The 553,673-nt window shown below is 36.7% G+C and overlaps 82 protein-coding genes, 5 long non-coding RNA genes, 3 other non-coding genes and 2 pseudogenes across 182 annotated transcripts; 43 read left to right on the top strand and 49 right to left on the bottom strand.

The window, feature by feature from the left end:
* Window positions 1-5,647: 5,647 nt before the first annotated feature.
* Window positions 5,648-9,774, bottom strand: LOC119988921 (transcription factor bHLH123-like). 5 transcript variants are annotated; one of them, XM_038834177.1, is made up of 11 exons: window positions 9,559-9,772; window positions 8,522-8,889; window positions 8,260-8,376; window positions 8,036-8,171; window positions 7,306-7,473; window positions 7,030-7,146; window positions 6,818-6,883; window positions 6,540-6,605; window positions 6,319-6,375; window positions 6,075-6,214; window positions 5,648-5,900 (listed from the first exon to the last, which is right to left on the bottom strand). In XM_038834177.1, exons 2-11 carry the CDS (start codon window positions 8,833-8,835, stop codon window positions 5,897-5,899), a joined length of 1,185 nt encoding a protein of 394 aa, XP_038690105.1. In that variant the 5' UTR covers window positions 8,836-8,889; window positions 9,559-9,772; the 3' UTR covers window positions 5,648-5,896. The 5 variants fall into 5 exon arrangements, with proteins under 5 accessions (XP_038690105.1, XP_038690104.1, XP_038690107.1 ...); XM_038834176.1 differs by having other exon boundaries at window positions 5,648-6,214; window positions 9,559-9,600; window positions 9,722-9,740; XM_038834179.1 differs by having other exon boundaries at window positions 5,648-6,214; window positions 6,546-6,605; window positions 9,559-9,774.
* Window positions 9,775-10,827: 1,053 nt separating this feature from the next.
* LOC119988668 lies at window positions 10,828-14,625 on the top strand. The gene is made up of 2 exons (XM_038833791.1): window positions 10,828-11,158; window positions 13,929-14,625. Exons 1-2 carry the CDS (start codon window positions 10,843-10,845, stop codon window positions 13,952-13,954), a joined length of 342 nt encoding a protein of 113 aa, XP_038689719.1. The 5' UTR covers window positions 10,828-10,842; the 3' UTR covers window positions 13,955-14,625.
* A 9,497-nt stretch (window positions 14,626-24,122) lies between these two features.
* LOC119988612 (indole-3-acetic acid-amido synthetase GH3.6) lies at window positions 24,123-26,526 on the top strand. The gene is made up of 3 exons (XM_038833712.1): window positions 24,123-24,531; window positions 24,650-25,578; window positions 25,680-26,526. The coding sequence occupies exons 1-3, from the start codon at window positions 24,209-24,211 to the stop codon at window positions 26,267-26,269; spliced, it is 1,842 nt and encodes a 613-aa protein (XP_038689640.1). The 5' UTR covers window positions 24,123-24,208; the 3' UTR covers window positions 26,270-26,526.
* A 12,579-nt stretch (window positions 26,527-39,105) lies between these two features.
* Window positions 39,106-43,966, bottom strand: LOC119990153. 2 transcript variants are annotated; one of them, XR_005465954.1, is made up of 3 exons: window positions 43,837-43,915; window positions 40,072-40,351; window positions 39,106-39,402 (listed from the first exon to the last, which is right to left on the bottom strand). It is a non-coding gene; the product is annotated as an uncharacterized LOC119990153 (long non-coding RNA). The 2 variants fall into 2 exon arrangements; XR_005465953.1 differs by lacking the exon at window positions 40,072-40,351 and having other exon boundaries at window positions 43,837-43,966.
* LOC119990151 (indole-3-acetic acid-amido synthetase GH3.6-like) lies at window positions 40,361-43,021 on the top strand. Its single transcript, XM_038835999.1, has 3 exons — window positions 40,361-41,116; window positions 41,229-42,163; window positions 42,264-43,021. The coding sequence occupies exons 1-3, from the start codon at window positions 40,794-40,796 to the stop codon at window positions 42,860-42,862; spliced, it is 1,857 nt and encodes a 618-aa protein (XP_038691927.1). The 5' UTR covers window positions 40,361-40,793; the 3' UTR covers window positions 42,863-43,021.
* A 108-nt stretch (window positions 43,967-44,074) lies between the features above and the next one.
* Window positions 44,075-47,805, top strand: LOC119990152 (multiple organellar RNA editing factor 9, chloroplastic-like). Of its 2 annotated transcripts, XM_038836001.1 has the most exons (5): window positions 44,075-44,468; window positions 44,610-44,707; window positions 44,807-44,872; window positions 44,972-45,153; window positions 47,291-47,805. In XM_038836001.1, the coding sequence occupies exons 1-4, from the start codon at window positions 44,125-44,127 to the stop codon at window positions 45,142-45,144; spliced, it is 681 nt and encodes a 226-aa protein (XP_038691929.1). In that variant the 5' UTR covers window positions 44,075-44,124; the 3' UTR covers window positions 45,145-45,153; window positions 47,291-47,805. The 2 variants fall into 2 exon arrangements, with proteins under 2 accessions (XP_038691929.1, XP_038691928.1); XM_038836000.1 differs by lacking the exon at window positions 47,291-47,805 and having other exon boundaries at window positions 44,972-45,457.
* Window positions 47,806-50,954: 3,149 nt separating this feature from the next.
* LOC119989858 lies at window positions 50,955-51,979 on the top strand. The gene is made up of 2 exons (XM_038835598.1): window positions 50,955-51,461; window positions 51,729-51,979. Exons 1-2 carry the CDS (start codon window positions 51,017-51,019, stop codon window positions 51,779-51,781), a joined length of 498 nt encoding a protein of 165 aa, XP_038691526.1. The 5' UTR covers window positions 50,955-51,016; the 3' UTR covers window positions 51,782-51,979.
* A 4,562-nt stretch (window positions 51,980-56,541) lies between these two features.
* LOC119990238 lies at window positions 56,542-59,415 on the top strand. The gene is made up of 4 exons (XM_038836134.1): window positions 56,542-57,017; window positions 57,790-57,976; window positions 58,588-58,681; window positions 58,820-59,415. Exons 1-4 carry the CDS (start codon window positions 56,665-56,667, stop codon window positions 59,182-59,184), a joined length of 999 nt encoding a protein of 332 aa, XP_038692062.1. The 5' UTR covers window positions 56,542-56,664; the 3' UTR covers window positions 59,185-59,415.
* An 820-nt stretch (window positions 59,416-60,235) lies between these two features.
* On the top strand, window positions 60,236-65,011 carry LOC119990220. 4 transcript variants are annotated; one of them, XR_005465971.1, is made up of 6 exons: window positions 60,236-60,468; window positions 60,811-60,908; window positions 62,411-62,646; window positions 62,764-63,092; window positions 63,692-63,942; window positions 64,557-65,011. It is a non-coding gene; the product is annotated as an uncharacterized LOC119990220 (long non-coding RNA). The 4 variants fall into 4 exon arrangements; XR_005465968.1 differs by lacking the exons at window positions 60,236-60,468; window positions 60,811-60,908 and adding exons at window positions 61,916-62,016; window positions 62,113-62,315; XR_005465970.1 differs by lacking the exon at window positions 60,811-60,908 and having other exon boundaries at window positions 60,240-60,468.
* LOC119990218 (putative beta-glucosidase 41) lies at window positions 60,975-64,532 on the bottom strand. Its single transcript, XM_038836095.1, has 13 exons — window positions 63,802-64,532; window positions 63,635-63,701; window positions 63,494-63,552; window positions 63,059-63,134; window positions 62,897-62,968; window positions 62,723-62,810; window positions 62,389-62,644; window positions 62,169-62,284; window positions 61,861-62,084; window positions 61,747-61,778; window positions 61,558-61,660; window positions 61,373-61,481; window positions 60,975-61,297 (listed from the first exon to the last, which is right to left on the bottom strand). The coding sequence occupies exons 1-13, from the start codon at window positions 63,916-63,918 to the stop codon at window positions 61,102-61,104; spliced, it is 1,515 nt and encodes a 504-aa protein (XP_038692023.1). The 5' UTR covers window positions 63,919-64,532; the 3' UTR covers window positions 60,975-61,101.
* Window positions 65,012-71,441: 6,430 nt separating the features above from the next.
* On the top strand, window positions 71,442-72,723 carry LOC119990219. Its single transcript, XM_038836096.1, has 2 exons — window positions 71,442-71,935; window positions 72,445-72,723. The coding sequence occupies exons 1-2, from the start codon at window positions 71,577-71,579 to the stop codon at window positions 72,497-72,499; spliced, it is 414 nt and encodes a 137-aa protein (XP_038692024.1). The 5' UTR covers window positions 71,442-71,576; the 3' UTR covers window positions 72,500-72,723.
* A 5,407-nt stretch (window positions 72,724-78,130) lies between these two features.
* LOC119988279 (calcium/calmodulin-regulated receptor-like kinase 1) lies at window positions 78,131-82,573 on the top strand. Its single transcript, XM_038833255.1, has 8 exons — window positions 78,131-78,377; window positions 78,931-79,298; window positions 79,822-79,975; window positions 80,237-80,363; window positions 81,237-81,322; window positions 81,419-81,490; window positions 81,633-81,833; window positions 81,980-82,573. The coding sequence occupies exons 2-8, from the start codon at window positions 78,985-78,987 to the stop codon at window positions 82,310-82,312; spliced, it is 1,287 nt and encodes a 428-aa protein (XP_038689183.1). The 5' UTR covers window positions 78,131-78,377; window positions 78,931-78,984; the 3' UTR covers window positions 82,313-82,573.
* A 548-nt stretch (window positions 82,574-83,121) lies between these two features.
* On the top strand, window positions 83,122-85,880 carry LOC119989977 (50S ribosomal protein L24, chloroplastic-like). Its single transcript, XM_038835766.1, has 4 exons — window positions 83,122-83,289; window positions 84,446-84,484; window positions 85,065-85,295; window positions 85,440-85,880. Exons 1-4 carry the CDS (start codon window positions 83,185-83,187, stop codon window positions 85,644-85,646), a joined length of 582 nt encoding a protein of 193 aa, XP_038691694.1. The 5' UTR covers window positions 83,122-83,184; the 3' UTR covers window positions 85,647-85,880.
* A 158-nt stretch (window positions 85,881-86,038) lies between these two features.
* LOC119989975 (putative anthocyanidin reductase) lies at window positions 86,039-88,875 on the top strand. Of its 2 annotated transcripts, none has more exons than XM_038835764.1 (6): window positions 86,039-86,318; window positions 86,896-87,063; window positions 87,179-87,396; window positions 87,484-87,643; window positions 88,113-88,323; window positions 88,411-88,875. In XM_038835764.1, exons 1-6 carry the CDS (start codon window positions 86,183-86,185, stop codon window positions 88,565-88,567), a joined length of 1,050 nt encoding a protein of 349 aa, XP_038691692.1. In that variant the 5' UTR covers window positions 86,039-86,182; the 3' UTR covers window positions 88,568-88,875. The 2 variants fall into 2 exon arrangements, with proteins under 2 accessions (XP_038691692.1, XP_038691693.1); XM_038835765.1 differs by having other exon boundaries at window positions 86,140-86,318; window positions 86,901-87,063.
* An 822-nt stretch (window positions 88,876-89,697) lies between these two features.
* Window positions 89,698-91,819, bottom strand: LOC119988732. The gene is made up of 2 exons (XM_038833887.1): window positions 91,099-91,819; window positions 89,698-90,788 (listed from the first exon to the last, which is right to left on the bottom strand). The coding sequence occupies exons 1-2, from the start codon at window positions 91,760-91,762 to the stop codon at window positions 90,157-90,159; spliced, it is 1,296 nt and encodes a 431-aa protein (XP_038689815.1). The 5' UTR covers window positions 91,763-91,819; the 3' UTR covers window positions 89,698-90,156.
* A 3,493-nt stretch (window positions 91,820-95,312) lies between these two features.
* On the top strand, window positions 95,313-96,610 carry LOC119988172 (probable histone H2A.1). Its single transcript, XM_038833123.1, has 2 exons — window positions 95,313-95,578; window positions 96,163-96,610. The coding sequence occupies exons 1-2, from the start codon at window positions 95,390-95,392 to the stop codon at window positions 96,376-96,378; spliced, it is 405 nt and encodes a 134-aa protein (XP_038689051.1). The 5' UTR covers window positions 95,313-95,389; the 3' UTR covers window positions 96,379-96,610.
* Window positions 96,611-96,760: 150 nt separating this feature from the next.
* LOC119988171 lies at window positions 96,761-98,429 on the bottom strand. The gene has a single exon (XM_038833122.1). It carries the CDS (start codon window positions 98,152-98,154, stop codon window positions 96,820-96,822), a length of 1,335 nt encoding a protein of 444 aa, XP_038689050.1. The 5' UTR covers window positions 98,155-98,429; the 3' UTR covers window positions 96,761-96,819.
* Window positions 98,430-101,377: 2,948 nt separating this feature from the next.
* Window positions 101,378-108,352, bottom strand: LOC119989158 (formin-like protein 5). The gene is made up of 7 exons (XM_038834512.1): window positions 107,565-108,352; window positions 105,749-106,508; window positions 104,945-105,659; window positions 104,632-104,834; window positions 103,867-104,102; window positions 101,920-102,793; window positions 101,378-101,777 (listed from the first exon to the last, which is right to left on the bottom strand). Exons 1-6 carry the CDS (start codon window positions 107,736-107,738, stop codon window positions 101,939-101,941), a joined length of 2,943 nt encoding a protein of 980 aa, XP_038690440.1. The 5' UTR covers window positions 107,739-108,352; the 3' UTR covers window positions 101,378-101,777; window positions 101,920-101,938.
* Window positions 108,353-113,241: 4,889 nt separating this feature from the next.
* On the top strand, window positions 113,242-120,285 carry LOC119988446 (kinesin-like protein KIN-14N). Of its 4 annotated transcripts, none has more exons than XM_038833488.1 (17): window positions 113,242-113,485; window positions 113,813-114,111; window positions 114,242-114,386; window positions 114,463-114,572; window positions 114,707-114,826; window positions 114,938-115,141; window positions 115,948-116,124; window positions 116,217-116,291; window positions 116,395-116,541; window positions 116,614-116,752; window positions 116,865-116,974; window positions 117,520-117,681; window positions 117,800-118,008; window positions 118,612-118,693; window positions 118,817-118,921; window positions 119,030-119,134; window positions 119,868-120,285. In XM_038833488.1, exons 2-17 carry the CDS (start codon window positions 113,920-113,922, stop codon window positions 120,057-120,059), a joined length of 2,274 nt encoding a protein of 757 aa, XP_038689416.1. In that variant the 5' UTR covers window positions 113,242-113,485; window positions 113,813-113,919; the 3' UTR covers window positions 120,060-120,285. The 4 variants fall into 4 exon arrangements, with proteins under 4 accessions (XP_038689416.1, XP_038689417.1, XP_038689418.1 ...); XM_038833490.1 differs by lacking the exon at window positions 113,242-113,485 and adding an exon at window positions 113,734-113,773 and having other exon boundaries at window positions 113,846-114,111; XM_038833489.1 differs by lacking the exon at window positions 113,242-113,485 and having other exon boundaries at window positions 113,709-114,111.
* Window positions 120,286-120,301: 16 nt separating this feature from the next.
* LOC119988448 (photosynthetic NDH subunit of lumenal location 3, chloroplastic) lies at window positions 120,302-121,402 on the bottom strand. The gene is made up of 3 exons (XM_038833492.1): window positions 121,005-121,402; window positions 120,632-120,918; window positions 120,302-120,545 (listed from the first exon to the last, which is right to left on the bottom strand). Exons 1-3 carry the CDS (start codon window positions 121,282-121,284, stop codon window positions 120,447-120,449), a joined length of 666 nt encoding a protein of 221 aa, XP_038689420.1. The 5' UTR covers window positions 121,285-121,402; the 3' UTR covers window positions 120,302-120,446.
* Window positions 121,403-122,174: 772 nt separating this feature from the next.
* Window positions 122,175-123,383, bottom strand: LOC119989825. The gene has a single exon (XM_038835557.1). It carries the CDS (start codon window positions 123,344-123,346, stop codon window positions 122,318-122,320), a length of 1,029 nt encoding a protein of 342 aa, XP_038691485.1. The 5' UTR covers window positions 123,347-123,383; the 3' UTR covers window positions 122,175-122,317.
* A 344-nt stretch (window positions 123,384-123,727) lies between these two features.
* LOC119988144 (transcription factor ILR3-like) lies at window positions 123,728-127,024 on the bottom strand. 2 transcript variants are annotated; one of them, XM_038833083.1, is made up of 6 exons: window positions 126,703-127,024; window positions 125,111-125,185; window positions 124,921-124,983; window positions 124,512-124,589; window positions 124,275-124,437; window positions 123,728-124,186 (listed from the first exon to the last, which is right to left on the bottom strand). In XM_038833083.1, the coding sequence occupies exons 1-6, from the start codon at window positions 126,816-126,818 to the stop codon at window positions 123,920-123,922; spliced, it is 762 nt and encodes a 253-aa protein (XP_038689011.1). In that variant the 5' UTR covers window positions 126,819-127,024; the 3' UTR covers window positions 123,728-123,919. The 2 variants fall into 2 exon arrangements, with proteins under 2 accessions (XP_038689011.1, XP_038689012.1); XM_038833084.1 differs by lacking the exon at window positions 125,111-125,185.
* Window positions 127,025-128,779: 1,755 nt separating this feature from the next.
* On the bottom strand, window positions 128,780-132,534 carry LOC119988736 (probable galacturonosyltransferase 12). Of its 2 annotated transcripts, XM_038833892.1 has the most exons (7): window positions 132,278-132,534; window positions 131,187-131,348; window positions 130,629-130,684; window positions 130,382-130,537; window positions 129,699-130,289; window positions 129,302-129,604; window positions 128,780-129,214 (listed from the first exon to the last, which is right to left on the bottom strand). In XM_038833892.1, exons 2-7 carry the CDS (start codon window positions 131,287-131,289, stop codon window positions 128,930-128,932), a joined length of 1,494 nt encoding a protein of 497 aa, XP_038689820.1. In that variant the 5' UTR covers window positions 131,290-131,348; window positions 132,278-132,534; the 3' UTR covers window positions 128,780-128,929. The 2 variants fall into 2 exon arrangements, with proteins under 2 accessions (XP_038689820.1, XP_038689819.1); XM_038833891.1 differs by lacking the exon at window positions 132,278-132,534 and having other exon boundaries at window positions 131,187-132,224.
* A 178-nt stretch (window positions 132,535-132,712) lies between these two features.
* LOC119988735 (autophagy-related protein 18f-like) lies at window positions 132,713-139,696 on the bottom strand. The gene is made up of 8 exons (XM_038833890.1): window positions 138,839-139,696; window positions 136,768-137,232; window positions 136,254-136,685; window positions 135,450-135,686; window positions 134,520-135,347; window positions 134,255-134,421; window positions 133,724-134,082; window positions 132,713-132,966 (listed from the first exon to the last, which is right to left on the bottom strand). Exons 1-7 carry the CDS (start codon window positions 139,124-139,126, stop codon window positions 133,725-133,727), a joined length of 2,775 nt encoding a protein of 924 aa, XP_038689818.1. The 5' UTR covers window positions 139,127-139,696; the 3' UTR covers window positions 132,713-132,966; window position 133,724.
* A 2,297-nt stretch (window positions 139,697-141,993) lies between these two features.
* Window positions 141,994-151,921, top strand: LOC119989202. Its single transcript, XM_038834574.1, has 20 exons — window positions 141,994-142,468; window positions 142,589-142,677; window positions 143,612-143,721; window positions 143,829-143,883; window positions 144,490-144,578; window positions 145,157-145,223; window positions 145,310-145,372; window positions 145,560-145,730; window positions 145,863-145,956; window positions 146,057-146,136; window positions 146,252-146,327; window positions 146,445-146,488; window positions 147,012-147,079; window positions 147,557-147,642; window positions 147,755-147,912; window positions 147,999-149,310; window positions 149,417-149,703; window positions 150,376-150,582; window positions 150,651-150,807; window positions 151,422-151,921. Exons 1-20 carry the CDS (start codon window positions 142,357-142,359, stop codon window positions 151,715-151,717), a joined length of 3,621 nt encoding a protein of 1,206 aa, XP_038690502.1. The 5' UTR covers window positions 141,994-142,356; the 3' UTR covers window positions 151,718-151,921.
* Window positions 151,922-152,073: 152 nt separating this feature from the next.
* Window positions 152,074-155,298, top strand: LOC119989203. Its single transcript, XM_038834575.1, has 2 exons — window positions 152,074-152,984; window positions 153,023-155,298. The coding sequence occupies exon 1, from the start codon at window positions 152,226-152,228 to the stop codon at window positions 152,946-152,948; it is 723 nt and encodes a 240-aa protein (XP_038690503.1). The 5' UTR covers window positions 152,074-152,225; the 3' UTR covers window positions 152,949-152,984; window positions 153,023-155,298.
* Window positions 155,299-155,429: 131 nt separating this feature from the next.
* LOC119989204 (homogentisate 1,2-dioxygenase-like) lies at window positions 155,430-181,780 on the bottom strand. 33 transcript variants are annotated; one of them, XM_038834585.1, is made up of 9 exons: window positions 181,495-181,780; window positions 181,252-181,297; window positions 181,061-181,183; window positions 171,100-171,263; window positions 170,835-171,002; window positions 170,609-170,708; window positions 166,752-168,689; window positions 166,482-166,604; window positions 155,455-156,762 (listed from the first exon to the last, which is right to left on the bottom strand). In XM_038834585.1, exons 1-6 carry the CDS (start codon window positions 181,514-181,516, stop codon window positions 170,662-170,664), a joined length of 570 nt encoding a protein of 189 aa, XP_038690513.1. In that variant the 5' UTR covers window positions 181,517-181,780; the 3' UTR covers window positions 155,455-156,762; window positions 166,482-166,604; window positions 166,752-168,689; window positions 170,609-170,661. The 33 variants fall into 33 exon arrangements, 22 of the variants coding, with proteins under 22 accessions (XP_038690517.1, XP_038690516.1, XP_038690523.1 ...); XM_038834589.1 differs by lacking the exons at window positions 166,482-166,604; window positions 166,752-168,689; window positions 170,609-170,708; window positions 170,835-171,002; window positions 171,100-171,263 and adding exons at window positions 159,512-159,697; window positions 159,789-159,956; window positions 160,127-160,212 and having other exon boundaries at window positions 155,430-155,999; window positions 156,651-156,762; XM_038834588.1 differs by lacking the exons at window positions 166,482-166,604; window positions 166,752-168,689; window positions 170,609-170,708; window positions 170,835-171,002; window positions 171,100-171,263 and adding exons at window positions 159,245-159,413; window positions 159,512-159,697; window positions 159,789-159,956; window positions 160,127-160,212 and having other exon boundaries at window positions 155,430-156,762.
* Window positions 181,781-191,248: 9,468 nt separating this feature from the next.
* LOC119989153 lies at window positions 191,249-201,005 on the top strand. 3 transcript variants are annotated; one of them, XM_038834502.1, is made up of 4 exons: window positions 191,249-191,620; window positions 198,148-198,998; window positions 199,164-199,228; window positions 200,335-201,005. In XM_038834502.1, exons 2-4 carry the CDS (start codon window positions 198,609-198,611, stop codon window positions 200,342-200,344), a joined length of 465 nt encoding a protein of 154 aa, XP_038690430.1. In that variant the 5' UTR covers window positions 191,249-191,620; window positions 198,148-198,608; the 3' UTR covers window positions 200,345-201,005. The 3 variants fall into 3 exon arrangements, with proteins under 3 accessions (XP_038690430.1, XP_038690432.1, XP_038690431.1); XM_038834504.1 differs by having other exon boundaries at window positions 198,148-198,786; window positions 198,895-198,998; window positions 199,164-201,005; XM_038834503.1 differs by having other exon boundaries at window positions 191,250-191,620; window positions 199,164-199,231.
* A 1,120-nt stretch (window positions 201,006-202,125) lies between these two features.
* Window positions 202,126-207,070, top strand: LOC119989951 (putative multidrug resistance protein). The gene is made up of 7 exons (XM_038835731.1): window positions 202,126-202,489; window positions 202,568-202,622; window positions 202,720-202,907; window positions 203,230-203,687; window positions 203,777-204,317; window positions 204,425-206,382; window positions 206,485-207,070. The coding sequence occupies exons 1-7, from the start codon at window positions 202,307-202,309 to the stop codon at window positions 206,858-206,860; spliced, it is 3,759 nt and encodes a 1,252-aa protein (XP_038691659.1). The 5' UTR covers window positions 202,126-202,306; the 3' UTR covers window positions 206,861-207,070.
* An 898-nt stretch (window positions 207,071-207,968) lies between these two features.
* LOC119989649 (protein NDR1-like) lies at window positions 207,969-208,795 on the bottom strand. Its single transcript, XM_038835301.1, has one exon. The coding sequence runs from the start codon at window positions 208,736-208,738 to the stop codon at window positions 208,130-208,132; it is 609 nt and encodes a 202-aa protein (XP_038691229.1). The 5' UTR covers window positions 208,739-208,795; the 3' UTR covers window positions 207,969-208,129.
* Window positions 208,796-211,468: 2,673 nt separating this feature from the next.
* On the bottom strand, window positions 211,469-213,128 carry LOC119987752 (gibberellin 2-beta-dioxygenase 8-like). Its single transcript, XM_038832671.1, has 2 exons — window positions 212,799-213,128; window positions 211,469-211,900 (listed from the first exon to the last, which is right to left on the bottom strand). The coding sequence occupies exons 1-2, from the start codon at window positions 213,126-213,128 to the stop codon at window positions 211,664-211,666; spliced, it is 567 nt and encodes a 188-aa protein (XP_038688599.1). The 3' UTR covers window positions 211,469-211,663.
* Window positions 213,129-214,318: 1,190 nt separating this feature from the next.
* On the bottom strand, window positions 214,319-214,795 carry LOC119987753 (gibberellin 2-beta-dioxygenase 7-like). The gene has a single exon (XM_038832673.1). The coding sequence runs from the start codon at window positions 214,793-214,795 to the stop codon at window positions 214,319-214,321; it is 477 nt and encodes a 158-aa protein (XP_038688601.1).
* Window positions 214,796-218,131: 3,336 nt separating this feature from the next.
* On the bottom strand, window positions 218,132-223,684 carry LOC119989020 (trafficking protein particle complex subunit 3-like). 3 transcript variants are annotated; one of them, XM_038834306.1, is made up of 7 exons: window positions 223,531-223,684; window positions 223,344-223,441; window positions 222,623-222,722; window positions 220,280-220,342; window positions 219,630-219,812; window positions 218,880-219,012; window positions 218,132-218,433 (listed from the first exon to the last, which is right to left on the bottom strand). In XM_038834306.1, exons 1-6 carry the CDS (start codon window positions 223,585-223,587, stop codon window positions 218,890-218,892), a joined length of 624 nt encoding a protein of 207 aa, XP_038690234.1. In that variant the 5' UTR covers window positions 223,588-223,684; the 3' UTR covers window positions 218,132-218,433; window positions 218,880-218,889. The 3 variants fall into 3 exon arrangements, with proteins under 3 accessions (XP_038690234.1, XP_038690232.1, XP_038690235.1); XM_038834304.1 differs by lacking the exon at window positions 218,132-218,433 and having other exon boundaries at window positions 218,706-219,012; XM_038834307.1 differs by lacking the exons at window positions 218,132-218,433; window positions 220,280-220,342 and having other exon boundaries at window positions 218,706-219,012.
* A 3,543-nt stretch (window positions 223,685-227,227) lies between these two features.
* LOC119989019 (polyubiquitin) lies at window positions 227,228-229,888 on the top strand. Its single transcript, XM_038834303.1, has 2 exons — window positions 227,228-227,382; window positions 228,511-229,888. Exon 2 carries the CDS (start codon window positions 228,511-228,513, stop codon window positions 229,654-229,656), a length of 1,146 nt encoding a protein of 381 aa, XP_038690231.1. The 5' UTR covers window positions 227,228-227,382; the 3' UTR covers window positions 229,657-229,888.
* Window positions 229,889-230,939: 1,051 nt separating this feature from the next.
* LOC119989021 (trafficking protein particle complex subunit 3-like) lies at window positions 230,940-232,808 on the bottom strand. Its single transcript, XM_038834308.1, has 2 exons — window positions 232,422-232,808; window positions 230,940-231,380 (listed from the first exon to the last, which is right to left on the bottom strand). The coding sequence occupies exons 1-2, from the start codon at window positions 232,743-232,745 to the stop codon at window positions 231,258-231,260; spliced, it is 447 nt and encodes a 148-aa protein (XP_038690236.1). The 5' UTR covers window positions 232,746-232,808; the 3' UTR covers window positions 230,940-231,257.
* Window positions 232,809-241,810: 9,002 nt separating this feature from the next.
* Window positions 241,811-245,215, top strand: LOC119987956 (protein translation factor SUI1 homolog). The gene is made up of 5 exons (XM_038832868.1): window positions 241,811-241,965; window positions 243,660-243,741; window positions 244,479-244,687; window positions 244,780-244,833; window positions 244,941-245,215. Exons 2-5 carry the CDS (start codon window positions 243,705-243,707, stop codon window positions 244,983-244,985), a joined length of 345 nt encoding a protein of 114 aa, XP_038688796.1. The 5' UTR covers window positions 241,811-241,965; window positions 243,660-243,704; the 3' UTR covers window positions 244,986-245,215.
* Window positions 245,216-248,178: 2,963 nt separating this feature from the next.
* On the top strand, window positions 248,179-250,072 carry LOC119988758 (thiamine thiazole synthase 1, chloroplastic-like). Its single transcript, XM_038833915.1, has 3 exons — window positions 248,179-248,613; window positions 249,100-249,588; window positions 249,786-250,072. Exons 1-3 carry the CDS (start codon window positions 248,194-248,196, stop codon window positions 249,954-249,956), a joined length of 1,080 nt encoding a protein of 359 aa, XP_038689843.1. The 5' UTR covers window positions 248,179-248,193; the 3' UTR covers window positions 249,957-250,072.
* A 1,299-nt stretch (window positions 250,073-251,371) lies between these two features.
* On the top strand, window positions 251,372-256,362 carry LOC119988110 (DDRGK domain-containing protein 1). 2 transcript variants are annotated; one of them, XM_038833033.1, is made up of 9 exons: window positions 251,372-251,613; window positions 251,773-251,910; window positions 252,071-252,179; window positions 253,431-253,537; window positions 253,940-254,041; window positions 254,123-254,284; window positions 254,618-254,674; window positions 254,891-254,927; window positions 255,889-256,362. In XM_038833033.1, exons 2-9 carry the CDS (start codon window positions 251,788-251,790, stop codon window positions 256,092-256,094), a joined length of 903 nt encoding a protein of 300 aa, XP_038688961.1. In that variant the 5' UTR covers window positions 251,372-251,613; window positions 251,773-251,787; the 3' UTR covers window positions 256,095-256,362. The 2 variants fall into 2 exon arrangements, with proteins under 2 accessions (XP_038688961.1, XP_038688960.1); XM_038833032.1 differs by having other exon boundaries at window positions 251,373-251,618; window positions 255,889-256,357.
* A 418-nt stretch (window positions 256,363-256,780) lies between these two features.
* LOC119989371 (protein disulfide-isomerase 5-4-like) lies at window positions 256,781-265,919 on the bottom strand. 2 transcript variants are annotated; one of them, XM_038834848.1, is made up of 15 exons: window positions 265,782-265,919; window positions 264,195-264,285; window positions 263,767-263,861; window positions 263,259-263,316; window positions 262,728-262,912; window positions 262,537-262,594; window positions 261,565-261,605; window positions 261,348-261,422; window positions 259,857-259,913; window positions 258,636-258,702; window positions 258,347-258,493; window positions 257,835-258,056; window positions 257,271-257,423; window positions 257,090-257,167; window positions 256,781-256,984 (listed from the first exon to the last, which is right to left on the bottom strand). In XM_038834848.1, exons 1-15 carry the CDS (start codon window positions 265,820-265,822, stop codon window positions 256,907-256,909), a joined length of 1,446 nt encoding a protein of 481 aa, XP_038690776.1. In that variant the 5' UTR covers window positions 265,823-265,919; the 3' UTR covers window positions 256,781-256,906. The 2 variants fall into 2 exon arrangements, with proteins under 2 accessions (XP_038690776.1, XP_038690777.1); XM_038834849.1 differs by lacking the exon at window positions 263,259-263,316 and having other exon boundaries at window positions 262,728-262,907.
* A 113-nt stretch (window positions 265,920-266,032) lies between these two features.
* Window positions 266,033-270,168, top strand: LOC119989372 (electron transfer flavoprotein subunit alpha, mitochondrial). 2 transcript variants are annotated; one of them, XR_005465806.1, is made up of 9 exons: window positions 266,033-266,167; window positions 266,416-266,598; window positions 266,817-267,028; window positions 267,637-267,800; window positions 268,219-268,377; window positions 268,567-268,619; window positions 269,267-269,407; window positions 269,585-269,792; window positions 269,897-270,168. XR_005465806.1 is itself a non-coding variant. In XM_038834850.1 (8 exons), the coding sequence occupies exons 1-8, from the start codon at window positions 266,087-266,089 to the stop codon at window positions 269,972-269,974; spliced, it is 1,071 nt and encodes a 356-aa protein (XP_038690778.1). In that variant the 5' UTR covers window positions 266,033-266,086; the 3' UTR covers window positions 269,975-270,168. The 2 variants fall into 2 exon arrangements, 1 of the variants encoding a protein (XP_038690778.1); XM_038834850.1 differs by lacking the exon at window positions 269,585-269,792.
* Window positions 270,169-272,468: 2,300 nt separating this feature from the next.
* Window positions 272,469-273,664, bottom strand: LOC119989869 (vascular-related unknown protein 4-like). Of its 2 annotated transcripts, XM_038835607.1 has the most exons (3): window positions 273,214-273,664; window positions 273,025-273,090; window positions 272,469-272,776 (listed from the first exon to the last, which is right to left on the bottom strand). In XM_038835607.1, the coding sequence occupies exons 1-3, from the start codon at window positions 273,586-273,588 to the stop codon at window positions 272,648-272,650; spliced, it is 570 nt and encodes a 189-aa protein (XP_038691535.1). In that variant the 5' UTR covers window positions 273,589-273,664; the 3' UTR covers window positions 272,469-272,647. The 2 variants fall into 2 exon arrangements, with proteins under 2 accessions (XP_038691535.1, XP_038691536.1); XM_038835608.1 differs by lacking the exon at window positions 273,025-273,090.
* Window positions 273,665-278,220: 4,556 nt separating this feature from the next.
* On the bottom strand, window positions 278,221-286,616 carry LOC119989653 (pentatricopeptide repeat-containing protein At1g76280). Of its 9 annotated transcripts, none has more exons than XM_038835306.1 (15): window positions 286,369-286,616; window positions 286,218-286,275; window positions 286,053-286,113; window positions 285,173-285,363; window positions 284,376-284,483; window positions 283,834-284,016; window positions 282,844-283,326; window positions 282,215-282,310; window positions 281,897-282,070; window positions 281,176-281,403; window positions 280,356-280,499; window positions 280,079-280,267; window positions 279,455-279,574; window positions 279,149-279,196; window positions 278,221-279,032 (listed from the first exon to the last, which is right to left on the bottom strand). In XM_038835306.1, the coding sequence occupies exons 1-15, from the start codon at window positions 286,380-286,382 to the stop codon at window positions 278,673-278,675; spliced, it is 2,457 nt and encodes an 818-aa protein (XP_038691234.1). In that variant the 5' UTR covers window positions 286,383-286,616; the 3' UTR covers window positions 278,221-278,672. The 9 variants fall into 9 exon arrangements, with proteins under 9 accessions (XP_038691234.1, XP_038691232.1, XP_038691237.1 ...); XM_038835304.1 differs by having other exon boundaries at window positions 286,212-286,275; XM_038835309.1 differs by lacking the exon at window positions 286,053-286,113 and having other exon boundaries at window positions 286,212-286,275.
* Window positions 286,617-287,306: 690 nt separating this feature from the next.
* LOC119988209 (AP-5 complex subunit zeta-1) lies at window positions 287,307-296,053 on the bottom strand. Its single transcript, XM_038833172.1, has 16 exons — window positions 295,779-296,053; window positions 295,507-295,647; window positions 295,015-295,106; window positions 294,152-294,248; window positions 293,598-293,641; window positions 293,017-293,105; window positions 292,424-292,515; window positions 292,188-292,334; window positions 291,442-291,589; window positions 291,195-291,271; window positions 289,919-289,990; window positions 288,726-288,773; window positions 288,494-288,621; window positions 288,225-288,384; window positions 287,904-288,114; window positions 287,307-287,587 (listed from the first exon to the last, which is right to left on the bottom strand). The coding sequence occupies exons 1-16, from the start codon at window positions 296,046-296,048 to the stop codon at window positions 287,538-287,540; spliced, it is 1,866 nt and encodes a 621-aa protein (XP_038689100.1). The 5' UTR covers window positions 296,049-296,053; the 3' UTR covers window positions 287,307-287,537.
* Window positions 296,054-296,496: 443 nt separating this feature from the next.
* Window positions 296,497-297,810, bottom strand: LOC119987754 (tabersonine-19-hydroxy-O-acetyltransferase-like). Its single transcript, XM_038832674.1, has one exon. It carries the CDS (start codon window positions 297,808-297,810, stop codon window positions 296,497-296,499), a length of 1,314 nt encoding a protein of 437 aa, XP_038688602.1.
* A 1,654-nt stretch (window positions 297,811-299,464) lies between these two features.
* LOC119988066 (stemmadenine O-acetyltransferase-like) lies at window positions 299,465-300,975 on the bottom strand. The gene has a single exon (XM_038832971.1). The coding sequence runs from the start codon at window positions 300,940-300,942 to the stop codon at window positions 299,641-299,643; it is 1,302 nt and encodes a 433-aa protein (XP_038688899.1). The 5' UTR covers window positions 300,943-300,975; the 3' UTR covers window positions 299,465-299,640.
* A 1,223-nt stretch (window positions 300,976-302,198) lies between these two features.
* Window positions 302,199-306,417, bottom strand: LOC119990233 (probable folate-biopterin transporter 4). The gene is made up of 7 exons (XM_038836128.1): window positions 306,244-306,417; window positions 305,037-305,164; window positions 304,484-304,705; window positions 303,622-304,080; window positions 303,233-303,430; window positions 302,996-303,133; window positions 302,199-302,852 (listed from the first exon to the last, which is right to left on the bottom strand). Exons 1-7 carry the CDS (start codon window positions 306,322-306,324, stop codon window positions 302,591-302,593), a joined length of 1,488 nt encoding a protein of 495 aa, XP_038692056.1. The 5' UTR covers window positions 306,325-306,417; the 3' UTR covers window positions 302,199-302,590.
* A 1,038-nt stretch (window positions 306,418-307,455) lies between these two features.
* Window positions 307,456-309,883, bottom strand: LOC119990232. The gene has a single exon (XM_038836126.1). The coding sequence runs from the start codon at window positions 309,778-309,780 to the stop codon at window positions 307,642-307,644; it is 2,139 nt and encodes a 712-aa protein (XP_038692054.1). The 5' UTR covers window positions 309,781-309,883; the 3' UTR covers window positions 307,456-307,641.
* Window positions 309,884-311,006: 1,123 nt separating this feature from the next.
* Window positions 311,007-313,698, top strand: LOC119987755 (probable serine/threonine-protein kinase PBL23). Its single transcript, XM_038832675.1, has 5 exons — window positions 311,007-311,130; window positions 311,926-312,107; window positions 312,417-312,606; window positions 312,796-313,187; window positions 313,414-313,698. The coding sequence occupies exons 1-5, from the start codon at window positions 311,007-311,009 to the stop codon at window positions 313,696-313,698; spliced, it is 1,173 nt and encodes a 390-aa protein (XP_038688603.1).
* A 1,574-nt stretch (window positions 313,699-315,272) lies between these two features.
* On the top strand, window positions 315,273-325,636 carry LOC119988972 (DNA polymerase I B, chloroplastic/mitochondrial). 2 transcript variants are annotated; one of them, XM_038834241.1, is made up of 12 exons: window positions 315,273-315,647; window positions 316,631-317,732; window positions 318,030-318,221; window positions 318,826-319,586; window positions 320,511-320,949; window positions 322,027-322,122; window positions 322,691-322,783; window positions 322,852-323,046; window positions 323,753-323,845; window positions 323,938-324,150; window positions 324,262-324,351; window positions 324,992-325,636. In XM_038834241.1, the coding sequence occupies exons 1-12, from the start codon at window positions 315,517-315,519 to the stop codon at window positions 325,151-325,153; spliced, it is 3,567 nt and encodes a 1,188-aa protein (XP_038690169.1). In that variant the 5' UTR covers window positions 315,273-315,516; the 3' UTR covers window positions 325,154-325,636. The 2 variants fall into 2 exon arrangements, with proteins under 2 accessions (XP_038690169.1, XP_038690170.1); XM_038834242.1 differs by having other exon boundaries at window positions 315,273-315,582.
* Window positions 325,637-326,883: 1,247 nt separating this feature from the next.
* Window positions 326,884-332,461, top strand: LOC119989443 (microtubule-associated protein TORTIFOLIA1-like). The gene is made up of 6 exons (XM_038834962.1): window positions 326,884-327,600; window positions 328,389-328,580; window positions 329,049-329,145; window positions 329,249-329,961; window positions 330,052-330,927; window positions 332,091-332,461. Exons 1-6 carry the CDS (start codon window positions 326,884-326,886, stop codon window positions 332,286-332,288), a joined length of 2,793 nt encoding a protein of 930 aa, XP_038690890.1. The 3' UTR covers window positions 332,289-332,461.
* Window positions 332,462-332,848: 387 nt separating this feature from the next.
* Window positions 332,849-336,108, bottom strand: LOC119989604 (L10-interacting MYB domain-containing protein-like). Of its 4 annotated transcripts, XM_038835230.1 has the most exons (4): window positions 335,817-336,108; window positions 335,372-335,465; window positions 333,586-333,920; window positions 332,849-333,489 (listed from the first exon to the last, which is right to left on the bottom strand). In XM_038835230.1, the coding sequence occupies exons 3-4, from the start codon at window positions 333,916-333,918 to the stop codon at window positions 332,989-332,991; spliced, it is 834 nt and encodes a 277-aa protein (XP_038691158.1). In that variant the 5' UTR covers window positions 333,919-333,920; window positions 335,372-335,465; window positions 335,817-336,108; the 3' UTR covers window positions 332,849-332,988. The 4 variants fall into 4 exon arrangements, with proteins under 4 accessions (XP_038691158.1, XP_038691157.1, XP_038691159.1 ...); XM_038835229.1 differs by lacking the exon at window positions 335,372-335,465; XM_038835231.1 differs by lacking the exon at window positions 335,372-335,465 and having other exon boundaries at window positions 335,769-336,108.
* Window positions 336,109-336,238: 130 nt separating this feature from the next.
* On the top strand, window positions 336,239-338,287 carry LOC119989605. 2 transcript variants are annotated; one of them, XM_038835234.1, is made up of 2 exons: window positions 336,239-336,382; window positions 337,561-338,287. In XM_038835234.1, exon 2 carries the CDS (start codon window positions 337,666-337,668, stop codon window positions 338,152-338,154), a length of 489 nt encoding a protein of 162 aa, XP_038691162.1. In that variant the 5' UTR covers window positions 336,239-336,382; window positions 337,561-337,665; the 3' UTR covers window positions 338,155-338,287. The 2 variants fall into 2 exon arrangements, with proteins under 2 accessions (XP_038691162.1, XP_038691163.1); XM_038835235.1 differs by having other exon boundaries at window positions 336,244-336,417.
* Window positions 338,125-338,863, bottom strand: LOC119989606. The gene has a single exon (XM_038835236.1). It carries the CDS (start codon window positions 338,580-338,582, stop codon window positions 338,151-338,153), a length of 432 nt encoding a protein of 143 aa, XP_038691164.1. The 5' UTR covers window positions 338,583-338,863; the 3' UTR covers window positions 338,125-338,150.
* A 1,231-nt stretch (window positions 338,864-340,094) lies between these two features.
* LOC119989867 (protein LHCP TRANSLOCATION DEFECT) lies at window positions 340,095-342,270 on the top strand. Its single transcript, XM_038835606.1, has 2 exons — window positions 340,095-340,382; window positions 341,832-342,270. The coding sequence occupies exons 1-2, from the start codon at window positions 340,122-340,124 to the stop codon at window positions 342,087-342,089; spliced, it is 519 nt and encodes a 172-aa protein (XP_038691534.1). The 5' UTR covers window positions 340,095-340,121; the 3' UTR covers window positions 342,090-342,270.
* On the bottom strand, window positions 342,245-346,338 carry LOC119989866. The gene is made up of 8 exons (XM_038835605.1): window positions 346,160-346,338; window positions 345,520-345,632; window positions 344,768-344,846; window positions 344,167-344,195; window positions 343,505-343,598; window positions 343,158-343,247; window positions 342,872-343,058; window positions 342,245-342,790 (listed from the first exon to the last, which is right to left on the bottom strand). The coding sequence occupies exons 1-8, from the start codon at window positions 346,304-346,306 to the stop codon at window positions 342,693-342,695; spliced, it is 837 nt and encodes a 278-aa protein (XP_038691533.1). The 5' UTR covers window positions 346,307-346,338; the 3' UTR covers window positions 342,245-342,692.
* A 5,337-nt stretch (window positions 346,339-351,675) lies between these two features.
* Window positions 351,676-354,641, top strand: LOC119989103 (septum-promoting GTP-binding protein 1-like). The gene is made up of 6 exons (XM_038834410.1): window positions 351,676-352,134; window positions 352,429-352,549; window positions 352,657-352,753; window positions 352,878-352,917; window positions 353,207-353,290; window positions 354,183-354,641. The coding sequence occupies exons 1-6, from the start codon at window positions 351,826-351,828 to the stop codon at window positions 354,345-354,347; spliced, it is 816 nt and encodes a 271-aa protein (XP_038690338.1). The 5' UTR covers window positions 351,676-351,825; the 3' UTR covers window positions 354,348-354,641.
* Window positions 354,642-355,530: 889 nt separating this feature from the next.
* On the top strand, window positions 355,531-359,077 carry LOC119989102 (tryptophan synthase beta chain 1). Its single transcript, XM_038834409.1, has 5 exons — window positions 355,531-355,907; window positions 356,503-356,859; window positions 357,367-357,809; window positions 357,912-358,006; window positions 358,667-359,077. The coding sequence occupies exons 1-5, from the start codon at window positions 355,587-355,589 to the stop codon at window positions 358,840-358,842; spliced, it is 1,392 nt and encodes a 463-aa protein (XP_038690337.1). The 5' UTR covers window positions 355,531-355,586; the 3' UTR covers window positions 358,843-359,077.
* Window positions 359,078-360,013: 936 nt separating this feature from the next.
* On the bottom strand, window positions 360,014-364,048 carry LOC119989581 (glucose-6-phosphate/phosphate translocator 1, chloroplastic-like). Its single transcript, XM_038835195.1, has 5 exons — window positions 363,081-364,048; window positions 362,466-362,691; window positions 361,736-361,958; window positions 361,054-361,267; window positions 360,014-360,403 (listed from the first exon to the last, which is right to left on the bottom strand). Exons 1-5 carry the CDS (start codon window positions 363,591-363,593, stop codon window positions 360,392-360,394), a joined length of 1,188 nt encoding a protein of 395 aa, XP_038691123.1. The 5' UTR covers window positions 363,594-364,048; the 3' UTR covers window positions 360,014-360,391.
* A 1,311-nt stretch (window positions 364,049-365,359) lies between these two features.
* Window positions 365,360-369,018, bottom strand: LOC119987678 (F-box/LRR-repeat protein At4g14103-like). 2 transcript variants are annotated; one of them, XM_038832601.1, is made up of 5 exons: window positions 368,867-369,018; window positions 366,631-367,166; window positions 366,225-366,531; window positions 365,891-366,052; window positions 365,360-365,811 (listed from the first exon to the last, which is right to left on the bottom strand). In XM_038832601.1, the coding sequence occupies exons 2-5, from the start codon at window positions 367,161-367,163 to the stop codon at window positions 365,536-365,538; spliced, it is 1,278 nt and encodes a 425-aa protein (XP_038688529.1). In that variant the 5' UTR covers window positions 367,164-367,166; window positions 368,867-369,018; the 3' UTR covers window positions 365,360-365,535. The 2 variants fall into 2 exon arrangements, with proteins under 2 accessions (XP_038688529.1, XP_038688528.1); XM_038832600.1 differs by having other exon boundaries at window positions 366,225-367,166; window positions 368,867-369,017.
* Window positions 369,019-371,447: 2,429 nt separating this feature from the next.
* On the bottom strand, window positions 371,448-373,059 carry LOC119987756 (annotated as a pseudogene).
* A 2,995-nt stretch (window positions 373,060-376,054) lies between these two features.
* LOC119988480 (F-box/LRR-repeat protein At4g14103-like) lies at window positions 376,055-379,783 on the bottom strand. 2 transcript variants are annotated; one of them, XM_038833534.1, is made up of 4 exons: window positions 379,555-379,783; window positions 376,927-377,886; window positions 376,593-376,760; window positions 376,055-376,514 (listed from the first exon to the last, which is right to left on the bottom strand). In XM_038833534.1, the coding sequence occupies exons 2-4, from the start codon at window positions 377,881-377,883 to the stop codon at window positions 376,218-376,220; spliced, it is 1,422 nt and encodes a 473-aa protein (XP_038689462.1). In that variant the 5' UTR covers window positions 377,884-377,886; window positions 379,555-379,783; the 3' UTR covers window positions 376,055-376,217. The 2 variants fall into 2 exon arrangements, with proteins under 2 accessions (XP_038689462.1, XP_038689463.1); XM_038833535.1 differs by having other exon boundaries at window positions 376,927-377,889.
* A 760-nt stretch (window positions 379,784-380,543) lies between these two features.
* On the top strand, window positions 380,544-384,243 carry LOC119988718 (beta-amyrin 11-oxidase-like). The gene is made up of 8 exons (XM_038833867.1): window positions 380,544-380,813; window positions 380,924-381,402; window positions 381,665-381,931; window positions 382,397-382,486; window positions 382,568-382,646; window positions 382,749-382,855; window positions 382,936-383,057; window positions 383,347-384,243. Exons 2-8 carry the CDS (start codon window positions 381,157-381,159, stop codon window positions 383,438-383,440), a joined length of 1,005 nt encoding a protein of 334 aa, XP_038689795.1. The 5' UTR covers window positions 380,544-380,813; window positions 380,924-381,156; the 3' UTR covers window positions 383,441-384,243.
* An 866-nt stretch (window positions 384,244-385,109) lies between these two features.
* LOC119990057 (fatty acid desaturase 4, chloroplastic) lies at window positions 385,110-386,254 on the bottom strand. Its single transcript, XM_038835875.1, has one exon. The coding sequence runs from the start codon at window positions 386,166-386,168 to the stop codon at window positions 385,269-385,271; it is 900 nt and encodes a 299-aa protein (XP_038691803.1). The 5' UTR covers window positions 386,169-386,254; the 3' UTR covers window positions 385,110-385,268.
* Window positions 386,255-387,288: 1,034 nt separating this feature from the next.
* On the bottom strand, window positions 387,289-388,560 carry LOC119988073 (probable protein phosphatase 2C 80). Its single transcript, XM_038832979.1, has one exon. It carries the CDS (start codon window positions 388,345-388,347, stop codon window positions 387,550-387,552), a length of 798 nt encoding a protein of 265 aa, XP_038688907.1. The 5' UTR covers window positions 388,348-388,560; the 3' UTR covers window positions 387,289-387,549.
* Window positions 388,561-388,704: 144 nt separating this feature from the next.
* LOC119988074 (protein FATTY ACID EXPORT 6-like) lies at window positions 388,705-391,485 on the bottom strand. Of its 2 annotated transcripts, XM_038832981.1 has the most exons (4): window positions 391,121-391,485; window positions 390,363-390,415; window positions 390,127-390,214; window positions 388,958-389,011 (listed from the first exon to the last, which is right to left on the bottom strand). In XM_038832981.1, exons 1-4 carry the CDS (start codon window positions 391,317-391,319, stop codon window positions 389,001-389,003), a joined length of 351 nt encoding a protein of 116 aa, XP_038688909.1. In that variant the 5' UTR covers window positions 391,320-391,485; the 3' UTR covers window positions 388,958-389,000. The 2 variants fall into 2 exon arrangements, with proteins under 2 accessions (XP_038688908.1, XP_038688909.1); XM_038832980.1 differs by lacking the exon at window positions 390,363-390,415 and having other exon boundaries at window positions 388,705-389,011; window positions 391,121-391,462.
* A 760-nt stretch (window positions 391,486-392,245) lies between these two features.
* LOC119989929 (probable disease resistance protein At1g61310) lies at window positions 392,246-395,520 on the bottom strand. The gene is made up of 2 exons (XM_038835701.1): window positions 395,282-395,520; window positions 392,246-393,623 (listed from the first exon to the last, which is right to left on the bottom strand). Exons 1-2 carry the CDS (start codon window positions 395,444-395,446, stop codon window positions 392,433-392,435), a joined length of 1,356 nt encoding a protein of 451 aa, XP_038691629.1. The 5' UTR covers window positions 395,447-395,520; the 3' UTR covers window positions 392,246-392,432.
* A 199-nt stretch (window positions 395,521-395,719) lies between these two features.
* On the top strand, window positions 395,720-400,626 carry LOC119989284 (polyadenylate-binding protein RBP45C-like). 2 transcript variants are annotated; one of them, XM_038834716.1, is made up of 7 exons: window positions 395,720-396,125; window positions 396,939-397,413; window positions 399,416-399,471; window positions 399,546-399,676; window positions 399,767-399,863; window positions 399,960-400,133; window positions 400,307-400,626. In XM_038834716.1, the coding sequence occupies exons 1-7, from the start codon at window positions 395,799-395,801 to the stop codon at window positions 400,307-400,309; spliced, it is 1,263 nt and encodes a 420-aa protein (XP_038690644.1). In that variant the 5' UTR covers window positions 395,720-395,798; the 3' UTR covers window positions 400,310-400,626. The 2 variants fall into 2 exon arrangements, with proteins under 2 accessions (XP_038690644.1, XP_038690643.1); XM_038834715.1 differs by having other exon boundaries at window positions 395,721-396,125; window positions 399,954-400,133.
* Window positions 400,627-401,567: 941 nt separating this feature from the next.
* Window positions 401,568-410,005, top strand: LOC119987647 (polyadenylate-binding protein-interacting protein 4). Its single transcript, XM_038832562.1, has 13 exons — window positions 401,568-401,907; window positions 402,546-402,667; window positions 402,769-402,923; window positions 403,366-403,516; window positions 403,927-403,961; window positions 404,658-404,730; window positions 404,844-404,898; window positions 405,739-406,007; window positions 406,379-406,630; window positions 407,342-407,443; window positions 407,615-407,665; window positions 408,742-408,829; window positions 409,466-410,005. The coding sequence occupies exons 1-13, from the start codon at window positions 401,751-401,753 to the stop codon at window positions 409,633-409,635; spliced, it is 1,680 nt and encodes a 559-aa protein (XP_038688490.1). The 5' UTR covers window positions 401,568-401,750; the 3' UTR covers window positions 409,636-410,005.
* Window positions 410,006-410,482: 477 nt separating this feature from the next.
* LOC119988203 lies at window positions 410,483-414,473 on the bottom strand. Of its 2 annotated transcripts, XM_038833161.1 has the most exons (5): window positions 414,339-414,473; window positions 414,011-414,047; window positions 411,045-412,136; window positions 410,870-410,944; window positions 410,483-410,767 (listed from the first exon to the last, which is right to left on the bottom strand). In XM_038833161.1, exons 3-5 carry the CDS (start codon window positions 412,083-412,085, stop codon window positions 410,669-410,671), a joined length of 1,215 nt encoding a protein of 404 aa, XP_038689089.1. In that variant the 5' UTR covers window positions 412,086-412,136; window positions 414,011-414,047; window positions 414,339-414,473; the 3' UTR covers window positions 410,483-410,668. The 2 variants fall into 2 exon arrangements, with proteins under 2 accessions (XP_038689089.1, XP_038689090.1); XM_038833162.1 differs by lacking the exon at window positions 414,011-414,047.
* Window positions 414,474-416,981: 2,508 nt separating this feature from the next.
* Window positions 416,982-423,652, top strand: LOC119989824 (heat shock 70 kDa protein 16-like). 5 transcript variants are annotated; one of them, XM_038835553.1, is made up of 10 exons: window positions 416,982-417,127; window positions 417,794-419,108; window positions 420,137-420,349; window positions 421,195-421,287; window positions 421,392-421,550; window positions 421,802-422,002; window positions 422,632-422,778; window positions 422,887-423,015; window positions 423,098-423,225; window positions 423,346-423,652. In XM_038835553.1, the coding sequence occupies exons 2-10, from the start codon at window positions 417,939-417,941 to the stop codon at window positions 423,425-423,427; spliced, it is 2,322 nt and encodes a 773-aa protein (XP_038691481.1). In that variant the 5' UTR covers window positions 416,982-417,127; window positions 417,794-417,938; the 3' UTR covers window positions 423,428-423,652. The 5 variants fall into 5 exon arrangements, with proteins under 5 accessions (XP_038691481.1, XP_038691484.1, XP_038691480.1 ...); XM_038835556.1 differs by having other exon boundaries at window positions 416,993-417,339; window positions 417,939-419,108; XM_038835552.1 differs by having other exon boundaries at window positions 416,994-417,339; window positions 417,448-419,108.
* A 386-nt stretch (window positions 423,653-424,038) lies between these two features.
* Window positions 424,039-425,862, bottom strand: LOC119989650. Of its 2 annotated transcripts, none has more exons than XR_005465870.1 (6): window positions 425,625-425,862; window positions 425,463-425,527; window positions 425,335-425,391; window positions 425,172-425,237; window positions 424,832-424,900; window positions 424,039-424,252 (listed from the first exon to the last, which is right to left on the bottom strand). It is a non-coding gene; the product is annotated as an uncharacterized LOC119989650 (long non-coding RNA). The 2 variants fall into 2 exon arrangements; XR_005465869.1 differs by having other exon boundaries at window positions 425,463-425,522; window positions 425,625-425,860.
* Window positions 425,863-427,729: 1,867 nt separating this feature from the next.
* On the bottom strand, window positions 427,730-428,357 carry LOC119989668. Its single transcript, XM_038835330.1, has one exon. The coding sequence runs from the start codon at window positions 428,261-428,263 to the stop codon at window positions 427,913-427,915; it is 351 nt and encodes a 116-aa protein (XP_038691258.1). The 5' UTR covers window positions 428,264-428,357; the 3' UTR covers window positions 427,730-427,912.
* Window positions 428,358-437,620: 9,263 nt separating this feature from the next.
* On the top strand, window positions 437,621-441,335 carry LOC119989498 (uncharacterized protein At5g41620-like). The gene is made up of 3 exons (XM_038835076.1): window positions 437,621-438,157; window positions 439,210-439,338; window positions 439,578-441,335. Exons 1-3 carry the CDS (start codon window positions 437,768-437,770, stop codon window positions 441,147-441,149), a joined length of 2,091 nt encoding a protein of 696 aa, XP_038691004.1. The 5' UTR covers window positions 437,621-437,767; the 3' UTR covers window positions 441,150-441,335.
* Window positions 441,336-443,069: 1,734 nt separating this feature from the next.
* LOC119989480 (calcium-dependent protein kinase 19-like) lies at window positions 443,070-447,783 on the top strand. The gene is made up of 9 exons (XM_038835032.1): window positions 443,070-443,484; window positions 443,589-444,278; window positions 445,280-445,423; window positions 445,783-445,935; window positions 446,345-446,460; window positions 446,633-446,800; window positions 446,889-447,016; window positions 447,219-447,318; window positions 447,401-447,783. Exons 2-9 carry the CDS (start codon window positions 443,618-443,620, stop codon window positions 447,476-447,478), a joined length of 1,548 nt encoding a protein of 515 aa, XP_038690960.1. The 5' UTR covers window positions 443,070-443,484; window positions 443,589-443,617; the 3' UTR covers window positions 447,479-447,783.
* A 247-nt stretch (window positions 447,784-448,030) lies between these two features.
* LOC119987735 (protein translation factor SUI1 homolog 2-like) lies at window positions 448,031-448,369 on the bottom strand. Its single transcript, XM_038832656.1, has one exon. It carries the CDS (start codon window positions 448,367-448,369, stop codon window positions 448,031-448,033), a length of 339 nt encoding a protein of 112 aa, XP_038688584.1.
* Window positions 448,370-453,856: 5,487 nt separating this feature from the next.
* Window positions 453,857-455,017, top strand: LOC119989514. The gene is made up of 2 exons (XM_038835096.1): window positions 453,857-454,055; window positions 454,236-455,017. The coding sequence occupies exons 1-2, from the start codon at window positions 454,048-454,050 to the stop codon at window positions 454,810-454,812; spliced, it is 585 nt and encodes a 194-aa protein (XP_038691024.1). The 5' UTR covers window positions 453,857-454,047; the 3' UTR covers window positions 454,813-455,017.
* Window positions 455,018-457,586: 2,569 nt separating this feature from the next.
* On the bottom strand, window positions 457,587-458,848 carry LOC119988516 (geranylgeranyl pyrophosphate synthase, chloroplastic-like). The gene has a single exon (XM_038833576.1). The coding sequence runs from the start codon at window positions 458,779-458,781 to the stop codon at window positions 457,831-457,833; it is 951 nt and encodes a 316-aa protein (XP_038689504.1). The 5' UTR covers window positions 458,782-458,848; the 3' UTR covers window positions 457,587-457,830.
* Window positions 458,849-465,200: 6,352 nt separating this feature from the next.
* LOC119989952 (probable beta-1,3-galactosyltransferase 2) lies at window positions 465,201-470,905 on the top strand. The gene is made up of 11 exons (XM_038835733.1): window positions 465,201-465,862; window positions 467,088-467,184; window positions 467,295-467,356; window positions 467,440-467,651; window positions 467,792-467,855; window positions 468,425-468,497; window positions 468,636-468,756; window positions 468,863-468,950; window positions 469,120-469,245; window positions 469,337-469,446; window positions 470,363-470,905. The coding sequence occupies exons 1-11, from the start codon at window positions 465,750-465,752 to the stop codon at window positions 470,509-470,511; spliced, it is 1,215 nt and encodes a 404-aa protein (XP_038691661.1). The 5' UTR covers window positions 465,201-465,749; the 3' UTR covers window positions 470,512-470,905.
* Window positions 470,906-471,675: 770 nt separating this feature from the next.
* On the top strand, window positions 471,676-472,709 carry LOC119989700 (CASP-like protein 2D1). Its single transcript, XM_038835372.1, has 3 exons — window positions 471,676-471,964; window positions 472,055-472,166; window positions 472,264-472,709. The coding sequence occupies exons 1-3, from the start codon at window positions 471,798-471,800 to the stop codon at window positions 472,513-472,515; spliced, it is 531 nt and encodes a 176-aa protein (XP_038691300.1). The 5' UTR covers window positions 471,676-471,797; the 3' UTR covers window positions 472,516-472,709.
* A 1,441-nt stretch (window positions 472,710-474,150) lies between these two features.
* LOC119988491 lies at window positions 474,151-476,405 on the top strand (annotated as a pseudogene).
* Window positions 476,406-479,039: 2,634 nt separating this feature from the next.
* LOC119988986 lies at window positions 479,040-485,025 on the bottom strand. Of its 3 annotated transcripts, none has more exons than XM_038834264.1 (10): window positions 484,406-485,025; window positions 483,835-483,880; window positions 483,653-483,731; window positions 483,503-483,548; window positions 483,321-483,419; window positions 482,135-482,203; window positions 481,717-482,047; window positions 481,259-481,404; window positions 479,889-481,169; window positions 479,040-479,780 (listed from the first exon to the last, which is right to left on the bottom strand). In XM_038834264.1, exons 1-10 carry the CDS (start codon window positions 484,850-484,852, stop codon window positions 479,619-479,621), a joined length of 2,706 nt encoding a protein of 901 aa, XP_038690192.1. In that variant the 5' UTR covers window positions 484,853-485,025; the 3' UTR covers window positions 479,040-479,618. The 3 variants fall into 3 exon arrangements, with proteins under 3 accessions (XP_038690192.1, XP_038690190.1, XP_038690191.1); XM_038834262.1 differs by having other exon boundaries at window positions 479,040-479,793; XM_038834263.1 differs by having other exon boundaries at window positions 479,040-481,169.
* A 4,723-nt stretch (window positions 485,026-489,748) lies between these two features.
* On the top strand, window positions 489,749-492,745 carry LOC119990132. Its single transcript, XR_005465950.1, has 7 exons — window positions 489,749-490,157; window positions 491,272-491,348; window positions 491,622-491,711; window positions 491,796-491,897; window positions 492,159-492,272; window positions 492,369-492,545; window positions 492,669-492,745. It is a non-coding gene; the product is annotated as an uncharacterized LOC119990132 (long non-coding RNA).
* A 1,216-nt stretch (window positions 492,746-493,961) lies between these two features.
* On the top strand, window positions 493,962-494,414 carry LOC119990059. The gene is made up of 2 exons (XR_005465938.1): window positions 493,962-494,062; window positions 494,167-494,414. It is a non-coding gene; the product is annotated as an uncharacterized LOC119990059 (long non-coding RNA).
* Window positions 494,415-496,036: 1,622 nt separating this feature from the next.
* Window positions 496,037-499,715, top strand: LOC119989479 (GDSL esterase/lipase At5g55050). Its single transcript, XM_038835031.1, has 5 exons — window positions 496,037-496,340; window positions 496,952-497,091; window positions 498,480-498,713; window positions 498,798-499,047; window positions 499,350-499,715. Exons 1-5 carry the CDS (start codon window positions 496,097-496,099, stop codon window positions 499,568-499,570), a joined length of 1,089 nt encoding a protein of 362 aa, XP_038690959.1. The 5' UTR covers window positions 496,037-496,096; the 3' UTR covers window positions 499,571-499,715.
* On the bottom strand, window positions 497,533-497,605 carry TRNAF-GAA. Its single transcript has one exon. It is a non-coding gene; the product is annotated as a tRNA-Phe (tRNA).
* On the bottom strand, window positions 497,945-498,017 carry TRNAF-GAA. The gene has a single exon. It is a non-coding gene; the product is annotated as a tRNA-Phe (tRNA).
* TRNAF-GAA lies at window positions 498,361-498,433 on the bottom strand. Its single transcript has one exon. It is a non-coding gene; the product is annotated as a tRNA-Phe (tRNA).
* A 135-nt stretch (window positions 499,716-499,850) lies between the features above and the next one.
* LOC119989477 (DNA mismatch repair protein MSH5) lies at window positions 499,851-515,107 on the bottom strand. Of its 11 annotated transcripts, XM_038835022.1 has the most exons (36): window positions 514,971-515,096; window positions 514,259-514,290; window positions 514,000-514,119; window positions 513,395-513,489; window positions 513,051-513,131; window positions 512,897-512,969; window positions 512,219-512,282; window positions 511,282-511,436; window positions 511,039-511,140; window positions 510,945-510,972; window positions 510,830-510,861; window positions 510,684-510,741; window positions 510,419-510,505; window positions 509,954-510,010; window positions 508,376-508,477; window positions 508,225-508,269; window positions 507,165-507,431; window positions 507,004-507,054; window positions 506,845-506,926; window positions 506,076-506,146; window positions 505,893-505,992; window positions 505,324-505,420; window positions 505,125-505,214; window positions 504,449-504,513; window positions 504,271-504,329; window positions 503,300-503,376; window positions 503,127-503,213; window positions 502,779-502,840; window positions 502,606-502,667; window positions 501,584-501,637; window positions 501,394-501,479; window positions 500,950-500,981; window positions 500,837-500,860; window positions 500,627-500,742; window positions 500,433-500,531; window positions 499,851-500,294 (listed from the first exon to the last, which is right to left on the bottom strand). In XM_038835022.1, the coding sequence occupies exons 1-35, from the start codon at window positions 515,004-515,006 to the stop codon at window positions 500,451-500,453; spliced, it is 2,730 nt and encodes a 909-aa protein (XP_038690950.1). In that variant the 5' UTR covers window positions 515,007-515,096; the 3' UTR covers window positions 499,851-500,294; window positions 500,433-500,450. The 11 variants fall into 11 exon arrangements, 9 of the variants coding, with proteins under 9 accessions (XP_038690950.1, XP_038690949.1, XP_038690955.1 ...); XM_038835021.1 differs by lacking the exon at window positions 499,851-500,294 and having other exon boundaries at window positions 500,314-500,531; window positions 514,971-515,094; XM_038835027.1 differs by lacking the exon at window positions 499,851-500,294 and having other exon boundaries at window positions 500,314-500,531; window positions 507,354-507,431; window positions 514,971-515,091.
* A 960-nt stretch (window positions 515,108-516,067) lies between these two features.
* LOC119990075 (rab3 GTPase-activating protein catalytic subunit) lies at window positions 516,068-525,539 on the top strand. 3 transcript variants are annotated; one of them, XM_038835893.1, is made up of 14 exons: window positions 516,068-516,277; window positions 516,445-516,512; window positions 516,854-517,054; window positions 518,803-518,900; window positions 519,034-519,227; window positions 519,341-519,522; window positions 519,658-519,981; window positions 520,067-520,131; window positions 521,751-521,799; window positions 521,919-522,075; window positions 523,680-523,764; window positions 523,859-523,928; window positions 524,508-524,648; window positions 525,084-525,539. In XM_038835893.1, exons 1-14 carry the CDS (start codon window positions 516,181-516,183, stop codon window positions 525,402-525,404), a joined length of 2,052 nt encoding a protein of 683 aa, XP_038691821.1. In that variant the 5' UTR covers window positions 516,068-516,180; the 3' UTR covers window positions 525,405-525,539. The 3 variants fall into 3 exon arrangements, with proteins under 3 accessions (XP_038691821.1, XP_038691822.1, XP_038691823.1); XM_038835894.1 differs by having other exon boundaries at window positions 516,448-516,512; XM_038835895.1 differs by lacking the exon at window positions 516,445-516,512 and having other exon boundaries at window positions 516,141-516,277.
* Window positions 525,477-526,499, bottom strand: LOC119990076. The gene is made up of 2 exons (XM_038835896.1): window positions 526,205-526,499; window positions 525,477-525,771 (listed from the first exon to the last, which is right to left on the bottom strand). The coding sequence occupies exons 1-2, from the start codon at window positions 526,453-526,455 to the stop codon at window positions 525,600-525,602; spliced, it is 423 nt and encodes a 140-aa protein (XP_038691824.1). The 5' UTR covers window positions 526,456-526,499; the 3' UTR covers window positions 525,477-525,599.
* A 3,444-nt stretch (window positions 526,500-529,943) lies between these two features.
* On the bottom strand, window positions 529,944-531,552 carry LOC119987757 (aspartic proteinase CDR1-like). Its single transcript, XM_038832676.1, has 2 exons — window positions 530,746-531,552; window positions 529,944-529,958 (listed from the first exon to the last, which is right to left on the bottom strand). Exons 1-2 carry the CDS (start codon window positions 531,550-531,552, stop codon window positions 529,944-529,946), a joined length of 822 nt encoding a protein of 273 aa, XP_038688604.1.
* Window positions 531,553-541,664: 10,112 nt separating this feature from the next.
* LOC119987758 (aspartic proteinase CDR1-like) lies at window positions 541,665-550,796 on the bottom strand. The gene is made up of 2 exons (XM_038832677.1): window positions 549,597-550,796; window positions 541,665-541,721 (listed from the first exon to the last, which is right to left on the bottom strand). The coding sequence occupies exons 1-2, from the start codon at window positions 550,794-550,796 to the stop codon at window positions 541,665-541,667; spliced, it is 1,257 nt and encodes a 418-aa protein (XP_038688605.1).
* Between the last annotated feature and the right edge of the window lie 2,877 nt (window positions 550,797-553,673).

The following is a 553,673-nucleotide window of genomic DNA, read 5'->3' on the forward strand; positions in this document are numbered from 1 at the left end:
AATGCGACACTCATGAAAACCTGCAGTCTTGTCTGACTTTATTTTGTTCTCCGTTTGACTTGGGAGAAAAAGGTTCTTTCATTTCATGATGAAAAATGTGTTTAATGCGATGTTGGATAGTCAGGTGTGAGACTTAATTTATGACAAAGTTGACGAAATTAATAAAAATCTCTTTTCTTCTTTTCTTATCGCCATTGATATCTTGATATCTACTCAAAATTTATTGTTTTTCAAAATTATGAATTTCAATATTTTGTGGTTAGAAATTGATTTATAAAACATTTTTTTGTCAACAAGTGTTTGTGAACCATTCATCAATATGAGGACACCTACAGTAGGATTTGGGGACTTCACAATAACATAACGAAGTCGAAGCCACATTAAACTCACCCTGTACTTCTTTTAAAAGGTTACATATATTTATAATAATACTAATATATATTTATATATGTATATATGATTATGCAGTTATACTGAGTTCAAAATGGGCTAAGGCCGAAAAAAAGTCTTTACAATATATATATATATAATATTTATAATTTCATATAATTATATATTTTTTTAAAAATACATATACTTCTCCTCACTAACTCCTTAACTTATTTTTTAAAATTTTTTTTCATATACATATATTACCAAAAATACTTTTATTTTTTAATAACTATATAATATGTATGATTAACAATTTAACATATAAATTATAATTATTAGTTGATGAACACTCATACTCAATAATAGATTATTTATACTCAATTAATTAATTTGGTGACTATATAGATATAATAGCCTTAAAAAAAAATTTAAAACCCCCCATCAATCTTTGTTATATCCCTCCTATAAATTTCTAGATCCGTCATTGAGCACCCAGTATATAAATAAACTGTTTTATATTTTGTTTCTTTTGTGGGGCCGAATTAAAAAGGTGAACGTGCATGTGTTTCTGTGCATGGTAAAAGACTTATGAGTCATCCCATTCTCACCGTCCAAGAACAAAGTACTACTAACTAATCTCTAACAAAAATTACCTTCAAATTATCAACCCCTATATCTTCTCATTCCTTCAGCCAAAAAGGGTTTACGGTGTCGTTTTGGAACAAAAACAAATAGACATACTTTGCAATAACACATGCGTGAACTATTGTTGGTAATTGGGTGCAATTGACCATCTTTCCCTTTTTGTTGTCTAATTAGATCACCTTAATTAAGCTTATCTCAATATTCTAATCACTTTTAATTCCAAGATTGCAAACATGACTTTATTTCAAGTACTACCAAAAAAAGAATTGACTAGTCGGGAGCCCACGTATTACCTTGAATGTGTCAACAAAAATGTAATTTTAAATTTTGACAAATATTATATATAAAATAATTTTTTAATATATAAAATAATAAAAAAAATTAATAATATATATACATATATAAAAATTCTCTTATGCGGACGTCCGCAACTTATATAGAGAAAAATTCTCAGGTGTGGGATCTCGCACTTTATTTAAAATGTGAGATTCATCTAACACCATTCATTTAGTGTAAGCATGACCCCCACATGTGATGAGGCCTACACATGAATAACGTTAAATGGATCCCACACTTTAAATAAAGTGCGAGATCCCCGTACTTGAGTCTTCCTATATATATGTATGTATATAGAATCCAAATATATTTGTTATTTTTCTAATAAATTTTCTTATTAGCAATCGCCACATGACTATAAATTTTATACGTTTTAGCGACTAGAATAAGGTATGGAACCCAAAAGAATTAGTTGTACAAATTGTGGTTACTAATTAAAATAGTGCCGCCTAGTTTGACATTAACTTATGTAAGCATGAACAACATACGGTCAAGGTAGGGTACCCCAATATCCTTATCAAAGGCTTAAACAAAGACTGTCGCCACATATGTGGTTGACTAATAATTGAAGACAACCCAATGACGGTCCAATTAAAGCCCACATACATATAGAGGCTTTACAGTTTGGGTTCCATTAGTGAAAAACAAGGTCAACAAATCTGTTCACTCAAAGACTCCTGGTTATGTCAACTACATAAAGCCTAGTTAATTTGCATAACCACATATATATATATATATTCAACCCACCTTCCTCAATTGGTTAATGCATGAATCTGCAACTTCTTATTCAAAATGTTTGAATTCTGTATTCAAATCCCATTAATTGATTGTTACAGCCTTACAGGACCAAGGACTAACATATAACCAGTCAACATTATTGCTGGGATTTTCTTTTTGTTCATAGAGAGGCTACTCTGACCACACTCTAATTGGAATAAGCTTCAGGCATGTCTCACTAAAATCATTTATATTCACAACGAGTCCAATACAATTGTATTTACAAAATCAAAAATTAGGGCTATCATGCATGTCTCACTAAAACCATGTAATCACCAATAATATCATTACAACTATAAAAACCTCAATAGCAAAATTTCCAAATGATACGAGGCAACGTGATAATGAAAGCTCTATTTGAACCTATTGATTCGAATCACGAATGCTAGGATCAAGACTTCAACACTTTGTTAATTCATTGAATACCAAGAGTTGGAAACGAATGACAGCTCGTCACTTAATATTAATTCAAATCCAAAACTGAAAAATTCCCTCAAGAGATTACAACCTTAGAAAGTTAAAATCCTAAAATCACTTGAAAGTAAACATAATATTAAAATCCCTACATATAGCGAAAATTAAATAAAAGACCAAAATAATAGCAAATTGCTGATTTGAAGGTTTAAACGATGGAATTTGGTGAAAAAACCAATACAAATCCTAAAAATCACTTAAAGTTTACAACGGCAAAGCGATTGGTTTTGAAATTCACGTCATTTCCAATCAACTGTACGATTTTCAACTTAATTCGACACCGTTAATAATTGTTTTAAATTCTCAATGACCATTACGTCTTAATTTCCACCCAGATCATAATTCTTCAAAAATACGTTAGTCATCCGATCCCATCATCAACCAATACAAACTCTTCAAGGCCTATGTTGAGAGTCATTGGTATTTGGCTTTTCAGGTGATGCCACTGTCAATTCCCCTTCAACTTTTCCTGTAAAAAAATAATAACGTCACAATAGTTTTCTTAAAATAAAAAAAAAAAAAAAACTATAATCAAGATTTAAAAAATTATGGAATATTTGCTGCCATACCTAATTGATCAACAGTAGTATTTTCTGGTTTAACAAGAGTCACTGAAATGTCATCCGGTTGAGGCCCAGCCCAAGTAGCCATTACTTCCTCTGGTATGTCTGTGATATAATCCATTATGAAGGCACCATCATGACCAAGCTCGAAAGGATCTACATGTATTTTAAAGGGAAATCTTGTCTCATTTATACTAAAATCAGAAATATTATTTCTCTTATTAGGATTTAAAGAAACATTGGCTGTCACTAATGGTGGTTCTACTTCATGAGTAGTACTGCTTGATGCTTCAATTTTTTGTCTTTTGTTTCCATCAATAATGGTTGGATCCAAGCTTTTTGAGACCTACAAAAATATGATATGGACAGTAATTAAGAATGGAATCAAGTACTTAAATTCATAAAAATAAACCCTTTATTTCCATTTTCCACACTAAAACGTAACGCACCCTCTTTTTTTGTCCAGATAAGCCTTTCGACTTTGACTTTTTGTCTTGCTTTGGGTCTAAACTCTATAGAGTTATGTTTTGGAGAGGTTCCCACGATATGAAAAAAGAATTCAAAGTTTTTGTTTAAATTCGAGCCAATAAAAAAGACTCATTCGATATGAAATAAAAACTAAAGGGTTTCTTTTGAAGGAAAACAAAAGGTCATTTGATTATTTTCATAAATTAGAGATTGTTCTTGCATAATTTTCTCTAAAATATGTCGAAAATCACATTGCTTATATATTAGACACAAAATGATTTAGTAAACCTTCTAGGTTTCAAGCTAATAAAAAATATAAACAACACTCGTGCACGGAGGAAAAAAAAAAAGAAAACAATGGAGGGATCCGAATCGGACCTACAAGAGGCAAGGTCGAGAATAGACATGTACGTAGACCTTAACTCCACATATTATGTGGAGAGGTTGTCTATCTTCCCAAAATTGAACATGTCACCTTTAGATTATATCTCTACAACTCTACCACTTGATCATATGATATGATGGTCTGATATATCAAAAACATGTAATAGAAAGACATCAAGGTTTTGAAGAAACCTGTTGTATATTCTCCGTGAGGGTTTGCGTCTGTTTTTCTCTGTGTATTACCTCTGACGATTGACTAGAAGATCCATGATTGATCCCTTCATGACCGGTCAAGCTCGGAGTCTGAGTCTTAGATTGAATATTCTCGATTTCCTTTGGGAATATTGGACTACTCTCATCTGTCATTTTAGATTCTTGCACAAACTCAAACTCACAAAGAAGCAAGGCAAAAAAATAATATAGAGCAAAATATATATACATAAAACAGTCCATAAGGGGGGGTGGGGGTGATATCATATATTCATATGTATATAGTGAGTAAGAAATGGATTTTGGTAAAATTTAACTAAATACTTGTTTTGGAGATTTATCAAATATTTCATATATAGAATATCTTTAAAAATTAATTACTTTTTATTTGCATGTCCTACCCTATAATATTTCTATGTTTATTGCTTTCCTATATATGATCAAGCATTTAAAATATTGTTGTATATGTTTGGATTCATTTATTCATACTTAAGAGAATTTGTATTATATGGAAATATGGAATCCTTTGGTCGCCACAAAATATGTCGAGAAATTAAGCAATTGGGAATACTCTTCATTTCCATTGTCGATGATTGTATAAAAAAATCCCACGATCCCATTTATATAAATGAATTGATATACATATTGGACTTGAATTTATGGTACCTAGTATATATTTTGCAAATAAAAACTTGAAATATTATCAATAACCTTCAATAACAACAAAATATTTGGAATAAATTAGTCAAATGACCTCTAAGTTCTAACTAAAGAAATTTAAAAAAAAAAGAATTTAAATATCTACGAAATCCAACATATTTCGTGCTTAAAAGACGAGTTTGGTCTTTATCAACCCTAGTCAGTTTAGTGGCCAAAAATCGATTGGGCCCACTAACCTCCAAAACGTGGGTCCAAGTCCGACACAATTAAGGTTACGGTACAAATCCATAGAGGGTTAAGTTTGCGCAGGTATATGTCAGAGAGACATCATCCTATATCCAGCTCTAGTAGAAGCTTGCGGAGCTGCCAAGGCAGTGAAGATGGCTGCTGCAATGGGTTTCAATGAAATTATTTTAGAAGGGGATTCTTTGATTATTGTTAAAGCAATTCAAAGCTTTGAGGAAAACTTTATCTCTATGGGGTGCTGTCGTTTTGGAAATTCAGAAGCGATTGTTGGTTTTCGAATCTTGGTCTGTCTCCCATGTAATCAGACCCTGCAAACAAAGCTGCGCGCATGCCTCGGCAAAGAGGGCAACTCTACACCGAACTCCAGAGGCTTGGATGGGAGAGCTTGCTGGGTGGGTAACACCTACCTCTCTTACTCACAAATGATCTTATGACAACACACTTCTGTCAAGATTTCAAACAAAATTTTGGCAAAGCCTCCTTTGTATTTTGGAAAACTCATCACCTGCAAGAAAATTCAACTAATGGCCTAAGGCCGGCCATCCACAACATATAAACATTTTATTTCTCCTTCGATCGTATTCCAACCCACAACACTCATTTAAAAATAGATACAAACCATAATCTATCTTACAAACTATTACAACACATTCTATACTTAATTCTGAAAAACTAAGACGTTTGATCAGCTCCAAGTAGACAACCTTGCAAGCAGTGCTCCTTGATTTTCAAAAGGACAAATTAAGCCCGAACTGCTAACCCTATCTGAAAATATACTTAAAACAAGGAAAAATGCTTATAAAAACCATACGATATGTTTAGTTAAAACACCCTTAAAAATCAGAATGTTACATCTGCAACTTGTGGGGCTTAAGTTTCGATATGGAAAATCTATTCGATTCGCGAAATTTATGTACCATCAATCGATTGATCATCTACCTGAAAGTTGCTCCAAATGTTGGTGTACATGCAGCAGTTTCATGAGTGACTGGAAAAGTGCTTGAAATTGGGACTAGACATAGTCCTCTACTTCTAAGGTCTTGCTTTGGTCCTTCAGAGTCCTCAGATTTGTCACAACTCTGCAATAATATATAGGATTATGAATTGACATATACACGTACTAAAACATGTATTGCTCTTTTAGTGCATATATATATATATATATATATATATATAAACACACCTGTTGTTGTTGATGGTGTATGGGAGCTCCACTTTTCATGTATGGTATGCTTAAAACCTGTGATGTAAAATAACAAACCCTCGTATTAAAATCGAACTCCAGATGACCTGATACTGCTGCTCATGACCTTGGTACCATGTGAAACATCGTGTATCTCAGAACCCTAAATTGAGAAATAACTGATGAAAACAAAGCCGAAGGATTCAAACAATGGGACTTACAGTGACCTGATCATGGAGGAATTTGATGTATTCAATGGCTTCAGAGAGCACTGAAGTTGTATCAGTCTGACAAACACACAAAAACATGATATATATTAAAATTAGAAAGAGAGAGAAGCAATTGAAAAGCAAAGGAGGATGCAAAAATTGAGGTTTCACAAATTCAGAATGAGAATGATCTCTCACTCTTACTCTTTGTGAAAGACAACACTAAAGCAAGATATTATTTCATGAGAATTCAAAATCTATCGATCTATATATCATGCTTACTTGCATACCTTTCCAAAAGGTGAAACCAATTGATGAAGTGCAGTGATTTTGTCCCCCATCTTCTCTTTCCTCACCTATAAATACACACACACACGTGTATATGCAAAACTTAAATACCAGCAAAATTATCAAACATTAATCTCTCAATATATATATATATATATATATGTATGTATATGTATGTATAATTAATTAATCAAATCAACAATGTTAATTGTACCTTAAATGGTGGCAAAGGCGTTGAATTTTTCCTTTTAGGCCTTTCGGATGCTGATTCATTACTAGTTTTCTTCACCGCCACTGATCTTGAGTCTCCAACTTCAAGAGATATGTTCTGCTAATTCAGAATTAATCAATCAAACACGTTATTCCAAGTATACATATGCATACATATTTATATTTATTTGTTTCAAAAATCTTGTACTAAACTAAATAAACATCGTTTCAAACGAGTAAGTAAGACTGCATACATCTGTTCTTTTCATAGTGCATTTACCTTTGGTTTCTCATTGAAACTCGGTGTCGGAAATTGAGGTTGCAATGTTGGGAAGAATCCGGGTCTCACATCGGTCATGGAGCTGGCAGACCTGTTCCGAGACGGCGCATTGTTGGAGAAGTGCAACTGGCTTTGCTGCTTAGGAGGTGAAGTAGTACCTCTCAAGAACTGTGGAACTTTGGACCAAGAATTAGGCACTAATTCATTACCACTCATGCCGCAGTTTAGCAGCCCTATATTGATAATTCTTCGATGGATGATGATTATCAAACGAAGTTCGTTGTTTTTGTTGTTGATTATTATTATCAGATCTTAATAGTCCTTGCAACATAGTTGAAGGACTACCATAGAGAGAAGATGAGTCCATCTGAAAATTACTTGAAAGCATGCCTTGACATGTCACAGGTAGGAGTGTTCGTAGTCGGTTTTAGGGTATTGAGTGCGAAACCGACACGGTCGGTTTTTGCACAAACTGTAATCAAAAAACAACCAATGATAAATGTGATATTAGTAAAACCGATCAATCGTTTTAGGTCGGTTTTCGGTTTTCAACAAGAATGTAATTTTTTTAGTTTATTAGTATCAATGGCCATTTCTTTGTAAATTTGCATGTTAATGGAATTGAATTGGAGCTCGGTTGCAATGATTTTGAGAGGAGTTTGGTTTAATGTTACTGGGAATCTTCCTACATTTCTAGTTTTAACAGCACGGTTATGATAGAAGACATTACCTTTGTCTGGAACTCTGTCTCCCCTTGCTTAGAATCTGTTGCAAGCATTTTAACAGCTACAATCTCACCAGTTGACATCTGAGCTTTGTAAACTGGACCAGATGCTGCTTTTCCTATTAAGGCCTTCTCCAGATCCCTGGATAAGTATTATCAGGAATAAAATTATAATCCTAAAGATAAATGAATTGAAGAATCATTTGCAGTAGTTGTGAAGGAAATACCACCTGTGTGTGTAGGTAGTTGCTTTAAGAGAATACGCAAATATATGAAGTATATAGTTGTCAAAAGCGCACAAAGCGCAAGCCTCGGCGCACAGGCATAGCGAGGCGCAGCCTCTGCAACTGAACCATGCGCAAGGAATAAACATTGCTATATATCAAACTACCACTCTCCTCAAATCAAAATGACAAAACAAAATCAGAATACAAGCATTTGACCATTGACCACCCATGTTTCATCATTGCACAAGTCAGAAGAGAAGCCTACTTGTAAGGATGCGCCGGTATCCCAGACATGGAGACGCCATTGCTTTTCTTGAATCCTTCAAGCCAGGACGACATGCCATTGCGTCCCGATTTCATTGGTGATTCGGGATCAATAGTTGAGTCTGAAAGTATAATACATGAATCAGCACCATTTTCTCTGATGGGAAGAGTCACTGCCCTCCTGGAACTGCTATTCCCTATCTGTGACCGCTTCCTATGGTACCTAACACAGAAGAACGCCAAAATAGCCAATAGCACACCGATCACCACACCTATGGAAAACCCAATAATCGATAAAGATGACTCCCCTCTCATCTCCTCGTTTGCACTTCAATATGCTCTACACAAGACTCCAATCCATTGACAAAGCTGCAATACAACCCCCCCAGATCAAAATCACACATTGATTAAAAAAAATTAGTGCTGCAAAAAAGAGATATGGATGGCTTGACTTTGTTGGCAGATGTGGGGGCCGCGTGCATGAGTGGTGAAGCTCATGATGGAGTTGCTGGCGGGAGGTGATGCAATTGTTACAGAGACAATAAACTTTTTACTATTGTAAGGTCAAGTTTAGAAGACTCATAAAGCATATTCACAGCCACCAAGGAAGTCAATCCGAAACCAAAATACAATCTTATGTTCAAAATGACCAAATCCAAGACAAGTTCATCACGGATAACTAGTTTCATAAACCACAGAGCTTCTAAAGTAAATTAGCCTGATCTGGGTTGCACTCTAAAGCAAAGCAAAATCCAGAGAGAATAGATCAACACAGCTCTGTTTGGTTACCGACAAAGAAAAAAGGGTTAAATAAAAAATTCAATGGAAACCAACAATTTTGAGCAGAATTGATAAAAACAACTTCTTGTGTAGGAAGTTTGAAGCTTTTTCCTTCTCCTTTCTTTTTCATTTCTGAGCAACCAGACAGAAAAGCATGCCCAATAAAAGAAATCTAACAAAAGCAAGAAAACCTGAGATCAAAACAACCAAAGAAAAAACATGTTCCATTTACAGAACTGAAACCGCACGCAAATTTACCTGTGAAGAAGAGAACGGTTGAAACATAAAGTTCCATGCTTTCTGGAAACGAAAACAGAGTGAAACTGTAAGCAATGTTGATAGAAAACGACCAAGAAATTCAGAGAGAAAAATAAATTAAAAAAAATGAAAGCTTTGGGTGAAGTTCAGAGAAAGGAATCACAGAAGAAGAGCCAACACAAACGACGAAGAATGATAGCAAAGCAAATACGGAGTCGGACCGTGAAAAGACAGAAAAAAATAAAAAATAAAAATAATTCCGTGCGTCTCCGTTTGTGTTATTAATATAATTATAAAGTGTGCATGTAGCGTGTCATTACTATCAACAACAAATTTACCATTCTAGCGACAACCACGAGTAATTTGAAACTCATGTATATGATAATATTATAATAGTCTCGAGTTCGAATGTTCTCATCATGTTCTTTGTAATTTAAAAAGGTTCTATCATTGCCTAGCATATATCCCATTCCTTCCTCTGTAATCAAAAAAAAATCCACCATTGCGTGGCATCTATTTCTAGCTACTATTTTACACACAAGGACGTCATTATATTTTTCAATTGTATTATACATGTTCCAACAAAACCAGCTAGGAATTCCACTGCCTATCCCAAAAGAGATGTATAATTTAATATGCTAACTTTCCCAAAAGCTCCTCGCAATGGCACAAGGAATTGTGGAGGAATTAACTATAAAAACACCATAAAAGTTCAACAAAATAGGTTGAGACAGCTCCTTCGTTTATAAATTAATAATAGTTTAGTGACATAATTATATTATCTAAATATTATTAATTCCATGGTTAATTTAACTTGTCCAAATGCTGCTTATCCTTACCAACTCCCTCTCCAAGCTCAATTGCATGCTTTCCATATAAAAATTAAAGCATTTAAACATTAAAAAAAAAATATATATATATATATATATATATAATGAGATAGGCTTTCGTTGTGTTGTGCCTTATTAGTGTTAGAAATTCAAATCCGAACATATCAATAAATATTGTCCATTCTAGGTCTCGGGTCCACACGTATATGTTCTTTTGGGATTTCTCTATAGTGCTTAAGCCCAGAAAATCCATTTGTTGAGGATAGGAGAGCCCACTTGTCAATTGTCATGATTAAATGTGGGCCGAGTTTGTCGTTAACGCCGACTTCTGAGCCCAATAGAGTTTTGATATCTTGAGCTGGGCGATACAAAAACGGCCCACTAAACCTGGGCCCCTATGCTCTTCATTCTTCACCAGCAAAAAGTCCGGTGACTTATAAGGCCTCAAACGGCAATGGATCCTCTGAGCAGCGCCTATATGGCTCAGACGAGGAACCCCAAAACCCAACCGGAACCAAAACCCGTATACAAGCCAGAACACCTTGCGATATTGCTTCATTCGAAACGACCCAAACCCAGTAACCCGTATACACCAATCAACAATTCCCACCATGCTTATTGCTCGAACTCCTCTTCGGTTCTTCAACGAGAAGCTCCGATTGCCGGAAGGTACGTGTCCAAGCGTGAACGAGCAATCTTGGGTTCGGTTTCTCAAGTGCCCGTCCAGAACCCAGATCCTAATCGGGATACTCCACTCTCCTCTTCGCCTGGTAGGCTTTCTTCGCTTGTGTTTTGTTTTTTAATTTACAAAAGTTAAAGATTACTGTTAAAAATTTTCTTGTTTGAATCTCTTGATAATTTGAATCGACTAACTGAAGAAGTTTAACTTTGAAGTAGATGAGATAATTGTGATTTTATTATGCCATTTGTTGTGTTATCTGTGTGAAAAGTTGTGATGAAGTGGCTTAGATGGTGAAATAGAGGGATGGAAATTAAGTGGTGTAGTTAGGTTAGCCCCTTAACTTAGATAGATTTTTATTTTTATCATGTTCGTTGTAACTCCATTTATGTTGCCAGGATTAGATCATGGGGACTTTCAGGAACTGGAGCTTTCTAGTCAAAGACTTCTTTTTGATAATGTTTTCAATATTGTGGGTAGTTGGGGGAAGTAATATGAATTCATAAGGTTCTCAAGTGCTAATCTTGATGAAATTAAGCAGCCCTACATTTGATCTATGTGTGAACAAAAAAAGATGACTAGATCAGCAATTATGAGTCGATTAATCTGTGTAACACCAGCGTATATTGGAAACAGGCATTGTATGGTTCTTGGCATCAAACATAGAATCATAGATAAGCCCGAGAGTTGCAATAAGAGAATTGAATAGAATAGTAGCGTTGATATAAGTGGAGTGCTTAGTTCTTCTTGCTGGTATTTGACTAGAAAGAGAGTTTTCAGAGTTGGAAGTGCAATTTTTTGGGGGATCAACTAGATTATTTTTTATATATTTCAATTAACTCTGCGTAGTGATCCAGCTGACCTTATGCCCAAATAAAGCAGGAATATGTTGGCAGCTGGCTCAAATTTCTTCGAACTTTATAAATATGAATCCAAGTGAAGATTTTGTTAGGGCATACCCTACTTGCGGCTCGCTGCATTGAACCTCTGGCATGGTGATGAATAAGCAAGATCTAGCTAGGGTCATTCCATATGAGTGATGCACTGCATCGTATGGCGAAGGAAAATTTCTGTGGTGAATTCTCACTAGTTTCTTATATGAATTCGTGCAAGTGACCCAGACATATTGTTTGAGATAAAGGGCCTGATGATGATGATGATGATGATCTTTCAACCAGTAATTATGTCAAATAGATAGGTGGGGCATCCAATTAGAGAGCTGGTTTAATCACTCAATGTCTTTTCAATTAGCAAGAGAGATTTTTTGCTAAAGGGAGAGCTTTAGGAGTTGCATTTTATTTGAAACAAATGCTGAATTAACTTCTATAATATTGGTTGCCGATGATGATAAGTTGGAGCACAAGATAGTGTAGTGTTAAGTGTTGCCATTTTGACCTAGTTTTCACAAATTCAATACATGGGAACCGTCTCTCTGTAATTTTGGGATAGGTCTAGAGTTGACACAAGAATGCTGTATCTTTCAGTTGTTGTATGAGGACCCCAGTCTACTATAATTTATGAAAGTTCAGGCCATGGCCCTCCTTGGTCCTTAATTTTTTTTCCAAACAAGACTTCATTCTTACTTGCTTTGACAAGGGGGTATTTCCCTGCACTAATAATGGCTCAAGGATGATTTCTGATGGCTCAGAATTTTGTTGAAGACAAGAGACTGCATTGTGGTAAAAATAAGATGAGAAATGGTTGATTGCTTGTTTCGGTGTTCATCCATATATCTTTAGGCAGAATTGGCCGTATAGCACAGGTGCATGATTGAATTTTAGTAACATTTTACACAAGTACATGAATATTCATATACTGTTTGTAGAAAAATGAAACAATAAAAGTTAAAAACCTATGCTACAAGCCTAACAGAAAATCATCAAAATTTGTAAGCGAGTCTGTTAGATATTCCAATGCCACCATACTAGGCTGTAAAAAGTTTTTAATTGACAATCATTGAAATTTCACCAAGTCAATGACTGTTCCATTGTTTCCAGCTTATATTAAGTACATGTTTACTAAATATATCGTATATTTTTCCTGCTGCTGCTTAACTAGTTCTGCTCTGGGGATTTTCAATCATGCTTTGTTTCTTTCTATCCCTTGATTACACTTCCTCAAAGTTTACATTTCACAGGTTTCTTTTAGAAATTTCTTTATGTTCTAGCTTTAACGTCTTTATTATTCTTCTCCCTTTTCAAGTTCTATTTGGGAACCTTTTGTCCTTTTTTTTGGATTGTAAAATTGAGACCTTATAGATTTCCAGGCAAATCTTTATTTTACTATGTCCAAGGCCCCTAAATCAGATACTATAATCTTATGCACTTTGACATGTAAATCAGCTGCATTCCCTTAATGAAAACTCTGTTTATAGGAATTTCAAGTTTTACCTTCTCAATGTGTTTGCTTCTTTCAAAAAATTGTCAATCTGATTGCATGGGCAAGAAACACAGTAAACATGTGACTTGGTGCCAGGTCTACACATTTTCATTAAATTTTCCTTAAATGAATGTTTGCTCATATGATGTAGAAATGATCATAAATCGTTATTTCCATTTTGGCTCCAATCAAGGTAAGCATGATTAGAAATATGAAATGAATCTACGATTATAGCTAAGGATAATGCATACTTTGCTGGTGACAACTGACTTGGATATGCAAGTAATAGAATGTCGTTTACCTTCTATTTACCATATAAGTATGGTTAGACCTTCTATGTTTCTAATTCATTGCTCCTTTTAGTGCTAATGTTGATGAAACATCAACTGCCTTCAGGTCATTTATATACCAAAATTTTTAGTTGACAACTTGGCTTTCTGATCTCTTCATTGATGATAATGTTTCTATTTCTTGTATAACAGGTTTATGTGAAGCCTATACATCATAGATGTCCTTGTATTCAGCGCCATCCATTCGATCCAACTTTTGTTGCCCAGTCAAATGGAAACTACATTGCTATCCTCTTATAATCCCCCTTTCAAGCTAGAAAAGTACAAAAGATATGAAAGCCAAGGGGTTTCTGGGTTCCCAATAAAAAGCAATTTCAGTCTTGATGGGGAGAAGCTTGCTTCTGGCTTCTCGGATGGTTGTATCTATCTTGACGACTACAAATCATCAGAACTCATCAGGAAAACCAAGGCATACAAGCAAGTCTGCATAGACGTTGCTTTCCATCCTGTGATTCCTAATGTAATTGCCACTGCTCGGAAAGCAAGCAGATGAAACAAAACAGTAATGGATGAGAAGTTGAAGGGAGGGAAAATGCCATTTTTTCATGAACTGGTAGTTGCACTCTATCAAAACATTGATGTTAAATGTCACAATGGAAAGTGTTTGAATTGTTGGATTGCACAAGTATCTTGTATATTTCTTATAAACCAACTATTTCAGTCTCAAAGGTTGGCTGCGGTTGAACTGTTGAAAGTTTCTTTCTTTTTTTCTTTTTTATTTTTAAAGTTTTAGTATTGAAACTGCTTGAGCAGCAGAAATTTGATCTTTTGCTATCAAGATTACGACTGCTGATCCATCTTTTGTAGCATATACAGTACAGGTTTTATATTCCTTTCTTGGTACATCTGAAGAACAGCATTCTCTGTTAAAATCCCAACATATTGTGTATAGTGTGACAATTGCTATTGTGGGGAGACGGATACTTAGAGCTCTTGTTCATGTCTAGGGACCCCTAACCCACACCTACCAATACATACAAAACACATATACATGCATGCATGTATATATATTTATTTGTGGAGATGGTTTGTGGGGTGCAATACACAAAAAGTGCTTATGTCATCTTCCACCTTCCATTCATGAGAAAAAATGCAATTCCCTTTTTGCATTCTTCATGGGTTGGTCAAATTGTAGGGGGGCAAGACACACACCATCTATCACAAACATAAAACACTAAGTCAAAATATTAGGATAAAAAAAATACTATTAAAAAATATATGATTGTCTCCTCCAATATTATATATACATAGCAGTATCTAGACAAACAGGGGGCTTCTTCACAAAAACATTAACGGTCCACAATCCCTCTTAAACCCTACTTGAGTGAGGAACACATTCATGCAACCTATTTTGCCTATACATGAATATTTTATACTTTTATTCAATTATCCATATGAATATGTTCCCCACCTTACATGGTCTTAAACCCACAAAAGAAATTAAAAAAAATAAAAATGAAAAAATCTAACATCTTTCTATTTTTCATTTTTTCACATCATGTAATTAATATAGTATTACAAAAGTAATGGAGACCAAGAAAGAAAGAAAAAGAAAGTTGTGCCCCCTACTAGTCCATATGAGTGCAATCATAGCCTAAAAGAGGAGAAGTACTATGTGGTCAAGCGGGTGTTCGCACCATGTGGACCCAATTGGCTAGCCTAAAAGGAGACATGAAACGATGGGCTCAAAGGGGTTGAAACCCTAGCTAATTTAGCAAATTGATGATATCTAATGGATTTGACATGAAGTCAATTTGGTTGTTTTAACGACAACTATGCGTGTTTTTTAGGATAACTCACAAAATTCAAACTCGAATCGGATTAGGCATATCCAAACTCGCCTGATAAGTTAGTTAAACTGAGATGTAGTGCATATCATTTGGAAATAATTGTGCTAATTTATAATCAAACTTCCTAACTTGAGTGAGATTCAATATTACGTCCTAAGTTTAGAGAGACAACTTGCTAGACTATCGTCAAGTGGTTCGACTCTATGTGACCTAAATCAACTTTGATGGGTATAGATGCTTTTTGATTATTTAATTAATTAAATAATTTGGGAACATAAAACCAACATTCTAAGACTGCCTAACGATGGAGAATTGTTGCGTCTTGAATCCCCAATTAAAAAGTTGATAATTCTAATAATGTTTTAAGTGGGGATTTAATTCTCTTCACTTTATTTTTAATCAATCTTGTCATGAAGGCTAGATGGTAGACCACATATAATCAAAATGTTTGTTCATGTAACATACCATCATCAACAGGAATCCAATCCTGACCATAAAAAAGTTAGCCGACAGACTCATTTTATGTTGTTACTAGCATGTGATTATGTGCATTTGGTTGGTTGGTTCTTCCTTTTTATCTCTCAAGAAATTCTTATAAATTATTAATTAATTTTGACACACTAAGCACCAATCATAGTATTTTTGTTCAAATGTCTTTAAATTTTTTTTTTCCCTATTTGGAACTTGGAAGTATTCCATTATAAGGTATATAGGACATGTAGAGCCATTGAACTTTTTTAAGTGCTCATGTACATGTTATGTATATTTACTTTCTTTCTTATAAATAATTATTTAATGTGTATATATATATATTGTATATTTTTTATGATCATGTCCCTAGCTAGTAAAACAATGGTTTCTTTTGATAATCATATCATAGAAAAGTTGTTTGATCTATGTAGCAATAATTAATTGAAGCCACCAATTGATTTGGTCTAGAAAGTGAGTCCAGCTAGCTAGAACAACTTTGCTTTTGATTGATATGAAAGTATAAGAATTCATTTTCATGCTTTTTGGGGAATGACTTTCCTTTTATCTTAAGAGCACCAATATCAGCTCTCCTAAAGTCATACGCCATCCTATTTTACAGGATGCGGGAGTACAAAACATCAAAATTGTTGGCTTTATCAGCTCTTGCAAAAAATAGGAGACAATGAGTCCGCTAGATGTAGCGGACCACTGTAGATCCTCTATATAATATTATAATTTTATATACTTATGCTTTGCATGGAATCTAGTCAACCAAATTGATTCCTAGCTAGGTTACTAGGTTACTGTTTAACTTTAGTTAATGGAACAAAACTAATAGGATTAGGGTTTGTTTTAGATATGGCTTTTGGGCATAGGCATTTATTTGGTTTCTATGGAGAGAACAATGACTTGTATTATATGTATATTTAGTTTGTGTTAGATATGGCTTTTGGGCATAGGCATTTATTTGGTTTCTAAGGAGAGAACAATGACTTGTATTATATATATTATCCCTAAATCTCTCAAATAATTTGTTTTAGTTCTTTTTTGTGTTGTGAGGGTTTCGGGTTTAAGGTTTAGTCTAGGGTTTATAATTTGAGATTTAGAATTTAGGGTTTAGAATTTTTTTTTTTCAAAATCATCCGTATTATAATATTATGATGACCAAAAAACTTAATAACACAAAAAAAAAATAAAAACAAACTTTATTTGGGGGATCTAGGAAGGTAATTACAACTAATTATAGCCAAAGTAATTACAGCCCCCTATCCCCAATCCTCAACCTATTCATTTTCAATCAACTCGACCATTCCTATTGATACGTGGCTAGTGAACTTAATTTGATGCAATAGATAGAATTACCAACACATTTTTTTATACCCAATAAACTCATTTTCCATGAGGAAAAGTGTAAAGGTACACAAAAATGTAGATTCTTCTACAATGTAGGGAGTCTACATTAGATAAAAGAAACATGAACAATGCCCCCTAATTTTCTTTTAGGGCCCTTATCCGACAAGAGTGCATATAAAACAGTGAGTGGATAAAGACTTTGTACTATAGCATTGTTATTTCACATCTAGTGATCAAAGTGCATGGATAAAATCACAATCACAATCCAATGAAAGTGAAAGTGAAAGCAAGAAAAACAAGAAAAGGATAAGTGGCCACGTTTACAAGGCCAAAGTTATCTATCTTTTTACACACAAGAATATATATATATATATATATATATATATATAAAGTTCATAGACAAAGACTGTCCATGCATGATACCTTCGATATTATTACCTAGCACAAACAAAAACAAAACGAGAGAGAGAGAGAGAGAGAGAGGGCGAATATATGCTCTTTTACATATGAAAAAGAAAATGCTCAAAAGAGATTCCAAACTATAATGCATGCAACAATGTTAGGGCTACAGTACGTACTGATCATGATATACAGTACCTAATGTTTAATATCTTGTGTTCATCATCACGTGAATTACCAAATAACCTGTGGTGACTATTTTACCCAGGTAAGGTATTGTGCGCTACGTATCATTAAATGATGTTTCTAATGCTCACTCTCCCATCACCAAGAGATTATAGGTTTGAATGAAGGAGACGAAATATTATTTTGAAATAAATACTGTGCGGGGAGGTCCCAGGCTGTACTTAGTTGCCTTAAGTTGGGGGAAAATACCAATGAAAAAAATTGAGATATCAAAGTATCAAACACAATCTCCAATGTCCCTTTTGTTCAAAGCTGTCACAAAAAAAAAAGTAAAGTAAAGTACTTGCATCGCATACATGTGATTACCAAGATTACTAGTTTGCAATCTGGACGCAGTGATTTTGAATCTTGAAAAACCAATTATCAACTTAATTAGAGTTGTTTAATTGATAATGGTAATTAACTTCTCATTAATTAAGATGGCAACAATATTATCAAGGCATGATCCTGCCTGCCTTGACGACCCCGTAAGTGATGCAATATTAGCCTTTTTTTGTATGGATTTGATGCACATTGTGTCTCCATCTCGCAACATGGTTTTAGGGACCACATCGTTGGTTCCTTAATTAGTTTATGTTTTAAACCACTTGTTTAATTATTAATTATCCAAATATTTAGTGATTCTATGTGCTTCGGGTTGGTGATAATTAATTTGACCTATGATCTTCAAGTTGCAGGTAAGTTAGACAGAGAGTCTCAACGTACAAAGCGAGTAAAATTTAAATTCGTTAAAGGATTCATCAACACTCTTAACTCATATCTATTATTATCTCATGTGTAATCACTTGAGTGATAGCCTAGTTGATGAATCTTTCTAGGGCTAAATCGTATGAACTTGATAGGTCCGGAGTTCCATTCCCATTGGGAGCAATGCCCTTATGACCACGCGGTAGGTTTTGACCTGACTTACCTTGTCTTCATATGAAAAACTTTTGTGAGTATGGACGTGACGGTCTAAGTTTAGGCTTATATTGGATGTCTAAAGGGGTAAAGGATAAACTTGTATGATGTCATTCTCGGTGACAAAAAAAACTCGTATCTTAGGATTAAACTCATATCTTTAAAATGTTAGTCAAACCCACCACATTGCCACCATGCCAAAAAAATTATTTGAGCATGCATAGAGCGTCCCAACATGAATACTCCCACTCCCACAATACGAAAGTTTAGATGTTTCCTTAAATTTATTGTAAATGACACCGTCTAAGCTTGTGAGCTGCTTTTAGAGACAAAACCATGAACTCAAATGAAAATCCTATATACTATAGTAAATAAAACAACTTCATATAAATAATATAAATAACCTAACACCTAATTTCGTTACAATGTAATTTTCTCATGAACAGAAAAAAAAATCTTGGTGGGTTAATGAACAATAAATTTTTTCATAATTTTTTTATAATAAGTTTGTACCAACAAATTTTAATGATGGAGGTACTATATTTCCAAGATTCATGATATCAATATTGTACAAAAATTAATGAGTTGACTTTGATCGAAATAAATGCACGTATGAACAACACAAAAAAAATAAATCGGTTGACCAATATTAATCTTCTATGTTTCATTACATCCAATCCAATTATTAAGCAATTTTGTCCTAAAATTGCAAGCAAGAGACAATGCAAAGATAAGAGTAATGGGAGACAAGGACAGAGAAAAAGAGCGTGGGATTGGATTTTGACCATTTTTAATTATTTATTTAATTTTTTCTTCCTGGATTTCATGTATTTGTTCTTACAAAAATATTTCTCGAGATTTTCAAAAACCAATAATTAAAACAATAATAATTAAAAAATTAAAAATCTCTGATGATGAAGAAAGTCAACAGTCAAAGATTTGCCTTACTGTCTCTGTCTCGCACAACATTCCCTAAAAACCCTCACAAGCACTCCACACACTTTCACACCAAGCACGAGGCGCCCCACTTGGGTGCGGGCCTAGCTGCCTTGTTCTCGGTGCACCCGCCCAAGTTGGCTCCACTGATTTCACTGTTCCTAGCATTTGATTGCATGACCGGTCGGTGATATGATTAGGTCAACGCATCTATTTATGTGACACCTGCCATTTCTTTAAGTGGTGGACAAGTAGAGACAGCTTAGGGGTGCTTACACGTGGCGGAAGTTGAGAGATACTCGGAAGGGGCTATGTAGGTGACGTGGCGATGAAATCAGCTTGAGATCCCTTTTACCCAACAAATTCTCTTGATTTCCGGGTATAGATATTGTGATACGGTGTCAGCATTGGGTGTTTTTTTTGGATACATACATACATACATATATATATACATATATAAATTTTTAGATTTTAAAAAATGATATCCTAATTTTTAGGTTCATTTTTAGGATTCAAATTTTTTTTTAATTTTTTATAAAATATTTATATTTTGATCAGTTTTGTCAAGTCAACGATATTTTTTTTTTGTTTATATATATATATATATACACATATATAAGTATAAATGATGACATGACGTTATTTTATTCCCAATAATTGCCTACCGTGGACCTCTTCAAGCTTCAACTTCATATATGTCCAATGTCACATTATAAGCATTGGATGTTTAATATTCGTTTGGTTTGACCACTTGCAAGTTTATAATAAGTTTTAACGAGTTTGTCATTCAAATGCATATAAGTTTATACGCTAGCTCATAAGTTTCGACATTTTTGTGGACTAAGTGCATATAAAACGATAGTTTATAAGTTGTCATAAGAATCGATTTATAAAGTATCCTAAAATCGAGCTTATAAATTGTTTTTAATTATTAACTATTACCAAATACTTAACAACTTATAAACTATTTCACAAATCGCTAAAAATTAGCAAATTGATTAGGATTCTACTCAACATGCTGATGAGATATTTATGCGATTAGTATCTTATATAGGAAAAATATAAAGATGTTACGCGGTTAATGTATAAGAATTGATCCACAATCTAGATAATCTAGATGTTTAGGATTTTAAATTGGATGGTTATTCAAACATGTAAGTCGACTCTCGCATTTGTTTATTGTGGCTTGATAAGCTCGAACCTTGCTAGCTAGACTCCATTTAATTAGCTTGATCATAGCTTAATTAAGTATAACAAGGACATATGGTGTAACAATAATACTCACCTTTTTATCTTGAATTAGAAAAAAGGAAACTATATACAATGTGACTATAAATATCATCAAAACTTAATTAATTGAAACATGGTATATTCCACAACATTTGTAAGAGATTAGGGGTATAAAGACATTGAATTTGTCTATGGTTTTGGGCAAATGTTGTCGTCTAGACATTGCGTGTGGTTTTATGCATTTTGACTTGAAGCATCAAAGTCTATCAAAGGATATGGTAGGTGCCAAAAATATATATGCAAAGGACAAATATTGCTTATTCGATCTACCTCCCAATTTCAACGTTGTTTTATTAGTTTTTTTGTTCTTGAAAATATGGTAACACATCATATCATCATACCAATTTCTTAGAAAAACAAAATACCATATACTTTTCTAAACAAGTCAAACAAATGTTTTTTTTCCTAATTTTTTTCCCAAAATCTTTATAATTAGAAAGTGTTGAAATTCTCAGTCCAAACACATTGAAAATATTTTCTACTTTGAGCTACATATTTGCACGAATTTGTTCTTCATGGACCATCATCACTAGTGCTTAGGCTCAAAAAATGCATTTTCGAGGGGGTCAGAGTGGCGCAACGAACGCACTAAACCCACAAGAGATACTATTTTTTGGGGTTCAATTCTTTATGGATACTCGATTTGCCCTCTAAGTTTTATTTATAAGCATTTTTAGTGGTTTAAGCTTTGTTTATAAATCACTCGGATGGGTTATGCTAGACTGATTGTGACTTTATGTGGGAGTCAAACATAGGCAGTTATGTATACCAAAATAAGTACATTGAGCTCCATGGAGTTAATGTCAAGTCGAGAGACGAAAATTAGATACAAAAATGATAAAGATCTCAATAATAACTATCCTAAAAGCATCACAGCTGTGTGTGGCATGTATTAATTGGATGTGGTTTTCAATGGGCCCCTTGCTATGATGTCACCACACCCAATGAATGTATGTCACACACTACTAGGCTGCTTCTGAGATGGTTATTACTGGGATCCCTAGCATTGTTGAGATTAGATATAATGTAATCGACCTTAATTCCCTAATCTTCGTAGAATACTTGAACTCGTTGTTACCTAATATACCCTAGTCCAAGCTCAATGAGAGCACGTAAAAACACATTTTTGTGTTGCCATTCAAATCGTAGAAGAAAACTTGGGAATTAGTCAAGCCCACATCAACCTTTACAAGTTGAGCTCAAACTGCAGACCGACCAAGAATTTCTTAGCAGATCAATAGTCAACATAAGATAACTCCACCACTATGGCACTATCCCGACCAGGTGAGCATGCATGTGTCATTACTTGCTTCCGATATGTTTACTTTCTTCCCAAATTAGAATGTATTTTCTGGAAATTTCAGTTATAAGTCTATTCTCTTGTACACCATAGTCATGGTTAGGTTAACCAATTTTATTTTGTTTTCTACATTCACCTTCCCCTGTTCACATACAACTCCATTTGATTCCTTCATAACTATGTCACTATGTGGAAAAAAAATGTATAGTAAATTAGTATGCAACTATAGAGTACATGCATACACCTACAAATTTTTAAAGACAAATACAAGAAAGGGAAAAGAAAAAAGAAAAAAGAAAAAAGGAGGATGGTGTTGAATTTCTTGAAGATATTGTTTGCCCTGAACCATAGGTTCACAAGAATTTGTTCTTTATGAGTCATTGTCATTAGTTATTGAGTTTTCAATTTGTGAGTATATAGCTGGACTCTACTTATAAAACACTCGATTGAGTTATATCGGATCGATGTGAGATTTTTTAGTCTTGACACTTCCCACATCCGTGCACGTGTATTTTAGATGTAAGATGATTCTATACGTATTGTGTACGATACAAAATAGTATTTGGCATGAAAAATAATTTGAAGAAAATTTTAACTACGTGAAGGAACTGAACTCCCATTCGAACACGTGGCAGCCTATAAAGTTAGGCATAGCTGGCAGGTCCCACTTGGATACTTCAACAAGAAATCCCCAATTATTTTGGATTATTTTCCGGACACATACGAACACACGCTCTTTCTTTCTTCTGCAATTTCACTTTAATATATCGCGAGAGATTGGGAATGCACGCCGTTTTTTGGGTTTTACGGGGATTTGTGAGAAATCCTTTAACGGTGCCGGTATTTTGTACGACATCCGTAGTGCAAGCGCGCCTGTAACCGCATGATTTACAGCCGATTAACCGGGGACGTCCGGTCAACTCTTTAGTGTAAAACCGGATATTGCCAGTTGAACTTTCTTTTCCGTACGTCCTTTCTTCATTTTTTATTTTTTTTTACTGATAATAATTGCATAACTTTAACTTTAGTGCAAATTGCATTAACTTTGAAAGAAGTGAATATATTAGTGTGCAAAAATAAAAAATTAATAGAATGCTTGAAAAATAAACGAATTGGGTGATGATAAAATCCTATGTGGCCTTACTGATGAAAAAATTGAAACCCAATGTGAAATGCGAATGTGACTATTGTGAATGCAAATTAATTTTGGTGGAGGTAGTTTTTTTCATATATTTTCGATGATTGAGAACGATATCAAATAAGTTTGTCTTTTGAATAACTTAAATAAGCCTAAGTTTGGACAATCAATTCTATGCAAACACAAATTTTCCTCTTTATGATAGGGTAGGTTAGGTCAAGGCTCTCGTGAAGTGATAAAACTACAATAGACTAAGCAACAGTAGATCATTTTAAAATGGAATTCGAATGCTTTACTTTCTCACATAACATGTCATTTTGACCACAAAGAGCATGGAATTTCAATTTCTTTTCTTTTTTGTTGCAATTGAGATTTGAGGGTGTACAAGAAAAGAAAACTGAAAATTTGATACAAGTGTAATTTGACAATTATGTCCTGGCCACCTTCACATTTGTCTCTATATATACCCACTTCGCACTTCTTTTTCCTCACACAACAAACACCAGCCCTGTCAACACAAACATCTCTGTCCCTCTCATCTCATCCCTCTCTCTCTCTCCCTCTCCCTCTCTTTGAGGTCTCTCTCACCATGCCTGAAGCACCAAAGAACGGATTGAAACCCACAGATTACTGTCTTGCAGAGAAGAACAAGAAAACCCTTCAATTCATTGAAGATGTAACTTCAAACCCTGATGAAGTTCAGAAAAGGGTTCTTGAAGAGATCCTCTCTCGCAATGCTCATGTTGAGTATTTACAGCGACATGGACTCAATGGTCACACAGACCGCGAGACTTTCAAGAAACTTGTCCCTGCAATCACCTATGAAGATATTCAATCCGATATTGATCGTATTGCTAATGGTGATACCTCCCCAATTATATGCTCAAAGCCCATTTCAGAGTTCTTGACAAGGTGTGAAAAAGATTGAAACTTTAGTGGGTAGTTGTATTTTTTTTGGTTTTTTGGTTTTCTGGTTTCTGGGTTTTGTTCTTTGATTGTTTTGGCTTAACGGGTTGTTTTGATATTGCAGTTCTGGGACATCTGGTGGGGAGAGAAAATTGATGCCAACTGTTGAAGAAGAACTAGGGAGGAGGTCACTGCTGTATAGCCTATTAATGCCTGTGATGAGCCAATTTGTGCCTGGTCTTGAGAAAGGCAAAGGAATGTACTTTTTGTTCATAAAATCAGAGGCTAAGACACCTGGCGGTCTTGTTGCTCGCCCTGTTTTGACAAGCTATTACAGAAGTTCACATTTTAAGGATAGGCCTTATGACCCTTACACAAACTATACTAGCCCAAATGAAACCATTCTCTGCCCTGATTCTTACCAGAGCATGTATTCACAAATGCTTTGTGGACTCTGCCAACACAAGGAAGTCCTTAGAGTTGGTGCTGTTTTCGCCTCCGGATTCATTCGGGCAATCCGATTTCTTGAGAAACATTGGCCCCTCCTTTGCAATGATATCAGAACTGGCACAATTAACCCCCAAATTTCGGATCCATCGGTCCGGGAAGCAGTGATGAAAATCCTCAAACCTGACCCTAAACTTGCAGATTTTGTTGAGGCTGCGTGTGGTAAGGATTCTTGGCAAGGGATTATCACAAAATTGTGGCCTAATACTAAATATATTGATGTTATAGTGACTGGTACCATGTCACAGTACATCCCAACACTTGATTACTACAGCAATGGCCTTCCACTTGTGTGCACCATGTATGCTTCCTCTGAGTGCTACTTTGGAGTCAACCTTAATCCTCTCTGTGACCCAAGTGAAGTCTCTTATACCCTCATACCCACCATGGCCTATTTTGAGTTCTTGCCAGTCAATAGAAGCAATGGAGTCACTAATTCAATTTCCATGCCCAAAACTCTTAATGAGAAGGAGCAACAAGAACTTGTTGATCTGGCTGAGGTCAAGCTTGGACAGGAGTATGAACTTGTTGTCACCACTTATGCTGGTAACTATTCTTGCTCTAATATACAGTATTTTAAAGAAATCTTGTAGGAATTTTGAACATATTTGTTCATAATCATGAATTTTGTGGTATGTTGTTTTCAGGGCTGTATCGCTACAGAGTTGGTGATGTGCTAAGAGTGGCTGGGTTCAAGAACAGGGCACCACAATTCAACTTCATATGCAGGAAGAATGTGGTTCTTAGCATTGATTCAGACAAGACTGATGAGGTTGAGTTACAAAATGCTGTCAAGAATGCTGTGAACAATTTGGTCCCATTTGATGCAACTTTAGCCGAGTACACTAGTTATGCAGATACCACCACAATCCCAGGTCACTATGTGCTATTTTGGGAACTTACCCTCAATGGGTTAACTCCAATTCCACCATCAGTCTTTGAGGATTGTTGCTTGACAGTTGAAGAGTCACTGAACAGCGTGTATCGACAAGGGCGGGTATCGGACAAGTCGATCGGGCCATTAGAGATCAAGATTGTTGAGCCAGGGACATTTGATAAGCTCATGGACTATGCAATCAGCTTAGGTGCATCAATAAACCAGTACAAGACACCAAGATGTGTGAAATTTGCACCCATTGTTGAGCTCTTGAATTCACGGTCTGTGTCAAGCTACTTTAGTCCAAAATGTCCCAAGTGGGCTCCAGGCCACAAGCAATGGAGCAACAAGAAGGATTGAGATTAATAGCCAGTCCACCTCTTTGTCTGGTCTCCTTTTAATTTCCACTTCTGTAGCTTCAATGGGAGATCACAAGAAGCATTTTCTGTGATCATATTAGGGAAGAAAAAAGGAAAAGGTTGAGTACTTTTTTTAGGTTTAACCAATGTCTTTATCATTATTTACTTGTTTTGAAATCTTTTCTAGTCTGCATAGACACTTTGAATTAACCTTGTACAAAAACAGTTCCTGTTTCAAGGAAATCTCTCTCTCTCTCTCTCTCTCTCTCTCTCTCTCTCTCTCTCTCTCTCTCTCTATGTGTGTGTGTGTGTGTGTCACTCTTTCTGTTTGATTAGCTGTCATTGCTTAGAAAATAATCATCACATTTTATGGGAATTTGATTTCTTTAAGTCCAGCCAGGAACCCTGCCCATATAACTCTCATGAGACTATTTTGCTAAAATGGCAAAACTTTTGAGATCTCTATATAAATATCTTTCTGTTCTTTGTACTTGTAAAGCACATTAACTTTACTAAAGTGATTTTGTTATTCCAAATCCTACTTAATCTCCAATTTAATAAGCTACAGTAGAGTACTGTTTAATTATTCAAAAGCAATAGAACAAGCTAATTCGGCATTATAAATGGCCACCAGATACATCCAATATTAATGAGCTATGCAAGTTCCAGGTCATGAAAAAATAGCAGAATTGAATGGTTCAAGAGAGAACAAGTGTTGACGGACGGAGCATAAAACCTTTTTTAGTTTTGGAGCACGACAGATAAGGTAGAAATCAGAGATTGCCTTCCCTTTTTTATGCAAATTGTGTCTGACAATAAAAACAAAAACACTTTTTTTCTTTCCAAATTTCTGTTGAAAACTTATTATATTTTCTTTTCAAAATAGAAAACAAGATCTTATCTTTAAACAGTGCCTGCCTGTGTACTCTGCTTTTGTTTAAAAAAGGAAACACACGTCTCTGCAAATTGTCCTCTCCTTTTCTTTTTCTTTTTTTTCCCTGGAGTTCTGTCTCTTTGGGGGTGTGTGAGTGTGAGTATTGGTTAAAGATTGTTTTCTATTTTTGCTATAGTAATGGAGGGGATAAAGTTTGTAAAGCTCCATATTTTCTCCCCTTTCTTTTGGGTACCATTTTGTTTTGTACACAAAATTCAACCACCCAATTTCAGTAGGAGGGAGTGGTTGTTTTGGGTATTTAATATAAGCATACATAATAAATATTGAAATGAAACTATGCAAGTATGCATTGATGGTCCTTCTTTGGCCTAATTTTTTTATATGACATGTTAACATCGATGCAAAGGGTGAAAGATAAACTATGAGGAATGTTAGAGATGAAATGAGCAATGTGTCAAGGGCCTGAATCTCCTATCATTTGTTTCTCGTAGTCATTCCACCATTTATAAACCCTAATAATTATTTGACGAGAAGTACTCATTCGATCGGTTAAATAGATTATACTGCATACTAGTTCCAATCGTCTAATCAGTATGATTCCAATACGGAATTTTAAAATACTGTCAAAACCAAGTTAAATCATGTGCAAAATGTGGGCCCAAAAAAAATCACTGTCTACGTGGACGTGGGAGTGTCACTTGTCTCCAAATATCATGTTTTGTTTTGGTCAAACACTCAAACACCAAAGAGAGGATAAGGAAACGTTAGGGTGGTGCTGGTACCATTATAGGACTAAGTATATCCAGCATGATCAGGTGATGACACGTGGAAATTTGATGGATGAAGATCCATTTCTCTATCTCAATGTTCTTATCCAATTAGGCTGATTAATTTACAAGCTATTGCTTCTTTTCTTATTTTTTAATGGTACCATATTAAATTAGGCTCGTCTTTTAGTGATTGGAGTTGAATAAAAATGAAAGCTTTCGGTTACCAAAACCATTTGTCTTTCTTAATAACAGAAAAATAAATTGGGTCAACATAAAATAGTTGACGCTAGGGATTAATAATTATCATCCTATTTTTTTTGTAACCGAGAATGATATTATACAAATTTATTCTTTGAACGTATCATATGAACTTAAATCGGGTCGTCTTGCTTGCATGTGCATAAATAATTATCATCACCCAAAAAGCAAATGGTGGAAAAAAAAGAGAGTTTTTGATGAGAGGGATTGAGAGGTGTGAATTGAAATTTCATGTGATAGAGATGGTAAAAAGTCTTGCTTTTGGAGACAAGTAACCCCAATAATTGATAGTAATGCCTACCAATAATAACTTCAATGGATGATAATGAACCAAGGAGAGTGATTGATAGACAATGAAATTCACAACAATAATGAGCTAGCTATATCTAGGACAACATTTTATCCAAGTTGGGAGTGAATATTACTATTAGACTTTTGAGATCATTTGGTCACATAATTTTCATCATAATCATCACTAATCTAGTAAAGAGACTAGGGTTGAGCTCACTTTCTAAATTTGGAAATAAACAAAACTTCCAAATAACCAAACAAAATGTACTAACCCATGATTAGGGTTTGTTAAGCTCCTAACGATTAAGCTTGTTCACTTACACCCCCCACTAATATCTAGGCTAATAAAAAACTACAATTATTGATCGTCATTGAATAATATCGTTTTAGTTTTTTCTCATGCCAAAATAATTGCATGCATAAATCTCTTAATACTTACATCAGTTTTATTTTTGGTAATTGACAATGTTTATCATATACAAATTTATCTTTTGGACAATCGATATAGGTCTAAACTCAATCCGTTAAGCCCGCACATACATAAAATTTTCACTGATAATATGATAAGTTGAGCCAAAACCCAACGTGTGACATATTTTTTTCCCCCAATACATTCTTTATAATACCAATAGTGCTAGGTCCATCCAGTGGTAGCCCAAATCTCTTAAACGAAATTTTAAAACGTTTTAACTCTCAAAATACATGTTAAATTTTAAAAAAATTACTTATTCAGAATCAATGCATAAAACTCTTTCTAACAAGATCCATTGTTGATGAGTTTTATCGGATAAATCTTAATTCCACTATTTTTTTCAATGGAATTTCTTAATTCCATTGTTTTTTCAAAAAAAATGAATTTAGAACTAAAACAATGAATTCTAAACGTGCTTCAAAAAATAATAGAATCTATATTAAAACAATAAATTTTAGACAATGAATTATGGGATAAAAGAGTGTAAATAAAACTATTCAATTAATTAAATCAATGAAATAAACTTGTTGGACTTCCATGGATTACAAAGCAGATGGTCTATATGTCATTTTCAATATAATATTCTTGTGATTGAAGTATTATAACCATTAACCAATCACTAATAAATTTTCTATTAAGTCAATGAAATTGAGTCTAAAGTTGTCCCAACAAAAAATAATATATATGAACCCCCAAAAGGGGGAAAATGATGATAAAATAAGAATAGATGGCGACATATTATAATATTTTAAATATTTTGTATTGTAAATCACCCACATCAAAAACAGAGGATGTTGGCCCAAAACCCACGTGAAATTGTTTTGTGTAACGGCCCAAGTTGGATGGTTGTGGACCACACGTGCTGACAGAGACTGGACATCGAACCTTAACACGTGTGGCCCCAGGGGAATTTTGACCTGAAACCCCACCCACACGTGAGGGGATATCTTGTTTGCTTTCTTGCCGGGCCGTTTTCTACAGGGCCCGTAGGCCCATTCTTGGGTCCAAAAGCTTTGTCATCTACAGTGGTTTATGGGGTTCTGCCTAATTGGTGGGTTAACAGTTTGATTGACATTCCTTAATTGTTGTGCTAATAATTATTTGTCGGACAAACCTTTGAAACCTAAATCACTCTGTCCCCTTTTTTTTAACCGAGAAGATAAATTTATCATTTGAACAAGTGAGATAGATCTAAATGACGGGATAAAATGGTAAATTCGGTAAAATGTTAGTGCGTAACCGCAAGGGTATTGCTATCTCAGGGGAAATCGAATTCATGACCTCCAAAACCTATACAATTTGGCATCAAATAGATTAACCAACTAGATTATCATCCAACCTCTTGCATTACGTCATTATATAAAATACAATTATATATATATATATATATATATATATATATATATACAGAAATTCTCCTATGTGGACCAAAAGTGTGGACCAAGTTTGTGGACTTATTTTTCAACCATAGATGTGATGGGTCCCATAATAAATGTGTGGCCCCCACTTATGTTGTGATTGATTACAACCATTGGATTTTGGTCCACAAACTTGGTCCACACTTTTGGTCTACATAGGAGAATTCCTGTATATATATATATATATATATATATATTTATTTATTTATTTATATTTAGTCAATTGGAAACACCTAGCAACCAAACAAAATTTATTTTAAGTGTTTGGCTAATCACGATTTCAATTAAGATTAAGACATGATTCATTTTTTTTTTTATATATGATCATAATAATTGAGTGAGTTATAAGTTATGACTTTGAAAAACATTGCTAAATCCATATTAATATAATCTTTTGTATCTTCTATATATACTTTATTTTTCAAATACTTTCTAGAGGATATTATTTAATTACTATAATGTTTGTAATTACCAACTACACTTGCTTAGTTTCTCTACTACATGACTTCATATGCAATGTCATATATAGAACAATAATTGTTTATTTTAATATGCCTTGATAATAGAAAAAAAAAACATTATTGCTTAATTTAACAAAACTAGGATAACTACATATCTGATAAATAATATACAATTAAGAAGATGCAGATATGCTTGATTAGACTCTCTATATAAAATATTATATATGTGTGTATATATATGTATAGTACAACACTTGGACTATTATTTTTAGACCCTATATTTTTCATAATACATTTTTAATTTGCGGATAAAGCCTTGTCATTGTATTAGAAATCACAAGAACAATTGATTATGAACATTTCATTACCAGTTCCCTACCCTAAAACATTCTTTAATATCCACAAGAAACATGACCACTATTTTTTTTAATTTATACATGTCATTAATTCTCTAATAATTAAGCACAAGGATCATGATATTATAGTTTAAATGTAGCATGATTATCAATTAATAAGTTCAAGAGCGGCGTATGATTGGATATCCCTTAGCACGTTATGGATTTCAAAATTCAAGTTCAAGTATCGATATGTAGGATTTTGGTGAATCTGGATCTAGATCTATTTGGAGGATTGTTTAAATTGTCAGATTTGTTTTGCTCAAATTGTTTTTTTGTATGTGTTTGTTTTGTTGAATCTAATTGGGTTTATCCCTGTGGAGTTTGTAGTCCGGTGTTTTCCCAATTTAGTTCGGCGTTATCCAGTGTAGTATAGTGTCATATGGTGTTTGTCCTTTTCTTTTGATGTAATTCTCATATTATGGAATGTAATTTATCTTTATGATGGCTCGAGTGTCATTGAGCCTCAAATTCTCTTACCTATTTTTTGGGTAAATGAATACAATTCGGTGTATGGCCTTTTTAAAAGAAAAATTATAATCTAATGCAACTAATTAATTACTAATGACATATGTCTTCCTACGCCCTAACATCAAACAGTGCTTAATTCGTCACTATAATTAGACCCTTCATGCATGAATTATTGAATTATGCTTTCCAATCAAAACCATACCCTTGCCAAAGCAACATTACTGGGCCTCAAGTGTTACCGTTGTCTCGTATAGACGGAGTTGGCTAAGCCCATGGGCCACGTGTAACGTCACGGGCCTAACAATCAAGGTCAATAGTTGGTGAATAAGCGCGTCACAGTTGGGCCCTCTGATAGGTTTATTCAAATTTAAAAGTTGAAAAACTTTAATCACACTCTAATGTTTATCAAATACACAATTTGTTAAACGTAACTCATAAAATCTTATATTTTTATAAATACACCGAAAATACTAAAAAACAGAGACATTTTATAAGTGTACCCCAAAGCTGAAAATAGAGAAAATACAGAGCAATAACCAACCTGCAAAATCGTCAGTTGTGTGATGACGATAGCAATTTGTAGTACCCAATTTTCGTCCGGCCAAAATAATACAAAAATAAAAATAAAAATAATAAAAGTGAGTGTGTGTGTGTGTTTTATTCTACACAAGGTGGATGTGAGGAGAGTTTCTTTTGCTTGTACAAAAAGAGAAAAATATGGGAGCATGATAGAAAGTGGCTCCATGCGTGAAAGTAGAAGACAAAAGGACAAAAAAAAAACAAAGAGAAATCGTGGGAGAACAAAAGAAAATGAGAGAGAATAAATAAGAGGAGACAAGTTTTGGTGGAGGTATGGGCGCCGCACACTAGTGGAGAAAAGAAAAGGAAAGAAAAGGACTTAAAAGGGGGCAGAATTTAGGGAAGAAAAAAGAATAAAAAGAGGATGAGAAGTTTTGAGCCAGGGGAGAGGGGAAGACAAGAAAAAAGAAAGAAAAGGAAGGAAAGGCTAAGAGAGAAGAGGAGGGCCGGGTAGCAGAAAACCAGAGAAGCCAAGAGAGAGAGAAAGGCGCTGCCTAAAAGAACCAGGAGGAGAACGATAGAAAGAAGGAGGACCAAAATCGCTGCACAAAAGAGAATCGGGGATAAAGAAGTCGCATCAACTTGGTTCTAGTCTCCAAGGGTAACGATTCCATTACACTCTAACTTGAATTTGGTTCTATTTCTTTGTTTCTGTTCCTTTGTTGCAATTTTTTGTATCTTTCGGGTTTTACTTTTGAGGGAGTATAGTCTACACGGGTCTCCCATTTCTAGTTCCATCTCCTCGGTTTACTTCTCGGAAGCACATTCGATTTCGATTCTTATGGCTTGAATCTTGGTTTGTTCACCATATGGATAACTGATTTCGCACATCTGGTTTTCATATTTGATTCTTGTGGCTTTGGATACCCCTATTTGTATATGTATATAGGCTGAGTTTTGATGTTCATATATGTATATATGCCGGTTTATGCATGTATACAGTGTGTATATATATGGGGTGTGTATACATATATTGGTCTTTATATGTATATGTGTGTTTATATGCGCATGTATATGTATATACAGTGTGTGTATATATGTATAGTGTATGTATATATAGGTGTGCAGTGTGTGTACATATATATGCAGTGGGCGTGTGTATATGTGTGCATTGTGTGTGTGTATATGTGTGTGGGTGTGTGCATATATATATAGTGCACGCATATATATATATATACAGTGTGTATGTGTGTGAATATATATATATATATATATATATTCAGTATCTGTGTTTGTATGTATACATCTCGTTTTGTATATTTGTGTAGGTGTATTTGAATATATGTGTTTGTTTATATGTTTATGATGTATACGCACTTAATTTGATAATGAATTTTAATGGCATTTGAGTACAACTTTAACCCTTTATGTTGTTTGTTTTTGAATGTGGATCGGGCTCGACTCTACTTGGGCCGAACTTGATGTCACTTGGGCCGGAATACATATTTGGAGAATGGATTGGGCTTAAGCAATGGGCCGGGCTTAGTGGCCATATTTGTATTTGTATTATTTATCATTTGTTATTTGTATATATTTTTATCTTATTTTTGTTTGGCATATATATCCTTGTAAATGTAAGTTATGTAATAGGATAGTGGAAAAATAATGAAAATAATGTAGAGTAGTGTAATTTATATTTATGCATATTTAAATTGATTAGTATGCATGTTAGGGGTTGTTAGTTTAGAATGCATGTTTAGGATGTATATTAGAATTTTATGCATAGATCGTTTTTCACAAATCCGCCAATTCAACAACCACGTATTTACCAAATTTCCACATAAACAATTAATAGATACTACATTGAAGTCAAATAGGAGGAGGACTTGATGACATTCAGCTCCTGCCTAAACTTTATTTGTGTTATCTTTATTTAAACGAAAAATAAATGATAGATTAATTTATTAGATACCTAAATTAAAGTTAATTAGGAGGAGGACTTGATGACATTCAGCTCCTGCCTAGACTTTAATTGTGTTATCTTTATTTAAACGAAAAATAAATGATAGATTAATTTATTAGATACCTAAATTAAAGTTAATTAGGAGGAGGACTTGATGACATTCAGCTCCTGCCTAGACTTTAATTATGTTATCTCTTTAAAATATGCCGGTTTATGCATGTATACAGTGTGTGTGTATATATATAATATATATATATATATAAGGTATATGCAGTACAGTGTGTATATATATGGGGTGTGTAAACATATATTGGTCTTTATATGTATATGTGTGTTTATATGCGCATGTATATGTATATACAGTGTGTGTATATATATATATAGTGCACGCATATATATATATACAGTGTGTATGTGTGTGAATATATATATATATATATATATATTCAGTATCTGTGTTTGTATGTATACATCTCGTTTTGTATATTTGTGTAGGTGTATTTGAATATATGTGTTTGTTTATATGTTTATGATGTATACGCACTTAATTTGATAATGAATTTTTATGGCACTTGAGTACAACTTTAACCCTTTATGTTGTTTGTTTTTGAATGTGGATCGGGCTCGACTCTACTTGGGCCGAACTTGATGTCACTTGGGCCGGAATACATATTTGGAGAATGGATTGGGCTTAAGCAATGGACCGGGCTTAGTGGCCATATTTGTATTTGTATTATTTATCATTTGTTATTTGTATATATTTTTATCTTATTTTTGTTTGGCATATATATCCTTGTAAATGTAAGTTATGTAATAGGATAGTGGAAAAATAATGAAAATAATGTAGAGTAGTGTAATTTATATTTATGCATATTTAAATTGATTAGTATGCATGTTAGGGGTTGTTAGTTTAGAATACATGTTTAGGATGTATATTAGAATTTTATGCATAGATCGTTTTCACAAATCCGCCAATTCAACAACCACGTATTTACCAAATTTCCACATAAACAATTAATAGATACTACATTGAAGTCAAATAGGAGGAGGACTTGATGACATTCAGCTCCTGCCTAGACTTTAATTGTCTTATCTTTATTTAAACGAAAAATAAATGATAGATTAATTTATTAGATACCTAAATTAAAGTTAATTAGGAGGAGGACTTGATGACATTCAGCTCATGCCTAGACTTTGATTGTGTTATCTTTATTTAAATGAAAAATAAATGATAAATTAATTTATTAGATACCTAAATTAAAGTTAATTAGGAGGAGGACTTGATGACATTCAGCTCCTGCCTAGACTTTAATTATGTTATCTCTTTAAATTAAAGTATCACTTATATTCATTGAAATCATGGAAATTTAGTACATAAATTAAAGTTAATTAGGAGGAGGACTTGATGACATTCAGCTCCTGCCTATGCTTTAATTATGTTCAAATTTAAGTATCATTTGTACTCGTAAAAATAATGGTAACTGAATTGAAGTTAATTAGAAGGAGGACTTGATGACATTCAGCTCCTGTCTATTGCTTTAATTGTGTTACCTTTTCAAATCAGAATACCATTCAAATTGGGACATACAAACAATTTTTCAAGAAAAGCACACAGATCAATCTAGGTAACCTTTTAGGGAGTTGTGGGGTGCCTAACACCTTCCCCACACTCAATAGACCCCCTTACCTATTTTCTGGTTCGTAGACCATTTTTGGTGTCCAATTGCACTTATATCAATTGGTGGCGACTCTAAACAATTTTCTAAAACAAAACTATTTTTCATCATTTCATCGTCGGTCCGCGTCGTGACCCCGGTTGCGACACAATTCAAATACAATTAGACCCCCAATGGAACACAAAATAAGCGCAAAAACAAATGACAAAGTCAGAGACCATAACAAATAATACAGAGTATGAAGCTGTTGTCACCACTTACGCTGGTAACTAGTCTTGTAGTAATTTTGAACATTTTTGTTTAATCATGAATTTTGTGGTATGTAATACAGGGCTGGTATCGCTACAGAGTTGATGATGTCCTAAGAGTGGCTGGATTCAAGAACAAGTCACCACAATTCAAATTCATATATATGTAGGAAGAATGTGGTTCTTAGTATTGAATCAGACAAAACTGATGAAGTTGAGCTGCAAAATGCTGTCAATAATGCATGCAGCAAAGCATTTGGTGCCATTTAATGCAACTCTAGTTAAGTACACTAGCTATGCAGATATCACTACAATCCCAGGCCACTATGTGCTGTTTTGGGTCAACCCCAATTCCAAGCTTGGTGTTTGAGGACTGCTGTTTGACCATTGAAGAGTCACTAAACTATTGTGTACGGCGAGATGCGTGTATGGGATAAGTCTATTGGGGCACTAGAGATCAAGATTGTTGAGCAGAGCAGGGGACTTTTGATGAGCTCATGTGCTATGCCATTAGCTTGGGAGCATCAATAAGCCAGTGCAAGACACCTCGCTGTGTCAAATCTGCACCCATGGTGGAGCTCTTGAACTCAATGGTCGTGTCAAGTTACTTTAGTCCTGAATGCCCCAATTGGGTCCCAAGCCACAAGAAATGTAGCAATAGGAATTAAGCAATAGGTCTCCTACTTGGTAGGTTCACAAAAGTAAGTACTACCCTTTTATGCTTCAAGATTCAAGCTTTTGAAATAAGAGCATCTCACAAATATAAAATCTAAAGCTATTCTTGGCAGTGGCCTTCCAATAATACTACGTTCCCAACCTCCTCAATGCCTATATACCATAGTTTTTAAAATTGAGAATTGTGTATCGAATCGTTTATGCTGAAAGTTCAAAAAGTTTGAGGTTCAACTTGTACGATAAATATTGAACCGCCGATTTACAAAAAAAAAAAATTAATAGATTTTTAGCTATAAATATATACTATGTAGTAATATATAGTATATATTATCAATAACTAAAAAATCCAAATAATGAAATACCTAAATGAGTAAATCTTTATAATTTCATAGTTCACACTTAAATTTAATAAAAACTAAACAAAAGAGATTATAATATTTGAAATCGAAACTAAAAATTCACAAAGAAAGTACCAAATTAACAATTAACAACATCAAAGTAGTAAATAATTTTGTCCCCATTAATCTAGAAAGTCTTGGATTATTGAAGTCCTTATGCGTTGTGGGCCTATTATGTTCACATAGTAAAACCAGGCCCCAGCCCTTGCCAGTTGCCAGAGCAACATTACTGGGCCTAGAGTGTTAACGTTGTCTCGTATAGGCGAAGTTAGGTGAGCCAATGGGCCACGCGTAACGTTTTGGGCCTGCCAATCGGTGTCAATGGTTAGACTCTAGAGAATAAGCGAGTGATAATTGGGCCCTCTCTGCGGGGTTTATTCAAATTTGAAAGTTGGGCTACCCAATCAAAAGTCAAAGCCCATGTTTTGGCAATCATATTTTTCCTTCCTCGCTCTATCAAAACTCCAGACAAAGTGCACTGTTTAACAAAGAAAGGAGAATATAGCATTAGATTTTATATTCCGACGAGCGATTTCCGATAGCCGATGATTGCGACAAGCCGACAATTGCGATTTGCAGGGAGAAGGACCGACGAGGCAACGATTGTGATTTGCAAGGAGAATGACCAAATGTTTTAGGTGAAATGGGTGTTGCATGCATATGCCATCTTTTGAATGTATTATACCGCACGACCTCATGGTTCGAGGTTCAATCGATTAATTGATTCGCTAAATTATTAGAGTACATATTGTGCAAAAATCAATACACAGACGATGCACACAATAGATTGACCAAATTTATAATAAATCCAAGCTAACTAAGTAGAGAATCAAGCAATAAAGCAGTAAAAAACTCAATACCCAAAGTTTTCCATGACCTAATTTTAACTAAAATCGCGAACAGACCAATAATTCCCACAAAAGCTTCACACTTGCTTGCTTTGTACGCTCATTTTCTAGCGAAAATAAACAAACAAGGACAGGGTACACGATGTGTCTAGTCTCTTCTGAAGCCCACAGTGGTAGCAAGTAGCCTGGTTCTCTTTAAACAATTGCAAGGTAGGTCTGATTCTCTCTATCTATTTGTATCATTTGATACCATTACCATACATATATTGGTAAAGCTTTTTCACAAGCATTTCTACTACTAAAAAGCATAAATGTTATCAGTGGCGGATCCACTGCAGTGTCATTGGGGGCACGGGCCCCCAGTCAGTTGAAATTTTTTTCATTAAATATACTCTTCATTTTTAGCAATTTAACACTAAGGCCTCCAGCAAAAAAATAAAAGGCCCCCATTATACACACTTAGCCCATTAACTAAGACCCAACCCAACTCTCATTCAACCCAAATAGACAAATTCCAAAAATCAAATTATAATGTAGTTTCTTATGTGTCTAAAATATTATTAATGTTTTTTTTTATATTTATCGTTTATATTCGTAAGTCAATTACATAAAGAACCAAAAAAAAAATTCTGAGGACGCTGCCCCCAGACCCCCGCATCATTTTTGTGCCCTCGGTAACTTCAATTCCTGGGTCCACCAGTGAATGCTATGAACTTGCCAAACAAACATTTTCTGACGAAAATTCCTAAGCACTTTTGGTAGCATAAATACCCATTTTGAAAAATGTTCCCCATTTGTACAATTTTGATAGCATTTCGATTTTTCTTCCCATTCTGTCCTCAATCTTTGTTCGTTATTCCTATTTTATCCCTTATCACTTTGTCCCTCATATCAGTACTTTATCTCAATAATGGAGGGTGTGCTATTCTGCTAGTCTGCGAAGTCAGTATAAAAGAATTTAAAAATCAAATTATTTAGTTTTGGTTAATGTGAGGGAGATGTGAAACACGTGTTATCAATATTATTTTTTGGTTTTTAAAATGTAATAATAATAGATCTCTTACAACTTACAACTAAAATACATAATACTCCTCCATGTATATTTGTCACAAAATGTTGCACAACATAAATGTTATCGGCAAAAATTAAATCAAACACAACCAACCATTCAGGCAACTAACATATCTGCTATTAAAATTATCCAATATTTTTGTTAGTATATTTGCTACTTTTAATATGCTTTACCAAACTGTGTCATTACCAACTCGGTGAATTGAAATATTTTTATAAGGTGTACTGAGCCTTCTCAGTGTATATCCCTCGGTCACACTGTTTAATTGCTTTGCTTCTCTAAATCTCAAAGACACTAGAAGCACCTGGAGGAAAAAAATTAAGAAAAAAAAAATCAAGACAAATAAACATAACAAAGCCAATAAGCCATATAAGAGGAAAGATATTATCCTCCACACCCCAACACAATTAGAAAAAAAGAGGACATGTGAGTTGTAAAGGAAAAAAAAAACAAACCAAAAGTAGCATTATGACAAGACATCAAATAATGAGATCATGCATGTCACCAGTGAAGTAAACCAGAAAAAGACACCACCATGTGTTAAATCTGCACCCATTGGGGAGCTCTTGAACTCAATGGCTGTGTGAAGTTGCTTCTAGGTTGGAAAATCTGTCCCCAAAAATCTTTCACCTCTCTTCTTTTCTCCAATTTTCTTTCTTACTTTTTTTTTCTTCTTCTTTTTTCACACCTATTCCTATCACATCTATAATATATTTCCCCCACACAAAACACATCATCACGTGTCTGAGCCCACAAGCCCAAACATCACCCTCTCTCCTTTAACAAAACACATCACATACATACGGTTGGTTCAGACACTTCACACCAACCAAATACGACTTCAGAACAAAAAACAAAGGCCTGCAGCTAGCTTAGCCTTATACCACAAAATGAGATCAAATCTGAGATGACAAACTAACCTAATAGAGTAAAAGACATTATGCAACCCCAACAAAGTAAAATACATGAATACCTCTAAGTCTCTAACTAATTATCGTGCTCCATTCTGATGTGTTTAACCGCTCTGCTCGCGGTACTATGCTTTCGAGTCAACAGGCAATATGCTCGCTGGTACTATTCACCGAGCACTATTCATGCCTAGCAATTTGATCACCGTGCATTATGCTTGCCGAACTATTCACTCCAGGTGCTCTACTCGTCACACTACTGCGGATGTCGCCAACTTGCCTGACCATGCCTCGCCACTACAATTGTAGGGATCCATAGCTTCGCCAAGACGGGTTCTCATCAGTCTACTACGTGGTGAAACAAAAAAAAAGGACATGGATATCGTGAAGCACACAATACACGAGGGGGAAAACCTCGAAGATAAAAAAACTGGAAAAACAAACAATACAAGGGTAGCACTACGATAGGAAGACACACGGGGCAACCCAACTCAGACGGAAAACCCATAACCCACCGACCCAATTTGATAAAACCGGAGCCTCCATGGATAAAGGCAGCAAAAACAATCATTAGCAGAGAGGTGACATGCGCAAGTAAAGAAAACTCGAACTCGCCATAGAAATGCACAAAAACCACACGTTTTATTATACATATACGCCCGCTTGTCTACTATTTTTCCCTATGAAGCTGAAACCGTAACCAATACAGGGTTTTCTCTGTGTGTATCTGTCTCTCCAACAAACAATTTTCTTGAGATCTCTCACCATCTTTTAGATAGGAAAAACAATGTCTGAAACACTAAAGAACACATTGAAACCCACAGATTACAGTCTTGCAGAGAAGAATCATAAAGCACTTCAGTTCATAGAAGATGTCACTTCAAACGCTGATGAAATGCAGAGGAAGGTTCTTGAAGAGATACTCGCTCGCAATGCTCATGTTGAGTACCTGCAGAGACGTGGCCTTAATGGTTTCACAGACCGTGAGACTTTCAAGAAGGTCATTCCTATGATCACCTATGAAGATATACAACATGACATCGACCGTATCGCAAATGGAGATACCTCACCAATTCTCTGCTCAAAGCCAATTTCAGAGTTATTGACAAGGTGCACACAAATTCTATATTTAGGAGTGGTTCTTAACTCTTAAGATTTTGATTTCTGAGTTTATCTTCTTCTTTTTTGGCGGAATGGGTTGTTTCAATATATATATATATAGCTCTGGGACTTCAGGTGGTGTGAGAAAGTTGCTACCACTGATTGAAGAACAGCTGGAGTGGAATGACCAGATACACAGCTTAAGAATGCCTGTGATAAGCCAGTTTGTGCCTGGTCTTGAGAAAGGCAAAGGAATGTACTTTTTCTTCATAAGATCAGAGGTAGAGACACCTGGTGGGCTTGTGGCTCAGCCGCTTGTCACTAGGTACTACAAAAGTTCACAGTTTAAGGATAGGCCTTATGACCCTTACACAAACTACACTAGCCCGAATGAAACCATTCTCTGCCCTGACTCTTACCAGAGCATGTACTCACAAATGCTTTGTGGACTCTGCCAACATAAGGAAGTCCTTAGAGTTGGTGCTGCTTTCGCCTCCGGATTGACTATGGCAATCCGATTTCTTGAAAAACATTGGCCCCTCCTTTGCAATGATATCAGAACTGGCACAATTAACACCCAAATTACCGATCCATCAGTCCGGGAGGCAGTGATGAAAATCCTCAAACCTGACCCTAAACTTGCCGATTTTGTTGAGGCTGAGTGTGGTAAAGATTCTTGGAAAGGGATTATCACAAAATTGTGGCCTAATACTAAATATATTGATGGCATAGTGACTGGCACTATGTCACAGTACATCCCAACACTTGATTACTACAGCAATGGCCTTCCACTAGTGTGCACCATGTATGCTTCATCTGAGTGCTATTTTGGAGTCAACCTTAATCCTCTCTGTGACCCAAGTGAAGTCTCTTACACCATCATACCCACCACGGCCTATTTTGAGTTCTTGCCAGTCGATAGAAGCAATGGTGTCAGTGTCACTAATTCAATTTCCATGCCCAAAACTCTCAATGAGAAGGAGCAACGAGAGCTTGTTGATCTGGTTGATGTCAAGCTTGGACAGGAGTATGAAGTTGTTGTCACCACTTATGCTGGTAACTAGTCTTGTTCTAATAGACAGTATTTTAAAGAAATCTTGTAGTAATTTTGAACATTTTTGTTTATAATGATGAATTTTGTGGTGTGTTGTTTCAGGGCTGTATCGCTACAAAGTTGGTGATGTCCTAAGAGTGGTTGGATTCAAGAACACGGCACCACAATTCAACTTCATATGTAGGAAGAATGTGGTTCTTAGTATTGATTCAGACAAGACTGATGAAGTTGAGCTGCAAAATGCGGTCAATAATGCAGTAAAGCATTTGGTGCCATTTAATGCGACTCTAGTTGAGTACACTAGCTATGCAGATATCACTACAATCCCAGGCCACTATGTACTATTTTGGGAACTTAGTCTTAGTGGATCAACCCCAATTCCGACCTTGGTGTTTGAGGACTGCTGTTTGACCATTGAGGAGTCACTCAACGATATTTATCGTGAACTCCGTGTATGGGATAAGTCGATTGGGCCACTAGAGATCAAGATTGTTAAGCAGGGGACTTTTGATGAGCTCATGGAATATGCCATTAGCTTAGGGGCATCAATAAACCAGTACAAGACACCACGATGTGTCAAATCTGCACCCATGGTGGAGCTCTTGAACTCAATGGCTGTGTCAAGTTACTTTAGTCACTTTAGTCCTAAATGTCCCAATTGGGTTCCAGACCTAAAGCAATGTAGCAACAGGAAGCAATAGGTCTCCTACTTCGTAGGTTCACAAAAGGTGCCAAATTTTTTTTGCTGTTTGAAAGAGGAGGCAGAGGAGATCATCACTTCTCCTCCTTCACCTCATAAGTTTTTTATTGTCTACTTTCTAAGTATTTTACTGAATAAAAGTTTTTATGGCTTATTTGAATGTATCTTGACAGATTGACATCTGTGTTTCGTGTAGGGGCTGTAAACGAGCCGAGCTGAGCATACTTAATATTTTTTTGTTAAGTTCAGACTTGGTGACCAATTCCATTTCCAACTTCTGGCTTGTCACTGTCAAGTCTCCAATTAACTATATATGTGGGGGGGAGCGAGTTCTACGGGATTAAGGGATTCCTATCTTTTGCTAATATTGTATCCTATGGAGATGGATTGATATGGTATGGGGGTTTAAACTCACTTCTTACCAATTGACTTCTGCTTATACCTTTCTAGGCTTCCCCTTTACATCATTAGATGTCCCCAAAGGAACACTATATGTTCCTACATATATATAAAAAAAATAAATAAATGAATGAATGATCTCTCATTCACAAATGGGATGGGAATAACCCTATTCCTATATTAGGATGACCGAAAACCATCAATTTACAAGTCCCTCAAAACTGTTTAGCCTATTCAATGTTTTTCATAGAAGTAATGCATACTTGAACATCCACACGTACCACAGCCTAATTAAGAACACAATGAATATACTACAGTACTCACAAGCCCTAATTTTGCATTTCACATAATTAGTTCTAAATATTGCATCTCATCACCAACAAAACAACCAAATTCCGAATGAAAATCACCACAGAGAGAGAACACATGGAATGATATAACAATCTATATCCCAATACCAAGTAAGAGAGTAAAATTTATGATTTTCATGCAGCATGAGAACTGAGAAATATACACCGAAGCCATCCAAGAAGCGTTTAGAAAAGTTAAAGCAATCAAAGCTCTCGAAAAAATTACCGTCGTCAATTCATAGCCGTCGCCGCCGAAGACCGGCGTCATCATCGGAAAGATAAAGGATCCATTTGAAAACGCAAAAGCTGATGAGCACACGTTCATCGTGTATGGCAATAGGCCCATTTGATGCTTAGTGGGCCCAAAATGTCACGTCAGGCCTCTAAATAGAAGGTTGGGCCCATTCTATTCTTACCCAGTCCAAGCCTCTCGAAGTCAAGCACATAAATAGAAACAGCATCGTTCGATATCCCCATCTACCCCGTTCGAATCTCTCCTCCGGCTCTTCCTGAAATGGCGACTGTCTTAAACTCTCAAACTTTCATCTCGCCTCCTAAACCTGCCTTGTCTTCGAGGTTTCAATTTGTACCTAGTCTACGACTAAGCACATCGAGTCACGTTTCCCGTACCCGATTTCACTGCGCGGTTCGCAAGGCTGTTGTCATTCGAGCCGCGGCTACGGATAGAGAGTTTTCATCGAGGAGGAGCAGTAGCAATGAGCCTCGAGAGACAATAATGTTACCGGGTTGTGACTACAATCACTGGCTCATTGTGATGGAGTTCCCTAAAGACCCTGCGCCCACAAGAGAGCAAATGATTGAGACTTATCTCAACACTCTCGCTACTGTACTTGGCAGGTACTGCTCAATCTCTATTGTCAAGATGATTTTTTTCATGTTGTTATTTGGAGTAAAATGTTTCGGGGTATTATTAATTGGGGAAAGTTTCGGAATTGTGTGTAGTTTTGTGGCATCTCAAACTATGTTTCTTTCTTACAGCATGGAAGAAGCTAAGAAGAATATGTATGCTTTCTCCACTACAACTTATACTGGGTTTCAATGCACTGTGGATGAGGAAACCTCTGAGAAATTCAAAGGTATGCGGGCTCTTAGATACTTGCTTTGCTGTGTATATTGTGGATTTGTGGTGTTTGTGCAATGGGATTTCAATGCACTTTGACCTTTTGCTGTTATAGGATTGCCTGGTGTTCTCTGGGTGTTGCCAGATTCGTACATAGATGTGAAGAACAAGGATTATGGAGGTAGGTTTATGGCTTAGTAATCATACTATAATGTGCTCCTTACAGGTCATCCAATTTTGTTTTACTTTCCTTTTTAAATGGGTTTCGTATATCTTTTAGGCGATAAGTACATAAATGGGGAGATAATTCCCTGCCAATATCCTACATATCAACCAAAGCAACGAAGGGATTCGAAATATGTGAGCAAAAAATATGAGAGGCGAAGAGACGGCCCTCCTCCACGAGGAAGAATGAGACAAGAAGCAACCCAAACAGAACCTGCATCTGAATGACAGAATGAGGTACCCCCAATGCCTTCAGTGCATATTTGGAACTATAATTTGATATATAATTGGGGTGATGGTACTAGGTGAGGCACTGTGGATGCCAGCCCTTTGATGATGCCTCTTGTTTATGGGTACTTGCATCTTTTGAATTTCTTTTGTAAAATTTGCTTATCTGGATACGAATTGTGAGGTAATTTTATTTGGCTAATCGTAGTGCTGTATGACTTGTTTTCCAGATTTATTAGCTAAGAGATGCAGGATCAACCAATGGTTTCCTTTAACAATACTCGTAGATTAGATTTTATATAAATTTAAGCTATTTGCTTTATCCAATAGTATCTAGATGGAGTTCATCATCTTGTGCTCTGTCATGCTTGTGTTGTCCTTGTCTCTTCATTGTTAACAATCACTTTTCACTTTCAATTCATTTGCTTATTAAATTGCATCATATTTACATTCACAGGACATAGAATGATAAGATGCCTTGTTATGTGATTTTACTATGACTATGAATATAATACTCATATTTTTTTGGGTGTTTAGAATGTGTTCATTTTGAAATTTTAGTGGATGCCAATTATGATGCTGCTAATCTCTCGTTGTTGTGTTTAGCTCTGGGAGATCATCATTTTCCTCGAATGTTAGGGTCAGCTCATTAATCCTATGACAAATTAGTGAGTGTTGAATTTCGATGGCATGGTTCACTTTTTCAAGGCTCTAATTTGATTTGGAGAATCACTCTGTTTAGAGTTCAGGGTTTAGGCCTTGCCTCTTCTTGACCTCTCCTACCCCCCAGCACCGCCGCCGCCGCCGCCGCTACCGCCCTTCAAACCACAATCAAGCTATGTGTCAGTGTTTATACATGTGAATATACATTTTTTAAAAAATTTATCTGATAGGATGCTCGATTTACATACTATTCGAAGATTTCAGATCGTTTCCAACATTGCATTATTTTGCCAGCAATTGCTTTGACTCGTTTCCTCCAACCCCCACTCTCCCCGGTTGTCTATGCGGCTCATACAACAGTGGCCATCTCCCGCCTATCTTCTAGGTCCATAACCATCTGAACCATCTCCTATTCCGCCTCAAACCGTCTGAAAGACTTGCTTAATAGTGCACAAGCTCTTCAGACTTCAGTACAAAGTGAGAGGACAGGTTATTCAGTTTCTTGCAGTTCTCTCTCTCTTTTCTCATGTCCTTCAAAGTTACTTGATAACTCCACTTTGCTCGTTCTAGCCGCAACAAGGCTGCCCAGTTATTCGTGCTACGTTCACCCTCTTCATATATGCATATCTAATGTATCTTAGCTTGTTCAGATTCTGAGCTCTTCCAGCCCATATCCATCTTTGTTAGATCCACTCACTAGCTTAATTCCTCTCACAGACCACTCTTGAATATTTGGGAACCTCCATATTCATTTATGGATATGACAATTCCTTATTTCTGGGATTTTGTTTTTCTGAGGGTGATGGCAATTTGTAGATTGATGTGAAAGCTAAGCATTCGGAGGTTTGGATCTTTATGATCAAATTATGGCAGTATTTTTAGCCCAGAAACTTTCCTGAGGTTTAGATGTGCTTGCGTAAAGAACATGTAATTACTACATTAAGCATCAGTGACACAGGATTTCATTTGCTCATCTGCTCTTGCAAGCTGATTTAGCTCTGCAGGTTCTACTGTAGCCTCTGTTGACAATCTATTTATAACTTTGTGGAGTAAACTATCATTTTGGTCACCCAAAGATATACCATTTTCCAATTTGGTCACTCTAATATTTTATTTCCCAAACTAGTCACTCAAAGAACAAAACTTTATTACAGAGGTCACTCAATCACCGGAATAGCTGATGTGGACGCTGGAGTAAACATACTTCCATTTTGGTCATCAAAAGATACATCCTTTTCCATTTTGGTCACTCAAAGAAATACCTTTTCTTTTTCCATTTTGAGTTTTCTGTTCTTTCTTATTGAGCCTGTGATTCGATTTTTTGGACTGTAATTCTCACTTGATGTTTGCAAAAACTGCTTATTGCCCGAAATGTGGGTTCGTCGAGTGTTGAGAAGCCTGAGCGACTCCCACGTTGACTCCACTTATCATTCTGCGTTTCTTTGGGGGGCATTGTTAATTGCTCTTTTTCTTTTCCTTACAGTTTCTTTATTATTTGAGCTGAGCAAGTGCAAATGGAGAGTGGAGTAGATGGTGATGCTCCTTTAGATTATGCCACCATAACTGCAAGGGTATAGAAGGAGAGATATCTCAATTGGAAGCAGCCAGAAAATTCCAATTATCTCTGTCTGTGCAGGTCGTATCTCGTGTCGTTTATTAATTCATATTCAAATATATAGAGTTGCACACCAATGAACTGTTGCGAGCTATAGACTTGAGACTCACAGTACTAAGAACTAAGGGGGGAGTTAGCTGCAACTTTAGAGTACGCTGCTGGTTCCTGCTATTCTTCTACAGAAATTAGTGAACTATGGGTGACCAAAATGGAAAAAGATGTATCTTTTGGTGACCAAAATGAAATATGTTTACTCCGGCATCCACATCAGCTATTCCGGTGGTTGAGTGACCTCTGTAATAAATCTTTATTCTTTGAGTGACTAGTTTGGGAAAAAAAATTCTTAGAGTGACCAAATTGGAAAATGATATATCTTTGGGTGACCAAAATAATAGTTTACTCTAACTTTGTGATTTGTGAATGTCAGTATCTAAAGCTTGATTGTCTTTTCTTCAAAATAATGCAACTCCTCTAATAAACTATTGAATGTATCTCACTCTGTTTGAATCTTTGATGGCATAATTTTATGGTCTTTGAAATATGTTTTGCTGATGTAGTAGGGGTAAGACATGGTTTTACATGCAGAGATGCTTGATTAGTAGGCTCTCCATAAATTATGTGCATAACACATAAAATATTCACGCCTTCTGTCAAGACTAGTATCTCACATCGAATTGACACAACTCAATCGAGTAGTATATAAGTAAAAGGTTTTGCACCTCCCACAAAAAGACACATTTTCTAGGTTTGGGAACCAGTGTCGATGGCTCATGAAAAACAAATTCGTGCAGGCCCGTGACCAAAGCAGATAATATCCTTGATGTGTTTGGATTTTCAATATGATATCGGAGTATAAAGTCTCGATCCATTTGGGCGTGACCTTTATCTGTCCACTTGTTAGATCTGATATAACTCAACCCAGAAATGCAGGAAAGTGTCAAGACTAATATCTCAATTTGAATTGGTATAATTCAACCGAGTGATATATAAATACAAGCCTTTCACCTCTCACACAAGGACACGTTTTATGGGCCTAAAATCAATATCGACGTCCTATGAAGAAGAATCCTTTTGAGTCCGAATGGATAATATCCTTGATATATTTATGCTTGGATTTCGAACACCTCTTTCTTTTCCTCTTCTATTTTTTTTTTTTTCCCGTCTGAGAAACTTACAAGTTGAATGTTCGCATTGGGATCTTGGCATGCTTTTTAATTTTTTATGGAGACAACAGTAGCACACACTAATCCGACATCATTTTGAGGGCCCTAATTGTTCATCTCTTGTGTCGAGGACCTGTGTTTTAAAATGTCTCCTTTTCAGTTCCTTCTTTTGAGGTTTGATTGTTGATTTAATTATTCAGTATGATATATATATATATATATCATTTTGACTGAAAACGTGAAATAGTTTATTACAAGATGTGTTTTCTAATGCCAGCATTATAAATATTCTATTAATTCAATGCCAAAGTTTCCTACCCCTTGATGCAAGTGGAGGAACTTGAATCAAGTCACAAAGTGCTAATATAGCAAGAACTGGATTTAAATCCCTCCGTATTAATATAACTAGCGGTTGTTTGGCAGTTGGTTTAGGAAGTAATTGCCAATTGCTATGCACCCTTGTTTGGCATTGGATTACAATTGTACTCTCCTATTCCAAACGAATTGCGGAATCTTTGAATCTTACAAACATATGAGACCAGTGTTATCAAAACGAGTTTGCCGATTGAACTGGTTCAACTGGCATTTTTCAATGAAGTTGGGCCGATTCTGATGTTGACCAACACAAATAGTCGATCCGAGTGAGACTGCAGGAACCGCACCAAGAGAAGGCTCGAAACAAAGTCTTAAGACACTCATATAAATTTAGAAAATGAAATTACATTATCCTCGGTGGACCCAAAATGGAGAAAAACAAAGCAAAATTGAAGAGCATCTACATTTCTACACACAAACTAAAAGATAGAGATGCTTCATTGCATGAACATTGTCTTCGGCCTCTTGGCACAAACCCATCATATAAAAAAAAATCATGCACAGGTCACGGGTGGGGACTGCCTCACCCACACGTGGCCCAGCTATGACCGGCGACCTGCTCCACACACATTCAGATCTTCCACGTGTCCAACACTAATATGACATAGAAAATAAGAAAACTGGACTGCACGGTAACCCGTACCCTTTTTTGGTTCATCTTTTGTCCCATCCTCCATAGTCCATAATAGCCTGGTAACCCACGACCCACCTTAGGCTCAGGTCCCTCTTGAATGACCAAATCATTACATCTTGAAACCTTTTGTCCACGTACTGTCTCTGACACTGGACACATGGACCCCACTCTTTCAGTCTACAGTGGCAGAAACCGTAAATAGATGTTCCTCTCATGTTCTTTTCAGTCTACTTTGTTAGATTTGTTTTAGTAACATGATTCACTTTTCTCATTCAGTGCTGCACAATATCTATAGGTTTATACATGCAAATTGTCAGATACACTACCAACTTACCTTTTTGCCCTTCAACGGATACAGCCGTTACAGTCTTCCCTTGCTCTATTGACTAAATTGCCCTTTCTGTTTAGGATTTGATTAAGGATTTTGCTTCCATGCATGCATTGGTGAGAGACCCACTTGGCCACTACACTAAATTATCAAGAGTTTGCTTGTGTTGAAAGAAAAGCAAATATTGGGATAGAATTGTTTTTTTTCTTCTCATCATTAGTGTATATATTGCTTCATTTGTTTGTCTGAACATGATCTTGTGTGCCCCCATACAGGAAAGGGATGTGAGGGCTGACATAGACTATGATATTTGCATTTGAGATAAGACCATGTCTTGGGGATATCAAGCTTAGAAGACTTAATGCGCACCTTCAAAACTAGGGTCCAAATAGAGGTTACTGTGATGAGAAACCCACTAGACCAAGTGAGAAATATTATTGGAATTGACTTTATGAGGGAGATGTCTTAGGCCGATTGATAAAAGCTCATTATTATCTTGAGTTGAGTGTTTCTTTTAACCCACGGTTCAATATCAACATGCCGATAATTTTAGACTTGAGTGAAATTAATATAGAGAATGCAAGCAGATGTCTCTCAAAAATCAATTAACATGGAATCAATAAATTTTTACGCAACTTCAATAGATATTATTATATTATCTATATGATCTTTAGGTTTTATCGAAGCTCCGAGAATAAAATTTGAACAATTATTTATGTAAGTATAAATGGGAATTGGACGACACTTGACAAACTCTATCCTCTCCCAAACAATAATAATAATATAAAAGTCGTTCATCAATCCATATACTATTGACCAAGTAATAATGCACCAAAAATATCTATTTAGAGACTATACACTATACCTATATATATATATATATAACTAATTAAGACTCGTTAGGTGAGACAATACAAGAACAATTAATAAACGAATCCTCTTCCTCTCTTAGGTCCCATTCACCAACAAAGAAGGGTCATTCGGGTAATTCGACCACCTAACAAACCTTTTTAAACAGTCTTTTTACTTTCCACCCCAAAAAATAAATCTCTCCCCCACTTAAGCCTTCTCTCTCTCTCTCTCTCAACAAAGCCATGGCAGTCTTTAACACAATCAAAACAGTTCTCTTTTCAACACTCTGTCTCACACTCTATCTCTCTTTACAACTCTGTTTCGCTTCTTCTTCTTCAATCCATGACCTCCTTCGCTCAAAAGGGTTACCAGCTGGTCTTCTACCCAAAGAAATCAAGTCATACAATCTCAACCAAGAAGGTCTCCTTGAAGTGTTCCTTGAAGGACCCTGTTTGACCAAGTATGAAAACAGAGTCTTCTTTGATAGTGTTGTTAGAGCCAATTTAAGCTATGGGAGCTTGATTGGTGTTGTGGGTTTGTCCCAAGAAGAACTCTTTTTGTGGTTACCAGTGAAGGGAATCATTGTTGATGATCCAAGATCAGGTCTTATTTTGTTTGACATTGGAGTGGCTCACAAACAGCTCTCTCTCTCACTCTTTGAAGATCCACCAGATTGTAAACCAACAGGTACTAATTAATTGGGTTCTTTTTTTCTTCAGTTTTATAATTAATTTGTCTTGATTTGGACTTGAAAGAAAGATGAAACAGCTTTGTTGTTTTAGAAACTGAATAGGCTCTGTTTTTTCATTTCTGGTCTGTTTTTTCTTCTTTGTTTGTGTGCAAGTAAAATTACCAAAATACCCACCAAAACATTAGAAGAAATTTCCTACAAAACGACATGTTTTGGGTTGTGTTTGTTTGTTTGTTTGTTTTATGGATTTTGTGGATTTGCAGGTGTGTTGAGGAATGATGTGAAGAAGGAGAAGGGATTTGATGTCTTGAAATAGAAGAGAGAGAGATCCCAATGTAGCTGTTTCAAGTAAATTTGTGTGTTTTGTCTATGTTATGTATGATCATCCAAGTTTTTGTTTTTGTGTTTTTTTTTTCTTTCTAATTATAGTTCTATATGTGGAGTTAGATTTTAGGGATTCTTAGGAGTTGTAAAGGTTGTTAAATTCCAAGAATCTAATGTCCTAATCAAGTTAGATGTTCTAATCTTCTAACCCTTCTAACCCTTTTTGGCATCGATTCTCTTTGTCTTAATAAGCTATTTAAAGTGCAAAATATTAGATTTAATTGCCAAAGCAAAGGATCCATTTGTCTAACTTGATTCAATTACACCACTTTCTCTTGTCATAATCTATACCCCAAATAATTTAGACTATTATGGCTAAATATATTCAAAGTTCATAGTTTGATGTAAAGTTGCTTCATTACAACCTAGACGTTGATGGTCAAGCGAATTGTATTCACACAAACATGGAATCCATGAGATGAGAAAATTATATATGTGAAAGGTTCAATTCTCCCGGACGAGGATCTCTGCACTAGAAGGTCATCACAGACGTCCAGTAAATTTACCAAATTTCAAAAATTGTGTGGATCTCAAATTGATAAACAAACTGAACATATATGATTAAAACTGTAATGACTTTTATTGTAGACCGTTCTCGAAAAATGACAAAATAAAGTGAAACAATGTAGAGAAAGACTGTTGCATGATTTTGACCAATTCTTTTGTTTGATTGTTACGGTTTTGAAAAACATTTTGCTATTACAAATACAAAGAAGACAAAACACGTGCCCATGATCATGCAAAAATGGGAAAATAATAATAATCAAAGCCTCCCTTCACGGGCCAATTTTGGAGATGATGTTTGCTATATCATTAATGACTGAGACTCTCAAAATATGATCCTCATTTTATCCTCAATTAATGTGAAAAATTGAATGTTAAGTGGGTGTTACAGTGTAAATGATTATTTCACATGTCACATAGATTTGAGGGTAAAATGAGGGGTCATATTTTGGGAGTAATTTACTCCTGTTATATAAGCACCACTTTTTTGTTCCTCTTCCGTTGTGAATATAGAAAAATATGTAGAAATAAAAGAGAAAGAATGCACAAGATTTAACGAGGTTCGACAATCCTTGAGCGAAAAACAATGAAGAATTCAACTAATATGAAGAAGATTACACAATAATAGATGAATTCTTGAACTCAAGAACTAACCTAAAATTCATTTATTTAGATTCTCACACTTCAAACCCTTCTCTCTATGGTTATCAAACACTCTGTCTCACTCTCTAAAAAATTGTGCAAACCTTAACTTTTATAGGTTACATGAAACATAAAAGAAATAAATTTTAATTCTAACCCAAAACATAATAGAATTATGATTTTACAAGAAAAATAACGTTAGGCCCGTGACTCCTCAGAGTGGGCTTATGCCTTCTTCGAGAAAGGACAATTTGCTCTGAAGTGAAAATTCAACTTTAAGAAAAAAGATAAAGAAAACTTCAGATCCTCCCTTATTAGGTTCTTCAAATTGTTTAATTCCTTGTGTTTTGTGAGGAATTGTTTAATTCATTTAAAACATTAATCTTCACATTCACAAATCAGTAAATCACAATACTCTTTCTATGAGGCCCTACGCTACTTTATAAAAGGCCGAATTGTGGGCCATCATAGCTAGGTATGTGGGGTCACAAGTCCTTCATTTGTAAAGAATTACTAGATGGACCCACAGGTCAACTCTCTTTCTGTCTTGGGCTTTGTTGTTCTCTTGGCACTCTCTTAAAAACCAAGGTTCTTGAAACCGGACCGGTCATCAAACCGGAAAAGTCTTCGGTTCACGGTTCAAAGGTTCAACCGGGGTTCAAACCGGGTTCGAACCGGTTTTAATGTAATGAATTATTTATATATATATGTATATTATATGCATATAATATGTAAGAAAACTTCATAAAAATACAATATATTCAAATAAAGTACCATTTTAAATAAAGAAAATCTCATAGCCTAGTGGTTAAAACCTTTTTTAATGAACAAAAGGTCATGAGTTCAAACCCTACAAATAACAAAATTTCAAAAATATTTTATTAACATTAATAAATGACCGAACCGGTCAAAACCGGTCCGGTTCTGACCGGTTCAACCGAAGAACCGGCCGGTTCAACCGGAAATATCCCGGTTTACCAATCACCGGTTCTGGCACCTCAACCGGACCGGACAAGTGGCCGGTCACCGGTTGGACCGGTCCGACCGGCCGGTCCGGTTTTCAAAACACTGTTAAAAACTTATTACCTAATTTAGATAAATAAACTTGGAACCAAATATGGAATATGGGATGGTTGTTTTCCCAATTTTTTTGGGTCGTGTTGCGTAGGTTTTGGTCCAATTTATCATGTCGTCATATATAAAAAATTTATGTGGATGCGGGATTGAAGATCCGAGTTTAAACTTATATTAAATATCTACAAGACAAACACGTATAATCTCGTTCTCAATTTAGAAAAACAAAAAATAATTCTTTTTAATTAAAAAGTGGTGATTATGATTAAATTTTGTTTCTTTACTTGGAAACTGAAGACATACCTATAAATGGAAAAAAAAAAATATATATATATATATATATATATATATAGGATTCCACGTGTAAACCAATCATTTTTCTCTTAGCTTCTTGTGTATTTTAGGTCCTATTTAATGTTAAACAATGCAACAATAATGGAATTATTCCCTAAACAAGCTGTCATTTAACATCGATATAGAAATAATTCTTGTTTTTTCCCAAAAACTTTTGAAGATATGACGTTTGAGTACTTGTCCTGCATGTCATGTGTATTAAGTTTTGCAATAAAAATATAAAATATAAAATTTAATCATAATATATATAAAATAATTTTCAATATATATATATATATATATTTAGAATTCAAACACAATTAGTATAAAAATCAATATAGTTTTTCTTTCAGTAAAAATTTTCTTATTGGCTACCGTCACATGAGAGAAAGTTGTTTTAAATATTTCGATTTTAATTTTTACGTATTGTATATAAATGCTTCCATTAATTAATGTATTATTTTTGGGTTGTACTCGTACATTCTCTTATAATTACAATTTACTTAAAACAGACTGACCGTTCATCTACTCCTGGATTTATTAATTAGCCCATGTCAGTTTCTGTTACAATCAGTGCATGGATGCTGAAGTCTCACCCAACCTTCTCATCTTCTAATTTGTCAATTTTGCATCTCCAATCATGATAACATATTATTGCATATATGAATCTATAAAATGCTAAACAACACTCGTTTACAAAAATCTTGTAGGGGACGGGATCGAAGACATGTAAAATATACGTAAATTTTATCACATAATATGTTGAGAGAAGGAATTGAATACGTGACTTCTAGGTAACACCCTCATAAATCTATTACCACGTCACATATTCACACACACACTTATATATATCTATATATATATCAGTAGAGTTGAATAATAGAAGTTTATATTCAGAGGGTCGGTCACCAGTTACTCGCAGTTGTTGTTTGAACCCTAATTGATATCTAAACTCTGTTTGACGCCCCATTGCATTTATATGTGATAAAAACGAAAGTACATGGATTAAATAAATTAAGCATTAATCCCATATGAGTAACCAATCTATGCTTACCATGATCCCTCTGTTTGAAACCCTCTCCTCCACATTTTGATTTATCTATATGAAAATACTACGCAACATTAATAAGCAGAAATTAAATATAACAAAACATTCTCTCAACATTATTTGAACATTAAGAGGTTGTTAGTTAGAAACAAGTTACAATGGAAGAAGCTGTCTCTGCCTCCCTCATTGCTGCTATATGCAGGTCAAGTTCTAAGATGATTTGGCCTAATTTTATTTTCCAATGTCGTTTATCTAATTTTATCCCAAACGATTAACTGCAGCTATATGTAATACTATTCATGCGATCTTAAAAAACCGTAGGTAATTTAAGAGAACTACCCGCGATTTAATAAACCGCAAGAATAGTATTTTTGGGCCTGCGTTCAATAAACATATACCCGGACATAGATCTTCTAGAGTCCTTATTTGCTTAAAAATCTGAATCAGTATAACCCACTGAAACATTTACAATTTGTGTATAGAAGTCATGAATGTCTTGGCTTTGATACTATTGAAAAAGCCAGAGCCAAAAGAAGATGGTATCGTGGTTGATTTCTCACTGATTTCTGGATTTCTTAAATGGAAAGAAGGAGAAACGTCTTTTTGGGGTATTATGATCCGTTCAATATTGATTTGAGGATATATTTGGAATGAATGTGAAAATTGTCATAAAATGATTGCACACGGGACAATTTTCATTTTGTCACAATATTGCACCAAAATTGTATTGATTTTCGTACCATAAAATGATTGTTGGTGTCACACTAACATATATGATGCTAAAAATGACTCATCAATCGAAACCATAGACATATAATCTTTCATTCTTCAAACATACTTGAATATTTGTGTAACCGTTGTTCAATGATGTATTCTAAAGCCTAGATGACTGAATTTATCTGACTTAAATTAAATCGAGTTTGAATATCAGCTACATATCCAAAATTTAGCTCAAAACACAATTTTTGACGATTTTAAAATTGGGTTTCAAACTATCCACACGCTTGGATTGACAGTGTAGTATTTTAGTTCTGGTACACGTGTGAACCACTGAAAAACTTCTCAAGTAAGTAGAACAACGTTACTTATCCATTACGCATCGTACCACGTAAAAGAACTCCAACTTCTTCCCAGACTCTTCCTTCCTCATCGGGAAACCCATCATCGAAGTCTCAGCAGAGACCGAATTGCAAAATTCACGCCAATCATAAAAAATGGGAGGGGGAGCAGCGATGAGGTCGGTGGCAAAGGCCGCCGGGGTAGGATTGATGAGCAACGGTCTTCGCGGTGGCCCTGCGGTTGTACCCCCGGCGGAGCAGAACGTGCTCAACGTGGCTCGTCCTGTCTCCGTGATTTTGTCGTCTCAGGGGAACAAAGGTTCTGTCGATGTTTGCTCCGTTCAGAGGCCTTCGTGGGAGCTTGACGACTGGGAATTCTCCGGCGGTGAGGATCTTGTGACGGGGACTGTTGTTGACCCTGAGTCAATGGCCAGGGTTGTGTTCGGAGGTGCTCCAAGCATAAATGAAGCTAAGGAGGCAACAAATGAATTGAAGGACGCCCTGCAGAAGTGAGATTCTCTCTTAAAGCTTCGATCTTTGTTTCCATATTTATGTGTTTTTGTTACTTTGTGTGTGATATTTTTTTTGGGTTACAGTTTATTTCATTTTGGTTATTGTGACGGATTAAGTTGATGATGATGAATTCTTCAAAATTTGTGGCAAATTATTGTTGTTCTTACGCGGTTTTGTAATTGAGTGTAATTGTTTGTCATAAAAAATGCTGTGTTGATTTAGCTTTCAAGTTCTCCTTGATTAAGAATAAAGGTTTTAGATTTTCTTAGCCTTGTTTTTAATATTTCAATTTATGTGATTGTCTTGTAGAGTTCAGTATTCAGAGGCTGTTGGAGAACTACTTGAATGCTTATTTGTTCTTCCTTTATTATTTAAACCAGTTTCAGTGGAACAAATTGGAAGAATTTGATTTTACATATGAAATTTCACATTGTGCTAATTTTGGCATGTGAACTTTCACTTTGGCTTTACAGTATTTAATTTTTTTTTTTGGGGGGGGGGGGGGGGGGGAGGGGGAATTCTATGCTATTACGCATCATACTTCTTACTCATTTTTGTCGAGGTTTTCTTGTTGCATGCAGAGCATTTGCTTGAGACTTTGAGTGCATGCATTTATCTCTCATGTTGTCTCAAATGATCAAATATCTTGTGAAATGTGCTTGCGGTCTTTCAGTTTTATACTGTCATTGATTGATTTCCACATTGGTGCTTGATTTCTAAACTTTTGATTGATTATATTTTATCCTTGGCTGATTATGGCCTTTTTAGGGTGTATCTGTCATCTCCCAATGCTACTGGGTGCAAGGATTCAGTTGAAGTTGGTCGGGTGTTTGTGCCTTTGTTTATGAACTCTGGATATGTGGAGAATGAAAGCTGTATAGTCAGTGGCACTGAATCTGTGCCAAAACATGCTGTCCGGGCATTTAAAATGCTCACTGAAAGCCCTGCAGTACAGGTTTTGACTTACCTTCCTTTTTGTAGTTATTTCCATATCAGGTGTTTAGATCCTAAAATGTTTCAGGAAAAAGATATATTGGTTGTTTGTGATGCATGATGGTTTTTCTAGACACTGAAGTTCATAGGACATGCAGATCTATCATTTTATCAGATATTCTCAAGTGGTTGGGTGCTTTGCGTTCTTTGATTGTGGCTTTTGCAAAACTTTTGTATCTTCTGTAATGAACAATTGAAAATGTAGGTTTACCATTGTGCTTGTTAGATTTTCAGAATATCGTGCTATGACATACCTTTCAAGAATCTTCGAGGTGCTGGGAAGAGAGTTTAGTTAGGTTCTGAAATTGTCATATAAACCTCTAGCAGCCTTGTTAAGTTACAACAAATTTTTTGACAGTTAAAAGAGAACTTCATTGAAAGCACAGAGAAGGTGTCAATTAATCCGATCTTTTTCAAATTCTCGTGTGGTTATTGCTAATGATAATTACATTGGCTACAGGCACCTCTCTTGAGCAGTCTTCTGTGACTTTAATCCGACCAGTTTTTAAGATGTAGTATCTATTTTATCTTATCATTAAAGAGAAGTAATCTCCAATATTACTTTGTATCCAGTCTGTTGTTGCTTCACTTGCATGCGACCAAAATGTCTGGAATGCTGTCTTGCAAAATGAAGCTCTTGTTGATTTTCTCCAAGCTCAGAAATCCGGTAAGAAATTTATTACTGTTACAATTTTTATTCCCATCCTCTAGTCTGCAGTCTGTAGCTTCTACATCTCTTTATCCAGTTAGCTGTGGTTGGCTTCTTCCCTATATGGATTTTTAATCCAGAAGAAACATGGCGCAGGTTCTGGGAGTCAAGATCAGGTATCTCCGATGCAGTTCGAAGAATTATCTGATAATGCACTTCATGACTCTGATAATGGAAGCCAAGCTGGATACACTGCAGTATCTGACAATGCAATTCATGACTTTGAAAATGCAAGCCAAGCTGGAAACTCTGGATCTGGGTTTGAGAATTTTGTCCAGAATATCAAGCACAAGGTGGTTGACATGGTGAATAACGTGTCTGATTTCTTTCACAATATCTTTGGTTCTCCTTCGGCTGAGAATCTTTCTGCAAATGCTGATAGCAAGTCGTCCTCCATTGACAAGACCTTGATAGGGCTGGCTATGATGGTTATAATGGTGGTTTTGTTCAAGCGTGCTTGAGAGTTCATTTCTTCTGCAAGCCTCCCGTAACTTCAGACTTTTATAATATGTTTGATATTCTGTTTCACTATTATCAGTGAATAATGAGTTCCATACTAAAACATATGTCTAGCTACTGCCCATATGTAAATCTGATGCAGATATGCTCATATGTTGAACTGATAACTCATTTCTAGCTGCAGTGTGCCTATAAATTTGCTACGCATACAAATCGTAACTGACATTTTTTTCCCCCAAGATTAAGCCTGTAGATATGATGTTCTGTATGGGTTGCAAGTACTCTCTTTTTGACTCGCACTGTGCGAGACTGTCAGTTGGAGTTTGGTGATTCTGTGAGGCTTTGGATTGTGGGTTCCTCTACTGCCTTCGAGAGACTGTGATTATATGTTGAAGATGATGGAGTAGTTCTGTTGTAATAATCTGATTCTGCAAATGGGTAGATAATGATGAAACGTGTAAATGCTGCTCGTGTATAGAGATACATATGTAGACTTGACATACCTTGAAGAAGGCTTGATTACCTCTATTGCGGTGGTTGGAAGGAACTCTGAATGTGACATAGTGATGGGGTGTGCTGAGGCCTACTAATATCACTGACCCAACTTCTTGGGGCAGCTTAGCTGACTATTAATTAAGGTTGCGAAGGACGATGGATTGCAAAGGATTATGTTAGAGGGAGATTCAATCACAATTGATTTTTGTGTAAAATATGAGTATTGAGCAAACATGGAGGCATGTCATTCCCCATGTTGATCCAAACAAATTTGGGCCAAGTGCACCATTGTGGTGCATTTTTAATTATTTGGGTCATTATAAGTATTCCGTGCCCCAATAAATTGTCTCTATTGCAAGTGCTCTAACAAGCGTATGCTTGCTTTAACAAACGTTTCGATATGTTAGCATATAGGCTAAAAAATATAAGTTTATTTCGAAAATTTATGATTTAGGGTTTAAGAAAAATGGGAACGAAAAAATTGATTGGGAGATACATTGAAATATCTATATAGCTACTTTTATGTAGTAATAACAAAATTACTCATGTTATTCGTTATTCAACTAGAAAGTATTAATTTACATGATTTTGTGTGGAAATTTTATTTTTGGAATTCCAAAAATAAAATCATAAAATAAAATATTGTTCGACCGAACTTTGTCTTTTAACTTTACTTTATCGGATTTGTTAACAGAGTCGCTTCAGAGTGACAAGCGCCCTTGTCTTGTTTGCTTTGCAGCTCTCAGAAATCTCTCTTTCTCCAGCTGTTTATCGAATGGCGTTGTGCATCGGTAAGGCTTTTGAGTTTCAGATTCTCAATGTTGCTTTCATCTTCTTCAATGTTGTTCTGTACCAGTTGATGATGTACTGTTGAGCATTTTACCTGCATTGGTGTGCTGTGAGCAGAAACTGGCTTTGTAAGGGTTAAATTTGTTTCTTTTCTACCTTTCTCGTGGATATAAAGCATTAATACTCACCAACAATTACCCTAGATTTTCAGCTCCTCCCTTTTTTGTATCAGAATTTCTTACTTTGATTAACTTGGTGATGGTTGCTGAAATTTATCTGCTTCATCATCTGTTTGTTCTATTAATTGTTCCAAGCAATGACATGTTGCCATGTTGGTTTATTAGTTATATGTAGTTTCATCCCGGCCCATCTCTCTTTTCCATAAACGCATGCGAGGAAAGGGTTTTTCTATTACATCAGAAATTCTTCCATTGATGAGTTGGTGAGTCTGCTACATCTTATGTTAATTACTTTGAACAATGATATGTTAATCAAGAGCGAGTAAAGGGTTTTAATGAACCGTATGAATGTGATCCTTTCCTTTTAAAAAAATTCAATTGTTTTCTTTTTATACATGTATTTGTGATACTATAGTTGATGTGGTATGTGCTTTCTATGGAGTGTGAGAGAAAATTCTACATCCAGTCATGGAGATCACTTGCATGTCTAAGTAGACTCTTAAACCATCCTCCAGAAGCTTTTGGAATCCTTGTAAGGTTATTTTTATAGTCCACATAGTATAGTCCAAACCGAACTGTATAACCCGAGTTCCATTCCCAGTTGTCTAGCAAGGACCAGACGAAGTAACCCCGTACGTCACAATTGTCTTGCCTGTATTAGAAGCTCATTTTAACTCAGATGCAGAGCAATCCAAGGCCCAAAGAAATCCAGGATGATGCCAATTACCTTATAGCTGCAGATAGGTTGGACAGGTAGTCCCTGTGGTATTCTATCCTCTTGTCGTCCTGTAAAGCCTTGTTCAATGATATGAAAGGACTGTTTAGATCATCCATACCTGCAATGAAGACTTAAGATCATGTTGCTTCTCTTACATTTCAATTTCTCAAACTTTTGAGGCTCAAACTACTTACCATTTTCTGTAATAATGATTGGTGGATTCCCATACTTATCTTTCAAATACTTTACCAGTTTTCGGATTCCCCATGGGACGATGTGGAGCCATTTAGAAGCTGCCTGGAAGAAGAGCTACAGCTTATGAGCTGATCTAAGTTTGAAATCTAGAATAAAATTCGAGAATCAAGTAATTGATCTTAACATACTCTTTCTCCAATGGCAACGGTACCTCGAAAACCTACAGTAGAGGGCAGAGACATGTATCAATATACTGTTATTTTAATGAAGGAATGTAAAGAGACTACACTTTGGAATCTTACTGGTTGTGATAACAGCTGCATCAGTTAAAGCGTCTTGCATTATTAGTTTTCGAATCCGAGACCTGTCATTCCGGACATATAAGGTGGTGTAGTGGTTTATTCCGACAAAATCCAAGGAACCTTTTAAGAATTTGGACATCTCTGGAGTAATCACAGGTAGCCTCTCATCCACAAGCTTTTTCATTGAGAGTGGATAGTCCCCAAATATTAGTGGATCAAGGAACCTAGTTCATTTTTTTTGGTGTCAAACAGGTATAGATGAGAATTTTATTACTTTCCTTGAATTCCTTTTGACTCAGAATATTTACCATCCAATATGAAAATCCAATGCTCTATTAGCTGCATCTTTATCCTCGTCGCAATCAGATCTTGGTTCGTACCACTTGACATCTAGTGCTATACCAATTTGACCTCCTTGTGTTTCCTGAAAAACCCCACAATACGGGAAATTAAAAGTAAGTTCTCATTCAACTTGATAGGAGAATTAAAAAACATGTGGTAAAGCATTTCTTATGTGAAAATAATTACCTTGAAATTTGTTTTGTAACAGTTATAAGCAGCAGCATGAGACAAGAGGATGTTGTGGGCTACAATATATGGTTCCGTGGAGGAGTTTCCTGTCCTACAGAAAATATGACCAAGAATAGAGCACCTCCCAGGAGCCTGAATGCCTAAGTCATAGCCTTGGATTGACATACCATGTGGTTCATTGAAGGTGATCCAGTGTTTCACTCTATCTCCGAAAGCGTGGAAACAAGTGAACGCGTAATGCACGAAGTCTTTTCTGTAAGAAAAGTTGATGCTGTTATGAAATAAAATCGTATTTACATACGATATCATATTCAGTTCTTGACATACTTACACTATCTGTCTGCTCAACCATCCTTCATATTTATCTTCAAGCATCTGCGGAAGATCCCAATGATACAGCGTCACGTAAGGCTGGATTCCTGATTGAAAAGAAGAGCTAAGGATTCAGTTAAGAGCTTTTACTAATCTCAAGACAATGATTGAAGTGGCAGTTTGCATGAGCAACCTTTTTCCAGTAACGAATCGATGAGGCTGTTGTAGTATTTTATCCCTTCTGGATTGGGTTCCCCTGTTCCATCTGTTTTTGACAAGTAAACCCCAAAGCAAGTTAGATACTCTTGCAACTAAAATTTGAATGCAGTGGAGTTCAAACAAAAGCTTATCTTACTTGGGAAGATTCTGGACCAAGAAATTGAGAATCTGTAAGCATCCATTCCCATATCTTTCATCAAGTCTATATCACTCTGTAGATATTTTTTTCTCATCCTTCAATATAGTTAGTAAGAGACTAAGAGTAACTGCAGATTTGGATTGGCTGATATTGTTCCATCTACTTTATTCCTCCAGTAACCTCTTGTTGAATACTGTTTTGCTTTTTATTGCGTTAAAGATGGTGACACATCAATATTCTTATCATAAAATAGTAACATATTTTAACCATAATCATAATTATGTATGATTCTTATCCAATTGAGTTCTATCTCTTTATTCTTTGGCTGTCTTCTCTATTCTAAAGATAAAACTTACAGAGCCAGAAAACAAAACTCCATGTGCTATATTAGTATTGCAAATGTAAAGTAACAAATGTATTATTGTACTTCACCTTAAATCTGTGGTATTGATCAACAGCTATGTCAGCATTGCTGAAATCCAATATCCTTCCTGCAGCATGTTCTTCATGTCATGATAATCAATTCATCTGTCGATTTTCTATCCAATTTTTGTTCAATAGTTGAATTCTTACCTGATTGCTTTGTGAAAGTATCCCATATACTAACTCCCTTGTTTCCTTCATTGACAGCTCCTTCAAACTGTAACAAATGGAATCAACAATGACAATCATCAAGCTACACTTTGTATCTTGGCTGTTGTAACTAGAACTAGCCAAGGCAAAGAAAAACATATCGGCACCTGGTACGCAGAAGAGGCTGTTCCAAAGGTGAATCCCGGAGGAAAATCAGCTCTGCTAATAGATTCTGAGTAGACAAAGAAATGGGTGAACATGAGAAAGATGAGTCTGATTTTCATGGTGAAGGTTCCTCTTTTCTCAAGGTGAACATGAAGTTACTTTCTATATAGGTTTGTCTAAAGATGCTATTATACAAGAGAAGTGTAGGTTTCTTGGGTTTAAGGTTAAGCTTTCTCTTGTACCAAAAGTAGGTTTTTTTTCATAGGTTGGGAGGGTGGCTTGTGGAGGTTGCCTGAGACAGCTGAATCTGCACTTTGTGTGCACGTTATTTATTACATAGAAGACAGTATTTGAAGGACCCACAAAGAAAAACAATGGAGAATGAAAAAACAAAATGATAGAAAGTAAGAGAAATTGATAAGGAAGGGAGTGAATGAGTATATCTAGAGATGACACATAAGATAAGCGACAGATGACTTCTTTTATATTTTTTTTATTTGTAAAGTCATTGGTAGAGATTAAACATAATTCCTATATCTTAAGAAAACTTAGGAAATGAGCTATCTTTGTCAACTTTGGTTGTAGTTGGTAAGAAGAGGACTGTTGTTCACCCTTCAAAATTGGATATCTAAACTTCATAGGACTATGGTTATTTTCATTAGTTTATTTTAGACCGTTGCTTCATAGTTTTTTTGATGGCATGTCAATGCATTGACCGTTGGATAAAGAATCTTATAATAACTCTGCCTGAACCCAGGATTAGATCAATGAGGCAAGGCAAGGCAAGGCAGTAGAGCAGAAAAAGAAGAGTATGAACATAATTAGCCACTGACCTGGATAGAGACAATTAGAGCAACCCAGATGGTATTTTTTTTTAACGTCGTAATTATATGAAAGTGGGTTGTTTGGGGACCTCTCTCTTGCTATTAATTAACAATCAAGTACAGTATGGGAGCAAGGTAGAGAAGGAGAATGGGGGGTTGGACATGATGACAAGCATATAATGCTAATCTTGTACAGGTTTTAAGGGGGTGAGAGTGACGGGTAGCATAAATATGTTTGTTTTTCTATCTACATTTGTAAGAGGAATGCCTTGTACGGGTTGCTTACTTTGATGCCAGGTTTGTGGACATCTGGAAAGTAATGCTATTGAGTCTCTGTATGAAATAACTTGAAGAGAGAGAGAGAGAGAGGCAGTCTTTGTTCTTATAAATACAGCGAAGCTATGTCTTATTGTTTATTCTGCTTCTGTTTAATTATTTGTAGAAGTTTGTGGGGATAACTTAACTGGTTACCTCCAAATCTCATCCGACATTGAAAGTTCAATTCCTGAAAATAATTTCTTCACATATTAAGTGGATAAGGACAGACTACATCCTGCCTCTCACCGTCTCAAATTGTAACGCCTGATACAAAACAAAATTTAATAAGATTCTCACAATGTGTCCAAATTTGATTGGGAAACTTGAGACCAATAGGACTTGGACTAATTTTCCAATCCAATATTGGAATTTGGACACCTACTGACCTACATAGTAGATAGCCCAAAATTAACCTTTACAATGATTGGGAGAAGTAAATTGCAGACACTAAACAACCTGTCTAATCCCCATAATTGTAAATTTCCAAATATGTCTTGTAGATTCACACATTCTTGCAATGCAATGGAAATTATAAAAATCCCAGTAATTGATATCCCAGTTATCCCACCTATTGAATTAGACGTACATGACTCAAATGTATTGTGACCCCTACATGATGCACATGATGAAATCATGCACCTATAATTCAACAGATGAGATAATTGAGATATCAATTGTTGGGATCCTTATCATTACTCTTATCGTAATTGATCCACGTATATAAGGTTACTAACTAATTCTGTTTTCAACATATGATATGATGAGACTGTGGCTGGCCAGATGGAGATGAATATATGTGATGCGTCTTTATTTTCCCATTAATTGCACTATCATGGTGTGCTTGCCTAAAAACCAATCAAATCATATTGAGCCACTGTCTGTCGTCTCTACTGCTTATGCCCTTTTGTTGAAGCAAAATTGGCAATTTCTCAGCTTTCAGGGACTACTCATTGGATATTAAAAACTCTCTAATCCAATTGAAAAGATTCATTTTTCAGTCGATTCAATTATCATAATTTTTCTCTTAGGACAAGTAACCATGGGTTTTTGACTTGTGTAAACTCGAGATACTTAGATCATCCCACTCTACTTTAATAATTATAGAGCGTTGATATAAAGAGTTGAACTTGAATTTTCCAACTAGATATATTCATTTGAGCCAACCCGGCCTTCCGTAAATAGTTGTCATAATTATTTAATTATATTAAAGGGAAAAAAAGAAGAAAACAAATGGTCCCATGTGAAGCGGTGGCATTATCCAGCTTGTCAAACGGTCAAACCCATATCAACTCGGCGGGCCCACCTCTTGTTCCACCTGTCTGAATATCTGGATTTATTACTCTTTAATAAATCTCCCTAAAACCATCCCCGACCTGATCCCTAATTGTTAAAACCCCAAACTACCCCTCCCTCATTCCACCTATAAACACATCGCCCAGTTCATCCATGAGGATTTCTCTACGTACGCCAACCACCACCGCATACCTTCGCCACGACGACGTCGTATAAGTTGACAATGAGAATCTCTTGAGTGTTGTCGCCCCCATTGATGCAGAGCGTTGTTAACAAAGGGAATTCGAACATTTTGTAATCACGCGCACACATGTTTTTGCTGAAATTCATTTCTTGTTGCGGCGGAGCAGAGACCACAACCGTCGATGCCGAAGGAAGCGTAATCGTCGAATTAGGTCCGTATGCGACCTCTCCGAGATCGGAGGAGACTCGGTCGCGAGTGAATTCCTATCAGTGGAGGAAGCGCGGAAAGGTGGGGGCATCGGGATGCAATGAGTGGAGGCCGTCGTTGAGCTCGATTGACGAGGATCACGTATTGTTGATTGACAGGAGAAGAAGAAGAAGTGAGGTTGAACGGACGGTCAAGAGGAAAGGAAACGTCCGCGGCGGTTCCGACGATAGAAGCTTTAGGGAGGTTAAGGGGTTAGCTCTTTTAATACGACACCGTTTAAACACTTTACTGAATTACTGTGATGCATTGAAATTTTTGTCTAAAACTGTATAAAGCTGTGTTTTGCCTTTTTTAGCTTATCTAGTTTTGGGGGAATCATATGATTAGCTGCTAATTAAATATGAAGTAGCTACAATTGTATGAGCCAAAAATCGTCTACATAGGAATTTGCATTACAAGGTTCATGAGAGTTTCAATCGATAATGCTAGACCCACGAGAGTCTTAGTTGAGCCTGATAGACTCACGATCCAAACAATTGACAACTAGACTCATGAGAGTCTTAACCAAGCTCGCAAAGGCCCACGAGAGTCTTGAGTCTAGCCCAAAAGGCCCACGAGAGCCTGGGCTGCCTACAAGAAGTCCATATGAATTTCGGTCTACGTGAAGGCTCATAAAAGCCCGATTATCACCCAAAAGGCTTTTAAAGCCCATGCTGTCAAGGAAGCTACTACTTAAATCCTTGGGCCCAATCAAAGCCCAAGGCCAGTTCGTACGGGTGGACACGTGCAGATCACTTGACCATAGCACTATAAATATAGGAGGACCCCTCCTCATTAAAGCTATCAACTACTGGGTACATCTCTCTCTCTAAAAACCTTTCATTTCTCTCACTAAAACGTTTCTCCCACCAATGATTGAGACCGTAGGAGCTTCCCTGACTGGCACCACATCGGTGTCGAAACTTGACGGTCAACCTCTAGTGTGATCTTGCAGGTTGTCGAAGGCCTCGTCCGACTTTACAAATTGATTGCAGACTTTTGGGTCTACAACAACCATAATAATAATAATACATCTCTAGCTACTGTTCGCTTGGGATGACCCAACACCCGAGTCACTAGTTAGAGTGACAAGGATAATGTGTATCGCCCTGGTGATCAGGGTTTGAATCCCTCATTCTCGTTTCATAAAAAAAGCTTGGGATGGCCCAGTAACCTTCACGGGCTGGGCTGGAGTTTCCAAAGCTTTGGTTAACTAACTTAACTGTATAATTGATTTAAGTTTTTTAAATATATTTTTTTTGCAGGAGAAATCCATTTCCAGTTCTGCCGGAACCTTTTACGTTTTGATGGAATTTGAGTTTGATTTTTCCTGCTCATCAAATCCTGTTGATGGACTTTTTTATGTGTAGAATGTTGATAGAGGGAAAAAAATAAAATAAAATAAAATTCTGTAAACTCTGGTATTCTTGTAGAGGTAACAAAGTGGATCAAAGGCAAGATTATTGTTGCATTTTACTCTTTTATTAATACTAAGAACATCCCATTATATCATGTAAAAATGATTTGTATCCTATTTTAGAGCATAGAAGATATAAAAAAAGAAGATCTTTTATAAACAATTCAAGCATTGCTACAGTAATCAACTACACCTAACGGATCACTATAAATATGCTTAATATTATTTTAATAATAAAATATTGACTTCATGAAAGTTTTTGGGAAGCTCGGATCCTCCGCCACCACGATCCGTCCAACACCTCCAATCCTTGGGTCTCCACTCTTGAAACCACTAACACCTCCAATCCCTGAGTTTTGCTTCTCCAGCATTTTGAGATGGGTCTTGATTGTTTCAACATCAAAGGTATTTTTGTAACCCACATATCTTAACTCTCATTAACCCCATTCGCAAATAAGATATATAACTATCCTCTCATTAACTCTCTCTTCACTTAACTCTACTTCACTCACCCTCACTTAACCCTCCTTTTTTTTTTTTTTTTTAATCCAAAGAGGGCCTAAGATTAACTTTGATTGTTTCATCAAAAGCTGGCATTGTTCTTTCAAAGCATAATGCAATATGGAAGCGCAATGGAACTCCCATGATCTTTAAAGGCTTTTAAACACACTCAAATCTCAAAGTATCCATGGGATGACTAAGAACTAGGGCTTTACTCGAGCCAAAATCTTTTTGTATTCAAGTTCGGCTCGAGATATATTAAAGCTTGAGCTTGATTGGAGCTTGATAAATGAAAACTCAAAGTGACTAATTAGACTAACGGGACAGTTGGTTCATAATTGTGTAAGCTGAGTATGAGACGAAGAGGAAATGAGTGTGAAATGAGCATGGGGTGAGATAGTCATGTTTGGTATAAAATAAAGAGTGAACATGAGTGCGAAAATATTAATAGTACAATTTTCATATTACCTTTTTTTTTCTTTATAGAAAATAAATCAACATTTTAATAATAAAACAACATTTTAATTATAACAAATGTGAAAGAGTTTTTTACACATTAGAACTCATTCTCCTTGGAGAATAGTCATTCCCACCATTTTGGGAGTTTGACTGTTAAAAAGGTGTTAAAAGGGATAAAAATCCCACATCGATTGTTGAGGGACTTGGTGTCTAGTTTATAAGCTTGCCCAAGTCTTCAACCTATTGTCCAGCCTTTTCCAAGAAGGTGGGCTGGGAACTGCCACGGCCCAATGGGCCGAGATGGTGGGGAGGCTGGCTCTGGGTTGTGCCATAGTGGGATTTTCTACATGGTATCGGAGCAGGTGTGCTCGTCCCCGATGAAAAAATCCACTCGTTGGGCCTTGGGCTTTGATACCCAGTCCACGAGTGCGGGGGAGTGTTAAAAAGGTGTTAAAAGGGATAAAAATCCCACATCGATTGTTGAGGGGCTTGGTGTCTAGTTTATAAGCTTGCCCAAGTCTTCAACCTATTGTCCAGCCTTTTCCAAGAAGGTGGGCTGGGAACTGCCACGGCCCAATGGGCCGAGATGGTGGGGAGGCTGGCTCTGGGTTGTGCCATAGTGGGATTTTCTACCATATCATGCCGTGTTGAATGTTGACTAATACCATATCATGCTGTGTTGACTAATACCATATCATCTAATATTGACTATTCTCTACAAGGGAGAGTTGTTAGTGGAATGAGTTTGAGATTTCACCCTTCAAAACTTAACTAAACAAGATAATATATTAATCACACCCTCATTCCCTCTTTAAAACACCAACCAAATGTCCCGTAAATGTTATTTTGGTACTCATTTTCAAACCTCTACGAGATCATGGGTCCAAATGAAGGAGTCATGATCATTTCCTGATATAAAATACATGATAACTTACATTGGGCACATACGTATGGTCAAGGGTATTCACACATTCTTGCAATTAATTGATCCACCTATAAGGTTACAAATTAATGATATGACTGTGTGGCCAGATGGAGATGAAGGGGTCTTTATTTTGCCATTAATTGCACTATCCTGGTGTGCTGGCCTAGAAACCCAATCAAATCACATTAAGCCACTGTCTGTCTCTACTGCTTATGCCCTTTTGTTGAAGCAAAATTGGCAATTTCATTGGATATTTTCATCATGATCGTTCATGTATATTTAATGCGTCTTCTTTTCTTGACATTTAATTCCAATGCTTGTTTCCATGGCTGGCTATGTGAGGTCAATTGTCCACTATCCTTGTTATGATATCTTGAAGTCCAAATAATGAGTGGGTAAATTGTCCATCAACAATACTCATATGGATAACCTATCAGAAATCTCAACTCACTCATATTAATAATACTATCTATTTTAAATTTATCAGTTCAATGCAGATACATCTGAACCATACGTTGTCGCCTACGGTAATTAAGTTCAAAAAATGCCTTGATGTATGAAAGATGTTTTAACTTTTCTTATACACCACATCGTTCATCGCTTTTTTACTTTTCAAGCTATGTGAGATATAAGTCTGGACACAAAATGACATCTAAATCCTCCAATCCTTTTATTTTAGTATATCATTCTGAAAAGTTGGATTTGGATCTCGTAATCGAAAGGAATACGAGAATCTTGTAATGGTTCTATCGTTACATGTACCCATTTTATGTAATAGTATTTAGTGTCTAAAACTGTCAAATTGATACATCACCTATTAGGAGTGAGTGTTCTCTCTCTATACCTATTGAGACCGTACATAAAATTCTATGTGGTTGTCTGGCATACGTAATCGATGGGCTAATATACAAGCTCATTGATTTATTCAATACACATTCGAATGATAAAAACATCTTGTTTCCAAGTAAAAAACCGTAATCCAATTGAAAAGATTCTTCTAGTCAATTCAATCATCATAATTATTTTTCTTAGAATAAGTAACCTTTCGATTGCTGTAAACCTCATATACTTGAATTGTCTCACTTTTTTTAAGTACCTAATAGTCGTTAAAGTGCTAATGTGAAGAGTTAAACTTGAGTTCCCAACAAGAAGTATTCATCCCAGCCAACCCGATCACCCTTATGTGATTATCATAATAATAAAATCCAACAAGAAATATTCATCCTAGCCAACCCGATCACCCGTATGTGATTATCATAATTATTTTATTAAATTAAAGAAAAAAAAGGCAAATGCTCCATAAAATGTGGAGTGGAAATGTGGAATGCCATTATCCAGGTTATCAAACCCCCATCAACCAGGCGGGCCCACCGCTTGATCTCCCCATCCGAAGATCTGGCCCCCTAAAACCACGCCCGACCTTATCCCCATTATTAAAACCCCAAACTACCCTTCCCTCTCCCTCCTCCTATAAACACACTCCACCCAGTGCTTCCATGAGGATTTCTCTACGCCAACCACCACCGCAAACCGTCACGACGATGTCGTATAAGTTGACAATGGGAGCCTCTTGAGTGTTTTCGCCCCCAACATTTTGTAATCACGGACACATGAAGTTTTTGCTGGAATTCGTTTCTTGCTGCGGCTGCGCAGCGACCACAACCTCTACCGTCGCTACCGAAGACAGCGGCAACGGAAGCGTCTTCGTCGAATTAGGTCCGTCTGCGATCTCTCCGAGATCTGAGGAGACTCTTTCGCTGGTGAATTCCTCCCGCCGGTACCGGCGGAGGAAGTGCGGGAGGGTGGGGACGTCTGGATGCGGTGAGTGGAGGCCGTCGTTGAGCTCGATTAACGAGGATCACGTCGTGATGATTGAAAGGAGAAGAAGAAGCGAGGTTGAACGGACGGTCAAGAGAAAAGGAAGCGTCTCTGGCGGTTCCGGCGATCGAAGCTTCAGGGACGACAACGGGTTAGCTCTTTTAAGACGACGCCGTTTAAACTCTTTATAGGCTATAGCCATGCATTGAAATTTTTTCTAAAATTGTATAAAACGACGTTGTTTTGCCATTTTTAGCTTATCTAGTTTGGCTAAACTTTACATGGAAATGTGGGATTCATATGATTAGCTGCTAATTAAATATTAGGTAATTGCTATAATCATCATATAATAATAAATCAATGCGTAATTGGTTGGGATGGTGAACTTGACTGCGATAATTTTTAGTAAAACAAGAAATTGTGAGTTCCAAGTTTTATGGGTACTTCCATTATCACAATTCGCATGATGCTCAAGTTCAACGTGTTTGTATGTCATGGAATTTACTGGTCATTTGTATAGTGAACAGCTATATGAGTTCTATATTACAAAAAAAAATATCATATAATAATAATAATAATACAACAGCTTTGTTTTGGTGTAATGGTTATTAATAACTAACTAAACAGTATAATTGATTGTTTCTTAAATAATTTTTGCAGGAGAAATCCATTTTCAGTTGTGCCGGCATTCGTTCCAACACCCTTTATGTTTTGATGGAATTTGGGTTTTGATTTTTCCTGCTCATCAAATCGATCCTATGATGGGCTTTTCTATGTACATACAGGCCAGGGAAAAATAAAATAAAATTCTGTAAACTCTGGTATTCCTGTTGGAATCAGATGTATGTTCCTTGTATAGATAAACAAAGTGGATCAAACTCAAGAGTATTGTTGCATTTTACTCTTTTATTAATACTGACTTCCACTTTGATTGTTTCATCAATTCTGTTTTGTGTCGTGTTTGGACTAAAAGATCGATCGAGACAGAGGCGGAGCCAGGAAGTGAAGTAATGTTGAAGTTGGTTAATTCTAAAAAAATGTTGGATATGTGCTATATATTTTAATTTGTCATTTCCATCTATAATTCACAAAACCCATTGGTCAAGCTCTATTTTAATTACCAACTTTGCAGGTCACGCCATTAAGCAAACGCTTTGGTCTGATCACTTAATTGAATTGATATTGACATATCTTTTAAAGTATATGGTCTAGAAAAATTTTCTGACCCATCTTACTGGATCAAGTGTTATTGTTGAATAAGATTTAATGGTTAATTCAAGAACAAAAGTCTATATGTCATACCCATGATGCACTAGGGTCCTAATGGGTGGAAATAGACATTAGTTTATATTTAAGAATTTAGTTGTAATATACAAGCACTAAGAGACGGACTTGAGTCCAAATTTCAATCTATACAGTGTTGGGCCTGATAACAATCGAGTAACATAAGCTTCTAGCATAAATAAAGTTAAGTGTAAAAATTAGGTTAGATATATATATTTTAAAAAAATAAATTTGCATTGGGCTATAGTCCAATGTAGTCCCCTTCCTTCCGCCCTTGGTCGAGACCTTGACTTGATTTGGGCCTAGTGGAACTGGAAATGAGGATGGGCCAGAATATTGTATAGAGCCCACACCGCCGACCCTGTTTGTCCAAGGCCTGACGTCAACAAGCCCTCATCCAAAGCATTATGTGGTATAGAAGTGTAATGGAACTCCCATGATGTTTAAAGGCTTTAACCACACTCAAATCTCAAAGTAGTCCATGGCATGACTAAGAACTAGGGCTTTACTCGAGTCTAACTCTAGGGTATTCAAGCTCGGATATGTTAAGAGGGCTCGATCTCAGGCTTGAGCATGATCGGAGCTTGTTTAATGAGTACCCAAGTAACCAGCTAGGCTAGATGGTACTTGGGTACTCATTCTCCCACCTCCATGAAGTCGTGGGTATAAATGGAGAAGGCAAGATCCTTTCTTGAAATAAAATACACAATACTAATTTACGTTGGACACGTCGATCATCATATGTATTCCGCTCCAATTCACTTGGGTACTTACTTTCTCACCATCACGAGGTTATAGGTTCAAGTGGAGGAGACATGATCATTTCCTGAAAATAAAAATACACAATACTACGTACGTTGGACACATACGTCGATCATCGTTCGTATTCCATCCCACTCACTTGGGTACTCACTTTCCCACCTCCACGAGATCATAGGTTCAGGTGGGGGAGGTGAGATCATCATTTCATGAAATAAAACACACAATACTTTACGTTGGGCACATACGTCGATCATCGTCTGTTATTCCATCCCAATTCACTTGGTTACTCACTTTTTCACCTTCACGAGGTCAATGCATAATCATTTTCTGAAATAAAATACTTAATATCTCATGTAGGGCACACACGTCAATCATCATCCATATTCTGCCCTAACAGATACTACTACAAGATAGGTACTCCTTTTGGGTCCAACTCATCATATATCCTTCAAAGATGGAATGTAAAATAATGTTTGAGAGACCTAAGAAGAATCATATATATGCACATTTACATACATGTGACTTTCACATGCAAACCATGGACCCCTCCCTCCCAAGTGGACATAAATGTTTTGCCTCAAACCTATGCGACCATGATAATAAATAAATATTCAATGGTTGCATATTGAATATATAGTAGTAGTAGTGTGGCTTTGCATTTAAGTAAACGTGAACACAATTGCACCCATAAAAGCAAACTTGTATATTTTGCTTGATCCCCATGTATATTGTAATGCCTACTTTAATGGTTCTCCACTTCTTCTTCTGTTTCTTGGGGTCTCCTCGCGGTGCTCACAGAGAACAACTTATCATGATTACTACATAGTGAGTGATCATTCACTTCAAACCTACCTCAAAACACACAATAACATTGAACCAAAATATTGGACTTTCCCCTGAAAAAGGAATAAGTTTAGAGTTTACTTCTGACATACATCTGTTACAAATAACCCTTTGTCTAACCAACTCAAAGATTTGTATCTTTAGACTAACACCCACAATCTTAGGAGGTCGAAACCTCCGCTATAAAGGAGGGGTCTCCTGCACCCAGTAAAAGAGGATTCCGAAAGAAAAAAACACACATCATCGATTTGAAACTAGACTCCCACTAACTTGATCGTTGGAACATCCTTAGTCGGAATCTCTCCGATAAGGATTTATATTCTCTAACATTATTTTTGAATTTTGTAGGATTGCTAGTGATCGTGGAAACGAGCTCCCACAATATACAAAGTCTAGAAATTGGATTTCCACTTTTCATTACTTTGTTTCATCTTGAACCCTAAAAGCAGGAGAAGGTGAATATGTGTTGGCCAATTAATGGATTAATTAGTTTAATCCAAGAGAAAAAAAAAACAACAACAACAACAAAAGAGCACATAACCCAATAAGGTAAAAAGTAAAATTTAGACAAACTAATCAAGCAAATTAGTGATTTGTAAAGTAAAATAAAAGAAGTGGCAAACACTAGCAAAATTTTCTTCATACCTAAACCCTAAAGTTTTCCTTTATATTTGGGATCATTTGACCGTTTTGCTAATAATTAATACAAAAAGCAGTTTATCTATATCAACTTTATTTTGTTTTCTTACAATTACACTCAGTCCCCTTGAGTTTGTGAAATGACAAACTTGACCTTGTATATAAGTGTAATTGTGTTCCAACATCGTGATCTCCACCACATGATTTATTAGAGCATGAAATAATATATTACTTATATATATATATATACACACACACAAGAATATTGTACCTAGATATTTATCAAATGTCAAAGATTGTGTATATATACACTGTACCAACAGAAACCCAGTTGTGATTATCATGGATAAAATAATAATTACACTCAATAATCAAAGTCATATATGATATGCAGTAGAATGTAAAATATTCAACAATGGAACTCATGATGTGGTCAATTTATTAGTTGGTGGTATCAAGATTTCAGATTTTGATGTGGCTCATTGAAGATGTGTTTGGTTGGGTTTTTGAAAATAATTTTTTTAAAAATTGTTTTAAAGAGTAGTACTTAAAGAGCAATCAGTCTACATAAGGAGTATGTCTACAGATATATACAACAATCAATTTAAGAGTAATGCAAAAGAATAGACATAAACATTATGCATATATGTATATATATGTCGAAAATAAATAAGTGAAAAATGTCTATAGAAAAAAAGATGTCCAATCTTGAATGATATAGAATAAGAGCACCATCCATTCAAAAGGTCAGATGTGCTGATTCATTACTTGTTTGACATATCAACCTTCAAGAATTTTCTTTCTGTTTCCTCATAATATTTATATGTGATCCTTTTATTTTGGTGGGTTTGGTTGATAATTGCTCTTCACCAGCTCCATCTTTTCTATACCTGTCAACTGCCAGAGTCAACAATCCTTTGCAACTGCCATACATCTCTTGCTATCTATATATATATATATATATATATATACATATACATGTGTGTGTGTGTATATAGTGTGGTTTAATTTGTATGAATACTTTAATTATGTCATTCTCGGGTTTTATCTAGAACCATTAATGCTAAATTGCTAAATTAAATTTGTATATTAGTAAGTGCATATCCAAGTAGAAGAAAACATATTTCATAGAGAAATGTTTAATTAGCTACGAATCATCTGCATGAACTATACTTAGCAAAATGCATATAATTTGTATCATTGGGTTCCATTTAATTCACCGAATGTTCAAACGTTACAACTTAGTAATTAGAAGTTGAAATTGTTTAACTCAACATATTTTAGGATTTTCAGTCAGTCAACCTACTTATGTGTCGCGTTGACCGTCAACTTACAACTGTATTTTTCTTGTGTGGCTTGACAATTGCAAAAGTGGAAAATAATTATTTTTAAAAAATTACAACTGGCAAAATCAAATCGATACACCTGTAGTAGCCGTTATCTCCATCGATTGGACTGATCGAAAATCCCAAGATTTGCATGAATTAATATATTGAAACAAATTTCAAATTATGGTTACTGAATTTCAACGTTTGAACATTCGGTGACAGAAATAGAATCTTTTAGTGACGAAAAATTATATTAACCCGAGTATCCTTACCTCTAACGCAAATTTAAAAATATTTGGATCCCCTCTCTTTCCAGACACCTTGATAAGTTGCAAAGTATTATTATAATATATCATATTCGGAATTTTGATAAAATCTCCCATAATAGTTTAGGACAAAGTAGAAGATTGTAACATTATTGAAATTAGTTGATGTTTAATTTTCAGAAACATTCAAAAGCCAAAATAGAAAATGTAGTGATTGTAAGGTCAAATCTAAGCAGATGTACACACCAACTACTTGTGGGTAGATGGGGTAGGACGATGCCATAGCCTTAAAGGTATATCATCTTTAATACTCTAATGTTTATTTAGGTAGGATTTAATAAAATAATTCAGGTGCCCTACAACATATATATACATATATATATAATCATTATGATCATAAATGGATTGGTTGATTTAGTATAAAGAGTCGCAACCAATATAGTACTGTTAGCATTTGCTTGGTATTTAGAATGTAGAGTGAGGGGGTGAATCACCGATTTCATTGTTTGGTTGGGTTTTAGGAGGGTGAAATCTCAAATTGAATTTTATTGTCTATTTTCTCTTGTGGAGAATAATCAAATTCATCAAAATGACGAGAATGACTATTCTCCCTTGTAGAGAATGTGTATTAATATGTAAACTACTATTATATCTTTATTACAAATTAAATTTGTCACACTTATAACACTCTTTATTTTCTATCAACTATGGTCATGCTCACCTTATACTCATTGTCACCTTGAACTCACACTCACACTCACACTCACACTCACCCAAATGTGAAATGCCATGTTCTATAGAAAATGCTAAGTTTCATTTGGTTCATAATTGAATGAGTGTGAGTATAAGATGAGTGTGAACATGACCATGTTTGATATACAATAAAGAGTGAGTAGGAGTAGGAATTTTAATAGTATAATTTTCATATTATGACTCCTAACGTGCTCCTACAAGCCTAAACACCTCTGAGTATGGTGAAATCTCGAACTCATTCCATGTGTCTTTTGGAAAAAACAAATCTGAACTGTTGATGCAACGAATCTAGACCCCACTACATGAATTCGATAATCAGATTCGGAGGACATGGTTGTCATATCACAGAACCCAAGGCCATTTTGGGAAACGCAAAAAGATTTAAGGTAACTTCCCTCTCTAGCTTGTCTTGTTTTATTTATTGTTAATTAATAACACAAACGGCGACTCACGGAATTTAAAAATAGAGTTTTTATTTTTTTTTCCTATCTTTCCAGGGTCCGACTCTGCATTTGCTACCATTCTTTGTTGTTTCTGTTGTGTTCTCCTGAAGCATAACGGGATCCCTCTTTATGGCTTCTTCTTCCGTGATTCTTTTTTCTGAACTTCACTCAAAGCTTTCATTTTTTTAATTTTTTCAACATTGCTTACAGTTTTCACTCTGTTTAGCTTCAAGAAAGCATGGAACTTTATGTTTCAACCCTTCTCTTCTTCACAGGTAAATGTGTTTGCGGTTTCTGTTCTGTAAATGGATCATGTTTTTCCGGTTGTTTTGATCTGGGTTTGTCTTCCTTTTGGTTGATTTCTTTTGTTGCACATGTTTTTCTGTCTGGGTTGCCCTGAAATGAAAACAAAGGAGAAGGAAAAAAGCAAAACTTCCTACATAAGAAGTTTTTTATCAGTTCTGGTCAAAATTGTTGGTTTCCTTTCCATTTTGATTTGACCCTTTTTTCTTCCTCGGCAACCAAACAGAGCTGTGTTGATCTATTCTCTTTGGATTTTGCTTTGCTTTAAGTTTTCTAATTAGTGCAAGCCAGTTCAGCTCTGTGGTTTATGAAACTAGTTATGTAATGAACTTGTCTTGGATTTGGTCTTTGAACATGAGTTTGTATTTTGGTTTCGGATTGACTTCTTTGGTGGCTGTGAATATGCTTTCTCATTATGAGTGTTCTAAAGTTGACCTTTCAATTGTAAAAGTTTATTGCGTTAAAATAATGCAAGTATGCAATGCAATTCAAAAGGCTTGGTTTTGACCTGGGGTTGTATTGCAGCTTTGTCAATGGATTGGAGTCTTGAGTAGAGAATATTGAAGTGCAAACGAGGAGATGAGAGGGGAGTCATCTGGATTGATTATTGGGATCTCCATAGGTGTGGTGATCGGTGTGCTATTGGCTATTTTGGCGTTCTTATGTGTTAGGTACCATAGGAAGCGGTCACAGATAGGGAATAGCAGTTCGAGGAGGACAGTGACTATTCCAATCAGAGAAAATGGTGCCAATTCATGTACTATCCTTTCAGACTCAACTATTGGTCCCGAATCACCAATGAAATCTGGACGCAATGGAAAGTTGTTCTGGCTTGAAGGATTCAAGAAAAACAATGGCGTTTCCATGTCTGGGATACCAGTTTATCCATACAAGTATGCTTCTCTTCTGACTTTTGCGTGTATTCTGATTTTGTTTGTAATTTTGATTTGAGGAGAGTGGTAGTTTGATATATAGCAAAGTTCTCTTAATGAAAATTCGGTATGGAGGGCTGATATATAGCTAAAGTTGTGCACCTCTGAGAAGGGACAAGTGTTTAATTTGGGAATACTTCATATATTTGATAACAATTCAGTGGATATGATTTTAAAAATTTCGAACTAATTTATAAGCTAGGAGGTGAAACTATGGAAAATGTAAGAGCTTATATCTCAAGGCAATGGAAACCGTGGCTTTAAGGCACTCTCCTTAAAATAGAATTATCACTTTGGGATGGTTGTGGATGAAAACACCGGTTAGCTTGTTAAAGCAAATATGTATATATACTTCATATATATGTGTATTCTCTTAAAGCAACTACCGACACACACAGGTGGTATTTCCTTCATAACTACATCATGATTCTTCAATTCAATTATCTTTAGGATTACAATTTTGTTCCTGATAATACTTATCCAGGGATCTGCAGAAGGCAACCTACAATTTTACAACCTTAATAGGACAAGGAGCATTTGGTCCAGTTTACAAAGCTCAGATGTCAACTGGTGAGATTGTGGCTGTTAAAGTGCTAGCAACAGATTCTAAGCAAGGGGAGAGAGAGTTCCAGACAGAGGTAATGTCTTCTATCATAACCATGCTGTTAAAACATGAAGTGTAGGAAGATAAACAACTACACATTTTCTACATCGTGACTCCCAAATTGGTATCCAGGAGTGTGCTTGTCAAATTTGACTATGGCAGCCCCAAGGAAGATGTTCTTTTTTTTCCTCCTCTTCATAGACCTGAATTCTATGTTTTTCACTGGGTGTACTGTAGTCTTTTTCTGTCACCATATGCTTCATGTATTTTAGCCTTTCACAATCTTTCATTACAGGTCATGCTATTGGGAAGGTTGCATCATAGAAACCTTGTGAATTTGGTTGGATACTGTGCAGAAAAGGGTCAACATATTCTTATATATGTTTACATGAGTAAAGGCAGTTTGGCTTCTCATTTGTACAGTAAGTTGACAATAAACTCATTGTAGAAAAATTGACTTGAAATATGTTTGTATTTGAACGATGTAGTTGTGTGGGCGCACTTGCTCTAAATGCCTATTGTGATGTTATTCTGTACTCTATAGAGAGTTTCTTGCCACTAAACAATTTCATGTGTTTTTTTTTTATAATGTGTATGCATCTTATCCTGTATGTGAGGGGCTGTAATTGATATAATGGATAATTCCATTTATCCGGAAATTTCTTCTGCTTGAGTGGCTGGTGAAATTTAAGAAGAGACTGTAAACCAGGTTGATTCATTTTTTTAATTCATATTCTTACCAACTGAATTCTTATTTCAATATTCTGTTCTGCGGTAGCTATACTCGTTTAGCATTTGCTATTTGTGGCTGTATAGGGTGAAGTCTTGGATAATAGATAATGCAATGTTTAGTGCATGAATTTGTGGATGACGCCGCGATCTCGTCGGCATTTGCAGATGCTTTTCTAATTATGATGTGAATACAAGGATATCAAATGTCTCCTCTCTTTATTTCATATATAATTGAATTGTTTTATAATGAAAAGCTTTTTATTCTTTAACTGCTACCATTTTCTATGAAAATTTTACTTGGTCTCTGAATTAAAATGGTACAAAGCTGCTTGCCCTTCAATCAATATTTCTACCAGAAATTTTAGTAATATCTGCTGATATCTTTTCCTGAGTTTGATTCTCTGCCCCCAAAGCTTCGGCTGTGAGATTATGAAACTGGTGAAGTTTATCTTTTATATATTATGCTAACAAGGATAAATGAAATGTCTTGTTCATACTGATTTCTTGTGTAATACATGCCCCTTATATGAAATGTAATGTGCTTTTCTTCCTCAATAATGCAGATGAAAGCAATGAACCCTTAAACTGGGATGTGAGGGTCCATATTGCTTTAGATATTGCAAGAGGCCTGGAGTATCTTCATGACGGGGTAAGCTCTCATCTCAAGGACTTATTAGGACAACCGTTATGTTTTTGGTGGTATTCATGATGTTGTGATTAATAATGTTCTTGTTTCAACTTTCAGGCAGTTCCTCCTGTAATACACAGGGACATAAAATCTTCCAATATCTTGTTGGATAATTCTATGAGAGCCAGGGTATGTGTTTACTGCAGATTATCATTTTTACTTCAACTTCATTGAGAGTCGTGTCAAATAGCCATATATTTGCATTTGCCATCAATTAGTATTCTGGCTTTCATACTGTTTCGATGATATTGGTTATACTGGTCTCAAGCAGGTATCTGACTTTGGGCTTTCAAGAGAAGAGATGGTAGACAAACATGCTGCTATACGAGGAACGTTCGGATATCTTGATCCTGAATATGTTTCTACCAGAACCTTCACTAAGAAAAGCGACGTTTACAGTTTTGGTGTTTTGCTTTTTGAACTTATCGCTGGCAGAAATCCTCAGCAGGGTCTCATGGAGTACGTCGAGCTTGTAAGCCATCTCCCTTGAATCTGAGAAAATGTTTGTTACTTTTACATGTACTCGAGTCTTGTGTTACATTGTGAGTACATTCTATCAATCATATCTAGTCTGGTTGTTAACAAACTATTTTAACATATTTGTACATTGGTGAATAGGCAGCCATGAATACCGATGGGAAAGTGGGATGGGAAGAACTCGTGGATGCTCGTCTTGATGGAAATTTTGACGTGCAAGAGCTCAATGAAGTTGCTGCTCTTGCATACAAATGCATCAACCGTTCCCCAAGAAAACGACCATCCATGAGGGACGTCGTGCAAGTTCTGTCTCGGGTTGTTAAATCAAGGCACGACATAAAGCATCACAAGAAGTCCCTGTCTGCCGCAACAGATGAAGTTTCCATTGATATGGACCAACCAGAAAATATGACTCCAGTCTCTGGACATCGGAGGGAGGAGTCTATCGACAGTACCGACACATATGAAGTTTAGATGATGAAGTTTTCCCTTTATTCCTTTGTCACATAACTTTAAACTTGGTTCAGGTTTGCTTTGTGGACATGCCTGAGCTTCGAAAGATAGCTTGTTTGGTAGCAGAATTAGCTTTCTGTAATATTGTGTAACATAGTTAGGTGAACAGGTTCCTTTCTTTTCAACCCTTCTGTTTCGCTAAAGTGGCAATGCCCTAAGTTTTGTATATTAATACTATAAATTACAATTTTTCTTCTTATCACTATAGAGTTTAGGGTCAAATCGTGTGAACCATTTGAGTGCCAGTCTAATTGATAATTTTTTTTTGGGTCAAATCGTATGGACTCGGGACATCTTGAGTTTGATTTTCATTGAATGGTCATACGGGTGCGCGTTGGTCTAATGGTCCGAGTTTAGACTCAAATCGAATGTTCAAAAAGTAAACTTATATAGTGTCGTTTTTGGTTATAAAAAAAATTCTAAAATTTGGGTTTAAAGGGTTAGAGAATTTAGAGATGAAATTAAATTAGTGATGGAGACACAATAATCCACTTTACTTATAAGAGATATTTTATTTACACACCATTTAAATACTAAGTTTACATCATTTTTAAAATTTTTTTATTTTTTATAAATATCTCTGTTTATAATGACATATTAATCCTTAACTAAAAAGAAAAAATAAATTTATTTTTACATATTAAATTTTAGTCCATGGGCCCAAGATAACTTTTAGCCCAAGCCCATTTAGATGTTATTTCGTTTTGGCTACTATTTAATACGCCGTCGTTTAAAGCGCAATCTACTCAGTTTAGTATGTCTTCGCACTCTGCTTCTGTTATCCGTAATAAATCATCGGATAAGAGCTCCAAGAAGAAGAAGAAGCAGCGAAAATGGCAGCCGTGACTGCACTTCAAAGCTCAATGGCCGGTCTTTCTCTCTCCTCAAACTCATTCTTGGGCCAGCGCCTCTCACTTCCCGTCTTCTCACCTTTGCCTGTACGTTGTCTCATCAAACTCGTTCCACTTTGCAGTTTTTTTCCAATTATTTTCTTTCTGTCTCAGGTCCCAATTTCTTTGTATTTATGAAATTATTTTGAAAATTGAAATGGGTTTTGAGCAAATTTCATCCAAGAACACTTTAGCTGGTTAAAGTCTTATTTTTTTGGCGTTGTTGGAATTGGAGTTCGGGTTTGTTGTTTGGTTTATCTGGAGAATGAATTTCCATTTTTTTTTTTTTGCCTCTCTGTTTCAACTGCAAGGGTTCGTGGGATGATTCATGGGTTCTGTGTTGATAGCTCTAGTTCTGATTTTGAACAATTTTTTTCATCTCGAGCGTTGAATGTGGCAAATGTTCGTTTGAAAATGCACTTGGAGATTTAAGTTTTAAGCTAGTGAATCAGTAAAACTCAAGTTTTTGACAGGTCTATATAAGGTTCCTCCTTTCTTGTGGGTGTCGCGATTGACTTTAGTTTGAGTTCTGCCTCAGTCTGCAGTATAAATAAAAATTTACAATAATACAAATATGTTTACCCAATCAGGAGTTACCATTGCTGTGTATTAGCACAAAATTGAATATTTAATCATAATGAACCGGCATGGCTTGGGCAGCTTATAATCATTCCCCTTTTCAGTGGAGAAATGTGTCTGTATTTTGTTAACTTAAACAAGTTCTTGGTGGATTAAATTTCTGACTTTGGTTTGTTTCATGAAAAAGTAGCATTTTGCAACTTCAAGGTAAGGAGAAAAACATTTTTACTGCCCTGGTCTTCTGTTTGTGTGCCTGACATAAACTTTTTAATCTTGCCTGAAGCTTTGAGTTTAAGATCAAGTTTAGTATTTGTTAGTCAATGACACCGGTCTAACCATTCTAGGACAAAATGTATAACATTTGCATTTCTTGTTTGACTGCACCAAAGTTCTTGTCATACGAACAAGTTTTGTTAATCAACTATTATTTGTCTGAGTAGAAAACTATTTATTATAGCTTTCTTTTCATTTTCTATGTAGTAACTCTGCTTGGCTTATAATATTCAGAGTGCATTTTCATTAAGTTTTTAAAGAACTATCCTTTCAAGCCAACCTTGTATGCAGTAGAAAACAAATGGGAGTTTCCATGGTATTTCATAATGATCCATCGATTGTTTTCCTGCAGGCTAAACCAACGTTGAAGCCTTGTCAAGTTGTAGCGAAGGTCTGTATTGCAGGGATTTTCTTCCACCTGAATTTCTTTTATGTCAGTTTTTCTTTCCTTATGAACCAATGAGATTTTTGGTTTATATTTAATACAACGAATAAAAAATTCCAGAAGGCAGGTCTGGCAAGAGGATGCAGTGGCTTTTTGGTTTCAAAACAAGCTGCTTTGGAAGTTCTATTTGGTTTTACAAGCTGCTGTTTTTTTTTTTTTTTCAATTGCCCTCAGTGCAAGTGTAGAAATAAGTGCAACTGGTTATGGAGCTGTCATAGGGACGGTATTTGATCTCACCCAGTTGATCAACCAAGAGGGAACTCCCCTATGTGAACTTCTTTTAATGCGGAAGGACAAAATCCTTTTTGTTTGAGTTATCATAAATTTGAATTTCGAGCACTGCCAATAAATGATGATTAGAGTAGTAGCTTCACTGGTAGCATGAAGGTCCCTGAGGTACTGCCTTTTTTGTGGATGGGCTGATTTTAGACGTTAGATATTCGAATTAGAAGTGCTTCGTTCTTTAATGCTGATTTGCTAGTCTTTTAATGGATGTGTATTCTTAGTTCTTACTCAACTCATGCAGCTTAAGCGATGGGAGAGGAAGAAATGCAAGTCGAACAGTCTCCCAATTTTACAGAAAATGCATGTCAAGGTAGGAGATACGGTTAAAGTAATAGCTGGACGGGACAAGGGTAAAACTGGAGAGATAGCGGAAGTTTTCAGGCACAGCAGCATGGTGCTTTTGAAAGATATAAACATTAAGATAAAGCATGTGAAAAGCAAGGAAGAGGGTGAACCTGGGCAGATCATCAGGGTTTGTTTCCTTTGCTTTACTTTTCATTCATGAGCAATATATGATTTCCATTTGTACTGAGTCATTCACATTAACTTCCTGTAGTGATATTAAGCAAGAAGCATAAATGTATGTCTCACGCAAGTGAATGTTTTTATACTCCAGATTGAAGCACCCATTCACAGCTCGAATGTAATGCTTTATTCAAAAGATCAGAATGTAGCAAGCCGAGTGGGTCATAAAATTCTTGAAGATGGGACACGAGTACGTTACCTCGTAAAAACTGGAGAAGTAATTGACAATGCTGAAAACTGGAAGAAATTAAAGGAATCGAAAGGAAAGGTTGAGGAAGCAGCTGTTGCTGCCTCCTAGTATTGCATCCTTGATTTAAGCATTTATGTTTTTCTTGTAATTCTAGCTGTATTTCCGACCTCATCTTTTATTCATCTCTGGCCACAGTTTCAATGAATTGTTTGTTTTGACTTCATGTTAATTGCACTAGGGCTCTTCATATATGGAAGCAGATATATGTAATTTACAGAGGATATGTTTTTCTCAGTATTTGAACAGTTTGGTTCAGAGCTGAGACTAGTGGGGGAGACTAAATCTTCTGTGATGCTTTAAACAGGAATGGCTACTTCCACCAATCAGTACATACTTTGACATTTGGCAATCGTTCATCAGCAGGACCCCACCACTTCCCAACACAAGACACATGCATTGACTTCATTGCCATTAATTTCCCATTACACCTTAACAATTACAAAAAATTAAGCAAATATGCACATCACTGTTTTGTTTCTGTCATCATTTAAATATAATTTGTGATTAGTAAGCACTGGCATCACACAGAGAGAACAAAAGAAAAGGCCAAACAAAGCCGCTAGCTTGGTTTATCAGCAACAGAGATGCAGGAAATGGAGGTCAAAGGAGAGGTTGCTCCCACTTATTGTGTTACTGGAGCCACTGGGTTTGTTGGGTCTTGGTTGGTGAAGGTTCTGCTTGAAAGAGGCTACATGGTTCATGCCACTATCAGAGATCCAGGTATTTATGCTTGTCTTAACACTCTTTATCTTTCTTGAATTTTAGCATATTTTCTGTTCTTTTGTTGACAACTAACTTTTTTTCCTTTCCTTATTGATTTCTATGGAAATACTGTTTACTCATGATCGTTAAAAAAAATAGATTTACCTACTCATCTTCTAACTTCTCAAGATTTAACTGATTGTGAATTTTGATCTCAGCTGAGTGATTGTAATTAATTTCCATATCTGATTGAGATGTCTGGATATTTGCTTGGCTAGACCCTTGAAACTGACATGTTTTTAGTATGCTTCATCTTACTTTTATATCCTTTAATTAGATTGATACTTCTCGACCCTTGAAGGAAGAATTCTTACTGGTGCTGTTTGATCTGCGATATGGATTTCTTTTTTCTTACTTACACATCATGTCTATTTCATTGTAATTCTAAGAAAATCTGCAGAAGTTATTCCATCTAGGTTGAGATTTTTTTCAACATTTTCAATCATCTTAGTCAGCTTAATTCACTGTAGAAATACCTGATTCAGTCTGAGTTCATGGAGTTTTAATCCTGTTTGATTTTATGTCATAAATTAAGCAAAGTCTTTGCATCTACTATCATTGTGGACGGGCACTGACCGGTTGAGACTATTCCAAGCTGATTTGGAACAAGAAGGAAGTTTTGATGAGGCTGTAAAAGGCTGTCATGGTGTGTTTCATGTTGCAGCTTCAATGGAATTCGACATTATCCACACAGAGAAAGTTGGTAATACCTTTTCGTCACTAAAAAACTATATATCCTAGAACTCTAGAAGATTTTTTGGATATAAATAATGCTTCATGAATCATTTACTGCCTGTTTTTTTTTCTCTAAATTGAAGAGGACTATGTTCAATCAAACATTATTGACCCTGGTATCAAAGGGACCTTAAATCTTCTCAAATCTTGCTTGAAATCAAAATCGATAAAAAGGGTTGTTTTCACATCTTCCATTAGTACCATGACTGCTAAAGACAGCAATGGAGATTGGAGACCTGTAGTTGATGAATCCTGCAAGACCCGCGTCGATCATGTCTGGAATATGAAAGCAAGTGGATGGGTACTAAAGCTTGCGTTAATTCATTATGAATATTGATCTCAAGAAACCGTTCATATCTCTTGATTAAAGCATTCTTGCCTCTTGCAGGTTTATGTACTGTCCAAGCTTCTATCAGAAGAAGCGGCATTCAGATTTGCAAATGAGAATGGCATTGATCTTGTTTCAGTAATAACAACAACAGTTGCTGGTCCATTCCTAACTCCAAGTGTTCCTTCAAGCATCCAAGTTTTGTTTTCTCCAATAACAGGTCATTACACTACTCTTCCTAATTAATTTCCTAAACACATATATCATTGTCATTGTGATGTAGGACTAATGGCAAGTAATTATAAAGAAAACCGACTAGTAGGATTAGAATGTCACATTGTCATAATTGTGAGAAATTTGACTAGGAGACTCGTTCGACGTGGTTCACAAGACTAGTCACTATGCCACTAGCTCCACCCTATTTTTGGCAAATTCCACTATTTAGGGTCTCAAATAGACATTTTAAAATTTTTTGGACTTTTTCGTTTGTGTTTTTTGTGTTTTTCACTACATTAAGGTTGTAGCCGACCATAGGGCTTGTCATATTTTATCTTTTAACGAAATATATCAAAACTTGAGAGTTTTCTCTTTACCCGGTGGATTCCAGTGTTGTGTTTTCACGATTAAACATTGATTCAATCTTGTTCGTAGTTTCATGTGCTAACATATAAGTATGTCTACATTTACAGGAGACTGCAAGTTCTTCTCAATACTGTCTGCTGTAAATACCAGAATGGGATCACTTGCTTTAGTTCACATCGAAGATATATGCAATGCTCACATATTTCTAATGGAGAATGCCAGAGCAGAGGGCGAATATATATGCTGTACTGGAAGTTGTGTAATGTCTGAATTGCTTGATCTTCTTGCACAAGAGTATCCTTCCTCAAATTTGCAGAGGTAAGTAATGTGTGATGTGTCCCTAATGCCAATTCTCATAGGCACTTTTGTCATTTCACTGAACATCAAAGTATATTTCATCTCCAGCATTGAAGGGAAATTTCAGGCCTCAAAACCACCAGAAATTTCTTCAAAGAAGCTAAGAGATTTGGGTTTTAGTTACAAGTATGGAATCAAAGAGATCATTCGTCACACCGTTGCAGCCTGTTCGGATTTGGGGTTTTTACCTCCCACCAGAAAGTAACTTCTACATCCTTAAAAACATAAATGAAGGATTTGATTATTCTATACACGTTCATATCAGTTTCAGTCAATCAACATTAAGTAGTTGTGCAATAATCAAAGCAGACATTCAAGAACTGAATAGAAAAAACTACACAACTATATGTAGTGAACTTATGGGGCTTAAATGTGGCGACGGGTTTAACTCACTAAACTCTAGTTTTCCCAACTAACTCTCTAAACTCTAGTTTTCATGGTGAAGTAACTGTTGTTATGAGGACCATACTAGACTTTTTTCATTATAGAGTCCTGTGAATGTTCTTTGTGAAAGGTACACTTTACATTTCACAAACAGTTTTCACTTCGTTTTCTTTGTTGGATGGAGCTATCAAGCCCTAGAATTGAATGGTATCTGCACAAGACAGTAAAGAAGCCAAAGGGGTATGACAGAGACTGGGTATTGGCTTAAAAAGACTGCCATTGCACACCAGTTGAAGAGTCTAAATCATGGGGTCAAGCCAACTGCACTAAATTTCTTCTTTTTGTGTCAATCTGCTCTGCCCAGAAAACTACTCTCCCACTCCAAACATTTAAGACTAGTAGCAAGTGCAGTCTCATTCAATTTTCTGGGCTCATACCCCCAAGTGTCGTAAACAGTTGGTATACCTTTTATGAGGTGTATGTGCCAGCATTAATAATTAGTACCAGAAGTTGCAGTAAGAACACTTTTAAAAAAAGTTCTTTAACACATAACCAGAAGATAAGAGGTTTTTTTTTTTTTTGAAAAATGCTTGCAATTCATAACCCCTATTTTATAAATGGGTCATATATATAATCAATTAATATCACACATGCCATGTAGAATTGGGGGTAAAATACCGATCATAAATTTGAGGTCCGTAGCATTGTCGGGTTTTTTAGTATTTTTGTAAAAGTCACTAACAAGGTTACAATTTTTTTTAAAATTCAAAATGGGAGAGGATTGGGTCCCCAGAAGGCCTCACCTTATCTTCAATGTTAGCTGATCCTTCACAAAAGAGGATCTAGAGGCCCCAAAGCAAAAGCAGGATAAGACACCATTTACAGTCAGAAAATGGACATTCATAGGTGGAAAACAATGAAAGAAGAGACAAAAAAACATCTGCCTAGACGGTGAGCACAGAACATGTATCCCCCTTTGATTTTTGTCTTTGGCTTTGCATCCTTTGTTTGGAGCATAATCTCCAATATGGATCACATGTAAAAACACTTGAAAATTCATATTTGAATTTTCTGTTACTTAGTCATCAAGGGTGGGTGAACTCAATGAGCATGAGCATGAGCATGAGCAATGCTAATGTAAGAAGAGGAGGCAGAATACATAATCAACCAGGAAAGCACAAGGCCTCGGCCCAAGTCTCGATTGATCCATGAAGGTTGCAAGGTCTTTCATGTAATTGTTCGGTAGACAGCTGGGTAGATTCTACGTTACAAGAAAAAACCATCAGGAAAGCAATACTAACAAGTGGAACAAGAAGCTACAAAGAAGAAACAAAAAGTTCAAAACAGGATTCACACAACTTTCTGTATCAAAATTGGATGCGAATTTGCAATCTTTCTTTCTTTCTATCTTCAGGGTTTGCATATAACCACAAAGCAAGGAAGGAGGGCTTTAGGGTTTAGAAGATAAAGCTCTTCAATATTTGAGTAGAGACCCACTTTACCAGCCAATGAATCAAACCCAGTTTGGCCTGCTATTTCTTGTATATTCTCCAATGGCCTATGAACCCTCCCTGCAATCACTCTACAAACAACCAAAGCTCTTCTTATACTTGGGTCATCTTCAACTGCTTCAATGGATTCAAATGCCCTTCCACTAGTACAAGTTGTGAAAACACCAATTTCTTCTTTGAGTTCTTTCTTCGCAGAGAACCCATTTCGAATTATTCGACACACACAACATTTTTCAGATCCACAAAGACTAGATGAACCATTTAGGCCAAGATTGCAAGCCACAGTTGTGCCATAGAACCTTAACAGTTCATTCCCATCAGCAAGGCATCTAGGGTGTTTCTTTTGGAGCTTACTGGCTTTAATCTTCACCATTTCTCTGTAATCTTCAAATCTAGCTAGAGTTTTCTGCATATTGTGGACTTTCAATACTCTCTCAATCCTGCCACAATGGTTCTCACTCTTTGACCAGCTTGTCCTGCATATTATCTCTACAATTTTTCTAGATGAATCACCTTCAACAAGTTCTGTGACTGCAAACATAGAGAAAAGTGTACAATGAGATTTTAGTTTTCTCTGATTTTTATTTCTGATTAAGTTATGGGTATGGCAAGAAAATCTAAATTTTTTAATCAGAAATGAGTGCAGAAGAATCAAACTGGTTTTCATCGTCAAAAGGCTGAAAAGTACCTTAGCCTAAAGAACATTCACAGCCCAAGCAAAAAAGAAAAGATGCAAACAAATCAAAACCCCCAAAGATGCTTTACCAAGAATAAGTACAAATTTTGGAAAAACAGAAAAGAAGCTAAAATTAGCATAAAATGACAAGAAGGGGTTTCTTACCAGCATGCTTAGAGAGATGGTGTGCTTCAGCAGCATCCCATTTACTGAACTGTTCTCCACATTTATGGCAAGAAATTGCAGATGACCCATTAGAGTCAGTCTCAAGAGAGACCCTTCTGCTTGAAGGAACAGAAACACTCCCTTGTCTATCAGACAATGAAAATGGAGACTTTCTTTGAGGCGTTGCTGATGCTTTAAATGAAGGATTAGAATAGTGCATTGTTGGGTTTCCTCCAGGTCCAGGACCAGGAGTTCCAGGCCTTAAAGTACCCACAAATGTTGAACCACCTCCACCACTACTTACACTTCCACCATTGTTAGACCCATTACTATCAGCACTTGGAACACCTTCTTGGAACCCACCAAAACCAGTGATTTTGAGCTCACATCTTGAGTTGCTCAGTATCACTTCATGGGTCATTGGGTTTAGGAACTCACTGCTACCAATAGATCTTGGGCTGCAACTTGGGGGTTTATCCAAGTGGTGTCTCTTGCTTCCATGAATAACATCTTTGAGATTTGCAATAGACCTTGAACAGCCAGACCTTCCCGCTTTCCTTGTCAAGATTGTGCTCAAATGTTTCCCTGATTTTGGGTCATGAACATCTGATGGTTCTGATTTGCAGTGTAGAGATCTCTTCAAGGAAAACCACACTGTTGGCATATTTCTCTTTTTCTGCTTTTGGGGCTTCAAAATTGGATTCAAAGTTCCCAACCCTTCACTTCACTCACTGTAGCTGTTATTTCCAATCAAAAGCAAATCCATTTTCTTCACTTTTGAACCATGAAATCTGAAAAAAGAACAATCTTTTTAGCCTCTCAAACAGAAACGGTCTTGTTTTGATTCAAATCTTCCTTTCCCTGCTATTTCCTTCCCATTTTGAGAAACCAAGCAGTGAAATTAGCCATCTTCTACTCATTGGAGTAGAAATTCTAAAAAGAAACGTTTAGAAGTGAAGGCCAAAGTTTGAAGGGAGAGTTTATTATAAAAGAAAATGACAGAGGAACCAAGGGGCCAAGAGATGATGAATCTTTTGGCTCTTATAGGGAACATGACAAGTTGACAACCAACATGAATATACGGACGAGGAGGCCCTTGGCCTTTCTTGATGTTTGAAACTAGTAGGTTATCATTCGGAAGCCCGGGGCCTGCTGTAATAAAATTACAGCAGGCCCCACTGTAATAAGCTTTTTTAACATTAAAAATTTTTATTTTTATTTTTAAAAATCATAAATATGTAGTGTTCATCGTAACGAACACAACGATATATTTTTTGTTAGAAACAAAAATCAAATTCAACATGAAAAAGGCACGACAATTCTACACCATCGGATATAAACTCAAAATATTCAATGTTTTGATCCCGATGAATTTGATTTTTGTTTCAAATAAAAAATATATCGTTGGATTCGTTATGAAAAATACTACATATTTATGATTTTTAAAAATAAAAATAAAATTTTTTATTACCTTAAAAATACATTACAGCGGGACCTGCTGTAATTTTATTACAGCAGGCCCCGGGCTTCCTTATCATTCTTGGTCCGTGAGTATTAAAGCTAAGTACTAGCATATTAGTGTTCATAATTACCTTGAATTTGTGGTTTAGATAGGAAACAATAACCATGAAACCCAAATCCCAAAGTGGTAATTGACACCTACATTTGTATAGCAGTATGTAAGAAAAGAAGAGCTCATTATTAGCTTTGAACCACTAGTCTCCAAGTCACTTTACAACTCTACTTTGGAATCCTAAAAGTTGGTGGAAAAAAGGCACATCATAAATTAGAACAATGGAATGTTGGATTCATTGGGTGGGTAAAGTCTAGGTTGGTTTGATTTTTTTTGTTTTTTTGTTTTCACTGTTATTCATGTTTTCTACTAAATTTCGTTTTTTTTTTCTAGTGATTTTAAACTATTTTTTTATTTACTGTATTTTCTAAAATTGATTACCAAACTGTTTTTGGGATTATTTTTTTTTTATTTTTCAAGAACTGAAAATAGAAAATACATAGAAAACAAATATAGCAAACAGATCTTTATGGTCTCATGTTTAATTCTCTATGAGAATTAATAAGTTATTTGAATTAGATGATGCTGAGCTAGGTACTCTTAAAAATTTCATCATGTTAGGTGGATCTTAGGGTAAAACCCCTTTTTTGGGGGGAAGAGTCTAGTAAAACAATAGGAGATAGTTTGGAAGCCCAATAAAAGGCCCAAACTATCATCTTTGACATTTGAAAAGGGTCAGGCCCATTAATGTCATCTTTTGAAGCCCAAAGTTGTGTGGACTGTATAATCCTTTATATATCTAAACCCAAGCCCAACAAAATGATGTGTTCTTGTTTGTGCATTGATTGTGGTTTATGGATGTTGTTGGCATACTTTTTTTCTTAAATGGGGAAGGCAGGATTTGAACCCTAATCACTAGTGTGATACACATCATCTTCATCCTTATCATTTGAACTAGTGGCTCGGGTGTGTTGTTGGCATACTTGGTATTGAAGCACAAATAGATTTAAAAAAAACAAGGTAGTAATTATCATAATCTTAATTAATTTGTTCCTTCAAATTGTGTCAACCGAGAGTTAAAAAGTATCAATATTGAACAGGTGATCGCGCACAGAGATGTAGGTGGGCCGGCACGGCATGTCCACACAGCCCGTGAGGTTTGTGGACCGGGCCGGTCTGTGAATCTAATTCTATGGCCCAACCCTTAGTCCACCTAGTACCTAAAGGCCGGACCTTCTATAACAATATGAAAGACATATGTAAGTGGGCCCAAAACCGGGCAGGCCAAAATGGGCTCAAGCATGAAATATGTCCATAATATGTGTAAATCATACATTTATCAAATTTAATCAAATTTCAATCGTTGGATTAGGTCTAATCCCACCGTTGGATCTTCATTGAATGGTAAATCAATAATTGACAGGGTTATTTTCGTCAATCTGGTCTGTCACTGAACGCTGAATATTCCGGACCCCTTGCCTTGTAGTTTTTTTTCCAAATTAACACTCTCACAAAAATTAAACTCCTGTGTGTACTCCATGAGGCGGGAATAGTGGATGGACCAATCTTATAATGCGTCAACTGGGATGGATGTATAGTAAAGTCAGTTGCATACGGAATGTGACCACGTCGGTGTGATGGACCTATAAGATATCACTACCATGCTAGGGCGTAACTTCAACATCAGGGCTTATAACATCTTCAAATTGATGTATATATTTATATATATGTAGAATAATGCTTGAGACCCCCAAAAGACCCCATTTAATGTGGAGTGTGGGATGTGAAGTGGGTCCTACAACATCAGGGCTTATAACATCTTCAAATTGATGTATATATTTATATATATGTATATATATGTATAGAGGGATTCTCAGGTGAGGGATCCCGCACTTTATTTAAAGTGCGGGATCCATCTAACACCATTCACTCGAGGGTCCCATCACATGTGGGGGCCACACTTACACATAATGAATGGTTTTAGATGGATCCCTCATTTTAAATAAAGTGAGGGATCCCTCACTTGAGAATTTTCATATATGTATATATTTATATTTATGTATATATATGTAGAATAATGCTTGAGACCCCCAAAAGACTCCCATTTAATGTGGAGTGTGGGATGTGAAGTGGGTCCTCCATGTGTGTTTTTAATCCATGGCTATTTTAATGCCACATAGATTTGGGGGACTTTTGGGATGATATTTTGAGGGTTTCTAACATTGTCCATATATGTATATGTATATATATATATATATATATTTAAAGGTCACGTCAACCTAGTTGACTATTTAAAACCAATAATCACGTCAATCTAGTTGGCGTGACTGATATTATGATACTATTCACACCACCGACGGTCACGCCATCTATGATGCCGTGATCTTATAAAAATTGTAAAAAACACATCATTTTGAATGGCGTATAGTATTATATGGAGAAATAATTTCATCCCAATGTTATATTGGGATATATTATCTCTTAGAGGGTTAGATTGGAAAATAACACCCTTGCCTTGCCAGTTGCCACGCCACGCGATCCGATGCAGACAAGTAGAAGCGGGGACACACCTAGTATTCCAATCTTCACCGTTCATTCAAAACTAAATCAACGGCTATCATACTCGATCCTCGCACTTGGCTCTTATTGGTCCATCTCCTTCGCCTCTCCCCTATATCTTCTTCATCGCATCGACTTGACAACAAATGATAACGAACCCGATCGTATTCTCTATTCTTCTTTTTCTTCTGTAGCCTTTTCTTTTTCTGTCGCGTTTAAATGGCCGGCAGAGGGAAGACTCTGGGATCCGGAGCCTCGAAGAAGGCCACCTCTAGGAGTAGCAAGGCCGGTTTGCAATTCCCGGTCGGTCGTATTGCGAGGTTTCTGAAGGCCGGGAAGTACGCCGAGCGTGTCGGTGCCGGAGCGCCTGTTTACCTCGCCGCCGTCCTTGAGTACCTTGCTGCAGAGGTATAATTACCTTTATTTTTGGATGGATGATTTTATGTGCTTTGTGAATTTTGAAATCTAGGGTTTCGAATTCTGGATAATTTGGCTGGAAATCATCACAATTAAGTGGGAAATCGTGGTTTTTGTCTTCATTCTCATTGTATTTGTGGATTTTGGATCTGAATTACACTGAAAATTTGATCTTTTAACTTGTTTTTCCTTTTTTTGTGAATTAGGGATCAAAAGTGATGGAATCAGTTTAATTTGGTGGTTTACTCGTTTTAGCGATCTAAATTGAACTTGGATTACTGCTTGACTGTTAATTATAGATTTTGAAATTGTTCTGATAGATCCTCTGTGAATTAGGGTTCCTAAGCCATTAAATCAATTTAATTTGGGGCTTTTCGGTTTCTGCTTGTTTGGATTTGAATTGGGTACCTTGTATGCAATTTATTGGTTCTCCCCAAGTTAATAAACAGCTTACAGCTGCATGTTTCTGTTTTCCCTTTGTGAGATTAGGGTTGTGGTTGGTTGCATTTTTCTGATTGAGTTTGTGAAGTACTTGAATATGTTCTGATTTCTTGTGATTTTGGGGGTATTCACAGGTCCTTGAATTGGCTGGAAATGCGGCCAGAGACAATAAGAAAACCCGTATAGTGCCTCGCCACATCCAATTGGCTGTGAGGAACGATGAGGAATTAAGCAAGCTTCTTGGGGATGTGACCATTGCCAATGGAGGTGTGATGCCCAACATTCACAACCTTCTTCTCCCCAGGAAGACTGGTGCAGGCAAGTCATCTGGTGGTGATGATGAGAGTTAGAAGACTAAAGGGTCATTGGGATTCATCTTAATGTAGCAGTGTGTGTTTTCTATATTTCTGTGTAGTTGGAGTATGTAGTTGTAGATTTCGATTTGTACTTTTCACAGCATGGTAGTGCAATTGTAGTTGTAGAATTCAGAGATATTTGTAGAAGGTGATGTGAATAGGAAAACATCCAACTTGTTTCTCAATCGAAAAGATTTCAACATTTATGTAACATTTTATTACTTAGCCTTCTGCTTATCCTTCATGTGGGTTTGATCCGCAGATGAGTTATTGGATTTGTTCTGATTTTGTGGTATTAACAGGTCCTTGAGTTTGCTGGAAATGCTGCCAGAGAACAGAGGATTTCATTGTTGGGAAGACAAAAAGATCAGTCATAGACTTACATCAAATCACCTGCAAATTGCAATGCTTCATTGAAGTATTTAAGGATGGCTCCTAAGATGAATCATGCTCCGATCCATCTTTTGGACTCTCCTTAATATCTTCGTCTTCCTTTGTCTGAGTTCCGATCTCATCGGGCCATATTTTCTTAACCAGCTCGATTGCCTTCCGCTGTTGCGGTCCTAAATCAGTGATCTTTCCCATCTCGCCAACTTCCTTCCCATACTTCCTCTTCAACCCATCAATTATCTCCCTCATTTTGTCTTTGGGAACATCAACTTTAAGCCAGTCCTTGATGAAATCGTCCAAGGCAATGAAGTGCTCAAATGGGTATATCAGATTGTTCGAATGGTATTCAATAAGCTCGTTCAAGAATGAAACATCAGCATTTACATCATCACCTCCTGCTAACCTCTCGAGAAACTTCATCACAGGATCTTTGTCCCCGCTGGTTGCACCCATCTCCTTCATTCTTTTCACCTTCACCGTACCGCCCTCATCGAAATCAAAATTGCCCTCAGACTGATTTTTAATCAGGGATGTCAGATTGATGATTGGAGAATCACCTCCTGCTGCTCTTTCATCAGAAGTACCCCATATTTTCTTGCACAATTCAATCGCCTCTTCCTCTCGGGGTCTGAAAGCAGTAATCTTTCCAGCTTCCTCCATGTACTTCCTCTTCAGCCAAGTAATTTTCTCCATCAATTTATCTTTTGGAACATCAACTTTAAGCCATTCCTTGATGTAATCATCCAAAGCAAGGAAATCCTCAAATGGGTATACCATATTTCTTGAGTGATACTCAATGAGGTTGTTCAAGAATGCAATCTCACCATTTACATCAATCATTAACCCCTCAAGAAAAGGGTCTTTTTCATCACTAGCAGAGCACTCTTCCTTCATCTTTTTCGCACTTTCTGGTGGATTACTCGATTCTTCAATGTCCTTGTAAGGACGTTTAATCATCTCAAACGCGGTTGGATTGAATGTAAATGAGTCAGTTGAATAAAGTTGCTTGCCTTTCTCATCAGAAGAATTGCCTCCTTCTACTCCCCCTCCTCCTTTTCCCTCTTCTTGTTGTGGTTGGTCTTCGTCTTCCTCCTCCTCTTCTTCTTCTTCATCTTCATCAGGATAATAGTAATCATCATCAGAATAAGGGATGAAATCCTCTTCTTCTACCTTATCTTCCTTTTCTGGTTCTTTTGTTTCATCAATGGCTTGTTCTTGGGGAGTCTTGTTCAGTTCAACAGCAGATTTGGGCTGTTCTTGAAGTGGAGGAGGAGGCTGAGAAACAACATTTGAAGGATCTCTTACAGGCATGGAAGCTTCAAGATCTTCAGGGTTCACTTCTTGTGCTCTGTTTCCATGTCCTGGAGGTCCTTCAGCCATTTTTCAACACAGATTGACAGAGAGAGAGAAAGAGATAATGGGTTTATAGAGAGTTTCCGCTTGTTTTGCAAGAAGAGAGATGTCAATGTGGAGGGAATTTCTGTTATGGAGACTTTGGTAGTTGAAATCCAGTATTTGGCACTCTATATATATTTTCTAATTAGTGTACTTGGCACTCTATTTTTCTCTATTAGTGTGCTTGGCACTCTATTTTTCTTTTATTAGTGTACTTGGCACTCTTTGGGGATACTCTCTAGCTTCCCTCACAAAATATATAAAGCATTTTCTGGGCTTCTCTTTGGGGGATACTCTCTAGCTTCCCTCACAAAATGTAAAGCATTTTCTGGGCTTCTCTTTGGGGGATACTCTCTAGCTTCCCTCACAAAATATAAAGCATTTTCTGGGCTTCAGTAAGACCTCTGGGTCTGGGCCTGCCATTTATGTGGACCAGTTTACAATTTCTGACTTTGTTGGTGGGCCTTATTTGAAATATATGGGCCTTGGTTGAATCATGAAAATTATCTTCACTCTTCTTAAAAAGCCTTCAATTTTGGGATCATAGGCAGCAAAGAAAGTTGAAACAACTCCTCCACCATATTTCATTCACATACTTCTATATGCTGTTTCAAACACTATTTCAAGCATCATACATATATACATGGGATAAGTATTGAAAAGTCCATTTCCTTTCAAAAATAATTGAAACAAGCTCTTGTACAATTTTTCGGGCTAAACAAGTCCTTCTACTTTGCATTTCGGGCTAAACAAGTACGCATCAAATATAATATATACTGTTGTACCTGGTGGGTCCAAGCAAGATAGATCTGTTTGTGTCAATTCAGAGATGGAAGAATGCTCTTTTTAATCTTCATTGCAATTGGAAATATGGTAAGTGTCTACGGTTAAAGTAACTTTTGTACACCAAAATGTTAACTAGGTTCAACTCGATTATCGAATTTTAAACATTCTAACTTGAGAATTAAAAATTGAAAATTGTTTCAATAAACACACACAGACTGGGATGAATCACTTGGGCTGGGTGAGCCATGTTCAACTCTTCTCGTTGACACTCAGGTATATATAGGGAGAAGAGGTAGGGCGATCCAAGTATTCGGGGTTTATATGAGGGAAATGCCCATGATTTCATAGTTCATGATTCCACTATGAAGAATTATTAATCTTTCATATTCATAGTTAATTTTCATGGATATACATCAAACTTAAAGGTGACAGTTTCTCAGTTCTTCGAGCAATGTTGAATCACAGAAATTATGAAGAAGCATGAAATAATCACAACAAAACACTACTACCAATGAACAAGTACTGCAAATTTATGCTAATTCAATCACTATTTCATGCCTTTAGACTTCAGAACATCCATAAAGCAAGTGTATGTATTTACATACTTACAAACCACTATCTTCAATTCCCCTGTAAGTACTTGAATCCAAGATGAATACTACTTGATTTCTAAACTACCACCAATGCACATACTTCATATACTCCCCCATATTTGATGTGCCAGTTCATAAAACTCTTGTTCTTCTGCAGAGTTAAAAGAATTCACAGCCCTTTGTTTGATTTCCTTGTATTGGAACATCCATTTACATGCCCAGTGGATCAGTGTTTCAACAGGAACCTTCAATGGAACCCAATTGGTGCTCAAATTAATCATATCAGCATGATCAGCAAACGGGTATCTTCCTACGACTCGCTGGTAATCAAGAATCCTATTCAAGATTGAAATCTGTGTATTGAATGTAAAAGTACTCTCAGGATTCTTCTTCATCTTTTTCATTGCACCTTGATCATCATCACCATAATGATCGTCTTTCAGACGTTTCGTCGAACGCTCATCCTCCTCATAAACAGAACTTATGGTTGGCTTTTTAGGGTTGCCCCAAATCTTATGAGCCCAATCAAATGCCCTATCTTTATCAGAGTCCAAGCAATCTAGCTTCCCTTTAATCTCCACCAATCTTTTTTCGTACTGAAACTTGAGTTGCTTAACTACCTTCATCAAATCTGTATCAGACACACCAACTTGAAGCCAATCAGCGATGAACTCTTTCATGGATTTGGAATCCAAAAATGGGTATTTTTTATTCTTCTCCTTGTAAAAGATGGCACCTTTGAAGAAACCAATCTGGGTTTCTACATCAGAAAGAAGCCTCCTTGTGTATGAATCCTCTGGTTCTTGTCTTGGAGGGTTTTGGTTCTTCAATGTGGTGCCAGAGTTTGTGATTGATAGTGGAGCACTAGTTGTTGACAATTGTGAGCTTGTTTTCTCGAGAGGAGTCTCGAAATCTTCCACAGGATTTCTGGGTTTCTGATTTTCTTCCTTGTTTCCCACATTTTCCTGAGAATCATCGTCTGCATCACGTCTTCTCGAGAAACTATTCAATTTTGGTACATCAGAAAGTAAGGTCACTGCAACTGGGTCTGCTTGATCATTTCTTGCTTTCTGATCTTCTTTCTTCTTCTTCTCATTTTCCTGATAATCATCTTCAGTTTCAGCGGCTTCTTGGCCAGACATTCTTTCACAAAAAGAGAGCGAGAGAGCGAGAGAGAGAGAGGAGTCGAAAGAAATGAAAGGCGGATTTTGAATATTGAGACTCAGTAATCTCTAACCTTTATATATATGTAACCAAAACATTAAGGGCGTGTTTGGTTACAGTTATTAAAACAGTTTTCTGTTTTTGAAAATTAAAATGGGTTTAAAAATTCTTTTGGGTGGGTGTTTTTATAAATTCTTTTGTAAAACTGAAAATCATTTTTGGTTTTCAAAAATAAAAAAATTAAAACTAGTATTTTATATTTTGTAAAATTCTTTCCTATTTTCTCTTTTTCCATGCTAAATCCTCTTGTCAAATGATTTTTGTTTTCAATTTTATTTCTTAAATTTGTTTTTAAAATCTAAATTTAAAATCCATCTTCGGAAACAAAAAAGCAAAACCATTAACAAACACATCCTAAGCATTGTATATAATGACTATCATATCTTATAACTAACCTTATTTTTCCATCTAAGAATATTCAGATTATACATTAATGGATCATTTGAGATATTATATTCATTTTTCTGTGGGCCAAATCATATGGATTTAGGAGACTAAGAGTACTGAACATTGTTACCTGCAACCTAAGGTACCATCATAGAACATAGGGTCACTCCAAGAGATGCCAGAGGAGCATTCACCAGGACGCAAAAATGAAAGACATCTTCAAGGAAACAAGTAACTTATCATTTAAGTAAATCACATACATTGACAGTAATTTCCTGATTTCAAAACTGTTCTGCTACAGATCTTTCTTTAATCCGTCCAAGTTATCAAAGAATGATAAATTAAAAGAACAAATAATCACATCTAACTAATACTAATTCACAAGTTGGTTTGTGTCAAGGTACTGTCCGATCGAACTGTGGTACCTCTACCAATGCCCTCCGGTGATGATAATGCAGACCATATACTGGTGATTGTGAGCTATACAGTCAGGCAGCAGGAGAAACTATGACCACCGGATCTGCCCCTTTTTCGATTTGATTTCGGCAACAAAAGCCGTATGCAAAGGATTCCCGGGACCAACTCATCTGGCTCAATTCCAATCATAACAGCTGCCACCTGTATATTTTGTACCACAGAAAGAACTTAGATTCCGACAAAATATGCAGCCATCTAAAGTTCACACCTATATTTTGAGATGCATTGTTAAAACAAAGGAACACAAGAATTTCCAGCAACAATGTAAAGAGTGCAGCAGTACCTTCTCCAAATGTAATCTATCAACTCTCATCATCTGAACTAGAACTAAAATCCATCCGTCGATCTGCAATTGCTGGGAAAAGACGCTGGCGTGGATCAGGAGATGGTTGTTGACGTGGATCGGACGAAGTTGGTGCAGTCTGCGCATTCTTTTTCTGGAATTTTTCTTTATTTTGGGACTCCCTTACCTCTCTGCATACCTTATCTAAGATTATCAAAAAATCTCGTACAATGACAAACAATCGTAAACCCTCATCCTTGGCAGCATTCCCATGGAAGTAATCACCAGTGCTCTTCACCAGAGCCATGATTCTCTTTTCTTCCTCCAGCAACCACATAACATCAACCTCAGCATTCTGCACAAAACTCTTCAATGTTTGGTGGAACCCATTTTCTTCATCAATACTCTTCAAGTCTTTGTTCAGGAAATCACGGATTTTTAACAGTGCTTGGCCAAGTTTTGCAATAGTTCCAGTTAAGCTGTCAGCATCTAGAACCGATGCTTTCTTTACATTTTCAAGTTCACTGCTCAAACCTGAAACCACCTGAAGACCAAGGTTGCGATGGTACTCTTCTGTTTCATCAGTAGTTTCTTCAAGAAGATCATCTGTTTTGATGCTTGATAAGCTTCGGTTCTCCCTTGCTAATCGGGCAGCCTTCAAACCTTCAGAGCGAGTTATTTCCTTGACAACGAAGTGCAAGAGTGTTGTTTTCCCATCTACTCCTTTAACATCAGCCAATTTCAGAAGTGTGTCAAGTTTGAATGCTTGTGCCCCACCACGGAAAGTTCCATCATTCATGCGGTTGCCGGTTTTGAGAACAGCTTCAAGAAGCTTTAGGAATAGTCGGCTATTTCTGAGTTCCTTGCAGGCAACCTATTACAGAAGATGGAAGTTGCATTGCTATTAGACATTCTGCAACACAGATATTTCTAAAGACCAAACCAGAAACTGCACCCATCTGGATGATGTTTATATGCACATTAAATACAGGAGTAACTATATTTGTAATTATGTATAACCACAGATATTTCATTGGGGCTATCCAACTATAGGAGCATTAGGAAACCTAGCACAAGTGTGCTTTCAAGTCCCACCAGCAGTCACTTCAGCAAAAAATAAAATAAAAACCAACTCCTCCAGGTCTTGGCGCTTTGACAAGACCATGACCAGATATTAGCCTTTTTCAGGAACATAGATCTGGGCAGACAAACATGCACTTATGCACAAGCGTGCCATTGCTTAACAAATGCGACCATCTACATTCATAAATTTCAAGGGACAAACATGTAAATGTGACCATCTACATTCATAAGTTTCTGAGGCAAACACATAAATAAGCACACACACGTGTCCATGCTCACAAGACAGCAAAAACTGGAACATTAATATGGACTAAGCATTACGAGCCGTAACCTATCAAATTAAAATAATATTGTCAAGACTTAAGAGGGAAGACCTCAGATTTGTCGTCATAAGACAACATAAGAAAGAAAGAGGTCAAAATGTCTATTCTCACACGCTGACATACTTGCTCAAGTAGCATATCCAATAGCAAGCTGATGCAGCCAAGGGAAGACGGATTCAGCCATGATCTAAAAGATAATTTTTGCTTTGACCATCTGACAAGTTCGGGCTTGCGGTCACTCAAGAAATCCAACAAAGATAAGGCTTTAAGGTATAAAAATTGGCAGTAATCATTTATAATTAAATAGCTTTTTCTCAATGGATGGTTTGAAACTGCATGTTTCTATAATTTACCAAGGTAAACTTTTAAAAGTGTCAATTCTCCATATGAATGCATGCATTCTGGTTCTTCAAAAAGCACTTTCAGGTACATTTCATGCATCATCCTATACACCTAAAACATGCCATATACCCATGTTGTAGATAAAAAGCTGCAAATAGTAAGAAATAAGCAACTCGTGAAATGAAATCTCGTATCCTACCTCTAATGTTTCAAAGGACTCTTTTGTATTATTAACATCCTCCTGAAGGGTACCCATGAAAAGCAGAGCCTCCATCCTTCTAAAAGCAAATGGAATTTCCATCATGGCTTTTAAGAACCTCTCGGCAGGTCCTAGTTGAGAAAGTTCACCACTGAACAGCCTAAGACGCAGTTCTTCATCTGCAGTTGGGGCCATCTTCAACAGAGTTTGAAGAAGTTCCGCAGGTAGCTCATTTCCTGATATAACTAAAGGTTAGAAACCGGAGATGCCAGGAAGCACAATAGGAGCAGAGGTAGAAATGACAAACAACAAGAACTGCATAAGACTCAGAAGGCCTGCGCGGCTGCACCCCATAAGCAGGCCATTTAAACATACCAATTTCTATACCCTCTTTCAATCATTTTACTGTTCAGGGACTGAAATTGTTTGTTTGTGCTGCTATACTATGGCAGAATATCTGCCATTTTGTATGGGATGGAGTCATATAGACAACTGATATCGCAGCCTCAGGAGTAAAAAACTGATAAGTAACATGTTCCTTTTCAAGTTTTAAGACGAAAGGCAAAAGGTATATCACTTCTTTTATATACATATGACAAAAGATCAACTATGTATGCACGAATTGCATGTATGAAACTAATTAAATATGATGTTTGCAGACTGTCTCTAGGGTAGCACAGGAAAAAAGAAGGAACAAAGAAAATAAAAGCACTTATACTAGCAATTCTCTATCTTTTACAAAGTAAAGAAAAAATAGCAAATTACCTTCTTGAAGTGCGTCATGAACTTCTTCTATTGTCACATTCAACGCACGCAAAAGAATTGATAAGTTTTGTGCTTTTTTTGGGTCAAGGATCTGAATGTACTGAGGTGAAGGATCTTGAGAGGAAGACTCTTTCTTGTGACCCCCTTTGTTTTTATCAGCAGGTGTATACCCAAACAGAGTTTCTATCATCTCCTCATTGAATCTGTAAATTATTAATTAAGATGATTCAGTAGCTCATATAATCTAATACTTCATAGAAACCACCATATCGAGAAACAATCAATTAAAAACAAGAATAAAAATATGACTTACTGGAACGATCCAGACTTAATCTGATGCCAAACCATTGACTGATCAGGGTTTGCTAGAACTTTATCCCAGAAAAAGGGCTTCAGCTTGGCTTTAGAACCATCATCACCCCCTGAGCCAGCTCCTTCACTATCTCCTGTATTTGAAGGATGTTTCAGGCCAACAGGCGGCCGAGGAACCTTAGAACCTAAGGCCATTCGTTGAGGAGGTTGTGGGGGGGCAATACCGTCTTTTGGGGGAGGAGGAGGTGGGCGAGAACTAGGTTTGGCACCTGGGGCAATGGGTGGTGGAGGAGGTGGTCCAGGAGGTGCTGGGCCAGCACTGCCAAGAGGTTTCAGTGTGGGAGGTGATACTGAAGGGGGAGGGGGAGGGGGAGGGGGAGGGGGAGGGGGAGGAGGAGGAGGAGGAGGAGGGCCATCCATGCTGCGAGGAGGCTTAAGAGAAGCACATGGCTCCGGAGGGAGAGGCTCTGCCTTGCCAGAAGGGGGCTTCAAGGTAGGCAGTCCTGAAGAGGCTCTACCCACCCTTCCAGGAGGAGGCGGTAACTGTGTACCAATACCAAATGTTCCAAAGGCTTCAGCAGAATGTTTTGCAGCACCAATGTCACCTAAGGAGGAGTTTTCATCAACTGTATAGATTGAGTTATTACCAAAAGATTGATGACCAAGCTTCTGCTCTTTAATTGTATTTCCTAATGCAAATGACTTGTGTGAAGAACCTGAAACACCAAATTTTATATAAATATCAGAATTTCACCAAGTAAATAATTGTCAGTTATGTGGAAAACGATATGCAAGAAATAATTACCAACAGAGTAGTCGCTTAAACTTAGGCTAAGAAGGGGCCTCTCATCATTTCGTTTAACTCCAGAGCCAGTTCTACAGACCTTTGAACAGCACAGAAAAAGGGATGCTGCCACAATAAGTGTCACTGCTGCAGTTACCACAACAGCAATAACAACAGTTTTTCTACTGCTTTTGTTCTTATCTGCATTACCATTAGAACCACTATTGGGACCCGAAGAAGATCTGGCATCAGATGGAGGAGGTAAACTTGGTTCAGGGGGGTCTTCAGATGGAAAGAAAGAGCTTTGTGGACGCAAATCAGGACTAGGAGCATTAGAGACTTCAGATGGGGAAGGACCCACATCAGGAGAGGGGGCAATATCCGGGGATGGTGATGGACTGAAACTAGGTAACCCGTCAGCAGGGGAAGGAGACGGGGCAGGTGACACACCGATGCTCTGAAGCAAGATTCTTTTAGGAGCACGAAACCTGGGAAACATGGTCTCAAGATTCTTCCCATACCGAGTCCAAAGACCAGGACTGTCTCCAGATACAGGTACTTGAAGATTTTTTTTCCTCACACAATCTAAAAGAGTTTGTCTTAACTGAGGTTGCAGGAAATCAAACAACTTCTGCATGTTTTCTTTTGCTAGAGGCCTACTTTTTGAACCAATCTCATCTGTCCAATCACATGTTCCTTCTGGAAAACAAAACCCGGGTCCTTCATTAGCTTCCTTCAAATGGATCAAATCTAGCCTGCAACTGATCCATAATTGCTCTGCCTGTGAACAGTGAAGATTGAGTCAATTTTAGTATCCATTATGCACTTTCAAGCACCAAGAAATACATAAAACTAGGATATCAGAAAATTTAACCCTGGGACACATGATATAATAAAAAGGGTAGAAAACGAAGCAGTAGGCATGTTATCAAAGAATGCATAACATAACAAGATGCAATAAAAAAAAAAGTTCACAAGACAGAGCACAATTCCATGGATACATCTATTTAGGCAACTGTACCAGTGGCCGAGGATTCAGGAATGCGCCAGAACTTGGGAAAAATTTAGTTGAATAACCAAAACATAATAGTTCCACAAAGAAACAAAATGACAGAGTGATTACAATGTTTTCTTTGAAATACACCAATACATACTGAAAACGATACGATTCTTGGAGTTGAAACATCATTATCGTGACATAGTAACTCAGAAGATTCTAAAATATCAGAGGCTCTGCATGCATGTAATTCGAACACAAATTCTTTGAAGCAATGTAAATAAACAATAAAAAGAAATTACACTATAATTTCAAACATGCCAGATGCCACCATCATATGTTTTAACAATCACATATTCACTTATCATATAGAAGATACATGATATACAATTACATCATAACCAACACGTCCAATATGTTAAGTAGATCAGCCCCTCTTAAATGTGGGAGAATGCATCACATGACACCTAAACAAGATAAATGAGCTGCCATTTTATGCACTGAAAGTTAAAGGCTCCCACTCAATTCCACTAGTTGATAAGATGTTCAGAAGATACAGGTTAAAAAAAAAACAGGTCTGAAAACGTTAATTCATACTTCCATAGCTTTTGTACCAACTCTTTCCCTCATCACATTTTAGAATTCACTAATATCAGTCAACAAATGCAACCTGTACTGTTCTTTACTTCAAGCATGTTACCTCAAACTAGAATTTGGAACTTCATCAGACAATGTAATTATTTGACACGACCAACTATCCGTAGAGGCATAACAATCCGTCTGGCGTCTAGAAAAAGCAAATTTATTACACAGAAAGTATAAATTTGTGAAGTGCCCTACCATTTCCTCATCAACTTCGCCAGTGGCCGGATCAACTAGTTGGCTGAAAAATGCATCCTCTGCTGCCTTCCTGTATTCGAAGCTCGTAGTCTTCGCAGTGCAAACAAAAAACACCAAGACAATGAAATAACTCATTCTTATGATACTCATTTGACCTTGACCTTGAATCACCATGCCAACCAGAGACTATCCTTTTCATTTCATCAGATCCTAAACCCTCCACAAGCAAAACCCTAGAACTCCTTGAAAAAAACCACAAAAGGCTCGATTCTACTGCATTAGATAGATACCAATCCGATTCTGCTCTTGAAAACCTTCAAACTACCCAATTCACCAACCTGTATATAAAACTTCTCAAATACCCAGATGCAAATTGTTCTCAAGTATTCAAACTTTGAACCGAACACAACAACCCAGAACTTATCTTCCAAAAACACGCCAAAATTTCAATCAAAACCCCAATCAATGATAGCTCGGAGGAACCTTTTTATCACGAATTGGAATCAAAATACGCCTTCCCTTTGGACCTATACAGATGACAAACACCCTTAAAAAAGATCCGCAATGTAAAAGCCAAAAAAAGCGTGAAAGATTCAAAAGGGTGTTTCTATTACGAGTTAATGACCAGATCCAATGAAGAAAAAAGGTGCATAAAAAAATTGAGCTGTTAATGATGCGTGTGTAGAAAAGTTTGACCTGGAAGAGATTTCTTCCCCAATAAGGTTTTACAGGAAAAGCTGACAAAATAGGAAAACCATAAACTTGTGAGTCGTCCGTAGATTTTGTAACGTATTTAGGGATTTTGAATTTGTTTAGGGCTGTGTTTGATAGAGTGTAAAAATTAATTTTCAATGTCAACTGAAATATTATAGAAAAAAAGTTGAGTTTAAAACTGTGGAATATGCTGTGAGGTATTTGATGAACTAAAAATTGATGTTAGGGGAAATGTTGTTGAATTAAAGTATTATAATATTAGATTTTATAATTTTTATACTAAATTTAATCTAATAAATATAATTTTTACTAAAATTTATTTTAAGCATAATTATTTTTATTAAAAAAATGAAAAAAAATAGGGAGGCTGCCTCCGTTGAGAAAGAAACTCTCTATGAAAGCTTTTTTCTGACCAACGGATCCGTTGACAAAATTTGCCTATTTGATATGGGGGAGTCGCCCTGCCAAACAGATAGTAGATTTCTTAGTTCAATTGGACTTTTCAATGAGACAGACCAAAATACGCGCAAAAAGAATCTGTTGTGGGGTCTAGGTGGAAGTGGAAGATTATTTTTCTGTCCATAATTAATTATGATAAATGATTAAATGCTGTATTTAATCTCAAATTTAAGATTCTGGTAAAATTAATTTCGAACAAAAATAATATAAACATGTCAAAATAAAATCACTCAAAAAAAATGTTATATAATAGGACAATGCTAGAGACCCCCAAAATTTGATCTTCAAAAGTCCCCTAAATCTATATGGCATTAAAATAACCATTGATTAAAAACACACATGTAGGGTTCACTTCACATCCAACACTCCACATTAAATGGGGGCCTTTTGGGGGGTCATTTTTTGGGGGTCTCGAGTATTATCCTATATGATAACATTCATTGATTTTTTTATGTCAATAGATTTTTTCTTTTAATGAAAACTAACCAACTAAGCATCATTATCTTTTTGAATGTGGACCGAATAAACTTATCAAACGTGTTGGGCAAACTTACAAAAAATGACAAATATTAAGATTAGGAACAACAAGATATATCAGGGAAAAACTAAAATATAGTAGACATTCCAAATAAGTATTAAAACTACTTGTAATTTCCATTCATGTTCTCTACATACCCTCGCAAAGTTGAAGGAAAACCCAATGTTTTATAAGACAAGAATCAACATTTCTCAATTATACAAGGCAAGGACAAAAATTGTGCAGGTTTTGAGGCCCTAAGTGGACAATACCTCTACAAGTTGTTTGGTTTGGATTTTCATCACATGGTGTCGGAGCATGTCCTTATTGATAGACCACCGATAAGGTGAGGGGTACTACAAGGACCCTAGCTCGTATAGTTCATTTTTTGAGCATCGCATAACCGATTCCATAAGTTTGATGGAGAGTTAAGATCAAATGCGTAACATGGGGAAGTTGAGGGAAAATAAAGTGCTTTATAAATAATAGTATATGGTTCATGGGAAAATGCCATTATAAAATTTTCATATAACAAGTTTTCAAATATAATCATATTTTAAAAAATTGGAGTATGATTTTATATCAATCGCCGTCAAATTCGAATTTTTGTCCCATAATACTTGTCATTTTGGTACAAGTCGGACAAGTTCAAAGCCATCATCCTCCCCATTTGTTTAAATCATACCCTAATATTTGTAAATGAATTCAAACAATGAAAGCTATTATGTCATGAACAAATGAAAGTGAGTGTAAAGAATAATAGCATATGGTTATTGTCAATTCATTATTAGTTCAATACCATTACTATAAAATTTAAAATCGAGAATAATATCATATAAGTTGTCATTTGGACATTTGATATAAGCATAAACTCGGGTCATCAGGCTCGTGTGCAAAAAAAATTTCCACTGATAACAGAGTAAATTGAGCCACATGACCACGAAGGTATAAAATATTCATTGCAAACATCCCTAACTCAGTGCTAAGCCCGATTTCAATATATTAATATTCGCAATTTCATACCATTTTTCTTTTCAGAGAGAACATTTAAAAAAAAATATTTTTTTATATCAAATATGATTTTTGTTTCTTTTTTTTTTTTTGGCTAGTATAATATTTAAAACATAGACAAACACATCATATAATAAGATATGAAATAATTAATTATACCATTTGATGAAGTTATATGATAAGAGGTGGATGAAGTGGAGAATGTGCTTCTTGTTTGAATCAAATAATGTTTTTTCACTGATCATTTCAGAATGTGCCATACCTTTACAATTTCAAACATTTATCAAAGCATTTACTAATCCTGCTTCTGCGAAAAAAATAAACAAAAACCTATTAATAAAGAAACACCACGGATATCAAAAGTATCGAAAATGATAAGCATTTCAATGTTATTTGTCTTAATTATTTCAAATATTGAGATAGATGTATACGATTCACGTGAAATCGTGGATCCCCACTTGATCCATATGAATCGTATGCGTTCATTTCAATAATTAAGATAATTGTAACAAAAATTACTGTGATCCGTAAGACTGCTACAAAAATTTATAAAAGTGCAAGTCGTGTGGCAAAAATTTATCTGAACTGGGTCGTGACTGAACCAAGCAGAAGATAGGGAAATCCCAATGAAACTTCCATGCTTTGAAATTGTGTTGTTAACAGCAAATTGTGGTTCAGAAACTTTTTGAGTTTTATGGTTTTTCTTGCATCAGACAAGAATACAAGATAATTGTCATTTGTTGCCAGCAAAAAAAAAAACACTCCTACCTTCCAACAAGGTGTACGTGGTCTGTTCCCAACTCTACTCAGTGCGGGAGTCTTGCGCATGAATGTTGTTTGCCTCTTTACCTTATTTTCCAGCAGATATTCAGTTTTTTTTTTTACTTTTTACACTACCATAACAAAACCTTTGCATAGGTTCAGGCTGAATGGGCCAAAATGAGTTTGGTATGGGCCTCATTGCAACCAATCACTTGATGAGTATTGGAGTCTAGATATGAGCAAATTAGTGCTCAATTTAGGGTTGGATATGACTTATGTGTCACATTGATCCACTGGATAACTGGGCTGGGCCATCAATTAGGCGGCACCTACCCAATTGGTCCACTACAAGAGTGACAACTTGTTTTAGACAACATACTCTCCACAATATTTTTGATAGCCGACAACATTTCAGCAGACGTGTCTTTCAAACAGTTCACTAAACCCAAACTTGAACTTTTCGGACAGCCCACTAAACCCAAACTTGAGCTGAGTTAGGTATGTGGAAACACGTTCAATAAGTTAGTTGGGCCGAGACCCAACACAAATCACTTGAAATAATCGAACTCTCGATCTCGAGCGACATTCTTTACGCCCTAAATCTATAAAAATAACTAGTTAGACTATTCGCAAGCGTTGCTCTCGACAATTCAATGCCTTTTCCTTTGAAAATGTCCCATAAAACCTTACTATTCAAACCTTATTTCTTTATTTTAAAGAAAAAACAATATTTAATTTTCTTGCAGGCCATCCACAAAAGAGAACACATACAACACCACTTGGGAGAATTTGTTAAAAAATAAGGTTGTTCTTTGTTCAAAAAGGGTCAGCATGAGCATTCCAATCCGGCCTTAATAAGACTGAGATTTCAATGCCATTTGTTTATCAGCTTAGATATTGAGAGAGACAAGTTCCAAAAACAAATGACAAAAATTGGGATTAATTGATTGATTTAATTAAGATTTCGGATTAATCAAAGGTCCTTTAAGCAAAAACCCACAAAGAACAATGTTAAAAGTGATATCATACTTTACACCTAAACCCTATTTTTAGTCTTTTTCATTATATATATATAGATATATAATATTTGCACCAAATTTGTCTTCAAGTTGAATCAAAGTTAGAAAGCAATTGGTACCATGACATAGCTTCACACCTAATTACAAAATATACACCAAATCTCTTATGACTTCTATATTATCCACATAACTTTCAATTGATGTCTAATCTTCCATTAATTTGTGCATAAATCATCATCGATCGGTCGCTAATTTTTGGATAATCTAAAAAAAAAGGGCAAACAACCCATGAACATCAGCAACAACTTTATTCTAAAATAGTAGTACTAGTAGCTCATGTAACAAGTTTAGCATAAAATCTAAGTTGATGAAAATGGATGTAGAAGAAGCCTCCCAAAAGTGTTTGTACATGGATGGAGATCTAAACACCAAAAAGACAAATAGATGTTCCATCATGTGAGATGGGTGACTTCTTTTTTTCTATTAATCAAGCTGAGTAAAAGAGGATTTGCAAAGGAAAAAAAAATTTGGTCATCAAAGTCCATGTCTAACATCCGTTTCAAGCAAGAGTTGTTAGTTGTTTTAATACCTACAATTTCCTTTGGTATGTTCTATTTTAATCGAAAATAGCACCATAAGATTTATCGTTTGAACATTCGATATGAGATTAAACTCAGATCGTCAGGTCCGTCGCACAAAAGTTTCTTATCTGGTGACAAAATAAGTTTGACCAAAGTTCGGCGCATGACCACAATATATTATTCCCAATAGGAATCGAACTCAAGATCTTACTAGTTCATGCGATTTGGCTTCAAAGATTCACAACTATAGAATCACCCAGCTAATTACTTGGGTCTATCCCTGGATTGATGTGTTTGGATTAAAAAAAAAAAACCCCTCCTAATAATTAATAAAAAAAAAACCTCCTAAGCAATTCTATTGGTTTGCACTTTGCATGGAAGAAGACAATATTAGTGAAAAACGAGAGGATATATTAACAAATTCAAGGGCCTTCTAGGCATAACACATAATCTAAACAGATCTCTCTCCCTAATGGACAATTGACGAATACATACAATTTGAAAAAAATTCAAAACCTAACGGTAATAATAAGGTAGACATTTCCTTTTATGTCCCTGACTAAACAAGCTTGGAAATCTTCCATGTCAGAGAGGGAGGGAGGGAGGGAGGGGGATAAAGAATTCATTTCTCTGTCACTCTCAGACTCAGTTGCTTAGCTCCTCTCTCCTCTTCCTGCTAGTAAAAGCAACGGCTGTGATTGGAATAGATGGCTTCGGATGCAATCCATGGCCCCACATTCTCTCTGCTAAACGAGACGACATTCTCTCTTCTTATTGTTTTGTCTTTCTTCATAATGGCCTCCAAGAACCAGAAAAAGGCCTCCAAGAACCCAGAACAACATCACAAGTTCCCTAAATGTGAGTTGTATTGCGATTTCAAGATTTGGTTTTTAGTCTTCGTCTTCTGTCTATTTACTGGTCTCTTTAAATTTTAAATTTTTGTTATTTCTGCTCAGTCAAATTTCTTCGGGTGTTGGAGTCGCAAAGTGGGTTGCTTCAATTTTCCCTTTTGTGCCTTTTCCTTGACAGTGTTGCTAATTTTTATTCTTTCTGGTGACTTTTCGTGAGTTTCTTTTGTCAAGATTGTGTTGCTAAATGATCTTCTTTTCGATGAACTTCTGTCGGATTTCTAGAAGAAGTGTATAGGTGAGAGCCCAATAACATTATATTTCGCTTTCTCGCTAGGAAAAAAGCTTATTACATCTGTGCCAAGCCTAGGAAAGCCGGTAATTCCTTCAATAGCAGCGGATTCTGTGGAGGTGAGTAGTAGTAGGTGACAAAAAGTTGAAGAAATGGTTGGGCCCACCCACAACGGCATTATTCGGCGAGCATTTTCCGTTGTAAATGGCGGCCAAGATCTTCTTCCAAATAGTAATCCACCGAGTAATGCTGGATCAGAATATGGTGGTATTGAGTTCACAAGAGAGGATGTTGATGCACTGTTGAGTGAGAAAATGAAGTACAAAAACAAGTACAATTACAAGGTTAGCTTTTGTGTGTGTGTGTGTGTTTATTCGGACTTAGCATTCAATGTTAAATGAACGTTGTAGGTTTGATCTAGTCGTTGGAGTATTCAGTAACGCTTATAAGATTATTTGACTTTTTTTGTTGCAGGAGAGGTGCGATAATATGATAGACTATGTAAGGAGGCTTAGACTATGTATCAGATGGTTTCAGGAGCTTGAGGGAGATTATTTGTTTGAGTTGGAGAAGTTGAGGAATGAGCTAGAATTGACTGAAAGGCAATTAGCTGAAATGGGTATGGTTGATTGCTATAGTATCATTGAAATATTTATCGAATTGTTCTGTTTACAGATTTTTGTATTTGATTGTAGAGGTGCAGTTTAAAAACAAAGATGAAGAACTGAATTTGGTTATTGCGGAATTAAGAAAGAGTCTTGCATCCTTACAAGAGAAACTTAGCAAAGAAGAATCAGATAAATTGGTGAGATGCAAGTTGAACACAAATAGGCAATCGTCGAAGTTCCTTTCACTTTTGGTTATTGTTGTTTCTTATGTATTTTCCCCCCCCCCCTTTTTTTCCCCTGTTTTTGTTTTGATACGTGGTACAAAAATCAGGTTGCAATGGATGCTCTTGCAAATGAGAAAGAGGCTAGAATGAGTATGGAGAAGTCACAAGCAAATCTCTCAGAGAAGCTTGGCGAAGCTCAAGGAGAGCTCCAAAGTGCTAATCAGAGGGTAACATATTGCAAGTTGATATGAATGTACTGAAATTATTTTTCCCAGTTCTTTTTTCCCATGTCAGTTTCAATATAACGTGATCTAGTTTGTGCTTATGTGTTTCTGCAGATAGCATCCATTAATGATATGTACAAGTTACTCCAGGAATACAATTCAAGCTTACAGGTGTACAATGGTAAGCTTCAGACAGATCTTGATGCAGCCCATGAAACTATTAGGCGTGGAGAGAAAGAGAAAGCTGCCATAGTAGAGAACCTTAGCAACTTAAGGGGTCAATACCAATCTTTGCAGGACCAGTTTACGTCATCAAAAGTAAGCCCTTTTTTTCCTGTTCCTTGCTATCTATTCTTTGCATCTGGCAATCAATTATCAACAGTGTTGTAGGAACTTGAGTCCTCTGAAATAATAGAAATTTATTCCCAGGATATTAATCTTCAACGTTCTTGTCAAAACACAGGCTTTATTACATTACTGGCTGATTATTGTTCAAATGTTGTGATACTTGTAATTTGTGTTTGTCATAAATGAAATTTGATTTCTACATGCAATTTCCATAAAGGCAAACATGTGGTGCAGTGATATAACCTAGAGGTCATAGGTTCAATTACCGGAAATAACCTCTCCACATATTATGATTACTGAAGTTTTGATTACTGAAGAACCTGAATAAAAGACTGACCATTGTTAACGAGAAGAAGTTCTGATTACTGAAGAACTGAAGTGACTTTCATACAAGAAATTAGATTGTTTGCATTGCCTATAAAGAGATTTCATCTGGCATTCATGACATATGTGCCTTTTCACTATACAGTATACATATGTCTAAGTCTAGGATCATTAAGAAAGTCATTATTCTTAGAAAAATTCACTTCTACATTTAAGTTTTTTTCTAAGTTTATGAAATTATGCAACTTAGTTGATTTATGAATCGATTATATCCTTCTGATTGCATATTTCTTAGATTTTAGAAATGATTCTTAGCAATGACTTAAAAACTAAAAATTTGCCACTCCAAGTTGACAATTGGATATTTATCTTCCATTACTTTCTTGTGTTGTTTCTAAATAAATCTGTTGTTTGATATCTGATTTAACTCTATCGGCTTTGTAATTTATTAGGATTCTTTACATGAAACTACGAGACATAAGGATGCTTTATTAAATGAAGTTGTTAGCCTTAGGGCAGAGTTACAACAAGTTAGAGATGATCGTGATTGCCAGCAATCGAAAGCGCAAGCTTTAACAACAGAGTTGGCGAATTACAAAGAGCTGGCAATAAAATCAAATGAATTAGAGGTATGTTTTTATGATTATTATTTAATTCTATCTGAAAGTATTAAATGAATTTCATCTCATAATCTATCTGAGATCCACCATTTCTTCTGCAGACAAGATGTTTATCACAAAGTAACCAGCTAAGGATGGTACAGGTCCAACTAGAAGCTGCAGAGAAGAAATTGCAGGTATTACATGCTCTTAGGACATTATGTATGCAGTTAATTTATGGTGCCATTAACTTTTAGAATTGGCTGAATATCTTATAATAGTTATTTAATGCATTCTTAGATGTCTGATATGTCTGTGGTGGAGACGAGAGTTGAATTTGAAGGGCAAAAGCAGCTCTTGAGTGAGTTGCAAAGCCGCTTAGAAGATGCAGAATTCAAACTAATTGAAGGAGAGAGGCTGCGTAAGAAGTTGCATAACACCATTTTGGTAATGATCTTGCACCTTACTCGAATAAATATTTGAGGTCTGTTTATCGTACTGAATTCTGTTATGCTACAGGAACTAAAAGGGAATATCCGAGTATTTTGTAGAGTGCGACCCCTGCTGCCTGATGATGTTTCTGGTGCTGAAGGGAATATTATATCTTATCCCTCTTCAACAGAAGCTCAGGGACGGGGGATTGAGTTGCTGCAAAATGGTAAATTATAGTAGTTATATACTAAGATGTAAAGGTTATTTGTGGAATTTCATGCTATTCTTCATTCTGTTCAAGCTAAGGAACTAATATATAAGGCTTATATTGTCATCAGGACAAAAGCATTCATTCACTTTCGACAAAGTCTTCATGCCAGAGGCAACACAAGAGGATGTTTTTGTTGAAATTTCACAGCTTGTTCAAAGTGCTCTAGATGGGTATAAGGTAATATACTGAAATTCCATCTGGCATATCTTGATTATTTGATAAAGCTTTCAAAGTTGGTTGGCTAGCCATATGTGGAAAGTCTTGAAGATTTTTTTGTTATAGGCTCTTATCCATGCTGTTGCATATATTAATGATCACCATCCACTGCTCATAAAGTGGACAAACAAAAAATTTATCAAGCTCATGTTTCAACTCGCTGTTATATTTTACTTGGATTGTTCAGCTGATATGTCAGTAAGTAATGTGATGTTTAGATCTTTTACTTAACTGATCTAGAAAGTGAAAGTATTCTATTTGCCAAAATATGAGTTCCATTTGTTGTGTTAGTTGTGCACGACTTTATTATGTCATTTTGAGATTTCAAGTGATTGCTTTTGTTCCGGTCATACTCTTTGTCTCTGCTCTCTCTTGTATATTTCCAATTGACTACAGCTTCTCCCTTCTTTTCTTCCATAACCATTATTGTCAAGATAAGTAAGAAGTATAATAAGGATATTGATAGCATTATATGTACAAAAAAATAATGGTATTTCCTTTCCCAGGTTTGCATCTTTGCCTATGGCCAAACAGGTTCAGGCAAAACCTATACCATGATGGGTAAGCCAGGACATCCTCACCACAAAGGGTTGATACCCCGCTCATTAGAACAAATATTCCAAACCATACAAGCTCTTCAAGCTCAAGGCTGGAAATATGACATGCAGGTAATAATACCTCATTGTAGGTGTCAATCAGGCTGGAAATATGACATGAATCTTTGTACAAATGCATGATTTCTATGCATAATACTCGATTGTATATATCATTTTGGAATTTTTGTAGGTGTCAATGCTGGAAATATACAATGAAACAATTCGTGATTTGTTGTCAACAAATCGAGATGCGTCAAGAATAGAAAATGGCACACCTGGCAAGCAATATGCAATTAAACACGACGCAGATGGGAATACTCATGTATCTGATCTCACGGTTGTGGACGTTTGCACTAGAAGAGAGGTTTCATTTCTTTTGGATCGTGCTGCTCATAGTAGGTAAGTGATGCAGGATAAACACTCCTCTAGTTATATCTTTAATCAAATGCTGAAAGCATGAAAGAGTATGAACAAACTAAAACTCGTATGCTTCACGTGGTAGACAGCATGTCTATATCCAGGGGAAATGATCTTTATTTAGTGTTAGTATGTTGAAATTTGGATCTTCAGATAGGCTTGCAATATACATATCCTCAGACTCCAGTAAAATGGAGATTTCTTTTATGAAAATTCTCATGATACTTTTGTTTCATACTGTCACAAACCCATGGTTATTTCAACACCGAAACATTCATAATTTAGTTGGTCTCTCTTTTTTTTTCTCCGTATGAAAACATGGAACCAATGTAAATATATCCAAAGAAAATGTTAACAACTTGCTACTAATAGACTTTATGAACTCTACATTCAATGGAGAATTTATTTTTTTATATTTCTGAGCCTGTTAGAGAATACTGTTGAAACTTGAAACACATTAGAAGGCTTGGGGTAATATATAATATTCTAAGTAATATAAAAGAAATTACATCTTACTTTTCTTTGACTTGTTGATTTTGATTTGAGAGGATTTGGAATCATTAATTGTGTATTTCTTACTCTCAGGTCTGTTGGCAAGACCCAGATGAATGAGCAATCATCAAGAAGCCATTTTGTTTTCACATTGCGGATATGTGGTGTCAATGAGGTGATAGAACATGTGTTCAATGATACTAGATTAATGTGTTGCACATGGTGCTGTTACATTTTGCTTTTTTTTATTTTATTTTTGTTGCTATGACTTATGTTGTTTCAAAATTACTCTCTTTAGAGCACTGAACAACAAGTACAAGGTGTCTTGAATCTCATTGATCTTGCCGGAAGCGAACGTCTTTCTAAGAGTGGCTCAACAGGGGACCGATTGAAGGAAACCCAAGTATTTGACAAAATAAATTTCTTCAAATTCTTAAAAAAAGTTCTTCAATTTGCAATTTGATTCACATTTTTCTTTTTGTGGCAATGATTTTCTTCCCTATATTTTCAGGCGATCAACAAAAGTTTATCATCTTTGAGTGACGTTATTTTTGCTCTGGCAAAGAAGGAGGACTTTGTACCCTTCAGAAACTCAAAGCTCACTTATCTACTTCAGGTAAGTAATCAACAGACTTTTTGTCATGATTTATTTTAGCTATTCACTTATTATGATATCCTTTGATTTTGTGTCTCTATTCATGTTCGGGAGATCATAGAGTCTCATCTCATGTTATCTCTGCTAGATATCCAAAATCAAATCTCTTCACTATTGAATCTTCAATAAATCACCCCTACACAGAAAGCATAATGATTCAGTTGAATATCAAAAAAATCCTTCTTCTCAAACATATTATTTGATGATGGTAGGATAAGCATATTTTGGTTTGAAGAGATCTAATAATGCAATTCAGTATATGGTTGGAACAAATGAATGTAACATGGAAACAGTAAAGTACAACATGGTGGACTTTCAGACAAACTTTGCCTGCCCCTTTGACGGTTTTTTAAAAGCAGCTTCATTTGGCTTAAGCATAAGTAGTTTTGGGAGGTCATGTCCATATCTCTGAGCTGCTGTTGTTTAATTTTCTGGTGCCAGAAAGAATTCGATAAAAGCATCAGTGAAGTTGGTGTTGCTTTGGGTGAAGTACTAGGGACCGGTCATGGTAGACCAAAAGATTTTCATCCATCCTTTAATGAGCTACTTTTTTTGTGTATTATTGTATAGGCAAGAGATATGACCTCTTGGTATGAAATAGAAGGATATGGCTTTTTATGCTTTATTTTCCATGATGAGACTGGTTTGATTTCTTAATCGCCTTCCAATTTTCTTTGTACTCGTCCTAAACCAGCCATGTCTCGGGGGAGACTCAAAGACCCTAATGTTCGTTAACATTTCTCCGGAGCCCTCCTCAATGTGTGAGTCACTCTGCTCACTGAGGTTTGCAGCAAGGGTGAATGCTTGTGAGATTGGAGTTCCCAGACGACAAACCAATGTGCGCACTTCAGATTCTCGGTTGAGCTTTGGGATATATGGCAGCTAAAGCAGTGATTCTCCGTCTCCCTTAGATCAGTATAGCTTATCTGGTCCAAGTACTCGTAAATTGAAGAGAGTGGTTCTAACATCTGTTGGTCATAACTTGTATAGAAAAGAAATCATTGCACCTGTATAATGACATTTGACCATTTAACAAATATCATATTTTATGAGTTCTTCTGAACTGGTTTCTCTGCACTAACACTTCCTACAAAATTCAGTGCATTGTTGAATTACACTATCAAGACTTGACATCTTTAGTTAATTTGTCTGCAGAATTCTGTATTATGAGGCAAGCAACTGGAAGAATGAACTGCCCTGTAACATTTGAAAGTACAGCAGGTTGTGTATTGAAGAACTGTAAATGTGTACAAGGCTCATTTTTTGTTCCCAACTATGCCATTCTTTGCATGACCTCTTCAAGAATGCCTTTTGTGTCTCGATAGCACGATTCTGTCCGAGGCAGGCTCTTTATCTTCGCAGCATCTTCGAGCTGTAAATGTATCAGAAACAGATCAAATAATTCTGAGAGAGGTGCTTAAAGGTTAAAGCTATAGAGGTAACAGCATGTAGAGTTACCTTTTCGAAGCTATCGAACAATCGGTTGGCCAGATTAAGGAGAGGCTGCTTCTCATCAGCAGGTGCTGCAGAGATAACTTTGTCGAAATCATAGTACATGAATGTGGACTTAAATCTCAAGTACTTCTTGACATAGTTGAGAGTATCTTTTCCAATCAAATCCTCCATTGCCAAGAGATCAAAGGCACACCTCCTTAGCCTATATGCACTGCCTTTCACTCCTATGTTTGCCATATAAAGGCGTTTCCTAAGAAAAGATCGCGTGCCGGTCTTTTCGTTAGCAATCTCTGTGAGAGACAAAACACAAGAAAATGATGAAGCAAGATGAAAAATTACCCCTATTAGATCTTCAATAGCTAGTAAAGATGCTTACTGTTTTCGACAGAAGGCTCGGGTAACGGGCCGGTGATAAAGAACCTGTTATCCTCAGCAAGAGAGACTCCATTGCTGGAATGTCCTAAAAGAGTTATGGAGGCAATGCCTAATGCCACTCTTCTTGTAGTTAGCAGCTGCTGGTGTTCAGGAAAATTCTCTGCTTTCTTGCTTAGAAATCCAACTATCCTTGGACTTTTTCGGGTTGTTTGGATATTGGGAATCCTTGGAATGGATGGTAGAGTATCAGTGACACCATTCAAGTGAGCTAAACCAGCCATTGCTGAACTAGTGAACAAAGAGTGTGAGGTGTATTGGAGTTTCTGTTATATCTGTTTGGAAAATGTTTGAATACTACTGACCACCAGAAGTATTATCCTGATCTAGGGCATTTTGGACATTTTCTGCAAATGGCTTGTATGGATATTGTTCTTTGAACTTTGTCATATCATCATTTTTCTTCATCCATTGAACTTAATCCAATTGAGCTATAGTGTTCAACACTCTTGAAGATGGAAAAATGGCCATGATTTTTATGTGACTGCTAAATTCATTGAACAAGACTTTGTCCACCTCTATGGGTCTTTAGAGTGTTAACATATCGGTAAAAGCACTCCCATCAGTGTCTGTATAATTGGTCTAGTGGGTAAAATAGAGTATCAAAAATAGAGATTTTGACAAAATTAGCCGTGCATTAGTATCTCTCGCACGATCAGAAGAATTTAAATGTGCTAAAAAAGTAGCACATTTACGCCACTTTTAGAGCACATACAATGATACAATAAAAACACGTCTTTCCTCTGTTCTCTCTCCAAAACTCTCCTCTCTCGTCTTTTTTAATGCAAAAACTTAATATTTAATGTAGTAGAGATTTAAAATAGAGATGTGGTAAATTGGAAAAAAAAGAAGGTATTTGAATAGGTAAAATAGAGAATCGATTAAGAGAATGATGCGAATGACCCAATTGCATCACATGACAGAGAATTGAGATGATTGATACTACTATGTCCATGATTAATTAATAGACACCCAAATCAAGCTTAAATCATAAATTTGATCTCAATTGCAATTGGGATTGTTGAAGATGTTCTTCCAATGCTCTTTGAATCAAAATGGAAAATTGGTTAATTGAATGTCCATGAGATTTCACTTTTAACTTCTGATATCAATCTAGAAAACAACAAGAATTCATTCAGGAATTTCAACAAAAACAACCACAAAGTTGATCAGTTCAAATCCAAGAAGATACAAAACATTAGTGAAACTCAAAAAGGATGGTTCCTCAAAGACCAAAACCCTCAAGAACTTGGCAAATCACTTTTTACCAGTTACATTTGAGACTAAATCCCTCAAGAACTTAGCAGACTTAGTGATGGGTGAATTAACTGCCATCACATTATACAAAACATTCTCAACCTCACCGATCGACGGCCGTGCCGCGAACCGGGAAACAACTCTCATATCACCACCTTCTTCTTCAACAAGAACAGCCCATTTTTCACCACTTACAACCCCATCTTCCACACACTTGAATATCACTCCTTTTCTTTTGCTGAAAACACCCTTTACCTCCAGCCCCATAAATGAATATATCACCTCAAATGACCTCACAAATCCACTCAAACCACCAAGCTCATTCTCCTCCTCAAAATCCCATCTTGGGTTGAAGATCACTACTGGCTTTGGGTACAAACTGTCAGTAACTGTCTTTGTAACTGCCAATTGTGATGCCTCTGGAGCCAAGAACACTGCCACATCTGCTGAATTCATAGTCCTGTTATCAACTGCAGATATACTCACATTCTCAATGTTGTTGTTTGTTGAATGAGGTCCAAATGCTTCAGTTGCAGCTTCTTTCAATGGAAGGCTAGACCACACTAGCAGAATCTTGACAGGGGAACCTTTCCTCTTGATGGGTAGGTCTTGAAAAACCTCCACGGCTAGCTGACTTAGAGAACTTGGAGAGTCATCCATGACTGGAATTTCTACCAGGTATCTGGGTTGCTTTAGTTTTTTAAATTTTCCAGCAATTTTGGGATTGTTAAGAGGCTTTTCTAAGGTTTTTGAGAGGCTAGTTTTGGCTTGGAGAATTGCTTCATCTTTGGAGCTTGGTGGGGTAGGAGAAGATAGAGAGCAGAGAACAGGGAGAGAGCAGATTCTGTGCTTTTGGGAGAGGGGTGAAGAAAAGAAAGAAACATGATCCCCATATTTGAGATTTAGATTATGGAGTTGGTGTTTGGGAGGAGGGAAAGATAGTAAGAAAGATTTAGTCTGTGATGATGCTGAAGAAAATGTAGTTGATCTGATGTTCTGTGCTTGAATCTTGAGAAGATAAGAAGCCATTGGAGTCTTTTTAACAGGAGAGGACTGGTGACTTGGAAATAGAAATGGCACACTTCAGATTGTAAACAGATAAGATGTCATGGCAAGCTATCAGCCTCACACTCAGGTACCAGCCTTCCTGGCAGGCCCTAGGAGTAAAAATGATCGGTTACAATGAAAAAAAAAATTCCAATTTTTTAATATGAATTTAACCGATTATTTGATTTAATCAAAATTGATAATTTCAATTATGAAAAATCAGTTATATCGACAATTTTTGTACAACCCTAGGAGGCCCATTTTGATTTGCTCTCTCATTAACACTTCAACATACACATTTTCCACTTGACTTTAACAGCAACTTCATGAAGGCCTATCAAACGTTAAAGATCAAAGGCTTGGTTGCCAGATATGAACTCCTTATCACATACATCTTAAAACCAGCAACACTTTATCGAAGATCCAGAAACGCAACAGTCAGTCACCCACAGAATCCAATTACAAGACTTTAGAAGAAAAAAAGTTACTTCAGTTGAGAAACAAATACACTTGTTGGTGGCAAAATGCAAACTAAAACCAATGCAGGCTGCCAGCTTATGCGACTGGCGGGCGCAATACATGATCTTGCGAGGTATCCACAGCAGCAGGTGGCATGAATTGCCACATGGCAACTCCTGGATAGCCAATAAAAGGCACCAATTTGTTGCCAGGAGCTTGGCCTTGAGCAGCAAATGCAGCAGGGATTGCTGGAGGGGGTGGCATGAAACTAGGTTGTGTATTCATAGTCTTCAGCTGCTGCTCTAGCTTCTCTTTCTCTGCCTTTAGTCTCTGTTTCTCATCACGAAGCTCATTCTTCTCAGCCTACAAAAGAAAGATGTTTAGTGGAGCGGGCATAGTATTAATTTATAAAGCCAACCATTTCCCCGCAAATCCAGATACAGTGACTAACCTTCAATTCTTTAATCTTCTCCTGGAGATTCGAATTTGAGTCCTTCAACTTCTGGGCTTCACCCCGTAGTTGAGTTACCATTCGGACAGCATCAATCAAAACAGCAGCCTTGTCAGTTTTGGGAGGCCTTCCAGGCTCCAGAATAGAGCCCAATTCCATAAACCTATCAAGTACACAGAATATAAATATGCATGTCCTTATATGTGTGTGCATGAGTGAGAGATAGCGAGTAAGTACTTGTCATTTAGCCTATCCCTCCGAAGCTTCTCCCTACATGCTTTGGAGCTAGATGCACCACATGATTCAGATCTACCCCTGCATCAAGAAACATATGAGAGGAAGTAGCAGGACAACATTCAACATGAAATGCTTGATAAATTGAAGCCTGTGCATATGTAAATTAAAATCTAAACTAGCAGAAGCTCAATTATATGTTAATAGTCTCCCACCACCCAACATTATACCATCACAAGATAAAAAAGTACAGGAACAAAATTGCCGGAACTAAGTCAAGTCAACACAAAGACGACCAATATTATAAAATCTCACCAAGAACAGTGACAGTGGTTTGTTTAATGTGCATTTTTTGCTCTTCCTTTTTTCCTTAAAACTAAATAGAGAAAGTGGTATGATAGAAGTTGAGTACCTCTTCTTTGAGTTGGGTTCCTTATGTGCATCTACATCCCCAAAAGTGGCATCGATTTCCACGCTAAGAATCAATCACATTAGATGGATTAAAAGGAGAATATGAGAATACATCCCAGCACATAGAGAAAAAAAACCTTCCTTTTTCCTTAAAACTAAATACAGAAAATGGTATGACAGAAGTTGAGTACCTCTTCTTTGCGTTAGATTCCTTATGTGCATCCGCATCCACATCCACATCCCCAAAAGTGCCATCAATTTCCACGCTGAGAATCAATCACATTAGATGGATTAAAAAGAAAATATGAAAACACATAACAGAGAACATAGAGAAATAACAAGATATAACTATGGTAATCACAAAATACATCAGGGAAAGAGACTTTCAAGAAACTAGAACATTAGAACCCAAATCACAAGCATGGAAACACAGGAGGAAGAAGAATTTTTTTTTTTTTTAAAGATGGAATCAAATCATCAATTTTAAGGACAACAAATATTTCATACTCGAACATTAAATTTATATCTAAAATCCAACCACCAAATGAAGATCAAGATTACTTGCAAAATCTTCTTTCCAGCACTCAAGACTAACCCAATCAAATCTTATCTGACCAAACACACAAATACGGCCCTAGAGATGAAGTGTCTTTTCTCTATTTACCATGGAAAGAAAATTCACAACCATGTAAGTAATTGCAAAGGATCTTGACAGCACGTTTGGGCACCAACCTGACTCAAAATGTCAAGTCAATGGATCAGGGGGTCAATCTATGCAATGAACTCTTAACATCCTAAACTCTAAACTTCTAACATCCTTCATTTTTAACCAGTGTGGATTCTAGCTCACATATAACTCCAGAACTAATATCATGTGTTACCACCAAAGAATTCTCCTTTTCCCTAAACCTTTCTAAGAGTCTGCATTTTACTCCAGTACATTCAAAATTGAAATTCTTACTTTTTCTACATGGGAAGAAACTAATTCGTCGCTGAATATTGACATTACACCACCAAAAATCCTGGTCTTGATACCACCAGTCAGGGAGATGAGCATTGGGTAGTTTGCATTTGAAGTGGGGGTAATGGTCAAAAAAAATTTTTATACACTAGCTCCAATACAAACACAGACCTTCTGAGCCTTTGGTCATTTACATATATGAGCACTTGAGAACTTCCACTTTAACCAATTCAGGATTGCAACTCACAAGCGTGCACAACAACTTCCATAGTATGTATAAATACACTTTTTCATGTGCGTTCCTCATAAAACTTTCAGTTTAAACACCAACATACAGATGAAGCAAAAGAAACCATTTTCTATGTTTTTCAGCTCATCCATATTTTTCGCCAAGGATAATTACCATTTGCCCCAACACTAGTGCACATAAGTACATTTTTATTCTATAGACAACGTAAACTGAAACCCACCACGCAGAAAGAGTCTATCAAGCAGAGATTGTCCTCGAGCATGTAAGCACTAACTCCAAGTGTTGTCTATATCAGATCAATATAAAATTGAAATCTTTCACTAACCAAAAAAATGCTCATGCAGATACAAAATTACTACAACATGAAAACCCAACCATATGAAATTCATATGAACAACATGCACCAAAAAGATTCTATTTTGTTACATGACACGAACCCTTAGCCACAGAATCTAAGAAAGAACACCACAGATCAAATAATCAGGCAATTGAGAAACCCTAATGTAAATTACCAATACCATCAATAAACCTAAAGTCAGAAACCCTAATTGCAAAAGAGAGATCTTAGTTACCCGCCATTGTTAGAGGAACCATTGAGGGCCTGTACGGGCCAATTGAAGCCGGGGACAGGGATATCGTCGATAAATCCGAAATCCGATAGCCAATTGGTGTTCTCAGGTGAGACCATTTTTTCGATTGATAGGTGATTGAATAATTGCCGGAAAACAGAACGATTTTCCGGCAGTGGATTCTACCAGGAAAAAAACTGCGTGGCAGAATTCAGCGTCAATGGTGTTTGGGCACAAAGAAAATAAGATTTATTTTTCTCGGGAAAGAGAATCTGACTATTCCGAACGATATTTGGGGAACGCCTATGGAGGTTCGGTAATTCCACGAGGTGGTGTCCTCGAGCACTCAACGCCAGTCAACGGGTAAACAGTTTTCATGGGCCTGGGCTTTTTAGGCCCACCCATATTCGGTAAAGTTGGGTTTATCTTTAGAGCCTCTCTAAAGCCCATATCTCTCAAGATTAAAAAACAGACAAAATATTTTAAGTTTTTTTTTTCCCCTTTTTAATATATTAATTAAATTGAAATTGAAATTAGTGTGTAGCATATTAGCCTATTAGGGTCCATTTGGGGAAAGGATAATATTCCGTATAAATATAAAATTATCTTTGACTATGATATCATGTGTTTGGATAGTTTTTTAAAAAATAGTATAATATCTTTATGCAAAATAAAAAAATAGGGCTCTTGTACAATGTAGATCGTATAATATAAAAACATCTCCATTTTTTTTATTTATATGGGGTGTTTATGATAATAGATGACGTATAAAATGATAAAAAAAAAACCATCACCTTCACTTTATATATCCAGAGATAAAAGGTATTGTTTACTAGGTTATTTGCTCATTTTTATTTGGCTTTTCTTGGATAATTGGATATCTCGGAAAATATATATACACATATACATACACACACACACACATATATATATATATATTATTGCAAAAAATATGAATGGTTCCTAAGATTTTATAGTTGATAATATGTCGCATCTACATAGAGTGCATGGATAATGGCAAAGTACAACTTGGGCTGACATGTTGTGATGTAATTGGTGTGTAATGATTTTTGAGAATCTGAAAAAAATATGACGGTGATGATGATAGGATTCTTGTGGGACTTCGAGGACTACATTTGTTTTTATGGTCGATCTGTATTTCACGTGTCACATGGATTAAAGATTAAACGAGGGAGAATATTTGAGGGTTTTAGCATTACTCTATAAACTCTTCTATGATTATATTAGAGACTCCACCGAACAAGTCAGGGTGGGAAAATCGTCCACTTTTGACTCTTAATGAATCCGACTTTGCCCACGTACCATATGGATTGGGGGTCTTAAAATGGGAAACAGTATTTGAGGATTGTAGTATTAGTGTATAAACTCCCGAATGATTAGATTAGAGACTCCACTAAACAATATAACACAAGGAATTAAAATTATACCCAAAAAAAAGAGTAAAAAAACACGACACGCGAGCAATATTTTCTGAAATTGGGCTGGGCCTGGCCCATCTTCATGTCAAGATTTGAGTCTAAACTTGATCATACAAGGTTGGCCCAACAAAAAAAAGAAAGAAAAAACACCCAAAAAAAATCTCACTATTCATTTTGCTTTTATTGGAAGGCTTTTTTTTTTAAATATCATTGAGAAACTTGTTTCTTATTGGAATCGAACCTTGAGCATACATGTATGCCTAATCCAATCGATAGTACTAACTGTTTCTCATTGGAATCGAACTTTTGGACATAAATTTGTTTATCATTCATTTTGCTTTTATTGGAAGGCTTTGATAGTACCAACTGCTAGCATATTTTGAATATGCATAAATAAATAATTATAAAATCAAAATTTCATGTTGGGTTGGACAAATCAAGTGGTTGAACACATATTGTTATTTTATTCAAGACTATTGGAAGAAAATGACATTCCACCTCTTTATTAATTCACAATATTTCTTCTTATTCTTTTCCTTTTTGGGTTGGTCTTGAATCTTTTATTCTCTTGGATACAAAAATGGTTTGAAAATATAAAAAAAAAAAATATTTATTTCTCAATATAAAAAACAATGAAGAAATAACAAAACCCTTTTAGGCTTTATGATCTTTTACATTCTGTATTGAGGGGCCTCATCTTTGTTTTGGTAACGGGAAATTCAACCGGTTGCTCACCAGACAACTTCACTTCTCTCATTTACAAACATTGTACATCTCTTCTTTCAAGTTAATTAAGATGCCCTTATATGACAACCTTTGATGAACTTATCTGAAAAATCTACATATTTAGCCCACAAAGGCCTTAGTTTTGGGAATGCAATATCAAGCCAAGGCTTTGCTCTTCCATTGAAATGAACAACACCAGCATTTTGAGCATCTTCATAACTTGTATTGTCCTGGTATCCTAGCCCCAACATGTGCCAGAACGGATCGATAACGCGGACATGTCCATGGAATGCTATTAGACCTGGTGGTAATGTCCCCAGTTGCCACAAACTCAGGTCTGATTTTAAGTTCTGCAACGTTAACAACGCGACGATTATCAGAAATTTTTATGCAGTAATATTGTTGAAATTTGGATTGATTCAAGGTAGTGCCTTTACCTGTTCTAGCCAGTAATGGTATGTGAGGCTAATGTTGGTCTTCCTCCAAGCGTCCAAGTCGAAAATGTTCATGCCATAAGCCCAAGCACAAACACTTGGATCAAAATTCTGTGCTATCAGAGGATGTGAGAAGTTCAAGTAGCTCTTGAATCGTTTCGACATTACAAACTTGTCATCTCCTCTACATGTCTCCACTGCCCCGTTAACTTTCCCGTCCATATCGATGTCCCAAAGTGGCGATAAATCAGTCTGAACCACAATGTCATCATCCAGGAATACTACCTTGTCAAGACTTGGGAACAACTGCAAAACAAAAGTACATTGTGACTTACTTAGATCATTACATAATTAATGTAAGATGTGAGTGAATAAGAAATGGAATGATGTTGTTTTTAACCTCCGGTAGATATATCCGGATATGATTCATCACAGAATTATACTTGGGGCTTAATGCTTGAAGCTTTGCTGCAATAACATAAGGTTTCTCACTATTATTTGCCACAATTGCAGATGATCCCCCTCTAAACTGTGACCGAACCTGTTGATCTTTCTCCATTACTTCCAGAACCGGCACTTTCCCCTTCGAAAACCAATCGAAATGTTGCAATGCCTTGACCTCAATTATTGCAGGTGATAAAGTGTGCAATGAGAACCATGCCTGCATAGGGTAGTAAGTCTTCCTATCTGTTATTATGTGTAGTACAAATCTGTTGGGGCGCAACGCGTTTTTAACGACTGATTTGGCAACAACAGATGCTGCAAGCACATTGTCTGAGGCCAGAACAAAGTGGAAGTAGGAGTTGTCTACGAGTGCAGGAACTAGTTCTGCTGACGGGAGCTGGAGGCGAGCGGATGCATTGGTGGAGTGCTCATTTGCTAGCCTTAGGGCTAGGCAGTGAAGCTGTTTTGGTATACTGCTTGACGCGACGTGACGATACAGATATTCTTGTATTTTGGCTGTTCTAGTCCTTTGTTCCATTAGACTCACCTGAAAAAATACCATAAAATCATTCACATTCTGAGTAGGTTGGATAGAAATGTATTGGAAGTCAGAATTCACTGTGAAGAGGGGTGAAGTACCATTTCTCTAAGCTTCAGTGCAAAGGTTCTTGCATCTAATCTGCTCTTCTTGACTTCAATCAAAAACTCTTCCAATGACTGAGGAATGTCAGATCTTCCTTTTAATTCATCTTTGTTAATGGGTTTTTCCAATACTTGGTACATCACTTCAGGGATCTTCCACAAGAATAATTACAATCAGTAAACAAGATCATTGGTACCAGTACAAAAAATCCTTAAAACCATTTAGGGTTAGGAAATTAATTACAGCTGAGTCAAGCCTTCTTCCGAAAATCCCCGGTCCGAGCCTCTTCCCCAAGCAACCTACCATTATAAATTTATAATCAAAATATAAGATTAGTTTAGCGACTCTAACGTACTAACAACCACTCTTTGTTACAGTTATAATCAAGATTTTCTGTCATTTTCATCTGCTAACAGTAGGGTTGATTACCAATTAAGTATTGGATTAGGTGCAGATGTGTCTGTCAGACTTGTAAGATTGTCAAATATACATTCAAAATTTCAAATGCCATTAGTCCACATAAAGGATATGACATGAACAGGATTTACCTTCAGAATACACAAAAATGAGGTCTGTCTTTATTGACATAAAACAAGAAAGGATTACATTATTCAAATTTCTTTCTTAGGAATCTCAGTTAAATTTTAAGTACTTGGTCTATGATTAGATAATGCATAGTCTGCAACGAATTTTCCTAGGCAGGAAAGGCGTGTAAAACTAAGATAAGAGATTGATTGATTGATAAAAAAAATTGAATTCTGTTTTTCATGAATGTAAAAGTCAAGGATTAAGGAAATGTACCTATTGTAGAACACTTGGTTCCTCCATCAATGCTATCGACTGTAGACAGAACGAACACGAATCGAACAAGAAATGTGAAGAACAGAAGGGAGTAGAAGAGCATTCGATACGAAAGCCGTCTACCTCCAACCTTCACTTTGATGAACTCTCTAACACCTTTTCCTGGAAGCACTGTCACATGCCTCAAACTTGGTGATATATGAAGCTGCATTTTTTTCTTTTTGTGCTTTGTGTGTGAAAATTTATACAACCCAACAAGAATTATAGAAATGGAAGTTGTTCTTCTTCTGGGTTATTTCACCTGGCAATCAACCAAGAATTGCAAGAACCCATGTTGGGGAATTTCTGTAAAAAGGAGGGACTTTTGATGTGAGTTCAAGGTTGCTATCAGTTACCTAAACTTGCTTAACATGTGTGCTACACCCCTATATCTATCTGTGTTTATATATACACACACACACACACACAGATATATATATATATATATATATATTGTTGAATATAAGGCAGAAGAGGGGGGTTGTTAGGAAGAAAGAGACATGGGACTTACAAGAGAGCTTGTGCTTGTCTTCTGAGTCTGGTATTCTGGCTTGGTATTGAAGGTGGGAAGTTGTATATATTATATATATATGTATATATGTATGTATATATGTATTTGAATATGTGTAAGAAAATGAGAGGGGGGAATTGGTTGGTGTTACTTAGCTTTGCATCAAGATGAAGCCTTTTTGTGTTTCTTTCAAAGAACATGGAAGGGGGTTTTGACAGTACAGGGCTTCTAAATGGGAAAATGACCCTTCCTCCTCTTCGGACTTTGTTGGGTATTTGGAGTGAAATTACAGGAACTATTTTGCACTTAATTCTATCTTCTCTAACAAAAACAAATCAAGCTTTGAACTAATCTTGCAATTCTACTTGCTTTTATTAGATGTAATCTATACCCATTATTATATTTTAGGACTTAAATTGTAATCTTTATCTGTATGTTTAAGAGATGAAATTAGTATCTCAAAAATAAGATAAATAAGGGAGTTGTTTTATTTCAGATAAAGGACTTATCTCAATATTTCAATTTTGGGTTGTAACTTCACCTGAGTTGGGCCAACGTCAGAGTTTTTGTAATTCATAGTGGAGAGCTTTGACGTTTCCATTGAACTTTACACAGGTTGTGATCTTTGAAGTGAAGAAGATGAAGAAGAAGATTGTAGATCTACAGACTTCAACCATAATCGATGCTGCGGTTTCCATGGCAGAGAAAGTGGAAGAAATATGGAAAACTTCCACTGCTAATACTCGTTGTCTCCTTTACCATGTCTCAGCTTAGTTGTTCATGTCTACTTAGTTTCTGTCATCAACGACATGCATATGTTTCTACCGGGTACTTCAAAGAAAACAAGGATCATAGCATCCATATAGTTGGTGAATCTCTTTAGAGTCGAATCTTATAATCAATCATGAGTTCCATTCCTACAAGGAGCAATATCCCGAGTTTAAGCATAGTATAGTGACGGATAAAATAACAAGACTTAGTAGAATAAGAACAGTAGTTAAGTTATAAGGGGTAATGCTAATATTTACATATTACAAATGATTATCTGTTATTTACAATGTTCATATGACTGAAGATAGAAACCCCAAGCACCATGATATCAACAATTTCCACTTCACACAGTCGAGCCGAAAGAGCGAAACCCCTAAACCTCACTCGTCTACATTTCACCCATCATAGCATTAACACTGTTAATCAAGTCTTCTGGAGAATAAAAGAATAACTGCACACCTGAACATGAGCAAGAAGAAGGAAAGAGTTCAGTCTAACTCGAAAACTACAGTCCGGGCCATGGCACACATAATATTTGGGAAAAAAATGACATGGAACATCAATGAACAAATCAAAGCGACGAGGAGCCTCAAGATCGCAAGGAGAGTCATCGATAACTTGAGACATTTCAGACTAAAAAAGTATCACGTCAATCAGCCGCATAATACAAGAAGCATACACAAATTATGGCAGGTCTCTCTAGAAGTTAAGAGGCAGTGCACAGTATAAGTAATCTTTACTTTCAACCTTTTACCTCAGCCAAACGCACAAGGGTCTCTTCAGTCTTCTCTCCTTCCTACCCTTGTTATTATCAATTCTCTACCCTTACTCCTCAAATGTGGCATAGATAATTGATTATAAATAAGTAATCAACAAAAAGCTAGACTTTAGGCTTTTGGGAGCGCAGCGGAGGGAGGGGATACTTCCAATAGAACAGAAAAATATAGCAAGTATTAATATATTTACAAAACATCTCATATATCAGGCTATGGTACGACTACCAAGTTATAATGGAATGTCAACATTAATAAAAGCAGTCATTTGGAAAAAAATTGTACCCTCGTGAATGTCCATGTTTTGCAGTTATACTACGGTGTATTAAAATAATACCATTACTCAGCCAAAAAATTTACCCGCTTTCCACAAAATATTGAAAGGGCACTCCTCAAAATAATCCAGCTAAACATTTAAATCAGTAGAAGATCAAAGAAATTACCTTAATCAAGCTCATCGCCATCTTCAAAACGATTCTCCGTTAGGCCATTGATGTCATTATTTACAAACTTGAGTTGAGACTCCATCTTCAAGCTCTCTCTATTATTTACAATCTCGAGCTGAGTATTTGTTTTTAGGCTATCATTGTTATTTACAAAGTCCTTAGTTTCTGTAGGTATCCCAGGACCATCCCACCCAGTCTCTTCAACACCACACTGGAGTTCACTAACCGCAGCACCAATCTCAGTCATGGATTCAAGAGAACCAGAACTGTTTTGATGTGAAATCCTGCTACTTTCGGATGGCCCAGACTTTGGCTGCATCAGGTTCCCATTGATATCACTATCTACAGCAGGAACCCTATAAGAATGCAACATCAATACTAAGCGCAATATAAATGGATAAAAAACAAGGAAACGGTACAAAGTAAACCCTAGTCAAGATAGACATGGAATCTATAAAAAAGATCCCAATCTTATAACCTTGAAACTGAAACTTTCTTTATCTAAATAATACAACAACATCATCATACCTCATTTGATAATATTTGGGAGTTTGGAGATAGTCCAATACAGGAATTAATTCTTTTGACCTTGCTTCAATCACACAAGTTGGAATTCGTTCAATCTCTATTTCCCCTACCAAAGCTTTTCCTTCATCCACTTTCATGCCATCCATCATCATGGACTGAAAGTATATCTGGTAAACAATCATAATGCATCATGCATGTCAAATCAAAGAACATTAATAACCAAAAGGATGGCACACAATTTATTCCAGCAGACTGCATGATATACCTCAGGTTTTGCCCACAAAGGGACCCGAGCTTGATGCATTTGCAATTCAGCTTCAGAAATATACAGCTGATGCTTTTCCTCAGGGTTGATCTTCGCTGTTGCTATTGATGCTTCAGGGTAAATGCTATTCCCCTTCTTCATGCCCTCTGGATATATCTTGTGATTGTCTGAATTTCCATTCTCACCATAGATATCGATATTATCTTCACGCTCACGTCGACTTTGTTTCTGGCATATATTCCACTTCTGGATTGCCTCAACTACTAATCTTCCATCAGATTCTGCAGCTGGCTCGTATGGATTGTTTGATACAGAGGCAAGGGTTCCAGAATCTAAACCAGCTGGAGTCCGCAATCTATATTGAATCATAAGACCAGAAGGAGAAAAAACTAGAAGAAGGTACTTGGTCTTCGAAGAGCTGTTATCAACATTTAAACCAATGTTCCCTTTGCAATTACGAAAAGACGAAGCAATAGCCCCCGAAAGGGAACCCTGCCTGCCTGCTGCAGCAGCTGCAGCACCACTTACGGTGCCTCTCCAACCGCTATTGCCATTTCTTATTCTGCTAACAACAGAAAGTGTAACTGGGGGACCAGATGCACAAAGCTTTTGTTGATGAGACATCTGTACACCCGAATTTGGAGGCCAACGAACTGCCGATTTAGTCATGACACCCGATTCACTATTTTTAATGGTGATACCAGCATCAGCAGACAAAAAACTTACTGCGCCACCAAATGGATTGATGGCAAATAGATGGCTTGTACCTCTTGAGGAACTTATCATGATCCAGCTGCTGTCATCACTGAAACTTATGTCCGGTATAACCTGAAAAATCATCCTCAAGGAATTAAAATAAAGGATCAGAAAGTTTGTCGCTACCAATGACAAATTCAAGAAAAAATACCAAAACAACTATACTGCTCTTACAGCATTCGTCAAACCACGTTGCAGCCTGTAAAGATGTACATAAGAAGTGTCAACGTCACCGCCAGATGAGATTCCTGGAAGTCCTTGCATTATTCTGAATACATTTATGTTATGACCCTGAACTGAGGCTGTGACTAAAAGAGTCCCACTAGGGTCAAAACATAATGCTGAAATAGGACTCTTATGCGCCCTAAACTGCGCAATAACCTGTTTACTGACAATGTCCCTAACAATTACCTGAGGAACCAAAATAAAGATCGGAGAATCAAGAATGAGAAATAAGGATCAACATGCAACAGATCAACAAACAGAACAAGAAAACAAAAGTGAAAGTGTGACCTTGTGAAAACACCTCAATCAAAACAATTGAGGAAGAAGAAAATTATAGCGACAGAGTAGGTCAACTGATTAATATAATGCGCTACGGCCTACGGACAATATATATATCTATATATTTCCACTCTATTTCGTCAGACAAAGCATGCTCAAGCCAAGTAAAAGACTATATACCACATTTTAATTAAACTTCCAAGTAAAGGAAAAACAGCTGTTACGAACGAAAACAGAGAACAAACCAATCTTTACTGATTAGTAATTTAATCCATCAATATTTCGAATAGAATATATAAATATGATTATATTTTTTCCATCAGAAAGTTCAGATTAAGTATAACTTATATTCAGCGAGCTAAAACCAAGTCAAGACTACATATGTCACTTTAATCAAACTTACAGCAGGGAAAGTGATGTAAAAAAGTATGAAGATGAAAACTGGTAAACAAACAAAATAATATGAGCATGTACCATGCCAACACTATCTGAATCCGGATAATGACCATTAACAGTTCCACTGCCCTTCAAGCCAGGACCTCCAGATTGCAGAGAACTACGTGAATCTGGCAGAAGCTCGGAGCAATACCTCGACAGTTTTTTATATCCAATGTCTCCTAGAGTCACAATCCCGGTAGCAAGTTGCTTGCTAGACTCTTTTGCATAGTGCGCAACCAGACTCCCATTTGAACCATAACCAGAAAAGCTAGCAGAAGGCCCCAGATGCTGTGGACTAACACGGCCAGAATTGGATACTACAACTGGACTACCACTGTATGCTAGCCACCTGGGACCAACTGCAAGAGGTCCATAGCCTATACCGCCAGGACCAGGACAACTGGTAATGATAGGATTTGTAAGAATGGTATATGCCCTTTCTAATGTCGAGGAATCAAAACAGTGTATCTGCAGCACAAAATTTTACTTCTTACATTCTGATTAGGAAGTAACAAGGGTGCAAAGAAACACAACTTAAAAATTAAAATACCTGAGCTGCTTGAGAAATAGCAACAACTCGGGAACTGCATCTTACACAATAGACAATAGATCGGAACTTCAGAACATGTACATAAGAGTGAGAACTCAATGAATAAAACCGAATCATAGTAGGCATGGAACTGCCATTTCCCAAGGCATGGTAGTTTGGGATGCTCCCATTGCAAAGATCGGCTAACCCATCCTGAACGTTACAACCTCCAGAATGGGGGCCATCTGCACAAACTGCCAGAAGTGGTCGGCTATCTGCAAACTTGTCAACTGAAGTTCTTGATACTATTGGTTTTGGTAGCATTTGCATAAAAGAAACAGGACTATCATGTTTTGAAACCAAGTCACGAACATTGTTTGCCTCTTCAACATCCCAGACCTGGAAACCAGAGCGATATCCCAGCAAGAGAACTTGCCGGGTTACATCCCCCTCATTCTCTAACTTGTCGAACCCAGCCCATAGCACCTTCAAATTGCAACAAAAAATTAAAATAAGAGAAGCCCAGCATCACCTCTTTATTAGAAGAAATCCCAAAAAAAATTAAATAAAATCAACACCTAAACCGAGCATAACTTTCAACAGTGCAAGGGAACGAGCAGAAGTACCTGATCTAGTGAACAAGTACACATCATAACTATTAAAAATTCCCAATCACATACCAAAATTCTAGATACCATGGGCCTACTAAATTTCTCACCTATTATAACTATTTTATAATATGCCAAATACCGGTTTGTGAACAATCTTGAAATATAATGCTTTGGAAGTCAGATACATACTCAGATAAAGATAATAATAATAATATAAAAAAGATACATACTCAGATTAACATAATCAAAGTCTCGTGCGCTGAACACAATCGGTAGAGAGAAAGGCTAGACGAATCAAATTGGAGAAAAGGATAACTGGATTACCCTGTCTAAGGAGTATGATTCAAGACAATAGTCAAGAGAATAAAAGAGAAAAACTAAGAATCTCGACCAAATAACAAACTCACAACCTCTCACTTGATTAATCTATCTTACAAGAGAACTCATTCATAACAAGAAAGGATTTCAGTAAAAAAAATGCACAAGATAAAAAAAGATGCTAATAATAAGAAAGGGTATTTCAATATATATAACTTAATATCCCAAGCAATCGCTCCAAGGCAACCATTGAAAAATCAGGGGACAGAAAAAATAATTCTACCATTGGCTTCAGGCAAAAAGAAAGTGTATTCCTATCCACTGACACGCAAAAAAAGAAAAGACGTTGATCACTTTTTCTCCTCCATTGCACCGTAGCCAAGTTACTGAGCATTGTTTCTCTCTCTTTAGGATAACATTGATTCCTTAATGTTCAAAATGGCAAGCTCAGAATAAAAATTTTCATTACTACCAAGGCTCAAGCACCACCAAATACCACATTTTGTAAGATCAAGTTAATACCAAAGCAGAATTACATAGTCCCACCATAAGGTTTGACCTGCTTAAACAAAATAAGATGGACATACCAAAGTTCTATCAAAAGATCCCATCTGAACTCTATGCTAAAAAGCTGAAACGTGTCATATGTCCAAGCCATTCGACATGAATTACACATTTAAAATAATTTGAAATATCACTAATTAACTGCACTACAATCAACATTAAATTAATCGCATGCAAGAATGAATGCATCATTCTAAATTGCAACCAAAAATCATTCAAAATTAAGTTAATGGAACACAAAAATTATACATTATTCCTGAATTGCATTCACAAATCAAACACCTGGACAGATCGCACGTCGAAATAAATTAACCTTGGATTCTGTAGTTACACACGCAAGTGAAATGAGCCATTTGAATTCATCTACTATTTTTTGTAATAAAAGAAAGCAATTGGCATGGTTCTGTCGTTACACATTATGAGCACCCAAAATACTTAATAACACATTTTAGGCCATAATTTTAACATGGTTATTGGTGAAATTGTAGTCCCCCAACCCCAACACCAACAAATTGTGCTAGGATACATATTCACTCTTTTCAAATCTAACCAGCTTAACTTGCAGAAAAGCTACTTGATAAAAATTTCCATTAGTTTACCTGGTCATGGTTGGCATCATCTATCTTATCGACAATCGAAGCCGCAGCTGATGCCGCAGACTTTGCAACGGTAGACGCCCCAGACGAGACGATCCTTAAGTAGCTTGAAATAGCTCGAAATTTCGGTATGATCCCATTACCTGCTCTCCCCGGCCTTGGAACTACAGCTCCACCCAACTGTTTCTGGGCATCACTGCTATTCCTCATAACCCCAAGTGCCCAAGCAATCAAAGTACACAATACCCAAACGAAAATAATCGCCGATTCTCCAATTTCTCTTCTAAGCATAACACCAAGCTGAATCTTCTGAAACAAACCCAATTCTTTTGCAGCTAAACAAACACCAATTTTGGCAATTCTAGGTCACAAGTGTCACCATCTCCATCTCGGTTACTTCAAAGGCAACAACAAACACCGCTTAGACTATGATCCGCGTCGTGTTGCGGATTTTGGCTCCCCAAAAAACTAAAAAACAGCTTCCCAGGAAAAAAAAAAAAACAGAACAACAAAGATTTGTCTCTGCTTAATCCTTGCAGAGAAAAGACTGGAGCTTTGTGTTAAAAAATTTATAAATTACAGTAAACAAAAATAAATAATCAAACCAAATTTGTACAAAAAAAAATGGATTTTGGGTTTTCGAATTTAACCAAAAAAATCGAAGACACGGATAGAATTAGAATCGAATTAAACGTTAAAAGGATGTTGGGAGAAGAATTAGAAAGGTTTAAGCTTTTTAGGGTCTTGAAGGGAAAATCGCCGAAAATTTTGGATGAATCATAGTAGAGAGAGAAAGGGTATTCAGAGATGTATTCGGATAATGAAGAGGAGGAAATGTTTTTGGGCAAAGGAAAAGTGTGTACGTCTCTTCGGATTCATTGATCTGGCTTCGGTCTTCAAGCTATTTGGTTTGGACCCAAAAACGGGTCAAACCAATTTCACCTATTTTTGCTTTTATATTTATTTTCACTTCTTTTTTTTTTCCCTACAATTGAGGAAATACACTATTTCTTTTTTTATTTCTATGACAATTTAAAATAGTCGAATATGTAAAATGGTTTTTTTAATACTAAGGTAAGGCTTGAATATCACAATATTTTCAGTAATTCCTTATTCAAATTTATTTAAAGCATAAATATTTGGTAATTTGAATTGAGTTTTTTTTTTAAAATTATTATGACCATGTAATAAATGTTACTTATTGCCCTATTAACGTTAAGATTTAAGGCTAAAGTGAATGAACAAACTAGATTCATGCAATTATGGTAATTAATACACTTAAATTCCTTGTGAAGAAAGTGATGTCTAATCCATGAATTTGGGTACTTATTTTTAATGATCTACTTCATAACTTGTGTTCATCGTTTAATTTTGTTATTTTCAAAAAAGTTACATTTTTTCATTAAAGCCCTCAAACAAGTGTAAAAAAAATAAAGGACAAAGCTTCTTTTGGAATTAAAAACACCTGTTTTATAGTGGACAACTTCAAATTATACAAATTTGTCATTTAAACAATTGATATGTGATTAAACTCAGACAATAAAACTCGCGTACACAAAAATTTTTCACCTAATGACAAAGTAAATTAGACTAAAGTCCAATACGTGGTTACAGATATTATTTCAATAGAAATCAAATTCATGGACCTCCCATGTTAAAAACATGATAAATCATCAAAAGAAAATAAAAACAACACGTGAAACGCACGTGATAACAAACCTTCAAACTTTATCCAGCCTGCCTTGTTTTGATAACAATCTCACTTTATCCACATTGTGCGTGAATCTCACTCGCAGTCCCTCTGGCTACAAATTTTTCATCTATTGGCAATCAAGCGAGTATGTGTTAGTCGCGGCAAGCGAGTGTCTGAGCTTCATACGTGACTGAGAGTACAAGCTTGCGCGTTGAATCAGCTGATGTGGTTACCTTTGTATGATATGATCAAACGGCGGGGAGTAAGGGAGTACTGAACCTCCGATGTTGCGGGAACATGTGATAGTAGGTAAGGGACGACCATAGATTTTGAAACGGAACAAGGGGCTTTTCTTTTATGGCAAGTATTCTTGGTTGTCAAGTTAAGTATTATTCAAACAATTATATTTATCATTAATAGCGTCACATGAGGGTAGACGTTTAGGCTAATTCATGATTTTAGGTAATAATTACAATTACATGTAGATCAAAGCACGGGCATGCCTGCAACTAATTAGTGATAAAAATAAAAATTAAGCTTTGCTTAAGAGGAAAACTATAACCATTTTGTCATTCTTTTTCATTCAAATATGAAAGGGTTTCTTGTGTATGTTCAACGTGTAACAAATAACAAAAATAAAAGAAACGGTAAAAGTGAGAACTAACTCACACACACATATATGTATATTTACATGGTTTGATAAATTGTTTATGGGAAATTTCTATGCGTGCGGGTTCGACGATATGAGGTTATACCTATATCAGATGTTCAAAAAACAAACTTTTTATGGTGTGAGTCTTGAATTGTTAGCTAGCCAATATAGCACACAGTGAGCCAAATTGAGAGTGACCATAAAAATTGGCAATGTTGATTGGGCTTGCATTTGGAACTTCATCAATGAATTTGGGCACAATAAAAATTGGGCCTGGTCTCTTATGACATCTGTTTGGGCCCAACCAAGCGGCCCATGATGATAAATTCCTTGAATTGCGCATGTCGTAGGAAAGTTACCCATAAAACGAATAACTTTCTGATACGTCAATATGCAACAAAGCCTGCAAATGGTGTCCTCCTATAATTGACTAATAGTAAGAAAATAAGAACTTTCATTTTCAAAGCTCTAAACCCCAAATGATTAAAGGTAAAGCAAAGCTTCGATAACAACTGCCAATTGAATAAAGCTAATGTGCCTGTTGAGTTAAAAGGTTGATTTTATTTTATAACAAATTCACATAACTCAACCGAGTGACATTGATATATAAACAAAGATTTAATCCCTCTCACACAATGAACGTCTTTTATGGAGCTAATATTTTGACAAAACAGGCTTCGATGCATGAGCTCGGCTCTTTTACAAGACGAGCCGGGCCTCTAACGGGCCCGTCTGTGAGCCGCCCGCCTGTAGCTTGGCCGACTTTCATGATCCCTGACTCATGCACGCGGGATGCAATTGAGTATTTTTTGGTTCATATTTACTCTCCGTTCACTTTTCCCAAACTGGAAGACACACCGACAAATCGTCTCCCGACCCCGTTAACGCCCGATCCAACGCATCTTTGTCTCCAGCAACCCCTTCGCACATGCTATGCGTGTTAACACATGCGAAAAGCTTCCTGTTTCAGATTCCCACCTGAAACAAAAAACGAGAGAGTTTTACACAACTATAAACCAAAACCAAATGACCTCATTCGCATCAACACCTCCCCTTTCAATTCTTCGAGGGTTTCACATATCGTCTATTCCACTTGATCTTCTTGTCATATATTGGATCGATAAGTAATAGCAATTCGAAACTCGTGGTTGTGGAGGTCTGTAGTAGAAGGCGGTGATGGAATCGATACTGGCAAGGGCGTTGGAGTACACCCTCAAGTACTGGCTCAAGTCCTTCTCCAGAGATCAGTTCAAGCTTCAGGGACGTGCCGCACAGCTTTCCAATCTAGGTGAAATGGCTATGTGATTAACTTTCTTAGTTTTCCTAATTTGGAAGTCTTCTTTTTGTGGACTAGGTTTTTGATTAGAGGGGAAAATGTTGATGGTTATTGTGTATTTTGTTCTGATAGACCTCAATGGAGATGCTCTTCATGCTAGCATGGGATTGCCGCCGGCACTTGATGTGACCACAGCTAAAGTTGGCAAATTGGAGATAATTGTTAGTATAAACTGCTTAAATTTCGTTTCTCGCAACTTGTGTTTGGTTATTATTTGAATTGGTTCTGAACTAAAGTACTGTCATTGTTTGATGTGAGTTCCTGAGATTGTGATGCTGCTGAAGATTAGCTGGTGAAGCAGTTGTAATTGAGTCAAATTGAACTGAATATGCTTGGTTTACTGGGGAGGGTGTAGTGTTGAGAATAAGACGGTTGATACTCAGTTGATTTTAAACGCAACTGATTTTAACATTTGTTTTCGTCCCTTTGCTTACAATCAATAAAAAAAAGTTTCCCTCTTTCTCCTTTCTCATTGTTTTGGTTTGGGAAGAACATTGATGAATTCATAACGGAGAGGACATGAATTTTTTGTATTTTATTTTAGATTCCTACTGAGATAAAACCCCAGAAACAGCCTCCTTGCATATTATGCAGGGAAGGCTGCATACATGTTGCCTCTCCCTGACTTCGCCCACTACGAGAGCTTTGTGCACGAGATTTGTTTGCCTTTTTTCTATTCCTACTGGGAAAATTAAAGCTTGATTCTTTAAATAAATCGCATTTTGTTAGATTATAGTGATGAGGAGTGTTTGCTATTTTCGGTTACATGTGCTACTCTACAGTTTTATCTGGTTTATTATTCTTGCCCCTGTTGGTTTATCTAGATGCTGATTAAAGATTCATATTTGGTTTTACTTGATTTTTGTTAATCAGTGACCTTAGGTTTCCCGAACTATTATTGGCTTCCAAGTTGAGTGAATTAGTTTCCGTCATTTTAAGAAGTGAAAGAAACTTGATGTGGATAGAAATTGTCCTTGTAATTTAGTAGCCTTAAGTTTCTTAGGAATTAAATTGGGTTCCACTTGATTTTGATTTTCCCCCATGATGCTTTTTTCCCCCTAATATAGTCATTTGTCTAATTTTTTTTTTTTATAGCTTCCATATGTGAGTAATGTTCAAATAGAGCCGATTGTGGTGCAAATTGATAGACTCGACTTGGTTCTGGAAGAGAATCAAGATGTGGATGCATGTAGAAATGCTAGCAGGTAATATAGCTTCATCAATGGACAGGTTACTCTCCAAAGTAGAGTTTGTGTGCTGTAATGCTTAACATGTGCTTTAAGTGACACAGCCTCTGGTTTCTTGTTTGCAGTACCCAGCCATCCTCAAGTTCTGGGAAGGGTAGTGGCTATGGATTCGCTGATAAGGTTTGATGTTATCTTTGGGGCTGTTATGTTTTTGTGGTTAGATCTCCAAACTTGCTAGTTGAGTTTTCTTTGGTTACATATTTAAATGCATGTACAAGGTGACACTTTCACCAGAGGAAGACTGAAGAGATTACAAATGGCATTTAGCTCGCAAAGATATCCCTTAAATTTATAATCTGTTCCAGTGGGCCTTCTTTATCTCGAAAGCTAACCAATTCATGAACATAGTAAAGAGGCTACAAAAGAAGACAGGATTCATTAAAGGCTAGATTCTCTGTCTTCCATTTTTTATCACGTAAAGGCTAGATTCTCTGTTCCCATTTGTCCCTGCTCTTCCTCGTATTATACTTCCAAGAAGTGTGGACTTATTTTTTCAACTGATATTATTATTAATTTTTGTGTGGAAATTTCAACTGACATAGTGACATTATTAGCAAAAAGGATATTTTTGGAAGTTTTTTTTTTAAGGTTCTAAGTTCTTGAGAACCTGGCGGTTGCACGGCTTTCCAATATGCCAGCTTGTATTTAATTTTATAAAGAGAAATGTTGGGATTGAGGGTGAAAATTACTTGGTGACCTATTGTTACTAATTACTATAACTATCAGATTGCAGATGGAATGACTGTTCAAGTTAGCACTCTTAATCTTCTACTTGAAACTCGTGGGGGTTCTTCTCGTGAAGGAGGGGCAGCTTGGTGAGGTTTTGTTCCCTTTAAAGTCTATGTGTTAATGTCCCTTTTCTTTATAATGTATGTTCTCTTTAACCATTATTATTAGCACGAGAGAGGGCTTGAACCTTGCCCTAGTTCAAGTCCGAAGTGCGTTAATACGGGGCTATCATCTCTTCACAAATGGTTAAGACGTGGATCATGGATTTTGCGGTTGCAAATGTTTAAAATATAGGATCAACTTAATCGGTCTTGGCCCATTTTGCAGAAGCATGCCCTAACAATCTCTTGGTTCGGTGACTGCTTTTGCTTTTGGTGGCAAAATCCCAATCACACTTTGGTGTTGAAGAAAAGAAAACAAAATTTAGTATCCATGTGCTTCTAGAATTAAATTGTTTCTGGATTCATCTATTAACTGTAGTCCTCTATTTGTTTGCTTATCCTGGAAGTGACATTAGATGGAATGGTTAATACATTATGGTTATAATGTTGTTTGCAATAAAGCTGAAACTGCTGCCTTATTAATCATTGATTCATTTCTATTGGGTGCCGCCGAAATTCATGGTTGTACAGTTTGATTGAAACTCGTTTTGTCTTTTCTCCAGGGCATCACCTCTAGCATCCATCACTATGCGCAATCTTTCACTGTATACAACAAACGAAAACTGGCAAGTGAGTTTCTTTATATGCTTGTGATATCATTTCTTGACTGCTTATGTAAGCATATATGCTTGCTTAAATACTTCTCCTGCCTACAGGTTGTGAATCTCAAGGAAGCTCGTGATTTCTCCACTAACACAAAATATATATATGTTTTCAAGGTAATTCAGTGGCTATGAGATAGGGATGCATGTATTAATTAGCAATTTAGCATATACAATTCACCCATTCTTAATGCACAAAAATTTTCAGTATTAGTGAGTTGATTTCCTCCCACTACTTTCATTACAAAGATACCAATGATACAGCTGTGATAGTATCTGATAATGCTTCATTCTTTGCTGACAGAAACTTGAATGGGAATCTTTATCTGTTGATCTTCTGCCTCATCCTGATATGTTTGCCGATGCTAATTTAGCATGCTCTCAAAAAGGGGCAAATCAAAGAGATGATGATGGTGCAAAGCGAGTTTTCTTTGGTGGTGAACGTTTTCTGGAAGGAATATCTGGACAGGCTCATGTAATGCAAATCTTGCTTTGTGCAACCTATTAGAGTGTTTTGACAAAAATATAGTTTGGAAAAGATATCTGGTTAGTTTTAAGATGTGTAGTAGTTATCATCAGGGATTTCTAACTATGAAATATGGATCAGATCACAGTGCAGAGGACTGAGCTTAACAGTCCAATTGGTCTTGAGGTTCAACTACATATTACAGAAGCTGTTTGTCCTGCATTGAGTGAACCAGGTAATAATAAAATGTTAATTTACTCTCTTGTTCCTCAGTTGGAATTGATATTATATGTTGTCATCATAGCAAGTGCGTAAAGACACTGTTACATGAGCAGGATTGCGTGCTCTTCTCCGCTTCTTGACTGGATTATATGTATGTCTTAATAGAGGAGATGCCGATCTACAGGCTCAGCAGGTTGTAATATGTCTTTCATTTACTTTTTGAAGTCACCTTGCATGTAGTTTAGGGTTCTGAATGTGATTAAATCTAAACCAAGTTGCTCTCTCTTTCTCTTATGGATTCCTGACAGCGATCAACTGAAGCAGCAGGACGTTCTCTGGTGTCTATTGTTGTGGACCACATATTTCTCTGCATAAAAGATGCTGGTTTGATTTGTTCTCTCTCCATCTCTCTCTCTCAAGTGTTCCATTTCTTGTTAGTAATGTCTTGTTCTTTTGTTTTTTTCCATTGAAAACTATCTAACTAGATTCTATTTACTGCAGAGTTCCAGCTTGAATTATTGATGCAATCGCTCTTGTTTTCTCGGGTATCTCCAAAGACGCTAAGTATTTACATTATAAGCAATTTCATGCTTCCATATAGGTCAAGTTTTTGCGCATAACAATGTATGTGTTAAGCAAACTAGGAATGACAATGAGCAACCTGCATTTATTTTGTTATATTCAGTATGTTTCCCTTGGCAAGTTATATTGATACTGATTGACAAGCAATACGTGAGAAATAGATGTAACATAAAATTTCATTGTAAAAGGTGTGAATTGGTGTGGTTTGAGTTTTACGTTCTACGTACTTTAGACGTAATTAGTCTCTGTATTTGTAATGTTTTGTTAACAACTCATTTGGCTTGAGTGCACGAAGATCTCTTGAATCGATTGAAGCATTCTTTTTGGCAGGATGTGTAAACTCTATTTTGTAGTTCGAGAGCTCTGGGTGACAATTTTAAATAATGTTATTTTCTGCTTCTTCACATATCAGTAGTTTTTATTTCTGGAATCCCCTGAGAATTCTTGTGATCCAAAATATAGTGCTTGACCGTATCATTCTTCCAGGCGAGTCTCTCTGACGGAGAAAATTCCGACAACTTGACCAAGGTTATGATTGGTGGACTATTTCTAAGGTAAATTTATAGTAATTATATAGTGATTTGGAAACTGTCATCGTCTGTTTGCCTGACTGTACGTAATAGTTTTTCTCTCTCATGCTTTGTGCATTCCCAAATGTGCATGTGGTTCATATCCCTTAACTTTGTCTATTTAATTTTCTATTAGTAGCTCTCTCCATTGAATAGATTTTTTGCCAAATACAAGTCTAAAGATGAAGGCTCTGACCCATGTAGTGGGTTAAAGTAAGTTGAGTAAATGCTAACTTGTTCGATGATAATCTTGAAAAGGATATATCTGTTGTCTGTTGTCTGTTGAGCCATTTATTTTTGTTCTGCTGTTCGAAACAATGAATTTTGAGTGTACTAACCATGAAGAAAAGATATTTAGATATATGTAGTAAATTTTAGAATTTGTGCACTCTTCTTCTCCTAATTTTTGCTTTATTCTCATATAACTGGAACATAATTCCCTTTCGAATTGGCAAAATGCAGGGATACTTTTTCACGCCCTCCATGCACTCTGATTCAACCATCAATCGAGGCTACCATAGTACAACTTTTGCACATTCCTGACTTTGGTATTCTCTGAATTTAGTCTATAATTTTGAGAAGATAAACATCAAAATGATGTGATTTGTACTTCATAATGTTGCACATAGTTGATCTTTCTTAGTTTGGTTGCTTGAACAGCTAATGATTTTTTGCCACCTATATATCCACTGGGAGACCAGCAGTGGCAGTCAAATGAGGTTACCCCCTTGGTATGCCTCCATTCTCTTCAGGTTAAGCCGTCCCCAGTGCCGCCATCTTTTGCTTCACAGACAGTTATCACATGTCAACCTCTTTTGGTATGCACCAAAGTTCCAATATATGATTGTTTTCCACCCTTTTGTACCAATATTCTTATGCTATCACTTTCTCGTTCCTTGCTCAGATAAATCTTCAGGAGGAATCCTGTTTGAGGATATCTTCATTTATAGCTGATGGCATTGTTGTTAATCCTGGTGCCATTTTGCCGGATTTTTCAGTGAATTCCATTATGGTCACTCTGAAAGGGTTGGATGTTACGGTTTCTCTGGACACGGCCAAGTCAGACACTCCTTTGAGTATCGGGAATTCTACTGTCTATAACGCCTTCGCTGGTGCGAGACTGCATATCAAGAATTTGTTCTTCTCAGAGTCACCTTCACTAAAACTCAGGCTACTGAACCTGGAAAAGGATCCTGCTTGCTTTTGTCTTTGGGAAAATCAACCTATTGATGCTAGCCAGAAAAAATGGACAGCTGGAGCAGCAGAACTTAGTTTGTCTTTGGAATTATGGGCCAGCTTAACTGAACGCCAGAGTTCTAATGTGGGGGCATCAGGATTATGGAGGTGTGTTGAGATTAAAGATGCTTCTATTGAGGTAGCTATGGTATCTGCTGATGGGAGCCCATTAATACAGATTCCTCCTCCAGGGGGTGTTGTCAGAGTTGGGGTTGCTTGTCAACAGTTTCTTTCCAACACCTCAGTTGAGCAGCTATTTTTTGTCCTGGATTTTTATGTGTACTTTGGTAGAGTAAGTGAAAAGATTGCCTTAGCTGGAAAGAGCAATAGACCAACAAAGCGTAGACAAGATGAATTTGTGGGTGGTAGGCTGTTGGAGAAGGTTCCTTGTGATACTGCAGCAAGCTTAGCGGTGAAGGACCTTCAGCTTAGGTTTCTAGAATCTTCCTGTGTAAATCTCCAGGGTTTGCCTTTAGCTCAATTTATTGGAGAAGACCTGTTCATTAAAGTTACTCACAGAACTCTTGGTGGGGCGATTGCTATTTCCTCAACTTTACGCTGGGAGAGTGTTGAATTGGACTGTGTAGACGCCGAGGGAAACTTGTTGGAGGGGAATGCTACTCCGTTTACTTTTCTTGAAAATCCTTTGGTAATTGCAAATGGACACCCTCAGCTAAGATCAGTCTTTTGGGTGGACAACAGAAGGAAGCTTCCATTTCTGGATATAAGTGTGGTACAGGTGATTCCATTTGATGAACAGGACAGGGAGTGCCACAGTTTAAATGTGTCTGCTTGTGTCTCTGGTGTTCGCCTCGGTGGAGGAATGAACTACGCTGAAGCGCTGCTTCATCGATTTGGAATCCTTGGGCCTGATGGTGGTCCTGGGGAGGGGCTCTCTAAAGGGTTAAAGAATTTATCGGCCGGGCCACTATCAAAACTTTTCAAAGCATCGCCTCTCATGGTTGATGATTTACGCCAGGGTATTGAACAAAATATTCCTTGAACTTTGATTTAGTTTTGGTTATTATTTTCTGTTGCTTCTATTTTAAATCCACTTATCTGGAAATATTCAATTTTTTTTTTCAGATGGAAGTTCAGGAAATGCGGAAGATGATGGATTTTTGCACTTGGGAATGCCTGAGGATGTTGAGATATCTGTTGAATTAAAGGACTGGTTATTTGCACTTGAAGGTGCACAGGAGGCAGCAGAAAGATGGTGGTTTTACAACCATGAAGATGTGGGCAGAGAAGTGAGGTGCTGGCAGACTACTTTTGAGAGTCTGCTAGTGAAAGCCAAAAGTAGTTCAAAGCATTTACAGAACGGCAGAGACAAATCACATGGAAGACAGAAATATCCTGTGGAATTGGTCACGGTGAGGATTTCCTCCCTCTCCCACCCCCTTGGCACCATGGCTTAGGACACCTGATGTATATATAATTTTATATATATGTGGGTGTGTATAAGAGGCTTAACAATGTTACGGGTTTTAGAGGAGGTTAATAGCATTTTTAATAGAAAAAAGGACACTAATTTTGAACTTTCACTGAAATTTAGGTGACATTAGTGGAGAAGTGGGCATCAATTCTTTACACTACCTTGCAAGGAATTTTTGTCACCCCTTTTGTGTGTATTAATGGCAGAAACTCATTGTGTCTCCATCAAAGGAAAAGAAATATTTTGTTGGCTGATGTGAATAATTTAGGGTATTGCTAATGCTAGGTGCCAGCATTTTAACAGCATGCCCGTTTCGAGGCAAACTGTGAGGGTTGTGAACTTTGTGTAGTGGGTTGACCATACTTGGCAAACTCTTGACTGGAATTGTAAGGTCAGGTCAGGTTTGTTTAGCTCAGAGGTTGTTTTGGCGATACTGTTTCTGTTTTCGATCTTAGAAACCAAATAGAGCAAATCATTCTTTAGTTTTTCCCACTTTTAGTTCTTTCTCCAATAAGTTTAAATGATCTCCTTGGTCCTTGCTTCACTGGCTTGCTGCTGCTTCTTTTTTTAAAAATTTTTTTATAGATCCATCATGCATGAACTTTTGTAGGTTGGTGTAGAAGGCTTGCAGACATTGAAGCCCCAAAGGAAAAACAGCGATCTTCATGCTGGCATACCTGCAAATGGGATCAAAGAAATTGTTGACGGATCTGTAGGGATAAACCTTGAAGTTCGCATTGTGATATCAGAGGAAAGTGCTGATGATGAAATGGCCAACTGGATTGTTGAAAACATGAAATTCTCTGTCAAGCAACCGGTAATAACATTCAAACTTTGCTCTTCATCTTAGTGGGAATGTGCTTCATGATACATTTTATGCTGTAGATTGAGGCTGCTGTGACCAAAGATGAGTTCCAGCACCTTGCTTTTATGTGCAAGTCAGAAGTTGATTCAATGGGTCGGATTGCTGCTGGAGTCCTGCGTCTGCTCAAGCTGGAAAAATCTGTTGGCCAGTCAGCCATTGATCAACTCAGCAACCTCGGTATGTTTAACGGGCTCTGAGAAAAGTTTTATGAGTTCTTTTGTTGTTCGTGAAATTTATCATTTTCAGATGGGAATCCCGATCATAAGGCTTAAACGTCTCTTTGAAAGTTTGAAGGAAATGGAATTGGGAGGGTTATTGGTGGAAGAAAGGTTGGATGCGGAGGAAAGTGAAAGGGACTTATTATCTTTCCTTTGTTTGGATTTGATGATAGAATGAATGGAGGGGAAAGGAAATTTCACTCACCTCTTTTTGCTTGGTTAAGTAATAGACAGAAAGGGGGGTTTGTTATAATTGTAAAACTATTTTTTTTTGAATATATTAGATTATAAATTGGACTAATGGAGATCTTGGACAATAACAGCCTCGATATCTTTCTGAAAAGACGCTACATATGTTAATCATATCTTCAAGTATTTTAGTATGGGAGTATTTTGTTTGCGGATTTGCATATTTTTTTGGCATTTAACTGTTTGAACCAGAATGTTAGCAAACATCATTTTACACTTGGTACTCGTTATAAAAAATCCTCCTGTTTGAAACTAGACTGGTTGGCTTTGGCTCGCCAGGCTTCATCTTGCTTGAGCTTTATGATTTCTAATTCCTGATTGCAGGGGGTGGGGGCTTTGACAAAATTTTCTCACCTATGCTCAATGGGGATAGCAGTTCCGGCAGCATCGGGAACTCGCCATCATCATGTCTGATTACTGGAAGCCCAGATGCAGCACTGCAATCAACAGTGACTTCACTTGAGGAAGCAATCAAGGATTCACAGGCCAAGTGTGATGCTATAGTGGCCAAAATGGCTACTTCAGGATCTTGTGCTGAGCATCTTGCAAGTATCCGAGAACTCGGACAAAAACTCGAAAGCATGAAGAGTTTATTGACTCAGTTTCATACCCAATTATGATTTTGTTACTCTCTTGAGTCTTAACTATCAGTCACTGTACAATATTGGGATAAAGGATCCCAGTTTTATAGTTGGCCATTCTTTTCTGTATATAACACAGATTGAAATTGAGTGTGAGAGCTAGTGAGGAATAGGAGAGAGCTTCTCACATGTGTAATCCAAATTTTGTGTCTACAAGAGGTTTTAAACAGAATGTTATAGCTTGATAGACCTCAACTGCATTCTTTGTGGCAATTCTTACACTGTAATGATAGGGTTCTGGACTACTACAGGCAGTTGTCCAAAGAAAAGCCTGGTCCTTTCTCTTTTCCCTGATACTACAACAAACAAAGGCCGAGCTGTGCGTTATGGTGTATCATTGCGGTTCGAAGTTGAAACTGCAGTGAGTTGCTTCCATTCCCGACGTAACTTGCTGGATTACATTTTCAATGTAAAAACTTGAGATTTTTTTCCAATTTTGCCCCCAATGTCATTTATATTTGTTTGGCTTTATGAAAATAGCTAACAAATGCTAACAGTAGGGACAAACAGCCTTATCTTCAATCACTTTTTCTTCCACACGACACACCCACTGTCAATGGCTTCCATAATCCTTCACTTGAACCATCTCCACCATAGCCAAATCTCTACAATCTTAACCAACCCATCGCACAAAACCCACTATTTCTCCATCAAATGCACTTCAATCTCAAATTCACCTCTAGAGCCTGACTTACCATATGTACCCTCCACCACTACTGAAACTGATTTGCCATTTATATCCCCTTCTGAGCTAACCACAGACACTTCTTTCCCCATCGAGAAGCGAAGAAGAGCGGATATAGTACGCGACAAGAAGTCAAGAACCGGGCTTGTGAAGCCTGAGCCACCAAATTATGAGATAGGGTGGAAGAGGACTAAAGAGATTAACTTGGAGAAGCCTATAGGGTATGAGATAATGGACTTCCTGGACAAGTTGTTAGCGTTGATGGATAGAGAGTATGGATCGACGGAATTGTTGGAGAAAGTGGGAGAGATAGTGGCAGAGAGAGCAAGAGAAGAGGCAGAGGAGTTGAGAGATGAAGGGAAAGTGGAGGAGAGAATGGTGACTGAGTTGTTTAGAGTGTTGAAGTTGATAGAGATGGATTTGGCTATGGTGAAAGCTGCTGTAAAAGAAGAGACCCTGAGTGAGAGACTTGAGCAGGCCAAGTCAAGGTGCAGGCAAGCTATATTAGTTGCTAAATCTTTTTGAAGTTTCTTGATCATGGAACATCATATATATATATATATATATATATATATATATATATATATATATATATATATACACGGTTGTGTATATCTTCTGGTACGGTGGTACCTGTCAAGGAAGACAACATTCAAGTATTGGGTACAGATTCTCCTGTTCCACATTATTTCTTTTGATTGCTTTACAGAAATATTTCGAATGGTAAATGAATATGCAGCAGTCGGTCACTTGAAAAAAAAAGAATTCTATGAATACGAGTATGAATTCATGGATACATGGTGTGTTCATACTTAATAGAGTATAAGACATTGCCACTCAACTGTCCAATGGGTATGTTGGAGACTAGGTGGTTCTTCGGTTTTTAAAAAAGTATTAAGACATCATACCTCGTTTTCCTTTTTCTCTTTTAGTTTTAGCTTCTGCATTGGTGGACTTGTAAGCCAATTTACAGGCTTAGATTACGGAATAAACTTCACGATTGTCTTTCGGGATAGATCCCAAAGGCCAAAACTAGTGATGCTATGATAAGGAAGGTTTAAGAACCATTTCCTTCTTGTTCTAGTTAGAGAGGCTGGGAAATCCTTGTAGAGAGTTGCCTCGGCTGCTCTTCGAAACTCCATCATCGAATTGAAACCCATGACGTAATCGAAGAGATTGCTCTTCCATTTATATATTTCCTAAGGTTGGAATCTTGAAGTGGGTAGGCATCTTGGCATTTAGCAGCTCATGTGAGAATGGTGTCAGCAAGCTATCCCAGACTTCATCCAGAAATGTTTGCCCTTGCAGAGTTTTGTTCTTCCTGTCCATCATCTCTTCCAGTTGCTTTCCTACATCCTTCTCATAGATCCTCCAAGGTAGGTCTCCTTTGATACTTCCAACAAATTCCCTACCAAATACCAATCATCAAGGCTTGTGGGCAGGAAGCCTTGATGACTTGTCGAGGGTCAAGAGGCGTCATAGACCAATTGAACCTCAGATTGGCTGTCATTCATTGTTCCTGCTCTCAAAATGAGCCCCTCACTATTACCATCAAGCCTACTAAAGCACCAGGCCATGAAAGTTACTACGACAGTTCTGCAGTTCTTAACCATATTTCATCAGCCCATTAACCATATCCTGTTGGCCTTGATCCCAGAAATTAAAGTGCCAATGAGCTTGTGTACCGTTATATACAAAATTATCTCAAAGTCCCCGTGTAATCGGATGAAGAATTTCATGTCTAAGATGATCTCAGAGCAGCAAAGCGCTTTTATCCTTGGCATGCTCATCACAGATAACTTAATTGTAGCATCAGAAGCCTTCCATTACCTAAACACCCTTTCGGCAAGGTCAGCAGGGATTCATGGCACTAAAACTAGACCTCAGTAAAGCCTACCATAGAGTTGAGTAGAGCTTTTTGGTCGCAATGATGAAGACGTTTGGCTTCAGCGACAACTGGATATCCAAAATTATGTCAGCGGGGATTCCTCTGTTTCTTAATCCATTATCATTAATGGGGAGGTTCGAGGGTACATCAAACCATCTAGAGGCCTTCGGCAATCGGCAGGGAGATCCTATTTCCCCTCATCTGTTTCCTTATTTGTGCTGATGGTTTTGTCTTTTTTAATGCAAAAGGCAATCTCTGCAGGGTCTTTACATGGAATGCGAATTAGGCTATTAGCCGTGGTGCTCCTATGATTTCTCACGTTCTTTTTGCTGATGACTGCTTACTTTTTTGCAAAGCCACTGTAAGAAGAGGCAACTACGATGCTGGATTAACTCTTAATCAAGAAAAATCATCGGTTATGTAATGGCCAGAGATTCTTTCTTCTGGTTTTTTTTTTTTCACTCTTCAGGTTCCTTCTCTGTTCGCTCTGCCCACCAAACTGCCAGTTTCATGAGATATTCCTATCAAATTCAGTCTTTAAACAAATCCGAGGTAGCAGCTGTCTGGAGGCAGAAAGTGAAGCAGCCTCACTAATGCAGGTAGAGTTATCATCATTGACGTAGATGCTCTGGTAGTTGTTAATGCAATCAGGGCCAATCAAGAAATCCTAGCTTCTCGTGTTTTAATCATTGATGAAATTCGAAGATTAGGGGCGATGTGATGTCAGGCTATTTATATATTGTCATGTTAAAAGATCTGCAAATGCTGTGGCAGACATACTAGTATGGCTTAGTTAGGGAGACCGTCTCCAACCCCTTTGATCATGGCAAACTCAGTGCCCCCTCCTGTTCTATCTGCTACTTTCATCCCACCCGGTTCATAACCATGGATTTTAACACAGATCATGAGGTGTTAATACAAGAGAGGGAGTAAAGATCCCATCCCATTTTTTTTGGCTGGGATTTTGAAACTTCCTGAATACCAAATAATAAACTTTCTATATCACCACCACTACCACCTCTTAAAGAAGGCTCCACCACCATGAATCTCCCACTAGAAGAAGCTGTTTATGCTCTAATGGCACAGACCAATCTACTAAAAAGCCACCCACACCACACATGGGCAAATTGAAGGAATTTCATGGACCAACCAAACACAGCTCTAGACTATTCGTATGCTTCTGTCGCTTCCTCTGTTTCAGTCAAATACAATGAGACTCGTAACAAGTTATGGGACAAATATGCAATATTTTCTCCTTTTCTGAGAAAAGAAAGTGAGCAGACGTGCAGTAAATTTAATGGCCAGGACTAGCGCCTACCCAGTACAACATCAGGAGCTCTGTAATACCTTGTGGAAACAATGGAGCTATGACTCTGTAATACCTTGTGGAAACAATGGAGCCAAGGCATTGATTCTAAAATGCAGTACTACCAAAATTAATCAGCTTAATGGCACTCGACTACGGCAAGCACCAGAAATTTGCATCATCTTGAGAACTCTTGGGTATCATTCCAAGGATATTTTTTCCCAGAATTTCAACCCTCTATATAATAAAGACCAACATCGGGTAATTTATCTTTTCAATCGTACCGTGCCGAACACCTTGCAGCCAGGCATTTTTATGTATTCAAGAGATGAGCATAATATTTTCGGCCTTCAGTAAAAATCAAGCATATGTGCTGCTGATCCTGCCAATATAAAGAATTTATGATTGCTAAGGTAAAAAAAGAGAGCAGGAGCCAAGAGCAATCCACACACATGCTACAGATTCCAAAATGAATCCAATCATACATGGCACAAACCAATCTACTAAAAGCCACCCACACCACACATCCATACTGAATACGAAGCCAAAAATAAAACAAAGAAACCTGCCACATTTTAATGCCAAGAAGATTGCGCCATTCATATTATGGGCAAATTGAAGGAATTTGTATGCTTCTTTTGCTTCCTCTGTTTCAGTCAAATACAATGAGACTCGTAACAAGTTATGGGACAAATATGCAATATTTTCTCCTTTTCTGGGAAAAGAAAGTGAGCAGAAGTGCAGTGGAGGAACCAAACTTGGCTCAGTCCTGGCCAGTAAATTTAATGGCCAAGACTAGCGCCTACCAAGTACAACATCAGGAGCTCTGTAATACCTTGTGGAAACAATGGAGCCAAGGCATTGATTCTAAAATGCAGTACTACCAAACTCAATCAGCTTAATGGCACTCGACTTCGGCAAGCACCAGAAATTTGCATCATCTTGAGAACTCCTGGGCATCATTCCAAGGATATTTTTTTTCCCAGAATTTCAACCCTCTATATAATAAAGAGACTAACATCGGGTAATTTACCTTTTCAATTGTACCGTGCCGAACACCTTGCAGCCAGGCATTTTTATGTATTCAAGAGATGAGCATAATATTTTCGGGCTTCAGTAAAAATCAAGCATATCCGCTGCTGATCCTGCCAATATAAAGAATTTATGATTGCTAAGGTAAAAAAATAGATAAAGCAGGAGCCGAGAGCAATCCACACACATGCTACAGATTCCAAAAGCTGACGTCCAAATTCCTAAACAATATCCACAGGAAAAGGGGATTATTAATCTCTTTAGAATCAAAAACTTGGCCCAAGCTTCTCAAACTCCTGGTAACACGAATCAAATGCATTCATAGAGGGTTTCTCGTGTCGTGTCCTATGTCTGTGTCGTGTCCCGTGCCCGTGTCCGAAATCATAATCAGAATACAGACTACAAGTTCTATTACCATAGAGGAATCAACCAGCACAAATAATAAACTTTCTATACCACCACCGTTACCACCTCTTAAAGAAGGCTCTACCACCGTGAATTTCTCACTACAAGAAGCTGTTTATGCTCTAATGGTACAGACCAATATACTAAAATACCACCCACATCACACATCCATACTGAATATGAAGCCAAAAATAAATCAAAGAAACCTACGATGGGTCTGTTGGGCCGCAATTTTAATGCCAAGAAGATTGCACCATTCATATTATCTGCAAATTGAAGGAATTTTCATGGACCAACCAAACGTGGCTCAAGACTATTTGTATGCTTCTATTACCACGGAGGAATCAATCAATACAACCAATAGAAGGCAAACCCAACTTAGTAAAAGCATCAGGCCATGCTTATCCATGTACTATGGTCATGCTTAAACTTATACATGCAACGGGGCAACAACTCATTGCTAGTTTCATAAGATATTCCTTTCATATTTATACCGATGGTTGATAAGATCAAATTGAAATGGTCATGCTTAAACTTATGCATGCAAAGGGGCAACAACTCATTGCCAGTTTCATAAGATATTCTATTCAAATTTATACCGATGGTTGATAAGACCAAATTGAAAATCATTACTCAATAGAGGCTAGCGTTTGTATAAAGCTATGCTCCCAACTCAAATCATAGACACCAGATTTTCCAGCTAAAGCATAACATTAAGATGTTCACAAGAACTCACAAAAAATGCATACAAATACACACCAAGAATTGTACCGAGTACACCGTCCAAGACTTCCACATGTAAACAACGCAAAAAATAGCAAATTTGCACAAAGCAAAGAGAACACGTATAAAAGTTATACCCAACATCACATGTTTTGACAAACAAAAGCCTCTTTTACAGCATAATGTTCAACACTTCCAGAAATTATACTCAACAACCCATTGCCAGTTTCATGAGATATTCCTTTCAAATTCATTGATATGGTTGATACAACCAAATTGAAAATCATTATGTAATGCAGAGGCTAGTGTTTGCATGAACATATGACATTGAGCAAATCCAAAATCATCCCCAACATTAACCAAAATTTTCAAAACTATTTCCCAACTCAAATCACGGACACCATATTTTCCAGCCAAAGCACAACATTAATTTGTTCACAGGAACCCACAAAAATGCATAAAAAACACTTGCATGACCAAGAATTGTACCGAGGACACCGTCCAAGACTTCCACATGTAAGCGATGCAAAAAAAGAAATGCCAACTTTGCACAGGCAGAGATAACACATACAGAAATTCCACTCAACGACACATGTCTAGACAAGAAAAGACCAAATTGAAAATCAACATATAGTTGAACCAAACATATGCAACATTATAGTTGATGAAGAGACCAAATTGAAGATGAAGATCATTATGCAATAAAGAGGCTACAATTTATCCAAACATATGCGCCATTGAGCAAATCCAACACATGAACCATATTTTTCTGAACTAGTTCTTAATTCAAATTACGGACTCCATTTTTCCACCTCAAGCACAGCATCAAGCTGTTCATCAGAACCCACCAAAAAAGCACAAAAATTCTTACAACCAAGAGTTGTCCATTTTTCCACCTCAAGCACAGCATCAAGCTGTTCATCGGAACCCACAAAAAAAGCACAAAAATTCTCACGACCAAGAGTTGTATCATTTACATCGTCCAAGACTTCCACATGTATGAAAAAATGTCAAATTTACGAATAACAGAGATACCACGTACAGAAGGTCCGCCCAAACGACACATATCTAGACAAACAAAAGCCTCTTTTATTATGTAACTTTCAAAACTTCCATAGATTTATCGTGGCCTTGCTTAGACTTATTCACGCAAAGGGCAACAACCCATTGTCAGTTTCATAGTATATTCCTTTCAAATTCATGGTTATGGTTGATGATAAGACCAAATTGAAGATCACTGTGCAATAAAGAGGCTAGAGTTTGTCCAAACATATGACATTGAGCAAATCCAACATCATTCTCACATGAACCATATTTTTCTGAAACTAGTTCTTAATTCAAATTATGGACACCAAATTTTCCACCTCAAGCGCAACATCGAGCTGTCCATGGGAACCCACAAAAAAAGAGGCATAAAAATTTGCACGACCAAGAATTGTAACTTCCATAGATATACTTAGGGTGGACCATGCAAATTAAACTTATCCATGCGAAGGGCAACAACGCATTGTCTTTTTCATAAGATATTCCCTTCTATTGGCCATGCTTAAACTTATCCATGTGAAGGACAGTGTTATAAGGGCAGAACTTGTTGAGATCATACTGCAAGCAAAACAGAATTCCCCAAGACAGCTTACTTGGAGAATGAGAAAAAAAAGGTTTCTGTAGCAAAGCTACCCCACTTTATGCACGATGTTAAGAGATTATGTCTCAGGACTATAGCGTAGAACTCACCTTGAAAGGTGAAAAATCTTGTCTTGCAGTAAAAAGTTCTCCACCAAATTTTTTTACAATAGTATAACCTGGCTTGTAATCTTCTTCAAACCAGGCTAATGAAACAAGAAAATCCCATGGAGCAGAGCAAGACCATTAGCACAATAGCACCTACATCAATCAGAATTGTGCCCACAGTGTGGTAGACTTCAAAAGAAAACATAAAGGGATTGATATACAACAAAAAACAAATTCATTTCATTCAGTTGTCAAATCACAGCTGACTGAGATTTGATACCTATCGGGCCAAGATCAGGAAGTTGAAAGTGGGTGCCAAATATCTCAGCTACATAACCACGTGATGGGCCATCTGGCAAATCTACAGCAAAACGAAAACCTTGAGGCAAGATGGCACTTTCACCAGGAGACACTTGCAATTTTCCACACTCAGTAGTGATCCAAAGCCCTACAGAACCAGTATGGAAGTTTAAAATGTAACTTCTAATTTATATATTATTTTCACATGGTAAGAGAGAAGAAAGTGCAGTCATAAAAGGCAAAACTGAATGTGTCTGCGTCTGTGCTTAAAGCGAGAGATGGAGCATTTGCACAGGGATAAGGTTGTTCCATGGCCACCTTGGTGCAATGGAAATAGCTTTCTGCAATACAGGTCAAATGCCATCACCAACAATTGGATCCTCGGTCTGAATCTCATGGGCTGGCTGCAAAATATAGATTAAAGCTTCACTACTATACACGAATCAAACAAGACAACCAATAGAAGGGAAACCCAACTCAGTAAAAGCATCAGGCTATGCGTATCTAGGAAAAGGCAAAATCATTAAATCAATTAGGCACTACAACATAGAATAGAGAAACAGATATTAGAACTCAACCCATTAACAATGAAGATAATGGAAAATTAGCTGGAAGTCATCCAGCCGCTCGCAACTATAGCACTACAAAAGGCAAAGTTGAATTCTCAATCCAAAAAAACTTATAAGTCAGAGATAATGGTTGGATAGGCATGTTAAAAAAAATAGGGTGAATAATATTATAATACTCACAATGCAAATGTGCCTGCGGTAATCAAACAAACTTCGTATTTCCACACAGCTGTACAAAGAATCAACATAACTTGAGAACTTGACCAAAAGACAAAAACTGGTAAAACGTCTACCATCCAAATCACATATTGATGCCGTGAGATGCTATTGTCAATGTGCGTAAATCATGCATACCTACAGAAGGCAAGTTGAATTCTCCATAAAAAGAGAGAATGACTGGATAGGCATATTAAAAATGACTGGGTGAATAACATTAGAATACTTACAATGCAAACCAGCTTCACATTTGCACACAGCTGCACAAAGAATCAAAAGCACTAGAGAACTTGACCAAAAGGGAAAAATCAGTATAACTTCTACCATCCAAATCACATATTCCTTTCTTTGCAAAGGCCTAACGATTGAACAACTTCCCTACTTCCCATTATAATAATTACACAAATTTCTCTGTACCAGGAGAAAACCAATCAATCTCAGTAGCAAAATGAAAGTAGTACTGATATTGGGATATTGGGATTCAGGAGTCAAGGACAGAATCTAGTTACATTCTGCAACTTGTCCTGGCAACTTATTTTGCAAATCTAAACATGATATGCAGATCTGGAATAGCCTGATAACCTGAAATGAAATGATATCTGAAGAGGTTCCAAATATTAGTCTAAAAATGTTCTGTGTACTTGGCTTAACAAGGCAGGTTTATGATAATCACTGATCACTAAATCATTCTGAATGCATAGCCCATGTCAGATCATACATTCCCCCGCTACAAACAGCTTATCCAAATTAAAGTACACAGGCAATGACTCGAGTATCATAAAGTGCGAGGGCATTAATTATATTCACCGTCTTAGAGTGAACCTAGTATTAGCTTTTCATTGCTTAGCAACCCATTTTAATGAGAGATATATTTTGTCTCTCGGCATTATGTAGCCTTCTTCAATACATGCTCATTGCAATTTAAAAAGTGTTCACCTTCGAAGGGAAATATCCTCCCCAGACAATTAGATATAGGACTTAAACTCGCATATTACTTTCCGTGCAAGGAATTAATATGTGCATTCAAGCCAGTGACATAGAAATCATATCATCTGCCAACATAATAACCAGTTCCACAGGAAAAAGGGGAGTATTTATTTCTCTTTAGAAAATAAAAAACTTGGCCCAAGCTTCTCAAACACCTGGTAACACCATTTAAATGCATTCAAGGGACACCAGATTTTCCAACTAAAGTACAACATTATGGGAACCCACATATAAAAGATATACTAAATTACATTTGCACGACCAAGAATTGTACTGAATGCACTTTCCAAGACTTCCACATGTAAACAACCGCAAAAAAGAGCAAATTTGCCAAAAGGAAAGAGAGCATGTATAAAAGTTATGCCCAACACCACATGTTTTGACAAACAAAAGCCTCTTTTACAGCATAATGTTCAACACTTCCAGAAATTGTACTCAACAACCCATTGCCAGTTTTATAAGATATTCCTTTCAAATTCATTGATATGGTTGATACAACCAAATTGAAAATCATTATGCAATAGAGAGGCTAGTGTTTTCATGAACATATGGCATTGAGCAAATCCAAAATCATCCCCGACATTAACCATATTTTTCAGAACTATTTCCCAACTCAAATCACGGACACCATATTTTCCAGCTAAAAGCACAACATTAAGTTGTTCACAGGAACCTACAAAAAATACTTGCATGACCAAGAATTGTACTGAGTATACTGTCCAAGACTTCCACTTGTAAACGACGCAAAAAAAAAGAAATGTGATCTTTGTGCAAGCAAAGAGAACACGTACAAAAATTTCACCCAACGACGCACGTCTAGACAAGAAAAGCCTCTTTTATTGCATAACGTTCAAATTTTCCGTAAAGTTACAGAGGCCATGATTGAACTTATGCCCGCGAAGTGCAACGATCCATTGCCAGTATCATAAGATACTCCTTTCATATTCAACATTATAGTTGATAAGACCAAATTGAAGATCATTATGCAATAAAGAGGCTACAATTTGTCCAAACATATGCGCCATTGAGCAACTCCAAAATCATACCCCACATAAACCATATTTTTCTGTACTAGTTCGTAATTCAAATTACGGACACCATTTTTCCACCCCAAGCACAGCATCAAGCTATTCATGGGAACCCACCAAAAAAGCACAAAAATTCTCACGACCAAGAATTGTATCATTTACATCGTCCAAGACTTCCACATGTATGAAAAGATGTTCATGTTTGAAAGAATGTCTGGCAGAGAAGAAGAAGAAGAAGAAACTAAGAGTGGCGATTCTACAACACCACCACCACTACCACCTCTTAAAGAAGGCTCCACCTCCATGGATCTCCCACTACAAGAAGCTGTTTTATGCTCTAATGGCACAAGACCAATCTATTAAATACTGCCCACACCACACATCCAGACTGAATACGAAGCCAAAAATAAATCAAAGAAACCAGCGATGGGTCTGTTGGGCTGCTAATTTTAATGCCGAGAAGATTGCCCCATTCATATTATCCGCAAATTGAAGTAACCTTCATGGACCAACCAAACGCGTCTCTAGCCTTTTTGTATGCTTCATTCGCTTACTCTGCTTCAGTCAAATACAATGAGACTGGAAACAAGTGATGGGACAAATATACAAATTTTCTCTGCTTTTCCGGGTAAAGAAAGAAAGTGAGAAGAAGTGCAATGTCGGAGCCAAACTTGGCTCAGTCCTGGTCAGTAAATTTAATGGCCGGTACTAGCACCTACCAAGTACGACATCAGGACTCTGTAATGTCTTGTGGAAACAATGGAGCTATGGCATTGATTCTGAAATGCACTACTGCAAAACTCAATCACCTTTATGGCACTCGACTTCGGCAAGCACCAGAAAACAAAAACTTGTTTTTTCAATTGTAACGTTCCGAATATCTTGCAGCCAGGCATTTTTTATGTATTCAGCAGACGAGCATAATATTTGCTGGTGTGATGCATCATGGAGAAAAAGTTAACACAAAAACTTTACGTAAATAAGAAACTTAATGCAACACTGGACATATAAATCCTGCCAATATAAAGAATTTGTGATTGCTAAGAAAACAAAAAGTGATAAAGCAGAGACCAAGAGCCATCCACACACATGCTACAGATTTCAAAAGCTGATGTTCAAATTCCCAAACAACATCCACAGGAAAAGGGGATTATTAATCTCTCTTTAGAAAATCAAAAACTTGGCCCAAACTTCTCAAACACCTGGTAGCACCTTTAAAATGCATTCAAGGAGGGTTTCTCGTGTCGTGTCCGTGCTTCCTAGATTATAAGCGATAATGCATGGACAAATCATAATCAGAATATAGACTACAAGCTCTATTACTATAGAGGAATCAACAAGGCACAACCAATAGAAGGGAAACCCAACTTAGTAAAAGCATCAGGCCATGCTTATCTGTGTAATATGGTCATGCTTAAACTTATGCATGCAAAGGGCAACAAAAAATTGCCAATTTCATAAGATATTCCTTTCAACTTAGTAAAAGCATCAGACCATGCTAGTATTTGTATAAAAATATGACATTGAGCAAATCCAAAATCATCCCCGATATGAACCATATTTTTTAGAATTTGCTCCCAACTCAAATCAATATGGACACCAGATTTTCCAGCTAAAGCATAACATTAAGATGTTCGCTAGTACCCACAAAAAATGCATAAAAATACACTTGCATAACCAAGAATAGTACCGAGTACACCGTCCAAGACTTTCACACAAAAACGACGCAAAAAAGAACAAATTTGTGCAAAGCAAAGATAACACGTATAAAAGTTATGCCCAACACCACATGTTTTGACAAACAAAACCCTCTTTTACAGCATAGTGTTCAACACTTCCAGAAATTGTACGCAACAACCCATTGCCAGTTTCACAAGATATTCCTTTCAAATTCATTGATATGGTTGATACAACCAAATTGAAAATCATTATGAAATAGAGAGGCTAGTGTTTGCATGAACATATGAAATTGAGCGAATCCAAAACCATCCCCGACATTAATCGTATTTTTCAGAATCAGAACTATTTCCCAATTCAAATCACAGACAGCATACATTTTCCAGCTAAAAGCACAACATTTAGTAGTTCACTACACAGGAACCCACAAAAAAAACTTGCATGACCAAGAATTGTACGGAGTATACCCGTCCAAGATTTCCACATGTAAACGACGCAAAAAAAGAAATGTCGACTTTGCGCAGGCAAAGAGAACACGTCCAGAAATGTCACCCAACGACACATGTCTAGACAAGAAAAGCCTCTTTTATTGCATAACGTTCAAATTTTCCATAAATTTACTGAGGCCATTATTGAACTTATGCCCGCGAAGTGCAACGACCCATTGCCAGTATCATAAGATATTCCTTTCATATTCAACATTATAGTTGATAAGACCAAATTGAAGATCATTATGCAATAAAGAGGCTACAATTTGTCCAAACATATGCACCATTGAGCAACTCCAAAATCATACCCCACATGAACCATATTTTTCTGAACTGGTTCTTAATTCAAATTAAGGACACCATTTTTCCACCCCAAGCACAGCATCAAGCTATTCTTGGGAACCCACCAAAAAAGCACAAAAATTCTCACGACCAAGAATGGTATCATTTACATCGTCCAAGGACACATGTTTAGACAAACAAAAGCCTCTTAGCCTTCGAAACTTCCGTAAATTTACCATGGCCATGCTTAAACTTATGCCCGCAAAGGGCAACAACCCATTGGGAGTTTCATAAGATATTCCTTGCAAATTCATAGTTATGGTAGATGATAAGACCAAATGGAATATCATTATGCAATAAAGAGGCTAGAGTTTTTCCAAGCATATGCCATTGAGCAAATCCAACATCATCCCACATGAACCATATTGTTCTGAACTAGTTTTAATTCAAGTTTCGGACATCAAAATTTTCACCTCAAGCATAGCATCAAGCTGTCCATGGGGACCCACAAAAACAGAGGCACAAAAAATTTGCACAACCAATACATCAACAGAGATGGCTCCAATCATGTTCACATGACAAAAAAACTGTGGATATAAACACGAAATACTAACTGCTGCAACAAAAGGAAAAAACCTTCGAAGACAGCTGTAGTTTATTGGGCCAAAAAAAACCCTACATGTATAAAATGTTCTATAGAACCGAGTTCTTATGAATCGAGGCCAAAAAAATAACCCACATGAATACAATCTTCCACAGAACCAAGTTCTTATGAATCGATGATGGTGTAGAACCAAGTTCTTATGAATCGAGGCCAAAAAAATAACCCACATGAATACAATCTTCCACAGAACCAAGTTCTTATGAATCGATGATGGTGTAGAACCAAGTTCTTATGAATCGAGGCCAAAAAAAATAACCCACATGAATACAATGTGCTACAGAACCAAGTTCTTACGAATCGATGATGGTGTAGAACCAAGTTCTTACGAATCAAGGCCAAAATAAAAAATAACCCACATGAATACAATGTTCTACAGAACCAAGTTCTTATGAATCGATGATGGCGTAGAACCAAGTTCTTATGAATCGAGGCCAAAATAAAAAATAACCCACATGAATACAATGTTCTACAGAACCAAGTTCTTATGAATCGATGATGGTGTAGAACCAAGTTCTTATGAATCGAGACCAAAAAAAAAAAACCCACATGAATACAATGTTCAACAGAACCAAATTCTTACGAATCGATGATGGAATAGAACCAAGTTCTTATGAATCGAGGCCAAAAAAAATAACCCACATGAATACAATGTTTTACAGAACCAAGTTCTTATGAATCGATGATGGAGAACACATATATATAAAGACAACAACAAAGTTCCACAAGATAGAAAGACCAAGGAAGGAAGGGACAGATACTCACATCGAGATATGAGATTTTTGCCAAGAGCAAAGACGTGATCGCGATCGCAATCATCATACTTTCTCGGCGGCATACATGCCTCTCCTGTGCAATGTCGTTCCCAAGCACCAGAGCCTGTTGCTCCTACAAACCATGACCACCTAGGTCAGATTAACAAAACCCGTAGTTTCACAATTCAAAGTTTCGTATACCCATAAATCGATACGATGCTTTCTTTTTCTCTTGCGATTCCCTTCGCTGACAAAAAACCCCAACTGTAATCGAACCAACCTCTGATTCTGTAGGTGCCACGTCCCCCACAAAGCCGAGGTCTTTTCCTGACTCCCTCCTCTCCATCCCTTCAATTTCACCAGAACTATGTGATTCTGTATACCTATTTAAATATCTGTAACAAACAAACAACTCTAACAATTTTGTGAGTAAAGTTAGGGTTTCAGTGGTGACTGATAGAATCTGATGTGAGGAGAAGGAAGAGATGCCGTTCTAATTGAGAATACATACAGATTGGCAACATTAGTATCATCGGCTGCCTGAAAAAATCAGGTCAATGTTCCTTCTCTGGCGACCCCTGGCCGGCACTACCTAGTTGCGCCTCTTCAAGGTGGCTTGCACCAGTCATCGTAAACCCTAGGCAAGCGTAACAGAAGCAACGTGAGGAATCGAAGCTCAAAAGCCCCACTGGAAAAACGGTCTGGGATTTACTTTGTAATCAGATAGGCGTATGATTAATAAGGAAAATATATACTAATTAGGATTCTCCACCGCCTCAACATGAAAGAAAGGACATCAGGATTCAGGATCGGAAGACTTTTTTCTTTTCCCCGTGAGAATAGGGATTCTCGACCGCCTCAACAACGTCTCTTTTTTTGATTTTTAAGATTTAAATTCGATATTTTTTAACATGTTGCCGACTTGCCGCTGCAATAGGTGAGAGTCCATGGCACGCTACTATTTGTTTTTTTTTTTTAACTTGAAATTATATAAATTAATCAACACACCCACAAATTCAAGCAATTTATGCTAATTGATTAAATCTAAACCTTTTATTTATGATGTGGACACGTGTTACCATCTCCACATCATTTCCTACTTTATATTATCTTTTCGAAAAGTTAAATTGTAAGTGTTTATTCTACCACCACAAGATGCATCCAATGGTTTAGATTTAAGAATTCCGGAGAGTTTAGCTTAGAAAATTCCATCTCCCCATCCCCATACGTATACTTTTTGATCCAACGTGTCACACACACTTGTTTTAAACTGCCAACCGAAATCAGAAATTTCAGGATCCAAACACTACATCAATATTTCATCATCCACCTCAGAGAAATCCTTCCCATTTTCTAACTATTGCTTGCACTGTCTGTGTTTGAAAGAATGTCTGACAGAGAAGAAGAAGAAGAAACTAAGAGCGGTGATTCTACACCACCATTGCCACCTCTTAAAGAAGGCTTCACCATCATGAATCTCCCACTACAAGAAGCTGTTTATGCTCTAATGGTACAGGCCAATCTACTAAAATATCGCCCACATCACCCCACATCCATTCTGAATATAAAGCCAAAATAAAACGAAGAAACCTGCCACATTTTAATGCCAAGAAGATTGCACCATTCATATTATCTGCAAATTGAAGGAATTTTCATGGACCAACCCAAACGCAGCTCTAGACTATTTGTATGCTTCCCTTCGCTTCCTCTGTTTCAGTCAAATACAACGAGACTGGAAACAAGTTATGGGACAAATATGCAATATTCTCTCTTCTTTTCCGGGTAAAGAAAGAAAGTGAGAAGAAGTGCAGTCGCAGAGCCAAACTTGGCTCAGCTAGTAAATTTAATGGCCAGGACTAGCGCCTACCCAAGTACACATCAGGGACTCAGTAATGCCTTGCAGAAACAATGGAGCTATGGCATTGATTATGACATGCAGTAATGCCGAACTCAATCAGCTTAATGGCACTTGACTTCAGCAAGCGCCGAAAATTTGCATCATCTTGAGAACTCCTGAGTATCATTCCAAGAATTTTTTTTTTGAAAACTTCAACCCTCCATAATAAAGACCAACATCGGGTAATTTATTTCTTCAATTCTAACCTGCCGAATACCTTGCAGTCAGGTATTTTTATGTATTTGGAAGACGAGCATAATATTTTCTCGCTTCAGGCTGGTGTGGATTAAAAATCAAGCATATCTGCTGGACAAATAAATCCTGCCAATATAACGAATTTATGATCACTAAGGGAAAAAGTGTGATAAAGCAGAAGCCAAGAGCAATCCACACAGATGCTACAGATTCCAAAAGCTACTCAATAAAGAGGCAAGCGGTTGTATAAAGACATGCTCCCAACTCAAATCATGGACACCAGATTTTCCAGCTAAAGCATAACATTAAGATGTTCACAAGAACTCACAAAAAGTGCATAAAAATACACTTGCATGACCAAGAATTGTACCGAGTACATTATCCAAGACTTCCACATGTAAACAACTTAAAAAAGAGCAGATTTGCGCAGAGAACACTTATAAAAGTTATGCCCAACACCACATGTTTTGACAAACAAAAGCCTCTTTTACAGCATAATGTTCATAATGTTCAACACTTCCAGAAATTGTACTCAACCACCCATTGCCAGTTTCATAAGATATTCCTTTCAAATTCATTGATATGGTTGATACAACCCAATTGGAAATCATTATGCAATAGAGAAGCTAGTGTTTGCATGAACATATGACATTGAGCAACCCCAAAATCATCCCCGACATTAACCATATTTTTCAGAACTACTTCCCAACTCAAGTCATGGACACCATATTTTCCAGCCAAAGCACAACATTAATTTGTTCACAGGAACCCACAAAAGTCCATAAAAAAAACACTTGCATGACCAAGAATTGTACCGAGTACACCGTCCAAGACTTCCACATGTAAGCGATGCAAAAAAAGAAATGTCAACTTTGTGTAGGCAAAGAGAACACGTACAAAAATTCCGCTCAACGACGCGTCTAGACAAGAAAAGCCTCTTTTATTGCATAACGTTCAAATTTTTCATAAATTTACTGTGCCCATGATTGAACTTATGCCCGCGAAGTGCAACGAAGCATTGCCAGTATCATAAGATATTCCTTTCATATTCAACATTATAGTTGATAAGACGAAATTGAAGATCATTATGCAATAAAGAGGCTGCAATTTGTCCATACATATATGCCATTGAGCAAATCCAACACATGAACCATATTTTTCTGAACTAGTTCTTAATTCAAATTAGGGACACCATTTTTCCACCTCAAGCACAGCATCAAGCTGGCTGTTCATGGGAACCCACCAAAAAAGCACAAAAATTCTCACGACCAAGAGTTATATCATTTACATCGTCCAAGACTTCCACATGTATGAAAAAATGTCAAATTTACGAATAGCAGAGATAACATGTATAGAAGGTCTGCCCAAACGACACATATCTAGACAAACAAAAACCTCTTTTATTGTGTAATCTTCAAAACTTCCATAGATTTACCGTGGCCATGCTTAAACTTATGCACACAAAGGGGGCACAACCCATTGTCAGTTTCATAGTAAATTCCTTTCAAATTCGTGGTTATGGTAGATGATAAGACCAAATTGAAGATCACTATGCAATAAAGAGGCTAGAGTTTGTCCAAACATATGACATCAAGCAAATCCAACATCATTCCCACATGAACCATATTTTACTGAAACTAGTTCTTAATTCAAATTATGGACACCAAATTTTCCACCTCAAACACAACATCGAGCTGTTCATGGGAAGCCACAAAAAACAGAGGCATAAAAATTTGCACGACCAAGAATTGTAAATTCCATAGACATGCTAAGGGTGCAAATTAAACTTATCCATGCGAAGGGCAACAATGCATTGTCTTTTTCATAAGATATTCCCTTCTATTGGCCATGCTTAAACTTATCCATGCGAAGGACAGTGTTATAAGGGCAGAACTTGTTGAGATCATACTCTCAAGCAAAACAGAATTCCCCAAGACAGCTTGCTTGGAGAATAAGGGGGAAAAAAGAGTTTATGTAGCAAAGCTACCCCACTTTATGCATGATGTTAAGAGATTATGTCTCAGGACTATTGCAGTAGAACTCACCTTGAAAGGTGAAAAACCTTGTCTTGCAGTAAAAAGTTCCCCACCAAACCAGGCTAATGAAAGAAGAAAATCCCTTGGAGCAGAGCAAGACCATTAGCACCTACATTAATCAGAATTGTGCCCACAGTGTGCTAGACTTCAAAAGAAAACATTAAGGGGTTGATATACAACAAAAAACAAATTCATTTCATTCAGTTGTAAATCACAACTGACTGAGACTTGATACCTATTGGGCCAAGATCAGGAAGTTGAAAGTGGGTGCCAAATATCTCAGCTACATAACCACGTGATGGGCCATCTGGCAAATCTACAGCAAAACGAAATCCTTGAGGCAAGATGGCAATTTCACAAGGAGACTCTTGCAATTTTCCACATTCAGTAGTGATCCAAAGCCCTACAGAACCAGTATGGAAGTTTAAAATGTAACTTTTAATTTTATATGATTTTCACATGGTAAGAAAAGGAGAAAGTGAAGTCATAAAAGGCAAAACTGAATGTGTCTGTGCGTCTGTGCTTATTAAAGCGTGAGATGGAGCATTTGCACAGGGATAAGGTTGTTCCATGGCCACCTTGGTGCCATGGAAAAAGCTTTCTGCAATACAGGCCAAATGCCATCACCAACAATTGGATCCTCGGTCTGAATCTCACTGGCTGCCTGCAAAATATAGACTAAATCTTTACTATTATACAGGAATCAACCAACACAACCAATCGAAGGGAAACCCAACTCAGTAAAAGCATCAGGCTACGCATATCTAGGAAAAAGCAAAATCAACAACCAATTAGGCACTACAACATAGAAATAGAGAATTGGATAGTAGAACTCAACCCATTAACGATAAAGAGAATGGAAAAATTAGCTGGAAGTCATCCAGCCGCTCGCAACTAGCACTACAAAAGGCAAAGTTGAATTCTCAATCCATAAAAACTTATAAGTCAGAGATAATGATTCGATAGGCATGTTAAAAAAAATTGGGTGAATAATATTAGAATACTTACAATGCAAAGGTGACTGCGGTAATCAAACCAACTTCTTATTTGCACACAGCTGCACAAAGAATCAACATAACTTGAGAACTCGACTAAAAGACAAAAACTGGTAAACCTTCTACCATCCAAATCACATATTGATGCCGAGAGATGCCACTGTCAATGTGGATTAAGAGTAAATCATGCATACCTGCGAGTATTATACATCATAGTGACAAAGTTAAACCAGAAAATTTAAGTAAACAAGAAACTTAATGATAACATGGGACAAATAAAATCTGCCAATATAAAGAATTTATGATTGCTAAGGGGAAAAAAGTGATAAAGCATAAGCCTAGAGCAACCCACAAAGATTCCACATATTCCAAAAGCAAATTCCCTGAACAAGATTCACAGGAAAATGACTGGATAGGCATATTAAAAAAAAACTGGGTGAATGACATTAGAATACTTACAATGCAAACCAGCGTCGTATTTGCACACAGCTGCACAAAGAATCAAAAGGGAAAAATTAGTATAACTTCTACCATCCAAATCACATATTCCCTTCATAGTTATGGACCAAATTGTGCAGGTTTGGAACAGATAGTGATCTTTTTGAGGAACAAACTGCTAGTGCTCTGTTTTTTTAATATGACTGGATAGGCATATTAAAAAAAATTGGGTGAATAACATTAGATATTAGAATACTTACAATGCGAACCAGCTTCGTATTTGCGCACAGCTTGACAAAGAATCAAAAAGACTAGAGAACTTGACCCAAAGGCAAAAATTAGTATAACTTCTACCATCCAAATCACATATTCCCTTCATAGTTATGGACCAAATTGTGCAGGTTTGGAACTGATAGTGATCTTTTTGAGGAACAAACTGCTAGTGCTCTGTTTCTTTAATATGACTGGATAGGCATATTAAAAAAAAACTGGGTAAATAACATTAGAATACTGACAATGCAAACCAGCTTCGTATTTGCACACAGCAGCACAAAGAATCAAAAAGACTTGAGAACTTGACGAAAAGGCAAAAATTAGTATATAACTTCTGCCATCCAAATCACATATTCCCTTCATAGTTATGGACCAAATTGTGCAGGTTTGGAATTGATAGTGATCTTTTTAAGGAACAAACTGCCAGTGCTCTGTTTTAAAAAACAAAGGAAAGAATGAAATTGATTGTGATAGCAGTTTTGTAGAGGCAACATGTTTGGCATTATTCCAGTCCTCCAGCAGATTGCACTATAAGACATCACAAGACATTAAAAATAAGGGGGAAAGACATCCCTCCAAGATCAAAACATAAATAAACGGGAGTCAGACTAACCTCGAATCTTTCTTTGTAAAGGCCTAATGATTGAACAACTTCCCTACTTCCCATTACAATAATTACACAAATCTCTGCACCAGGAGAAAAGTAATCAATCTCAGTAGCAAAATGAAAGTACACTGATATTGGGATTCAGGAGTCAGAACAGAATCTAGTTACATTCTGCAACTTGTCCTTTTGATTTGGAATAGCCTCATAACCTGAAATGAAATGATATCTGAAGAGGTTCCAAATATTAGTCTAGAAATGTTATGTGTAAGGCCTAACAAGGCAAATACTAAGAGTCTTAAGACTCAAGTAGCAAACACGCCTACACAAGTAGAGGTTATTGACGTTTACATTATTGCACAAACCAAAACCGCCCAGATCGATCGCAGGGTAAACAAAAATAATGCCACATGAACAAACCAAAATACGAGTCAACACAAGTACAACATGAAAATAAGGATACTATACGGGACATCCTTGACCGAAAGTATATGACAATCAATGATTACTAAATCATTGTGAATGCATATAGCCCATCTCAGATCATACATTCCCCCGCTACAAACAGCTTATCCAAATTAAAGTACACAGGCAATGCCTCGAGTATCTCAAAGTGTGAGGGCATTGATTAGATTCACTGTCTTAGAGTGAACTAGTATCAGCTTTTCATTGCTTAGCAAACCATTTTAATGAGATATATATTTTGTCTCTTGGCATTGTGTAGCCTTCTTCAATACATACTCAATGCAATTTAAAAAGTGTTCACCTTCAAAGGGAAATCTCCTCTCCAGACAATTAGATATAGGACTTAAACTCGCATATTGCTTTGTGTGCCAGGAATTAATATGTGCATTCAAGCCAGTAACATAGAAACATATCATCTGCCAACATAATAACCAGTTCCACAGGAAAAGGGGAGTATTTATTTCCCTTTAGAAAATAAAAAACTTGGCCCAAGCTTCTCGAACACCTGGTAACACCATTTAAAGGCATTCAAGGGACACCAGATTTTTCAACTAAAGTACAACATTATGGGAACCCACATATAAAAAATATACTAAAAGACATTTGCATGACCAAGAATTGTACCGAATGCACTTTCCGAGACTTCCACATGTAAGCAACCGCAAAAAAGAGCAAATTTGCACAAAGCAAATAGAGCACTTATAAAAGTTATGCCCAACACCACATGTTCTGACAAACAAAAGCCTCTTTTACAGCATAATGTACAACACTTCCAGAAATTGTACTCAACAAGCCATTGCCAGTTTTATATGATATTCCTTTCAAATTCATTGATATGGTTGATACAACCAAATTGAAAATCATTATGCAATAGATAGGCTAGTGTTTGCATGAACATATGACATTGAGCAAATCCAAAATCATCCCCGACATTAACCATATTTTTCAGAACTATTTCCCAACTCAAATCACGGACACCATATTTTTCACAACATTTAAGTTGTTCACAGGAACCCACAAAAAACGCATAAAAACAATTGCATGACCAAGAATTGTACTGGGAGTACACCGTCCAAGACTTCCACATGTAAACAACGCAAAAAAAGAAATGTGAACTTTGAGCAGGCAAAGAGAACACGTACAGAAATTCCACCCAATGACACATGTCTAGACAAGAAAAGCCTCCTTTATTGCATAACGTTCAAATTTTCCATAAATTTATTGCGGCCATGATTGAACTTTTTCCCGCGAAGTTCAACGACCCATTGCCAATATCATAAGATATTCCTTTCATATTCAACTTAAAATAGTTGATGATAAGACCAAATTGAATATCATTACGCAATAAAGAGGCCACAATTTGTCCAAACATACGTGCCATTGAGAAAATCCAAAATTATCCCCCACATGAACCATATTTTTCTGACCTAGTTCTTAATTCAAATTATGGACACCATTTTTCCACCTCAAGCACACTGTACATGGGAACCCACCAAAAAAGCACAAAAATTCTCATGACCAAGAATTCTATCATTTACATCGTCCAAGACTTCCACATTTATGAAAAAATGTCAAATTTACAAATAGCATAGATAACACGCACAGAAGGCCCACCCAACAACACATGTCTAGACAAACAAAAGCCTCTTTTATTGTGTAGCCTTCAAAACTTCCATAAATTTACCATGGCCATGCTTAGCAAAGGGCAACAACCCATTGGGAGTTTCATAAGATATTCCTTTCAAATTCATAGTTATGGTGGATGATAAGACCAAATGGAATATCATTATGCAATAAAGAGGCTAGAGTCTTTCCAAACAAATGTCATTGAGCAAATCCAACATCATCCCACATGAACCATATTGTTCTGAACTAGTTTTTAATTCAAGTTTCGGACATCAAAATTTTCACCTCAAGCACAGCACCAAGCTGTTGTTCATGGGGACCCACAAAAAAAGAGGCACAAAAAATTTGCACAACCAATACATCAACAGAGATGGCTCCAATCATGTTCACATGACAAAAAACTGTGGATATAAACACGAAATACTAACTGCTGCAACAAAAGGAAAAACCTTCGAAGACAGCTGGAGTTTATTGGGCCAAAAAAAATAACCTACATGAATACAATGTTCTAAAGAACCGAGTTCTAATGAATGGAGGCCAAAAAAAAAACCACATGAATACAATGTTCTACAGAACCAACTTCTTATGAATCGATGATGGTGTAGAACCAAGTTCTTATGAATCGAGGCCAAAAAAAATAACCCACATGAATACAATGTTCTACAGAACCAAGTTCTGTAGAACAACACAAAAAGAGAACCAGTGCAGTGTCGGAACCAAACTTGGCTCAGTCCTGGCCAGTAAATTTAATGGCCATGACTAGCACCTACCAAGTACAACATCAGGGAATCAGTAATGCCCTGTGGAATCAATGGAGCTATGGCATTGATTCCGAAATGCACTACTGTCAAACTCAATCAGCTTAATGGCACTCGACTTCGGCAAGCACCGGAAATTTGCGTCATCTTGAGAACTCTTGGGAATCCTTCCAAGGATTTTTTTTTCACAATTTCAACCCTCTCAATAATAAAGATTAAAGACCAACATCAGCTAATTTGTTTTTCAATTGTAACGTTCCGTATATCTTGTAGCCAGGCATTTTTTATGTATTCAGCAGACAAGCATAATATTTGCTGGTGTGACGCATCATAGAGAAAAAGTTAAACTAAAAATTTACGTAAATAAGAAGCTTAATGCAACACTGGACATATAAATCCTGCCAATATAAAGAATTTATGATTGCTAAGGAAACAAAAAGTGATAAAGCAGAGACCAAGAGCAATCCACATTTCAAAAGCTGACGTTCAAATTCCCAAACAACATCCACAGGAAAAGGGGATTATTAATCTCTCTTTAGAAAATCAAAAACTTGGCCCAAACTTCTCAAACACCTGGAAACACCATTAAAATGCATTCTAGGAGGGTTTCTCAAGTCGTGTCCGTGCTTCCTAGTTTATAAGCGATAATGCATGGACAAATCATAATCAGAATACAGACTACAAGCTCTATTACTATAGACGAATCAACCAGGCACAACGAATTGAAGGGAAACCCAACTTAGTAAAAGCATCAGGCCATGCTTATCTGTGTAATATGGTCATGCTTAAACTTATGCATGCAAAGGGCAACAAAAAATTGCCAATTTCATAAGATATTCCTTTCAACTTAGTAAAAGCATCAGACCATGCTAGTATTTGTATAAAAATATCACACTGAGCAAATCCAAAATCATCCCCGATATGAACCATATTTTTTAGAACTTGCTCCCAACTCAAATCAATATGGACACCAGATTTTCCAGCTAAAGCATAACATTTAGATGTTCGCTAGTACCCACAAAAAATGCATAAAAATACACTTGCATAACCAAGAATAGTACCGAGTACACCGTCCAAGACTTTCACACGTAAACAATGCAAAAAAGAGCAAATTTGCGCAAAGCAAAGAGAACACGTATAAAAGTTATGCCCAACATCACATGTTTTGACAAACAAAAGCCTCTTTTACAGCATAATGTTCAACACTTCCAGAAATTGTACTCAACAACCCACTTCCAGTTTCATAAGATATTCCTTTCAAATTCATTGATATGGTTGATACAACCAAATTGAAAATCATTACGCAATAGAGAGGCTAGTGTTTGCATGAACATATGAAATTGAGCGAATCCAAAACCATCCCCAACATTAATCATAGTTTTCATAACTATTTCCCAATTCAAATCTCAGACACCATATTTTCCAGCTAAAAGCACAACATTAAGTCGTTCACTTCACAGGACCCCACAAAAAATACCTGCATGACCAAGAATTGTACTGAGTATACCGCCCAAGACTTCCACGACGCAAAAAAAGAAATGTCAACTTTGTGCAGGCAAAGAGAACACCTACAGAAATGTCACTCAACAACACATGTCTAGACAAGAAAAGCCTCTTTTATTGCATAAAGTTCAAATTTTTCATAAATTTACAGAGGCCATGATTGAACTTATGCCCGCGAAGTGCATCGACCCATTGCCATTATCATAAGATATTCCTTTCATATTCAACATTATAGTTGATAAGACCAAATTGAAGATCATTATGCAATAAAGAGGCTACAATTTGTCCAAACATATGCGCCATTGAGCAACTCCAAAATCATACGCCACATGAACCATATTTTTCTGAACTAGTTCTTAATTCAAATTACTGAAACCATTTTTCCATCCCAAGCACGCATCAAGCTATTCATGGGAACCCACCAAAAAAGCACAAAAATTCTCACGACCAAGAATGGTATCATTTACATCGCCCAAGACTTCCACATGTATGAAAAGATGTCAAATTTACGAATAGCAGAGATAACACGTACAGAAGGTCCGCCCAAGGACACATGTCTAGATAAACAAAAGCCTCTTTTATTGTGTAGCCTTCAAAACTTCCATAAATTTACCGTGGCCATGCTTAAACTTATGCCCGCAAAGGGCAACAACCCATTGGGAATCCTTTCAAATTCATAGTTATGGTAGATGATAAGACCAAATGGAATATCATTATGCAATAAAGAGGCTAGAGTTTTTCCAAACATATGCCATTGAGCAAATCCAACATCATCCCACATGAACCATATTGTTCTAAACTAGTTTTTAATTCAAGTTTCGAACATCAAAATTTTCACCTCAAGCAAAGCATCAAGCTGTTCATGGGGACCCCACAAAAAAAGAGGCACAAAAATTTGCACAACCAATACATCAACAGAGATGGCTCCAATCATGTTCACATGACAAAAAAACTGTGGATATGAACACGAAATACTAACTGCTGCAACAAAAGGACAAAACCTTCGAAGACAGCCGGAGTTTATTGGGCCAAAAAAAATAATGTACATGAATACAATGTTCTACAGAACCGAGTTCTTATGAATCGAGGCCAACAAAAAAAACCCACATGAATACAATGTTCTACAGAACCAAGTTCTTATGAATCGATGATGGTGTAGAACCAAGTTCTTTTGAATCGAGGCCAAAAAAAATAACCCACATGATTACAATGTTCTACAAAACCAAGTTCTTACGAATCGATGATGGTGTAGAACCAAGTTCTGATGAATCGAGGCCAAAAAAAATAACCCACATGAATACAATGTTCCACACACATGCCACAAATTCCAAAAGCTGACGTCCAAATTCCCAAACAACATCCACAGGAAAAGGGGATTATTAATCTCTCTTTAGAAAACAAAAACTTGGCCCAAAGTAAACTTCTCAAACACCTGGAAACACCATTAAAATGCATTCAAGGAGGGTTTCTCGTGTCGTGTCCGTGCTTCTAGTTTATAACCGATAATGCATGGACAAATCATAATCAGAATACAGACTACAAGCTCTATTACTATAGAGGAATCAACCAGGCACAACCAATAGAAGGGAAACCCAACTTAGTAAAAGCATCGGGCCATGCTTATCTGTGTAATATGGTCATGCTTAAACTTATGCATGCAAAGGGCAACAAAAAATTGCCAATTTCAAAAGATATTCCTTTCAACTTAGTAAAAGCATCAGACCATGCTAGTATTTGTATAAAAATATGACATTGAGCAAATCAAAAATCATCCCCAACAAAAACCATATTTTTTAGAACTTGCTCCCAACTCAAATCAATATGGACACCAGATTTTCCAGCTAAAGCATAACATTAAGATATTTGCTAGTACCCACAAAAGATGCATAAAAAAACACTTGCATAACCAAGAATAGTACCGAGTACACCGTCCAAGACTTTCACACGTAAACAATGCAAAAAAGAGCAAATTTGCGCAAAGCAAAGAGAACACGTATAAAAGTTATGCCCAACAACACATGTTTTGACAAACAAAAGCCTCTTTTACAGCATAATTTTCAACACTTCCAGAAATTGTACTCAACAACCCATTGCCAGTTTCATAAGATATTCCTTTCAAATTCATTGATATGGTTGGTACAACCAAATTGAAAATCATTATGCAATAGAGAGGCTAGTGTTTGCATGAACATATGAAATTGAGCGAATCCAAAACCATCCCTGACATTAATCATATTTTTCAGAACTATTTTCCAATTCATATCACAAACACCATATTTTCCAGCTAAAAGCACAACATTAAGTTGTTCACTTCACAAGAACCCACGAAAAATACTTGCATGACAAAGAATTGTACTGAGTATACCGTCCAAGACTTCCACATGTAAACGACACAAAAAAAAGAAATGTCAACTTTGTGCAGGCAAAGAGAACAAGTACAGAAATGTCACCCAACGACACATGTCTAGACAAGAACAGCCTCTTTTATTGCATAATGTTCAAATTTTCCATAAATTTACTGAGGCCACGATTGAACTTATGCCCGCGAAGTGCAACGACCCATTGCCAATATCATAAGATATTCCTTTCATATTCAACATTATAGTTGATAAGACCCAATTGAAGATCATTATGCAATAAAGAGGCTACAATTTGTCCAAACATATGCGCCATTGAGCAACTCCAAAATCATACCCCACATAACCATATTTTTCTGAACTAGTTCTTAATTCAAATTAGGGACACCATTTTTCCACCCCAAGCACAGCATTAAGCTATTCATGGGAACCCACCAAAAAAGCACAAAAATTCTCACGACCAAGAATGGTATCATTTACATCGTCCAAGACTTCCACATGTATGAAAAGATGTCAAATTTACAAATAGCAGAGATAACACGTACAGAAGGTCCGCCCAAGGACACATGTTTAGACAAACAAAAGCCTCTTTTATTGTGTAGCCTTCAAAACTTCCATAAATTTACCGTGGCCATGCTTAAACTTATGCCCGCAAAGGGCAACAACCCATTGGGAGTTTCATAAGATATTCCTTTCAAATTCATAGTTATGGTAGATGATAAGACCAAATGGAATATCATTATGCAAGAAAGAGGCTAGAGTTTGTCCAAACATATGTCATTGAGCAAATCCAACATCATCCCACATGAACCATATTGTTCTGAACTAGTTTTTAATTCAAGTTTCAGACATCAAATTTTTCACTTCAAGCACAGCATCAAGCTGTTGATGGGGACCCACAAAAAAGAAGGCACAAAAAATTTGCACAACCAATACATCAACAGAGATGGCTCCAATCATGTTCACATGACAAAAAAATTGTGGATATAAACATGAAATACTAACTGCTGCAACAAAAGGAAAAACCATCGAAGACAGCTGGAGTTTATTGGGCCAAAAAAAAACACTACACGAATACAATGTTCTACAGAACCGAGTTCTTATGAATCGAGGCCAAAAAAAATAACCCACATGAATACAATGTTCTACAGAACGAAGTTCTTACAAATCGATGATGGTGTAGAACCAAGTTCTTATGAATCGAGGCCCAAAAAAATAACCCACATGAATACAATGTTCTACAGAACCAAGTTCTTACGAATGATGATGGTGTAGAACCAAGTTCTTATGAATCGAGGCCAAAATAAAAAATAACCCACATGAATACAATGCTCTATAGAACCAAGTTCTTATGAATCGATGATGGAGAACACATATATATAAAGACAACAACACAGTTCCATAAGATAGAAAGACCGAGGAAGGAAGGGACAGATACTCACATCGAGATGTGAGATTTTCGCCCATGAGCAAAGACGTGAAAGATATCGCCATCATCATACTTTCTCGGCGGCATACATGCTCTCCTATGCAATGCCGTTCCGAAGCACCAGAGCCTGTTGCGCCTACAAACCATGACCATTTAGGTCAGATTATGAAAACCCATAGTTTCACAATTCAAAGTTTCATATACCCATAAATCGATCCGATGCTCTCTTTTTCTCTTGCGATTCCCTTCGCTGTCAAAAAACCCAACATGTAATCGAAACCCGTAGTTTTACAATTCAACGTTTCATATACCAATAAATCGAACCGATGTTCTCTTTTTCTCGTGATTCCCAAACAACTTTTCGAGGAAAGTTAGGGTTTCATTGGTGACTGATAGAATATGATGTGAGGAAAAGGAAGAGAAGCCGTGCTAATTGAGAATACATACAGATTGACAACATTCGTATCATCGGCTGCCTGAAAAAATCAGGTCAATGTTCGTTCTCTCGCGGCCGTGGCGGAAACTACCCAGCTGCCCCCTCTTCAAGATGGCTCGCACCAATTATCGTAAACCCTGGACAGGCGTAAGAGAAGCAATGTGAGGAGTCCGAGCTCAAAAGCCCCACTGGAAGAACGGTCTGGGATTTAAAGAAAATATATTAGGATTCTCCACCGCCTCAACAACAAAGAAAGGAAATTAGGATTCAGGATCGGAAGGACATGCTTTTCACCTTTTCCCCGTGAGATTAGGAATACGGCAACGTTTCTTTTTTTGAATTTTGAAAAGTTAAAAAACTTTCCTTTTCTTATATTACTTCTAAGATTTAATCCGATATTTTTTTGACGGTGTTGCCCTTGCGATAGGTGTGAGTCCATAAATTAATTCAAATTCTCAAAGTGAGCTTAAAATTGTTGGCACTTAGACAGCCCACAAGAATGAGAGGCCCACTTAGCCATATAAAAATGGCCCAATTTAAGGCCCAAACCCAAAAAGACTAATTGCAAGTTTAGAAAATTCCAGCTCCCCATGGACCCCATTCCCCCCCTACGTGTACTTTTTGATCCAACGTGTCACACACACTTGTTTTAAACTGCCAACCGAAATCAGAATTTTCAGGATCCAAACACTCCATCAATATTTCATCATCCACCTGAGAGAAAATCCTTCTCTCCTCTCTCATTTTCTAACTATCGCACTGTTCATGTTTGAAAGAATGTCTGACAAAGAAGAAGAAGAAACTAAGAGTGGTGATTCTACACCACCACCACTACCACCTCTTAAAGAAGGCTCCACCACCATGAATCTCCCACTACAAGAAGCTGTTTATGCTCTAATGGCGCAGGCCAATCTACTAAAATATCACAGTTTTGAACACCGCGAAAAGTCAAGAAGTACTCTGCCACCAGTCAAAGACTCTGCTAGGCCACTCCCATTGAAGAAACGACGGTTTGATGGCACTGGTGGGGTTGATGATTCTGAAGAAATTGAGAAAAGGAAGAAGAAAGATCATAAACCCAGAAGTGTCCTAGTTTATCAAGATTCGCGGGAAGATAAGAAAAAGGAGAAAGAAGATGATCAGGAACCCAGAACCACTGAGGAAAAGAAGAAAGAAAATCAGAGACCAAGAAGTGAGTTAGGACAAGATTCTTGGGGAATTGAGATAAATGAAGAAGTTAATGAACCAGCAGAAGTATATGCATTTGCTTTGATGTTGCTCTCTGGCGTTGCAAGAGAGATTGGCTTCTGGAAGAAGCTGTACTCTCCTTCCTCCTCAGTGAAGAGACCCCCATTTGACCCTAATGATGTGGGTAATGATTCTCAGGATAATGTGGAAAACAACGAAGAAGATCAGAAACTAATATTCAAGCTAGCAAAACGCTACTCTGAGAAGCTGTCTGATGAATTAAATGAACAGATGAACTCCTTGACAGAGGCCACGAAAGCAATTGAGTCATACAAGATGCAGAACCGGGACAAAGGGAAGAGGGTTGAGGGAACCTTCGGCAATCAAGACGATTCTCATGTTGCGGAGGAGAAGACAGAGAAGAAGATTCCAATGAAGGACTTGAAAGAGCCTTGGAACCATTTGGACACTGAGATTGCAGTCTTTGAGAACATTCTTGATTACAAGGCCAAGAAAGGCAGCAACCCACTTTCTGATAACAATGCCTTGGCTGATTTTATTACAAATTGGCTTCACATCAACATTCCAGTGGGACAATTCAATCACTTGATGCAGTTTTTGAGGCAGAAATATGTGAAGAAAGCTGGTAAAAGGCCGACAAATGTGAAGATTTCTATGACCAAGTTGGAGAAAGTGCTTGAATTAGCACATGAGATATGGGGATAAGGATCAAGCTCTTCATATTGACTGGTTAGACTAAATAATCAAAATTACAGTAATGTTCAGTCTTGATTCTTTCCTTACTCATTTCTGTGATTTGAAGATGAATTTTCAATAGGCTTCTCTTTGGTAAATTGGAGATTCTTGTACTTACAGGAGGCTTAACATACATTGCTTTGTAGTTTGTAGAACTGTAATAAATATTGGTGATATGATATTTTGATGTCAGTAACTTTCAGTCTAGTTTAGAATTCAACAAGAATGTTCTCTTTTGATTGTTTTCTATGATTCGACATTGCTTCTCAGACCATGAACACGATGAATTAATGAAGCTCTTATTAACCGTGGAATATAGCGTACACTGAAGCTTTTTGTTCTGAAAGTCTTTTTAAACTTTTACTTTCATACTGATTCGTCTGCAAAAACACCCATCTGCATATGGCTGTGTGATTAAATGTTAATAGTAAAAGGATGTTGAGTTAGTAATGTAGGGATTTGTCCCTGCCATCGTCAAAATGAGCCTTTTTTGGTTTACGGGTTTTGGGGCTAAAGAATCACTTTCATAAAAGGTTTTAAGTTATGAGATGGAGATTATAGTTGAACATGAGCACCAATGAAACTATTGAATGCCATGGCCCCAGAAACCAACACATGGTGAACTCAGGTGGAATGTTGATGGGTCTTCTATGGGGAAGCCCGGACTTGCAGGTATTGGAGGCATACTTAGAGATGATACTGGTATGTTAACATATATTTTCTCATGCACTTCTGGAATTTGTGATTCAAATGAGGCAGAACTGAAACCTATAAATAGAGGCAATGGAGCTCTCAGCAAGCAAAATGGCATGTAGAAATGCTACCATTGTCCTAGAATCAAACTCCAGGAATGCTGTGTCATGGGTTAACTCCAGGTGTGCAATGGCATCCAAAATGCTTTTTCAAAGCATTACTCTATGAGGGTTAACCACATTCTGCTGGAAAGAAACTATCTAGCGGATATGCTAGCCAAGAAGGGGGTTGCCAAGAATCAGAACTATCTGCACTGGTTTATTTGATGGATTATGGATATATGGTAGCTTAGTGTTCATGATACTTTGTGCATAGCTTGTCACTGAAGGATCAAACATTACAAGTTGATCACTGAAAGATATCTTTAATGGTAAAAAAACACATAGGATCCATATCAACATGTTTAACGTTTTACGTTCAGTCAACGAGACACATCAACACGTTGATTGACCGCGACTCCACAAAAGCTGACCGTGAGACGTTTCGGATTTTTCAGTGACCAATTTGTAACCTTTGATTTTTCATTAACGGTAACAAAACACATAGGATCTATATCAACATGTTTAATATTTTTCGTTCGGTCAACAACACCATCAACGCGTTGATTGACCAAAACTCCACAGAAACTAACCGTGAAACATTTCGGTTATTTCAGTGATCAATTTGTAACGTTTGATCTTTCAATTACTGAGTTGTAACAGAACTATCTTCTAGTGGCCAAAAATAACATTTACTCAACTTTTCTTTAATTTTTTAGACCCACTTTATGTGGTCTTTTGAATTAATTTATGAACAAGCTCTGCAATTCCATAAACATCTCACAATTCATCAACAGTAGGGCCCATCTGTCCTGTCCAGCTAGGATTTGAGTAACTAACCTGGTGAGACCCACAGATTTTGGACGGTCAAGATTCGGGCTAGATTATTAACGGTAAAGTTTCCTTTTATATATAACGACTTATAACTACCAACTGAATCTGAATATCAGAATCCCATCACTGCCTGCTATAGTCTCTAAGTGGTTCTCTGAAAGAATGTCTCACAAAGAAGAAGACGAAATCATGGATGATGTTTCTCAGCCTGAAATTCCCACCATGAACATCCCTCTACAAGAAGCTGTATATGCTCTTATTGCTAATATGCAGAGAAACCACAATCTTTATCAGGTTTCCCATGGAGAATCCTCAAGAACAACTCTGCCACCAGTCGAAGACCCTGCCTTGTCAGAGAAGAAACGCTGGTTCGGTACTGATGAGGTTGTTCATTCCCAGGAGAATGAGAAAAAGAAGAAAGAAGATCACAAACCAATTAATGAACAAGACCCACTTGGCTTGATGTCACTTTCTGATGCAGATGATGATTCTGATCAGGAAAATGTGAGAAAGAAGCAAGAAGATCAGAAACTACGAATGGAACACAAGGAGAGGTATTCAGAGAAGGTGTCTTTTGACATGGAGGAACAGATTGGTTCCTTGACATGTTCAATGAATGCAATAGACCTCTCAGTGTTCGATTATCCTGACACTGACAGTGATGAACAAAAGGAATTTGATTACCAGGATAAAGATGAAAAATGGGTTTCTGATTATGCAAAGAATATATCAAAAATCGGGGCTGAAGACAATGATGATCCTGGTACTCCATTGAAGGAATTGACAGAGGAATGGAATCATTTGGATACTGAAATAGCAATCTTTGAGTGCATTCTTGTTTACAAGGCCAAGAAAATCAAGAACCCACTTTCTGATAACAGTGATTTGGCTGATCTTGTTAAAAATTGGCTTCATATCGACGTTCCTGTCGAAGAATTCCATGAATTGATGCAGTTTTTGAAGATGAAATATGCCAAGAGAGCAGGAAAAAGGGCTGTGAGAGTGCTGATTTGTAAGAATAACGTGGACAAAGTGCTTGAATTAGCACATGAAATCTGGGGATAAAAATCAAGCTCTCCAGATTGACTGGTTAGACTGAAGAATTAAAATTAGAGGATCCAAGGATATCAGTAACATTCAGCATCAGCTTGTATAAAATAGTGGCCGACTGCTCCAACCATCCGACAGAAGCCGATTGCTTCGTCCATAACAGGTGCCGATTGCACCATTGAACCAGAATCTCATCCAGAAATTATAAACAACTCATGGCTGAATCCGGTGCTCTTATAGTTCCACCTGTGGTGACGCCAACTCAAGAACCAACCTCTATTCCTTATGGGATCAAACTGAATGGCTCAAATTTCACTCTTTGGTCTCAGGTGGTTACTATGTTCGTTGCTGGACGAGGAAAGATGGAATATCTCAAAGGTACGACCTCGAAACCTACTGTTAGTGACTCTACATATAACAAATGGATGATGGAGGATGCTACTGTAAAAGGCTGGCTTATTGGCTCTATGGAGGCCGATATAATGAATCTCTTTATTCGTTTACCCACTGCGAATGATGTTTGGGATGCTGTGTCTCAAACATATTTTGAGGGTGCTGATAAATCTATTTTGTATGATCTGTCTCGAAAAGCTATGGCAACTAAGCAGGCAGGGCGACCTGTGGCTGCATACTATTCCGATCTTAAGGTTATTTGGCAGGGTGCTGATAAATTTATTCGTTTACCCACTGCGAATGATGTTTGGGATGTTGTGTCTCAAACATATTTTGAGGGTGCTGATAAATCTATTTTGTATGATCTGTCTCGAAAAGCTATGGCAACTAAGCAGGCAGGGCGACCTGTGGCTGCATACTATTCCGATCTTAAGGTTATTTGGCAGGAGCTTGATCATCGTCGTCCAATTACCTTTACTCAGCCAGATGTGATTAAGACTCGAATGGCTGAAATTGATGAAGATCGAGTCTATTCTTTTTTGGCTGGGCTTGATGATATATATGATTCTGTTCGGGGAGATATTCTTCGTACTAATCCTCTACCTGGACCTGATAATGCTTTCTCAACTGTGAGACGTGAAGAACTTCGCCGGAATACAATGATGTCTTCAGAAGTTCCTCAGATGGCTATGGCAGTTCGAAAATATGGAACTCCAACAAGTTCTTTGTCACTTTCAGTACCTACTGGTGGTAAATGTACTCATTGCGGCAGCACCAAACATATTGTAGATACTTGCTTCAAAAAGCATGGATATCCCGAGTGGTGGCAGGCTCACAAAGAGCGATTACAAGCTCGAAAAGGTGGTAAAGTTGCGTTATGCACCTCACCTACAGTCCCAATGGCACCGACTCCTTCTTCAATGGATACCATGGCTTCCACTACTCCAGTTGATATCACTCACTCTATAGTAGATCCTACTCTTCTCCAACAGTCAGGTAGTGTTGGTCTAGCCCTTCTTGCAACAAATTCTGAAAAAGATCCCGGTTGGATTCTTGACTCTGGTGCGACTAATCATATGACCTTTGATGCATCCTTATTACATGATGCTTGTTTACCAAATTGCTCTACTGTCACCAATGCCAATGGTGTTTCATATCCGGTTATGGGCGCTGGAAGGGTTAACTTAACTCCTTCATTATCCTTGGAGCACACTTTATTGATTCCTGCTCTTTCCAATAATCTTTTATCTGTGCCACAAGTTACTACACAACTAAATTGTTTAGTATTAATATATCCTACTTTTTGTTTCCTTCAGGATCTCTGCAGCGGGGAGATAATTGGGCGTGGTACTAAGAGAGAGGGATTATATTATGTGGAAGATGTTAGTATGGGACGATCTCTATCAGCAAAAGGGTCATCTAGGGCATCAGAAGATCAGATTCGGTTATGGCATCATCGTTTGGGTCATGTCTCCTTTGGTTACTTGAAATATTTATTTCCTACTTTATTTTCTACATGTGAACCTTCCAATTTTCAGTGTGATACATGTGTTTTGGCCAAGAGTCATCGTGCTACTTATTCTGATAGTTCTAATAAAAGAGTTGTGCCTTTTGCGTTGGTTCATTCGGATGTTTGGGGACCTGCCCCTGTTACTACTTCTACTGGCTTTAGATGGTTTGTATTATTTATTGATGATTGCACTCGTATGACTTGGCTTTACCTTATGCGTCATAAGAGTGATGTGGCTGCTTGCTTCCGCACGTTTCATACCATGATCAAAACACAATTCTCTGGTAATTTACAAGTTCTTCGATCTGATAATGGTGGTGAATTTGTAAATCAGGAGTTACAAGCTTATTTTCAGACTCATGGAATTTTGCATGAAACCACTTGTCCTTATACACCACAACAGAATGGTGTTGCTGAGCGCCGAAACAGACAAATTTTGGAGATTACAAGTGCTGCCCTTATTGGAGCCCACATGGCACCACGTTTTTGGGAAGAAGCTGTTACCACAGCTGTATATCTTTTGAATAGGGTACCCACTCGTGTTCTACAATTTCAGACACCACTTGATAAATTGGCATCCTATGTAACACTGCCATCGCACCTCACACTTCCTCCCCGGGTGTTTGGTTGTGTTGTGTTTGTACATTTACAGAAACATCTCCGCACGAAACTTGATCCTTGTGCCCTCAAGTGTGTATTTGTCGGTTATCATCCTTCACAAAAGGGTTACCGTTGTTTTCATCCTCCTACAAGTAAGTTCTATGTTACTATGGATGTCACCTTTTCTGAACATGAAATGTTTTTTTCTTCACCCAATTCCACGCTTCCGGGCCCGAGTGGTGATACTGTTGTTGAAGCTCCAAATTGGATGGAGTTGTTTCCTGATCCACTGTGTGTTGCCGATACTGTTGCTGAAGCTCCCTCTCTCTCATCTTCGCTAGTACCCACTCCCGATACTCCTCGTACAGATCCTCCTGAGGTAAGCATTGAGTCTGATGTTAATACTAACAATATTTGTGATAATACTTGTGTCTCGATTGAAACTGACAGATACGTACTCCCACCAAGAAGTACTCGTGGTGTTCCACCAGATAGATTTTCACCAGAGGTTGTGCGAAAAGTGAAATATCCTATTGCTCAGTATGCATCCACTCACCGACTGTCAAAGGAATGCCGAAGCTTTGTCAGTAATATGACTGTCATAGATATTCCTACTAAAGTGCAAGAGGCGTTGTTGGATCCAAAATGGGCAACTGCAATGACTGAGGAGATGACAGCACTTGAGAAAAATCAAACTTGGGAATTGGTGGAGTTGCCGAAAGGAAAAAAAGCTGTTGGTTGTAGGTGGGTGTACACCGTCAAGTGCAAGCCTGATGGTTCGGTTGATAGGTATAAAGCTAGGCTTGTGGCTAAAGGATTCACCCAGACGTATGGGGTTGATTATCAGGAAACGTTTGCTCCTGTTGCAAAAATTAATACGGTTCGAGTCCTAATATCCCTAGCTGTAAATTTTGATTGGCCTCTACAACAATATGATGTAAAAAATGCTTTTTTACATGGTGAGCTACAAGAAGAAGTTTATATGTCTCTGCCCCCAGGATACGAAGCTCCAGTTGATCAAAGTGTCGTGTGTAAACTGAAGAAAGCCTTATACGGGTTGAAACAATCTCCTCGAGCTTGGTTTGGTCGATTCCGACTTGCTATGAGAAGATTCGGCTATAAGCAAAGTAATGCAGATCACACTTTATTTTTGAAAAGAGTTGGTGATAAATTAACGGCTCTCATTATTTATGTTGACGACATGGTAGTAACAGGCAATGATTCTGAAGAAATGCGTAAACTGAGAGACTATTTGTCAACTGAATTTGATATGAAGGATTTGGGAGGATTAAAATATTTTTTGGGCATTGAAGTTGTTCGTTCTGAGCAAGGCATATTTTTGTCCCAACGAAAGTATGTGCTTGACTTATTAACAGAAACTGGTATGCTTGGATGTCAGCCAATTGGATCTCCTATGGAACAAAATCATGGATTGGAAGAGTCTTCGAATCAAACTTCAATAGACAAATTACGATATCAAAGGTTAGTTGGGCGTTTAATCTATTTGTCTCATACGAGGCCAGATATTGCATATGCGGTCAGTGTTGTGAGTAGATTTATGCACAATCCTGGTAAACAACATATGGATGCAGTTATTAGAATTCTGAGATATTTAAAATCTGCACCGGGAAAAGGCTTACTCTTTTCTAAGAATGGGCATGCAGACGTATGGGGCTATACCGACTCAGATTGGGCAGGTAAAGGAGACCGAAGAAGATCAACCACTGGGTATTTAACTTTTGTTGGAGGAAATCTGGTTACTTGGAGAAGTAAAAAGCAAAAAGTTGTCTCATTGTCTAGTGCAGAAGCCGAATACAGAGCAATGGTGAAAGGTATTTGTGAGTTGTTATGGCTCAAACGACTTATGGGGGAGCTGAGTTTGTCCATTAAAAGACCAATGAAATTGTATTGTGATAATCAGTCAGCAATTAAAATTGCTGAGAACCCAGTGCAACATGATCGGACTAAACATGTGGAAATTGATAGGAATTTCGTGTATGAAAAGCTAGAAGAAAAAATAATTGAAGTTCCGTATATGAAGACCGAAGATCAGTTGGCTGATATGTTAACCAAGGGAGTGTCAAATTCAGTGTTTGCTAATTCACTTGTCAAGCTGGGCATGTACGATGTCTATGCACCACCTTGAGGGGGAGTGTTGAATAGAGTCAAAGATTTACCCAAGATTTACTTTATTGATTGAAGACTTTATTGACAAACTCAATATTGATTGAAGACTTTCCTTAATTGAAGATTCGGCAATCAATATTGATTTGTCTAAGTTCATAATTGATGCCTCAATTGTTGACTTTGATAGTAACTTTGATAGAGATTGTAATTACGTAGATCATTGATTGTAAACCAATGTAATAGCTATATAGGTGTTTCCCACTTCAATAAAAGATTGATTGATTGCAAAATTAAGTAATATTAGATGCTTTTGCTGTTACGCCAATCTTAAATACAAAGTGATTTTCTGTCAAACCGTACTGTATACATTTGAATGTAGGACGAGCTTGGGTTTAGTTTAGGCTTAAAATCTCGGGTTAGGCCGGACCCGGACTGAGCATCTAGTTCGAGTGGGCGGGGCATAAATCTTTTGTAGTGTAAAGTTTGATGGTGTCCACCGAATTACTGAAAGAAAAGTGTGGACTGTCCTAGACGGAAAGTGTTACGAGTGAGGACGGACTTGTAGAAATACCAACACATAATTTCTTACCCTAAAACCCTTAAATCCTTTGCCTTCCCATTACAATAAAAAATTCCAGAAACGGAAATTAGCACTCGAGAGTTGAGACTCTGAATAAAGCGTGAAACAGAAAATCACCTATTCAATTCCCTATTCCAAAAATTCTTCAATTCCCATTCCGATTTCGTTACGGAAATTGACTTCTCACACTTCTATCTCATAAATCACCCACAAATGTTCTATCTTTCCATTCTCAGCGAGACACCCAGATTGGCGGCTGTGGAGGTCTCATGGGTACGGGTGGTCTCTGTTCCAATACTGAATTCCGGGTACAGTTTTGCTTCATGTGATTCAGCTTCATGGGTTTCATTCTCTGTGATTACTAGTCTTATTCTGTGTGTGGTATTATTTGTAATTCTGTTTCTTCATTATCGATTGCAAAACGCAGAGTCAATAGTGACCCACTCAAGAAATTGAAGGAATTCTGTGCTAAAATTGAAGTGTACCAAAAAGTCGATTTCGAACCAATGTGACCATCATGGCTTCATAGCTGTTTGATGTTTTTGGACTTGTTTCTGAAAATTCTAGGCAAGTTTTGCTTACAAACCAATTATTGCGGCTCCTTTTTTTTCTTTTTTTCTTTTGTAGTTGAAATGATAGGTAGTTTTGAATAACGGGTTCATAATTTTTGATTTTTCAATTATGATTTTAGCGGGCGCTGCTTCATTATGGGCGGGCCATGATTTTGTTACAGGACCTGAATTTGTATTGAAAGATTCTTGAAGAGAGGAATGTACATTGTGATGCAGTTAAGGACTTTTTGTTTGTGTGGGGGTTCCAAAGTCTTGGAAATTGAGCAAATTTCTGATATTCGTTTGAAGAATTTTCTAGTAGTCACAAAACTGTTGATAGGAGAAATTTTATTGAGGCGTTGTGTGCATCAATTCCTGCCTCAATGCGTGATACTTTGCATCTTCTGCATGTTTTGACTTAGCAGGAATAGATGACTTGCTGTTCAAATTAATTTCTTGAGTGGTGGAATTTGTACGATGTGGATAATTATTGTATAAATCTCTTTTCATTTAGTTATCAATAGTCAAGATTTTATGTCAAGTGGCTCACCAATTGAAGAAACAGGAAACTTTTGGTTTCCTAATAAACTTGAGGGAAATCTAAGGCAAATTGCCATTCTCACCCGCCATCAGCCTAATTTTTCACATTGATCTTCACATCCAACCGCTCCCAACTAACTTTCACAGTTGCGGTTTTCATACATTATTCTTATGTCGAGTGTCATTCCTAATGGTGCTTTGATAGACCACAACAGATTAATACAAATTATCACAGCAAAACAACAGAATATAACTTGTAAACCAGAGGAATGTGGCTATATTGATTGAAAGGGAAAAACAAGAGAAAGCTGTTACACAGGAAATGCAAAGATAAACCTAACTTTCGAGGAGTTAGGACCTCCAAAAGACAACACGTCCTACTCAATTCCAGACTATATACTCAGAGTCTGTTACCAACAGGATATGCCAATAAAAAGATTACATGTGTCTTCATCAAGGCCCTACGTTTGCTGCTCTCTGATGCCCTTGCCTTTTCGTTTATACCTGTGAACAATAAGTCTATCAATACCCTTCCCTAGGAGTTTAACCTTGTCCTCAAGGTTGAAGGTTGGAAATTGCTTCTGTATGTCTTCAGCCAACTCCCATGAGCTGTCACAGTCATCCAAGCTCTTCCACTTGACCAAAACTTCCCACTGACCAGTTAGGAGCCTTCTCACCTGCTTGATGTCTTCTGGGACAACTAATAATTCCAAATCCTCACTCAAGGTTGAGGGCAAAAGCTGAGTAGGGGTACCAGTAGCCAAGGATGGCTTGAGCTGGGAGACATGAAATGTAGAGTGGATTTTTGTCCCGGGTGGTAACTCCAAGCGATAAGCCACATCACCAATCCTTTCCAACACCGCAAAAGGACCATAATAACGAGGGCTGAGCTTGTGATATGGTCGCTTTGCTAGAGACTTAACTTTATACGGCTGGAGTCGTACATAAACAAGGTCTCCTGGGTTAAAACTCACCTCCCTGCGCCTTTTATCAGCATATTGCTTCATCCGATTCTGGGCCACAACCAAATTCTCCTTGAGCTGCTCCAGTATAGCATTACGATCTTGCAAAAGTAGGTTGACTTCGTCTATTCCTTATATATCACCAGAAAATTTCAGTAGTGCTGGAGGAACTTGCCCATATAGTGCTTGAAAGGGAGTCATACCGGCAGAAATATGGTAAGAAGTGTTATACCAAAATTCTGCCCACGCCACCCATTTTGGCCACTGCCGAGGGTGTTGACTTGTGAAACGTCTGAGATATTCCAACAAACAACGATTCACAACCTCCGATTGACCATCCGTTTGGGGATGGTATGCCGTAGACATTTTTAGAGTAGTACCGGACAGTTTAAATAATTCAGACCAGAAATGGCTCATAAAAACACTGTCACGATCAGATACAATTGACTGTGGAAACCCATGCAATCGGACCACCTCTTTAATGAAAAGGAGAGCCACCTCCATAGCTGAATAAGGATGTCCCAGAAGAAGAAAATGGGCATATTTTGTTAGCCTGTCCACCACCACCAAAATAGTATCCACCCCCTTAACTCGCGGTAGACCACCCAAGAAATCCATAGTAATGTCATTCCAAGCCGCAGTAGGCACTGGTAAAGGCTGCAAGAGTCCTTGGGGACTTAGAGTGGAATACTTGTGTGTTTGGCACACCGCACACTTAGCCACAAAATTCTTGATATCAGTCTGCATGCCTACCCAAAAGACCACACTGGAAAGTCTCTTAAACGTGCGAAAAAACCCGGAATGACCTCCTTGAGGAGTGGAGTGAAACTCTTGCATGAGAGCAGGAATACGAGTTGAGCTCCTAGGAATCACCAGACAACCATGATGGAAAAGAGAGCCTCCAATCAACGAATAGGGTGGTTTGCTATCTGGACTTAATATCAGAGATTGAACAATTCCTTTCAACTGAGCATCTTGCAAGACCTCATCCTGTAAATCCAGCAGAGTGGGGCATGAAACAATTGATAGCCCAGCCAATAACAAGGGCTTCTCGGTAGTACGCACCCCCGAGGAATTCTTGTCGGCTTCAATCTCAGAACTCTCCTCCCTTCTAGATAAAGCATCAGCGGCTTTGTTCTCTAGGCCAGGTCTATATTGTATCTCAAAGTCAAAACCAAGAAGTTTAGTAATCCACTTCTGCTGTCCTTCATGGATCACTCGCTGGTCCAGCAAAAAACGCAGGCTGCTCTGGTCGGTGCGCACAACAAATTTCCTCCCCAAGAGATAGTGCCTCCATTTGTGAGTGGCAAACACGATAGCCATGAGTTCACGCTCATAAACAGATTTGAGACGAGCGCGGGGAGACAAAACTTGGCTAAAGTAAGCAAGGGGATGGCCATCTTGCATCAAGACTGCCCCCAAACCACTCCCAGAAGCATCCGTTTCGACAATGAAGTCCTTAGAAAAATTAGGCAATGCTAAAACAGGGACCTCACACATTGCTTTCTTTAATTGGTCAAAAGCTGCCTGGGCCTCGTCGCCCCACAAGAAGGCATTTTTCTTTAGCAAAGCTGTCAAAGGAAGAGCAAGTGTACTATAGCCTTTCACAAACTTCCGATAGTAACCTGTGAGGCCAAGAAAACCTCTCAAAGATTTGATGGTGCTAGGAACTGGCCAGCTTATCATACTTTGAATCTTGGCAGGATCAGCCGAGACTCCCTTGGAAGATACTTGAGATTGGGCAAAAACACATTTCTTGACATTCACTACTAATTCATGTTGGCAGAGTATAGCAAATGCAATCTCCAAGTGCTGTAAGTGCAGAGAGAAATCCAAACTGAAGATTAGAATATCATCAAAAAATACTAAAATGAACTTACGAAGGTGCGGCTTAAAGATGGCATTCATCAATGATTGAAAGGTAGACGGAGCATTTGTTAAGCCAAACGGCATAACCAGAAATTCATAGTGACCCTCGTGTGTTCGAAACGCTGTTTTCTCAGTATCCTGATCTCGCACACGGATTTGGTGGTAATCAGATTTTAGGTCCAACTTCGTAAAAATCGTAGCTCCCTGCAACTCATCTAAAAGTTCATCAATAACTGGGATAGGAAATTTATCTGGTATAGTCAGCTTGTTTAAAGCCCTGTAATCAACACACATTCTCCATCCTCCGTCTTTCTTCTTTACCAACAAGACGGGACTAGAATAAGGACTATTACTGGGTTTAATTATCCCTGCTGCCAGCATTTCACGGACTAACTTCTCAATCTCAGTCTTTTGGTAATATGGATATCTGTAGGGTCTAATATTTGGCGGAGAAGCCCCTTCACGGAGAGCAATAGCGTGATCATGATGCCTTTTCACTGGTAAACCCTCCCTGGCAGTAAACACCGAAGGAAACCTCAATAATATGGTCCGTAACTCAGGTGGTAGCTCCAACGGAACTACACTTGCGTCATGAATAACCTAGGATTGAGGCTCTGGACACCCCACAGACTCTAGAATTTGACAGGCTCCAAACTCCACCAAAAACCCCAAATCTCCATTACGTACTGTCTTCAACATAGATTTGAGTGAAATCACGGTTTTGGACAACGCGGGATCACCCTGCCACACCACAGTCCGCCCTTCCTTGTTGAATTGCATGGTCAATTTCTTGTAATTCGTTGAAATGTCACCCAAAGATCGCAACCAGGCTATACCCAAAATTAGATCGGCACTCCCAAGATCAAAAACATGAAAGTGATCACTAAACTCCTGCCCTTGCACAACAAATTGAACTCCACGACAGTACCCGGCACCGGCAACGCAAACCCCATTGCCAACTTGGACCGTGAATTTCCGCTTGCTACACACCGGAATTGCTAACACCGAAACCACTTCGGGAGAAATAAAATTATGGGAAGCACCACTATCCACCAATATGATCACTTCTCGACCCTTAAGTAATCCACGCACCTTAAGTGTACTCTTGTTGGTCGACAAACCGAAAATGGAGTTCATCGAGAGCTGTAAGTTGTTATTCTCAGTAACGTCCGTTGGAATGGTTTCTTCAATCTGATTATCAGCGGGGTCCCCCCTTCCTCTTCATCGTCAGAGACAAGTAAAACCTGTAGTGCTCGATTCTTACAGCGATGGCCTGGATGGTATTTTTCGTCACAACGAAAACAAAGGCCGCGCTCACGCCGCCGCTGGGCTTCCGCATCAGAAAGGTGACGAACAGAATCCTTCTTCACTGCCAACAAAGGAGGGGTGATGGATTTGTTATCACGGTTGTCGGTCTTAGGTAATGGCGAAGATCGGGGTGACTCGGACGCTTTCACCAGAGGTGTGGTTGAACTGCTGCCACGACTTCCTCCGGATGACAAGAAACGTTAGGACTGGAAGGCTGTGGCTTGGGCCAAAGCTATGTTTCTATCCTCCACCCGCTGGGCCAACTCCATCAAGCCCATTAATGACAACGTTGGGCTCATTTTCACTTCAGCCCGAATAACATCTTTGAGCCCATTAACGAATATCCCAGCTAGCATTTCTTCACTAACATCTTTCAACGGCGCCGACAACTGTTCAAATCGTTCACGGTACTCTGCAACTGTGCCCTCCTGCCGCAACGCCACCAAGCACTCATACCCAGTACCCTCCTGAGAACTACGAAAGCGCTTCAACAAGGCCGAACGAAAACCCTGCCATGTAACAATAGGTGTTCGTGATTCCACCCATTGAAACCAACTCAGGGCCCGTCCCTCAAGGCAAACCACTGCAGCAGCGATGCGGTCATTTTCTGCCACCTGATTCACCGTGAAGTACCGCTTCGCTCGAAACAGCCACCCCGAAGGGTCATCGCCGGAAAATATGGGTAAATCCAGTTTCCTGTGGTTAAACTCCCACTCCCCTGCGAGGCGTGGTTCTGAAGAACTATCTGGTGGATGAGAGGACTCTCCACCCGCCTTGTCCTTACCTCTCGAAGAAGTATCGGAAACTTTCAAGAAATCACGCATCTCAGCCAAGTACAGCTTCATCGTTTCCATGTCCTCCTTCAAACCGCCAACGACAGTTTTCATCTCCCCCATGTCCTTCTCCAAAGCATCTGTTCTTCCTTCCATTTTCGCCTTGGCCATACCAGTACCGTCACTGCTCCGATACCAATGATAGACCACAACAGATTAATACAAATTATCACAGCAAAACAACAGAATATAACTTGTAAACCAGAGGAATGTGGCTATATTGATTGAAAGGGAAAAACAAGAGAAAGCTGTTACACAGGAAATGCAAAGATAAACCTAACTTTCGAGGAGTTAGGACCTCCAAAAGACAACACGTCCTACTCAATTCCAGAATACCACTACCACTACTGCTACCAGACTATATACTCAGAGTCTGTTACCAACAGGACATGCCAATAAAAAGATTACATGTGTCTTCATCAAGGCCCTACACTTGCTGCTCTCTGATGCCCTTGCCTTTTCGTTTATACCTGTGAACAATAAGTCTATCATGCTTCCATAATCCCTTGTTAACTAGATTATTATCATATGTTTATGGCTTTATGCAAGGATGCATCAATAGGTTTCTTTTTTTCTTTTTGTATGGTGAGTAATTTCTCCTTTTCATGACTACCCAATACTCATCATGTCAAATATCATCTTAATTATTTTTCCTTGCAGCATTAGCCACTGTGATTTTGAATGTCTTCAATTGTTCTCCTTTTTTTTTTTTTTTTGCATGATGTGGTCTATATATAATAAGTAATTATTTTTCTTCATGCTTACATTGTAGAATAAGGAAAAACATACCTGGAGCTCATGCTCCCCCAGTGGAGGCATGATCCAAAAAACACAGATATAAGCAGTCTATGATCACGGTGCAAAGTGGCTGTTTCCTTTTGTTTGAAATGGTGACACCAATGCACTATGTTCACATTGTGGGATAAGGGAAAGATGTTCTCAATATATGCCTGGTCATTAAGCATAAATCTGAAATCTCTGTGAAGGTGTGTTGGCCATGCTCTATGACATATTGTTTCTTTGATATAAATCTCAAAAACTAATTAAAAAAGCAGTGAAATTTCATTTTGAGACAAGAAAGAAGCAAAATTATGTAGCTCTATTGATAGCCAATCAGTTAGAAATTTGGACCTCCGCCTGTTGCATTATCAGTTGCCTCTCCAACATATCGTCTGATCCTCGCCACTCGCTTTTCCTTTTGCACCCCAAATTTTTCTGGTTCTAATTGTGTATATGTCAATGGAGAAGATTTTTGGTTCGCTGCTTTGGAAAGGCTGGAGAATTTTAGAACAATTAGCCCCTGCAGAGGTCACTGAGCACTCATATTTAATTGAGCTTGAAGGCTGTTTATCCCTTGTTGCTATGGACGACGAAGATGTAACTGTTGATATATGGATTTTAAGAAACTTCGGTGAGTCTAATTGGGAAAAGAGGAGCAGTGGCATTGTTCCATTTTCAAATTATGAATGTCTTTCCTCTGTGGCTTCTTGGAATAGTGAAAAAATATTCATCACTTCAGAGCACTACTTTATCTTACATAAGACTTGGGGGGAGCTTGATCTTGCTGAGAATTTTGGCTGGAATACTTCGGTTGTGTTTACGTATACAGAAAGCTTCTCCAATGTAAGTCGAGTATTCTTTTTTTATGATTATATTTTACATTTTAATTCATGGACATTGTGTCTATCTAGTTATATGTATGTTTGTTTCATCTCCAGACAGTTTACTTATATGATTGTGTTTCTGGTTATGCATTTTTTACTTCTGATGATCAATATAACTTAACAGGCCGTGGTCACTTGGATCCAAAGCATAGGACAAGTTTGGTCAATGAAGGAGAAGATGATCTTTTCGTGGTTGCAATCAATTACCTCTCATGTTTTCCTTCTGTTTGCTAATTTTTCTTTCCAAATTTCTTATACCATTTTTTATTGTGAACAACAAGGGTGGTAGAGATGAAAATTTGACAGTGATTCAGGGTTTACATGTGTGGTAGAGATGAAAGTTAGACAGTGATATGCACTATTTGTCTTTGCTTACCTAACCATGAGGAGTTGCTCATTATTGTGAACTTTTGATGAATGGTGGTGTCTGCGTTGATTTGTCTTTGTGCTGTTTTGAATTGTGATTCTGCAGTTTATTGATGCAAGATAAAAAAAAAATGGTTCTTCTCATAAGAGATTATTACAAAGGTGAATGTGATGTAAAACTATTTGCATAATAGGAGACTACTGCCTGAAACAGGCTCATCTTTTTTACCCCCTATGTTCTATGCATGCTGGCTGTTACGAAGAAATGACAGATATGATAATTGATGTCTTATTATCTATGCTTGAAGCCTTGAATGGTTTCCTGTGGAAAATATACTAGCTGTTGAATCATTATGCTCTGAGATCATGCAGCTGTCTGCATTTACTTTGCATTAGACATTAAACTCACTCAATTATTTTAGTCGTGGGACCAAAGAAGAAATAGGATTTCATGTATGACTTTTGGAGTGCTAAATTTAGAAAGAAGAAGAAGAAGAAAGTCTTGAAGTTTGCTGAATAATGTCCGTCGCTTGTGTGGGGCAAGAAAGGTTTAGCATACTGTGCTATAACTCTTTATTTGTAGGACCGAAGATAGAAATCGGGAGTTCTTTGATGGCTTTCAGAGTATTAAATTCAAAAAGAAGAAGAATAAAGAAGGTCTGATATTGGTTGAATGTTTTTGGTTGCTTCTGTGTGTGGGAAGCAAGAAAAGTCGATATTGGCTGAATATGCTGTGTTTTTGCGTGCATGACGTAAAACCATTTTTTTTAAGGCATTGTTGTCATCTTGCTTTGCGATATTTAAGCTTGTCTGATTCATAGTTTTCATTCGTGTTGACAGAGATATATTCTTTGTTTTCTTTCAATGATTGATTAACACAGCTGTTTCAACATTTTTTTTTTCCTGATATTGAGTAATTTTCCTTGTAGAAGCAAGTGAATTTGGCAGCCCGTTGGGATTGGCTTTTCTGTTGTTCTGCATGCGCTTCTAGTGACAGACTGCGAGTCCAATCATTCATCCTATGACCTATCAATAAAGCAGGAGGTTTTTTTTTCTCCCTTCTGTAGGAACTGCATCTCATGGAAAAAAATTGCTGTATTTCTGTTACACTCATTTGTTGTGGTCATTAGAAGGATAATAAAGTTTAAATGTTTTCTATCTTCGTAGTAGGGATCCGTGGGTGACCAGTGGACCATTTTGGTGCAATAATTTTTTTAGAAAAATCATAAATGCGTAGTATTTTGCATAACAAATCTAACGATATTTTGTTTGTTCGAACAAAAATCAAATTTATCGCGAACGAAATATTGAATATTTTGAGTTTATATCTGACAGTTAGAATTGCCATGATTGACCACGATGAATTGGATTTTTGTTTCGAACAACAAATATATCGTTGGATTCGTTATGCTAAATACACACATTTATGATTTTTCCAAAACATTTTGGTGCACCGGTCATAGTTATGCACAGGTCCACCCCCCCAATCTTTGTGGTGACCGTAATATGGGGTGTGTTGATCTTTTATCTTTTGCTTGTACTAAAATTGATAAAGAAATGTGATAATTTCACCCAGGGAATTGGGTCATTGGGTTGAAAACTAGTTTGGTGACACTTGGTATTGAAGTGTGGCCTGAATGATTCATGAATTTTAACATATGTGATAACTTTACTGGGTAGGTTTTTTGGGGGGGTAATATGAAAGCGACTCCATAAGTGTGGTCTGCTCTTGCAGAGACGCCCATTTCGTGTCGTAAATCATCTTTTGTGTTTAAGCTTAAAGAGTTGTATATGCAAGCAGACCAAAATTCTATTTGTTGTGTGTGTTTGACAGTTTGTGTGAGAAACTTACACTAAAGAAGTTAAAGCTGGAGTTTGCAGAGCAGGTTGGTCTTATTTCTTATCTTTATACTAAGAAAAGATGTATTGGGTGCATATAATTGTTGGGATCATAAGAAACATCTCTAGACCTTCTGTTGATGCATAATTAGTTTTGTTAGTATTGAAAAGTCTGCACCAAGGCAAGATGCTGCTCTGTAGGTTCTCTTGTTTACAAATGCTAATCGTCTTTGAATAATTCTCCAAGTAAAGATGCCTCCTGTTGGACTGATCTGTAAAAAGTGAAAATGATCAGGAGACGTATATGTGTCGCAAGCCGGTTGGAGCACGGCCTCATTATCTGGACAGGGACTGCAACAGATGGGCAGAAATGTGATTGAAAGATTCAAAGAATCATTAATGCCAGTACGCAACAGACATGGTACTAAGCAAATACCTAAGGATCATCAAATTTGAGCCAAAGATGTCCAAGACTGAAATCTCACATCCTTCTTGTATAACCCTACCACAGTGGTTTATAAGTAAAATTCAACTCCTCTCACATTAAAGACGCGTTTTTTGAGCTTAAGAACTAATGGTGGAGGCCTATGAAGAACAAATTTGTGCATATCCATTGCCTAGTGTGGACAATGTTTTCAAACAACATGAGTTTGGGCTGAGAATTTCAACAAAAGATGATTCCGAGACAGTATTCGGCTTTAATGTATACAAATAAAACAGAAACAACAAGATTACATGCTTGAAAAGTTTTAGAGAAAACAATAATGCATAAGTATCATCAGATGAGGCTCACTGTCAATAACAATCAATTAATAAAGTAATGAATTACAAGGCATGTACCATCAAGAGATTTTCAATACTGGTTGGGATTACAGAAACCAACAAACGTTACGTTACCATATATATAATTCTGGCCGGCTTGATTAAAAAACAAAATTTTAATGAATTCCAAGCAATGACATAGAAGATGTAACAGTCTGCAACATTCTGTGATATAAAAAGCACACAACTTTTTCAAAATGAAGAAGTAATCTCTCCTGAAAGGGAGCATAGAAGAGTACCATGGGGGGTAAAGATAGCATGTTTCGATACGCAGACGGCAAGGACAAGTTGTTGATGGTGTTAGGGACCTTAGGCAGCGTTGGAGATGGAATGCAGTACCCTATTACCATGTTTGTTCTTAGCCATCTGATCAATGACTTTGGAAAACCTGGTAGCGGTTTGTCTAATGATATTGTTGACAAGGTAAACGATTTCTCGAGCTCGCTTTTATAGCAGAAGTATCATGGAGTTTTGAGTTACTGATTACTTAATGTACTGCAGTATGCACTGAGGCTGCTCTATGTTGCATTTGGAGTTGGTTTTTCAGCATTTGTTGGTAAGTTCCTCTGTAAAAGAACATAGATATCTTCTTCTTTTTTCCGCATTAACTAGAACTTAGTGTTATGTACTTTTGGTTGCTTTGTGATTTGCAGGAGGATTTTGTTGGACAAGAACAGCAGAAAGACAGACATCTCGGATGAGAATGGAATACCTGAAATCGGTCCTCAGGCAAGAAGTCGGTTTCTTTGACACCCAAGAAACTGGATCTTCCACTACCTTTCAAGTTGTATCAACAATCTCCAACGATTCCAACTCGATCCAAGTTGCTATATGTGATAAGGTCTGGTTATAACTTGATTCAGTAAACCGTATTAGTTTAATCGCGTAGTTTATATTCTCAAGCCCCCAAGATTATGAAAGCCTATATCAGAACCACATACACCTAGCTAAGAATCATTAAGGAAAAAGAATTTGTAGAATTCTTACAACTAGGGAGCTTCTATCTCAATAAATCCATTAAAATGTCCCGGATTACCTTATTTAGGATTTCTATGACGATGACCTGAAAGGCTGAAACAAAACAGCATGTAAGTATTGCTTTGAAAGGATTCTGTTTATTCGACACCTTTTGATATCCAAATTTTATTGTTTCATTTATGCAGATACCAAACTGCATTACATTCTTGTCAACCTTTTTCTTCTGCCTCGTAGTTGCCTTCGTGCTGTCATGGAAACTAGCATTGGCAGCTATTCCATTGTCGATAATGTTCATCATTCCATGCCTTGTATTCGGGAAGTTCATGATGGATGTGGTGATGAAGACTATTGAATCTTATGCTGTCGCCGGTGGGATTGCAGAACAAGCCATTTCTTCGATAAGAACTGTATATTCATATGTTGGGGAGCGCCAAACACTCAAAAAGTTCAGCAATGCACTCGAGAAGACTTTGGAGTTGGGAATAAAACAAGGATTCGCGAAAGGCTTGATGATGGGGAGTATGGGAATAATGTATGTTGGTTGGGCCTTTCAGGCTTTTGTTGGGACTTACTTGGTCACTGAAAAGGGAGAAAAGGGTGGCAACATCTTTGTTGCCGGAATCAATGTCATCATGGGAGGACTGTGAGTATTCTGACTCTTTTTCTATGGTTAGACTCGAGAACTCGACCTTAATACTCTTAGAGCTCATGGTTTCAGGTTCTGTGTTGCAGGAGTGTATTGGGTGCACTTCCGAATCTAACTGCTATAACAGAAGCAATGGTTGCTGCAACCAAGATTTTCGAAATGATTGATCGAGTACCGGCAATAGATTCTGATGATAAAAAGGGAAAGGCTTTATCCTATGTAAGAGGAGAAATTGAATTCAAAGACATCTACTTCATCTATCCGTCGAGACCTGATACGCCAATCTTACAAGGGTTGAATCTTAGAATTCCGGCAGGTAAGACTGTCGGTCTCGTTGGGGGGAGTGGCTCCGGAAAATCCACAACCATTGCATTACTCCAACGATTCTACGACCCTGTTGAAGGAGAAATTTTATTGGATGGACATAAGATAAGGAAACTTCAGCTAAAATGGCTGAGATCACATATGGGTCTAGTCAGTCAAGAACCAGTCCTCTTTGCGACGACTATAAAAGAAAACATAATGTTTGGGAAGGAAGGAGCTACAATGGATGAAGTGGAAGCTGCTGCAAAGGCTGCAAATGCACATGAATTCATCACTAAGTTACCCGAGGGATACGACACTAATGTAAGCTTAGTCTTATAATGAAGTTCAAAAAATCAAAAGTATAGTTTGTTCTGTTTCTTCTGTTCAAAAAATCAAAAGCATAATATTGAATTCTGTGGATTCCCCAGGTTGGCCAATTTGGTTTTCAAATGTCAGGAGGGCAAAAGCAGCGGATCGCCATTGCAAGGTCTCTGATAAGGGACCCAAAAATATTGTTACTTGATGAAGCCACTAGTGCATTGGATGCACAGTCTGAAAGAATGGTTCAGGAAGCAATTGATAAGGCATCTAGAGGGAGGACAACAATCACCATTGCACACCGCCTTTCCACTATCCGAGCAGCGCATCTGATTGTAGTTTTCAAAGCTGGAAGAGTAATTGAATCAGGTTCTCATAATGAACTAATGGAGATAAATGACGAAGAGGGCGGAGAGTACTTCCGGATGGTGCAATTGCAGCAGACGGCATTGCAAAATGAAGCATCCAGTGATTCCAATCCTACAATGGACACAAGAAGTTTCTATAAGATGTTTGTGGCACCGAGCCCGTTGAGTGTGAGGTCCAGCGCTCCAAGCACACCAACATTTAACCCGTTTAGCCCCGCGCTCTCTATGGGAACCCCGTATTCATATTCAATCCAAACTGATCCCAGAGATCTAAGTGAAGAAGATTACTTAGAGAAGCTAAATCAACCTTCTCCTTCACAGTGGCGTTTGCTTAAGATGAATGCACCTGAATGGCGAAGAGGCTTGATTGGATGCTTGGCTGCAATAGGCTCTGGTGCAGTCCAACCAATAAATGCTTACTGTGTAGGATCACTTATATCGATTTACTTTCGTACTGACAAGTCCGAGATCAAGCACAAATCCAGAATCTTGTCTCTAGTGTTCTTAGGGATTGCTGTGCTCAACTTCACCACCAGTCTTCTCCAGCATTACAATTTTGCAGTTATGGGAGAAAGGATGACCAAAAGGATTAGGGAGAAACTGCTTCAAAACCTTCTGACTTTTGAGATAGGATGGTTCGATGATGAGGAGAACACAAGTGCATCCATTTGTGCAAGGTTAGCAACAGAAGCTAACATTGTCCGGTCCCTCGTTGGGGATCGTATGTCATTGCTGGCTCAAGCAATCTTTGGTTCTATTTTCGCCTATGCACTCGGACTCGTACTTTCATGGAGGCTAGCACTTGTGATGATTGCAGTGCAACCATTAGTTGTTGGGAGCTATTTCTCAAGAAGTGTACTGATGAAAAGTATGGCAGTAAAAGCACAAAAAGCACAAAAGGAAGGAAGCCAACTAGCTAGTGAAGCTGTCATCAACCATAGAACTATAACCGCCTTCTCTTCCCAGAAACGAATCCTGGGGCTCTTCCGAGCCACGTTGAGAGGTCCTAAAGAGGAGAGTGTAAGGCACTCTTGGTTGTCAGGTTTTGGTCTCTTTAGCTCCCAATTTTTAGCCACAGCATTTACAGCACTTGCTTTCTGGTATGGGGGGAGGCTCTTAATAAAAAGGTTGATTACTCCGGAGCATCTATTCCAGGCATTTTTGATATTATTGTTCACTGCTTATGTCATTGCAGAAGCTGGAAGCATGACCAATGATATATCTAAAGGAAGCAACGCCATTCGATCAGTTTTTGCAATTCTAGACAGAAAGAGTGAGATTGATCCATACCAGTCATATGGACAAGACAAGAAAGAAACAATAAAGGGTCGCGTGGATCTCAGAAATGTCTTCTTTGCATATCCAGCTAGACCTGATCAAATGATCTTTAGGGGCCTAAACCTTAAAATTGATGCAGGGAAGACAGTAGCCTTGGTAGGGCAGAGTGGTTCAGGCAAATCTACCATTATTGGACTTATAGAGCGGTTTTATGATCCGTTAAATGGGGTTGTATTCATTGATGAAAAGGATGTAAAGAGCTATAATTTGAGAATGCTGAGGTCTCAGATTGCATTGGTCAGTCAAGAGCCAACCCTTTTTGCAGGAACCATCCGCGAAAACATCGCATATGGTAAAGAGAATGCTAAAGAATCAGAGATAAAGAAGGCTGCAGTAATCGCAAATGCTCATGAGTTCATAAGGTATGAACATGAACACTTAAATTGCTGAAACATTCAACTTTTCAGTTATGTTTCCTACTAGCAAACTCTTGTTAATGATTTTGTATTTTTGTTCAATTGCAGTGGAATGAAAGACGGGTACGACACAAACTGTGGAGAGAGAGGAGTTCAGCTATCTGGAGGTCAGAAGCAAAGAGTCGCACTTGCTCGTGCGATACTGAAGAACCCATCAATCCTCCTACTGGATGAGGCCACCAGTGCACTTGACAGTGTATCTGAAAGCTTAGTTCAAGAGGCACTTGAGAAGATGATGATTGGCAGGACATGTATCATTGTTGCTCACCGGTTATCAACGATTCAGAAATCCAACTCTATTGCTGTTATCAAGAATGGAAAAGTTGCGGAACAAGGTTCACATAATGAGCTGATTTCCTTGGGCAATAATGGAGCTTATTACTCTCTGATAAAGCTGCAGAGTGGCAACTCCTCTTATCGGTAAACTATAGATGTTGGGGATTGAAATTTGTGTTGCATTGTAAGATTGATCATCTAGTTTTCTGTAGATAGGCAAGGGAATGATATGAAGATGTTATCTTTCTTTCTTTTTTAAGAATACTCAACGATCTCTTCATAAGAGTTATAGCTGTACTTTTTGTCATAAGCTAATTAATTGATTATCTTAATCATTGAATGCATTCAAGCTTATTGAGATTTCTATGTTTATATTTTTTTATCTTCAGTAAATTCAGCTATGTAACTGGGCCATTTTAAGTAAGTTAGCAAGATTAATTCACAGTATACTTCAGGAAAATGCAGTTTGACATCTCAAAAGTTTCCTGCACTATTGCAGAAATTGCATTCTATGTTTATGCAGAAAGAGATGTGTCGATGTTTTTCGAGACTTCACGGAAAGAGTTTGACAACTGCAGTGAAATTGCAAAGAAAAAGCAGCTATCTTTAGTGTTCAACATCAGTCCATTCAGTGAAGTAAGAAATTTCAGATTAAATTCCCTCTTGTAAAGTTACATGGCCATATTAGTCTTCCTTTCACATTGTGATATCCTGATACTCTTTTGTGTTTTTTTCTTTTCTTCATGTGTTGTGTTTATCAAACTCTTTTTTTTTTTTTTAACAGAGGAACGACCTAATCCAGCATGTGCTTCAGACAGTTTGGTTGGGCGTAAATCTTGAGCCGTCAGAACAGCTCGCGCCATGCAGAAAACAGGTAAAGACTGGGTTGAAGCCCATGCAGAAAAAATGGGCTCCTAACCCCTCCCCGGAAGTGGGCAAAGCCACGATACTAAGAAAACCCAAGAAAAATACTCCCATCTTGTTCGCACTCTCGACTTTAGTGTCATCCGCCTTTAAAAAACATGGACTTGCAAACTCATAACCAACTTTGGCATGAAAGAAATGCATTCACCAAAACAATCCAAAACTTCACAACCAATTCATGGGTGCCTTCAATTTGGGGAAAGAACCTAAAATCCACTATGGTTTCATAACAAGACTGCTACTTTATCATCGAATAACGCAAATATCATCTATGGTGTCTTTTATAACAAGTAAACTAATTAATAATCACCCAAGATAGCCAAAAAAAAAAATGAAAAATGGAAAGCAACTATGATTAATCATGATTTGCATTTCTAGAACTTCATCATCTCATTTTCTTGCATACAAATTCCCCTCCAATTTGTCAGGAAAACTAGAAAGAATCATTGCACAACCTAAACACATACTCAAAACAACAACATCAAACAAAACTTCACAAGTTTAGCAAAATCAAAGCAAATAAATTTACCAAAATCCTCAATTTCCCTTCAATAACTGGTGCCATGGACTTGAGCTTGACATCTTTGGGATTAACTTTACTCCCTTGGTCATTGACTTGAACATCAGCCCCAACCCAGATCGTCTTCCTCTTGGTTTTAAACCAAATCATGAGCTTAAACCTAACTTTAGTCACCATATCCACCCGGAAAACCGCCGACCCATTACTCGAAACAGCCCGGAAAACCGCCTCCCCAAAGTCAATATTGCCGCTCTTCAAGGCCTTCTTCTGGTGACCCTGATAAAACCCATAAACAATAGTTCTCCCCAAGGCGTGACTCCTGTTAGTACTATCAAAGAATGTCAAATTCAGGGGATCATAGTAGATGCCTTTTTCTTTGTTGGGATTAGATAGTTTGAGCTCAAAGTAGAGGGTGGTGTTTTTTGTGGAGTTTAAGGTTTTGTTAAGGGCAGGAATGTAGAATTCCCGGATTGAACACTGGGGATTTGAATGACTCAGGCTTAGCCACAAAAACAGAGCTGTTAGGCCTGAAGTGAGTATGAACTTGCAACAGCACGGGCCACCACCAGAAGCGCCCCGCATGGTTTTCCGGTGACTATTGCAGTTTCCGGCGAACTCTCCAATGTGATGGAGTAATCAATCAATCAATCTAGTCTTTGCTCTCCTTTTTTAAAAGGAGAAATATTATTCCAAGTGACTCCAACCCCTAAATGGTAATTCCACCCCTCATTTTTTTATTTTTATTTTTTTAATATTAATTTATATATGATTTGATATTTAATTTTTTCGAATTATGTGTAACTTGACATTTAATTCTCAATCTAAAAACGAGTTTTCTCACCCCTCAATTAATTAAAACAAACTTATTACATCATATCAATTAATGGATACATTTAATGTGTGTTGCAAGTTATTTTTTGTACAGAGTGACCCATTCGTTCTCAAAATCATACATGTGTCTAAACCACTAAATCATAATAGAAGGCATCGGGTTACTATCTATCAATGTCAATTGAACGAAGTAATTACCATTCACAAATTCTATCTATTTCAAAAAAATGTCAGTGAGTTGTGGATAGACGATGCACGCTCATAACCACCAAATAGGTTAACATACTCACCCCAAAATGTTTTCAGCTCGCCAATCAAGTCTTGTCAAACGTTGGCCCATGCATTATTATCGTACACTAATGATCCAGTAATAGCCCTAAATCTACAACTTGTAGCATACATAATATATATATATATATATATATATATATATACACATACGTAAATATTCAAAAGTTAGGCTCGGCCCAAAGGCTCGAATCGAAGCCCGATTCTCAAAATCAGGCTCAGGCTCGGGCCAGTCTGATGTCGACCCCTACTAGCTAATATGTATTGATGTGATGTAATAAGTTTACTTTAATTAATTGATGGGGTGGAAAAACTAATTTTTAGAATGAAAATCAAATGTCAAATCACACACAAAACAAAAGAATCGAATATCAAATTATATATAAAATAATATTAAAAAAATAAAATTTAATGATTTAGTGGGTGGGATAACCAATTTGAGTGGGTGGGAATACTACTTCTCTTTTAAAAGATTGTGAATTTACAGAGATTATTATGCCTTTTGAGCTCTTGATAAACTCGGCTCGGCTTAGCATATAAACCATTTTTCGAAAATGTCAGAGTATGCAAGTTTTTTTTGTCTTAACCATTCCAAATGTGGAGATTGATGCAAATGACCCCACATGCTCACTTGATTCATATGAAATTATGTATTTTCATCTCAATATTAGAAATAGTTGTGACAAAATACTGAGATCCATAAGAATGTTGTACTATATTTTAGCATATATGTCACTTTAATAACTAAATAATTATTCAAAATAGCATTCAAAGAACTATAAGGCAGCATTTAAGCATTATTTCTCATAGTAATATTTGAGATTTTTGACTCTCAAATACCCATAATAAATCTTATTTTTCAATCATATTCCAAAATTGCATATCACTTTATATAATTTGTCACAACATTTTAAACAACATAAATGCTATTGAACCAAATTGTCATAATATTTTGAACAACATATATACAAACCTTTTTAAGAAATAATAAATCTCAAATTGTTTCTAAAATGGAGCCGCCATATGTTGGTGGGGTTAGGAACACGTGGACCAATGAGAACAAAGCTCAAAAGTCCACAGGAATTGTTTTGACCCAAGCCAACCAATGGTGAGATAGGAAGGTGCTTTGTCGGATTGGCGGGATTGTCAAGTTCAGACTTCAGACAGGTAAATGGCATATTGGCATGCAAGTTGTGAACATTTTCTTTGCTTGCATATAAAAATGGTATCAAAATCTCATTGTTGTATTCATTCATCCATGCCCCCTAAAATACTACCATAGCAATTGTTGTATCAAAATCTCATTGTTGTATCAAAATCTCATTGTTGTATTCATTTGCTTTGCTTGTGCATATAACTTTGTTCGGGATTCAAAAAAAATTTTATTTTTAAGAAAATCATAAATATGTAGGATTTTGTTCGAAACAAAAATCAAATTCACATGAAAAAAAAAACATAACAATTGTAGACCATCGGATATAAGATCAAAACATTCAATATTTTGATCGCTATGAATTTTTTATTTTTTATTTCGAACAAAAAATGTATCATTCGTTATACTACACATATATGATTTATAAAAAAAAAAACAACAAGGTCCTGTCGTTTTTTTGGAAGAAAAACAACACGACCCTATCGATTTCTAGAGAGAAAATCGGACCTAGTTTGCTGATTTTCATTTCAACAATTTTTAACACAAAATCAGCATATGGAGTACAATTATACACACCCCACTAATTCTATGTTACAATTACTTTACCGATCTTGTTTTATTTGAGAGATTTTCAGAAGTAATATACATATTAGAAAGATTTACAAATCAAGGGATTTTCCTCTACTCAATCTCTGATTGTTTGACCTTGATATTGGAAGTCTTCTTGGTCGAAGTTGCAAGTCGACGCTTCTTGGTCTGAAACGAACTTCGAATCGGGTGTGGAGAATCGGTGGCAACAATCGTCTAGGCAGTGGTTAAATCAGTAAGAGAGTGTGAAGATGAATTTAGGGTTAAAGAGACAATGTGTGTAAACTTAACAATAGAATTTCTAATATTTTACACATCAAGGGTAGCGAATTTCTCCTTCGGAGGGTAAATTGGTCTTTTCACTATAATTTTATTTGTAGACTTATAATTTTTTTGTGTAAACGTATCATATTCAAAGAGTTGTGTAAACATAATGTTTTTATGGTGTGTTATTAAAATTTCCCAAGAATTTAATCTCAAAACGCCGCTTCAACGGGACATTACAGGAGGTCCAGCCATTCAGCCCTAAATCAATCTTTTCACTAGTGCATCACATCTAAAACAAGGAGCATGAAACATTGGACATACTTTTGCTGGGCCTTAAGCCAAACAGGCCCAATTTATTTATAATATATCAAGTAATGGACCTAAAGAACATTGAGAAACCTTGAGAGTCCAACTTTATCACCAGTGGCTCGAACATCCTTTCCAATTTGGAGCATATACTCTCCGAAGCTGAACTTCTTATACTTTGGTGGCTCACTGCAACTCTGTATCACTGCATCAAAGGAAGGGCAGTAGAAGTAAGCCAGAGATAGCCTTTCAACACCTCCAGGAGCTAACACTCTGTGTCTAATGCTCCTGTAAACACCATTGCTCAATGCCTAGTACAAATTCAACACATTAGTCATTATATATGCATATGTAACTATATATACAATCACATAATTGTTATCACAATGCTATACTAGGGACATGCATGTTGGTATGGCCCAGGACTTAATTAGCTCATGTGGTTTACGGGCATTGCATGTGGTACGTGGGCTTATCATTGTGATGGAGTCTGGTGAGCTGTGCTTTCGATGGGTTCGTACCCTCGTCACCAAAAAATATAATTACACTGATTATCTATTAAGAAGGGAGAAAACTCGGCTAATTAAACACGCGTGGCGTGCGTAAACCCATTGGCTGATCGGGGTTCAGATTGACACTTGTCATTTAATAATTGATCGACATGACTCGGAGAGAATCCAGATCTGCCAAAACATATTCCTATCAGATGGAGGAACTTTGCAATTTGACATAAACTTAAATTCACATCTAACAGTGGATAAATAATATGATAATGTGATTGTGATGTAAAAAAACTTTGATTGAGTGATGTAATACATCTCTCAAGTCGTTGGATGCAAATTTCAGACTCTAAAGAATTACAGAGCCTCCCAAATCCGTCTCTATCGCCCATCGGTAACTATTACTTATATAAAACTCTTAGCTAGTTACTGACATGATCATCAGAGCGACCTTGACTGATTATTACTGACATCAGAGTGTCCTTGTCCTTGACTGATTATTTGGTCACAAGACAGTTCACCAAACCCTACCTCTCAGGACCCTTGACAGTGCGAACCAATCTAATCTCCATCGGAGAAGTCTGAGCCGGGCAGGCTAGTGATTGTGCAATATTCAGTACACCCATGTATATATAATTATATACTGTAAACCAATATATATATATATATATATAATGCAAGCAAACGTGTGTGGAATTAGAATTATTACCTCCAAAAGGTCACCAACGTTGACAATGAGAGCAGTTGGATTAGGTTTAACGCTAAACCATCTTCCATCTTTCATCAACTGCAATCCACCAACACCATCTTGATACACAATGGTCAGTATGCCACTATCAGTGTGAGGAATGAATCCATAAACCTTGGAGGAGACCGGACATGGCGGATATCGATTCAGTCGAAGATAACTGCATCCTGTCGGACAATTCTCTTGAAAGAAACTTGATTCGACTCCAAAACTTGCAGATAATATTACAGATATTCTTTCAGCTAGCTTGGCCACTGTGTCTGTGAACTCCTCCAGACTGAATCTAAACATATGTGTGTGTGTATATATATATTTCAACCATCATACATAGTGTTATAGTGTATAAAAACAACTAAAATAATGCTACTGTGTAATACTATCAGACTCAACTTCAGGGAGGTCTGCTGCCCTAAAATATCTTCTTTTGGTGATTGTACATCAGATAAGTGGGACATGATGAAGATGCATGTTTGTAGTGAGATTACCATACAATAGCTACCATGTATAAAATTAGGACATTCTTGCACATACGTTAAGTTTTTATTCTTGTGTGGGCCCAGTGCATATGTTGCGCCACTCTGATCCCTCAATGATGCGTTTTCTCGACCTAAAAACTAATGGAATAAATCTGTGCGGGATGTGTATTTGGTGTGAAAGGTCTGAGTCCTATATCTTAGCTATAGATATATATATATATATATATATATATATATATATATATATATTTATGACTATTTTATAGAGAATATAATAGAATCTTTATATGATATTATTGATATGAAATTATGAACAGAATATACTTAAAATTAGTGTGTATATATATAGCAATAACAATAGTGGGAAAAATACTAATCTCTACTTACCCCAAAAAAAAAGACAAATAAAGAAAAAAAATTATTTATATATGGTACATAAAACTATTAAATGCAAAATAAATAAATAAATAATATATGCAAAAAAGAACGAGAATATATTTTCCTTAACATGGAATAATTTTCTCTTGATATTCCTAACAATTATTAGAATTAATGTATTAAGTTTTTACAAGTACAATTGCAACACTCGTGTCATTCTCATCTAGTCATGCAAGTACTATCAAAATATTTCAACTAATTGAGCAAAAAAAATTGGGATATGTTTGGCTCATCTAAATCCGGCGTGTAGCTAGGGTTTGTGTTTTCATCTTGGCTTTGCTGGGTTGCTGTGCTTCTCTCTTTCAGCCTAGCTATGACTTTTGTCTCCTTTGGCTTGTTTAAAGCCTTATATCAATAATAATAATCCTCGATTTATCAACAAAAAAGGGAAATCACTTGAAAACATAAAACAAACGAAACGGATTTGAATAATTGGATCGATCGAAAAGAGTTTCCTTATTCATAAAGATTAATTCTCAAATTCAGAGAAAAGAGTTGCATTGCATATCTTATATAAAGAAGTATCTATATAATCAAATCAAATTTCAGAAAATTTATGGAGGAACTTTAACGTATATAAAATTTTGATGAGTACCTGAGGCCATCGTTTCCCTTTATCTTAGAAATCTCTGAGACAGATACATGGAGAGATTCATGCCATAAGAACCTGCTCACCAAGGTAGTGGCCGGGTTTCCCCATCGATAGCTATTAGCCGATAAATTCAAGAACTTCTCATCAGCCTTCTTGGCAAAGTCTTGATGGAAAACCTTCTTCTCTTCATCCTTCACAGTCTCTAACATCTCTTGAGGGATTCCATGGTTGACAATTTGAAAGAAACCCCATTTGGTTGCAGCATCAACCATGTCTTCCACACATTTTTCTTTTTCTTGGGGCCCAAGATTCAAATGGCTAAGATCAATTACAGGAAGCTCAAATTCATCAACCTTATCAATCAAGAGATTTTGATCATGATCTAGGGTTTTGATGGGAGAGGTTCGGACGAGTTTATCGAAGGTCTCGCAGAGCGGGGGATCGATTTCCATGGAGAAACAAAATTTGCAGACCTTCTCTTGACAACAACAATGGTTTTATCAGTAGTGTTTGAAGTAATCACAATTAATTGTAATAATAAGTCTACCAACCCTAAATATGGTATGAGTAATGAGAGGTGGCTCGGTTGGCAATCGAATGAGTTAGGTATATGTGTGCCCAAGATTCAATTCCAATGTAAAACATATTTCTCAACGATATTTCCAAAAAAAAGGAAAAAAAAAACTGGCATTGGGAAATTATATGAGTTAATTGCCATATCAATTTTGAAAAATCTGGATCCACTATTATTATATTTGTTAATTACCAAAAGAAAGAAATAAAAATTAAAAAAGCATATGAGATATTATATGTACGAAAATGGAAAAATTAATTTCATTTTAAATTGGATGATATCATTTTTATTTTCCATATATCCTACACCATAAATGTCATTATAAGTGGATTTATATGACCCTCCATACTATATACTTTTTGCATAAGTAATTAAAGAAACTAAGTATTTCAGAAAAATAAAATTAAAGAGACTAAGAAAGTGTAGTTTCAATTTTCTAAGAATAGTGTGGCCAAATAATAAATAAATTATGACTAAGGTAAAATAATAAGTTTTTGAGGACCACCTCACATATAATTCATTCAAATTTGTTGCTCTATCATAATAAATTATGTTAATCGGCTTATAACATTGTGATTTGTAAATTAACATTGTTAGAAATAAAAAGAACTCTATAATTCCATATCCGATAGCAGCAAGGGTACGTGTGTTATATTAGCCCGCAAACAACGCATGCCAGACAAGTATAATAGTGCAAATGAAATATGATACATAACCGAGAAACATAGAACACTTAAAGATACATAAAACATTATTATGTAAAAAAAAATCAATTAAGACATGCTAGTCGTCGCACTTTTTTTTTTTTTGAAAGGCGCACAGGCCACACACACGCTAAGTCATGCCCGAGGGACATGAAGACCACCACAGCGGATGGAAAACTACCCAAATCCCAAACCCCCTGTTGAGAATGGAACCTTGAACCTCAAGGTCTTGGATAGGCAACCTGACCAATCAGGTTACCTCCCATTCTCTAGTCGTCGCACTTAAAAGCCGAGTACTCTACCGTTGAGTTAGCAACCCCCCCTCCTCAAAAAACATAAAAATAATCAGGATGTGTAGATACAATCGGAATCCCAATAAAAATACAAAAATAAATTGAATTGCATGGCACAATCCAAATGTTAAACTATTAAGAAAAATGAAATATAAGAGTATAAAATTACCTTCAAACAATTCTGAAGTTGGAAACTATGCCTCACTTGTCTTCAGTGGATATGTATATATATGTGCAAGAAGTTATTCAGATTGAATATTGAAGCTATAGACTTTATGGAGATATATATATATACACAAACACACACATATATAGATATATATGGATGTCCTTCGTGCATGCCTATAATGGAAATACATAGTAACCAAACAATCATGTAGACCAAGTTTAGTGAAAATTTTGTCCAAACTATGTGCATGTGTGATAGAGAGAGCTCAAGTCACGTGGGCATTGCTAGTTTCCAAAGCAATATATATGAGCATACTATCTCTCAATTTTCTGAACTCAATTTATCGTACCGCTTTAATCCACGGCCAGCTCAACCCTAAGAACATACTACAACTCTAAACAACGAAGAGCTGACATCGAGGTGACAAACCTTCCCATTGGAATTTGCTGGATATGAATCCTTCAAGTTGGGGACTCAAATTTAACTTTATGCGACTTGTCAGGGGTTTTACATAAACTCTAAGACCCATTATTTCTCGCGAGTTGTGTTGATGGTTCAAAAAGAATTTTGCATAAGATCAGAAAACAACAAATTAAGATGGGGCAGAACAAAATAGCAACCTTTTAATCCTCAAAAAGATATTTGTGTAGAGATAATGTTTGACATAACATTTTTTTGTCTTGAGCTTTCCTTTGGTTCTCAATTCTCCAAGTCTTCCTTGTTTCACCACTCCAAATGCACAATTCCAAAACCTTAAAAAAAATCTCACCCCTTAGTCTTGTAGGGTATGAAAATTATAAATTATCTTAAACCTTAACTAATTTGATGCATATATATTTGTATATTGGAGATATTATCAGTTATTGCATAATATAAGAATTTTGTGCACAAAACGAATTTGAAATTTTTATATGTGTAAGATCATGCTTTGATTAACATGATAAAGACGTTGATACTACTGTTTTATAAGAATATGTAACAGACACACCCACAAATGTACGTACTTTCTATTTCAAGCTCTCTCTTATTGGGACAAATGTTGGATAGCTCCCCCTGTGGGAAGCTTAAAGTTGAATGTAAATGGTGCATTATTTGAGGATGAGAATATGGATGGTGTAGGTGCAATCTTGCGTGATCACTTGGGGTCTCCAAATTTATGCTTATCTTAGAGAACTAATGGAAAAGTGGATCCCACAATTGCTGAAGTTATAGTTGTGTATTGCTCTCTTAATTGCCTAAGGGAGAGGGGGTATAGAGCTTTTGTCCTTGAGGTAGATTCTACAAATGTTGTTAATGCGCTTAAGGAGGATGATTATCTTCACTCTAGTATGAGTCATTTTGTAAGGAAGGCAAAGTCCATTATGGTGAATGCAGGGGTCATTAGATGTCAGCATGTTCTTAGGGTTGATAATGATGTAGCTCATTCCCTAGCGAGAAGGGCTACGCATGGTAATGGTAAAGATATTTGGGTGGCTAGCTGCCCTCCAAAAATTGGTTCTCTAGTTATGGGAGACTAAATTGCTATCTCTGTAAGGCTCTGATGGTTTTAGTGAATTTTTTTCGCCAAAACCGAACCGAAGACTCGGTTGTGACCCGTTTCAACTCATATGGGTACCGCAGACCTGGCTGTGACCTATTTTCATTATCTTTAATCTCAACCATTAGTTGAATCCAACAACTGAAATGAGAGAAGACATGTAAACTTTAAAATTTACGAACGCTTGGATAAGGAATGGCTATATATACACATACATGTCTCCGTTGTGTTTTAACAACAGTTTTTGATTGCTAACCCTGCTTCGGGAATGGGCAGGTCCACAGAACCAGGGAAATACCCCCAACTAGTTCGAACTCTAAATGTTGGCGTCATCTTCCTTGAGCCAAGAGATATAACTAACCGACCTATTGCTCCATGGTTTCTATTGCTAATCCAGTACAGAGAAAAACAAGATATTCGGAGGGAACAATTGGTACTTAAATTACTCATCCAGGCACCAAGTATGAATCCAAGGGATACTAAAATGCGCATTCCACAATAATATGAGGGATACTAAAATGCGCATTCCACAATAATATGCAAATTCAGCAACAAAATATTATATGTAGAGAGGAAAAGGTGGGTTCTGGACAAGCTAAGAAAAAGACAAGAAAAATGTGTCCTGAACGTGTAAGAAAAGCTCCCTTTGTCCCCACTCCCTCAAACAATGCTTAAAAACATAAACAGTAGCTCAATAATGTTCTGACTTAAAGACAAGAGGTCAGGAAATGAAGGTGTTCAACATTTTCTATCTATAATTCTAATCTTCAAGTGCTTGTCCTGCATGATTTAGACATGCACATATGACGATCACTGCAACAGCCATAAAATGTCACCAACTTAATGAACCGTGCCAAATGGCCGGGAAAGAAATTATCAGAAGAGAACAAGAAAAATCAGCTCAAATGGAGTTCTCATGTTGGAAGAAAAAAATCTCTTAACAAAAAGTATGCAGCTGTCAAAACCAGTGAGTGACAAGTACTTTGTCTTGGGCAACCTCTATTCACATGTTCTACTCAGTCATAGTCAAATACCACAAAATAACAAAGAGATATGGTCCTACTGTCCGAGTACTCAACTCAAGCTTATCAAACCCACTCCCTGCCGACTCTTGAATGATAAAGAAAAATAAAAGTGATGTCCATGAAAGGTTTCTCAATATTCAGCATTAAAGGAAGAAAGGTGAATTCATTTTTTTTTTCTGAGGAAAACATACATAAAAATTAACAAATAGTATTTACAGATCAAAAGGCACGGACCATTAAATGTTTACTCATCATCCTTGTATGGATATTCTTCCGGAATTTGTTTTACAAGTTTCACCTGTAACTCAAATGCATCATCCCCTCGAAGCATATCACGGGTCCATGTTACTTCTGTTTTCATTGATACCTGCATACAGAGGATAGAGCAGGGAGTTATGAGACAGAAGAAGAGAAAGAAGTGAGAAAAACATTGGTACTCAAGGGACCCTCAAAACTCCCAAAAATGAGAAAAACATTGTTATTTCCATCTGTAAAAATACTATGACAATTGAGAAGACAGAAAAAATCACACTCGCTCATGTCCATTCATCGAGGAATGATGACAACCAACGTCAATGGAAGATAGTCAACTTTCCTACACTACTTTTGCACTAGGAGATTTATCTTTCAGTAGGTGATCTCGGACGCATATGACATGATTAAGACTTTTTTTTTTTAAACGGGGGAGGGGGGATTCGAACCTTGGTCACCAGGGTGATACACACCATCTTTATCATTCCAACTAGTGGCTCGGTTGTAGACTAAATTAAGAGTTAAGACTGATTATTATATAAACCAACATTAGTTACTAGTTACTACTATAAGGCTAAGTAGCACAATTTGAAGTAGCAGAGGATGCAAGTTTTCAGAAGAGGCTTTAAAAACAAAGGTTTTACCATAAGGGTGGAAGGAAACGACAGATTAGCAATTTTTCAAAAAAGTAAATGGAATCAAAGCTGCACATTAGAAGTGGAAAATGCTTACCATCTCTAGGGCTCCCCTAATGATACCACTTAAGATGTTGCAATAGTTTAAACCTTGACACGTGTCCGGAAGCTCAACAAACTCTACCAGGGGGTTATCTTCAAAGACGATACTGCAGCATGTCCCATCAGCATCCCAATTGGTAACAAATGCAGTGACCCCTACGAACATTTTGAAACCCACCTGCACACAAGGCATGTTAGAGCCTGTAAGGATAGGCTCATCCATATTTCCATAAGATAATTGCACAAGAGTTATTTATTTTGAAACGAATTGCACAAGATTTATTAAATTGCAACACTACAAATATGCCACAACTAATATTTTCAAATACCAGTATACCACAAAACCAAAAAAAGGACATTTTCAAATACTACTAATGTGAGATATATAACCAGTTTTCAAATTTAGTGCTGTCCTTATCTAGTGCAAGCCCTGCAAGCAATATTCAAAGCTCTGATAAGGAAATAAATGAGTTTGTGTGCGTTGTTGTGATTGGTTCCAGTAGGAACACCAAACAAGTAGCTGTGAAGTATTAAATGGGCTTTAAGATATGAAGGCTAAAGGTTTTAGCAGAGTTAGTAAAAGCATCCGATTCTGTAGTTATGACAGAAATAAACAAGTGAAAAATAACTTCTGGAGATATCGACCAAAATAATCTCAGATTTCCCTGAGATGTCCTGCACGCCAAGTTGGATGCTTTTGCAGATGTTCTGAGTCACCAAATTGCCCAATATAAAATGTTAGTTTTATGAAGTATCTTGTTAAATGGACAGGAAACCAAAAGAAAGTATACAGACTGGTGCTTCTAAGTTTTAATGCAATAATCCAAAAACATTTGAAATATGTCAAGCTTAACTTAATGAAGACAAGTTCTTTTGAACTGGGAGAACACTGATAAAAATAAAAAAGTAAAAGAATGTTTGCTGTAGATATCGACAATACTTACGCCAGCAGAATTTTCAGAAAGCTATCATCATCTCCAGCAGAAATTTTCAGAGATATCAATTCTTCAAGAAGAACTTAAGTAATTATCAACTAGTTTGCCCTCATTCTGTGTTGATTAAATTTAGTTTAGCAGCTAATATAAAAGCAATTAATGAGAATTTAAAACACAGTTCAAAATGCTTCAAGAATCAGAATGTTCTGGGGCTCAGAACAGCCTATAAATAGAGACTCCTATTAAGCAATTGAGTAACATAATAAAGCCCCTATGGTCAGACAATATCTGGTTGTATTTCTAGAAACTTTTTAGTCATTCTCAATTAATAGACTCTGATTTGTGAGGTCTGTCTAATGAGGTGAACTCCTTCCCCAGCGTAATCCATCGCCCTTACCCTCTCTAGTCCATTGCCCTTACCATCTCATTGCCTTCTGTTTAAACCAGAATTCCTGGGGCGCATCAAATGTCAAATGTGTCAAGTGATCAGCTAATCCTAGACATAATATCAAAGGTACTCTGATTGATGTTTACATGGGACTGACAAAAGGGAATTGACTGGAGATAAACTCCATCATAAGGTAGTAACAAGATCATGCATGCAAATTTCACAGCAATCTTGGGCCATTGCTTGATGAAGTGTTGCATTACTATGAAGAGCCACCCATGGAAATATCCATCTTCATTAGCCAATGTTATCAGTGTCACTTTAGTTTAATCTCTTACCATAAAGAAGTGCTAAAGTAAGCCATTGCATTCAAGCTGATTGGATCAACACTGCAAGTGAAGATCCACTCTCCCAATTGGCAATTAACTACTAACCTTCCCATTGCATATCGGATATTGACTGAAGCAACAACCGAAGCAGGTTTGATCTGTTTAAACCCAAGCCAAGCTCCATTGAAACAGCTAAAAGGGATTTTGGCTGTGTCATCTTACATAAAGGGCAATGAGATTTTTCAAACGAAAAAAATTACAGAAAAGACATATATCTTTCAAATCAGAATACAAAAGGGCATTTTGAATGCCTACTCTTCAGAGATTTTGGGATTTCAACAAAACTTGTCAAAGATAACATCTATTGGAGTTAATTGGGGTCAAACTACAACCATTTCGGCAATATTACTAATAATTTATTTCTTTTGATCTAAAGCCAGGACTATACAATGTGCTGTAACTCCCCATCAAAAACCCAGCCACTTAAAAGCGACCCCACACTGTCAGAAGTCTAAACTTGAACCAAGGAAATCCATACTATAGACAAGGTTGGTGCCATCAGAGCCATAGGTTATCAGCTTCTACATTGTTTATTAACAAACACGCTATAAAGCAAAAACTAGGAAGTTTAGTTGGGGATGCTTTCACTTTTGAACTGTCAAGAAATGAAGACTTGAGGATTCAAAACACTTTCCATTAATTGCAGAAAAGAGAGAGAAAATAAGGTCTAACCAACATAATGTAAAGTAAGAAAAATTATTCTTTGACTACTTTAATTGCTTGCCAATGCCATTTAAGATAATATTTGCATGCAACTTTCCAGGTAACATGCATCTGCCATAACCTGCCGTAAGAAATTGGATTTCATAGAGAGTTCTAAAAGAAAGAGACGAGGCATATTAGGCATCTTAATATATAAGCACAGTGACTACGGCATTAATCATGAAATGGAAAATATGTGCACAAATTTGAAACCAACTGTGTGTTTAAGGATTTCATATCAGAACTCAACCATCAGATGATGATGGTTTTAACGTGTTGTATGCTCAGTTTACCCAACTTGCAATGCCTCCTTCAATACAAGGCCCTAGTCCATTCAAGTAGGAATTCATCTCCGACACTCAAATATATAATTACTCTAGTAAAACTTTACAGTGCCTTGATCATGTAACAAACAAAGGATACACAATTTGAAGACAAAGACCAATTAAGAGGCGGCAAAATCACTTCAGGTGATGGACTTATCAGTCACCTGAAGTATAGTAAAAGCAATTCAGATGCAAGTCTAACCTGACATATTCTTAAATCATTGTTGAAAAGTATAGTAAAAGCAAACCTTCGCTATCACTTCTGCTGTCCCTTTAAAATCAACACACCGTGAAACACCAGACTTTGCTAGAAACTCATCTATCATCCGAATTCCAATATTGTAGCCCCTGGAAAGTAATTATCTGATCAAATTCTCCTAGTCCAAAGTTGATAATGTATGAAAGTAAAATGCAAGGAATTTCCACATATCTCCTGTGAACACTCGCTGAAGCTACATGAGACTAATGAGTAAAAAGGAACAGAAACATTGGGCATCATAAAAGTTTTCCAAGTTAAACTAACTTCTGGGCATACCCAAAACCGCATTCCACCACAACCCACTCATGAAAAGCATCAAAGAACTAACAACAAATACACATTCTTTGTAAAGCATGATGCAGTAAAAATATAAACTTTGATCATGAAAGTAAACTCTTGGCTCAGTTACAAGGCGCCCCAGCAAACTGATTCCTTTCATTGCGATTTATTTTTTACTTATTCAGAATACACCTTTGGATATAAAGTAATTTGCTTGAAGATTAAACCTTCTGCCCAAAAGTGATGCATCCTTGCTACTTTTTGAATTTAGTATCACATTTACGCTATATAACTAATGCATATTCAGTGAGTGTTCTCTACACAATTAAATTCCATTCCTTCCACAGTACCATGAGCAGTAATTGAAGAAAAAAAACAGCTAGAAACAACATAAATCCCAAATTCCCAATTCCAAAAGCAGTAAATAGTACATTTGATCAAGCTGCTTGTTGACCTCTTCAACTTCCTCCAGATCCGTAAGCAACTGACGGACAATTGCCCCATAAGTCAGCGTAAACAGCTCCGCATTCTAAAACATGCAATAAACAAGAATCAATTTTTTTCTGTTTGGAGATCGAGAAAATGATGGAAAGTTATAAAAAAAAAAAAAACGCATACCACGCGTTCAACGCTGGCGAAGATTGCATCACCGGATCGAGGAGCAACAGGAGGCATCACAGAGATCTTCGTACTAAGCTTTGAGGGGATCTGATACCTGATTGTGCTCTGTTGATGATCACTTCTGGGTACAACTACAAATCGAAGTTACAGGAGACTTGAATAAGCGAAGACAACTACGATAGTCTTGGGCCACGTCAACCGTAAAGCCCAGTCTCAATCTTTTCATGGGCTTGGGCTAACAACAAACTAGGCCAGTTTCAACCTCATTTGATGGGCCCTCACTCCTCAATCGGTGACCATAGATAGAGAAAATTAAGGCCCATTGACCTTATTAAAACTATTTAGGCCCTGGTTGGAAGCCGGTATTCAATTTATTAAATAATTTCACCATCGAATTAATAAATAATTAATAGAATTAATTATTCAACTACAAATTAATTGTAATGTACATATGATTCCATCCATTAATCGTTTCTCTGAACACCTTCTGACAATGAATTACCTATACTTTATACCCTACACGATTTTCCTCAAACGATAAAATAGCAAAACATATATTAGTACACTTATTTAAATATATTTTTAATATTGCGATTATTATGAAGCATAAGAAATTTTAATTATCAACTATATTTAATAAATTATTATGTTGAACCGGTTCAAACCTAATTGAACAACTAAACGGCCACAAATCAATAAAATTTTCGGTTCGACGACTGCTCTGGTTCTTACAACATTGACTAATAATGATTGGTCGTCCATACGATAAGATTGAATAATCTAATCTTGGTGTGTTAGGTGACGGGCAATGCACAAAGTTCATTTTGGCAATATAAGAAAAAATAATAATAAGCATAAAGTTCATTTTCCTTATGACTTGTTTTAGAATATTTCCATAAATGTAACTTAATTTGGGAATAAAATAAATAATTTTCTACATAAATCCTTCTTAATTTGAAAAAGTTTCCTTTTTCATTCATAATAGCGCATGATTAGTTGTACTAATTAGTCCAACAACTTCATTTCTTCATCTATACATATAAGTGTGTGTGTATTATGTATATGTATATATATATACATATATATTATACAAAAGAGTATAGTCCATATTATAGCTAGAGATTTTACAATAATCATGGCCTTGATGACAAGCAAAGCAGCAAGTATTCCATTCATGTTCTTCACAGTAGTTATGATGATGATGGTGATGATGATGAGTGTGAACTATGGCGAGGCTAGAGATGTTCCATCATCCTCTTCCACCACCACCAGCAGCAGTAGCAGCGGTGGTGTAGGTGGTCATGTTGAAGTAGACCAGGGGGTATGTTGCAATGAATATGTCCAGTATTGTTGCTATGGCTACCCGCCTGCAGCGACCACCCCAACAGATATTGTTGAAAAAAACCCATAATAAGGATTAGTTAATTGCTGTACGTGTTTTGGGACTTTGATCCATGTTGTGTTGTTTTTGGCCATTTGATATTGTAGTCTACAAACTTTGATAATAAAACTCTCACCTTCCATTCGACTCTACGTATATATATCTCCTTATTTTATGCTTGTTCACTTCACACCATACACAAAAAGATTTTAGTTCCACAGATTCTAATAGTTGATATCTCAGTTATCTCAGCTGCTGAGTTGAACGTATAAATAAATTCAGTTTTTTCATTAATAGTCCTGCTTTCCTATCCTAACTGATAGGTCTTTGATTTTAAAAAAGAAATAAAAATCGATTTTCAATTATTATTTATCGTCATTCCATACGCTATTGATTTTTAGTGTTGTTAAATTTTCATACTTTTGAAATGTTAATTAATAAATAAAGACAATAAAGTGAGCAGAAAAATTCCTTTGTGTGTTGTTGCCTGAACATCAACCAAACACAGGGGGGGGGGGGGGAGGGAAGGATGCATGTATAGGTTTGACAAGAAAAAAAAATTTGTATATGTTTTGAATGCTAATAAATGTGTATATTTGGTAGGACAATATTAATGTACATGTTTTGAATACAAATAAATAATTTTTCAAATATTTATTTTCTATTATTAATACAAGGCCATGTCACAAACCTCATTTTGGCTATAAATAAATACTTTTCAATATTTTCATCATCGTTCATGGACAATAGATAAATCATGAATCTGCATAATAGTCCGCAAACCATGTCTGTCAGGCATGCACATGATAATTCCATATGGCACAATTACGTTAATGAGTAACGTACTTTTTATGTTAATGATATGATATGTTATATTCGTTGTTTCTCGCCCCAAATAAATTTAGATGCTTTACTTTGTAGAGTAACAATATGTTCGATAAATATGAACAATATATGGTTAGGTATGAAATACTCTAATTTTGGTTTGATCAGAAAATCCAAATTTGACTTGTAACCTCACACCATGCCACTTGCTTGGCATTCCAAGATCTTTAACATTTGATCAAGGGCGGAACCAGGAATTGGAGTTAGGGGCTACTAGAGGTTGACGGGGGTTCGAAGGAAGCGTCTTGGGAATTTTTTTTAGAATTATTTACGACATTACACCTATTTAACACATAAAGTAACCTTAAAACAATGACATAAATACATTATATATTAAAGTTGATGAAACAAAATACCCTACACAAGATGAGATAATATCTATTGAAGCTGTGCCCGACGAGACTTCAAGGAATAAAAATTATGTATTACAGAATCTAAATTGACTTTGTCAGCAAGTTCTCGTTCAATGTAAAGAACCATGCAATCTAAAAGAAATTCATCATCCATTTTGTTACGGAAGGTTGTCTTAACATGCTTCATAGCTGAAAAATTAAAACAAATGGCTTGTCACCCACATGCCTGGGATTAAAGAAAAAGGAAAACTCTATTCCAAATTAAAACAAATGACATGTCACCCACATACTTGGGATTAGCAAGAATTCTAACCTTTTTATAAGGGGATGATATCTTTGCCGACCACTTCATTGTGAGCAAATATGAGCAATAAAGGACGCTACAACCATTACAATAAAAAAAACTTCCACGATTGAGCATAAAAAAGCTACTTTTAGAGTTACAAATAGTATAATATTATTGTTTACAAAACTCCATTAGGACCATTACAAAAACTGTTCAATTATTGAGTATTTGAGCATAAACTGTCAGTACATTTACAATTACAAATAGTATAATATTGTTTACAAAAATCCAAATGCCTTAACCAATAAAAAAAATGCAATTAGGGGCTAGTGGGCTGCAGGTGGAATACCGCCATTCAAACCTTATATAAGTAGAAGCAGACTAGCAGAGAATGAGCAGAGCAAGGGCGGAATGGAAAGAGTCAAAGACCCAGCAGATGAGCATTTAGGATAGCTTTAGTCACATTCCGATTTTTTTCTAAAGACACCCCAATCTAAATTGACAATCCCTTATAAAAATCAATTGACGAGATATCTTTAGAAAAAATCAATTGAGAATCCCTTCACATAAGACGCCAAGATTAGGTAGAGCTCTTTGGTCCACCTCGACGGAATAAAGCCCGCACCGCATTTTTTGAAATTTCTCTATAAAGATCAGGATGCTTCGTTGATATTTTATCGGGTGTGACCTAAAACTATTGACGAATTTTGACTAATAATGTTTGGCCTTCTAGACGATAAGATCGAAGAACCTAATCTTGGCGTCTTATGTGAAGGGCAGGACGGGTAGTTACACGTGGCGTTTATATATTGGTCCTTTACGGGGGTACGTTAGTCATTCACTTGTCCATTCTCTCCTATAAAATGAAGAGCTAGAGCCCTAATTTGTTCACGCAAGACGATCTGCAGAATTCAATTGAAGCTCTTCGAAATCTCTCGCTCAAGGTAATTTCCCGATTCTCTCCTTGGGTTATGTCCTGTGATATGCTTTTCTGTAATTCTTGATTCCTTGATTGATCCCTTAATTGATTCGTTCGTTTAGATTGTTTAAGCATCATTCGTAACGGGTTCGATCTTTCAATTCTTAGCTTTGAGTGTTGAAATTAATTTTGATTCCGATAATCAGTCTTTCAATTATATATTGGTGGATTTGTCCGAAGTCTTGTTCGAATCTATTAATAAAGCGAGTCTTTCGATTAAGCCTTACTTTTGATTGGTTTGGGGAAGAAGATTTTTTTTGATCTGATTGATTGTGTGGTCATCGATTGATCTTGGTTTTAGTTTATTGTCTGAAATCGTTAACTATTAATTCCTTTAGGAGAGTTTTGATTCGGATTAATGTATTAAAGTTCAGTTTTTTTTTTTATTTTTAGACCCAGTTGTTTTGGTATCCTCGTCCTGTAAGTTGAAAGTAGTTGATTAATTTTTATTAGGTAACGAAAGATATTTTCTTGTTGATCTCTTTCAGTCGAATTAGTTGTTTAATCATGACTTGTTTTATTGGCAGATTAGCTCAACCTTCTTTGTGGATTCTATTTGTTCTGATGCCTCTTCTTGAATCTCTAACCCTACTAGAAAACTTTGCTGACATATTATTGAAATTGGAGAAATTTAGGCTGGTCGATAAGAAAATTTACTCATTTTTTGTATTGGTGTATCTTCAAGCGATGATCTTTTGTTTTACATGCTGATATTCATAGATATTGTTTATTCTTATGGATTTCTTCCCAGATTTTTTATGTAATCTCTGTGGACGATATCATGTAAGGTTTTATGGATATGTTTATTCGTATTGAATAATTATTATTGGTGATTAAGATATGCCAAAAGTTTTGAAGGTGCAAAGTCCTTTGGTGATTGAGCTATTATTGCTATTGTTTATGACACCTGAGATGATTAATTTCTTTCTATTTAATCAAAGATTTATGTGTTTCTGTACTATTTGAATATGGTTTGGTTTGTGGAGTGGTAGGTCTTAATGTTGTTCTTAATTGGTTAAACTTTTATGGGGTTAAGTGATGAATCACATTCCTTTTCCATTTTGTATGAAACAATTTCTCGTCTGCCCAACAGATGCAGATCTTTGTGAAAACTCTCACTGGAAAGACCATCACCCTGGAGGTGGAAAGTTCTGACACCATCGACAATGTTAAGGCAAAAATCCAAGACAAGGAGGGGATCCCACCTGATCAGCAGAGGCTTATCTTTGCCGGTAAGCAACTTGAGGATGGCCGCACTCTCGCAGACTACAACATACAGAAGGAATCGACCCTCCACTTGGTTCTTAGATTGAGGGGTGGAATGCAAATCTTTGTTAAGACCCTTACTGGAAAGACAATCACCTTGGAGGTGGAGAGTTCCGACACCATTGACAATGTCAAGGCCAAAATCCAGGACAAGGAGGGCATTCCCCCAGACCAGCAGAGGCTGATCTTTGCTGGCAAGCAGCTTGAAGACGGTAGGACCTTGGCTGACTACAACATACAGAAAGAGTCTACCCTCCACTTGGTGCTTCGTCTTCGTGGTGGGATGCAGATATTTGTGAAGACGCTCACAGGGAAGACCATCACATTGGAGGTCGAAAGTTCTGATACCATCGATAATGTGAAGGCCAAGATCCAAGATAAGGAAGGCATTCCACCGGATCAACAGAGGCTTATCTTTGCTGGAAAGCAGCTAGAGGATGGCCGCACGCTTGCTGATTACAACATCCAGAAGGAGTCCACCCTTCACTTGGTGCTCCGCCTACGTGGTGGCATGCAAATTTTCGTGAAAACACTCACAGGGAAGACCATTACCTTGGAGGTTGAGAGCTCAGACACTATTGACAATGTGAAGGCCAAGATCCAAGATAAGGAGGGGATCCCACCCGACCAGCAGAGGTTGATTTTTGCTGGGAAGCAGTTGGAGGATGGTCGTACTCTTGCCGACTATAACATTCAGAAAGAGTCAACTCTTCACTTGGTGCTGCGTCTTCGTGGTGGAATGCAAATTTTTGTGAAGACACTTACTGGGAAAACCATCACTCTTGAGGTTGAGAGCTCTGATACAATTGACAATGTGAAGGCCAAGATCCAGGACAAGGAAGGGATTCCCCCAGACCAGCAGAGGCTGATATTTGCTGGGAAGCAGCTGGAGGATGGGCGCACTCTTGCAGATTACAACATCCAGAAGGAATCTACCCTGCATCTTGTCCTTCGTCTCCGTGGTGGTTTTTAAGATGATGGGATTAGGTATTTGGCCTGGTGCTTTACGGTGTGTCTTGCGTCGCCATTGCTTGTTTAATGGCTTTTAATAAGTTGTTGCCTTGAACTTTTTCAATGGGTCTTTGGTTTAAGATTCCGACGCTTTTATTTGGTCTGGTTGTTGGTACTTTTTACGTTGAAATGGCTGTTTTAAGGTCATTCTACTACTTAGTGGTCATAATAAAGTCTGTTTTCCCTATATATATTGGCATTAGGCTCTCTCTTGATGCTCGGTAGTGTTTGATTTTCAGTTTTGGTTTGTGGTTGCTTGCAGGATTGGTATGAGATTCTTACAACGCCACAAGATTTTCATTTTGATTCCATGAACGGGGGAAGCAAGCTCTTTTTGTAGTGTTTTGTTGCCTTTAGATACTTGACTTACAACTTGAGCATTATGGATGGATACCTTTAAATGTTGTTTTGTCCATAGTATGTTGTTTTGTCCATGGGTTTTATGTGGATGACCATGCATTGTGAGATATTCTATGTGGGCTGATAACAGGAGACATCATCTACGCCTCGTAGGGTAGTTCAGGCGTGCTATAATAGTTCTTTTATATGCAGTAATGTGCTTAGAAACTAGACATTTGATCCTTATTGACTTTTGAAATCCTTCTTGCCCTTGGGCCTCTTGCTGCTGCGCTTGGAGTGCCTCCTTTAACCTACGCAAAAGTTAACAATTTCTCGCTATTAACTTCCCCACCCCCCACGGGTTGTTATGATACTTTGTTTAATGGATTGAAATGGCTCGTTTTAAGGTCATTTTATCATCCACTAATTCTCTGCTTCATGTAGAGGCACTGTAGTCTTGATGCTTGATTTTGGGTTCTGGGTTTGCCTGTGTTTGCCGCCTATGCGAGAATTTCCCCGAGTCATTGAAGGGTGTCGCCAGCAGCGGCAGCTTTTTCTCCTGGAGGAGTCGTGGCTTCTTTGCTAGCATTTGCAGCTCTCTCTCTTGTAAGAGTCTTGCTTGCTTCTTTGCCAGCAGTTGACATTTTTTTGTCTTGAGCTTTCCTTTGGTTCTCAATTCTCCAAGTCTTCCTTGTTTCACCACTCCAATGCACAATTCCAAATCCTTAAAAATAATCTCACCTTAGTCTTGTAGGGCATGAAAATTATAAATTATCTAAAACCTTAATTAATTCGATGAATATATATATATATATATTGGAGATATTATCATTTATTGCATAAAATGAGAATTTTGTGCACAAAACGAATTTGAATTTTTTTTTTATGTGCAAGATCATGCTTTGATTAACATGATAAAAACGTTGATACTACTGTTTATAAGAATATGTAACAGAGACACCCACAAATGTACTTCCTATCTCAAGTTCTCAATTATTGGGACAAATGTTGGATAGCTCCTCTGCTATTGGAAGCTTATCAAACCCACTCACTGCCGACTCCGGAATGATAAAAGAAAAATAAAAGTGAAGTCCATGAAAGGTTGGTTTCTCAATATTCAGCATTAAAGGAAGAAAGGTGAATTCATTTTGTTTTTCTGAGGAAAACATACATAAAAATAAACAAATAGTATTTACAGATCAAAAGACAAGGACCATTAAATGTTTACTCATCATCCTTGTATGGATATTCTTCCGGAATTTGTTTTACAAGTTTCACCTCTAATTCAAATGTATCATCCCCTCGAAGCATATCACGGGTCCATGTTACTTCTGTTTTCATTGATACCTGCATACAGAGGAAAGAGCAGGAAGCTAAGAGACAGAAGAAGAGAAAGAAGTGAGAAAAACATTAATCACACTCAAGGGACCCTCAAAACTCCCAAAAATGAGAAAAAAAACATTGTTATTTCCGTCTGTAAAAATTTTATTGAGAATTGAGAAGACATGTCTTAAAGATCTCAAATATAGTGGATTAAAAAATCACACTCGCCCATGTCCATTCATCCAGGAATGATGACAACAAGTGTCAACGGAAGATAGTCAACTTTCCTACACTACTTTTGCACTAGGAAATCTATCTTTCAGTAGGTGATCTCAGACACGTGTGACATGATTACGACTAAATTAAGACTGATTATTATATAAACCAACATCAGTTACTAGATACTACTATAAGGCTAAGTAGCACCATTTGAAGTAGCAGAGGGTGCAAGTTTTCGGAAGAGGCTTTAAAAACAAAGGTTTTACCATAAGGGTTGAAGAAAATGACAGATTAGCAATAATAAATTTTCAAAAAAAGTCAAATGGAATCAAAGCTGCACATGCTCTGTTTGGCAGAGCGGAAATCTTGATTTTCAATACTAACGGAAATGCTGTGAAAAATATGCTAAGCTTTAAGCTATGAAATATGCTGTGAGGTGTTTGGTGAACTAAAAACTGACGCTAGCGGAAAAACTGTTGAAATAAAGTATTATAATATTATTTTTTATTTTTTATTAAAATTAATCTAATAAATATTATTCTTATTAAAATTTAATTTTAAGTATTAATTTAATTAATCAAATAATTTTTGTTACATTTATTGTATTTTTAATTAATTTATACTTTTTATTAAAATATACTTATATTTAAATCATTAAATAATAATACTTTATATAAATTAAAAAAAATAAAAGCTGCAGCACAACGGAAATGCATCAGCAGATCAGTTAGCCAGGAACCAGTGGATCCGCTGACTCCGTTGTGCTGTTTGGCACAACCAAAGGCGAAAGCGGATCCGCTACACTTATGCTGTGCCAAACAGGCACTAGAAGTGCAAAACGCTTACCATCTCTAGGGCTCCCCTAATGACTCCACTTAAGATGTTGCAATGGTTTAAACCTTGACATGTGTCCGGAAGCTCAAAAAACTCTACCAAGGGGTTGTCTTCAAAGACGATACTGCAGCGTGTCCCATCAGTATCCCAATTGGTAACAAATGCAGTGACCCCTAAGAACATCTTGAAACCCACCTGCACACGAGACATGTTATTAGAGCCTGTTGGGATCTTATCCATATTTCTATAAGATAATTGCACAAGATTTTTTTTTTTGAAATGAATTGCACAAGATTTATTAAATTGCAATAGTACAAATATGCCACACAAATACATACGTATGTTTCAAATATTGTATGTATTAAACGTTATTACAAATTTATAATAACAAAAATGTTAGTTTATCATCATCATCATCCAAGCCTTCATCCCAAAAAATTTAGGGTCGACTACACGAGTCTATCAAAACATTATTGAAAATCCACCATGTGTATTTGTTTTCGCCATTCATTTCTATCATGTATCATACATTCATCCACTCCTATTAAATTCATATCATTTTTTTATAATTTCAAGCAATGTCTTTTTAGGTCTACTTCGCTGCCTCCTATTCTCTCCTATAAAAATTCTCTCATTCCTCCTAACTCCGCCTGCATTTGTAGCCGGTCCCAAGCCTGGTGGGACAATATTAATGTACATATTTTGAATACAAATAAATAGTTTTTCCAATACTTCTTTTCTATTATTAACACGAGGCCATTTCACAAAAATCATTTTGGCAATAAATTAGTAGTTTTCAATTTTATGCATTACCGTCCATGTGCACAAGATAAATCATGAATCCCCATAATAACCAGCAAATCACGCGTGCCACATATTTGGTATTCCAAGATTTGTAACATTTTTTTATTATTTTTCTTGACTACCATAATTAATCAAGGAAAATTAAATACTTATTATAATATTGAAATAAAAAAAATAAGAAAATGTTTTTTTTTATGAAAATAAAAATTATTTTTATTTTTCATTGTAAAAATCTCTTCAAGATAGAATTCTTTGGTCCACCCGATGGAATAAACTCCCACACAGCATCTTTTGAAATTTCTCTATATACAAAGTAAGGGCGCTCCTCTGATATTTCATGGAGCGTGACTCGAGAGTATTCGCGAATTTTGGTTAATAATGGTTGGTCGTCCAGACGATAGGATCGAAGAACCTAAGAGCAACTCCACCAATTCCTTTTAACAGATTCTCTAAAATATAGTAAAATGAGTTATTTTACAGTTTTACAGAATTACAATTCAACAACACTCCACGTCAATTCCTCTAAACTAACATTTATAACTTAAAATATTCATTTTCTCCAATCACTTCCAATTTCATTTTTGTTTAATTTTTACCGTTTATATTATGATGAACAAAGCATATTTCTGACAACAAATTTTTTTTAATAAAATAATAATTTCAATGCAAATATCAGAAAATATATAAAATATATATTTTAATTCAAAAGGAGTATACATGGATACATTTAGATCATTGTTTCAAAAGAGCATACATGTAAAAACTAAATATTACATACACTTTCAATTTAAATACTACTCATTAATCATTCTAGCAAGAATTTTAGCTTGTAGGGCTTCAAAGTATTTTTTTTTGCACTTCACCCACAGTGCTTAAATCCATCATCATTATTTCCATGTATTCTTTCCTTTGATCCCTCTCTTCTTTTTTGTGTTGTAGTTCAACCATCTCCTTTTGTGCCACAATCTTTTCTTGTTCAATCTTCAATTCTTCTTCCAACACTCTCTCCGCCGTCTTCATTTTGTCCTCATGTATTTTTTTCTCCTCTTTAGCTAGATTCCTATCATCCTTCCAATCACAAAACACATCACTAAAACCCGTAACATCGTTGTGTTTACCCTTCTCCTTCCTTTGTCTTGCCTTTTCGGCCTTTTTGTCCAAAGGTCTCTCCAATACAATAGGTGATGTAGTCATATTGTCATCACCTAGATTGATGATATCCAGAGTGGAAGGAGAACATGAATCCCTATTCTTTCTTTTCAAAGAGCTTTGACCCACTTGAGCAATCCACTTTGATTGATCTCAATTTGTTCCAACAATGCTCAAACTGAAAATGAGTTTTTTGAAATTTCATAAACATCGACTTTGCCTCTTCAATCTGTAAAGTACATCAAAAACATAAATAATTAGGACATTAATAGTGTCTTGGCATAATTTAAAGTCTCAAAATGTATACCTTATCTAACTCATTTAGACCGGAAGGTCGCCACATCTCTATTTGAGTCAAAACCCAGTAAACTTATTTACTGCAAATTGAATTACTGCCCATTGACTATTTAGAGAGCGCTCGGATCGTTCGATAAATTTGATTATCCCATGTTCATTGTAGATTGCTGTAAAAAAGGCATCAGTAACCCACGTCGTAGATTAGGTTGTATATATACTTAACTCATCCTTTCTTACATCACAGATTGAATCCTTTAGTTTGAAGCCATAGCAGCAGATCGAAATAGTGCAATGGGCTATGGTATTGATTGTTTAGATTCATGATTTATAAATTATACTTCAGGTTTCAAGATGGTAAGCAATAAACAAACAAAACTAACAGAACCCAGCTCCAAGAAACCCCAAACTTGAAGAAGGGGACAATCAAACCGAATACAAACAACCTGATTGAAACCATCACATATCACAGAGATTTTAGGGCAAAAGAAAAAATATCTCATTGAAGCCAAAATCGAAATCAATTTGGGCACAAACCAGTCGTTGGCACTGGAAGAGAATCACTCAGAGAGATCAAATGAGAATTTTCGGGAGGAAGAGGAAAGGAGAGAAGGAAATGATATAAGAAAACGATAGAAGAATACGAGAGGGTGGAAGGACATAGGAAAAGAGAGAAAAAATAAATAATAAATGATTAAAGAAATAAGAAAATTAATATTTTATTATTAAAAAATATACCAGAGCTACAGTAATATGCTAGCAATCATAAAATCTTCCCTTAAAATACAGGAACTGCTGTGGGGTTGTTTTCTAAAATAGAGGAGAGGAAAAGTTTACAAGAGCTGATGGGTTGCTCTAATGTGAAGGGCAGGATGGGTAATCACACGTGGCGTTCACATATTGATTTTTACGGGGTATGTTAGTCATTCACTGTCCATTCTCTCCTATAAACGGACGAGCTAGAGCCCTAATTTGTTCACGCAAGGCAATCTAGGAGCTAGCTTTCATTGAAGTAGCGGCGGAATCGAATCGAAGAAATTCTGACTTCATGCCAGGACGATCTATATGGAAGGGCAGTTTTGTTGATGCATTCCTGTTCAGAATGAAGGAGAAGAGAGATCTTCTTTTGAACAGGAAAATATGGTCACGTAGATCTTCTATTTTGCCGGAATTCGTAAATGGCTCCGTACAAATTTACAATGGAAAAACTCATGTTCGTTGTAAGATCACTGAAGGAAAGGTTGGTCATAAATTCGGAGAGTTTGCTTTTACACGGAAACGAAGACTTTCGAGAACAAATATTGGGAAAGTCAAATCAAGGTCTTCGAAATAAGGTAATTTTCGAATTCTCTCCTTGGGTCATGTCCTGTGATATGCTTTTCTGTAAATCTGGATTTCTTGATTGAATCCTTAATTTTCGTTCGTTTAGATTGTTTAAGCATCATTCATAACGGGTTCGATCTTTCAATTCTTAGCTTTGAGTGTTGAAATCAATTTTGATTCCGAAGATAATCAGACTTGCGATTATATTGCGATTATATATTGGTGGATTTGCGCGAAGTCTTGTTCGAATCTATTAATAAAGCGAGTCTTTCAATTAAGCCTTACTTTTGATTGGTTTGGGGAAGAAGTTTTTTTTGATCTGATTGATTGTGTGGTCATCGATTGATCCTGGTTTTAGTTTATTGTCTGAAATCTGTAACTATTAATTCCTTCAGGAGAGTTTGATTCGGATTAATGTATTAAAGTTCAATTTTTTTTTTATTTTTAGACCCAGTTGTTTTGGTATTCTTGTCCTGTAAGTTGAAAGTAGTTGATTACTTTTTATATATTTTCTTGTTGATCTCTTTCAATTAGTTGTTTAATCATGACTTGTTTTATTGGCAGATTAGTTCAACCTTCTTTGTGGATTCTATTTGTTCTGATGCCTCTTGTTGAATCTCTAACCCTACTAGAAAACTTTGCTGACATATTATGGAAATTAGAGAAATTTAGGCTGGTCGATGAAGAAAATTTCATTCATTTTTCGTATTGGTGTATCTTCAAGCGATGATCTATTGTTTTATATGCTGATATTCATAGATATTGTTTATTCTTATGGATTTCTTCCCAGATTTTTTATGTAATCTCTGTGGACGATATCATGTAAGGTTTTATGGATATGTTTATTCGTATTGAATAATTATTATTGGTGACTAAGCAGCTGGAGGATGGGCGCACTCTTGTAGATTACAACATCCAGAAGGAATCTACCCTGCATCTTGTCCTTCGTCTCCGTGGTGGTTGTTAAGATGATGGGATTAGGTATTTGGCCTGGTGCGTTACGGTGTGTCTTGCGTCGCCATTGCTTGTTTAATAGCTTTTAATAATTTGTTGCTTTGAACTTTTTCAATGGGTCTTTGGTTTAAGATTCCGATGCTTTTATTTGGTCTGGTTGTTGGTACTTTTTAAGTGGAAATGGCCGTTTTAAGGTCATTCTACTACTTAGTAGTCATAATAAAGTATTTTTTCCTTATATATATTGGCATTAGGCTTTCTCTTGATGCTCGGTAGTGTTTAGTTTTAGTTTGTGGTTGCTTGCAGGATTGGTATGAGATTCTTATAACGCCACAAGATTTTCATTTTGATTCCATGAATGGGGGAAACAAGCTTTTTTTGTAATGTTTTGTTGCCTTGAGATACTTGACTTACAACTTGAGCATTATGGATGGATACCTTTAAATGTTGTTTTGTCCATAGTTTTATGCGGATGACTATGCATTGTGAGATATTCTATGTGGGCTGATAACAGGAAACATATCATCTACGCCTCGTAGGGTAGTTTAGGCGTGCTATAATAGTTCTTTTATATGCAGTAATGTGATTAGAAACTAGACATTTGCTCCTTATTGACTTTTGATATCCTTCTTGCCCTTGGGCTTCTTGCTGATGTGCTCGGAGTGCCTCCTTTAACCAACGCAAAAGTTAATAATTTGTCGCTATTAACATTTTACCCCGCTGGTTGTTATAGTACTTTGTTTAATGGATAGAAATGGCTGTTTTAAGGTCATTTTATCATCCACTAGTTCTCTGTTTCATGTAGAGGCACTGTAGTCTTGATGCTTGATTTTGGGTTCTGGGTTTGCCTGTGTCGGCCGCCTATGCGAGAATTTCCCCAAGTCATTGAAAGGGTGTCGCCAGCAGCGGCAGCTTTTTCTCCTGGAGGAGTCGTGGCTTCTTTGCTAGCATTTGGAGCTCTTTCTCTTGTAAGAGTCTTGCTTGCTTCTTTGCTAACAGTTGACGTGGTGGATTAAAAAATACAAGGTAGATTATTATTTAAGTTAATGCTAATTGTGGACTTGATTTCCTTTTATTTTCCTCGGTTGAACGCTTGTGGACTCGAGAGAGAATGAGATACTTCCACCACCCCTTCCACTACCCTCACTTATTGAGACGGTTACATATATTACTGGAGAGGTAGTGAGATATTACATCATTACCTATTGTAGGGGTAGAAACTACAATCAAATATTTATATTGTTGAGTCATCAACAATCTTTGATCTGGACAGAAGAATCAGGGTAATAGTGATGCACCGGTGTGATACCTGTTAAAAATAAATACTCTGACGCTTAAGTTAGAATAGTAATCCAATGTCTTTTGTAGCAAGTAATCGAATGTAAAAGTAATAAATGCAAATAGATCCAGGATGTGGTTTAATGATAAGATCAATGGTTGTGTCGAATGGAGATTGTTGAAGAGGGTTTTTCAGAGATGGCCAGGGAGAAAAGATCCCCCACCTTTGGCAAGGTTCTGCTATTTAAATTGCAATATTGGGGACACGTGTCCAAACGAGGGTCGTCTGATCCCTGCTCAGATTATCGTTAGAGCTACTTCGTGTGTTAGGGGTTAGCTGGGTCATATCAACGGAAGAACGAGAATATCCTTCTGTGTCAGGAACATATCAATTCAAGTGTTTCCTGTTATTGACATATTCGAATATGTTGGAGATAAAACAACAATAATTTTGGATTGAATAACAGGGAGGCCTCTTATTTGAGTTTGACATCAGATCTCGGATCGTCGATGGTCGAAGACACGTGTCTTCGACTAGGTTGTTTGGCCCGACTTCGACTTGGGCCTTGGAAGGGTTTTCGTTATTGGACCTGTGCTACTTTTTACCATTGCACCTACTATCATTGTTCAAGCACAACTTCAGTTGCTTCTATGGAAGTCTGCGTGGAATGCTCTCCTTACAAAAGAGAGATTAGCTAATGCTCTCCACATCTCTGATGAGCAACAAATGTGTCCAGTTTGTAATATTGGAAGAGAGACTTTAATCCAAATGATGATTAATATTTGTTCAATTCCACTTTTGGTTTGGGGTAGATCTCGTTGGAAATTAAATGTTGCTAGCTTATCAAGTATGGGAGCTGCTAGCTGGGTATGCTAGCTGGGTCAAGATAATTTTGAATCTTCCATTGATTGGCATAGGTAAGGAGGACTGGAATGAGTTCCAGTTATTGGCTATGGTGGCTTTGGATCATACGAGGAAATATCGTAATGACATTCTTCATGGGTCCCATTTGAGTCAGTGTCAGGCATGGAGGTTGTCTCGATTTGATTTCAGTTTTCATTCTTTGAGCTGGCTTCCCCCTCCTAGAAATTGGCTCAAAGTTAATGTTGATACAGTCATGGGGCAAAATATTACTGCCTCTACTGCCATAGCTCGCTCTTCATCCGGAGAAATTGTGTTTGCTTCGGTGTGTAGCACACTAAGAGTGGATCCAATGGTGGGGGAGGCGATGAGTTTACGCTTGGGAGTTCAGCGTTGTTTGCAACTCCGGTTCCAAGATGTCCAGTTCGAGGGAGATGCTCTAATTATTGTTAATGCATTGGCTAAACCTAAATTGGTCTCTCATTCAGCTATCGAGAATTTGATTGAGGACACGTCTAGTGATTTGAATAGATTAAGGAGTTGGAGTATTTCGAAGATTAGCAGGCAACAAAATGTCTAGGCAGATGCTTTCGCCAAATGGGTCGTTACTTTGAGACTTTCAAACAACATTCTCAGTTATTTGCTTTTGGAATTTCAATGTTGGTTAGATAGTAGTCATGATCCACGAGCGCATTTCTTTGTTCTGTCTTGTTCAATGTTGATTAGATAGTAGTCATGATCCACGAGCGCATTTCTTTGTTCTGTCTTGTTGCTACTAGTAGTCTTGGTTTGTTTGTGCTAGACAAAAAAAAAATTAAAGGCTAACAAATAAACACAATTCAAAAAGCATATTGCTTTTGTCACATCAATTCCTTTTCAATTTTCACTCAACAATAATTATAAATAAAGGCTAATAAATAAACATAATTTTAAAAAAAAACATTGAATTTCATAGCAAAACAATCAATCAATGATGGATAAACCTCTTCATGAATGTGTGGCCGGTGGTTTTCCCATTCAGTCTTTTCTTACATTCCATTCGCCATCCTATAGCCAACCAGCTTGGTGCATGGCTCAATTGGCCTGCCATGTTGCCCCTAACCAACCTCATTGTCTTCAACGATTTCTATCATATGTTTTGTTTTAGAACTTATGTACGTGGTTGTATCGATTCATGCAAGCCTACACGTGACCTTAGTTTGGACTCACGTGACGTTGATCATCTCATGAGTCATTACCATGCCAAAAATACAAAATCAGTACACGTACTCGCCATGCAAACCCCCTAGCTTCCCTATAAATACCACCCATGTCCCTCACTCTCACCCCACACAACTCAAACCTTCACACAAGCACAAAAAAAGCATTCCTACTAGCTACAACAATGGCCAAGCTCATAGTCTTCCTAGCCACCTTGGCCGTCCTCCTCCTCCTCACGGAGGCCTCCATCTACCGCACCACCATCGAGATCGACGAGGAAAACCCACGCCGCCAGACGGGCCAATGCCAGGAGCAGATCCATAGGCAACATAGCTTGAGTCATTGCCAAGATTTCATGAGGCAGCAGATGAGAGGCCGCCGCGATGATGACTCTCAAGGAAGACGAGAACATCTAGAGCAATGTTGTGACCAGTTGGAGCAGCTGGATACCCAGTGCCGGTGCCAGGGGCTCCAGCGGGCAGTCAAGGAACAACAACAAGGCCAGAGAAGGGGCCAACAGTCTCAGGAGGGGAGGAGGATGTTGGATGTTGCAAGGGACATACCTTCCATGTGTAACTTGCAACCCAGGGAGTGCCAGTTTAGCAGTCCTAGGGTTTGGTTCTAGACGAAGGATGAGTTAATTATGTAATAATAATTAATAAAATGTGGTTGCATGCATGTTCTAGCTAGAGACCGTGTGTCACATATATGTTTTTAATTATTGTGTTTTGTAATGATAAAAGCTCATCATCGTGTGTGTAAGAATCTTTATGTACGTCTTAACACACACACACACATATATATATTACAATATATCTAAAACAGTGTCTTAAGCAATTCAAGCAAAAGTACAAAATCACTACAAGTGTAATAATATAGCTAAGCATGAAAATATACGTGTGAGCTTGAGTCGCATCCCAACTTACACGTACTCAAACCTTTCATAGGAGTTCAATGTATCATTACTCTTTTGTATATGTCAAGCTTAGTTGGTGATTATCTCGAGTAAAATAGTATAGATTCGAGAAGTTTTCAGTTCGATTTTTACTAATCTGAATTTTTTCCAACTTACCCTATCATTAAATGTTAACTATAAAAAAAAGAATAAATCATATGGATTCGAAAGATTCTGAATGATCACGTATTGAGATTTGACTCATTTTATCTTTTCATGTCTCCGAATGTTAAATCTTTAAAAAAAATAAAAGTCGAATTGTTCAAACTCAATGATCAAGCCCAACCCGAAAATTGTCAAACGTGAATGTAGGAAGATGGATTTGGGCCCGGAGGCCCATGACACCACTAGATGAGTAGTGTAGATAAGAATGCTTATGCCAAACAGTATTTTCCGATTGACAATTCTACCCCTCCACCAAACAGCATCTTCTAAGCACACTATCCTCGAATGCTCATCTACTCTCCCTATTCAAAAGCCACGTGTTGAGCTCACCCTCAATAGTTGTCCGTCGACGGTGACTGTCGCGAGTACATCATATGAGCACTCCCGAGAGTAGAAAGACTAAACGTATCCTTTGAAGCAAACCGACAGAAAACATAAGTCGACACATATATTTCGTTCTCTCATTTTCTCGCTCGCCGAACAGCGTTTCTTGAGAGAGAGCCGGACTTAATCCGATCATTTGGGGTTTGCTCTTCAGTTCCTACATATCGAAACCCTAATCCTCGGATCAGGTAATCTTATTCTGCTTCCGATCTCTATATTTGTCTGATCTATCGTTGGCTGATGGAGATCGGTTGCATTGGAATTCTTTGTTATGACTTTGTTCTGAAGATCCCTTTTTTTTTGGTTGTATTTGTTTATTGGCTCACATGTTAGTTGTCAGTTTGGGATTTACTATTGGGTTTTGTGTTTTAAGTGGTCCGATTTGAATCATTTGATTTCTATGATTCTGTTTTGTTTGTTTGCTCTGTATTTTGATGCTTAAAATAGAGGGTTTGGGCATGAAAGATCATGAGCTGTTACGTATCAGCTACATCAGCACAACTCTTCATTAGGACAGTAGAGTTGATTTTAAAAATTTCTATGTTTGAGTTCATTGAAATTGGCTTTGAGATTTCAATTCAGGTGATTTTCAAAACCTTGCTTTGTTGTGCTAGAGGGTTTGTTAAATGATGAAATACTATAGGGTTATGAGAAGAATTTGTTGGGGTGAAGTGAAATTGTTGAGATTTGCTTGATATGCATTGGAAATGATTGTGGTACTGGATTCATCATGGGGCCTACTTTTTTGTCCATGATTTGCAAGTTTCCAGAGATTACTTTTTTCCTTTACGGGTTTTTGAGGAATTGCTTCTTTTTAGCTTTTAATGAATAGTCTTGGGACTGTTAATGATATGCTAATACAATACTTTCTGTATGAATAACTGCGTGTCTGTTGCGTTCATATTTTATTTTTTATTTGTGCACGTTAGGCTATTAAAATTGATATTTTGTATCTCTTGAATCATCATTGTTGGAATTCTTCTGACCAGTGTTGTCAAAAGCGCGCGCACTGCACGCTTAAAGCGAGAAGCGAGGCGGAGCGCAGGGCTTCCGCCTCGCTCTGACTCGCTTCGCCTAAATTACATAAGCGAGGAAAAGCGTGTGCTTCTGTCAAAGCGCAAGGCGCAAAGAAGCGTGCGCCTCTCTCGCTTTTGGTTTAAAAGGGCTTTTTGGGAATGGTATAGGCTAGATTGTTAGGAAATCTTGAACCCACCTTGGCAGCCCTAGCCCCAAGTCATTCACGCTGTGGTTTCTTGAACTACCTCTCACGACTTTGTATGACACGCTTCATCTTCGATCCCTTCTCTCTCTTCCGACTCCACTGGAGAGTGTGCAACTCTGCGGATCGATTGCAAGTCAACTCTGTGCGACTCAAGCTTCTGTCGATTGCGACTGTAAGAAGACTCTGTGCCTCGTGGCCTGTGCTCGTGTCGTGCCTCCTGTTTGTATGTTCGTGAACCTTTTTTTTTCTTTTTTCTTTTTGGTTATATATTTTTACATATCACAGATTCAGTCAGAGTGTCTATATATTCAATTTCTTATCAAATATAAATATATTTGTTACATTTTTTTATATCACAGATTCACAGTGCTGTAGTGACTATGAATGATTATTTTATATCAAACTAGTGCTGTCTAACAGTGATAAACATTATTTTATATTCACGGTAGTGCTGTTCATTATTATATATGAACTTGATATTTGTTTTTGTGATGAAATACATATAACTTCTTGTTATTACTAAATTTATTAAATATTTTATGAATATTGCGCTTCAAGTACTTAAAGCGTGCGCTTTGAAGCAATGTGATGCCTTTGCGCTTGAAGTGCGCTTTGCGCATTGACAACACTGCTTCTGACACAATTCGTGTTTTACTGTAGGTCTGCGTGTTCTCATTGTTTGGCACCTTCCATCAGTTAAGTTTCATGTCTGATCCCGACATCCAGATTCCTGCTGCTTTTGGTAAGGTTGCCTATGATTGTTCCATCTTAGTGATTTTTCTTTGCCTGAATTTTGTATGTCTTTTCTCTGTTATGACTTTAGTCCTGTGAAAATGCATATTGAAGTAAAGATCTATAAACCTGGTATTTCAGGCTTCACCTTTATGAAGATGCCAAATTATAAGTTGAAATAAGTGGTAGTAGTTTATAAGTGATTAGATCTTGGAAGAGTGGGTTTTGTATGACGTTGTGTCTTCCTTACACTTCTCTAATCTCAATCTCATAACATTGATAAAAGTGGCAGTTATTCTTCTCTATTTCGTGAGTCTGTTCTGTTTTCTCAATGATATTTCATATCTTAGTTGTAGTCAGTCTTGTATTCTGTATGTTCTGTTTTAGCTTCATACGTGATACGACTATGCCTCGATCCTTGACATTGGGTAATCAGTAATGCTTAATGTGAGGGTGAACTGAAATTATCCTTCTTGAGAACTCTAATTTTTCTAAGTGATTTTTATTTCAAGTTGCTGGGAAATTGCTTTCAGAATTTTTAAGCAGTGATTGTTCCTGTGAGGCCATTTTATTATGTCTCTAGCTTAGGTTTTAATTGGCTTGACTTCTGGGATTATGAGTTTTATTCAGTGGCCAAAATTTAATGCTATAAAAATCCATTATGAGAGGTATTTTTGTATGGTCTGGTACTTGGCCACTCTGGCTTGGAAATTCTAATAAGAAGCTATTTGTTGCCTTTTGTATTAGATCCCTTTGCCGATGCAAAATCTGAGGATTCAGGTGCTGCTGGGTCAAAGGAGTACGTTCACATTCGTATACAGCAGCGAAATGGCAGGAAAAGCTTGACAACTGTTCAGGGGTTGAAGAAAGAATACAGCTATAACAAGATACTGAAGGACCTTAAGAAAGAATTTTGCTGCAACGGCACTGTTGTCCAGGATCCAGAATTAGGACAGGTTTGTTTCAAATCCCTCAAAAACAAAATACTTTTGAGTTTACTCTTGTTTTTCGAGGGTTTCTAAGTCACCTTTTCTCTGTGTACTTGTAGGTTATTCAACTTCAAGGTGACCAGCGTAAGAATGTGTCAACCTTCCTTGTTCAGGTAATTTTCGTGGCGTGTCTAAATGAGAGTTCGTTAATTGCTCGGTAATCATATGATTTGCATCTAGTCGAGCATTGTATAATGCATAACTTGTGAAATTTGTTTAGGCTGGCATCGTGAAGAAGGAGCACATCAAAATGCATGGTTTCTAAGCATCGGCACCTCTAAATCCCTGTACTGTTCATCCGTCTCATATGTGCACCCAGAACGTATTCCTGCATCTATACCATCTATGTTTGTTTAGATATCCTGTTTGTCGAACTTTATGACGACTTGCTGTGTTGGTCTTTACTATCGAACAGTGAATAAATCTGTAGTTACTCTCCTTGTTCTCTGTACTAGCTTTGTTGCTTGTAAGAATTAGTAGGGCGTTGATGTTCCATGTGTATTTAGATCTCAGATTGAAATACTACCAGATAACCATCCAAGAGTGAAGAGTGGCTCATTTTGCCGAACGATCGGCCGGCATTCTGGTGGTCTGTTAATTTTAGCGGCTGATCAACTAACCAACCCATCCAAAGGTCGACGAGCTTCGCTATACCAGTCTTGAACAAGAGTCGCCTTCAGAAGCCAAATGAGCCACATTAATAGAACAACCGACTTTAATGCCAGAATAGCTCATCTCTTAACTATGAGTTGGGTTTCATTTTTGTCCATAATTTTTTTTTTCTCAATTGAGTGCCCAACTATGAAAATTTATCCCAATTGTCCCTAAAAAAAATTTGGCGACCAAAAAATCCAATGTGGCATTCACTTGATTGTTGTAATCCATGGTGCAGCTACGTGTATAGTCCACATAGGACAAACAATTTGTGTGGCATATGAGCTAAAACAAATAACCCTAATCCTCAATTTCTGCATTTTCGTCCCTTCTCTAGCTTATCTTCATCTTCCCATAGAGTAATTTGTAGCAGTCGTATTCCCCAATCTCATCACAGACACGAGGAGTTGTTCATTGCAAACGCGAAGCTTCACTCCTCGCAACCATACTCATGTTTCTTCATCTAAAGCTATGATTCTAGATTTCAATTAGGGTTAGATTTTGGGGGAGAGAGAGACAAAGAGAGACTTTGCAAATCTTGCATTGAAGGAGGGGAGGAGAGTCCAATGGCTATCTTTGTGTCGACTACTGATTCTTCTCTTCTACCCCTCTCTTACAGGCTCACCGATTTGTGAGGTTTAGTGGCTGATTCATATAAAAGACCCAATTATTCTTTGGTTCTTGGCAAATTTATGACGAAGTTTGTGATGCCTAAGAAAGAATGGAGAAAATTGTCCCATTGAGAATTTCAGACTCTTAGTTTTGTAGCATTCGCGAATATGCTGGCTACACATGTGGCTCATGGGGTTCTTATTCTTGAAACTTCAAACTGAAAAGTGGCAATCTGGGTGGATAATATAGTGGAGCTTGAATTTTGGTGAAGATTAGTGTTATTGAGTTCAATTTGGGGCTTTGAAAAGTCTCAAACTTAAATATTTTGGGGACATATCGTTTAAATTATGAATTATTTGTGACATTGGATTTCTCTCATGTGTCACACATGTATTTTCCAACCACAATCTCATTTGCAGGACGAAATGGGCGCTTTCTCATAGTTAGGACACTAAATTGTGGAAAAAAAAAGTTTAGGGAAGAAAAAAAACACCCTATAATTGAGGGATTAAAATTACCTCTTTGCCCAAATAATTTAGATTGCGCACAAGACTAGAGGTGTAATGTAGATCGCCCAGGCCACCTCGGCACGGCTCACATATTGGCTCGCCTAATATGATAATATTATATTATTATATTTATAACAAAGTTGACAATTATCATCTCTGATTATATATTTGGATAACTACTGGTTGAAAACATTCCAACTAAGTTGACATCCGTCTTATTTCGCGGTCGGACTGACATCTTTCAAGCCTGCTTAATGGGTCGGAAATCCCAACCCAACTCGTGAAGGGGTATTGGGCCGGGCCTGCACTGCTCATTGACTCGTGAAGAGGGTACTGGGCCAGGCCTAACGCGGCTCGTCAACAGGCCGTTCCGGACCAACATACCTCCGGCTCATTTGACACCTCTATGAAGACAAAGTTGTTTGGTGAAAAAAATCACAATTAATTTGGAAAGAAGTGAACGGATCTACCAACCCAAAGATGTACGTGTATCCCAAGACACAGTTCTTTATTTAGTGAGAAATCTAATATAATTGTCAATTTCTTTGTAAGGAAATATAATTGTCAATTAGGAACATTTTTTTTACCAAATCATGTACAATCTTACCAAAGAAAACCTGTACTTTTTTCCAAAAAAAGTCCAAAGATTTACTTGTACCCCAAGACGCATATGCTCTGTTTGGTAGAGTGGTTGAATTGATTTTCAATGCTAGCGGAAAAGCTGTGGAAAAAAAGCTGAGCTTAAAGTTATGAGGTATTTGACGAACTGAAAACTGACGCTAATGGAAAGGTTTTAAATTAAAATATATTATTTTTATATTAAATTTTGATCATTATTATAATATTAAATGTAATCTCATACATATAGTTTTTTATTAAAATTAATTTTAAGTATAAATTATAAAATATTTTCATAAATCAATAAATGTTTATTATTAAATTTATTAGTTTTATATGATAATGTTTATTAGTGTATTGTTAAATATATATTGATATATTGTTAAATATTATAATATTATTAATGTATGAATATGTATTGTTAAATATAAGGTTATTACACAAATGGGGCCCCAAGTTTGTTAAAGTGACTGTCAATGACAGACTCCAGAAGCTTCGGGATGTCAGCGGATCCGCTGACATTTGCATCTCATTTAGTGAAGCGGCTCCGCCAGCGGAATCGCTTTCAATTCCGTTGCACCAAACAGGCGGATAATTATTTAGTACTATAATTGTCAATTTCTTTGTAAGGTAATATAATTGTCAATTAGGGAAATTTTTTTTACTAAATCATTTACATTCTTACCAAATAAAACATTATGCATTTTTTTTTTATATTGTCATTACCCACAAAATGACCAAAATTTGAGATTTTGATGGACCAAAAATGATAAAATATCCCATAAAAGGCATCTAAAAGGCAAATGGCACTATTGCCACTGCATCACCACACACACAAAAAAAAATCACTAGTGATTTGTTAATGCATGCCACTTGCCTAAAATACATGAAGAAAGCCATTCTAGAATCTAGACCCTTCAAATCCTATCCTCTTCACACGTGTCTGGCGATATTTTGCCACCCTCATCTCTTCCTATAAATACCCAGCCTCACTCTTTGGTTTCTCCACCATTGGAGTAGAGAAAAAAAAAGAACAGAATTTCTCAAAGGCATTTTCACAAAAACCTTCTCTTCTGCAACATGTCTACAGCAACTCTAACCTCCTCTTTCTGCGCCAAGATCCAGATCCAGGAGACCGTGGGCTTCGGTTCATCCTTCAATGGAACCCAAGTTCCATCCATGACGCTGCGTCATTCAGCCAAGGCTGTTTCCGGCAATTTTTCAGTCACTATGTCTGGACAGGCCCCTCAGTATGACCTGAACGCTTTCAGGTTCAAACCTATCAAGGAGTCGACAGTTTCTCGTGAGATGACTCGCAGGTATATGACGGACATGATCACTTACGCTGATACTGATGTGGTTGTCGTCGGTGCTGGCTCTGCTGGTCTCTCATGCGCTTACGAGCTCAGCAAGAACCCTGATGTGCAGGTGGCCATCATTGAGCAGTCTGTTAGCCCTGGTGGTGGTGCCTGGCTCGGTGGCCAGCTTTTCTCTGCCATGGTAATGTTCATTCTCCCTCTGTTTGGACTTGATTGTCTTTTACGGTTTTTTTTTTCTTCTTTTTACTATTCATTTTCATGGAAAATATCAAAATACTGCTCTTTATTCTATTTTTAATGTCATGAGAACACAAAGTTGACCACTTTACCAATATATGTCTTTCATGTTGCATTGATGATTTGACATCAGAGTCAACCTTGATACTGCTTTATTTTTAGTGTATTTGGAAGTTGTTGGCTTTGTAAACAAAAGTTAAAAACTTTTTATTCTAAAAATTCGTCTTTTTTGTTGATTGATGTTTGGTACTCTAGGTGTGTTTGACTAACTTTTCTAAATTCAATTGTGAGAATAGCTTCCTCATGGTGTCAATCTCTTTATTTGACATCTTTGAGGTCAATTGTTGGGATTAATCTTAATATCTTTGAGGTAATTTGTGAATTCTAATGTTTGTAAGCTAATCATAAGTTTTATTGGCATGGCTGGCAGGTGGTGCGTAAACCAGCCCATCTCTTCTTGGACGAGCTTGGTGTGGATTATGATGAGCAAGACAACTATGTGGTGATCAAGCATGCTGCCCTCTTCACCTCCACAATCATGAGCAAGCTCTTGGCTCGCCCCAATGTCAAACTCTTCAATGCCGTGGCAGCCGAGGACTTGATCGTGAAAAACAACAGAGTTGCTGGAGTCGTGACCAACTGGGCCCTGGTGTCTATGAACCATGACACACAGTCCTGCATGGACCCTAATGTGATGGAGGCTAAGGTCGTGGTGAGCTCTTGCGGACATGATGGGCCTTTTGGGGCCACTGGTGTTAAGAGGCTGAAGAGTGTTGGGATGATTGACAGTGTCCCCGGTATGAAGGCTTTGGACATGAACACTGCTGAGGATAGTATTGTCAGACTGACCAGGGAGATTGTTCCCGGCATGATCGTCACCGGCATGGAAGTCGCTGAGATTGATGGATCCCCAAGAATGGTAAATTTTTTTTTTTTTAATCTCCTTTACATTGTTATATTATTGGGGAACAAATTACAATGGGTTTAAACACACACAATTCAATGCTCAAGTTTGTGGTGCTTGTCACAGGATTATGAGAATGAACACTCAGACTCAGTATGTTTTTGTCTTTTGGAATGCTGATTCGAATGTATGTGGATATTTTTGTGATGCAGGGACCAACATTTGGAGCCATGATGATATCAGGGCAGAAGGCTGCTCATCTGGCTTTGAAGGCACTTGGTTTACCCAACGCGATCGAGAAGACCAACGAAGGCGCTCTTCAGCCGGAGTTCATATTAGCCTCGGCTGATTCTTCGGATAGTGAATTGATTGAGTTGGTTTGATGGATTATGTGATGTTGGTTTTTGTTAATAATTGGACGATGTGATGTTCCAAAAAAAGAAAACTTTGTAAGAACTTGGTTTCTGAAATGAAGTTAGTTTCTTGTTATTCCTGTCAAGGTTGTGCTTCTTCTCTTATGCTGATAAATGTAATTTGTTGCGAGTGTTTGTTATGGATGACCACACCATTTTGAAAATTATCATTTTGACTCCCCAATAATCCCATGGTTTTGAAGTGGATTTGCTAGATTGGTTCATACATGAACCATATCAAGCGTTTCTCATCTGATACAAACACCGAGAAGGATGTAATATAAGTTTTTAACCATTTGATATGAGCTTAGACTTGGGTTGTCAGGTGCACGCAAACATCAATTTCTCACTTGACGATGAGATAAGTTAGACAAAAGTTTATTAGCCTTTGGTTACAAATGTAATGTTCTCAATAGGAATCGAACTCAAAATCGATATGGAGATATTCACCAACTAGCATATCACGTGATTTATATGATATATAGGTATAAACTCTGTGATTGATGAACCACTTTAATATTAAATTATATGTAATTCCATAATGTTTTCTCGTTTTTGGTGGTTTCAATTCATATCGACACCATGAGTTTACTCAATGTACACCCATAGCATAGTAAGTTAGTAACCATGGTTCCTATGTCAGAAAAAAAAAAATCGATTTAGGATAATATTGACATTGTTTTATTTTAATAATAATAATAATGATAATAATACATAAAGTAAACTAATTAAATAAAGATAAAAAGTTAATGTTTATGTTATGAGAAATTTATTTCCACATCGCAAAAGCATTAAGTTTACACAATTTTTAGAATTTATTTTATTTACATCTATATCCATATGAAATGTCTAATATAGCCTTAAATGAAAATAAACTAACACAATTATCTCGATGTTGTTATCAATAATCAACACGATCGTTCGATTTTATTATCAATATCTTGATTTTTGTAATAAAAAACCATAGGACTGTATCGTTTTTTAAAATAAAAAACAGACATGATTCCCTGATTACGTCAAATACCCAATTTAATAAATAAAAAATAAATACAAATCAAGCTTAACAAAATATATTGCAGGTGATAAGATTCAATTGGGTCAATTCATTCATGTTGAAAGGCTTAAATCTACTTCATCAGTCCCAATTCTTGAGAGGATCACTTGGGGAAGAACACTCTGTGTCTTTGAGTAGAAGTATCAGCTACGATGTTGTTGAAACACGGTTTGAATTTGGATGTGAATAAGGAGTCCCTTACAAAATTGGAGACAACAACTTAATGAATGAATTCTTATTTCATATTTTAAACTTTTTTTAGTGTAAATTTATGAAAGGTTAGTGTAGTCGTGTAGATAGTGTAAACTGTTTGATGGTGTTGTGAAAATAAAATTTCTCTTATTTTATTTATTTATTTTCTCACTGCTCCTTTTCGTCTTCCCTTCCAAACTCTTCACATCTATTCAACCTGATCCTAAGACAAGCCATCGTCGATTGCCGCACCCGTCCCTCCGCTTCTGTCTTACACCTTTACTTTCAATATCTCTAAATTTCTCACCTTTTTTTCCCTCCGACCATCTGAATCTCTGTGTTCTAATCCTCTGATCGATTACTCTGAGAGCGCCGACGAGGGTTTGGTATATCTCTTTCCTTTCGTTTCCTTTCATGCGTTTTCTCGTTTTCCGCCATTAAAACCCAATTAGTAACTCTTTTTGTGGTTGATAACGGTGCATTCGTGTAATTCTTGTGTGTATTGCCACTTAGACTCCTTATGAAGTTATTGGTTTGCAGGCAGAGATATAGCAGATGGAGGAAATATTTGCTCTGATTCTGTCTATGCTCCTTGTTGCTGCTTTAATTCCGCTCTTTCTATGGAAACGTCGTCAGGATTCTCGATCATCATCGGATGATCACGAAGAAGGGCCTCAGGTCCTCCTCCTCCTTTTTATGTATATTATATACATCAAATAATGAAGCATTGAGCTTTAATTGGTTCTCATGCGATGGTTCATATGTTGTTAACTACTTTCAATTTAGATTAGGCATGTAGTATTTCTTGTTATTGATTATTAGATGATGTGAATTTCAGGCTCCCCTGAGGGAAACTGTGGTTCGGGCCTCTGGTGGTGGTCGTCGTATGCGTAGGAGGCCAGCTGCTGGAGCTAGCACGTCCTCTGCTGCAGCTGCTACTGAAGAAGGTCGGTGTTGTTCCATTTTGGGTTGTTTTCGGTTTTCTTCTCTTTAAATCGGGAATACAGTGAAATCTTTTGTGTTGGTTCTTGTACTGTTTCTTTGGAGTGTTTTATTGCATTCAAATCTGAGTTTTGATCTTTTTTGATGTAATTGAGATTCGAGAGTTTATGAGGAATTCCAGTATATCCAATAATTTGGGGTTTTGTTGATCTTTGTACCTTTTCTGTATCTGCTGCATTATTGTACTCTGCTGGTGGTTGTAAAGTACCTCTACCAGGATATGTTTAAACAGTTTATAATTGCTTTGTATACTGATATATACAAAGTCTCATCATTGCGGACATTTGTTCAATTTGGTTAAATAGGTTCTAATGAACATGTGCCGGAAAAATATGTTAGATATTCAGGTCATACACTCATACCCAAGGTCCCAAACCCAATGGTGTCTTGCATATAATCTTCAATAATGTTCTGCTTTTATAGTGGTGAAACTGCAGCAACTAAAAACTTAGGTACTCTGGTTGCCAAAATCTTACTTGGTTTTATGCTGAGCAAGAGTATAATTTACTGTATTCATTTTGATAGATATTGCTTTTCAAGATAAATTAAGTCATTGAATGAATATATTTGACTTATAAGTGGATAGTAGAAATGTCGCACATGCATAAGACTAAAGTTGGTTTGGTAAAGTAGAAAGTGTTTTTGGATAGGAATTTAGTTTGCTTTGTGCCTACTGAAGCAGCAATAAGAACATATGGATGTAACCTCCTTGCCCTTTCAAATTGTTGGAAGCATTAGGTTCTTGGTTGATGAAGATTGGCATTTTCCAAATGTGAAATGCTAGCTTTTGTCATAAGGATGCTATTAGTGATGATGGATAACGCTATTTTCCATATTGTTAAAGTTCCCCCACCCCACACCCCTTGTTCATGCCTGTTAGAGGTCTTAAGTTTCACTATTTGTTATTTGTATGCATAAAAAAGGTAAACGACTCTCTTGTGCAAGGCTCCGCAGTGGGTGGGGTTAGGGACAAGCAGGATGTACGCAGACCTTACCCCCACATAATATTTGGAGGGACTGATTGTCTGATTCCATGAATTGAACCTAGGACCTCTAGGTTGCCTACTACAACTCTACCACAAGACCACATGTATGCGTATAAGCATAAAAGTGTCCTTTGACTTCTTTACTCTAGAGCTGGGATTCGAGAAATTAAATGTGTGTGTGAATTAATTTCTGTATATTTTTGTGCACAGAAACTGTTGATGGAAGTGATGACGAAGCTGTTGCGGGCGAGAATTATGAGGCCATGGCATCAAAGAAGAAAGGCAAGAGAAGGCAAGAGCGGGAAGCACAACGCCAGGTGCTTTGTCACGTCTTCCATTGAATGATGTGTTGTTAGTCTACTATTTGATCTTTTTTTGCTCATTTTGACTTTCTGCAATGTTACCAATTGGAAGAGCAGCTCTTCATTGATGTCATCAAACATAAAAGTTAAATAACTTCCCAAATCTTTCTGTAAGGCTTTCTAGAGAAAGAAGATTTTTTAAACTTTTTAATGAATTTTCATGACTGCCTGATCTTTTGCAGTGGTTCTTTGTTTTTAAAACTGGATATTTGAAATAAGCATTGGAATCTGAAAAGTATGGGCTTCCATAAGTAGGCTATTTATTACGTTTTAATGTGCTAGTGCCACACATGTATTATTTCATTCTGATTATGTGTTAGTTGTGTTTTGTATGTGTTTGATGTAATTGGTTTGAAGGCTGAAGAAGCTGTACGCGAGTCAAGGCAGTTAAAGCAAGATCGCTACTCAGAAATGCGCAGGAAGAGGGATGAGGAGCATGAGGCAAAAGAGCGTGCATTGGTGGGTTGGTCATCTTTGTAGGTATTTTAAATAGTTTACTATAGCATTATTGGTTGAAGAGAATGCTTATCTGTAATATAGGAGGAAGAAGCAAAAGCTCGTAAGGCAAGAGAGGAGGAAGCTGCTGCATTAGAGTTTGAGAAGTGGAAAGGAGAAATTTCAGTGGATGATGAAGGTACTGTTGAAAGTGAAGTGCAAGATGGAGACCGAGACTTGCTTTCTGATTTTGTGGACTACATTAAGGTATGCTTTAGCTCGACTTACATAAGATTCGCTGTCACCAATATTTGTTTTCACTTTCTGCATACAAGCTTTTCAATAAAATTAGTTCAGAACCTGGTTACATTAATCTCTGTCAGTTGTCTTCAGATTCTTCCAATCTGATAGTAATGCAAAGTATTTTGAAGGTGCTGAATTTGTATTTTTGAATGGACAAATTTTGTCCCGAAAAAATTATTGAAGTCTGTATGATACCTTATGCTACACAACAGTTTGTCTGCAAGTATGGAAAATATGGAGTAGACACATTAAACTTGTAATTCTTGTTTCTCAATTCCTTTAAATTTGATCTTGCAGAAACACAAATGTGTCCCATTGGAAGATCTTGCAGCAGAGTTTAGGTTACGAACTCAGGTACACTACTTTGGAACACTAATAATGCATGGTTTGTGTTCTCATGTTAAGAATATACTGACTTGTATTCCCTGTAACCTATTTATAACCCATAGTGTGTGCACTTATCTTTCTGTCCAAGTTGATTGAATTGCAGATGAAATTGGTTGTCATGTTACTTCTAATTCGTACGAAATATGACCTCCTAATTGCATGTAAAATTCTTGATTGATGCAGGAGTGTATTAATCGGATAAGCTCCTTGGAAAATATGGGTATGTATTGTTCAATTTCCTTTTATGCCATGCTAGACCATTCCATGTTCACTCAACTCAGTGTTGGGATCATCTTTTTATTAGAAATGTAGTTTTTGAATGTTTTTACATTTTTCTTCTTCTTTGGTTCTCTTTCTCATCCAGACCTTTCAACTCTTACTAACTAGCATTCCCTAATAAATATCGTTTTTTTTTTTGATTATGTTTCATAGTAGAGTTGTTGAGCCCGGTGGTAGAGTGGCAGAGTTACAAGGGTGCTACTTAGAGGTCATAGGTCCAATTTCTTTAAGCAGCCTCTCCACATATTCTGTGGAAGTAAGTCTGCATACATCTTGCATCTCCCTGACCCTGACTCCTCCCATTGCGGAAGCCATGTCCCTACCCTGACTCCTCCCACTGCGGAAGCCTTGTCCACAGTGTTGTTTACCTTTTACCTGTCCCATATATACAATATAGTTATAATTAGATAATAGTCTCTTCCCCTTATAGAGAAACAAAGTCTCTTGTTATGCTTTGCCTGTTTAGAAGATTATGCTCCACCAAAAGTTGAATAGGTCTTAGTGCTTAATGACAGCTTCCCATTGTCTTACTTCAATTGCCACTGTTTCGTATATTCATTTCCAGCTGTTGTTTTGCCCTAGAAAATCACTTTTCACTCCTCCTATTGATTTTGCTGAATGGTATGAATTATGAAAAATGGGTTCAACTAGTCGAGTTTTTTTCTTTCATGTGTGAAAGAGAGAACAGATCACCTGACTGTGGTAGGCAGAGTGGTATACTGGTATCATAATTTTAGTTTTCCTTCATTTCCATTCATCTCTTTTAGTATTTGTTTATATATGCATCTTCTTTTTTTTGTATCAATGTTTAACATTATTGAAAGGTTTTTCTGACTAATACATTTTAGTTCTAGTATTGTATCTTATTGAGAATCTTAAATTGGAATGGTCGATTTTGTTAGGGCGACTTTCTGGTGTCATGGATGACAGAGGAAAGTACATATTTATCTCCCAAGAGGAGATGAAAGCTGTTGCGGATTACATTAAGCGTCAAGGGAGAGTTAGCATTTCTCATCTGGCTAGCAAGTCCAACCAGTTCATTGATTTAGAGCCAAAAGCACAATTTGTTGAGGAACTCAGTAGTGTTGAGGAGATTACCGTCGCTTGAGAATCGTGTATGGAGATTACTGATCTCAGTGGGCATCCGTAGCTTTACTTCGTGAAGGTCTTTCAGGATATATATGGTTTTGATCAGCCAGGAGAACACTTTTTTTTTTTTGGGGTAAAACCCTTTCCCTTTAGGTGTAAAAGTACTAGTAATACCAGGTCCTGTAATTTTCTGCATTGGTAGGAACTAAAAAACTGATTCAGGAAGCCATGTATATCGGAGAAAAGTCCTGCAATATCAGAATCCCCTAAAGTTTGGTCTGATTGCACGAACACAACATTTTAAGAGAGAAAAAGCGATGCAAATGCAATTGAATCAAAATCACTTGGCAATAACCTAACTAATTAGGCTATCTATTTCTTTGGATTTAAGGTGTAGAGAATCTCATCCGAAATCGGAAGTTTGATTGAGAGTTGACGTCATTATTTCTAAGTGGTTTGATGAGTCTTGACTCAACTAACATGTCGGATGAGTTTGTCATGTCTTAGCTCCGCCCGAGTTTGGACTTAATGAGCTATCAAAAAAACTTGAGTAGTAAAAGTAAAAAAAAAAACTGACCCAACCTTTGAAGGGCCAGATTGCATACTACCCAGATAAGAATTCAAAACACAAGACGCAGAAAGAGACGGCTAATCAAACGAATTACCAAACAAAAAAAAATAATTCTAGTTCAAATCATATCATGTACTACCAACGAGAATCATTTCCGCTGCTTCATTGCATATTCTATATGATTGTTCAAAGTATAAAATTCTCAACAATTAATGGAATATCTCGCATCAAACTTCTTCTACATTAGAGCAATTCTCCTATCAAAAATTTTTGCCTAGTTCGATTTTTCTCATCAATCTAATTGTGTTGTGCAATATAGAATCCACTATCCCCGCAACCTGAAAAAGCACATGAACATAATCGTCAAAATGCACTCAAAGTCATTAAATAGAGAGCGAGCGAGCAAGCGTGTGTGTGAAAAACAAAAGATACAAAATACTAACCGTGAAAACGCCCCCAATGATGGCACATACGTTGGTAATAAAATGTGAAAAGGACTTCCGATTTTCTGTGATCAAAACCTGATTATGAAAGATAAGTATTGATTATCAGAAAACACATCTACGGTACAGAATAGATATTCTAAATGTTGCTGCATGAACACTCTAGGGTTTGTCATTAAACCTGCATGGGAGATAGCTCGTAATGAAATTTTGCAACAGGCACATGTGCGCTCTCAACCAAACTGCTGTGCGCTGTGTACTCATACTCCTCTATTAGTCTATGATCGCCTTTCCCCAACACCTCTGTCTTAACTATTTGAAGGTAATGCTCTATCTGTAAAAGGAATCATCCGAAAATTGCACAATTGCATAAATAGGAAGTACATAAACATGAAGGCATTGATTACATCCGAAGAGTCTATCATTATGTGTAATCCTCGAACAAAATTGTCCAAGACAATTTTTAAGCTAAAGTAGAGCAGAGAAAGAGATTGAAAAGAGAGAGGAAAAAGTAAAGAAGCAGCCATAAACATTTTCGTACATGAGATGAAAAACCTAAGGATGAAAAACTACATCTATGCACCACGATTAATGCAACTTTTGTACGGGATATTTAGAAATTTCAATTTGTTATCCTTCTCTTCATATCTAAATAGCTTGTCCAAATCAACTGGCTTCTGGCCAAGAATTCGGTAAAAGTGGGGGAAAAAGAGTAACAAGCATCTTGCAAAAGGTAAAAACTTACAGTGACATTTGAATCAACATCATGGTGATTAATAAATGACCGGCCATTCAACCTGTCATGGTTTCGACCAAGATAAGGTGCCAAACGCTTCACGTCATTCATCATTTTATGTGAGATCTTCATACCAAAGGAAAGATGGGATATGAGATGAGACATGTTCATTTGCGAAGGATCGAAAGAATGTGCTCCTGAGTGAGCTGAGATGACGAGGTTGCCTGGAACCTGCAGCACACAAAACCGCTCCGGTCTAAAACAGATGAAGTTCATAAAATTCAAAAGCTGAAAAATGTATTTCCCCCTTAGATGAACTTGCAGGTTGAGAAGATGGCATGTAAATCATAAGACTTTGAGGATGATGGCAATGAACAAGTGAATATTTCCATAATATTTTCCATTACGATCTGGAGATGACCCATTGTCCAGCATTCAAATGAGAGACACAAGGTGGTAACGATATATAATCTAGGTCTAGGAAATGCTCCCATTAATTTCCATTAATGTTGAGAATTAACCTTTTTGACGCGCACGTAGCCTTCAATTCTACATCCTCCTGTCCTTGGTGCTGGTCTTTTCACATTTTCTGCTGTTTTGTCAGATTTATCCTCCAAAGCTAGCTTCTGAGACTCCATTGGTATAGGTGCTACCAAACTTTCCATCGTCTGCAAAGAAATATCACTCCATATCAGAACATGAAGTAGTCCTTATAATATGCAACAAAACACGAACATATTAGCCATGAACCAACTGGAACCATAAAAGTTAAAGCTTGACAGCATAAGCAACTTTCTAACATAATTATACCTTAACCAGGCTGTCTGTATCCCGATCTCCATAATACGATTCATGGTCATGGTGTCCATGGTCAGTCCTATGGTGATAAAAATATTTCAGAATAAAAGGTTAACTGAGAATATTAATGATTGTGTCACTGTTCACAAAATCACCTTGTCCATGAAAATCAGCGAACATAAGAACAGAGTAGCATTTTAGTTAAATAAAGTTGGGAAGTCGAAATTAGGAACAGTAGATAATGCTGTGAAAAAGAGGTGTGAAAAGTAAAGACAGGTTAGCCATATGGCATGCAGAAAAGTAAGAAGATGTTGGTAATAATGATGATGAAAGAAGAACGAGAAGAAAAAGAATAACAACTGAGAGGTGGCTCAGCTGGTCTTCGGCCTGGTTAGGCGCTCTAGTTGAGTGCGCACCCAGGGTTCGAATCCAGCTGTTAGGAATTTCATGGTGGCCACCTGCATGAGGGCCGTGGGGGCTTGTTAGTGGGCTTCGGTCTGCTTGCTAGTCTTAGCACCCTAGGCCTAGGCCTAGGACTTACCCTGTTGGTAGGTGGGAAACTTCCGCACACATATCAATGAAGGATATGTTGGATTGGGTGGTTCCTCGGTTAAAAAAAGGGTAAAAGAATGACACCTAAGAAAGAGAAATTAAACTAGTCACTGGACCTGCAAAATACTTTTAAAAATCCTCAAAATTCCATTTCCCAAAGTCTTTGGAAGCAAGCGCATATAGCTTTCAATAGAGTCCTAGAGATTTTGACTATTCCAATAACACCAGGCCAATTTTTCCTTGTAAAATAAACAGTCATAAATAATCAGAAAAAGACAAATACTACTCCTTCACACTCCTAAAGTACTCCAGACACGATTAAGTTTTTCAAAATTCAAATACCTGTATATTAGGGAACTTCAAGATTTTCCCCTAAATACGACGATTCACAAAAACCTTAATTAACTAAAATGATACTTTAATGAAAATAACAAGCAAACTTCTCCCTCTATACCTTAATTTGACTGAGAAAAAAGAACAAAGAAACTTAGTCACCGTTCCGCAAGTCAGAATGGTACATTAAGTCACTATTTTAAATGGGGAGGATAGATAAATATTGAATCGGAATAGACATTCGCAACACATGGATATAAAGAGAAGCGAAAAATAAGTATTATGCAAACACACTTATACAAATACAAATTAATGTGCGTTAGTCTGACAGAAATACAAGTTATTTACCTAACATCACTTCCTTTGCGGAATATGCGAATTGACGGATAACCTTGTATGTGATTGCTGCATAGTTGATGAACTAGAAATTAATAACAAAATAGTAGTTGAAACTATAAGATCCAATTAAAAATTAGATGAGGTACAAAAAACAAGCGTTGGTACTGAGATAAGGAAAGGCATAAAGAACTCTAAATCCTCCGGACGACAAAATGATTTTTGGACATCCCAAACAGAAGTAAAACTAGAAAAGAGGTTAACTAGTAGAATGAACTCTGGCTGGAGATATGGACTCACAAGCCTTTATCGTAGGACCCGGCTCGAGTGGGCAGACTACAAGCCTCTGCAGTGTCAAGCTTGGTGATGCTGAGCAAGCTACTGAGTGGCGAAGGGCCTTAGTACTCTAAATCCCACATTGTCTAGGGCAAGAAATAAAATGAAGAATATAATAGGCCGAACTTTAAACTAGTAACATCGCTTTTCCGAGGCTCAAACTAGTATGGGTTGGTGCTAGGTCTAAGAAGACAAAACCGTGCGGGGCAGTATGGGTTGGCCCAAAGAGGACAAAGTGTCACTATTGCGAAAGGGCAAGCTGTTACAGTTGGTATCAAAGCCGAGGCCCCATGGTTCACGGTGTGGGGCTCACGTCTTAAGGGGGAGACTATAGTGCCCGGCTCGAGTAGACGGGCCACAAGCTTTTGTATTGTCAAGATTGGTGGTGCTGGGAGTGCTACTGAGTGACGAAGGGGCTCAGTGCTCTAAATCCCACATCGCCTAGGTGAAGAAGTAAAGTGCATAATACAATAGGCCAAACTTTCAAACTACTATGGGCTGACCCAAAGCGGACAAAGTGTTACTAGTGAGGAGGGGCGGATTATTACATTTATTGTATGTTCCATTTCTACGTAGAGATTACCAAAATGATAAATGATATGACTTGATGACAAGGAATTTCTTTTCTTCCATCGAAATAAATAAATAAATCAGAAAATTGGGTGACTTTCATTTAGACTATTTTTCCTCCATGTCTCCATGATAAAGTTACCGGCTGACACAGGAGCATAAAAGCAAGAATCATGCCACTGTAGTATGATTTATGAATAGTACAAGTTTGCTGTTCTAACTTTTTACAACTAGTTTATGTTATTCAACTTGCTTAATTATAGTTCAGGGTTAGTAGTTACATTTTAAGTCAAGTGAATAGTTTGTGATGCTAGGATTAGCGTAAACACAAGCTTCGGTGCTCCTACATCACCGGCACACAAAAATTTCCTCCATAAAAGCACGAAGGATAATGTAATAAATGAAAAGCTTCGGTATATATGAATAACATATTAACATACATACACAATATGAATATTCTGACTACACTAATCATAAAACAAATGCAGTAATAATGAAAATGAACTAAAAATACAATAAGGAACCATGGAGTAATGTAATTATAGTTCAGTGCTAATGTATAGTTCAAACAACTGGAAAAACAAATATAGAAAATACCTCCTGCACAAATCACCTTCTTGAGTGCAATCAACCTTCGCCAAAAGAATACGCCCATCTATTTCTGGATCATATCTATGAAAACAGGTGCACATGTAAGAATCCAAATAACTTGCCACCAAATTAAGGTTAATAAATGGATTTTAACATGAAAGAACAGATCACACGGGCAAAACATCCATTTTGGAGGAAATAATTTATTTGGTAAGCAAAGTACCTTTCTCTAATTATTTTGGCTGCTTTTTCCCAAGAAGGTTTCTGAAATAAAAAATGGAAGAAAGTAAGGCAAGAGAATAGCTGATCCTACCTATGATGGAATTTACGTAAAATAAGAAATGAGAATGAAAACTTCAAAATCATGTCAAGGAAACAAGAAATTGGATTTACAGCATTATGCTACGTCTACTCTACCAAAATCAACCTTCACGGGCCATGAAGTAAAACTGGGCTATGGGTTATGCACATAATCAAATATGCTTAAAGAATAAAGACACAAAACTCATCAGTTTCAAATTTTCAATAGATGAAGATGATGAATAGACATGGCTGGAAGTATCAAAGAAGAATAAGGATGCTATAGTATTCGTGGATAGGGTCGCTTCAGACCAGACTGAATGACAAAAGAGACTCCTTTACAAATGATTTTCACCATATATTCATGTAATCAACCCCGAAATTTGGATTAAGGATTCAATGATAAATAGAAAAAAAATCATTAAATTTAGTGATTCTCCTGTGTGACTACTGCAAAAACATTGGAATCACGGCAAACTTTAACATTGAGACACAGAAGCCATATAGCTCCGAGAAAGCCCAGTAGTAAAAGTTCATGATGCACTAGGAATATTAACTGCTATGAAACACGTACAAATTACAAAGATCAAGGAACTAATCAGAAATGACAAAGTGAAATATTGATTTGATCATTAGGACACCATCAATGATTCCCCATACTATCATTTACAACAGTCTAATAACGGCATATCAACTTAAATCAGATCGAAGTATTTCAGTGCAATCCACAGTGAAATAGTAGCCGGGTACAAGAGAAAAATAGACTCTGGAACTACATGAACGTGAGGATATTATAATCTAGAGCATAGCTGCTGTAGCTGATCGACCAGACATCACCAATTTCTAGAATAAATTCTGTAAGGAATCAGAGTAGTATTATAAACAACAGAATTACCAGTCGATTACTCCAATAGCACCAAGGAGCATAAAAATTGACAACCAGAATTGGATACCTACAAAAGAATTAGTTGATAAAAATTTGATACAGGTAATTCCCACATAACAATGAAAATCTTGAATTGCCATCGTCTTATTGCACTAGAACAGACTAACCAAAGGCCTGCAACTTAAAGCTTGGCCACTTACTGATGTGTAGATTTATCAAAACTATGAGCATTTAGTTTCACAGAGCCTTCATCAGATTCCTCATGAACTTCGTCACCATGCTTAATGGCATGTGTAACTGGTCCTGAATGAAACTCAGCACCAGTGGGATTTAAATTTGAATCTATGGAGAACTTGCGGACTGTTTTTGTTATATTCAACCTGTTCTGATACAAGAGGGCACACAATCAATCTAAGACACAACATTAAAAGCATGTGGAAGGCTGAAAAAGGAACATCACCAACAAAGAGTAAAACATGCAAGAAGCTGGATAGAAACGCTAGAAAAATAATAAATCTCCTATCAAATCCATCTTACAGCTAGAGAAGAATTGCACCATCTAAGACTTCAAGATATTTGCTAATTTCACTTTTATTTCACAAGTTAAAGAGATCCTGAGTCACTCAAAGATAGGTATCACGATAGGTCATGTAACATTGTTAACGGTATAGTAGCTAGTAACAAACTAAGGAAATTGTTTTGAAGGAACACAACATTTGATAGCAACTTACAGTTCCCAACACGTCACTCACGTCAACTGTTGCAAATTCACATGAAAGGGCAGGAAAGCTACAAGAGAAGCAAGGAATTGTTAGTTAACCAAAATGATGTGTGTGTGCACGTGCTTGTGTGTGTATAATACCTATTGCATACATACTCAAACAATCACGCACGCATTCTCATTGTCGAGATTAGTCATCATGCTTCATCTTTCAAATTTTACTTTCTAGAAAATCCAATACATTGCTCATAATAGATAAATGCCCCTACGAGAGAGAGAGAGAGAGTTCTGCATGAGAATTTACTTGAACCTAGGCATAGAGCTGTTACACGCTTCGCCAATGGCAGCAAGGGACCGATCTTAATATATATAACTGCTACGCCAAGATTTATAAGACTAATAATTCTTGTAGTCTGGCTAGTCGCATGAAGACTAACATCAACATCATCAATTTAACAGTTATAATTCCAACATAATGAGATGGTATAAATCAACTATAACAGATGCAATACAATTACCTGATATTAAATTCACAACGTAAGAAGTCCCCATCAGTACTCCTGTCAACAATTACAGATGTTGAGGTGCTTAATAATAAATAACTATGGAGTTCCTGAAAAATGAAAAACAGAAATTTTTATCAGGATACTCAACAGCAGCTGTTATGATATTACAACCAGTATGACCTGATAATTAAAAAAGTATGTAGAGGTTAAAATTAATTCTGACATTAGATATAGATGCACACATATAGTTCAGAGTTCAGAAAAAAGAAATCAAAGTAAAACAAAACATGTAAAACAATTGAAATAACAGGACTCTATAGACAAAACTTTACATGAGTGAATGTGATGATGCCGAATAGGATCCAATATCAATATATAGTATGACAAGGCCCAAGAAAATAACCCCATATTATCCAACTAAAGAGGCATAAGCTACCTACCATTCCCAATAAAAACATCATGGAGAGGGCCGCTACTATGGATAATCCTGCACCTGATAGTGATGCCTCTGTCAAATCTCTTGGAATTTTCCTGTAGACATAAGAATATACACTTTCATGATCTATGTTCTCATGGGTGAATAATAAATTCATTAAAAAGTTCTCTCTCTCTCTCTCGTCTTAAAGGTGCCTAGAGAAAATGGGCGAGCAGCCCAAGAGCAAAGGAGCTAGAAATACAAAACCCAAACAAAAAAAAAATCATTTTGAACTACCATAAAAGCATTCCACAAGCAAAGTTGTTTGCCTAGAGTAACCAGAAGGCAACAGAAAAGGAAAAGAGTGCAATAGGTCTTTAAGTTCTCATCTCACACTTCTTTCCTCATGCAATAATGTGTAAATAAAAAAGAAACAATTCTTTTCCCCATAAATTTTCAATGATATGCTTACTTGTTGTACACAATAATTCTATACTCAACAGAGCTTAAGCACACTACATCATACAGTATTGCTCGTCTTACTTCCCTATAGCATTTGAACAAATATCATTGAGTTCAAAAAGTAACAACTACAAATGCAATTCTTTCTTTCAAGTAAATCAAAAGATCTTACCTTAATTCAGAGTTTTCCCAGGACTAACTTCTATATGCTGATCTTATATATTTTCCATTCTCATTTGGCATTTATGGCATTCCCTCCCTGTTACTAAGCATATGTTTCTCTGATAGTTGATATGGTAAAATAACATAATCTATCTCATGATATGTTCTAAGAAGGCATAGCTATAGTATAGGTCATCACCTTTGTAAGTTGATACCTCCTACCCCTCGCACATGAAACTTACACGCTTCTCTTATAAGTTTGGGAGGTCACAGTGGTGCATTAGCTTGAAACAGGTATAGGTATTTTAGGCACTAAGCAATGGGACAAATTGGCTTAGATGGTTTGGCTACACATAAAGTGGAGATGTTGGGGCTCCAACGAGAAAAACTTGATAGTTCCACCAATAGTATGTGTTTTTCCATTTTTACCTATTGTTAATACAAATCCTTTTTGTGCAGTGGCTTAACCAATTCGAACTACACAGAGCTGAGTCAGTTGTAGCATAAAAATATTAATGATGCTCATGCTTTGACAGCATTGCCAACCTCTTACTAACTGATGACGCTTTAGGTTGAATTTTGGACGGCTCATTTTAGATGTAGGACCATCTCTCTTCGGCTTTCGAGCAAGAATAGGGATTTATATATATGCAAACTGCTGAACCAGAATAAACTCTAATACTATCCAACAATTCCTAAGATTAAACTTTCACCCAGGTTCAATATGGTGTGCTATTTTTCACTGCTAGTTCCAAATCATTGAACCCTCCACAGATGACTACGCAGCAGCTCCAATTTCTATAAATAAAATAATCAATACATTCGATTCAAAAGCCAATCAACGAAACGTATGAGAACTACTCCAGCATAACATTTTCCGTTGCACCAAAGATTGATTAATCGGCAATAACGTGCTTGATTAATCGGCAATAACGTGCTCTTTAGAGACTCGTCATCTACAAAAACAAATGGTGATACGATTTGTTACCTGTAAAAATCAACAGATTTTATCTTGCCTGTCGAAACCATGGCTGCTGCAGCGAGATACGATATCGCAAGACGCAGAGATCGAGAACGAGAAGTGGGATCTGATGAGAATTGCGAAATGAACGATCTTTACGCATTTATTCACTTCTGTTGTACTCTCCCTCGCTTCCGGATTTTGAGGGGCTATTTTTATTTCTCTTTTTAAAAAAAAAAATATTTTAACTATTTTTTATTGAAAGACAGGGCATTTGACGTAGTAAAAAAGAATTGCAGAGTTGGATCGATATCCCACATCATCATTCGGAAATGGCTACACGCGGAATGCTCAGAGCTCTCGCGAAGAGAACTCTCTCTCAGTTCTCCGTTTCAAACTCGATTTCAAGATCTGTAAGTTTCTCTCTTTAGCTGCAAATACGTTCATAACTGATAGCGTATATAGGAATTGCTTCAGTTGCTCTTCAATATACTGTTTGTTTGCTTTGGGGAAGTAATTTTAAAAAAAATTTGCTATGAATTTGCAAATTTGGGTGAATAACTATGAATTGGGATTGAAGACTCAATGGGATGTTAGTATTTGTACATCTGATTCTTTTGTTTTGTTTGTTTCTTTTGTTCTTTGTATTGGGTTTGTGTAGATTAGCACACTGGTTCTAGCTGAACATGAGGGTGGTTCTGTAAAGGCCCCATCTGTGAGTGCAGTGGAGGCTGCAAAGTTATTGGGTGAGGAAAATTCAATTACTATGCTGTTGGCAGGGTCTGGTTCTTCCCTGCAGGAAGCTGCGGAACATGCTGCCTCATGCCATCCTTCGGTTTCTCAGGTTTCTGAAAATTTTCTTTCCTTTATTCTTATAATTTGTTAGAGTGATTATGTAATGTTGTTGCATATTGGAATGTGTTTTGCTTTTACTTTACTCCTCCTGTATATATTAAGTTCCTTAGATTTTTGTTCTTTATCATCATATATTACCTGAACTCGTAGGTTCTTTTTGAGTGACACACTGTGTTATTAAATTCATATTTTTCAATGTTTGTATAGGTGCTTGTAGCTGATTCAGATGCATTTGCGTATCCTCTGGCAGAGCCTTGGGCTAAATTAGTCCACTTGGTTCAGCAAAGAGATGACTACTCACATGTTGTGGCTGCTTCGAGCTCATTTGGGAAAAATATACTGCCTCGTGCAGCTGCCCTTTTAGATGTTTCTCCAATTACTGATGTTACTGATATTTCTGGGTCTCATCAGTTTGTCAGGTGCTTACATGTTCTCTGTTTATGTTACCCTATTGTTTTTACACTCTTTTTTGATCTGGAAGTCTTAGCCACTTCAGCCTTATGGGTTGAGCATTTGATCTACTTGAAAATCATCTTGACTTGTACATAAAAAATAGTAAACAGAGAATCATCTCCGTGATGCCTATAACTGTAGTCGCCGACAAGGCACTAGGTTTTTTTTTATCACCCTCCCACTATCATCAGCGTTTGTAGGCATGATAGGTGGATTGAAAGCTAGTTAGATTACCAAGTGAAGGTTGTTATACACTTAAAATCAGTTTCAGTTTCTTTTCTTCAATGTTTGTGAAATATTTCAAATGGGAATACTGAACATTGGCAACAAGAAAGCCAGTTTTTGGAATCTAAACATTGACAATAGTACTTGTATAAACTAAAGAAAATCATGAAGTAAAGAAAACAGTAGTTACAATATCCAAGCAATTTAAAAGAAACAGCAAAAAAGAAACTTAAGTATTATCTGGGCTTAACGTCTATCATAAGCATATGGAACCATCTTTTATGTATGACAATGTCTTGAAGAGAAATTTTATTTGCTTTTTTATCAAGTTCTTTCTTTCGTGTGGCAGGCCAATATATGCTGGAAATGCCCTTTGTACTGTTCGATACAGTGGCACAACTCCTTGCATGTTGACCATTAGAGCCACATCGTTTCCCGTAACCCCTGACTCTGCTGATTCCAAATCTAATGTGGCTTCTATTTCCCAGGTGGACCTCTCAACCTTTGACAAAGGTCTGTTTATCTTCTTCTATGACAAAAGTTTTTGTTGGCTCGTTGTGCCTTGCATCTGAATTGTAAAAGTGGTAAGCGATAACAACATCGAAACAAATTTAGACACTTTCATAGATTGCTGGTTTGACTGCCTTAAATCATGGTGTTTTTCTTACTCAGGGAACATTTTTGATCTTATGAAGTTATCCTCCCTGTAATTTTCTGGGTTGCACCTTCGTGGTGCTTTAATAAATTTTTTCATTCAAAAAAAGAAAGAAAGTGGTAAGCGATAAATAGGAGGAGCTGACCCTTGTGTACTTTTTTTTGCCTTATATGTATTGTTGAATTGCAATTGTTGACAATTTTGACCATTAATTAGTTTTGGTTAATGAATCTAGCTAAGTACTTCCTATTTCTCATCTTGATATCTTTTCTGCAGATTCTATTGGTAAATCTAGATATGTAAAGCTCACGTCTGAGGATACGGAACGCCCTGATCTTGGCAATGCACGAATTGTAGTCACAGGTGGACGAGGTCTTAAAAGTGCTGACAACTTTAAAATGTTAGAGAAGCTTGCAGAGAAACTTGGTGCAGCAGGTATCCCTGGGACATCATATTAATCATGTCTTGGAACATATTATGTTGTCATAACAGTTTCAACGTATAGATTGTATAAATTTCAGATTTTCTAATTTAAACTGATGGAAGTATCCCATTGTGGTCCATGACTATATCTTTGTTAATTGAGTTATAATCCTTTGACTAATTTTCTGCGCTTTTGCTTAGTTGGTGCAACTCGTGCTGCTGTTGATGCGAGTTTTGTTCCAAATGAGCTCCAGGTAACCTCTGTGCTGGTTCTTTCAAACTTTCAAGTTTAATATGTTAATTTTTATGGCATTGTAATATTAGACGAAGGCCTCTTTATTTATGGTGTTTCTTATGTTCTTAAAAGTGACTATTTTGAAATAAGAAAGCTCTTGCTTATAAAAAGCTATAGTAGATTGCATTGCCTTTTTTTTTCCAATTATGTCTTCCAACTACAATGCTTTAATGAGGTCGAATACTACTGTAACCCTCTCAAACCCTTCTGGACTAAGCTCACAAAAGAATAATAATGAGAACTAATGGACAGATCAAGTGCAAAACTTAAAGGCAGTAAATTCTCACTTTTGTTATGTTTCAACAATTAAATAGCTTCCTAGTTTGTAACCTGAACAATGCAAGCTCACTGAATGAATGCTTCTATGAGAATCTTTTCTGATAATTGGATGAGTGAGATACTATACCTTGATCATTTACGAACTGACCCTAGGAAGAATTATAACTATTTCTATGGTATCACCTTGACCCAAAAAGGGCATAATGAACCAGAAAAGATCTTGGTTCTTTATTTTTATTGCAAGTCTTATAGAAAGCATACTATGTTGGTTCAGGTTCTTATATGGTTAATGTCTTGGTCTTTGATTATGACTGATTTATTTATCAGGTTGGTCAGACTGGAAAAATTGTTGCCCCAGAACTATATTTGGCCTTCGGTGTTTCAGGAGCAATTCAGCACATAGCCGGCATGAGGGATTCCAAAATCATAGTTGCTGTAAATAAAGACGCAGATGCACCTATATTCCAGGTGAAAATATAAATCCTTTTTCACCTTTGATAGTTCGGCTTCAGTGTTTCTGTTACATACCTTTCATGGCCTTGTTTGTGGACTGTGTAGTGCTGATACCATATTCCAGCTAATATACTCATGATGGCTAAGATTAGGCTTATATTTTTTTTTTCCTTTCTTTGGTAAATCGAATAGACGAACACATGAATTGAACTTGATGAGTCTTACATTGGAGATGAAAGGAGTCCTGAAATACGCTGCAGAAGGGTGGCTGTTCTTTTGTAAATCAATCATTTGAAAATATAAGTTAATTTACAGGGAATGAACAGTGAATGGATTTCAATTGTAAGAAACTTCCATGTAAAGGAAAAACCAGGTGATTGATTGGCCTCTTTTACTGCTTGTACGCTACGTAGAACTTCTTCTTTCACTCTTCTCGGCTCTGTCCTTTGTTACTGCATGCAACTGTGTACGTTCTCTTATGACTTAAAATTTTGTTGAATGCAGGTAGCCGATTATGGTCTCGTTGGCGATCTTTTCGAGGTGATACCCGAGTTGTTAGAGAAGCTTCCTGAGAAGAAATAAGCCCGTCTCTTGCTACCAGGAGCATGCCGTTGTTTGATCTCTTTGGTTCACTATGAATAATCCCCAATGAATCACTAGGAAAAATGTCAATACCCATATTGAATGGAAATACAGGAATGATGAAATGGGTCTTTTAACAGTCTTGATTTTCTGGGAATGCTAAGCTTGTCATTCTTTGACATGCCTTTCTGAAACTCTTTGTGGGGATGTGTTAGATTCCCTCCTCCTTTTTCTGCATTGTAGGTTCATTTGATGCAAAGATAACACCAACTAAGAAGAGGAGTGCCAAAATGCTCAAACAAAGAGGGTCATTATTTGCAAATAGTAGAATCAGCGGTCTTAAGGATCCTGGTATAACGGCGGGGTAAGTTGGATCAAAACACAGCGGGTGACCACAATAGTTCCACCTCACATTACCGATGATATTTAAGTTGTAGTACTCAACACCGAACCAAAGCAATAACTCTTCGGTTATTGGAGCAATATCAATGTACTTGTAATGTTGAATCAAGATCGATTGGGACATAAATAAAGCTTTGGGTCCAACTCTTTTCAAGTGGTAAGATAATAGCCATGAATAGCGATCGATCCCCGAAAAAGAGTAGAAGAATGGGACCTATTGTTGGATAAACAATGCATTAGTCTTACAGAAATATAATCATTAGGCTTCTGTAGGGTGCCTACCATACAAGTCTCTAACCCCTAAAAATTGTTACTACCAATTAAAGTAAGGGCCGTTCTCACAGAAGGAATTGATACAAAGAATGTTAAAGCGTGAGGCAAGAATATTCCTCTCTTATACAACAAATACATTAATTTCAAATGTCACCCACCAACACTCCTTTCTTTATTATAAGAAATTATAAAATTACACGCCAAACATATTTAGGAGTCAAAAATAATACCCAATACTATATGTATAGTGTCTCCTCAGCTTCCCAAAATGCCACTTTTTGGCCCCCCAAAAAGAAAATTCAATATATGTTGCTTCATTGGATTGCTCTTCTCTTTTGAATCAAATGAATTCGGAAGGAAATGAAATGTTGAAGTGTATGTTGTTTGAGAAGGTTTTGGTCATCAACGATGTGTCAACTCAGGGCCGGCCCTAGTCATTTTGGTGTCCAAAGCTATATGCCCTATTGTAAAAAAAATTCACAAAATGAGATTGTACTCGTCTTCTTTCGCAAATAGATGGCGAGCGAAGTAGGAAGGAGAGATTCAGAAAAGTTTCGACATCGTCTTCCGTCTTCGGCTCTTCGCCATGTGATATCTTTCATTAACAAAAAAAATTCACACAAAAATAAGTGAGGGGAAAATCAAGAAGAACTACATCTCTACTCGTGTAAGATTGCATCTAATCTGTGAGCGGAAAATGTATACTCCATTATGTGATTAGTATCTTAGACTAGCATAAATTTGATCTTTACATATTGTGAAATTTGAATTATTTTCTTATTTGATGCATGATATATATCTAACACTATATATATGTAATTACAGTTGCCATCAAGAAGAAGAGCAGTCCAAAGAAGGAACTATAAGAGTTGAATTAGTTAAATCATTCAATCATGTACTCGTGCGTAGGGCAATAACAATGATAGTGATATATCAGGATACACTTTGAAAGAGACACAACATTATATACTCTGTATGTATGTATGTATGTATATATAGATAATATAAAGACTAATGTACGAGTTTCTTCAACCTAACATACTATAGAGTCAAGCAGCGCACGAGGTCATGGGTTCGATCTCTCACTAAATTGAGTAACATGATTTACATGGCGTAAGTGATATAGCGCTAGCTTTTGCGTTGTAGACTCCTGAATATAGGTACATGGCGCGGGTGATATAGAACTAGATTCCGCGTCAAAAATTTACCATGTAGAGGTGGGTCTCAAGGTAGACTTCCTCCTCGATGGATTACTCGTTACAGAAAATACAAAAATTTACAATTTCTTCTTTAATTTGCATTTACATAATTCATTTTCAGTCTAAATGGAATTGGGGCTATTTTTTTTCCCCCTTTCTCCACACCTTTAATTAATAACAACTATTCATCTTCTCTTTCATCCATGTATAATGTGAGACTTTTTTATTTCTCAAATAAAAACTTTAGTGTATTATAACTTGAAAATAATGCAATGACCCTCATATGGGAGGGTCATTATATACAAATGAACCTAACATATATGTAATCAAAATATTATCTCCCTTATATCAATCTATAGCGGGTCCCATAGTAAATGTGTGGGCCCCATTTTTATTGTTCTTTATTACACCTATTGAATTTCAAGTGCGTAAAGTTGATGGGTATAGTTGGTGTGCATGTGAAGTATATCACAAAATGCCGTCTTTCCATTTCAGGTTAAAGCCTGAAATAATTTTCTTTTTTTTATTAGTGACTTTTTTTTTCATTATTGATATGAGAGGAGACCTTACCATGTAAGAAATCCATAGTGTTGTAATAATGTAAGAGCAAAGAGCAATTCTTTTTTTGTCAATGAAATATATATGATCCATTTAATGAAGGGTCTTAATCTCATTATATGTATACATACATGAATATATATGCAGTAACAACATCATTTGTTCATGGAATTAAGGCTACAAGTCATGATTCATAGAGAGCTACCTAGGGAGATAACAGAAAAAGAAACATAAAATTTGCTCAACCAAGATGATTGAGTACCATAGACAAAGGAACTAAACAAAGACCCCTTTTCTTCAATTCTGTGCATGAGACCTCACTATCTCTCCCATGGACATTTATATTCCTTGAAGTAGTGCTTCCTTTCTCCTACAAAAAAACAGCCCAATTATGCCTTATTAGGTAAGGAAAATTAACCACCACCCAAAAACCAACAAAGGAGACAGAATCAAACCATGACCAAACCCTAAATATGCAGCTACTTTATTTTTTTAAAACCGAAAATGACACCACCAGACTTGTTCTTTGGACAATCAAGTTGGGTCTAAACTCGGGTCGAACAATTACCCACCCACTGAGGATTGACACAAGACCTACTTCATTGATTAGGCTTTTACCTGAATACAATTCTTCAAACTGTGTTTCTCTTTTGGGTTTTCCAACTTGTTCATCATGCTATAAACCTGTGTATAATACAATTCAAAAACGGAAACATTAAACAAAAAGAAACCCATTTAACAGTTGACTTTAAATATAAAAACCCAGAAAGATTATTGAAAAAAAAAAAAAAAAAAAATTAATCTGACCTTGAGACTACTGACAGGAGAACTAGCAGTATCTTCCAAGGCATCATCAACCAAACCACCTTTAGTTTTTCTCTTCTTGAAGCTCAATGATCTATTGTATGATCGTTGCTCCATTATTGGTATCCCAACAACATCTTGCTGATCATTAGAAGTAAATCTTTTCGTGATCGAAGAAGCTGCGTCGGATACTAGAGAGGAGCTTTCATGAGTGCAATAATCAAGATCTTCAATCTCTTGATCATTGTTGCTGTTATTATTGTTGAAGAAATCTTCAAAGTACATAGTCCACCCACTCTCCAGATCTTGAGACTCATGATCACTTGTTCTTTCACCATAAGAGATTCCTTCTCTTGCGGAATTCATTGAGTTTTCCATATGAGCTAAAGAGGAAGAACAAGATGGATGGATTGGAAGAAAATGATGTGTTGGGTGTTAAAGAAGAAGCTCTATGAGGAAATATGTGTGCGTGTGTGTGTATATATAGGAAATTAATAGAGAACAGTAAAGAATTGGAGAAAATGATGAGTTATGTGGCTTGGAATCTTTGTTTGTGGGGCCCAAATATAGTAGGTTTTTTTCGTAGGAATTGCGTAGTAGTTTAGGACATTTTGCAACATAGATTATTATTTAATCAGTTTGCCACATTATTTTTTTCAGCCGCATATGAGTTTGTCCTTTGTGAATATGATATGAGCCTAAACTTGAGTTATCATGCTCGTACATACACAAAAATTTCTCACCTGAAAACTAAATAAGTTAGGTCAAAGTCGAACAGGTGGCCACAAGAGTATTACTCTTAGTTTGCCAACATGCTTAGACTCACCTTTAATTCCACTCCATGCTTTTGAATTAGTAACATCTGTTGTGGACCTAAACTCGGGTAGTCAGGTCCGCGTGCACATAAGTTTTTCACCAGACAACTGACATGATTGGTCAAAACTCAACAGATATCCGCAAGGATATTGCTCTCGATCGGAATCGAATTCAGAACATCCATAGTCCTTACAGTTTGACCCCAAAGATATTCCACCAACTAAGTTATCACCCAAATGGTTACCCAATTCAATCCCATTGATGCATAGAACTTGGGCTCAATTAGATGCTCTCATATTGATCTATTACACTTCTTTGGTCTGCAATGACATTATAAATTAATAATATAAGTGATTAATACCCTTCAAAGTTAATTTTTTTTGGATATAATATTCCCTAGAAATTGCCACGTTAAATTGAACATCTAATTTTCTAGCTAGGCCATCCATTGATAAAAAGTAAGTAGTATAATTAATCACTGGAATTGAATGACCTAAGGTGTGATGATTATTGACCTCAGCCACAATATATTAATAATCAGTATAAAAAATGTGTTGAAAATCATACAAAAAGTTTTAGAAAACAAAAACATGTTATATGACTTCATGCTTTTGTAGCCAAATTATATTTTAATCATAGTGATTTTGATTGTCATTTGGCTGACCTTGAATAATTAATTAGGCTGCTGATTATTTTCAAAGGGGTTAGGCATTTGCCAACATTAATTCAACAAATATACAAAGACTACAACTAATTGGAGGTATGCCTAATTAACTACTCTCACTTAATAATTAAGAACATAAAAGATAATTTTGAAAGATAATTATATATATATATATTGATGAGAGACAAGTTGTTTTTTTTAGCTCATCTACTTGGAATGTACGAGGTGCCAAATTAAGGAATATTGTCCAGTAATGCTTGGAATAAAAATTAATATTAATTTTAGATGTAATTACCTTAGATAATAGAGAGGAAAAAAGACCCTAAAAAAATTAATCCATTGAAGTAGCTATAATCACATCTACCAAAATAGAGATTGAATGATCTATGTTTTGTGATCATTATTTAACCTTAATTTGTTGAAGTAAACTTTCCATATATATATTCAACATTTAATTTCATGTGAAGGCCCAATAATTTTTTGCAAAGAAAAGGACAATTTGGTGAGAGGGCATGTTCACAAGAATCATACAAATCTTTTGTATGAAAACAAAAGTGAAGTGTCTTTTTTTTGTAACCTTCTACCCTATCCCTTCCATGTCTCTTAGCATTTTAATGACAAATTCTTAAAACCCTAAACACCTATTTCTAGGACCCTATTTTTTTATATTACCTAACCTTATAAGTAGTTCCACATTATCTATGAAATTGACTTTGCATCTTATCTTTGACATTCTTTGATTGAAGATTTTCTTCTGATTTTGTTCTAATTTAAAACACTTCCTCCATGTACTAAAATACGGGGGGCTTAAACCTAATCTCATCTCTAAATATTTTATATTTGTTTGTTTTCAATCAAAGTCCTCATCCATGAAAACATTGGTTGTATTAGTAAATTGGATATTTGGATTCAAACCGATTGCATGAGTTCTTAGCAAATTATAAAAGGTCATCGTGTGTTTTTACTTCAAGTAGATTTTTGAATACTTAAATCGCTCCAATCTCCTTAAATAACTTCATAACCCACAATATTTTTTTCGTAACCAAGAACGACAATATATACAAGCTTGTCCTTTGGACATTCAATATGTGCCTAAACAGTAATCGTTAGGCCCGTGCATATATACATGTGGCTACAAGGATATTACTTTCAGTGAGAATCGAACTTAGAATCTCTCGAGTCCATTTGACATGTTAATGTGACGAGTCGAATTTAAGGTTTCAATTGAAAGATTCAATCTAGCTAACTCTTTGGGGATGGTTATTAAGTTTTCCTAATTTGTTTCTAAAATAAGAAGGCTACATACATACCTAATATTTGTGGTATCAAAACATGTGATGACCTCCTAGGATCTCTAATTAGCAAGACATTTACACTAGATGTTTGTATACTCTAGAAAAAAAAAATTAGCGATTCCAAGAACATGGAGACAAATTGAAACCACTAACTTTATAATGGGGTCCATTATAACATGATTCCTCAAGAAAATTTTGTTAATTACTAAATTTAGGTCAAAGTATTCTTGTATTTTTCTTGTTGAAATGTGAAATCTCATGAGGATTTTTTTGTCATGGTTAGAGAAATGCCTCTTTCAATACTCAAAACCATCCTTCCTCATCAAGACCTTTTCAAGTTGAAGAACATGTCCATTGATTCATGCCCTCACGAGCGGCCTATGACTTGCTTTTGCACATGTGTCTACACATTCAATTGAAAATGCAGACAAATTAATTTGTCATTATATATAGATAGTCTAGACAATACCTAATTGAAAACTAATCGGCCGAAGGGCGGGCCCCACATTTGTGTGTTACGTGTTGGAAAATCCACCTCAAACACTACAAATTGATTTTGTCAATTTTGGGTCAAAGGCCCTCACGACTTTGTTTTTCTTGAACCGTTGTCATTGGTTATAATCTTAGGTCTAGAAAATACGTTAATTATGTAAGAGGGACTGAATATCTTTGCTTATATTTCACTCGGTTCCGATGTGGAATAAAGTCTTTAACATTAGGAGTTTTGAAAATATGGATTCGGTATTTTTTTTTTCCTCAGTTTTGAGTTGAGTGTTGTGACTTATGTGATATATGTGATTATTGTGTACAAATGATTACTAAGTAGTACAGATTCAGAACATACCTATCAATGGGAAAAAAATTGTAATTTTCATATCAAGAGAACTCCATTGATATCATGAAATGAATGAATTGTATATATATATATATACACACACATATATGGAGAGCCCAAGACACCAAAAATTTGACTAAGTTAGACCAAGTACTGTGTATATACACAAATTGTAGATATTTTTAATTTTCAGTGTTTGGTACCACAGTACTTGTGCATGCATATATAGATACATATATATAAGCTGCAATTGTTGAAAGAGATTTGTGAGTGCGACCACTTCCCAAAATTTGCAGCATCAAGTGGGATCAGTACGTATAACAGAGAATTGATAAGTCTGTAGGGTTTGAAAATGAGCTCATCCCATTCTCTTCCGGTGAATTATGAATTATAGTGAGTGAATAACCCAATTCCATGCATGCCAATAATCAATCACTATCGATCACATCATCATATCAGTGTCTTCATTGCTTCATGAGACTTGTTTTTTTTTTTTCTTTTTTTTTTTGTCGTCGTCTTTCATCCATATTTCAGGTTCGTTTGTGTAGAGTGGTTCATATTTATTTAATATGGGCGATTGTTACAAGGGACGTACGTGAGGGTGTTGTGTCCAATTTAGGGTTTGGATAGTGATTTGAAGAAATTGAGAGGGATGAGAAAGGAACAATTAGGAAGATGAGAGAGAAGTGAGGTTTCACCCAATGCACTTATAGATGTATTATCCACTTTGGGCCTTAAGGCCCGCACGATTTTGTTAAAGAGTGTTCTACAATTGTGAGGAGTTGGTCTCTGTTAATAAAGGGAAAAAATGTTAGTAAGCATGACAGATGGCATAAAGAGAGAAGACATCGCAAAGAAAATCTTCCTCGAGTCAACCCAAGAAATCAAGTCAAGAGGAAAAGAAGAGGGCAGGAATCTGCACGAATCCCGTCTCACGAATTCTCACATCTCAATAAATCTCAAGAATCCCAACAACTGAGAAATCTTGCAGGTATGATAAGCTCAACAAACATATCACTGCTCTTAATGAAGAAAAATATTATTTGGTCGATGTCGGATATCCAAATCAAAAGGGATATCTTACGCTCTACAAAGGACATATATCGATCACCTTAACATATTCGTAATGGTACACAAATTTTTGGACCACCGAAAAGTATTCAACCATGCTCATTCTTCTCCACAAAGTGCAATTGAGCATACTTTTGGTGTGTTGAAGAAGAAACGGTTGATCCTATCAAGGATGTCGTGTCACTTTCACACTCAAGTGAAGATTGAGTTTGGAAATTGTAGTTGCATGCATGATACCACACAATTTCATACGAATGAATTAATTGAGGTTCAGATTGTATGGCATATAATGATGAATCTGTCTTTATTGCAATTAACGAAGGTTCAGATTTTATGGCATATAATGATGAATCTGTCTTTATTGCGATTAACGATGACAATGCAAATGGAGTCATGTACCACATGTTTTTACCTTACCTCGGTTGGTCAAAATACAAACCACTCCCAAATGGAGTCATAATGATGCAAGAACTAGCAACACCAACTAGATTAAGCAGGCTTCTCCTACATCCAAGTGCACTTGGTAAGCTTTCTTTCTTCCAGTTATTCACAAAAGCTTGAACATAATTTAGCTGTGATTTAAATTCTAAGCTAAACATGTCCAATATCAGCAAGACAACTCTCTATCACCATATGCTGAATCTATGTCTAGTATGTTCAACTAACATTTCATTTCAGCCTAAACAAGCTCCGCTAGTATTCTAACAAAATCGCCTAGCCATTAAGATACAACAAAACATATGCAGCTTACCGAGTCCACTGAAGGAGAAGTCTGCTTAATCTAGTTGGCGTAGCTGGTTCTCGCATCATAACTAGTTGCGAGTTTTCTGACCCATAAACTTTGATTAGGTGACCAATGAATTGGGAAACCTAAAATAGCACACCATCTAAGATTTAACAGGGCAACAGCCAGATACTCATCTGAATCTTTGAATAACTGGATTATCCGCGACTCAGCTTCCAAGCCTTCGTCAAGAATGAATTCCTCCTCAAATTTTGTCCGCATATCTTGATGATCGTCTTCAGATATCATCCGCATGCTCAGAACCTGCAAAGCTTCCATTGCTGTGCCATGAAATCCGGCGTCCACATATGCAGAGAACACATAATGGCATGTTGATGGATCAGGCTGGATCTTCTCCTGATGCATTTTCGCGACAATAAATTCCATTACATCAATCCTACCCTGTCATTTATTTTATGAAAAAAACCCAACTGATTTTAGTTAGGCATCACACAACTATCATAAGTGCATACCTGAGCTAATATAGAAATAATAATCATACCAAAGCCATGCATAGTTGCCTGGCAATGCATATAGTGGGTGAAAGGTCAGAGTTTCTTCTTTTGTTTTCTTTATCAGAAATTTTAAAATGTCCAATAATTTATTATCCAGGAATACAAGTTATAAAAACCAACCTCCTCGGTCAAAGGTCAGAGTTTCAACTGTATACATGGACATGCATAGTTTGTTTTTCTCTTTTGAGCCTTGAACTTAGACTCCAACAAGGCTTCTATTTTTCAGGAAGAGAACTATTGGATAGAAAGTGTGAGATAAGATACCTCTTCATGAGCTTTATAAAGAATGGTATTGTATAAAAGTATGTCGAGTTGAATATCTTCTAAATTGGCTTGATCTAAGAGATTCAAAGCTCCATCAAAATCTCCATCTTTCAACAGTATCTGACAGAACAAGTCAGAAGTAAGTTTGACATTTCAGAAATCCAATATATCATTAAAAAGACTAAAAGTAGATATTTTATGTTTCAAGATTCTTGGAAATATGTCAAATGCATTCTTTGAGATTGTGCATGCATGCAGCCTTTAGATTTCGAAAAACCTAATAGCATATGCATTTGTATTATGATAGTTGAACATGTCCATCGGTGGATAATTTGGTATGATTCACAACACTTTTCTTGGGTACAATTAACTAAAGAAAAGAAAGTGAGCTCAAAATTGGGTTCCAAAATCTAGCGAACAATAGCATAAGAGTTCTGAACTTAATAATGAAGGTACCCATAGAAATTTTATAACAACAATGTATTAAATTATGAAAACCTTGCTTATCAGGAGTTCCTTACATAGACTACTCTATTTCTTACTACATATATAGTGTAAAGGCAGTGTAAAGGCACTCTTAAGGAATGCAAATGAATTGGAATCTATCATAGAGTAAAAAAATACCTTTATGAGAGAAGTGTACACCAAAGTCTCTGGATAATATCCATCACGCAACATCAAGGAAACTAGTGCACAAGCAGATTTAAAACACCTTATAACACTACAGCATTCGATCATTATACTATAAGTTGCAGCATTAGGCTGGAATCCACACAATTTCATGTTTTTGAATATTTCTATTGCCCTGTGACTCTGCATGTCAAACAGTACAATAGTTCATAACTGCTCATCTTCTACAGTAGTCGATATAAAAAAATTACAGCTAACAGAAAGCGCTTACTTCCTCAGCTTTAACAAGTGAATGCAACACTACGTTATAAATAGGTGTCCCCAAACAAGTGCCATTATGACGAAAGAGGTTCTCTGCTACACGTAGATACTGGATCAGCTCTCTTATCATCCCTTCTGTTCCAAGTGCTTTCAGCTGTAGAGAACACCAAAAGAAATTGAGGTATGTCGATGGGCTATTGAGCGATGGAAAAGCACAGTTCTGCTCGCTATTTCAGATTATAGGATCAGTGAAAACTTGGCCAGACTGGAGGCAGCATCCGGTAAATAAAAGATTCAGATGGAAAAAAAATAAAGAAGCTTAAGACTCCACCCTTCCAGCAATCACTATGAGAATCAACCTAAGACCTATCCATAGCCACAACCCTAAAACCATCGACCAGGCTCCTATGGAACAAATGAGTGTCAAAAAGCTGCCCAACCATATTTTACCAACCACCCAAAAGAAAATTTCTTATGCACAAAGAACTGCCATGTTCTTACAGTTTCTCTTCCTCTTGAGGTCATTTCTCACATCCCTACACCCTTTAAAGCCTTTTCCTCATTCTACAAGCATAGGCAAAGTTATGGTCAATCTAGAGAATTACTCTGGTGCAAATGCAGTGCAGTTCTATGTTAAAGTGGCATCAAGAAATTTTATGTTATGTGACGGTAGGATGCATCAGGAATCAACGCCATTATATCCACAGCATATTAATAATCAATGAGTTCTAAACCTAAATTTATCATATAAGAAACTGTATGCTTTGATATCTGATAATATAAGAAAACCAAAAGATATATAATCCACAAGCATGTTGCAGGTTGCTTACCAAGTTCTTCATTGACAATTGACTGTGTTGAATACCATTTTTGGCCATATGCATTTCTATAGCATTTATCCTTTTAGAAGAATCCACCTGAGACAGTATATTGCCCTCTTCATATGGAGCATTCACATTACCAAACAATGAAAAAAGAAGTTCATAAGTCCTGATATCTGGCCGGACTTTTAGGCGTTTCATTTTCGCTAGTATAGGAACTGCACGTTCAGGTTGATCCTGCAAATCCAATGAATGCCAATAAAAGGATTGTAAGAGTGAGCTTTAGTTGATCAAGACAATAATATCAAACTTTCAAAAAAAAAAAAAAAAAAAACTAGATTGTAGAAGCAAACATTAATAAATCAATATTAGAAAGCGAAGTGGTAGCAGATAAAAAGACCAAGAGGCTCGCCAAACACAAGAAGAAGCAGGATCCCTATACAAGCGAAGTTTGCTTATTTATTAAAATTCACCAGAAGTAGCTACAAAAAATGCAGTAACCTCATTAAAGTGTGTGTTGGCCTCCAGAATTGATCAGTTGGCTCTTCTTCAATTTTTAAAATTTTCTCCAAGAACCGATATATGAATGCTATGTTCTCTATATCGGTAAAGTGAAAAGAAATTCTATTGATATACTCTGGCAGAAGCTCAAATTTATACAAAAGCACAACAAAGCAAGGGATACGAATACGATCTAGTCCAAAGTTAAAGCTCATGAACATTAACTCACTGTCATGTCACAGGCTGCAAGAAAAGCATTGTAAGGATGTAGATGTCGATTTCTAGATATTTGATCCAGTAAAGCCTCAGCTAAATCCAGTTCTAAATCTCTGCTGAATCCAATTGCAAGTGTTGCAAAAGTTGAATCATATGGCTTCAAGTTCCTTTGTTGCATAAGTTTCAACTACAAATAAATATAAAAGCACATTAACACATCTGATGTTACTTGATCAACATAATACACATTTGGGTGTGGAAACATCTTGTGTTAGTGTATTTGCACATTTGTGTACCGATGAGCGTTTGCATAAGGAACAAAAGTACTAACCAGTTTCATGCCATCACGGGTTCCTTTCTCACTAACAACAGTTTTAACAAATCCATCATATGTATTGATTGATGGTTGCAACCCAAGACTTTGCATCTACACAGGAATACACCCCCTAGTCAGAATGTATAAAATGCTAACTCAAAATTAGTGTAAACAAGATACATAAACAGTTGCAAAATGAGACCACAGCACAAATGTGGCATTAATTTTTCCACTATCATATGATAAGTCCTTCAATGACGATAGAATCACTTCATGATAGAACACACACCCTATCCAAAGAGAGATGTAACATTTCTGAATTCTGTGAAAAGGAAAGGTTAGGGAAGTATTAGTATCTTTAGCTAGAGGGAAAGCTTTAGCGCAGTGGCAAGGTTGCTCCAACGCAACTTAGGTGCCAGGGGCTCTTAAAAAAATAGCCTTCTCCAAATCCAGTATTGAAAAGAAGGTTGTACATTGGTTGAACTATCGGCATATTAAGTAACTTCCAGAGCTAAAAGAACTGGCTCACTATGAGATAAACTTCCACACAGAATGAAATTTCAATATGATATTTTAGGTAAGGCTACTAGCCTACAACGAAAGAGACAAAAAAAAAAAAAAAGCTCAATAAGAACTGGTCCTACCTGCAGCATTAACTGCTCTGCCAGTCCACATTCTTTTGTTTTTGCACATGCATGTATCACATCATTGAAAGACCGTCTCACAAGGCTTTTGGCGGGCCAGCTCATATGATTGCTCAGCACACCCATGCCAACAGTCTCAACTGCACTTTTTAAGGAGGAGCAGTGATTTACCTCGCTAGCATAATCCTCCAACTCAGTGTTCTCCAAGTTGAATTTCTCTGAGCTTAATTCACCACTTGAAGGTATTGGAATATCCAATCTTGAAGAATAAAACCTTCCTTCAACAGTCCTTTCCACAAAATGGTTCCCCCTAATGGCCAATACAACCATATGTTGCAATGTTTCATATGCAGATTTTAAATCTCTCAACCTTGAGAAGGACCAAATAAACTTTTGAAGACACAAAATTCCCGGACTGTAATGCTTGATATAGTCCCTCCAAATTTCATGGACAGTAGACAAGTCTTGCTGCCAAACTGCAAGCTGAAAAGTGAAAACCCATAGTATTACATGAAATACTTGTGTGCAAAGTTTAAATGAGCATCCAAAACTCTATAAACATGGATAAAAATTTACAAAACAAAAACTGGAGGACAAATTCAACAATTTTTTTGGAACTATCTACATGGGAAGGAAAAACAATGAATCGAAATAATAATGGACCTCATAATATAAATTTTATGAGGTAAGCTATTATGAGCCGAGAAATCACTGTTGTCCCTCCATGCATCCACTGCAAAATCCTTGTGCATATTGTTGTTTTTTATTGGATTGCAACTTTGCAAGGACTACATCTTATAATGCACCAAAATTCAAGGAGTAACAATGTCATTAGCCCCACTACTTACAGTAAACAATTGCTGTTATCTCTTGTTGAAATTTCAAGTCTTAAACTCCTAATAAGTAATACCCAACTTATTCTTTATCTCCAATATATCAGCAATTTCCCTCTAAACCAGTTATAAAATAAGCCAACCATTCTTCACACACCTCGACAAGCTCTGGATAAGTACTTTCATTCTTCCCCACCATTCGCTGCTCCATCACATGTAGACATTGGTTGGCATGAATAATACTTCGCATTTTCGCACAAGCTCGTAAGAAACTATTATACACAGGCAGAATACCACAGATGCTGTGACTTTCTCCGAGAATGTTGATCAAATTAAATGCCTGGACATAGTACAGAAGCAAAACACTAATAATTAGTTCATAATGGCAGTTGAAAGAATAACAATGCACAAGATGATATGCATCTTGAAATCTACCCCACCAAATGTTATATCATTCACCATAAAGACAGTGTCAACAATCAATTCAGTCTTAAGAACATAATTTGTTCAATATTTCCCACTAAGACTCCCGTTATCAACATGGAGAGTCAAATATCACAAAGATTACGTACTTAATATTGGCATCAAATAAACAAATTAACATTATTGTCAAAATATCGGCCATTGATGGAGAAGAAGGGGGAGAATTTGGTTTGGGGGGGGGGGGGGTAACAAAAGTATGTAGCAAAATAAGCATACCTCATCCAAGTAACCCCCTTTACATAAAGCCTCCATCATATGCATGTAGCATAAGCTATTCAGGCTGATATTTTTCTCCTTCATTATTTGCCAAGTCTCCATGACAAACTGCAGTTAGAAGAAATAATCGTATAACCTTCTCCATGGTAAACTGCAGTTAGAAGAAACAATCGTATAACCTTTTTTTAGAGTAACTATTGTGCTACTACTAAAAACCAAACAAATCCATGAAAAAAATCAGAAACAGATGCAGGAAAGAAAAGGTGCAGGATACCATCCTCTACTTTCCAAATTTGAGGATAATATATGCATTTCCAACACCACCCCTCCTTCGGTTAGTTAAGTGCAATGCCAGTATTGTTTTGCCAGTAACACAAGTCTTTTCGGCAAATTACAACATCAATAAAATCTCATATTTGTAATACATGTGGTTAAGTAGTGTAGCATTCTCCGCCTATTTCATTACATCCGGAAAGGCACAAATGCCAAACAAAAGATATAGTAAAGAAAACCCAACAATTCTCACTAATATAAATCCTTTCTTTATTTAAATCATCAAATGTGCTTGAAAAGCTTACCCAAAAAAAATATCCTCAAAAACTTCTCCCCATATCAATGGAACAAGGTGAATCACATAAAAAATGCACAAGCACACTAATCATGATGCGTACCACATTATGTCAACAAAATTTTCCACGCGCCAGTAAAATTTTAACAGTATGAAAATCTTGACAACACAAAGACGCACACAACCAGACAACATATATCTTGATCCTTCTCTAACATGTTAAGCTTACCAAAGGATCAGGTGAGCTCGCACAGTAGCTAAGTATATCAACAAAATCATCAGCTCTTAGTGCATGGTTACCATGGCCAAGATCTAAAAGCAAGCTGGATGCTCTACTTCTCTCACCTAAGCGAAGTGCACTAACAATCTGCATCTGCGCAGTCTTTGTCAGATCTCCTCGATACCCTCTAAAATAACAAACTGCAGCACAAACTAAACTGTCTCAAGATTCTCTAAAAAAGGGAGAGAAAAAATATGCATCTTGCTTGATCTTTTCATTAAGCTTACGAGTCAATCAAATATGCAGATGCCAAGTAAGCATTAGAATGCATATGTCTTAATCAAAGATTATAAATAAAAAGAAATAAAAAATAATTATAAAATTCATCAAACACCATATAGAAGTGTAAGATAGATGACATACACATTGGTATAAAAAGAAACGAAGAAATCACACAGTCCGGTCCAATATGAACGTAAAGCAGCAAAAAATGTCAGTGATCCAGGACACCCTACTTAGCCTACACTCTATGACATAAAGTACCATACTTAAGGATATTTAATGGTGCAACTAACTCATACAGCCAACCTAAAGCGAAAATCAGCTTTCAGTTGAGAATAAGACACAGCATTTTTCTCATTCGAATACATGTTTGGAACACAGCCCCTTTTTAGACATTCTATCTAAAAGATCATGTCCTTACGCTGAAAATGGAACGAACACCACTCAAATTCCAAATTGCAGGAAGATGAATGTTGTAACAGATAATTTAGGTTTCCAAACTATAGAGTCTGAAACCAACACTTCATTCTGAACACGTAGTATTTTTATTAAAATATTTTTGCTACCAGTCAAATCATCACAAGTCAGAAGCTTTGATGAAGATTACCACCAGTTGAGGTTGAAACAAATCGAGACACGCCCACTTTATCTGCGACATTTCCTAGTCCCTATAACAAGATAACATAAATTAATGTGACAATGAACAATTTTTCCTTGTGGCGCCACAAACCCAACAACTAGAAAGAAGTTTGAGGGCATAACTGACCCATACATGCTGTGACTTCGATTTTGATTTAGCAAATGAATCCGTAATTGACCGTAACTTCCACCTGTAGAAACAATATTAACACTAGGAAAATATTATTTCTTGAATCAAATAGAAAAGGAAGACATCTCATCTGTAAAATGTGAACTATACTTACACAGGTCTATGCATATCCTTGGAACTGGTTCTGTTGGAGCTTCGGCTCTGATAAAGTGAAAACAAAATTTCAAATTCCTCAAAGTGAGAGGAGATTCAATTCGCGTATTGATGCAGTATCAAAGTAGGGCGCAGCATCACTCTTCTCGTCCTCCTGGTTTCGGTTTCCTTTTCGTATGGAGGAGCAGAGACAGCATATCGAGCTGGGAGAGAAGAACTGAACGTCCAGGCCCAGGGTCCGTTGCTTATCGAGGCCTGTCAATCATAAAAGGAATAAAAATGATGTTATTAAAGCCCACTGATAAAGCCCAATAAATTGGCCCATGAATAAGCTAGCCAGTCACACAGGCCCATATTTTAAAAAAGTGAAAATTGATTTTAGATTTTCCTCTAGATTTCGCACAATTTTTTCACATCGGCTCTACGATTCCCATCCGAGTTTACTAGTTAAAGTCTCATTTAGAAAATCGTTCAAAATCGTAATTTGCTCTAGATTTTGTACGATTTTGCTTGAATAAAGCTCTCGAGTAGAACTCCAGTCCTGAGTTCGATTCCTATTGGGAGTAATATCCTTTGACAAAGAAACTTTTGTATACGTGAGTTTGATGACCTTAATTTAAACTCATATCAGATATCCAAAAGCAAATTTGTATGATATTTTTTTTGGTTACCAAAAAAAGAAGTGTACAAAACATGAACAAGACAATTGGTCAAAATTGTTGGTCATATTAACTTTTCTGCACAACTACAATGGTTTTATCCATTTGCTTGTAAAGCACAGATCACTCTCATTCTTGATCTTTATGGCTGTGTCACCAAAAACCTTCCTGCTCAACTCTTTCAGCATCAGTTGATGATGGTTTGTTTGTATTCTAAGAAAATGAATTGAGGGTTTCCACCAGTTTACATGAAAATAATAACTATGGAGCAATCGGACGATCGGAATTTACATTCATTCAGAAAACTCATGAAATCAAGAACAGGAGAGACAATACAACATGAAAGAGTCGATACTGAAATTCAGTCGTTGAAATAAAAAATGGTAAAAATTAAGTAGCAATGTTCCACAATGTTCTGTTCCATGACAAAGAAGCATATGCTGATATAAGTATGAAGGATATGCATTGATAGTATACTAGACATTAATTCGATCCAAAAAACGATCTGCCATCATCGTCGTGGAAGAATATCGGAAAATGAGAAATCATGGAAGGGTGGACCTGCATGGAGGAAAAGCTGAGTTGAAAGACAAATCTATGAGAAATTATAGATGCAAAGTCATGCATGATTTTTCCATGAAATGTTCGGTAGCTGTTAAAGACGGAATCTACAAAGGCAAGGAAGATATGGCAGAAAAGGCACAATGATGACACAAACTTCACAAAACTGAATCAAATGGGAAAATGTATCACAGTGTTCGTTCAACTCTACTCCCCTTTTAGCCTAAATTCATACACCCAATCCCAACTTCTCAAGACATAAGTTTTGGATAATATGTAAATTTAATAAAACAATAAACTTCATAGAAGATCTAACCTTCTTGTTCACCAAGAATATAAAATGGGACATGCGCAGTCATTTTTGTGCCACCCTTATCCCAGTTGACAATGCCTGGATCCTGCACGTCTCCATCAGAAGGTCGTGAAGGCCCCAAAACAGACAAACAAATTGCAGTTTCACTCATTAAACCCAAATAATCACGGGCACGCTTCCAGACCCTTGCATCAGATATTCGTGATCGAGCTACCTGGGAATTCAAAGCTAGTGAGGAAAGCAAAACACCTATCATGGTAAAAGATGCATGAAATCCTAACTTGAGACTTCGGCTAAGGAAATTTGGAAAGCTGTTTGGCAGACCTTTCCCAAGGCCACACGTGCCCTTGGCATTAGTTCCCGATGATATGTAGCAAGTTTTGCAATAGCGGTTACAACAAAACATAGAAGCCTTGATTGTGATGACTTCCTGAAGTTTTCACCATCAGAGCCAACAGTGGATTCCTGCCTTAAGCTTAGACGACTTCCCAAGAGAAGAAAAGACGACGAAGTCAGGAAACAAATAGCCAACATCGTGATTCACGAAGGAAGCTTCTTATAACACAAACAGCAAGGCAATAAAAAAAGCATACCTAGATGATAAGTTTTCATATAAAAGTAGTTCCAAACTCTCAAAAAGCTCACGTGCTGCATCTTTGTGAGATCCACCACCTCCACCATACTCCCCAATTGCCCAACATAATTGTAATGCCAACTCCATCTAAATTTTAAAAAAAAAATAAATAAATAAAAAGGCAGCCAACTCTTTATAAGATGGTCACAGCATCTAATCAGCCAGACGTAAAAGCAAGGCAGTCAACTTACCTTTGCAGAGCTATCATAAGCTTCTCCAAGCCTGTCAGTTATAGGTTTCTGCAAAGGTAAAGGCTTTAGTATCTTATATGTTCTTTTGGAACAAAAGAAAGCATAATTTTTTTTAACTAAGAAAAGGTTTGTTAATCGACATTTATCAGACATATATTGAATTTATATTCACGCATCATGATCACCGCGCCCGAATATATGAAACAGATGTATGTCTTCAAATGAAAGCAACGATGCTCCTCCCAAAAACTCATCTGAAAGAGAATAATAAAAATTGCAGGTTTCCTTTCTCTATTTAACAGGCGAACATGCAATTCAGCCCTAGACTTACAGGGGTGCAACCTAGAGATCACAGATTCAATTCCTGGAAACAACCTCCCCAACAACAAAGAAAACCAACCAACCTCTCGGTTGCACCATGCAACTCTACCACTCAGCCACATGTTTGCCTAAAAAATATATATTTAAAGTATTTTAGTAAAATGTTCTTGACAGATTCAAAATCAAACTGACAGTGAGTTTTGACTATCAAATTTCCATGTCATTTTCTAGCAGAAGTAAATGTTAGCGCATGTTTATAACGATCTAAAAATAGCATTATACAGTTATCCATCTTAGATGAACAGCGTAAGTACTCAAGTCTTAATGGAAAAACCTTCTGTGTGGGATTATGCTAGAGGAAACGAAAGGGCATTTTTGTGGATGTGTTTCATCAATACAACAAATGAGATGCGACTTGGACATGCTATATACATATGTGAAGGCCATAGAAAAGCGTAGAAAGCAGAAGCTATGCTCACAGAGGTCGTTACTACTTTATATATCAACTGAATACCAGTAAAGATACAAGATTAGCCTAAGATTTTATGGTTTCTACAGCATGGCAAAGTGATTCTAAAACATTTCTTCGAGAGATTAGCCCAAGATACAAGATTAGCCCAAGATTTTATGGTTTCTACAGCATTGCAAAGTGATTCTAAAACATTTCTTCAAGAGATGAAAAATAAAAAAATAAAAAATAGAAAGACCATGGAGAACGCCTTCCCACATTGCCCATCAGTAAAGTTCACACTCCAGCTTTCCCAGTTTTGATTGAAAAATCTTTGTAGGAATGGCTATTGCTATGCCTATAATCATTGAGAAAAAAACTGAAGCATACTTTACATAATGCAATTTATATGAGCAACAATTACCTTCAATAGTGCAATAAAATCTGGAGAACGCTGAAACGTTGCAAGCATGAATTCTAGGAGCCTTTTACGAACCTGCAAACACAAATTAGTGAAATTACTCCTATTAGTCTCCAATGATTTTTGAGTCATTATAAGAACCACCCTGCAACAGTGACTATTCAATGTTAAAAATAATGGACTAATAAGACATGCATTCCTATTTCTGAAACTTTAGCATACGATTTCAAACCAATCTAGCATCAGTCAAAACAATTCTTTCCCTCATGATGCTGCCATCTTCCCTCATTCTATCCCCTGCAACTCTACCACTAGGCCACATATTATGTGGGGGTAAGGTCTGCATACATCTTGTCTGTCTCCGACCCTGCCCACTGTGGGAGCCTTGTGCACGGTTGTTGTTTATGATGCTGACATCAGATCTCTTAGACTTAAAACAAAAAAAAAAATTAAGAGGAAGATAAGGAGAGATGAAAAATAAAGATATTGATAAGTCGAGAAATGAATCTAATGATGAAAGGAAGAGAAACTGAAAGGCTTAAACACAAAAGAAGACTTTACATCGACAGGGAGGAAACTATCTGAGATACATAAATGAAATCTCTGCTAGACTGAAAAGACAATTTTAATTGCACAAGAAAGTAAATTATTACATTTACTCAAAAATTCATCAAGTAGAGACATCCAGACCATGTACATACACCTCATAATGTGCTATAAACATCTCACCACTTAAACTTATGAGCTAGCTACATTAGAGGCAGTTATATATGTCAGCCAGTTAGACATTGACCTGGTTATGCTTAGTTGAAAATATTGAACTCGAGTTCCAGGAGGGTGAATGAAGGGTTGGAATTGAATGTGTTTATGTAAAATGCTCGAGCGAAGTAATTTATATCACTTATTTTCTTTAAATGCATATGTGATAGAGTAGAGTATATAACATAATCTGGAGGTGGTAACTACTATAGCTTTTCGTTAACTACAACAGAAAAGGATTGTCAAATTTTTTTTATTGATTTACACTCTTCACATTTTTTTAATTGATTTACTTACAGAAAAACACAGCATGAAAGCCAATCTAATCTGCTGCGCTAATTACAAAAGCAACGACAAAAGCCCTGCAGAAGCTCGTCTGCCCCTTTACCCTTGAGTAGAAACCCAACAGTTAATATTTATATCATAAGACTAAAAGTAAGCAATGAAAACAAAAAAGCAAAGCCAGACAGATCCTGATTGAAGAAAAAATTGAATTACTCAAAAAGATGTATGCATCAACCTCATAAGAAAATTTTTTGTCTGGAAACATTGTCGCATTTCTTGACATAAGCAGGGGAATCAAAGCACATATTAAAGCTGCAAAAAAGGCAGGCAACAATGATTCAACATAATCGGCAACTTAACCTTGAAGAAAATAAGATATACAACTTCAATTAAAACCAGAGTTGCATTCAGCATTACTACTAGTTCCCTAGAAAACAAAGATGAAGCCATTGTAAAAAAGTAATTAGAAAATACGGACATACAGTTATTGACATCGCGCAACCCTATTGCAAAATAATAATCAAGCAGCCTAGGTGTCATGTCTAGAATTTGCTTTAGCCTGTCAGATTGAGGAGTGTTGATTACAGCCTGTATAGCTGCAGCCATTCCAGGAGAAGTCCAGTGGCGTTCCTGAAAAACAAAAAATTATTCAAAACTTATTTGCCCATTCAATTGAAAAAATAGAGATCCTAGTCATAAGATAGTATTGATAGATTACGATGTCATAAAACATGTTTGGATATCATTGCTGCATCCCAAAATGAAACATAGTCATTAGCAAGAAAGTAATAACAAAGAGTGTTATACCAAGAACATGCATACACTTCATTACAATATCAAAATGATACAAAAGTCTGAGCAAGTAACCTAGGCTAGAAAGAATATGACCATTGAATCAAAAGATAACGGCGTGAGCCGAGATTTCAACACTCAGCATAGAAATTATTTTGCTCGTATTGATGCACAAATTGCAGTTGATACTTGATACCACATGAGACACATGTTACATCATGATAAAGCATATAACACTGCAAGACTTTTTTGATAAAAGAGAAATATAGAATAATAAAAAAAAAAATCAGTAGTCCAATGAACCAATGCCCCTCAAATGAAGACAGAACCAACCTCCCCTCACTCCTAAAGTCCTAATCTAACAATAGTTTAATACATATTTAACATCAGCATTTAACTGCAACAAAATGAAGATTCAAAAGTAGAAAGGGAATACCGCAAGCCCATCATTCTCATCCTTTAGAAGTTCAAGGAACAGAGGATCAGCTGCATCTATGGTACTGCTATCCTCTGATTCGGAGTCTCCTCCTCCATCTCCTATGGTTGAACCAGTATAAGCTTCATCCATGAGTGCAAGTAGCATCTGCATGGACAAAATAAATATCCTTACTTGCAGTAAAAGTTAAATTGATCACTACCTGTACTCAAATTTTATGAAGGCTCAAAAATAACCTCAGGAGCCGTACTCTTCTGGATTGAAGCTATGCCACTTCCAATAAGAGATCCTGAACTCCGTTCCACCTTTTCCAAAGCCACCACCAAAACTGGTTGAAGCAAAAGTAAATGTAAATCCTAAACACTGGTTTCAGAATTCAGACGCCATAAAAACAACAATTCAACATCAACCACATTCAAATAGTAAGTCCAGATGTATAGTCAGTTCCCCTTATAGTGCTTTACTGGAGAAAGAGAGGAGAATGGGAGAAAATACTACATGGTAAGATTTTAAAACACATGCAAGGGTACAAGATATAAAACTAGATCATGCAAAAGGATAAGATAGATGACATATCATATTTAGTGTGATGATGATTTGATCTCACATTGGTCAACGAATTTATAGCAATTTTTGATGAGGTATGGAAGTTCATCAATTGGGGAAGTGGGTTGGAGTGGAAAGGGAATTATAGGGTCTCATCAAACTATAAGTAAAGCTTCATAAAGATGGGAAGGAAGAAAAGAAAAACAAAGAGAAAGCAAAAAAAAATTCATCATGCTGCAAATAACAAAGAAGTTTACTTGAGTATCCAAAGATGTCAACTTACTGGGCAGGTCCACCAATGATGGAAATAGTGGAAGAAATGACCCAGGTGACACCAATCCTGGAAAGACCTTCAGAAATGATTTTTCTAATCTGCAAGCCGAGCAGGTGAATGAACATTAACCAATCTTCGCAATTACATTCAGTAGGATATATCACTAAATAGAAATCCCCTCAATCAGCTAATATTGAAAAAAAATTTACTTAAAATTTAATAATATTCTGAAAATATTTTGCTAAAAAGTAATAAATAACTAACTGCGAGAGAACTATGCACAACATTTTTTATTATTGTCTCTATTTTGATTGCATACAAGACAGTAAATAAATCATATTTCCACTTAAAATTTTTAGAACTTTTCTTCTATTTGACCAAAACAGGCATGCCAATGTATCCCTTTGTTTACATTTTCTATAAATCCTAACTCTAGCACACAGTAGATCCCAAACACTCTAGGGTATGCAGTAGATATAATAATTTATAGCAACCAAAAAAATTTCGTGGCCAAAATTTTAGGGCCTGAGTTGGGACATGGAAATGGTCTTTCATTAATAAAAAAGTGAAGCTTAGATGCAAGAACTTACTTTTTCCCATGCCATGCAATCAGCTTTAGCAACAAGGGGAAAAACTGCAGACATATTAGAATTATTAGAAAGACGGAAATTATAAAGAATTCTTTGTGCTTATCCTTGCCAAGTACATATGCAATGGATTTGTTGTAACACAACTCAAGCTAAGCAATCCAAAGAGTCCTAAAATCAGGATCAGAAGCTGAACATGATGGGTGGCTTTCCAATTCTTTATCTATTCTTCAGCAGAGCTTTTTTGTTTTTATTATAGACGAAAAGAATACAGGAACCTAAAATTTATTAAAAAATGAAACACTATGGTGGCCCTATTTTGGCTTTAAATACATGCAAGACACTTAATGCCTCATTGTTGTTTGTTTTCCTACTATGATTGGGGTAAGTATTGCAACATTTATTTTAAAGGATAATCGAGGGTGAGGCATGAAAATTCAGAAGGCTAACCCAGAAAATTAATATGCACGATTATCGAACATGCTTCAAAAGTTTTCCTCAATCTTAACTTGTCATAAACTGGGCATCTCAGAGATGATTTCAATTGTGAATGATACCTGAGGCAGTAAGGTGAGAAAAGAAGTCAAAAGCTTTTTCTTGTTCAGGTTTAGGAAATTGAGGGTTGCCTCAGCAACAGTAGGATCTGCAAATTCACTGCAATTAAAATTAGAATAAGATATGTTTATAATGCCTGTCAAAATTAACAGTAGGCCTATTTTCTATGAGGAAGAAAAGCTAATGCCTGAAGAAAGGGAATGTCGAGATAAGACAACACTGATACCAAGAAAACAAAAGTACTAACACAGCTATCTATTAGATTCTTGATTCTTCCCCTTAACGGCTTAATCCAAAATAATCAATGTCAAAATAACAAATAGTGCTATCTATTTTTTGATCAAGATCATGTCTAATAAATCCACAACTTTCAATGTGATTAGTGACCACTCGCAACTCTAAAATTAAAACCTCCTCTTCTAGAACCCCAAAAATCTAAAGGATAGCAAGGAAACATCACTTCATTCTCAGGATAAATAAGACGTAGGGTACCCTTGGGAAAATTGTCTTCTATGGGTCTAGTTACTGCAAGGATTTTGACATTTGTTTTGGTTTTCACCTAAGACCTCAGAATGAAACTATATCACTGTTAGTGCCAAGAAATATTTTCAGACAATAATTCCGCTTTTAGAAATCCTGTTAGCATTGGAAATCAATTTTTAGATCACCAATTTGATGTTTTCCAAGGCTGATCCTCCAAAAACAGGTGAAAATGTTAGAGCAATAACTATTGTATAGTCACATAATTGGCCTCTCGTATATCAAAGCAACAACCATAAATCGTTTATGCAATGGCATTTTCTTTAATGTTATTATTGTTTTTTCTAAAAAGAAACTATATAAATGGATAAAAACAAACTCTTACCGGCTCAAACATGACCGAAAGAATGTCCTTAGAGAGGGATCAGCATCATGTAGAACCACTTCTCCAAAATCAAGGTAAAATTGAAGAATGGCCTACAAGACGTACAATAAAAAGTATAAGACACATAGCTAAACTACCACATGCCCCTATCCCTAAGTGAAGATAATTACACTCAGAGACTGCCCACATAGACCCAACCTACAAATGGTAAAAGGGTCAGCAACAATTTAGACTGAGATACCACCCAGTAAATCAAGGCATCTTAAGAACTTGAAGTTATCCATCTCACATAAGAAATTGGGAGTTCTGTAAGAAATGCCAGTTTGCCAAACACGAAGAACACTAAAAAGTTGAGCAAATAAAAACGTAAAGCCCAAAACTTATCCATTGTCAAAGCTTCAAAATCACTCAAAATCAGAATCATTAGGCTATGGGAACACTAAATAACCATTAAAACAATAACTATATAAGAACAGAATTACGGAACAATACCAGCAAGAGAAGCCCATTCGGTGCTCGAGACTGAGAGAGGGAAGCCACAGAACGTTGGAAGAGCTTGTTTATCTGAGGATAAACCCTAGCTACCAAATCTTCATTTTTCTCTGCTTTACACAATTCGTGTAGCTTCTTCACCTGTCCAATAAAACAAAAACAAAACGCATACACAATCAAAAACCCTAATATCAACACATTACACAAGTAAACGCGTATGAAGGTGTATGTACAAAGAGAATTTAGAGAGAGGTTTGGAGGTAGAGACTGACGGAATGAAGAAGAGACGGGTCTGAAGCCGGGTCGGATTCCCTGGTACTGGTCGATAAGGTTCTTAAATAGAAATCCCACTCTCTGTCGCGGTCTCGATCGGCCATTTCTGGAAATTGAAAAAATAGAGAGAGTCGTTTCAACTGCCAGTCACCGTCGCTGAGCTCCGACAGTTGATACAGAGGAAGATTAACGAAGACAGATACCAAACGTCGTCGTTTACGAATTGAATGAAAAGTAAAAAACGTTTCCATATGCCGTCGTTTTATCATTTTATGTACGCCGTCCCCTTTTTTCCCCTGTTTAAACCGAAAACCGAATCATTCGGTCTAGCTTTAAAATATTTTTGAATTGAGGAATTTGGGATAGAGAAAAGAAAATATTCTTATTATCTTTTTGAAAAAATTAAAAAAAATGAAAAGTCCACTCATTTCGTTCTTTGTTTCCTATAACAAATATAGTTATATTCATTTCATACTCATTGTCACATTCTTCCATTATGAATCTAATATCTCATTAGTTCTTGAGAATGGTAAAATCAATGTGAATAGGCTGTTGAAGACAAAAACTTACATATTAAGTAACGTAAAATGCCAACTAATAATAATAAAAGACAAACTTACACAGTAGTCAAGAAAATTACAGAAAGATAGAAACACAGATTCAGAAATCAAGACCACGTGAAGAAGAAGAAAAAAAAGAAAAGGATAAAGAAGTTGATCATGTCATTTCAAAGACATTTGGATTCACAGAAGCAAATGAAAGCAACTCTTCATTATTTTCAAATATGGCCATCTTTTCTTCACACAAGGTCACCCAAGCCTCAATTCCACCACCCTCCCTTGCATCCATCAAAACAATTGAATTTGAGATCTTCGTATTGAATAGAGACACCCATGTTGGCTTCCCCCACCCGAAATCAGTTTTGTATATCGGCATTCGACACCAACTACTAAAAATATACGCATCGACAATATGAGTACTACTCTCTCCTCTTGAGCTTCTTGCTTCCATCATTTCGTTGAAGTCGCAAAATATTTTCTCTGGACTCACTTTCAATTCTTTCAATTCCTTTCTTAGCTTGAGAATTAAACTCTGCAATTCTATTTCTGTTTCTGAAAATTTGGCTGTGATTACTGATAGAATATTCCCAACCGAGTATTCTAACAAGGGCGTCGATAATCTCTTCCTCAAGTTTACACCATGAACACACAAAGAAGGTATTGAGAATGTCCCTCCCATTGATCTTGATGCTGTAATTGCAGACTTCCAAATTAGCGCGGTTACAGCTTCTACACGCGTAGGTTGTTGGACGCTTGAACTAGCAATTTTAGCCTTGAGTGCATCAATATTTGAGGCGGTGAAAAAGAATCTTTTACATACGCATGATTCATCTTGGATAAGTGCATTAGCATTTGAAGGCAGCTCATAGTCGACAGGAGGAAAGAGAGTCGCTCCAGCGAATAGTTCTGGATGAGCTACCTCGTCGGATTCAAGTGCTATGGAAGCCCACGTCTTGATGAATATGGAAAAAGTTGTTGCATCGGCGATCTTGTGCACAAGACAAGCTCCAATTGCCATGCCACTGCATTCAAAGAAGTTAACTTGAATCAAAAGCAAATTACCTGTTTTTGCCGCTGCTAGTGATTCAATAGGTAGGAGTTTTCCAACTTCATCGAGATTAGGGTTTCGTAGAACATCGGACAAAAGGCAATTAATTCTCGTTTCGGTAAATGTAACACCCTCGTCGTTACATTCAATGGAAATATGGTCTTTGACTCTTCCGGCGAAAGGGTAATACATGGTTAGGGTTTTGGATAAAGATTCTTTAAGAATACGACATATTTTAGTAGTATCATGATGTTGATTAGCGTCACTTTTTGCAGGGTAGAAGAAAACCAGAGGGATGTAAATTAAAGGACTGACTTGATCAAGAAGAGAAAACTTGAAAGTTTTAAGGTTGGCAGGCGTAGGAGAGGATGGTTTGATGATTTCACTTGCAACAATCTCAACGTTGAATGTAGCACTAGCCATCTTAATTTGCTTCAAAAGCTGAAAGAAGGCTTCATATTTATAACCTAAGCTTGCATGTTATATATAAATAGCTAAGATGGACAAGGGCCACAATTTTGTGTGCATTATCTTTATTGTATTTACAAATGAAGACAACAAAGGCATGGGGGGACTACTAATCAATGTGCATAATTTATCATGAAGGGCGGCTACATGTGGAGTAGTAAACCAAATGTGGAATTCCAACCACTAAAAGATCAAGCTAGCAAGCGTATCCTGACTTTGGAATATCAACAATGGTAGGTTCCAATAATGCAAACGAAAGCGCAACGACGACTTGTCAATTGTATATCTAACACAATAAAGAAAATTTCGTAAGGGGACACCACCACAATTCATTCATGATACTAGAAGGCAAGCCATGTGAGCTATTGAGCGACACTGGCGTTATGTCTCATGTATAGGTCCCATGTTGTGTTTAATAGATCCAAAATGTCTGGCCCTCTTGTGTTTTCTAATTACGGTATCATAGTTAGCAGCTTTATGAAGCTCCGTTGTCTTTTAACTACTAACATTTTAAAGAAAACTTGACCTTGTTTCTTTGTTTTTATATATCTTGTTAGTGATGTTGGTGGAAGTAGTTAAAAATAATTTGTCAGCATGTGATTAGTTAATTACTCTAGATGATAAAGTTCTTACAATAATTAACACATACAAATATCAAAATGAGCCTAGTTTTGTTTTTTGTTTGGTAGCGTGAAACTCGCTCAGCTATCCATCGATCATTGGACAACTGACTGGTAAATCCTGGGCTACATAAAATACCCGGCAATCTCTATGAACTAGTTAAGACCTGGATTGAGACCCTGCAATCTCTATGAATCAGTTAAGACCTGGAATGCGTGATCCACCCTATGGAACATTTATGAGACTACAATGTCTTATGAATTATACTCAGTAACTTGACATTATTTTAAGCAAAAGTCGCTTAAAACAAGTAGACTTTGATGCATTTCTCAACGCATCTTATGAATATTCGTAATCAAGAAACAAGATTAGGTGCATGGGTTTGATGATGCTTTTGCATATAATATTAAGCCCAAGCACGTTGATAGCCTGCATTTCTTTATATCCAAAATGTATGGCCCTCTTGTACACTAATTAAGCTTAATGTGTGAATCTCAGTGTCGAATAATCAATCCTCATGAGGCTTTTCACTTTTGTTATGGTTGGCACCCAAGATGCAAGAATAAAACAAGATCCTTAATTTTGAAAGAGTGATGGATACTTAGACGGCAGTACCCTAGCTAAAAGCTAGCTTTTCAGACTACAAAATCGAAGGGATGTGCAAGGAAATTAACATGAAATCCCTAAGAAAATGATTTTCTATACTAAGGGTCAGAATGAAACTAATCAGCTCCTCTTCAATTATCCGAACTATGTGTCCATGAGGTCTTAGTGTAGTATCAATAGGCTTCCTATACAAAAAGAGTATTACATTAGGTGATACGGAGAACTACCATTGGACCGATGAAGAGAGTTGTATAATGATGCAGGCTAGCTAACGCAGTGAAAAGAACTCCTACTTGGACATGTTATTTCGACACACGAATACCAGATTTAAGATTTTAATACTTTATTGATTCGAATGAATATCAAAGAATTAGAAAAAGACTATCATCTCTTAATTTTTATAAAATCAAAAGTGAAATACCCTCAAGGTTTACAACCTTAAACTATACCAAAGCCAAAATCTTAAAACAACTTGAAAAGAAACACACCAGCCATCCAATCTGTGCGTCACATAAGATGGAAACCTAGATTGAGAAATCAAGACTACAAGAAGAAGGATCATGTCATTTCAATGACATTAGGATTCACAGCAGCAAATGAAAGCAACTCTTCATTACATTCAAACAAGGCCATCTCTTCTCCACACAATGTCACCCAAGCCTCAATTCCATCACCCTCTTTTGTATCCATCAACACAACAACATTTGGGAATTTCATGTTGAATAGAGAGATCCATGTTGGCTTCCCCCACCCGAAATCGACATCGTACACCGGCATCCGACACCAACTACTAAAGCCATAGACATCTGCATCACCACTATGTTTTTCTATGCTTGCTGCTTCCATCATTTTGTGTACGTTGTCTAATATTTTTTCTCTGTTCACTTTCAATTCTTTCAATTCCTTTCTTAGCTTGAGAACCAAGCTTTGCAATTCTATTTTTGTTTCCGAAAATTCAGCTGTGATTCCTGTTAGAATGTTTCCTACCGAGTATTCTGACAAGGGCGTCGATAATCTCTTTCTCATGTTTACGCCGTGAAGACACAGAGATGATCTAGATAACGTCCCTCGGATTGATCTTGATGCGGTTATTGCACATTTCCATATTAATGCCGTTATGGCTTCTACGCGCGTAGGTTGTTGAATGCTTGCGCTACAAATTTTAGCCTTGAGTGCATCAATATTTGAAGCAGTGAAAAGCAATCTTTTGCATATGCATGATTCATCCTGGATAAGTATATCTTCATTTGAAGGTAACTCAAAGTCGACAGGAGGAAAGGTGGTCGCCCCGACAAATAGTTCTGGATGAACTACCTCATCGGATTCAAGAGCTACGGAAGCCCACGTCTTGATGAATGTGGTAAAAGTGGTTGCATCCGCAATCTTGTGCACAAGACGAGCTCCGATTGCCATACCACCGCACTGAAAGACGTTAACTTGAACAAAAAGTAAATTACTTGTTTCTACCTTTGCTGGTGATTCAACTTCAAGAGGTTGAAATTTTTGTAATTGATCGGGATTAGGGTTTCGTAGAACACTAGATAAAAGACAATTGACTCGTGTTTCGATAAACATAACCCCCTCGTCATTACATTCGATAGAGAGATGATCTTTGATTCTTCCTGCGAAAGGGTAGTACATTGTTAGGGTTTTGGATAAAGAAGTTTTAAGGATATGACATCTCAGATGTGGATTAGTGTCGGTTTTCGCTGGGTAGAAGAGAATCAAAGGCATGTAAAACGAAGGGTAGATTTGATCAAGAAGAGAAAATTTGAAAGTTTTAAGATTAGAAGGGGTAGGAGAGGATGGTTTGACTGTTTCTCTTGAAACAATCTCAACCTTCATTGTAGCACCAGCCATCTTCAATTGTTTAGGCCACAAAAGATTGAAAGAAAAGCTTGATATATATAATAAAATATAAGCTTGCATACATTGGAAAATATCAACAATAGGGTCCGATAATAATGCAAATAAAAGCAACAACAATTATTTTGAAAACATATTGGATTGATGACAGCATCTATGTCCACTAACTTGTGTCCACTGGCCAAAAACAAAATCTACTATCTACATCATCACATATTGTCTTGTAGCCTGCCAAGTTTTCTAAATCTGTGTGCCTCCAATTTTTGTCACATTTTGTTGATGAGCATACATAACTGGACTTTGGCGGTCAAGATCACTCCAAAATTTTATTTAAAGTAATTATTTGGATAATACTATTATGATCACAAACGAATTGAGTTTTGACTCAATTTTTTTTATCGTCAGGTGAGAAACTTCTATACTCATGAATCTGATGACTCGAGTTTAGATCTCTCTTGAATGTTCAAAGTAAATGTTTTCTGAGTCATTCTCCCTTTTTTTTTTAAATGATTTATTTGAGGCAGATTTTTTTATTTAGAACACATAATGTGACTAAAGTGAGTTGGTCATGACCAGAACGCCCATGCTTTTAATAATGTGCAATGGATAATATTATTTTGAGGACACATAATGAAAGTACGAGACTAAAGTAACTTTGTCGGTATGGGTCTCACATGATTTGTCTTTTTCTTTTTCTTTTTTTAAAGAAAATATTTTTGTATTTCAAATGGCCCTCACAAGGCCTCAACTCCAATCACGGCTTTGTCTTTACCATTTTTTTAAAAATAAATAAATAAAAAAAGAAACTAATTATGCAATTAACAATCGAATAAAATCACTCTGGTTGAAGCTTACCCAGCACCACGAAGCTTGCACTACAGAGGTTTGTGGGGGCTTACACCTTAAATTCTAGGGCCTTAGTTATGATACCATTTGTAATAGCCCGCCCGTTTGTGTCAAGCTTGGTGATACTAGGCAAGGGGACTTAGTGCTGTAAATCTCACATCATTCAAGAGAAAAAGTAAAATACAAAACATAATAAGTCCAATTTCCTAACTAGTAACAAGCTTTTCCACTCAAATTAGTATGGACTGGTGATGAGTATGTGAAAGATAAAGTCGTGCGTGCTAGTATAGACTGACCACAGTGGATAAAGTGTTACTAGTGTGAAGATACGTACTATCACAAATACAATAATATCAAGTATAAACACAACTTTCATAAGCTTCTCTTTAGCTATGACAATCTCATACACCTCCCAGAATCATATTATGACAATCAATACAATGAATCTCAAGTCATTACACAACAAAAGCACCTGTAATAGGAGGATAGAGTAACTACGTCAGAGTAGTTTGTCACTGTTTAAGCAAAAATATATCAGCAACATAAAGGATTGCCACTGAAGTCTTTATAATTCATCAAAAGTATGCTACCAACCCATAAAACATGGGAATATCACCAGAGTCAATCTCTTCTGAAGGGATTTCTTTTTTTTAATTTCTGTGCAGCTAGCTAGTACTTTGTGTTTGTATTGTCTACATCTCCAAATCTTAACAGCTGAAGAAGAAAAAACCAGCTGTTCATAGTTGTAGTAATTTCTGAGCTATCTTGCTTTGTATTGTAAGAAATCAGTTGCTAACTATGCTGATATCCCCGTCGCATCTTTCGGTATCAGAAACAGAAAAGCAATTGGAAAGAAAGTGCAGAGGATTTGAATGGCGATGCCGAAAAGGAGATTGTCAAAAGATCCTGAAGAAAGATTCAGAATTGATGCCAACCCAGCACCAACGAATGACCCCAATGTAGATCCAAAGTTGTTTATCGACATAAAAAGTGCGAAGAGAGTTCCTTCGATTCCCGGTGGACATAACTGTCCGGATAAGATCAGGAATGGCATGAACCTGCATTAAAAATGGCACATAATTGAGTGCAAGAGAGAAAATTAGGTGACTTCTTCAGTTTTTTGAAAGTCTCAAACTGGTCAGTTATCTGGTGATGCTGCTCATAAATAAATTTTAGAACACTAAGCAGAAAATAGACCTACTTGAATTGATTGATAGCATCAATGAGCGCAGAACCACATAGCACCATCGTGCTATCCGATATCCCAAAGGCAACGTTCATTCGAGAAACTAGAACTATGTCGAGGAAAGTCAAGCAAGACAAACCAATATGAGCCCACCTGCATTATTTCATTCAGTGTAACCAAAACCAGTATCAGCTGACTAAATTGATGCCCAAAAATAAGGCCAAAGAAAAAGCCTGTGATTGTTGTACTTACATTAGTATTGTTCGTAACTTCATGGTTTTTAAGAACCGATTGTATGTAAAGGTTCCAAGCATGAGGCCGACCCATCCAACAACACGTGCTGTTCCCAGAAAAGATGCATCCAAGTTCAAGTACTCTGTCTGGTAATAGAACATGACACTCGAGAGGTTTGGAACAGTGACATGTGCTATGAAAAACCAAGCCATTGGTCTGGCCTTTCCAGGAGAAAAATAACATCAAAAGTAAACTTGATTAGAAGGATAAGTAATTTATCAAGAAGAAATTTGTAAAACAAGTATATAGTAGTCATCCATTAACTAGATCAGCACTGAGTGAATGCCCATGACATCACAATATCTGCTACTCTGAGCAGTGGTACCCTAAGTGCCATGATCCATTACCTCAAAATGATTGGCTGCCTGAATGCACGTATCAGGCTGTAGGTGGCTGCTTTTATAGAGTGAAACCAATGTACTGACAAGAGCTCAGTCTTTACTGGAACCTGGGATTTACTACTGACGGCTAGCCTCTTCTTGCTGTTCTTTTGGCCCTTCTTTCTCCTTGAAGTACTGATACCCGACTTCTTCGCTAAGACATTATCTTCATCCAAATGACTACTCCCATTCACCATATGGATGCTGCTTGAATTAGAAATCTCTGGCAAAACCTTACTTTCGACAGAATTCTCCGCAACCAAACAACATGAAAATAACTGTATTGTTGGAAGCACTGTGAACAGAAGAAAAATTGCATCTATCTGCATGTGGGTCAATGCATATCCTCCTAACAGATTCCCACATATTCCGCCAAAAGCCATAGCCAACCAAGATATAGATTGGAGGTCTCCAGCAAATGAGGCCCTGAATAGTGGTAACCATAAGCAATTGTACTGTCAGAACATGAACAAAACCACAAACTTAATCAAGCAAAAAATGAGCCATTCCAATTTCCGACAGCAATCGAAGAGGCTACTAAGACAAGCCAAGGGAGAAAAGAAAAGGTAACAAAAACCATAACCTTTCTTATTCATGGAAAGGTGGAAACCATGTGTCCAAAGCAGGTTTCTGGTAGAGATGCATCCTCTTAGCTAAGCTAACCATGCCATCATGGTTCTCAATATAAGGCAATTAACAAGTTCAAATAATTAATGGAGGGTTCGTGCCAATTGCTTATAGTCATGTTGGCAACATAACTTTCTGTAACAGTAAACATGTAATATTTTGCGTAGATATTAATTAAAAAGGAATAGACTTGTGCACCTACCGCTCGAATCTTACTGCCTCTGCAATCATTGCATCAACAACAACATCTGCCATGGCAGAACCCAAGTTTTGGGCTGTCAAGAAAATCATCAGGGGCCAGGTGGAACTCATTAAGGATGCATTTAAACCAAGAATAAGCCATGGTACAAGCGAGAGAACAGTTGCAATTACTAAGTATGGGATCCTTTTTCTTCCTTTTATTGGGATACAGTCGGACAAAATCCTGCATGTCATAATATTTTTAATTAAAATGTTGTGGAAAAAAGATATTCAAATAGTAGATAGAAGCTCTCTCGGTATGGCTTGCATAAGTAAACATAATCTCAATTAAATTCCATGCTCAACTGCAGTTTCTTTTGTTGGCTATTGTAGGGAAAAATTATTTGTCTTTCTTTTATATTATAGCAATTTGAAATGAATCTATGTAACATCTGATGAAGCCTATTCATATAGACAAACGTTTATCATGTGTTTTTATCCCAGTTAGACAGCAGTTTCTCGTGTGTGTTTCTCTGTTTCTGCCAAACAAAAATGGCGTAAGAAAAGGCTCTTACCCATACAATGGCTTGATGCTCCAAGGAAAAAACGCTATTGAAACTATAAACTGGGAAGCTGATGGGGACAACTTAAGCTTGTCTTTGAGCAGGTAGGAAACTGCATTCCATACGAAGGATCTAAAACCCTATATATATATAAGAAAAATGAGTGGCATATTTTAACATAAGTTGAAAAGACAAAAAGGAAAAAATGCCTCCTCCATAGCAGCAAATAATTAGATGTCTTTGCTGCGCTTTTAGAAGTTGCTAACGTCAAAAACAATTTATCAATAAACAATCAAGAGAAATAGGATATAATTCCAAAGGGCATCTACTGCTAGTTTCATTTTTTGTTTCATAGAAACCAAAAAACTCTTCTGTTCAATACAAACCAAAAATGCAAAAATCATAAGCACAATCTAGTGGTACTGGCCTCAAGGGCTGAACATAAATGTCAGAAAAATAGTTCTCACAGCAAGCACATTATTCACCATTTTCTCCTCCATTTCAGATTTCAGCATATTGAGGAAAAATATGTCCAAAGTTTTCAAAACTAATTCACAACAAGATCACGATTTTCTACGGAGAAACTGTCACTCTTGAGACCTCTATTTCAGCAGCCATGGAAATCGTACCCTTGTCCCAACTCCCAACTAAAATCAATAACAAACAGAAGTAAGCCTTGTCAATATACCGATTACAGATCATCCCATATCAGCTTATGGAGATCACATTTCTTTAAGTCGTAACAATGATCACCCACAATCATCAAAAGTATCGGCCTTATCATCAAGATTTATCAAACATCCATGACAAATAATCCTAATGATGAAAAAAATTCCCTTCAATCCGCAATCTACTCTACAACATTTTGAACTTCCATTGTACACCCAACTTCAAGAATAAAAAAAAAAATCACAGAATGGAAGTAAATTAAACCTATCCCATACAATACAATAAATGTATAACTTTAGCATTCATCTACAAGAGTCGCACCATTAAATGTGCAAAAAAGGAGATCGCTACGGGCCAACACAAACATCTAACAAATCACACAAAAACCATACAAAACAAACAAAATCCTCAAAAACCCAGAAGCCCAAATCAACGAATTCACAAATTTATCCATAACCCAGAATTCAAAACAAGGGAAACGAAAACCCGTTAGGCAATAAATACACAGAAATAGATAAACGAATCAACAGAGAGAATGATTGAAACAAACCTGTGTGAAATAAATCAAACAGATAAGCCACAAAAACGAAGCACCGAATGAAATTTTTAGCTGCTTCAACCACGCTATCATTTTCGATCAACGAAGCCTCCCTAGTCCTCCTCCTTGGCTTTGTAATTTGTATCATGAAAACTTCATTTTTGGTTCTCTTTCTTTCAACGGCTTATTTGCAGTTTCATTCCTTTGACATTTATACCCTGCAATGTTTGCGGGTTGCGGCTGGAAAACATGGCTACAAGGTGAGGGGTTCATTTGTCATTTAGTAGTAGGAGTTATGACATGGTTCTCGTCGTTTTGGCCTATCAGATCTTGCCATGTCAGCTTCTGACCTCGCAGGTTTGACTGTGATAAATTTATTGGTCACAGCCTGTCTTCTTGCATTCTTTGAAATTAGATTTTTTTAACAAGTATGTTTTTAATTTTTTATGGAATAGATGAAGAGGTGATTTACCCTTTTTTTTATTTTTTATAAATAAAATGGTAATGTCCTCCTATAGATGTGATCAAAATAAATGTCAATGGATCATGACGCATTTGTGAGTCCTGAGCTGGGTTGGTTCTATTATTCGCGATCATTTGGTAATATACGTGTCTCGAGTTATATGCAAGATCTTTTCTTGAGGGGATTAATGACTATCGAAGCTTTAGCTTTCTGGTTTGAAATTCAACTTGCAGCTAATCATAATTTTACCCACCATTAGTAAGAGGGATATGCCATTAAGATTGTGTATACACTTCAAACAAGTAGACTCATGTTTAGCTGTCTATAACTTTATTTTGGATGATATTTGAGCCAAGTTATATGGAGTTAACTTCAAACCCCATATAACATTTGTTCTCAATATGTCTCTAACATTTGTTCTCACTAATATATTTCATCTTTTCTTTCAAAATAAATAAATAAAGAGGTAAATTTTTAATAATTTAATTGCCTCAAAAAATATTAAAACATTTCTTTTATTTACATTTTTTATTCAATGGTTGGTATAAGTAGACATATCCAGAAAATTGACCAATATCCTTCTTCTTTTTAAACACTACAATCCTCGGTTATTATCTTTCTGGCATGTGTGGTTTGTTGGGAAATGAGGGTGAGATGGATCTCATAGCTATATAGCATATGAGTTGGAGTCAGAAGATACGACATGAAACAACAGAGATAAACACGACCTGAAACAACAGAGATGCCATTTCATAGAAGATACGACATGAAATCCACTATACAGTTTGCTATATCCATAGTTACTCAAAGTTCTACTAGGAGAAAAAATTGAAGAAATAAACCTGCGTGTGTAACGTTGAAATCCAATCGAACAAAAACAGAATCAAGGATCCATCAGATAATTGTTGTTTAATGGATCCCTTTTTTCTGTATAAGCAAAAGTCATGTCAAGGGTGAGAGCAGCTATGTCTTGCCAACATTGCTGGTTTTAGGCGAGACATGATTCTCTGCAGCCTCTCAACACGAAGTTCAAGCTCTAAACACTTCGGATCGGATTGGAAGGTCCAGTCACCTCCATCATTTTTAGATGAAAGGCTTCGAGACTCACCTCCTGTCCGTGCACCGTCTCTGTCCTGACCAATGTCAAGGCCAACTCGGTCGCCACTGGACTTGAACTCTTCTGGAAAAGTCAATTCCTCTTCTCTGATAGGAATACTCTCTTCCATTGCAATAGGTTTTGGAGGAAACCCAGGAGGAAAAGGAGAATTGTTGAGATCCTTCAGTTTCCTCATTTTCTCTTGATTACTAGCTTCCATTGCATTATGTTTTGGAGGAAAACCAGGAGGAAAAGGAGAGTTATTTAATTCCTTCTGCATTGCCAAACTGTCGGACAATTCCTGACCATTTTCAAGATCGTCTTGCTTGGAACTGAGCTTGAAAGTTTCACTAAGAGTTCGCACATCTTCCAAACTATTCACTGATTCATCAGAGTTTTCTTGCTCGGAACTGAGCTTGAAAATTTCATCAAGGGTCCACAGATCTTCCAAACTATTCACTGATTCATCAGAGTTTTCTTGAGGGAAAGCAATAGCAACCTTCATTCTTTTCAAACTCCCCTCAGATACATTACATTCCTTTGTTCTTTTCAAACCCTTTGAGGATCTCTTCACCTGAACGTCATTGGAATTACTGGTATGACGACCTTTCGAACGATTCATTGATCGCTCCCACCACTTCAAGTAACGAACAGTGACACTTCCCTGAAAAGAACCAGGTGGAATGTACATTTTCAGCTCGTTAAACGGTCTGCCACCAGCATTCTGAGTAACTGGAGGATATCCTGGAATATCTTGGTCGAATCCAAACTGCATTGCAACGCGATTAGGGTAGTACCATTCCACACAGTTAAGTCCAATAAGCTCAGACACCATCAAGCATTTAGCAAATGATTCCAACTCTTCATCCAAACATAAACCAACTGATAACCACAGTCCGTTTTCTCCATACAACTTGGCGAAACAGGAATCCCAATTCTCCACAAACTTGGAATACGGACGCCAATCGAAAGCTTCTCTAGCTGAGTCTAAAACCAGCCTCACATTCTCAACTTTGAACTTCAAGTTCTGCCACCGAGCCAGCCTCGACTCTCCATCTTTTATCGCATTCGGATTTCGAGGCTGCAATTGCAAAAATCTCTCCCAAGCCCATATCTGAACTAATTGAAAAGATGCACGCAGGGTTACTGCATCTGCATAATCCACATTCTCACTATTCCCCATGGCAGAAGCATTGATTCCGTGTTTCAATATACCCAAATCTCTATAAAGAGCAGCTAGAACAGCCGGTGCAAGCGCGATTTTAGTTCCTCTAGCTAGACGAATAGCGATAGGGAATACAATACTACTGATTACATCAAAAGTTGTAGGGAAAACAAACCTTGACAGCCAAAAAGCCAGAAATGCTTCATGTTCAAATTCAATCCCACCATCTTCCATGAACTTGTTCATCCATGAACTTTGACAGGCTTTCTTAGATTTTGTCCTGAGAATGCCTTTTCTTGCATTTTCTAGCTTCTCTTCAATTTCCTCCAATTCTCTGCTTTCAAGAGAAGAATTCACAGGGGAGCCCAACATAGAGTAGCCCCATGAAACCGTAACATCCTCTAACGTGATCGTCGCTTCCCCCCATGGAAATATGAAGGTTTTGGTCTCATTAGACCACTTCTCCACCAACCCAAAAATCAAAAGATCGTTCCTTTTTATTTCTAGTGTGGAATTCATGATTGGTTCATGAATACCAGCTTTTTTCCAAGTTGAAAGATGCAAAGAAGCCATTTTTTGAACCCAATTTTTCCATCCAACTTGTGGATTTCTCCACCCAACAAACTTAACCCGGAAAGGCCAGGTCTTTGGATCGGTTGGGGTGTGCAAAGACGAAAGAGAGTCCAATGGGAGCTCAAAGACAGGTTCTTTAATGGAGTTGAAGGTGGGTTTTAGAAAATGGGCTTTTCTCCAAATCGGACTTCCCTCACCTGTGCTCATGATCCGTTCTCTTTCTTTAACAATCGACTCCACCGGTTCCTCCATTGACAAAGATCAAGCTTTGGCGCTCAAAACGAAATCTAATTTGGATAGAGAATGAAATAGAGAACTGTTTTAGATGGAAGGAAATCAGGAATTGGTGAGTGAGAAGAAGACTGAGGCAGTGACAGATTGTTGAAAGTCTCCACAAAAGGTCATTTATTGAATTGGTATTTGAAACGGCGCACGCTGTCAATTTTCCCCTATAAATTGACGGCGCATGCATGCATGTGAATATCGATAGAGGAAACTTCTCGCGGACTCCATCGCAAGTAATGGCTGGAGAGGCGCAAAGCTCGCGGGTTTAAATTTTAAAATGAAAAGACAAATAGCCATGTTTATAATTAATAAACATCTTTACTAAAATCTCAAATTAATTCAATGAACCTCAATTAAGATAAATCAAAAGCTTAATTCATTGGTAACGTGGAATCCATCCCGCTTTCCACCATACAACTGACTGGTAAACCTCGGGTTACGTGGAAGACCATGTAATCCCTTGGATTAGTTGAAACTTGGGTCAAAGCTCAATGCGGGAAGATAACTTCATTGTCAAATGGACCTTTACTTCCTTTGCAAGATTTCAAATGTCATTCACAATGTGGCACTATAGTAAACTTCATTGACTAATTAGTACGATGTCGATGAGTTGTTCTTGGATTTTTATACGTGTTTATAGATTGCTGAAAGTCGAATCGAGTCACCCTATCAAATTTCACGTAATTCCGAGCTCGTGAATTTTTGATCCTACTAGACGGTATTCTTGTAATAAACATGGGAGTAGTCCTACATCATGATGTCTAGAGAACCCTCCTTGGCATAGTAAGTGGGAAATTGTGCTTATTCTTGAAACTTTGAAGAAAAATCACATTCTGAAAATCTCAGTTTGCTTGCTAAAAATGGGAGAGGTCGTTAAACAAAGATGACCACCTGCTTGTTCCTATAATTAGCAAACTTGACTAAGTCTATTGCCTATCCAGAATTAGTGTCTTTGGAGAAAGATGAAGAAAAAACACAATGAGGAAAAATTATGGCATCTCCTGAGCGAAAAAGAAACATCTTGGTTTCTTTCAAAAGGCTAAGATTTTTCAGTAGCTCGACGAGATCCATCTCTTCTGACATCGAATTTGAATCAGTTATCTTGTTTTCGGGATCAAAACACTTGGTGGCGCGGTTAAGTGAAGTCTGATTGATGGTTGTTAAGCCTGGGATGTGCAGAGGGAGAGAGCATGATGAGCTGCTTCCCATGTTGCATATCACAGGAAAGACAGAGTAGGAAATCATTGAAGAAAAGCATCAAGGAATACCATGACACCAAGACTTTAGCCTCATTTGCCAACATCTCCTTTAAAACAGGTAAGTTTTTTTCTGTTCATGCTCTCTTTCAAATTTTCAATGATTAACCATTTTCTTTTTCATTTCTATTAACATTAGTATGCAATATCAATGGTTTCTCTTACATTCATTTACTTCATTTTACCGAATGGGTGGTTGTATATTTTGTATTTGGAGATCTTCTACTACCATGATATCCATTTTCTTGAAAGTGAAGAAATTTGTGACGCAGTCAAAATTGAATACCAAAGCTAAGCTTATGTTCAAGCCTAAAAAACACGAAAATGGAATCATCAGAGAAAGAAGCAATCTCAAATATTTTTATAAAATCGTAGAATTAATGATTTCTTAGGAGATTACAACCCTAAATAAATTGAAAATTGAATATTTTGCAGACAAGGAGACTAAAAAAAAGAAAATTACAAAAATTACCAAAAGGTCAAAAAATAGTAAAATGCAAATTCAAAGGCCTAAAGAGTGTAATTTGATCAAAATAGTGTGGGGCTAGTGACAAATCACTAGTCTTCACGACCACGTTGAACGAGTCACCCTACTAAATTTCATGTAATTCCGAGCTCGTTACTTTTCGATCTTACTAGAATGTATTCTTGTAATGAACAGAGAGTAGTAGTACTACATCAATCTGACCATATATTCCACCACTCAAACCAATATTCTTCATGAGCATGTTTATCTTATCTGATAATTATCACCAAGATTTTTCATGATCGTTCGGTTATTTTTGTTGAGCACTTTTCTCATTGATGAAGATCTTCGCATTACTCTCGAATTCAACATGCATGTTTTAATCTGTAGATAGCAGCAGACGAAAGTACATAGCCAATGAAATAAAAAAGCTTGGAAAAGGCAATATATCTGCTCATATTTTCACATTCCGAGAGCTATGCGTTTCAACTAATAACTTCAACCATGACAATCTGCTTGGTGAAGGTGGTTTTGGGAGGGTCTACAAAGGGCAGCTTGAAGTCACAAATCAAGTACTACTATTATATTTTCTCTCTCTATCTCTATATTTTTTTGTTTGGTAACCGAGAATTGCCAACCCACATGGTCACCGAAAAGTTGAGTTAGCTCTAAACTTAGACCGCCAACCCAATCCGTTCCACGCTGGCGAAAGGTAAAACGGGACGAAACCCGTGAGGAGAGAACGATGCCGAAGCCCACAGGGCATTTGGACCATGCAAGAAAATAACACTCTCTATATTTTGCTAAGAAGTAGAATGCATAACACTTATCAGAAATGGTTGTGGAAAATTAACTTTCATTCATCATCCCTCCTTACTCAGGTTATTGCAGTTAAACAGCTAGACAGAAATGGATTTCAAGGAAACAGAGAATTTCTTGTGGAAGTTATGATGTTAAGTCTTCTTCACCACCCTAACCTTGTCAACTTGGTTGGATATTGCGCGGATGGTGATCAGAGGATATTAGCATACGAGTACATGGCCAACGGCTCACTCGAGGATCATCTTCTCGGTAAATTATTTCATTTTTTTTACTTGCTGCGATTCCAAAATGATAAAGATCCCAGCAACTGAGCTGGATGCACGTGATCATGGTGAATTCGTGGGCTCCATATGTTTCACATGATGCATACAACTCAACAGCTGGGATACCACTTTTGGGATCTCTTTTAATTTGATGAGTTCCATTTTCTTCATTCAGATTTAGCTCCAGGGAGAAAGCCTTTGGATTGGAATACAAGGATGAAAATTGCTTCAGGTGCAGCAAAAGGGCTGGAATACTTGCATGAAACAGCCAACCCGCCAGTTATATACCGCGACTTCAAAGCATCAAACATACTATTAGATGAGGAATTCAATCCAAAACTCTCCGATTTCGGTCTTGCAAAGCTTGGTCCTACTGGTGATAAGACTTATGTCTCCACCAGGGTGATGGGAACTTATGGCTATTGCTCTCCTGAATACGCATTGACAGGTCAATTGACAACAAAATCCGATGTCTACAGCTTTGGAGTCGTGTTCTTAGAGTTAATCACAGGACGAAGAGTCGTCGACAATTCAAGACCAACAGAAGAGCATAATCTAGTTCTTTGGGTACGTAGTTTAAGCATCCCAGTTCCTATCAACACAATCAACAGGTTTAGCTTCGCATTATTTTTCCCTTCCAATATTTTTCTATTGGAACTTCCCTTATTCCTTTTATCGAGCATAATGACGCGAATCGAGCTTCAATGAGTTCTAATATGCAACGTCAAGCAGTTCCACTTTCTCAGTTACTAACACTAGACCTTAAAACTGATTTTTCTGTGTTTATATACAGGCACAACCTCTGTTTAAAGACAGGAGAAAGTTTGCGTTAATGGCGGATCCGTTGCTAGAAGGGAAGTACCCCATGAAGAGTCTGTACCAAGCACTTGCAGTAGCAGCAATGTGCCTGCAAGAGGAAGCTAGTACAAGGCCATTGATGAGTGATGTAGTAACAGCTCTAGAGTTCTTAGCAGGAAACAAGAGTCTTGATGAAGTTGATGATGGGTTGGAAGATACAATGGAAACAACTGAGACAAATAGTGTGGGAGATATTGAAAGCCATAGTGCAGATGATTGATGATTTTTGGCTCAATTTCACATTTTGAAAAGTATATATATTGTGTTTGTAGATGCAAAAACAATTAACTTTTCATGTGACATGAAGAGAAAGGCTAAAGAGTGACAAATACGACAAGCGTGCAAAGTATATATTATTTAATCATGGAAATTTTAGGTAGGGTGTGGATTCGGGGACTCTACAATTTTACAATAATTAGTGTGTAAAATTTGTATACGATGTCAAATCATTTTTTAATGAAGTAAAAAAAAATAGATGTGAGGAGAGAGAATAACGTGACATTATCGGGTAAAAGTAAAAAATAAGTGATGTGATCTTTTATTTTACCGTTAGATTGAGAATTTTAGACTTTACAATTATTGAGGAATTGTAGAGTCCCAAGTCCGTAAATGTACCTAATCAGAATCAAAAAATCATCACCATAAAAAAGTTAACTAGAAAAGCATGAGACATTATTAAAACATTATAAAGTTGATGATTCCCTAGAGCAACTTGCTAATGGAAGCTAGGTTGGGAAATCAACAACACCCACCGTTATGTTCGCTGCTGTTAGGATGCTCAAACATGGGGAGCTGAGTGGGTTTAGTTGTCAAGTTCCCTTTTCCCTTTACACTCGAGAACCAATCTCCATGTCAGGTGCACCTTTCACTCAACACCGTCTGATCACTAAGGCCAACTTTCGTTCCTGCTCGACGGGTGGATTTAACAGTCAAAATCTCTTCTCCCTTTATACTCGAGGGCCAATCTTCGGCCTGAGGAAACCGTTACACACCTCCTTATCCTTTTGGGAGGCCTATGCCCATACAAATTGTGTACCTGAGATTGTCTCCCGAGTTATTCATAGATTCAACACATAAGTCTTATGTATTGATTTTGTGCTTAGTGCTCTTCGTATTGAGGAGTTACAATTCATCCATTACAAAAACAAAACAAATTGCATCAATAGGCTTACACACATACAATCATGAACTATAAACATAAACATCAATAGCCGTGTTTTTATTATTAAATATTTTGGAAGTATGAAAATACATATTTTCTCACATACGAACGCTTGTAAAGTATAAACTCTACAATACGAACTTATCATCTCAGCCGTTAATTCTAACCAATGATTGAGATTAAAGATGATTATGAGAAATTATACGTAAGAAAGTCTATATAAAGTTCTCCACTTCTCTGTCTTTATTTTCTTTTTGCTCCCTACATCTCATATTGGAAGAAATGAGAATAAACAAGTTCATAATTTGAAAGCCCTAAACACATGACAAAGGTAAAGCTCAAATTTGAAGGAATTAATGAAATTGAATACTATCAATTTGAGTTTGTAAAAAGTGTAATGGAAATCTTTTTTCACAAAAGGGAAAAATATAATTTTATTCTTAACTTTTAAACTATATATACATGGACATGGTTGACTTGTGCCTAAAATTGTTTTTATTTTTGGAACAATATAAAATTGCAGTAGGAAAAATAGGAAATACACATCAATTTTTCTTAATAAAAAAATTAAAATTAAAAAAGAAAAAAGAAAACATGAGTCATGAGCCATGAAATTCGCTGTTGACATCAGCAAGGTTTTCCCGTCTCTTACTCTCTTTCATGTTTCAAGGGTTTTAGCCTCTTCTCTCCCTCTCATGGCCATGCCCTGCTCTGTATCTCTTGCAGACCCAACAACAGTCCCAGTCTCAGTAAGACCGCAATAGTATTAGAATCCCCTCCAAGGCCGGGATATTTACTGGGTTGCCACCAGAAACCCACAAAACGGCTCCTTTTGTAAGCAACAGTAGGAACAAGCTGGGCAGGATTGTTGAACTGATGGCTACGGGGGTCTCCTCCACACATACTAGCCCCTTTAGACCGTTTTGCTCTCCTTATTCTCGGGTATACCGTTCTTGTTGTCCCTGCTCTGTCCCTTTGACTTCCCGTTCCACTAGAATCCTTCACAGGTTTTCTTTCATTCTGGCTTATGCTGTTTCTGCGTTCCTAATGTGTTTAAAATGGTTTTTTTGCTTTCTGGGTTTTTTTAGATTCTTTTGAGTGTGTTGTTAATATGTATTATCGTTTTAGTTTGAAATATTGAGTGTTTAGATGTTTCCATTGTTGTGCTTTTGTTATTTATAAAGCTTTTGTCATTTGGGTTATATAGATTATGTGAGACTTGTTTAGTTTTTGATGTTTCTGTTAGCATCTTTGTGAAACTATGTTCAGTGTTGTGTGGATGAAAGAATTCTTTTGTGTCTGGGAGACCTTCTGTTTAGATTTTTTTCCCGGCTCTTGATGGCCTTGTGGTTATATTCCATCATCTCATGATTATTGCTTAGTTTACCATTTTTAATAAATTTTGTTGTAGGTTTTTGGCTTCTGCAATGTGGAAGTTTTATGGTAGGTGAAGTCATACTTGATTTCTTTTTAAGAAATAATGGTGATTAGTTTAAATGTTGCTCACAATCCAGAAGTGAATGATAGCGGGAAACTGATTCCTTTATCTCAAATTTGCTTGCTAATGACTTGAAGAAAGAAGATTGAGAATATTCCCCATACATAATGGTTTATAATTGTGGACGAGTTTAGTTGGAATCGTAAGTCTGCGTAGAAATTGATCTACCTCTGTGTCATTAGTACATCATTATAAAGTTGTCAAGTTTAAAGGTTAAATCATCTATGTATCTATATGAGAAAAGGCCTATCAGAAAAAATCTGTATGAGAAAAGGCGACATGGTTCAGTTTAAGGGCTAAGTGGATTCAGTTAGGGAATAATGGATCTAGATAATTGTGATAACTCAAAGTCATTCGAAATATTTAGTTGATGTGCTAGATGTTTGTGACCACATTGCCCTTCTTTTCATATTTGTGTAGTTGTGTGTGATACTGAATTCTGAATAATCTATTCTACTGTGTTTAATATGTTTGCATTTGTGTAAATTGCAGGCATGAAGACCAAAAAACCTCCTATAATACCTTCTCCAATATTAATATGTATAATAGTTCCATTGGATTTCAACATTATTCTGGGAAGACATCTATTGATAAGAAAACATGCAACTGGAAACTTGAGATTGGTCCTTGTGCATCAAAAGCTAGTATGCTCCAACTCTACCTAGATCAGAATTGCTCTGGTCGAAAACATTTTACAAGGACGATTATTAATCAAGAGAGAATGGGTGTAAAAAGTGGAAAACTTCCCAGAAACTCTAGGAGAGCACCAGCAGTGGAGTTCATAAAAAATTATCCTTGTGGACGCAAGGTATTCAGCACTGCTACTCATGGTAGTGAATATTTGCATGGCAGTGCAGTTTCATGGACAAAAGAAAGAGAAAACTTGGCGAAACAGAAAAAGGAACAGACTTTCGTAGGTGAGATGAAATTTCAACACGATGGCAATCAGCATGCTTACCCCTCGAAAGTCAAATGCACCCTCAAAACTGAACCATTTTACCAAAGTCAGCTTACTGAGAAACAAGCATGTTCTGAAATTGTTGGGAGGCAGCACAGTGCTATTAAGAATTATGCTGCACCTGTACAAATACAGCCTAGCCAAGGGGCAGAATATTTGGAAAATATTGGATGGCATGTCAATACTAAGAATTATGATGCATCTGCTTTATCTGGTACTGAATCAAAGGGGACGGCTACAGGCCGTAGACCTTTATATAATGTGAATGATCAGTGTGCTGATGGTCCATGTAAAACAGATATGCCATTTATCAATGGGCAGGGAGAAGGTGCCCGCGCTCGTGGTTCATTTAGGGCGGAGTCCATTGTAAAAGGGGAAAAATTTGAACAGATCGGAGATGAAGTTGCTGATTTAAAGAAATGTCAATTGGATGGTGAACAAACCACTAATGTTACTGATAATCACATAAAGTCCTCTGATAAAGATGAAGCGTCTGTGATCCAGGCAGATCTTCAGAAGAGGCTTACTAGCATTTATCGTGACATACTTGTTGTTGATAATATCTCTAAAGCAAAGGAAGTTGTTGGTATGCTTACAAGTCGGTATAGACATCTTGTCCATGCATGTGATACGGAGGTATACACTTTAGTAACTCTCTCTCTCATGGAATTGCAGTTGCATTTTTAAGATAAAAAATTTAATGAGGGTATGAGACTGTCCTCTATCCAATGAAAATCAACATTGCATCAGCATAATCATATCCATTCTCCAGTTCCAATTTTGTGCGACAACATATTGATACCTGGGGCTGGGAGGCTCTCTTGGGCCCTGAATTGGGGTTCCTAAGTTAAAACATTAAGATTGCATTAGATGTGGTTATGTGTAGTACCTACTCCATATTTTCTCATTGGTAGCGCCTACAAATTGTTTTAGGTGGCGAAGATTGATGTCAAACAAGAAACACCAGTTGATCATGGAGAGGTGACATGCTTCAGCATTTATTCTGGGCCAGAAGCAGATTTTGGAAACGGGAAATCTTGTGTCTGGGTTGATGTTCTCGATGGTGGTGGAAGGGCCCTTTTCCTTGAGTTTGCTCCATTTTTTGAAGATCCATCCATCAAGAAGGTGAATTTTTCTTCTACTTTTCCTCATCCTACCTCAAGCACATATCTTCTTTTCTAGAGAAAATTATAAGGTGATGTAGGCAATACATATACCATGTTCCTTGCAAACAGAACCCTCCAGATGTATCAGATTCACACTTTCATCCACTTCTGCTTGATTGTTCCACTTTCCCTGGTCAGTGCCAGATTAGCAACTATTTTTTTTTTCCAGGGGTCCTCATTGTTAGATGAAGCTTTCTATTAGCACAGAAATTATGACTTCTACTAACAGTCTTGGGGAATTTCATATGGCATTGACCTTGCTAGTTATATGATTTTATTGCATTATCTGGTTAACGTCTCATAGGATACATTTCTCTATCTATATATTATACTGATAAGTATCTTTTAAAATTCAACCTTAGCTTGTAATAGTAAGATCATTATTTTACGATTATGTTGAACGCGTGGGGTAACTTTCTTTTTTACTCTATGTATAGTGCTACTGCAGGTTTAACATTCTCTTGTTTAATTGGTCCTTTAGTCTACTTGCTATCTCCCTCATATGTGCTATACATAGCTTTTTCAAAATTTGAAGGAGACAAGATTGCCCATCTTTTCTGCAGGTTTGGCACAATTATAGCTTTGATAACCATGTTATTGAGAACTATGGCCTGAAGCTTTCTGGTTTTCATGCCGACACAATGCACATGGCACGTTTATGGGATTCGTCTAGACGAACAGAAGGTGGGTATTCTCTAGAGGCACTCACTGGTGACAAAAGGGTCATGTCTTCAGCTGGTGACAAAAAGACTAGTAGGTTTGCGGCTGGGAACCAAAGGACTGTCTCTGAGGCTAATAGTCAAAATATTATGCCTGAGGCTGGATCATTTCATGAAGATTTGCTAGGCAAAATATCAATGAAAACCATTTTTGGCCGGAGAAAGATCAAAAAGGATGGTTCAGAAGGTAAAATGATAACCATTGCTTCTGTTGAAGAGCTGCAAAGAGAAGAACGGGAACTTTGGATATGTTATTCTGCCTTGGATGCAAAAAGCACGCTAAAGCTATATGAGAGCTTGAAAGCAAAACTATTAAATATGTGCTGGAAACTTGATGGGGAACCAGTTCGTGGAAAAAATATGTTTGACTTTTATCTTGAATATTGGCAACCATTTGGTGGGCTCTTAGTTGAAATGGAAACTGCGGGAATGCTGGTTGATCGCGCATATCTTGCTCATATTGAGAAAGTGGCCAAAACAGAGCAAGAGGTTGCTGTTAGTAGATTTCGCGAATGGGCTTCAAGGTATTGCCCTGATGCTAAGTATATGAATGTGGGAAGTGATGCACAATTGCGCCAGTTACTTTTTGGTGGCAGAAAAAACAGGTACTTTTCTCTTTCAAGTGCATTCATTCTTGATGAACATTATTTTGTGCGAAGCATCCAAATGTGTCAAGTTGAAAATATGCAGACTTTATTCATCAAGGATTACGCATATTTAGGAGTCTTGTGGTTTCTAGGCCTTTTGAGAAAAGCAAAAAAAGTAAAGGTAATCTAGATATCTGTGTTCAAGCTATCACCTTTCTGAAAATTGATCTATCAAATTCCTCAGTTTTGTTGACTTGACCATCCGAAATTAGCAAATAATTCTCGACCAATTGGATTGGTGGGTTATTGTTGTAAACTAGCTATGGGCACTCGAATCAATGTTGTCTCTGGAATTTTGTGATGCAATCGTTTATGTACCCTTTTACGGCCAATATAAAGTTTGCTTTGTCTTAGAAAGCTATACCATTTTAGTTATTAGTATGAGTGAAAATCTACATTTTCCTCACTTATTACAGATATGCTTGCTCATTTACAGTCAAAATTCTAATTTTATTACAGTTTTCATGGCGGACAAAATTGTTAAGGCACCTTTTGTCTGACATTAGCATTTGTGAGGTAGACAATTTTATTTTCAGTTGTCATTAGATATTCTTCTTAACAGTGTAAATTGTTCTAAACTTCTAATGTAGTTCTTTTAAGTTCTGGATGAGGAAGAAATGTTCCCATGTTTCATTAGGTAATTTCACTATAATATACTGCCATACTGGCAGTCTATATACCATAGAACCAAGAAAAAAAAAGTGGAAGAAGGGGTGGGGTGAGTGGGAAGATGAAGAGAGAAATGTATGTCACTCATAATGGTAGGGAATCTTCCCCAAATCTGCTTCTTGGCATGGCATCCTGGTGAATAATTTTAGTATAGAACTATTAACAGAAATCTAGTGGACTATGCATATATTTATGCTGACCCTTTTGTATCAGTATTACCGACGATGTACTTCCAGTGGTGAAAGAATTCAAGGTTCCCAATGTTGATAAAGTAGTTGAAGAAGGCAAGAAAGCTCCTAAAAAGTACCAAACTATTAAGCTGCGAAGAATTGTGAGCGAGCTACCAACTGATATTTACACACCCAGTGGCTGGCCCTCAGTCAGTGGAGTTGCTTTAAAGACATTAGCTGGGAAGCTTACAGCTGAAGGTGATTTTATGGATGACAATTTGCTGTTAGAAGATGAAATAATTGAAACCTTGGAAGGTGAGGAGTCATGTGGCTCTACTGATGTAAATGAAAACGATGATGGAACAGTTTTCAAAGCATTCGAATGTGAAAATGAGACGAGGGAGGCTTGCCTTGCAATTGCTTCCTTATGTGAAATTTGTTCCATTGACTCGTTGATATCCAACTTCATCCTTCCTTTGCAGGTAAATTTTACTGTCATATTTTATTGTTTATGTATTATAGTAGTTACCAATCATATCCGCATGTGAATCTTCTTGGTGTGTTTGTGTCTGATCGATTATGTGCTTGTGCTGTTGTGGCTTTTTTTCCCGGTAAGGACTGCTGTGGTTATCTTGCTGCATTCAGGGATAGTTGGGACTTTGAGTCCATATATTCTGCTTCATGATTGCATCAAACGATCTATATACTACTATTAGTGCTCAAGCATTTAGAGCTCATTCGTAGTGCCATGTGGCACAAAAATACAGAAATAGTAAAAAAAGAAAAAGTAAGTCAGAATAAAAAATTAATATTAATTGGATTAAGACTTTATTACTCATTATACAACTCTGTACAAGTTAATTGACGGATTCCTATTTTAATAAAGCATGTTTTGTAGAATAACAATATCACACATTTCATTGAATAAAAATCAATTTTATTTGTTAATAAATATCTATTAAAATAAAATACAAACTTTACAGGAGTATGGGTTGACCATTATGTTCATATTTTTGTGTATGATAAGTGTTCTATAGTTTATGTATGCTTTGATGGTTAGCTATTTTATAAATTTTTTTACTGTTAATTTTAAGTTTTTAAACTTGAAAGTTGGACAAACTGTGTTTTTGCCAATGGCTGGTTCCATGGTGTGATAGATTCTGTTCCATCACAATCTGTCATGCTAGGGCACATGGATTGAATGTCTAGAAGTACCTATCTTTGCTGCAAATGGATGCTATCCGTGTGATTTCCTGAGACATTGAAACTGATTAGAATCTCAAAAGTGAAATTCAAGTCTTTGACGCTGACCTCTCTTTTATTTGCCTTTAAATACTGCCGCTATAAGCCTATGATCGGGTGAGAAAAATCTGAGATGTAATGTCAAGATCTTCTTTTTGATTTATTGATGATATATGTGAGTTCCCTAAAAATGAGGTTCAGAATAATTTACTGGAAGTGCTTTATCATGAGTCATGACAATCTCTCTTTACTTTAGCTAGTTTTCACCTGTTAATTGGTTGGTAGGTTCTTATGATAATCTTGTTCCTCTTATACAGGGAAGTAATGTTTCAGGCGAGAGTGGGCGTGTTCATTGTTCTCTAAATATCAACACAGAAACAGGGCGCTTATCGGCTCGGAGGCCTAATTTGCAGGTTTATAATTGTTTTGCAACATTCTTATCATGATTTTTATTTTCAAATACTGTTGTCTCAATGTTTTATGAAATAATAGTTCTTTCAACTGTACCATTCCCCTCATCCCCCCCACCCCCACAAAAAATGGGGTGAAAACACTTAAAAACAATAGTAAAAGAGGGAGCAATTCTTCTCGAGTTCAATCTCTCTCTGTTATTTCCATGTAATGAAATGGTACTTTGAAGGTCATGTACAAATGTTGGCTTCTTAGACAAAGTGAAACTTCCTAAAACCCATTATTGTCTAGGGACCTCATTGTGATAGCCAGAAATTTTCTTGTGCCAGCTTCACTTACTCCATGTTTACTGAGAACAATTATTTTTCTTTTTAGACTTTCCTATTTCCTTGCTGTTGCCTGTTGGTGTAAATTAAATTTTGTTAGATTGTAATTGACTTATTTCTCAACAGTTATTTGTTTGATATGTGATGACATTTTTTAAGACAACAAGACATAGAGTGGGGCTGATTGTTTTCTCTTCCTTTCTGAAAGTGTCAAGTTTTAATCTTCTTGCTGTCCTTAAACCAGAATCAACCTGCTCTGGAGAAGGATCGGTATAAAATTCGTCAAGCATTCATAGCTGCACCTGGAAATTCACTCATTGTTGCTGATTATGGACAAGTAGGTAACTTTATACTTACTCCATCAGATTTTTTTATGTTGTCCATTGAGATTTTTTTATATCACAGCTGGAACTTAGGATTCTCGCCCATCTGGCTAACTGTAAGAGCATGCTGCTCGCATTTGAAGCTGGAGGGGATTTCCACTCAAGGACGGCAATGAATATGTATTCAAATATCCGTGAAGCTGTGGAGAAAAGGGAAGTTCTTCTTGAGTGGTATCCACAACCTGGTGAAGACAGACCCCCAGTTCCATTGTTAAAGGTAAAATTGCAAAACTTGCGAGATTAGTAGAATCTGTTTTAGTCTAGCTTAAAGTAGTAATCTGTGATTGTAATTTACTTATCTCTTAGCATTTAGTTTATTCGTATTCCTCATCTTTTCCTGGTAGACATTTATGGGTCACCTATTTAATCCTTTGAATACACTTTCCAAGCATCGCTCCCTAGGATCAGGCACTTCAATTATGCCACTGTGACAAATTTACTTTCATGCTCTTGCAATTGCAAATACTCGTTTTCTATTGTCTTACCTCAAAATCAGATAACTGTCACTCTGAAAGGCTTCCTTCCAACTGAATGAAATGCTCACTGCTATTGCTAAAGCTACTAAGTTCGGACTAACATTTCTCTAAAAAATAGTTCAGACTTAAATCTCATTTGTGCAGTTTAGAGTATGCAAAAGTAAACTTTGACTCTGACTTGACCTACTCGCCTGGACTCAACCACCTAATTAACTTGCCTATTTTGTTACAAGTATGTTTCTTTTGTTCTGTTTTTTTATGTTGAACTTGTTTATTTTGATATGCCCCAGACTTCTAACATTCGAATCAAGTCCAGGTAGATGGGATGAAGATGTGATAGTTTTGATTGTGGGAGCTACCTTGCTATACAAAAATAAATACTATTGCAACTGTTCAACATGTTATATTGACTTTATTCCCACCGGGTTTGCATTCTCTCTTTTCCAGGATGCCTTTGCTTCTGAAAGAAGAAAAGCTAAAATGCTCAACTTTTCTATTGCATATGGAAAAACTCCAGTTGGCCTGTCCCGGGATTGGAAGGTACCCCTACAGTTTTGAGCCCCAAGTAAAATTGATTCTCGTTAATTTAGGTTGAATATATTAGTAGATAGTGCTTGCTATCTATTTTTCAGGTGTCTGTGAATGAAGCAAAAAAAACTGTTGCTCTCTGGTATGGAGAAAGACAAGAAGTGCTTGAATGGCAAGAGGCTCGTAAAAAAGAAGCCCTTGAAGATAGACGTGTTCACACTTTGTTAGGCAGGGCTCGCAACTTCCCATCGGTTAGTCGCGGAAATCGTTCTCTAAGGGGTCATATTGAACGTGCTGCAATTAATGCCCCAGTGCAGGTTGGTTGATTTTTTGTTTCTTAAACCTTTCTCTCTCTCTCTCTCTCTCTCTGTTTGTATATATATATATACACACCCCTATATAGATTCGGACTCAAGTTATTGCTTCAGGGTAGTGCTGCTGATGTTGCCATGTGTGCAATGTTAGAAATATCGAAGAATATACGTCTAAAGGAGCTCGGGTGGAGGCTGCTTTTACAGGTTAATTTAAAGTTCTTTTTAATCTATCTTCCCCCAAGTCATTTTTGTTCCTCTTATTTTCTGTCTCAGCTTCCTGTGACCATTACTAAATATCGCGTTACAAGTTTTATTCACTCGTGTCTACACACCGGAGTTGTTCTTAGTGGAGCTGTTAGTGTCATTGCTATTTTTATGTATTTGCGAGCACAAATAATCTATCATCACTCATGCTGTTTGGCTTTGTAAACCTTTGGCTGAATTACTTCGGCTTCTGTCCTTGTATGGTGCTTTTGAAGTTTCATTGCTCATCTTTGTTTGTCATATTCACAGAGCTTATGTTTTGCTCTATTATCTATTGCACATTGTGCAGCCAAACAAATGGAATGGACTTGAATTATGTTACTGTTCAATGTAACTTCATAACTACTAGTTGTCCCCAAAAACAGTCTTGTTTCATCAAGATCCAGCTGTACTGCTCGTGCCTTTTTATGGTTCATTATTCTTTTTGCCACTGTTTGTATGCGAGCTATTTGAGTAAAACAAGAATGACCCTGTCCTTGTCCTCTATCCCTCTGGAAGAAAGTAATGGACTTCAACTAGTGCGAGTGCCAAAGCGACTTTCTAAAATATTGTCGAAACTAACACATTCTTTTGAAAGCAGGTTCATGATGAAGTGATTTTGGAAGGGCCAACCGAGACAGCTGAAGTTGCCAAGGAAATAGTTGTCGAGTGCATGTCCAAGCCCTTTAATGGCAAGAATATCCTCAGAGTGGGCCTGTCAGTGGATGCTAAATGTGCTCAAAACTGGTATGCCGCAAAATAGACGGTGAGCCTGACTGGGCAACGGTTTTCAGTGCCAAGTCTTTTGTCATGGACGGTTGATTACCAGCACCATCTGCATTTAGTCATTTACAGCGTTGAGTGATCGCTTCCAGTAACAAAAAGATTTTTCTACAACGGTCACATATGGCTGGGTGTTGTGCGGTTTTCTTGGACCTCATAAGTAGTGAGTTACTGCTTCTTCGAAGCAAATGGACGTAGAGGGGGGTAACATGTTGCTTCCACAGCATTTTGTTTCTAGTATCTTGAAGAAGGGAATGCGAGATCTGTGCCCTGTATATTCGGAATAACCCGAGTCTAATATCTAATATCTATGCTCATTTGTGTACCATGTCCAGTGTTATTTAGTTCTTCTGCTGTATCTTTTAAACAGGAAATGATTATTCATCTGCTGTTGTGGCTTTTGTTCAGTGATTATTCATCTGCTGTTGTGGGTTTTTAAAAAAATTCTTGGTGCAGTTTTCCACTTGAGATTCCTCAGTTTTGATGTCCTGTTGGTTGGTCGGAGTTTTCTCACTGCACATGGAGAGAAACCAATTTCTCTGGTTCAATTATTTTTGTAATTTAATATTTTCTGAATTTTGATATCATTAGAAAATTTTGCCATTATTTGATTGATGATGAACCTGCACATCTTAAGGGACCAAAACGTGGAATCCACACAATCTTTCAACAACTGCAATGTATATAATTGTTAGATTCAATCATTGTGTGTATTTTAACAACCCTAACAAAGTTGATCAAATTTGTATGCACACCACAATGGGGAGTTTTTCAATTTTTTTAAAAAATTTTCATCAATGTTTGAAGTAGTGTACATTCCAATTCCATTGGTTATACTGCATACCAATCACTTGTACATTCGGGTTCGATTGATCATACTACATATCGATCGTTGACAAAGTATGTTTTTGGGGTATCGGTATTTTCCAGTTCAATCGGTTTATACTGCATACCTTCGATCGGTTATATCACATACTAATCGCTTGACCAGTATAATTTTGATATCGATATTTAAAACAGTGCATTTCATATGATTTTCAATGTTGACCGGTTATTCTACATTCTTTCAATTGATTATATTGCATACCAATCGGCTAACCAATATGAGATATTTAACACACTACGTTCATATGATTATCCATGTGAGCCTCAATTTTCATATGCATAGAAGGGTCCCACTTTTCTAACTGGACTTCCACAACCCTAGCCCCTGCCAGACAATGGTTGTTATCAAATCGGTTACTGTACATTCTAAAATCACAAGCCCCACCATGACCCCCCATCTACTCAAAAATCTGGAAATGGCTCCCATGGAATATAGTGTATAGATTATAGTATGTCCAAAAATATGAAAGCTATTAAATTTTCAGAATTAAACACATTTCTTGTTTCTCTCATCTTCCTCACTCACCCCAAAAGTCTATAGATCTCCTTTCCCTATCCATGTAGTTCTGGTTTTCCTTTCACATGGCTAAACCCCACATCCAATTACAAGCTTAGCTTCCACTCCTCTCTCTCTCTCTCTGCAAAACCAAAATCTCTCTTTCTTTTCTGCTGCATTGGGAGTCTCCATTTCTCTGAACTCTGATCTCACTTGTGCAAAATCAAATCTTTCTTAAAACCCAGTTGGCTTTATTGAAATTACTTTCTGGGTTTCTCATTCTCTGCAAGACACATCTCTCTGGTTAGAGTTTGTGACGAGTCGTCAAGATGAATATTCCGGCAGCGAAACCCTCGAAACCTGCAAAAGCCCCAAACCAAAACCAACACTCGTCTTCAACGCCTTCAAGATCATCGTCCTCTTCACTGACCTCTCACTTGGCAATGGTGGAGCTCAAGCAGCGAATCCTTACTTCCCTCTCAAAGCTCTCGGACCGTGACACCCAACAGATCGCCATTGCCGACCTTGAATCCATTATTCAGTCCCTCACCCCGGACGCTCTCCCAATGCTCCTAAACTGTCTCTTCGAGACCTCCCTCTCTGACCCAAAACCCTCTGTGAAGAAGGAATCTCTCCGACTGCTCTCACTCACTTGTCAATTACACGCTGATTCCGCCTTTACCCACTTGACTAAGATCATTGCCCATGTCGTCAAGAAGCTCAAGGATCCTGACACCAGCGTCAAGGATGCGTGCCGGGATGCTATTGGGTTGCTTGCGAAGCTTTACTTGAAGGGAGAGGGAGGGGATAATGGAGGTGGGTCTGTGGTGGGGTTGTTTGTGAGGCCATTGTTTGAGACAATGGGAGACCAAAACAAGGGAGTGCAATCGGGTGCAGCCATGTGCATTGCGAAGATGGTGGAGTGTGCAGTAGATCCGCCGAGGCAGGCATTTCAGAAGCTGTGCCCCAGGATCTGCAAATTATTGAACAATCAGAATTTCTTGGCAAAGGCTGCCTTATTGCCTGTTGTAGCGAGCTTGTCACAGGTTTGGTGATTGATGCTGTTGTGTTATATATGGATTTATGATCAATGCTGATTCGGTTGTCTGGTGTGTAATATACTCATCATTTGGCAGTTACAGTTTATTATGTGCTTGTTATAAAAACTTGTGATCAATACTTTGTTTTTGACCGATGAGAAATGCTGGGAAGAGAAAAAACTGTTTCCGAAGAATAATTTGATGTCCTGGAGGATTGATTTTGATTGATTTCTTTTGGGAAAGAGATGAAATCTTGAATTGTTGACGTTGATTGGGGAGAGCTACTTGATAGGTTAACTTGAAGTTCTGATTGATTTCTAGATAATGTGAGGAAACGATAGGCGGATCTGGAGCATTTAATGTGGATTGTCTCAAATTTAACGATGGCTGGAAGGTGCTACTTCTTCTGATGCTACTAAGTGATAGAACTTGAAAAGATAACTTAAATTGTTTTGATTTAAATTGTACTGGAGGATTCTCTTAAAACTTATGACTTTCTTCATTCCTCTTTGTGCCAAGATGATGGTCGTGGTAGATTCTTTCTTTTGAATCTATCCAATCCTACTTCTGATGTTATTCCTTTATCATTCTAATTTACGTTAAATGGTTTGTCATAATGTTGTGCATATGTAGTTGGTGACTACTTAGAAGTTAGAATTAATAAAGTTTGCATTCTTAATAGTTATTCTCTTAGATGCCCTGTGATATGATGATAATATTAAGTAATTTAGCTGTACCAAACTATTATCAGAAAAGAAGTAATTCATGGATTTAAAGTTGTTAACTTCTTCCAGGCGGGAGCAATTGCACCTCAAAGTATGGAAACATTGCTGCAAAGCATTCATGAATGTCTTGGAAGTGCCGATTGGGCCACACGTAAGGCAGCAGCCGATGCTTTAATTGCCTTAGCATTACATTCAAGCAAATTGGTTACAGATGGAGGAGCTTCCATACTGTCAGTGCTTGAGACTTGCCGTTTCGATAAGGTAGCCTCTCCAAGGCCTTCTTTTCCTCTGTAGTCTGCGTGATGAAGCCTGATTTTTCTGCTTAGCTTTGTTTAAATTTTAAAACTGTTTGCAAAATTTTATGATGATGAACAAGATTTGCACCCTAGCTTAGAAATATTATCATATTCCCCCTTTTGACTTGCTTAGTTTCAACTTATCTACCTGTCAATCCTAATCTAGTAGCTTCTGCTTGTCTCTTGGAAAAGGTAGTTTCCTTGATTCTCTACCAAACAATAATCATATCAGTTTGAAAAGATTTCTGGATCTGTGGACATTTTCTGTTGGAAGGTGTTGGTTTTGTTGCATATTCCTATGTTTCATGCTTTCTTTGCCAGCAACTTTTGTTAAGAAAAAATTATGCGGTTATAAGTGTATCTTCTAACATTCTAGATTCCATTTTTCTTGGACTATCTTCATCTTTTTTTGCCAATATACTTTGTTTAACAGATAAAACCTGTCAGAGAGAGCATGCAAGAAGCACTGCAAATGTGGAAGAACATTTCAGGAAACGGTGCTCCAGATGATAAGAAAGCTTCATCTCATGGTTCATGCAACTTTTATATTTTCCTTTCCGAATAGACCCATCAGATCTCCTATCCTTTATCTTAAATGTTTTAGATTTTTTTTTTTTCCCTTGAATGTTTTAGATGGTGACCTTGCTGAACAATCTGAGTCATTAGAAGATAAGGACTTGAAAATTTTGGCTGCCGATGACCGGAAAACAGAGACATCAGTGAAGGATTCATCTATTGCTACTTCTACTTCAGAATCTGCTTCTAAAGGTAAGGGTGGAAGCAGTCTCGACAAAGCAGTTGTAATATTGAAGAAGAAACCACCTGTCCTAAGTGACAAAGAACTGAACCCGGAATTTTTTCAGAAGCTTGAAAGAAGGGGTACCAGTGATTTGCCAGTAGAAGTAGTGGTTCCTCGTCGCTATCTTAATTCTTCCAAGGCAAACAACGGAGATAAATTAGAAGCAAATGACTCAAATTCAAAAGAAAGATCAAACCGTTTTGGAAACAGTTGTCCAGAAGATATTCATGGATCTTTAAACGCCAAATATCGTAACACAGATAGAGGAAATGCGAGTGTCAATTCTAAACAACGAGATTTTGATTATGTCCTACGAGATAAATGGCCAGAGGATAGGATAAATGCAAAAGATTCAAAAGCAAGGATATCTGATGATGATCGAACTGATATAAACCAACGGGAGTCATCTGGCAATCATGCAGGATTCTCCAAAACTGATGGCCAATCCGAAAGTTCTTTCGTCAACAATAAAGGAAATTGGTTGGCCATCCAGAGGCAGTTGTTGCTGCTGGAGAGACAACAAGCTCATCTCATGAACATGCTGCAGGTATGCTTAAAGTTCTAAGTAAAAAAAAAAGAGGCTTCTATGGAATATGGATAATGCAACCCTGATAAGATGCTTTTTCTGATGTTGCAGGATTTCATGGGTGGGTCTCATGACGGCATGGTAACTTTAGAAAACAGAGTCAGGGGTCTTGAGAGAATTGTTGAGGACATGGCTCGGGATTTGTCAATATCATCAGGTAGAAGGGGAAGTAATTTTGCTATGGGGTATGAAGGATCTTCTAATAGACCTCTAGGCAAGTATAATGGCTACAATGACTACTCCAATGGCAAGTATAATGGTCGTGTGCCATTTGGGGAAAGATTTACGCAATCGGATGGAATTACTTCTAGCATGAGAGGAAGAGGCCCAACTTGGAGATCTGATGTGTCCGATGCTTGGGATTTCTCAGCATGTGGTACTTCTAGAAATGGGCAGGTTGGTTCTAGGAGAACTCTGGGTGGTGGTCCTCTGGAAGGCAGATCACCTAAGTCAGAAAATGAAGGTGACCATGGTGGCAGTAGGAGAGCTTGGGATAAAGGGGCCGGACCTTTTAGGCTAGGTGAGGGGCCTTCTGCCAGAAGCGTCTGGCAAGCCTCAAAAGATGAGGCAACCTTGGAAGCAATTCGGGTTGCTGGAGAGGATGGTGGAACTTCTCGGGCAGCAAGAGTGGGTATCCCTGAGATGACTGCGGAAGCCATGGCGGATGATAATATTGGGCAAGAGAGAGACCCTATCTGGACTTCCTGGAGTAATGCTATGGATGCGCTTCAAATGGGTGATATTGATACTGCTTATGCCGAAGTTATGTCTACTGGGGATGATCTGTTGCTTGTGAAGCTTATGGATAGATCAGGCCCTGTAGTTGACCAATTGTCAAATGAGATAGCAAATGATGTCTTGCATGCTATTGGCCAGTTTCTGGTGGAGCAGAACTTGTTTGACATCTGTTTGTCTTGGATCCAACAGGTATGCGACTCGGAGTTTTGGTTTATTCTTCCAGTAGAATTGAAGTTGTTTGACACTGTCTCACATTTTGGTGTGCATATTTCCTGACTAAATAAAAAAAATAAAACGTCCCAATGATTTGTCTAGGTTTTGTGTAAACTGGAATATTGAGAAAAAATACTGGAGATTTATCAGTAAGTTCTTGTGTTGGGGATTGATAGTAGAGATTTGCCTTGATGTATCTCTTTTATAGAGTTGATTCTGGATATAAAGATGTGATACTAGTTCTTTGATCTGGTCAATAAACTAGCATCTCTGCCTGAAAAACGGAGCTGTCTACCTCATACTGTCAAATACCTTTTAAGAGCAGATAATCTGCTTGGTTTTGAAAGAATTTTTAATACCACCTGAGACATTCCAGCCTGAATGGCTTAGAGACCATAATTTCACTCCCCCTTTTGATTTAGGTTAAATTAAACTGTTTGTTAAATGTGTTCATGGTGTTCTGAGTCGAGCATTGAGCAAGCTGAACAATTGTACGTACCATTCTACAAATTTATGGTTGTAAAGTTCATCAAAATTTTCCTCCTTTGTTTCCAACAATCCTGTGCTTTTTCTGGTCTTGGAGGGGAGACGTTTTATTCCTCACAATACATAATGCCCGGGATGCCATGTCATCATCTCCTATATACTTGATGCGTATAGTGCATGATATATTATTGAGTAACTGGGGAAATTCTGGTTATTCTTCTTTTTCGTCAAAAGATGCGCTAGGTGTTGTTTTTGTGATTTTTAAGTAAGATCTGCACTTTAGTAGTGGCTCTGTTAGTGGTGGGATATTGTTCAATTAGTGTAGCTCTGGGGGCTGTAATCTATTAGTGTTTACTATATGAAGACGACCTTTTCTTAATGCATAATGTTGGATCCTTTGTGATTCTGATCACGCGAACAATATAAAACAAATTTTTAATGAGACGGGTTTTCAGTGTCAGCTTATCTTCATTCTTCGTTGGTGTTCCCTTAAAGTTGGAGAATTGTTGTGGTTTATTTTTCCTGTCCGGTTTGGATTTCATTTGTTTTGCTGTATTCTGCGTTATTTTTGTTCGCTTGTGTGGCTAGTCCGATGGAAATTATAAATTGATCAGAGTTCTCAGATTGGTTTATTTTTGCATTGTTCTCTTCAGTTGGTGGAAGTAGTGATGGAAAATGGACCAGATGTCTTGGACATTCCCATGGAACTGAAGAAGGAGATTTTGGTGAACCTGCATGAAGCTTACTCAGAAATGGAACCACCCGAGGACTGGGAAGGTGCGACACCGGACCAACTTTTGTTGCAGCTGGCAACGGCCTGGGAAATTGAATTGCAACGGTTTGAGAAGTAGTCAGCTAGCTATGGTCTTATTGGTGTTAAGTCTCTATTGTTCTGTTTTCCAAAATGTTTTGATTTGAGTGATTTTGTCAATACATCTTGTATTCAACAGAAATTAATGCAAGTTGAGGAATGCATAATATAATAGTAGCAATTGAATGAAGTTGGAATTGGTTTGGCCTTAAATGTGGACTTCAACTTCCCTGTTTTCCTGCACCATGAAGTGTTGTTTCCTAAGTTGTGATCCATTTGGATATTGAAGAGCTTCTTAGGGTTCACTTCTTCCTCATCAATTTGGATATTTGAATGTGGTAACTCTTTGCAATGTCGGAGATCGTAGGTTCAACTAGCGTTATCTTTTTACATGCGCTTCAGTCCAGTCTAAATTGTTGTCATGGATGGAGCATGCTTTTTGTTAGGGTGGAGCATGTTGGGTTGGTGGTCCGAATTTATAGCTCACCTAATTGTCTGGTAGGCATGTTAAGCTTGAGAATTCTCGGTTATCAAAAAAAAAAGCGTAGAATATGCTTCTACTAATGAATACCAATAGGAATATAAACATACGCCACATGATTATTCTACAAACATTATCAATAACCAATGTCATATATAAGTAAATAAGTCAATCAACAAGTATGTTCTTACACTACAAGTTGTCAAGGAAAGAAAAAAGAGAAGAAGAAGAAGATAGAGGAGTCACATCTATAGTTCCCTTAATTCTTCATTCGACTCTCAAAGCCCTCTAGCCAAGACTTCCTTAAGTTCATAGTTTTTACCATGAATGCCTTTGCTTGCTTCTCATTCTCCACCAAGAAGTCAAATGCACTACCAAGCACATCGTCGCTAAACCCCTCGCACTTCATCACTTCCTCAAAAAGTTTCTTAACATCAACAAATTGATTTTCACTAATTACCTTGAGAGCCTTTGCCATCTTCCCTATTTGCTTTGACAACTCTTTGATTTGATCGTCCTCGGAGATGGAAGAGTGATTCCTCTTGCGAGGAGTTGCTTGGATTGATGGAGCCGCTTGGATTGATGGTGCACTTGAAGATTCTTCCTCTACATGCACAGAGTCGACTTTATTATCATCCATGTCAATGTCACCAACAGATTTAGCAAAACATCCTGGTGTGAAGTCCTTGCCAACAACTAACGCCATCTCATCATACATTTCGATTTTCTTGTTAAGGAACTTTTCATAGCTTGGATGTGCCTGTTTCCAAAAGAGAAATATAAGACTAATTAAATATGATATGGAATTCAAGGATAAAATCATAGAATGAATCAATGAAGATGAAGAGAATCAGACCGAGACTTCCTCATCAAATTCATCTTTTCCCGCAATAATAATCCTTGAGTTAGCATCCCAACTGAACCCAGCCTTTTCTTTCAAGGTTGCTATGGTTGTCCATGTTTTCTTCACTGTCTTGAGACGATTCTCAACATGGTCAGGCACACAGTCCACACGAAATTTCTCAGAAATTGCTTTTGCCGCTTTCTCCAGCGATCCATGTTTGAACCTACTTGAAGGTTTGTTTCCTTTGCTTGCTTCCTCTGCAAGAACTTTGAGCATCAACCGTTCCATTGGACTACTCCATCGGAATTGTTTCCCCTTGCATTCTTTTTGCTTCGTTTTCTCCATTTCTGCAATTTATAGACAATAAAAGGTGCGATCAACATAATTTTTGTACCCATTAAATCCATCATCCATAACAGTCGGACAAATAAGCCAAAACAGTATGACCCTGGTAAACAGACGCATTGCATGTCAATAACAATTGACAAATCATCAATCCCACACAATATACAAAACATGCCTACAGAGCTCCAGGACTGCTTTTAATACAATTTCAAAGCATCGGTGGATGGTGTCAACAGATCTGTAACCTGACATCATCTCCGATGACAGATAAAAATATAAGCAGTTGTTCACTAATGGGCATGTCTTGCATCGCATATACTAGTTTTTGCCTTCTAAGAAAATCATACAATGAGAAAAAAGCATCAGGTGTCATACGTATATGATTGACACAATGAGTCTCGCTCCCAATAAAAAATATTCATTTATCTTTCCCTCTCATAATCTCTATCAACATGTGGCTCTCTAGGTGTGGAATTCCTATCCTAATTTTCTAAGAACTACAAGTCCCACGGCCATCATGAAACAGCTGAACCCGCGATTGAAGTGCAAACCTAATTATCATCCATCTACAGAAGAGGTAATATATAGTTAAAACTACTAAAAAAAGAGTACACACATAGAAATATATATATATATATATATATATATATATATATAGAGAGAGAGAGAGAGAGAGAGAGAGAGAGAAGTATCAAACTTGAAATTCAGTAGGATGTGTAGTATAAGGCAGACTGATTTATTTCCTGGTCTATTATAATAGTCAATGCCCCCCAAGTAACTCCCCACACTCTCCCCCCGTATGTCTCATGGCTTAAAAACAATTGCGATTTGGACTCCCAAACGCAGAAAACAGTTTGAGGACATGTAGTCTACAACAGCCACTCTCAATAACCCATGGAATGATCAGAAATTGGGAAATCGGAGATAATTTCCACACAGCAACAATCGCAGATAGTCTGTACTATCTTCTGGAGGTACCACCTCGGTGGATTTAATTCAAAAAAAAAATCACTCTCTTTTGCATTAAAACAAAGAGTTGAAACCCGCAATCTTTGAAAATTGAAAAAACCAACATATTAATATCTGCAATAATTTCAAATGCACCGCGTTGATACCCTAAACATGACGAAGTCCAAATAAATAGCCGACAGTAACTTCAAGCATAGTAGTATTACTGCAAGCTGCCACTTTGTTAAGTTGTTATACATACTCGAGCACTAAGATACCAACACCATAACAGCAACCATCAATAAAAGGAAAAGATCACTGTTCCAAGCAGAAGGAAGTTCCAAGCAGAAGGAAGACAGAGAAGGCCACAAGTGAGTCAAGAAATCAAGTCTAAGAGCACAACAAAAGAAGGATTTTCAGAGTTGATCAACCAACTAGAGAAGGGTACATAAAGGCACAGAACATGGCCAATGCTTAGTAACTAAAAAAAATTCAAAGTTAATACCTTAAATGGGTTATTGATTATTGAGATTCACTGTTAAATGGCTGCAGCAAGAATCAGAAATGAAACCCAGAGAGTAGCTTTTGATGATAACAGCCTATCAGAAAATGTTTTATCAGCTAAGTCAGTATACAGAAACTAGTTTCAGTTTCACTACATAGGAAGCTTTATCTCACAAAATAGATCCTACAACACATATTAGTGGATTCTGTGCATCAACAAACAGTTCTCTGCTAAGAGATGGAATTTTGGAGAAACCCCACAGAAACTGGAAAGCATTCACTATTAAGCAAACTGAATTGAAACACTATCATAGAAAACACCAAATCAAGTCCACAAACCAAAGTCAAACACACCCAAATCAAAATTTGCACAAATTCATTCCAAAAATTAAAATTACCAGCCCAAGAAGCAAATCTGTGGACCGGTAAAAGAAAAAAGTAGCGACCTTTTGCACGCTTGGTGGAGATGGTGGTCTTTGGTCAGACCTGTAGCAGAGATGAAGCTGTTGGTGACGGGGTTCTTGGCTCAGACCATCGCGAGAGGAAAATGGTTTCCGCTAAAGTCATTTTTCTATTGAAACCTAATTTCCCGTTGACTCATTTTCCTTCCATTATTTTTTTTTCTTCAGCAAATAAAAGAAAATGAAAGAAATTCAATTTCCCATGTATACCAATACCAGTATACGTTTCGAAGGAAAAAATGAACAGCAGCTTGTGTATAAAACGGTGCGTTTGGATTGCGGCATATGTGAAGAGGAACGAAAGAGAGGTTCACAGCACCATTATTGGCCAACGTTGACTGGTCTGCCACGACCCACGCAAAAAGGAAGACAACACCACACTTTCGTAAAAAGTAAGATTTCATTGCATGCTAACCCAAATATTAGATATGCTCTTGAAGGTGACATTAGCGAGCATGTGACCATTTATTACCTTCTCAGGATCTTTGAAAAATTTGTGGGTTTCGTTCTATTTTCTATTTTCGGATGAGTGGCGAGTCTGCTGCTTGTGGGTATATTTCGAATCTCACTGTCACTCTGTGTATCAGTTATGATCTCCTTCCCCTTTTCGAGGTTTTGATGATTTGTTGGGTAGTTGGGTCTCTTTCTGTGTGATTTAAGGCAATCCAGGAGATTTGGTTTGAATATTATGGAAATGGCCCCAATTGATGTCTATCTGATCCTTTTAAGTGCATTGAACTTGTGACCTTGACGTTCTTGGTCATATTGATTTAGAATTTTATTGATAATTTCTTATGGGAGTTTATGGCTTTAATATGCTGAAATTGGGTTTCTTTCTGTTTAATTTAATGCAATCCAGGAGATTTGGTTTGGTGTCCATCTGATTCTTTTAAGTGCGTTGGACTTGTGAGCTTGATGTTCTTTTGGTCCTATTGATTTAGGACTTTCTACTATTTTATTGATGATTTGTGATGGGAGTTTATGGCTTTAATATACTGAAATCTAATATCTTCCCCTTTCTTGAGACCATCCGGTTCCATTAATATTGCTGCTAAGTAATTGCAATGCTTCATGATCCATTTTGCTAGCATTTTTGGATATGGATGGAGACTGGATGGTACCAATTACGTTATTTGCATTTATTTGGTGATGCATTCCGAGCAACATTTGTGTCTGCCAACGTCCCTCTTTGTGTGGTGCTGTTCTTCAACTTTTTATTTTACCAATTATAAACATTGCTCTGAACTCTTCTGCATCCATGTTTCCCTCTTTCCGGTACTTCTGGCATTGTTCAATTTCATGGATTTACCACTCTTGTTAAGAAGGTTCTTTAAGCTTCGTACTTCAATATGCTGTGTTTGTTCCTTTTATTCTTGTGAGGCAATCTCTTGTTAACACTAAACTCTAAAGAATTTCAATTTTTTCCTTTCATTTCCTAATTCCTGAGTTAATGCCAAAAATATCACAAGCTTGAAAGTTCTAAAAAAAGTATTGACCTGCACTGTGGTCTAGTGTTAAGAGTTGTTTTGATGAATCTGCTAGTTGTAGGTTTGATTGCACCATCCAAGAAAAGAATTTCAGGCATTCTCTGATGAAAATGCTTTTGTTTCTGTTGAAAGTTTTTTGCAAAGAGAGTGCTGACTCCTGTATGAAGAACATGAGCTACATTTAAACACACTGCAGTATTCATTTCACATATCAATACACTGATTAGTGCTGTTGGTTACAGGTTTTCAAACTTATTGATTGAGAAACTTCCTTGATAAGCTTTTAAGGGAAAAGAAATTCATCAGAAAATAGCTGCTTAGAATTCTGTTTGGGACTACAGAGAAACATGGTTCAAAAACTAGATGCTATTAAGGGCGGTGGAGGATCCATCAGGGTTGGAACAACAGGGACTATCAGTGCTTTGATGACAAGGGAAATGGAATCTATTAAATCGACATCACGAACGTCTGCAGCATGTTGTGCCGATAAAGCTCAAAAAATTCCTGTTTCTGTTGCCTGTGTTGCTTCTAATCCTAAACGTCTACAAATGAGAAAGTCCTTAGATGAAGCAAGCAGCAGCATTAGACGTCGAAGTGCAGATTTTACTGGGAAAACGGAAAGCCTCCCTAAAAGTACGCATCATGTCCCGATGCTTGGCTCGGATAATCTCTCTCTAGATAGAACTCCTAGAAGGGAGAAAACTGACAAGAAATTATCTAACATTGTTGAAATTGTGGACATAAAATGTGGGCACGCGGATAGAGCATGGGCTACCCCTATAACACATCGACTCAAGAAGCTAGGCTTTTCAAAGCTATCTGAAAGCATTGTTTAGACTTTTAACTTCTTCATATCGGAGTTCAGATTCTTGTAATTGAACCCTGAAATCCCAGTTTTCCTATTATTGTCTGAAACTTCAACCATTGAACACATTGTTGGTATAAACCAGCTACTTTCTCGCTTTTTCTTTTTTTGTGCTGTCATTACAGATCCAAATGTGGTTCTGGATTGCTTACTTGAGGAATCCATATCTCCCACATCAGACTGAGACCTCTGCACGCTATTTCGGCTGTGTGATTCTAGCCGGCTAAAATACTCAATCTCTTGCATCATGAGAGATCCAATGGTGCCTATCTCCACAGGATTTTCTGCTGTCATATCGTGTGAGACTCTTGTGGCGAGGGTGTTGGATTTATACACATCTTGCTTGGTTGAAGTGAAAGGAGGTTGTGGATGAAGATAGATGGTTTTAGGTTTTGTCATAGTGTGGAAGTTGCACTGCGCTTGTGACCATTGGTGGTGCCCCCTTATACTACCTATGTTCTTTACTTACTCCATATCATTTATCTAGAGTTAATGAAATTAGTTTGCCATTGTTGGAGGATTGGGTGGTGAGACAGTCATTGTATTCATGTGGTTGGAGTTAAAACCATTCAAGTTTCTAACCATTGCATTTTCTTGCCTCCTATGTCCCATTGCTTGGGCTTTACTCACATATGTTGATGATTTATGAATAGTACATGCTGTTTTTTTGGTAACGCGAAATCCACCCAACTATCCATCGGACAATTGGCTTGTAAACTCCAAGTCACAATCTTCCACTTGCGTTAAGAGTTATCGCAGTCAAGTTCACCATCTCAGTCAACGACTTGTTGTTGGATAGTACATGCTGTTAAAGCTAACATCATATCTATCTTATTAGAAGCAGATGGTGATGTGAGGCTCAAAAGGGAATGATGACTCTGTATTACAGCCATGGTCTTTCTTAGCAACTGATGGTGATGTGAGGCTCAGAAGGGAATGATGACTCTTTATCATAGCTATGGCCATTCTTAGCAACTAGTTATTATCTTTCCATGTCTTCAATGGCAAGGGACCAAAAAAGAGGGTGGTAGAGAACTGAATGCTTTTCAGGTACAGTTGTGTGATTTGCTTTGCACTTGCTCTATCTAGTTCTGATGTTTAATTTTTGTCATGAGAAAGCTGTGGAGTTGAAATTCTTGTGAAAATTGTGAACCCATTAAAGTTTATGGTGGTTCTTGGTCCATTTGCCAAGCAAATGAAAGTAGATGGAACAAAGGAACTTTATCTGATTGAGTGTGCAAGCAAGAAGTACATTCATCAAAAAATGTACTCAAAACTAGTGTTCTTTCTACTCCCTTTTGCCTTGCAAAGAAACAATGACTTTGATCATTATTGCCAATGAGTATTGATGTGGATTGATGGACAAACTCCATGTATTCAATTCTTGCTGTTGAGCAACAATTTTCTTTTTAAAAAGAACAAAATCATGAATCGTTATGAATATGTTTTGATCGGGTTTATGAGTCGAATCATATATTTTTTATTCTAAAAATTGTTACAGCGGGATCTGTTGTAAGATGTAGGCAGAATTTATCCCATTAAATTTGTGATCTTTAATTGTACCCTTGTGACTGGGTCACGTTAATTTAGATTAACTTTTATATAAGAATTTGATTAGGGTAATCGAAAAATGATATTGGATTGCAGCTAATCAAGCTGAAACATGAACTGGGTCTCTACTATGGCTGTGAGCCCATAATCCACAACTGGGCCTTCATTGTGAACTGAGTAGTGAGTACACTAACCTCAACTGGGCCTTGGTGGGGCCGAGACCCATAAGCATCTGATCTAACAAGATGTCAATACATGAACGGGGAGGATCCACTCTTTTTCCAAATACAGTGAAAACGAATGCACACTATTACAATCTCTCTTGCTTTACACAATCACAATTGTGATAGATACTGAAGTGATAAAGAATCAGAACCATTAACGGTAATGGCTTCAATACCGTGTACCACTTACCTAGTATTCCATTCAAACCCTCACAATTTTTCTCCATCTTTGCCTAAATTCAGTTCTAAGTTTCTGGGTATCCGGAATAATCTCAAATGCGTCGGACCCTCCAGGCTTGGACCCTCTAATGGTTCCAGAGTAACTTGCTGGTTCAAGTTTGGCAAGAATGGTGTTGATGCTGAAGGTGCTGGCATCTATGGGAGCCAATCCCGTGATGATTTTAATAGAGATGATGTTGAACAGGTCTCTCTCTCTCTCTCATGCAGATTTTGTTTGTTTGTATTGTGAATGTGTTTAATAATGTTCATGCTTATCTGTATTTGTAATAAAGGTATGGGGTTGTCTTTAAATTGCTGGTTTGATCAATAATGTTATGATATCCTCAGACCGAGTTGGGCTGCCGTGGAAATTTAGTTGTGAATATTTTAAAGTAATCTATGGAAGTTGGGTTTGTAGAAAAATTGGGTCTTTTAGTTCAGTTTAATAATTTGGGTTCACTTTTGTTCCTTCTTTTTGGGGTGGGAGGGTGTTTGGATGGAGAGAATGTTTATGTATATGATTCATGGAAAGTTTTTAGCCGTGCATTTGGTGGCTTATGTTACTAGAAGTTTTCTCCCTAGATAGGAATCCAATTGAACCAAAATACGTTCTCACGGTATCATTTGCTTAAAGTCTTTGAGACTTTGACATTGTAAATTAATACATGATTTTGATTCATTAAGAAATGGTTACGGTGCTCTGTTATTGCGCTGCGTTTATAGCTCTCCATTCAATGTGAACCTGTGCTAAACCCAGAGCTAGAGTGGATAATGCTTAAGAAGTAGCAATGCCCCTGGTTGTCACTCTGCTGCTCGTTAAAGCAAGAAATTGTTGGCTTAAAAAAGAAATGAAAGTTGAAGCAAAACATCGTGTCTTTCCCATAAAATCATGTGCATCAGCTGATCCTCACTTTAGATGTTCCGGTGAAGTTGTTGTAAACCCTTAGTGACTTTGCATAGCCTGCACGTTGCAAGGATATACTGTCAGATTTAAGTTGTTGTAAACCCTTAGTGACTTTGCATAGCCTGCACGTTGCAAGGATATACTGTCAGATTTTAACGGCATTTGGTGACATGTTTTTTCTTAACAACCTATCTTGATAAATTCCATATGACATCATCATTGCTGCATCACAATGGCTGCTTCAGTTCATCTTGTCCCAACTATCCGGTGACTGCAATTGCTGAGGGCCATTAGAATTTAGAACCTTTAGCTGAGTGAGGTGCATGTTTGAAGGAGGAGGATTGAGAAGTTCACTTCTGAAAATAAAGATCCCATGTTTATGTATTGTATTCGTTGCGCATCAATGTCAACTAGTTGAAAACCTCGACTATCATATTGCATATGACTTGATTGTCTTTTTATATTCTACCTGTTTGGAGTCTTTGGACGCTTTTCTTTTGGTGAGTAAGATTCTCTTTCCTCAGAATCATGTCATAGTTGTGGCATATGTTCTTTCTCTAAATTCATTCATTGTAATGACTAACAAGTAAATAGTTCCCAAAAATGTCGGAAATTCTTGTAAATAAGAATGAATGGTTTGAATCTCTTTTTTCAGACAAATGAAAAAAAAAATCTATCATCTATTTAGTTATGTGAGAAGAAGTGGTTGTCTTGAGTCTTGACTGAGAAAAACCTACTTTGCTTTTGCAGTACTTTAACTACATGGGGATGCTTGCAGTGGAAGGTACGTATGACAAGATGGAGGCTCTGCTAAGAGAGAACATCCACCCCGTCGACATATTACTGATGTTGGCTTCTCAGGAAGGTGACAAGCCCAAAATTGAAGAGCTATTAAGAGCCGGAGCAAGCTACACTATCAAGGATGCAGATGGACGGACCGCACTAGACAGAGCTGCCAATGAAGATATCAAGGACCTCATACTTGGGTTTTCAGTTCAGAAGGCATGATCAAGACAAACATCTCACAAAGAATCACTTTGCGTTTATTGTCGAATTTTATGGATATTCTTCCCCTGCATATTATGTGATGTATTGACATTAGTGTCGCGAGAAAAGAACTTCAGTTGTTATTTGTCCAGTGATGTTACAGAGCTTGTTGAAGGTAGTGGAAGCCTCCCTTTTTCACATACGTACAACTCACTGAAATGGTTCTTACAAAAAATTTTGATTATAGAGAATGAATCAAGAACAAAACTTTGGGAATTCCCAGAATTTAGGTTCCCCGCATGCAAAAAAAAAAATCAGAAGAGACTATTTTTGAGGCATCCACCAGAGAGCAAATCAAAAAATGAATCCTCTTTGCCACCAATCTTCTTCAGCTCCCTTGAGGTTAATATTTGTTACATTTGATGTTGAGGGTGCAGGTGTTTTGACAGAGATGAATGCCACTTTGTTCACGGCAGACTTCTGATTCAAAGAGAATGAACTTTGAGAATAGCTAAAGGGTGCAAGCAAGGGACCTTCATTAGGAACTTTGTTGTGTTGAGTTCTGGCAGCATCTGCATTGTCTCGCATTTCCTCACCATCTTAAACTTGTGGAATTTTAACGTTCTAATTGGAAGGGCTTGCCAAAAGATTGATTTCATCTTCCTTAACAAGATCGGGACCTTTACCAGCATCGTCCACCACCACCAAACCAAGATCGTCGCCTGAAACAAAGTTGTCCATTGGAATAAGCATAGTTCAGTATGTGTATACTATTAGCAAGAGAATTCTGCAAAGTAGTTTACCTCCAAGAAACGACTCAATACTCCGATATTTTACAGCTGATGTTCTGCTCAAATCGTTTCCATGATCTGCTACTTGCATTTCGTGGTCGCTCTTGAGCATTCTCTCGACCAACACAAACTTATCTGTCTTCCATACACACTCTAGTGTGGGAAATTCCACATTAGTAGGGTAGTATTCTCTAAATACCTGCATCAATTAAAGGACCCAGTTATCACCATAAGGGTATGGACAAAATATTTGCTTGAACAAAGAGAAAATTTGAAATTATAGATGGATGAGAACAACCTCGACTCCTTCCTCAGCAATTTTTACAGATTGTTTCTTCTGGGAGAGAGAAGAGACCGTGTTGAATACCAAAACAACATCGTGTAACATCTGTAGCAGAAAACAGCAAATGTGAGTTAAAAAAAAAAAAGAGAGGCAAATAGCAAATGCATGTGAAACATAAATAGATTATTGATTTTAAGGTGTTAATTTTTTAATTAAATTATCCATATCCATGTCAACCATTATACATCTATTTTCTCATCCCTTCCACAAAACATAAATGCTATGATCTTATATGAGAAACTAAATGGTAACTCTTTAAGCTTTTTAACTCGAGTGGTTCTATAGGAAGAGATGGTACTTACTTGCTGAACCAAAACTCGAAGGCGTGCAAGCAGTGCCAAAACCATCAGAGAAAATCCCATAAAGAAAGAACGGGCAAGCAAAATAGATATCTCACCGTGGAATAGTCAAGAGTGAACAAACACATAACAAAACATCCACATTTAATACCCATGTATCCCATCTAAAAGGGTGTAGCCATGCATGCAGCCTTGTCAATTGCTTTATAACAGTGCCACGTGAGATAATAAAAAGTATGTATCTGAACAGCCAGGAAAGCTAAAGGTAATACTAAAATGATCAAGGTCTTCAACTTCAAGTGCGATAGTGAGCTTAGCGTATTTCTTATTTATAGAAATAGTTTCAGTTGGTTCCACAACCAAGGGTGAGGACTGATACTGCATTTAACACAGACACAGGAAAACTTGAGACATTAGGATAGAAGAATCAATTATTTACTTCTTACTTGATCCAATGCCTTAGTTTCTGACCAAATAAGAAGATTTCCATGAATTTACCAGCAACTCCCTTGGGAGAAAAAGGATGGGAAAGGAGCTGTATGTACTTGTTGATCTCTTTGAATAAAATTCTTGGCATACCGGCGAAAGGAAAATAATTCACTGTTCACATGAAGACGATAAAAATAGTCATGTGTAGCTACCAAAACTAGAGAAAAAAAGGATATGTTGCTGCCCTCAACATTGGCTCAACCATCTGCAACAGAAATAGAGAGAAATTACCATACCGGATCTCAAAAAGAGGGAAAAACAAATTATGTCAGAGTAGAATGCCCTAGTAATTTCAAGGTTAAGGCCAAAAAATTAACTACAAAATAAAACCATTTCACAGACATATTACAAACGTGCACACATATACAAAATATATTTAGTGAGCTATATTACACTAGTATAAAAGTAACCAATGAAAACCCTGAGTAGATGTGACTAAACAGTCCTGATGGGAGGGCCACATATGATATGAATAGTGACATGCTCTTTCCCATAGCATCAACACCTCAATACCTCGAAGATAAAGCATGCAATGAGAGTTCAAACTAGTCCATTTAATACGACTAAGATGAAGAGGATTTTACAAAGCCAATTAAAAAACTCAAAAAAAAAGAGGAGAACTTCTATGGTTTTTAATCTGTGACGTCTGTGTTGCAAGGAGAACCTTTTCAAAGCCCTGCCCTTTTTCACGAAGTTAATAAAAATAAGAAAAGAAAAAGAACTTGGGAAGCCAACATGCATACTAAGGAAAAACAGTTATCTGATGCATATCTATACCTCTGACAGAAGGCGTGCAGCTCCTAGAAGTCGTTCCATAAAATTGTGTTTTCCACCGTCACATTTTCTCCTCTTCAAACTGCAGAATACATTAGTGACCACGTTTCAAAATGTGCATATCTATGAAAAAAGAGAGACCTAAATGCATAAACCAGCAACAAATTAATACTACAGTGAATTTAGCTTCTTCCAAAAAAGAAAAGTATTTTCTGTAAATTGAAGAGATAAACATGCAAGCAGAAGATGCAATGGCCTCAAAAGATTGAAAGGGAGAAAATTTGTGTTTGCCTGTCTATAAAGATTATGGGGTCATACAAATGAATGCATATATTTATGCCCATGTGCACACACATGGCAATCACATCTTTGACAGGAGATTGAAGAAACAGAAAGAAATTTGCTAAAAAGATCACCCAGATTATGTAGTCTGATTCTGATAAACAGAAGCTCTTCGCAGTTTGCAGAGAGCTCTAAGATAGGCTTGGAACATTTGGCCAAGGCGAAATTGCATCCTAAGTCCAAAAACCAAATTTTAAGGATAAGTGTAATATGGGTCATTAGTTGTTTATGTCACTTATAAAAATATTTATCACTTTTCCCTTCTTTGAAATAAACAACTCCCATGCACAACTACTCAATGAGGAGAATTTTCACTAATCCATCAATACCATGTGCTTCAAATTCAGCCGTCTTGGAATTTCAAGGTATCAATTAATCTATCATAAATCACATATATATGGAAAAAGGAATACCTTTCCAAAAGACGCACCTTTTGTTTAGGTTTCTTTCCAGTGATAACCTGAAAGTAGGAACACAAAATCTCCTCCAATTTAACCGATTGCAGCAGTCTCAAATCCCTCCTCACCTAGCACAACAAACAAGGATCCCGAGAAGAGAATGAACACAATTATACAATTATAACATATAACAATGATCTAGCTTTAGCTGACAAGCTGCACTAATATATAGGCAGAATCTATTGACAAATACTGAACTAGTTATTATTAATTGTACATATAAACCATCACCAAATTCAACAACTAAAGTGGAAACAAAAGGTACATAAAACCAGATGCTCAGCTGAAGAAAGGACAAATACTAGTGCATAAAGCAAGGAATTGCACAGAAAATTTTTATTTTCTTTCTTTTTTTCTCAAACTTCTCAGCTACTAATTCTCTTCAAATATCAAAGACTCAAAATTTACTGGAAAATATCAATACCCAGATGGACAATTGATGTGGGCACCTCTGTGTCCGAACAGAAGCAACAACATCCAGATTGACTTCCAAATTGTCCTCTCCTTATCCTCCTCAATCTACTAGACACCAAACAGAGTTTTAAAAATCTAACAAAGAACAAAACCCATAAAAAAAAAAAAAAAAAAAAAAAACCTTTAGGAGGTACTGGAAGTAGGAGCTTCTTCTGTGCTGGTTCTTGTTTTTGTAAACAATTCTTTCAAAAATGGCACACTCTGTTCGAAGCTGGACCGATAAGGACCGAAATTTCTCCTCCAGATTTTCAGCTTTGAATATATCCATTGATTAGCGTCTCTTTTTAATAATCTATTGGTTCAAATCCTCGAACAAAAGCGAATTGCGCTAGTTGCGATTGGGCGGGTTTTGTTAGGGTTCAAGGAAGGAAAGAGAAAATGGGCCTTGATAATGGACCAACCAACTACAGCCCCAAAGGCCCAACGAGGTTTTTGGATTCATTCTAATCCAGGCCACTAAATCCGAGCGCACAGATTTTTTTCAGCTGATGACATGATAAGTTAGGTTAAACCTTAGTCCATGATCACAAGGGTATTGCTTCGAATTGGAATCAAGGGCGGAACTGGGGGGGGACTGCACTGGGCTACAGCCCAGTGCAGATTTTTTTTAAAAAAAAAATATACTTATACATATATATATATATACATAAATAGAGGCTAGGCCCATTAATCATTCTCTTTCTTATTATACAAGTTATGAGTTAATAAACTAAGGTATTTTGTGTAAGGTATTTTGTTTCATCAACTTTAATTGTGTATTTATGCTAATGTTTTACGGTTATTTTATGCGTTAAATAGGTATAATGTCATAAATAACTCTAAAAAAAATTCCGGGGCGCTGCCCCCGGACCCCATCAACTACTAGTAGCCCCCCTCAACTCCAATTCCTGGTTCCGCCCTTGATTGGAATCAAACTCAGGACCTTCCAATTTCAAACGGTTTGATTTCAGAGAGATTCATCAATAAACTACTATCCAAGTGGTTGAATTTATGGCAACTCGAGTCTTGATAAGTAGTTTACATAGTGTAGGTGAGAATTTGAAACTTCATGTGCCCCAAATATCCTCTTGGGATATGTACTAGGTTTTGGGAGACCCATTAATTATAGACTAATACAATTGGGATAGAGGAACTAATGAACTATACCCTTCGAAAAAGAATTAAACTAGGTATGAGAAAGTGAAACTAGTTCAATCTAAATTACGGAACGTGGAATTCTAATCATGGGATTCAACTTTAATTTTTCATATTGACGCGCTGTAATTTATTAGAATACTTAAAAGAGAGTGGAGCAATCGTAATACCCAAAATTTATATTTACCAAAAATTCATAGTATACCTCGAGAAGTAGAAAGTATTACGATTCCCATTCCGTCTAAAATTCTATAAATTTGTTGATAGTTAGAATAGATTCGTAGATCCGAAGACCTTATTCGTTTTAAATTTAAGCTAGTTTTATGAAACCCTTGACAAAAATAAGTAAGGCATGTGGCGAATGTTGGTTTCTTTCTTTTCGTTGAAAATTCAAGCATTCTCTACCGGACGGTAGGCCTTAAATTCCCAAGCAAAATCATGCCATATCTGTATTCTGTAATTATCAAACAAGAATATATATATATATATATATTTTTTATTTATTTATTTTTTATTTTTTTTGTTACCTATAAATCTATAATATTGCGACACCAAATCATATATCATCATTAGTCTCTTTCAACTGATTTTCCTCCTATTTTTCTTTTACATTAATAATAATAATAATAATTGAGCTTCTGCATGCATGCACTTGTTGGAGAGTCTTAGGTCTATATATGACCTATATATTTGATTGGCATTATTGCCTTAGCCAAATAGAAATAGTAGTCATAGTGATCGTCAATCAATAGTCATTATCAAACTTTTCTTCTATTAACCTAACTCTTTTGTCATTATCTTAATTAGGATATATATATATAACAAATCTCCATATTATGTGTAGTATCCAAGTCGAGTGGGTGAGACCACAAACTTCCGAAGTTCCAAGTTTGGTTGTGGTAGGCGAGCTATCGAGTGGTAATGGAAACAAAAATCGTGCGGGTAGTAAATACATCACAAAACTTTATCTCTCTATAAGAAATCTTAATCAAAAAATCAGAAATGAATATGACAACTAACAAAGGTAAATAAATAATTGAAGTATAGAGAGTTACATACAAAGGATAAAGTTGGATTTCTTTTTATGCAACTCTCCGAAGGAAAATGAAACCTCAACAAACCCATTTGGACATGCATCGCAAACTCTTTCCTTGTGACTTTGGTGGATGACACATCAATCAATTTCATTTCTTGTGCACCAACATTGACATTATATATATAGACACACACACACACACACGTAGGCTTTTCACTGTCTTTTGATGTTGCAACACGTGTGTGTTAATACATCAATGTTTGGCACAAAATTTTTATTGAAAACCATTAGAATCCCTACCTAATTGTGTCAACATATTTCTAATGTAAATAATTGTCATAATATATTATTTAATTCCTAGGATTAAGCTATATACTCTAATCATTCTAGTTTGGTACTTTTCTTTTCATGTTCCACCCAACTTGAATGAATCACCCACATATATATATAATCAATTAACGAGAAAGGAATATTGGAGTTAGTTAGGGAGTTTTAGTCCATATATTTATATGGCCTACCCTTGGAACTATATATCTATATATAAGCATACCTCAACCAAACTAAAATAAATAGCAATTAATATATCAATTAAGGGTGCAAGAAACCTCCCTCCAAACAATGACTTATTAACCGCCCATCGATAGTTAATTATTTTTTAATCAATAACGGTACTATACAAGTTTATTCTTTGGACATTCGATATGCACACAGAAGTTTCTCACTTGAAACAATGTAAAGTTGGGTCAAAACTCAATGCGTGACCACAATGATATTATTCCCAATGATAATCAAACTCAGGAACTTTCGAGGCCATACAATTTGACCTTAAAGAGAATCACCACTAGGCAATAGCTGATAGTTAATTATCCAATTACATTATGTAAACACATTAATAATATGTTATTTGTTGAGATATTTTGAAAGTTTGAGACAATCGAAATACGTTATGAAAAATAAAAGAAGGAAGAAATCCTCACGTCCTATAATAAATAATAAAAATGTTTATATAAAAAATAACTAAATAAATTATTCAATCTTATTATATAACAATGCACCGATATGAGATATAAGAAAAAAATTAAAGAGAGAGAAAGGAACAACATTTTTTTCTTGGTTTTGAAATAGAAGCCAACTCTTCATATTTTATTGAGAAGTTTCAAAGACCTAAGTAGACAAATTTAACTTCTCAATAACCACCATTTGTTCTTATCAAAACCAACCTTGAGAAACTTCAAATAATATTACATTATCAATATTCAATTAAAAAAAAGGCACTAGGGGTATTATTGGAAAATCAAGTTCTCAAGAGTTGTTAATACTTGTCCTACCATAATAAAGTATGCTTTCTTTAAACCTCAATTTCCATCAAGTGCATGAAATGATTATAGCATCAAAAGGAAGAGAATAATAATACTCTTTGTAGAGTTGATTCAAGATGAAGTTTCATTATTCTTCCTTTTTTTTCCCTTAATTAATTAATTACTCTTTATATTGGGTGAGTGAGAGTCTAGGAGAGGAGTTGATGTGTCCTTGTGACTTTTATCCATAAGAAACTTTTTTCTTTATTCCTAAAGTCCTTTGATCTAGATCCACTACTAATCACTTGCCACCATTTGGACTTGATCACAACCATTTGATTTCAAATATCTTATATTTTTGTTCTTTTCTTCTTGTTCTTATCCTTTTGGCTTGTCATGGAATATTATGCCATGAATCAACCTTTTCAACTTGGTAAAAATTGCATCATCACAATATTGTTTTGGTATTAGGAACCAATAATGACAAAAGTTTTGCTTATAAGAAACCACCTTGGACAGATTCAGACATTAGGATTTTGAAGTGTTCCATATATCGGCGGGCGGCCTTGCTACTATTAAGGCTCTTGTTTTCTATTTTGGGATTCAACTGACAATAAAAAAAATTTATTTTTCTCATATTCTATTGGAGGGTGATGCCCTTGAGATTGTGACTACTCTGAACCAGGCGAATTGGTCTCTCAGACCCCATGATTTTATTCTTGAGGACATTCGATCTCTCCTTTGCTCAACATCAGATTCTTCATACATCTTGAGTGTCTACTGTATAATAGAGTGGTGGACACCCTGACCTCTTTGGAGCACTCGATCGAATTAGTCTCAATCATGTTGGAGCCGATTCTCCCCTCTATTCATGCTCTACTTACCTCTGATTGTAATCTTGTTTGAATAAAGAAATTATTCTTTAAAATAAATATGGTCGGTCAAAAGTACTTTTGTCATCAAAAACATTTTGTTATGTTTTTCATGTATTAGTAGTTATTATATAAATAAAATATTTCAAATGAAGAGTTACATTGAGAAAGTGTGAAATATTAGGTAATTAATTACCATATTGAAATATGGGCATTTTGTCCATATCAAAAACATATGAAAAAATTTAAATATTTTATGTAAATTAATTTTTTTTTTTTACACTAACATACAAACACCTAGTCCAACACTGGGGAATTATTTAGCTGAATTTAAATTTCATTATCAATCAAAATCATTAATTAACACCGACAACTAAACCATGAAAATAATATAAAAGTACATGTATTATCATTAACCTAAACACTGAAACTGTATGTGACCTAATACATACTGGTTGCGTTTGATGGATATGGTGCTTCAGAATTCGTTTAAAACTGCAAAATTTATAATTTGAATCTAATAGTTAGAGACGTGTGTCATGCCACATTTTTTTTTCATTTTTATAATTTGTCTAATTTTTTCTATACCATTATATGTGAATTGCAAGCTCTAGAAAATTACGAAGACCCCAAATTCGCGTTTGACACTAAAATGCACCGCGTTCGATCCAAAACCCTTTTGGGTATGTGGTGCATTGAAGTGTCAACTCACCTCACTATAGTTTGTTTAGTATGCACATATATATCCACTTCACCTCACTCTCCCTAAAAGAACCTATGAGATACAGGAGGAGGATCACTTATATGCATATATAATTCATCCAAACTAAACGATATTAGACATTTATCTCTTTAACACTCCTCCTCATTTGTAGACTAGATAATCCGAAAGTCCAACAAATACAACAAACAGGTAAATCATGGCCCCAAAAAACCGATGGAGGTACGACTGTCCAAGAACACATCGCTAGTGTCCGCTCCGATACTATATTAAAATTGACTTATAAATGAGCCATACACTCCCTAAAATGACCTAAACACCTCACAAGATGCTTGTGCATTGTGCATCATTGTAATCCCACATCCCAAAGGCAAGAACGCCCTTTTTCCTTAAATGACCAAAATGCCCTTGACGCCCAACTATTTTTGATTAACTAGTCCTCTTGGACTGCTAAACCAAGAAAATGACCCAAGTACCCTCACCACGTAGAACCCAAGAAGCCGGCAACTTTGACTAGTTTGGACTTTTGCATACCCAACACAACTCAAAATACCGGTCAACCGTCCCTTCCACGACACGCCCTCACACACCAAACAGAGCATTTTTAACAGAGTCGTATATGAATAAAAAACAGAGGAACCCACCTTTGGATTAAACTTGTTCTTCTTCTTTCTTCGTCCATGGCTGAATCTTTCTTCTGCAGCCATTGAAGAATCAAGAAGATTTATGATGACACAAATTTGTAAAAAGCTTGAGCAAGTCAAAATCAGGTGGAGTTTAGTAGAGGAGAAGGTATCGATTTTTCGACAGTTTTTTCAGTTCATTTGGGACAGGATTCTTTCTTGCTCAATAGGTAAACAGAGGAAGTACCGCCGGCTGGCTCACCGACAGTCACCAGAGCCTATTGAGGCTGCTCTGGAGGACCAGGAGGCCGCGACGACGACGTCGGGTAGTGGGTACGACTCGGATTCTGACTTGGTGCCCTTGAAGATTAGTATTCTTGGTGATTGCCAGACTGGGAAGACAACTTTTGTGGTCAGTAGAAACACTAATTTTTCGCTAAAAAAATCTTTGAAGTTTGATTTTGTTGCAAAAATATATCAAGCCTGCATGACTTTGTTTTTCGTCGCAAATGTTATTTGGTGAGTTTTTCTTACAAACAACATCGTTTGGTGCTCTTCAAACGATATGGGATTACAAGTCTTACACAAACACCCCTAAAACGCGTTAAATTTTTCGTTTGAGAGGGGGTGTTATGCAACTAGATCAAGCAAGGACCTACCTTGAATAAATTTTTATTGATTGAATTTTTTTTGGGGGTGGTTGAAGATCAAGTATGTTGGAGATGAGCAGGAGAAGAAATGCTTACAAATGGGAGGATTAAATTTAATGGACAAGACATTGTTTGTTCAAGGAGCAAGAATTTCATTTAGTATATGGGATGTTGGAGGTATATGTATATATATTTTTGCTAATTTTGTCTGAAATTCTATTTTCATTGATGAGTTTTTCTAAGAATTTTTTATTTTTATTTTTGTGAATATTTTGTGTTTGCAGGTGATAGTATGGCACTAGATCATGTACCAATTGCATGTAAAGATGCAGTTGCAATTTTGTTTATGTTTGATCTTACCAGTCGGTGTACGCTTAATAGGTTTGTTAATTACGTTGTTGATCAACTATTTTTTTTAGAAAATTTCTGTGTACACGGCTATGATGGACCGAGTTTAAACCATATCTATCATGTTTTTGATTCATTTTACTCTCTTTTTTCCCAGTGTAATTGGATGGTATAGCCAAGCAAGAAAGTGGAATCAGGTACTAATTTGGCCTTGTGTTTCTGTTCTGTTTAGTACTAATTGCACAGTGAGTCCATTAATTAAGGTTGGTGAAGCATAAAATAGTGCATTATATGCCAATAATTGTACCATGAATTAGCTTTCAATACCAGGTCCCATTGATACAATAAATGAATCAGCTTATTCAATTGATTGTCTGCATGCAATAGTAGATAATGCTAAAATACCCTTTTCGAAGAGTGGAGCAGGAGCACTAGGGTTCATGATGTATACACTTATTCTTAATGTTTGTGCCATTGCTTCTGCAGACAGCAATTCCTATTCTAATAGGAACCAAATTCGATGATTTTGTCAAGCTTCCTCCAGATTTGCAATGGACGATTGTGACCCAGGTAATCATTTTTTTAGATAACAAGTATTGTATAGTTAAAGTAACTTCACTCAACAGGTTAGTCTTCTGGGTTAACACAATCCTGAATCCTGACCTCTGGTCAGTGCACCAGAGATTAGACAATGAAGTCAATAATTTACCCTAACAAAAATTGGGTAACTTCACCAATTCAATTTGAGAATTTTAACCTTATCATGCTAGTTGTATACGCGTCTATATATGATCGTCACGTCCTCTTTTGATGGGATGTGAATTTGGAGGAGAGTTTGGGAGGACTTGTGGAGTCTTCCTCTTGTCAATTTTTTCTTAAAATTTGACATTTGTGGCATCTCCGCGTACTAGATAAGAAGAAGAGGGGCCACAAGGTTTGGAACAAAGCACATTTTTTTCTGGATTCTGCATAACATAATCTTGGTTTGCTACTTTAGACAAACAAGCTTTTGCTTTTCTTTCTTTAAAGAGCATATATATATATACACATACATACATATAGGCATTCTCTCACTCGGATTTAAAATAAGGATCTAAAATGCATATCTATGTTTCACCGTAAGATTGGAACATGTGAGACTCAAGGAAGTGAGACTCGTTTGTTATTTCACTTATTCACACCTTAAAAATATGGTCAATATTTTAAATCTTGACTTTTAAAGAATTCATATGTATGAGGTTTGCTCTAATACGGGTGTCCGTATTTTATAACTTACACCACTTTTTTGTTCCTAGCAGTGGGGCCCGAAACAGTGAGCCCCGCAGTCAGTAGTTGTTATGCACACAAAAAAAGCAGACAACTGTATGTTATAACTTACGGAGGTCCGCACTCGAGAAAAACTGTATAATATACATATGATGATGATGCTGATATGGTGTGGTGTTTTGTGTGATGAGGACAGGCAAGAGCATATGCAAGAGCAATGAAAGCTACACTTTTCTTCTCAAGTGCTACACATAACATAAATGTCAACAAGATCTTCAAGTTCATAATGGCTAAGCTCTTCAACTTGCCATGGACTGTTGAGAGAAACTTGACCATCGGAGAACCCACCATCGACTTCTGAAGCTGCCATTCTCCGATCGAAACCTTCATGTACATACATTGCCGATAAAGAGGAATAAACACTCTGCAAATTTAACTACCAACATCTTATGCTCTAGGTGATTTTTTTTGGTTCTTTTTTTTAGAATCCCGTTCGTTTTCTTTTTTTTTCATTTTGTTCCTTGTAATGATACAAGACGGGTGCGTGTTGGGGGTACAACAGGTATGTACTCAATGTAACGGTAGATCTAGAGACTCCACAATTCGTTTATAATTACAGAGTTTACAATTTGAATCCAATGGTTTGAGAGCAAAAGTCTGTAAAATTCACTATAACTGATCCAATTTGCACACTCGGTCAGATTTGGCCAGTTTAAGACAATCAACCTGCCATTTAGCTAGAACTTTTTGATAACCTTACTTAATGGGCCCTTGCCTTGGTTTGGGCTTGGAGCTTTGGATGAAGGAGACTTGGGTAATAGTTCTATCAACCCAGTAGTTAAATCGGGTTGGGCTTAAGTACTGGGCTGACACACTTTTACCCAATGAAATCAGCTAGGCTAGGGTTTGAGACATTAAACTTGAGCCTGACATGGCTTCTTAACTGGGCCAAATCTCTAGTTATATGAATGTTTTAAATATTGGAACAGTACGAATCAGCCTAAAATGATTAGTTGTGTCGTGTCCATAAAAAATCGGTTGAACCGGTGTTTCACAGGTTTTTTTAGATATTTTTTAAAAAAATTATAATTTTTTTAAAATAAAAATTTAGCTAACAACTTAAGGCTTTTATTTAGTAGAGTTATGGTTATAAAATTCTTTCAATATTTAGATGAGGAATGTTTATGGTATGAGTTTAAAAAATATGTTAAAAATCACCATAGTGAGAATTCAACTTTGACACATAAAGAATGAAATCTTAAGCCTTAATCACTGAAAAAGAATATAATTTTTGTTACTCTTATCTTATCTTATATAATATATATATATATATATATTTTATTTTTATGTGGTTCGACCTATTGAACCGGTTTATATCAATGGCCTGACAGGTATGATTTCGATAGAGATATTTAAAACAAGGATGATATGATTCCCCAGTCACCAACTCCTGCCCAATTGACACATCACATGGTCAATAACATTTAATAATTTCTATTTTCTCCCACACCAACCCCATTTAAGACCCCCTATAAAATACCACATGAAATCAAAATCTGGGGCACAAAATAAAGTTTTACAGAGACCATATAAACCCCAAATGGCTGCGACCTCCGCCACAACCACGACCACAGCCACCGCCAGTCGCACCTCTCTCTTCAAGCCATTCAAATTCGTGCCTTCTCAATTGCCCATCAAGTTCAACAGAATTTCCAAATCTGCGATTTCTTGCACGCTCACCCGGGATTTGGCTGTGGCTATGGAGCAGAAGACGCAGATTGATGCCGCCTCGTGGCAGCGACCCGATGCGTTTGGGCGTTTTGGGAAGTTTGGTGGCAAGTATGTCCCTGAAACCCTAATGTATGCTCTCTCTGAGCTCGAAGACGCCTTCCATAAGCTCGCCGACGACTCCGAGTTTCAGGTAATTGCAAGTCATTCTCTTACATTTCTGCATGTTTGTTTGTATGCACGCGTGTGTGTGGTTATATGCTCATGCGTTTGTGGTGCTAAAATAATCATTCTTTTGGGGGTTAAAGAGACTGTTTGATTGAAGATGCTATGAAAAAGCTGTGCATTTCTTATATAAAATTGAGTTTTTTGATTGGGTGATTAAGATATGATTTCTGTCCAAGAAGAAAAAAAGGGATTATGTGTAAATGGGTAATTGGGTATATGTGTAAATGGGTGATTTAAGATATGATTTCCAGTGCTGCATATTTGGGTAAATTTTGTTTCTGAAGGTGACAATCACAAATTTATGTTAATTGTCAAGTGTTACGTTTAAGATTCTGTTATGCTAGAAGCAAATGGGATATTAAAGTAAGCATCTTTACCGATGAATATACTTGGAGAAATAAACTGATCACTATGAATGTTTGTCATAAATCCTTTTTAAGTTTCTCTTCAATTTACTCTCAAATAGTTGTGAATATGTGATTGTGCTGCTCGATTTTTCCGTCAAAATTTCTACCTTTTCAAATAGGACTTTTGATTGGAATGAAGAATTTTGATTGTAGAATGAATTAGCTGGGATTCTGAAGGACTATGTTGGAAGGGAAAGCCCTCTCTATTTTGCTGAGCGTCTTACTGAACGTTATAGACGCCCTAATGGTGAAGGACCACATATATATCTCAAGAGGGAAGATCTCAACCACACTGGGGCTCACAAAATCAACAATGCTGTTGCACAAGCTTTGCTTGCGAAAAAACTTGGTAAGACTCGCATAATTGCTGAAACTGGAGCTGGTCAACATGGAGTTGCAACGGCCACTGTTTGTGCAAGGTTTGGTTTGCCATGTATTATATACATGGGTGCTCAAGATATGGAAAGGCAGGCACTTAATGTTTTCAGGATGAGACTTCTTGGAGCAGAGGTATGTTCATCATGTTTACTCTTTGCAATTCTTAATATGATAGTTGATAAGATATATTTCGATCAATGCCTTTTAATTTTATGGGAGTATGTTGACCATTTGAATGATTGTTGTTTCACACTTTTTTAAATTATTAGTTTTAATTGTTTTTTTGGCTTGCTAGGATTATACATTATAGTATGTTTGGCAAGGTGGGGAATAAATTTTTTCGTATTCTTGGGACCTCCTAGCCAAATGCAGTTTCTTAGGAGTTTTTCTTTGATTGCTCTGGTATTATTCTCATTTGTGAATGAGACTAACGTTTTGATGTATACATTTTATGGACGTAGGATGGCTCCTCAGTTTTCAGTACACTTTCTTATCCCTAGTCCCCAGGCTTTCTCTAATTTAAGAAATAACAATGTGTTTTACTTTTATATATATATTATGGACTGTTATACGTATTGATGGATTCATTTTCATTACCTGGTACCAACTGATGTTTATAGTTTTATTTTTACAATACAGGTTAGAGGAGTCCATTCTGGGACAGCCACACTGAAGGACGCAACATCAGAAGCTATCCGGGACTGGGTAACTAATGTTGAAACGACCCATTACATTTTAGGATCTGTTGCTGGGCCTCATCCATACCCCATGATGGTTAGGGAGTTCCATGCAGTGATTGGTCAAGAAACAAGAAAGCAAGCATTGGAAAAGTGGGGTGGGAAACCGGATGTGCTGGTTGCCTGCGTTGGTGGGGGTTCAAATGCCATGGGACTCTTCCATGAGTTTGTTAATGACGAGGATGTCAGACTGATTGGTGTTGAAGCAGCAGGTTTTGGCTTAGATAGTGGCAAGCATGCTGCTACTTTGACCAAAGGCGAAGTAGGGGTGTTGCATGGAGCCATGAGCTACTTGCTACAGGATGATGATGGGCAAATAGTTGAGCCTCATTCAATTAGTGCAGGGTGAGACTTCTAAGTTTCTTTCTTGTACGTTGTAATTGGTTATTATATTGCTTAATTTTTGGCAGTTTCCCTATTTTTATGTATTGTCATTTCTTTCTATAGATTGGATTATCCTGGAGTTGGACCCGAACACAGTTTCTTGAAAGATGTCGGACGTGCTGAATACTTTAGTGTAACAGATGCTGAAGCATTGGAAGGTATTGGGATTTCGTACTAGATCTGCTTGTTTATGGTGGTCAAATGATTTTAAGTTGTTGATTTTTGTTTGAACAATTGCAAATACATAAGCTGTCTATGTCATATAATCAACATAGTTTTGTTCTCATGGCATTTACATACAAGATTGCCACTTCTTGCTGAGTTTGATCATATCAACTTTTGAAGTGACACTTGCAAGCCTCATCTTTTCTTTTTTTTTTGGTTTCCGGGAAGGCCCTAGCCTTTGTGGCCCTTGGGCCATTTTTAAACCCAGGATGGCCACCCCTTGCGCACAGGGGGCCACCAATTTAGTCATGAACCGAAGCTTAGTGTGCAAATAAGACTTGACCGAGGTCTAGAATAAAGCTCTTAATCCCTCCCATGAAGCAGGCCCGTGACATCTGCCCTTGGCCCATGGAACACAGAAACCCCAAGAAATTACACCCCACCGGCTCAAACGTCCAACCTAAGGGATCTTTCACCTTTAAGTCCGATGATATAACTTCTAGGCTAATGTCAAGTTGTTGCCTCATCTATTTTGTTTCCTTCTACCTTTAACTATTCATTTTTTCCATCATTGTACTGCTATTCCCTTATGGATTGAATTCCTTTTTCCTTTTCTTTTCCTTGTGCTTACTATGATTTATTTCTTAATTCAGCTTTCAAGCGATTATCTCGCCTTGAAGGCATAATCCCGGCTCTGGAGACATCTCATGCACTGGCGTATTTGGAGAAGTTGTGTCCAACTCTCCAAGATGGAACTAAGGTTGTGCTCAACTGCAGTGGCAGAGGAGATAAGGATGTCCATACAGCCATCAAGCATTTGCAGGTCTAATCTAATGGTGGTCCTTCTGGTTCCATTTGTTTTTGTATTAGATATCAATAAATAGTTAAATACATAAAAACTGTCAGTCATACTCATAGTGTTTTCCTGAGGATGCGAAATCTTTTATCCTTCTGTGATGATGTTCAATCACAACAATTAAAGCTGAGGCAGGATTGGATGAATATGCTCCCTTTTCTTGTGTGTTCTTGAGAGTTATTATGGAAAACATTTTCTCCTTTTGAAATCCTCGATGTTCTGTAGCATGCCATGAGTTGGGTATTAAATGTTTATCTACAAATTACATTATAACTTATATATTAATATTAATGAAATGATGAGATGCATGAGCAGAAAAAGGAGAAGTTGTAGATGATAGCTAAACTGGTTCTCTCTCTGGTTTAGGGCGTAAAAAAATTTCGCCTGAAGTCGGGAATTCGATGTTGAATCAGCACAATTATTTTTAAGTGGTTGCACTGAATCTTGACTCAATTAATATGTCGAGTAGTGGTTTAGGGGCGTAAAAAATTTCGCCCGAGGTCGGGAATTCGATGTTGAATTAACATAATTATTTTTAAGTAGTTTACATTGAATCTCGACTCAACTAATATGTCGAGCAGATTTACCCATGCATGGAGCAAATTTACGCATGCATGGCCTGAGTTTGAGGTTAATGGGGTGTTTGATAAAAAGCTTGATAACTTGCAGAGTTGCTGCAGGGGAATTCATGCATTTTTGGCCACATGTTTAGTAGCAAAAGACAAATCACAACTACCCTTCTTTTTCATAATCAAATTACAACCACCCACCAATCATGGCTGCAAAATAGTCTCAAGACCACTATACTTATTTTAATTCTGACTTCATCTGTTGGCAGACACTAAATTAGATTTATCAATCTCATCTTTTAGAGATAGAGATGATGACTCTACTCACTTTTTTTAAAAATAAAAACATAAATGTATTTTGATCCGGTTTACGAGTTCAATAATACTATATATTTTCATCACAAACAAAAAACAATTTCATATCAAATCAATATAGACATAATTCACTTGAGAAATTGGGACCAAAAAAGGAAATATCCGCCATGTCCTTCAAGACCAGAAGAGATATTGTACGCCACAAATCACCTACTCACATCGCCATACAGTTTCAATGCTGGTCATGGACATAAAAAAACTCAGCAAAACGTTGTCCACTTGCATATAATAGAATTCTGAATTCTGAATTCTGATAACATTTATCCAAGAAATACACACATTAAACTTATCAAAGATCCTCGAAACCGACGAGAGCCGGAACATAATCTTGTTTATTGGAGATTTCACTCCTTCAAAGCCTCTCATTAAAGTATACAAACCTGCCTAAAGCCTAAAAGTAACGTTGTTTATTATCATTATTATGATTATCTACAACAAAGAAAAACATTACTGGCACCTCTGACCAAATCTAGCGCTCAACCATCTGGAAACAAAGCAGGCATAATCATAATCCCCTTCTTCACAGCATTTTTCTCTGATTTACGACGAAATCTCTATATTCTCCGTATCCAGCTTTATCACTGCTTTGACTGCACAGATAGATAAATAAATTGAATTAAGTAATATAATCCCCTTTTAATGGGATAAACTAAGTATATTCCTTATTTGGCTGCTACTTGTTTACTTTAAAGCAAGAATAATAAACAATGGAACATTTTATAAGATTTCAAAGTTAGGTAGGCAGCAGTCAAAAATGGTTTCAACTTGTAAGATCACCTAACAAAATAGAGGAAAACCAATCCTTCATACCACCTAACATCATACAAAGATATCATCCTCAGGGTTGGTGGCTAAATAGCCAAACTAAATCTCATCGGTATCGATTCTTTCTCCTGTTAATCCAAGTCTGAATTAGGCTTTACCTAAGCTCCTTAGGTTACTACTACCTAATTCAAGATGAAGATAATAATACAAGTGAAATGTATACAGCGAACTCGGTTAGGTTCCGATGCTACTACTACAAGACAAGTAGGTGATTTGTCTAGAAAATATTGGGAATAACCATCCCAAAGATGTAACATAAGCCTAATGGTGTTGGCATCTACGAGACAAAACAAATGCAATTAATAATAAGAATGCAAACAAAAAGGTTTTGTTGGTATCTCTAGTTAGTCAGTTGGCACTATTTCTTACAGGACTTGTTTAAGACGTATATAACAAGGAGGAAAAGTGAGCTTACCTGAGAATACAAGAAGGTTCCAAGGATTGCGATGGCAGCTCCAAGGGCGTTGACGGGTTGGACTGGCGTATGAAAAATGATAATGGATGAGACTATGACTGAAATACGCTTCATTGTATTACCAATGCTAAATGTCAAGGGAGAGATCTCGTCCAGCGACATGTATGACACCTGGTTGTAGAGATGATAGAACACACTTTGGGCTGCCACCCACCTACAGTGTACAAATCAGAGCCACAAAAAAAAAATCTTTCGGTCAAAGGCAAGACAAAAGAAGAAATAGCAAAACCATCACAAACAAGAATAATGAAAGTAAACCGAAAACAAAAAGAAAGACTCGACTACTCAAAAAGCAATTCTGTGTCAACTACTAGCATTTGTCTCATGGTCATAATGTTTTTTGCAATATAAAGTAACAACCTAACATGACTTCATATGAAAGGAAAAAAATATTTCAACGAGTTCGTCTAAAAAAAACAATGAACAGGAGCACCACTGAATCGTGATCCTATAAGGCGCCACAAGGCAAGCCATGACGCCAAATCCTATGAACAGAATGATCATTCAAATTTCAACAAACATGCAATTCACCTAAATACCCGACATTTATCCCATAATGGAAAAAAAAAAATTCACACAGAATAAAGTATAATTGAGGAATTTGTAGTTATCAGGTCATTACCATATAAAATGTGGTCCAATCTGACTGATGGCATTTTGCCAACCAGCTGCCCACATCTGCGGCCCCTCCACAGCAATTGCAAAAGGTGTAAGAATTAAAAGAGACAACAGAGAAAGACAAGCATAGTAGTTCATTCCGCTAACAGATTTGCCCTTCATGCCCTTCTTCGAGAATATGTTCCGGAATACAAACGCCAAGTTGGATATCATGGCACCCATAAAACCTGAAACAGACATAAAACCACCAAGTTCATGACTCTGGAAAAATAAACCCCTAAAAGTAATATGACTGAAATACATCCCAATCCCTATATCCTCCTCAATTGACAGATATGCCCAATAATACCAAAACCCCATCTCACGTAATTGGCTTAAATTCGTCACTGCCTTGAGAAGATAAAAAACATGAATAAACCAGCTAAGGCACCTTAACTTAGACACATAAAATGCATGAAATTCATAGCTATAAACTATCCTGGTAGCTGACAAGAATGGAGCTTTGTGAGAGTCCAAAACAATGAGAAACTGACAAAACTAAAGTCTCAAATTTCAATCAATAATAAAGGAAAGAAAGATAAATTGTCATTGAAATTTATGATATTCCTAACCTTTCAGGGAATCGAAATGACAAGGAAAATTAAAGACAAAATACAAAATCAATGAGAAAATAGTATGATCAATTAAGATATTCACAATTCCAATCCTCAAGAAAGGAAGATCAGTTTGCTCACCAATCATGTTGAAGTTAAGCTCAGTCACAGCAGCAAGTGCGCAACCACCGATGATGGGAATAAGGGATAAGTAGACCGGGACTGGGAAGGTCTCACCCAACAAAAACCTTGAAACCAAGACACTAAAAGCTGGCTCCCCACTCTTGATGATGTGGGTGAACGAAACTGCAACCTTTGACATACTCACAGTAGCTGCCACATGCCCAATCGTATGTGCCACAGCAACCTTTGCAAATCAGAGAATATAATGATCAAAAAGAATGAAAATTAAACCTTAAACTAATTCTCTGTCTATTGCCAAGAAAGGCATTAAGAAATATATCTGGCTCCCAGAATGAATTACCTTGACCTGGCAATTACTGGGCTAACTTGTGTCAAATTATCAATATTTCATTTTAAAAGTAACATAAACTTCTCTTTCTTTCAATCTCCACACTTTTCTCAGCAACCAAACAAAAGTGTAGTTTTCTTAAATTTAACATAATCGTAAGTGCCCAAAAGTAAAGGCCTGAAGCAAACCACCATGACCAAAAAAAAAAAAAATGTCAAAGCTTCACTTCCCAGCAATTCATTTAATTTTCTCACCGACCAAACAGAACCCAAAAATCCACTCACCGGAAGCAAAGTCTTCCAGAACTCGAAGTCAGTCTTGGGCGCCTCAGCGATTCTGGTGGCCCAGGAAATCAGCATAATGAGTGATCCAGCAGCCAGAGAGAGCGTAGAGGTTAACCATGGATACGGAAAAGCATTCAACACCTTTTTGTTGTATATATTGAACACAACATTCAAAGCCCACCAAGTCGCAAAGTAGATACCTATCTTCACTCTCTTCGCCGCCACAATTTTGGTGTTTTCGATCGGCTCCGATTGGTCTGCCTCGTAAGCATCGCATCTGATCAAGGACTTGTCCACCTTTTTCTGGGTCTGCCTCAACATCCCAAAACACTCGATCGAAGCTACATGTAAAGGTCTTGAAACCTGGAGACGGGTAGTCTTTGGGTTCTCCTTTGAAGCGGGTAGAGACGGTGAAAACGAAGATCGCGGCACTTGTAACGGAGATCTTCTACGAAAAACAGACTCCGATGACCCATTGATCGCAGTCACAGATTGCTTGATAGTGCAAATCATGTTTACAAACAAAATCCCAAAAACCTCAATAAAACCATAAACAACCTTGTTCGATCACAAGAACCAAACTTTGCGTTACAGTGAAGCTATGTATAATAAATATCCAACAACCCAGAAAACCCAGGAAGGTTTTACTGGATTTTGGACAGAAAAACACAAAAAAAAAAAAATCAAAACGAGAAGATCCCAATCAAAAGTAACTTTCAAAGTAGGAAAGGTAGAATTGTATAAATATAGGCACAAAGCGTATATAAATATAATTAGGAAACAAATGTTTTGATATTTGTATTGAAATACTATATTTTTCTGAGTTTGGTGGATGCTTTGGAATATGCTACCACAGTGAGGAGAGGTTTAAATGGACCTTCCCTTCTCTCTGAAATCTCAGTCCTAACTCCTAACAAACAGGTGAGAGACTGCACCCTTTGTTTGCTTTTGCATTAAAGTATTTTTCACCGTCCTTTCAAACAAAGGAACAAAAATCTTACTGAAAAAAGGAGGCTTTTTTGATCTGTTGGAGGTTGGAACCTGAGAGAGAGAAGAGACAAGTTGGGCCAGTTGGCTTCTTGAAGGGGTAGGGTTATGCTGTGGTCCAAGCTATAATGATCCCATGTTGACCAAGAGATGATGGTCCACTATTGACCCTTCGATGGAGGCTAGGTTGTACTGTACTTCCAAAACAAGAAAAAATATTTGGTATGACAGAGGAATATTATTGATTATATTTATAGTGATTAAAAAAGTTAAAATCTTTGTTAGAGTATAATTTTCTTTTCTCTATTCATTTTTTTTTTGTTTTTCATTTTCAAAAAATATTTTCTCTTTTGCTTCATACTTTCAAGTACTTATTATTTTTTTTTCTAAAATAACGACCAAATATATTCTTACCTTTGTTTCAGTAATCCAAAAAATGAAAATAGAGAATGCGTGAAAAACAAACATATCAAAAAGACCTTAACTTTTTTCTTTCAAAAAGACCTTAACTTTTTTCTTTTCTTATCCACAAGAATCCGATTCAAGGCAACATGTTTTGTCATGGTTAGGGTGAGAGCATGACAATAAAAGCTTGTCTTTTTCTATCTTCTCCAATCCAATGAGGTTATGTACACCATGCGTACCAACTTTAAGGGCGAGATTCAAACGGGGAAAGGTTTACGGTGGATATCTAGACACCCAGAGACGAGGAAGGGCGTAATAAGCGATGAAAAGCACAAAATCATACAAACCAAGATGCCCCAAGCTTCTGCCTTTTTCCTCTTTCTGTACCATTTTACAGCAGAAAGGTTGAGTAGAGAAGCCACACCCAATCACCACAAATTAATTACATATTCAAAGCTCAGGTAAGTAAGTGCCTAATGCCTTAAATTTTGGTTGGAAATTAATGCTATCTAGTCTTGTAGGCATTCTCTTGAAGAAGTTCAGAGGTATGGGAGGAATATGAATGGTAACCATCGAGGGGCCTTGTTGTGAACCATCCCAAACCGATGATCATCACTAGAATAAGAAAACACATTCAAATCAAGTCTTATACTCTTAGTGTCTTATCGAAATGAAGGCGTGAAGAAAGATTTGTAAAGGCGCCAAGCCTTAGATCACCCGAGCCAAGAGTTTCAATTCAGACCGCATGAAATGAAGAAAAGTGCAAAATTACAGAGCCTTCATGCGCATCTGCGTGAGGCAGCCTGGTATTGATTTGTTTGGGGCCTGGCCTTTGGACCCCAAGTAACTCAAGAGTGAAGACTGTATTTGGGTTATTGTATAACAGCTTAACAGCTTCAAAATGAACAACTTTGTTGCTATACCAAAGACCATCCAAGTAGACGGATCTACCAGCAGCTCAAAAACATGAAAAAATTTAAACAACTTAAAAGGGAACGTAGTTTCCCTTGAGGACATCAAGTTCAAGTTCTGTAAATGTGGCCGAAAAACCCGTTAAAGTTCATTAGTAACTTTTCTTTATAAAGTCAATCACACAATTCCTTGAGCCTCTGGGTACTGTTTTCAGTAGCTTCATAATGTGGTCTAGCTTCTTCGGTTGACTGCATAAATACTTTGAGCAATAGAGAGTCATTCTCTCCAACACCTTGGCAGTCTTCAGCAAAAATTTCACAAAAAGAGTATCTGCCGGACGTCCATCAAAATCCAACAGGCAACATGTTTTCAGGGTAAACTCGAGACACGGTGGGTAAGGCTTTCTATTCCATGTTCCACCATATACCTGTGACAACAAGGGACAAATCCATGTCACTAACATCTGAAAACAATAAAGGCTACACCTTGGTTGAATAGGTATTTACCTCCTTAATAATGATGGATTCAAGAATTGGTGCATTGCGGATAATGCCCATCAAAGGTCCACTTGCGTGGCTCATCACTTTTGAATTCACCTCCAAAGTTGACAAATTGACAAATGTTGGGAAAAGATTGAGGTTCTCCACAGAATTGCGATAGTAGAGACACTTAAACAGGAAAGCAGGATGCATTGTCAAAACTCCAGAAGTTGCGCAATTGATAGGGCATTGGGCAAATATAATGAAATCCCAACAAATGAAAAACAAAATAAGGGGAAAAAAAGATGCACAGCATGTTAAGTTTTCTACAGAGAGCAGCATAAAGAGGAAGAGATAATACCTCAAGGGTTCCTTTAGAAATTACTAATGATTTGACAAAAGAAAGCCCGCCAAAAAGATTCACAGCATGGTGTGCAGATTTCGAATTCCCTCCCATAAGTTCAAGGCCAATAGTTGAATTGGCTAATAAAGGCATGTTATCTAGGTGCAAATCAGCTGTTAGATCACTTGCACAGTCAAGAAATATGAGATTTTCTGCATTAATCTTGATCTTGCAATCATCCTCTGATTTAAAGATTGAAAAAACACTTAGAGCTAAGCTCCTTAGATTCGGAAGAGATATGGTAACATGGTTTATCTTACTCCATCTGCATGAACATAATCTCAAATCTTCAAGAACAGGAAGACCAGAAAATAGTCTATGGACGGAAAGATCATCTAAAAAAGTAACATGAAGAAGATGTAACCTCTTGAGGTTTGATAAGCAAATAATTGAAGGTAATTTTAATTCACATGATGCACTTATTTTCAATTCTGTCAACATTTTGGAGGTACATAGATTGCGGGGCAACCAAAGTACTGACTGGGTATGGATGGATAGACGAAACTCTTGAACCCGACGTCTAACAGCTGCAGAGATCCAAGAATTAACACGGGAAGCGTCAAGACTATCACCATAGTCAAGACAGAACCTAATAATATTAGAAGAGTGAAAAAGAAGAACTCTTTCCACAAAATTAGTAAAGCTATTGTTCGACTTATCTTCCTTTTTGTAGTAACCATAGCACTTGAAATCTAGGTTGGTAACTGACATCCAAAGGTCTTGCCATCTTGTAGATAATACGCATGTCATCACAGCATCTTTAGTTGGAAGGAAAGAAAGGATGTGATGGAGAAGACTATCTGGCAACTGGCTGATTCTATCTTTATCATCACTCACTTTTGGACCTTCAATAGTCTTTTGTTGTTTCATGCTAGGCAATGCAGAAATGACGTCCATTCCCTTTGAACAAAGAATGCAAGATTAGTTTGCAGAATAAAAGTTAAATTAAAGCATAAGTTTCAACAGAAACACTGAAGTAAAAAAATCTGAAGTTCTAGACATAGGTTTTATTTTTTTATAGTTCCTTCCTCCTACATGCCAGACATACTAGATAATTTAACAATCCTAAGATACATAAATGCATAATAATTCTCAAGATAGCTAAAGCAAAAGCAGGACAAGTTTAGACCAAACGACTAACGCCATAAGTTAAGTATGATGGAAGGGGAGAATGCAATGAAGAATGTTGTCAGGTAATTCCAAATTAAACTCTGCGTTGGCTGCTCATTTGTCCCTTAAAGGTTTTATCCACAAGGTTCAAGGTTAACTAGTGGAAGGCATATATAAAAGCTGTCATGAGACATGAAGATAAGTTAATGGTCTAATAATAAAAATTTATGATATTGACCTATGCAGAAAATGTCAACTCCAAAATACAATTATAAATATATTTCTTCGAACTAATTTGAAAGGCTTCCCCCTCAATTTTGTTTGAAAGCAAAATGTTTTATTAAAGAGCACCGTGCAACAAAAAATTACAAGGTAGATATGCTTCCCCCCTCAATTATATGTAGCCTTAGGCAACCACCCAGTATATCTACAGCATAGCAAGTTAGAATGAATGCCTTCCATTGTTAGACTATCATAAGAGCTTATTAATCAGAAAATGCTTGGCAAAATCGAGGTATTACAGTATACATCATCTATTCTATACAATCAGATTCCCCATAGAATAATTACTCAAATTACAGAAGAACTCCATAATGTAAACAAGAGAATGTACAATTACACAGAAAGAACAGTAAATACAATGCCTTGAAATCAAGAGTCACTCATAGTCAGGAGTAAACATTACACCCCATGCGGAGTCACGGATAGTAGAAAATTGTACAATATCTTGAATGGTTTTCTTATAACTCGTTTTAAAAGTGAGAATTCAATTGCAAATATATAGTTTTGGAGAAATTCCACATATATCTTCATTCTACATTTGATCGATACATATATGCACATCACCTTGTGCAATATGAGAAAATATTAGCCCTTATGCTAGAATACTATAAGCAACTCAAACAAAGAATTCCCAAATTATGGTGCAAAATAGAAAAACTTCGTTTAAAGGAAAATTTTTATATGGCAGAAAACCCAAAAAAGGGTCATTAAGGAAGCCAACTGGGTAAGTGCAACAACTTCCATCATTATGACCCCATTTTTTTTCGATGAATGGCCAAAACCACGAATGCCGACCTACTTTTCTTATGCTTATATATAGTTCAACATATTGTACAACATTTCTCACTGATCAGTAATTAATTAAACAATGCAAACAAGACGCCAAGATCACCATCACCCATGATCAAAGTGTGACACAATATATTCATTTCAGTAAAAAAATAAAAAAGGGAATTCGATTTACTTGCCTTTTCGTGCATCAATACACTGCAACGCAGTGATTATTCAAAAATGGGACTTAAATGTCATTAGTGATTGATGGATTAGCTCAATTTCTCTCTATTTCAAACAATCGAAGGAGAAGACCAGTTCAACCAAACAAATCCAAATTCAATAAAAAAAAGAAAACCTACTATCCGCTGACAGAAACACCAAATCGCCAAAAGCAAAGCAATTTATACGCATTAGAAATAAGAAAACCAGGATACCTGAAGAATCGTCAGATGGCTGAGAAACAGAGAAAAGTTTGTAACTTTATAGCTTCAAAGGGAACATGGGTTTTTGATAGCACAACTGAAAATTGGGGTAGGATCGAACGCTTTGAATTCATAGTTAGGGTTAGAAATTTTTGATAGGAGGAGCAAAACGCGCCGTTTTACTTCTTTTGGCGCCTTCAAGTGCTTGAGACCCTAAGGCATTGTTTGGATGTTAGTATGGAAAGTGTGAAAACAGTTTTAAATGACCAACTACAATCCCATTTCTTTATTACGTCCCTCACAACATCAGAGTAATCACAACATGCCATATGTTGCTGTGGTACATGAGAACAAATAAGACGGTGCTAATTCATATGCGGTTGGTGCATTGTTAAAATTTCAATTGCAAACCATTCATCTCTATTCTCAACTACTCATACATTGTCATCGACCGCTCATGAATAGAATCCATACTATTAGTTCTATTGCATTACATCATATATCCCACATCGGTTGGGTAAATCTTAATTGAGTGGTATATATGGGTAAACCCCAACCTTTATATTTAACAAGACATTTTTTTAAGCCTAGTGAGTTTGACTTTGACCTGTGATAACTGGACTTGCTCAATGAGTTGGGTTTCTGCCTTTTTCCTCTCTATACCATTTTACAGCAGAAAGCTCGAGTAGAGAAGCCACGCCAATCACCACAAATTAATTACACATTCAAAGCTCAGGTAAGTAAGTGCCTAATGCCTTAAATTTTGGTTGGAAATTAATGCTATCTAGTCTTGTAGGCATTCTCTTGAAGAAGTTCAGAGGTATGGGAGGAATATGAATGGTAACCATCGGAGGCCTTGTTGTGAACCATCCCAAACCGATGATCATCACTAGAATAAGAAAACACATTCAAATCAAGTCTTATACTCTTAGTGTCTTATCAAATAAAGTCTTATACTCTTTAGTGTCTTATCGAAATGAAGGCGCGAAGAAAGAGTTGTAAAGGCACCAAGCCTTAGATCACCCGACGAGCCAAGAGTTTCAATTCAGACTGCGTGAAATGAAGAAAAGTGCAAAATTACAGAGCCTTCATACGTGTCTGCGTGAGGCAGCCTGGTATTGATTTGTTTGGGGCCTGGCCTTTGGACCCCAAGTAACTGAAGAGTGAAGACTGTATTTGGTCATTGTATAACAGCTTAACAGCTTGAAAATGAACAACGTTTTTGTTATACCAAAGACCATCCAAGTAGATGGATCTACCAGCAGCTCAAAAACATGAAAAAAAATTTGAACAACTTAAAAGGGAATGTAGTTTCCCTTGCGGACATCAAAGTTCTGTAAATGTGGGCGAAAACCCAGGAAAGTTCATTTGTAACTTTTCTTAATATTGTAACTTTTCTTTATAAAGTCAATCACACAATTCTCAGAGCCTCTGGGTACTGTTAACAGTAGATTCATAACGTCATCTAGCTTCTTCGGTTGACTGCATCAATACTTTGAGCAAGAGACTGTCATTCTATTTCTCTCCAACACCTTGGCATTCTTCAGCAAAAATTTTACAAGAAGAGTGTCCGCCGGACGTCCATCAAAATTCAGCAGGCAATATGTTTTCGGGGTAAACTCGAAACACGGTGGGTGAGGCATGCTTTCTATTCCATGTTCCACCATATACCTGTGACAACAAGATACAAATCTATGTTACTATGATCATCTGCAAAACAAAAAGGCTACACCTTGGTGGACTGGGGATTTACCTCCTTAATAACGATAAGTGCAAGGCCAATAGATGCATTTGCTAATAAAGGCATGTTATCTCGATGCAAATCAGCTGATAGATCACTTGCACATTCAAGAAATATATGAGATTTTCTGCATTAATCTTAATCTTGCAATCGTCCTCTGATTCAAGGAGTCCTTAGATTTAGAAGACAAATGGTAACATGGGACAGAAAGATCATCGAAAAAAGTAACATGAATAAGATGTATCCTCTTGAGGTTTGATAAGCAGATAATTGGAGGTAATGTTAATTCACAGTCTGCAGCTATTTTCATTTCTGTCAACATTTTGGAGGTACATAGATTGCGGGGTAACCAAAGTACTGACAGGGGATGGGATATGGATAGACGACGCTCTTGAACCCTGTGTCAAAAAGCTGCAGAGATCCAAGAATTAACACGGGACCCGTCGAGACTATTATTATAGCCAAGACAGAACCTATTAATAATTGAAGAGTGAAAAAGAAGAACTTTTTCCACAAAATTAGTAAAGCTATTGTTCGAATTATAACTATCTGACAACTGACTGATTCTATATTTATCATCACCCATTTTTGGACCTCCAATAGTCTTTTTTTTGTTTCATGCTAGGCAATGCAGAAATGACATCCATTCTCTTTGAACAAAGAATGCTTGATTAGTTTGCAAAAATGACATCCATTCTCTTTGAACAAATGCCAATATGATGGAAGGGAAGAATGCAATGAAGAATGTTGCCAGGTAATTCCATAAGTTTAGAAAGGGCTAAATATTCATGTAGGTAGGGTTTACCATCACAATAAAACAACAAACAACTTGAAGAGAGAGAAATTCAAATTCTAAATCTTGGCGTGACGCGATGACATTCGTTCATGATCTTCAACAAATTCTATCACACATCTCTCCGAGCCTTTGTGAACCATTCCAAGTTGATTCACAATGTCCCCTAGCTTCTCTGGATGACTGCATAAATCCTTGGAACAACACAACTTTATCCTCTCCAACACATCGCCATTCTTCAACAAAAGTTTCACAAAAAGTACCTCCGCTGGACGTCCTTCGAAGATCAGCAGGTTACATGTTTTCAGGCAAGACTTGAAGCAATCAGGAACGGGCTTTGCATTCCACTTGCCGCCACAAACCTATAAGAAAAGAAGATACAAGTCTCCGTGACTAGCCTCTGAAAACAAAAATCTAGCCCTTATTGGTCAAGAAACGTACCTCTCTTACAACAATAGATTCAAGAATAGGAGCATTATCAAAAATGTCTTGCAATACTTCACTTCCAGTGCCAGTCACCTTTGTATATATCATCAAAGTGGTCAAACCACCAAATGTGGGGAAAATATTGACATTTTCTGAGAAATTGCGACGATGGAGACACTTGGAACATAGAAGAAAAATGTAATGTTAATAACAAAAAGTAATACTCCAGGAGTTGTGCACTATTGCATATTAAAAAAAATTATATTTTAAATTCAAGAGAGGAGGTAGAGATGATACCTCAAGGGTTTTTCCGATAACTTTTAAGGATTTGACAAAACAAATACCTCTGAAAAGATTAGCAGCATGTTGTGCAGCTCTTGAATGCGACTCCTTCGGTTTGACGATTTCTATACATGCCTCGGCTAATAGATGCACGTTGTCTAGAAAAAAATCAACTCCCAGATCACTAGCACAATTGAAGTCTCTCAGATTTTTCGCACTGACCTTGACGTTACAATCATCTCTCATTCTAGTCATTGGAATAATATTTAAACCCAAGCTCTCTAGAGTTGGGAGAGAGATAGTGACATTACCTAATCTTTGCCAGTCACTATTGATGCCTAATCTCAATGTTTCAAGGACTGGAAGACCAGCAAATAACCTATTGATGGAAAGTTCGTCTGAAAATTTAACATTCCACAGAATTAAAATCTTGAGACTCGGTAAGCAAATGGCAGAAGGTAATATTATATCACCCTGCATCATTACTCTTAGTACTGCTAGCGTTTTAGAGGTAAAGAGACAGCTGGGCAATAAAAGTAATGATTGGTCACGGAATTCAAGGTCAAGTTCTTGAACTTGACGTCTAACAGCAGCAGAGATCCACGAATAGACACGGGTAATATCAAGAGTATGTTTACTTACAAGCCTAAAGCTACTGATATTTGAAGAATGTAAAAGAAGTACTCTTTCAATGAAATTACTAAACCTATTGTTCATCACCTTATCTTCCCTTTCGGAAGAACCAATGCACTGAAAGTTTAAGCTAGAAACCGACATCCAAAGGTTCTCCCATCTTTTTGATAATACGCTTGTTCTAACAGCTTCATCAGTTGGCAGAAAAGAAAGGATATGATGCAGAAGACAATCGGGAAATTGGCTGATTCTATCTACATCCTCACTTTCTTTTTGTCCTACAATAGTCTTCTGCCGTTTAATAAAAGGCAACACGCTTCTGGCATCCATTCTATACTGAAAAAGGAAGCACAATAAGTTTGTGCATTAAATGATATAAAACCAAGTGCATGATCAATTCGCAAAGAGACGCGGAAGCAAAAAAAATTATGAAGTTGCAGCAACAACGATGATCCTTCATTCTACATGCCATTGATAACAGATTATTCCAATAACGTAAACAAACAGATGCATAACAAATACGACACAAATAGACCAAATGATTAATCTTTGGTTTGAAGGACATAAAGAAGAATGTGCCGAAGCAAAATGTTGGCAAGTAATTCTAAATAAACTTTAGAAAGGACTAATGACTGTCCGATAAAATAATTTTATCACTAAGCAAAATAGTGAAAGCTACAATGCTTTTTATTCCCTACTAAACCTGAAAAAAAAATTCTATATAGGTTTTCATGCATGAAGATGAGTAATGAAAAATATTTATGACCTTGATTTGTATCCAAATCCATTCCACAATAAAACCTAGATACATAAATATATTTATTTCGAATGAATATCACAATGTTCCTCCCTTAGATTAAGTGGAGGACTGGAGTCAATGGAAACTTCCCAATCTATCCACACTAAAACACAACGAATATGTTCCATTTTGAGATTGTCTTGAAGGCTTAGTAAGCTATTTCAATATCAGAAGCAACAGGGTTCATAAGCCACAACCACGTAAGAAAATTTCTAGCAACAGTATCATAAGTGGTGTTTTAAAGAAAAACATTTAAAAAGCAGAAAGCCATGATTGTAAATATACGGTGTTTGAAGTAACGTAGATATTTATGTAAATAAGTAAAAGCATACGACAATACAATGATCTTTAGGAAAAAAATTAAATCAAACTAATGTCAAGCCTACTCTTTTTATGCATGAATGCAAATGCTTAACCATAAAATATCACTTCAAACATATCGTTGGAAATTTAAAACAATCAAAAAACAAAAAATGAATCTTTTACTGGAAGATAGGAAGTTCTTTTTATAAGCTATTGATAAATTCACAAATCCAAGCATAAGTACAAGACGGTCAAAAGGAGAGAAATGAGAATACAATACAAGTACCAGACCTACCATTTCCTATCAAGTAGATTGAAAAAAGATATCCGCATTTGTTTAGACAACAACTTCAATCAAGTGATTGCATTTTTTTCACAATACGATCAAACCCTAAAATGTCCAGCCTACTTTTTGATGCATGAATGCAAATATTCACAATCACAGTACATAACTTCACACTCATGAACAGCAAGGAACTTGTAATCAATCAAGCCTTCACATATGATTATAGAACCAAACTCACATACACATTTCAATTGATAATCAAACAAAACTAGATTCACATGCCATGATTTGTATGTAGAACACAATCTAGTTCCAAATCAAAATTGTAACTTTAATTTCATTAACGATTGATTCATGGGTATCTTCAAATCATCTCCATCTTCAATTATCCGATAAAAGAAATCAACTCAGCCAAAACAAATCAACACACACTAGATGACCAAATACACATATAAGAAAAATGAAGAGAAATCGTACCTAAATATGGGTAGTTGGGAGCCAAACTGAAGAAAAGATTGGAACTTTATGGCTTCAATTGATAAAACAAAAGGAGGGTTTTTTTGTGACGGCTTGAAAGGCTGGATAAGATTATCAAATGCTTAGGGTTTTCTCTGTAGGGTTGGTAGATTATAAAGAAGATTGTTACCATATATGAACAACAAGTGAAGAGGTGCCTCCATTTCATAAACACGTCCTTTCAAGTTTCCAAAATGATATATATCCATAATTGTCTATAATCAAGGTGGCATGCCAATTTAGCATGCCACCTAAATTAAAAAGATTTAATACAAAATGATCCCACACATTTTCCCACGTCACCTAGTTATGGGCATATTATGGATGCATAAATTATAGACATGTAGTACTTCCGTTCAAGATTTAACTCTCTTGGTGCCTCCGAGCTGTACATATATTGTTGTTGTGACTCACTGAACTAATGCGTTTATGGGCCGATTGGCCCAATGAGAATATACAATTCTTGAGCCTCCAAGCCTAGACCAATCTCTGATGATAAACAAGTGAACAATCTCTTAAAATATGTCAGTTTGATCAAACATTATTATTTGTATATGTAACTCTTTTTTTAAACCGATAACGATATAATACAAGTTCGCCCTTTGACATTCAATATGGACCTAAATTCGGTCTGTCAGATCCACTCACACATAAGTTTACCACCTAATGATATGGTAAATTGAGTCAAAGTCTCACGCGTGGCCACAAGGGTATTGCTCTAATGAAAATTGAACCCTAAAACCTCTCAAATCAATACGATTTAACCCCAAAGAAATATTCACCAACTAGGCTATCATGTTTGTTTATGTAACTATCTCATATGCTTGGGATCATAGATTTTTTATGTTCTTGAACTACCTAGGGTTGCAAACGAATCGAGCACCTGTCACACAATTCAAGCTTGAATTCATGAACGAGTATAAATAGAGCCTAGAAATCATTTTCGGTCTCAAAACAATGTCAATAATATCAACATTTGCCAATCTTCTCACTGAGTGAAGAATGTCAGTAACCAAGTAATCAATCTTTGGCGATAACATGGTTGCCTTGACCTGCAAGTTTTTCCGACGAAAAGCCGGTTTTCTGAAATAGGCTGTGAAATGTTAGCATCTGTGTCCTATGCAATCCTTGTTTCCCATAAACTTGCCTTCACAATCAAAACTAGTTATAAAAATATCTATCTACAATGAAAAACTGGGAAAAAAAAAATCCCCAGAGTTACCTGGCAAGTGTTACCCGTAAACCAACCTAACTGTATCCAAACAAACAGAGCAACCCAACAAGAAAATTATATTCTCTCATTTGAGAACAGAAATAATTTCCACAAACAATCAAGATGAGGATAATGAAATTCAATAATACCGCGCCAACCCAAGCATCACACAACACAGTTCAAAGAAAACATCATTGCATGATTCAGATTATGAAGAAATCGAAGCATGCATTAAGGCACAAGCCAACATCAACGTCAGCATCCAAATCTGAAAAACAAATGTAACTTTCCTTTTTGATTGGAAAGAGTCTAGATAAAGAAGTTCGGGTTCTTTAAGGCGAAAATTAAACAAAAAGTTCATAGATATGTCATCAATATTTCCTCTTTATCTCGCGATCGGTATACTTCAACAGTTGAATTCCACATCTACTGGAGCGTTTGGGTACCCTTCCTAATTCTTTGGTAACCTCCTCTTGCTTCTTCTCGTCTTTTGTTAAACCCTCAGAGCAATATATCTTTATAGTCTCCAACACTGTAGCAACCTTCAGCAAAAACTTGACGAAACGCATTTCTGCCGGACGTCCACGAAACTCCAGAAGGCAACAAGTTTTGAGGCAAAACTTCAAACCATGAGGTTGAGGATTGGTCATCCACGTTCCTTTATATACCTGTATGACAACAATAAATACATGTCCGCAACTAGCTTACAATACAACAGGCTAAATCTTAGTGGCCTAGAAAGTTACCTCATCGATAACAATCGATTCAAGTACAGGCGAACCTCGAAAAATCCCCATCAATACTCTGCTTATGCGGTTGGTCACCATCGTATTCACCTCCAAGGATGTCAAATAGCTAAATGTTGGAAAAACATTAACAGTCTCTTCCAAATTCCCATAGATACGATAGAGACCCTTGAAAATAAGTAAAAAAATCATTAATACTCCATTAGTCATTCAATCGCATGAAGACAAGCAGGAGAAATTCAAACAAGGAAATAACAAAGGAAGAAAATTCACTGCATGTCAAATTTCTTTATTAAAGCAACATAAAAAAAAAAAAAAAGGGAATAGATGATACCTCAAGAGTTCCTTCCGATATTTTTAAGGTTTTAGCGCAGCGGAGCCCATTGATAATATTTGCTGCAAATTGTGTCGCTTTGGGATGATTCCACAAGGTTTTCATGTCAATATATGCATCGACTAATGAAGACAAGTTATTTAGGAGCAGATTAATCGACAGATCACTTGAGCAATTTAGGTATACAAGATTTGCTGCATAAACCTTGATCTCACATTCGAATGAGCTTTTGTTACAGGCAACATAAAAAGTCAAGCTCCTTAGACTTGGGATAGAGATGGTAACATTCCGTATGTTGCCCCATTTGCATCTATGTAATTTCAACTCTTCAAGAATTGGAAGACCAGAAAATAGTCTATTTAGGGAAATATCATCCACAAACTCAACATGAGTAAGATATAAAGTCTTGAGGCTTGAGAAGAAAATGATTGAAGGAAATTGAATAAGACAGTGCATGCGCTCAACTTTTAGCACGGTTAATATTTCGCTGGTACAAAGACAGCGGGGTAAAATCAGTACTGACTCCATATGGGTTGCTAGATGAAGCTCTTGAACCCGACGTCTAACGGCAGCAGAGATCCAAGAAATGACACGGGAACTGGTAAGATGATTCGAAGACTGGAGACGAAACTTTCTGATATTAGCAGAATGGAGAAGAAGGACCCTCTCCACGAAGTGGAGGGATCTATGGTTTTGCTCATTTGCCGTTACGTAGACGAGCCTGCCATTGACTTTAGTAATGTAGTGGTCAGGGCATAAGAAGTCTAAGTTGGTAACTGATGTCCAAAGGTCCGTCCACCTTTTCGACAATACGGAGGTTGCTACGGCCTCTTTAGTTGGAAGTAAAGACAGAATGCAATGAAGAAGGCTATCTGGCAATTGGCTGATTCTGTCTTCTTCCAATTCTCCAATAATCTTCTGTTTTTTCATGCTAGGCTGCTTACAAATGAGATTCATATTCTGCTAAAATGGCAGTATTAAACTACATCATAAAATTTTTTAAGAAATTCAGAAGTTATATAAACTACATCTTAAAAATTTCTTTGGAAAAGGAATCATCCCTTTAACATCCATATCTTCTGTTTCAAGCAAAGAGACAATGTAAAACAAGAACTTTCCAGGGAATTCTGACTTATCCTTGGCACTAACCGGTAATATGTCAAATAGAAGCCAAACGGGGAAAGCAGTCCTATTTAAATGTTGTCTATTTAAGGAAAAACCATAAGTTCCTACGCGGTCATCATGAAGCTACCACTAAATGAAAATGAATAGCAAAGTAATCTTCAATGATCTCGAGCGATAACACATTTAAATGCAAAGTGAGAAAACATGAATGCAAATACATTGTTGTTTGAAAAAGTTTCAGTAATATAGATAATTGCATATAACTTTAAAAAATGCAAGCATCAGCTCAGGTGAGTGTATGAAAATATAGCGTCGTAACTCGATTAGGTTAAGTAACTAAAACGACAAATCACATAAATGAATCATTTAAGGAAGCAGGCGATTCGGTAGCTCAACCAACTTCAAACAAATCATGAAAACACTTCACAAACAATTTCCCTAAATAAAAATTTCAAGCATAGTTTTTTCATGCATATATGAAACTTTAAAAATCATCAACATAAATGGTTCCTTGACCACTTGTCCACTACAAATAGCTTCATAAATGATTACAATTGATTGTTTTCTCAAACTTCTTTCTCTATTCAATCGTCATATGAGAAAATAAATTCAACCAACGAAATTCAAAATTTATTATTTGGACAAGATGATTTCTCAGGGGAAAACTTTATTTACAATGTGCTACCACTAAAACAAAATGAAGAGCACATGAACCATGAAAGATTCTTCAACTACGATACACAAATTCAAAGTAAGAAGGCATGAATGCAATTAAATGGTTTCCGGAAAAGTTTCAGCAATATAGATAATTACGTATCATCACATAATAACATGCATTAACTCGGGTGAGTATATCGAAATAGAGTGTTTTAACTATAACTAAGTTAATTTCCTCTATCAACGAATCACCAAGATAGAGTGCAAATTCCCACAGAACAATAACAGAATTATAAAATGGATCATTGAAGGAAGCATGCAATATAGTTGGTGCAGAAACTTCAATCAAATTTTGATAAGATTTTCCAAAAAAACTGCCGAACAAGAAAATTCAAGCCTAGTTTTTTCATGCATATATTCAACTTTTCGAAAATATTAATGCACATTTAAAAACGATCACAATCTCATATCCATATATCCAAATTCACTAAAAACCTAAGAAAATTCCATTCACATGCAGTCCTTTAACCGATCATACACGATACAATCTACTGTCTACTCAAAATTGAATCTTTGGTGCCATTTTCAATTGATGGGTTTCTCGAATCTATTTCTATGTTCAATCATCAAAGATCGTACCCTAGATCGATTTATTCAAATAGATTCAACGAGTAAGATTAATCCCAGATCATCAAAAACGAAGAAATCACTGTAAATCAGAAATAAAGAGAGAGAATACCCGAAGACGAATGAGATAGCTGAAAATCACAGGGAAAGCAACAACTTTATGGATTCAAAAGCGATAAGAAATTATTTTAAAGCAGAAATGAAAAGAAAAAAGAATACCTGAAGAAGTATTTGATAGCAAAAGAAGCAGCAAGTTTATGGGTTCAAAAGAGACGAGACATGATGGGTTTTTCTCCTGGGATGGCTAGAAATGGTGAGGCGATCAGGCGCTCTGCATCTCTCATTAGGGTTAATTAAATAAACTTCCAAAAATTTTACCTATTTAGGAGACAGTGCAGCCATTGCTGGCACTGCAAAAACGAAACGAAACGTTTTTTGCGCACTTTTGTTTTTGGCGCTTTCAAGCCAGAAAGAACAAAGGTGGACCTGCATCTTAAGACAATACACTTGCTAATGCGCGGGCCTAGAGGTGTAAAACGGGCCAAAGGCCCGTTGACAAAGGTCAACCGTCCAAGCTAGGCCCAGCCCACTTTATTCCAACGGGCTGGGTTGGGTTTTCAGCTCGGCCCGTTACACATGCAACATCAATACTCCTTTTTCAACTGTTAGATTTATGAGATTTTTTTTTAATGATATGGAACTCACCCAACTGACAACTGACTAATAAACTATTGATCATATGGAAGACTCTGCAACTCTCATGAACCAGTTGAGAGTTGAGACTTGGGTAAGCGGGGGGTGATGGCGTTCGCACACGTTAGGCTGAGCAAGGGACTCATATCGTAAATTGTAATAATAGAAACATTCATGAGACTTGAACTCGTGACCTCCCGCTTGCCCTAAGAGTTATCACAATCAAATTCACCGTTACAACTAACGACCCGTTGTTCCAGTTACATAAGATATTTTATTGTCAAGTGTATATATGCGCATAAAACCCATGATATATACTAATGTCAACATTGATGTGCTAAATGCCTAAATTGTACACTTAACAAAACATTCACGTTCTACTACTTTGTCAAACTTATCAACCTCAGCCCAAGTAGTAGGCCCTTACGTGCACTTGTCTAGTATGGAGTATGGACAAAACATCATATCATCATACATATCATATATAATTGTACTACTATAATGCAGTCTTGCCAGTGATACACATTGTTTACAAGGAAGAGAGAGAGAAAGAGATTGAAAATGGAATTGACCAACGTCATAGGATTGGTTCTTGCAAGTGCAGTGAGTGGTTATGTGTTTGTGTTTTTGTTCCTAAAGAGAGCAAATGAGTTGTATTATTGTTTGGGGAAGAAGAATTTGCCTCCAGGAGATATGGGTTGGCCTGTCATTGGCAACATGAGATCTTTCTCAAGTGCTTTTCAATCTCCTAACCCAGAATCCTTCCTCGACAACTTGGTTAAAACGTCTCTCTCTTTCTCTCAACAATCTTAATTGAACACATTAACTTGTTGGGTTGCGACGTTTCATATCGTTTGTACATACTCTAACATGTTTTTTTATTTGGTACGTATAGGTATGGAAGAACGGGTATGTACAAGACGCACTTGTTTGGGAAACCATTGATCATCGTTTCTCTGCCAGAATTATCCAAGGCAGTCTTTAACGGATGACAGAAACTTCAAGCTTGGCTATCTGAGTTCGGAGAAAATCGTAGGGAAGAGATCGTTAGCCGTACTGAAAGGAGTCGAACACAAGCGTCTGCGCAAGCTAACAACCGATCCGATCAACGGGCACGAGGCACTGTCGATGTATGTTGAACTGATTGAGGATGTGGTGATGGCTTCATTGGATGAATTGGCAAGCATGAACAAACCTATTGAGTTAGTCAATGAATTAAAGGTCACAGCATTCAAGATCATAGCATACATTTTCTTTGGACCCCAAGGTTATTCATCTCTTGACCCATTGAGAAAGTTGTTTGGTGAACAACTTAAAGGAGTCTTTTGCTTGCCTATCAATCTCCCTGGCTTTCCATACTATAAGTCTTTGAAGGTAAGTGTTTTATATATAACCCAATCTATACGTATTTACATAGAGTAGTGCTCAGGTGCGGACGTATAAGTTATACACTCTATTAATTTTTGAACAAGTGGGGTTCAAACTAGTGGACCCACTTGTTATTTCACTTTTCATAATGATCAAAAAATAATTTGTAAGGTTCTAAATTACGAACGTCCGCACCCGAGCATTTGTGTCTATATGTATATGTATATTATAGTTGTTTTGATATGTTAACAACTATATCAAACTATAGGCACGTGAAAAGATGGTGAGCCTTGTTAATGGTAGCATTGAAGAAAGGAAAATGAGGAACAAAAGTAATGACTACTCCAAGAGCAAGAAAAGCATGTTAGATTTGTTTTTGGAGGTTGAAAATGAAGATGGTGAGAAATTGGACAATGAGACCATCATTGATTTATTAGGTTCAATGTTGGCTGGTGGTCATGAAGCGACGGCAATTGCTACAATATGGTTATTGACATACCTTAGTGATAATCCCCAAATCTTACAAAAAGTTAAGGTAATTAACTTGTCCTTTTAGTTTGTTTTCTGTTTTTATTTTCTATTTTTATAATTTTTTTTTCAAGTGATTTTCGATTTGGGTTAATACCACTTTTACACATCGAAAAATAGTCAGTGTTTCAATTTGCACACCGTTGTTTAAAATGTTTCAATTTGATCACCCAATAATAAAATTGTTTCAAAGGTAGATTTTCTCACTTTGAGGCAGTCAAACTGTACATGTGGCCATCAAAATCTGGGCAGTCAACGTGCCACATGTGCAGTTTGACTGCCCCAAAGTGAGAAAATATGTTCGAGAGACCAAGTTAAAATAATTTTATCATTAGATGACCAAATTGAAATATTTAAAACAACGATGTGCAAATTAAAAACACCGACTATCTTTCGGTGTGCAAAAATGGTATTAACCCTAAACTTTATATATAGCTACATGATTTAATCATATTATATCTTTACGTTTTAGGAGGAACAAGACAATATCATATCGAGCAGGTCATCTACACAAGAGGGATTGACTATGACGGAGATTAAACAAATGGGTTACACAGCTAAGGTAAATATCTTTAGTCTAAATTAATATAATGTTCCCTAAATCTTAAAATTATAATAAATTGCATCTATCATTTTTGTTAAGGTAATTCAAGAAGCACTTCGCATGACTAATGTTGGAATCGGAGCATTTCGTGATGCAAAGGCCGATGTGAAGATTAATGGTTAGTCATTCCTCTCTCTCTATATATCCCATTAATAAATAATTTACTAGTTTAATTAATAAATATATTTAACTTAAATAATTTTATTTATTTCTTGTTTAGGATACAATATCCCCAAAGGATGGAGAGTTTTGATAAATTTTCGAGGCGTCCATTTGGATCCCGAAATCTTTACAAACCCTAAAACATTTGATCCTTCAAGATGGGATGTAAGTAGAATAATATTTTTTTGTAAAGTATATATTCATACCTTGAAATGACATTTATTTTTTGCTTGTTTTGCCAATAGAATATGAATATCAAAGCTGGAGCTTATACACCATTTGGACTTGGGAGTAGGATTTGCCCCGGAAATGACTTAGCCAAGCTTGAACTCCTCATTATCCTTCATTGTGTCCTCCTTCACTACAAGTAAATTCATCACTTCTATTGACATATTTAATATACATATACATATACATATATATATATATATATATATATACAGGAATTCTCCTATGTGGACCAAGTTTGTGGACCAAAATCCAATGGTTGTAATAAACCACAACATAAGTGGGGGCCACACATTTATTATGAGAGCCACCACATCTATGGTTGAAAAACAAGTCCACAAACTTGGTCCACACTTTTGGTCCACATAGGAGAATTTCTGTATATATATATATATATGTATGTATTTCTAAATGTGATGTTAATGCAGGTTGGAGCGAATTAATCCAGAGTGCAAAGTGAGGTTCTTTCCAATGCCACTGCATACAGACAATTATCTGGTCAAAATCACAAAATTGAAGTAGTACTGGTAAATAATATTGTACCAAGTGGAAAATGTGTGTGCTTTTTCTAAGTTAAAAAATTAAGTGGTATGGTAAAATACTTATGTCATTGCATGTAATAGTCATTAATCCTGGCTGTATTAATTATTTTCCTATGAATGAGACATATATGTACGTGTTTGCGCAAATACTCTACCCAGGAGCACCACTTGTGAAGACTGTGAAACCAGGAAGGACAAAAACCTATGGGTTTGACTGATACTTTGTAAATCCAGCCATAGAACGCGCGAGCTTCAACAGACAAACAAACTGAGCTTGAGCACCCGGATTGGCCAGATGAGCCAAAAGACGTACAGAACAAACTCGACTTTGATTAAGGATTCCAGACACTAGAGTAGGCCTCCCAGTCAAGCCTTCTCGAGCTTCTTCGTCTTGATTCAAAGATTCCCCTCGCCGTCAAGGAGGGTGAGGTCGGAGAACAGCTTCTGGGGAAGGAAAGATCTAGAATTGAGGAAGAAGATAAAAGTGAGGGAGCGGAAGAGAGAGATTGAGAGAGAAGATAAAGAAAGAAAGATTTTTAATTGTAAAATATGAGCTGAGAATTTTTTTTTTTAAAAAAAGGGTTTTTTTGCAGCCATCAGATCAATTTGATGGTCAGCAATGTTCACCGGTTGGGTCCAGTGTTTTTGAACATTGGATCTCCCCCGGATCCTTTTTGGGTCCGGATGCCTATTTTCTTAGGTTTGTGTTTGTAATTTTTTAAATTATTAACATAGTGTTAGGTGTAACTTTTGTTTTCGTGGAATGGATTATTAGGGCTTCTACTCTATTTTTTAAAAAAATTATTTAATTGTTCCACATTTCAATTGCAAAGAATTTAGGGATATGTTCAACACTAAAAAAATATTACATATTTAAAATGTTAAATAAATTTTTTTACATATTTAAAAAATTAAAAATTAAATGGTTACATATTTAAAAAGTTTTGTGAAGAGTGAATAGTGTTTACGATATATTTTGAATATGACTGAAAAAGAAAAATGACATGTAGTCCATCAGTTTAGTAGTCCATGAGAGTCCAATATGTTTATTTCATTGATTTAATCAATGGAGTAGCTTTATTTCACTCTTTTATCCCATAATTCATTGTCCAAAATTTATTGTTTTAATATGATTCCATTGTTTTTAAAGCACATTCTATAATTCATTGTTTTAATTATAAATCCATTGTTTTTGAAATTCCAATGAAAAAAACAATGGAATTAAGATCCACCCAATAAAACTCATCGACAATGGATCTTGTTAAAAAGAGTTTTATGCTCTGATTTCGAATATGTAATTTATTTTTTAAAATTTAACATGTATTTTGAGAGTTAAAACGTTTTAAAATTTGGTTTAAGAGACTTGAACTCTCATGAGCTACCTAGCACTACTGGACTGAAAAATATAGGGTAATATGTATGAATGTCAAAAATATATGTCTATAGTGGCCACTCATATGATCCGCCCCAATTAATCAGACGGGTATGCCCTGTTAATTAAAAGGTTGGGGATGGGTATTTTTATGGGAAAAATAATGCGTACAGTCGTATGGGGAAAAGTAATTCGAAATCTAACCCTCCCCTTACCTTACCTGAATATGAAGAAAATTACCAAACCAAAGTATGCGAGATATGAAGAAAATTACCAAACCAAAGTATGCGTATTTGTAGGTTAAAATCATGAAATACTACCTTGAAGTAGAACATTTTGGTGTGCCAAGAATTCTATACACAAACCTGCAGGCACATTGAAACATTGTAGCTAGAAAACAGATGAAATATTACCAAACCAAAGTAACATCACTCTCCTATCCAAATTGAGATTGGGCCTCTGTTTCTTCTGTCCACTCTGATCCAGGCTCACTCCATGACCTGGGTCTCACACCAAGCTTGAAAAACAGCACCATCTCCAACACCTCAAACACCTTCTTCTCATCCAAAAACTCATTCCAAACCCCACTCACTATGCAGTAATTGTTGTTATAAGGCTGCCGGTGATGCATCGCGTGCTCCGATCGCGACACCAGCACGCCAAGATCCTGCAACGCCACCACTAATGGAGGGAGCTTGCTCTTCGTACCATGAGCCCATGAATGAAATTGTTGGCTGAACATTATACAACCTGAGCAAACCCCAACGAACCCATGAATCACAGGGTCATTACAAGCAATGTCTAGAGGTAATACAGAGAACGTCACGGCTCGAGCCAAGGCATGTAAGTTGTTGGCAAACTGACGCCTAGTGATTGTCCATGGCCACTTATGATGGCCTTGGAATGCTTCAATTTGAGGACCAAAAATGGGAGTTGATTCATCGCCATAATTGTCAATGCCCCAGTGATATACCCCTGAACCAAGATCAGCCAAAATGTACCCAACCAGGCCTGCCAATATGGGCTCGAACCAGATTTGCGAATCGGCTGCAACCCATATGGACTTGGCTAGGGAAATTAACACTGTGGTGCACCCACTTGCCACCCAAGCTCGGTGAGACCATGTTGATTGCAAGCTAGGGTCATCGAGCAAAGGAGGCCTGGTGGGTGTGACTAATGGAGGTGGTGTTACTGACCGTGGTTCGACCATTAGTCGCTCGGGATTGGGCCGGGGCTTGGTGGTCGTAGCCAAACATACCACGCGAGTGTGGAACTGGCAGGAGCGGACATGGTTGAGGGGGTTTGATGGGTACTTGTGATGAGGTAAAATAGACATTATAGAAGAATGCCTTAAGAAGAAGAGAATCAAAAGCAGTTTAGTGTTGAAGAGGAAACATATAAGAAATTGGAAGATGTGAAGTAATAGTGGTTGTGGAGAGGCCAAAAGAGTCTAGTGGTGTTCAAAGTTGAGCCACACATTGAATGTGTTGAACAGCTTGGCTTTTTAAGACTCTTTTTCTTTTTAATCGAGAACCACACCATATAAATTTATCGTTTGACCCTAAACTGTCGTCCGGCCTGCTTACACAGAAGTTCCATATTTAACGACAAGGTAAGTTGGGTGAAAACCTAGCACATGGTAACAAGAGTATTGATTCTAGTGAAAATCGAACTTGGAACCTTCCCGAGTCCATATGGTTTGACCCAGTAAAACTTACCAACTAAATTATCACCAAAATGGTTTTCGCTTTCCAAAGGACTTTTGTGAGAATAGGAAGTTTCAAGCACACTTGGTTGTGGCTAGACTTCTTGGCTTCAGGTGGACCATAGAATGGATCGCCTTTGGTTGGTGTTAGACGGCTATCATATAAGCCGTTGAATTGGGTTTTTGATTACTACATAGATGTGGCTGAAATAGGTGGTGACTTTTGAATAGGATAAGGAGACTTTTCTTTTTTTAATTTTGTGAACTGAAATTCAATATATAATGTAATACCCGATAAGGATCTAGACCCGGTTAGATGATCAGGCCCAACCCGATTGAATAACAACATTAACATTTTTGGTTATTAGAACGACAACATACAAGTTTGTCTTTTCCTTCAAACATCGATATTGATCTAAACTCAAGCCATCATATTTCAAATCCGCGCACACGAAGTTTCAATCCCGTAGGCATGGATAGTGACATTTGAAGAATATTCCAATCCCTTGAGCATCAACAAAAGCATTATCCATGGATGAATGGTGGATTCTCAACATTGAATTACATCCTGAAGGTTTTTTGTCTTTGTTCTTTCCTATTACTAAATATGCTTCCATCATGGAATTAGTCAATTAACATTATTCAGAACTGCCATAGTTGATCTCATGCTTCTTCCCATACTCGATTGAAACTTAATATTAACTGATCATTGGAAACTTTTTTATGGCAACTTTCCAATAGCAACAGTTGGTGAATAGACTCTCCAATTCTAAACGAATTATGGAACCCCCATATCGTAATCGGATATGGGTACAAAACAAACGCAAGCAAGTTAACATGTAAGAAGTGAGGCATGGCATCTTTGCTAACTAGTCTACTTTACATATCCATTGGAAACTAAGCAATAAACATTAACAACTAGTCTTGCTAATTTATGACCGAGTAAACTGACATATATTGACTTAACATATAACTAAAGAACTGTCACTACTAATCCATCCAAAAGTCCTCCTCAATCTGCCTTTTGGATGAGTCCAACAATAACAGTGATATCATCGACCTTCCCTCCCACGTAGTTATAGCCAGCTTCTTGACAAGCCTCAGCGAACGGTGTCAGAATAGACTTGTCCATCGAATTGTGTAAGGCAAGCTCCGCAATTTTCCTCGCTAAGTGCTCAGGACTGTTGTCTTTTGTTGGTTCTTTCTCCAGAATATCTTCGATTTCCTTTGAAGCAACATTATCAAACAGGCCGTCGGTTCCTACCACCACAACATCCCCATCCTTCACAGTAACCCTCATCTGTTGAGCGCAATTTGGTTTATCACACATTGATGAGTTCCCTAAGCGGAATGTATCATCGACGCCTCGCCTTTGTATTGCAGACCTGCACTGAAACTTACTATCTCTGAAAATTTCAAATCCGCTGTTTCCGACATTGATGCCATGTATGTGACTCCCCTGGAGAGTTACCATGCAAACAGTGGATGATCCTTTGGACTTAGTGTTTGAGAAGGCCTTGTTCAAGGCTTTTCGAAGATTAACAACTCCTCCTTTGGTTTGGAACTCATCTTGAACTGCGTAAACAGATCTAGTCATGAGTTCTCTAGCATAATCTCCGGCATGATCTGCACCATCTGCCACGCCGATTGCTCCCTCCTCATCGCAAACAAAGTAGGCATCTTGTTCACTAGATTTTGGCAGATTACAGTTTCTTGGCAGATAACAGACCCCAGAAACCATCTTCAACCTACCATCGGTAGAATCAAACACTCCAGTATTGATTCTCGTAAAGTTTGGAATATAAGCCATCTCTATCAATTTTCGTGACCAAAAAACAATGATAAGTAAGATGGATGAAGAAACAACAAAGGAAAGCTGCTACGGTTGCACAGAGAGAATGCTGGTATATATACTGACTTTGATCCGTCTACGATTCATAAGGTAAATCGGAATTCCCATTCCTGAAATAATTATAATTACTTTTCCTAGAAAAAATTGGGGTTACCATTCACGGGCTGCTCTGATTTTTTCCCCTTTTTTTAAAAAAAAAACATTTGAATTGGTTATTAAAACTTAAAAGTAGTCGAGAAGAGAAAATAATCATAAATAGTGTAATAATTAATATTGTCCGTGGAATTTAAGATTTCTATAGAATTACTATGTGGGTTGGAATTTAGAAAATAAAACTAAATCAGAACAACTCAGAATAATACAAGATTTTCGTCCAAACAAACCAGGTCTCATTCACTTACTTAGACAATTAGACCACTCACTCAACAAGTACAGTACATATCAATACAGCCCCATCCAAGCAACTAAATTCTTTGTATACACTCCTCTGAGCTTCTTTGATCCAAACATGTCTGTTGAAATTAGAATCATGAAAAATCCTCACCGCCTTCATTCAGTCTTGGTCGGAAAATGGTTACCACCAGTTGCAATCTTGTACAGATAAAACCCCGTCATGAGAACACTGCAAGAAAAAAAAAGAAGTTAAAAGCCTAGACTTGACCACCTGTGCCCACAGATATTTCCCACCTAACAAGGATAAGTTGAGTCAAAGCTCAGCGCGTGGCCACGAGGGTATTGCTCCCAGTAGGAATCGAACTCATGACCTCTTGAGTCTATACGGTTTGACCATAGACAGATTCACCAACTAGGCTATCAGCCTATCACCCACACTGAGCAGAAGCATTCTCTAACCTATGAAAGACTACTCTGTTGACTTATTACTGCACTTTCTTAAAGCAACTTTCATTGGAGACCTTAGTTGTGATGATGCAACTAACAACTCACAGATATAGCATTCTTACTCTAGTTCTATTTAACAGAGAAGAGACGATCCAAAGAAATAACATATTACAGAAAAATGACCACATTTCTTGCATGGTTCAAAGGGGCACTAAAGGGTAAAGACAACCACCATTATCCCTTAAAAATCAGGTTTGAAACTATGTAAGTACTGACATAAACCTTGCACAAACAGTTTCAATTGAAACTACATATATGCATCAAAACTCTTTCCAAGCATATTGATGCATTTTACGATCATCTCCATCTCTCCATTATTCCGAAAGATCAAAATCATGCAGTTTGACACATCCTTCCCAGTTCCCACATGATCAAAATCACCCAAAAATGATGAGCCTGACCAGTGCAATGGCAAGAGAGGATATTTAGTAAAGCCACTCTATCCTAATCTACTTGCATAACAGAAACAATCAACCCATAAAACCTCTAAATGATTTTTTTTTTTCTGATGCATGAAATGAGATTCCACAGTCAGAAAACTGTCCAACTAAAAGCTGCTTTTAAAGAAATAACCATATATAAAAACAAAAAGCTAGATATCATGCAACTGCTATTGCCATCAAAAGATAGAGGAATGAAGCGTAGCAACTAACAAGGCAAAATTAACTAAAAGCATATGCATGCAGTGCATAGGCAACAGGTTTTGGTCTCGCTATTCGGAGGTTTTTTTACATTTTCCTAACAATATTTGACAGCTTTGCTCAAAGATAACAAGTATGGGATAGCATACAAGTCTAACAACTGAAATACAAAAATATATAATTTTCCTCATCTAACCTGATCCCAGCAACCATACCAGCAGGCATGATCTTAGAGGTTTGATAATAACGCTGCCCCATGACATATGTGAGTGTGACTGCACAAACTGTTCATAAGGAAAATCCATCAATAATATCAAAAGGAGAAATGCTAAATCTGAGGGAATAAATACATTGAGCACAACATGAATAATGAACCAAAAAAGCATTACTGCTTCCATTAAAGCAATCCTGCTTATGTCAAGAATCACTGACCATGTTCTTTGACAAACTAACACCCTTTTTTCCCAATTTTTTATTCCTCAGATCTGCCGACATGACAAATTACAAGTTCTCAGCAACTAAAATTGGATCATCCAAAGGGATGCAACAAATAGCAATCACCAGCATCAGGATCAACCATTATACCAACTTTCCCTTTCTGATAGAGAACATATCATTTATTTGTACCAAAAATGAGTAATTTAGAAACTTATTTGCAGCTTCTGCAATTATGTTGTGCGCCCATCATTGCTCATACAAGAAAGGACAATTACAAATATCAAAAGATTTCATAAACTAAAAGAAACCCTTTTTTCTAAATTAAAATAAACCAATTATAAACCCTTTTTTTCTATATTTCTACAAATAGATTCAGAAATCTAATCATTTATATATTTCATGATATCATCTTATTCTTGCTGATTTTGGGAACCATAAATTGTAAAGCATCTACACATCACCACATTATCTCCAATTCTTATTCCTGTATACACAGGAAAAACACACATATAGACATATTGAAGCCAAATTCACCAACAATTTCTGCCAAGGGTCATACCCTGGCTACATACCAAAGCAAATCAGAACCGACAGACGGCCCAAATTACTTTCAAAATCCAACGCCAGCCAAAGAAGTAGGGAAAACCCAAGTATTATATGAAATAAAAAGAAGAAATGAAAGCAATTCCACTTCTAGAGATGAGACAAATCGTCTATCAAAGATCCAAAACAACCCTAAAGCCTAAACTCACCTGTCTCAACAATCAAAGCGAAATGAGAGTTCTTTCTCTTCTCAAAGGCTTTGAGGCTCAAGTATCCAGCCAAGACAAGCACTAAACCAGTACCTACACCCCCAGCCAGTGAAGCCGTGCTCCCTTTCTTGAAATAGCCAAATACACCTCCACCAATGAGAATCAGGCCATAAGGGATCGTGAAGCAGAAATCGTGCATTCTGGGTTTTGTAAGGAAAAAGAAACTGAAACTTTCTCGAGGAATCGACAGCTGGGTCTTGCAGATCAAAGAGGAAGAAGTGGAACTGGTAAATAGGGGCTTTGGCTTTGTCAACGATGGAGTGGTCAGCTAGTGGGTTTTGGAATTCTGTTGGTCAAAATTAAAAAGGTGTGCCTCCTCAACTGCTACAATCTTGTTATTGCTACGAAATGACTTTGTAGCCCTCGAATTTGGTGGTGTGAATGTGTGAAATGACAAATTGATCCTGAATAACAAAGTCTGAAATGCTGCTCCAACCCTAAACCCTTCAACCGGATATGCCAAATGATTTGAATGTCTAAGAGATGGAATTTGGGCAAAAACCAATGGATGCGGTAGGAAGTGACTGATTTACGTATCGTTTTGAGTCAACCTTGTTGATGACATGAGCGGATCCACCTATTGATTGTTCAATAGTTTGTTGCTCGGTTCTGTGCATGTCTCACTTGACCATTCTTGGTATCAAGAAGTTTTTTTTTTTTTCTGAGGGGGACACTATGACGTTCAAGTTAGTTTGATAAATAATAGGGCGAGTGAGATAGCTCGGTGTTGAGAAGTCTCTCTTTACATAGTAGTCAAAAGTAAAAAAAAGAGAGATTAAACTTAGTAAAGTCCCCTTTTATATGAATTTGAAAATACAAATCTTATCTGATTGTGGGATGATTTGTGGGTAAATCTCCTAAAGATCTTATGTGATTTTCCTTGAGATCTTCTCGAGATCTTTTACCCTTTCGGTGACCCAAGGTGTTTTAATCACCTAGGCTCCCAAGGTAATGATTATCGATAGTGTCGAGAAGTAAGAACCGATGTAACATCTGGTTTTACCGAGATGCTCGTCAGCCCAATCTATTGGATGTGTTTGATTCGATGGTTGGAGATTGGAGGGGCTGTAAAGAGGAGAGATTGAGGAAAGTGTCAGTCCCTCAAGACTGACTACCACCACCCTGAGAAGGCAGAGAAGACTTGGAAACTGTTACTGTTAGACGAGAAAAGATTTACAGAGTTCCAAATTGAATCTGAATGGATAACTATTGTCTCTTTTAGAAACATACAAGAATAAGTGAATACACAATTCTATTCAAGCTCTTTTAGGAATCTATGTAGACTCCCTTCATCTTTGTTTTCAGCTCTAAACCTCCTTAGTTGTAGCAACAAATCTCTCCATTCCTCCACTTCCTTGTCTCTTAATCTCTTCCCAATTGTCTCAAGCATCAAAGGCAAGCCTCTGCACTCTCCAACAATATCATTTGCTACACCTTTAATGGCAGGAGAGTCAACCATGTCACCAGCAACACTTCTAAACAATGACCAAGATTCTTCCTCTGGCAAGTCTCCAACTGAGATTTTCTTGGAATTTCTTCCAAATGTATTAGATATGCGTTCATTTGGTGTTGTCACCAAGATCTTGCAGACTTTGCCATCGCCAAGATTGTCTCCGTATGGAATTCCAACAGACTCTAAATCGAGGCTTTTCGAAACATCGTCCAAGATAATGAGGATCTTGTTCTCACTCTTTATTCTCGAGGAAAGCCTCCGTGCTCGTCCATAGTTGCTCCCTTCGGTGAATTTCAGACCCAACATGTCTGCAATCTGATCTTGAATCTCCCTCAGGTTGACATTCTTGGAAACCAGCGCCATTATAACATGATCGAAAAGTTGCATTTCCTTTGCTTTCTTAGCAGCTTCTTTAGCTAATGTAGTCTTGCCAATTCCTTCTACACCACTTAACACGACAACGTCGATGCTTTCGTCCTTTAATACATCCACAATCTGATCCAAAACCGGCTTTCTTGATTCGAAAAGCTTAGCTTCTCCATGACACAGGTTCTCGAACTCTCCAGGGGGCGGTAAATGAGATACTCTCTTGAAGTTGCCGTCTTTTTCAAGGCTAGCAATGACAGACATTTTCTTTGCAGATTTTACACTAAAATTATAGCGATGAATGCAATTTGGACACCACCCAAAAAGGCATTTCTCCTTCAATTTAGTCTCGTCTCCCATCTTCTGTGCAGCTTCAATGATCTTGTCGACACGCGATAACCATTGAACAACTGTTGGTGTTATGACTTCCCCACTTCTTTCAGCTGCCCCAACTGAGAGCTCCACATTTTCTTTCATAACCCTCAGATTTTCAGTTTCCTTTCTTAATTTCTGCACGTTCTTGTTGTAGCTTGTGATGTAATTGAGATGTGCTATAATCGGATCAAGCAGACAATCTGCTACCTTGGATGCAATCAAGATCACAATGTCTACCATTTCCAACTTCTGCAAATGACAAGACAAGAATCGGAGATAGAAGAGTTGAATGACAAAAGATATTAAACTTGCTCATTAATTTGACATATATAAAAACAGCAAGCATGGAAGAACTCAAAATCAAAACATTTTTATGCTTCTCTCCTCAAGTTGGCCTACTTTACTTGTTCTGTTCAATGAATTATTCTTTTCTGCTTTTTTGGTGGGTATCTACTTGACTTTATTCATTGCAGAAAGCCAATTTGGCTGGTCTAAACTTACTTCCTCTGCACTTTCTGAATACACAACCCATTCTCTACCACAAAGTGACAGTTCTTTTGCACTCATCCATCATACACAGACCCTGAAGTAGTAAATTTAAGTGTAAATGTCTGGTTGAATTCCCCTCTAAGTCATCTCTTTCCTAGTTTAAAATTTAAATGCTTCCTCCACTTTCCCATCATTGCAACAGCCCAAAATGAGTGTGTTGGATGTGATTCTATCGAGCCTCAAAGAAAACGTAAATTAGAGCATTTGAAGCTGCTGCACTAGCTGCCTACAAACTCTTTCTCCAACAACTTAAACCAAAGCCCAGTCGCCCCTGAATGCTTTCCATGCTTACAAAGTCCACCAACAATTGTTGTTTGCGGCCTTTCATTGGGCCTTAAATTTCTGGCTAACATCTCCTTCACGAAATGCAATGGAGAATCAGACCTAGACTTAACACAAAACAGATAAATAACCCAAGAATAAGCACCCTTCTCAATAGCATTTCCACCAAAAAGTTTCTCAGCATGTTTCATTTGATCATTCTTGCAAAATCCCTGCAGAAGCGAGTTGAAAGTAACTGAATTAGGACTTATTCCATTCGATACCGTATCATCCCTTACCTTAAGTGCATCACCAATATTACCCTGTTTACAATATCCATCAATCAAAGTGTTCTATCGAATCCCATTGAGCGAAAAACCCCCTATCAGACATTTCCTTCAACATGACATTCACTTCACCAAATTTCTCTGACTTTATCAAACCATTAAGAAGGACACTATATGTTACGAGAGACGGTTCAACACCATTGTTCACCATCTCGGTTTTACACTCAAAGGTCTCATCCAATCTCCCATTCTTACACAATCCATCAATAGTACTATTTTAAGTAACTATGTTTGGAACAATACCTAACTCTTCCATTTTCGAAAACAACCCAAAGGCTTGCATCTTCAATTCTTCCTACCTTCCATAATGCCTTAATGGCTGTGCTGGAGAAATAAACATCGGGAGAAACACCACAGCAAATAATCTCCAATACTTCGACACTCTTCTCTAACTCATTAGCCTTCACTAAAGAAGCCAACAAAAAAGAGCAAGTATCCAAAGATGGAAACTTTCCCTTGCTGGCCGGCAAGAAGCCTTAACACATCAACAGCGTAGCCAAACCCCAAATTCCTGAATTACGTACTATAAACATGTATGAGCATATCAACAAACCCCACAAACTGGCTCATTCAAATCCGCCATTGCAGCCGCCATATCAAGGTGTCAATCCATTGGCTTTTCGACATTCAAAACCGGTATCTTCCTATCAATCAAAATAATCAAAAGAAACCTCACTGGCGACAAGAGTTTCGAAACCACAAGCACACGAATCAAAATACAACAAGACAGAACGGTGAACCGAAACTTACATGAATCAGATGCATAGTGGAAGAAATTACGGGCAGCACCAAGAAACACCCGCTCAAACTCGTGAGAACACAAATGGGGAATGAGTGCTTCCCACTTGAAGAATCTAGTGCTGGTTTTAAGACAACGGTGGAAACCCAATTCCCACACAAGTAAAATAGCTCCATTTACAGATTATTAGCCTTCTCAAACCCATTTGAAGAATCAGGGCTTTGTGCATGTAAAGGGTTTATATGGGAGAAGAAAAGAAGCCGCCATTGATTGCTTTCAAAAACGACCAGAGCGAGATGGCTTAACCCAGTAACCAGTAAGGCCTCTTTAGGCCCGGCCCAATATTTTACCGACTGCCTTATCAATACCACAACCCAATACTTTTTGGCCACGTGTACCATGACAATATATCTATCTATATAACGCTGTCGTCGTCCTCTAAAGAACTCCTCTTTCCACCATAACCCTATCTAATTAGGGTTTTCAGATCTTCCACCTTGTCTTTACTGTCCCGATTAGGTCGCGAAGATGATGCAACAACCAACTGGGGTTGCCCCTCCACCGATGGCACCGCCGCCTCAGATGGGGGTGGATCAGCAAGCGCAGCAGTACGCACAGCAGCAGCAATACGCACAGCAGCAGCAGTGGATGATGATGCCACCGGCGCCTCAGCAACCGGTGCCACCACCCGCAGGATGGACCCCGCAGTCCATGCCGCCGCCTATTTCGCAAGCGCAGCAGTATGGCGCTCCACAGAGTGCTGAAGGTGGTGGCGAGATCAAGACGTTGTGGATCGGTGACTTGCAGCAGTGGATGGACGAGAGCTACCTCGTGAATTGCTTCACCCCCGGTGAGGTAATATATACTCGAATTTGATTTTATGGATGTTACATGAGCGATACTTAAAAATTTGCGTTCTTCTTGCAGTATCTTTGTATGGGTTTGGAGCAATCTTAATTGGATTTATAGGGAAACGTGAAAATTTGTATGCTTGTGGTGAACCTTTCATTCTAATTCGGTGCTCCCCGAGCCGTGCGGGAAGGTTTCCCATCACTGGACTATAACATTTGTTTGAGATTCTTTGAAACGGTATTACATACTAAATGAAAAGAATTAATTGATTTTCTTGAAAAGAAGCCAAATTTTGTTTTTCCTTATTGGCAAACATGTGCCCTTGCGGTAGAGTTGCAGGGTGCAACCTAGAGGTTACTGTGGGAGCCTTGTGCACGGGAGTTGTTTACTACCTTACCATTTGTTTTTCTTGTAAATATTTTGGATGATTACTGCCTATGCACAGGTTTATTGGCAGGAGAAGTTTGAGTAGTTTACTTTATATTAATTATTTGGGTACCTTATAGAAGTAGTTTTACTGATACCTGCAGCTATAGAGATCTTATCTATATTTATTGTTCTTTAGTGCCTTTTGGTTTAAACAGTTTGTTAGTGGAATTTTTTTTGAATTCTGAAAGGTTTAGTCTGGCTCACAGCCTCACAGGAAAGATCATCATTGTTGTGTAAATAATATCTGTACACTGGTTGGATATGCAATCTAATCGGTTGTGTTCTATTACTGTGTTCATTTTCCTCCCGGCATTGCATCTATGTTTTTGTTATTTTAACAAAGCCTACATTGGTTGTTGCCTCTCACCCATGGGTGACTTTTCACAGGTGTTATCGGCAAAGGTTATTCGTAATAAGCTAACAAGCTTGCCGGAGGGTTATGGTTTTATCGAATTTGCATCTCGTGCTGCAGCAGAGAGAATTTTGCAGTCATACAATGGCACTCCAATGCCAAGCGCTCAGCAGAATTTCCGGCTTAACTGGGCCACTCTTGGTGCTGGTGAGAGGCGTCAGGATGATGGTAATGACTATACAATTTTTGTTGGGGATTTGGCTGCAGATGTTACTGATTACTTGCTGCAAGAGACATTTAGAGCTGTGTACACATCACTGAAGGGTGCAAAAGTTGTCACAGATAGGGCTACTGGTCGGTCCAAGGGCTATGGGTTTGTCAGATTTGGTGATGAAAGTGAACAACAGCGTGCTATGACTGAGATGAATGGGGTATTTTGCTCTAGCAGGGCAATGAGGATTGGGCCAGCTGCTACTAAGAAGCCAGTGGGTACCCAGCAGCTTCAGAAAGGTATGCTTTGAAATTGGTGGGTGTTATGCCTAATGCTTAGCATTTTCCATAGATGCATGTGCTTGGTGGTTATGTTGTGTTTTTTTGTACGTTTAGTGTGGAAGCAGCAATGTCGTTTTCACATAAATGGTTTTGGAGTTTAAGTTATCAAAAGAGGTTCTAAGCTTGACGTACTCTCAGTTATACATTTAAAGAGCCCGGAATTTACAATCCTTCCAGTTGTTACCTTCATTTCCTTCCAGTAATTGCGTTTCTAAACTTGGGCACATTTGATTCTATTGGAACATGCAAAAACTTATATAGAACTCATGTTGTCTTAAAGCAGGACACCAAGAGGCTCTCATTATGGGGGGCCTGGAACCGATTTCGGCTGAAATGATTCCACTTTAATGCGTGGCCTCATTTTAGGTCAGTTATTATGTTTGTCATAAGCATTTTTTTGAGTTTATGTGGCTTTCTTTTGCCACTCGAGCTTAATTTCCCAGTTCAGTCTTAAGTCCATCTAAATTTGTTCCTTTTACTACGTTAATATATTTCCTTTCTTGATCATTTACTTCAGTCGTCAAGATCACTTTTCTATTTCTTCATACTTCAGCACCCGTGTACTAAATTCGCGTTGTCACTAGTTCTCCATTTTTTTTTCTGTGTCAAAGTGTCCTTTCAATTTTCCAGAAAAAATTATGTACAATATTGGAGGCAATGATTGCGGGTGAGTGCTTGAAGGAGTAAAATTGTTGATTGCAGTCATGCTATCATTTGCTGTTCTTTTGGCCCTTCTTTGATTAGACTTCCTTTCATTCCAGTGTAAAGGTGTTCTTTCATTTCCTTCGTCTTAATTTTTCTTCCATAATTTGTTGCCTGTGAAGATTCTCCTTGTTAGATATAAGATCTATGGATTCTATTTGTTTCAATCCACTAGATTTAAGAGTACATCGGTGAGCGTTCGTTTGTAGCCTTGCATACCATAACCATATTTGGATGAGAATTGACCAAAACATTGAATGTTGAGTCATATTGTTTAATAGAAATTTTGCATGTGATGAGCTTTTATCACTTGTGGTAATGGATTTCCCTTCAAAGAAATTAAAATTAAAGAATTTACCACACCCTATCGTAAAGGAAACCTAGTCTTTCTTTATGTGTTTTTCCTCAAATGTAGTAGAGGAAAGCCTTGTACACCGTCGCAATAGGTGGTCTCGAATACTTCTCTAGGATTTTGGTACTACACATGAAGCTGTGCATGGGCCACAAGCGAACATGCGCGCCAGTGGTAGAGTTGTAAAGGTATAACCTAGATGTCATATGTTCAATTCCTGAAAGTCTCACCACATATTATGTGATGGTAAAGTATGTGTACATATTGCTTGTCCCTGGCCCCGCCCACTATGATAGCATTGTGCATTGGTGTTGTTTACCTATCTTTTACCTTTACATGAAGCTGGGCATGACGTGTGATAATTATGCCTTTAAAGTGCCTTGATGTAATATTGTTCTTTTGTTCTCCAATGCTAATATTTATTCTTGCTGGTTATGTTTTGTCTACTTGATACTGATATATATTGAACTTTATTATCAAATCAATTTAGTTCTATTGCTGTTTCCCATAACGGTATCTTTAGAGGAAATGGTCTATGGTATTTGTAGAAGTTGTTTGTGGATGGTACCTTAATATTTGTGCCGTTCTCTTTGGGAACTTTTATGTGTTAAGTCTTTGAAGCTCTTGTATCATCTAACAATCAGTGAGGGTTTATGATGGTAGAAAGATCGCATTAACTTGTGGTTTTTGTTTTGTTGAATTTGATTTTATGCTTACTTCACTGGCCATAGATGCATTTTATAGTGTTGTTTTAAATTATCTTGTTATATATTGGGGCAGGTTACAAACTGTATGGTAGGCTACAAGATGGCAACTTGGAAATATTTTAGTTACTCTTATCTTCTGCCTAGTTGTTTTTGACATTAGCTTGTTATGTATTGGTTCACATTTGTTTTTCCTTTGCAGCCACATACCAGAGTACTCAAGGAAGTCAGGGCGAAGATGATCCGAATAATACAACTGTGAGTACTTTGTTCTACTGTCCATTTGATCTGTTTCTTTCTGCACCCAATTAATCCTGTGGTGTTTGTTGCAGATATTTGTTGGGGGTTTGGATTCCAGTGTTACAGATGACCATTTGAAAGCTGTATTTTCCCAATATGGTGAGCTAGTTCATGTGAAAATACCCCCAGGAAAGCGTTGTGGTTTTGTTCAATTTGCCAACAGGTAAACCTGCCTCCAGCGCAATTTTGGTTTTCTTCTTTTTCTATCCAAGTACTTCCATCATACTTTTTTGCTGTATATGATTTATGTCAGAGCTAGTGCGGAGCAAGCATTATCGATGCTGAATGGAGCCACATTGGGGGGGCAAAACATTCGGCTTTCATGGGGGCGCAGTCCTTCGAACAAACAGGTTTGTAGTCATCTCTATTCACCAACTTCTTTTCTATTACATACTTTTGTCTGCCAATCCAAGTTTTTGATTTGTCTATTGGATTTTAAGGCTCAGCCGGATCAGTCGCAATATGGTGGTGGTGGTGGTGGTGGATACTACGGATATGCGCCACAAGGATATGATGCCTATGGATATGCACCACCTCCTCAAGACCCTAACATGTATTACAGTGGCTATCCTGGATATGGTAATTACCAGCAATCTGGGGCTTACCAACAGCCACAACAGGTAATTATTGATCCAAACCCCAATATAATCAAGTTTAAGGGACAAATATAATCAAGTTTAAGGGACCGATATTATACTCATATAATTTCACTCAAAAGCATCTGGTAAGAATATTTTTGTTTATAAGCGAATTGCTTGAATTTTGGTGTTGATTGTGTTTATGCTATGTGCAGTGATCTGTCTCCATTGCTCGATTGAACGAAGTGCCAGGGCTTTGGCTAGCTTGTTCAGTTCAATTTAGGCCCCCTTCTGTTTCTGTATCTGATGAGGCTCGTTTAGAGTTCATGTTTGATCTTTTTTCTTCATCTGTTATGTTGTCTTTTCTCTTATTTTGAGGGCTTTGGATGTGATATATCAAACCCTGTATTTTCCTCTTCGTGAGAAAGATTGGTTGTTGAACGATAGTTGTATGCTATCAACAGTTGTATCTTGTATGGATATTAAAGACGTTGCTTTTCTATGAATCCTTCTTGTATCTAATTAATTGCCTTATTGTTCCAGTCATTGCTAATTATCTTGTTCTCTCTTTTAGCAATGGCTGCTGTGTTCCATACCATATGTGTAGGTTATCGAATTAGTATGGCTTCAGGATCGTAATCGATCCAGAGAGTGTTGTTGAAATGAAATATTTTATGGTGTTTTTAAGTTGAGCTAATGAGAATGGGAAGGGGTGTCCAAGTTTCTTACCATTCCTTCTTATTGGAGAGTGGAAGCCGATGGGAAGGTAGGTTTGTTACCTTTACCTTACCTTCTCGCAGCGTAGGCAGCGCGAGGGGATTTTGGGATTCGCTCCATTGTTCAGGAACTCGATTTCTTCGACCTCCATAGAATAGCAATTGCTTACATAAGTTCCTGGATTTCTGTTTCCTCTCGTGAATTTGCGAACTGCTGCATTTCTGATTGTAGAGAGTAACAGAGGGAGGGTGTAAGGGTTTTATTGGGCTTTAATGTTATATATTTTATTTATTTTCTTAGAAAGACATAATGGGCATGTGAGCTTCTCATCCTGAGATTTGGTCTCTCCCTGCCAAAGTGTGAATATGCTGGTGGTCCATGGACATTGAGTCATTGATTGCAGCCCAACAAAGAACAATAATAACATGACCAACAGTGAACAATTGTATTCTATACACACCAAATAATTCAACTCCCGGACCCCTAATCTCGGACGAGATTGAGATACCTTAAATCTGAAGAGGTAACAAATTAGACTATCGTCAAATGATTATGAAATGAATAGGCACCAATATCTTTGTTGGAAACCGTTGATTTGGCATTGTCAAATGTGAAACCATATTGGAGCTACAAAATAAAAATTGTAATCAATTTCAAAAATAGAAAGATGATTAAATTGCAGTAATATATTATATATTAAAAACATTTTTTTTAAAAAAAAAGATAAAAAGCATGCGAAAACCCTGTTTCATGTACTAATTCTAATAACAAAGAAAGCTGACGGCCGCGAAAAAGCATCTTCCTTTGCTTCCCAATTCCCTTAAATCGTTCCGATTATATAAGTCATTTCAGATCCCTCTTTACACGTTCAACACAGTATAACTTTTACAGAGAGTTCATTAAATAGAGACGTACATCAATTTGATTTTCTGGGGAACAGAGATGGGGAGGTTGAACAGAGCAGAGGAGGAGGCTTCATTGAACGAGGCTTTGCTGTATGTTACTCTTTGCATCATTGGACTTCCAGTGGATGTGCACGTGAAGGATGGCTCTGTATTCTCTGGAATCTTCCACACAACTTCTGTTGACAAGGAATATGGTGCGTTTTCTCTGATATTTTGTGCGGCTTTTTATTGATTTTGGAATCTGGGTTCTTATTTCTGAGTGGAGTTGTATCTGGGTTTTGATTTTTGGGACAAATTGATTTTATTGTATTGGAATTGATAGGATCAGATTGGATTTCTTGACATGGGCTTGCGTGTCGTACTTTCTTCTTTTCCTCAGCTGGCTTGTTTGTTTTCAACGACAATTGAGCAACATAAACGAAGTGGATCCTGAAAATGGACAATATCATTTTTCTTTTGTGGGAATTCATGCAAGATCTGATACCACGAAAGGGAAAGAATCCCTATTGATCATCCTCTGTGATATAAACTAATTTTGTTATGCTATCGCTTGAGCTGTGCATTTTGCAAAATATAAATTGCTACCAATTGATCTCATAAGATAGAAGTAAAGCATAACAGAATCTAACTGAGGTGACTCACTTTGTTGAGTTGTTTTTTCAACTTTATTATCAATAGTAAAAAATATAAATCATACATTACATTAGATAGCCCTTTTATGTCTCAGACCATAGTAGGGAGCCTGACTGAAGAATTGTCTTCAATGGTTAATTATTTTTAACATTTTGTAGCATTCTGAATAGGAAATAATCATAGACTGTGGTTTTCTTAGGTATTGTTTTGAAAAAAGCTAGAATGACAAGAAAGGGTAAAAGTAGTGGAGCTTTTGTGGAAGGGACTGAGGTTGAAACACTTGTAATCTCCTCGGATGACCTTGTTCAAATTGTTGTTAAGGTATGTTGAGTTCCTTTCCAGTTTTCTTTTTCAAATTATAAGATAATTCTTGGATGTTTGTGCCGGACAATCTCTGTGATATATCTTTGGTTTGTTTACAGGGATTTGTCTTCCCTTGCGATGTTGTTGCGGGAGATGTGACCGGTGACAGTGCAGAAGCTGCTGTTGGTAGTGTTCCTTCTCCCAATATCCCGTCAAGTGAGACAAAGAATTTTGCGAAGTCCACTACAGATGAGAAGACAGTTAATCACATCAGGTACTGTCTCATGCTGGATTGGTATCAATAAATATATCGCATGAACATTGTGTATTTGATTTTATGATCTCCTCACTTGCCTGGGATAAATTTGTTCTCTGGTTCGCACCTGCTTGGTGCCTCAATACAAATTTTCTATGTGGAAAAAAAAAAGAAAAAAGAAAAAGCCTTCATAGAATTTACTGCTTGACTTTGGTTTTCTTTTGCAAAAGTAAAGAGGCTTTGTGTGGACCTTTAATTACATTGAGAAAAATTATTTGCTTAGTATCAATTATTTTCAGGTGTTAACTTTGATACTAGATCTATGCATGGAAATATAGATTTGCGCAGGGTTATTATGTCTTCAAAAGTTTGCATCAGAACTTTGCCAGTCCTTTGAGATATTCGACTTCTCTTTGGCTGAATAGATATGTTAACAATTCACAAGCACCTATTAAAGCAGGACTCCAATCCAAAATGAGAGTGGATCTGCTTACGCTTTCGTACCAATAAAAGATGGGAAGGAGAATGAAACGAGAAAACTGCAACTAACTCATAGAGGGGATGACATGGACGTTAAGCATGGGAAAAGGGATGAAATAAATATAGAGAAGGTAATTTTTTTTTCAAATGCAAAAAACTTTTTATTGTGAAGTGTGAAGCAAGTAGTCGATGGATGGCAACACCCCGTTTTTATTTATTATAGAATTTAGACTATGCGAACTTTGTGGAACTTGTGAGTTGAGGCTTTTTCTTTGTTTTCATTTGATGAGATGTGTAATTTTTTTTGTTAGATACTCTGTTGCTCATTTCATTTTCTCCTAAGTAGAATTAATCAGATAACTTAGATTATTTTCACTGATATGCCTGCCTGATAAATAACCCAATTACTTTTGGGATAGTTACAAAAGAAAGTGTCAGGTTTTTTCATCGGTAGCAGGTGTATGTGGTTGACAGTATGTACCTTTATATAATCCGCATAGCTTCATTTTCATTTGCTGTTTTTGTTTCCTGTTTTATGCAGGGTCAAGAAGTTTGTGATGCCTTGGTCACTACAAGGTATGACTTATCCAATCGTATTTCTTGGGTTCTACTATCCAGCACTGCTTCTTTTTGGTGGGTCGCAAATAAAATTTGGTCTTCATTGGAAGTGTAAATGAGATGAGCTGGATTGAGCGGAGCCAGTTCTAAAATAACACTATTTTGCTCTTTCGTCAGTTTACCAAGCATGAAGCTCATGCTCAAAAGCTAAGCTGAGTCATGCCAAGAAAATTAATATTAGTTTTTCCTTGGGCCACCTTAGCTTGAGCTCAGCTCACATTCAAGTCAAGGTCTGCCCTAAAAGCTCAGGGTCAGCTTAAAAGTTTTCTTTCCCATGCTCAAGCTTGGCTCAGTTAACCTAGCAAGCTTGTAAAATTATCATAGGTATGGCTTGCCAAGTAATTCAATAGGGTTCATGAGCTTCTCTACGGAGCCAAGGTGGCGACCTTAAGCTTAGATATTTCACATGCAATTTAAGTTGGGTCGAGCTTAGCGAGCCTGGGCCATGACCAGATAAGCTGATAAGCTTATATGTGGTTCTATCTTAGCACTCCTTATAAATGATTTTTGCTTGTGTTGGATAAAGGCAAAAGCAAAATGCAGGCATTGTGTCAGATATCTTGTAGCTGTATTGACCACCATTGCACTGCAGAATAATTACCTTTGTAGTTCCCCTTTCTCATCCTTAGATTCTGTTTGTTGTTTTCCTGACAGACAGGTTGGAGATGACTGGTCACGAAGGAAGCTGGATGATTACAAAATATCTGAGACTCATAAGGAAAAAAGTGTATGTCAGCAAAGCATTATCAATATTTTCCCTAGGATCCAAGAGCAGTAGCAAGTTGAAGTTATATGTCTGCAGAGTGAAGTAGATATTTACTGCTGAATTGTTTTATGTAGGCTGACAAAGTACAAGGCCTAAGATCAAGCAAAGAAATTAATGGAGAAGGCAAAGGTACTCTTGGCTAGATTTAAAGCTTCATCTTTAATTAGAAATGCCTGCTTCAATTCAGTAGGGGTTTTTGCTGACCATTGTATTGTGTAAAGTAGAATACGACTGCCAAGGTGCATATGGGAGTTTGGGGCCTATGTTGTGGCTTTAACTGGGTAGTTGGTATAGGCAATCATAAAATTATTTGATTATGAGATACATCTAAATCACTGGTTCTTAAGAGTTAAGACATAATTTCATGTATGTGTATATATGAACCAAGAGAATCTCGTCTTTTGCCTGCATTAAATCTGCTGTGGTTGCTCCATTTTTTCCCCTTGTTGGCACATTTTCTGGGCTTCTGCTTTTCCTCTCACCCATAGACAAATGAATTTGTTGCGACATATTGACGAGGGTTTGTTTTTTGGGGGGTGATAGTGGAAAAGTTGACAGATAAGTCACCCTTACTGCCACTCTACAGAACCGTACATGAGATTTTCACGTCCTGCGGTTCCTCATCAATTCTTTCAAAGTCATTGGATCCTTTTACTTGTTCAAGAATCTCCTCCCTTCCACTCCGGAAAAATAGAACTTCTTGCTGTAGTCTTTCCTAGTTATTTATCCTTTGGTTGTTGAAGGATCCTATTCCTTGCTCACATTATGTTAGTAATCAAGGAAAATTCATTTCTGTTTTCGTATATGGCATTTCCAAACACAAGATGTATTTATATCATGCTTTGTCCTGATGGTGGCAGAATTATACCATCTCTTTTGTGGGATATTACCATTGCCAATTTTATCATGTGTTACTTATAGTTTTTGATTTTCCTGGCCTGATTACCCTTGCATTTGCATGCGTTACAGTTGATACTTGCCATCCTGTTGGCAGAGAATGTGCAAAGATGACATCCAAGCTGTCGCCAAATGGAGTATATCATGATCCTACCGGTGTTCCTAATGAGCCAGAAAATAAAATCTATGAACGGCTTGCTTCTACTGACACTTCTCCAGATACTGCTTGTTCAACTCTTTCAATCTCTTCCAGCACAAATACTGTCATAGGTTTTAGTTCAATTACAGCTTCAGCTGATGTGAATCCTTCTCAGAAGTCAGAATCCAATAGAAGCTCTAAGGTAAACAATAAGAATGGAATAAAATAATAGCTACTCCAGATTGTATTTGTTAGTCGGTTGGTCATATGTTCAACTAGTTTGGCTCTTAAAATGGATAATAGGTACCAGAGTGATGGTTACCCTACCACTATATTGTCGCGATCTTGTAATTGTGGTGGCATTTTCCAAGCTGTAACATCTTACCTCTGGTAGCTTAATACTTAATTGGCAATACACTGTTGTGTTTTTGTTAACTTGGTAGAAGTCAGTTGGTTTTTTAACCACTCATCTCTGCAGAGACTGTTGTGTAAACACAGTGCTGCATTAGCAGGATTAACTTTTTGCTATCATGACATTGATTCTCTTCTCCTTTCATTTTGGCATACTCCTAGGAATTTAAGCTCAATCCTGGAGCAAAAATCTTCTCTCCCTCTTTTGCAAATCCTCTATCAGCTGCTCCTTCTGTAACAATGTCAGCGGCAAACGTCGGTTACATGCCTCCTATTGTACCTGCTGCTGCTGCTGCTCGGCCAGAAGTTGGAATCACTGCTTTTGCACCTCGGTCATCTGTGCCTCCAAAAATTTCCGCATACAATAATTTGACTGCTGCAAATAGTGGCACTGTTTCTCAGTTTTCCCAACCTGTAAGTACTATTATCTTTGTTTTTACTGCTTATTTTTTGCATGTTAGTAGTTATGGGCTCCTATATTAATGTGAATTCTCCTTCTAAAGTCTTCAGCACTGCGGAAGCGAACACATTTTCTTTTTATATTATGTGTACAAGATATGTCACCTTTTCTTCATTTATCCTCCAGAAGAAAATTTTGCCTGACTTATCTAGAATCCGATTAATTTGCTTGTTTACAACTGGATGCTTGTTCCCCAGTGTCTCTGTCTCATCGCCTTACACATGTCCTTTCTGTATCATATACGCTTGCTAAGCTTTCTCATCCTATCCCTATGCTGCTGTGATATACGCTGGTCGCTGGCTGTATATGTGGCTCCCAGGCTCTGCATATCTTCTGCCATTAGTTGTTGAAAAGAATTCATACTTTGTTTACATCACTGGAATGATTTATCCAATGTAGGGCATTCTACATTTCTTCTGATTGCTTATTCGAGATGAACATGCAACAACGCACTCTGATGGCATTGAAATTTTTATTCTTTGTTGTATTTTTCAAACAGGCATTGATATTTTCTGTCAAATGGTATTGAACATTCAACATCGTAATAGTCATAATATGTCGTGTCATATCCCTTGGCACTGCTGAGTCTAATATCTATTTCTTAAGATTTTAATAAAGGTTGCCATATTTCCCATTGGAATTCCTGATTATTTTTTTTATGTTAGGTTGCCGGACATGCGGGAGGGAGGACACAACCTCCTAGATACGCTACTCAGTATCATCCGGTCCAGGCTGGGCCGGGATATGTGCCTCCAAATTCTCAAGCTGTAAGTAATAAAGAAATTTATTCATTGTTTTAGTTATATCTTTCGTTTGCAGATTTTAGAATTCAGTCACGAGATATTAACAGCATTTGCTGATGAACTGGTCATTTATGAATTGAATCTTTCATCATCATCAACCATTCTGATTTGCAGCTCTCTTTCTCTCTCTCTCAGGTTATGATTGGACGATTCGGGCAGCATGTTTATGTGCAGCAAGTTCCTCAGGTAAAATACGGTCTATACGTGGAACCATTAGTTTAATAGGATTATATGACCCCATTATGTTAAAGAGTGTCCTTGAAGTAGTTATGATTTTAAATCTTGGAGCACTGTTACTCAAATTAACCATTTTGTGGAGTGCATGAAGCAATATTTATATATATATATATGGCAGAAGATATAAAGTAAATAAATTTAAACGATTCACCACCTGAACATTATATTGGTTCCTATAATCTCTTTCCTGTGTGTGGTAGTGCTTAATGCATTATTTAGTTTCTGTTACTTTTTTTTGGTTACCAAAGGACTTGCGATGCTTTTAAAGTCCCAAAGGAGGTTGCTTTCATATGCACTAGTGTCATCTTGCAAAACAACATGCATCTGATTCCACTGGTGTGGGACAACCATTATTTCCTGATAAAAGGACTATAACCTATTTTCTAGTTTTCTTGAGCCCTGTGATTGGTGATGTGACTGTTCATTGCATTTTGTTTATACTAGAACATTTTGGCTCTACTAGATGGATGGCTCTTATGTCCAGTTGTGTTATAAAACTCTGAATCGCAACAACTTGTGGATAAAATTGGTTGTTAAATACATATTCCGTGAACTTCTGGTATCAGCACTGCATTTTAGATTGACTTATGATTCCTTTTTATTTGGGGATTTCTTCATTGGATTCTCCTGGAGATACTATTTTTATTAAATTGCAAAGTGATGGTTCCAATCATATCCATCGTTGATATGACTGCTGAGAGAAACCATTATGCTGTAAAGTATAACATGATTGAGATATCTACTAGATCAGTCGTATCAGCTGATCAATGAAAAATAAAATAGATCCAGATTCTGCATCTAAGCAACTGTGTAACTATGGCTAATACTTAATGTGACTTCTCTGGTCCAATGTATATATTTCTCGTTTTTTCTTTTAATATTGTGTAGGAATTGATGTGTCCTTTTCTTCTGTTCTTGCATTGGACACTTCTTAGTTCTTGTTCTTTCCTGTTCCTTCAATATGTATCTATGACTGTATATATCCATATCTCGTGGTTGCTCAATCAATATCTTTTGCCTTGAAGGATTTCGTTCACGGTGCAGCTGCTATTTCAACAATGTCTGGACGTCCTCTATTGGCTCCGCATCAGGTCCAAATGCCAAAGCATCAAGGTACAAGTGAACTACTACGACTACTACTAATGCTGCCACTATTGAGTGTTGTTATTATTGTTACGTTAATGTTATTGTAACAAGTAACAAAGTCCGCGTAGCTTTGTGTGTATGCATTGTGGCTTTTCATTATTTAGCATTTACAAGGTTACGCACCAATGTGTTTGCAAAATCAGATAAGGTGCAATCACCATATGTACTAAGTGATTAGTACCATTATCGGAGTCAATCCCTTGAAGTCTTTTTATGTGTATTGGCTAAGCAAACTGGCATGTCAACAAATATATTGCGAATCTGAGAATTAACTCCATGGAAATAACTAGATCCTAGAAGAAGAAAAAATTGTTCCTGATTCCTAAATCTAATTTGGGGTTCGCACGATTAAAAATTGTTCTGTACATGATTGAAATTAAATTTTGATTAGAGCAGAATAGCGATACTACTACATTGGCAAAGAAGGCAAGCCCTGACATAGTCGTGATCCTTTGCAGCATCATTGTTGTGATTCCGCCCCACTTAAACAGCCTTTTTCTTGAGTGGTTCAAGATTAGATGTTTTGTTGTGTTTATACCTGAATTTTGCTCAAATGACTGTTGAGAATCATTCATATGAAACTAACACATTCTCTTGATGCAGGAATTGGAGGACAAGCATTGCAGCTATGTGTGGCGCCTCCTTTTGTGGCAAATGGACAGCAACCATTTGCAGTTCCAAGCCACATTCCACTTTTGCAGCATCCCATTCCAGCTAATACTCCCATGCCACTCCCAGGATCAAATGCTCTCTTCAACAACAAATTTACCTGAACAAACGATTTTGGTATCTCATGTCACAATTTTCCCTGCTCCTAGCTGAAGATAATAATTTTTTGCCTTCATTTGCTGTCGGTATCTGGGTTAGTGGCACTTGTCCTAATCAACTGAGAGGGAAAAAAATTTCTGAGGGTCAATGATTATAGGTCCATATAGAGAAACTTTCTTCAATTCTCTTTATTTGTTTTCTTTGGTGGGGGGGTGTTATTTTTTATATTGTAGCTTGAGAAGAGCATGGTGTAAATCATTGGACGTTGGGTTGCAATTTTTTATTACATGAAATCATTTGGAAAATTTCTCTCCTGCTGATTGGCTTTGTATTCTATGAATATATTGCCAGACAAGAGGTCTTATTTGGAGGGAAGTTCTTAGTCAATTGTCTCCTATGCTTCTCATGTTATGCAAAGACATGGTCATGGGCTTTATGGGCCTAACTGTTTCTAGTTGTGCTTAGAGAAGTTCTATTTCTAGGTCTGTAATAAATTATGTTGGGCCTGGGCTTGAACATGATTAACAAGGATCATATGTTTGTCTACTTTTCATTGCCAATCTGTCAAGAGTGAAATAGTGGTTTCAACCCGTCAGCCAAGATGATTAAGGCATATACTCAAAAGTCTCGAATTGGGGTACCCAAGTTTGAGCCCTGCTGACAGCATAAAACATTCTCCATCACACATAACCTAATATGAACTTCAACCTGTATGAGATTAAGAGCTTTCACCTTGACTCTTGAGTCTAATGCAGAAGTCAGCTTCAGACTAAAAGCCTAATCAAGTAAAAACTAAACTCTCATTTTGCATTGCTTAAACTCGTAAGAGAATAAAACCACCACAAAAACAAAAAAGCAAAAGACAAGTTCAGCAACCTCGAAATTCGAGAATAAAATGTAAGGGAATGTAATTTAGGTGACAAGAAGAACATAAAAGCTGTGGTCTGATTCAACAGGAAGCTAGTCTTCCAACTGTAACTGTATTAAGATGATGAGAAGAGTTTCATCTCTAAAACAAAATATCTAAATAAAGAGTTCCTACGGTTTCCCCATTTTAAGAAACAAAATTAATAGAACTGTGTAATTGCACCGGATTGCGCAGGACTTCAACCAAGCGGTAGCATGGGAATAGATTACCTGTCCAGGTAGGGAACCTATCAGAGACTTTGGTGTTCAAAATTCATTGATATCAAAACCATGGAAAAAACTTTCTTTTGCCGTATTTTCTGGACTTCTCACCACATTTAGTTTTGGCCTAGATGTGGAAGCCTTCTCAGTTCTCAGTTCGTGTTCCCTCGTTTGCTCTTGTATAACCTATTTAAAGCATAGGGAGTCAGTTTATCGGCACTAAATAAGTAAATATCAAGGGGCGTTATATAAATAATGGTTAAAGATATTCTAGTTCAGTCTTCACCTTCAACAGCTCATTGAATTTTCCAGATCTCCCTTCTTGTGAAGGTTCAGTTGAAACTGCAGAGTGATTCTGACTGGGCGGAACAGCTTGCAGAGGCTCAATTTGGAGGGGTTCAATCTTGTGATCGCCTTGATCTTCCACGTAATGGCCAGAACCTTCAACAAACAAGTTACTAGCTGAGTTGCTACTCTTTTCTTCAGAATGTGAAGGGGCTTCAACTCTCTTGAGTACTTCAGTGAGTAGTTCTTCGAAAGGCATCCCAGCCGGTTTCATTGACTCAGCTTCAGACCCATGAAGCCCTTCTGCAATAGGTGGCTGGTTACACAGTGTTGCTTCATTAGATGGATAATCAGCTTCTAGCACCTGCTTTGCTTTGGCAGATAGATGAGCTGGTTGAGTTTCCATGGGAGATGTTTTGTTGGTAAGTGGCACTCCATTGGCTATCTTAGCAGGTTGGAGCACGACCGGCACTGTTTTTGGAATCAATCGAGGACCAATTTGGGGCACCGAATGCACTTGGCTCCCTTCTGCAGCCACAAGATTAGCAGAGTTTTGATTCGCAGCTCCACTTCTCTTACGGGAGAAAGGATTACAAACACTGTGTAGTGCTGGGGAAGAAACATGGTTTCTTCTAATCATGGGAAGATTTGGTGCCACATCATTTTCTCGTGAAACAGGCACATAACATCCAGGTATAAAAACAGCACCTCTAAAAATGGTTGCAGAATTCTCAACCCTAATTCCGATCAAAAATCCACCATCAAATACTCCCTCAACAGCACCATGAACTTCCTGACCCACCATGGGAAAATTTGCATTGCTGACTGTATTTGTTTGATGGGGATGGCCTCCATGCACACCATCAAATCCACGAGGGGCACGAGAATTCTCCCCCTGATTCGAACTCTGACCCCTTTGACCGCTGGCATTATCTTCATTGTCTGGATCTTGCCTTGGATATTTACGTGGACGACCACGTTTTCGCTTAGCAGGGACTTCCACCAAAGCATTCACATTGTTCCCTTCATTGGGTTGGCTCATCTTCTCCACTTAAGTAGTCACTCGACTTCCTTCGATCTTAGTAGCCCCTCCCTGCAGTAATAAAAGCAGATCAATTTTTTTTTCTATATAGAGCACCAAATAAAAGCATATCATTTTTTTTCTATATACAGCACCAAATAAAAGCAGATCATTTGAATGGAAGGAATTTAGGAAGTATTGTTAGCCGTGGGATTCACATAGAATTCAAAGTCGCACATGTAGCTAACCAAATACATGTGAACATGTGGCTCAGTGGTTAAGTTGCAGATGCAATTTAGAGGTCACAAGTTCAAACCCCAAAATAGCCTCTCCACATATTATGTGGGGGGAGGCTGCATACATCTTGCATGTTCCCGAACTAGCCCACTGCGGAGCCTTGCGCACAAGAATTATTTTACCTTTTTTACATATGAATATGCGACCCAGTGGTAGAGTTGTAAGGGTGCAACTAAGAGGTCACGGGTTCAATTCCTAAAAACAAGTCTCTCCACATATTATGTGGCGTAAAGTCTGCGTTACAACGTACATCCTTCCCGTCCCCGACCCTACCCATTATGGAAGCTTTGTGCATGCGAGTTGTTTACCAACATTTAGCAGACCTCATGAAATCTTTAAAAATTGACAAATTAGGAATGCAATTACAGTCATTTCCTCACAAATCAATCACAATATGCCTATCAATAATCATAAACTAACACAGTTCGTGATTTTCTCTTAACATTCTATGGTATATCAAGTAATTCTCAATGCTTCTTTAGTACTTGTCCCACACTACACCAGGCAATGGCATAAACTTCTAGCCTTCACCATCTGAAAATTTTTAGAAACACCCTAAAATCTATATCTTCTCTGAAATGACAAAAGACGTTTTCTAACAGTGTCTATTTAACTTTGGGTAATTTCCTCTCCCTGTGTGTCAATTAGTTTCAGAAGCAAATAGTTCTGTTTCAAAATATAATTTCAATTTACAATATAAGGGCAAAATTAAAAGGCCTTTCCAAACAGAACTGTTGTGAATCTACCAAGAGAAATATAAACGAATAAACCTTGTCAATCCATGAGGAAAATGTATATCCCTGACCAACTAACCAGCCAGCAATTTAACATACAAACTTGAAAAACATGACTACATCAAAACCCTTTTGAAGTAGGAATATAAATATGAGCCTAAAGACAGATTCATAAAACAGCGAGTTTTCATACACAAACCCCACCAACTTACTTGCTCACCGCAAAATAGTATCTTTTAAGTTTATTCAAGCCAGATGAAATAAATTAGCCTACCGTTTTATTTTGCCAGTTGCTTTAATGACCGTGACTTTTTTAAAAATTTCCAATTTCATATGATCCGTCTCATTTAGGGATGCTAGAAACAATGTGAGAAAGAGTAAACATAACATGAAATCGTAAAACAATTTAAAGAAATTAACGAATCTAAACAAAATCAATGGGGAATCACATGAAACATTGACGCGTTAAAATTTAAAAATTCCGAGCTTCCAAAATCTTCTTCGAGACGAAAGCCACAAATAGTAGATATCCCATTTTCAGAAAACAACTTACGATCTACAATACAAATCTCCTTCCTTAAAACGGTTAAAAGAGCACATGTCAATAATAGAAGCTCGAATTTCCAAATCCCAAATAAGTACTTTTAACATCTAATTTACATAGCTACACGATTACTGATCCAAAATAGTAACACATCCACAAAACAGAAGAGAGCATTCATGTAAGTTTGAAAGGAAAAGGTAAGGTAAAAAAATAGGTGCACATGATGAAACTGAATAGAACACAGACATAAATCATTGAATATTGAAACAAGCCATTATAACGTAAATTCAAAAATGAACAAATACATAAAAGATGTCAGATGTGTATGCATATGTCTAAACTACATTGATAGAGAAAGATGACCACTATACCTCCTTTAGATATGCAGAGAGAGAGAGAGAACAAAACCTCAAACAGCAAATACAATAAAACAGTTAAAAACCCAAAATTCAGTACTCTTCACTTTAGCAGAACCCTAAAACCATGTTTGGAAAATGGGAAAAAAAAAAACAATTCAAAAAAAGATTGAAACTTTACTCCAAAATAAATTCAGGGGACAATCCTGGAACTCAAAAATGGCGACCCAATTCATTACAGACCTTAAATAAATCTGGGTTTTGATTGTAAGAGCGAAAACGACAGCATGCTATAGGAAATCAAGATTGACGAAAAATTAGGGATTGGAAAAAAAAGGCGTACCTTTTGTGTGATTAAACATTTTTATTGACACAAATTTATATTACTGAGGTTGTGCTTTATTTGGTAACTCCGCTATTGACCACCTGGATTTGCTTCCGTTGTATGCCAAAAAACGTTGATATGATAAAATCCACTGATTTTATTATTTTTCTATTATATATATATAGTCGCTTAGTCAGGTTAAGAGAAGCAATGCGGGCCCAATTGTTATATTCACTGGTCTGTGACGGAAGAGTAAGAGACCGGTGAATTACAATATGACAGAGTGTGCATAAACGTTTTGAATGGACACGCGGTGGTGAGTGGTAGGCTTGGTGATGTCCGATGGAGGCATCACCATTGGTAATAATAATAGACATGTTATTAGAGGATTGTAGTATTAGAAATTCAATAAATTATTGAGGGAAAACTAATTTGAGAGACTATTAATCAAGACTAATTAGCGAATATACTTATCATATTATTATTATTATTATGATATATTATCAATTAATTTATAATCGAACTGTTTAAGGTTAAAAAAATTAACAGTATCGCATATAATTGTTTCTTAAGAAAAAAATTTGTATTCACAATGTTAAAATACATCTATTTAGAATTTTTTTAGAATTTTAAAAATATTTTGATACACCGGTTGGGTGCACCGGGCCTATCCCAATCGTATAAGTTGCCCGCGAATGAACCACATATCCATATGGCTACTTTTCAAAACATAAATCCATTAGAGATAATATTGGAGGGATTAATTGCCTTTACACCAAAAAGGAAATAAATCTGTAATTAATATTTTTTTTCTTAATCTATAAAATATTAGGATATTTGATATCATCCATTTATATTTTAAAAAATCATTTATAAGAGACGACTAATGCTAAAAGTCCAATGTTTGGGCATATAGTGGTAATTTGTAAAAAATAAATGGAAAATATATTGAGAGAAAAGAAAAGAAAGACAAAGTGATTTATTATATGTTAAATAATTTTCAAATTAGTTGAAATTAATGTGACATGAGAAGGGTGAGAAAGGAAATCAATTATAGAAACATCTATGTGGGTATCCACTAAAAATTAATTATATTTATGTCCCTGACTGAGGTCATGGGTTCTAGTCTCACCTCCTCCGAATATTTACAAGGAGGTGTGTGGGCTTCATCTACCCCTACGTGGGCTTGATAGTCTGCCCCTGCGTGGGCTTGATTTGTGCCTCTTGCGTGGGGCCTGTTGACACCTGTACTTTCATAGGCTTGATCTGGTGGTGTGTTGTATATTGTGTTTGTACTTATACTCAAAAAAAAAAAAATTATATAAATCCAATGATAATTAATATCGGCAAAATACTCCATTAAAAAAATAATGACAAAAGACAAAAAGATCTAAATAACCCCACACTCTGTTTGATTCCTCCATATAGTGACAAAGTTGAATGAGTTACAAACTGCTAGTTTGTCTTTTGTTTTGTTTAGGGGTTTAGGTGGAGACCATTTGTACTCTACGTTTTCTCATTCACACTCTAAAAAACATTAAAAAAAAAAATCTAGTCTGTAAAACACCCCTTTTATTCTCTCTCCCTATGTGTTCGTCCCCCTCTTCTCAACCCTAGTCAGGGATGACAACGGGGCAGGGCGGGGGTGGATCATGGTTGCCCCCCGTACGTGCCCCGTACGTCAGGGCAATAATTAACTTTCATCCCCGCCCCGTTATAACCCACGGATTTGCTTATGAATTTTTTTAAAATGTTTTTATTACTTGAGACTAATTCTCATACCAACTAAGCTAGTTGATGTTTTTTGATTGTGGAAACACAATAATTCAATATATTAAATTAAAATAACCATTACCACTAAAATTAGATCTAAAAATAAAAACTATCTTTCGCTTGAGGGGTGTATATATATACATATATAATCATTTTTATATATATCTTTCGCTTGTCATCCCTAACCCTAGTATGAAAAATCTCCCTCTCTTTCATCCCCTATTATATGCAAACTCACTCTCTATTTCGGCTCCAACAATAATGGACGACGTCGATACGAACCACAAATCGACTTTGGAAACTTCAACGAGAACATCAACGATGAAGAGATGGAGTACAAAGAAAAAAAAAAAAAAAAAAACCTTCGCTTAGTATTCCAGCCCATATTTACATTTCAGCTACAAAATTGAACATGTTGAAGATGGAAAAAGGATATGATCTTCCGCTGCCATCCTTGACGGATCCGATCTTGAGCAACTGATTCCGCCGAGAACAAACAAAAAAACGTATATGGAGACGTACATATAATTCATTCCGCCAAAAACAAACAAGAAACGTATATGGGATGTGAATGGTTTTTTTGTAAAAAAATAAAAAAAAAATGGTGTACTCAAAATCATTTAAATTTTCAAGTAACAGTGTGTAAATGAGAAAATATAGAGTGTAAATAGTCCCCAATCCCCATCGAGGTTCAATAGTAACTTCCTTCGTTCTAGTAAATGAAATACAACATTTTCAGTCCATTTTTTTCCCAATACAGAGAAAGGAAATAAATAAGTTTAAACACGAGAACTTTATAAGATAACACACCATCTAAACTACTCGTGGTTTTTGCTTTTTCAGCCCTAGAAAGAAACAAACGTTCAAGTCATAAAAATTAACAACAAAAGTAATATATAGAATTATTTTGACAAAAAAAGTTGTGTGCAGAAATATGACGAGGGTTCTACAGATTTGGGGCTCAAATCCCAGAATATTCGAAGAGCTTCGCAAGTGGTGTCAGAAACGTAATGTTAAAAACTTAAGGGCTGCAGGTGAACAAAAAAATATTTTCGAATAAGCCCTCATAGACTACTTGATTTATAATTGTGTCAAGTGGATGTTTGATTTGATTTCTGCTTCAACGAGCAATTCGGAGATTTTCTCTCTCAGCCATATTTTCCATATTTGCCTGCCTCGTCAATTCTAGGGTTTTCTCATTCTCAATTTCCTGTCTTTCTTCGTTGAAGCATTATTTGCTTATCAGGTATTGCAATACTTATATGCTTTGAATGACGTACAATTTGTGCTCTGATCGATGTTCGTCCTTTATTGTTCTATGTTTATTGATTATTTTTATCATAAATGAATTTAGGGACCGCCGTCCTGTTTGGTTACTGGGAATGTGGAGGGATGGGAGGAAGAAAATGAAATTTGGGCCTTTGGGGTGTTATAGTTATGGGTCCCTCTATTTTCTGGAGAAGAAAAAGAGTAAAGCTTTGGAGAGTCAAATGGTCGGTCCTATCTATCTTAGATTAGTAGAGGGTGTTTTTAGTTTTTCGATTAGGTGATAAAACTGTTCTTATCTTTTTTTTTCATGCATTTTGTTTGCAATTGAGTGGAAATTTCATTCAAGTTGCAGGGAGCTTGGACACACACATAGTATTGCGTCAGTCTGAACATTGTTTTATGCATAATAATGTTTAATGATTTCATTGTAGTGTCTGGTGGCAAAGGAATTTGATGAATTACAGTGATTCTGTGGGAATGTCATGTTTCGATCTTTAATTGGAAAACAAGAAGAATTTATTGGTGGGTTGTTCATTGACTGTCACTTTTATCTGATTTTCTGTCTGCTGGGTTAAGATGAGTGTGGTGGGGTTGGATATTGGAAATGAGAACTGTGTCATTGCGGTAGTGAAGCAAGGTGGTATTGATGTGTTGTTGAATGAAGAATCGAAACGTGAAACACCATCCGTGGTATTTTTTGGAGAGAAGCAGCGGTTTCTGGGTTCTGCTGGTGCTGCTTCTGCTACTGTGAATCCAAAATCTACGTTATCTTCTCTGAAGAGATTGATTGGTAGGAATTTCAAGGATCCTGATGTTCAAAATGAGCTAAAGATGTTACCCTTTGAAACTTCTGAAGGCCCAGATGGTGGCATTCTTGTTCACTTGAAATACTTGGGCAAGGCACGGGAATTTGCCCCGGTGCAGATTTTGGCAATGCTTTTTGCTCATTTGAAAGAAATAGCGGAGAAAAATCTAGAAACGCTAGTTGTGGACTGTGTGATTGGGATTCCATCGTACTTTACGGACTTGCAGAGACGTGCATACTTGCATGCTGCTGCCGTTGCTGGATTGAAACCTTTGAGGCTGATGCATGACTGCACTGCAACAGCTCTAAGTTACGGGATTTATAAAACAGATTTTTCTAATGCAGGCCCAACCAATGTTGCATTTGTTGACATTGGTCAATGTGATACGCAGGTCTGCATTGCGTCATTTATTGAGGGCCACATGAAGATACTCTCACATGCTTTTGATGCAAGCTTGGGAGGGAGAGACTTTGATGAAGTCTTGTTCCATTATTTTGCAGCACAATTCAAGGAACAGTACAATATAGATGTGTACTCTAATGTCAGGGCATGCGTGAGGTTAAGGGCAGCATGTGAGAAGTTAAAGAAGGTTTTGAGTGCAAATGCAGAGGCCCCTTTGAATATTGAGTGTCTGATGGATGAGAAAGATGTTAAAGCTTTTATCAAGAGAGAGGAATTTGAGAAGCTGGCTTCAGGGTTATTGGAAAGGATTAGCATTCCCTGCAATAAAGCCCTAGCTGAGGCACGATTAACTGTGGAAAAGATCCATTCTGTTGAGCTTGTTGGTTCAGGGTCTAGGATACCAGCTATAACCAAATTGTTAGCTTCTTTATTCAAAAGAGAACCTGGCCGGACTTTGAATGCAAGTGAGTGTGTGGCACGTGGATGTGCTCTTCAGTGTGCGATGCTTAGTCCAGTTTTTCGAGTCAGAGAATATGAGGTTGGTAGTTTGAATGTTCATTGTTATTTCTTGCATGTTTCCACTTTGATCATTAATTCTCAGACCTTCCTGCATATATCTAAGTTTATGTTTGGACTGTCAGTATATCTCGTGCATGACTAAACTACTTTCTCATATGAACTTTGTTTTTTGCTCATCCTTTGTCTTGTTGCAGTTTTCTATTATTTTTTCTTGATTTTGTGTAAGTTGCACTGGTCCCAGATACAAAATAATGTAAAGTAAATTAGACAGCATATGCCATCAATTCTGTGGACAACTGTGGTTATCAAACAGTACTCAGATCAGTTTCCATTTACTCAGATTAGTTTTTATTTGAATTTCATACCCATTCTTATATTATCTGGCTGATTAAAACTTGTTCCCTTATTATGGAACTTAAAGTTTTTAGCAACTTGCGGAGCGCAAATAAATCTAGATTAAAATTGAAGCATGGAAAAGGTTAGTCATCCACACACAAAATCTTGCAAGGCATTCATGTTAGTATGGAACCATTAACATGAATGCCTTGCAGGATTCTTTTTGTGGATGATTAACCTTTTCCATGCTTCACTTTTATCTAGATTTATTTATGCTCTGCCAATTGCTAAAAACTTTAAGTTCCATAATAAGACCCAGCATGAAAAATTTTAATCAGCCAAATGACATAAGAATTAAACAAGGGAAGACAGAGTGCGGAGAGAGTGTTAAAGGAACCAGTGACAAACTTCTAGAAAATTCTACATTTCGTAAAATAATTTGTAATGATGAATTTGCAGAAGCAGTTTCCAGAAGAATATGTTGGTTATTTTTCTTACCATAGAAAGGTTTTCATCCATTTTAGTTAACATTCTTCGCATTCTCTTGGATGTGTCATTTTCATGTACTTTTTCCTACCACATTTGATTCTTCACGTAATCAGTAAAAGATCTGGCTCTACCTGGTGCGTGTTCTTTCAATTGTAGGCACATATTGGCTTATTTACTGCTTGTTAGATTTGGCAAAAGTAAGCAATTCATTTTTTTATTCAGGTTCAGGATTCTATTCCTTTCTCCATAGGAATCTCATCAGATGATGTCCCAATTTTCAAGGGGCCTAATGGGGTACTGTTTCCAAGATGTCAACCAATTCCAAGTGTCAAAATTCTGACATTTCAGCGTAGTGGTTTGTTCCATTTGGAAGTATTCTATGCTAATCCAAATGAACTACCTAGTGGCGGATCACAAAAGATTAGTCGTTTCAAGGTAAGTCTACTCCAGCGTCTGGCACTTATATTTTTGGTATGTGCTTTTTATAGATTTTGTTTGGGCTTTGTTCTAGAAACTGTAGATGAAAAATTTTGATGTGTTTTTTTCCCCCTTTTCCTTTTTCTAATTTGAGCTTGTTGATTTCAGTTGTCCAGGGCTACAAATATCTGTTGTTGTGTCATGGAGAGTGTAGAATACTTTTTTAGGGGAATCTCATCGGTTAATTTTACAAATTAGTTGTTTAATGGAGAAGTCAACAAGAGAAAAAGCTGCATGAAACATATTAATGATATTATTGTGTGGAAAGTGAAAATGGGTTTGGTCCCATTTGCCTTGATAGTAGGAGAATAGCTCAAAACCTGGAGCTGACATTGAAATCTTCTGAAAATTAGAGGATGATGGAAAACAGAAGCATAACTAAATTTAAAGTCAATTGCCTATGCAGTAAATAATCAATAGGAAGCAACGAAGGCTGCAGAATCATAAGATGGAAATGCTGGCGTGAGGGATCCTATTAGAAGTACAGATTCATTTAGGTAGGATATTGTTTCTTAGTGTCTTTCTGCAGAAGCGTCAACTACATGTTAACGTTATGAGAGGGAGAGAGGGAGAGAGAATTTGTGCTATTTGTATCCCATCATTGGTTGCAGGCAACTAATCTCTTTGTAGTCCCACTGATCTTTTATTTGTTCATCGCCTACTTAAAGAAAGTAGTCCCCAAATTTTTGGGATAAATGTTCGGATGATAATTATGATGATTAACATCCATTTCATATACTTGGACATATCTTTTATGCCCGGTCCACACTTGCTCCTGATTTGGTGACTTCATGTTTATGCAGATTGGTCCCTTCCAATCCCACAGCGAAAAGACAAGGATTAAAGTTAAGGTGCAGTTAAATCTTCATGGAATTGTCAATGTTGAGTCAGCTACTGTAAGTAAGAATATATTATTCCTTGGTTTTTTGGGTGTCATTCAAGTACCCTGTTGGATTTATGAGGAATTTTCTATGTGGTTTCAATCTTAATTGGGCTGCAGTTGATAGAAGGTCAGACGGATGACTCCATTGGAAGAGAGAATGCTAATCCAAGAATGCATAAAATGGAGGCCGAGTCTGCTTCTGATGATTCATCTGTGACAGTTGAAAATGCTAACAAGGATAATGCGTCTGTGCAGTCAAAATCATTGCATCCTTCTGTAAGTTTCTTGAAGACTTAACTCTTGAATGATTTATTTGCTGCCATTGTCATTGTTAAGGGAACCAGAAATTTTCATTATTTTGATTGTTTTATTTTGAAACTTCAGCGAATTAGACACTTCCCATGGAAGTGTATTTTTGCTATGTTTTTGTATCATTTTGGTATTTAGTATCACTGCTCTTTTAAGTATTATTATACTGTTTCTTTATGGAAAATGTGTGGACATAGCTCAGTAATATTTGCGTGCAGTCTGCTAATATAATAAAAGACCAATCTCCTAAGAGGCTTGAGCTACCAATTAGTGAGAACATATATGGTGGAATGACCAAGGCAGAGCTCGCGGAAGCTAGAGAGAAAGAACTTCTGATGGCCCAACAGGACCAAGCTATGGAACAGACCAAAGATAAAAGAAATGTCTTGGAATCTTATGTCTATGAGACACGGAACAAGGTACATGCATCGTAATCATACCATATTCCTAAGACATTAATAATATGCTTCTTTATGTGATTTAACTGCTCAAATGCTTCAGTTATTGTTAATACCAGCTGGATTTCTGTTGAGTGCCTCGTTCACGATCCAACAACCCAATCGAAATTCCCAATGAATTTAGAAAAGAAAAGTTAAAGTTTGGTTAGTCCTACGTCATAACATTGAATAGGAATAACCTATAGAATAAAATAACAGAATTGATTTATTTTAGCCCATGCAATTCAAAACAAGAAAGTAATTTATTTTTTTACTTTCATGGATATTCAGGTTAAGATCTTTGTATAATGAAATCACAAGAAAATAACTTATAGAGGTTTTGGTATTAAGAATCTTTCTTTATAACTCATGATACAATGTTTGTCCTTAAAAAGGCTCTAATTATTGTCTGCCGCCAATAGATAAAGCAATTTAGTTTTTATTGCATGGATGTCTATTTTCCATCCAGGTTCTTGAGTAATATGTATTGATTGATCATGTTATGTGGGCATGTATGTGACTTCTTCCCAATATGCTGCATTGCAATAATGGCCTTTATTAAAGTCAAAAAAAAAAAATAATGGCCTTTATTTATGTAAAATTGTAAATAGCTTTTGAACACATACCGGAGCTTTGCAAGTGACAGGGAGAGAGAGGGCATCTCTAGGAGTCTACAAGAGACCGAGGACTGGCTTTATGACGATGGGGATGATGAAACTGAAAATGCTTACACTTCAAAACTGGAAGATCTTAAGAAGGTGACTGGTCCTTTAGTTTTCTTCTATACAGACATGCAAGTCTTTTAATTTTATTTCAGAACTCTACATTTCCATCTTCATGCTGCATGTGTTATTGGTTCCTTACAGTTAGTGGATCCCATCGAGAATCGATATAAAGATGAAGAAGGGAGAGCACAGGCTACAAGAGATCTGTTGAACTGCATTGTGGATTATCGGATGGCTGTAGATTCCTTCCCCGCTAAGGATAGAGAATCGGTATGATAGTAATTAAATAAAGACGCCAGTAACGTGTGATTTTGGCAACATTTTCCACTGACCGACACTTTTCCCATTTCAGATTGTTGATGAGTGTAATAAGGCAGAGCAATGGCTTAGAGAGAAAAGTCAGCTACAAGATTCATTGCCTAAGACCACTGACCCAGTACTATGGTCAAGTGAGATTAAGAACAGGGCAGAGCAGTTAAAGTGGTACGGTTCTACTGCCAAAATAGCTCGATTTTGTAATCACGTAAAAGTCGTAACTGACTGTTCTGATGATCATTAGTTTCGCCATTACGAGCTCGCTAATCCTTTGTTAATGGATTTCAGGACATGCAAACACATACTGCAAGACGATACTTCTCATCCAAATACAGAGGACAAGAAAGGATCGGACTACCAAGTATAGGTTTTTGAGCAGTAATTTAAAATCATTAGAAGAGGAATCTTTTCCACAACTTGTAATTCACCACATCCCGTGATATGTTTTCGGATTTTCTTTACCCTTATACAGAGAAAATGCTTGGTTTAGATTCCAGTTTCTTTTTGGTTTTCCAGTGAGATCATCTTATGGGGTTGGCATCCTGTATGTACTGAAGAAAATGGGCTGCCTTGACCCAATTACGGTTCTTGCATACTTTTGAATTGTGCAGGGCGTCTTTTTTTTTTTATTACAGTTCTTTTAACAGATTTTAAGTAAAGATTCACATATAGTTTATGCAAACTTGGTCTTTTTTATTTCTTTTTTTTATTAACTGTTCAAAATTTTAGTTCAATAATAATTAATTGGTGGACTATGAGGGAAGGGTGGGAGGCTCCAATTTCAATTGGCTGGAATTGGATGTAGTTTCTCTCAAAACTATAACTATGGGTGCATTTGATAGCACGTGTCACGACCCAAAATGAGGACTCGTGACCGGCGCATGACCTCAGTGAACCTAAGCACATTGAGGCCAAGCAAGCCTCTGAACAGGTGGTCTGGCACTAATATAATCAAAGAAACAAAATATACGTGATATGGAAATAACTACAACACAGTCTGGCCCATAGACTTACATATCATATATATTATCTGTAGTTAACGGAGCATCTAGAGTCGATAAAATAACTGTACTACACGAGTCCAAAATAATACATAATCACACCTGCACTATATGTGCTGGGCTCACCAGAATAAGGAGGTTGAAAGTCTATCTGGCTGTAGGCAGACCTGGCTCTACTGGATCAACTATATCTGGAAAAAAATGTCAACGACACAAACGTGAGTCACAAGACTCAGTGAATGAATAGTAACTCAACCAATACAGAGGGGGACAAGCGTGCTAGAATAGATACGGAATATCGATATCAATAAACATGCGTAACATGATCAATAAGCCAATAGATATCCAGGAATAGTGATCAGGCGGAAGGACTTCCATACAGAATAAATAGGCAGCACATACAATGCGGTAACAGGCAGCACATTCAGTGCCGAATCATACTTGGTGCACCAAGGCTAACGAATACTGTCGTTAGCACACTGTATCCTGATCAAAGTCACTCCCAGAACAAACATATGACCAAAAGTCGAATAGACTAGTATAACGTCAGACTGGAATTAAGGAACATAATCAAGAGTCCTAAAACATGCTTGTCCCATAACGTACGAGAGAACGATACCATCATATATCAAGCACGGTAACATACCCAAAAAAAATATAAAAATGCTAGATTCATCAATAAAGTCATATTGGATCCGAATCTAGAAGAAAGTGCAGGGCCATAAGAGAAAAAGAATCTAATGTATCGAACAAGTTGCCTATTCACTCACCTGGTATTAGCAATTAAAACACCATCTAGTTCCTCCAGTAGTCGCGTAATTCACCGGTCAACTAGTCACCTAAACAAAACATAATTTACCTACTTAGAATCTCCCAATGTGTCCCCATTATTACTGACATGTTAAAACAAAAAAAATTCGACAGCATAACAGCGTACCAATGCAAACCCCAAAAATTATATAACTCAACCAGTTCAAGAAAAATCCAATACTCCAATAATTCTCAATCATGTCAAACTCATATCCACATTTCCAACATCCAAATCCAAAACAATTAGTTTTCAAAACTCAAAGGCTTATAAGATATGCTTGATCCATAAATCACACTTACCCTTGAAAGCTTTATTACTTTCCTTGCCTCCTTGATGATGATTTTTATTTTAATTCACCTGATTCACTACAAAAGATTCACATCTGACCTCATTAGGCATCAATAAGTTCCATTTATCATTTTAAATAATAAAATCTCACATTTAGCACCACTTGGTGCTTACCCGTGTGTATTTCCACCAAATTTCCACCTTCAACAAAAATTCCAGCAGCTCATATACCTGGGATAATCTCATATTAGCTCCCACATAAAATCTCAAATTCAGCTGTACAGTGCTATTAAAGCCCATACCTTCGTAAGCACAAATCTTCAATGTCCCTTCAAGAACATTCTTGAGCATGGCCCTAGTCTCTATTCTTGGTAATCACAACATCACAAGCAAGAGATATCTCCATTAAAACCACTTACTTCACCCAGAAATTTAAATCAAAAGATCAAAGATCAAAGTCTTACCTTAAAGAGTTTCTCACACCCTTGTACTTCAAATCGTCCTTCCAACACTTCACAAGGGAAAACCCAGCTGTAGACACAACAATTATAAGCTTCAAACTCTTTTGACCAAGCCGGATTCACTACCCAAGCCACCCATCATCCACTACTCACCTTCTCACTTGTTCTAGAAAACTCTCAAAGAAATGGTTCTTTGATGTGGCTTACACGGGAAGCCAAATCTGATTGTTAGTGGAATAAATTTTTTTTTTTTCCCAAAAGACCTTTCCAACCCCAGCACTTATCAAAATTTACCACTCCCTATTTACGATTTTGCCATTGTTCTAATTGACTATTTACGATTCATTTTCATTCATTCATTTTTTTTTGTTTAAAGTGGGTATTACAGCACGGTTGGATTGATTTTCAATGCTAGCAGAAAAGCGGAGGAAAAAAAAAAAGAACTTAAAGTTGTCTAAAATGCTGTGAGTTTAAAGTTGTGTAATATGTTGTGAAGTGTTCGGTTAGATTAAGTTTAAGTATAAAAACCTTTTAAAAGTTAATAATAATATATTTTATAATTTTTTATTTTACTTATTTTATTATAAATACGCTTATTATATCATTGTGAGTTTTATTATATAATGTTTATATTAATAAAAAAATATTAATTTATAAAAGTGGGACCCACGTATAAAATGGCATATTAATAAAATATTAAAATTAATTTTTTTAAAAAAAGATTAATGACTTATTAATTTATATAAAATGATTATATTTTATGATTATTTTAATATAAAAATTTTTGTTATATTAATACAACATAGGCCCCACGTTGTTTTTATAAATCAAAGTGTGATCCAATGTCAGTTAAATCAAAGTGGGAGCTTCTTTTTTTTAAAGGAGATCCGCTGACATATACCCAACGGTGGTTTGCACCAGTTTGGTGCAACATCAGTGGCCGACCTACCTTATTAGCATTGGGGGCACGGGCCTAGTCAATTTTTTTTTATACTAAGTATACTAGATACACTTGACAAATTGAGTTTATGACCCTCAATTAAAAAAAATTAGGCTCTCAGTCCATTAATTCTAATCCAACTTATTAAATAACATTCATAAATTGTCAAGCCCACCTGCTAAGGCCAAGGCTCTCATATCCTCTCAATCTTTCAACCCATCCCTCTCCCTCTTCCAATGGTTAATATAGCTCTAACCCCCCTACGGCCCAAAACATAGAAAATGAGTTGTTTGGAACTATATTACTAATCATGTTGTAATATCGCGTTTTCAAAATATAAAGACTCGTAAAGAATAATTGTGATAATTACAATATAATTTCTTATTGCTTTAAACTATATTATTATGTTTTTCTGTTTGCGATATATATTTGTAAATCGATTACATTGGAGTAATATGTTGAATTAATTCCTTACGTAAAACGGTAAAAAATAAATATCATCGAAGTATTATGAACAGTACAAATACTCAATAACACATTTTAGATGAACTTTAAACAAAGCACAGGATCATACCACAACAATGTCTTGGAAAACACTGACGAACTTGCAATCGAAAATCCAGCCAGCCAACTCACACATGAAAAGGACATTATTTGTGTTTTTGTATGAAAGACCTGGGAACCCCAACCTTTTTAATGCATATCCATAATAGGCCATGAGATGGTCTGACTTGGGCTATTTGATAGAGCTTATTTAGCGCGCACGCCAACCATTATTCTATCATCACACAAAATAGTCTTCCCAACACTAAATTTTCAATTAATACAAAATTTTGAGCATAATTACTTGAATCATCATATTCATGTATGTAAATTCTGCATCATTAAAGTGTTTTGCACGCAATCCAACTTGAGTATCCATTTATTTTTAGTCACTCCAAAAGTTTTCCTAATAACACTTCGGAGTGATGGGTGGGTATGATTAAATGGCTCAAGATGTTCTATTACTCGGCGTTCTTTCTCAAAAGCAAATAAATGATATTTCTCACTTTTTCATTTTCAAGAGGTAATGTGTTCGAGTGGGAGAGGTGAGATCATTTTCAGAAATAAATACACGATACCTAATTTGTCCTACATATGTCGACAATCCGTATTTCACCCCAACAAATTAACCCAAATTGGAATCAAACTATATATGATTAATTATTCTTCTGTGTGTATATGTACACAACACAATATTGGGCAAAACTTGTGGGACCACCCTGGAAATCCCATTTTTCTACCAAAACAAAAACAAAGCCCCAGAAATAAATATACAAGAGATCGGCCATCATCAACTGGATCGTAGCCCTCAGTTAATCTCCGGAATGCTCTGTAGGGCCGGCCTCCATGACCGTTGATGAGCATCATACCCATCGCTGACGCTCATCAATTGTGCCAAAACTTGTTGCACTGATAACTCCTTAATATCAACCTTACCCAATAACTCCTCTAATTGCTTCTTTGTAATCTTTATCTTCACTTCTCTATTACTTCTTGTTCTTGTTGATGATGATGACGACGACGTGGAGCTGTCTAAAAGCACCTTCTCTTCTACTTTCATGTCTTCCTCTAACCCGAATTCCTCCGGGGATCCCCAATCCTCTCCGGCCCAAGTCGTCGACGATGACGACGACGATTCTCGACGTAAACAATTACCCATTTTTGATCTCTTAAGAAAAAAATCTGAGCTAATGATTTTGTGTCTGTTGAGAGAGAGAGAGAGATGAGGGAGAGGAAGGTTTGGTGATGAAAGAATGAAGGGTTTTTAATATAAAGAGATGTTGCATGAAGAAGAAGAAGTCAAAGTTGAATAAGTGCCACGTTGGATGACATGTCGTCTAACATGGCGGGTGATAAGTGTTTGACCTAATCCTCCAACTTATTTTGGATTCATGTGCTCAAGCAGGCTCGGCTAGCTTAGTTTAATTAACTTGGCTACTAATAAAACTTCCTAAAATTATATTTATGGAGATGAATATCCTAATCCATCCGTGCATGCAAATTTTTTTTAACTTTATACTTGGTCTTCGTACGGTAGATTTTGACTTGATCATATATGCTTTTGACGGTGGAATTAATGTGTAAGAGCTCGTTGCTCCGCATTAGTAACACTTTTGTTTGTTTTTGACAAATCCATATTGGTCTGCACGACTTTGTTTCTAGACCCAACACATACTAATTTGATCACAAGAAACTAGTTTGAAAGTCTAGTTAGCCTATTATATTCCATATTTCACATAAATTCTTGGAAGATGTGGGACAATAGACTTAACTCCATCGTATTGGTAGCTCACTCAACGCCATGAAAGTTGATAATACAAAGGTTTGTGCCCGCACCCACTCGAGTCGGATAAAGCACACACACACACACATATATATATATAATGCACATTATAGATATGCAAGATTTTGATAGTTAATTAAACGCAAGACATGACCCCAAATGATTGTCTGATCAGCAGTAAAGAACGAATATTAAGACATATGGTTAGGCATATATATTGCTCGATCAGGTTCGAATTTCACTTGAAGATCAAACTTGCGATACGTAGAGCATGTATTAGGTTTAACCGCTACTCCTTGATTTACCGAGAGGGTATATTGGGATGAGCCGTCTCTTAGCTGAGTTCTCATTTCTTGGAAAGAGAATAAAGAATATATATATATATATATATATATATAATTCAAATCATTCTTCTATCCAATATATATTTGAATTCTTCATTTCGATATTGTACGCTAGCTATATGCAAAACATGTGTTTGAGAGAATTGTGACACTAAAAATGATCATATTTGAATATTGAATATGTGTTGAGAATGAATTGAAAATCTATGCACCGTATTATGAATATTTTTTCAAAGATGTGAAATGGATAAACATTAATTGTTCATCAAAAAAATTGGATAGTTAATTGCCATATTTTCTGATACGTCTAGCTATTTTAGTCTTAAAATGTTCAATACGTCTAGCTATTTGATGTTTTGAGATTCTAAATCAAAACACTCAAAATGTATTTTGAAAGAACAACACAAATTAAACCCATAACGTTTTGACTATTTTCCACCTTTTTCAACACTCAATAGAAAATACCTTCGAAACACACAAATCAATCAACCGTCAAGATTTTGTTGTAGTGTTCAAGACACATATTTGATTATTTTTAAAATTGTACATTTTTGTATCGAATAAAGAATGATAGCAATCAATTTCATTAATATTTAATCATTTGATCTATCGCAAGACGTATTCTTTGAGATTAATTTTAAATTTTTTTTTGACCATTTAAAAAGTTTTCAAGGACTTTTTCTTGTCTAACAACTTGCTTGTAGGTTCTATTAATTATTTTACAATTGAAGGTTTAGTCCATTTGTGACTAAACCAATACATATCAACAAGTCGGCTAGTCCATTTGATCAAGCCAAGAAAGTAATAAACAAAAAAAATAAAATGAAAAAGCCAAAGATTAATGAAGCCAAGCGAAAAGTGGGGGAAGCCATTTGAGCCAGCTAGCTCTACTCCCAAATAAAGCTATAGGTGTGAACGGGCTATAAAGATGGAATCTTGCCCCATTAAATAAAGTAAGTGTGAACGCAAAATATGCGAAAGGAATCTTTAGGTTTCGGTGCCATTGAATTTGTTGCTTTTTTAAAAATTCCACGTGAGCAGAAGAGCCTCCTTAAGCATGATGATTATGATATTAACTTGCCTTTATTTGTCCCATCATGACACTAATCATGAGTTTAATCTTATCCACTAATCATGATATGCTCCTCCGAGTGTTCCTTTGCTTTTCTATTCAACACTATTTAGTAGTATTTTGTTCTACAATACTTGAGATCCAAATGTCACACAATCTATTTTCTAGATCTGCCATTGTTTGAGAAGGAAAATTAACATATATACATACACAAATATACTCTACCTTTTTCACCTGAAGATTATGGATTTTTTGATTGATATAAATTATAGGTAATTAAATCGCTCGCACTATCTCCAAATACTTAAACAAGTAGTGATTTGTTGACGTAGATAGTTGAACTTGAATTGGACTCCTTCGCACTATTGTAGACATACAATAGGGAAGTGTCCATGTGTGGTTGTGTTGAGGAGAGAGTGTACATTTTATTTTTCCTCTTAACAACGAACACACACTTTTTGTATTATGGGATTGCAATATTGTATGGTATTCTAGTCCAATGAACTTGAATATCTTATGTGGATCTTATAGATGTCGTATTTATGGAGAGTTTTGATAGTCGTGACAATTAATGGGCAAAATAATAATTATGGTCATTATCAACGTATTGAGCTGAAAATCACACTGTTAATTCTAAATGACGTGTACTTCAAAACTAGTGGCTTCGTTATAGTAATTGTTAGTTTTTTGACGAAATTTCATCGTTTAGGCATTCAAAATCGCAATTTACTGTTAATTTGGCTTCTGGAGACTTTTTCGGGATTATTATTGATTTCCTTTTGAGTTGTTTTTCAGTTGGAAAATCCATTTTATAAATTTGTATGTCCCTCCAAAAAAAGTTTAATTTCTTGAAGTGTGGGGGGGGGGGGTTGGTTGGTGGGTGGGTCCAATTTTGCTTCCAACCAACCTTTCACGTTCACCAACCACTTAATATAATTATATTCACAAACCACCCCCACCCCTGCTCACCAATCACCGTGCATTTTGTAGAGGACTAATGCTTAGCTCACTAGACGTCATTTTCCATCTGCCTCACTATTGCCTTACACGTGGCGTCCACCTTGTCTGGTTGAAATGTTTTTTTCTACAAAAGTATAATGTGATCACTGTACTGTTTACGTCCACCCCACATGGTATTCGTAGGACAATGTAGTGATGGAATGTGGGCCATAGATTTCAACGGCCTTAGGCCCAGTGAATACAATCTAAAATGCACATCACAAGTAAAAAAAGTATAGAAAGCTCATAACTTTTTTTAATAACCGAGAATGACATCATATAAATTTGTGCATTGGACATCCAATATGACCTAAACTGGAGCTGTTCAGGCCCGCGCACACAAAATTCTTCCACTTAATGACATGGTAATTTGGGTCAAAGTCCGATGCGTGATCTCACGAGTATTGTTCTCAATGGGAATTGAACTCAAGATCTTTCGAGTCAATACAGTTTGACCCCCAGAAAGATTCACCACTAGGCTGTCACCCAAGTGATTCCCATAATTTGACTTGCTAATGAAAGAGACATACTTAATCGACGCACCACAATTAGTCAATTCAAATTTGAAAGTCACTTAATTAGCAATTAAAGTAGGGTTTGCAAATAATTTACAGCATGAATATGGTAGTAGTGTAGGTGAGTAATTTTTGATTTTGATATCTTCTGGCTAACCAGCTAGATTATTAATTTATCATCAATATTCAATAATATTGATGCCTAACGGTAATGACGATGACGGTATATAATGATGATGGGCTGATTTTGGTGGCGGCCCAATATTAGATTGTCAACTTCACTGAAGACTGAAGAGTGAGCGTGGCATGTTTACTTGGCCATACTAACTTAGTAAGTGGGCCCAAGCCCTCTCCGGCCCATTATGGAAATTTCTTGGGTCTTATCTTAGATTTAGGAAACAACACTAAATAGTGTGCTTTCTTTTTCATTTCATGGAAAATAATTTAAAACCTTATTTGTTGTGGTTTATATATTTCCCCTTTAAAATTTGTAAAGAAAATGCCGCTCGAAGGAAAATAAAAGAGATCACAGATTTGGAGATGATCGAACATCACGTGATTTATCTTCTTTTCCTTCACAAAATTTGGAAAGAACGTGACCTAATTAATTATTTTGTGATATTTTTAATTTCTGTTACAAAAATGTTAGGAATTCCAGTAAATGAGATCTCAATCATCCCAGTACTTTATCTTGTATCTTGATTGATGTAAGTGTCGGAGCCCACAAAATCTTATGATTGAACCAGCGAGTGACTTATCAATTACTGGGATAACTGAGATCTCTTATCACTTTTGTTTTTGATAAATGATCCTTTAAGTATATTTTAGTTAAACTCATGGACTCACACAATTGTTCGCAAATTAAACCCTCCGTTTAGACATTGCAAGGCCCAGTTTAGAGACGAAGCCTCTTGTTAAGTGAGGGCCACCTGACCCCACAATAGTTTTTTTCAATAACCCTAAGTATATAGTAAATAACAGAAAAGATCCCCTAAATATATAGTAAATTAAAAAAAAAAAGGTTCATTGACCAAAAATATTCTTCTTCTACAACAATCTTCCTCGCCCCCCTCTTCTACCTCATCTAGGATGACTTGAGGTCTCCGTTTGTGATTCGTGAAGCAACAGAGGCAGAGCACTAAATCATCTATCTCGGCTCAGTCTCACATTCACATACAAATTAATCTCTCGAGTTTAGAATCATATACAATCTATTGTTGGCGTTTAGTTTTCCTTTCTTCGAACCCAATTTCTTTAAGAGTCTAAGATGATCCTCTGCTAGATTTGAGCCAAACTCAAGAGAATTGCCAGTCTTGGGAAAAATGGTTAAAACAAGAAGACATGTGACAATTATTACTTATCTACTTTTATAGACTTTTGATTTTTAGTATTATTTTTCATACTTTCGAATATATAACCCAAAAAAATTATGAGAACGCTACTCCTAGATCCCCTCTTAGCCACCCTGACATAAAATCATGTGACCATCCTTGGCGACTCTCCTCATATTATGTCTTGGATTCGCCCCTACCCCAGTTGGACGCGCGGGCTATTAACTCAGTGATATAGTGCACTCCTGCTAATTACGTCGTTGTGCATAGCCTATGAGGAGTCTTACCACATGGACAGCTAACACCCTTATAATCTCTAATAGAACCTAGAAAGGTAAGACTCACTCCAAGCTACTAGCTATTAGGCTAGGAACTAATTATTTTTGTGACTCATATGTACTATACATTTCTTAGCCCAAGTAATGAAACATGTGCTAGCTAAGTTGATGCTCACAAGAGATAAATGCCAAATTATCCAAATCTTGTCAACCCTTGGATTGAATATGATAACAAAGACATAACCATATATCTATTGTATTGTTGCGATCATATTTTCCGTAACCAAGAAGACCACTATTAATTAATTAATTAATTACTTAGTTAATATTTGATATTTTGACATAAATGGCAAAGATTAAGGGAAAAAGTATTCTCACCCCCTAAATTGGTTATCCCACCCGCCAAATGATTGTTTTTTGATATTATTTGATATTTTATTCTTTTGAATTATGTGTAATTTGACATTTGATTCTCATTCCAAAAATTAGTTTTCCCACCCCCTAATTAGTTTTCCTTCCCCCATCAATTAATTAAACCAAACTTATTACATCTCATCAATGCAGATTAACGGATAAATTTACTGCTTGACATTTTTTCCTCTACGTTCTATACCTCTTCCTCAACATGAATGTATTACTATCATAATAGGATTTGTGAATGGTAATCACTTTGTTCAATTGGTATTGACAGATGGTTACCCGATGCCTCCTATTATGATTCAGTGGTTTAGATTCAGGTATGATCATGCAAATGAATGGGTCACTCCGTACAGATAATAACTTACAGTATACATTAAATGTACCCACTAATCTGTATTAATGGTACCAATTTGGGTGGTGGGATAACCAATTTGGGGGTGAAAATACTATTTCTCAAAGATTAATGGTACCCAACGAGTCGGTCTTGTTCTATCATGACTAGACAAAAGCATGGTTCGATTATACTTTGGTTTGTGATGATTAAGCATAAACAATATGTCAAAAATATATCAATCAACTGTGACAATTACTGAATTACATGCATGATTAAACATTTTTTTAAAAACGACACCATGCAAACATATTCTTTTGAACATCTCATATAGGACAAAACTGAGGCCATTAGCCTCGCACGAATAGAAGTTTCCGGCCTACTAACTGACCGGACCTCTATTTTGAGGTCCTAATACCATCTAATTAGGGAGTTCTAGTATCTTAAGTAATGTAATTGTGTTTAAATAAGTTAGTTTTACTCTTATGATTGTCTTTCATTGGTTTTGCAGAAAATATGATTAAACCGACAAAATTAGAAGCTCTCGGGATTGAAGAAAAGTTCATAGAGATGAAGAATTATCCGGACACTTTCATTGGATGTTCGGATAATTGAATCAAAGGGCAAAAAGGTGAAAGAATCACGAAGCTATAGCTAAAAATGAAAATCAGGACAAACTGTCCAAACAGATTTCAACCGTCTGGACAGTTGGAACCAGAGGGTTTAATTGTCCACACAGATTTCAACCGTCCGGACAGTCGCCCAATTTCTGCATTCTAAGAATGATTAATTGAGCTGGGTTTTTGGGTATCTCTCAAATGTAACCAATGGGAGAAAGCTTTGTAAGGGTAAATAGGTCATTATACTTGTAAAAAGAGGAGAAAACCCTAAGATTTGTTTTGGCTCTCTCATTCATTGACTTCTCCAACATGAAGCCACCATAGGAGTAGTGTAGATCTAGTTTCTCTCTCTAAGTTTTCTTTGTTGTTTTTGGTGCTTTCTCTTGATTTTGTATAAACTCTGATTTAGATGACAATAGATTGGATGTTTATTGCAACAATCATGAGTGGGTAGTTCTCTTCTCTAGTTTCTAATCTCGAAGGGTGGATGCAAGGTTTCAATTACTCAAGGTATGCTCAAAGAATCGTAGCTTCGATTTCTCTCTTTTAATTTCGTGATAGTTGTGTGATTGGATCTATGGGAATGACATATTTGATTGTATTCTTGGATTGTCTAGTCTAGGGATTGCATCTAATGTGTTCGATTGAGAATTGTTAAACCCATTGCATGATTTCCTTAATTAATTGAGTTTTTCATTGCATAGCTATTAATTATGTGTATTGATGATGGGGTTTTGGGTTAATTTAGGAATGTGCATGGGAGAGTTATGGTTAATTGATCTTTGAGTGTGAAACTAGGGTGTTAGCCAAGCCGAGCCCCAAGGGGGAACATTAATCCATAATATTAGGTGCTTATCCCTTTGCGTTCATCGTAGATTAAGAGACCCGATGGCCTACATGTATGAATTGAAGTCTTATATCCCAATTCTCTTTGCATATGCATGATTGATAGTATCACACAATGCATTGTGTATGGTTGTGTGTGTTTGCAATGATACCTTGAGTATGAGAACCGAGTAGCCACCGGGACGGATTAGAGACTAGGTTTTTAATTAATTGTTTTAAATCCAATTTGTGCTTACTTTGATTACAAAATCGCTCATGCTACCGAGTCATTCGGCCCATTTCTTTTACTTGCTTTTATTTGATATTCATTGTGTTTATTAGTGTTAGCTAGTCATTTGCATATCATTCACTTCAAATTTGCATTGCTTCCTCGTGGATCGATACCGGACTCACCGGTTTATTACTTGACGATACCCTACACTTGGGGTAAGTACACACACACACTTTGGTGTCGGTCACTAACGACGTGGAAAGTTGAGTAAAATCTCAACGCGTGACCACAAATTAATGTATAGCTTCCGGTTAGAATCAAATTCAGGACCTTCCGAATTCATACAATTTAGTTCTATAGATTCACCAATAGACTATCACCCAATGGTTTGCATGATTAATTAAACATTATAATAAGTAGACAGAATATCTAAATATATGTGGGGTATTAATATTATTATGATCATCGACCAAGATAGTCTAGTTAGACATTACCATGCATAAAATGCCATAACCCATGTGAGTAGTGAGTACATTTCGTCGTCTTGTTGCAAACAATGAATATATGGAGTCCATCACTTGGTCGGTTTTTTTTAATGGGTGCATTCCACGTGTTATTTTCCTCGGATACCTTTGCCAAAATGGACTAATTACTAGATCTGCAAAAAAATAAAATAAAAAATCTTGCCATGACAGCCTTGTATTAGGAAATGTACACAATATTGATATATAAATTACGAAAATAACATGTATATTATTATTGTAGGTATCCTTTCAAATCTTGTGTGCTTTTATCCTAAAAACAAATCAATTATCTATATACACATTGTACATAGAATATCATTAAGAAAATTCCACAATTATCAACTTATGAACTCGAGAGGTTATAAGTTGATTCCCATTTGAAGGAATACATTTGTGGTCATGAGATGGACTTTGACTCAACTTACTATGTCGTCAAGTGTGAAGCTTTTGTGTGTGCAAGCCTGACAAACGTTATTTAGGCTTATATCATATGTCTAAAATGTAAATTTATATGGTGTCATTTTCGGTTAAAAAAGTGAAAAGATAAAAATTGAGTTTCACTGATATCTTTTACATACATTTAATGCCATTGAATACTTGTGTTTTTATTGAAAATAAATGTAATATCGTATGAAAATTAATGAATTAGTATTTTGTTCGAATTGGTTGAAATTTATGGATGAGTAATGGCAATGCATTAATTCTTAACTTTATAAATACAGAAAATCCCAAATATTAAAAAATAAAAACTATCAAATAAATAAATACACAAATATAAGATGATTACCCAAGTCACGGTGAATCTCTAAGTTCGATTTCACTAGAAACAACATCCTTGTAGTCGCGTATTGAGTTTTAACATAACTTACCTTATTGTCAAGTGAGAAACTTCTATTTTCATGAGTTTGATGGCCCGAGTTTATGCTCATATCAGTTGTCCAATTGACAAGCTTGTCTGGTGTGTTATTACTTAAAAAAGTACATGGTTAGTCAAACGACATCGTTTCATCTCCACGGTCTTTAAAATACATATTTTGCAACGTCTCTTTGCAGTTTGCACATGCCCGTGATGAAACAAACGAGCCACTCGTGCATTGGCGCGATCTACTCCCTTTTTAAAGCGACGCCGTATTATCAATTCAGTGCAGGCCCCCATTTTCACGAAATTACATTCGTTGACCCTCCAATACATAATTACATATATACGTATATAGTTGTATACATATACACACAGTATATGTCTCTCAGTGTCGTTTTCTTTGACAACATCATCGAAACCGAGTCTCACTCTAAGCTCTGTGTGTACTTTCACTTCTTCACACACCCATGACGAGAACTCTCTGGAGGTAACGCCATCTCCTCCCAAATGTCCCACCCTCGCCGGGGAGTATGAAGAAGATCACCGGCAAAGAGGAGCCTCCGACGACATTTTCGGCGACCAAAGCTTTGAATCTGAAACCGGGATCGGATCTCGACTTCTCGCGCAAATCCACACTCCGCAAGACCCGGAACCCGAGCCTGACCCGGTTGAAGCGTACCGGAGCTCCAGTTGGGAGACGGAGCCGGCCCGAGACGCCGTTGCTGAAATGGAAGACAGAAGATAAGAAGAAAACTCCCGCTGTTGAGGATGAGGAGCTGGAGGGTGACCGGAGAGGTCGCAGGAGAAGCGCGAAGGTGGTATCGGCGAGGAAACTTGCCGCTGGCCTTTGGAGGATGCAGCTGCCGGAGACCGTCGCCAGTGGTGGTGGGGATAGGAGCAGGGATCGGTTAGAGATTCAGGTCAGATTTTATTCGACGATTTGTATCTATGCTAAGTTTTTCTAGGGTTTGCATAGAGAAGTGAATAAAATGCGTGTTGTTTATTCATAGGGTTCTCTTAATTTTGTGATCTTGACCGCATTGTGATTAAAGATAGTTTCTTTTTGCGCATCATGTACCTTATTTCTGAAGTCTTATTTTGGATTAGTGAAATCATTCTTAGTCCATATTAACTGTATGATTTTATGATAGAATGACAGTTAAAAAGGAAAACATAAAGAAAAGTGACTGAACATTGCTGTTGAAGTTTTCTGCTGCCTACTTTGTGGTTGAATGGTATACTTGCGCTGAAAAAGCTCCTTCTGCTTCCTTGTTCACTGTAGGATAGAGGATTTTAAAGTTAATTAGCAGAGTTTATCGCGATTTTGTGTACCCTAGTCTTTCTGTTGCACTTATACATAGTCTATTTAGATTCAGGTTTCATTCTTTTGTGAACTTTGTCCTTAGCGACGCTGGGTTTTGCTTATTTATTTGAAGTTCGATGCATTTGGTGCTTTTTTAGGACATCTCTATTGTTGTGTAAGCACTTGCTGATATTTTCAGGGGATCTTTGTGCACTCAGTCTGAAATTTTGAATAAATTTATTTGTAGTTTGATTCGCATACTTCTTTCTTAGGACTTCTGTGGTCTATAATGTTGTTTAAATGATTACTGGGATTTGCCGAGGATTGTGTGCGTTGTTCTCATTGTTCTTGATTTGTCAGCATCATTAAACACATGTACAATGTGATTTCTTCATCACGCTTTGTCGCTTCTGACTTGCTTTGAAGTGCTGAATCTATTTATTTGTATCTTATGTGCATAGTTCCATTATAGGACATCTATATAATAATTTGAATGACTTTCGTTTTTCACGGACTTTTTTTATTTGTATTGTTCTGCGGTTGGTAGTTGGTAAGTCTCATTAAAATCATGGGAATTCAATTTGTTAATCTTAAAGGTCCTGGGGAAATTTTATTTTATTGTTGTTCCAACAGAGATCCTTAATCATTTTCATTGTTTTTTCTCTGTAGCCTTCTTCCAGTCATGTTGGCGTCTCATTTATATCTCGTCAAAGCGGCAAAGCATATGAGGAAGATCCAAAGGATCCATTACTAAGCCCCTGTTCTATTTCTAGTGGAAAGAATGGATTCTTATATAAGGTATGTTGATTCCTTAAATTCTCGATGAAACAAGAAACATTAACAACCTATTCGATTTTACTTCTATGCACTTTATTTTTGTACATCCCATGGAGTGGCCTTTGACATTGCTTATTATATAGTATTAGATGTAAATGTCCATAGGTATACACATGCAATTGAAATGGGATGGGATATTGGTAAATTTCTTGCTTTTACCCTGAATTCTCTGATCTAGGACTTGTTTTCCTCTGTTGTAGCTTGAACCAGCATTTCAGTTTTCCAACCCTCTAATGGAGGGTGCGACAAAGTGGGATCCTGTTTCTTTGGAAACGACAGATGAGGTCTGTCAGATATATGGACAGATGAAGCGCCTGGACCAGCAAGTAAGTGCTGTATCAGTGGTTTCTGCACTTGAAGCTGAACTGGAGCAGTCTCGAGCTCGCATTCAGGAGCTGGAGACCGAACGTCGGTCCTCCAAAAAGAAACTTGAGCAATTCCTGAGGAAAGTCAGCGAGGAGAGGTCTGCATGGCGTAGTAGAGAGCATGAGAAAATCCGAGCATTTATAGATGATATGAAATCTGATTTAAGCCGAGAAAAGAGAAGTCGTCATAGGTTTGAAATTGTTAACTCCAAATTGGTTAATGAGCTTGCTGATGCTAAGATATCAGCAAAGCGATATATGCAGGATTTTGAAAAGGAAAGAAAAGCCAGAGAATTGATTGAGGAAGTTTGTGATGAGCTTGCTAAGGAGATTGGAGAGGACAAGGCTGAATTTGAAGCATTGAAAAGGGAATCTATGAAATTTCGGGAGGAAGTAGATGAGGAAAGGAAAATGTTGCAGATAGCTGAGGTCTGGCGCGAAGAACGTGTGCAGATGAAGTTGGTTGATGCTAAGGTGGCACTTGAACAGAGGTATTCTCAAATGAACAAGCTTGTAGCAGATTTAGAAACTTTTCTGAGGTCAAGAAATGCAATTCTAGATGTGAAGGAAATGCAAGAAGCAGAGTTGCTTCGACAGGCTGCTGCATCAATTAATGTTCAAGACATCCAGGAGTTTACATATGAGCCACCTAATCCAGATGATATTTTCTCTGTTTTCGAAGATTTCAATTTTTGTGAACAAAATGAGAGGGAAATTGAAGCCTCTGCAGCATGTAGTCCTGCTAGTCATGCTTCGAAAATTCATACAGTGAGTCCTGAGGTCAATGTGGTTAATAAGGACGGCATTCAGAAATACTCGAATGCATACAATGATCCTGATGAGGAAATAGAAGAAGATGAAAGTGGGTGGGAAACTGTCAGCCATCTTGAGGATCAGGGATCAAGCTATTCACCAGAGGGGATTGCCATGTCTGTCAACAAGAATCACCGAAACAGTAACGTATCAGGAAGTGGAACTGAACGGGAAGAAAATGGATGCGGAGAAACGCCAATTACAGAAATCAGTGAAGTCTGTTCAATGCCGACCAAGCAACTAAAGAAGGTGTCGTCCATAGCCAGCCTCTGGAGATCATGCCCGATCAATGGTGAGAACTACAAAATAATAACTGTTGAGGGAATAAATGGTAGGATATCGAATGGGAGGAAATCCAGTGTGGGTATTGTTTCTCCTGACCAGGGGTCCAGTAACGGTGGCGTCAGCCCCCCTGATCTGGTGGGCCACTGGAGTTCTCCTGACTCTGGAAATCCTCACATAGCTCGAGGGATGAAAGGATGCATCGAATGGCCTCGTGGTGCGCAGAAGAACAGTTTGAAGGCAAAGCTTTTGGAGGCAAGAATGGGGAGCCAGAAAGTCCAACTGCGTCATGTTCTTAAGCAGAAGATCTAGATAACTTAAACGCTTGGTACAAATAAGGTAATTGAACAAATGGGAAACTGTTATGGAATCATGTTCATTCTAGAATTTGAAATGATAATATTAAACATGTTCCCGGTAGAAACTGGAATGATGAGCATTTTCATCTTCTTCTGTATTTCTCTCTTTCTGGAAGTAAATTTTACATTTTTGAGCTCCCATGTCAGAAATTGAGAGAACCCTTGCTTGGTTGGGAGAGTATTGGGTTAGGAGGAGTTTAAGATTTGCAATTACTGTTATACCCTTACTGTAAGCAATGACCCAAGTGTCTTATTACTATTAGAGATAATATTGTAATTTTGCAAGTGTTTAATGAACAAATCCCTCCTAACCCATTGATTTGAGTAGGGTTGTAAGAAAACAACCCGAATAACAACAGAATCGATCGTCGGTTATTTTCAAAAAAAGTTACATATTTACTTTTTTTGTTTTTTTTGTCTGAATTACATATTTATTTAATAGAACCGTTTGATAATCGAAATAACAGTCGATAACCGACTATCGGTTTGGTTAAATTCAAGTAAAAAATCGACCGTTTGTAATCCTAGTTTTGAGGGATTCAGAGAATAGGATCCATTTCATTGACTTGGATCTTCTTAATCACAATCTTCACCACCACCACCACCACCGAAGACCAGTCCTCGGGCCACCGATGATCGTCGGGGCTAAGAGAGGGCTGTTGGTATGGCTCATTTCCTATTACTAGCTTTGATATACTCTATCAAGAATTATTATTTTTACCATTCAAAATAAGATTTGTAGAGATACCAAGTACAATTTTACTACTATTTGAATAACTGAACAATTTATTATATCTTCCTTTCCCTATCTTCCATTCTTCTCTGGTTCCAAATAGGTGATTTCTCAATGCAACCTTGGAGGGATGGTTGATTCAGTAAGCCATTCCAAAACAGATCATTCCTGTTGGCCCATCTGCCGCTAAATAGTCTTGAGAAGCAAAAAACACAAAGCAGTTCCACTCAAAATTTTGGAATTTTATAAGGAAGTTGCTTATATCAGACTTCCAAGAAAGACACCTACCCAAACAAAGAAAGTGTCCTTAACAAAACCAAATGTACATTCAATTTAGCATTATAAAAACATCCTCACTTCTTATAATTAGTAATGAAAATACATGCTTCATCTCCACGTTTCATCAAGTACCCAAATACCCATCTCTCAAAAATCCAACACATGATTTGGGATTGGGATCCACTGAGATAATATTGGGATCCTCTGAGATAATACCAAAAATCAAAGGTATCATCTTCAGTCTTTGTATAGATATTTAAATTTTATGGGTCATCCTATTTTGAAAGGAAGTTAATGTTTATAAGAAATGACCAGAGAAAATTTTCTTACTGCCATAAAAGTAGTTATTTTTATTGTAAAACAGTTCATATTGAACCACAAAATGTAAACAAAAAATTGTTTGATACAGTAAATGCAGCTTATCTTCAAGTATTCAGCAGCATCCTATTTGGTGAATTTCTGTGGACTAAATTGTATGAATTCGGAAAATTCTGAATTCGATTTTCATTGATAGCAATATCGTTACGATTAAGCGGTAAGTTTTGACGCCACTTACTTTCAAAGTGAGAAACTTATCTACGCATGACTTGATAACCTCAGTTTATATGCATATTTTGAATATTCAAAAGACAAACAGTTAGGTTGTTTTCCTCTCTCACCAAAATAAAAGAATATTGTATAAATACAATTTTTTGTTTTTTATTGAATAATCTATTATCTTCTTCTGTATCCAATCCACAGTTCACACTCGACACTTGCATACATTGGACTATTGGAGAGGAGAATACGTATATACAAGTATATATATATTTTTTTGTCTCTTGGCATTGATTGACAGACAGCTCTGACCATTTTCTGCTGTCTCTAGCACGAGGATTCTCTTTCTTTAATGTTGTTCTTCACAATCATTGCTACATAAAAAATTCAGTATTTCTACTTTATTCTACAGTTGACTAAGATTCTATCAAACCCTTGATTGCCTTCCTTTCCAAGCCTTTTTTCCTGGAAAGAGATTAAGAGAGCCATAAAAACTCTGATCAGGCCAACCCGAGGAACAATTCCAAGTGGGGATTTCATTGTTTGAATTTTCTCTTTTTTTCTTTTGTTTGTTCTTATTTTCTGACCTTATCTCCATTTGGGTTTTTTTAATACTTGATCATCATAAACTTTGTCTCTCTAGAGAATATATCCCTCATTCGGCTCTGTAATTCTCTGATCCCAATCATAAATTCTGCTGGTTTCTTTATCTGGATTTAACAGCAGTTCGTATCTTCTGGTGTCCTTTCTTTCTTTTAGCTCAGATTCAATTTTTGTACTAAATCTTGATTATCTTTTGAGTTTTGTATTGATTATTACTTTTCTTGATCTGGGTTTCTCCAGGAGCGGAGGAAACGAGGGTTTATCTAGAGATGGGCGGTTGTTGCAGCAAAAGCACTGAATCACCACCACCACCGCGACTAAGACAACAGTATAACAACAATGGTTATGGTGGTGGTCAAAAATCCCAAGAAACCCCAAAATTACCTGAAAAGTCACCAAGGCCGGCTCAACCGGTCCCAGCCGATGCAATTCTGGGGAAACCATTTGTGGATGTCACGAAGGACTACGCCCTCAGCAAAGAACTGGGTAGGGGTCAATTTGGGGTAACTAAACTTTGTTTTGAGAATGTAAGTGGTAAGAGATATGCTTGCAAATCAATATCTAAGAAAAAGTTGGTGACCAAAGGTGATAAGGAGGATATGAGGAGAGAGATTCAGATTATGCAGCATTTGAGTGGCCAGCCAAATATTGTTGAGTTCAAAGGGGCTTATGAGGATAAGCAATCAGTGCATCTGATTATGGAGTTATGTGAAGGTGGTGAACTGTTTGATCGGATTATTGCCAAGGGGCAATACAGTGAGAAGGCGGCTGCTTCAATTTGCAGGGCTATTGTGAGTGTTGTTCATATTTGTCATTTAATGGGTGTGATGCATAGGGACCTCAAGCCTGAGAACTTCTTGTTGACTAGCATTTCGGACAACGCAATGCTGAAGGCAACTGATTTTGGGTTGTCAGTCTTCATTGAAGAAGGTAAATCTTCATGGCTTCCTTCCTTATCTTTTGGTTTGATCTGTTGGTCATAGTTAGTCGCGTGCAATAGCTAATTACTTGAGCAGATGATTTTTATATATCTTGAACTTTGGCTAGTAGATCTCTAATAACTGCTACCAGCTTTTTAATCCCATGTTACTAGTTTAATCAAGAGTCAATGATTTTGTTGTCCTGAGCTTATTCAACCATAATCTATCCATACCACTGATTTTATGTGAGAAGGGTATATATTGTATTGTATTCTTTGTTTAATTTTGTTGTCTGAATCGTAATTATTTGTTTCCCTTTGAGATAGATGGGCTTATTGACCTGTTAGATAAATTGCGAAACCTCTATATCTGAAAGTTGCTGGTAAAGTGATCATTGGTCAACGGTGCAAATAAGAACTTTCATAATGGAATGTAGTTATATTATACTTTTGTGCAGTTCCTATATCATCGCTGGACCATTGGGCACTGACATCTGCATATTGGAAAATTTTCATCTGTGTTTTCTGCATCAATTTATACTAGTCTTGGACAAAAGACATGAACAGGAGGGGCAGCAATCGATAAAATTCTACCTACACTGCAGTTAACAATTTCTTACATTTTTCTTGAATACTATTGCATGGCTGTATTGTTTCTTTGGTTAGTCTATCGAGCTTCGTCTAAGGAGAGCATAAACTTAAAAATAAAAGTTATAGATGAGCCCAGGGCATCATATATTCACTAGATTTCCCTTTACATATGATCAGGAGAGCATATTGTAACACTTTTAAGAGTGCGGCTGCTGGAAAATTGAGCACTCATATTTAGCTAAAGAACTAAAATCCTCCTTTTGTCTTGTTTCTGGTGGATGGGTTTATGATTGTTATGAGTTGGGCAGAATATATATTTGCTATTTCAAGTTTGAACAGCAGTGTTTTCTTCCAACTGTTGATTATATATCATATGCATTCATGTCTCATTTAACTGTTGAATATTGACTACTCTTGGCAGGAAAGGTGTATAAGGATATAGTTGGGAGTGCTTACTACGTTGCACCTGAAGTGTTGCGGCGCAGATATGGAAAGGAAATGGACATCTGGAGTGCAGGAGTTATCCTGTATATTTTACTCAGTGGTGTACCTCCATTTTGGGCAGGTAAACAGTTCATCTGGTTTTATCATCAACAGGTGCAGTTCATCTTGAAGTCATGAGTATGATTTATCCTGGGTTAAAGCCAAACCTGAAAGATAACCCTGTTATTCTTGGATTCTTGGACAATTTGGTTCTAGTTGAAACTTGAAACTAGCTTTTCAAGTGGGAAAAAGTTACCAAGCTAGATGTTTTAAGGTGGCCGTGCGTTTTTTTGCATCATAGTTTTTCTGGTTTTCCAAACACATTCATAGGATCTGGTCTTTTGTTTGTTACTTCTATAAGGAAATTTGGATGGCTGGTTTATTGTCTTTCTGTGATCAATAGAAACACAGTTTTCAATTTTTAGCTCGTGGTTATTGCAGAAACAGAGAAGGGAATATTTGATGCTATCATGAAGGGAGATATTGACTTTAAAAGTCAGCCATGGCCAACTATATCAAACAGTGCCAAGGACTTGGTCAGTAAAATGCTGACACAAGACCCAAAGAAGCGGATTACTTCTGCTCAAGTGCTTGGTATGTCTTTCTCAACATAAACCGCAGCAATTTACCTCATTTAACTTGTGGTGATGCTAAGGATATTATTTATTTCACTCTGCATTAACTGCCTAGCGGGGGAAAAAGAATATATGAAGTTCAGATATATTAGAAGTCTAGCAAATGTAGATGATTTATTTACAAGTAGAAATGGTCAAATTCATAGTGAATTTTGTTTTTATCATGTCAATCTGCACTGATGGAAGACAAAATTAGTCGGGATTTTGTTACATGCGAATTTGTCTCTTTACCCTATGACATGATTCTTTGGTCATGTCATCCTCAATTTCATCAGTGCAGTGCACTTAGAACCTTAATGAAAACTCTGCTTCAATATACTAAACCTTTATTCTAACTCTGACTTCGAAAATTGTTTTGGCTGATAAAGAGCACCCGTGGATTAAAGAAGATGGAAAAGCATCAGACAAGCCAATAGATAGTGCAGTTCTTTCTAGGATGAAGCAGTTCAGGGCAATGAACAAAATGAAGAAATTGGCACTAAAGGTAAACTCAATGATTTGCATATGTTACATATAGACTTAAAAGATAAATTTGAAGCTATATATTCTGCAATAGATCCTGCATTCGATATTTCTGTAGCTTAAAGTGCTAATTCAATCCCTTGGTCCGGGAATCTTCTTCCCCTTTGATTGTTTGTGATCTTGAATTATGTTAGGTTATTGCCGAAAATCTTTCTGCGGAAGAAATCCAAGGGCTGAAGCAAATGTTTGCAAACATAGACACTGACAACAGTGGCACAATTACATATGATGAACTGAAGGCAGGATTAGCACGACTTGGATCAAAGCTTTCCGAGGCTGAAGTCAAACAACTCATGGCTGCTGTATGACAGTTGCTGGCTCCAAATTTCCTTACTCTTTTTTTTCCTTTAACTCATCTTAAATTCTTCATTGTCTTTTGCTTTATTTCAGGCTGATATTGATGGAAATGGGTCAATTGATTACATTGAGTTTATCACTGCCACAATGCATAGACACAGGCTAGAAAGAGAAGAACATCTTTACAAAGCCTTTCAACACTTTGATAAGGATGGTAGCGAGTAAGTAACAATTGCTTCTAACATCTAAAACTTTCCACATCTTTGGACCCCGTTCAGTCCGAATAGTCGGAGGTCCTAAGAATACAAGGCTTCCTAATTATCCTAGGACAACATAACTGAACTTGCGGTTTCTAACAATATCGCTGTAGTTTTTCTTCGTTCTTTGCAAAAAGAACTTGTTTCTTGATGAATGTTTTCACAGGTTTATCACAAGAGATGAATTAGAATCAGCCATGAAAGAATATGGGATGGGAGATGATGACACGATCAGGGAAATAATAGCGGAAGTTGACACGGATAACGTTTGTTATAAATCTTTACCCTCATAAATTGTCTTCTTGTCTTCTGCAATATGTGATGCTAATAATACTCTTTGGTTTGCAGGATGGTAGAATCAACTATGAAGAGTTCTGCACAATGATGAAAAGTGGAGGAACCCACCAGCCGGCAAAGCTCTTCTAGATCAAGATACCACCACTTTGTTTTTCCTGAACAAATATATTCAAATGAAGACAATATCTGCAAATTGAGAGAGAGAGAGAGATGAGCTTCATTCTGTTTCAGAGTTACGCTTGATTAGTTGTCGTCTTTTTTTTTTTTTTTTTTTCGTTTTTTGTTAGGATGGTATTGATCTTGTTGATATTTGAAATATAGTTTTAGATGTGAAGAGAAGAGTGTTGCTACCAATAATATCAAGTTCAGAGATTGAACATATATACTTGAACGTGATATTGAACATACTTTATATGATCACGTGTTCTTTTATCTTTGCTTGTAACTGTCATTTTCTGTGGTTTTACTCCGCTGGCTTTAATCTGTTCATTGTGTTCCATGTTCTCCAGATTTTTTTTTTTTTTATATCCGGGGTTTACTCTGCAGTTGTCAGTCCAATGTGTCCTTAATTGCCTTGGTTATGCCAACATGTTTTGAATTTCTCAGTAAATCAAAGTCGAATTTCAAATCTGATACCAGGGCTTTTGAAACCATGTATATTGGTATGTAGCAGTCAATTGCTTAGAAACCATATATCTTGATTTGGTCCTTCTTCACAAGCCCAGCTTGGACAAGAAAGGCGGCCACGCTCTTGCGCTGATCGCCTTGGAGCTGAATCACTTTGCCTAGCTCCTTGTCCTGCACCACATTCCCATTACAACAAAAGTCCTTCTTGAGGTCCTTCAGGATGTTGCCGTAGTTGTATTCTTTCTTCAGCCCTTGAATGGTTGTTAGACTCTTTTTTCCATTCCTTTGCTGTATGCGGATATGAACATACTCTTTGGCTCCAGGGGCACCTGAGTCCTTGGCCTCAGCAAATGGGTCAAAAGCAGTTGGGATCTGGATGTCTAGTCCAACCATGAACTTCGTTAAATGATGGCCGGAAAGCTTCTAGTCTTAGGGAAAGTTAGACTGAAAGAAGATAAAAAGATGACATAAGTTAATTCCATTTAAAAGCCAGACAAGTTGGTTTCTTCTTATACACATGATACTAAGACACAAGATAGTACATATGTATTCAATTCAAAACAAGGCAACAATAAACCTAAACCTCCTGCAAGAAAGCTTTTCGCGCCAACAACCCCTCAACCAAGGTCGTTAAGGCATATTACTCGATTTGACAGTTCCCAATAAGCTTTTCACTAGAAGCATTTGGCTTGAATTCTTGTTAACAATGATAACTCACTATGCTGGGGATACTACCATGAGAAAAATATGAATCCAAAAGGTACCAACTGAGCTAAGACATTAATAGGGCTTGTAGAATCAGTGCTCCAAGTATCCTCATTCTTTGAACACATACATACGTGATACATCAAAAACAAAGGCAGTCTATAAAACCCACATCCCAAAAGCATCTAAGAACCATAATAAAATACCAGCTAGATAATATTAAACACATACATAAGCATAAAGCAGCAAAACAGACCCAAGAAAACAACCACGCTTATTAAAGTTGAAATGAGAGGAAAAAAAAAATTATGGATGATTTACGAAATAATAAATAACTTTTCCTCTCACCTCACAAAATCCTCAAATTGGGGGATTACGAAATATTGAGTTCGAGAGTTATGTGGGGGTGGGGGGAACTTCCCATCTCCTTCACCCCACTTAACTCTTTCTCCCACAATCCAAACGATGTGAAGTTACTTCTTGCTCCTTAACCCTCCTCATTTCTCTCTCTAAAACAGTAAAACATCAATCCAATGAGGCCCTTAGGGTCTTTTTCACAACTATATTTTTTTATTAAAAAAGAGCATGTGAAAGATTGCATTTTGTTTGGTAAAAAGAGGAGTTGATTTTCCAGAGAATTAAGTTGAATTTGCATGTACAAAATGCCATTGATATCTCTCATGGAAAAAGAGACATAACAAGTGATGGATGAACCCAAACAGTGAAAGTGATTTTTCTAAAATCATTGATCTCAATCATGACTTATAAGCTTTATATATATATATATATACATATATATATATATATATAGGATTTCTCTCCTAAGACTCATAATGCGTACACAAAATACGGACACACATACTAGCTGTTCGATCAAGTGCGCAGCCCCATCCCTCTATAGCTCTATCTTTCTTTCGCGAAATTCCCATCCCCCTCTCTCTCTTTCGCGAATGAAAACTCAGTCCCTCAGTTGCTTCTTTCAAGCGAAGACCCATCCAACACGATCAAACCTCTGTTTCTCACCTGACAAAACAACCTCTCCGTTCGACCCAGCCTCACCTGAATTTACTTGATTTCTAATCCCTAATTAGAAGGGTTTGAAATCCCTAATTCCAGAAACATGCTTCAAACACAAAAATCAACGATTCAAACAACCTACAAGCTTCAATGAATGATTTCGAGCCCAGATAGGCGATGGGTTCATTCATGTAAGAGTGGGGAATGGGTGGACTTCGTGTAACAGAGAGGGCAAGAGAGGGAATGACCCGATTAGCACAACATCACAAGAAGAAATTGATATCAATAAACATATCCTTGGGGTGTGACTGGCTGCGAGGGTGGGGGAAATGAGTTGCAATTCTCGAATTGAGATTCGGATCGTGAGAGAGAGATGGAGGAGTGCAGATCGTGAAAGCGAGAGGGAGATAAGGGTTACGCGAAGGAGAGAGAGAGGAAGATGAGGGTTACGCGCGTGGGTGGGTTTTTTTTGAGTGAAATGATCTGGGCCCTTGATCGGATCGGACGGCTTACAGTGATGTCCGCAAGTTATGTACGCATTATGAGTCCTTAGGAGAGAAATACTGATACATATATATATACACGTCTTGTCTTTTGGAATTAATATTAGATGTAAACGCGACAAAACCTAATTTTGTTCTGCCAACTTGACTTTTATTATTCTCTAATAAAGTTGTCCATTAAGTGGATATATAATAGACTAGTAGTTGTTTACATATATACAGCTGAAGTACTTGAATCAATTTTGACTCTAAACTCAATTTAGGTTTAGGTCAAAAGATTCATGACATATTGACATGCCCAAAATACCAAATCACCTCACTCATTTTAGCATATGTATATCCAATTATGAATTACTTTTTTTTATAAGTAATGCTTTTTGTTTTTTCGTTAAATAAACAGGGTGAGATACTCGAATTTAGATATTATCAAATCGAGTATATATCTTAACCACTTTGACTGAGAGATTGTTGGCTTTATTGCTATTATTAGCAGAGAGTTGAAATCAAGTTATAAGATTGTAAACTACCACTAAGCAAAGAGTATCTTATATGTATATTTTGTTCTCTAATACCAAATTAGATAGTATAATATCTTTTTTTCGTTTTACGTGAAGAGAAGTAATAGAGAGTGCAAAATTATACACACTAAACAAGCATGCACTTATAATTTCAAAAGGGTTTGCCAACAAACTATTCAGGTCATCGAGTTAGATGAAGATCAATTATATATTCTAATTGGGAATCTATTCAACTCAACCATTTGGATGATAGATTAGCGGTGAATCTTTCTCTAGGCAAAAGAGTATGGATTCAGAATGTCCTAAGATTAATTCTCACTGGGACCAATACTCTTGTGGCCACGCTTTGGATTGTGACCTAACATATTCTATCGTTAGATGGAAAACTTATATGCGAGCAGGCTTCAAGACCCAAATTTAAATCCATATCGAATATCCAAGACCAAACTTTCTTAAAAAAAAAAAAGAGTCTATTGAACTCTAAACATTTGAAACCTTGTGAAGGAACCCAAACCAAGTTTGGGAACTTCTACCTTTAATAAAATGTTAACCCATTGATAAATAGGCCCATACTTTTAAAATACTAAGTTTTCATTATAATCTAAAAGAAAAAAATAATAAAAGAGGAGAGGAGGCAAGAGGAGGGGCGGCAAAGAGAGGAGAAGGAGAGACAAGTGCTCTTCTAAGAGGAAATCGATCTTAGGCTTAATCTCATCTTGAGTTAGGCAAAAGAGTAAGTAGACAAATCCCTTTGTTTTAAAAAGATAAGGTTTTAACTGATCAACATATTTGCACTAGATAAATTTGAATAAATGTCTAAACATTGACAGATTGCAGATGTTTAAATTTATTTAATAAAGTTCAATTTAATTTTGATATGATATAGTATTGCGTTAATTTGTACAATGAGATTTTGAGTTCAAATTAAGGTACACTTTTCAACTTTACGTACTTATGAGATTACCCATGAATGCGTGATGTTGCCACATTTTTTACCTTAAGGTTGATGGCGTGACACCCTTGTGAATTCTAACGTTACTTCAAAAGATTGAGACAATCTAGGCACCTTGGATTTACATGGAATTTTGACTGATGATTTCTATGCATTTTTACTATACAAGTGGGACCCAGAACTCATGTTTTTTTATTCATTTATTTGTAATTAATTAGTTAAATAAATTACAACCACACCCTACTTGAGCCGGGCACCATGGTTTTCTTATGTTATCACAAAAGGAATCTAAAGCCGCCATAACATGAATCTAGCCATCTTTTCTAATAATTTGGAAGATTTTTTTTAAAAAAAAATTCATTTCCTTTTTTGATTATTTTGCAGACAAACTTTTTTCTAAGATTCCATTTCGTATATTCTAAGTTATCTTTCATAGTGGATCTAGAGGTTGAGAAGGTCAAATCAAAAATAATCTCAAATTTTGATCCTTACTATTTACTATTATTGTTTTATTTACATATGGTGGATTAATTAATTTATTTTTTTTGATAATCGAGAATATCATTTAGACATTAGATATAGGTGTAAACTCGGACTATCAGACTCATGTGCATAGAAAATTTTCATCTTACAACAGAATAAGTTGGGTATGCTCCGTACATAATAGATATGTTGGATTAATGTCAAGTTGTATGTACTCTTTTTTTTTTTCTTCTGTCTCCATCAACAACTTGAGTTAGCCAAATAGGATGAAATGAATGACGGCTCTTCATGCTTGAGAACAAATTGCTGAACGTGGGTCATGCTTATGTTCTTGTCTCATGCATTAATTAATTCATTCATTCTAGAATTTGGCTTTCTTTCTCATACATAAATATTTCAATTCTTTCTTCCATATATATTGCACTCCTGATGGGATTTTTTTTAGTTGATGCCCCACAGCACATATTCCCAGACCCCTAGCCCTCATGGGATATTAATGAAGATGGGGAGTAAATTGTTTATTGTATTTTTTACTCTAAATATATATATATATAAGTCCAAATACATTAAGGATATTGTCCGCTCTGAGTTACGGCTCGCATTAATTCTTAGGTCTAGAAAATACGTATTTGTATGAGAGGTGCTGAGACTTTACTTATATATCAATCAATTATTATACCAATACGATGTGAGATATTAGTCTTGATAATAATGTACATAAAAAGGAAAAAAAATACATATCTCCAATAATAAAAAATTTCTCAATTTGTAAAAGAGACAAAAGAAAAGAAAAAAAAGAAAGAGGAGGATTTTCCATTCATTGAAAAAGCAGGGAATGAATGGAAAAATATTTATATCCTTGTAAAAAATGAAGATAAAGATTAGGGTTTGTATTTGAACTTTCAAACCCAAAACACTAATGTTCTTAATTATTAATTATATTTGTTTAGTTTAATCGGTGCTTTAATTAGGTTTCTGTTGACAATTTCTCAGTTAAAAATTTTAAAGGAACCAATTCATGTTATGTGAGTATGAAGGTGACGTGCACTTATTATTAAAATTTTAAATCTCTCTTTAAATTATATTAATTCAGCCCCATATAAATATATCTTTATCAAGTACGTGTCTAATTTCTAAATCTCTCTTTAAATTATTTTATTGCAACCCCAAATATATATATCTTTATCAAGTACATGTCTACAACAAGGGGATGACCGCATCTTCCTCTCCCGTTTCAAATAAAAAAAAGAAAAAACCACATCTCCATTTGATCATATATACTAGATTCATACTCAAAAAAAAAAAACCAAAGCAATTGCTTCATTAGAGACCAACTAAGTAACTTCGTATCATCCCTCACCAATTAGCTTCAAAAAAATATCAATTATCAAATCTCTTCCTCCCCACATTAATTAATTTACCACCTTTGGGGTCTTAATTTGTTTCATTTTTCTCCATATAAATAATGAGCATATATGGTTTTTTTTTTATTTTTTATGGCATGAGCATATATGGTTACTTCCTACCAAAATCCAACTCTGACAAATTTATAAGGTAAATCGGTTACTACCCACAAAAGAACAAGCAACTTTTAGTAATACTGTTTTACCCACTCATCATGTCTTCTTTGTCAAGTAAAAATTTACACTGAGACATACACCCCCCTTGATGTATAAAGATGACCTCCAAATGGGACAAGATTGAATTAATGTCTTTTAATACACACTTTGTGGGTGTTTTGGGTTCTTCCTTCAAAAACCCACATCACAGTTTTCTCTCTCAAAATCCAAAGAAATTCTTAAGAACTTGAATTGAATTGGGTAGAATATCTCATCATTTGTTGCAGGCAATCTAAGGAGAGATCCAGTGATATCTATTGGGAGTTGGCAATCGATGGAGAGGTACATAAAGATTCCTTGATTTGGGTTTTCTTTGTTTGTGTTTGTTTCTATGGAAATCTCTGAATTTTGGAGAGAACCCATTTGGGGATTTTGATTTCTCTCTGGTTTTGGATTTGAACCCACGTGAGAATTTGAGATTTAAAGACCAAATTTCAATTGAAAGATATGTTCTTTTTGCAGGCAGGGCAGTGGGTTGTGGAGATCATTAATGACAGATGAGAACTTTGAGGAGGAAGATGTTTGGGATGTTCTGAGAGAAAAAAAAGATTCAATTTCTAGGTCTAGTAAATCCATGGATTCCTTTGCTCCTGTACCCAAACAACTCCTCAGTGCAGCAAGAATGATCCCAAAAGCAACAATCAATACCAGCACTAGTAGCAGCAGTAGTACTAGTGCTGCTAGTAGCAATCAAACCATTGAAGCCAAACCTTTTCAACAATCTGCACCAGTCACAATCCCAAATTGGCCCAAAAATTACCTTCAAAGGTCAAAGGACCTAACTCCCAAGAATGACAATGGTCATGGTCATGATGATGATGATGTTGAAGATTTTGACGGTGGTGATGATGATGATGATGATGTCGATGTGGAGGAGGAGGAGATTCCCAAGATGCCACCTCATGAGTTGATTGCAAGAAGGCTTGCAAGGACACACATTTCTTCATTTTCTGTATTGGAAGGTGTTGGGAGGAAACTCAAAGGGAGGGATCTTAGTGAAGTGAGGAATGCTATTCTTGCAAAAACTGGTTTTCTTTAATCATTGTGATCATAATTATTCAAAGTGTAATCAGACATTTTCATTGTAGTGAATTAGATATGAAAGGATTGTGGGTTTGGTTGTCTTAAGACTTTGAAATTAGTTTAAGGTCTCATTCTAATTGTGGGTTTTGGTAATGATTAGGGTTCATAAAGTACACTTTTATATATTTGAAGAAATTTAGTGAATTAATGTCCATTTCTAAGGGAAATTTCAATGTTAAATTATATGTTATACAAATGATAATGTGTTCGATCACGGGTGGCTCATCTCGAAAAGGGTAAATGTCAATTTTTCTACAAAGATAGCTCATATTACAACTTAGTCACTTACTGTTATGTTACATTTTGATCACTGATTTTACATAATCGTTTGTTGGTTAGTTGGTCAATTGGTCTCAGAAAGGTTAAATGTCATTTTTCTATCATAACTCATGTTACAACTTAGTCACTTATTATTTAAATGTTACGTTTTGTTCACTGATTTTACATAATCATTTATTGGTCAAATGGTGGCTCATTTCGGTCAGTCAATGAGCTAACATGACATCAATTGAAGTGAATAATACATGCCCCTTGTTTATAATCATAAACGTGAGAAAAACACCCGAGGATCCACTATGCACACAAATGTTAAATAAAGTGACTTATATTAGAAGAATTACTTTACATTTAAAAGCTCTAGTAAATAAGAAATTGTGCGAGAGGGGAAGCAAAGCGTATTACTAATGAGCTTGATTATTTTTAGTATGGATAGTATAATTGTATTTTTTAGGTACCCATGTAACTGGCTATATAAAGGGAGAAATCTAGCTCTATTTGTACACAAGTGATTTCTTATAGTAACACAGCCATAGACGTAGGCACTCTTACCGAATCAAGTAAATTTCGTGTCTTTCTTCTTTTCTCTTTGTATTCGATTGCTCTATTATCTTTTGTTGTCTGCGGAGGTGCAATTTACAGCAACAAATCAATGAACAAAGAAAGTCAACATACAAAAACTAAGCTCATAGCCGCCGGAGGCAACACCACAAGTAATATGCCTATTTCCCCACTTAGCAACAAGATACCTTCCATAAAACCATGATCACAGGCAAGGCAACAAGTTGTATCGAAATCAAATACATCCACATCTCTCTCAATCAGATCTGTGGCTGCTGAAGCATCCATATGGACCATATATCAATCAATCATCAGTTTTTATACTTCAAAGTTCAAACTGTCTGCCCTAGGGAATAATAATCATGGACCACTATGATCATTCATTGGTGGCATCCTATTTTGTCTTACTTGTTGACTGCGTCTCCTAAAGTTTTCTCCATAAAATCATTTTTTAGGTCCAAATGACATTGTATTTTTTGAAAATTTAGTGATTTAGTGTGCGCTAAGATTTGGTCTTACTCTGTCGTCAGGTAAAAAATTTTAAAAAATTTCAGTGTGGGGACCTAATAATCCGAGTTTAAACTCATATCAAGTATCCAAAATACAAACTTGCTCTTTAATAAAAAAATAGGGGATCCAAACATATATTGAAGATTCGGGTAGAGTCGAGCACTTATAGTTATTTGTGTTTACAAAATGGTGCGCTAGTGACTAGTGAGATTGATAAAAAGCCCGGCCCATTCTCGTTCCCCACAATCAACGATGTATTGTTTTGAACTTTCAAGGATTGGATTTGGGCTAGATACTAGTCCAGTGATGATCAACTAAACGGGCCACGTGGGCCCAAAACTAAAGTAGCTCTAAATTCCATCACTGGCCCAATAGAAAGTCTATTTAGGAATCTAGAAAAGGTGTGGGACCATGAATGAAACAATAAAAAATAAATTTGAGACGTACCAACCACTTGATTGCATATAATTATTCTCTCAATTTTTTTTTACATGGAAATCTATTATTAGTATTATATTTCATGTGTGCACTGGATAAACTCATTTGCGCGTGCAATAGCTTGCAAACCTCGTTTGCCAAGCAAGTACATGTAAATTTTATATATGAAGGTAGAAATCGAATCCCAAACCTTCAAAAAATAATGTTTTATGCATAGTCTCTTTCAATCTAGAGCATTCATCAATTTTATATATGATGAAGGTAGAAATCGAACCTCAAACCTTCCAAAAATAATATTTTATGCATAGTCTCTTTCAATCCAGAGTATTCATCATAAAATAATAAAATTAAGGTACAAGTTACACAAGAAAAAACAAAATTATATTTTATTATTGTCCACTAAATTTGGTCATGTTTAAGTATTAATAAGTACACTGATTTCGACTTTTGGACATTGTGAAAAGTATTATTCATAATAAAAAAGGATTATGTCAATTAACAACTTGGAGTTGGAAGCAAACCTTTTGTATCCATGTGTGATAGCAATAATTTTGTCTTTATATCACATTTTTTATCCATAAATTTCTTTTTAATTTTAATCTGGTTTACCCTATAATCATGAAAAACATGCACTATAAACCAACTTGTGTGTATAGTTTAACATTTTATAGTGTCATCTTGAATAGACCATAAAACAATGTATATGCCAGCATTGATTACAACTGAAAAAAATTGACATGCGTCTTAAAACTTTATCTTACATTGAATTAGCATAATCTAATAAGTGGTATATAAGTAATAGTTCAGTCACTCTCACACAACCAACGCATTTGTTGGGCCTAAAAATCAATAACGATGACCCAAGAAAAACAAAGTTGTGTGAGTCTTTGGCCCAAAAAGGATAATATTGATTTGTAGTGTTTGAGTTGTATTAGAAACTATATATAAATATCAAGTAGGTTCCCAAATACTTTCATTAATTAATATAATACATAACAAATACATCTCTTAGAACATGTTTGGCCATGAAGAAAGTGATGGCGGTGGAAGCAAAACACTTTAACTTTCTAGGAAAAATACAGAAGTTTGGACATCTCATATATTGGGTTGTTCACCTTTTTTTTTGCGTTAATGATACCATTTCACATGTCATGGTCTACTTCTCATATTAAAGCATCCATTGGCCCCACTATGCATTGCATAATTCAGCCTCAACAAGGCTAGATATTGCTTCCAGTTCAACTCCATTATTGAAGTCTCTCAATTCATTTAGGGCCAATGTTCTTAACTTATCAACTTCTTCTTTCACTAAACACTTCTCATAATTTCTCCCAATCCCATATAGCATTCCTTTTATCATACCCACATAGAGACCATATTTTCTTAGCTTCTCTATCTCCTCCTCACTTCCTCCTCCTACAATCGCTCCGCATGCGGCCGCACACGCGTGTAACTCACCTTCCTTCTTTTCGGACACTCGTTTAATCATCTCGACTTGGGATGAATCCTTCCAATTGGATTGCGTGTATAGGAAATTACAGTATTGCCCATCGATCACCCCTTGTGGGCCCGCTGCGCGTGCGATCTCAGTGATCACACGTAAAATCTTATCCGAGTTATCTTGGGCCGTGAGGTCATTGGACCGGGCCAACAACTCAAACCCAAATGGCACTAAGCCGTCCCCAGTGAGAAGCTCTATGTTCGGCCCAAAGGCATGGTTGATCTTGGGCTTGGGCCTGGCCCGGTCCGTTAATGGAAGATGCTCATGAGCATAATAAGCTGCGTGTATGAGATGTAGGGCCGATGCTGCAGCCATAGCTTCCTCCCGGCGGCCACCCACGAGCTCGCACGCGGCGATGCACAAGGCCGGAGCGGTTGTTTCAGGGGCGGCGAAGGTTAAATGGTGCATGGGCTCAAAGACAACAAGTGGAGGCCTTATAGGGATGGAATGCTTGAGATGGGTGACTAGATCTTCATTGATAGAGGCCCAATGAGACTTGCTTTGGGACATGGCCGTGACCTTGAACCTCATAGGTTTGTGAGTTAATGAAATTGATGGAAGGCTAGGGTTTGATTTAGAGAGAAGATGGAGGAGTCCTGGATTGCTGCCATTGATGTTGGAGAGAGGAGCTATGGCCATGGATGGGTTGGGAGTGGAGCTTTGTGTGGTTGAAATACAATGATGGGGGTTTGTCACTCTGTTCAATCAACCTTATCAAGACCTATATATATACATGGTTGGTGTGTGTTTTATATAGTAACGTTGGCAACACGTGTTACTCATGTGCACAAAATTATTGTAAGAACAGTAAAAATCTAGGCGTGTTAGGGCCCACATCACCACATGTGTAACGTGTCCAAATTAAAGAATCATTATTAATTTTTCCTAGTAAGTTAGAGAATTATTGGAAAACAAGTACTGGTGGAGGATTACGAGTGGGCATTTGAACAGACAACAAACATTATATTGTCTGGACTCTGGATCTCCATTGTCCAACGTCAAAAAAGGAGTGCCAAAACGGGTGCCCAAGATTTACTATAATTGCTTTTACAGCTTATCTCGCTGTAATTAACATGATATAGTTAAACCAATGAAAGATGATTCGATTGACAATCGATTTAGTTTGGTATACGTGTATTCAATGTTCGATTTCAATGAAAAATATATTTTTTAACGGTATTTCAAAAAGAAAAGAGAGTTAAAAAAATTTGTAACAAAATAAAATTATGAATATATTTTAATTTGATTTATTAATACAATATATTTTCTATCTCAAATAAAATCAAATTTATTGTACGAAAAAATAGAATATTTTGAATTTATATTCAACCGTCCAAACAAAAATATATCGCTGACTCGAAAACCGATGAAAACTCGTTCATAAATTTTTTTTTTCTAAAAAACTTTTCGTAGTGGGGACTCTGTAAAAACAGTGTGTTCCACTTATGGAAAAGTACTTCCAAACTGGGCTTGGAAAAAGACAATGGGCTTTTGATTGCTAAGATCAATAATGGGCTTTTGGAATAGAATTGCATTACTTGTCGTAAGCCGTAAGGGCCCAAAGTACTAGTTGGGTTTTTGGGATTGTTAGTTATCTTTGTATATGTTCAATGAACATTATAATCTCTCTATGGGCCCCAAAAGCCCGAGGAAATATTATAGGTCTTTTCTAGTTTTTTTAATAGAAGGGAATTTTAAATATTTGATTGGTGCGCTATGAATCTTCCAGTTAAGAGTAGTTATTTTGTCATTTAATTCGATAAATTAACTTGTTGATTTGGGGCGTTTTATACCTTTTACCCCCTCACGTGTGGGTCGAACATCTCTGAAGGCTCAACACGTGCACAACGAACGAGACTCAACTCTAGAATAATAACAAACACACAAAGGCCCACACTTGGGGCAATACTAAATAGGGGTTTAAATTTTAGAAGTTAAGGTTTAAACTCAATACCTCTCACTCCGATCATGTTAAGATTAGTTATTTTATCATTAAACTTAATAAGTTAACTTGTTTGTTTGGTGCATTTTACACCTTTTATATATGTGTGTTCTAACTCTCCCTATTTAGAAGTTCCAAGTTAAGACTCTTTTTTTGAGTAACCGATAACAATCTCACACAAATTTATCTTTTGGACATCCGATATGAGCATAAACTCGGATCGTCAAGCCCAGACGCATAGAAGTTTCTCACTTGACGAAATAGTAATTGGGCAAAAACCTAGAGCATGACAACAAGGATATTACTCTTAGTGATAATCGAACTCATAATCTTCCGAATTCATACGGTTTGATCCCAGAGAGATTCACTATTATACCATTACTCAAGTGGTTTCCAAGTTAGACTCACCACACAAATATTTATGACTTCTCAAGTTTTATTCACTAGTACTTATGCATAAAATAGTCGTTTCACTATGGAGAGAGAGTGCTATTCGTTGGTAAAAATAATAAAATTTTCTTATGCCAAATATATTTGCATATGGACAATAAGAGGTTGACAAATATTTTAGGTTATTGCTACTTCTAAAAAAACACATCTTGGGATAAATTATGATTATGGTTCTTTAATTTAAAATTAACCAACCAAAAAATAAAAGATCTTTCTCTCCAATAAGTAGTGAAAATAAAAATGCAATCATGTTCGCACAATGGGTCTTTTTTATTAATGCACTTTTGGCTCAAAACTAATATTATCATTACAAGATATATATATATATATATATACACACACACACACGTATCTTTCCATGTAACAACACAACCACCCAAGTGCAACCTCTTGTGCACTTGCAATATTTGGTTGCTCAAAGTAGTGACAAAAAGACGGGAGAACTTGTGCGAAAATGTTCTATAAATAGCTTATAAAAAAAAATTGTTCTATAAATAATAAATTAATACGTCATTATTTTTTAGAAAATAAAATCAAATGGGTTGTCGCATGTCTTACTATCCTATGTTCCTTTTGTAATCATAATTAAAAAAAAAGGAAAAAATTGGTGTACCTTAGACAAATTCTTAAGATGATTTCATAAGTAATTACATGGAGGAAAGATTAATTTTATGTGTTAAGCTAATCAAAATATGATAATTTAAAGGTCTCTAATTAACAATCAATTTTGATTGAAACTCAACAAAATATGACCGTGAAACAAGTCAGTAAAGTATCGTTTTATAACTTTTGGATTTTTTAAATGAATGAGTTATAACATGTTCTATGTAGGGCTGGGACTGGGTCGGGTCGGTTGATTATCGGCCAATTATCGGCCCGACCCGACCAACCGACTTTGCATAAATATGAAAACCATTATCGGCCCGACCTTTGTGGGTCGGGTAATGGTTGACAACCGACAAAGTCGGTTGCTCAATGGGTCGGTTGATGGTAACAACCGACTTTCAACTCATCATATATAAATAATTAAATATGTAATTATCTATTAAGTATTAATTGTATCAAATATAAATTAATAAAATGAGGAAAAAACTAAAAGCATAATTTTATTAATTTAACTAATAATATGGTAATATATATTAATTTAACTAATAATATAGTTAATATTTATACTTTTATATTAATTTTTTAAAATAGTCGGTTGGCCGATAATTATCGACCAACCGACTTTAAGGTATTTTAAAACCATCAACCGACCCATCTATACATGAGTCGGGTGATATTATCGGCCCGACTTTGTGGGTCGGTTGATGGTTGATTATCGTTTGGCCGATAATGGGTCGGTTGACCGGTAATGGCCGATAAAACCGACCCAGTCCCAGCCCTAGTTCTATGTGTAAGTGAATAAAAGTAACATGTACTCCAATATTGAATCATAGTTTTTTCCATCAAAATTCAAAATGAAGAGATCAAAACCTCAAACTCGCCAAAATCAATTTAAATAATCTTTTTATCAATTAGTAGCTAATTAGTTAGTAAATTAGCATTAGTAATCATGGGTCCGACCACATGTGATAACACAAAAACTGTATTGCATGGGAAGTCCATGTGCTTCTCACGTGCTCAATGACCGGACCTCTATTTTGAGGTCCTAATACTATCTAATTAGGAGGTTCTAGTGCTTATAGTAATTCATTTGTGTTTAAATAAAGTAATTTTACCCTTATACATGTTTCCCGTTGGTTCTGCAGGAAATCGGGCTTAAATGACTGAATTGGGCAAGTTGGAGCACTTTTTGGGCACTTTTTGCTGTGAGGTGTCGGGACTTAGATTATGAAGATATTCTTGAAGACTACAAGCTCCAACGGTACACTAATCTATGGCCGAGATTGAATTGTTTTATGAATGGATTAGATTACAACAAGACTTGAAGGGTTAAGATGATCATTTAAAGGTGAATCCAATGGTTGTGCATAAGACAACATTCTTGCTTGCAATTTTTGACTTAAAAGAAGATCTTACTTGATTTTTGGAGTCAAAGATGGCTGCAAGTTGCTACACATTTAAAAGGAAATTGTTGGAGATACCAATGCCAAGATTTGGTGCAAGTTTGATCAAATGGTCAAAGATGACAAAATTGTTGGAGATACCAAGGTCAAGATTTGGTGCAAGTTTAATCAAATGGTCAAAGATGGCTGCAAGTGCACATGACAACTCAAATCTTGCAAAGCTAGACTTGGAAAATAATGCAAGTGCAACGGCTACATATTGCAAGGTTGAGATTTAATGAATAATTCATTGACTTCTCCAAGAGGAAGCCACCATAGGAGTAGTGTAGATCTAGTTTCTCTCTCTAAGTTTTCTTTGTTGTTTTTGGTGATTTCTCTTGATTTTGTATAAACTCTGATTTAGATGACAATAGATTGGATGTTTATTGCAACAATCATGAGTGGGTAGTTCTCTTCTCTAGTTTCTAATCCCGAAAGGTGGATGCAAGGTTTCGATTACTCAAGGTATGTTCAAAGAATCGTAGCTTCGATTCTTCTCTTTTAATTTCGTGATAGTTGTGTGAGTGGATATATGAGAATGACATATTTGATTGTATTCTTGGATTGTCTAGTCTAGGGATTGCATCTAATGTGTTTGATTGAGAATTGTTAAACCCATTGCATGATTTCCTTAATTAATTGAGTTTTCCATTGCATCGCTATTAATTATGTGTATTGATGATGGGGTTTTGGGTTACTTTAGGAATGTGCATGGGAGAGTTATGGTTAATTGATCTTTGAGTGTGAAACTAGGGTGTTAGCCAAGCCGAGCCCCAAGGGGGAACATTAATCCATAATATTAGGTGCTTATCCCTTTGCGTTCATCGTAGATTAAGAGACCCGATGGCCTACATGTATGAATTGAAGTCTTATATCCCAATTCTCTTTGCATATGCATGATTGATAGTATCACACAATGCATTGTGTATGGTTGTGTGTGTTTGCAATGATACCTTGAGTATGAGAACCGAGTAACCACCGGGACGGATTAGAGACTAGATTTTTAATTAATTGTTTTAAATCCAATTTGTGCTTACTTTGATTACAAAATCGCTCATGCTACCGAGTCATTCGGCCCATTTCTTTTACTTGCTTTTATTTGATATTCATTGTGTTTATTAGTGTTAGCTAGTCATTTGCATATCATTCACTTCAAATTTGCATTGCTTCCTCGTGGATCGATACCGGACTCACCGGTTTATTACTTGACGATACCCTACACTTGGGGTAAGTACACACACACACTTTGGTGTCGGTCACTCAATGTGTACATACATTCCTTTCTTTGTTTATGAATGTTTGATTTGAAGGGCATTTGGAATGATGTGAGAGTCCTCTTTCGAAAGACAAAATATGGAAATCTCAACAGAGAGAGCCTACACATATAGAGTGGCTGGGCCATGCGTTAGGCTGAATCTTATATGTTGAAATTTACAGTTATAACATGCTAACAATATTATTGTCCTATTTAAATTGATCGGACTTCTGTGGAACATGAGGTTCGCAAGACTTTATTATTCATAAGCCGTCTCACAACGGTAATTAAGCTCAAAAAAAATGTTTTGTTAATGTGTGAGAGTCTGGGTTTTACTTATAAGCCGTTTGATTGGGTAATGATAGAGCGATGTGTAATTATAGTCTCAACACTCCCTCGTATTTATGGGTTAGATTATGTCAGGCCCAATAAGTGGACTATATGTCACGTCAAACTGGACCGAGACTTTGTTCAGATTCATGTTGAAATTCACAACTTAAACACACCAACATTGTTTTCCTCTTTGGATTGATCGAATCACTGTGGATACATCGGGCTGCAAAACTTCGTTCTTTATGATGACTTTGTAACAAATACAAATTCAATGACCAAATTATAACGACGGATATCTTTCGGTGCTGTAATGTATAATTAACCTTTTTAAAAAAAGGAAATCTTTATCAGTTTATCTTTATCTATTTGACATATGATGACAACCAATACCATCTTCCCATAATTGGTGCCTTTGCCACTCAAGTGAGATACATTTTGGGCTTATGCAAAGTACATCTATATATGTGATATTTTTTTAGTCCATTCCACAAGGGTTTGACAGAATGTAGGTAGAACTGAAATTATTATTATTAATGGATTAATGCCATTTTTTTAAAGGCAAAAATGTTGACAAAATTATTCCCTATTTGGTGGTGAATATGACCAATTACCTACTTGATGTGATTTTATATTTAGGATCTTAGAATATATAATGAGATTATCGATAATTATTTAGAAAATTTAATTATCTATAATTGTTAACAAAATGTAGCATAAATATTTATATTAATGACCAAAAATAACAAATCATCCTGAATTTACTTCATGAAAATCATAATATATTTGTCCTAGCTATTTCATGGTTCAGTTGATTTTCAGTTATTTCTGTTCTTTTACAAGTTTTCAGTTATTCTGTTTAGAGCTATAAATTAGTTAAAAAAAAAACTCATAATTGGTCTCTTCCTATGCTTTCACTCAAGACCCAATACATATAATTGAATTAACAGACATTTATTTTGTTGATTTAATAATAGAAGAGGGTAGTTATTGCGTCTGTTCTTCAAACCAGTAGAGGCATTTCTTTTCTTTCTTTTATCTTTTCCATGAAAAAAAAATGAGGAAGGCCTGCCTTTGGCGAGGTCTCTGAAGTGGTGAAGTTTTTGTTCAAGTTATTACATATAATATATATATGTCACACACACACACGTTAATATCAGAGCTCTGAGTTGTCTCTTCTTCTTGGGTCCCTCGCTGGAATAGAGGTTGAGACTCTTCTCCTTCTATTTTCCTAAACCATTAACCATCGAATTCTCTGCAACTACCCACTCACCGACAGATACAAACCTTCAAAAAACCAACAGAGTCCTAGAGAGAGAGGGGAGATATATATATATATATATATATATATATATATATATATATATATAGTGTTTGTGTTTGCAAGTGAGTCTCTATAGTGTATATGCTTAAATTGTTTCTCTGTTGATCTATGCATCAGAGTATGATCGATAGATCTATGTAGGAGTCCATTTGGTGATAGATATGGATCTGGGTCAATTCAGGAATTTGACTTGGAATTGAAATGGGTTTTTGTTCAATTTGTCATCTTTGATTTGGGTTTGGGATTAAGTGAAGCAAAATGAGTTGGAAGAAGAGAGGAGTAGAATCAGCTTCAAAGAATGTGGTGTCAAAGAAATGGACTCTTCTGCTTTGTATTGGGTGCTTCTGTGCTGGAGTGCTCTTCTTTGACAGGTTCTCTGTTTGTCTCTCAGCTTTTTGACTTTCTTTGAATTTTAATTCTACACTTCTTCTCATCATATGTGAAATCTATTGATCTGTGTAGCTGCAGCCTGCAGCCAGTTACTTTTTCTTTTTTCTCATCTCCTTTCTGCTAATCGAGATTTAATTTTTATGGGTTTCAGATGCACTTTGTGATAGCATTTATACTATTTTGACATAATGATGAGGTTATAAAGTGTTCAAATTGGTTAACAGTTCATGGCATCTTAACACAGTGAATTATAGGGTGAGATGTTCAAATTAACACAGTGACTTTTGTTACCTTGAAACGTAAATTGCAATGGTTTATTGCCACAGCGGTGCTTCATCACCTTGAATACTAAAGATTTGAAAGAGAGTCATTTTATGTGTAATGTATGCTCCATCACTTGAATGTAGCCAGTGACGGATTCAGAAACGAGCACATTTACTCTTCTTGTATACCTTCTACAGGCTGTAGGTATGGGCTGAAGCGATTGGGGTGTTAATTTGCTGCATCATCTCTCACTTTTTCTTCGATCTCTTTTTGCGTCTGTCAATTCTTGGATATAAATGTTGAAGCTCAAATACCTAAAGGAAGGGTATGCTCTGTAATGGATGCCTATGTGGCACTCTTTATTTCCGCTACCCATCTACCTAGTTCTGCGGTGAACCTTCCCTTTGTTCTGCAGTTCATGTAGTCCGTTCAACCTGATTCCAGGTTGTCCACTATCATTTGGAACTAAGGATATGGATGCGCTTGAAGTTTATTTGATAAGAACTTAGAAAGAAAATGCCTTCCAAAGAAGCACATTATTTTTGCTATTCTAGCACGTCGACTGAACTTACTTTTGGTGATCTTTAAGTGGAAGCTTCAATTTTTGCCATTGTCACAGTATCACTTGGAACTTTCTCAGCCAACTAAATCTATTTGCTTCGACAATTATAGATTCCGTTTCTTGATTTGAATCCTTTCACATCGCATTGTTGAGTTTGGGGACATGAATTACGTTGTGGTTGTTTGAACTTTAGCGTAATTTAACATTAAGTTTTTTGTCCTTCATCTCCTTAGAACTACCACTTTTACTTGTATCAAACTTGTTAATCAAGTCTTTTTGGATGTTAAAGTTATCAAAATTCTAATTACGCCTTTTTTATTTTTTATTTTTATTTCTTGATCTTCATGTGTATGCTATACTGATTAGGGTTTTGGTAATAGAATTGGAGATGAACCTGAAGTTAAAAATATATCAAGGACAGCTAGAATTGAATATGAGAAGCTAAAGTTAACTGCAGAAGGCTGTAATCCACAAATTGTAAGTGGAAGTCACTAGATACTGGTTTCCTAACCATAAGTCACCATATTGATCCCAAGAATGATAATTGATGGTTCATTAACATGTTGGTGCCTTTGTTTATGCTGAAGGACAAGAAGCGTGAATCCAAGGACATTATGGGGGAAGTTTCAAAGACTCATGATGCTATACAGTAAGCTATTATTACGGCTTTGTGTATCTTAGTTATCGTTTTGTAATGGATGTTAAAATTTTTTAACTGGATGTAAAATACAGTACTCTAGATAAAGCAATTTCAAATCTAGAGATGGAGTTAGCTGCTGCAAGGGCGGCACAAGATTATTTACTCAATGGTTCACCTGTATCAGACTCTGTGAAAATAGCTGAATCAGGTCGCAGAAGAAAATATTTAATGGTTGTAGGCATCAATACTGCTTTTAGCAGTCGAAAGCGAAGAGATTCAGTTCGTGCTACTTGGATGCCGCAAGGTTTGTGGAGGGATGACCTATATTTCATACACTTTTATAACTATTCCTTTTCATATGTATTGTATTATTTACTTATATCTAGTTGATTGATTATTACTCATTTCTCTTTCTCTCTTTTTTGTTTTTGCCGTGAAAACTAGGAGATAAAAGAAAGAAGCTTGAGGCCGAGAAGGGCATCATTATTCGCTTTGTAATAGGTCACAGGTGAATACTTTATCTAAATTTAAGACTGTGATCTGCTAAGAGTTTTCATGTCACTTGTTTCTTTTTTGAAGTTTAAATATTTTATTCCTTTTTGATGGAAGAAGAGAATCAGCCTTAATGGTGTAGCATAATCTGTTAGTGTCTGTCCTTTGCAGGATCAACCGACATTGTGTAGGCATGAATAGAACATGGGAAATGAATCTTTTAAAACTAACAGATGGGTAAATTTAACGGAATCGAGAGAGAGAAAGCATGTTAATAATGGCATGAAACAGCAGTTGAATTAGTCATAACATTTATGTAAAGTAAAACTTGGCGAATAAATGAACATGATCTGTGCAGTGACAGTAATTAGTTATGCTGGAATTATAGCTAGATTTGATTTTGACATAGCAAGGGGATGAGCATGCTCAGCATACAGACAATTTATAAGTTAGGGCAAAAAAATGACAATTTTATGAAGCTACTACAAATACGGATCAGTTTAAAAGTTCAATATCATTTTGAATCAGTAATTGGCTTGGCGTATGAAATCTGATATTTCTTCATTTTTTGCTTTTTGGCTCCAGTGCTACATCAGGTGGTATCCTTGATAGAGCTATTGAAGCAGAGGAGAAGAAACACGGGGATCTTTTGAGGCTGGTATTGCGATGTCTCTTTCTTTTAACTGATTCCAATTCATCTTCAGTTTGATAACGAAACACGTGCAAAGATTATAGGAAAAGCTTCATTTTTTGCCATTGAATATTCAGCTATATTTTCTTTTTGTGATGGGAGCAGGAGCATGTTGAGGGTTACCTAGAATTGTCAGAAAAAACAAAGACATACTTTGCAACTGTGGTTGCTTTGTGGGATGCAGATTTCTATGTCAAAGTCGATGATGATGTGCATGTCAATATCGGTAAAGATAGAGCTGTATACCTTCTTTTACGCATACATTAACCAAACTTTCCTTGTTGTACTCTTTTTTTTCTCCAACTGAATACTACTATCACATCTTTTCACAGCAACCCTTGGAGCAACTCTGGCCCGGCATTGGTCAAAACGTATGGTCTATATTGGATGCATGAAATCCGGTCCAGTCCTTGCTCAGAAGTATGCATAACATGCGTAACTTGACAATGTAGATTTGTGTGCGTCAATACACACACACACACACACACACAAGATCATTCAAAGCATGTGATGTCTGTGTCTATTTTTGTGTATGCATGTGCGCATGCAACATTATACTTATTACATTTTCATACGTATTCTTACATAGGGGAGTGAGATATCATGAACCTGAGTATTGGAAATTTGGGGTGGTGGGAAACAAATATTTCCGGCATGCTACAGGGCAGTTATATGCGATTTCAAATGATTTGGCTACTTATATCTCAATTAACCAGTAAGTCACTTGTCACTTGAAGGTCAACTGGATAATCCTTGAATCCAAATTACATATACCCTGACCTCTTGTTCTAATAATAATCATCTAGGCATGTGCTGCACAAGTATGCTAACGAGGATGTTTCCTTGGGATCGTGGTTTATTGGATTGGATGTGGAGCATATTGATGACCGGAGACTCTGCTGCGGAACCCCACCAGGTGATTCATACACTTACATAATTGCTCATGTAACATTATTTTCGAAGTCACCGAGTATCCACAATATTTCGCTCTGCTACATTTATGAAATAAATGAACAAACTGATATAATAAGTCTACTTCATGATCAAATGGATTTTACTGGTGTCCATTGGATAGTAGTAAATTTGCTAATACTCTCCATAAGTGTTTTGGGATAGGATCACAAGCTTTCTGAGACCACTTATTAATAAATTTTTTGTAACGTATGACAACTCCCTCACAACTTACTCGGTATTTGGGGATAGGAGGCCTCCCCATGTCCGGGAGAAGTTACATTGAGCCAAAAAGTTCACTGTTACCTCTTTAATAAATTATAAGAAAATTTTTAGAGCATTGATATGCAAGTAGATAAATATATTTAGATCATACACCGCTTGAGCCATTTATGGAGGTTTGTCCATAAGTTATGAATTCAACAAGTATTACATCATTTATGAAGGGATTGTTGCAGATAAAAACATTATGTTTAGCAGAAAAGTACCAAATTTATGCATATATAAGATGCTAGTGAAAGGCCAACTAATAATGACCAACAACTTTGACTATATACGAGCTATAAACGTTGTTGATACCAAACTTCTATGTTCCAGACACTTTTCTTAGTATGGAAACATATCCCAATCAAAAGGGTTTTACTGGTATGCAATTGGAACAAGTAAATGTTTCGAACACATACACCATGCTTTATGGATTTTTAGCATCCTGTTTCTTCTTGCTGTCATTGCTTAATGTGCTATCACAATCTCTGTGTTCTATGTGCTACAATGCAACGAAACAAAGGCTGTGATAAACGGTAGTCCAATGTGTTGGGAATTTACAATTGAGACAGAATGACTCAATTTTCATTTCTAATGATTTCAACTTTTTACCACAGATTGTGAGTGGAAGGCTCAGGCAGGCAACGTCTGTGTTGCTTCCTTTGATTGGAGCTGCAGTGGGATCTGCCGATCTGTTGCGAGGATAAAGGAGGTTCACCGGCGATGTGGGGAGGGTGAACAAGCCTTATGGAACACAACTTTCTGAAGAATAGTTCTTCCAAACTCAGGAGGACTTGGAAATGTGGCAAGAGCATCTACTAGGAGTATCCTAAAATTCATCAAGTCTTAAAAAGTAAAGAACCAGGTAGCGATGCGCGGGATTTGTCACATTTTAGACAGAGGAGGGGGCCATAAGGCAATCACACCAGAGAAGAGAAAGAATATAAGCTGTAATTATCCATTCTTTATAGAGTTTGGAGGAGAGCCATTGTGTAAGTTTGTCATGGCCATGGAGCTCCTGAATAAGTGCCTGAAAATGGGGGTAGAATTTGCTGCCTTTCACCCCATATAATATTGTATTTTATGTTTGAATTTTTTTATGTATTTATTTATGAGAAAATAAAATGAGAAAAGCCTAATCAGTGCAATAAACAGGCAAATCATGACCTAAGAAACGAGTAGAGGTAAGGCGGTCTAAAAACATATCATTAGGGTCCCCGCTTCAATACTATGTTAAATTTGGCTTATAGTTGACAATACACTCCTCTTAAAAAGATTTAGAGGAGAGCGAGTACCACATGTATGTACATATAATTCACTCAAATTAGACTAGAAACATTTATATCTTCTTAACACTTCTGTTTTATGATTTGCAAGTGGAAATGTGAGGAAAATCTGTGTATTATCTTCCCCTTGCCTTGAAATTGTCACAGTTTCACAATGGAAGTAGTGGTGCTGACAAATTTATGTGCTTTTTAGCCATAGAGTAAAGTGAATAGTGAAAGAGTACATCATAACCCCCACAAGCTTCTTAAATTTGACATCATTTACAAGCTAGTGGAGTTGGTGATTATCATTAATGTTGAACTCCAAAACTCCACTCTATTCAATAGATTAAGAACTTTTAATGCAACTTAGGCTTTTGTCATCATGATGTAAGAAAGAAAGAGCAGGAATTTCTCAACACCATGTGGATAATAAATTAAAAGCTAATAGAGGCTCTTGATGCCATGTGTTAAAAAATCAATCATGCCAATTCTGCTAAGATAACACCAAAACAAAATAACACCATGACTCCTCTGAAAAACCAACCCCACCCCCCTCCACTGGTTCTCACTCTTCCCACTAAAACTGTACCAATTCACACTCTTTCAAGTTTCAAGCATCTCCTTTTCATACTAGAAAGAAAAAAAAAAAAAAAAAGGATTGTATTTATCCCCACACACCCACATCAGTACAACAACAGTTGGGGCTTTCTCTCCTTCATATTTCTCGTTGAACAACTGTTTTACAGAGAAATTGAAACTGGGTTTTGCTTTTTTACTTTCAAAGATGAGCACAAGTTCTGTCAACAGCATTCCAAAACTCAAGCTTCTGGACTTCTCTCTCAGGCTTTCTGTGATCCCACTCAGTGTTGGAACCATTTGGTTAACAGTGACCAATCAACAGGAAAATAGCAGCTATGGGGATTTAAAGTTCATCAATTTCAATGGACTCAAGTAAGATTGACAATTTCACTTCTTATAGCATCAATCCATGTCTTGTGTTGTCCTTTTCTTGTCCAGGATTTCACAGAGACATTTTTACAGATACATGGTGTGCATCAGTGCCATATGTGGTGGATATGCTCTTCTTGCTGCTATAGCCTCATGGATCAGATGCTTAGTTTCCAAGGCTTGGTTTTTCTTCGTCTCTGACCAGGTTTTTACTTCAAACCCACTTCAAAATAAACAGTTGATGACTCAATTTAATCAATTTATACAAATGGGTTGTTTTTTTTCTTCCCTTTTATGATCAGATTGTTGCCTACTTAATCCTCACATCTGGGGCAGCAGTGTCAGAGATACTGTATTTAGCCTACAATGGAGATAAGACAGTCACATGGAGTGAAGCCTGCAATTCATATGGGAAGTTCTGCTCTAGGATGAAAGTGGCTTTGATTCTCCATGGCTTGGCTCTTTGTTGCTTTATTGTTCTGTCTCTCATATCAGCTTTTAGAGCTTTCAGTGTGTTTCAGCCTCCTGTTTCTTCCAAAGAAGTGGAAGGATAAAGGTCTGAGATTGGGGGTTTGCATTGTCAAACTATGCTTTCAGCTCTATATATGAATGTGTGTTTTGAATAGATTTTATGTAGTGATATTAAATGCCGTTTTGATCCATCTTGAAGGGATAATGAAGTTGTTGTCTGTTTGTTGTTAATGATAAAACAGTTTGAGTCACTATAAATTGCATTTTTTTGTGTGTACGGTGGGACTCGAAAACACTACCTTTCGGGTGTGCACGGGGTAAATTTATCGGGATGTGTACTAACTCACAAATTATGCATGGCAAGGAAGTCCATGAAAAATCTATGTGAGCTCATGTCTCCGAGATTTAATGAAATCGTACGATTACCATATACCTTACCATTGGCCAACACCATTATTGGCCTTTAAAGTTTAAAGCGCAATTGAATGTGATATATTGCCTAAAACTAACATAAAAATCAAGAGAAGAAGATCCAAACACTTTTGCCAAAGCTATAATTAAGGCAATCATTCGTTGTGTCGTTTGTGTTAATGGATGAATGAATAAGAAAGGAAAAAAATAGCATGCACAAAATTTTGCACTTACGATATAGTAAATTGGCCAAAATCTCATGATCGTAAGGTTATTACTCTTAGTAAGAATATAACTTGAAATTTTTCGAATCCGTATTATTGGGACCGAAAGAAATTCGTCACTAAATTATCACTCAAATGATTAAAATTTAATTGCGCATTATATGATAGTCAATTTTTACATATCCTAAAATGGCTGTTATTTTTTTGTGTGGTCATAGAGGGATTTTCACCAACCAAACTCTAATCACATTGTCAAGAAAGTGGAGGCCACATTGCTTCAAAAGAGCCCAAAAAATCATTCTATATGAATATGACCCATTTCACCAACCATGATATTTACAACACACCTCTCAAAGGTTGGTGATTTGGGTTTTCATAATTATACATAAGAGCCCACGTATGATCATTAGATATAAGTACGATCACAAAACACATAGAACAATATACATCAAAATAAACACATCATTACATCGACAATCATACAGATCCCAGGTAGGTATCCCAAATATTGACATGGATGCATACGATTTCATATTGATCATGTGACACATGTGAAAACCACGATTTCACATGAATCTTGTGCGTCCATCTAAACATTTAGGATAGTTAGGACAAAAATCACAGGAATCGCATTTTTGTAAACACATTATGCTGATTCAAATAATTTGCTTTGACACCCAATCTAAGCTGAATTATTTTTCAGTCTTACTTTAAGGCACATGAGAAAACACCTGGCCGAGAATAGGAGATAGCCTGGTTGGTCAGGTTGTCTGTCCAAGATCTTGAGGTCCAATGTTCTATTCTCACCAGGGAGGGTTGGGATATGGGTAGTTTCCATCCGCTATAGTGGCTTTCATACCCCTCGGGTATGGCTTAGCATGTATGTGGCCTATGGGCCTTTCAAAAAAAAAAGAAAAAGAAAAGAAAACACCAGGCCCAAAAGAAAAGTTGTCCAGCCCATGGAGGTTAATGGCTTGATCTCTTGAATTTGGGCCTTTGTTTCCCTTCATCAACTCAGTGGTGGGCTTTCTTAGCCCATTATAGTACAAGTTAATTGACACGGCGCCGTCCCAAATGTCGAGTCGAATTTTACTTCCGATTCTGCAGATATATTTCTTTTCCTCAAAAACGGGAATTGAACAAGTTCTGCTGTTACTAAATTTGAGAAGTGATAGTGTTGGCAAATCAGTAGAAGAACCACAGAGGCCATGGCCGCCAAGAGCTCCTTCAAGCTGAAACACCCTCTCGGTTCTCTCTTTGTCTTTTGTTGATAGATGGATAGATATATAGATATGTTTCTTGTATGTGTGTCTTTTAGTGTAGTTAATTCTATTTTTGGGGTTTTCAGGTATATTGATCTCGGATTTTCCTTTGATTTTTGATGTGGGTATTGTTGGTTAATTGATTATTGCGTGCTAGATGAGTGATTATTTGTGAATTACCCAATTTTTCAATGGTTTTCTCAACTATCGAAACCTCCTTTTAAGGCATTGTTTTTAAATGCTTCTTAGTTAATTGTATGATATGGGTTTTGGGTGATTTGAGGTTCTATGGGAGGATAAGTATGCATCTTTCATTTTATGAATATTTCGATCTGTGGAACTTGAAGAGGGAAGTCACTTATCTATGAGCTTAAGAAATCTTTTTGCTGAAAATTGATTTTATATGGATTTTATGCATGAAGATAACCATCTCATGCATGGATAGCTGTTTTTTGTAGGGTCTCCGTTAATAATTACTACTAAATTTAGCCTGAACAGAGAACTAGAGACGTCTTAGGGTAACTTACTTATTGCTTTGTTGAGTCTTTCTTATTGTTGGATGATTGCATTCAGTGGCATTAGATAAGTAGTGATTTTTTTTTTAAACTTTTATGTTTGGTTTCAAATTATTCCCTTTTTAGAACAAATTATTTTTGCTTGATGTTATTATTATTCTGCTGATCTAGGTCGTATAAAATTGTTTTCCATTGCCTTCTTCTCCGGATTGGAATAATCAGACAGTCTAACTTTGATTGTTTAATGGTATGAGAAAAAAATGATGAACTGGGTAGGATATGTTTCTTCCAATATGCCGTTTGCAGAGACTTAGTGGCTTTTTGGAGGATTATAAGGATAGTAATCGAGTATTGTCTGTCTAATTGCTTCATAAATAGATTGGAAAAAGTAGATTGATTTATTTTTACAGTCTCCACTTTGCAGTTCTATCAAACATCACTTTATTTTTCTGAAAGATGCTGCAAACCATTAGTTCTGCTGATGGCTTTGCATTTACTAACATTTGTACTAACATATGTGGCTTTTATGATTTTTATCCTCAATGTCAGAAAGGAGGCAAACTGAAGCTGCACGTATCAGGGAGAAGTATCCGGATAGAATACCTGTATAGAAACATTACCTTACCTATTTCAAGTTTTGAACATAGTCAATTTGACCCTTTTTTGATGTTTCGCATCTAATGTTCGTATTTGATTTTTTTTTCTGGTCTTTTTTGTACAAGCTAGGTCATTGTAGAGAAGGCTGACAGAAGTGACATACCTGAAATTGACTAGAAGAAGTTAGTCATATCTGCACTTTCTATGTCAAGATTCTCATATGTGTGTGTTTAATATACTACTCTCAGTTTTTTGTATCCCTTTTCAGGAAAATAAACTTAACCTTGTAATGTTTTGCTAATTTTCTCGAAGGGAAGTCAACAATTGTAGACAAGGAAATGCTACAATGATTTGATGTACTTTCTGCTTATCATTTAGAATACATTAGCCCTCGTGAAAATATTCTTCTAAGTTGGTGCTTGTTAACCAATGCAGATATCTGGTTCCCGCTGATCTGACTGTCGGACAGTTTGTTTATGTGGTCCGTAAGAGAATAAAGCTCGGCACAGAGAAGGCTATTTTCATCTTTGTGAAGAATGTTTTGCCTCCCGCTGGTGACGACCTGCTGTGATGCTCTATTATCTTTCATAACAACTGACGCTGGTTTATTCATATATTTTGCATATATTAATACAGTTACGGATTCTGGTTTCACGTACAGCTGCCATGATGTCTGCAATTTATGAGGAAAACAAAGATGAGGATGGTTTCCTGTACATGACCTACAGCGGCGAGAACACATTTGGGGCAAAACCTGAAGAGTAGTACGACTGATCAGTAATTTTAGGCTTTGTGAAAACAACGTACAAAGCTGTACATATCCCTGGTTATTTGCACCCATCTAGGAATTCTCTTCTTGAACCTGGCTTTCCTTAGATGCTGTCTCTAATTATGTTTAAATCTACGATGGGATGCTAGTTTGATGCAGTAAATATATGATTCTATGCGTTCTCTCCTTAATTTTCTTGATGAACTTGGGGAAATTTGGATTTTCATTCAAATCTGTTATCGCCCTATTTATCTGTATCCCTTTTAACTAGATTTTGTGCACTAGTTTTATTCATTAGTTGCTGAAGAAAGTGTCTAATTTGGGGAATTAGTTGTTGCCAAAAAGAGTGAACAAAGGGTAGGAGAATTAGAGGATATTTTCAGATTATGTACTTTGTTATTCAATCTAATAAGTTAACTTGTCTGGGCTAGCAATCCGACAGCCCAACACGTGCATAACAAACGAGGTTCAACGTTAGGGATATTTTCACAAAGGCCTTCACTTGAGATAACAATAAACACACAAAATGGGGGTTTAAATTGAAGAAACTAAGGTTTGAACTTAAGACCTATCGTTCTGATACTATCTTAAAATTAATTACTTTGTCATTCAATCTAATAACTTAATTTGTTTGTGACATTTCACATATATAAAATTCTCCTATGTGAACCAACTTTGTGAACACGAAATCTAATGATTGTAATAAAACACAACAAAAGTTGGGGCCACACATTTTCTATGAGATCTGTTGCGTCTATAGTTGAAAAACAAGTTCACATCGTTTATCAACATTTTTGATCTACATAGGAGAATTTCTGTGTGTATACACACATATAACAAAGAAGAAAAGTTATGATAAATTTAGTTTTCCTACATATGTTACATGAGGTCAACTTTGAAGAATTGGCCGACTAATGTGGACACATAACCTAGTCAAATCTCTTGTCAATATTTGTTTGCAATAAAATCTTTCTTCAACATTGTTGATGACGTGAGGTGATGTGGTCCCGGCCATCATCAGCATAGAGGTTGGACCTCCGCGTCTCGAACCCGTGACCTCGATGGTGTTGGGTTGAGACACTACCACCTTACAGGATACAGGGTGAACAAAAACCCTCCTCCCCAAAAGGCACCTTTTTGTTGATGACGTGAGGTGATGTGGCCCCGGTTGTTATCAGCATAGAGGTTGGACCTCAGCGTCTCGAACCCGTGATCTCGATGATACTGAGTTGAGACACTACCTCTACACCAATTGACGGCCGGGGCCACATCACCTCACGTCATCAACAAACATTTGGTAATATATGTGACAATTCGTACTATTGCTTCAAGAAAGGGGGGAAAAATAGATCTCACAGTTGTAGTGTTTTTTTTATCTCAGTTATCTCAAATGTTAGAATGGATGCACGCGATTTCAAATGAATCATGTGGGGTCCATGATTTTACATGGATCATGTACGTTCATCTTAGCATTTGGAATAGCTGAGAAAAAAATACTGTATCCTTAATATTTTTGAAAAAAAAATAATTTGTGGAAGAATCAAAATACAAAGAATTAGTCAGAGCCATCCTTCATTGACTAAAACAAATTAATGGTGCACAAAAATAGGGCATAAAAAGCGCATTGCTAGGAAGAGAACCAAACTCTTAACACAAACTGAGAGGTCTTGAATTAAGTCTTTCTACATGGCTGTGTTCTCCAACATGTTTGGCTGCTGTGTGGTGGAATCCTCCATTTCTGATGCCAGAGAAGTAATCTGTGATGGCGATGTTTGTGTTCTTAGAGATCATGATCAGAAGAGATCCAGCAAGAGAAGATCCAAAGACCGGCCAAAGAACTATGGGCGGAATCCATTTTGCGGTCTGAGGATGGGAAGAGCTTCTCCATCTTCATCCCAAGGAACCGCAACAACTTCTTAGTGTCAACACAATATATGTAGATCTTTCTCAGATTTTGTGTATTTTTGTCTCAAAAAATAGGTTTCACAGGACGTTTCAATGGTGAATCTTCTTATTTATTTCAATGGTGAATCTTCTTATTTTTTTGGGTGGTGCCGTGGTGTTGTTTTTGTCTCTCATCGTATCGATTTCATCATCTCTTTTGTTTAATTTATTGGGTTAAATGACAAAGTAATCAATCTTAACAAGTATTATATCAAAGAGTGGGACCTCTTGGGTTCAAACCAACCTTTACCCTTTGCAATTTAACCCCCCATTTGTTAGGGAGAGCACTTTTAAAAATTATATTTATATTTTGATCCGTTTTATAAATCCAATTTTTTTTTTTCGAAACAAAAATTGAATTCAACATAAAAAATTCATGAAATGCCTTTGATTTTATATCCAATAATCTAGAATTGTCATGCACTTTTTATGATGAATTTGATTTTTGTTTCGAACAAAATATATTTCATTTCGTAAAACCGATCAAAATATAAATATAATTTGAACAAAATTTTAAGTAATTATGTGCCCTTTAAATATATTAAAGTGGCGGTGGTTGTAAAAAATTTACAACAGCCTCTTGTTATCCTTGATTCATTATTGTTCCAAGTGTGGACTTTTGTGGGAGTATCTCTAGTATTGGGCCTTGTTTATTGGGGCCGTCGGATTGTTCAACTCACACGCAGGGAGTCTGAAAATATGTGTATAAATGATATAAAATATTTCAACCCAACAAGTTAACTTATTAGGTTGAACGACAAACCCAATGCGAGAAGAGTTAGAAACAACTTACATCAATAAAACAACTGGAAAAGAAGAAAGAAATTCATCTCATAATTCAATTGAAGAGGAAAAAAAAATGGCAGATAAAATGTAATTAAGGGATCAAGAGAGGAAATGGCAGAAAATTTTCATTTGTGAGAATGTCTTTCACACATACATAAGAGCAGCAGCAGCATAATCCTCATAGAAATAACATGTAATGCCATAAAAGCAACTAAATCTATGCAACTAATCCTCCTCCACCTGTAACTAATGTACAAGGCATCAATGGGCTCTGTTGTGTTCTAATCAATCTGACTATGAGCTTCTAATCAATTGATAATGGCCAAAATTTATCATTCATGCTGAACTCCAAAGATTTTAGCTTCCTAAGATGAGCTATCTGTTGCTCAATAAATAATCCTTATTAGGAAAAGAAGAATCTCATGGCTTTGTTAAAAAATATATATATCTTTCACTGATCCTCTGATTTCATGATTGCATCCCATCTCGTCTGATGGCAAAGAAATAGAAAATCTGTAGCATTTTATTGATCAGGAACTGGGATTAGGTAAATAAAGGCCAGTTCTCACCTCTTATGCACCAATGATATGTGAGACATAGGCCCGCACCTGATAAAGGAGACAGAGACCACCTCTACACTTTCTTTTCTGCATGACTTCTCACTAAATCTGCCTGTACTCAGAGCTGCAAAGCCAGATCTGGAAGCTGTGAATCCATAATACCATTGGACGACTGTTTCACCGGAGAACCTGGTGGCTGGAAACCAATATTTAAGTCTGGAGGAAGGGTGTCTTGTTTTGGCCTTGTTTGGGAATGTGGACTGAGACCTCGCCAAGGAGACTGTGCATGGAACCTAGAAAAGTCAGTTGTTACCAACTGAGGGAATACCATCGGTCTGTCTTGCAACTGGGAATCATTTCCTAGCCGAAAAGGTTGGGGTGGAAATACCTGAAATTGAAAAGTGTTCTTATCAGATAATTGCATGCTGGTGGGAGGCGGAGACTGTCCCTGAACACGTGGACTTTGAGGATGAAGCTGACGAGTTGGGTTATATAACAACTCAGCAGAAATCTGAGTTTTATGAGTGCTAGAATTTTCTGTTGGTTGTTTAAAAGCACCAGCTCGTATTGACATCCACGCACGAGCAGCAGTTGATGAAGCATTGCCTGAATCATTTCTTACAGATGGAACTGAAGCCGCTACAGAAGGACTATCAGCTGGGGGATGGTTCGATGATCTCTGATGCTTTTGACCATTTTCAGCTAATCTCCACATGAACTCAGCTGGGTCACCAAGACTTTTTTCTTGTCCAAGTGAAAAATAAGTTGCTGCCTTGGTAACTTGATTAGGAACAGTATCAGTTGATGAGCTAACCATTCCACCATTCAAGGGATTACCAGTTACTTTTCCATTGGGTAATCCTCTAGAGCCAACTCCATTATAATCAGGCCGCTTAAAAGGTAATGGCTGTGGAAGATTCAAGTTCCTTGATACCATTTCTCTTGACCTGGAAACTGGCATTTCTGAATTATTTGAAAGCTGCTTATCTGAAACAAGGTCAGCATCATGTTGGTTAACTGGAGGTGGCAAGTTCAATTCAACTTGCTTTAAAACCTTATTCTCAGGCACAGCTGTATTCCTAAAAGGCAGATTCTGCTGCAAATAAGTCGCAGCCACAGGGTTGCTAGCTGCCATTCCAGCAGAAGCAAATAAAGACTGTTTTGCTCCCAACACAGGCCCAGTCCTAGGATGAAATAATGGTGGCTTCCCTTCTGAATTAGACCCACTGACAGGATGGTCCTTGGCAGGAACAAAATGCTCCCTCACAGACCCACTGCGATGTTCCTTACCAGGAGCAAAAGGCTCTCTTGGAGGCCTACAGAGAAAATGTTCATCATCTTTAACTAGAACAAAGTGCTCCTTACCAGGGCCACTTAAAAGATGCTCCTTGGGAGAGAGGGGGGTTTTAGAAGTCATGTTAACCTTTCGTGCATCAGCAGTACTCTTTAACTTTGAGAAAAAATGAGACTCTTTTTGGGTTTGGGGTTCAAGCATTAATACTGAGGTAGGAAGTGGCTCGTATTCTCCTACCCATCCACGACCAAACTTAAACCCTGCAGGTAATGCTTGTTCAATTCTCTGAGATGCAATTTTCCAAGCAACAGGTCCAAGAGTTGCAGCAAAATGAGCCAGGCTCCTGGCATAGGCATATTCTGCATGCAGCCCAACCTGATTCAGGAAAAAAAAAACAAAAACAAAAAAGGATGAGCACAGAGGCCAAATATTCGGAGGAAGAGATCAGGTTCCCAAAAACATACAGAAACTAGCTGCTTGACTTCATTCTCAAAGATTGTAAATATTGAGTTTGATTTGGATGCCGTTTGATTGAATTCATTGTATGTTGCTCGACGGTTTTCATCAACAATATATGGCTTCCTCCCAAGTTTGGATGGTACACCCTTTCCTAAAACAGTCCATCAAAATGGTTATGAGCATCAAGTTAAACAGGACAAATATTAAGTGCTCTACAATATATGGAAAGAAATGCAAAAGAATTTATATCAGATCATTGATTCAAAGTTAAAATTAGTATGAACCCATTCTCTGGATCAATCATAGAAACAAATGTAGCAATCATCTTAAAATGATTCAAACCATTCCCCACCTCATAGTATAGAAAATTCCAGAAAATCCAGAAAATCCAAGAAGTAATCTTCAAATTTCTTATCTATGAATATTTAACAATCACGTAAATAAATTCCTTCAGATGAAATACCTGGCATATCATCCATCTTATCTAGATTAGTATCGACCAAGGAGTAGTTCCCCTCAAGAGGCCCATCAGTAACAAAAGGCCTTTCACAGCCACTTGCGTGGTTTGCAGCAGAACCATTCTGAAAATCCCCAGGAGTAGCAAGAGTAGCACCAGAGGAAAAATCAGAGCCGACAGGTTCCTGCACAGCACGGCCCAGAGGTTTCTTCATTTGCTTCTTCCCCAATGAATTCGATTTTGTTTTCTGTTCTGACTTCATCTCTTTCTCACCGCGCTCAATGTTGGCCTTCAACCTCTGGAATTTCCTCGTTGCCAGCTCTTCAATGGAACATGCCTTCAAGAAAATATGTGAGCATGACAATTAAACACCAAACAAGACACAAAAGTTTACAGAACTGTATAAAGAACACTAGGTCTATACCTGTTTATGGTATATGGTCTCTGGTGCATTATACTGCATTGCATTAGAGCATATTAGAAATACATCACTCTGCGTTCAAAGAAAACCAGTGTTACAAGCCACTATATAAAACATGTACATCAGTTTCCTCGTAACTCGTAAGTGAACAATAGGCCAAAGGTTATCGTGTTTAGAAAATGAAAACAGAGATAAAAAGGAACAAGAACAGAAAGCCAATCACCTTTAAGGAAGAGGCAAAAATTACAATAGCTGCAGTCAATAAAGATCATTATAGTCTATATGAGTTTAACCTAGAGTCCTAGACTTCTAAGATGCTCTTACCATTTGTTTGGCCATGCACCACCGAAGTTCCACAATTAGGTTTCCATATAAATTGGAGCCAACCCAATGATACATTCTGTCGCTAGTATGCATGTTAGCACAAACGGCACATAATAAGCAGGCAGGCCACAATGCATAACAGAAATGTTAATTTTCTCATAAAAGTACATGTTACGAGAATTCATTTTACCGCCAAAGATTCAAAGAAAGAAAACACAATCTGGGAAGCGCAGTAACTCTAAAATCAAATTTTAATTTAAAGCTGCACTAAATATTAGCTTTCTATGAGGATGAAAGGATGAAACAGATCAAAGCGAGTAGTATTTATTCATTATTGCCCCAAATACTACTTGAACAGTGATTTCCCAATCCAACAATTCACATAAACCATTTTATCCATTTTCCAATTGCATCATCTAAACTCAAAAAATAAAACATGAAGTTTCTTCTAAACAATCGTAAAAATTTTGTGCAGATATAAATACAACAGATTTGGGTAACCAATATGTCATTTGGAGATAAAATGAAAATGGAATCTGAAGGGTTGTATGAGCAGAATGGGAGATTTTAAGACAGAATTGACATGACTGCAGCGGTATAGGCAGCCATTAAAGTCCAAGATTATGGGACCGCTACAAGCCTATAAACTATCATTTCAGAATTGTTATGCAATTATGAAATGTTAAGAGAGACAATAATCAAGCAGGCATCATAAAATTCCAGAAAAAAGAACTTCAAAACAACTGATTTAAGTTCTCAAACCAACCAACTAGCCTGAATCGACTTCAACAACATTTCATTCAGAAATGAGAAGCCCCATAACCAATAGTAAATAAGTTCTGCAAAGCTGAACATCAATAATTACCTCAAATTGCTTCAAGGTACAATATGATCCATTAGCCAACTTCTTCCTCACCGTAGCGAAGTCCATTGGATGGTCAATATAATCGAGATAGTCTGGAAGCTACAATAAGCCAAAAAAGCAGAAAATCTCATTAATAAAAACGTCTCCTTAACTGAAACTAACAGTTTAAGACCTTCATTCACCTCTTCAAGATCAACTGGCTCTGCATACACCCCATATATGTCTTTCCTGCCAAAAGCAAGTATTAGAATTAGCAAATTGTCTACATTTTCAATACTAGAACAAACATTCTAGGAGTTGTAAAAAAAAGCGTGAGAGAACGTGTAACCCACTTTTGAAGCTTATCAAGAATCAACTCCAATACTTTATTATCCGGCAAAGGCAATCCAGAAGCAGCTTCTGTGGGCGTCCCTAACAAAATAAAAAACACAATTTCGAAACAAACCCACGTCAGTTTCCCAATGTCATACGATAATATCAATTAAAACACATAATCCCGTAGCATGGAACATACCTGGAGCAGAGTCCTGTCCTGTATTGTCTCCCTTTCGTACCCTTACCTGTAAAAAATCCAAAATCCCACAGCTCTTACTTTAAAACCCCAAACCAAGAAACATGAATGAGTAAATGTATACCCACAAAGCAAGTGTACTTGAAAGAATAAGTGGATGTAGAGACATAGACATCGACAGAGACAGATAAAGCAGACACTAGGCAGGAGAGACAAGATAGTAAAAGATATAGAAAGAGAAAGACAGAGATTGGTTAGAGAGAGACAGGGAGAGAGTGATCAGATTCTTTTGGGGAGTTAGTTTAAGACAGTTGACCGACAGTTACTATCTCACTCAATCCAACCCCGAAGAAGTCGAGACTCTAGAGAGAGAGCAATATGTAACTGGACGAATTACACATCTCTCCACTGATTGATTTCAGCTGAGCTGGATATACAATCCCAATCCCATTTCTCACACTTTCTGTCTCTTCTCTTTCCCCACTAAAACCCTGATCCAAAACCCTGCTTTTCCCTCTCACAGTCCGACTAAGTTTCACAGAGATCCGTACAGTACACATGATTCAATACAAACCTCATCATCATCGTCTACGTGATCATCACGATAATCATTGTTATCGTCGATATTATCACTATCATAACCCGTATCATCTACACCGTTGATTTTCCTCTTCTTCAAAGGCTTCTTCCCGCGCTCCTCTTCTTCGTCTTCATCCTCGTCCTCGTCAAAAGCGCCATTTCCCTGCGCGTTCCGTCCACGCGCAGCTGAAGAGCGTGCGTTTTCGTTGCTGTGGAGCTTGACAACGAGTTTAACCTTCTTCTCTCGCCTTCCCACTTCTTCCTCCTCTTCTTCCTCATCGTCATCTTCAATAAAATCATCGTCGTAGTCGACTGCGTTTTTCCTCACATTTCGGCGTCGGAGGCTCCGCCGTACTTCCCGCTCCGACACCGATAAACCTCGAGCTGCCAGATCCGCCTTCGATGGTCTCCCTTTCTTCTTCCCCTTCACGATCTGCCCCATCCCCTCTCACTAGCTCACTTTCTCTCTCTAACACTCGCAGCTATTTTCTTTTTTCTTTTCTTTTTTTATCTCTCTACCACTCAGCGTCTCTCCTTTTCTTCTCTCGTCTTCGTTCCATTATTCTCAGTGGTGGCTTGGCATTTTCGAGAGAGAGCATCCGAGCCTGAGGTTCGGACTTGGAGTTATAAATTATTGATATTTTTGTTTGTGTATATAAGAACGGCGTTAGTGGCAATGTGACGGCGTCTAGTTCTGCCCGTTGCACGGGCTGGGTTTTGCGTGTCCTTTGCCCTTCTGCCCGTTTGTCTTTTCTCCATGCTTTACGGACCAAGACATTTTACGGTGACTTCGGCGCGTGTGTGCGACGTAAACCGTAACAGATAAATAGTCCCTTTTATATTATTAGTGATTTAATGTGTAATTTTTTGCAAAAATTGCTCAAATAACTGTTAAATTAATTGAGTCAAAGTGATGAATAAGCTAAGAATGCAGCTGTGTTACAATTCTTTAGCTATAATTGAGTATAATTTTCTTTAATTTATATTAAATCATGATTTTTTTCACAAATAACATATTAGGGTTTAGAAGTTAATATTTAGGATTTAAGATTTTTCCATAATCTATTATTTTTTAACATTATAAATATAAAAAATACCCAATACATATTTTAAACCATAAATTAATATGATTTTTGGAGAATTATAGTCAGTTTTAGTTAAAAAAAAGTAGCCCCCATCTCCTAAGAATGAATCGTTTAAGGAGATAAATATTCACAATGTAAAAAATTCCAGATTTTATTATAAAATAAAAGTAAATTAAAGGTGTTTATTTATACTCTATATGGCAATTATGTAAGTCTTGTATTCGAATTTGAAATTGATAATGTTGTGATCTACAAATAAAATCTTGTTTGGATTATTTTATTTAATTAAATTGCTTATCTTAGATAGCGAGTGTATTGTGTGGTGCAAGAACGGGGATTGGGGGAAGGGGAACTCCTTGAAATTCAGCTCCCTTGGGTGGGGGCCCACGAAGATGTTGGGTTCTCACAGGCTGTGTGGGCTCAATGGGCCCACATTGTTATGGGAAAATCACGTTTGCCTACTCATTGTACAGGCTGTCGGCCAATGTAGTGAATAAAAGCCGTTGGTTTGTTTTGATGAGATAGGAGGTGCCCAAGAGTTTACCAATCAAATTTAGGATTCTTTTCCAATATGGTGGGACCGGACCAGAGCAAAAGAATTTTGAATTTTGGCATGCCGCCATAGGGCATTGGTTCACACAACCTATAATTATTTGGCTTGTGATGTGAAATCATATTAGTCCATTTTTTTACGAGGAGAGAATTATGAATTCTGCAAATACGTAAATTTCGGACACTTGTAAATATCTCCAGCCGCCGAGGTAGCGCATATCACCTTGACGACAATTAAGATTGGGTCAGATTCCATGCGCGAGCATCATAAGATTATGAGATAATACTCTCGAGAATTTTGAATGCAGGACGCCTGCACATATGAAACACCAAATAACCAATATGATTATCCCCCGTGGTTCAGTAGAAAGCTCGTATCAAAAAAAATATGAATGACTTTTTTTTTAAAATCTTATTACTTTAGCCCTTAAAAACAGTAGGAAGTATAAACCAAAAGTTTCACGAGATTCACAAAAATAGAGACGGTCTGAAAAAATCAAAAGGGCTACTCGCGGATCCTCTCAAAGACCCATATTAAACCGCCCTTGCAAGCTAAGGTCCTGAACCTCCTGTTTTCCTTTTGGAGATGAACATTTTCCAACCCGGACCCGTCCCTAAGGATGTATAGGTCCCACATTAATTTGTGTCCAAAGAATGCTCATTGTCATCCGATATCTAACAAAAACTTTATATTTATCTTCTCATATACACATATAATTAAGTGGCCAAAAAATTTTGAGACAAAAGCTCGTAGGATGATGACGACTATGAGGGATCAATTAGTTTTCTAACGATGTTGCTTTGATCAATCATCTTTAACAAATCCACATGAGCACATAACACCCACATTAATATGGACGTTAACGTGCCAACAGCATGGGCCAACTGCCCCAACCGTGACCCAAACCTATTAATTGGAGGCCCAGTAGCTACCATATATGATTGAGGTTTAAGGTTGAGTCGGTTCAGTGGAGGATTTTTGAAGCCGTGGAGGACTTGAAGTTGTTGTCATGTGTGTAATGTATGTATTATTGGACTTTTGAGTTGATGCACTAAAAACTCCACAAAAATGGGCTCAATTAATTTGTTTCACATTTGGAAGTAAACGGTAAACCCTAGCTAGCTAGCTACAACCCAATTCAAAGTATGATAAAAATAGGCTGCTTGATACCCAAACAAAACACTTTCACACACTATGGATTGGTAGACTTTTTAGTCATGGATTGATTTGGAACCCACTCATCTAGTTTGAACCCAAATATTCCAATTATCATGGAAATAGACTAATACTCTATATATAATAGTCATGCCTGCCACAAAAAATAGCCAATTTTTCATTTATTTTTTTGCTTTCCCTTTTGTGGACTTTTTTTTTTTTTTGAGAAGACCCTTTTGTGGACTTAAGTCAACTAAAAAACGCTGCTAAAGATTTTTTTTTTTGTCTTTTTTTTAATTGAGAATCAGACCATATAAGTTTACCATTTGAACATTCGATATATAGGTCTGACTCACACCATTAGGCCTGGATGCAATAAATTTTCCACTGACGACATGATAAATTGGGCTAAAGCTAGTCGAATGACCACAAATGTATTGTTTTTAATGAGAGTCAAACTCATAATCTTCTGAGTCCATAAGGTGTCTTTGAGAGAATATCAATAGAAACACACGAATACTTTCTTATCTTTTTTTTCAATTGTCGGTACACAAAATGTTTTCCATCCAATGATTTGGCTACTACTATGAATTCTTCAAGCTAACTACCACTCCACAAATGGCAAAACATGTGTTCTTTGTATTTATATAGATTTACATTTTTTAGCATTCCTAATTAATTTTTTAAAAAAAGGTACAATTTCCATTATTTATCAAAAACAATTGACAACTAAAATAACCTATTATTTTCAAAATCTAGATTAGTCCTATAATTGTTCCTTGTGAACCTTGTTTACATGAAAGAAATCAAAGTCAATGATTTTCAAGAAATCTGCCTATGATAATGCTCTATGCATGCATGTGTGTTGCATGATTGGTTAATCCAAGCTAAAAGTCAGAGATTAGTATATAATTATGCAAGAAAAGATGATTATGATTAAGCTAATCAGGCATGTTTCCCATTTTTATTGGATCTTGCTTATGATAATATTAATCAAATAATTGAATATAATCCTCTATGATATGATTACTCTCTATGACACCAAGTTAGCAGCCATAATTGACAATTATTATTTTTTTCCGATTAGGAAATGAGAGCAGTATATATTGATATTTTGTAAATTATCGAGATAGTAGAGATTCTAGAGAAACTATATACAATAACATGATTAATTTATTAATAGAGATCAAAAGAATAAGTACCTAAATATAATTATAGGGTCCATTTGGTAAAACATTTGAAATAGTATATTTGCTAAGTAACAACGAAGGTAGGTTTTTTGAGCGTTCCGGCATTTCATGATTTAAACCCCAAATACTCAAAATACTTCACATTTTTCAATCATATTCTAAATATACCATTAATCCTATTCATACTCTTCATAAAAATACAATTTCACTATTCACACCATCCGTTTGCCTCCACGGTCATAAATCCGCAGATTGTGTGAGCCCTCTAGGATGTTTCGAGATGATTGCTACATTGTTTATAATATTTTTTGGATGGCGTTTTCAGTGGAATGGGAGAAATGACAAGGTAAATTGAGATGCACTGATTTTGATACTTTGTGTATTAAATTGATATTTGTACTATTTTCTGGGGTAAGAAGAAGATAACTTGTTTCATTTTTTAAATATGTAACAATTTTTATTTTTTTTTAGTGTTGAACATGTTCGTAAATCTTCGTAAATCCTTTAAAATGTGAAACAATTTAATAATTGATTGGTTATACTTTATAATAAATTGTATAATGATCATGTATGTATGTGATTTGTCACAACATAAATAATTAGACAACATATATGCTAACAATTAATAGAACATTTCAAAATAAGCATATATGGTAGCTAGCATATATATAGTTATATGTATAATTATAAAAATGGTAGCATATATATGCTACTTTTTAAATATTTCACTAAACGAGTCATAATTGGAAGTTTGTGGGTTGAGTATGGGGTGGTGCCATGGTCAAGAACATGATTGGAGGTGATAGTGGAGCCCATTAACTTCCCCAATTGGACTCCAAACTTATTTTTTGGACAAAAGTAGAGAATAACATTCAAAGGTTCCAAACCTTGATTTTGTGCACAAAACATGATTTGGAATCTATACCTATATATAAAGTAGAGGCTCTAACAACCGCTCATATTTTTTTGACATCTGGCATTCTAAAACTCCATGTTTCTTCCTACGTGGACACTCTACAATTCCTTTATTTGTTTTTCAGACGCTCTCAGCTCTCTCCCTATTTCTCTAATACACTTTCTCTCCGAACGTCTCTTACGGCAATAAAAGACGCAGAAAAAAAACGGACAATCTGAAAGCCGTTTTTCGTTTTACGTCTTCTGCTCCCCTTCTCTATTTCCATCTCCCAATTAAACATGTCCGTTTCCATATCCCACAAACCAAATCGGCAGGATCTGTGGAATCTGAACGGATCAGATCCGATTGGATCTGATCGTAGAGCTGTTGTTCGTTTGTTGTTTATGTGCTTCATCTCCATTCCCGTCGACTCCACATCTCAATTCCGATTTCGTTTCTCCTCATATCTTGTATGGTTTGGCGATTGGCTCTTCTCCTCTGATTGTTGTTAAATTTAATTTAACTTAATGTTTATTTTATTTAACAAACCTGGATAGTCATTATGTATTGATTGAAAAACAGAAGAAGCGACGCTTTCGATTATTGTTCTGATGCATGTATTGGCCGAAGTATATAATAGTCGGAGCCGAATCGAAGGCAACATTCATTCCTTCTCTTATCTAACTTGAATCCGCGTTTCTGATCATCTGTCAGCAGAGTATCTAAGTTGATGTGGCGTCTTTGTTTTGGACAAAGTAATCTGCTTCAAACGGTGTCAAAATTCAAGTGGATGAGAATCTCTTATTGAGCCTGAGGTTATAGGTTGCTGGCCAGTGAAGTCTTGAATAAATAACTTTTGGGAGTTCAAGGTTAGTTTTTTTCTTATTTTGTTTTGGGAATGGATTTGCGGTTCTTTTTCAAATCTATAGTTTTTGATGCGAATTTCGAATCGCTTATTGGATTTGAACCTCAGGCCAAATAAGTTGCATATACATAACTGAATTTTCTGAATGTCATTTGTTCAAGTCTCTGATGCACCCAATCATGTTAAATGAATAAGTTTATTATTAAACTTCCATGTATTTAAATTGAGTTGATTTTAGTGTTAAAAGATTCATTGTTTGTATTAGGATGTATAAATTTATTTGGAAACACTTTAGTTGAAATTTTTGTGCGAAATTCTTTGTGTTTTGGTAGTGAGGACTGAAAAAAAAGAATTTTTAACAGAATGAGAAGTTAAATCGAATAAAGTTTGTGGTGATGCTAAATGATTCAAGTAGTCTAAACTTAGAAGTTTTTCAGTTGCTTGGGGGACATACTTCTTTAATATTAACCTTTCTTTAATCCAACATTTTTTTATAAACTACTATGGTACAGCTGTAGCAATACTGCACTATAATTCATCTGACTCAGTATGGAAAAGTTTAAAGCCACAAAAAAATTGGTTCAAGTAGTCTAAAATTAGAAGTTTTTAAGTTGCTTGGGGGACATACTTCTTCAATATTAACCTTTCTTTAATCCAACATTTTTTTATAAACTACTATGGTACAGCTGTAGCAATACTGCACTATAATTCATTTGACTCAGTATGTAAAAGTTTAAAGCCACAAAAAAATTGGTTCAAGTAGTCTAAACTTAAAAGTTTTTAAGTTGCTTGGGGGACATACTTCTTCAATATTAACCTTTCTTTAATCCAACATTTTTTTATAAACTACTATGGTACAGCTGTAGCAATACTGCACTATAATTCATTTGACTCAGTTTGTAAAAGTTTAAAGCCACAACAAAATTTTATTAACGTAAATAATTAGAGTCCCAGACAACCATTAACCAAAAACATCTTAGCACTATGCCATATTCTAATTGGGCATAATTGTGCATAGTTGTTGTATTGTCAGTTGCCAATTGGTTATTGAAACTTATTCATTGCAGGTTTTGATAAAACATATTGACATGGTTTCAAACACTTTGATATGTCTGCAGGTTTTGAACTTTAATAATATCTTTCTTTACATTATATAGTGTTTTCAAATGGAGTGCACCCAAGAACGAGATACAAGGTAACACTCTAATATTAGAAAACTCTTGACGATGTCTATGTGCTTATTTTGTTATTTTATATATTTGACGTTTCCTAATGTTAGTTGCTAGATCTGTGGTTTTTAAAAGTACACGAATGTTATCTTTATACCTTATAAAAATTTAAATGCTTTCAATAAAAAGATTGTATTATTTGTGGTGAGTGATATTTGCATTGTTGTTTTTGAATTGATACTTTTTTTTAATTCGATATATGTTGTTGATGAGTTAAGTCCTATATTTGTGTATTTCAGATTTTCTGTTGCCGTGTGTTCTGGAGTTCGGCAACATAGGCATGCAAGATTGTTTAGGAGATTTAAGTTACAACAACATAGATTAAGAAGGTTTGGATGGATGTCCCTCCACTTTTGTTTTTTGTTGTAGTACTACAAAATTTAGTTATGGTTTTTTTATTATGTTTTTTGCAGGACCATTTTGGGGATCGCCGTTGAGCAGAGGTTTAAATTTGCTAGGTATAAGAGAAGTATTTCTGAGGCAAATAAGGTTTGGTCGTGCCCTTCATTTTGGAGGTATTTTTTTATGTTTTGCGTTGTGAAATGGTCTTTCATGTTCTGTCTTATTTTATGTGTATTTGTTTGTTATTTTCAAATAATAAATTCTAGGAATTGGTTTTTCAAGTTTAAGTTTATAATTTTGCAATTGTTTTTCAAATTAAATTTTATATATATAGTTTATTGTGAGATATTTGATTTTTTATTTTTTTCCCTGTATTTTTTGTATTTTTTAAATCTCCAAAATTAAATTAATTTCTAAAATTTATATTGTGAAAGAGAGGGAAAGGGACATTCTTGAGATGATATTGGAAATGGCTTTTTATGGATTGAGTGGATGGTCGTGTCTTGGATGTTTGCTGCCTGAATCACCTGCCTATGTATTTCATGGAGGTATTTTTCTTGGTGAAATTCAATGTTCTTTGTTGTACAAACTTTACCCCTATTAAATACTAATGCATTTACCATGCTTTTGTGTACTTTTCGAAGAACATCTTTCTCCTAGCTATATTGGACTTCAAAATCATATTCCCAATAATTTACATCTACAACATTTGAGGCAAAAATACCGGGATGCGAGACATAAAAGAATTTTGATATTGCATCAGAAAAGGTTGCGATTATTGGCTTCAGTATCTCATACTACTCTATCTAATAGTTCTGTAGGTAAGTTTTTTTTTTGTTTGTAGAAATTGTATTTATATATGTTTTTTTTGTAATGCCTGATAATTATTTATGAGTTAGTGTATTACGAATGATATTGATTAATATATATATTTTTTCCAAAAGAAGGTCAACATGTACAACATGTAAGGTTACAATACAAAAATTCGCGATTTCAAAGACTTTCAATGTTGTGCCAGAAGAGGTCGCAATTATTGGCTTCAAATTCTGTCCTTGAGTATCCTGCATCGGGTGCTGGTGTGCCAGTGTCAATTACTCTGATTTTTGGGCTTCATGGTTCTACTTACAGTTTTGTACCAAGTTCTTCGATTCTTATCAGACCTAACACCATATTTGTGCAGTCAATAAAGGTAATTTGCTTTGCCACTTTGTGAAGTTTAATTATACACAGTTTGTTAAACGTGCTTTGGTAACCTCATATCTGTTTTTATTAAGTTGAAGAGTTAAGTGAAATAAGGCCTGGGTTAACATTGTATGGATTGTATATATCTCCACCTCTTGATGCTGTATCTACTTGGTCCAAAACTATAAATGCCTCTGTTCCCGCAGTTTCTCACAAGGCAAGTTTGATTTATGAGAATAATATCATTGTCTTCTGAGCTTTTCCTTGAGCTTAGATTTGATTTAGTCGATGAATTTGAGTTCATGATTTTCTCTATTCAGGAGTTAATATATTTTCTTAATTAGGAATCTCTAGCAAATATCAAATACTGTGTCAAATCTGATAACTCTATTTACCTCATTATTGCCCAAGGTATGGTGACAAGCTTCTATATCAATATTCACTAGCGAAATATGTCTTTGTCACCTTTAAGAGGTCTTATATATCTGGGTATGCATGAAAGTTCTACGCACTCATGGAATTTCTTTATCTCCAAGTATCATTGGAGTTGTCAAAATCAAAGCAATTGTAAGAAAGATCACTGTGTCATGGGCCCTAAAGAGGGTGCAGTATAAATCATTTAGTTGTGTACCTGTCAACTATAATGGCCTCTGTACCTAATATAGTTGTGTGAAAAAAAAGATTGATTTGCAGCACTGCCTGTACAGTTTAATCCAATGATTAGAATGCGACTGTTAGGCAAACACAAATGGTATTTGTGAACCAAAACTCATACTCATAGATTAATGTAGGCATTATAGGACACACACACACACACACACATGAGAACTTGAGCAGTAAATTGTCCATTGATGATGCCTCCCTCCCTTTCCCCTTATCCTCTCTTGTGATATTGCAAATGCGAGATATTTTTTATATCAGTAGTTAAATGTGCAATTGAATTGTTTTCCTACTCAATATTGCTTAATATCCTATTACGGAGAACAATGACTTTAGTTTTGATCTGTATCTAATATTACGATGAATTTTTTTTTTTAGATGAACACAGTTATTATGGTATGCTAGATTTGATATTAGAATTATAATATTTTGAGCTTTCAGTAATGTTTCAAGAAAGCTGGGATAAAACTTTGCTACTGGACCATCAGTGGTTAAGGTGAATTTTTTAAAAAGTCAATGGTTAAACTTAAATGTACAATTGAACTGCTCAATATTGCTTTTCTTCTTCTTATAACTTCTGAATTACATAATTCTTTTTAGGGATCAACTAAAATAAGGAGCAAATTGATGTTGAAGGACACATGGCCTATGATGATGCATAATTTATTCAGTGATTTATTGATATAAGATATTGTATTTGGCATAAAGGCATGGAATTTATATATGTGGATACTTGTGTGCTTTTAGCTGTGGAGGATGTTAGTCGGACGAATGAAAGTGATTGTAATTTATGTTTGGATTAGCATGCATCATTCAAGAATTCAACGATAATGTTTTGCCAGGTTTCATTCTACTCTCAGTTATTTGAATTGTTCCCCATGTTGTGCATTTTCAAAAGCTGAGTTTATCAATAGCCGTTAGTATTGGAATTTGGTCTTGGACGTTAACAATAATATCTTTTATATATGAGATCTCCTATATTAGTTTTTTGAGTTGTTCCCGATGTTGTGCATAGTTCATACTAATTTTTTTTTCTTAAGGCTGAGTTTATCAATAGCCATTAGTTTTGGAATTCGGTATGAGACATAAGCAAAAGGATCTTTTACATATGAGATCTCTGATATATGCATGGTTTTTCTTTTGTAACAACTGATTTCTTAGGTCTATAATTATAAAGGATGCTGAAATGAAGGGCACCACTCGGTTTCATTCGGCAGCTATGACGGTTACCTTGATCGTAATATTTGTTACTGATAAATTGGGTAGGACGCCATTGCTTTATATCAACACTGTTGGAATGAATATCTGCTTATTTGGTCTGATCCTTACTCTTTCTTCCCTGGGGAATGGTAAACTCGGAACTCGGGGCTGGCCTGGCAATTTTAATAGTTTGTGGCAATGATTCTTTCTTCTCCAATTTTAGCAGTTTCAGCAGTCATTTTTTTTAATCGGCACACCAATACACGACCCACGAACCCATTTATACCTGGGTTCCTCATTCAGGTTTAATAGGTTATTCGATGAATCATTGTTTCAAGTATTGGTTGTATATGCATATTGACAAATCCGTAGACCCCTTATTGATATCCGTAGACCCTAATGTACCCATAAAAAGTAACAGGGATGGTGTTTTGTTAGCATTAATGTTTGGGACAACTTGGAATTTCGGTTGAGAATTCAAGAGTTTACTGCCTACAACGAAGTAATCGAGACAGTTTGAGGTTTGACTTCATATGAAATCTACAGCGTCTTGACTTTGTTAGTTAGTTTCATATGTTTTTATTTTCTTTTGTTTGTTATAGAGCTTCTCTGTTGTGAAAAATTAGTTAGTTTCATATGTTCTTATTTTCTTACGTTTGTTATAGAGTTTCTCTGTTGTGAAAAATGTGATTTGTGTTATTTTCTTATTTTCTCAAGTTCTAATGTTCGTTATGGTTACAAAATATTAACAAATTATCGGTAATCTTTATTTCCTAAATAAAGTTAATGCCGCGCTTTGCGCGGGTGTACAACTAGTATTATTATATAGACAAACAGGTATGGTTCAATACTTCCTCCCCATTTCAATTATTAGATTTAGTTTTTTTTTGTAATATCAAACAAAAAAACCCATAACATTAAAAACAGAAAATTCGGTTCAATAAATAATATCAAACAAAAATTAGTTTACAAGTGATGGGTGAGTAGGTCATATGCATCCACCACATTAAAACAATTTTTTTTTTAAAGAACAAAATTATATTCAAAGCAACATACATATCTAGAATTTGCAAAAGATTTTAATTTAGTGTTCAATTCACAGTGCTAGCCACGTCAATCAATAAGATAATTAAATGGGTGGTGGGGTTGCTTTTGAATTCCAATATTAAAGTCTATGCAACTAGTCATCTTTCAATTGTCCCTCTTTTCACACTCAATAGATCTATACATACACTAGTTCAAACCATATATATATACACACCCATATATCAAATCTTCATTGCCTTGCCATATTAACAAATAGCCAGAAAACCCAGTGAGAAAAAGAGAGATGGGTCACAAGGGTTTTAGGTTTTTGTTCATTTTGTGTTTGGAGCTTTTAAGGTTGAATGTGTTGGAGGCTCAAATGGTGCCAGCAATGTTTGTTTTTGGGGATTCACTTGTTGATGTTGGGAACAACAATTACCTTCCAGTCTCTATTGCAAAAGCAGATTTTCGTTTCAATGGTATTGATTTCCCTACCAAGAAACCAACTGGAAGGTTTAGTAATGGCAAGAATGCTGCAGATATCATTGGTAAGCCAAATACATCAATAGATATACATACATACATATATCTAGACATATATACACATGATTTTAAGCATATACATACATACATACATACATACATATATCTAGACATATATACACATGATTTTAAGCTCATTCTAGCTCTTAAGCTAGCCAAACAACTTTGAGGTTTAATTGATTTTTTGAAATATGAGATATGGCAACTGGCAAACAAGGTAATTATCATTGGCCATACATCTGTGTGATCATTCAATGAAGCCTTAATGGCAACGAAAATTTTATCTAGAAACTCTTTGGTGTTGGTGGTTAGGAGAGAAGCCTTTATACTTTGTAAGGTAGTTAACATCTAGAAAGGTGAAACTTTTTAAAGCTACAGCTAGATAATGCTTTTGTGGGTTGATTTTCTATTAATTAATAATTTGATTAATTAATTAGAATCTCAATTAAGCTAAATTTTATGATACAAGTAGCTTAAAAGTACTAGGAATCTATAGCTGCGATTTATAGACATAATTGAATGGCAAAAGAAAAGAAAGAATAGATCTTAATGCTTCTTGTTATAATTTTAGTTAAATTTGCGTTTGATAATTTGTAATGAATGGATTGTTTGGCAGCTGAGAAAGTGGGGTTACCTTCTCCACCACCATACCTGTCTCTTGTGTCCAAAAAGAATGGCTTAGCATCATCTTCTCTGACTGGCGTAAGCTTTGCCTCTGGAGGTGCTGGAATTTTCAACGGCACAGATCAAACTCTTGTAAGTGGACCCTAATTATATTTTCTCAATTATTATATATATATATGGCTTCTCAGGTGCGGTGCGAGATCCCATACTTGAAGAAGTGTGTGGATTTATCCATTTTTGGGTAGGTCAACATAAAAAGCAAGTGTGAGGCCCAATATATGCAATCTTATTAGTCGCCAGCATGACTTGGATTGTTCTGACGGCTTGAGGTCTAAACTCGCTCACTGTCCAAAGGGCATATTGAGTTGGGTAGTTCATCGGGTTAAAAAAAGAGAGTATGCCAAGTCCAACACTCTTCCGGGCCAGTATTTAATTTAAATTCCTATCTATTTAATCCTCAAAGCCCATTGGGCCAATTGCAAAATAAAAGAAGCCCCTGATGCCTATTTACATATTTAAAAAGGCCCACAGCTACTATTGAGCTTAATATGGGCCTTAAAATAGAAAAATATTTGCGGTGAACGTGGATCGAACACGTGACCTTCAGATCTTCAGTCTGACGCTCTCCCAACTGAGCTATCCCCGCTTGTTGGGTAGGTCAACATAAAAAGCAAGTGTGAGGCCCAATATATGCAATCTTATTAGTCGCCAGCATGACTTGGATTGTTCTGACGGCTTGAGGTCTAAACTCGCTCACTGTCCAAAGGGCATATTGAGTTGGGTAGTTCATCGGGTTAAAAAAAGAGAGTATGCCAAGTCCAACACTCTTCCGGGCCAGTATTTAATTTAAATTCCTATCTATTTAATCCTCAAAGCCCATTGGGCCAATTGCAAAATAAAAGAAGCCCCTGATGCCTATTTACATATTTAAAAAGGCCCACAGCTACTATTGAGCTTAATATGGGCCTTAAAATAGAAAAATATTTGCGGTGAACGTGGATCGAACACGTGACCTTCAGATCTTCAGTCTGACGCTCTCCCAACTGAGCTATCCCCGCTTGTTGAATGCAAGTTGATTCATCAACATACTTATTGGGCTTCTTTCTTCAACTGAGCTATCCCCACTTAGTGAATCGGTCTCACCAACGGACTTATTGGGCTTGTTTCTTATTGTCAAACCAAATGGGCCTAAAAAATTGGATTATGGGCCGCTGTTGGGTCTTTTTAATGTGTTGAGCCCAATGAGCCTTAAAATTGGAGAATGCAGACCGATTCACCAACGTACTTATTGGGCTTGTTTCTTATTGTCAAACCAAATGGGCCTAAAAAATTGGATTTTGGGCCACTGTTGGGTCTTTTTAATGTGTTGAGCCCAATGGGCCTTAAAATTGGAGTAAAAGATGCGGTGAACGTGGATCGAACACGTGACCTTCAGATCTTCAGTCTGACGCTCTCCCAACTGAGCTATCCCCGCACGTTGGTCAACCCTTTCAAGGTTAATAATATAATTCTTTTAACAGGGTCAATCAATTCCCTTAACAAAACAAGTAGAAGACTACACAGCAGTGCATCAAGATTTGGTGCAAAAGATGGGATCATCTGCCGTACAAGCTCTTCTATCCAAATCAATTTTTGTCGTCGTGACTGGTAGCAATGACCTCTTCGACTACAATGGAAAATCTGATCTACGCAACAAGTACACCCCGGAGCAGTACGTAAATCAGATGGCCTCCACGCTAAAAGATAGATTGAAGGTAACTTACAGAAATGGAATTGAGATTCTTATTAAATATGCCAATTGAACTTAATTTAGGCCTGAAATTTGTCTAATTTGGCAGCGATTACAAGGAAATGGTGCACGTAAATTCCTTTTTGCTGGTGTGGCACCAATTGGATGCACTCCATCACAGAGAGTTAACAACGAAACACAAGTTTGCAATGAAGAACTGAATTCCTGGGTTGTCAAGTACAATCAAGTATTGAAGTCAATGCTGGAACAATTAAAGCAAGAGCTCCCGGACATAAACTACTCCTACTTTGATACTTACACTGTCTTGAACAACATCGTCCAAAATCCGATCAAATATGGTATACCATCTTTTCTTCACATTTTGTGTTCATAAATCGTGTGCATTTTTTTTCGGGTAACCGAGAAAGACACCATCGGATTTGCCTATTTTGAATAGTCAAGTTGAGCCTAAATTCGGACCAAATAGGCCGTGCACGAAACAAAATGGGGATAGATCCCACTGGGATCAAATCATGGAAGTCCCATAGGCATACACCCTTGGCCGAAACCAATTACTAGCTAGGCTATGCCAGTTTGGCTGTAAATTGTGTGCACTTGAAACTACGAATGTTTTAACTTTTTTTTTTGTTGAATATTTCAGGGTTTAGTGAAGTCAAAGCTGCCTGTTGTGGGCTTGGAAACCTGAATGCTGTGATACCTTGTGTCCCCATTGCAAAGTATTGCCCTAACAGAAGAGATCATGTCTTTTGGGATCTATACCATCCAACAGAAGCAGCAGCTAAGATCTTAGTGGACACTCTTTTCGATGGTCCATTAGAGTACACATTCCCCTTGAATTTAAGACAACTTGTTAATGTTTAATTACACAACAGTATATCTACACCAAGCCAACCACACAAACAGTCACCTTGTTAAAAGAAAGTTCAAGTAGTGTAAGCTATACATACCCATGTGAAATCCTTTATCATATTGAATGAAGAAATCAATCAATTATGGCTTCCATGAAGTTACAGTTTGAATTTCTTTTGGTCCATCAATGTACACCATCCACATGAATTCAAGGTAACTGGGTACATGTCAAACAATTAGAGCATCTCCAATGGTCTCTCTATATCCTTATTCCTACCATAGGTGATTTTGTTTTTAAGCTTGTTCACCCAATGGATTCTCTTATTAATTCTCTATATAATTGAAATGTTATATTTAAAATTGTAAAAATAGGGGAGAGGGAGAGAATGTGTCAAATAATACAAAAGTTAGAGAAAGAATGTTAAAAAATATAAAAAGTAAGAGAGTGCTAAATATGACAGAAAATAAATGTGTTAAAGATGACTTATTTAATATATAGGGAATGACTTGAGGAATAGCAATGAATGAGGAATGAGATAGGGAAGGGGAACAAGGATAGAGAATGTGTTGGGTGACTATATACCCAATATTTAGGGATAGAGACACCATTGAAGATACCCATACAGTTGTTCAATTCTAAAATATAGTCAAACCAACCAGAAGTAAAGCTTTAGACGAACTGATGAGGTTGAAATGCCTGAGATTGCAGGTCTAAAATCTTTGATCTCCTCATGTTCTATGATGAATGAAGTATATCATGTAAAGTCTTCATTGTAAACCGATTAAGAAAATTGTGAAGGAAAATCACTTCAAAGTTAAATTTGTCGGTAGCTCTAGCATTACAGGAGACAATAGTTTTGGAGGGAGAGGATACCTTTGATTTTTTGAAGAACTAAGAAGGAAATATGTCTTGGAAGAAGACGTCAAGGTCACCATTGTGAACATCGAATGCCAGCATCTTGTCCACTGCGTTCTGCATTTAAACAGATAATGAAACTGCAAATATGCAAGAGCAAAAACATGGGATAGCAATAGTTTTCATTATGAGACATCTTTGGAAGGCAAGACCTTGTGTTGCTGGTCATGAGCTAATATATTCTCATTGCACAATCTCTCAACATGTCTATTATCTCCAATGGCATCCAGTACAAATGCCGCTCTTTTTATTACTTCACCTGGGACACCTAAGCAAACAATTTTTAGTCAGCTGAGTCTACCAGAGCTCGGATTAAGTAAGCAAACATGGTGTTCCTATTTTTTTTCAGATCCAGAACATACCAGCAAGTTGTGCGCAATGCAGTCCTGCAGTAATTAATACACATGTAATTTGCAATATAAATTGTAAATTCCAAGCATGAGTTTTGAACTTAAGATAACAAATACATACTCACCATAGCTTAAAAGAGCCTGCCCTGGCACTAACCTGCAAGTGCATATTCATTAGCAGAACCTCTTTGACAGCCAACAAGAAAATAACAGAAGAATAAGGTGGGTTATGTCAGAACGGTTCTTTTCTAAGAATGCATAGAGTAAAAAGTCATACTGCACAACATTATAAGAATGCAACTGCCTACGTGCCACAGAGTTGAGCTATGACATGTTGCTCTCTACCAATGTCCATCAGCATGGAGCAAAAGAGAATAAAAATGATCAATAAGACAATAACAAAAATAATGCTGAGACTTCAGAGGCCATCATTGATTATATTAACAGGATCATCAGCCATATACTTGACATCAGTTTGTAAAGGATAATGAAACAATTTGTTCTCATTCATTTGAGAGTAGCATTATTGTCCTCACAGTACTGTGAAGTTAAAGGAATTGCAGAAATACCGATATAGAAATATGATGTCCTCAAGCTCTTCAGAGCTGTCATCAGGCCTCAGCACACTCATGGTGTAGAACTTGACCTTTTCAGACTGAAATACGTCAAACAAAAACACAATAAAATTCTCTTCTGCATTATCCAAGCTGTGAAAGTAAAGAGCTCTAAGTTGGCTCTGGGAATGGATGCTGAACATACCTTTGGTATGAAACTCTGATTAAATAATTCAGTTAAGTGAGTGCACACCAGAACCTGAAAATCCACAGGCATATATCATAATCCATCATCAGTCAATAGGCATCCATATTTCTTTGTATTAGGTGCTTAGTCTAACTGAGATTATGTGCTCTCTCTCTCGCTCTCTCAATATTCCCCTGTTAAGATCTTATGCTAACACCATGAGAAAGAATTTTATTCTCTTGTATTCAGATGGGGTCGAGTGGGGTGAATAGAGGGACAGGAAATACATCCAGCAGCAGAGGGCAGAGAATAAAACTGCTCCCAACTTCAGTGCAGGGCAGAGGAAAAGAATCTGGACAACAGGTGTGATTGGGAGGGGCAATATGCCGTTGCCATCCCTCATCCTTCCCAATAAGGTGAAGTGGTTTGCCCACAAACAAATATGAAGAATTCATGGTTTCAGATAGTTCAATGGGAGACTTCTGCCAGACACTACTCATATTAAGCCCCCGAAAAGGCGAAAACAGTAAGTTTGAAACATTGTGTAATAAAATAATAAATATGCTTCAATAATAATGTCTGGAATAATGAGAAGTAGTTCTTAATCATGATTATTATACAGCGGTATACACATTAGCGTTGAAATACTCTCAACAAATTTACTTGCACCTTAAGGACTCCCCTTTTAAAAGTATCAGAGTATGCCAGCTCTCTTGTAAATGATACAAAGCTGAAGACAACACAGAGACAACTGAAGATGGCATGAACAGACGGGCATTTAATTAAACATCAGAAAATACTCAAGGGTCTGATAGACATAAATCCCATCAAAACCTTTGATGAGGCCTGAGTGGTTATGATGCTAAGAGGGCATTGACCAATAGATGGAAGTAACTTTTCACAAAAAAGATCAGCCAAGTCGTAATCAATGTAACAATAAAGTGAACATGCATAACAATCTGATGACCCTTATGCAAGAACTGAGGAAACCAACTCATCTAACTAGTGACTCCTATTGCATGACAAGAAGAGCGTCAAACCTTTGGAGGATCATTACAAGCGAAAAAATGATTGATGGTTCCTCCAAGCAGACCGATTCCATCTGTGTGTAGGGATTGATAGCATACATCCAATGAATAATAATACATCAATATTTGCAGTTACATGGCACATGAATATCCAAGATAATTAAAGTTCTGTACAAAAGACTAACCTTCTGTAAGAGTACCTTTACCAAATTCATCTAACAGACATAAAGATTGTGAAGTTGCCTGCCTGCAAAAGTTTGTCAAAATGAACATAATATGCACATAAATGGAAGTATTAATGAAACTGTTACTTTAAAGATTTATCAATCCACCATTTCATACTTGATAATGACAAACGGGCTTAGCAGCCAAAATAAATTCATATTACAGGTAAAAAAGGGATTCAAAATGAGGATCATCAAATGCATCAACAAGACCCAAACACGGAAGATAATGAGATACGGATACTGTACACCATGACGATAATTAGATTGTAATTTCAAATTACCCTAATTAATGTCATTTGAGTATACCTTAGCATCATCCCTACTTGATGCAGATCTATCATAAATGTTGATTGTTCTGCAGTCATAAGCTTGCTTCCAATTGCACAGAAAATTCTGCCAGAATAGGACCAAGGTTCATTTGATTAACAGTATGTAATTACACAAGTTGTATTTACAAGAAGGCAATTGAAGGCCAATACCTATCTGTCAATCCAATAGTTGCAGCATCTGCTGGCACAAAACTTCCAATGTGAGAAAGGAAAACTATCAGAGCAACCTGGAAAAACGCTTCTTTCTTGAGCATTACACAGTAGAGAAATAACAAGGATCAAACTGGAGGAAAGAAACAAAGGCAATAAGATCTCAATCATACCCTATGAGGAATAAGCCAGCACAAGATTCATCAATATGATTACACCAAAGGAATATTCATCCCAAACAACTAGTCCAGAAAATAGTGTTTGAAAGATATCCATGCAGAAATGTTGAGATCAGGAAAATAATTAAATAAATAAGAGCTCCTAGTGAAGGAATACGAATGATATATTGAAGGCTACAAGCTTGAGACTCAACCAGCAATTATAAACTAGTGCATAAAGATCTTGTTGTGTTAGGGCTATAAGGTAATTTTGTGTTATATATTCTTTTATATGGATACGTTTCAGTTAGGAATTTCTCACTGGCATTTTCTGCTATTCTAGTAATCAGGATTTTTGCTATAAATCTTCCTTCTCCTGATTTTACAAATTGGAATTATCATTCTCAAGATATTCTCATTATCATTCTTTAAGTTAATCAGGAGATAACTTCATTTCATTTTCTTCCCAGTCAGGATCTTCTCATTACCATTCTTTTTATTCAAATAAGGGTACACCCCTCATCGTTCTTCTTATGGATCCTTGCCTAGGATTTTTACTTCGTCCTATAGAAGAATAAGGTGTTTTAACAGCCACAACTTAACCATTTTATCGGAGACAAGTCTGGAAGTCCGTTTTACCACATTATTTGCTAATGTGTGTAGAATATATCAAAATGATTGACATGAGATGTGCAAAGTGATTACATAAATTTACATATGGCTAATGTACGCACAAGAACAGAACATGCATGCATGAATCACACATCTAGCAGTCCACAAAAGCGAGACGCATCTAGAGATAAAATCACCAACCTGTTTTATGTAGATACTTTTTCCTGAATAATTAGGACCAGTAATGATGTTAATCCTTCCTGAAACAACACAAATCTTCAAAATTTAAAAGAACAATGCTAAGAAGGACAGAGTTTTTCTTTGGGAAGTCAGAAGCCAAGATTCAAATGTAACATGAATAATTGAGACGTCGAATTACCATCGTTATGAATTTTAGAATCATTGGGAATAAACGTGTCTACAGTCATTTCCTGCAAAATATGTCTGCATAATGGAATGAACATCAAATGATTACCCATTGAGTATATCCAAACCTTTTTGTTGTGTATTTAACGACAGAACTCGAATATAGAAAATCTGCAGAAACAAAAGAGAGAAACAAGACACAAGATTTAATGAGGTTCAGCACAACTTGTCTACGTCCTCGAGCGAAGAATTCCACTAATATGAAGAAGATTTACAAAAGAGATAAGCTTTTGAACTCAAGAACTAATCACCAAATCCATTTCTTTGGACTCTCACACCTCAAACCCCTCTCTCTAGGACTCTAGGACTCCTTAGAAAGTTGTACAAACCTTAACTCTTACAGGCTATCCGAAAACACAAACCTTAACTCTTATAGGCTACCCGAAAACACAAGAGAAGGAAACCCAAATGTGTTTTGGATTCTAACTCAAAACCTTATAGAATTCTATTTTTCAACTCTTAAAAAAAGTCAGATCCCATTGTCGATCGATCGACTTTACCACTGACTTGAGCAGTGCGCTTGCTCTCCAGAGTCCAGACAGCTCCTACAGGTGTCCGGAGACTCCGGACAGCGCACTAATTTTGAGCCAAAAGACTCCACACTCTTGTATGTAAAAAATGATTCTTACCTTCCATTTTGTATATCAAGCACTGATTCTGCAGTTAAATTAGGCCTCACGTAATTGTTCTGGCGAGCAATCAAAGCCAATGACAAAATGCTGAATGACATGAAGATATTATTGCCAGCAATAATTTCTTACATAAAGAGACCTTACTGAGGGGAGGGAGAGGGAGAGAGAGAGACTGTGTTATTGAAATGAGTTTTACCAATCCAGTTCAGCAGCAAAATTGACTGCCTTAAGCAGATGTGGTGAAAATAAGACTACATGTGACACCAGGTCCCTGGTGATTGCCCTCTCCATATCTTCAACAATAAGTTCAAGATAAATTTTTTAAAAAATAAACTGCAAGGAGGTTAAACAAAAGATAATTAAATTATGCTTACATCTAAATGACTGGCCTAGATGGGATTTTTTTTTGGAGCAAGGTTATGATGGATTATGAAGCTACATGGTGTTGCTGCAACCGAAAAAGGGTTATGCTTGCAATACGGTATGGAGGGGACTGTGTTGATTACCAATAGTTTTTGTCCAGAATGATCCTTTACAAATGTTAACTCATCTATGTTGTTCTGGAATACTCTACCTATATTAGTATATTTTCATGAAACTACTGGTAGTGGACTCCTTCAACTATTTTTCTCATGGCTTCGTGAGGCTGTCCCCAATTTATTTATTTGGGATAAAGGCTTTGATGATGTTGGACTGGTTCAAAATTTATCGTGTCTTAACAATTAGAAGAAAAACAGCTACTAGAGAATGATTTTACATGCATACCTAAAATTTTATGATAAATGTCTCCAAGAAGGTCATCCAACTCTCGTGTTTTTGGGGTGCGGTAAAAGAATTTTTTCACCTCTCCATCTGCATCAGAGAACTACAAAACAGAGTTTCTTAAAATAAAGAATATATATTTATCACACAAGACATCCTTTGAGGATAACGCAAGCACCCACTTACAGAAAATTCAAAGTCTTGTAGACCTAGTGTGGTTTCATCAAGCTTTTCTTCAAAGAAACACATTAAGTATCCTACAAATGAATAATCACATCATAATAAATATGTTTTCTTGTTCAGAAGTGGAGGATGACAAAATGATAAATGACCAAAAAAGAATTGATTGAAGAATCAAAAGCTCACAGACTTGCCTCTTGAAAAACAAGGACAAAGCTTGTGGATTATTTCAATAACTAAAAAAAGAAAGTCCAAGCTTAGATAGGAACACTCTGGATTCCCTTCTTTCATCATATAAAACCTCCCCCTCTAGAGCAAATGATTTGTTCACACCGTATGACCCGTATCTACTTTTAACTATCTATTCGAACTTTCCGGTTACTATTTAACAGGGAAAACTCGCGATCGTTATCACATTACGTGTCCCTACTTTATCATGGACAAAAAAAACATATATATCACAGAGAGCAAGACAGTCATCAAGATCTTGTCTCGAATATGGAGTCTCATACTATTGAACTTTATGTGCAATGGGCAGCTGAGATCAAGATGACAAACTTCTTCTAATTCAATAATTCATTAACTTCGATTTCTTAGACAAAATCTTTTATATTGACAGTGACTTGGCAAGCCTTGTGACAGTGAAGAAATCCACTAAAAAGTAATATTTGTTATATTGAGTTGAGTAAAATCTCTTAAATAGGAGAAAAATGCCCCAAAATTTTTGAATGACAAGGTGCTTCCATGCAAGTAGTTAAAAGAAACACAGACAAACCTATCTGTTGTATATAAACAATACAAGGAGCAGGCTTCTCTTTCGGAAAATGAGGAAGTTGTGCGAGTTCCATTGACGACACCTACAAAGAAATGATACAATCAAAATAGACCAAGGTGTTGATTATTCAGGTTTGATGTACAAAAGATATATACGAACCTGTTCCAGAAATTCAGGCAGTTCCTCGTATATTTGCCTCAGCTCATCCAACTATAAGCCAATATATGAGAAAGGCATGTAAGAATACACAACACGCTTTCAAGCATTACCCAGCAACAACAATAAATGAAATCAATATACAAAATTTTCATATAGAGAACCTGAAACCTGATGAATTCAACTTCATTTTCCATCAAATTGACCTCATGAATTAAAGAAAAAATGAAAGAAAGGAATAAACAGACAACGATAAAGAGAGGTAGAGACAGAGAGAGACACATGTGATACTCTTTGAGTGAATAAAGAACATTCATCAAAAGACATCTTATGAAATCACAGTTAATGTCTACCTCATCACAGAAACCTTCTTTCACTATCGTCCCATAACCCTTTTCTTTACCTCTATTTAGATCAAGAACACCAATAACCTGCAGAAAACATTGTAATTATACTATAACTTACAAAAATAACAGGTAGCAGCTATTAAGAAGACAAATAATGCAACCAACATATATGAACAAATCGATAAACAGTACTTCACAAGAAAAACTTGTGCCTCCTATTGACAGGTAACTTAAAATTGAAAAAATTGTGCCTCCTATGTGAAAAAAGTCATTGCAATGAACCACGGGAACAAAAAGGTAGAGCGGACATAACAAGAAGCTATAAAGAAAAAGGAGTCCTGGAAACAACCAATTATATAACTCTTTTTTCGAAGAATGTTAAAGAACCTTGCCCCGATATTCCCCGATATTCCTTTTGGTTCTCCTTTTTTGCAGATTCTAGGTTACTACTTATCCTGGTGAGCAATCAAGGCCGTCAATGTTCCAGGGAATTTCTCGATTTTTTGGTTTTTTATAAGCCTTTTCTCCATTTTTGTTTAGGTAAAGCATTTACGATTATGTAATTTGTAGGTTATTGTTGAATCTAAAGGATTTCCATTGTATCATATGAGCAGTTTCAACAAATAACATGTAAGAATAAATTCTTAAGACCATCATACATATTATTAAAGTCAAGAAAGACATTCAAATTTGAAGCAGCAGAACTTAGCTAAACACATGCCACATTGAGGAGCGTATATATATTTGGATATTCCCACTGTGCAACTTTCCGAAAAAGTTCTAAAAAAACCTAGGGAAAAGCATATGTATCAATAAACAGTAAATGAGCGATATGCATAATTACTCGAAACAGAATATAAAGGAGTTAACAGGTTACCAATTCATAGACATAAGCAAGCTCTGTTGTAATGCAAGAAGAAGCCTGCAAAATAAAATAAAAAAAATTATACATCTAACGACATGAAAAAACCTCTGTATATAATATCATAAGCATAAGATTGAGAACCCTTGAAGAAAAAGTTTAATACCCTCTGAAGAATGTTCACATTCAGATGCTTTGCATGCTCTCGAAGACTTTCATGAATGCCCACTTCAAATATTTTGTTCAAATGCAAGAGTGAACATGTGCTCTGTAAAAGAACACAATTATTAAATAGTATACCAATCATCTCTTTGTTTCTCTTTCAACTCTTTCATGTTCATTACGATATGATGTTAACAAAAATCACAATTAAGGCCAAAAAAGTCATTCTCACATAACGGAAACTACACCCTGTGCTTCAGGTTTTCGCCGCAGTGGCAGGATGGAAGAAAGGCGGATAAGACTATAAAGACAAAAGTCATTCTCATATAACTCCATAAAAACTGTCATTACAAGAAGTCCATAAAGTTTCAGAAAGGATCTCATCAGATAAGTATCATGTCTCTAGAAGGACCTCAATTTAATATATTATCTTCTCTCTCTCAGTTAGTGGACCAAGCTAACTTTAAAAATAATGGGAATAGCACACCCACCAAATCAATGGCAAATAAACATTAAGAGGAAGAAGGCAAAAAAATCCATAAAGAACATTTAGGAAAAGTGAAAGTGCTTCATCCCCTCACTTAGGCCAAAAGAAGGATGAATTAAGCCATCTTAACCTTTAGCTCTGCAAGGGTGAAACTGAAGCTTCTTTGGAAAATATTCAAAAAGCGGAAGCTGAATTAGCACAGAGCCTTGTTCATTTGAAATCAAAACTTGAGACAGAGAACTGAAGGTAAGAGGATGGAAAGGTTCTGTTTGCCATAGATAATACTGTCAAATTAGACTCCTTGAAAAATCGAGCTAGTAGTAACCATCTCCTTATAACACTTGCATTCACAAAAAGAAAAAAGTAGACTCCTTGCAGAAAATGAGGTGTTTGGGTGGTAAAGCTACTGAGTTACTGAAGTCTGAGGAAGAAAAGACCAAGCTGCAGAGTAAAATAAAGGTAGCTCGAGAGAAACTTAGGTTCATAAGAAGGGAACTTCATAATTTGAATGACAGGTCCACAAAGATGGAGAATGAAATCCAAGCTGTTCAATTCATGATACAGAAAGGCACCAGGTCTTTGGAGGAGATGGAGCTGGCACTTCATGTTGCCCTCTGAGAAGGAAACTTGAGTAGAAATGAGAGAGAATGGAAAGACTGAGATTGAAAGTGTAGTTCTTCAATTCCGTCAGTATATTTTTGATATAGAGTTGAAAGATGCAGAGACTTTGGACTTTGGAGGAAGAAATATGGGGGTAGTTGAGAGGAATTTAAGAGTAACAAGCATCAGGGGTTCCAGCTGCGGAGAATAACATTGAACTGCTGAATGAAAGTTGCAGCTCACGCTTTTATAAGATTAGAATGAAGAAGGAACTTAAAACAATTGAGGCCTGTGTTCTGGAAGCCAAGATGCTGTTAGGAAAGGCCAATTCGAATTGCACTTAAGTCATATGCTTAACTTCCATTTCAATTGAATTTTCAATGCTTTCAGAAGAGCATTTAGGAAAGCAGTATCTGACAAGAACCAAAAATCTTTAATGACCAGAGAAAACAGCATTGAGAATAACAAAATTATTATGTAGAAAGCTATGCCTACCTTCAGAAAAGCTGTCCAGTCGCTGTTAGTACATAAGGAGCTTGGAGAATTGAATTTCTTCGAGAAAAAAAAATACATGAGAAGAAACATGATACAAGAGAATCATGTCATATATAGAATGTGCAGCAACAAGAGAGGTTAGAGCATCAATCATTTTCAACCAGACAATTAGTCAAGCCTTGCCACAATGAATGAAGATACTTACAAACTTTATAATTAAGAATTAGACAGTAAATAATTCTGCAATGAGGTTACCTATTTTAGTGGAATATAATGTCTTTATGATTCTAGAAAGAAAGTAACTAACTCCCTAGTAAGTGTAGGCAAAGCATGCATAGGAAAAACAAAGTGTGGTAAAGCATAAATATGAAGATTTCACATTGTAGATGTGGAAGTAATGAAGTATAAGAAACAATGTTGTCACTTGACAGCATGAATAAAAGGAAGAACAAAATACCATCATACCTTGAGTATGTGGGGAATGTCTTTAACAGACTTCAAAGTTTCACATAAAGATGATGCCAGTTCTTCTGAACAAAGAAAGAATGATATCTTATTTCTGTCAAGGTACACAATTTTCTAATGATTTTTGAGAATTCAGAAAATCAATAAAAAAAATCATCTAGATGTACTTCATCTGATGGCTAATTATACAAACAATTGTTCTATTGCCATATTAATTGAATTCTAGCAGAAGCAGTCTCCATAAGTATAAACAATAACAGGATACAGCATTGAGACGATTATTTAAGTTTTCGAGGTCCAGGATAGGCCTCAGGAACCAGCTCCTAGAGTATAAAAAATTTTATTTTCAATCCCTTCAATAGAGGTAATGCCAGAAACAGTAGTGTCAAAAGCATATCAATGGCATTTTACCTCAAAAGGCGCCTACCCATTGGTGTCACGCACTGAATTAAGGACAACTCAATGAGCCCAATATTCCAATTTCCAAAGATAATATAGAATGTGGGAAATTTATATCTTCACACACCTTATTTATCATTCCGAACACAGAGAATCTGCATGTGGAGATATCAGTATAGATATCTGGGAGGCAAAGTAGTAAAGAAGAGTGCAATATTTACCCTTCCTTTGCTCTACCAATACCCATATGGCTTGGATGTTTGTCTAATTGGAATATTTGCAATGCCTCATGAGCTGCTGCGTCAAGTTTAAGAAACTTGTTTCTGTCAGAGGCAGTGAAGGAATGTAACATATTTCAAGATTTCTTTACGAATATATTTAATTAATCATGACAAAGAAGTAAGAAAAAACCAGAATACAAAAAATGAAAGCTCGACATTTATAAAATTATGTAGAAAAGATACAGTGCAATTTCTGTGACAGAATCGATTGTAATTGATGCATTGCCACATTCCTTTTGTTCAAGGGTATCAACAATCCTTTCGTTCTCTAATATGGCAAGAAGGCCTCCACTAGCCCGAACTTGAACATCGCTTCCCATGTCCATCATAGAACTCAGCTGCAGATGATGCAAGCAAAAATAAGTTTGATCCAGACAGAGGGACTATCTCTATATATTTATCTATTCTAATCAAACAAGACCACCATAGTTAAACAAGCATAACCAACCGCCTCGAAACCACTCTTCCTTGGGAAAGGGGAAGTCTAGATTCGAACTTGTGTAATTATCTACATGGGGTTCAGGATTCATGTGCCATAGGGAAATGTAAGGTAGTGAGAGTGCAAGCATGAGAAGATAAGTCAAATAAGACGAGTATCTTCACCACAGAGGGTTAATCCTAAAATAAACTTGAAAAGCCATTTAAAGGAGGTTAGAACTGTCTTTGAGAAAATGATTAGGTTTGATGGCTAAGATAGGTAAAAGATCAACAACTCTCGTGTATGAGGCTGCTGCACTAGAGGTAAGGTTAGGGAACGGCAAGATGTATGATGTTATACCCCAGCAAAGAAGTTGCCTTCAAGAATTGAACGTATGATCTCTAGAGTTGCAGTGAACCTATAATTTGACTGCTGAACAAAAGAGAAAAAATTCATCCAGTTTTCCCCATGTTGAGATGAAAAAGAAGAAAAAAAATGTAAGTAAGATATTTGCAAACTAAGTATCCAAATATTTAGGACAGAAAATACTGTGTTCAGAGTAGGTGCATAACCATGCAAAGACCAGCCTTCTGCACAAACTTAAGAAAGTCAAGCTCCAATAGAAACACACTCTATGTCAAAAGTAAGACAGCACATGTAGAGCATACAACCACAGTCAGTATATGTTGTTGTTGAGCTTACATAACAAATTCTCTCTTTGATGTTTAAACCATCATCCATTCCTGTTACTCGAAGATATATCAATCTGTATGACTCGAGCCAAAAAGGAAATCATGAGCTGAGATAACGAGTTAAGGACAAGTGAGAGAAACACTCATCAATTATGAAAAAGATCAAGGATAACAAATTTTACATAGCATACAAAAGCAAGACCGTACAAATAAGTTTTATAAGTTTTAAAGTTAATTAAAACCTGATAACTGAATTTCTTCCTGGAATTAAGAATTCAGATATTAAGATTTCTTGTTACAGTGTATCATCACTGTTATCATCAAAGCTTTAATCCCAAACATTTTGGGAATCCTTAAGTAAAAGTTGATGAATATTCAACAGATTGTTGTAAGTTTGGAAAGATAGCCATTCTAGCTGAGACAACACCATCAACCACAATTAGTAGAGCTCCAAATTTTGAAAACACAAGTTTCAAAGTCAAATTCCAATTAAATGAGATACCTATCCATGCAACCATGTATATCAATCTTACAAACCATATGAATCGCATTACCATGCCTAATCATTAATGTGGCCACTGTGCTTCAAGTGATTTTTTTATTAAACCAAGTAGATATATCAAAGGATATCAACTCTAGAACATTTTGAGAATAAACCTTCGCACTCATATCACTGTTTCTTTAATACCTGTGCCATGCTTGCTCATAGCTGAATATTGAACTCTTTACAAGCTTTACTGTAGGGGCCTCAGTTGTCCCATCTGTATTCTTTGTAGAGTAAACACAGACCACAAGCTGGTAATAAAATAATGAATCATGAGAAAAATAAAAAGGAAACATACCATTTCGTTGCAAAGCAGACAAAAAGGATTCTTCACTCTTAGTGCTAGTGTATATGATCAGAGGCTGAGCTTGATATTTTACTAAGACAGTGTTTTCAAGGAAAGAGAAACAAATAAAATAATGAAACAAGAACAATGAAAGAATTAAATGAATTCAAAGAAAATAACAGCAAAGTTCGAAAAAACAAGCATTAACAAGATGAATGTGATCATGATTTGATATGGATAAAACTGTCCTGAGATCTTCATTTTAGTAACCAAAATAACTATCAAAACAGCATGTAAAAGCACTGGTGATAAACAGACCTCAACTCCCTTAGAACCAAAGATTAATGCACACATACCTAGATCAAGCAAGGGAAAGTCTGAGTTACAATCTTCCCAAACTTCTAGCACATGAAGTTGGCGAATACTGGAATCATAGTAAGAAACTCCAATTCTGTATTTGCAAAGTCATTACTCCAGAAAATTAGATTTGATTCTGGATTCAAAGGGACACTTATACAACATTTGCAATAGAAATGATCACAGTGACCTCTTATTACTGTTGACCAAACCAAACATTGCTTTTATAATGATAGCTTCTTTTTTGTGTGTGTCTTACTGTATGTCCGTGAGTGCATGTTACTTGTATGCAGACTAAGGCTTCTGCCACTGGGTGAAAAAATTTCATGCCTCCAGAGCTTAGTTTTACATAGTATTTATTATTTTTAGCTCCCAACTCGAATGACAAGTTAATAATCCATCCCACCTTTGGACAGTAAATATTCTCAATATAATGTAGATATGGATCAGAAATATAATGATTAAGCAGAATTAGAGGATATACATTAGCAAACACCCCCAAGTTACACATTGTAAAGACTGAGCACCGATACATTTCTAACAGATGTTTTTAACTTCTCAAATTCAAAACCATGCGTGAAGAGTACTCAAACTATCAGTGTACCTAAAACTAGAATTGGAAGGGATAACATGGTTCCCCAAGGTCCACAATGCCAGAATGCTTATTATGGCTCTCCATAGTCCTCGATGTAGGCAAACTATGTAACAAACAGCATTTCCTATCCTGTAATCTTTATATCTCACCAATCAACATTCAGAACACGATGCCCAAAATGGCTTTCAAGTGAAGTGTCAAAGTCCATATATCTTTTTTAAAGTTGTAGAAATAGGATTATAAGCTGTAAAAGCCATAGAAAGCTTACCGATGACCTTGTAGAACACATGCCATATACACCTACATTCAAGGTTAGGTTAATTAATGACCTCAAAGCAGTTGTAGTACATATGCAATGTAATTAATGGTGCAATTATTATTTTACGAGCACAAATCTGTGCACGCATAAGAAGAGCTGCTAAACAATCTTACATTGCAGCAGAGATGACAGATGGGCCTGAATTACGAAAAATGCAAAGACCAGTAGTCACTTGGATTGATGAGTAGTCTAATTCCCAATAATTTCATAAACAAAACAAAGAAAAAATTCATCCTCACAACTTAGGTAGCCAATAATTAGTACTAACTGCTCGCTGGTTTATGCATTATTTGGTTGATGATAGTAGAATGGCAAAGAAACCGAGAGTCAGATCCTAAAAATAGCTCCAACTCTTCCAAGGTTGGTGAACTCAATTTAGCATGTTATGGACGCAAAATGACATCAAATACAAAATTCGTCCATTCTTCTACCACAACCAAGCAGAGTAATTCGAAAATTGAATCATGAACAACTTTGCAACCAGGATTAAACATAACGAAAATATACTCTTGAATTAAACGTAAAAGAACCTAGTCAACGTAGTCTGAGCCATGGACTCCCAATCTTCGAAGAAAATACAAACGTAGGAGAGATTTCTCTAGGAATTCAGTTTTCATCTCCTTAAGTCAGTTTTCTCGGTAACCAAACGCAAGGAACGCACCTGCGGAACGGCTTCCGTTTCGTCCATCTCCTCCATTTTGATGCTCAAGCTTGACTGTCACAGAGTGAGTGCGCGCGCGCCTCTGTCCGTGTGATAAAAGCGAGCGAGTGGGCGAAAATTGAATTTCATAATTCCTTTTCCAAATCCAAAGCAGAATTAAGAGGACTTTTCACGGGCTAAAGCCCATAATGATGAAACGGTAAGGACTAAGGATTTTCAGATTAGCCCACTGGGCTTGGGATCATTCTTCGTAGTTGCGAGTTGTTTATGGGCTTAAGGGCTTGATGAATTGGAGAACTAAAGCCTAGTTTGTTTGAGAAAATTATTTACCGTTTAAGGAACTCTATATCTTAATTTTTAATTTTCTTTTACCGAAAATGAGACCATACAAATTTTCCCTTTAGATATTCGATATGAGTCTAAACACATAAGTTTCACATCTGACTACATTGATAAATTGAGCTAAAACTCAACGCATAACCACAATAATAATATTTTTTTAGTGAAAATCGAACTCAAAAATCAAGACTTTCTCAATACACATTAAAACTCAAATTATGATGTCACTTTCCTTAACACACGTTTTCTCACTATGGTCGTCCCGCATTCTCTCGCCCGTCCATCATGATTGATTCATGTATTCCAAAATTCACATCTACAACACAAGAGACAAGTTGACCTAACCTAATTATACATTTAAACTAATTGGATGTGCAAAATAAATAATTGACATCATATTATTATGTCAACCAACAATCATACCATATAAATTTATTATTTGAATATCCAATATGGATTTAAATTTAAAACTTCCTTAACGATATGATAAATTTAATGAAAACTTAAAATATGATTAAAATATTATTATTGTCAGTGAAAATTGAAGTGAGGACTTGTCAAGTCCATGCGATTTGATTGCAATAGGATTTATCATTAGGTTATAACTCAAGAGGTTATATGTTGAGATTTCCACATCACAACTATTGATTAATCTTAAACTCATTTGTCTTAGTAAAATGTCTAAAATTATAATCAGACAAAGTCTAATTAAAAAATAAAAGCATTAAAAAATCAAATTTTTTTTTTTAATTTTGCTGTCTTGAGCCTGAACCATCTCTATTTGCAAGATCAACTCTCTCTCCCCCCCTATGAACATGCCTTCGATTTCGTCACGCATTTTTCTTTAACGTACGCATCCCCCGCGCAGGATATGGAGGAGCACTCTTTTGTATCCAAAGCGAAGACTGCCTTCCATTCTGCAGCTGCTAAAGCGGAGCGCGTCTTCACGGACCTCAAATTGGATTTGGGTAACTCTCCATTTTTGATAATTTTGATCTCTGATTTTCTATTCTTAGTCGTTCACTTCAGCGGTTCACTTTACTTCAACGGATTCTGTTTTTGATATTTGAATTTTGTGATAATTTGACTGATTGTTGGTATTGATTCTCCAATCTTCGTTTATCTTCCATTGGAGAAGAATCGCCTAAGGAATCAAAGAAACAATTTGAAGAGGAATCCCCTAAAAGCGATAATGACCCGAAGGTACCTGTATTTGTTGTTTGGTTTTGGTGTTTGATTTGAAGCGGTATTGTTTTTGGTGAACTTGATTTTGTGGTTTTGTTTGAGGGTAAGAATGTTGGATCAATATCTGAATTGCGAAAGAATTTAATGAGTCTTAGTGTTTGGTTGTGTCAAAAATTGAATACTAGTTTGTGTGAATTGTTCTTCAATGTTTCGTTTAATAAATAAGTTAATAAAGATTGATCTACAATTCTACATACATGTTTTGTTGAGGTGTTCATGATTTTTTCCCGCGATGAATCAAGTTATTACATTAATATTCTGTCCTTTTAGTGTTTTGAAGTTGTAATGACATGATGCAGGACAAACATAAAGGAAAGCATTTAGATTGGAGACCTGCACATATAGGGACAAAGAAGGATTGGCAGGATAAGTTGAAGAATTTTAAAATAGGGAAAAGAGGAGTTGAAGATACCGAGAAGGTTGAAAATCCAAACATGGCTGTTCTAGTTTATGATGAAAATCTATACTTGCTGAACATGAAAAACGATCTTGAAGCAAAGGTGAGAGACTTTATTTATATTTTGTTCTTGCATGTCTGTCTGGTATAGTGGTATGATAATCCTCTTATGAATTTACGATGTGAGCATTGTGAGAACTGAGAACGTTGTGCCAGGGAGTTGTTTATGAGATTATGAGGCATGGGGTGATTCTATTGTAAATTTGTAATTTGTTATTTTGTTTTCTATTTTTACTAGGACCCTAGTAATTAATGGAGTGAATAAATGTTCAACTGATGTTTTAATTTGAAATTATCGTAGATTGGTGGACATGTTCTAATGTTTGTGATTACGAAACTGAGACTTACTTTTTTCTTGAGCAGCCTGATATCGAAACTTGATATGGAGTGTTGTGTTTTTATATAGTACAACCCAATTTAACTGCACTTAAAATTGCTAATATCTTGAAATGACGTTGGTTGAAAGACTATAGTAGTTCATCATAAACATCATGATCGTGATAATTCATGGATATGTTCCTATTTTTAACATATTCTTTTGATGATTATGACAACTGGAATGTCCCAGGAGCCTTTTAACTAGTAGTTTGTGACCTAGTGGTAGCCAACTCCGTACACTTGCACAACGTGCAAGATTTGATTCCCCTCTCCCTCAAAAAACTAAGAATATAGCCCCATTTCTTATCCAAAAAAAAAAGAGACAAATTCCTGGCTTCCCATAACCTCGTAACTTTTCCCAAAAAAAAATTGTAAGTCTCAGGTTCCCAGTTAGAGTACATTATAGCCAAGCCTGCATCAAATATATATTATTTCCCAGTTTTTGTTTGCTGACCGTATGTAATGTAGTTTGAAAATCCTGCATCAGTATGCTTTTTGTTTGGGTCTCTCATGGCCTGCATTGGCGGAAGCCCCTAAACAAATGTTAGCTCCAATGAAACCAACAATGATATGGCCATCGTAATTTCTTCTATAACTTATAAATACTGTGCAAATTGATGTGCTAAAAAATGGTTAGAGTTTGAATCATTGCTATTTGGTTATGTGGTATAAACTTGTTAGGGAGCTGCTGATGTTGGCAGTTGGTTATATTGAAAAATATTAGATTTTGCAATTCAATTATGTAATCCTTTCCTCTATTATAAAAATGGACATCCTCTGCTAACTTTTGCTCATTCCTTCAATTAAAGAGTTTTAGGTTTCAAATTCCGAGCTTTGTGGGCTACTTTACCTTCATAGGCAAGGAACATTGTTTGAATATGTATAAATGGTGTGAAATGCCCCAACCCAACAAGTTAACTTACTGGGTTGAATGACAAAATAACTAATCCTAACATGGTATTGGAGCATGAAGTCTTGGGTTCAAACCTTAGCTTCTGCAATTTAAACCCTCAATTTGTTGTTGTGCACATGTTGGGCCATCGGATTGCCCAACCCACACGTGAAAGGAGTGTTAGAATATGTATAAATGATGTGAAATGCCCCAACCCAACAAGTTAACTTATTGGGTTGAATGACAACGTAACTAATCTTAACAAACATCTTAGAGCTTTTGCTTAAAACTTGTATGGATTTCTTCAGATTTAGAAAAAAAATGTTTTCAGTGACTATCTTGATGGGCTCCTTTGCGTGGTGTTTTGGTACAAGAGCAAGGATGGCTTTTATTTTTCACAATCATGCATAATTTCTTGAAAGGTTATTATTGACTAATTAACTTAGTTGTTTGTTGTTATAATTGGGACATTTATTGCCTGGAATATATGTTGTTGAGAATGGGTTCTTTTTTTATTATAGGGTTCACAAGTAGTTGCTGTACTAGAACAATTAAATGGTACCAGGATGGATACCATTCCTCCAATGCCTGTCATAAAGCAATTGGCTATAGCCATTGAGTAAGTTTTCTGTTTTCAGCATTATTATTTTTATTTCATTTGGTTTCATATGAAACTGTGAAATGTATGATTGTCATATTGTAGCTTGCATGTCATATTCTAAGTGTCTGCTACATTGGCCTCTTTTTTTCAGTGCTGGAAAAAAGTTTAAGTCAATGAAAGATCTTTTGGCATCAACTGCGAATTCATCACCTGTTAGAGAGAGAGCAGGCTTGAGCCTTGCTGCAGTGAAGTCTCTTCTGACTCGTGACAAGGAGGATAAGCTTACACAAGAGTTTGATCGTGATGAAAAAGTCCTATCTCTGATTCATTTGTTGTTTGATGCAGGTAGACTCGTAACTAGGTGAACTGACGAGAGTCTCATTTATCATTCTTTAATCTTTTGCACTATTTTGTGATAATCTTTCACTTTCGTTGTAATATCTGCAAGATATGCGCAGAGGGAAACTTTCTCAAACGGAAGCTTGACTCTGGTTCTGGTGATTTTACAACTACCTCATCTTTCCCAAGGGATATTCACGGTGCACCTCCTGAGAGTTTTGTTGTTAAGCTAGCCGAAGTTACAGGGAGCTTCAAAACCCTGCATAAAATGGCACTATTTTGGTGTAAAATTGTTGCTGAAGTAAGTTCGAAAACTTTGAACTTGATTCTGAAATACTGTGGTGAAAAGGAAAAAAAAAAACGTGGCTTAACTCGCTTTATGCCATTATCCTCAGTTCAGTTGACAAAATATGTTTTGAATTCTTTAACATTGCAGCTAAGGAGGCTTTGGTCTGAAGGGCAGCATATACCTGGCATCCCTTTAGATGGAATTCCAGATCTAAATTCCTGTCTTCTATATCAGCAATTGCAAGTTTTCAATTGCTGTGTTTCCAGGGATAGGCGACGTGCTCTTGCCACTGAAACCTTAGACTGTGTAGTGAATGAAGCCAATTCAAGTTCTGAAGAATCTGCTGCAATCCCGCTCTTGTATGCTAGGATTAGCACTGGAGAACTTGTTCTCCGACTAGGAGCTGATCGTCCTGCCGATGATTTAGCAATGCTGGAGACTGGCGAACCTGTATACTGCCCCATTACACAGGTTTGGCTGAAGAGATTTGCAAGATAATACCACTGTCTCCAAAGTTACTTAAATTGCTCATACCTATGTGAATTTATATGTGTAGGAGGGGCCTTTACTTACTGAAGACCTTATTAGAGAAAACGAGGAATTTGTGCTTCGAACTGGGAGGTTAGTCATGAGCGAATATTACATGCTTGGACATTGATTTGTGTTTACATATCTTTAACAGCTGGGCAGAAATTAGGCTTTAAATTTGAAGGCAGTGCTTGACTGTTTTATGTGATTGATGTTTTCCAATTTTTTTAGGAAGCGTTTGTCTGCGATGAATCATCTTATAACTGTTGTGTTCATGCATATATAAAGATGCTACTGTTCGATCGATACATGAATTTGTCTCTATGTTATTGGTTGTATTTGTTATGAAGAGCATTGATTAAGATTTGCATAGAAATGTGACATTGTTGAGCCATTATGTGCAAATATAAATATTTATACATTCCTTGGTCTTATTCATGAACTTACCCAGTTGATATTTTTTCATATTTAATTTTTTGTAACATCATGGGTTGATATAAAATGTAGACAATTTTCAATCTCATTAATATTTATGTGAGAACTTGCATCTTGAATGAGCTTATGAAGTACCTGTAAATCTGTTCCTTACTATACAACAAGAAGGTTAACTTGTAAACAACTAGTAAAAAATATGTAATAAGGTTCAAAATATGTTTCTTGAGCTTCAACTCTAGATCAATTTACTGATAAATAGATAAGCTTGTTTTTAGTCTTATTGAATTCATGCATTACTATTCCTACAACAGTGTTTTTAATAGTTCCTCCTGTTTTTCTCTGAAAACAATCACTTTAGTTCTTTTTATTGAAAACAATAAAATGGAAACACCATATAGATGTTTTCATGAGCTTTTTCTCTGGAAAATTCTCCAAAAAAAAAAAAAGAGGAAGAAAATTCAGAGATTTTTCTTTTAGCAGATTCTCAATGCTTTATTATAGAATAGGGTTAGAACTCAACTACTTTTGGAAAAATGCGAGTGGAAACTCTTCGAAACATGCCTTATAGTCTTTAAAATTGTGTTTTGTTATTTAGAAAGAAATTGTGTGGGTTTCTAAATTGGTAGTCAACTGAGGAGAAGGGAAATCAATCAGATATGAGTTATTGCTCCATCATCTATTTTGTAATAAACTCTTCAGAGGTTTAAAGTGCAAAAGCATCAGAAGATAATGAAGTGCAAATGTCTTTCGAGGCTTATTTGAAAAGCATTCTGGTATCTTGATCATGCTGACCTCATTCTGAAGGCAATGAATGATAAAGCCCACACCATAATAAATTAATGTGCTTATTGGAATGTGTCCTGACGTAGTGTTGATTAAAGTTTGCTCTTTTGAAACTTTCTGATTTCTCCTTCAATTATATTTTAGTATCTTCTACGTATACACACTCTTTACTTATTTCTTGCAAGCTCAATCTATTGCAGGTCATTTCATTTTCCTTTTTCTTTTTGTTTAATAAGTTTTGAGCCATATCCCTTTTGCTGGGGACACTTAAAGAAGTTGATAGAAAAGTATAACTAGTCATCAATGCTGCCTTGGAGAAAAAGATCATTTTCTTGCATTTGAAATCTTTTCTGTTGTTCTTTATGGCATAATAGGTGCACTGTGGGTTTTTCAAATGCATCATTCTTGTAATTTCTTATGTAAAAAATGCTAAGCTGTATCCATTATTAAAGCACTTTATTGACTTTTTTTTTTTTTTCTTTCCCAATGGTCAGTGTTGGAGCTGGGTGCTCTCAACTTCTCTCTGATATGCAGGCCTTCAAGGTGAAGCTCCAGAGTGAAGACTGTTTTTCCTATGTTATAGATCTCCAAGCTGCTTTTGTTATGTCAGAACAGTTTCAGACTTTGTTTAATTAAATTTCGAATGTGAATTTTTGTGTTAGGCTGCAAATCCTGGCTGTATTTTAGAAGATTTTGTCAGATGGCATTCTCCCCCTGACTGGACGGAAAGTGAGGCAAGTAACGGGGGCGATGACTTCTTTGATGGAGGTGATGCATCATCTACAAGAGGTCAACTAAGTAGACGAATGCAGAAAGAAGGTTCTCACTTTGTCCAATTGCCCTCTGCTTTATCAATTTTGCTCATTACAATCTTCTTCGTAGATAACCTCAATATTCGGAAAAAAAATATCACATGCATATGTCACTATTTGAGAGCCTGTGAGCAAGAGGAATGGTAAGCAAAATGGAAAGAAAACTTATCATTTCACTAAGGCATCTCAGTATTCTTCTTTAGAAGGATTTTAGTGGTTTTTTACTATTAATTGCATTTGCATGTAGGAGTTGTAACTCTCAGTAATCCAGTCACTGGTATTGTTTTATTAAACCTCTTAGCAAGAACTTAATTTGGAACTTCTCCTGATTCAAGCTGTAGTAATGCAAACAAAACTATGGAATGTAGAAGAAGACTAAATTTCTATTAATTCAATGACCATTGTCCGGTGTTGAATTTCTAAGATTGTTTTCTTTTTTCTCTACATGAAGTATTTTAAGATTGGCTGAACTAAACCAAACCCAGGTAAAACTGGTCCGTTTTATGTGGCATGGATGTTGGGATCAAGAGAGGTAGCTTGATGGTGTAGTATTGAGTAGTATGTAGTGCTGCAAAGATAGGTTTCTTTAGAGTTCTTACAGTAGATAGAATACTTACTGATAAACAGGCATGCCTGTGGTATATACCCTTTAGCAGGCTTCATGGAGTTGCATGAGCGTGAATATGGAAATTCAAGACAATGGAATTTTTATAAAAGTCAAAAGTTCATTGCAATAAGAGATTGATATATTCACAGACACACGTACACATACACACATGAAAAGGACATATATGTATTCATGTTTTTGGGTGGGAACCATTTTATCAATACAACTCTTTATTTGCTTTTTAAGTTTTAACCAAAAAAAGAAGACGAAGAAGGAAATGTTCTTGTTTTTGTATTTGTATCTATACACTAAATTTAGTGAATTATAGTTTGCATTGTTTTTGACATATTTCTGACGGTTAACTGCTTGCAAATACTTAAAATTTAATATTCTGTTGGATTAAATTTGAGCGCTTGGTCTCTCATAACTTGAATATTAGAAAATTCATTGGAAAAATCTTAGCTAGAAAGCAGAAGAATACTGCAAAGTTTGAGACGAGAATGTTCTGATATGCGGCATGGTTAATGGAACTCAAAGTCTGGGAATGCTGTGCTTGCCATAAAAAAAATTCGGGGAATGCCAAATGCATTGTTTGGGAACAAAATATCTGCAATTGTCAATGAGATTTCGAAAATTCAGTTGCTAGGGTTTTACATAATTACATTTTATTGTTTCTGATGTGGCCTTTATCTGTAGCAAGAGGCACCTCTTCACTGTAGTTCCTCCTCATTTTCATCTTTGGCTTCTTCTTCTTCATCAATTTGGGCCGTCATTGGTTATAAAATTGCTGGGTGATGTCAACCAATTGGATGGTTCTGGAAATGTGTGATTTTCCATTTTGTATGAGTTGCATGTTTCTTTCAAGATTGTGTTACATCTATCATAAATTGCACTCCATTGCCAATCCCTTCTCTAACAAGTCAGTTCCTATGTTATATTAAAGTTACATGTGCTGTTAGTTACTGTAGAGTTTATGTGATAAATGAGTTGTCTTTTGGTGCTAGGTAACTTGTGGATTGAACTATGGGAAACTGCAAAACCAGTTCCAGCTTTTAAACAGGCTCCCCTCTTTGACGAGGATTTAGCAGTGTAAGTTGGAAGAACTATCATTGATGGTGTTATTTTGGAGTTTTAATTGATTTCTGTTGGTATCTCACAAGAGTTTGGTGCACCGGTGATGTAGGGAAGGTATTTTGAATCACTTAGAGGACATTACCCCTGCTGAGCTTTTTGAACAACTGTTTGTTTCTTTGGTAAGTCTTTGTCATCATTTTTCTAATTTGTTTTATGTTGCTTGTCAACAATATGGTAAGTTTTTCATGACCATATATTTACTTCTAAATGTGGATATCATAACCACTCGTAAACGATGGACGATTGCATCTTCTTTAACCATTCTACTAGGTACAGAATATTATTTTTTAATCAATTATTATAATGACTAGTACTTAATGTATTACCTACAGCACAAACATCTAAAACTCCTCTTTTAGATTCCTAGTTGCGAGGCTGATCCTACAATGGTCACTCCACAAAATTACTTTGCCTCTTATAGAACCCTTCTACTTTGACAGACCTAGCTCTTGAAAGGGGCCAATTGTTACCCTATTTAACTCTTTTTAATGGTTTCCTCCTTTTAATTCCACAAATCTTCTTCAGAAAGTTCTATGATCATGCTGTTCGGAATGTCTATGTGATCAAGTATTAATAATGGGAAAAGGAGGGGGGGATGACTTCTGGTAGCTGGTTGTTTTGTACTCTTATTGTAAATTCTCTACTAATTAATATTTTCAAGCTAAGCGTGTTTCTCTTTCACATGTTCACGTTTTCAGCTCGGTTTGGGATTCGTAATGGCTGAGGCTAATCTTCCCAGAAACAATGATTTGTCAAAGCTGTTTTATGAATGCAAAGACTTTGTCATCGCCATTTGCCAGGGCCGTAGCTGGAGTGAGAGAGTGGATGATCTTTCCCGGGTAGGTCTGTTAGATAACAGCTGATCAAGGAATAACTTGCCTAAAGCTTTATTGCAACCGTGAAATGAATTTTAATTTTAAGGCCTAAACTTATGATAATCCAGAAATATCGTTTTAAATGCCATAACCCAAGTGCTATATCGTACATAACAGAGTTATTTTGTTTCCTTGGAGACATTGGAATTTTCCATAGGAAAATGGCATATACTTTTTGCTTGCACATGTACACGTGCACATTCTCAAGAATTATCATGCACGCACTTTGATTATACAAGTTTTGTCCATTTTCTTCTTGCTTCGTTACAATCCTTCGCTTTGTTTATTTCTTGCAGTCATATATGAGCATTCCATATGTCTGTTCTCATTTTGCGCAGTCATATAGGCTTTCTATAATTTTATACTTCACTGAAACTTCATATTGAATTCCTGGAGTAGGTGTATGAGACGGTGGAGAAAATGTTGCTTAATCCAGAGGAGCTCCTAAAGACCATGAAGCAGGCAGAGGAAACCACATTAAACATCGGTGAACCAAAACGTATGTTTAAGAAACTCAACCTGAATTTCATATCCAAGGATAGAAACGCGAGAAAACAAAAGGATGAGAAGCATTCAGTAGAGAGCCCTACTCGCCAACCGTTCTCTAATTTCTTTGATGGCAAGTCATCTTTGTTTTCGAAGAAACCTCCTAAGCCAGAAAGTTCATCCCCAGATGACAAAACTCCTTGTCCGGACGATAGCGAATGGACAATCGTTTGATTGTATACTTACACCCTTCTTTTTGAATGTCTTTTGTTAAGCAGCATAATTTATTATGCAGTAAATTGTAAATTACTGGAAACATTTTTATTCAATAGAAATGAGGAAATGAAAATTTTTTCCTCATATTTGGAATTTGCAAGTACAACTTAAAAAACTAATTTTTTTTTTTGTTCTTCTTGGGTCTGAATCTTGTCACACTTTGGTTTTGTCCAAGTCTTGTTTCTGGGTTTCTGAGGTCTCTGTATTACTTGTGGCCTTGCCTGTTTCATCCTCGAGCTTCTCATCTTCATCGAGTCCTAGACTTTTGGAGACGAAATAAGGCACCACGAAGTTGGCTATTCCATAGAAGAATATGAGAACTGCACTGTAGATAAGAAAGAATACATGCATATTAGCAATATTTTTGAATGAAAAATCATCCAGTTCAGCATGTCCTTCGGACAATTGAGTGAGCAAAAACCTAGAGCCGTCAGAACAATCCAAACTACGTTGACGATAGGTAAGACCGAGTTGAAGCCCATGCCGAAAAAATAGGGCTCCTAACCCCTACTCGGAAGTGGGTAGACCCACGGAACCAAGAAAATCTTAGGGAAATACTCCAAGTTGGTTCAAACTCTGACCTTAGCGTCATCCACCTTAAGCCCAGAGATCTAACCAACTGAGTTGAGTTATTACTTCGTGGTTACATATTAGCAGTTATATGTATATATATATATATGTATATATATGTATATATGTATATATGCGTCCCATTAAATACATATTTTGATAAATTTGAAGTGATAAGAGAAGCTAACCCTGTCTGAATAAGGACTGAAATGTCAGGTTTGGGAGGAGAAGTGGTGAGACCAAGAACAAGAGAATCAGAAATGGATTTTGTCCTCCATTGTTGATGTGATGAAGAAATGTTTTGGCTATGAAGAGCTACCTTATTAGTGGATTCATGAGTAGAAAGCCAAAGCAGCTTCTTGTTGATCTCAACTTTCTGTCTGTGTATGAGCTTTGAATGCAAGGGAAGGAAGTGGCAGTGGAGTTGGATACACTGCATGGTGATAGATAGATGTACTTTCAGATAAGAAAAAGGTTGCAAGGTGTAGGATATTGTTGTTGGATGAGTGGGGATTTGTGGGCTGAAAACCTTGGGCCTAAATTCCAAAATAGACTGATACCCATGTGGCCCATCTTTGATTCCATCTCTAAACAAGAAAGTTGGACCAGAATGTTTGAGCCCATTTTGTAAAAGCTTGCATGATTCTATTGCAGCCCAAGTACAAGTACATGTCCTATTGTCTTTTGATTATTATTTTTTTTTGGGTAATAAGTATCAAAAAAAAAAAAGGAAAATAAAGGCATTGGTTAATTTGTTTTGAAAGCTGGATTTTGTAGTAGAATTGTACTACTAGTTTGGATACTCACCAGCTACAAAGCTACTTCTGACTATAACCTATATTTATTAGATACCTTGTCGTCAACATCAAATTTTCTTTACAGATTTCCAAAAGACTGACAAAATGCAAGTATTCTCTATTTTACATATTTCCTATCTAACTAATGCATTTGATTACCCACGATATTCTGTACTTTATCAAAATAATAAATCTTTCTCTCCTTTAGTATTCTATTAATATAAATTAATTTTGTTGAAAAAATCTAAAATAATGAAAATTCTTTCCGCAACAAAGCGCAAGTGTCATGGCGGATCTAAAAAGATATAGAACAAGAGAGAAAATTAGAGAAAAGAGGGAAGCGAGGAGTGATGGGTGGAGGAGAGAGACAGCCATAGAGGCCTGGCTCGAAGCCCAAAGTGAATGGCCCAATACCTAGTACCTAGAATACATATTTACATGAATCTTTATCTTCTTATAAATTAAAATATTAGATATCAGAGGAGCACTAGAGTTTTAGACTGAAGCCCCTGGATCAACTAATCAACATGCGAACTAACTAATCATCATCCCGATATTTTCCCCTTCACGTGTCTTATTAATCTCTACCTCAACTCTCAGCTTCAGCAGGGCCTCATCAATGTTTTCATTGTTGATTCACAGTAAGTTAAGTCCTGATTAAACAAGCCTAGCCCATTGACTCGAAACCATATCAAAGGCCCGACTCATCTGGGCCCAACCCAAAACCCGAATGGTCATTCCGGGTTTGGACCTTATATTTGCACTTTCTTGAAAGATAGTTAAGTGATTTATAGGTACTTGACTCTGTTGGATCGTAAAGTGATTGATGTTCATCCCTGCAGTTGGTACAAGGACGACACCGTACCCAAGTAAGGTCATCTGACATGCTTGGGTAACCAAGTAGTTTAATTGGCTCCCCTTCTTTTGGATCCCATTTTTTGGGATCTTTTCCTACTTTTGGCTTACCTTTACCTATATATATGATCATGAAATAGTCACCGTGGTCATTGGTTAAATCAGACGACCCGATATATTTTCCATCTATATACATAGACGATTTGAGGCTATTGAGGGAGCGGATAAAGGATTCCCTTGAACGCTCTGACTCGGTTATCGATTGGTTATAAAATGGAGAGAATTTTGAATCACGATGAACAAGATCGAAGCCGAAAGAACTTTTTTCTGCTTCGATTGAATGCAAAATCAATGCATTGAGCAAAATGAGAATGGAGATGGAAATCAAGTGATGCATCGTTGAAGTAAATGGAAGGCAGGAGGAGGAAAGAATGAAATATTTGTGCTATTTGTTTTATAATTTGTGTTATTTATAGGGGGAGAAATCATTATATCTCCAACAACATCTTACACAAGAATACAATACACATGTGAAATACATTGATTAGGGGTGTGTAATTACTTAAAAAACCTATATTCTCAATCAAACCATTGGAGTCATCGAATGGTTGGAGAATAATTACTCTCTAGCTTGTTCTTATGCTATTGAATCAAACTTTACAACAATAAATAATCTAAGAAATTGTGAAATAATGACAACCGATCACCTAGAACATGATTTTCTAGGCTTGGTAGCTTGTCTTTTTTGCTTAAATGGCCGTGAAGTCGGGTACTATGTGAGATTTGCCAATTCATTTTTTGTTGTTTTCAGACAAAGAATATGCTATTGAATCAAACTTTACAATAATCTAAACAATTTATAAAATAATGACAGCCTCACCTATAGCATGATTTTCTAGGCTTGACAGCATGTATTTTTTTTTAATATAAAATTTTTGGTTTAAATGGCCTTGAAATTCAATCAGTGATTAATGAGGCTGGGTATGATGTGAGATTTTTGCCAGTTCAGTTTTGTTGATGACTCTTATTTGCACTCCATTTTTTGCTAAGTACACCCCAATCTAGTGTATTTTCAAAGGGTGAATGGGGTGTACTTAGCAAAAAATGGGGTGCAAATAAGATTCATCGTTTTGTTGTTTCTCATACTAACAAAGCATTGAAAGAATATACCTGGTATATTTGAGTATATAATTGTTGAGTTGTTGTGCACATCTAATGGTGACAAAATTTGTCCATTGAGTTATACACCTCAAGTTGGTGCGTATGATTCTTATGCAAAAATAATAATATTATTTTCTTTAATAAGCAAATAAAATGGTGAATTGCATATAGTACAAGAGCCGGCCGGGTGTCATAGCTCTACAGGAGAATAAATTTGCTGTCAACTTGATTTTGATCATGTTGTCAAGTGAGAAATTTATGTTCTGTGCACGCGGATATAATGGTCCAAGTTTAAACCCATTTCGGATGTTCAAATGAAAAATTTATATGGTATTGTTCTCGATTACCAAAGAAAAAACTTGACTTCTATCGAAAAATTATATCAAAAGCAGGGACTGTACTACAATTTTGGTTCTACTGGTAGCTAGTAATATTTTTTTACAAATAGTTTTACTGACAGAAATGTTAGGGATCCAAGTAAAAAACATATTAGTTATCCCAATAGTGGATCTTGTCCCTTGATTGATGTAAGTGTAGGAGCTCACAAAACCTTGTGATTGAACCAAAGAGTGACACATCCACTACTGAGATCCCTATCACTTCTGTTTTACTGACGATGAGCTGTAACATGACAAGAATATATAGCCAGAAATTGTATTCATTATTTATGAAAACTTTCTTAGGGTTTGTTGACTAATGGGCCGCATTGCCTTCTCTCTGGCATACTGTTATGGGCTTTTACCTTATTTTGGCCTGTCTCTCAACTTTCAAAAGAAATTTTCCTTTTTTGGGGCCGGCTCAAATCCATTTTTGGTGCGAACAAAATATAATGAAACGGGTCAATCAAAACCTGTTAATCAATGTTATAATTTGAAGAAATTGAGAGTAATGATAAAAAGGAGATGAGAGAGGTTTGTGTCAAATCTACTTTAGCTATTGTCCAAGCTCCAGGGCCGAGGTCTAGTGTGGGAAGATAACTCAAAGGTATCATTCGCACAAGTGGGCTAGGTGGAAAACCCCCGCAACCCCAATGGATCAATTGAGGCTTGGGCCGAGGTCTAGTGCAGGAAGATAACCCAAGGTAGCATTATCACAAGTTGAGTTGAGTAATGACCTATCTCGCAAATTGCTATAATGTACATACAAACAATATACTTATAGCAAATATAATCGTTGAGTTCTTGTGCACATCTAATGATGACAAAAGTTGTACATTGAGTTAAACAGCTAGTGTTGGTGCTTATTATTCTTATGCAAATTAATTGTTAGAATAAGAACATCTAGTTGAGAAATAAAATAACAATAATAGGGAGTACTAAATACGTTGGGTTGTTAGTCTCGTTTTGTTTGTTTGTTTATTTTGTTGTTCCCCGTTCTTTGTAATCTTCTTCGTTAACAAACAATCCGATTTGGATTTGTAATATTCTTCTCTGACATCTTTCTTGAGTTTCGCAAGATTATTGGTGGCCCTCGATACAAATAATTGATTGAGGAAACGAAATTAGAATTCAACTCTCTCATTACAAACATTCTAGTTAGGAGATTCTTCTTGCTCAAAACACAATCAAAACAAAATTGCAAAGGGCAAAGGAAAAATTCCGTAAGAAGAAAATTAAAATTGACATCTCAATGAACCAAATTGTATTTCATTGATCAAATGATTACATCACACATACATGAGAATTACATGAACAGAAGAGTAGTGGTACCTCATATTATTCATAGTAACTCAGAGTGAATCAAGAGGGCCTCACCTAAGCTGAGTTGAGTCTTATTTAAACTGAAAATTTGGCACAGTCAAATGGAGCAAAAGTGAGTACATGGCTTGTTAGGTCAAATATCATCTGAACGTCTATTTGTGCCTTGTTCCCCAAAACAGAAAAAAAACCCTCTTTTGGGACTATTGTCATGCATACCATGTCTTCATAATCCAAAAGAAAGTTCTTATGCTGCAAATGAAGGTCTGCATTAGATCCAAGTCTTGCCTTGAAATGAAATACAAGTTTGGGGATTCTGCCAGAAAAACTACTTTTGTGGAAACAAGTGCCATATTCCTGATGTTTGAATGATTTTATATTGCCAGCTTCTTCTTTAAACGCATTAAGGAGTTGATTGTATATTGTCGGAGGGAATGTTGTTACCGCTGTCTGAATATCGACCCTCATGAGATGTTGTGCAACTCGTATCTTTCTTTTCTTGCCATTAATAGTAATGCTAATGGCTTCAAGACTGAGGTAGTGGAAGGCATAGGGACTATCGTAGGTAATTTTAGCTTTAAATTCTATGTCGCGATTGTAGAGTTTAATATCTGATCCGAATCTAATCTTATTAAGATCACTTACTGACTGCATAGGCAAGCAGTAGGAGAATTTTTCACCAATTTCTTTTCCCAATTGAGAAACCAGTGATAATTTTGACCCTTGACCGAGACCAACAACAGCTTGAACACCATGTTTGAAATTACCTTTATGTGTGTGATCGCATCCAAACACAATATCCGAGAATTTTCGGTTTTGCACACCAAAGGATTTCAAGTAGAACGCTTCAGTGCTCAACACTCCAGAGGATTCGAATTTATTGTCGCTAGAACGATACTCGTATTTGCACTCATTTGATTCCCCCTTCGTCTTTCGTTTTATAGCTTCGCATTTTTCTGAGCCATAACTAACTTCATGATAGGTATTTGAGTTTTTTGGATCATATAGTGATTGATGTGGATACATGCACGTGGTACAAGGACTACATCGTACCCAAGTAAGGTCATCTGACATGCTTGGGTAACCAAGTAGTTGAATTGGCTCCCTTAATCTTGAATCACTTTCTACTTTTCACCCACCTATATATATGCTTATGAAATAGTCACCGTCGATATTAGTTAAATCAGACGACCCAATAAACTTTTCATCCATATAGATAGATGAACTGAGGTGATTGAGGGAACGAATAAAGGATTTCCTTGAGCGCTCTGACTCAGTCATGGATTGGTTATAAAATGGAGAGAATTTTGAATCACGATGAATAAGATCGAACCCGAAAGAAATTGTTTCTGCTTTAATTGGATGCAGAATCAATACATTGAAGAAAATGAGAATGGAGATGAAGATCAAGTGATGCATCGTTGAAGTAAATGGAAGGCAGGATGAGGAAAGAATGAGTTGTTTTGTTGTTTGTATTATAATTTTTGTTATTTATAGAGGAAAGAAGTCGTTATCTCCAACAATTTCTTATACAAGAATACAACATACATGTAAAATACAGGAGTATATCTTTTCTTAAAAAACCATAGATGATCATTTAAATTTTTTTAATTGAGAATAATACCATACAAACTTGTCTTTTGAATATCCAATATGGATGGCCCCCATAAAAATACGGGAATATAATTTATTCTTTTTTTTGTTTAGATAGGCTTGAGTTTTGTTGTTGGGTATATATTAATTATTTAAGATTTTTGCCAGTTCAGTTTTGTTGTTTCTCATACTACTAACAAAGGATTGAAAGAATATACTTAGTAAATATGAGCATATAATTGTTGGGTGTTTGTGCACATTTAATGGTGACAAAAGTTGGGCATTGAGTTATACACCTCAAGTTGGTGCTTATTATTCTTATGCAAATTAATTATTAGAATAAGAACAATTTGAGAAATTAAATAATAATATTGTCTTTTTTAATAAGCAAATAAAATATGTTGAATTGATGAGAACAATAGCCGGTTAGATGTCATAGCTCTACAAGAGAATAAATCTGTTGTCAACTTTATTTCTATCGAAAAATTTTAACAGCAAGGAATGTAATGCAATTTTGGGGGTGGGGCGATGAGCTCTAAAATGATTAGAATAATCGACCGGCAAACCAGAGACGGACACCACGGCCTCGATCCCACCAACGCCGAAGGTGTATTAGAGTAAAAAAACAGTAACTCTGTTCATGAAAAACTCATTTTCTTGGGGTTAAATTTCGAACAAATTTGATCTTTTGATATCATTTTGGTCATAAACGTTTTACGTAATCTATAATAACAATAAATAAAGTATAACAATAATCTATTCTATAATAATTTTGAATTGCTCAACTCTCGTCAATAATGAATTTTTTTCACTTTTTTTGTTTAATTTCGAACAAACTTAATCTTTTGGCATTATTATTTTGATATGTATAGCAAGAAACTGTATTCATTGCTTGCGAAAACTTTTTTGTGGCACGATACATAAAAAAGAAAAAACACATTTTATTGGGGTTTGTTGAGTATTGGGCCGCGTTGCCTTCTATCTGGCCTACTAACTCCCTTTTTTTTTTGGATAAATCTGATTGATTTTATTGAAAGGAGGAGATAAACATCACAAGTAAAAATTAAATTCCCAAGCAGCTGAACCTACTAGCCCCACACCCACAATAAGTCAATGGAGAAGAGAGCAAGCATCTGAAATCATAAAAATCTCGAAAAAAATAAAATTAAAAGACTTAAAGCCCGCCCAATGAGAAAAGGAAGTGAAATAAAAGCCCACCACTTACCCAAAACAGCCCAAGAACAGTCCAAACCAAACCAACTTCACTCAAGAACAAGAACAACCCCTCCCAAACCCAGGAACAAACCAAAGATTAATGGGCTATTTGACGGGTCTATTAATTGATTGTGTGCACTGTATACCCAAAAGATTGTAGCTAAATAAATAACAGTAGTGCTAGGTAAACCATATAGTGGTAGCCCAAGTATTTTAAAAGAAATTTTAGAACGTTTTAACTCTCAAAATACATGTTAAATTTTTTAAAAATTACATATTCAGAATGACCTTATAAAGCTCTTTCTAACAAGATTTATTGTCGAAAAGTTTTATAGAATAAATCTTAATTCCATTGTTTTTTTTTCAATGGAATTTCTTAATTCCATTGTTTTTTTCAATGAAATTTCAAAAAACAAATGAATTCAGAACTAAAATAATAAGTTCTAACTGTGCTTTAAAAAATAATTGAATCTATATTAAAACAATAAATTTTGGACAATAAATTCTGAGATAAAAGAGTGAAAATAAAACTATTCCGTTGATTAAATTAATGGAATAAACCTGTTGGGCTCCCAAACAAATAGCTATATGCCATTTTCGAATAAATAACCCCGTGTTAAATTGATTTGCATTAGTATCAATACTTTCGACCTAAAGATTCTTATCTTTAGGCCGAAAACCACATTCACATAAGGACCAAACCTCCACCATCAGAAGGGTTTTTCTACATCAATGGAGGGAGACACCTAAATATCAAAGAAAAACAGATATTATGATAGGGAGATATATGATCTATTTCAACCCAATTGACTTGATCATCGGAACATCCTTGACTGGAATCTCTCCAGTCAAGAATTCTCTGACATCTCTCTTGAGTTTTGTAGGATTGATGGTGGCCCTCAATACAAATAATTGACTGTGGAAACGAGCCCCACATTAAAATCTGGCAAGATTGAATCTTTGTTTGCTCAGCAAATTATAATTCAATTATCTTATCACAAACATTTTAGTTAGGAGATTCTTCTTGCGCAAAACACAATGAAAACAAAATTGTAAAGGGCAAAGGAAAATTTCCATAAGAAGAAAATTAAAATTGGCATTTTAATGAACCAAATTATATTTCATTGATCAAATGATTACATCACACATACATGAGAAATACACAAAGAGTAGTAGTACCTCATATTATTCATAGCCAAGGATTCTCTAACATCTTTCTTGAGTTTTGTAAGATTGTTGGTGGCACTGCAATATAAATCTTGGACTGGGGAAATGAGCCCCACAATTTGGCGCCCGCCGTAAAACCCCAGTAGCAATTACCTAAAAACAAAGCTCATGCCATAGAAATAAAAGCTTTTAACTACCAACGGAAAAACGCGCGGTGCTGTGACCATTGTAATAATCAACAGCGCCTTTAAGGGGACTATAGACTATTATTATAGGGAGGTCAACAAATGGTCAGCTGTTAATTAGGATTCAACTTTGTCTTATTACAAAGATTTTAGTTAGGAGATTCTTCTTGCGGCAAACACAATCAAACCAAAATCTTAAAGGGCAATGGAGAAGTAGTTCCATAAGAAGAATATTAACCAAAATATATTTCATTGATCGATGATCAAATGATTACATCGCACACATGCATGATGGAATTACACAAACGAAGAGCTAGGCATACACACTAGCTAGTGCTAGTAGCCTCATATATTATTCTTATTGGATTCAACAACAATCACAAGAGTGAATCAAACCTGAGCTGAGTCGATCTTATAATTTAAACCGAAAATTGGATGCAGTTAAGTGGAGCATAAGTGAGTACACGGCTTGATAGGTCAAATATCATCTGAACGTATACTTGTGCCCTGTTCCCCAAAACATAAAACGCACCATCTTTTGGGACTATTGTCAAGCATATGATTTTATCAATAAACACAAGAAAGTGATGAGGATCCAAAGGAAAGTCTGCTTTAGATCCAAGGGTTGCTTTGAAATGTAATTTAAGTTTGGGGACTCTGTGAGAAAGTCTACTTTTGTGGAAGCAAGTGTCGTATTTCTGATGTTTGAATGGGGTTTCACCTCTAGCTGCTTTTGTTAACGTATCAAGGAGTTGTTTGTATATTTTCGGAGGGAACGTTGTTACCGCTGTCTGAATGTCGACTCTCACGAGTTGTTGTATCTCTATTCTTTTGCAATTAATGCTAATGGTTTCAAGACTGAGGTGGTAGAAGGGAAAGGGACTATCGTAAGTAATTTTAGCTTTATATGCGTTCGTGCTATTGTAGAGACTAATATCTTATCCGAATATAATCTTACTAGGATGAGTTACTGATGGCGATGGCTTTTCCAAGCAGTAGGAGAACTTTTTACCACCAATTTCTTTTCCTAGTTGAGAAACCAATGATAATGCCGACCCTTGACCGAGACCAACAACAGCTTGAACACCGTGTTTGAAATCACCTTTATGTGCGAGATCGCATCCAAACACTATATTGGAGAATTTATTTTTGACTCATTAGAGGATTTGAAGTAGAACGTCTCAGTGCTCAACACTCCAGAGGAGCCGAAGTTATCATTGCTAGCTAGCGAAGTTATTGTTGCTAGAATGATAGTGGTATTTGCACTCATTTGATGCCCCTCTATCCTTATGTTTCATACCCTTGCAGTTTTTTGAGTCAAAATCAACATGATTATAGGTATCTGACTTTGTTGGATCATAAGGCAATTGACCACCACATCTTACCCAAGTAAGGTCATCTGACATGCTTGAGTAAGCAAGTAGTTTAAGTGCTTCTCTTGGATGCCATTCTCTGTCATTTTCTTTTGCTTTTCGCTGACCTATATATATGGTCATGAAACAGTCACCGTAGTCATTGGTTAAATCGTACTACCCAATAAAATTTTCATCTATATACATAGATGAATTGAGACGATTTAGGGAACGGATAAAAGATCTCCTTGAACGCTCTGACTCGGTCATGGAATGGTTATAAAATGGAGAGAATTTTGAATCACGACGAACAAGATCGAAGTCGAAAGAATTTGTTTCTGCAGATGCAAAATCAATGCATTGAACAGAATGAGAAGGGAGATGGAAATCAAGTGTTGCATCGTTGAAGTAAATGGAAGGCAGGAGGAGGAAAGAATGAGATATTTGTGTTATTTGTTTTATAATTTGTGTTATTTATAGAGGGAGAAATCATTATATCTCCAACAACATCTTACACAAGAATACAATACACATGTGAAATACATTGATTAGGGGTGTGTAATTACTTAAAAAACCTATATTCTCAATCAAACCATTGGAGTCATCGAATGGTTGGAGAATAATTACTCTCTAGCTTGTTCTTATGCTATTGAATCAAACTTTACAACAATAAATAATCTAAGAAATTGTGAAATAATGACAACCGATCACCTAGAACATGATTTTCTAGGCTTGGCAGCTTGTCTTTTTTGCTTAAATGGTGTAGTAACCGGTTTTCGTCCGGTCCAAAAAATAAAAAAACACAAAAAAGGCAAAAGCCCCTTCTTGAGACCGCAAGCTCACAAAAATTCAAAAAAAAGTCACTTTTGGACCCACAAGCCTACAAAAACTCGTTTCCTTGATCCATAAGCCCACAGATATTCAAAAGTTTGTTTCTTGGATCCTTAAGCCCACAAACACCCAAATGTTAGCCCAATAAAACCAAACCCTAGAAATTATCTACAAAATAAGGAAATTAAAAGATTTTGGGAGATAAAACCTTAAGAAGGAAAAGATGACAATTTTTTAGGGTTTTGCAAAATGAATGAAAAATACAAAAAGGGGTAATTTTCTTAGGGTTTCTAAAGAGGAAGAAAATAAGGTTTAAGGGGACTTTTTGGTAAAAGAGTAGAAATAGGGTTTTTGTGTGAGGTGGTAAGGCATTATATAAGGGAGCTAAGGAGGGAGGAGAGTCGGGGGGAAAAAAGACAATTAAGAGAGGAAGAAAAAGAGAGGAGGCGTGAAAGAAAGGGAAAAAAGAGGGTTTTGGCTTTTGGGTGAAAAAAAAATAAAAATAAAGGGAGAGAAGGCAACCGTAGGAGAGAGAAAAAAAGAGAGGAAAAAGAGAGGAAAGAAAGAGAGAGAGAGAAAGGAAAAGAAGAAGAAAAGAGGGAAGGAAAGTTTAGTTGATCGTCATCTTTTGAGTTATGTTCTTCAAAGGTAAACATTCTTTGCATTCACTTTGCCTTGCTGAAAAGAATATCTAGGTTTGATTTTTTGGCTAGGATCTTTGTATGCTTACCATGTTAATATTTGGTTTTGATATCGGATTTTGACGATATTTTGGGCAGATTTCCGTACAGTTTTTTGTGTAGTTTTCTGGTTAATTTATGGGCTGTTTTGTGTAGTTTTCTGGTTAATTTCTGGGCTGCATTGAGCAAATTTTTGTGCAGTTTTCTGGTTAATTTCAGGGCTGTATTGAGCAGATTTCTGTGCAGTTTTTAGGCAGTTTGTGGTTTGTTTTCTGGACAATATGGGGGTTGTTTTTAGGCAGGTTTCTGGACTCTATTTGGACCGAAATTAATGGAAGCTTGTGCGATTTCAGGATTTTACTGGTTTATTGCAGTCCGTGTATATTTGGGCCTCATGTTGTGTAGTTTAATTCATCTATGTTGACTGGTCTAATTTGGACATTTATTATTCGAATTATTTTTATTTACTATGAGTGTATGAATTTAAAATGGAATGTAGGTCATTTCAATTAAGGAAATCATAAGTTGATTTCCTTTATTTGGATTATGGGTCTTATTTGATTTCACTATGAATTTACCATAAGTTGGCAATAATAGGTTAAATTGAATGATGACACTTTCCTAAATAATTATTTATACCATAAGTTGGCATTTAAAATTAAACCTACCAAAAGTTGGTAGTGTATTTTCGTTAAACCTATCAAAAGTTGGTAGTGTATTTTCATTTAAAAACTATTAAAAGCTGATAGTGTATTTTCATTTAAAAACTATCAAAAGTTGATAGTGTATTTTCATTAAACCTACCAAAAGTTGGTAGTGTATTTCCAAATAAAAACTATCATAAGTCGATAGTAATATTACAAACATTTTTTTAAGTACTATCATAAGTTGATAGTATTCTTACAAATCTTTTTCCAAAAACTATCATAAGTTGATAGTGTTTTTCATACAAACTTTTTCTCAAAACAATTATATCTTGCAAAGAGCAAGTTTTCATGAGATAGCCATTAAATTAATTAGGGAAACCGTTTTCAAACGAGAGTTGTGGGGTGCCTAACACCTTCCCCACACTCAATTGATCCCCGTACCCTTTTTCTCTGGTTCGCAGGTCTTTACGGTGTCCAATTGCACCTTAAATCAATTGGTGGCGACTCTAAACGTTTTCATTCTCCAACGCCGGTCTGCGTCGTGACCCCGGTTGCGACAACTGGCGACTCTGCTGGGGACACCAGGTTTTTTTTAAACCTAAGACGGTCAAGCCCATATGATTAATTGATTGGCTATGGTTACTTCTTTTTGAATGGTTAATTGTTTGTTTTCTTTATATGTTAGAGATGTTGATTTATTTTGTTGGGGTAAATTAGATATCATCTCATACATTTACACTCACTATAGCCTACCACCTGGGCTCTACCTTTAGCATTAGAGAGGGTTGACCACTAGTCTTGTGAAATTTCGTCTCCGCATGGATAGTGGAAAACATCCTCACCGGATTGACTTCCCTTAAAAGTTAAGGGAGGAGCTTTTGTCCCAATAGCTAGGATTTAAAAGCAACCTGATCCGGGACCTCGCGAGATAGTTAGATAAGCTTACCCATGCACACTAGACAACCCCTAGATCTGGTTTGAGACCTTCAGAAGTTTGTAGGAACTTGACCCTGTTAGGAGTGGGAAACTCTCCTATCCTTAGCTCTATTTACTTCATGTACATTTATATAACTTTACCTTTACTCATCATTTACATGTTCATATATACTTGATGCATTAGTTATATTGTACCTATGTATATGCATTCATTAAATCACACATGTTCATATATTTCTTTTATGTACTTATCCTGTATATATTAGCTTAGGTTATACTCATGTGCATACTTGTAAATCAATTCATACATGTCCATATATACCTTTTATATACCCAACTTTTGCATATACAATAAATCAATTTTTTTAAATCATCTTGTCCAAATGTAAAGAAAACTTAGGATTTGCACCAATAATAACCACACACATACACATTTAAAAGAAAAAAAGGGGAATAAAAGAGAATTAATGTTGTTGTTTTCATAATGTACAGAAAATCATACACATTTTTAAAAAAAATTAGAAAAAAAAGAAAGAAAATAAATGAGAGTTATGATAGTTTCGTTTACGGAGGGATGTATAACAAAATAAAATTGGCTGATACTGGGGCAGATTTTGAAAATCTGCCATTTGAAAGCTTGACTAATGCAACTGGGGCAATTTTACAAATTTATGTAATGTTCAAAGAGTTCCAACTAATAAAGATTGTTGTTGTCAAAGAGGATCAGAACTTTGCTGCTAAAACCTGCCACGTCCTCCAGGTTTTGAGTTCAACAATTGGACTAGTTGAGAATTGTCAGTTTCTGTCAATAGCCTTCAAGAGTAATCTCTATATGCACCACCATCTGTGGTCCAGCTCACGGCCATTGTTTGGATTTTTATAATGTGCATGTCTTTACTTTACTTTGATGGGTTTCTATAGTATGGCTTTTGCATGTTCAATATTTCTGTGTCCTCATGTGTCTGGTGTTTATGTTAGACTCATCTTCGTTCAGAATTCCCACATTTATTCACCTTTATTTGTCCCTCACTTCCAAATTCCAAATCTCACACATTCCATTTTGAAGGATCGAAATTGATGATAATGAAGAAGATGAACCTAACGACCTAGATTTTGGGGCACCCATTAACAATGTTGAATCTGACTTTAACACCGAGGATGAATTTGAGATATCGCCAGAAATGTTGAGATAAGTTAACTAAGAAGAAAATATAAGTCAACCACACAAGGAAACGACGGAGGTTGTTAACTTAGGAATCGAAGATCGAAAAAAAGAGGTTAGAATACGGGTAGCCTGTGAAGGAGAAGATAGAAAAGATCGACATGATTGTTGCATGAATACCATGATGTTTATGCATGGTCATATTAGGATATGCCAGGATTCAACCAAATATAATGGTCCACCAGTGGCCGTTAAAGCCAAATTGTCCTCCGATAAGGCAAAAGTTGAGAATATTAAAGTCAGAGATGCTTTTGAAAATCAGAGATGAAATAAAGAAGTAGTTTGATGTGGAATTGGGGTCGTGCTCACCACTAAGCTTTATTTCGAGCGAACCAACAATGTGTTCAGGTATGAGGAATACGCCTTGGGAATTCAAGCTGCTATTGATGTCGGGATTAAAAAGCTTCATGTTTATAGTGACTCTTAGTTAGTAATCAGGCAATTGAGTGATGAATGGGAAACCAGGGATGTTAAGTTTGTCCCGTAGTATCAGCATATCAAGGAGTTGATCAAGTTTTTATCGATTGTGTAGAAGTAGATGCTTTTGCCACCCTAGCAGCCATGTTTGATTTAGACCCTTGTGGAGAAGTTGAGGTTATTAAGATTGAGAAATATGATTTTCAGGCACATTGTTTGAATATAGTGGCAGAACCTGATGGTGAATCTTGGTATTATGATATGAAGCAATATTTTGAGAAAGGAGAATGCCCCCAGATGCCTCAGATAATGACAAATGTACCATCCAAAGACTCTCAAGTTCCTTCTTCTTGGATAAGAATGTGTTATATAAAAGAAGCTCAGGATTTATACTTCTTCGATTTGTGGACACAGACAAAGCTAAGCAGATTATGGAAGAGATTCATGAAGGAATATGTGGTACTCATTCAAGTGGATATTCGATGGCAAGGGAGATACTGTGGGCAGGCTATTATTGGCTCACCATAGAAAGACATTGTATTAATTATTCAGTCAGATGCCACAAGTGCCAAATTTATGCTGATACGACTCATGTTCCAGTGAACCCTTTACATGTGTTAGCAACCCTATGGCCATTTTCGATATGGGGTATAGGTGTTATTGGCCCTATTGAGCCTAAAGCTTCCAATAGACACCACTTCATTCTAGTTACAATTGATTATTTTTACAAAGTGGGTGGAAGGAAATTCTTATGTCAAAGTGACAAGTAGCATTATTGTTCGATTTTTGAGGAAAGATATTGTATGTCGTTATGGAGTTCCTAACAGAATCCTTACAGACAATGGCAAATTTCAATAGCAAGATAGTGAATAACTTCTGTGAGCAGTTCAAGATCAAGTATCATAATTCATTTCCTTATCGTCCCAAGATGAACGGAGTTGTTGAAGCAGCTAACAAAAGTATTAAGAAGATCATTCAGAAGATGATAGAGAATTCCAAGGATTGGCATGAAAAGCTACCCTTTTGCTTTATATGGGTACCAGACTTCTGTACGTACTTCTACTAGCGAAAGTCCTTTCTCTTGGGTATACGGTATACGGGATAGAAACGGTCCTTCCTATTGAAGTAGAAATTCCCTTACTAAGGGTGGTGGTGGAGGCCAACTTGGAGGAGACGGAATGGGCCCGAACATTTAACTTTTATTGAGGTGAGAAGATTGGGAGCACTTTGTAGACGATAACTTTATCAAGGAGGAATGATGAAGGCACATCACAAGCATGTGTGTCCTCGTTGTTTCAGATAAGGGGATTTAGTACTAAAGATGATCGCGGAAAATAGACTCCCACCAATGAGGGACCATATGTGGTGAGGAAAACATTCTCTGGTGGAGTGATAATTTTGACAAAGATGGATGATGATGATCTGCCTCACCCAGTGAATGTCGATGTTCTTAGGTGGTATTACTAGTAAAAAAGGAAAAATCCCGCTAGAATGGAAACCCAAAAGGGTGCTCTAGGCAAAAGTTAGGGATAAGAAAAATCCCGCTAGAGTGAAAACCTGAAAGGGCGCTCTAGACAAAAATTAGGGACAAAAAAAAAATCCCGCTAGAGTGAAAACCCGAATGGGCACTCCAGGCAAAAATTAAGGACCAAAAAAAAACAGAGAGAGAGAAATCCCGCTAGAGTGGAAACCCGAAAGGGCGCTCTAGGCAAAATTAGGGACAAATGAAAATCTCATTGAACTGAAAACCTTCAAGGGTGGCGCTTCAATTGTGGCTGCAAGTTCCAGTTTCGGATTGTTTGAAGAAAGATGGTTGGGACATGAGTTTGTTGAATTAGTGAACTGATGTATGAGTTGGCTATTAACTTGTCTCACATTGACATGGGGGGAGTGCAGAATTGACTTCATGGTTGTTGGGTTAGAGGATAGTTTAGTGGACACGCACCCAAAACTGGGATAGTTTTCGGTGCGCTCTTTATGGTATCATGTATTTCACCTTGCGAAGGTGTTTAATCCGTTAAATAAAAGGCGAAGTTTGTTGGCAGAAATGGAAGGCTCAGAGACAGCCTCGTACGAGTCAGATTTGATCATTGTTGATTGGGTGCACACCAAAACTGGGGCAGTTTTGGTGCAATCTTTGAATTATCACATATTTCATCTTGGAGAAGCACACTTTGTCCTTCCTTTCTTTGATTTCTCTACATTCTTGTACATATCTTCGTCTAGAGGTTTTTCGATTGTCATCCATCATTTTCAATAAAAATTGTAAGGACAATCATTTCTTGGGGTTTTGTTACTTGTTATCACCTTTTCCATATTCCAATTCAATTCTCATTCCATACTCAAAAGAAAAAATCCCGCTAGAGTGAAAACCCGAAAGGGCACTCTAGGCAAAAATTAAGGACAAAAAAAAGAGAGAAATCCCGCTAGAGTGAAAACCCGAAAGGGCGCTCTAGGCAAAAATTAGGGACAAGAAAGAAAGAAAAAATCCCGCTAGAGTGAAAACCCGAAAGGGCGCTCTAGGCAAAAATTAGGGAAAAAGAAAACTCCCGCTAGAGTGAAAACCCAAAAAGGCGCTCTAGGCAAAAATTAGGGACAAAGGAAAATCTCATGGAAGTGAAAACCCTCACTGGTGTTCCAATTTGGGCTGCAAGTTCAAGTTTTAGATTGTTTGAAGAAGGATGATTGGATCACAAGTCTGTTGAGTTGATGACGGGTGCCTAATTTGGCGGTTAACTTGTCTCACATTAACATTCGTGGGAGTGCAGAATTAATGTCATGGTTGTTGGGTTGGACGATAGTTAATTGGACAAGCAACCAAAACTGGGGCAGTTTTCGATGCGCTCTTTATGCTATCATGTATTTCACCTTGTGAAGGTGCTTAGTTTGTTAAATAGAAGGCGAAGTTTGTTGGCAGAAATGGAAGGCTCAGAGACAGCCTCGTACGAATCAAATTCGATCATTGTTGATTGGGTGCACACCAAAACTGGGGCAGTTTTGGTGCAATCTTTGAATTATCACATATTTCATCTTGGAGAAGCATAATTTGTCCTTCCTTTCTTTAACTTCTCTACATTCTTGTACATATCTTCGTCTAGAGGTTTTTCGATTGTCACCCATCCTTTTCAAGAAAAATTGTGAGGACATTCATTGCTTGGGTTTTGTTACTTGTTGTCACCTTTCCCATATTCCAATTCAATTCCCATTTCATACTCAGAAAAAATTATCATTTGCTTGCAGTAATTGGCATGCATGGCCGTACTATTGAATTTGTCATTGACAAAGTTTTGACAGGAAATGTAATGAGTACATTAGGACATTATTTTTGACTGGAAGTTGATGGGTTTTGGCATCCTAAGCTGGAAAGGATCTGAATGAAAAGCCTGAGGTTGAAGCAAGTGTTAGCAAGAAATAGGAAAGAAAAAGAAAAAGAACAATGAATTGAATAACGAATTTCAGATAAATTGACAGCCTTGAATTCAAAAGCGTATGTACATGCAAATTTCAGGGAAAAGGAATTGATTGTGGAAATACGCAAGGAAAAAGAGATAGCTCAAGAGTTGGGATCTAGAATGGGAAAAAACCTTTACTTATCATATTAGAGAAGATATATGAAAAGCTCAGTGAGTCAGAAAGTCAATCCTTACAGGGAAGCAGATTTGGTTTAGCAATTCGCAATTGTATGATAGTTGGAGGATGGCAAAACCTTGAGAAAACATGCATTCATTCATTCATGAGACATTCATAATTGAGCAAAATAGGTCCTCGCATGCATCATCGCTACATAAAATTTAAAAAAAATCATCTTTCAGCCTAGCCGGGAATGGCTACAGTGATCTCGAGCACCTTTTTCTCAAAAAAAAAATCATCAAAAAAAATCTTTTTGGCCAAGCCGGGAATGGCCTTGTGATCCCGTGCCCTTTATTTTCCTGCACAAATATTTGACCAAGCCGGGAATGGCCTTGTGATCCCGTGCCCTTTATTTTCTTGCACAAATACTTGGCCAAGCCGGGAATGACCTTGTGATCCCGTGCCTTTTATGTTTCTGCACAAATATTTGGCCAAGCCGGGAATGGCCTTGTGATCCCGTACCCTTTATTTTTCTGCACAAATATTTGGTCAAGCTGGGAATGGCCTTGTGATCCCGTGCCCTTTATTTTTCTGCACAAACATTTGGCCAAGCCGGGAATGGTCTTGTGATCCCGTGCCCTTTATTTTTCTGTACAAACATTTGGCCAAGCCGGGAATGGCCTTGTGATCCCGTGCCCTTTATTTTTCTGCACAAACATTTGGCCAAGCCGGGAATGGCCATAGTGATCCCGTGCATTTTTCTTTTCTTGCTGGCCAAGTAGGGAATGTCCATAGTGATCCCGTGCATTTTACTTTTCTTGCTGGCCAAGCTGGGAATGACCATAGTGATCCCATGCATTTTTTTTCTGGAAGGCCAAGCCGGGAATGGCTATAGTGATCCCGCGCATTTCAGTATTCTCGTACGAAAGTCGGTTAACTACACATTTGTTTGCCTTTTATTTCATAAAGGACATACAAAGGGGGGCAGATGTAGTAACCGGTTTTCGTTCGGTCCAAAAAATAGAAAAACACAAAAAAGGCAAAAGCCCATTCTTGAGACCGCAAGCTCACAAAAATTCAAAAAAAAACCACTTTTGGACCCACAAGCCTACAAAAACTCATTTCCTTGTCCCATAAGCCCACAGATGTTCAAAAGTTTGTTTCTTGGATCCTTAAGCCCACAAACATCCAAATGTTAGCCCAATAAAACCAAACCCTAGAAATTATCTACAAAATAAGGAAATTAGAAGATTTTGGGAGATAAAACCTTAAGAAGGAAAAGATGACAATTTTTTAGGGTTTTGCAAAAGGAATGAAAAATACAAAAAGGGGTAATTTTCTTAGGGTTTCTAAAGAGGAAGAAAATAAGGTTTAAGAGGACTTTTTGATAAAAGAGTAGAAATAGGGTTTTTGTGTAAGGTGGTAAGGCATTATATAAGGGAGCTAAGGAGGGAGGAGAGACGGGGAAAAAAGACAATTAAGAGAGGAAAAAAAAGAGAGGAGGCGTGAAAGAAAGGGAAAAAAGAGGGTTTTGGCTTTTGGGTGAAAAAAAAATAAAAATAAAGGGAGAGAAGGCAACCGTAGGAGAAAGAAAGAAAAAGAGAGAAAAAGAGAGGAAAAAGAGAGGAAAGAAAGAGAGAGAGAGAAAGGAAAAGAAGAAGAAAAGAGGGAAGGAAAGTTTAGTTGATTGTCATCTTTTGAGTTATGTTCTTTAAAGGTAAGCATTCTTTGCATTCACTTTGCCTTGCTGAAAAGAATATCTAGGTTTGATTTTTTGGCTAGGATCTTTGTATGCTTACCATGTTAATATTTGGTTTTGATATCGGATTTTGACGTCATTTTGGGCAGATTTTCGTACAGTTTTTTGTGTAGTTTTCTGGTTAATTTATGGGCTGTTTTGTGCAGTTTTCTGGTTAATTTCTGGGCTGTATTGAGCAAATTTTTGTGCAGTTTTTTTTTTGCAGTTTTCTGGTTAATTTCAGGGCTGTATTGAGCAGATTTCTGTACAGTTTTTAGGCAGTTTGTGGTTTGTCTTCGGACAATATGGGGGTTGTTTTTGGGCAGGTTTCTGGACTCTATTTGGACCGAAATTAATGGAAGCTTGTGCGATTTCATGATTTTACTGGTTTATTGCAGTCCGTGTATATTTGGGCCTCATGTTGTGTAGTTTAATTCATCTATGTTGACTGGTCTAATTTGGACATTTATTATTCGAATTATTTTTATTTATTATAAGTGTATGAATTTAAAATGGAATGTAGGTCATTTCAATTAAGGAAATCATGAGTTGATTTCCTTTATTTGGATTATGGGTCTTATTTGATTTCACTATGAATTTGCCATAAGTTGACAATAATAGGTTAAATTGAATGATGACACTTTCCTAAATAATTATTTATACCATAAGTTGGTATTTAAAATTAAACCTACCAAAAGTTGGTAGTGTATTTTCATTAAACCTATCAAAAGTTGGTAGTGTATTTTCATTTAAAAACTATTAAAAGTTGATAGTGTATTTTCATTTAAAAACTATCAAAAGTTGATAGTGTATTTTCATTAAACCTACCAAAAGTTGGTAGTGTATTTTCATTAAACCTACTAAAAGTTGGTAGTGTATTTCCAAATAAAAACTATCATAAGTCGATAGTAATATTAAAAACATTTTTTTAAGTACTATCATAAGTTGATAGTATTCTTACAAATCTTTTTCCAAAAACTATCATAAGTTGATAGTGTTTTTCATATAAACTTTTTCTCAAAAAAATTATATCTTGCAAAGAGCAAGTTTCCATGAGATAGTCATTAAATTAATTAGGGAAACCGTTTTCAAACGGGAGTTGTGGGGTGCCTAACACCTTCCCCACACTCAATTGATCCCCGTACCCTTTTTCTCTGGTTCGCAGGTCTTTACGGTGTCCAATTGCACCTTAAATCAATTGGTGGCGACTCTAAACGTTTTCATTCTTCAACGCCGGTCCGCGTCGTGACCCCAGTTGCGACAATGGCCTTGAAGTTGGGTACTATGTGAGATTTGCCAATTCATTTTTTTGTTGTTTTCAGACAAAGAATATGCTATTGAATCAAACTTTACAATAATCTAAACAATTTATAAAATAATGACAACCTCACCTATAGCATGATTTTCTAGGCTTGACAGCATGTATTTTTTTTTAATATAAAATTTTTGGTTTAAATGGCCTTGAAATTCAATCAGTGATTAAATGAGGCTGGGTATGATGTGAGATTTTTGCCAGTTCAGTTTTGTTGTTTCTCATACTAACAAAGCATTGAAAGAATATACCTGGTATATTTGAGTATATAATTGTTGAGTTGTTGTGCACATCTAATGGTGACAAAATTTGTACATTGAGTTATACACCTCAAGTTGGTGCGTATGATTCTTATGCAAAAATAATAATATTATTTTCTTTAATAAGCAAATAAAATGGTGAATTGCATATAGTACAAGAGCCGGCCGGGTGTCATAGCTCTACAGGAGAATAAATTTGCTGTCAACTTGATTTTGATCATGTCGTCAAGTGAGAAATTTATGTTCTGTGCACGCGGGTATAATGGTCCAAGTTTAAACCCATTTCGGATGTTCAAATGATAAATTTATATGGTATTGTTCTCGATTACCAAAGAAAAAACTTGACTTCTATTGAAAAATTATATCAAAAGCAGGGACTGTACTACAATTTTGGTTCTACTGGTAGGTAGTAATATTTTTTTACAAATAGTTTTACTGACAGAAATGTTAGGGATCCAAGTAAAAAACATATTAGTTATCCCAATAGTGGATCTTGTCCCTTGATTGATGTAAGTGTAGGAGCTCACAAAACCTTGTGATTGAACCAAAGAGTGACACATCCACTACTGGGATCCCTATCACTTCTGTTTTACTGACGATGAGCTGTAACATGACAAGAATATATAGCCAGAAATTGTATTCATTATTTATGAAAACTTTCTTAGGGTTTGTTGACTAATGGGCCGCATTGCCTTCTCTCTGGCATACTGTTATGGGCTTTTACCTTATTTTGGCCTGTCTCTCAACTTTCAAAAGAAATTTTCCTTTTTTGGGGCCGGCTCAAATCCATTTTTGGTGCGAACAAAATATAATGAAACGGGTCAATCAAAACCTGTTAATCAATGTTATAATTTGAAGAAATTGAGAGTAATGATAAAAAGGAGGTGAGAGAGGTTTGTGTCAAATCTACTTTAGCTATTGTCCAAGCTCCAGGGCTGAGGTCTAGTGTGGGAAGATAACTCAAAGGTATCATTCGCACAAGTGGGCTAGGTGGAAGACCCACGCAACCCCAATGGATCAATTGAGGCTTGGGCCGAGGTCTAATGCAGGAAGATAACCCAAGGTAGCATTATCACAAGTTGAGTTGAGTAATGACCTATCTTGCAAATTGCTATAATGTACATACAAACAATATACTTATAGCAAATATAATCGTTGAGTTCTTGTGCACATCTAATGATGACAAAAGTTGTACATTGAGTTAAACAGCTAGTGTTGGTGCTTATTATTCTTATGCAAATTAATTGTTAGAATAAGAACATCTAGTTGAGAAATAAAATAACAATAATAGGGAGTACTAAATACGTTGGGTTGTTAGTCTCGTTTTGTTTGTTTGTTTATTTTGTTGTTCCCCGTTCTTTGTAATCTTCTTCGTTAACAAACAATCCGATTTGGATTTGTAATATTCTTCTCTGACATCTTTCTTGAGTTTCGCAAGATTATTGGTGGCCCTCGATACAAATAATTGATTGAGGAAACGAGCCCCCATATTAAAATCTTGCAAGATTGAACCTTTGTTTGCCAATCAAATTAGAATTCAACTCTCTCATTACAAACATTCTAGTTAGGAGATTCTTCTTGCTCAAAACACAATCAAAACAAAATTGCAAAGGGCAAAGGAAAAATTCCGTAAGAAGAAAATTAAAATTGACATCTCAATGAACCAAATTATATTTCATTGATCAAATGATTACATCACACATACATGAGAATTACATGAACAGAAGAGTAGTGGTACCTCATATTATTCATAGTAACTCAGAGTGAATCAAGAGGGCCTCACCTGAGCTGAGTTGAGTCTTATTTAAACTGAAAATTTGGCACAGTCAAATGGAGCAAAAGTGAGTACATGGCTTGTTAGGTCAAATATCATCTGAACGTCTATTTGTGCCTTGTTCCCCAAAACAGAAAAAAAACCCTCTTTTGGGACTATTGTCATGCATACCATGTCTTCATAATCCAAAAGAAAGTTCTTATGCTGCAAATGAAGGTCTGCATTAGATCCAAGTCTTGCCTTGAAATGAAATACAAGTTTGGGGATTCTGCCAGAAAAACTACTTTTGTGGAAACAAGTGCCATATTCCTGATGTTTGAATGATTTTATATTGCCAGCTTCTTCTTTAAACGCATTAAGGAGTTGATTGTATATTGTCGGAGGGAATGTTGTTACCGCTGTCTGAATATCGACCCTCATGAGATGTTGTGCAACTCGTATCTTTCTTTTCTTGCCATTAATAGTAATGCTAATGGCTTCAAGACTGAGGTAGTGGAAGGCATAGGGACTATCGTAGGTAATTTTAGCTTTAAATTCTATGTCGCGATTGTAGAGTTTAATATCTGATCCGAATCTAATCTTATTAAGATCACTTACTGACTGCATAGGCAAGCAGTAGGAGAATTTTTCACCAATTTCTTTTCCCAATTGAGAAACCAGTGATAATTTTGACCCTTGACCGAGACCAACAACAGCTTGAACACCATGTTTGAAATTACCTTTATGTGTGTGATCGCATCCAAACACAATATCCGAGAATTTTCGATTTTGCACACCAAAGGATTTCAAGTAGAACGCTTCAGTGCTCAACACTCCAGAGGATTCGAATTTATTGTCGCTAGAACGATACTCGTATTTGCACTCATTTGATTCCCCCTTCGTCTTTCGTTTTATAGCTTCGCATTTTTCTGAGCCATAACTAACTTCATGATAGGTATTTGAGTTTTTTGGATCATATAGTGATTGATGTGGATACATGCACGTGGTACAAGGACTACATCGTACCCAAGTAAGGTCATCTGACATGCTTGGGTAACCAAGTAGTTGAATTGGCTCCCTTAATCTTGAATCACTTTCTACTTTTCGCCCACCTATATATATGCTTATGAAATAGTCACCGTCGATATTAGTTAAATCAGACGACCCAATAAACTTTTCATCCATATAGATAGATGAACTGAGGTGATTGAGGGAACGAATAAAGGATTTCCTTGAGCGCTCTGACTCAGTCATGGATTGGTTATAAAATGGAGAGAATTTTGAATCACGATGAATAAGATCGAACCCGAAAGAAATTGTTTCTGCTTTAATTGGATGCAGAATCAATACATTGAAGAAAATGAGAATGGAGATGAAGATCAAGTGATGCATCGTTGAAGTAAATGGAAGGCAGGATGAGGAAAGAATGAGTTGTTTTGTTGTTTGTATTATAATTTTTGTTATTTATAGAGGAAAGAAGTCGTTATCTCCAACAATTTCTTATACAAGAATACAACATACATGTAAAATACAGGAGTATATCTTTTCTTAAAAAACCATAGATGATCATTTAAATTTTTTTAATTGAGAATAATACCATACAAACTTGTCTTTTGAATATCCAATATGGATGGCCCCCATAAAAATACGGGAATATAATTTATTCTTTTTTTTGTTTAGATAGGCTTGAGTTTTGTTGTTGGGTATATATTAATTATTTAAGATTTTTGCCAGTTCAGTTTTGTTGTTTCTCATACTACTAACAAAGGATTGAAAGAATATACTTAGTAAATATGAGCATATAATTGTTGGGTGTTTGTGCACATTTAATGGTGACAAAAGTTGGGCATTGAGTTATACACCTCAAGTTGGTGCTTATTATTCTTATGCAAATTAATTATTAGAATAAGAACAATTTGAGAAATTAAATAATAATATTGTCTTTTTTAATAAGCAAATAAAATATGTTGAATTGATGAGAACAATAGCCGGTTAGATGTCATAGCTCTACAAGAGAATAAATCTGTTGTCAACTTTATTTCTATCGAAAAATTTTAACAGCAAGGAATGTAATGCAATTTTGGGGGTGGGGCGATGAGCTCTAAAATGATTAGAATAATCGACCGGCAAACCAGAGACGGACACCACGGCCTCGATCCCACCAACGCCGAAGGTGTATTAGAGTAAAAAAACAGTAACTCTGTTCATGAAAAACTCATTTTCTTGGGGTTAAATTTCGAACAAATTTGATCTTTTGATATCATTTTGGTCATAAACGTTTTACGTAATCTATAATAACAATAAATAAAGTATAACAATAATCTATTCTATAATAATTTTGAATTGCTCAACTCTCGTCAATAATGAATTTTTTTCACTTTTTTTGTTTAATTTCGAACAAACTTAATCTTTTGGCATTATTATTTTGATATGTATAGCAAGAAACTGTATTCATTGCTTGCGAAAACTTTTTTGTGGCACGATACATAAAAAAGAAAAAACACATTTTATTGGGGTTTGTTGAGTATTGGGCCGCGTTGCCTTCTATCTGGCCTACTAACTCCCTTTTTTTTTTGGATAAATCTGATTGATTTTATTGAAAGGAGGAGATAAACATCACAAGTAAAAATTAAATTCCCAAGCAGCTGAACCTACTAGCCCCACACCCACAATAAGTCAATGGAGAAGAGAGCAAGCATCTGAAATCATAAAAATCTCGAAAAAAATAAAATTAAAAGACTTAAAGCCCGCCCAATGAGAAAAGGAAGTGAAATAAAAGCCCACCATTTACCCAAAACAGCCCAAGAACAGTCCAAACCAAACCAACTTCACTCAAGAACAAGAACAACCCCTCCCAAACCCAGGAACAAACCAAAGATTAATGGGCTATTTGACGGGTCTATTAATTGATTGTGTGCACTGTATACCCAAAAGATTGTAGCTAAATAAATAACAGTAGTGCTAGGTAAACCATATAGTGGTAGCCCAAGTATTTTAAAAGAAATTTTAGAACGTTTTAACTCTCAAAATACATGTTAAATTTTTTAAAAATTACATATTCAGAATGACCTTATAAAGCTCTTTCTAACAAGATTTATTGTTGAAAAGTTTTATAGAATAAATCTTAATTCCATTGTTTTTTTTTCAATGGAATTTCTTAATTCCATTGTTTTTTTCAATGAAATTTCAAAAAACAAATGAATTCAGAACTAAAATAATAAGTTCTAACTGTGCTTTAAAAAATAATTGAATCTATATTAAAACAATAAATTTTGGACAATAAATTCTGAGATAAAAGAGTGAAAATAAAACTATTCCGTTGATTAAATTAATGGAATAAACCTGTTGGGCTCCCAAACAAATAGCTATATGTCATTTTCGAATAAATAACCCCGTGTTAAATTGATTTGCATTAGTATCAATACTTTCGACCTAAAGATTCTTATCTTTAGGCCGAAAACCACATTCACATAAGGACCAAACCTCCACCATCAGAAGGGTTTTTCTACATCAATGGAGGGAGACACCTAAATATCAAAGAAAAACAGATATTATGATAGGGAGATATATGATCTATTTCAACCCAATTGACTTGATCATCGGAACATCCTTGACTGGAATCTCTCCAGTCAAGAATTCTCTGACATCTCTCTTGAGTTTTGTAGGATTGATGGTGGCCCTCAATACAAATAATTGATTGTGGAAACGAGCCCCACATTAAAATCTGGCAAGATTGAATCTTTGTTTGCTCAGCAAATTATAATTCAATTATCTTATCACAAACATTTTAGTTAGGAGATTCTTCTTGCGCAAAACACAATGAAAACAAAATTGTAAAGGGCAAAGGAAAATTTCCATAAGAAGAAAATTAAAATTGGCATTTTAATGAACCAAATTATATTTCATTGATCAAATGATTACATCACACATACATGAGAAATACACAAAGAGTAGTAGTACCTCATATTATTCATAGCCAAGGATTCTCTAACATCTTTCTTGAGTTTTGTAAGATTGTTGGTGGCACTGCAATATAAATCTTGGACTGGGGAAATGAGCCCCACAATTTGGCGCCCGCCGTAAAACCCCAGTAGCAATTACCTAAAAACAAAGCTCATGCAATAGAAATAAAAGCTTCTAACTACCAACGGAAAAACGCGCGGTGCTGTGACCATCGTAATAATCAACAGCGCCTTCAAGGGGACTATAGACTATTATTATAGGGAGGTCAACAAATGGTCAGCTGTTAATTAGGATTCAACTTTTTCT

This window comes from Tripterygium wilfordii, chromosome 21, assembly GCF_013401445.1.
Source record: "Tripterygium wilfordii isolate XIE 37 chromosome 21, ASM1340144v1, whole genome shotgun sequence".
NCBI lineage: Eukaryota > Viridiplantae > Streptophyta > Magnoliopsida > Celastrales > Celastraceae > Tripterygium > Tripterygium wilfordii.

Coding starts and splice junctions, on each gene's coding strand:
- LOC119988921 (XM_038834177.1), bottom strand. CDS start 8,835: ATGAGAGGGGAGTCATCTTTATCGATTATTGGGTTTTCCATAGGTGTG. Junction 7,474..8,035: donor AGACAGAGTTCCAGACAAAG/GTAATGTCTTCT, acceptor AAAGTTCCACAG/TTCTTGAGAGGTACTACTTC. Junction 6,606..6,817: donor TGGTTTCACCTTTTGGAAAG/GTATGCAAGTAA, acceptor TGTGTTTGTCAG/ACTGATACAACTTCAGTGCT.
- LOC119988668 (XM_038833791.1), top strand. CDS start 10,843: ATGGATCCTCTGAGCAGCGCCTATATGGCTCAGACGAGGAACCCCAAA. Junction 11,159..13,928: donor TCCACTCTCCTCTTCGCCTG/GTAGGCTTTCTT, acceptor CTTGTATAACAG/GTTTATGTGAAGCCTATACA.
- LOC119988612 (XM_038833712.1), top strand. CDS start 24,209: ATGCCTGAAGCACCAAAGAACGGATTGAAACCCACAGATTACTGTCTT. Junction 24,532..24,649: donor ATTTCAGAGTTCTTGACAAG/GTGTGAAAAAGA, acceptor TTGATATTGCAG/TTCTGGGACATCTGGTGGGG. Junction 25,579..25,679: donor TGTTGTCACCACTTATGCTG/GTAACTATTCTT, acceptor TGTTGTTTTCAG/GGCTGTATCGCTACAGAGTT.
- LOC119990151 (XM_038835999.1), top strand. CDS start 40,794: ATGTCTGAAACACTAAAGAACACATTGAAACCCACAGATTACAGTCTT. Junction 41,117..41,228: donor ATTTCAGAGTTATTGACAAG/GTGCACACAAAT, acceptor ATATATATATAG/CTCTGGGACTTCAGGTGGTG. Junction 42,164..42,263: donor TGTTGTCACCACTTATGCTG/GTAACTAGTCTT, acceptor GTGTTGTTTCAG/GGCTGTATCGCTACAAAGTT.
- LOC119990152 (XM_038836001.1), top strand. CDS start 44,125: ATGGCGACTGTCTTAAACTCTCAAACTTTCATCTCGCCTCCTAAACCT. Junction 44,469..44,609: donor CTCGCTACTGTACTTGGCAG/GTACTGCTCAAT, acceptor TCTTTCTTACAG/CATGGAAGAAGCTAAGAAGA. Junction 44,708..44,806: donor AACCTCTGAGAAATTCAAAG/GTATGCGGGCTC, acceptor TTGCTGTTATAG/GATTGCCTGGTGTTCTCTGG.
- LOC119989858 (XM_038835598.1), top strand. CDS start 51,017: ATGGCAGTCTTTAACACAATCAAAACAGTTCTCTTTTCAACACTCTGT. Junction 51,462..51,728: donor ACCAGATTGTAAACCAACAG/GTACTAATTAAT, acceptor GTGGATTTGCAG/GTGTGTTGAGGAATGATGTG.
- LOC119990238 (XM_038836134.1), top strand. CDS start 56,665: ATGGGAGGGGGAGCAGCGATGAGGTCGGTGGCAAAGGCCGCCGGGGTA. Junction 57,018..57,789: donor TTGAAGGACGCCCTGCAGAA/GTGAGATTCTCT, acceptor TGGCCTTTTTAG/GGTGTATCTGTCATCTCCCA. Junction 58,682..58,819: donor TCTCCAAGCTCAGAAATCCG/GTAAGAAATTTA, acceptor AACATGGCGCAG/GTTCTGGGAGTCAAGATCAG.
- LOC119990218 (XM_038836095.1), bottom strand. CDS start 63,918: ATGAAAATCAGACTCATCTTTCTCATGTTCACCCATTTCTTTGTCTAC. Junction 61,661..61,746: donor CCGTTGCCATTGGAGAAAGA/GTATGTTAAGAT, acceptor CTCTTCTTCCAG/GCAGCTTCTAAATGGCTCCA. Junction 61,482..61,557: donor AATCATTATTACAGAAAATG/GTAAGTAGTTTG, acceptor TCTTCATTGCAG/GTATGGATGATCTAAACAGT.
- LOC119990219 (XM_038836096.1), top strand. CDS start 71,577: ATGAAGTTTTTGCTGGAATTCGTTTCTTGCTGCGGCTGCGCAGCGACC. Junction 71,936..72,444: donor AGCTTCAGGGACGACAACGG/GTTAGCTCTTTT, acceptor TAATTTTTGCAG/GAGAAATCCATTTTCAGTTG.
- LOC119988279 (XM_038833255.1), top strand. CDS start 78,985: ATGAGAGGGGAGTCATCTGGATTGATTATTGGGATCTCCATAGGTGTG. Junction 80,364..81,236: donor TTTGGCTTCTCATTTGTACA/GTAAGTTGACAA, acceptor TCAATAATGCAG/ATGAAAGCAATGAACCCTTA. Junction 81,491..81,632: donor ATAATTCTATGAGAGCCAGG/GTATGTGTTTAC, acceptor GGTCTCAAGCAG/GTATCTGACTTTGGGCTTTC.
- LOC119989977 (XM_038835766.1), top strand. CDS start 83,185: ATGGCAGCCGTGACTGCACTTCAAAGCTCAATGGCCGGTCTTTCTCTC. Junction 84,485..85,064: donor CTTGTCAAGTTGTAGCGAAG/GTCTGTATTGCA, acceptor CAACTCATGCAG/CTTAAGCGATGGGAGAGGAA. Junction 85,296..85,439: donor AACCTGGGCAGATCATCAGG/GTTTGTTTCCTT, acceptor TTTATACTCCAG/ATTGAAGCACCCATTCACAG.
- LOC119989975 (XM_038835764.1), top strand. CDS start 86,183: ATGCAGGAAATGGAGGTCAAAGGAGAGGTTGCTCCCACTTATTGTGTT. Junction 87,064..87,178: donor TATCCACACAGAGAAAGTTG/GTAATACCTTTT, acceptor TCTAAATTGAAG/AGGACTATGTTCAATCAAAC. Junction 87,397..87,483: donor ATATGAAAGCAAGTGGATGG/GTACTAAAGCTT, acceptor TGCCTCTTGCAG/GTTTATGTACTGTCCAAGCT.
- LOC119988732 (XM_038833887.1), bottom strand. CDS start 91,762: ATGCCAACAGTGTGGTTTTCCTTGAAGAGATCTCTACACTGCAAATCA. Junction 90,789..91,098: donor CCATCTCTCTAAGCATGCTG/GTAAGAAACCCC, acceptor CTATGTTTGCAG/TCACAGAACTTGTTGAAGGT.
- LOC119988172 (XM_038833123.1), top strand. CDS start 95,390: ATGGCCGGCAGAGGGAAGACTCTGGGATCCGGAGCCTCGAAGAAGGCC. Junction 95,579..96,162: donor TTGAGTACCTTGCTGCAGAG/GTATAATTACCT, acceptor GGGTATTCACAG/GTCCTTGAATTGGCTGGAAA.
- LOC119988171 (XM_038833122.1), bottom strand. CDS start 98,154: ATGGCTGAAGGACCTCCAGGACATGGAAACAGAGCACAAGAAGTGAAC.
- LOC119989158 (XM_038834512.1), bottom strand. CDS start 107,738: ATGGTGATTCAAGGTCAAGGTCAAATGAGTATCATAAGAATGAGTTAT. Junction 106,509..107,564: donor GCGAAGTTGATGAGGAAATG/GTAGGGCACTTC, acceptor CACTGTTCACAG/GCAGAGCAATTATGGATCAG. Junction 105,660..105,748: donor TTTAAGCGACTACTCTGTTG/GTAATTATTTCT, acceptor TTGGTGTTTCAG/GTTCTTCACACAAGTCATTT.
- LOC119988446 (XM_038833488.1), top strand. CDS start 113,920: ATGGTTGGGCCCACCCACAACGGCATTATTCGGCGAGCATTTTCCGTT. Junction 115,142..115,947: donor ACCAGTTTACGTCATCAAAA/GTAAGCCCTTTT, acceptor GTAATTTATTAG/GATTCTTTACATGAAACTAC. Junction 117,682..117,799: donor GCTGGAAATATGACATGCAG/GTAATAATACCT, acceptor GAATTTTTGTAG/GTGTCAATGCTGGAAATATA.
- LOC119988448 (XM_038833492.1), bottom strand. CDS start 121,284: ATGGCTGGTTTAGCTCACTTGAATGGTGTCACTGATACTCTACCATCC. Junction 120,919..121,004: donor CGAGCCTTCTGTCGAAAACA/GTAAGCATCTTT, acceptor TGTCTCTCACAG/AGATTGCTAACGAAAAGACC. Junction 120,546..120,631: donor TGTTCGATAGCTTCGAAAAG/GTAACTCTACAT, acceptor ATACATTTACAG/CTCGAAGATGCTGCGAAGAT.
- LOC119989825 (XM_038835557.1), bottom strand. CDS start 123,346: ATGGCTTCTTATCTTCTCAAGATTCAAGCACAGAACATCAGATCAACT.
- LOC119988144 (XM_038833083.1), bottom strand. CDS start 126,818: ATGGTCTCACCTGAGAACACCAATTGGCTATCGGATTTCGGATTTATC. Junction 124,438..124,511: donor AGGGATAGGCTAAATGACAA/GTACTTACTCGC, acceptor TGTACTTGATAG/GTTTATGGAATTGGGCTCTA. Junction 124,187..124,274: donor AGAAGATTAAAGAATTGAAG/GTTAGTCACTGT, acceptor TTTCTTTTGTAG/GCTGAGAAGAATGAGCTTCG.
- LOC119988736 (XM_038833891.1), bottom strand. CDS start 131,397: ATGCAGCTTCATATATCACCAAGTTTGAGGCATGTGACAGTGCTTCCA. Junction 130,685..131,186: donor AACCAAGTGTTCTACAATAG/GTACATTTCCTT, acceptor TTATAATGGTAG/GTTGCTTGGGGAAGAGGCTC. Junction 130,538..130,628: donor GAAGAAGGCTTGACTCAGCT/GTAATTAATTTC, acceptor TTCTTGTGGAAG/ATCCCTGAAGTGATGTACCA.
- LOC119988735 (XM_038833890.1), bottom strand. CDS start 139,126: ATGCTTAGAAGAGAAATTGGAGAATCGGCGATTATTTTCGTTTGGGTA. Junction 135,687..136,253: donor ATTCAGATAGTGTTGGCATG/GTACATGCTCAT, acceptor TTGGTTCCTCAG/GTAATTGTTAGGGACATTGT. Junction 134,422..134,519: donor CTTTGTGGGCAAAACCTGAG/GTATATCATGCA, acceptor ATTGTTTACCAG/ATATACTTTCAGTCCATGAT.
- LOC119989202 (XM_038834574.1), top strand. CDS start 142,357: ATGGAATCGATACTGGCAAGGGCGTTGGAGTACACCCTCAAGTACTGG. Junction 145,731..145,862: donor GAATATCTGGACAGGCTCAT/GTAATGCAAATC, acceptor AATATGGATCAG/ATCACAGTGCAGAGGACTGA. Junction 150,583..150,650: donor AATTCTCTGTCAAGCAACCG/GTAATAACATTC, acceptor TTTATGCTGTAG/ATTGAGGCTGCTGTGACCAA.
- LOC119989203 (XM_038834575.1), top strand. CDS start 152,226: ATGCTAACAGTAGGGACAAACAGCCTTATCTTCAATCACTTTTTCTTC.
- LOC119989204 (XM_038834585.1), bottom strand. CDS start 181,516: ATGATACGAATGTTGTCAATCT. Junction 171,003..171,099: donor CAGACGCACAGACACATTCA/GTTTTGCCTTTT, acceptor CTGGTTCTGTAG/GGCTTTGGATCACTACTGAA. Junction 170,709..170,834: donor TCCTGATCTTGGCCCAATAG/GTATCAAGTCTC, acceptor TGATTAATGTAG/GTGCTAATGGTCTTGCTCTG.
- LOC119989153 (XM_038834502.1), top strand. CDS start 198,609: ATGTCAATGGAGAAGATTTTTGGTTCGCTGCTTTGGAAAGGCTGGAGA. Junction 198,999..199,163: donor ATACAGAAAGCTTCTCCAAT/GTAAGTCGAGTA, acceptor ATAACTTAACAG/GCCGTGGTCACTTGGATCCA.
- LOC119989951 (XM_038835731.1), top strand. CDS start 202,307: ATGGGGGGTAAAGATAGCATGTTTCGATACGCAGACGGCAAGGACAAG. Junction 202,490..202,567: donor CTAATGATATTGTTGACAAG/GTAAACGATTTC, acceptor AATGTACTGCAG/TATGCACTGAGGCTGCTCTA. Junction 202,623..202,719: donor TGGTTTTTCAGCATTTGTTG/GTAAGTTCCTCT, acceptor TGTGATTTGCAG/GAGGATTTTGTTGGACAAGA.
- LOC119989649 (XM_038835301.1), bottom strand. CDS start 208,738: ATGCGGGGCGCTTCTGGTGGTGGCCCGTGCTGTTGCAAGTTCATACTC.
- LOC119987752 (XM_038832671.1), bottom strand. CDS start 213,128: ATGTTTAGATTCAGTCTGGAGGAGTTCACAGACACAGTGGCCAAGCTA. Junction 211,901..212,798: donor ACGTTGGTGACCTTTTGGAG/GTAATAATTCTA, acceptor AATTTGTACTAG/GCATTGAGCAATGGTGTTTA.
- LOC119987753 (XM_038832673.1), bottom strand. CDS start 214,795: ATGGAAATCGATCCCCCGCTCTGCGAGACCTTCGATAAACTCGTCCGA.
- LOC119989020 (XM_038834306.1), bottom strand. CDS start 223,587: ATGCCTCCTGTTGCTCCTCGATCCGGTGATGCAATCTTCGCCAGCGTT. Junction 219,813..220,279: donor GGAAATCTGAGATTATTTTG/GTCGATATCTCC, acceptor CCTTGTGTGCAG/GTGGGTTTCAAAATGTTCGT. Junction 219,013..219,629: donor TTAGGGGAGCCCTAGAGATG/GTAAGCATTTTC, acceptor CTCTGTATGCAG/GTATCAATGAAAACAGAAGT.
- LOC119989019 (XM_038834303.1), top strand. CDS start 228,511: ATGCAGATCTTTGTGAAAACTCTCACTGGAAAGACCATCACCCTGGAG.
- LOC119989021 (XM_038834308.1), bottom strand. CDS start 232,745: ATGTATTTGTGTGGCATATTTGTACTATTGCAATTTAATAAATCTTGT. Junction 231,381..232,421: donor TTAGGGGAGCCCTAGAGATG/GTAAGCGTTTTG, acceptor CTCTGTATGCAG/GTATCAATGAAAACAGAAGT.
- LOC119987956 (XM_038832868.1), top strand. CDS start 243,705: ATGTCTGATCCCGACATCCAGATTCCTGCTGCTTTTG. Junction 244,688..244,779: donor AGGATCCAGAATTAGGACAG/GTTTGTTTCAAA, acceptor GTGTACTTGTAG/GTTATTCAACTTCAAGGTGA. Junction 244,834..244,940: donor TGTCAACCTTCCTTGTTCAG/GTAATTTTCGTG, acceptor AAATTTGTTTAG/GCTGGCATCGTGAAGAAGGA.
- LOC119988758 (XM_038833915.1), top strand. CDS start 248,194: ATGTCTACAGCAACTCTAACCTCCTCTTTCTGCGCCAAGATCCAGATC. Junction 248,614..249,099: donor GCCAGCTTTTCTCTGCCATG/GTAATGTTCATT, acceptor CATGGCTGGCAG/GTGGTGCGTAAACCAGCCCA. Junction 249,589..249,785: donor TTGATGGATCCCCAAGAATG/GTAAATTTTTTT, acceptor TTTGTGATGCAG/GGACCAACATTTGGAGCCAT.
- LOC119988110 (XM_038833033.1), top strand. CDS start 251,788: ATGGAGGAAATATTTGCTCTGATTCTGTCTATGCTCCTTGTTGCTGCT. Junction 253,538..253,939: donor AGCGGGAAGCACAACGCCAG/GTGCTTTGTCAC, acceptor ATTGGTTTGAAG/GCTGAAGAAGCTGTACGCGA. Junction 254,285..254,617: donor ATTTTGTGGACTACATTAAG/GTATGCTTTAGC, acceptor TTGATCTTGCAG/AAACACAAATGTGTCCCATT.
- LOC119989371 (XM_038834848.1), bottom strand. CDS start 265,822: ATGGTTTCGACAGGCAAGATAAAATCTGTTGATTTTTACAG. Junction 258,494..258,635: donor ATACAGACAGCCTGGTTAAG/GTATAATTATGT, acceptor ATTTCTTTGCAG/ACGATGGAAAGTTTGGTAGC. Junction 257,168..257,270: donor ACGAGCTATCTCCCATGCAG/GTTTAATGACAA, acceptor TTTCATAATCAG/GTTTTGATCACAGAAAATCG.
- LOC119989372 (XM_038834850.1), top strand. CDS start 266,087: ATGGCTACACGCGGAATGCTCAGAGCTCTCGCGAAGAGAACTCTCTCT. Junction 266,599..266,816: donor GCCATCCTTCGGTTTCTCAG/GTTTCTGAAAAT, acceptor ATGTTTGTATAG/GTGCTTGTAGCTGATTCAGA. Junction 267,029..267,636: donor GGGTCTCATCAGTTTGTCAG/GTGCTTACATGT, acceptor TTCGTGTGGCAG/GCCAATATATGCTGGAAATG.
- LOC119989869 (XM_038835607.1), bottom strand. CDS start 273,588: ATGGAAAACTCAATGAATTCCGCAAGAGAAGGAATCTCTTATGGTGAA. Junction 273,091..273,213: donor CTCCTGTCAGTAGTCTCAAG/GTCAGATTAATT, acceptor TATTATACACAG/GTTTATAGCATGATGAACAA. Junction 272,777..273,024: donor GTTTGAAGAATTGTATTCAG/GTAAAAGCCTAA, acceptor GTTTTTTTGTAG/GAGAAAGGAAGCACTACTTC.
- LOC119989653 (XM_038835304.1), bottom strand. Junction 284,484..285,172: donor CGAGCTCACCTGATCCTTTG/GTAAGCTTAACA, acceptor TTCTAACTGCAG/TTTGTCATGGAGACTTGGCA. Junction 279,575..280,078: donor TGTACACTTCTCTCATAAAG/GTATTTTTTTAC, acceptor TTGTTCTGTCAG/ATACTGTTGAAAGATGGAGA.
- LOC119988209 (XM_038833172.1), bottom strand. CDS start 296,048: ATGATAAAACGACGGCATATGGAAACGTTTTTTACTTTTCATTCAATT. Junction 294,249..295,014: donor TTTCGGTCATGTTTGAGCCG/GTAAGAGTTTGT, acceptor TTTTAATTGCAG/TGAATTTGCAGATCCTACTG. Junction 288,385..288,493: donor TATGAAAACTTATCATCTAG/GTATGCTTTTTT, acceptor TCTCTTGGGAAG/TCGTCTAAGCTTAAGGCAGG.
- LOC119987754 (XM_038832674.1), bottom strand. CDS start 297,810: ATGGCTAGTGCTACATTCAACGTTGAGATTGTTGCAAGTGAAATCATC.
- LOC119988066 (XM_038832971.1), bottom strand. CDS start 300,942: ATGGCTGGTGCTACAATGAAGGTTGAGATTGTTTCAAGAGAAACAGTC.
- LOC119990233 (XM_038836128.1), bottom strand. CDS start 306,324: ATGATAGCGTGGTTGAAGCAGCTAAAAATTTCATTCGGTGCTTCGTTT. Junction 304,081..304,483: donor GAGGCAGTAAGATTCGAGCG/GTAGGTGCACAA, acceptor ACCACTATTCAG/GGCCTCATTTGCTGGAGACC. Junction 302,853..302,995: donor GATGCTATCAATCAATTCAA/GTAGGTCTATTT, acceptor TTTTTAATGCAG/GTTCATGCCATTCCTGATCT.
- LOC119990232 (XM_038836126.1), bottom strand. CDS start 309,780: ATGGAGGAACCGGTGGAGTCGATTGTTAAAGAAAGAGAACGGATCATG.
- LOC119987755 (XM_038832675.1), top strand. CDS start 311,007: ATGAGCTGCTTCCCATGTTGCATATCACAGGAAAGACAGAGTAGGAAA. Junction 312,108..312,416: donor AGCTTGAAGTCACAAATCAA/GTACTACTATTA, acceptor CTCCTTACTCAG/GTTATTGCAGTTAAACAGCT. Junction 313,188..313,413: donor AGCATAATCTAGTTCTTTGG/GTACGTAGTTTA, acceptor GTTTATATACAG/GCACAACCTCTGTTTAAAGA.
- LOC119988972 (XM_038834241.1), top strand. CDS start 315,517: ATGGCTACGGGGGTCTCCTCCACACATACTAGCCCCTTTAGACCGTTT. Junction 322,123..322,690: donor CTCGGAGGCCTAATTTGCAG/GTTTATAATTGT, acceptor TCCTTAAACCAG/AATCAACCTGCTCTGGAGAA. Junction 323,846..323,937: donor GCCTGTCCCGGGATTGGAAG/GTACCCCTACAG, acceptor TCTATTTTTCAG/GTGTCTGTGAATGAAGCAAA.
- LOC119989443 (XM_038834962.1), top strand. CDS start 326,884: ATGAATATTCCGGCAGCGAAACCCTCGAAACCTGCAAAAGCCCCAAAC. Junction 327,601..328,388: donor TTGTAGCGAGCTTGTCACAG/GTTTGGTGATTG, acceptor AACTTCTTCCAG/GCGGGAGCAATTGCACCTCA. Junction 329,962..330,051: donor ATCTCATGAACATGCTGCAG/GTATGCTTAAAG, acceptor CTGATGTTGCAG/GATTTCATGGGTGGGTCTCA.
- LOC119989604 (XM_038835229.1), bottom strand. CDS start 333,918: ATGGAGAAAACGAAGCAAAAAGAATGCAAGGGGAAACAATTCCGATGG. Junction 333,490..333,585: donor AATTTGATGAGGAAGTCTCG/GTCTGATTCTCT, acceptor TTTTGGAAACAG/GCACATCCAAGCTATGAAAA.
- LOC119989605 (XM_038835234.1), top strand. CDS start 337,666: ATGGTTCAAAAACTAGATGCTATTAAGGGCGGTGGAGGATCCATCAGG.
- LOC119989606 (XM_038835236.1), bottom strand. CDS start 338,582: ATGACAAAACCTAAAACCATCTATCTTCATCCACAACCTCCTTTCACT.
- LOC119989867 (XM_038835606.1), top strand. CDS start 340,122: ATGGCTTCAATACCGTGTACCACTTACCTAGTATTCCATTCAAACCCT. Junction 340,383..341,831: donor ATAGAGATGATGTTGAACAG/GTCTCTCTCTCT, acceptor TTGCTTTTGCAG/TACTTTAACTACATGGGGAT.
- LOC119989866 (XM_038835605.1), bottom strand. CDS start 346,306: ATGGATATATTCAAAGCTGAAAATCTGGAGGAGAAATTTCGGTCCTTA. Junction 345,633..346,159: donor ACTTCCAGTACCTCCTAAAG/GTTTTTTTTTTT, acceptor TTGTTGTGCTAG/GTGAGGAGGGATTTGAGACT. Junction 343,059..343,157: donor TTGCTGAGGAAGGAGTCGAG/GTTGTTCTCATC, acceptor TAATTGATGCAG/GTATTTAGAGAATACTACCC.
- LOC119989103 (XM_038834410.1), top strand. CDS start 351,826: ATGATGACACAAATTTGTAAAAAGCTTGAGCAAGTCAAAATCAGGTGG. Junction 352,135..352,428: donor CTGGGAAGACAACTTTTGTG/GTCAGTAGAAAC, acceptor GGGTGGTTGAAG/ATCAAGTATGTTGGAGATGA. Junction 352,918..353,206: donor AAGCAAGAAAGTGGAATCAG/GTACTAATTTGG, acceptor TTGCTTCTGCAG/ACAGCAATTCCTATTCTAAT.
- LOC119989102 (XM_038834409.1), top strand. CDS start 355,587: ATGGCTGCGACCTCCGCCACAACCACGACCACAGCCACCGCCAGTCGC. Junction 357,810..357,911: donor CCTCATTCAATTAGTGCAGG/GTGAGACTTCTA, acceptor TTCTTTCTATAG/ATTGGATTATCCTGGAGTTG. Junction 358,007..358,666: donor AGATGCTGAAGCATTGGAAG/GTATTGGGATTT, acceptor TTCTTAATTCAG/CTTTCAAGCGATTATCTCGC.
- LOC119989581 (XM_038835195.1), bottom strand. CDS start 363,593: ATGATTTGCACTATCAAGCAATCTGTGACTGCGATCAATGGGTCATCG. Junction 362,692..363,080: donor TCTGGAAGACTTTGCTTCCG/GTGAGTGGATTT, acceptor TGATTTGCAAAG/GTTGCTGTGGCACATACGAT. Junction 361,959..362,465: donor GCTTAACTTCAACATGATTG/GTGAGCAAACTG, acceptor TGTCTGTTTCAG/GTTTTATGGGTGCCATGATA.
- LOC119987678 (XM_038832600.1), bottom strand. CDS start 367,163: ATGGACGTCATTTCTGCATTGCCTAGCATGAAACAACAAAAGACTATT. Junction 366,053..366,224: donor TTTCTAAAGGAACCCTTGAG/GTATTATCTCTT, acceptor TTCCTGTTTAAG/TGTCTCTACTATCGCAATTC. Junction 365,812..365,890: donor AATCCATCATTATTAAGGAG/GTAAATACCTAT, acceptor TTGTTGTCACAG/GTATATGGTGGAACATGGAA.
- LOC119988480 (XM_038833534.1), bottom strand. CDS start 377,883: ATGAATCTCATTTGTAAGCAGCCTAGCATGAAAAAACAGAAGATTATT. Junction 376,761..376,926: donor TATCGGAAGGAACTCTTGAG/GTATCATCTATT, acceptor CTTATTTTCAAG/GGTCTCTATCGTATCTATGG. Junction 376,515..376,592: donor AATCGATTGTTATCGATGAG/GTAACTTTCTAG, acceptor GTTGTCATACAG/GTATATAAAGGAACGTGGAT.
- LOC119988718 (XM_038833867.1), top strand. CDS start 381,157: ATGTATGTTGAACTGATTGAGGATGTGGTGATGGCTTCATTGGATGAA. Junction 382,487..382,567: donor AAATGGGTTACACAGCTAAG/GTAAATATCTTT, acceptor ATTTTTGTTAAG/GTAATTCAAGAAGCACTTCG. Junction 382,856..382,935: donor TTGATCCTTCAAGATGGGAT/GTAAGTAGAATA, acceptor TTTTGCCAATAG/AATATGAATATCAAAGCTGG.
- LOC119990057 (XM_038835875.1), bottom strand. CDS start 386,168: ATGTCTATTTTACCTCATCACAAGTACCCATCAAACCCCCTCAACCAT.
- LOC119988073 (XM_038832979.1), bottom strand. CDS start 388,347: ATGGCTTATATTCCAAACTTTACGAGAATCAATACTGGAGTGTTTGAT.
- LOC119988074 (XM_038832980.1), bottom strand. CDS start 391,319: ATGCACGATTTCTGCTTCACGATCCCTTATGGCCTGATTCTCATTGGT. Junction 390,215..391,120: donor CGCTTTGATTGTTGAGACAG/GTGAGTTTAGGC, acceptor CCTTATGAACAG/TTTGTGCAGTCACACTCACA. Junction 389,012..390,126: donor GGTATGGTTGCTGGGATCAG/GTTAGATGAGGA, acceptor TTTTTCTTGCAG/TGTTCTCATGACGGGGTTTT.
- LOC119989929 (XM_038835701.1), bottom strand. CDS start 395,446: ATGGAGCTATTTTACTTGTGTGGGAATTGGGTTTCCACCGTTGTCTTA. Junction 393,624..395,281: donor CCACTATGCATCTGATTCAT/GTAAGTTTCGGT, acceptor TGTCATTTGCAG/AAGTTGGAAATGGTAGACAT.
- LOC119989284 (XM_038834715.1), top strand. CDS start 395,799: ATGATGCAACAACCAACTGGGGTTGCCCCTCCACCGATGGCACCGCCG. Junction 396,126..396,938: donor ATTGCTTCACCCCCGGTGAG/GTAATATATACT, acceptor GACTTTTCACAG/GTGTTATCGGCAAAGGTTAT. Junction 397,414..399,415: donor TACCCAGCAGCTTCAGAAAG/GTATGCTTTGAA, acceptor TTTCCTTTGCAG/CCACATACCAGAGTACTCAA.
- LOC119987647 (XM_038832562.1), top strand. CDS start 401,751: ATGGGGAGGTTGAACAGAGCAGAGGAGGAGGCTTCATTGAACGAGGCT. Junction 404,731..404,843: donor AGACTCATAAGGAAAAAAGT/GTATGTCAGCAA, acceptor TGTTTTATGTAG/GCTGACAAAGTACAAGGCCT. Junction 408,830..409,465: donor CCAAATGCCAAAGCATCAAG/GTACAAGTGAAC, acceptor CTCTTGATGCAG/GAATTGGAGGACAAGCATTG.
- LOC119988203 (XM_038833162.1), bottom strand. CDS start 412,085: ATGAGCCAACCCAATGAAGGGAACAATGTGAATGCTTTGGTGGAAGTC. Junction 410,945..411,044: donor AATTCAATGAGCTGTTGAAG/GTGAAGACTGAA, acceptor TGCTTTAAATAG/GTTATACAAGAGCAAACGAG. Junction 410,768..410,869: donor CTAGGCCAAAACTAAATGTG/GTGAGAAGTCCA, acceptor CTACCTGGACAG/GTAATCTATTCCCATGCTAC.
- LOC119989824 (XM_038835553.1), top strand. CDS start 417,939: ATGAGTGTGGTGGGGTTGGATATTGGAAATGAGAACTGTGTCATTGCG. Junction 420,350..421,194: donor AAAAGATTAGTCGTTTCAAG/GTAAGTCTACTC, acceptor ATGTTTATGCAG/ATTGGTCCCTTCCAATCCCA. Junction 422,003..422,631: donor TCTATGAGACACGGAACAAG/GTACATGCATCG, acceptor AATTGTAAATAG/CTTTTGAACACATACCGGAG.
- LOC119989668 (XM_038835330.1), bottom strand. CDS start 428,263: ATGGGTAATTGTTTACGTCGAGAATCGTCGTCGTCATCGTCGACGACT.
- LOC119989498 (XM_038835076.1), top strand. CDS start 437,768: ATGAAGAAGATCACCGGCAAAGAGGAGCCTCCGACGACATTTTCGGCG. Junction 438,158..439,209: donor GGGATCGGTTAGAGATTCAG/GTCAGATTTTAT, acceptor TTTTCTCTGTAG/CCTTCTTCCAGTCATGTTGG. Junction 439,339..439,577: donor AGAATGGATTCTTATATAAG/GTATGTTGATTC, acceptor CCTCTGTTGTAG/CTTGAACCAGCATTTCAGTT.
- LOC119989480 (XM_038835032.1), top strand. CDS start 443,618: ATGGGCGGTTGTTGCAGCAAAAGCACTGAATCACCACCACCACCGCGA. Junction 446,801..446,888: donor TCAAACAACTCATGGCTGCT/GTATGACAGTTG, acceptor GCTTTATTTCAG/GCTGATATTGATGGAAATGG. Junction 447,319..447,400: donor CGGAAGTTGACACGGATAAC/GTTTGTTATAAA, acceptor TTTGGTTTGCAG/GATGGTAGAATCAACTATGA.
- LOC119987735 (XM_038832656.1), bottom strand. CDS start 448,369: ATGGTTGGACTAGACATCCAGATCCCAACTGCTTTTGACCCATTTGCT.
- LOC119988516 (XM_038833576.1), bottom strand. CDS start 458,781: ATGGCCATAGCTCCTCTCTCCAACATCAATGGCAGCAATCCAGGACTC.
- LOC119989952 (XM_038835733.1), top strand. CDS start 465,750: ATGAGTTGGAAGAAGAGAGGAGTAGAATCAGCTTCAAAGAATGTGGTG. Junction 465,863..467,087: donor GGAGTGCTCTTCTTTGACAG/GTTCTCTGTTTG, acceptor TTTTGGTAATAG/AATTGGAGATGAACCTGAAG. Junction 468,757..468,862: donor TGATGTGCATGTCAATATCG/GTAAAGATAGAG, acceptor ATCTTTTCACAG/CAACCCTTGGAGCAACTCTG.
- LOC119989700 (XM_038835372.1), top strand. CDS start 471,798: ATGAGCACAAGTTCTGTCAACAGCATTCCAAAACTCAAGCTTCTGGAC. Junction 471,965..472,054: donor ATCAATTTCAATGGACTCAA/GTAAGATTGACA, acceptor ACATTTTTACAG/ATACATGGTGTGCATCAGTG. Junction 472,167..472,263: donor TTTTCTTCGTCTCTGACCAG/GTTTTTACTTCA, acceptor TTTTATGATCAG/ATTGTTGCCTACTTAATCCT.
- LOC119988986 (XM_038834262.1), bottom strand. CDS start 484,852: ATGGGGCAGATCGTGAAGGGGAAGAAGAAAGGGAGACCATCGAAGGCG. Junction 483,420..483,502: donor AGCCAGTTGATCTTGAAGAG/GTGAATGAAGGT, acceptor GGCTTATTGTAG/CTTCCAGACTATCTCGATTA. Junction 481,170..481,258: donor AAGTCAAGCAGCTAGTTTCT/GTATGTTTTTGG, acceptor TTCCTGAATCAG/GTTGGGCTGCATGCAGAATA.
- LOC119989479 (XM_038835031.1), top strand. CDS start 496,097: ATGGGTCACAAGGGTTTTAGGTTTTTGTTCATTTTGTGTTTGGAGCTT. Junction 497,092..498,479: donor ACGGCACAGATCAAACTCTT/GTAAGTGGACCC, acceptor TTCTTTTAACAG/GGTCAATCAATTCCCTTAAC. Junction 499,048..499,349: donor CCAAAATCCGATCAAATATG/GTATACCATCTT, acceptor TGAATATTTCAG/GGTTTAGTGAAGTCAAAGCT.
- LOC119989477 (XM_038835022.1), bottom strand. CDS start 515,006: ATGGAGGAGATGGACGAAACGGAAGCCGTTCCGCAG. Junction 510,011..510,418: donor ACATTCCCCACATACTCAAG/GTATGATGGTAT, acceptor TTTTTCTCGAAG/AAATTCAATTCTCCAAGCTC. Junction 500,861..500,949: donor GCAGGCTCTTTTAAGCTATG/GTGAGTATGTAT, acceptor TAATTACTGCAG/GACTGCATTGCGCACAACTT.
- LOC119990075 (XM_038835893.1), top strand. CDS start 516,181: ATGGAGGAGCACTCTTTTGTATCCAAAGCGAAGACTGCCTTCCATTCT. Junction 516,513..516,853: donor AAAGCGATAATGACCCGAAG/GTACCTGTATTT, acceptor GACATGATGCAG/GACAAACATAAAGGAAAGCA. Junction 519,982..520,066: donor TATACTGCCCCATTACACAG/GTTTGGCTGAAG, acceptor TTATATGTGTAG/GAGGGGCCTTTACTTACTGA.
- LOC119990076 (XM_038835896.1), bottom strand. CDS start 526,455: ATGCAGTGTATCCAACTCCACTGCCACTTCCTTCCCTTGCATTCAAAG. Junction 525,772..526,204: donor TCAGTCCTTATTCAGACAGG/GTTAGCTTCTCT, acceptor TCTTATCTACAG/TGCAGTTCTCATATTCTTCT.
- LOC119987757 (XM_038832676.1), bottom strand. CDS start 531,552: ATGTATCCACATCAATCACTATATGATCCAAAAAACTCAAATACCTAT.
- LOC119987758 (XM_038832677.1), bottom strand. CDS start 550,796: ATGCATCACTTGATCTTCATCTCCATTCTCATTTTCTTCAATGTATTG. Junction 541,722..549,596: donor TTTTGGATTATGAAGACATG/GTATGCATGACA, acceptor TACTTTTGTTAG/CTGCTTCAACAACTCCGTTC.